General features: G+C 54.3%; 146 protein-coding genes across 146 annotated transcripts; 66 read left to right on the top strand and 80 right to left on the bottom strand.

Annotated features, from left to right (window-relative positions):
* Positions 1-70,695: 70,695 nt before the first annotated feature.
* On the bottom strand, positions 70,696-71,576 carry UV8b_04037 (uncharacterized protein; the record flags this gene model as incomplete). The annotated part of the gene is made up of 5 exons (XM_043141535.1): positions 70,696-70,827; positions 70,897-70,977; positions 71,036-71,181; positions 71,310-71,437; positions 71,518-71,576. The coding sequence occupies 5 exons, from the start codon at positions 71,574-71,576 to the stop codon at positions 70,696-70,698; spliced, it is 546 nt and encodes a 181-aa protein (XP_042997469.1).
* Positions 71,577-72,228: 652 nt separating this feature from the next.
* Positions 72,229-73,980, bottom strand: UV8b_04036 (uncharacterized protein; the record flags this gene model as incomplete). Its single annotated transcript, XM_043141534.1, has 1 exon — positions 72,229-73,980. The coding sequence occupies one exon, from the start codon at positions 73,978-73,980 to the stop codon at positions 72,229-72,231; it is 1,752 nt and encodes a 583-aa protein (XP_042997468.1).
* A 1,038-nt stretch (positions 73,981-75,018) lies between these two features.
* UV8b_04035 (uncharacterized protein) lies at positions 75,019-75,350 on the top strand (the record flags this gene model as incomplete). The annotated part of the gene is made up of 2 exons (XM_043141533.1): positions 75,019-75,097; positions 75,157-75,350. The coding sequence occupies 2 exons, from the start codon at positions 75,019-75,021 to the stop codon at positions 75,348-75,350; spliced, it is 273 nt and encodes a 90-aa protein (XP_042997467.1).
* A 286-nt stretch (positions 75,351-75,636) lies between these two features.
* On the top strand, positions 75,637-77,020 carry UV8b_04034 (uncharacterized protein; the record flags this gene model as incomplete). The annotated part of the gene is made up of 3 exons (XM_043141532.1): positions 75,637-75,705; positions 75,886-75,963; positions 76,031-77,020. The coding sequence occupies 3 exons, from the start codon at positions 75,637-75,639 to the stop codon at positions 77,018-77,020; spliced, it is 1,137 nt and encodes a 378-aa protein (XP_042997466.1).
* Positions 77,021-77,653: 633 nt separating this feature from the next.
* On the top strand, positions 77,654-78,771 carry UV8b_04033 (uncharacterized protein; the record flags this gene model as incomplete). The annotated part of the gene is made up of 4 exons (XM_043141531.1): positions 77,654-77,691; positions 77,873-77,943; positions 78,029-78,631; positions 78,740-78,771. The coding sequence occupies 4 exons, from the start codon at positions 77,654-77,656 to the stop codon at positions 78,769-78,771; spliced, it is 744 nt and encodes a 247-aa protein (XP_042997465.1).
* A 327-nt stretch (positions 78,772-79,098) lies between these two features.
* Positions 79,099-79,691, bottom strand: UV8b_04032 (uncharacterized protein; the record flags this gene model as incomplete). Its single annotated transcript, XM_043141530.1, has 3 exons — positions 79,099-79,390; positions 79,455-79,537; positions 79,602-79,691. 3 exons carry the CDS (start codon positions 79,689-79,691, stop codon positions 79,099-79,101), a joined length of 465 nt encoding a protein of 154 aa, XP_042997464.1.
* Positions 79,692-79,977: 286 nt separating this feature from the next.
* On the top strand, positions 79,978-81,597 carry UV8b_04031 (uncharacterized protein; the record flags this gene model as incomplete). Its single annotated transcript, XM_043141529.1, has 4 exons — positions 79,978-80,239; positions 80,302-80,429; positions 80,484-80,589; positions 80,897-81,597. The coding sequence occupies 4 exons, from the start codon at positions 79,978-79,980 to the stop codon at positions 81,595-81,597; spliced, it is 1,197 nt and encodes a 398-aa protein (XP_042997463.1).
* An 856-nt stretch (positions 81,598-82,453) lies between these two features.
* Positions 82,454-83,460, bottom strand: UV8b_04030 (uncharacterized protein; the record flags this gene model as incomplete). Its single annotated transcript, XM_043141528.1, has 3 exons — positions 82,454-82,526; positions 82,599-83,078; positions 83,270-83,460. The coding sequence occupies 3 exons, from the start codon at positions 83,458-83,460 to the stop codon at positions 82,454-82,456; spliced, it is 744 nt and encodes a 247-aa protein (XP_042997462.1).
* A 930-nt stretch (positions 83,461-84,390) lies between these two features.
* UV8b_04029 (uncharacterized protein) lies at positions 84,391-84,802 on the bottom strand (the record flags this gene model as incomplete). Its single annotated transcript, XM_043141527.1, has 2 exons — positions 84,391-84,666; positions 84,761-84,802. The coding sequence occupies 2 exons, from the start codon at positions 84,800-84,802 to the stop codon at positions 84,391-84,393; spliced, it is 318 nt and encodes a 105-aa protein (XP_042997461.1).
* A 209-nt stretch (positions 84,803-85,011) lies between these two features.
* UV8b_04028 (uncharacterized protein) lies at positions 85,012-85,413 on the bottom strand (the record flags this gene model as incomplete). Its single annotated transcript, XM_043141526.1, has 2 exons — positions 85,012-85,219; positions 85,304-85,413. The coding sequence occupies 2 exons, from the start codon at positions 85,411-85,413 to the stop codon at positions 85,012-85,014; spliced, it is 318 nt and encodes a 105-aa protein (XP_042997460.1).
* Positions 85,414-86,513: 1,100 nt separating this feature from the next.
* On the top strand, positions 86,514-88,306 carry UV8b_04027 (uncharacterized protein; the record flags this gene model as incomplete). Its single annotated transcript, XM_043141525.1, has 4 exons — positions 86,514-86,687; positions 86,747-86,821; positions 86,903-87,943; positions 88,010-88,306. The coding sequence occupies 4 exons, from the start codon at positions 86,514-86,516 to the stop codon at positions 88,304-88,306; spliced, it is 1,587 nt and encodes a 528-aa protein (XP_042997459.1).
* A 199-nt stretch (positions 88,307-88,505) lies between these two features.
* On the bottom strand, positions 88,506-89,263 carry UV8b_04026 (uncharacterized protein; the record flags this gene model as incomplete). The annotated part of the gene is made up of 2 exons (XM_043141524.1): positions 88,506-88,646; positions 88,895-89,263. The coding sequence occupies 2 exons, from the start codon at positions 89,261-89,263 to the stop codon at positions 88,506-88,508; spliced, it is 510 nt and encodes a 169-aa protein (XP_042997458.1).
* Positions 89,264-90,137: 874 nt separating this feature from the next.
* UV8b_04025 (uncharacterized protein) lies at positions 90,138-90,983 on the bottom strand (the record flags this gene model as incomplete). The annotated part of the gene is made up of 2 exons (XM_043141523.1): positions 90,138-90,854; positions 90,903-90,983. The coding sequence occupies 2 exons, from the start codon at positions 90,981-90,983 to the stop codon at positions 90,138-90,140; spliced, it is 798 nt and encodes a 265-aa protein (XP_042997457.1).
* An 8,282-nt stretch (positions 90,984-99,265) lies between these two features.
* On the top strand, positions 99,266-100,616 carry UV8b_04024 (uncharacterized protein; the record flags this gene model as incomplete). The annotated part of the gene is made up of 2 exons (XM_043141522.1): positions 99,266-99,840; positions 99,932-100,616. 2 exons carry the CDS (start codon positions 99,266-99,268, stop codon positions 100,614-100,616), a joined length of 1,260 nt encoding a protein of 419 aa, XP_042997456.1.
* Positions 100,617-101,477: 861 nt separating this feature from the next.
* On the bottom strand, positions 101,478-102,225 carry UV8b_04023 (uncharacterized protein; the record flags this gene model as incomplete). The annotated part of the gene is made up of 2 exons (XM_043141521.1): positions 101,478-101,751; positions 101,876-102,225. 2 exons carry the CDS (start codon positions 102,223-102,225, stop codon positions 101,478-101,480), a joined length of 624 nt encoding a protein of 207 aa, XP_042997455.1.
* A 379-nt stretch (positions 102,226-102,604) lies between these two features.
* Positions 102,605-104,070, bottom strand: UV8b_04022 (uncharacterized protein; the record flags this gene model as incomplete). Its single annotated transcript, XM_043141520.1, has 3 exons — positions 102,605-102,883; positions 102,950-103,180; positions 103,339-104,070. 3 exons carry the CDS (start codon positions 104,068-104,070, stop codon positions 102,605-102,607), a joined length of 1,242 nt encoding a protein of 413 aa, XP_042997454.1.
* Positions 104,071-105,597: 1,527 nt separating this feature from the next.
* On the bottom strand, positions 105,598-108,418 carry UV8b_04021 (uncharacterized protein; the record flags this gene model as incomplete). The annotated part of the gene is made up of 4 exons (XM_043141519.1): positions 105,598-105,977; positions 106,062-106,617; positions 106,718-108,174; positions 108,286-108,418. The coding sequence occupies 4 exons, from the start codon at positions 108,416-108,418 to the stop codon at positions 105,598-105,600; spliced, it is 2,526 nt and encodes an 841-aa protein (XP_042997453.1).
* Positions 108,419-110,468: 2,050 nt separating this feature from the next.
* On the top strand, positions 110,469-111,533 carry UV8b_04020 (uncharacterized protein; the record flags this gene model as incomplete). The annotated part of the gene is made up of 3 exons (XM_043141518.1): positions 110,469-110,535; positions 110,657-111,018; positions 111,072-111,533. The coding sequence occupies 3 exons, from the start codon at positions 110,469-110,471 to the stop codon at positions 111,531-111,533; spliced, it is 891 nt and encodes a 296-aa protein (XP_042997452.1).
* A 4,767-nt stretch (positions 111,534-116,300) lies between these two features.
* On the top strand, positions 116,301-116,990 carry UV8b_04019 (uncharacterized protein; the record flags this gene model as incomplete). Its single annotated transcript, XM_043141517.1, has 1 exon — positions 116,301-116,990. The coding sequence occupies one exon, from the start codon at positions 116,301-116,303 to the stop codon at positions 116,988-116,990; it is 690 nt and encodes a 229-aa protein (XP_042997451.1).
* Positions 116,991-117,212: 222 nt separating this feature from the next.
* Positions 117,213-117,906, bottom strand: UV8b_04018 (uncharacterized protein; the record flags this gene model as incomplete). Its single annotated transcript, XM_043141516.1, has 2 exons — positions 117,213-117,655; positions 117,726-117,906. The coding sequence occupies 2 exons, from the start codon at positions 117,904-117,906 to the stop codon at positions 117,213-117,215; spliced, it is 624 nt and encodes a 207-aa protein (XP_042997450.1).
* Positions 117,907-118,854: 948 nt separating this feature from the next.
* On the bottom strand, positions 118,855-122,152 carry UV8b_04017 (uncharacterized protein; the record flags this gene model as incomplete). The annotated part of the gene is made up of 6 exons (XM_043141515.1): positions 118,855-119,364; positions 119,468-120,095; positions 120,218-120,892; positions 121,086-121,458; positions 121,565-121,667; positions 122,012-122,152. The coding sequence occupies 6 exons, from the start codon at positions 122,150-122,152 to the stop codon at positions 118,855-118,857; spliced, it is 2,430 nt and encodes an 809-aa protein (XP_042997449.1).
* Positions 122,153-124,654: 2,502 nt separating this feature from the next.
* On the top strand, positions 124,655-125,275 carry UV8b_04016 (uncharacterized protein; the record flags this gene model as incomplete). Its single annotated transcript, XM_043141514.1, has 1 exon — positions 124,655-125,275. One exon carries the CDS (start codon positions 124,655-124,657, stop codon positions 125,273-125,275), a length of 621 nt encoding a protein of 206 aa, XP_042997448.1.
* Positions 125,276-127,087: 1,812 nt separating this feature from the next.
* UV8b_04015 (uncharacterized protein) lies at positions 127,088-129,138 on the bottom strand (the record flags this gene model as incomplete). The annotated part of the gene is made up of 4 exons (XM_043141513.1): positions 127,088-128,424; positions 128,529-128,607; positions 128,703-128,906; positions 128,968-129,138. The coding sequence occupies 4 exons, from the start codon at positions 129,136-129,138 to the stop codon at positions 127,088-127,090; spliced, it is 1,791 nt and encodes a 596-aa protein (XP_042997447.1).
* Positions 129,139-133,404: 4,266 nt separating this feature from the next.
* Positions 133,405-134,451, bottom strand: UV8b_04014 (uncharacterized protein; the record flags this gene model as incomplete). Its single annotated transcript, XM_043141512.1, has 1 exon — positions 133,405-134,451. One exon carries the CDS (start codon positions 134,449-134,451, stop codon positions 133,405-133,407), a length of 1,047 nt encoding a protein of 348 aa, XP_042997446.1.
* Positions 134,452-138,621: 4,170 nt separating this feature from the next.
* UV8b_04013 (uncharacterized protein) lies at positions 138,622-140,920 on the bottom strand (the record flags this gene model as incomplete). The annotated part of the gene is made up of 6 exons (XM_043141511.1): positions 138,622-138,660; positions 138,718-140,042; positions 140,103-140,272; positions 140,335-140,513; positions 140,584-140,781; positions 140,840-140,920. The coding sequence occupies 6 exons, from the start codon at positions 140,918-140,920 to the stop codon at positions 138,622-138,624; spliced, it is 1,992 nt and encodes a 663-aa protein (XP_042997445.1).
* A 790-nt stretch (positions 140,921-141,710) lies between these two features.
* Positions 141,711-142,974, top strand: UV8b_04012 (uncharacterized protein; the record flags this gene model as incomplete). Its single annotated transcript, XM_043141510.1, has 4 exons — positions 141,711-142,073; positions 142,147-142,211; positions 142,271-142,497; positions 142,553-142,974. The coding sequence occupies 4 exons, from the start codon at positions 141,711-141,713 to the stop codon at positions 142,972-142,974; spliced, it is 1,077 nt and encodes a 358-aa protein (XP_042997444.1).
* Positions 142,975-143,334: 360 nt separating this feature from the next.
* On the bottom strand, positions 143,335-144,488 carry UV8b_04011 (uncharacterized protein; the record flags this gene model as incomplete). The annotated part of the gene is made up of 4 exons (XM_043141509.1): positions 143,335-144,095; positions 144,203-144,271; positions 144,337-144,358; positions 144,420-144,488. 4 exons carry the CDS (start codon positions 144,486-144,488, stop codon positions 143,335-143,337), a joined length of 921 nt encoding a protein of 306 aa, XP_042997443.1.
* A 1,332-nt stretch (positions 144,489-145,820) lies between these two features.
* On the top strand, positions 145,821-146,153 carry UV8b_04010 (uncharacterized protein; the record flags this gene model as incomplete). The annotated part of the gene is made up of 1 exon (XM_043141508.1): positions 145,821-146,153. One exon carries the CDS (start codon positions 145,821-145,823, stop codon positions 146,151-146,153), a length of 333 nt encoding a protein of 110 aa, XP_042997442.1.
* A 434-nt stretch (positions 146,154-146,587) lies between these two features.
* Positions 146,588-146,978, bottom strand: UV8b_04009 (uncharacterized protein; the record flags this gene model as incomplete). The annotated part of the gene is made up of 2 exons (XM_043141507.1): positions 146,588-146,636; positions 146,752-146,978. The coding sequence occupies 2 exons, from the start codon at positions 146,976-146,978 to the stop codon at positions 146,588-146,590; spliced, it is 276 nt and encodes a 91-aa protein (XP_042997441.1).
* A 290-nt stretch (positions 146,979-147,268) lies between these two features.
* Positions 147,269-148,124, bottom strand: UV8b_04008 (uncharacterized protein; the record flags this gene model as incomplete). Its single annotated transcript, XM_043141506.1, has 4 exons — positions 147,269-147,453; positions 147,533-147,830; positions 147,908-147,941; positions 148,015-148,124. The coding sequence occupies 4 exons, from the start codon at positions 148,122-148,124 to the stop codon at positions 147,269-147,271; spliced, it is 627 nt and encodes a 208-aa protein (XP_042997440.1).
* A 370-nt stretch (positions 148,125-148,494) lies between these two features.
* On the top strand, positions 148,495-151,079 carry UV8b_04007 (uncharacterized protein; the record flags this gene model as incomplete). The annotated part of the gene is made up of 7 exons (XM_043141505.1): positions 148,495-148,982; positions 149,047-149,107; positions 149,185-149,697; positions 149,777-150,168; positions 150,255-150,466; positions 150,537-151,003; positions 151,062-151,079. The coding sequence occupies 7 exons, from the start codon at positions 148,495-148,497 to the stop codon at positions 151,077-151,079; spliced, it is 2,151 nt and encodes a 716-aa protein (XP_042997439.1).
* A 421-nt stretch (positions 151,080-151,500) lies between these two features.
* On the bottom strand, positions 151,501-154,465 carry UV8b_04006 (uncharacterized protein; the record flags this gene model as incomplete). The annotated part of the gene is made up of 2 exons (XM_043141504.1): positions 151,501-151,647; positions 151,781-154,465. 2 exons carry the CDS (start codon positions 154,463-154,465, stop codon positions 151,501-151,503), a joined length of 2,832 nt encoding a protein of 943 aa, XP_042997438.1.
* A 1,108-nt stretch (positions 154,466-155,573) lies between these two features.
* On the bottom strand, positions 155,574-156,872 carry UV8b_04005 (uncharacterized protein; the record flags this gene model as incomplete). Its single annotated transcript, XM_043141503.1, has 3 exons — positions 155,574-156,233; positions 156,369-156,450; positions 156,565-156,872. The coding sequence occupies 3 exons, from the start codon at positions 156,870-156,872 to the stop codon at positions 155,574-155,576; spliced, it is 1,050 nt and encodes a 349-aa protein (XP_042997437.1).
* Positions 156,873-157,999: 1,127 nt separating this feature from the next.
* On the bottom strand, positions 158,000-159,400 carry UV8b_04004 (uncharacterized protein; the record flags this gene model as incomplete). The annotated part of the gene is made up of 2 exons (XM_043141502.1): positions 158,000-158,747; positions 158,835-159,400. The coding sequence occupies 2 exons, from the start codon at positions 159,398-159,400 to the stop codon at positions 158,000-158,002; spliced, it is 1,314 nt and encodes a 437-aa protein (XP_042997436.1).
* Positions 159,401-166,244: 6,844 nt separating this feature from the next.
* UV8b_04003 (uncharacterized protein) lies at positions 166,245-166,860 on the top strand (the record flags this gene model as incomplete). The annotated part of the gene is made up of 2 exons (XM_043141501.1): positions 166,245-166,343; positions 166,477-166,860. The coding sequence occupies 2 exons, from the start codon at positions 166,245-166,247 to the stop codon at positions 166,858-166,860; spliced, it is 483 nt and encodes a 160-aa protein (XP_042997435.1).
* Positions 166,861-167,346: 486 nt separating this feature from the next.
* Positions 167,347-167,934, top strand: UV8b_04002 (uncharacterized protein; the record flags this gene model as incomplete). The annotated part of the gene is made up of 3 exons (XM_043141500.1): positions 167,347-167,397; positions 167,594-167,721; positions 167,793-167,934. The coding sequence occupies 3 exons, from the start codon at positions 167,347-167,349 to the stop codon at positions 167,932-167,934; spliced, it is 321 nt and encodes a 106-aa protein (XP_042997434.1).
* Positions 167,935-168,386: 452 nt separating this feature from the next.
* UV8b_04001 (uncharacterized protein) lies at positions 168,387-169,312 on the bottom strand (the record flags this gene model as incomplete). Its single annotated transcript, XM_043141499.1, has 2 exons — positions 168,387-168,789; positions 168,891-169,312. The coding sequence occupies 2 exons, from the start codon at positions 169,310-169,312 to the stop codon at positions 168,387-168,389; spliced, it is 825 nt and encodes a 274-aa protein (XP_042997433.1).
* Positions 169,313-171,863: 2,551 nt separating this feature from the next.
* On the top strand, positions 171,864-175,503 carry UV8b_04000 (uncharacterized protein; the record flags this gene model as incomplete). The annotated part of the gene is made up of 3 exons (XM_043141498.1): positions 171,864-171,870; positions 171,937-172,012; positions 172,140-175,503. 3 exons carry the CDS (start codon positions 171,864-171,866, stop codon positions 175,501-175,503), a joined length of 3,447 nt encoding a protein of 1,148 aa, XP_042997432.1.
* A 72-nt stretch (positions 175,504-175,575) lies between these two features.
* On the bottom strand, positions 175,576-176,043 carry UV8b_03999 (uncharacterized protein; the record flags this gene model as incomplete). The annotated part of the gene is made up of 2 exons (XM_043141497.1): positions 175,576-175,778; positions 175,857-176,043. 2 exons carry the CDS (start codon positions 176,041-176,043, stop codon positions 175,576-175,578), a joined length of 390 nt encoding a protein of 129 aa, XP_042997431.1.
* A 587-nt stretch (positions 176,044-176,630) lies between these two features.
* Positions 176,631-177,046, bottom strand: UV8b_03998 (uncharacterized protein; the record flags this gene model as incomplete). The annotated part of the gene is made up of 3 exons (XM_043141496.1): positions 176,631-176,816; positions 176,910-176,990; positions 177,044-177,046. The coding sequence occupies 3 exons, from the start codon at positions 177,044-177,046 to the stop codon at positions 176,631-176,633; spliced, it is 270 nt and encodes an 89-aa protein (XP_042997430.1).
* A 966-nt stretch (positions 177,047-178,012) lies between these two features.
* On the bottom strand, positions 178,013-178,877 carry UV8b_03997 (uncharacterized protein; the record flags this gene model as incomplete). Its single annotated transcript, XM_043141495.1, has 2 exons — positions 178,013-178,545; positions 178,625-178,877. 2 exons carry the CDS (start codon positions 178,875-178,877, stop codon positions 178,013-178,015), a joined length of 786 nt encoding a protein of 261 aa, XP_042997429.1.
* A 1,704-nt stretch (positions 178,878-180,581) lies between these two features.
* On the top strand, positions 180,582-181,019 carry UV8b_03996 (uncharacterized protein; the record flags this gene model as incomplete). The annotated part of the gene is made up of 3 exons (XM_043141494.1): positions 180,582-180,622; positions 180,708-180,899; positions 180,953-181,019. 3 exons carry the CDS (start codon positions 180,582-180,584, stop codon positions 181,017-181,019), a joined length of 300 nt encoding a protein of 99 aa, XP_042997428.1.
* A 140-nt stretch (positions 181,020-181,159) lies between these two features.
* UV8b_03995 (uncharacterized protein) lies at positions 181,160-182,022 on the top strand (the record flags this gene model as incomplete). Its single annotated transcript, XM_043141493.1, has 3 exons — positions 181,160-181,318; positions 181,562-181,589; positions 181,661-182,022. 3 exons carry the CDS (start codon positions 181,160-181,162, stop codon positions 182,020-182,022), a joined length of 549 nt encoding a protein of 182 aa, XP_042997427.1.
* Positions 182,023-182,230: 208 nt separating this feature from the next.
* On the top strand, positions 182,231-182,721 carry UV8b_03994 (uncharacterized protein; the record flags this gene model as incomplete). The annotated part of the gene is made up of 3 exons (XM_043141492.1): positions 182,231-182,388; positions 182,585-182,664; positions 182,714-182,721. The coding sequence occupies 3 exons, from the start codon at positions 182,231-182,233 to the stop codon at positions 182,719-182,721; spliced, it is 246 nt and encodes an 81-aa protein (XP_042997426.1).
* Positions 182,722-184,374: 1,653 nt separating this feature from the next.
* UV8b_03993 (uncharacterized protein) lies at positions 184,375-187,323 on the bottom strand (the record flags this gene model as incomplete). The annotated part of the gene is made up of 1 exon (XM_043141491.1): positions 184,375-187,323. The coding sequence occupies one exon, from the start codon at positions 187,321-187,323 to the stop codon at positions 184,375-184,377; it is 2,949 nt and encodes a 982-aa protein (XP_042997425.1).
* Positions 187,324-191,083: 3,760 nt separating this feature from the next.
* Positions 191,084-191,617, top strand: UV8b_03992 (uncharacterized protein; the record flags this gene model as incomplete). Its single annotated transcript, XM_043141490.1, has 3 exons — positions 191,084-191,165; positions 191,224-191,369; positions 191,477-191,617. The coding sequence occupies 3 exons, from the start codon at positions 191,084-191,086 to the stop codon at positions 191,615-191,617; spliced, it is 369 nt and encodes a 122-aa protein (XP_042997424.1).
* A 787-nt stretch (positions 191,618-192,404) lies between these two features.
* UV8b_03991 (uncharacterized protein) lies at positions 192,405-193,602 on the top strand (the record flags this gene model as incomplete). Its single annotated transcript, XM_043141489.1, has 2 exons — positions 192,405-192,802; positions 192,963-193,602. The coding sequence occupies 2 exons, from the start codon at positions 192,405-192,407 to the stop codon at positions 193,600-193,602; spliced, it is 1,038 nt and encodes a 345-aa protein (XP_042997423.1).
* Positions 193,603-196,269: 2,667 nt separating this feature from the next.
* Positions 196,270-199,702, top strand: UV8b_03990 (uncharacterized protein; the record flags this gene model as incomplete). Its single annotated transcript, XM_043141488.1, has 7 exons — positions 196,270-196,423; positions 196,594-196,823; positions 196,880-197,477; positions 197,535-197,659; positions 197,734-197,987; positions 198,081-198,924; positions 199,052-199,702. The coding sequence occupies 7 exons, from the start codon at positions 196,270-196,272 to the stop codon at positions 199,700-199,702; spliced, it is 2,856 nt and encodes a 951-aa protein (XP_042997422.1).
* An 893-nt stretch (positions 199,703-200,595) lies between these two features.
* Positions 200,596-203,203, top strand: UV8b_03989 (uncharacterized protein; the record flags this gene model as incomplete). The annotated part of the gene is made up of 6 exons (XM_043141487.1): positions 200,596-200,643; positions 200,821-200,878; positions 200,947-201,020; positions 201,154-201,482; positions 201,592-202,815; positions 202,984-203,203. 6 exons carry the CDS (start codon positions 200,596-200,598, stop codon positions 203,201-203,203), a joined length of 1,953 nt encoding a protein of 650 aa, XP_042997421.1.
* Positions 203,204-204,443: 1,240 nt separating this feature from the next.
* UV8b_03988 (uncharacterized protein) lies at positions 204,444-205,466 on the top strand (the record flags this gene model as incomplete). Its single annotated transcript, XM_043141486.1, has 1 exon — positions 204,444-205,466. One exon carries the CDS (start codon positions 204,444-204,446, stop codon positions 205,464-205,466), a length of 1,023 nt encoding a protein of 340 aa, XP_042997420.1.
* Positions 205,467-205,817: 351 nt separating this feature from the next.
* On the bottom strand, positions 205,818-207,087 carry UV8b_03987 (uncharacterized protein; the record flags this gene model as incomplete). Its single annotated transcript, XM_043141485.1, has 2 exons — positions 205,818-206,887; positions 206,952-207,087. 2 exons carry the CDS (start codon positions 207,085-207,087, stop codon positions 205,818-205,820), a joined length of 1,206 nt encoding a protein of 401 aa, XP_042997419.1.
* Positions 207,088-208,540: 1,453 nt separating this feature from the next.
* Positions 208,541-209,509, top strand: UV8b_03986 (uncharacterized protein; the record flags this gene model as incomplete). The annotated part of the gene is made up of 2 exons (XM_043141484.1): positions 208,541-208,742; positions 208,848-209,509. The coding sequence occupies 2 exons, from the start codon at positions 208,541-208,543 to the stop codon at positions 209,507-209,509; spliced, it is 864 nt and encodes a 287-aa protein (XP_042997418.1).
* Positions 209,510-210,784: 1,275 nt separating this feature from the next.
* Positions 210,785-212,104, bottom strand: UV8b_03985 (uncharacterized protein; the record flags this gene model as incomplete). Its single annotated transcript, XM_043141483.1, has 1 exon — positions 210,785-212,104. The coding sequence occupies one exon, from the start codon at positions 212,102-212,104 to the stop codon at positions 210,785-210,787; it is 1,320 nt and encodes a 439-aa protein (XP_042997417.1).
* A 1,027-nt stretch (positions 212,105-213,131) lies between these two features.
* On the bottom strand, positions 213,132-215,602 carry UV8b_03984 (uncharacterized protein; the record flags this gene model as incomplete). The annotated part of the gene is made up of 5 exons (XM_043141482.1): positions 213,132-213,580; positions 213,669-214,038; positions 214,181-214,773; positions 214,872-215,448; positions 215,558-215,602. The coding sequence occupies 5 exons, from the start codon at positions 215,600-215,602 to the stop codon at positions 213,132-213,134; spliced, it is 2,034 nt and encodes a 677-aa protein (XP_042997416.1).
* Positions 215,603-217,539: 1,937 nt separating this feature from the next.
* Positions 217,540-221,353, bottom strand: UV8b_03983 (uncharacterized protein; the record flags this gene model as incomplete). Its single annotated transcript, XM_043141481.1, has 6 exons — positions 217,540-218,869; positions 219,004-220,354; positions 220,445-220,511; positions 220,589-220,966; positions 221,042-221,175; positions 221,287-221,353. 6 exons carry the CDS (start codon positions 221,351-221,353, stop codon positions 217,540-217,542), a joined length of 3,327 nt encoding a protein of 1,108 aa, XP_042997415.1.
* Positions 221,354-224,748: 3,395 nt separating this feature from the next.
* Positions 224,749-229,033, top strand: UV8b_03982 (uncharacterized protein; the record flags this gene model as incomplete). Its single annotated transcript, XM_043141480.1, has 3 exons — positions 224,749-227,358; positions 227,436-228,017; positions 228,098-229,033. 3 exons carry the CDS (start codon positions 224,749-224,751, stop codon positions 229,031-229,033), a joined length of 4,128 nt encoding a protein of 1,375 aa, XP_042997414.1.
* Positions 229,034-234,098: 5,065 nt separating this feature from the next.
* On the top strand, positions 234,099-238,385 carry UV8b_03981 (uncharacterized protein; the record flags this gene model as incomplete). The annotated part of the gene is made up of 4 exons (XM_043141479.1): positions 234,099-234,939; positions 235,132-235,164; positions 235,240-237,836; positions 237,936-238,385. The coding sequence occupies 4 exons, from the start codon at positions 234,099-234,101 to the stop codon at positions 238,383-238,385; spliced, it is 3,921 nt and encodes a 1,306-aa protein (XP_042997413.1).
* Positions 238,386-239,789: 1,404 nt separating this feature from the next.
* Positions 239,790-240,181, bottom strand: UV8b_03980 (uncharacterized protein; the record flags this gene model as incomplete). The annotated part of the gene is made up of 3 exons (XM_043141478.1): positions 239,790-239,958; positions 240,052-240,071; positions 240,152-240,181. 3 exons carry the CDS (start codon positions 240,179-240,181, stop codon positions 239,790-239,792), a joined length of 219 nt encoding a protein of 72 aa, XP_042997412.1.
* An 8,056-nt stretch (positions 240,182-248,237) lies between these two features.
* On the bottom strand, positions 248,238-248,851 carry UV8b_03979 (uncharacterized protein; the record flags this gene model as incomplete). Its single annotated transcript, XM_043141477.1, has 3 exons — positions 248,238-248,345; positions 248,461-248,515; positions 248,670-248,851. The coding sequence occupies 3 exons, from the start codon at positions 248,849-248,851 to the stop codon at positions 248,238-248,240; spliced, it is 345 nt and encodes a 114-aa protein (XP_042997411.1).
* A 134-nt stretch (positions 248,852-248,985) lies between these two features.
* On the top strand, positions 248,986-251,115 carry UV8b_03978 (uncharacterized protein; the record flags this gene model as incomplete). Its single annotated transcript, XM_043141476.1, has 7 exons — positions 248,986-249,104; positions 249,173-249,206; positions 249,281-249,457; positions 249,519-249,573; positions 249,657-249,890; positions 250,024-250,827; positions 250,928-251,115. The coding sequence occupies 7 exons, from the start codon at positions 248,986-248,988 to the stop codon at positions 251,113-251,115; spliced, it is 1,611 nt and encodes a 536-aa protein (XP_042997410.1).
* Positions 251,116-252,570: 1,455 nt separating this feature from the next.
* On the bottom strand, positions 252,571-255,491 carry UV8b_03977 (uncharacterized protein; the record flags this gene model as incomplete). The annotated part of the gene is made up of 4 exons (XM_043141475.1): positions 252,571-252,858; positions 252,962-254,563; positions 254,686-255,286; positions 255,403-255,491. The coding sequence occupies 4 exons, from the start codon at positions 255,489-255,491 to the stop codon at positions 252,571-252,573; spliced, it is 2,580 nt and encodes an 859-aa protein (XP_042997409.1).
* A 1,344-nt stretch (positions 255,492-256,835) lies between these two features.
* UV8b_03976 (uncharacterized protein) lies at positions 256,836-259,999 on the top strand (the record flags this gene model as incomplete). Its single annotated transcript, XM_043141474.1, has 2 exons — positions 256,836-259,564; positions 259,672-259,999. 2 exons carry the CDS (start codon positions 256,836-256,838, stop codon positions 259,997-259,999), a joined length of 3,057 nt encoding a protein of 1,018 aa, XP_042997408.1.
* A 780-nt stretch (positions 260,000-260,779) lies between these two features.
* Positions 260,780-261,854, top strand: UV8b_03975 (uncharacterized protein; the record flags this gene model as incomplete). Its single annotated transcript, XM_043141473.1, has 3 exons — positions 260,780-260,881; positions 261,053-261,510; positions 261,602-261,854. The coding sequence occupies 3 exons, from the start codon at positions 260,780-260,782 to the stop codon at positions 261,852-261,854; spliced, it is 813 nt and encodes a 270-aa protein (XP_042997407.1).
* A 516-nt stretch (positions 261,855-262,370) lies between these two features.
* UV8b_03974 (uncharacterized protein) lies at positions 262,371-266,327 on the bottom strand (the record flags this gene model as incomplete). The annotated part of the gene is made up of 3 exons (XM_043141472.1): positions 262,371-262,855; positions 263,012-263,700; positions 263,836-266,327. 3 exons carry the CDS (start codon positions 266,325-266,327, stop codon positions 262,371-262,373), a joined length of 3,666 nt encoding a protein of 1,221 aa, XP_042997406.1.
* Positions 266,328-267,658: 1,331 nt separating this feature from the next.
* UV8b_03973 (uncharacterized protein) lies at positions 267,659-269,092 on the bottom strand (the record flags this gene model as incomplete). Its single annotated transcript, XM_043141471.1, has 3 exons — positions 267,659-267,949; positions 268,061-268,914; positions 269,020-269,092. The coding sequence occupies 3 exons, from the start codon at positions 269,090-269,092 to the stop codon at positions 267,659-267,661; spliced, it is 1,218 nt and encodes a 405-aa protein (XP_042997405.1).
* A 683-nt stretch (positions 269,093-269,775) lies between these two features.
* Positions 269,776-270,774, bottom strand: UV8b_03972 (uncharacterized protein; the record flags this gene model as incomplete). Its single annotated transcript, XM_043141470.1, has 1 exon — positions 269,776-270,774. The coding sequence occupies one exon, from the start codon at positions 270,772-270,774 to the stop codon at positions 269,776-269,778; it is 999 nt and encodes a 332-aa protein (XP_042997404.1).
* Positions 270,775-271,346: 572 nt separating this feature from the next.
* Positions 271,347-274,159, bottom strand: UV8b_03971 (uncharacterized protein; the record flags this gene model as incomplete). The annotated part of the gene is made up of 2 exons (XM_043141469.1): positions 271,347-273,794; positions 273,860-274,159. The coding sequence occupies 2 exons, from the start codon at positions 274,157-274,159 to the stop codon at positions 271,347-271,349; spliced, it is 2,748 nt and encodes a 915-aa protein (XP_042997403.1).
* A 334-nt stretch (positions 274,160-274,493) lies between these two features.
* On the top strand, positions 274,494-275,542 carry UV8b_03970 (uncharacterized protein; the record flags this gene model as incomplete). The annotated part of the gene is made up of 2 exons (XM_043141468.1): positions 274,494-274,878; positions 274,926-275,542. The coding sequence occupies 2 exons, from the start codon at positions 274,494-274,496 to the stop codon at positions 275,540-275,542; spliced, it is 1,002 nt and encodes a 333-aa protein (XP_042997402.1).
* Positions 275,543-277,851: 2,309 nt separating this feature from the next.
* UV8b_03969 (uncharacterized protein) lies at positions 277,852-280,343 on the top strand (the record flags this gene model as incomplete). Its single annotated transcript, XM_043141467.1, has 2 exons — positions 277,852-278,303; positions 278,375-280,343. The coding sequence occupies 2 exons, from the start codon at positions 277,852-277,854 to the stop codon at positions 280,341-280,343; spliced, it is 2,421 nt and encodes an 806-aa protein (XP_042997401.1).
* Positions 280,344-281,689: 1,346 nt separating this feature from the next.
* Positions 281,690-283,142, top strand: UV8b_03968 (uncharacterized protein; the record flags this gene model as incomplete). Its single annotated transcript, XM_043141466.1, has 4 exons — positions 281,690-281,725; positions 281,786-281,855; positions 281,928-282,752; positions 282,826-283,142. The coding sequence occupies 4 exons, from the start codon at positions 281,690-281,692 to the stop codon at positions 283,140-283,142; spliced, it is 1,248 nt and encodes a 415-aa protein (XP_042997400.1).
* Positions 283,143-283,695: 553 nt separating this feature from the next.
* Positions 283,696-285,541, bottom strand: UV8b_03967 (uncharacterized protein; the record flags this gene model as incomplete). The annotated part of the gene is made up of 3 exons (XM_043141465.1): positions 283,696-284,098; positions 284,215-284,919; positions 285,009-285,541. The coding sequence occupies 3 exons, from the start codon at positions 285,539-285,541 to the stop codon at positions 283,696-283,698; spliced, it is 1,641 nt and encodes a 546-aa protein (XP_042997399.1).
* Positions 285,542-286,090: 549 nt separating this feature from the next.
* On the top strand, positions 286,091-287,330 carry UV8b_03966 (uncharacterized protein; the record flags this gene model as incomplete). The annotated part of the gene is made up of 3 exons (XM_043141464.1): positions 286,091-286,264; positions 286,486-287,255; positions 287,324-287,330. The coding sequence occupies 3 exons, from the start codon at positions 286,091-286,093 to the stop codon at positions 287,328-287,330; spliced, it is 951 nt and encodes a 316-aa protein (XP_042997398.1).
* A 511-nt stretch (positions 287,331-287,841) lies between these two features.
* UV8b_03965 (uncharacterized protein) lies at positions 287,842-290,952 on the bottom strand (the record flags this gene model as incomplete). The annotated part of the gene is made up of 2 exons (XM_043141463.1): positions 287,842-290,433; positions 290,539-290,952. 2 exons carry the CDS (start codon positions 290,950-290,952, stop codon positions 287,842-287,844), a joined length of 3,006 nt encoding a protein of 1,001 aa, XP_042997397.1.
* Positions 290,953-293,916: 2,964 nt separating this feature from the next.
* Positions 293,917-297,298, top strand: UV8b_03964 (uncharacterized protein; the record flags this gene model as incomplete). Its single annotated transcript, XM_043141462.1, has 3 exons — positions 293,917-294,062; positions 294,131-295,871; positions 295,958-297,298. The coding sequence occupies 3 exons, from the start codon at positions 293,917-293,919 to the stop codon at positions 297,296-297,298; spliced, it is 3,228 nt and encodes a 1,075-aa protein (XP_042997396.1).
* Positions 297,299-297,819: 521 nt separating this feature from the next.
* Positions 297,820-299,244, bottom strand: UV8b_03963 (uncharacterized protein; the record flags this gene model as incomplete). The annotated part of the gene is made up of 2 exons (XM_043141461.1): positions 297,820-299,025; positions 299,125-299,244. The coding sequence occupies 2 exons, from the start codon at positions 299,242-299,244 to the stop codon at positions 297,820-297,822; spliced, it is 1,326 nt and encodes a 441-aa protein (XP_042997395.1).
* A 1,713-nt stretch (positions 299,245-300,957) lies between these two features.
* UV8b_03962 (uncharacterized protein) lies at positions 300,958-306,509 on the bottom strand (the record flags this gene model as incomplete). The annotated part of the gene is made up of 5 exons (XM_043141460.1): positions 300,958-302,552; positions 302,647-303,046; positions 303,125-304,815; positions 305,824-306,187; positions 306,495-306,509. 5 exons carry the CDS (start codon positions 306,507-306,509, stop codon positions 300,958-300,960), a joined length of 4,065 nt encoding a protein of 1,354 aa, XP_042997394.1.
* Positions 306,510-311,260: 4,751 nt separating this feature from the next.
* On the top strand, positions 311,261-314,878 carry UV8b_03961 (uncharacterized protein; the record flags this gene model as incomplete). The annotated part of the gene is made up of 12 exons (XM_043141459.1): positions 311,261-311,762; positions 311,820-312,091; positions 312,146-312,328; positions 312,385-312,879; positions 312,974-313,077; positions 313,140-313,367; positions 313,440-313,886; positions 313,958-314,185; positions 314,342-314,446; positions 314,515-314,599; positions 314,669-314,774; positions 314,844-314,878. 12 exons carry the CDS (start codon positions 311,261-311,263, stop codon positions 314,876-314,878), a joined length of 2,790 nt encoding a protein of 929 aa, XP_042997393.1.
* A 232-nt stretch (positions 314,879-315,110) lies between these two features.
* UV8b_03960 (uncharacterized protein) lies at positions 315,111-316,808 on the bottom strand (the record flags this gene model as incomplete). Its single annotated transcript, XM_043141458.1, has 2 exons — positions 315,111-316,548; positions 316,603-316,808. The coding sequence occupies 2 exons, from the start codon at positions 316,806-316,808 to the stop codon at positions 315,111-315,113; spliced, it is 1,644 nt and encodes a 547-aa protein (XP_042997392.1).
* A 510-nt stretch (positions 316,809-317,318) lies between these two features.
* Positions 317,319-319,199, top strand: UV8b_03959 (uncharacterized protein; the record flags this gene model as incomplete). The annotated part of the gene is made up of 2 exons (XM_043141457.1): positions 317,319-317,441; positions 317,862-319,199. The coding sequence occupies 2 exons, from the start codon at positions 317,319-317,321 to the stop codon at positions 319,197-319,199; spliced, it is 1,461 nt and encodes a 486-aa protein (XP_042997391.1).
* Positions 319,200-320,551: 1,352 nt separating this feature from the next.
* UV8b_03958 (uncharacterized protein) lies at positions 320,552-321,838 on the bottom strand (the record flags this gene model as incomplete). Its single annotated transcript, XM_043141456.1, has 2 exons — positions 320,552-320,987; positions 321,114-321,838. The coding sequence occupies 2 exons, from the start codon at positions 321,836-321,838 to the stop codon at positions 320,552-320,554; spliced, it is 1,161 nt and encodes a 386-aa protein (XP_042997390.1).
* Positions 321,839-322,906: 1,068 nt separating this feature from the next.
* On the bottom strand, positions 322,907-325,342 carry UV8b_03957 (uncharacterized protein; the record flags this gene model as incomplete). The annotated part of the gene is made up of 3 exons (XM_043141455.1): positions 322,907-323,459; positions 323,559-324,311; positions 324,408-325,342. The coding sequence occupies 3 exons, from the start codon at positions 325,340-325,342 to the stop codon at positions 322,907-322,909; spliced, it is 2,241 nt and encodes a 746-aa protein (XP_042997389.1).
* A 1,653-nt stretch (positions 325,343-326,995) lies between these two features.
* Positions 326,996-328,634, bottom strand: UV8b_03956 (uncharacterized protein; the record flags this gene model as incomplete). The annotated part of the gene is made up of 2 exons (XM_043141454.1): positions 326,996-328,178; positions 328,330-328,634. The coding sequence occupies 2 exons, from the start codon at positions 328,632-328,634 to the stop codon at positions 326,996-326,998; spliced, it is 1,488 nt and encodes a 495-aa protein (XP_042997388.1).
* A 1,317-nt stretch (positions 328,635-329,951) lies between these two features.
* On the top strand, positions 329,952-331,582 carry UV8b_03955 (uncharacterized protein; the record flags this gene model as incomplete). The annotated part of the gene is made up of 3 exons (XM_043141453.1): positions 329,952-329,988; positions 330,276-330,353; positions 330,504-331,582. 3 exons carry the CDS (start codon positions 329,952-329,954, stop codon positions 331,580-331,582), a joined length of 1,194 nt encoding a protein of 397 aa, XP_042997387.1.
* Positions 331,583-333,028: 1,446 nt separating this feature from the next.
* Positions 333,029-334,919, bottom strand: UV8b_03954 (uncharacterized protein; the record flags this gene model as incomplete). Its single annotated transcript, XM_043141452.1, has 4 exons — positions 333,029-333,805; positions 333,958-334,269; positions 334,434-334,825; positions 334,907-334,919. The coding sequence occupies 4 exons, from the start codon at positions 334,917-334,919 to the stop codon at positions 333,029-333,031; spliced, it is 1,494 nt and encodes a 497-aa protein (XP_042997386.1).
* Positions 334,920-338,373: 3,454 nt separating this feature from the next.
* On the top strand, positions 338,374-340,108 carry UV8b_03953 (uncharacterized protein; the record flags this gene model as incomplete). Its single annotated transcript, XM_043141451.1, has 3 exons — positions 338,374-338,885; positions 338,980-339,966; positions 340,078-340,108. The coding sequence occupies 3 exons, from the start codon at positions 338,374-338,376 to the stop codon at positions 340,106-340,108; spliced, it is 1,530 nt and encodes a 509-aa protein (XP_042997385.1).
* A 303-nt stretch (positions 340,109-340,411) lies between these two features.
* On the bottom strand, positions 340,412-342,009 carry UV8b_03952 (uncharacterized protein; the record flags this gene model as incomplete). The annotated part of the gene is made up of 4 exons (XM_043141450.1): positions 340,412-340,481; positions 340,554-341,248; positions 341,322-341,887; positions 341,940-342,009. The coding sequence occupies 4 exons, from the start codon at positions 342,007-342,009 to the stop codon at positions 340,412-340,414; spliced, it is 1,401 nt and encodes a 466-aa protein (XP_042997384.1).
* An 876-nt stretch (positions 342,010-342,885) lies between these two features.
* On the top strand, positions 342,886-344,940 carry UV8b_03951 (uncharacterized protein; the record flags this gene model as incomplete). Its single annotated transcript, XM_043141449.1, has 2 exons — positions 342,886-344,691; positions 344,752-344,940. 2 exons carry the CDS (start codon positions 342,886-342,888, stop codon positions 344,938-344,940), a joined length of 1,995 nt encoding a protein of 664 aa, XP_042997383.1.
* A 434-nt stretch (positions 344,941-345,374) lies between these two features.
* On the bottom strand, positions 345,375-345,925 carry UV8b_03950 (uncharacterized protein; the record flags this gene model as incomplete). Its single annotated transcript, XM_043141448.1, has 3 exons — positions 345,375-345,414; positions 345,516-345,647; positions 345,804-345,925. The coding sequence occupies 3 exons, from the start codon at positions 345,923-345,925 to the stop codon at positions 345,375-345,377; spliced, it is 294 nt and encodes a 97-aa protein (XP_042997382.1).
* Positions 345,926-348,521: 2,596 nt separating this feature from the next.
* On the top strand, positions 348,522-349,711 carry UV8b_03949 (uncharacterized protein; the record flags this gene model as incomplete). The annotated part of the gene is made up of 5 exons (XM_043141447.1): positions 348,522-348,582; positions 348,664-348,970; positions 349,084-349,325; positions 349,438-349,508; positions 349,589-349,711. The coding sequence occupies 5 exons, from the start codon at positions 348,522-348,524 to the stop codon at positions 349,709-349,711; spliced, it is 804 nt and encodes a 267-aa protein (XP_042997381.1).
* A 729-nt stretch (positions 349,712-350,440) lies between these two features.
* Positions 350,441-351,034, bottom strand: UV8b_03948 (uncharacterized protein; the record flags this gene model as incomplete). Its single annotated transcript, XM_043141446.1, has 1 exon — positions 350,441-351,034. One exon carries the CDS (start codon positions 351,032-351,034, stop codon positions 350,441-350,443), a length of 594 nt encoding a protein of 197 aa, XP_042997380.1.
* Positions 351,035-351,511: 477 nt separating this feature from the next.
* Positions 351,512-352,156, bottom strand: UV8b_03947 (uncharacterized protein; the record flags this gene model as incomplete). Its single annotated transcript, XM_043141445.1, has 3 exons — positions 351,512-351,547; positions 351,632-351,692; positions 351,777-352,156. 3 exons carry the CDS (start codon positions 352,154-352,156, stop codon positions 351,512-351,514), a joined length of 477 nt encoding a protein of 158 aa, XP_042997379.1.
* Positions 352,157-352,651: 495 nt separating this feature from the next.
* Positions 352,652-354,859, top strand: UV8b_03946 (uncharacterized protein; the record flags this gene model as incomplete). Its single annotated transcript, XM_043141444.1, has 1 exon — positions 352,652-354,859. The coding sequence occupies one exon, from the start codon at positions 352,652-352,654 to the stop codon at positions 354,857-354,859; it is 2,208 nt and encodes a 735-aa protein (XP_042997378.1).
* A 298-nt stretch (positions 354,860-355,157) lies between these two features.
* On the bottom strand, positions 355,158-358,688 carry UV8b_03945 (uncharacterized protein; the record flags this gene model as incomplete). The annotated part of the gene is made up of 6 exons (XM_043141443.1): positions 355,158-355,564; positions 355,681-356,212; positions 356,277-356,310; positions 356,392-356,851; positions 356,923-357,939; positions 358,028-358,688. 6 exons carry the CDS (start codon positions 358,686-358,688, stop codon positions 355,158-355,160), a joined length of 3,111 nt encoding a protein of 1,036 aa, XP_042997377.1.
* Positions 358,689-359,561: 873 nt separating this feature from the next.
* Positions 359,562-361,129, top strand: UV8b_03944 (uncharacterized protein; the record flags this gene model as incomplete). Its single annotated transcript, XM_043141442.1, has 3 exons — positions 359,562-359,696; positions 359,779-360,673; positions 360,732-361,129. The coding sequence occupies 3 exons, from the start codon at positions 359,562-359,564 to the stop codon at positions 361,127-361,129; spliced, it is 1,428 nt and encodes a 475-aa protein (XP_042997376.1).
* Positions 361,130-361,875: 746 nt separating this feature from the next.
* Positions 361,876-363,419, bottom strand: UV8b_03943 (uncharacterized protein; the record flags this gene model as incomplete). Its single annotated transcript, XM_043141441.1, has 8 exons — positions 361,876-362,330; positions 362,407-362,554; positions 362,613-362,679; positions 362,752-362,800; positions 362,876-362,907; positions 362,965-362,996; positions 363,213-363,299; positions 363,372-363,419. 8 exons carry the CDS (start codon positions 363,417-363,419, stop codon positions 361,876-361,878), a joined length of 918 nt encoding a protein of 305 aa, XP_042997375.1.
* Positions 363,420-364,440: 1,021 nt separating this feature from the next.
* On the top strand, positions 364,441-365,668 carry UV8b_03942 (uncharacterized protein; the record flags this gene model as incomplete). Its single annotated transcript, XM_043141440.1, has 2 exons — positions 364,441-365,544; positions 365,648-365,668. The coding sequence occupies 2 exons, from the start codon at positions 364,441-364,443 to the stop codon at positions 365,666-365,668; spliced, it is 1,125 nt and encodes a 374-aa protein (XP_042997374.1).
* A 926-nt stretch (positions 365,669-366,594) lies between these two features.
* On the bottom strand, positions 366,595-367,220 carry UV8b_03941 (uncharacterized protein; the record flags this gene model as incomplete). The annotated part of the gene is made up of 2 exons (XM_043141439.1): positions 366,595-366,917; positions 367,034-367,220. 2 exons carry the CDS (start codon positions 367,218-367,220, stop codon positions 366,595-366,597), a joined length of 510 nt encoding a protein of 169 aa, XP_042997373.1.
* Positions 367,221-368,312: 1,092 nt separating this feature from the next.
* Positions 368,313-369,674, bottom strand: UV8b_03940 (uncharacterized protein; the record flags this gene model as incomplete). Its single annotated transcript, XM_043141438.1, has 1 exon — positions 368,313-369,674. The coding sequence occupies one exon, from the start codon at positions 369,672-369,674 to the stop codon at positions 368,313-368,315; it is 1,362 nt and encodes a 453-aa protein (XP_042997372.1).
* A 68-nt stretch (positions 369,675-369,742) lies between these two features.
* On the bottom strand, positions 369,743-370,273 carry UV8b_03939 (uncharacterized protein; the record flags this gene model as incomplete). The annotated part of the gene is made up of 1 exon (XM_043141437.1): positions 369,743-370,273. One exon carries the CDS (start codon positions 370,271-370,273, stop codon positions 369,743-369,745), a length of 531 nt encoding a protein of 176 aa, XP_042997371.1.
* Positions 370,274-372,892: 2,619 nt separating this feature from the next.
* On the bottom strand, positions 372,893-375,088 carry UV8b_03938 (uncharacterized protein; the record flags this gene model as incomplete). The annotated part of the gene is made up of 1 exon (XM_043141436.1): positions 372,893-375,088. One exon carries the CDS (start codon positions 375,086-375,088, stop codon positions 372,893-372,895), a length of 2,196 nt encoding a protein of 731 aa, XP_042997370.1.
* Positions 375,089-376,126: 1,038 nt separating this feature from the next.
* UV8b_03937 (uncharacterized protein) lies at positions 376,127-377,012 on the top strand (the record flags this gene model as incomplete). The annotated part of the gene is made up of 3 exons (XM_043141435.1): positions 376,127-376,192; positions 376,302-376,536; positions 376,693-377,012. 3 exons carry the CDS (start codon positions 376,127-376,129, stop codon positions 377,010-377,012), a joined length of 621 nt encoding a protein of 206 aa, XP_042997369.1.
* Positions 377,013-377,773: 761 nt separating this feature from the next.
* UV8b_03936 (uncharacterized protein) lies at positions 377,774-379,759 on the bottom strand (the record flags this gene model as incomplete). The annotated part of the gene is made up of 7 exons (XM_043141434.1): positions 377,774-378,053; positions 378,119-378,420; positions 378,483-378,732; positions 378,787-379,065; positions 379,135-379,245; positions 379,368-379,473; positions 379,645-379,759. 7 exons carry the CDS (start codon positions 379,757-379,759, stop codon positions 377,774-377,776), a joined length of 1,443 nt encoding a protein of 480 aa, XP_042997368.1.
* Positions 379,760-382,971: 3,212 nt separating this feature from the next.
* UV8b_03935 (uncharacterized protein) lies at positions 382,972-386,435 on the bottom strand (the record flags this gene model as incomplete). Its single annotated transcript, XM_043141433.1, has 2 exons — positions 382,972-383,042; positions 383,114-386,435. 2 exons carry the CDS (start codon positions 386,433-386,435, stop codon positions 382,972-382,974), a joined length of 3,393 nt encoding a protein of 1,130 aa, XP_042997367.1.
* A 2,467-nt stretch (positions 386,436-388,902) lies between these two features.
* On the top strand, positions 388,903-390,284 carry UV8b_03934 (uncharacterized protein; the record flags this gene model as incomplete). Its single annotated transcript, XM_043141432.1, has 2 exons — positions 388,903-389,071; positions 389,194-390,284. 2 exons carry the CDS (start codon positions 388,903-388,905, stop codon positions 390,282-390,284), a joined length of 1,260 nt encoding a protein of 419 aa, XP_042997366.1.
* A 605-nt stretch (positions 390,285-390,889) lies between these two features.
* On the bottom strand, positions 390,890-391,849 carry UV8b_03933 (uncharacterized protein; the record flags this gene model as incomplete). The annotated part of the gene is made up of 2 exons (XM_043141431.1): positions 390,890-391,741; positions 391,820-391,849. The coding sequence occupies 2 exons, from the start codon at positions 391,847-391,849 to the stop codon at positions 390,890-390,892; spliced, it is 882 nt and encodes a 293-aa protein (XP_042997365.1).
* Positions 391,850-392,465: 616 nt separating this feature from the next.
* On the top strand, positions 392,466-395,009 carry UV8b_03932 (uncharacterized protein; the record flags this gene model as incomplete). The annotated part of the gene is made up of 1 exon (XM_043141430.1): positions 392,466-395,009. The coding sequence occupies one exon, from the start codon at positions 392,466-392,468 to the stop codon at positions 395,007-395,009; it is 2,544 nt and encodes an 847-aa protein (XP_042997364.1).
* A 665-nt stretch (positions 395,010-395,674) lies between these two features.
* UV8b_03931 (uncharacterized protein) lies at positions 395,675-397,850 on the bottom strand (the record flags this gene model as incomplete). The annotated part of the gene is made up of 2 exons (XM_043141429.1): positions 395,675-397,231; positions 397,287-397,850. 2 exons carry the CDS (start codon positions 397,848-397,850, stop codon positions 395,675-395,677), a joined length of 2,121 nt encoding a protein of 706 aa, XP_042997363.1.
* A 1,533-nt stretch (positions 397,851-399,383) lies between these two features.
* UV8b_03930 (uncharacterized protein) lies at positions 399,384-399,924 on the bottom strand (the record flags this gene model as incomplete). The annotated part of the gene is made up of 2 exons (XM_043141428.1): positions 399,384-399,703; positions 399,738-399,924. 2 exons carry the CDS (start codon positions 399,922-399,924, stop codon positions 399,384-399,386), a joined length of 507 nt encoding a protein of 168 aa, XP_042997362.1.
* A 3,197-nt stretch (positions 399,925-403,121) lies between these two features.
* Positions 403,122-405,604, bottom strand: UV8b_03929 (uncharacterized protein; the record flags this gene model as incomplete). The annotated part of the gene is made up of 6 exons (XM_043141427.1): positions 403,122-403,212; positions 403,306-403,366; positions 403,434-403,593; positions 403,683-404,735; positions 404,804-405,032; positions 405,132-405,604. The coding sequence occupies 6 exons, from the start codon at positions 405,602-405,604 to the stop codon at positions 403,122-403,124; spliced, it is 2,067 nt and encodes a 688-aa protein (XP_042997361.1).
* Positions 405,605-406,460: 856 nt separating this feature from the next.
* Positions 406,461-407,732, bottom strand: UV8b_03928 (uncharacterized protein; the record flags this gene model as incomplete). The annotated part of the gene is made up of 3 exons (XM_043141426.1): positions 406,461-406,810; positions 406,937-407,387; positions 407,598-407,732. The coding sequence occupies 3 exons, from the start codon at positions 407,730-407,732 to the stop codon at positions 406,461-406,463; spliced, it is 936 nt and encodes a 311-aa protein (XP_042997360.1).
* Positions 407,733-408,304: 572 nt separating this feature from the next.
* UV8b_03927 (uncharacterized protein) lies at positions 408,305-410,803 on the bottom strand (the record flags this gene model as incomplete). Its single annotated transcript, XM_043141425.1, has 1 exon — positions 408,305-410,803. The coding sequence occupies one exon, from the start codon at positions 410,801-410,803 to the stop codon at positions 408,305-408,307; it is 2,499 nt and encodes an 832-aa protein (XP_042997359.1).
* A 2,523-nt stretch (positions 410,804-413,326) lies between these two features.
* On the top strand, positions 413,327-417,443 carry UV8b_03926 (uncharacterized protein; the record flags this gene model as incomplete). Its single annotated transcript, XM_043141424.1, has 4 exons — positions 413,327-413,390; positions 413,564-413,759; positions 413,936-415,515; positions 415,630-417,443. 4 exons carry the CDS (start codon positions 413,327-413,329, stop codon positions 417,441-417,443), a joined length of 3,654 nt encoding a protein of 1,217 aa, XP_042997358.1.
* A 2,394-nt stretch (positions 417,444-419,837) lies between these two features.
* On the bottom strand, positions 419,838-421,758 carry UV8b_03925 (uncharacterized protein; the record flags this gene model as incomplete). The annotated part of the gene is made up of 2 exons (XM_043141423.1): positions 419,838-420,994; positions 421,305-421,758. 2 exons carry the CDS (start codon positions 421,756-421,758, stop codon positions 419,838-419,840), a joined length of 1,611 nt encoding a protein of 536 aa, XP_042997357.1.
* An 11,899-nt stretch (positions 421,759-433,657) lies between these two features.
* On the top strand, positions 433,658-434,947 carry UV8b_03924 (uncharacterized protein; the record flags this gene model as incomplete). The annotated part of the gene is made up of 2 exons (XM_043141422.1): positions 433,658-433,802; positions 433,896-434,947. The coding sequence occupies 2 exons, from the start codon at positions 433,658-433,660 to the stop codon at positions 434,945-434,947; spliced, it is 1,197 nt and encodes a 398-aa protein (XP_042997356.1).
* Positions 434,948-436,030: 1,083 nt separating this feature from the next.
* On the bottom strand, positions 436,031-439,402 carry UV8b_03923 (uncharacterized protein; the record flags this gene model as incomplete). The annotated part of the gene is made up of 6 exons (XM_043141421.1): positions 436,031-436,171; positions 436,239-436,688; positions 436,792-437,043; positions 437,149-438,774; positions 438,918-439,129; positions 439,348-439,402. The coding sequence occupies 6 exons, from the start codon at positions 439,400-439,402 to the stop codon at positions 436,031-436,033; spliced, it is 2,736 nt and encodes a 911-aa protein (XP_042997355.1).
* A 534-nt stretch (positions 439,403-439,936) lies between these two features.
* UV8b_03922 (uncharacterized protein) lies at positions 439,937-441,193 on the top strand (the record flags this gene model as incomplete). The annotated part of the gene is made up of 4 exons (XM_043141420.1): positions 439,937-439,992; positions 440,164-440,756; positions 440,829-440,962; positions 441,065-441,193. The coding sequence occupies 4 exons, from the start codon at positions 439,937-439,939 to the stop codon at positions 441,191-441,193; spliced, it is 912 nt and encodes a 303-aa protein (XP_042997354.1).
* Positions 441,194-441,739: 546 nt separating this feature from the next.
* On the bottom strand, positions 441,740-444,904 carry UV8b_03921 (uncharacterized protein; the record flags this gene model as incomplete). Its single annotated transcript, XM_043141419.1, has 2 exons — positions 441,740-444,689; positions 444,756-444,904. 2 exons carry the CDS (start codon positions 444,902-444,904, stop codon positions 441,740-441,742), a joined length of 3,099 nt encoding a protein of 1,032 aa, XP_042997353.1.
* Positions 444,905-445,982: 1,078 nt separating this feature from the next.
* UV8b_03920 (uncharacterized protein) lies at positions 445,983-448,224 on the bottom strand (the record flags this gene model as incomplete). Its single annotated transcript, XM_043141418.1, has 4 exons — positions 445,983-446,104; positions 446,204-447,802; positions 447,881-448,076; positions 448,147-448,224. 4 exons carry the CDS (start codon positions 448,222-448,224, stop codon positions 445,983-445,985), a joined length of 1,995 nt encoding a protein of 664 aa, XP_042997352.1.
* A 1,041-nt stretch (positions 448,225-449,265) lies between these two features.
* UV8b_03919 (uncharacterized protein) lies at positions 449,266-449,951 on the bottom strand (the record flags this gene model as incomplete). The annotated part of the gene is made up of 3 exons (XM_043141417.1): positions 449,266-449,534; positions 449,633-449,786; positions 449,904-449,951. The coding sequence occupies 3 exons, from the start codon at positions 449,949-449,951 to the stop codon at positions 449,266-449,268; spliced, it is 471 nt and encodes a 156-aa protein (XP_042997351.1).
* A 1,533-nt stretch (positions 449,952-451,484) lies between these two features.
* On the top strand, positions 451,485-453,156 carry UV8b_03918 (uncharacterized protein; the record flags this gene model as incomplete). The annotated part of the gene is made up of 6 exons (XM_043141416.1): positions 451,485-451,491; positions 451,642-451,693; positions 451,777-451,984; positions 452,076-452,232; positions 452,311-452,696; positions 452,815-453,156. The coding sequence occupies 6 exons, from the start codon at positions 451,485-451,487 to the stop codon at positions 453,154-453,156; spliced, it is 1,152 nt and encodes a 383-aa protein (XP_042997350.1).
* A 1,040-nt stretch (positions 453,157-454,196) lies between these two features.
* UV8b_03917 (uncharacterized protein) lies at positions 454,197-455,504 on the bottom strand (the record flags this gene model as incomplete). Its single annotated transcript, XM_043141415.1, has 2 exons — positions 454,197-455,027; positions 455,148-455,504. 2 exons carry the CDS (start codon positions 455,502-455,504, stop codon positions 454,197-454,199), a joined length of 1,188 nt encoding a protein of 395 aa, XP_042997349.1.
* Positions 455,505-461,154: 5,650 nt separating this feature from the next.
* UV8b_03916 (uncharacterized protein) lies at positions 461,155-466,023 on the top strand (the record flags this gene model as incomplete). The annotated part of the gene is made up of 12 exons (XM_043141414.1): positions 461,155-461,337; positions 461,427-461,532; positions 461,628-461,724; positions 461,798-461,852; positions 461,925-462,260; positions 462,352-462,522; positions 462,585-462,679; positions 462,735-463,437; positions 463,517-465,183; positions 465,252-465,370; positions 465,463-465,902; positions 465,997-466,023. 12 exons carry the CDS (start codon positions 461,155-461,157, stop codon positions 466,021-466,023), a joined length of 3,999 nt encoding a protein of 1,332 aa, XP_042997348.1.
* A 489-nt stretch (positions 466,024-466,512) lies between these two features.
* On the bottom strand, positions 466,513-468,010 carry UV8b_03915 (uncharacterized protein; the record flags this gene model as incomplete). Its single annotated transcript, XM_043141413.1, has 3 exons — positions 466,513-467,373; positions 467,494-467,634; positions 467,771-468,010. 3 exons carry the CDS (start codon positions 468,008-468,010, stop codon positions 466,513-466,515), a joined length of 1,242 nt encoding a protein of 413 aa, XP_042997347.1.
* Positions 468,011-468,628: 618 nt separating this feature from the next.
* On the bottom strand, positions 468,629-471,996 carry UV8b_03914 (uncharacterized protein; the record flags this gene model as incomplete). Its single annotated transcript, XM_043141412.1, has 6 exons — positions 468,629-469,697; positions 469,789-469,913; positions 469,985-470,119; positions 470,181-470,200; positions 470,264-471,004; positions 471,090-471,996. The coding sequence occupies 6 exons, from the start codon at positions 471,994-471,996 to the stop codon at positions 468,629-468,631; spliced, it is 2,997 nt and encodes a 998-aa protein (XP_042997346.1).
* Positions 471,997-477,231: 5,235 nt separating this feature from the next.
* On the top strand, positions 477,232-478,627 carry UV8b_03913 (uncharacterized protein; the record flags this gene model as incomplete). The annotated part of the gene is made up of 3 exons (XM_043141411.1): positions 477,232-477,506; positions 477,573-477,969; positions 478,064-478,627. 3 exons carry the CDS (start codon positions 477,232-477,234, stop codon positions 478,625-478,627), a joined length of 1,236 nt encoding a protein of 411 aa, XP_042997345.1.
* Positions 478,628-479,211: 584 nt separating this feature from the next.
* Positions 479,212-479,547, top strand: UV8b_03912 (uncharacterized protein; the record flags this gene model as incomplete). Its single annotated transcript, XM_043141410.1, has 1 exon — positions 479,212-479,547. The coding sequence occupies one exon, from the start codon at positions 479,212-479,214 to the stop codon at positions 479,545-479,547; it is 336 nt and encodes a 111-aa protein (XP_042997344.1).
* A 2,020-nt stretch (positions 479,548-481,567) lies between these two features.
* UV8b_03911 (uncharacterized protein) lies at positions 481,568-486,395 on the top strand (the record flags this gene model as incomplete). Its single annotated transcript, XM_043141409.1, has 4 exons — positions 481,568-481,756; positions 481,871-482,177; positions 482,265-484,945; positions 485,070-486,395. The coding sequence occupies 4 exons, from the start codon at positions 481,568-481,570 to the stop codon at positions 486,393-486,395; spliced, it is 4,503 nt and encodes a 1,500-aa protein (XP_042997343.1).
* Positions 486,396-487,798: 1,403 nt separating this feature from the next.
* UV8b_03910 (uncharacterized protein) lies at positions 487,799-488,761 on the top strand (the record flags this gene model as incomplete). Its single annotated transcript, XM_043141408.1, has 2 exons — positions 487,799-487,930; positions 488,042-488,761. The coding sequence occupies 2 exons, from the start codon at positions 487,799-487,801 to the stop codon at positions 488,759-488,761; spliced, it is 852 nt and encodes a 283-aa protein (XP_042997342.1).
* Positions 488,762-489,276: 515 nt separating this feature from the next.
* Positions 489,277-490,635, bottom strand: UV8b_03909 (uncharacterized protein; the record flags this gene model as incomplete). The annotated part of the gene is made up of 1 exon (XM_043141407.1): positions 489,277-490,635. One exon carries the CDS (start codon positions 490,633-490,635, stop codon positions 489,277-489,279), a length of 1,359 nt encoding a protein of 452 aa, XP_042997341.1.
* A 448-nt stretch (positions 490,636-491,083) lies between these two features.
* Positions 491,084-494,137, bottom strand: UV8b_03908 (uncharacterized protein; the record flags this gene model as incomplete). Its single annotated transcript, XM_043141406.1, has 2 exons — positions 491,084-492,249; positions 492,382-494,137. The coding sequence occupies 2 exons, from the start codon at positions 494,135-494,137 to the stop codon at positions 491,084-491,086; spliced, it is 2,922 nt and encodes a 973-aa protein (XP_042997340.1).
* Positions 494,138-498,829: 4,692 nt separating this feature from the next.
* On the top strand, positions 498,830-500,073 carry UV8b_03907 (uncharacterized protein; the record flags this gene model as incomplete). The annotated part of the gene is made up of 3 exons (XM_043141405.1): positions 498,830-498,905; positions 499,013-499,301; positions 499,404-500,073. 3 exons carry the CDS (start codon positions 498,830-498,832, stop codon positions 500,071-500,073), a joined length of 1,035 nt encoding a protein of 344 aa, XP_042997339.1.
* Positions 500,074-501,499: 1,426 nt separating this feature from the next.
* Positions 501,500-501,805, top strand: UV8b_03906 (uncharacterized protein; the record flags this gene model as incomplete). Its single annotated transcript, XM_043141404.1, has 1 exon — positions 501,500-501,805. The coding sequence occupies one exon, from the start codon at positions 501,500-501,502 to the stop codon at positions 501,803-501,805; it is 306 nt and encodes a 101-aa protein (XP_042997338.1).
* Positions 501,806-504,251: 2,446 nt separating this feature from the next.
* On the top strand, positions 504,252-505,685 carry UV8b_03905 (uncharacterized protein; the record flags this gene model as incomplete). The annotated part of the gene is made up of 1 exon (XM_043141403.1): positions 504,252-505,685. One exon carries the CDS (start codon positions 504,252-504,254, stop codon positions 505,683-505,685), a length of 1,434 nt encoding a protein of 477 aa, XP_042997337.1.
* Positions 505,686-506,419: 734 nt separating this feature from the next.
* Positions 506,420-506,722, top strand: UV8b_03904 (uncharacterized protein; the record flags this gene model as incomplete). The annotated part of the gene is made up of 1 exon (XM_043141402.1): positions 506,420-506,722. One exon carries the CDS (start codon positions 506,420-506,422, stop codon positions 506,720-506,722), a length of 303 nt encoding a protein of 100 aa, XP_042997336.1.
* Positions 506,723-507,087: 365 nt separating this feature from the next.
* UV8b_03903 (uncharacterized protein) lies at positions 507,088-509,022 on the bottom strand (the record flags this gene model as incomplete). Its single annotated transcript, XM_043141401.1, has 1 exon — positions 507,088-509,022. One exon carries the CDS (start codon positions 509,020-509,022, stop codon positions 507,088-507,090), a length of 1,935 nt encoding a protein of 644 aa, XP_042997335.1.
* A 553-nt stretch (positions 509,023-509,575) lies between these two features.
* Positions 509,576-509,959, bottom strand: UV8b_03902 (uncharacterized protein; the record flags this gene model as incomplete). Its single annotated transcript, XM_043141400.1, has 1 exon — positions 509,576-509,959. The coding sequence occupies one exon, from the start codon at positions 509,957-509,959 to the stop codon at positions 509,576-509,578; it is 384 nt and encodes a 127-aa protein (XP_042997334.1).
* A 3,268-nt stretch (positions 509,960-513,227) lies between these two features.
* UV8b_03901 (uncharacterized protein) lies at positions 513,228-513,683 on the top strand (the record flags this gene model as incomplete). Its single annotated transcript, XM_043141399.1, has 1 exon — positions 513,228-513,683. One exon carries the CDS (start codon positions 513,228-513,230, stop codon positions 513,681-513,683), a length of 456 nt encoding a protein of 151 aa, XP_042997333.1.
* A 1,424-nt stretch (positions 513,684-515,107) lies between these two features.
* On the top strand, positions 515,108-516,185 carry UV8b_03900 (uncharacterized protein; the record flags this gene model as incomplete). Its single annotated transcript, XM_043141398.1, has 2 exons — positions 515,108-515,387; positions 515,512-516,185. 2 exons carry the CDS (start codon positions 515,108-515,110, stop codon positions 516,183-516,185), a joined length of 954 nt encoding a protein of 317 aa, XP_042997332.1.
* A 932-nt stretch (positions 516,186-517,117) lies between these two features.
* Positions 517,118-517,922, top strand: UV8b_03899 (uncharacterized protein; the record flags this gene model as incomplete). The annotated part of the gene is made up of 3 exons (XM_043141397.1): positions 517,118-517,156; positions 517,355-517,485; positions 517,622-517,922. 3 exons carry the CDS (start codon positions 517,118-517,120, stop codon positions 517,920-517,922), a joined length of 471 nt encoding a protein of 156 aa, XP_042997331.1.
* A 327-nt stretch (positions 517,923-518,249) lies between these two features.
* On the bottom strand, positions 518,250-519,173 carry UV8b_03898 (uncharacterized protein; the record flags this gene model as incomplete). Its single annotated transcript, XM_043141396.1, has 1 exon — positions 518,250-519,173. One exon carries the CDS (start codon positions 519,171-519,173, stop codon positions 518,250-518,252), a length of 924 nt encoding a protein of 307 aa, XP_042997330.1.
* Positions 519,174-519,656: 483 nt separating this feature from the next.
* On the top strand, positions 519,657-521,722 carry UV8b_03897 (uncharacterized protein; the record flags this gene model as incomplete). Its single annotated transcript, XM_043141395.1, has 8 exons — positions 519,657-519,950; positions 520,037-520,122; positions 520,249-520,298; positions 520,367-520,586; positions 520,658-520,975; positions 521,075-521,186; positions 521,249-521,302; positions 521,372-521,722. The coding sequence occupies 8 exons, from the start codon at positions 519,657-519,659 to the stop codon at positions 521,720-521,722; spliced, it is 1,485 nt and encodes a 494-aa protein (XP_042997329.1).
* Positions 521,723-522,591: 869 nt separating this feature from the next.
* Positions 522,592-523,595, top strand: UV8b_03896 (uncharacterized protein; the record flags this gene model as incomplete). The annotated part of the gene is made up of 3 exons (XM_043141394.1): positions 522,592-522,673; positions 522,782-523,293; positions 523,428-523,595. The coding sequence occupies 3 exons, from the start codon at positions 522,592-522,594 to the stop codon at positions 523,593-523,595; spliced, it is 762 nt and encodes a 253-aa protein (XP_042997328.1).
* A 1,447-nt stretch (positions 523,596-525,042) lies between these two features.
* Positions 525,043-526,825, top strand: UV8b_03895 (uncharacterized protein; the record flags this gene model as incomplete). The annotated part of the gene is made up of 2 exons (XM_043141393.1): positions 525,043-525,547; positions 525,687-526,825. 2 exons carry the CDS (start codon positions 525,043-525,045, stop codon positions 526,823-526,825), a joined length of 1,644 nt encoding a protein of 547 aa, XP_042997327.1.
* Positions 526,826-530,559: 3,734 nt separating this feature from the next.
* Positions 530,560-532,038, top strand: UV8b_03894 (uncharacterized protein; the record flags this gene model as incomplete). The annotated part of the gene is made up of 1 exon (XM_043141392.1): positions 530,560-532,038. The coding sequence occupies one exon, from the start codon at positions 530,560-530,562 to the stop codon at positions 532,036-532,038; it is 1,479 nt and encodes a 492-aa protein (XP_042997326.1).
* A 1,470-nt stretch (positions 532,039-533,508) lies between these two features.
* On the bottom strand, positions 533,509-534,579 carry UV8b_03893 (uncharacterized protein; the record flags this gene model as incomplete). Its single annotated transcript, XM_043141391.1, has 2 exons — positions 533,509-533,874; positions 534,046-534,579. The coding sequence occupies 2 exons, from the start codon at positions 534,577-534,579 to the stop codon at positions 533,509-533,511; spliced, it is 900 nt and encodes a 299-aa protein (XP_042997325.1).
* Positions 534,580-536,659: 2,080 nt separating this feature from the next.
* On the bottom strand, positions 536,660-537,127 carry UV8b_03892 (uncharacterized protein; the record flags this gene model as incomplete). Its single annotated transcript, XM_043141390.1, has 1 exon — positions 536,660-537,127. The coding sequence occupies one exon, from the start codon at positions 537,125-537,127 to the stop codon at positions 536,660-536,662; it is 468 nt and encodes a 155-aa protein (XP_042997324.1).
* Positions 537,128-537,753: the final 626 nt, after the last annotated feature.

The following is a 537,753-nucleotide window of genomic DNA, read 5'->3' as shown; positions in this document are numbered from 1 at the left end:
TTATCGCAGCATCTATAATATATAATACCGGCCGATTATTAATATAAAGAATATTAACAATAATTTCGTAGTTAAATTAGCTAGTATTATTGATATAAACTCGGGGTACCCAGTTGTACGTAGGGTCGCGCGTATGGTATTATATACCGTGAGGTTACCGGTTAAAGGTATGATTACTTCTTTGATTATAACTGACTATCTAAAAGGAAAGAAAGGAAGCAAAAGAGTAATTATACGATATGGCCTTTTTGTGCGTGCCGTAGTCACGTGCATCGGCGCGGTCGGGCCGGGCTGCCCGTGTGCCCTACCGGGCTTAGGGGCATAGGGGCAAAGGGGCAAAAGTGGCCAAAGTGGCCACATCGTGCGCAATAGGTGTGCGCGGCATATCCGTCGTAATGTGCCCAATTGGGCATCTTGCGATAGCGATTCCGATACTGGCAGCTTCTCTTTTTATAGAAGCAAATATCGGAATCGCTAGGATATAAGGCGCACACATAGAAAGAAAAGTGCGGCGCGGTCTCGGCAGGTTGTGCCGCCGATAATGCCGTCGCGCCGCGCGGCCGGCTTGTATAGCCTCATACCGTATAGCAGCCGGTATATTAAATATCGCAGCCAAAACAAAGGGGCAAAAAGGGGCAGTAGTAAACGCAGTAAAATAATACAATATTAAATATAGGAAAATCTACATACTTGCCACCCATGATATCACCAATCATAGCCAAATGCAGTCAGATATTGACTAGCCTCTTCACCCACCCTTCTATATGTATAATAGCCTGATTTCAGTCGATAAAGGTCTTAAGGGCTTTATTAGGCGTTCCTTTAGTTATTACGTCGGCAAGATTATTATTCCTATTAATCTAACGGATCTTATATATCTCCCGGCGCTTGTATGACTGTCGTAGGGCCATAATATCTATTATAAGCCTCTTTTCCTTAGTAGTGCCTAGCTTAATAAGGCATTCGTATAATGAAAACGAATCCATACATATAACTATAGGGATCTTCGGTAATCCCAGCCTGCTAGTAATCATATTGAGGGTCATGCCTATTGTATATGCGATATCGACCCTTTATACTATACTATACAGCTCTAAAGCGAGTGCGCTACGTATTATACGCTTACTTTTTATAGAGCTATAAGTAACGATATTACCGGTTAGTAGGAAGGCGTTATCCGTGGGGTTATCCTCTTCATTCCCTAGCATAATAATATATCCAATCTAGGAGCTCAAATCTTTATTATTAGTAAAGGATCCGTTAATAAATACAAAAAGCTTAGTTATAGTAAGGGCTAGATTAATATACCGTAAGCCACGATCTTGGTTATCACGCTGCTATTAAAGGCGCTTATTCAACCTCGCGATATCGTTAGGGTTAGGTTGCTAGTATTATGCCGCGATAGATAGGTCAAAAGACGCCTCGGGCTGGTAGACTGTAGCTATATAAGCGCCGCGAGCGTATTATTCGATATAATTACGCTATGCTATAGGCGTATTCTTATCGATAGTCGCGATCTTCTTACTTTAACCTTTCTAGTATAACGTTATTATGCCATTAGAAGTGGCTATTAGTATGCATCCGTTGAATATTAGGGGCACGGTTGGTAATAGCTTCGTCTTAGGCTTGGCGTTAAAGCCTGCCTTAGTAAGCTCTAGTTCTTCCCGTTAGAAGAAGGTATCGTCACTTAGGCCGAGGGTATCGTTAGTCTATATACCCACGATACCGAAGTATATATTAGTATCGTTGGTATCGCTAGTACAGTTAGTATCGCTAGTATGGTTAGTATCGCTAGTGCGGTTAGTATTATTATTACCGGCGGATATCAGCAAATAGGGGTCATAGGTTGATATAGTTATGCCCAACTTCTCGCGATAGTGCCGGAAGTATGTCGCCCACTAGTAGGTGCCTGCCTTAGCTATTCTATATAGTGGCTTCACCACTTCTATAATAGTATTATTAGGGTATTAGTAGGCTATTTGCTTAGGTAGCTTAGCGATGATCGACCGATTAAGGGTAGTTAATGACTGCATATAAGCCTATATGATATCATATATCCAGAGAAATAAGCCGTAAGAGCGTTGTAGTGATAGTGCTAATGATATAAGTAACCGTTAATTAGCCCGTTGGATTATAGGGGACTAAGTTAATATTAATTGCTTCTCGTTATCACTATGACCTTGTATTATAAGCCTAGATTTCTCGTATGGTGTATCTATACCTTTACCCTTAATCTCTCGTACTATACGTGAGTTAAAGAGGCGTTAGGCTCTATATTTACTAATATTAAAGGTAACAAATCGGAATATATCGCGGGCCTGTAATGCTTCTATCTTTATATAGTTAGATTATTCGAAAGGGGCTCTAGGGGTTATAATCTTCCCTTCCTAGCGTAATTGGCTAGTAAGCTGCAGGTCGGCTTGCTCTTTCGCGGTTAGGAAAGAGACGTTAATAACGGTATTAAAAGCTATAGTATTAATAATAGCTTCTTCTTAGTCCTTATTAATTATAATATTAGATACCACCTTTACTAGTAATAGTAATAATGGCCTGGCTTAATTAGAGCTAGTAGCTGGTGACGGATATATCACGGCTGTAGGTGTCGATAATATCTCGGCTATAGGTATTATCGCGGCTGGAGGTGCGGCTGCAGCCGGAGCCAGTATCCTAACTTCTAGCCGGCCGGGGCAGGCCGGGCCTTCGGTATAGACGATATCTTCAGCATTATTAGCAGCGGGATTATTAAGGTTGTGGTTATAAGGCTTAATAACCATTGACCGGAATTTAATGGGGCTATATGGCATCTGCACAATATAGGTCTTACCTTCGAGGCTGATTAGCCGGTATAGCCCGTACTATCTACCCTTTTCTCTTTATACCCGTATATCTGACTATATAGGTAGTCAGTAGATGGGCCGGGTATTTGGGCCGTTCTATTGGGTAAGGGCATTGCGAACCTATCGCTTGGCGAGGCAATTTTTAGCTTTATTAGTAGCCTTTTATAGCATTAAGGCGCGTTGTGATACTAATAAGCTAGGCGGTGAGTTATCCGTAAGTCGAGGATATGCTCTAAAGACTAATAACGTAGGCACTAGACTATTGGGTCTAGCCGAGTTATTAACAGCCTTTACAGCAAGCTATAATTTCTATTCCTTTATTATTAGATCGCCTACTTCGTTACTAACGATAGTATAGGCTTTACGTAACGGGGCGTAATATCTTTCGACTTTGCTAATGCTATTGTGGGCTTCTACAGGAATTTCATCCATATTGATAGATAGAAGCCGGGTATTATAACGGAATTTAGCGGAGGCGAAATTGGGGCTAGTATTATAAATAATCTAATCCGGTAGGCTAAGGTAGGTATCAATCTAGCATTCCTTAAGGGCATTCTAAATATCGTAGGCCTTCTGCCTTTATAGATCAAGAAATCTGGCTGCCTGGAAGCTTATCGCGGCATCCATAATATGTAATACCGGCCGATTATTAATATAAAGGATATTTACGATTATCTTATAGTTAAATTAGCGGTTATCCTTTAATATAAATTTGAATCGGCTAGGTGCCTTTGCATTCATCTAGCATTAATAGCATATATAGGTGATACTTTCGATGATATTGCGGTCAATATCATTATAACTAGCCCGTTGAAGCAATTTAGTAAGCCTATTGATGAAGGGGTGCCCGAATCGATGATGTAGCTAACGGATTTCTTATGACGATAGATGAAAGGCTGTAGTATTCGTGGCATTAAGAGTCCACTATAGATGTCCCTATTTCCTGATAATTAGGACTTTAATATCCCCTTGGATTAATAGGTTATCAATATTGTCAAGCTTTATGCTTATCCTATCTATATCCGTAATAGAATAAAGGAAGGGGGTACTACTGTTAAGGATGTAAAAGGGGATATTCCCAAATATCGTGGGGATATTTAGTATACCGGAAGATATGGCAGAGCTAGCGCCGAAGTTCATCGTATGCTTTTTATCAATCGCCTCGATAGTCAGGGTCTTTATTAATCTCATTAGGGCCTTTGCTTGACCTAGGCCTGCTGTTAATAGGCCGGAAGCGCCGGTATCCGGTAGGATTCCGCGAAAGGTGTGGTCACTATAGCGTTCTTCTTCTAGAAAGACAGAATTACGGTCTAGTAAGGGCATTCGGAAGGGGTCAATCTATAAGAAGGCGTGTCGGTATGATTCATCTTACAGGGCTTATAATATCTCAATTGGTGATGCCTCTGTTTGCAGGGGGGCTTGGAAATACTGAGTAGCTGTAATTTGCGGTGCAATAGTATCCTCTGCATCCTACCGTGTAACGTTGGCTATTATGACTTCGATATCTTTAACGATATCATCAAAATCGGTATCTTTAAGGCTTTAGTCAGCAGGCCCTTTATATTCCTATAGGAAAATACGGAATTTCTTATCATTAGGAGCGGTACGGTTAGAACGGTTCTTTAGCTATCGGTCCTTTAATTCTTATTGCTCTTTGGCAGTATAATTAGATGACTAATATCCTAATTTATTACAAATAAAGCAATATTATTAACGGGGCCTGGCTAGAAGGGCACGATTCTATTGTTAATACTATTAATATAAGCCAAATCGGCATTAAGGGGGTCCGTATTATTAGGGGCGTTGATACCGGTTATAGGATTGACCATTGTTGAAATCAGCGCCTTTTTAGCTGTATTTTGGTACTGGTCTCGCCACCATACGACGTCTCTGCGTTGAGATATCGCGGTGGCTATACCAGGCGCTATGGTGGGGCACAGCGCCCCACAACGCCGATTACAGTGGGCCACAGCGCCGGTCACGGCACCGGCACAGCGCCCCACAGCCGGCCACAGCGGCCGGTCACAGCGGGCCACAGGGCCCACAACAGGCGGCGCATTTCTACGGGATTACCAAATGGGCAAATCAGCACTTTCGGCCTTCTACATACAGTCACCCGCTACACCGCGCCTTTACGGCACACCGGTATAGGGCTTCCGGCCCGTACGGCATACCGATATAGGGCTTCCGGCCCATACGGCAGGCTGTTATAGGGTATCCGGCACACCGCTATAAGCCACTGGGCTTGGTTGGGTGTGCACTGGGTAGGATATTGGGCACAGACTGGGCACGGTTAGGCAGACCGACTTTTCGTCGGGTTTTTCGCTATTTTTGCGGTTTTTCATTATTTTCAACCACTTTTTCAAGATGGTAGAAATATGCCCAAAATTCCCTCTTTCTAGCTAGAATAGTTACCAATAATTAGAATCAGATTTCCCTGACATCTTTGCTCTGGTCAACCTCTTGTGTATGCGTTTTTAATCTTTAACCAGCTTGTTTTATTCTGCAACGCCTTGTACGCCACTGTCGGTACTTAGTATACTTTCCAACAGTATTCTAAGTCACCATTTTGCAACAGGTTATAAGCCCGGTGTCTTAAGGCTTCCAGCTTAAGACTTTTTTACGCTAACTTAGGATTTTAACGCATTTGGCAGCTAACCTTCCAGAAATCTACTAATAAGGGACTGATCATCCCAGATTTAGGAACCTAGCTACCATACCAAGCTGCAACACATCCTTTTTGCAATAGGATTTTCTGAGGTTATTCCTCAACGCAGCTTTCTTCTAGTTTTATCTAGATTTTCAGTCTTGATTTTCTTCGCATTTTTAAGACTTTCCGGCACCTTTTCTCTTCCTATAATGGCCAGTCAGAACGTTCCTACCGCCGATAACCTAAGCTATACGGCAGAGGTAGAAGAATCTGATAATAACCAGGAAATTGCCCAGCTCAGGGAAGACCAATAGGAAATGAAAAAAGAATTTAACTATAAATTTAATCGAATTAATTCTAAAATCGATTTTTTGGCTAATAAGGTGGGCACCTTAGTAGACAGACTAATCAAGCCCGCTACTAGCCCACCATCCCAGGATATAATAGATGTAGATACCTTCCAAACCCCTATGGGTAAAGGAAATAACCCACCATCACCACCTAAAGCCTAGCAACCCCTGCCGGTTCCATCCAGTATTAGCAGCCAAGTCAGCGCTATAGCTATCAAAGAACTAGCTAAAATAGCCAATGGATTCTAGGAATCCCAAAAGCTAAGGGGGGCATCTAACTTCGACCAATAGAAACAGGCCCTTATGATTCAACTTAGGGCACTCAATATCGCCAAATTTATCGAAGATCCTTCTATTGCTAGCAAATTTAACGACTTAGAGCAAGCACTTTTACTATTACTTATTAAGAATAGTTGCACAGAAGGACCAGCTACCGCTATCAACTGGTGCACTAACCCAGAGTCAGCCTTTACGTTACTCACTAAATAATATTCTCACTCATCAGACGTACAGCGGACCTACCTATACCCTGCCTTCCATCAACTAAATTTTACAGGCTACAAAGGTACCTTAGAATCTTTTAATGCCTCTTTTAATAGCTACCTATCCAGGCTGCAAATTTTAGGCTCCCACATACAACCTTTCGACCAAATCAGCCAGTATTTACATGCTATAGAAGGGGTCTTTTTTCAGTGGGCAGAACGGCACTGCATAATAATGAGAATCGCCTATACTTAGGGAAATACATTAAATATTAACCTGCAATTTTATATGGTTGATTTACTAGAAGAACAACGTATTAAAGGGTCATCAGTAGTAAGGGCTACTACCTACCTCGCAAAGGTCAAGGGTGCCGCTACTAATAACAACAGTAGTAAGCCAGCTAGTAACAATACTAGCAAGGGTGGTAAAAACACTACCACCAACGCCAATAAAAAGAAACAGGGGTCTTCTACCCAATAAGGGTCTTCTTTAGCCATATAGGGCAAGCCGGAAAATAAGAAGAAGAAAGAAAAGAAAGATTCAGCTAATAAAGCAGATACCCTATAAAAGACCGACGAAAAGGAAAAGACTATAGATTCCTTTATATTAGGGAATTATAATACTCTAAGTCTTATACCCAGTAAGACAGCCTATTCTTCCTTCTAGGACCGCGAATATATGCAATTTTTAGCTACTAGCTATAGTGCACAATCCGGTAGGAAAACGCCAATAGATTCTTTACTCTACGATACTGGTTCTACGGTGTATATCATCAACGATAAAAAGCACTTCACCTACTTCCAACACTATACCGGAAACAGACCAGTCATCAGCACAGGTAGTAGCCTAATTAAGCCTAGTAGGTGGGGCATAGCGCGTTTTACCGTACTATAGGCCACCAACCCACCTCAGTGGGGCACCTTAGAGCTAACTAACGCCCTCTTTATACCAGCTTTTGACATTAACATCTTTAGCGGCGTTAAATACTATCTGAATCGTGGTAGTATTTAGGGCCAAAGCCTAATTAACAGCAATAATAAGTGCATTGGGCTTCTTAATTTTAAGAAGTATAACTTCTTTTTATAATAAAAAGGGGTAGATTCGCCGTTTTTACACCATACTAGCCAACCGGCTTCACATAGTATCTCAGTCGAATTACCTGCCTTAGCTAACCCAGAAGAATACGAGGAATATCCCCTACTAGAGGATTTACCTACCCTACTAGCTAATTCAGACCTTCCACTTCTACTAGCTAATTCGCAAGAAATCCTACTAGCTGACCCACCAGTTAGTCCTAATTTTTCGGTGGTACCAATAGAGGCTGCTATTCCTAATACAGCCCAACTACTATAGAGGGCCCCGGTCACCCTCAACCTAGCCCCAGTTATAATACCAGCTGCTGATACAGAATATTAAAAGCTGCTATTACTAGCCGGACTTTAGTATATCCGGCTTAGGCATATTAGAATCTAACTTCTAAAGAAAACCTATGCATTAACTATAGGGTTACCTGATCTTAGTAAGGTAAAGGATTCTAATTTCAATTGCATCGCCTATAAAAAGGCAAAGTCAGTTCGGCGTTTTACATTAGGGGCTATACCAGACCCTATGCATTATTTGGATATCATAGAGGGCGATATCTTCCAAATCAACCCTCTACTATACAATAAACGCCCCATTTGCCTCATCTTAGTTGACCGGAAATCACGCTTCTATTAGGTGTATTTACTACCTAATAAAGAAGGACCCACGGTATTCCCAGTATTATAGGGGTTCTTCCAAGGTCTTAGGAATCGCTACGGCAAATCAGCTATTAAATTCCACTATAATAGTAGTAAGGAAATCAACGACGTCATTATAGCCTGGCTAGCTCTTAAAGGTATAGATTTTTTAACCTCTTCCCCTTATATTTATAAGCAAAATGGGTTAGCAGAACGCTTTATACGGGTTATTATTGACCGACTTAGAGCTACTATACTTTGGTCTCGGTTACCTTCTTACCTTTAGTCTGCAGTGATTCTTAGTATTACTACCTTAGTAAATCTAATAGCAGTTACAAACTATTCCTCATCACCTTTTGAGGAATTAAAGAAAGACTTTCCGGAAATTACGCACTACCACCTACCCGACCTTACTAGCTTCAGGGCTATTAGTGCGGCTATAGAGGTGCTAATCCCTCTAGAAAAACGGGTCATTAGCTATAAGCTGGCCCCCCAGACCGAGTCAGGTAGGTTACTAGCTATACTAGGTAACGGCACCTACCTCGTCTACATCCTATATCGCCGGGTCGTCACTAAGACCTCTTTTATTACTTTCACCTACCAAAATAAAGGTATAGGCCCTATTTTAAGTGGCCTAAAGGGCAAATTCGACTTCCTACCGTCTTCCATTTTAAAGGGGGTAAATATCGACTAAATTGCTCTAGAAGAGCCTATCTAGAAGTCGCCTCGCCTAGATATGCCTATTTCGTCTAAGACCGACGGTATGGGCCTAATCGAAGGCATAGGCCTACCATAGGCCACGGATCCAATACAGCCCATAGGCCCACCACAACCAATGGGCCTAATACAGCACACGGATCCACTACAACCAGTGGGCCTACCAATTAGCCTGCTATAGCACTCTACAATATTTCCTAGCAATTTGCCGTCTTTCGATTCTAAATCGCTTCAGCCTAACTCAGCTTTTTAGCTTAGGCAAGATAGTCCGCTTTTACCGGCTAAGGAAAATACGCCTTTTTCCTATATAAAAAGGCTGTAAATGCTAGGAAATACAGAAAGCTCTCATCACTAGGAATCTCAACTATAGAGATTTTCCGAATCTATTATAAAAGTGGGCATACCCTACACATATAAAAATTCTGACTCGCCCTATATAGAAAATTTTCAATGGTCTGAATCTTAAAGCCCTATACACACTGATTTTCTGCGACTTTCCGACATAATAGATTCTGCCTTTTCGCCCGGCTTCTTAGTAAATGCAGCATTTCGCCATAGTAAAACGCTGCCTATACTAGAATATCTAAAATTCGAGAGTCTAGATATCGCCTCAAATAAGAGACTGTAGGAGAAAATGTTTCGAGTATCAGAAAAGGTACCTATTCAGCTATACTAGGTTAGGGCTACTAGGGGTAGAATTCGAGCAAGAATACCACGGATACGAGACGTGTAAGGTATCCTAGGTTATGGATACTATAGGTCACTTTTGGACCTATAGGCTGACTAATAGCCTGACCCACAAACTAACGACCAATAGTCTAACTAACAGTCTGACCTATAGACTAACTAATAGGGTGCTTTCCCACCCACCCAGCCGAAAAACGACTAGATTTTCAAATACCTAGGCAGCCCCCCAGAGGCTCCCACACAGGATTTCCCCCCTTCCTATGCTTTTTACCAGCAAATATACGATATTTACTATGCAGCAAAGATTAAGGCTGCAAAACGGGCCCCAGAAGGTGTGCCTAATAGCTGGAAGGAAGTCTTATACAGCCCATATAAGGATAGCTGGGTAAAAGCCTTATTTTCGGAATTCGAGCAATTAATCGATTTAAATATCTTCCAATTTATTCCTAAGACTAGTGTTCCTATTAGTAGGAAAATATTGCGTAACCGGCCTGTTTTTCGTGTTAAGAAAGATGCGAATAATAACCCGGTTAAATATAAGGCACGATTAGTTATTAAAGGCTTTATGCAGGTATTTAGGCAAGACTTTACGGAGACCTATGCCTCGACTTCGATCCTACCAATATGGAGGATTATCTTTGCTCTTGCTGCTGCAAATAACTAAGAAATAGAGCAGATCGACTTTATTAGTGCCTTTCTAAATAGTGAACTACTAGAGACGATTTATATGGAGATTCCAGCTGGTTTTCTAGAATTTGCAGAAAGCCTACTCTCACCTAACCTAGCCTTATGGTCTGACTAGTAGCATTATCGACTTCTAGCCTTGCTTACTAAGGTTAGATATGACCCCTCTGCATTATAGGTCATACTGTTAAAGAAAGCCTTATATAGGCTAAAATAAGGCCCTTGCGAATAGCAGTTACGGTTAAAAGACCTTCTAGTGCAAAAGGGTTTTAAGCCGTTACTTTCTAATGCTACCGTCTTCTATAATAAAAGAACGCATACCTTTATTGTGACCTATGTGGATGACTGCTTGATTATCGGTCCGGACCTTAGCTATATTAACCAGCTTAAGGCCAAATTCCATAAGGTTTATACTATAGAAGACTGAGGACCTGCCTCCTTCTTTCTTGGAGTGTAGATTATTAGGGATAGAGAAAAGGGCCTATTATAGCTGCACCAATCGCAATTTATTGCGGAAGTCCTTAAGAAATTCAACCTTAAGGACGCACGACCGCATCTAATCCCGCTATAGCCCGGTATACTTATTGAGGCTGACTATACGCCGCTAGATGCTAGTAATTAATACTTATTCTAGCAGCTGGTAGGGACATCAATATGGTTGATGATGATATTAAGACCTAACCTTACCTTTCCAACGCAATACCTATCACGATATATGCAACAGGCTTCCACTACACAGCTTAATACTACTAAGGGCACTTTCCGCTACTTAGTTGGTACGGTAAATATAGCTATTTATTACCGAGCCGCTAAAGCTACTGTAGTATTAGCTGTATTTTCTGATAGTGATTTTGCTGGGTGCCGGCTGACTTCGAAGTCCACTAGTGGTTATCTTACTATCTTGAATGGTGGGCCTATTAGCTGGAAGTCAAAACGGTCTTCGACTGTGGTTTTATCAACGCTTAAAGCCGAGTCTGATGTAATGCTTAAGGCGCTTCGCAAAGTAAAGTGGATATCTAATTTATTTAAAGAAATCCAGGTCGATATTCAATGCCTGATACCACTATACTGCGATAACCAAGGGTCTATTTCTAATGCAAATAACCCAAATTAGCATGCCCGCACTAAGCATACCTTGCTTAAATTCCGGTATATACGTGAGAAGGCCCACGGTGGCCTGGTAAAAATATCTTATTTACCCACGACAGATATGCCTGCGGATAGACTCACCAAACCACTTCCAAGCCCGAAATTCCCCATATTTCGGCAGCTATTAGGGCTGCAATCCCTATAGCATCATCATCTTTTTTTTTCTGATTTTTTATAGGGTTTCTTTCTTTTATTCTAACGCTAGGATTAGCCATATTGCTAATCAGAGGGGGTGTTGAAATCAGCGCCTTTTTAGCTGTATTTTAGTACTAGTCTCGCCACCATACGACGTCTCTGCGTTAAGATATCGCGGTGGCTATACCAGGCGCTATGGTGGGGCACAGCGCCCCACAACGCCGATTACAGTGGGCCATAGCGCCGGTCACGGCACCGGCACAGCGCCCCACAGCCGGCCACAGCGGCCGGTCACAGCGGGCCACAGGGCCCACAACAGGCGGCGCATTTCTACGGGATTACCAAATGGGCAAATCAGCACTTTCGGCCTTCTACATACAGTCACCCGCTACACCGCGCCTTTACGGCACACCGGTATAGGGCTTCCGGCCCGTACGGCACACCGATATAGGGCTTCCGGCCCGTACGGCAGGCTGTTATAGGGTATCCGGCACACCGCTATAAGCCACTGGGCTTGGTTGGGTGTGCACTGGGTAGGATATTGGGCACAGACTGGGCACGGTTAGGCAGACCGACTTTTCGTCGGGTTTTTCGCTATTTTTGCGGTTTTTCATTATTTTCAACCACTTTTTCAAGATGGTAGAAATATGCCCAAAATTCCCTCTTTCTAGCTAGAATAGTTACCAACAATTAGAATCAGATTTCCCTGACATCTTTGCTCTGGTTAACCTCTTGTGTGTGCGTTTTTAATCTTTAACCAGCTTGTTTTATTCTGCAACGCCTTGTACGCCACTGTCGGTACTTAGTATACTTTCCAACAGTATTCTAAGTCACCATTTTGCAACAACCATATCTACGATCTATAAATAACGCTATATTATTAGCGATATCGATATCTTCAATATCTTAATATTACTAAGGCTATTGAAGGAAATAATGCTGTTGAGTTATATAGGTAGTCTCGTAGATGGAAAGGGATCGCTATAGGTTAGCGGTAAGGCCTTCGAATATAGGGGTATGACGATATAAGGCCTGGCTATACTTAGGGGTATCCCTTATAGCGTTAAGCATTTGCCGATGAAGCTCTGTATTAGCTATAAAGGGGGGAAAAAGATTATAATATAGGCGTTAAAGTTCTTCCAATAGGATATTAAGGCATTCTAGCTTTAACTTATTGGGATATTTCGCAATAGTTGATTAGAGTATTGTTTTATTCTAACAGTGCAAATAGAATTGCTCTATACTCTCATTTTCGAAATAGCTCTTGACTTTGCGGACCATATCGTCAAAAGTGAGGGTATCGCGAATACATTTAATATTATCAAAGTAATAGGCCTTAGTATCGCCGATAAGCATAATTTAGAAGGCTCTGGCTAATATATTATCGGGTAATCCTAGTAGGCGGCACTTACTCTTAAAAGAGATAACTTTTGGTACAATAAAGTCATCCATTTTGCCGCTATATCTATCCTCTGTGCGATAGCTACGCAAAAGGTCAGATATCTTCTTCGACATATCATTAAACCCGGCCTCTACATAGGCTCTTCGGGTATAATCTTTTTAGTAGTATTATTATTCCGGAGGGTATTCCGGAACGGCTTATCGGTAGCCTTACGGTAGGCTAGCGGGAGCTCTAGCTGGGTCATCCCATAACCTAAGTCGGTCCAGGTTTACCGGTCCTCCCGTTAAAACGGTCCGTTCATCGGCCTAGGTAGGGCGATATTAACGGGAAGGGCCAGGTGCCGTGCCTAATTTTGGCATTATCGGATGAGGCGTTTAGGCCTAATATCTAATATTACGGGCGGCATTAGCGGCGTTAGCTTGGAGGATATTATCGGGGTCTTCTATTAAAGGAAGCACATCATCAGGGCCTATAACTCGACCTCTATTAGGTATGCTATAACCTCGAGGGGCATTAAGATAGCCGCCTCGGCTAAGGGTATAATCCTTAGGTTAATATAATTAATCGGGTCGGTCTTATAGGCTATAATCATCGGCCGTTGCATATTATTAATAACGGGAGCTTTCCCCTATTTCGAATAGCGGCCTATTGTAAATAGGCATCTTCCCTTTTAGTTATTAGGACCAGCCCCTTTCTTCATCGGTAGGGGCAGGATTAAAGGGCTTTTTCGATATAGAGGGGGGGATGATAGGTTGTTATAACTATAATCGTGCCATTAGTGTGATGAAGTTCCTTAGCGTTAACGGGGCTTATGAGAGCCGTAACGCGAGCCTTAGTGAGGGTATTCGCACAACTATTGTGGGGGCTCGTAATAATGATAATGAGGGCTTTATGCGTATATATGAGGGCGTATTTTAAAGCCTTTACATCTCTTGCTCGGTATTACCGATAGGTAGTAAGGTTTCCCTGGTAGGGTTGAGCCGGAATAGGAATACGCTACAAGCAAGTTGCCGGGTTACTTCCTCTTAAGGCCATTATAGATTCTATTATTGTTGAAGGCATTCAAGTAGGGTTAGTATTATTAGGGAACCCGATACTCCAATATATACGCCGCATTCCTATAATATTGAGCGGAATTGCCGTAAAACCTAAGCGTTAATACGGCAGAATAGGGCTTTATTCCACTCGCTATAATCCTCGCGGAATTATTCCCAGAGATCATCATCCAGGTAGGTGTTTTCCTCATAGGTATCTATAAGGAACGCGATACGGTTGTGTAGCTATACATTCGTAGTATTATTAGGGTTGACGGGCTCTATAGCGTTGGTCTAACTGTCGTCAAAGAGTGAGGCAAACCATTATATCCTCTCAGGTAGCTCTCGTGGTTGTTATGATGTTGATGATGATGAGGCCATAGTATTGAGATAAGGGTTTAAAGGAGGGGGGGGGGGATGTATTGCAAGGAGTATAAAATTCACTCTTGCAAGGAGTATAAGATTCGAAAGGGCTTTTACTATAGTAGTAAAAGAAAGAAAGAATAGGAAGAGGTTACAAATCGTTCTTCCTAAATGCTAAGGGTATCTTTAAATATCGTGATATTTAGTATATCTTATTCTTCCTTGTGATAGACGAGGGGAAGGAGAGGTTATAAATCGTTCTCCCTCTGGTTAGTATAGCTAAGAAAGCTTAACTGCCTCTTCGAAATCAATATCTTACTAATCTGTGATGCACCGTTCTTTGCGGGATGTAATTATCCTATGAGTAGTGGTTATCACCACTGATTAGTATTGATATAAACTCGGGGTACCCAGTTGTACGTAGGGTCGCGCGCGTGGTATCATATACCGTGAGGTCACCGGTCAAAGGTATGATTACTTCTTTGATTATGACTGACTATCTAAGAGGAAAGAAAGGAAGCAAAAGAGTAATTACACGATATGGCCTTTTTGTGCGTGCCGTAGTCACGTGCATCGGCGCGGTCGGGCCGGGCTGCCCGTGTGCCCTACCGGGCTCAGGGGCACAGGGGCAAAGGGGCAAAAGTGGCCAAAGTGGCCACATCGTGCGCAACGGGTGTGCGCGGCACATCCGTCGCAATGTGCCCAATTGGGCATCTTGCGACAGCGATTCCGACAAGTATCGTCGTCCTTAAGTGTGAATTTAAATCGGCTAGGTGCCTTTGCGTTTATTTAGCATTAATAATATATATAGGTAATACTTTCGATAATACTACAGTTAATATTATTATAACTAGCCTGCTGAAGCAATTTATAAAGCCTATTAATAGAAGGGTGCCCGAATCGATAATATAGTTAATAGATCTCCTATAATAATAGATAAAAGGCTATAGTATCTATAGCATTAAGAGTCTACTATAGATATCCCTATTTCCTAATAATAGGGACCTTAGTATCCCCTTGGATTAATAGGTTATTAATATTATTAAGCTTTATACCCATCCTATCTATATTCGTGATAGAATATAGGAAGGGGGTACTACTATTAAGAATGTGGAAGGGGATAATACCGAATATTGTCGGGATATTTAATATGCCGGAGGATATGGCGGAGCCTACGCCGAAATTCACCGTATGCTTTTTATTAGTTATCTCAATAGTTAGGGTCTTTATTAATCGCATTAGGGCCTTTGTTTGACCTAGGCCTGCTATTAATAGGCCAGAAGCGCTGGTATCCGGTAGGATTCTGCGGAAGGTATAATCACCATACCGTTCTTCTTCTAGAAAGGCAGAATTACGGTCCGGTAGTAGTAAAGGCATTTAGAAGGGGTTAATCTATAAAAAGCGTATCGGCACGATTTATCCTATAGGGCTTGTAATATCTCGATAGATGACATTAGTGATGGGTCGTTACTAGGGGCTAGGAAATACTAAGTAGCTATAATTTGCGGTATAGCAGTATTCTCTGTATTTTAGTTTGTATCCCCTACTATTATTATCTCGATATTACTAATAATATCGTTAAGGTCAGCCTCTGCGTCTTCTTCTTTAAGGCCTTAGGGGCCGGGCTCTTTATATTCTTATAAGAAAATACGGAATTTCTTATTATTAGGGGCAGTATAATAGGATCGGTTCTTTATCTATCGGTCTTTTGATTCTTATTGCTCTTTAGTAGAATAGTTAGATAACTAATACCCTATTTTATTGCAAATAAAGCATCTTCTTTGACAGGGCCTAGCAGGAAAGGTACGATTTTATTCAAAGTGGCATTAAGGGGCTTTATATCGTTAGGGGCATTAATACCGGCTATAAAATTAACCATATCTACGATCTATAAATAACGCTATATTATTAGCGATATTAATATCTTTAATATCCTAATATTGCTAAGGCTATTGTTAAAGGAAATAATGCTATTAAGTTATATAGGTAGTCTTGTAGATAAAAAGGGATCGCTATAGGTTAGCGGCGAGGCCTTTAAATGTAGGGGTATATCGATATAGCGCCTAGCTATACTTAGGGGTATCCCTTATAGTGTTAAGGACTTATCGGTGAAGCTCTATATCCGCTATAAAGGGGGGAAAAAGACCATGATATAGGCATTAAAGTTCTTCTAATAGGATATTAAGGCATTTTAGCTTTAACTTATTGGGATGTTTCGCGATAGTTGATTAGAGCATTATTCTATTCTAATAGTGCAAGTAGAATTGCTTTATACTTTTATTTTCAAAATAGCTCTTAACTTTATGGACTATATCGTTAAAAGTGAGGGTATTACGAATGCATTCGATATTATTAAAGTAATATATCTTAGTATCGCCGATGAGTATGATTTAGAAGGCTCTGGCGAATGTATTATCGGGTAATCCTAGTAGGCGGTACTTACTCTTGAAAGAGATAACTTTTAGTACAATAAAGTCATCCATTTTGCCGCTATATCTATCCTCTATATAGTAGCTGCAGAGGAGGTCAGATATCTTCTTTAATATATTATTAAACCCGGTTCGGGAATAATCTTTTTAGCTAAGCCCTTATCGGGTATAATCTTCTTAGGGGTATTTTAGAGGGTATTCTAGAACGGCTTATCGGTAGCCTTACGGTAGGCTGGCGGGATCTCTAGCTAGGTTATCCTATAACCCAGGTCGGTCTAGGTTTACCGGTCCTTTTATTAAAACCGTCCGTTTATCGGCCTAGATAGGGCGATATTAACGGGAAGGGCTAGGTGCCGTGCTTATTTTTAGCATTATCGGATAAGGCGTTTGGGCCTATAGGCCGCGATACCGCGATTCGTAATATCTGGCATTAGGGGCGGCATTAGCTTAAAGGGTATTATTATCGGGGTCCTCTATTGAAGGAAGCATATCATTAGGGCCTATAACCCAAGCTCTATTAGGTATATTATAACCTCAAGGGGTATTAAGATAGCCGCCTCGGCTAGCCCGGCTAGGGGTATAACCCCTAGGGTGTAGTATTTAGTCGGTCGGGCTATAATCTTCGGCCGTTATATATTATTATTAGCGGGAGCTTTCCCCTGATTCGAATAGCAACCTATTATAGATAGGCGTCTTCCCTTTTTATTATTAGGATCGGCCCCTATCTTCTTCGGTAGGGGCAGGGGCAAAAGGCTTTTTTAATATAGAAGGGGGGATGATAGGTTATTATAACTATAATCGTACTACCTTTGGTATTGTAAAGTCCCTTATTGTTAAAGCTTATAAGGATCTGTTGAAATCAGCGCCTTTTTAGCTGTATTTTGGTACTGGTCTCGCTACCGTACGACGTCTCTACGTTGAGATATTGCGGTGGCTATACCAGGCGCTATGGTGGGGCATAGCGCCCCACAACGCCGATTACAGTGGGCCACAGCGCCGGTCACGGCACCGGCACAGCGCCCCACAGCCGGCCACAGCGGCCGGTCACAGCGGGCCACAGGGCCCACAACAGGCGGCGCATTTCTACGGGATTACCAAATGGGCAAACCAGCACTTTCGGCCTTCTACATACAGTCACCCGCTACACCGGTCATTTACGGCAGACCGATATAGGGCTTCCGGCCCGTACGGCAGGCTGTTATAGGGCATCCGGCACACCGCTATAAGCCACTGGGCTTGGTTGGGTATGCACTGGGTAGGATATTGGGCAGACCGACTTTTCGTCGGGTTTTTCGCTATTTTTACGGTTTTTCATTATTTTCAACCACTTTTTCAAGATGGTAGAAATATGCCCAAAATTCCCTCTTTCTAGCTAGAATAGTCACCAACAATTAGAATCAGATTTCCCTGACATCTTTGCTCTGGTCAACCCCGTGTATGCGTTTTTAATCTTTAACCAGCTTGTTTTATTCTGCAACGCCTTGTACGCCACTGTCGGTATCCAGTATATTTCCAATAGTGTTCTGAATCACCATTTTGCAATAGGTTATGAGCCCGGTGTCTCAAGGCTTCCAGCTTAAGACTTTTTTACGCTAACTTAGGATTTTAACGCATTTGGCAGCTAACCTTCTAGAAATCTAACTAATAAGGGACTGATCATCCTAGATTTAGGAACCCAGCTACCACACCAAGCTGCAACACATCCTTTTTGCAATAGGATTTCCCAAGGTTATTCCTTAACGCAGCTTTCTTCTAGTTTTATCTAGATTTTTAGTCTTGATTTTCTTCGTATTTTTAAGACTTTCCGGCATCTTTTCTCTTCCTATAATGGCCAGTCAGAACGTTCCTGCTAATAACCCAGGCCATAATAACCCAGGCCATAATAACCCAGGCTACCAAGTCCCTAATACGGCAGAGGTAGAAGAATCTGATAATAACCAGGAAATTGCCCAGCTTAAGGAAGACCAATAGGAAATAAGAAAAGAATTCAGTTATAAATTTAATCGAATAAACTCTAAAATCGATTTTTTGGCTGATAAAGTGGGCACTTTAGTAGATAGACTAATTAAGCCTGCTGCTAGCCCACCATCCCAGGATATAATGGATATAGATACCTTCTAAACCCCTATAGGTAAAGGAAATAACCCACCATTACTACCTAAAGCCTAGCAACCCCTGCCGGTTCCATCCAGTATTAGCAGCCAAGTTAGCGCTATAGCTATCAAGGAACTAGCTAAAATAGCCAACGGATTCCAGGAATCCCAAAAGCTAAGGGGGGCATCTAACTTCGACTAATAGAAACAGGCTCTTATAATTCAACTTAGGGCACTCAATATTGCCAAATTTATCGAAGATCCTTCTATTGCCAGCAAATTTAACGACTCAGAGTAAGCACTTTTACTATTACTTATCAAGAATAGTTGTATAGAAGGACCAGCTGCCGCTATCAACTAGTGTACTAACCCAGAGTCAGCCTTTATATTACTTACCAAATAGTATTCTCACTCATCAGACGTATAGCGGACCCACCTATACCCTGCCTTCCATTAACTAAATTTTATAGGCTATAAGGGTACCTTAGAATCTTTCAATGCCTCCTTTAATAGCTACCTATCCAGGCTGTAAATTTTAGGCTCCCACATACAACCTTTCGACCAAATCAGCCAGTATTTACATGCTGTAGAAGGGATCTTTTTTTAGTGGGCAGAACGGCACCGCATAATAATGAGAATCGCCTATACTTAGGGAAATATATTAAATATTAACCTGCAATTTATATGGTTGATTTACTGGAAGAATAATGCATTAAAGGATCATTAGTAGTAAGGGCTACCACCTACCTCGCAAAGGTTAAGGGTGCCGCTACTAATACTAACAATAGTAGCAAGCCAGCTAGTAACAACACTAGCAAGGGTGGTAAAAATACTACCACTAACGCCAATAAAAAGAAATAGGGGTCTTCTTCTACCTAACAATAAGGGTCTTCTTCAGCTATATAGGGTAAGCCGGAAAATAAGAAGAAGAATAAAGAAAAGAAAGATTCAGCTAATAAAGCAGATACCCTATAAAAGACCGACGAAAAGGAAAAGACTATTAATTCCTTCGTACTAGGGAATTATAACACTCTAAGTCTTACACCTAGTAAGATAGCCTATTCTTCCTTCTAGGACTGCAAATATATGCAATTTCTAGCTACCAGCTATAGTGCATAATCCGGTGGGAAAACGCCAATAGATTCTTTGCTCTATAATACTGGTTCTACGGTGTATATCATCAACGATAAAAAGCACTTTACCTACTTCCAACACTATACCGGAAACAGACCAGTTATTAGCATAGGTGGTGGCCTAATTAAGCCTAGTGGGTGGGGCACAGCGCGTTTTACCGTGCTATAGGCCACCAACCCACCTCAGTGGGGCACCTTAGAGCTAACTAATGCCCTCTTCATACCAGCTTTTAACATTAATATCTTTAGTGGCGTTAAACACTATCTAAATCGTGGCAGTATTCAGGGCCAAAGCCTTATTAATAGCAATAACAAGTGCATTAGGCTTTTTAATTTTAAGAAGTATGGCTTCTTTTTATAATAAAAAGGGGTAGATTCGCCGTTTTTATACTATACCAGCCATCCGGCTTCACACAGTATCTCGGTCGAATTACCTGCCCCAGCCAACCCAGAAGAATATGAGGAATATCCCCTGCCAGAGGATTTACCTACCCTATTAGCTGACTCGGACTATCCACTAGCTAATTCGCAAGCTACCCCACTAGCTAGTCCTGGTTTTTCGGTGGTACTAATAGAGGCTGCTATTCCCAATACAGCCCAACCACCATAGAGGGCCCCGGTCACCCTCGACCCAGCCCCAGCAGCTAATACTGAGTATTAAAAGCTGCTATTACTAGCCGGACTTTAGTATATCCGGCTTGGGCATATCGGAATCTAACTTTTAAAGAAAACCTATGCATCAACCATAGGGTTACCTAATCTCAGTAAGGTAAAGGATTCTGATTTTAATTGCATCGCCTATAAAAGGGCAAAGTCAGTTCGGCGTTTTACATCAGAGGCTATACCAGACCCTATGCATTGTTTGGATATTATAGAGGGCGATATCTTCTAAATCAACCCTCTACTATATAACAAACGCCCTATTTACCTCATCTTAATAGACCAGAAATCGCGCTTCTATTAGGTACACTTACTACCCAATAAGGAAGGACCCACGGTATTCCCAGTATTGCAGGGGTTCTTCTAAGGTCTTAGGAATCGCTATAGTAAATCAGCTATTAAATTCCACTATAATGGTGGCAAGGAAATCAACGACGTTATTATAGCCTGGCTAGCTCTTAAGGGTATAGATTTTTTAACCTCTTCCCCTTATATTTATAAGTAAAATGGGTTAGCAGAACGCTCTATATGGGTTATCGTTAACCGACTTAAAGCTATTATGCTTTGGTCTCGGTTACCTTCTTACCTTTAGTCTGCAGTGATTCTTAGTATTACTACCTTAGTAAATCTAATAGTAGTCTCAAACCGTTCTTTATTACCTTTCGAGGAATTAAAGAAAGACTTTCTGGAAATTACGCACTACCACCTACCCGACCTTACTAGCTTTAGGGCTATTAGTGCGGCTATAGAGGTGCTAATCCCTCCAGAAAAACGGGTTATCAGCTATAAGCTAGCCCCCCGGACCGAGTTAGGTAGGTTACTAGCTATACTAGGTAACGGCACCTACCTTGTCTATATCCTATATCGCCGGGTCGTCACCAAGACCTCTTTTATTACTTTCACCTACTAAAATGAAGGTATAGGCCCTATTTTAAGTGGCCTAGAGGGCAAATTCGACTTCCTACCGTCTTCCATTTTAGAGGGGGTAAATATCGACTAAATTGCTCTAGAAGAGCCTATTTAGAAGTCGCCTCGCCTAAATATGCCTATTTCAGGCTTAGCCGAGGGCACAGGCCTACCACAGGCCACGGATCTAATATAGCCCACGGGCCCACCATAACTAATGGGCCTAATATAGCATACGGATCCACTACAATCAGCGGGCCTACTACAACCAATAGGCCTACCACAACCAATAGGCCTGCCACAACCAGTGGGCCTACCAATTAGCCCGCTACAGCACTCTGCAATATTTCCCAGCAATTCGCCGTCTTTCTATTCCAAATCGCTTCAGCCTAACTCAGCTTTTCAGCTTAGGCAAAACGGTCCTTTTTCACCAGCTAAGGAAAATGCGCCCTTTTCCCATACAAAAAGGCTGCAAATACTAAAAAATATAGAAAGCTCTCGTCACTAGGAATCTCAACCATAGAGATTTTCCGAATCCGTCACAAAAGTGGGCATACCCCGCATATATGAAAATTCTGAGTCGCCCTATATAGAAAATTTTTAATAGTCCGAATCTCAAAGCCCTACACATACTGACTTTCTGCGACTTTCCGATATAATAGATTCTGCCTTTTCGCCCGGCTTCCTAGTAAATGCAGCATTTCGCTATAGTAAAACGCTGCCTATATTAGAATATCTGAAATTCGAGAGTCTAAATATCGCCTTAAATAAGAGATCGTAGGAGAGAATGTTTCGAGTACTAGAAAATAGGCCTATTACGGCCACTAGGGGTAGAAGAAGAACGCATACACAGATACGAGACGTATAAGGTATCCTAAATTACGGATACCATAGGTCACTTTCTGGCCCACAAGCGGACCAATAGGGTTTTTTCCTACCTACACAACCGGAAAACAACGGCATTTTTCTACCTACCTAGCCGGAAAACAACGGCATTTTCGGGTTCCCACCCACCCAGCCGAAAAACGACCAGATTTTTGGATACCTAGGCAGCCCCCTAGAGGCTCCCACACAGGATTTCCCCCCTTCCTATGCTTTTTACCAGCAAATGTACGATATTTGCTATACAGTAAAGATTAAGACTGCAAAACGGGCCCTAGAAGGTGTGCCTAATAGCTGGAAGGAAGTCTTACATAACCCATATAAAGATAGCTGGGTTAAGGCCTTATTTTTGGAATTCGAACAATTAATCGATTTAAATATCTTCTAATTTATTCCTAAGACTAGTATTCCTACTAGTAGGAAAATATTGCGTAACCGGCCTATTTTTCGCATTAAGAAAGATGCGAATAATAACCCGGTTAAATATAAGGTACGATTAGTTATCAAAGGCTTTATGTAGGTATCTAGGCAAGACTTTACGGAGACCTATGCCTCTACTTCGATCCCACCAATATAGAGGATTATCCTTACTCTTACTGCTGCAAATAACTGGGAAATAGAGCAGATCGACTTTATTAGTGCCTTTCTAAATAGTGAACTACTGGAGACGATTTATATGGAGATTCCAACTGGTTTTCTAGAATTTGCAGAAAGCCTACTCTTACCTAATCCATCCTTATGGTCTGACCTGCAGCGTCAACGACTTCTAGCCTTGCTTACTAAGGTTGGATATAACCCCTCTACATTATAGGTTATACTATTAAAGAAAGCCTTATATAGGCTAAAATAAGGCCCTCGCGAGTGGCAATTACGGTTAAAAGACCTTCTAGTGTAAGAGGGTTTTAAGCTATTACTTTCTGATGCTGCCGTCTTCTATAATAAAGGAATGTATACCTTTATTGTGACCTATGTGGATGACTGCTTAATTGTCGGTCTGGATCTTAGCTATATTGACCAGCTTAAGGCTAAATTCTATAAGGTTTATGCTATAGAAGACCGAGGACCTGCCTCCTTCTTTTTAGGAGTACAGATTATTAGGGATAGAGAAAAGGGCCTATTATAGCTGCACTAATCGCAATTTATTGCGGAAGTCCTTAAGAAGTTCAACCTTAAGGATGCACGACCGCATCTAATCCCGCTATAGCCCGGTATACTTGCTGAGGCTAATAATATGCCGCTGGATGCTAGTAATCAATACTTATTCCAGCAGCTGGTAGGGATATCGATGTGGTTGATAATAATATTAAGACCTAACCTTGCCTTTCTAACGTAATACCTATCACGATATATGCAATAGGCTTCCACTACACAGCTTAATGCTGCTAAGGGCGCTTTTCGCTATTTAGCTAGTACGGCAAATACAGCCATTTGTTACCGTCACTAAGCCGCTAAAGCTACCGTAGTATTAGCTGCATTTTCTGACAGCGATTTTGCTGGGTGTCGCCTTACTTCTAAGTCTACTGGTGGTTATCTTACTACCTTGAATGGTGGGCCTATTAGCTGGAGGTCAAAATGGTCTTCGACTGTGGTTTTATTAACGCTTAAAGCCGAGTCTGATGCAATACTTGAAGCGATTCGCGAAGTAGAGTAAATATCTAATTTATTTAAAGAAATCCAGGTCGATATTTAACGCCCGATACTACTATACTGCGATAACCAAGGGTCTATTTCTAACGCAAATGACCTAAATCAGCATGCCTGCACTAAGCATACCTTGCTTAAATTCCGGTATATACATAAGAAGGCTTAAGCCGGCCTGGTAAAAATATCTTATTTACCCACGACAGATATGCCTGCGGATGGACTCACCAAACCACTTCTAAGCCCGAAATTCCCCATATTTCGGCAGCTATTAGGGCTGCAATCCCTATAGCATCATTATCTTTTTTTTTTTTTTCTGATTTTTTATAGGGTTTCTTTCTTTTATTCTAACGCTAGGATTAGCCATATTGCTAATCAGAGGGGGTGTTGAAATCAGCGCCTTTTTAGCTATATTTTGGTACTAGTCTCGCTACCGTACGACGTCTCTACATTGAGATATCGCGGTGGCTATACTAGGCGCTATGGTGGGGCATAGCGCCCCACAACGCCGATTACAGTGGGCCACAGCGCCGGTCACGGCACCGGCACAGCGCCCCACAGCCGGCCACAGCGGCCGGTCATAGCGGGCCATAGGGCCCACAACAGGCGGCGCATTTCTACGGGATTACCAAATGGGCAAACCAGCACTTTCGGCCTTCTACATACAGTCACCCGCTACACCGGTCATTTACGGCAGACCGATATAGGGCTTCCGGCCCGTACGGCAGGCTGTTATAGGGCATCCGGCACACCGCTATAAGCCACTGGGCTTGGTTGGGTATGCACTGGGTAGGATATTGGGCAGATCGACTTTTCGTCGGGTTTTTCGCTATTTTTGCGGTTTTTCATTATTTTCAACCACTTTTTCAAGATGGTAGAAATATGCCCAAAATTCCCTCTTTCTAGCTAGAATAGTCACCAACAATTAGAATCAGATTTCCCTGACATCTTTGCTCTGGTCAACCCCGTGTGTGCGTTTTTAATCTTTAACCAGCTTGTTTTATTCTGCAACGCCTTGTACGCCACTGTCGGTATCCAGTACATTTCCAACAGTGTTCTGAATCACCATTTTGCAACAGGATCTTTTTAAGGGCCTTACTGTAGTAGGTGCTTATAATGAATTCCGTAAGCCTGTGACTTCCTCGTCGAAATTGCCGATAGGTACTGTTAAAATCCTATAGTAGCCTACTAGGCTGCTGGCCTTATGCCCTACTGGCCTACTAACCTTCTGGCCCTTATACCGCCTCTTGGACTTATGGTAGTATTACCTTAGGCCTTTGCCTTTTACCTTAAGGATTTTCAGTGGATTATTTACTGTATATCAAGTAAGGTAGGCCTTGTTGAAAAGGTGTGGCATTGCTAAATTAGCGTGGTTGCCTACTAGCGTGGTGGCGGCCTACTAGCGTGGTGTGGCATTGCTAAATTAGCGTGGTGGCCTACTAGCGTGGTGGCTAGTCCACTAGTGTGGTGGTTAGTCACTAGCGTAGTGGCTAGTTACTAGTGCGGTGACTAATTACTAGTGCGGTGGTTAGGGTGGTTGGAAAGGTCGGATATAGCGGGGTTGCTGACGTATTATAGCGAGCATTACGGGGAGCCCTCTTACTGGCTTCCCTGGATGCCTGGGCCCACCCCTCCTTCGTGTATATATAGGATAGCTTTCCCCCTTCTTTCTAGATAGTAGAAAGGCAGCATAATCGAGTCTGTTAATGCACTATATGCCTTTTAACTCCTACCTTCCCTGCGTTTCTAGTTATCTTATATTTGCCTTGCCTTTACACTTGCCTTGCTTTATAGCACTTGTATAGTCTTAGGACTTAGTGAAAAATCTAGTATTTATACTAAGATTAGTTCACAGGTCGCAGACAGTCTTATGCTATCTAGCTAGCTAGTAAGGCTCTGCTTTTATAGTGACCTTTAGAATTGCAATAGGTTATAAGCCCGGGTTTTACTTCTTTATTTTAACCCTACCTTTTTGTGTTCACCCCTTGGTCTCTTTTGCTTATTAGTACTACTAATATAGCTATCCTTTGGTATCTTCGGCTTACCCTTATTAACTTCGGCTTACCTATTATCACCTTTGGCTTACCCTTATTACCTACGGTATTACCCTGCGGCAATCAACGGCGTACCTAACGGCAACTTACGGCGTAACCTCACGGCACTTTTAGCGTAACCTTACGTTATTTTCGGCGTAACCTACGGCACCTACGGATTTTATAGTGTGATATCTACCATACTATACCACTGTATAACACCTTTGCACCTAGTGTACGACACCTACTGCACTATACGGCACCTGTTATACTCTTCCACTTATAGCACTTTTGGTACGGCATTTACGGCACCTTTTATATTACGGCACCTATAGCACCTACGGCACTTACGGCACCTTTATATTACGGCACCATATAAGCACCTTGAATACCAACGCTATAATACAGACTTGCACAACGCCTACGGCATCCGTGCTTTTTTATATTGAGACCTGCCGCTATATTCTGCGGTTACCTTTTATAGTAGGCTACTAGCCACTATATTTACTAGCTGTCTAGCTAGTTACTCGGCTATTTTACCAATTATTCGACTATTTTGCTAGCTATTTAGCTAGTTATTCCTCTGTTTTTACAACTATCGGCACCATTTTTCAACGGATTTTTAAACCCTTTTTGCCCACTATGGCAGAGTCAGGATCCTATAAGGTCCCTGAATCCGATACTAAAGTTAATACTAATGCACAGCTACAGCTAGATATAGACGATATGAAATCCCAGATGAATATACTAACTGACCTTATACAGGGCCTAATTAGTAGGCAAAATAACGACACCCAGGCTACCTAGGCTACTAATAAGAAGCCTACTAAAGCTACTGAAGCTGGACCTTCCACTAAGACTACCACTAAAGATAATAATAGTAAAGCTAACGTTATAGAAATCGACCAACCTTCTACTCCTATAAAATATAAAGGTAAGGACCTATTTATACAACGCCACTAATAACTATCACCAACCAAATTAGTGATGGGGCTATTAAGGAATTAGCTAAGACTGCTAACCGCTTTAAGGAGTCCCAAAAGCTAAAAAGCCCCTATAATTTCGACCAATGGAAGCAGGCCCTTACAATACAACTCAGGGCCTTTAAAATAGCTAATTTTGTCAACGACCCCTCTATAGCAAGGCACTTTAATGAGTCTGAGCAGGCACTTTTACTACTAATGCTAAAGAATAGCTGTGGTGAAGAAGCTACAGAGGCTATAGACTAGTGTAATAACCCAGAGGAAGCCTACCTTTTACTAGTGGCCTAGTACTACCACTCACCAGAAGTACAGCAGGCACACTTATACCCTACGTTTCACACCCTTACATTTACCGGTTATAAAGGCACTTTAGAGGCTTTTAACAGCGAATTTAACAGCTATATATCTCGCCTCAGAATCCTAGGTTCTAAGATCGACTCTTTTGACCAAGTTAACCAGTATCTTTAGGCTATAGAGGGGGTATTTACCCGCTGGACTAAACGCCAACGCTCTATGATTAGGGCTTATAGCGCCCAAGGTGTTATTAACAGCAGCAAATTTAACCTCCAGTATTTTATGGTTGACCTACTAGAAGAACAGCGTTCTAAAGGGTCTAATAAGGTAGCTACTAATAATAACCCCAAGCAGCTTAAGGCTTCTAAGGACTCTAAGAATAAAGGGTCTGCTAATACCGCTTCTGTTGATATAAACTCGGGGTACCCAGTTATACGTAGGGTCGCGCGCGTGGTATTAAGTACCGTGAGGTCACCGGTCAAAGGTATGATTACTTCTTTGATTATGACTATGACTATCTAAAAGGAAAGAAAGGAAGCAAAAGAGGGTAATTACACGATATGGCCTTTTTGTGCGTGTGCCGTTGTCACGTGCATCGGCGCAGTCGGGCCGGGCTGCCCGCGTGCCCTACCGGGCTCAGGGGTAAAGGGGCAAAAGGGGCCAAAGTGGCCACATCGTACGCATCGGGTATGCGCGGCACATCTATCGCAATGTGCCTAATTGGGCACCTTGCAATAGCGATTCCGATACTGGCAGCTTCTCTTTTTATAGAAGCAAATATCGGAATCGCTAGGATGTAAGGCGCATATATAGAAAAGAAAGTGCGGCGCGGTCTCAGCAGGTTGTGCCGCCGATAACGCTGTCGCGCCGCGCGGCCGGCTTATACAGGATCATACCGTACAGCCGGTATATTGAATATCGCAGCCGAAACAAAGGGGTAAAAAGGGGCAGCAGTAAACGCAGTAAAAGCAATAAATGCACACAACATTGAATATAGAAAAATCCATACACTTGCCACCTATAATATCACCAATACCTTCCAAACGCAGTCAGATATTAACCGGCCTCTTTACCCACCCTTCCATACGTATAACAGCCTTATTTTGGTCGACGAAGGTCTTAAGGGCTTTATTAGGCATTCCCTTAGTTATTACATCGGCGAGGTTATTATTCCTATTGATCCAGCGAATCTTATAGATTTCCCGGCGCTCGTATGACTATCGTAGGGCTATAATATCTATTATAAGCCTCTTTTCCGTAGTAGTACCTAGCTTAATAAGGCATTCGTATAACGAAAACGAATCCGTATACACAACCGTAGGGATCTTCAGCAATCCTAGCCTGCTAGTAATCATATTAAGGGTTATGCCTATCGTATATACGATATCGACCCCTTGTACTATACTATACAGCTCCGAAGCGAGTGCGCTGCGTATTACACGCTTACTTTTTGTAGAGCTGTAAGTAACGATATTACCGGTTAGTAGGAAGGTATTATCCATAGGGTTATCCTCTTCTTCATTCCCTAGCATAATAATATATCCAATCTGGGAGCTTAAATCTTTATTGTTGGCAAAGGATCCGTTAACAAATACAAAGAGCTTGGCTGTAGTAAGGGCCAGATTAATATACTATAAGCCACGATCCTGGTTATCACGCTGCTATTGAAGGCGCTTATTCAACCTCGCGATATCGTTAGGGTCAGGTTGCTAGTATTATGCCGCGATAGATAGGTCAAAAGATACCTCGGGCTGGCAGACCGTAGCCACGTAAGCGCCGCGAGCGCATTATTCGATATAATTACGCTATGCTATAGGCGCATTCTTATCGATGGTCGCGATCTTCTTGCTTTAACCTTTCTGGCATAACGTTATTATACCGTCGGAAGTAGCCGTTAGTATGCATCCGTTAAATATTAAGGGCACGGTTAGTAATAGCTTCATCTTAGGCTTAGCGTTAAAGCCTGCCTTAGTAAGCTCTAATTCTTCCCGTTAGAAGAAGGTATCGTCACTTAGGCCGAAGGTATCGTTAGTCTGCATACCTACGATACCGAAGCATATAGTATCGCCAGTATGGTCAAAAACATCAGTAGATATTAGCAAATAGGGGTTATAGGTCGATATAGTTATGCCTAACTTCTCGCGATAGTGCTAGAAGTATATCGCCCACCAGTAGGTACCTACCTCAGCTATTCCGTATAGTAGCTTCACTACTTCTATAATCGTATTATTAGGGTATTGGTAAGCTATTTGCTTAAGTAATTTAGCGATAATCGATCTATTAAGGGTGGTAGATAACTATACGTAAGCCTGTGTAATATCATATATCTAGAGGAATAAGCCGTAAAAGCATTATAGTGATAGGGCTAATGATATTGTTAAAATCCTATAGTAGCCTACTAGGCTGCTGGCCTAATGCCCTACTGGCCTACTAACCTTCTGACCATTATACCGCCTCTTGGACTTACGGTAGTCTTACCAACCTTAGGCCTTTGCCTTTTACCTTAGGATTTTCAGTGGATTATTTACTGTATATCAAGTAAGGTAGGCCTTATTAAAAAAGGTGTGGCATTGCTAAATTAGCGTGGTGGGCCTACTAGTGTGGTGGCTAGTCCACTAGTGTGGTGGGTAGTCACTAGCGTGGTGGTTAGTCACTAGCGTGGTGGCTAATTACTAGTGCGGTGGTTAGGGTGGTTGGAAAGGCTGGATATAGTGGGGCTGCTGACGTATTATATACGTGGCATAGTAAGCATTACGGGGAGCTTTCTTACTGGCTACCTTGGATGCCTGGGCCTACCCCTCCTTCGTGTATATATAGGATAGCTTTTCCCCTTCTTTCTAGATAGTAGAAGGGCAGCACAATCGAGTCTGTTAATGCACTATATGCCTCTTAACTTCTTACCTTCCCTGCGTTTTCTGGTTATCTTATATTTGCCTTGCCTTTACACTTGCCTTGCTTTATAGCACTTGTATAGTCTTAGGACTTGGTGAAAAATCTAGTATTTATACTAAGATTAGTTCACAGGTCGCAGACAGTCTTGTGCCATCTAGCTAGCTAGTAAGGCTCTGCTTTTATAGTGACCTTGAGAATTGCAATAGATATAAGTAACTATTGACTAGCCCGTTGGATTATAGGGGACTAAGTCAATATCAATTGCTTTTCATCATCACTATAACCTTATATAACGAGTCGTGACTTCTCATATAGCGTATCCATACCTTTACCCTTAATCTCTCGTACCATATATAAATTAAAGAGACATTAGGCTCTATATTTACCGATATCAAAGGTAACAAATCGGAATATATCGCGGGCCTATAACGCTTCTACCTCTATACGGTCAGACTATTCGAAAGGGTCTCCTAGGGTTATAATCTTCCCTTCCTGATATAATTAACTAGCAAGCTATAGGTCGGCTTACTCTTTCGCGGTTAGGAAAGAGACGTCAATAACGGTATTAGAAGCTATAGCATTAACGAGAGCTTCTTTTTAGTCCTCATTAATTATAATATTAGATACTACCCTTACTAGTAATAGTAATAGCGGCCTGGCTTAATCAGAGCTAGTAGCTAGTAGCGGATATATTACGGCTATAGGTATTATCGCGGCTAGAGGTACGGCTGCAGCCGGTATCCTGACTTCTATCCGGCCAGGGCAGGCCGGTCCTTTAGTATAGACGATATCTTCGGCATTATTAGCAGTAGGATCGCTATTAAGGTCGTGGTTATAAGGCTTAATAACCATTAACCGGAACTTAATAGGGCCATATGGCATTTGCACGATATAGGTCTCACCTTCGAGGCTGATTAGCCGGTATGGCCTATACTATCCACCCTTTTCTCTTTATACCTATATATTAGACTATAGGGGTAGTCGGTGGATAGGCTATATATCCGGGCCGTTCTGTTAGGTAAGGGTATTGTAAACTTATCGCTTAGCGAGGCATTTCCTAGCTTTATCAGTGGCCTTTTGTAATATTAAGGCGCGTTATAATACTAATAAGCTAGGAGGTGAATTATCTATAAATCAGGGATATACTCCAAAGACTAATAATATAGGTATTAAGCCATTAGGCCCAGCAGAATCGTTAACGGCTTTAATAGCTAGCTATAGTTTCTATTCCCTTATTAATAGGTCGCCTATTTCTTCATTAACAATAGTATAGGCTCTGTGTAATGGGGCATAATATCTCTCGACTTTGCTGATGCTATTATAGGCTTCTACGGGAATTTCATCCATATTAATAAATAGAAGCTGGGCATTATAACGGAATTCGGCAGAAGCGAAATTAGGTCTAGCATTGTAAACTATCCAGTCCGGCAGGCCAAAATAGGTATCAATCCAGCATTCCTTAAGGGCATTCCAAACATCTTAAGCCTTCTATCTTTATAGATTAAGGAACCTAGCTGCCTAGAAGCTTATTACAGCATCCACGATATATAATACCGGCCGATTATTAATATAAAGGATATCTATAATTATCTCGTAGTTAAATTAGCGGTCATCCTTTAGTATGAATTTAAATCGGCTGGGTGCCTTTGCGTTTATTTGGCATTAATAACATATATAGGTGATGCTTTCGATAATATTGCGATCAATATCATTATAACCAGCCCACTAAAGCAATTTAGTAAGCCTATTAATAGAAAGGTGCCCGAATCGACGATAAAGCTAATGGATTTCCTATAATAAGAGGTAGAAGGCAGTAGTATCTATAGCATTAAGAGTCCACTATAGATATCCCCATTTCCTAATAATTAGAACCTTAATATCCCTTTTGATAAGCAAATTATCAATATTATCCAGCTTTATGCCCATCCTATTTATATCCGTAATAGAATAGAGAAAGGGGGTACTACTATTAAGAACGTAGAAGGGGATATTACCGAATATCATCGGGATATTTAATATACTAGAAGATATGGTAAAACCTACTCCGAAATTAATGGTATACTGTATATCCATTAACTCAATCGTTAAAGATTTCATTAATCTCATTAGGGCTCTTACTTAACCTATGCCTACTATAGATAGGCCAGAGGCGCCGGTATCTAGTAGGATTCCGTAGAATATATAGTCACCATAGCGTTCTTCTTCTAGAAAGGCAGAATTACAGTCTAGTAGTAGTAAGGGCATTCGGAAGGGATCAATCTATAGGAAGGCATATCGGCATAATTCATCCTATAGGGCTTATAACGTTTCAATAGATAAAGAAGGTGATAGTTCTATTTGCATAGGGGCTAGGAAATACTAAGTAGCTATAATTTATAGTGTGATAGCATTCTCTGCATCCCATTGTGCATCCCCTGCTATTATAACTTTAATATCTTTAATAATATCATTAAAATCAGCATCTTTAAGGCCTTACGCGGGCCCCTCGTATTCCTATAGGAAAATATGGAATTTCTTATCATCGGGGGCGGTACGGTTAGAACGGTTCTTTAGCCATTATGCCTTTAATTCTTATTGCTCTTTGTTAGTATAGTTGGATGACTAACATCCTAATTTATTACAAACAAAGCAATATCTTTAACGGGGCCTGGCTAGAAAGGCGCGATTTTATTATTACTATTAATACTGCTGCTATGGGCCGAATCGGCATTAAGGGCGTTAGTACCGATCGTTAGATTAACCATATCTACGGTCTGTAAATAGCGCTATATTGTCATCAATATCATTAGTATCGTAATATTATTACTATTAAAGGAAATAATGCTATTGATTTATATAGACCGACTCGTAGATAGAAAGGGATCGCCGTAAGTTAGCGGCGAGGCCTTTAAATGTAGGGGCATAACGATATAAGGCCTGGCTATACTTAGGGGTATCCCTTATAGCATTAAGCACTTACCGATGAAGCTCTATATTAGCTATAAAGGGGGGAAAAAGACCACAATATAGGCGTTAAAGTTCCTTTAGTAGGATGTTGAGGCATTCTAACTTTGACTTATCGGGATATTTCGCGATAATTAATTGGAGCATTATTCTATTCTAATGGTGCAAATAGAATTACTCTATACTTTTATTTTCGAAATGGCTCTTAACTTTGCAGACTATATCGTCAAAAGTGAGGGTATCGCGAATACATTCAATATTATCAAAGTAATAGGTCTCAGCATCGCCGATAAGTATAATTTGGAAGGCTCTAGCTAATATATTATTGGGTAATCCTAGTAGGCGGCATTTGCTCTTAAAAGAGATAACTTTTGGTATAATAAAGTCATCCATTTTGCCGCTATATCTATCCTCTGTGCGATAGCTGCGTAAAAGGTCAGATATCTTCTTCGACACATCATTAAATCCGGCCTCTATATAGGCTTTTTGGGTATAATCTTCCGGAGGGTATTCCAGAACAGCTTATCGGTTGCCTTATAGTAGGCTGGCGGGATCTCTTACTGGGTTATCCCATAATCCGGATCGGTCCGGGTTTATCGATACTCCTTTCAAAACCATCCGTTCATCGGCCTAAATAGGGCGATATTAACGGGAAGGGCCGGGTGCCGTGCTTATTTTTAGCATTATCGGATGAGGATGAGGCGTTAGGGCCTATAGGCCGCAATACCGCGATTTATAATATCTAGTATTAGGGGCGGCATTAGCTTAGAGGGTATCATTATCGGGGTCCTCTATTAAAAGAAGCACATCATCAGGGCCTATAACTCGGCCTCTATTGGGCATACTATAACCTTAAGGGGCATTAAGATAGCCGCCTCGGCTAAGGGTATAATCCCTAGGTTGATATAATTAATCGGGTCGGTCTTATAGGCTATAATCATCAGCCGTTGCATATTATTAATAACGGGAGCTTTCCCCTATTTCGAATAGCGGCCTATTATAAATAGGCGTCTTCCCTTTTGGTTATTAGGACCGGCCCCTTTCTTCATCAATAGGGGCAGGGTCAAAGGGCTTTTTCGATATAGAGGGGGGGATAATAGGTTATTATGACTATGATCGTGCCATTAGTATGATAAAGTTCCTTGGCGTTAATAGGGCTTATGAGAGCCGTAACGCGAGCCTTAGTGAGGGTATTCGCACAACTATTGTGGGGGCTCGTAATAATGATAATGAGGGCCTTATGTATATATATGAGGGCGTATTTTGAAGCTTTTATATCTCTTGCTCGGTATTACCGATGGGTAGTAAGGTTTCCCTAGTAGGGTTAAGCCGGGATAGGAATACACTATAAGCAAGTTATCGGGTTACTTCCTCTTAAGGCCATTATGGATTCTATTATTATTAAAGGCATTCAAATAGGATTGGTATTATTAGGGAACCCGATACTCCAACATATACGCCGCGTTCCCGTAATATTAAGCGGAATTGCCGTAAAACCTAAGCATTAATACGGCGGAATAGGGCTTTATTCCACTCGCTATAATCCTCGCAGAATTATTCCCAGAGATCATCATTTAGGTGGGTATTTTCCTTATAGGTATCTATAAGGAACGCGATATGGTTATATAGCTGTACATTCGTAGCATTATCAGGATCGACGGGCTCTATAGCGTTAGTCCAACTATCGTCAAAGAGTAAGGCAAACCATTATATCCTCTCAGGTAGCTCTCGTGGTTATTATGATAATATTAATGATAAGGCCATAGTATTAAAGGGGGGGGGATATATTGCAAGGAGTATAAGATTCACTCTTATAAGGAGTATAAGATTTAAGAAGGCTTTTACCATAGTAGTAAAAGAAAGAAAGAATAGGAAGAGGTTATAAATCGTTCTTTTTAAATACTAAGGGTATCTTCAAAGATCGTAATATTTAGCATAAGTTTCTTCCTCGTAATAGACGAGGGGAAGGAGAGGTTATAAATCGTTCTCCCTCTAGTTAGCACAACTAAGAAAGCTCAACTGCCTCTTCGATATTAATATCTTACTAATCTATAATGCACCATTCTTTGCGGGATGTAATTATCCTGTAAGTAGTGGTTATTACCACTAATCAGTATTAATATAAACTCGGGGTACCTAGTTATACATAGGGTCGCGCGCGTGGTATCAAGTACCATAAGGTCACCGGTCAAAGGTATAATTACTTCTTTGATTATGACTATGACTATCTAAAAGGAAAGAAAGGAAGCAAAAGAGGGTAATTACACGATATGGCCTTTTTGTGCGTATGCTATTATCACGTGCATCGGCGCAGTCGGGCCGGGCTGCCCGCGTGCCCTACCGGGCTCAGGGGTAAAGGGGCAAAAGGGGCCAAAGTGGCCATATCGTGCGCATCGGGTGTGCGCGGCACATCCGTCGCAATGTGCCCAATTGGGCACCTTGCGACAGCGATTCCGACAGCTTCTACTACTAATAATAGCAAGAATAATTCTACTAATAATAGGAAAAAGAAGCAGCAACAAAAAAAGAAACAGGACTATAGCAAACAGCAAGATATTAAGGCTTTTATTATAGGCAACTATAATACTCAGGATATTAATATATCTTATTCTTCTTCCTCTATATCCACTGATATAAGCTATAGTGCTAAATCAGGCGGTAGGACCCCTAAGGATGCCCTCCTTTACGATACAGGCTCCACTTATCATATTGTTAATAATAAGAAGCATTTCACCACTTTTCACCACTTTAAGAAGGATGATAAGCCTGTTATTACTACTGGTGGTGGCCCTATTTCCCCTACTGGTTGGGGTATGGCACGATTTACTATACTATAGGGCGTTAATCCCACCAAATAGGGTATTATAGAGCTCAAGAATGCCCTATATATTCCTACCTTAGATATTAATATTATTAGCGGTGTAAAGCACTATGCCGCTAAAGGGGTATTAATTAAAAATCAGCTTTAGTCAGTAAGCCGTAAATGCATCGGCATTTTTAACTTTAAAAAATACGGCTTTTTCCTTCCACAGAAAGGAATAGATACACCACTACTGCATCAACCTTGCAGCCATTATACTGTTACTAATAGTATAACAGTAGAGGTCCCTAGCCCTACTAACCCTGCTGATTATAGTGATCCTGAGGATACCACTATTACCCCTGTTCCTACTACTGCAACTAGTAAGGAACCTGTAGAGGCTACTAGCTCTACTACCAACTCTCCCGCTATTACGACTAGCGAAGAACCCGCTATTACGACTAGCGAAAATCCCGTAGTGGCTACTAGCCCTACTCCTGCCCCTGTAGCTGCTGATACAGAATATCAGAAGTTATTACAGTTAGCCGGCATTTGGCATATACGGCTAGGGCATATAGGTATTCAGCTACTTAAAAAGACTTATGCTAATACCCCTGGTCTTCCTAACCTTAATAAGGTTAAAAATGCTGATTTTCGCTGCCTAGCCTGTATACAGGCTAAGAAGGTTAGAAGACCTTCTAAAGATGCGATTCCAAATCCAGCTAAATGCCTAGATATTATAGAAGGTGATACTTTTGCTATATCACCTATGCCATATAACAAACGACCTGTTGCCCTTATATTAGTGGACAGAAAATCCCGATTTCGTTGGCTATACTTACTGCCTAATAGGGAAGGCACTATTGTATTTAAAGCATTATAGAGCTTTATACAGAGCCTACAGGTCAGATATGGTAAAACGCCTGTTGAATTCCACTATAATGGTGGAAATGAAATCAACAAAATGCTTAGTGATTGGCTTATCGAACAGGGTATAACTTTTAACATATCTTGCCCTTATATTCACGAACAAAACGGCCTAGCTGAGCGGTCCATTAGGGTTATAGCTGATAGGCTACGTGCTACTATAGCCTGGTCAAGGCTTCCATCTAACCTCTGGTCTGCTGTAATTACTGGCGTTGTTATGCTAGTAAATATAACAGCTGTTACTAATAGACCTTCTAGCCCCTATTAGGAGCTATTAAAGGATTATGACCATATTACGCCGGAGCACTACCCTGATCTTATTAACCTTAGGGCCATTGGAGCAGCTATTGAAGTGCTTATACCACACGAAAAGCGTGTAAAAAGCCGCAAATTAGCGCCCCGTACCGAGCCTGGTAGGCTCCTTACTACTCTAGGTAATTGTAAAGGACTAGCCCTAGGGCGACTGCAAATAGGCGTTAATGATATATATTAAATAGACTAAAGAGGAAAGAAAAGGATCCAAATAGGAACCTTCTATCTAGTCTATTTATATCCTGATCATAATACGTATTAGAGTCCTAGTATAGTCCCGTGACTCCGTCTATTGCCCTTCTTAGGCTAGACGCGGGCGTAGCCTAAGTCTTAGCCATATTGTAGCGCGGGCATAGCCCGAGCCTGTGATATACCCCCCTCCTCCTCCTCGGAGTCAGAAGAATAAACCATCCGAAATCATCCCCTTTATATATCGCCCCCTAATTAAGACCTCTTATAGCCCTCGAAAATAACCTCAATTAGATATATAGGATAATAATCGGGTGTATAGATATACTAATATATGACTGATGTGAATATAGCGTAGACTAGAGTCGGTATGCTTTAGGCAGACGTAATAGAATCTTATTAAAGCCGGTTGTAGTACTATTAGCTAAAAGGAATTGTATTATAGTTATCGCGGAGTAGAAAAATTTTATCGCTAGCTATCGGTTAGGAATCTATCTATACTAAGGCTTCTTCCTTTATCTATTTCTCTTTTATACTTCTTCCTTTCTCTTTTTATCCCTATACCTACCGTTATTAAGGCTATTATTCCTAGTAGTAAGTCTATGGCATTACTACTATTATAAGAATCGTCCCTACTAATAGAGTTGCACTATCGAAAGTTTTTAGATCGTTTATATTAGGTCTTGTTAAAATCCTATAGTAGCCTACTAGGCTGCTGGCCTTATGCCCTACTGGCCTACTAACCTTCTGGCCCTTATACCGCCTCTTGGACTTACGGTAGTCTTACCAACCTTAGGCCTTTGCCTTTTACCTTAGGATTTTCAGTAGATTATTTACTGTATATCAAGTAAGGTAGGCCTTATTAAAAAAGGTGTGGCATTGCTAAATTAGCGTGGTTGTCTACTAGCGTGGTGGCGGCCTACTAGCGTGGTGTGGCATTGCTAAATTAGCGTGGTGGCCTACTAGCGTGATGGCTAGTCCACTAGTGTGGTGGTTAGTTACTAGTGCGGTGACTAATTACTAGTGCGGTGGTTAGGGTGGTTGGAAAGGTCGGATATAGCGGGGTTGCTGACGTATCATAGCGAGCATTACGGGGAGCTTTCTTACTGGCTACCTTGGATGCCTGGGCCCACCCCCCCTTCGTGTATATATAGGATAGCTTTTCCCCTTCTTTCTAGATAGGAGAAGGGCAGCACAATCGAGTCTGTTAATGCACTACATGCCTCTTAACTTCCACCTTCCCTGCGTTTCTGGTTATCTTATATTTGCCTTGCCTTTACACTTGCCCTGCTTTATAGCACTTGTATAGTCTTAGGACTTGGTGAAAAATCTAGTATTTATACTAAGATTAGTTCACAGGTCGCAGACAGTCTTGTGCCATCTAGCTAGCTAGTAAGGCTTTGCTTTATAGTGACCTTTAGAATTGCAATAGGTCTGTATAGTGAATCGTCCGGTACTAATAGGTATTTAGGTCCCCCCCCTATTTGCTATTATATCGGATTTATTGCTATATCGTCTGGAGGATTAATAGATAGGAATATACCTATCGCTTAGGGCCCTCTTATAACCCTATTAGGTCTATCCTTAGTATCTATTAAAGACCTTAGAAGTATTAAGCGTAGAGAAGGTTTTTAGCTAGAAATACTATCGCGGCTACTATGGTTTATACCCTCCTTAGGATAGTCGTATATTTCCCCCCCTAGCTTTAAGCTTATTATTATTTCTAATGATAACGAGAGTTCGGTAGAGCCCTTATTGCCTAATATAGGGGCTTTATTATCTTTTTTGCGTTCTCCCGCCCCTTTTTATATAGGAGTCCTATTATCGATAGGGGTAATACTAATAAAAACTTCTTCTTTAATAGTTATTACGCCTAAGACCCTATCTAAAGTATTATTAGCTCCCTCCTTATCTATACTTATGCCCTAAATACTTTTACGCACGAGGAAAATACTACCCTTACCTATTATTAGATTATTATATTAGCGGTTATAAAAGAAGCGCGCTATAGGAGAGTTCCTTATCTAAGGGGATTCTAAGGGATTAAGTATTAATAATATTGAGGAGGTAGAGTATACCTATATCGCCTATATATAGTATACTATAGATACTAGAGAATATATCGTCTATATATAGTCTAGTCGCTCCTAGGCTTATATTTAATGCCATTAGAAATATAAGATATATATCTAGTGCGAGTATGTAATATCGATAAACCCTTAATTGCGGCGGGTGATAAAGCGTATCGTCCATATGGTATAAAAGAAATAAAGTATTAAGGAGGCTGCCTATCTAAAGGTAGGAGATATCCTAGGCCGAAAGGCCTATCTTCACTTTAAGTTTAATATGCTATATCGTTAATAGGATAAATTATAGGCTATAGCGCAAGAGTATACTATAACGGCCCTTTCCGCGTATGCTTTAGCTGCTAATATTAGCGGGTTGACTCTTACTGCGCTTATAATAACTATTGTTCCCTCTGCTTTGTCTATTAGGTCCCGATAGGCTAGCGGCAACTCTATAGCTTTTATTATATAACTACTTATAGAGCAATAATAAGATATATAGATTATAGTGGAGGCGATGACTAGCTTTATACGTTAGGTCACCCCCGCTATACCTATACTTTATGCTTTGCCTGCTTCCCTTTAGTTAGCGTCCTCCCTATATGCCGGTATAGCCTCGCCTTAGGCCTTTATACCGATAATTATGCTATAAGCTGAGGCTGGTTCTATTACTATTGGCCTGGTATTATAAGTGTATCCCCCTGGACCTATTACGCCCTATTATAGGTACCCGAGCTATATTATGCCTAATTGGTATTTGCTAATTATGCTATTAATGCTGCTATTACTTTTCCTGCCCTATTATCCTATAGTCCCTCCCCTTCCCTTATATGCCCCCCTACTGAATCCTATAGGGAGGCAGGAGAATGCCAATAAGGGTGAGGATAATAGGGGCAATAGGAATTAAGAAATACAGGAGTAGGGCTAGAGTTACTAAGAAATAAAAGATAAACGCTAAAACTTACTAAATTGCTTTATTAAAAACGAAAAGGATTAGTTTTTTTTTTTTTTTTTTTTTTATATTATTAGATAATATTAAGGTTATAGGTCTAAAATCTAATCCTAAGGCCGTATAGGTTTATTATACATCTGAATATCCCTTTATTTGGCCTTAAATGCTTTTTATACTACTATCTTTAAGAAGTTCTTTAGGGGTTCTTATATAGGTAAATTATATCCTTTCTATTTAATAAGTATATTATAGTTCTGCCCCTAACCTTAGGTATTTCTTATAGCGAAAATCTCTTCTATTTTATATTCTTTATATAGCCGATTAGAGTCTTAAAGTAGTATAAGTAGGGGACCGGATTATATATTAGTTATTTTTTAACTTAGTAGTAGGTTAAAAGCCGCTCGTTCGACTAAATTAATATAGAAAACTAGGTAAATACCTTATAGGATATCGAGTCGAATATTAAGCGGAGATAATATAGCTATAATTATATATTTTGCCGAGACCTAGTCGAGCTTCTTATAAGGCCGGTTTATCTTAATATTGCATAAAGTAAGCTATATTTAATCCCCGATTTAAAAATATTCTGCTAAATAGCGCGAACGGTTAGTTATATCCTACTACTGCTGCTATATAAAGGCGATAGCGGCTTAGGCTACTTCCTATCCCTTATAAAGGGTAGCTAAAAATAAGGCGGCCCGCCCTTTTAGGGTTATTAAACTTAGTATTATATCTAGAGGCGATATAACTATTGGAATATCAAATCTATTAAGGAGCCGATTAAGATTAAAACCGGTTACTAATAATATCTAGTTATTTAACGCTAATTAGCACGCTGTAAGGTGTTTTAGCTAGTTATATTAGTTAAAGGAGACTATAATATATAAGATAGCCTAGACCTTTTAGTTTATCCGTTCTATACCGCTATTAGTCTAGGGGTAATATACAATCGAAAGGAGTTATTTAGTCCCGATTAAATTATAAAGTATAATCTAAAATTATCCTACCTAATTAGATTTTCGGTCGCTAATAATTTCTTTAGGGAATCTATAGAAACGCTATTAGTACTATTAGAACCGTTCTATATAGTCTTCCGCTTTTATAGAGTGTATTGCCTTAAGCTGGATATACTTCGATAGGCGATTAGTAATAACTATAAGGAATCGCGGGTTAGATATATTATATGCGGGAAGATCTATTATAAAGTCGATGGAAATCTGCGACTAAAATCGGTCTAGGATAGGTAATAGCTGCAGTAGGTGTTGATATAAACTCGGGGTACCCAGTTATACGTAGGGTCGCGCGCGTGGTATCAAGTACCGTAAGGTCACCGGTCAAAGGTATGATTACTTCTTTGATTATGACTGACTAACTAAGAGGAAAGAAAGGAAGCAAAAGAGTAATTACACGATGTGGCCTTTTTATGCGTGCCGTAGTCACGTGCATCGGCGCGGTCAGGCCGGACTGCCCGCGTGCCCTACCGGGCTCAGGGGCATAGGGGCAAAAGTGGCCATATTGTGCGTAACGGGTGTGCGCGGCACATTCGTCGCAATGTGCCTAATTGGGCACCTTGCGACAGCGATTCCGACACTGGCAGCTTCCCTTTTTATAGAAGCAAACATCGGAATCGCTAGGATATAAGGCGCACACATAGAAAGAAAAGTGCGGCGCGGTCTCGGCAGGTTGTGCCGGCGATAACGTTGTCGCGCCGCGCGGCCGGCATCATACCGTACAGCCGGTATATTGAATATCGCAGCCAAAACAAAGGGGCAAAAAGGTGCAGCAGTAAACGCAGTAAAAGCAGCAAATAAAAGTAGCAAATGCACACAACATTAAACATAGGAAAATCCACACACTTGCCACCTATGACATCACCAATACCTTCTAAACGCAGTCAGATATTGACCGGCCTCTTTACCTACCCTTCCACACGTATAATAGCCTTATTTTGGTCGACGAAGGTCTCAAGGGCTTTATTAGGCGTTTCCTTGGTCATTATATTAGCAAGATTATTATTCCTATTGATCTAACGGATCTTATATATCTCCTGGCGCTCGTATGACTATCGCAGGGCTATAATATCTATTATAAGCCTCTTTTCCTTAGTAGTGCCTAGCTTGATAAGGCATTCGTATAACGAAAACGAATCCGTATACACAACCGTAGGGATCTTCGGCAATCCCAGCCTGCTGGTAATTATATTGAGGGTCGTGCCTATCGCATATACGATATCGACCCCTTATACTATACTATATAGCTCCGAAGCGAGTATGCTGCGTATTACACGCTTACTTTTTGTAGAGCTGTAAGTAACGATATTACCGGTCAGCAGGAAGGTATTAGCGTTATCCGTAGGATTATCCTCTTCATTCCCTAGCACAATAACATAGCCAATCTGGGAGCTCAAATCTTTATTGTTAGCAAAAGATCCGTCAATAAATATAAAGAGTTTAGCTATAGCAAGGGTCAGATTGATGTACTATAAGCCACGGTCCTGGTTATCGCATTGCCATTAAAGGCGCTTATTCAATCTCGCGATATCCTCAGGGTCAGGTTGCTAGTATTATGCTGCGACAGATAGGTCAAAAGACGCCTCAGGCTGGCAGACCGTAGCCATATAAGCGCCGCGAGCGCATTATTCGACATAATTACGCTATGCTGTAGGCGCATTTTTATCGATGGTCGCGATCTTCTTGCTTTGACCTTTCTGGCATAACGTCATTATGCCGTCGGAAGTGGCCGTCAGTATATATCCGTTGAATATTAGGGGCACGGTTAGTAATAGCTTCGTTTTGGGCTTAGCGTTAAAGCCTGCCTTAGTAAGCTCTAATTCTTCCCATTAGAAGAAGGCATTATCACTTAGGCCGAGGGTATCGTCAGTCTGTATACCTATGATACCGAAGTATATAGTATCGCTGGTATCACTAGTATGGTCAGGAATGTTAGTACGGTTAGTATCGCCAGATATCAGCAAACAGGGGTTATAGGTTAAAGTGGTCATACCCAGCTTCTCGCGATAGTGCCGGAAGTACGTCGCCCACCAGTGGGTGCCTGCCTTAGCTATTCTATATAGTGGCTTCACCACTTCTATAATCGTATTATCAGGGTATTAGTGAGCTATTTATTTGGGTAACTTAGCGATGATCGACCGGTTAAGGGTGGTTAATAACTGCACGTAAGCCTATGTGATATTATATATCTAGAGGAATAAGCCGTAAGAGCGTTATAGTGATGGGGCTAATAATATAAGTAGCCGTTGACTCGCCCGTTAAATTATAGGGGATTAAGTCAATATCAATCGCTTTTTATTATTACTATGGCCTTATATCATAAGCCTAGACTTCTTATATAGGGTGTCTATGCCTTTACCTTTAATTTCTCGTACTATACGTAAGTTAAATAGGCGTTAGGCTCTATATTGACCGATATTAAAGGTAACGAATCGGAATATATCGCGGGCCTATAACGCTTCTATCTCTATACGGTCAGACTATTCGAAAGGGGCTCTAGGGGTTATAATCTTCCCTTCCCGGCGTAATTAGCTAGTAAGCTACTAGTCGGCTTACTCTTTTGCGGTCAGAAAAGAAACGTCAATAATGGTATTAGAAGCTATAGTATTGACGAAAGCTTCTTCTTAGTCTTTATTGATCATAACGTCGGATACCACCCTTGCTGGTAATAGATATATTACGGCTGTAGGTATCATCGCGGCTGGAGGTGCGGCTGCAGCCGGTATCCTGATTTCTATCCGGCCGGGGCGGGCCGGTCCTTCGGCATAGACGATATCCTCAGTATTATCGGCAGCGGGATCGCTATCAAGGTCGTGGTTATAAGGTTTGACGACCGTTGATTGGAACTTGATAGGGCCATATGGCATCTATATGATGTAGGTCTCACCATCGAGGCTGATTAGCCGGTACGGCCCGTGCTATCCACCCTTTTCTCTCTATACCTATACGTCGGACTATAGGGGTAGTCGGTAGATAGGCCATATATCCGGGCCATTCTATTAGGTAAAGGTATCATAAACTTATCGCTTAGCGAGGCATTTCCTAGCTTTATTAGTAGCCTTTCGTAACGTTAAGGCGCGTTATAATGCTGATAAGCTAGGGGGTGAATCGTCCGTAAGTCGAGGATATACCCCAAAGACCAATAACGTAGGCATTAGACCATTAGGTCCAGCGGAATCGTTAACAGCCTTTACAGCAAGCTATAATTTCTATTCCTTTGTTATTAGGTCGCCTACTTCGTTGTCAATAATAGTATAGGCTCGGCGTAATAGGGCGTAATATCTTTCGACCTTGCCAATGCTATTGTAGGCTTCTATAGGAATTTCATCCACATTAATAGATAGAAGCCGGGCATTATAACGGAATTTAGCGGAGGCGAAATTAGGGCCAGCATCATAAATAATCCAATCCGGCGGGCCGGGGTACGTATCTATCTAGCATTCCTTAAAGGTATTCTAAATATCGCAGGCCTTCTGTCTTTATAGATCAAGAAATCTAGCTGCCTAGAAGCTTATCGCAGTATCCACGATATATAATACCGGCCGATTATCAATATAAAGGATATCTACAATTATCTTATAGTTGAATTAGCGGTCATCCTTTAGAGTAAACTTAAATCGGTTAGGTGCCTTTGCATTCATCTAGCATTAATTGCATATATAGGTAATGCTCTCGATAATACTGCGGTCAATATCATCATAACCAGCCCACTAAAGCAATTTAGTAAGCCTATTAATAAAAGGGTGCCCGAATCGACGATATAGTTGACGGATCTCCTATAACGATAGATAGAAGGCTGCAGTATCTATAGCATTAAGAGTCCACTATAAATATCCCTATTTCCTGATAATAGGGACCTTAGTATCCCTTTAGATTAACAGGTTATTAATATTATCAAGCTTTACGCCTATCCTATCTATATCCGTAATAGAATATAGGAAGGGGGTGCCGCTATCAAAGATATAAAAGGGGATATTACTGAATATCATCGGAACATTCAATATGCCGGAAGATATAGCAGAGCCAGCGCCGAAGTTCACCGTATGCTTTTTATCAGTCGCCTCAATAGTCAGGGTCTTTATCAACCTCATCAGGGCCTTTACTTAACCTAGGCCTACTGTTAATAGGCCGGAAGCGCTAATATCTAGTAGGATTCCGCGGAAGGTATAGTCACTATACCATTCTTCTTCTAGAAAGGCAGAATTATAGTCTAGTAGTAAGGGCATTCAGAAGGGGTTAATCTATAGGAAGGCGTATCGGCATGATTCATCTTACAGGGCCTATAATATCTCAATAGATAATGACGGTTCTACTTGCGTAAAGGCTTGGAAATACTGAGTGGCTGTAATCTATAGTATGGCAGCATTCTCTGCATCCTATTATGCATCCCCTGCCATTATTGCCTCGATATTACTAATAACATCATTAAAGTCGGCCTCTGCTTCTTTTTTAAGGCCTTAGGGGCCGGGCTCTTCGTATTCCTATAAGAAAATACGGAATTTCTTATTATTAGGGGCAGTATAGTAGGATCGGTTCTTCATCCATCGGTCCTTTAATTCTTATTGCTCTTTAGCAGAGTAGTTAGATAACTAATATCCTAATTTATTGCAAACGAAGCATTTTCTTTAACGAGGCCTAGCTAGAAAGGCGCAATTCTATTATTGCCATTAAGGGGGTCCGTATCGTTAGGGGCGTTAATACCGGTTGTGGGATTGACCGTATCTACAATCTATAAATAACGCTATATTATCAGCGATATCAATATCTTCAACATCCTAATATTGCTAAGGCTATTATTGAAGGAAATAATACTATTGAGTCATATAGGTAGTCTCGTAGATAGAAAGGGATCACCGTAGGTCAGCAGTAAGGCCTTCGAATGTAGGGGCATAACGATATAAGGCCTGGCTACACTCAGGGGTATCCCTTATAGCGTTAAGCACTTACCGATAAAGCTCTATATCAGCTATAAAAAGGGGAAAAAGACCACAATATAGGTATTAAAGTTCTTCCAATAGGATATTAAGGCATTCTAGCTTTAACTTATCGGGATGTTTCGCGATAGTTAATTAGAGCATTATTCTATTCCAACAGTACAAATAGAATTACTCCATGCTCTTATTTTCGAAATAGCTCTTAACTTTGCGGACCATATCGTCAAAAGTAAGGGTATTACGAATGCATTCAATATTATTAAAGTAGTAAGTCTCAACATCGCTGATTAGTATAATTTGAAATGCTCTAGCGAATATATTATCGGGTAATCCTAGTAGGCGGCATTTGCTCTTAAAGGATATAACTTTTAGTATAATAAAGTCATCCATTTTGCCGCTATATCTATCCTCTATACGATAGCTGCATAAGAGGTTAGATATCTTCTTTGATATATTATCAAACCCATTTCGGGAATAATCTTCTTAGTCAAACCCGGCCTCTATATAGGCTTTTTAGGTATGATCTTAGGGGTATTCTAGAGGGTATTCCGGAACGGCTTATCGGTTGCCTCGCGGTAGGCTGGCGGGGTTTCTTATGGGGTTATCCTATAACCTAGATCGGTCTAGGTTTACTAGTCCTCCTATTAAAACGGTCCGTTCATCGGCCTAAATAGGCCGATATTAGTAGGAAGGGCCAGGTGCTATGCCTATTTTTGGCATTATCGGATAAGGCATTTAGGCCTGCAGGCCGCGATACCGCGATTCGTGATATCTAGTATTAGGGGCGGCATTAGTGGCATTGGCTTGGAGGGTATTATCATTAGGGTCCTCTATTAAATGAAGCATATTATTAGGGCCTATAACCTGAGCTCTATTAGGTATACTATAACCTCGAGGGGCATTAGAATAGCCGCCTCGGCTAGCCTGGCTAGGGGTATAACCTCTAGGGTATAATATTTAATCAGTCGGGCTATAGTCTTTATCGGCTATTGTATATTATTGTTAATGATGCCGGGAGCTTTCCCCTGTTTCGAATAGTGGCCTATTATAAATAGGCGTCTTCCCTTTAGGTTATTAGGACCGGCCCCTTTCTTCTTCGGTAGGGGTAGGGGCAAAAGGCTTTTTCGATGTAGAGGGGGGAATAATAGGTTATTGTGACTATGATCGGGCCACTATTAGTATTATGAAGTCCCTTATTATTAAAGCTCGTAAGGATCTTCTTGAGGGCCTTACTGTGGTAGGTACTTATAATAAATTCCGTGAGCCTATGCGTAAGCCTATAACTTCTTGGTCGAAATTGCCGATAGGTACTAATGCTTCCCTATAAGGGTTGAGTTGTAACCGGAATATCTTACAGCCTAGCTGACGGTCGATCTCTTCTTAAGGCTATTCGGGGTTCTATTATTGTTAAAGGCATTCCATTAAGGTAGGTATTATAATAGAGCCTGATGCTCCGATATATACGCCGTGATCCCGTAGGTATATGCGGAATTCGCATAGGAATGGAGGATTAACGCGGTTGAATAGTTATTTATCCTATTCACTACAGTCTTCGTGGAATAGTTCCTATAGGTCGTCGTTAATAATACAATCCTTCTTATAGGTATAGATCAAGAAGGCCAGGCGGTTGTATAATGCCACAATAGTAGCATTAGGGGTAATTAGCTCTATCGCAGTGGCCCAATTGTCATTAAGTAAGGGGGCAAATCGCTGTAGCCTTTTGGGTAGTGCCGGTTGTGATGTTGATGATCGTGATCGTGCTATGGTATTAAGAGGAGGGTTTAAAAGGGGGGGGGGGGGTGTGTTGCAAGGAGTGCAATATTCACTCTTGCAAGGAGTGTAAGATTCGATCCTCTTATAAGGAGTATAAGATTCGTGCCTCATAAGGTTGTTATAAGGAATGTAAGAGGGCTTTTACCAGTAGGGGTAAAAGAGAGAAAAGAAGGGGTTAGTTAGCAAGATAACCGTTCAACGGAATAGGTTATTTGCCTCCTATAGTAAGCAGGTGACTATTTAACGGAATAGGTCAGCCGCCTCCTATATATACTGAGGGTATCTTTAAAGATCGTAATAGTCAGTATGTTTTCTTCCTTTGTGATAGACGGAGGTAGAAGAGGTCTATATCGTTCTTCTAATTAGTCGGCAGTATAACCGTTCAACGGAATGGGTTATCTGCCTTCCTAATTAGCACGATTTATAATAGAAATCGTCTCTTCGAGAGTAATCTTGCTGATCTGTAATGAAACTGTCTTTGCGGGATATTATCCTATGAGTGGTGTCTATCACCACTGATTAGTGTTGATATAAACTCGGGGTACCTAGTTATACGTAGGGTCGCGCGCGTGGTATCAAGTACCGTGAGGTCACCGGTCAAAGGTATGATTACTTCTTTGATTATGACTGACTAACTAAGAGGAAAGAAAGGAAGCAAAAGAGTAATTACACGATGTGGCCTTTTTGTGCGTGCCGTAGTCACGTGCATCGGCGCGGTCGGGCCGGACTGCTCGCGTGCCCTACCGGGCACAGGGGCATAGGGGCAAAAGTGGCCATATTATGCGTAACGGGTGTGCGCGGCACATTCGTCGCAATGTGCCCAATTGGGCACCTTGCGACAGCGATTCCGACAGTAGGCTTTAGCGCAATTATCGGCTCTTATATGCCCTACGGTATTAGCAATTCTAGATATATCTTGCTACTATTAAAGATATATTATCGAAGTAGTAGTCTTAATATAATAATTAGAATATAGTATTCTTCCCTGGATAGCCTATAGTGGGTGATTTATAGTATTGCTATATAACTATAGTGGTTAGGGGTTTAAAAGAAGGGAGTTATATCTGCCCCTGGTAGAGAAGTGTACTATAGGTATTTAGGGTGTAATTTGCAATCTATTCTTTTGTTAAAGCCTCGGTCGGAAAGCATCTCTTGCCTTTTGCTACTACTATTTAGTATGCCCTATACGTTTTATTTTTGGCTATAGTATGATCCTAGAGTGCCTAGAGGTGGGAGTCGGCGAAAATGCGTAAGCTATTAGGTAAGCTAAATCCCGAAGGTATAATTATAGGAACCGGTTTAATAGTCGAGTTTAGGTAGAGTATTAAGATCGATAGTAGTTTTAAGATCTGGCTAATCTTTAGTATTATACTGCTGGCTTCTTATTCCTATCGAGATAGCGTATTAGGGTATTAAGCCTATAACTTTAGCCTATACTAGAGATAGAAATTAAAGAGTATTAGTATTTCGGCCTATTTAGCCTACCGTTCTAATATCTTATAGGGTCGAGTAAAGTACTTTAGATTCTTATAGTCTATAAGAATAATGAATAGGGAGGCTACTAATCGGAGTTTAGCTAACTACGCCTTAAGATAAGAGATAATAGTAAGAAGCTCTTTATCGGGGTCCTATTAAGCGAGAACCGGGTATAAGATAAAGTAATACTTAAGCGCCTAAAATGCCTCCTCTTCCTTATCTAATTATTAGAAGGGAACCCCCTTCTTTATTAACTTAACTAAAGGTTTAGCGAGTTAGGAGAAGTTAGGGATAAAATCGCGGTAAAAATTTGCGAAGCTAAGGAAGCTTTAGACCCCCTTTAGTTTTATAAGGGCTTCCTAGTTCTAGATAGCCTTAATCTTTTTAGGGTTTAGGCGGATCTTTTTTCCTACCATTATAATATAACCTAGATACTGGACCTCTATTATAGCAAAATTATACTTCTTTAAGTCTAGGTTAAGATTAGCGTTTTAAAGTCGTTGGAGTATATCCTTAATGCGTTTTATATAGTCCTCCCTTAATCCTAAGGTATAAATAAGGATATTATTAAGGTATACAGTTATAAAATCCCTAAGTATATTTCCTAAGGCCTTATTAATATATCGTTGGAATATTATAAGGGCTTTAGTAAGGCTAAAAGGTATAATAAGCTACTTAAAGAGGCCAAATCGCATACGGAATATAGTAAGGTATTTATCGCCTTCTGCAATATGGATTTTATAGAATATCGCGTGTATATTAACTTTAGTAAACTACTTCGCTTGGGATAAAAATTATAAGGTCTCCTTAATGAGTAGGAGGGGGTATTAGTCTTAGGCTATAACCTTATTTAGGGCTTAGTAATTTATATAAAAATGCTACCCTTTATTTCCTTTTCTTACTAGGAGGACTAAAGCTACTACTAATAAGGAACTCGCCTAAATCTATCCCTTATCTATAAGGTTAGTTATCTATCTCTAAACCTTAAGAAGCTAGTCCTATAGCATATTATATAATAGGCCCTAAGGTAGGTCTAGTATGCTTTTATCTAGGGCCTTTTTAAGCCAAATATAATAGTCTAATATACCCCAGTATAGAGGAAGGCTAGAGGCCTTTTTTTTATTAAATAGGTCGCTAAATTCCTATAATTCTGGGGGTAGTCTTTACGGCTTTTATAGAGATAGTATAGGGTCCTAATATAGCGGAAGCGTAATGCGGAGAATATACGTTATCTCTTATAGGCTTATAGTAATAAAAGAGGTCGATTAGTCTTTAGAACGTTTTGCCTACTAAAGTATACTATAGAAGACTAAACTAAGAATATTAATTGCGGTAGGGCTAGACTATTGTACTGCTAATTCCTAGATGATAAGATTGCCTACTGCTTCGATTTATATCTAATATTGTTTCGCTTGTAATATAATATTATAGTGTTCTATCTAAGGGAGACCTAAGATAATATTATAGGTAAAGCCTAGGATTATATAAAGTATAACTATAGAAGGCTAGCTATTAATATTAATATCTATGCGAATGATATATATAATAGAGGAAGTTGCTTCCTTACGTTCCTTTAAATAGCTTTAAATCTCTATTGCTATTCCGATTTTCTTATATTGTAGCAAGCGGATAGGTTAGAGACCTAACTATTGCATTATTTTTTCGCTTATAGCACTATAGTAATCACAACCTGAGTCGATTAAGGTATTAATAAAAGTATGAGATTTATATAATATTAGTATTAAAAAGGGGTGTTTATTTATATATTCTGTAATCTCTTTTATCTCTTTTATATAGGGTTTTTTTTATAATCGATTAGGGTTTTAGGTATATATTTTAAGCCTTCTCGTGAGATTAGGCTTAAAGGCTAATCTTTTCCCTAAGAGTTATCGCTACTATTATCCTTAGCGGCCTAGGAGTCTACTATAGCTACCTTAACTGTTCCCGGTTTACGGGCCCTTTATAAATGGCATTTCTATATATAGTGGGTAGAAGCACTATAATAAAGATAAAGGTCTTTCTCTTATCGCTTATTAAAGATCTTTTATGAGATCTATTTAGCTATATATTACTTACTCTTTAAAGTAAGCTAGTTAATACCTATTATCTGCGTATTACCCTTTGCGTTTTAGTTATTATTTTATCGATTGCGAGGAGGACTAAAGTAGCGCCTAATAGTTAGGCTAGTCTTAAGGTTAATAGCAATTTAACAATAGCGGTCGACTGCTATATAGTAGTTATTACGGGAGACCTTAAGTCTAATGATTTTATTAGCTATCCTAGTATTTAATATAAAATAAAGGTATTCGAGTTTTACTTCCTTAGGCTAGCTAATTCCTCCTATAAGCGCTAGTTTTTCCTTAAATCGGATGAAGAAAGTAGCAAAAGGTTCTTTAGGGCTTTAGCGTAAAAAGTGCTTAAGTTTAATAATCGTATAGTCCTATCGATATAGGTCTTTAAAGAGATATTAGAGGTATTTAAAGAACTTCGTTATATTATAATTATAGGCCTTACTATTCTTAAAAAAGGCTGCGATTTATAATTAGATTATAGAAAATAGGTTTTAGAAGATAAATATTTACTGCGTCTTTTCGTCCCTAATAAAGTCCTTATCGACCTCGAGTTTATATTGCATAAAGGTTCGCTAGGCGGTAAATATTATCTTTTTGCTGTTAAAGGGGTCCCTTATTGGGATCGGCTTATACTTAGGTTAGGTATAAGCCGTATCGAGAGTGGTAGGGGGGATGGGTCTGCCCTATTATATTATTGGGATCGGTTGGTATTCCGGTTAGGGTTTGCTCGCCTACTTTGCGAGATAAGCCTATAAAGAGTTTATCTGCGATTGAATCTATTATATGCCTTTGGAAAGTTGCTGTATTTGGGTGTGTGTATTATGTCGGGGGCGCTACTGTCTTATGCCGTCTGCCCCTATCTTATTGGGCGCGCTTATTTTAATATCGTATAACGCTTGTATTATTGGTTCTATAATATGGAGTTATAATAGTAAGGCTGAGAGAGTCTATTTAAATGTGAAGGACTGGCCTTAGGGCGACTGTAAATAGGCGTTAATAATATGTATTAAATAGACTAAAGAGGAAAGAAAAGGATCTAAGTAGGAACCTTCTATCTAGTCTATTTATATCCCGATTATGATATGTATCGGAGTCCTAGTATAGTCCTGTGACTCCGTCTATTGCCCTTCTTAGGCTAGACGCGGGCGTAGCCCGAGTCCTAGCCATATTGTGGCGCGGGCGTAGCCCGAGCCCGTAACAGTAATAATACTTACCTAGTCTACCTTCTAAAGAAGAAGGTTGTTACTAAAACAACTTTTATTACCTTTATTCACCAAAATGAAGGTATAGGCCCTATTTCTAGTGGCCTAGAAGGAGACTTTTATAGAGGGCAAAATACAGGTTTAGAGGGGGTATCTAGCAGAGAACCTGCTATTTTACTGGATGACCTAGAAAGCATACCGGACCCTACTAACCTTACTAATATTACTAATACTAATATTATACCGGATGACCTGGAAAGTATGCCGGACCCTACTAATACTAGCGTTATTAATACTAATGCTACCTTGGATAACCGTTCTATATTACAGTCCCCGGCTACTGCAAAGGATGACCTTATAGATATCCTTATTAGCCTTACTCCTACCGACCTTACTGGCCCTGCTGGCCCTGCTGGCCCTACTATACCTACTAGCCCTACCGACCCTACTAGCCCTACCGACTTATTCCCTAATTAGGATTTATACCACCTGATATAGGATTCCTGCTATGCAGCTAAGCGTAAGCTAGCTAAAAAGGCCCCTAATGGTACGCCTAATAGCTGGAAGGATATGCTATAATGCCCTGAAAAAGAAAAAGACCTTTGGATAAAGGCACTATTTAAGGAATTCGAGCAGCTTTTAGATACTAAAGTTTTCCAGTTTATTCCTAAGTCTAGCATTCCTATTGATAGGAAAATTATACGTAATAGGCCTGTTTTTCGGGTTAAAAAGGATACTAATAATCAGCCTATAAAATATAAGGCTAGATTAGTTATTAAGGGCTTTATGCAAGTCGAAGGAAAGGACTTTCAGTATACCTATACTTCTACCTCTATCCTACCCACCTAGGGGATTATACTAGCTTTAGCTGCTAGTAATAACTGGGAGATAGAGCAAATCGACTTTATAGGCGCCTTCCTAAATAGCGAACTTTCTGAGACCATTTATATAGATATCCCTAATGGATTCCTTGAATTTATAGAGAGCTTATTACTAACTAATAGCAAGCTTTAGTCTAATATATAGCGCTAATAGCTACTAACTTTGCTTAAAGAAGCTAGATTCGACCCTTCTATTAAGCAAGCTATCTTGCTAAAGAAGGCCCTATACGGGCTAAAATAAACACCCTGCGAATAGCAATACCAGCTAAAAGACCTGATTTCTAGTAAAGGTTTTTTACCTTTAGCTTCTGATGCTGCCGTCTTTTATAATAAGCAAACTAGCACCTTTATCGTCACTTATGTTGACGATTGCCTATTAGTTGGTCTAAATATAACTTATATTAACTAGCTAAAAAGAAAATTTCATAAGGTCTATACTATAGAAGACTACGGTCTGGCTTCCTTTTTCCTAGGCGTATAAATTATACGAAATAGGAAGGAAGGTTTATTATGGCTACACTAAGCCCAATTTATAGCAGAGGTCTTAGCTAAATTCGGTTTATAGGATACTAAACCTTAGCTTATTCTACTTCAACTAGGGATTCTAAATGAATCTAGTGGAAAAGACTTTAGCCCTACTGATTAGAGCCTTTATTAGAGCCTTACTGGCACTATAATATAGCTTATAATGATGACTAGGCCCGACCTAGCATTTCCTACCTAATACCTCTCCCGGTTTATATCTAAGGCAACTAATATACATCTAAATGCTGCGAAAGGCAGCTTTAGCTACCTTAAAGGCACTGAGAACCTAGCTATTTGCTTTAGTGCTACTAAAAGCAACCAACAGCCTATTATAGCCGCTTATTCTAATAGCGACTTTGCTGGCTGTAAAGAAACCTCTAAATCTACTAGAGGCTTCCTAACTACTATTAATAGTGGTCCTATTAGCTAGCGTTCTAAGCGAGCCTCTTTAGTAGTGCTATCTACTTTAGAAGCTAAATCTAATGTATTACTTAAGACTATCCGCAAGGTATAGTGGCTTTCTAACCTTTATAAGGAGCTAGAAATTGATATTTTACGCCCTATACCGCTATACTACGATAACTAGGGCTCTATTTCGAATTCTAACGACCCTAATCAGTATGCTCGCACTAAGCATATGCTATTAAAATTCCGGTATATTAGGGAGCAAGCCTAGCTAGGCTTGGTTAAAATTACCTACTTACCTACTAATAGTATGCCTGCTGACGGTCTTATAAAGCCACTGCCGGGCCCTAAATTTACTAGGTTCCGCGAGTTACTAGGTCTTAGGGCCTGCTAACTTATACTAACATATTTTTACTAAGGTTTTTCCTATGTTTTTCCTTAGCACTTTTTACTGCATTTTCTTTCCCTATCCTTTACACGATTAGCTTGCTACTACAATAGCTAATCAAAAGGGGTGTTAAAATCCTATAGTAGCCTATTAGGCTGCTGGCCTTATGCCCTATTGGCCTACTAACCTTCTGGCCCTTATACCGCCTTTTGGACTTATGGTAGTATTACCTTAGGCCTTTGCCTTTTACCTTAAGGATTTTCAGTGGATTATTTACTATATATTAAGTAAGGTAGGCCTTATTGAAAAGGTGTGGCATTGCTAAATTAGCGTAGTTGCCTACTAGCGTGGTGGCGGCCTACTAGCGTGGTATGGCATTGCTAAATTAGCGTGGTGGCCTACTAGCGTAGTGGCTAGTCCACTAGTGTGGTGGTTAGTCACTAGCGTAGTGGCTAGTTACTAATGCGGTGACTAATTACTAGTGCGGTGGTTAGGGTGGTTAGAAAGGTCGGATATAGCGGGGTTGCTGACGTATTATAGCGAGCATTACGGGGAGCCCTCTTACTAGCTTCCCTAGATGCCTAGGCCTACCCCTCCTTCGTATATATATAGGATAGCTTTCCCCCTTCTTTCTAAATAGTAGAAGGGCAGCACAACCGAGTCTATTAATGCACTATATGCCTTTTAACTCCCACCTTCCCTACGTTTCTAATTATCTTATATTTGCCTTGCCTTTACACTTGCCCTGTTTTATAGCACTTGTATAGTCTTAGGACTTGGTGAAAAATCTAGTATTTATACTAAGATTAGTTCACAGGTCGCAGACAGTCTTATGCCATCTAGCTAGCTAGTAAGGCTCTGCTTTTATAGTGACCTTTAGAATTGCAATAGGTACTAATGCTTCCCTATAAGGGTTAAGTCGTGATTGGAATATCTTACAGCCTAGCTAACGGTCGATCTCTTCTTAAGGCTATTTAGGGTTCTATTATTATTAAAGGCATTCCATTAAGGTAGGTATTATGATAGAGCCTGATGCTCCGATATATACGCCGTAATCCTATAGGTATATACGGAATTCGCGTAGGAATAGAGGATTAATGCGGTTGAATAGTTGTTTATCCTATTCACTATAGTCTTTGTAGAATAGTTCCTATAGGTTGTTATTAATAATACAATCCTTCTCATAGGTATAAATCAAGAAGGCCAGGCGGTTATATAATGCCATAGTGGTGGCATTAGGGGTAATTGGCTCTATTGCAGTAGCCTAATTATTATTGAGTAAGGGGGCAAATCGCTATAACCTTTTAGGCAGTATCGGTTGTAATATTAATAATCGTGATCGTGCTATAGTATTAAGAGGAGGGTTTAAGAGGGGGGATATATTGCAAGGAGTGCAATATTCACTCTTATAAGGAGTGTAAGATTCGATAAGGGCTTTTATCCATAGGGGTAGGATAAAAGAAAAAAAAAAAGGGGTTAGTTAGTAAGGTAACTGTTTAATGGAATAGGTTATTTGCCTCCTATAGTTAGTAGCAGACCATTTAATAGAATAGGTCAGCCGCCTCCTATATATACTAAGGGTATTTTTAAAGATCGTAATAGTTAGTATGTTTTCTTCCTTCATGATAGATAAAGGTAAAAGAGGTCTATATCGTTCTTCTAATTAGTTAGCAGTATAACTATTTAATGGAATGGGTTATCTGCCTTCCTAATTAGCATGATTTGCAATAGAAATCGTCTCTTCGAGTAGATCTTGCTGATCTATAATAAAACCGTCTTTGCGGGATATTATCCTATGAGTGGTGTCTATCACTACTGATCAGTATTAATATAAACTTGGGGTACCTAGTTATCCGTAGGGTCGCGCGCGTGGTATTAAGTACCGTAAGGTTACCGGTTAAAGGTATGATTACTTCTTTAATTATGACTAACTAACTAAGAGGAAATAAAGGAAGCAAAAGAGTAATTACACGATATGGCCTTTTTATGCGTGCCGTAGTCACGTGCATCGGCGCGGTCGGGCCGGACTGCCCGCGTGCCCTACCGGGCTCAGGGGCATAGGGGCAAAGGGGCAAAAGTGGCCAAAGTGGCCACATCGTGCGCAACGGGTGTGCGCGGCACATCCGTCGCAATATGCCCAATTGGGCACCTTGCGACAGCGATTCTAATAGGCGGCGCTGATATTATTAGTACCCGAAAGGGCATCTGTCGCAGAATCGGTCGTAGTAGCTTTATAGAACGTCTTAATATGCTTTTTGAAGGATGTAGTTAATGCAAATGTAGTACTCTAGGAGGGGTAAAAATTAATTGATAAATCAATAAAATAGTAGAGTAAGTTACCTTTGGGTATAATTCCTTATCATTGAGCTCCATTCGATAGTAAATTTCACTAGCTATAATGATGATTTTTCCTTCCGAATCAGTCTTATATAGAGGTAAATATAGTCGGCACTCTTTTTTCTTTTTGTTTTTATACTAAAGATATACCTTCTAATGAAAAAATAGATTAAAATTAATTCCAAATTAATTCAAAATTAATTTCAGACGTACTATTTATATATACGTAGACATTTTCGTTATAAAAAAAGACGGCGATGATGTGCATACTAGAGGGATTCAAATGTGTCAAAAGGAAGGGAAGAAAAACAGCGCAGGTAAATAGGCGTTTGCTTTAGGTGTCGGAATCGCTGTCGCAAGGTGCCCAATTGGGCACATTGCGACGGATGTGCCGCGCACACCCGTTGCGTATGATGTGGCCACCTTGGCCACTTTTGCCCCTTTGCCCCTGAGCCCGGTAGGGCACGCGGGCAGCCCGGCCCGACCGCGCCGATGCATGTGATTACGGCATGTATAAAAAGGCCACATCGTGTAATTACTCTTTTGCTTCCTTTCTTTCCTTTTAATTAGTCAGTCATAATTAAAAAAGTAATTATACCTTTGACCGGTGACCTTACGGTACTTGATACTACGCGCGCGACCCTACGTATAACTGGGTACCCCGAGTTTATATTAATACTGATTAGTGGTGATAGATACCACTCATAGGATAATATCCCGTAAAGACGGTTTCATTATAGATTAGTAAGATTACTCTCGAAGAGACGATTTCCGTTGCAAATCGTACTAATTAGGAAGGCAGATAACCTATTCTGTTGAACGGTTATGCTGCCAACTAATTGGAAGAACGATATAGACCTCTTCTACCTTTGTCTATCACGAAGGAAGAAAATATATTAATTATTACGATCTTTGAAGATACCCTTAGTATCTAGGAGGCGGCTGACCTATTCCGTTGAATGGTTACCTGCTTACTATAGGAGGCAAATAACCTATTCCGTTGAATGGTTATATTGCTAACTAACCCCTTCTCTTCTTTCTTTTTACCTTTACGGATAAAAGCCCCTTTTGGATCGAATATTGCACTCCTTGCAATATATCCCCCCCCCCCTTTATCTCTCAAACCCTCCTCTCAACACTATAGTACGATTACGATCATCAATATTATAATTGGCATTGCCTGAAAGGCTATAACGATTTGCCTTTTTACTCGATAACAATTGGGCCACTGCGATAGAGCCAATTACCCCTAATGCCACCACTATAGTATTATATAACCGCCTGGCCTTCTTGATCTATACCTATAAGAAAGACCGTATAATTGATGATGACCTATAGGAACTATTCTACGAAGACTGTAGTGAATGGGATAAATAATTATTCAACCGCGTTAATCCTCTATTCTTATGCGAATTCCGCATATACCTACGGGATCACGGCGTATATATCGGAGCATTAGGCTCTATTATAATACCTACCTTAATGGAATGCCTTTAATAACAATAGAACCCCGAATGGCCTTAAGAAGAGATCGACCGTTAATTAGGCTATAAAATGTTCTGGTTACGACTCAACCCTTATAGGGAAGCATTAGTACCTATCGGTAATTTCGACCAGGAAGTCATAGGCTTACGGAATTTATTATGAGCACCTACTATAGTAAGGCCCTTAAGAAGATCCTCACGAGCTTTAATAATAAGGGACTTTACAACACTAATAGTAGCCCGATTATAGTTATAATAACCCATTATTCCCCCCTCTATATCGAAAAAGCCTTTTGCCCCTGCCCCTACCGAAGAAGAAAGGGGCCGGTCCTAATAACCTAAAGGGAAGACGCCTATTTACAATAGGCCGCTATTCGAAATAGGGGAAAGCTCCCGGCATCATCAATAATAATATGCAATAGCCGACGAAGACTATAGCCCGACTGACTAAATACTATACCTTAGGGGTTATACCCCTAGCCGGGCTAGCTGAAGCGGCTATCTTAATACCCCTCGAGGTTATAGTATACCCAATAGAGCTTGGGTTATAGGCCCTAATAATATACTTCTTTCTATAGAGGACCCCGATGATACCCTCTAAGCTAATGCCGCCACCGCCTGTAATACTAGATATCGGGCCTAAACGCCTCATCCGATAATGCTAAAATTAGGCACGGCACCTAGCCCTTCCCGTTAATATCGCCTTACCTAGGCCGATGAATGGACTGTCTTGACGGGAGGACCGGTAAACCTAGACCGACCCGGGTTATAGGATAACCCCGCTAGAGCTCCCGCTAGCTTACTGTAAGGCTACCGATAAGCTGTTCTGGAATACCCTCCGGAACAATAACACCACCAAAAAGATTATACCTAAAGAGCCTATGCAAAGGCCGGGTTTGATAATATATCGAAGAAGATATCTGACCTCTTACGTAGCTATTGTATAGAGGATAGATATAGCGGCAAAATAGATGACTTTATTATACTAAAAGTCATCTCTTTTAAGAGTAAATATCGCCTGCTAGGATTACCCGATTATGCATTCGCTAGAGCTTTCCAAATCATACTAATCGGCGATGTTAAGATTTACTACTTTAATAATATTAAATGCATTTGCGATACCCTCACTTTTGACGATATAGTCCGCAAAGTTAAGAGTTATTTCGAAAATGAGAGTATAGAGTAGTTCTATTTGCACTATTAGAATAAAATAACGCTCTAATTAACTATCGCGAAACATCCCGATAAGTCAAAGCTAGAATGCCTTAATATCCTATTGGAAGAACTTTAACGCCTATATTGTAGTCTTTTTCCCCCCTTTACAGCTAATATAGAGCTTTATTGGCAAGTGCTCAACGCTATAAGGGATACCCCTGAGTGTAGCTAGGCCTTATATTGTTATGCCCCTACATTCGAAGGCCTCGCCGCTAACCTATAGCGATCCCTTTCTATCTACGAGACTACCTATATGGCTCAATAGTATTATTTCCTTCAATAGCAATAACATCAGGATATTGAAGATATTGATGGTCATATAGCGTTATTTACAGATTGTAGATACGGTTAATCTTATAACTGGTTTTAACGCCCCTAACGATATAGACCCCCTCAATAGCAATAACAGAATCGCGCCTTTCTAGTTAGGCCTCGTTAAAGAAGATGCTTCGTTTGCAATAAAATAGGATATTAGTTATCCAACCACTCTACTAAAGAGCAATAAGAATTAAAGGAGTAATAGATAAAGAACCGATCCTACTATACTGCCCCTAATAATAAGAAATTCCGTATTTTCTTATAGGAATACGAAGAGCCCGGCCCCTAAGGCCTCGAAGAAGAAGTAGAGGCCGACCTTAACGATATTATTGGTAATATCGAGGCAATAATAGCAGGGGATGCATAATGGGATGCAGCGAATGCTACCATACCGCAAATCACAGCCACTTAGTATTTCCAAGCCTTTACGTAAGCAGAACCGTCATTATCTATTGAGATATTACAGGCCCTGCAAGATGAATTATGCCGATACGCCTTTTTATAAGTTGACCCCTTCTAAATGCCTTTACCACTAGACTGTAATTCTGCCTTTCTAGAAGAAGAACGGTATAGTGACTATACCTTCCGCGGAATCCTACTGGATACCGGCGCTTCCGGCCTATTAATAGTAGGCCTAGGTTAAGTAAAGGCCCTTATTGCAATTCTCAAGGTCACTATAAAAGCAGAGCCTTACTAGCTAGCTAGATGGCACAAGACTGTCTGCGACCTGTGAACTAATCTTAGTATAAATACTAGATTTTTCACCAAGTCCTAAGACTATACAAGTGCTATAAAGCAGGGCAAGTGTAAAGGCAAGGCAAATATAAGATAACCAGAAACGCAGGGAAGGTGGAAGTTAAGAGGCATATAGTGCATTAACAGACTCGATTGTGCTGCCCTTCTACTATCTAGAAAGAAGGGGAAAAGCTATCCTATATATACACGAAGGAGGGGTGGGCCCAGGCATCCAAGGTAGCCAGTAAGAAAGCTCCCCGTAATGCTTGCTATGCCACGTATATAATACATCAGCAGCCCCACTATATCCAGCCTTTCCAACCACCCTAACCACCGCACTAGTAATTAGCCACCACACTAGTGACTAACCACCACGCTAGTGACTACCCACCACACTAGTGGACTAGCCACCACACTAGTAGGCCCACCACGCTAATTTAGCAATGCCACACCTTTTTTAATAAGGCCTACCTTACTTAATATACAGTAAATAATCCACTGAAAATCCTAAGGTAAAAGGCAAAGGCCTAAGGTTGGTAAGACTACCGTAAGTCCAAGAGGCGGTATAATGGTCAGAAGGTTAGTAGGCCAATAGGGCATTAGGCCAGCAGCCTAATAGGCTACTATAGGATTTTAACACCCCCTCTGATTAGCTACTATAGTATCAAGCTAATCGTATAAAGGATAGGGAAAGAAAATGCAATAAAGGTCCTAAGGAAAAACATAGGAAAAACCTTAGTAAGTTAGTATAAGTTAGCAGGCCCTAAGACCTAGTAACTCGCGGAACCTAGTAAATTTAGGGCCCGGCAGTGGCTTTGTAAGACCGTCAGCAGGCATACTATTAGTAGGTAAGTAGGTAATTTTAACCAAGCCCAGCTATGCTTGCTCCCTAATATACCGGAATTTTAATAGTATATGCTTAGTGCGAGCATGCTGGTTAGGGTCATTAGAATTCGAAATAGAGCCCTAATTATCGCAGTATAACGGTATAGGGCGTAAAATATCGATTTCCAGCTCCTTACAAAGGTTAGAAAGCCACTATACCTCACGGATAATCTTAAGTAATGCATTAGATTTAGCTTCTAAAGTAGATAATACTACTAAAGAGGCTCGCTTGGAACGCCAGCTAATAGGACCACTATTAATAGTAGTTAAGAAGCCTCTAGTAGATTTAGAGGTTTCTTTACAGCCAGCAAAATCGCTATTAGAATAAGCAGTTATAATAGGCTGTTGATTGCTTTTAGTAAAGCAAATAGCTAGGTTCTCAGTGCCTTTAAGGTAGCTAAAGCTACCTTTCGCAGCATTTAAATGCATATTAGTTGCCTTAGACATAAACCGAGAAAGGTATTAGGTAGGAAATACTAGGTCGGGCCTAGTCATTATTATAAGCCACATTATAGTGCCAGTAAGGCTCTAATAAAGGCTCTGATCAGTAGGGCTAAGGTCTTTTCTACTAGATTCATTTAGAATCCCTAGTTAAAGTGGAATTAGCTAAGGTTTAGTATCCTATAGACCGAATTTAGCTAGGACCTCTGCTATAAATTGGGCTTGGTGTAGCCATAATAGACCTTCCTTCCTATTTCGTATAATCTATACGCTTAGGAAGAAGGAAGCCAGACCGCGGTCTTCTATAGCATAGACCTTATGGAATTTCCTTTTTAGCTGGTTAATATAAGTTATATTTAGACCAATTAATAGGCAATCGTCAACATAGGTAACGATAAAAGTACTAGTTTGCTTATTATAAAAGACGGCAGCATTAGAAGCTAAAGGTAAAAAACCTTCACTAGAAATCAGGTCTTTTAGCCGGTATTGCCATTTGCGGGGTGCTTGTTTTAGCCCGTATAGGGCCTTCTTTAGCAAGATAGCTTACTTAATAGAAAGGTTAAATCCAGCTTCTTTAAGCAAAGTTAGTAGCCGTTAGCGCTATATATTAGACCAAAGCTTGCTATCAGTTAGTAAACTTTCCGTAAATTCAAGGAATCCATTAGGAATATCCATATAAATAGTCTCAGAAAGTTCGCTATTTAGAAAGGCGCCTATAAAGTCTTCTAACTTAGGAAGGTAATCCACGGTGGCATTAGTATTAGTAATATCATCCGGGGTAGCATTAGTAATGCTAGTAAAATTAGTAGGGTCCGGCATGCTTTCTAGGTCATCCGGTATAGCATTAGTGCTAGTAATGCTAGTAAGGTTAGCAGAATTAATAGGATCAGGAATGCTTTTTAGGTCATCCAGTAAAATAGCAGGTTCTTTACTGCTAAATACCCCCTCTGAACCTATATTTTGCCCTTTGTGAAAGTCTCCTTCTAGGCCACTAGAAATAGGGCCTATACCTTCATTTTGATAGATAAAGGTAATAAAGGTTATTTTAATAACAACCTTCTTCTTTAGAAGGTAGATAAGGTAGGTATTAGCATAGGTCTTTTTAAGTAGCTGAATACCTATATGCCCTAGCCGTACATGCCAAATGCCGGCTAATTGTAATAGCTTCTGATATTCTGTATCAGCAGCTATAAGGGCAGGAGTAGGGCTAGTAGCCACTACAGGATTTTCGCTAGTCGTAATAGCGGGATTTTCGCTAGTCGTAATAGCGGGATTTTCGCTAGTCGTAATAGCGGGAGAGTTAGTAGTAGGGCTAATAGCCTCTACAGGGTCTTCGCTAGTTGTGGTAGCAGGCTGGTTAGTAGTAGGGCTAGTAGCCTCTACAGGTTCCTTACTAGTCGCAGTAGTAAGAACGGGGGTAATAGTAGTATCCTCAGGATTACTATAATCAGCAGGGTTAGTAGGGCTGGGGACCTCTACTGATATACTATTAGTAATAGTATAATGGCTGCAAGGTTGATGCAGTAGTAATATGTCTATTCCTTTCTGTAGAAGGAAAAAGCCATATTTTTCAAAATTAAAAATGCCGATGCATTTACGGCTTGCTAACCAAAGCTGATTTCTAATTAGTACCCCTTTAGCGGCATAGTGCTTTACACCGCTAATAATATTAATATCCAAGGTAGGAATATATAGTGCATTCTTGAGCTCTATAATACCCCATTTGGTGGGATTAACGCCCTGTAGCACAGTAAATCGTGCTGTGCCCCAACCAGTAGGGGAAATAGGGCTACCACCAGTAGTAATTACCGGCTTATCATCCTTCTCAAAATAGTGAAAAGTGGTGAAATACTTCTTATCATTTACAATATAATAAGTAGAGCCTATATCGTAAAGGAGGGCATCCTTAAGGGTCCTACCGCCTGATTTAGTACTATAGCTTATATCAGTAGATATAGTGGTAGAAGAAGAGGAATAGGATATATTAGTATCCTGGGTATTATAATTGCCTATAATAAAGGACTCAATATTTTACTGTTTGCTGCTATTATTATAGTCCTATTCCTTCTTCTTTTGCTGCTTCTTTTTCCTATTATTAGTAGAATTATTCTTGCTATTATTAGTAGAAGCGGCATTAATAGTAGTAGGGCTAGTAGCCTCTATAGGGTCCTTGCTAGTCGTAATAGCAGAAGGTTGGATAGTAGGGCTAATAGCCTCTACAGGGTCCTTGCTAGTCGTAATAGCAGAAGGTTGGATAGTAGGGCTAATAGCCTCTACAGGGTCTTTACTGTTCATATTAGTAGGACCGGAGATAGTAGGGCTAGTAGCCTCTACTAGTTCCTTGCTAATTGTAATAGTAGGAACGTTACTATTTTGCCTACTAACTAAGCCTTATATAAGGGTAGTTAGGGTATTCATCTGGGACTTTATATAGTCCATATCTAGCTGTAGTCGTGCAGTAAGATGAGCTTTAGAGTTGGAATCCAAAGTGGCCTTATAAGTGGAAGGCCTAGACTATGCCATTATAGTAGTTAAAAGTCGTTAAAAATGGTGCCAATAGCTGTAGGAACAGATGAATAACCAGCTAAATAGCTGGCAAAATAGTCGAGTAACTAGCTGGACAGCTAGTAAATATAGTGGCTAGTAGCCTACTATAAAAGGTAACCGCAGAATATAGCGGTAGGTCTCAGTATAAAAGCACAAATGCCGTAGGCGTTGTGCAAGTCCAGAATATAGCGTTAGTATTTAAGGTGCTTATGTGGTGCCATAATATAAAGGTGCCGTAAGTACCGTAGGTGCCGTAGGTGCCGTAGGTGCCGTAGGTGACGTAGGTGCTATAGGTGCCGTAATATAAAAGGTGCCGTAAGTGCCGTACCAAAAATACTATAAGTGGAAGAGTATAACAGGTGCCGTATAGTGCAGTAGGTGTCGTGCACTAGGTGCAAAGGTGTTATACAGTAGTATAGTGTGGTAGATATCACACTATAAAATCCGTAGGTACCGTAGGTTACTCCGAAAATAACATAAGGTTACGCTAAAAGTGCCGTAAGGTTACGCCGTAAGTTGCCGTAGGGGTACGCCATTGATTGCCGCAGGGTAATGCCGTAGGTAACAAAGGGTAAGCCAAAGGTGATAAGGGTAAGCCAAGGATACCAAAGGATAGCTATATTAGTAGTACTAATAAGCAAGAGAGACCAAGGGGTGAACACAAAAGAGGTAGGGTAAAAACAAAGAAGTAAAAACCCAGGCTCATAACCTATTGCAATTCTCAAGGTCACTATAAAAGCAGAGCCTTACTAGCTAGCTAGATGGCACAAGACTGTCTGCGACCTGTGAACTAATCTTAGTATAAATACTAGATTTTTCACCAAGTCCTAAGACTATACAAGTGCTATAAAGCAAGGCAAGTGTAAAGGCAAGGCAAATATAAGATAACCAGAAAACGCAGGGAAGGTAAGAAGTTAAGAGGCATATAGTGCATTAACAGACTCGATTGTGCTGCCCTTCTACTATCTAGAAAGAAGGGGAAAAGCTATCCTATATATACACGAAGGAGGGGTAGGCCCAGGCATCCAAGGTAGCCAGTAAGAAAGCTCCCCGTAATGCTTACTATGCCACGTATATAATACGTCAGCAGCCCCACTATATCCAGCCTTTCCAACCACCCTAACCACCGCACTAGTAATTAGCCACCACGCTAGTGACTAACCACCACGCTAGTAACTACCCACCACACTAGTGGACTAGCCACCACACTAGTAGGCCCACCACGCTAATTTAGCAATGCCACACCTTTTTTAATAAGGCCTACCTTACTTGATATACAGTAAATAATCCACTGAAAATCCTAAGGTAAAAGGCAAAGGCCTAAGGTTGGTAAGACTACCGTAAGTCCAAGAGGCGGTATAATGGTCAGAAGGTTAGTAGGCCAGTAGGGCATTAGGCCAGCAGCCTAGTAGGCTACTATAGGATTTTAACAGCCCTAATAAGATTAATGAAGACCCTAACTATTGAGACGACTGACAAAAAGTATATGGTAAACTTCGGCGCTGGCTCTACCACATCTTCCGGCATACTAAATATCCCTACGATATTTAGGAATATCCCCTTCCACGTCTTTAACAGCGGTACCCCCTTCCTTTATTCTATCATAGATATGGATAGGATAGGCGTAAAGCTTGATAATATTGACAACCTGTTAATCCAAGGGGATATTAAGGTCCCTATTATCAGGAAATAGGGATATCTATAGTAGACTCTCAATGCCACGGATACTACTGCCTTCCACCTCTTATTATAGGAAATCCGTTAGCTATATCGTCAATTCAGGCACCCTTTTATCAATAGGCTTACCAAATTGCTTTAGCGGGCTGGTTATAATGATATTGACCGCAGTATTATTGAAAGCATTACCCACATATACTATTAATGCCAAATGAACGTAAAAGCACCCAGCCGATTTAAATTCACACTTAAAGATGATGATACCAGCCAATTTAACTACGAAATTATCGTTAATATCCTTTATATTAATAATCGGCCGGTATTACACATTATGGATGCCGCGATAAGCTTCTAGGCAGCCAGATTCCTTAATCCATAAAGATAGAAGGCCCGAAACGTTTGGAATACCCTTAAAGAATACTAGATTAATACTTACCTTAGCCTACCGGATTAGATAGTCCACAATACCGGTCTAAATTTCGCTTCCGCTAAATTCTATTATAATACCCGGCTTCTATCTATCAATATAGATGAAATTCCTATAGAAGCCCACCACAGTATTGGTAAAGTCGAGAGATACCACGCCCTATTATACAGAGCCTATACTATTATTAATAAAGAAGTAGGCGACCTATTAATAAGGGAATAGAAACTACAGCTAGCTATTAAAGCCGTTAACGATTCTGCTAGGCCTAACGGCCTAATACCTACATTACTAGTCTTTAGAGCGTATCCCTAACTTATAGATAACTTACCTCCTAGCTTATTAGTATTACAACGCGCCTTAACGTTACGAAAGGCTACTAATAAAGCTAGGAAATGCCTCGCTAAGCGACAAGTTCACGATGCCCTCACCCAACGGAACGGCCCGGATATATAGCCTATCCACCGACTACCCCTATAGTCCGACGTATAGGTATAGAGAGAAAAAGGTAGATAGCATGGGCCGTACCGGCTAATCAGCCTCGAAGGTAAGACCTATATCATATAGATGCTATATAGCCCCATCAAGTTCCGGTCAACGGTCGTCAAGCTATATAACCACGACCCCGACCGTAATACCAATCCTAGTGCGGACGATCCCGAAGATATTGTCTATACCGAAGGCCCGGCCTGCCCCGGTAGGATAAAAATCAGGATACCAGCTACACCTATACCTCCAGCCGAGATATTATCGATAACACCTGCAGCCGTAATATATCTATCACTAGCCACTGGCTCTAATCAAGCCAGGCCACTATCACCATTACCAGCAAAGGTAGTATCTAACGTTATAATCAATAAGGACCAAGAAAAAGCTCTCATTAACGCTATAGCTTTTAATACTATTATTGACGTCTCTTTCCTAACCGCGAAAGAGCAAGCCGATTTATAGCTTACTAGCTAATTATACCGGGAAGGGAAGATTATAACCCCTAAAGCCCCTTTCGAATAGTCTAACTATATAGAAATAGAAGCATTGCAGGCCCGCGATATATTCCGATTTATTACCTTTAATATCGGTAAATATAGAGCCTAACGCCTCTTTAACTCACGTATAGTACGAGAGATTAAGGGTAAAGGCACGGATACACTATACGAGAAATCTAGGCTTATAATACAAGGTCATAGTAATAACGAGAAGCAATTAATATTAACTCAATCCCCTATAATCCAATAGGCTAATTAACGGTTACTTATATTATTAGCACTATTACTATAACGCTCTTACGGCTTATTTCTCTAGATATATAATATCACACAGGCTTATATACAGTCATTAACTACCCTTAATCGGTCGATCATCGCTAAGCTACCTAAGCAAATAGCCCACTAATACCCTAATAACACTATTATAGAAGTGGTGAAGCCACTATACGGAATAGCTGAGGCAGGCACCCACTAGTAGGCGACATACTTCTGGCACCATCGCAAGAAGTTGGGCATAACTATATCAACCTATAACCCCTATTTGCTAATATCCGCCGGTAATAACGATACTAACCGCACTAGCGATACTGACCGTACTAGCGATACCAACGATACTAACACATGCTTTAGTATCGTAGGTATGCAGACTGATAATACCCTCAGCCTAAGTAATAATACCTTCTTCCAATAGGAAGAACTAAAGCTTACTAAGGCAGGCTTTAACGCCAAGCCTAAGACGAAGCTATCACTAACTGTGCCCCTGATATTCAATAGATGCATACTAACGGCCACTTCCGACGGCATAATAACGTTATACCAGAAAGGTTAAAGCAAGAAGATCGCGACTATCGATAAAAATGCGCCTATAGTATAGTATAATTATATCGAATAACGCGCTCGCGGCGCTTATGTGGCTACGGTCTGCCAGCCTAAGGCATCTTTTGACCTATCTATCGCGGCATAACACTAGCAACCTAACCCTGATGATATCGCGAGGTTAAATAAGCGCCTTTAATGGCAGCATAATAACCAGGATCGTGGCTTGCGGTATATTAATCTAGCCCTTACTACAATTAAGCTCTTTATATTTATTGACGGATCCTTTGCTAATAATAAAGACTTAAGCTCCTAGATTAGATATATTATTATGCTAGGGAATAAAGAGGATAACCCTACGGATAACGCCTTCCTGCTGACCGGTAATATCATTATTTACAGCTCTATAAAAAGTAAGCGTGTAATATATAGCGTACTTGCTTTGGAGCTATATAGTATAGTATAAGGGGTCGATATCGTATATGCGATAGGCACGACCCTTAATATAATTACTAGCAGGCTGGGATTGCCGAAGATCCCTACGGTTGTATATATGGATTTATTTTTGTTGTACGAATGCCTTATCAAGCTAGGCACTACTAAGGAAAAGAGGCTTATAATAGATATTATGGCCCTGCGATAATTATACGAGCGCCGGGAGATATATAAGATCTATTAGATTAATAGGAATAATAATCTTACCGACGTAATAACTAAGGGAACGCCTAATAAAGCCCTTAAGACCTTTATCGACCGAAATCAGGCTGTTATATGTGTGGAAGGGTGGGTGAAGAGGCCAGTTAATATCTGACTGCATTTGGCTATAATTGGTGATATTATGGGTGGCAAGTGTGTGGATTTTCCTATGTTTAATGTTGTATTGTTTTACTGCGTTTACTGCTGCCCCTTTTTGCCCCTTTATTTTGGCTGCGATATTCAATATACCGGCTGCTGTACGGTATGAGGCTATATAAGCCGGCCGCGCGGCGTAACGGCATTATCGGCGGCATAACCTACCGAGACCGCGCCGCACTTTTCTTTCTATGTGTGTGCCTTATATCCTAGCGATTCCAATATTTGCTTCTATAAAAAGAGAAGCTGCTAGTATCGGAATCGCTGTCGCAAGGTGCCTAATTGGGTATATTGCGATGGATGTGCCGCGCATACCCGTTGCGCACGATATGGCCACCTTGGCCACTTTTGCCCCTTTGCCCCTATGCCCCTGAGCCCGGTAGGGCACGCGGGCAGCCCGGCCCGACCGCGCCGATGCACGTGACTACAGCACGCATAAAAAGGCCACATCGTATAATTACTCTTTTGCTTCCTTTCTTTCCTCTTAGTTAGTCAGTCATAATTAAAGAAGTAATCATACCTTTAACCGGTGACCTCACGGTACTTGATACCACGCGCGCGACCCTACGTATAACTGGGTACCCCGAGTTTATATCAACATTAGGGGTCACATGCAACCTGCAGATAATTCATTCCTTACTAAGCCAATCGCAAGTGGATTTCAAGTGCACTCTTAATAATACAATCTATATTAATCTCGTATTAATTTTAAATATCCCTGATTAGTAAACCAATTATATTAATGATACAGCCCACAGCAATGGTCAGGTCAGTTAAGTTATTATGGGGGGGTCGGATGACTAGGGGGGGGCACAGGTCGGTTGATATGTAGTCTCTCCAACTTGCAGCTGTCAATTGGTCATGTTTGGTCGGGTCTGGTCTGGTCTGGTCTGGTCTGGTTTGGTGTCAATATGTTATGCTTTCGACGTATTGATGTACAAAAGACTCGTGGTGATAACCCCCCGTCAATAGAGAAACAGCCTCTTCTTTGCGTCAGCAACGACCCAGGCCAGCCCCTCTTGCAGGTTCTCTCCCGTCATGGCGCTGCATCTCAAAATGTGCCACTGGTGCGTCCGGATCTCGTCCAAATCTAATGCCTGCAACGAGCTTAGCCGGATGTCCTGGCAAACGGGAAATGCATCCGTCCCTGGGGACGCCATCCATACCTGTCGGATTTCCTGCTCATCCATGCACCCCTCCACATCTGTCTTGTTGGAAAGTATGAGCAGGCTTGCTCCAGACAGCCGCTTCCAGTTCATCAATCATCAGTCTCGTCCTCGTCTTGCCTTCCCGGGTCAGACTCACCTCTTCGAGGAGTAGTCCGTGCAACTCTTCTTTGCAATCGCGTACTCTCACTCGATCGGTAGCATCCACCACCCATATCAAGGCATCCGTCTTCTCAAAGTAGTTGCGCCAATACGATCGTAATGTCTTCTGGCCGCCCACGTCCCCTGTGCCAACCAACCATCGCATCAGCTTTCAATCAAGGTCCAAAGAGAAGAGGCGGCCTACATATATTCAACTTGTATCTAGAATGGTTCGCCGTCAGCCATCCAGGCAGAGCCTTACGTCGCATTGCGCTGGGAGCCGACCAACCCGTCATGATCAATCGTCTTAATGATGAAGCCCAACGTAGGGCTTACCGTGTTGACGTCTTCCCCCATGATCCGTTTAACAATGGTCGTTTTACCAGCATTGTCGAGCCCCCTAGACGATGCTGTTTGTTAGCCACGGGCAATGATATCCGTTGGAAATCGTGGTGAGAGCTCCAACAGTGACCGACGAACAACATCAAAACTCTCATTTCTTTGTCTTTAAGACGAGCCTTTCGCAAGATGGACAGCATGATGAGAAATTGGACACACTGCTCTCTGATATTGGGGAATTTAAAGTCCGACGCTCTTGATGGTTTTTTTCCTTCTTTTTTTTTTTCGTTCTTGTCGCTTTGTTTTGTCCGTGTATTAGGGACGGACGCTCTCAAAACTGAGAAACTGAGAAACTGCCTTTAGCCACACGTGATTGATGTCCCAAAACTCCCCAGTCGCAGCCCATTCTTCCGTTGCTCAGGCGCCAATTCGCAGTTGCCAATTGCAACCTGGAAATATTTACCCGCACTCCGCAGCGTCTTTGAAACATATTGCAATCATGAGTCTCACCTTGTTTGTTTTGCTCTACTTGATTCATAGTTTTATTGTCATCATAAGTCGAAGCACCCCGTTGTCCCCTCTCATTGCGCAGTATCCCTTGCAACTCTGGGCCTGCCTATCAACGATTGGGAAGCGAAAACGATATGCTCAATGTAGATCTGCTCATCCACCATCACCATAGTTCTATAGCAAACGTCCTCTTCGTGCGGCAATCATTCCATAGAGAAACAACTTCGGTTCTATCCGCAGTATGTAGACTGGGCCAATCCATCTTTCCACAAAAACTCACATTGCCTGTGCCGACTCCGACGTTGATTAGATGCCCGACCTCGAGCCCAATGTCGGAAGGATTTATTTAAAAACAATCTCAGACGTGCTCATAACGCTACACTCCCAAAGGACCATGTCGAGCCAGCGGCTGTGATATGTATCGTCCCTGGAAACAACAGCATTTCTCAAACGGCCGACTTTTTTGAACCCGGATTTTTTCAGAAAAGCAGTCTTCCACCTGTCCTTTGCTTCCTGCTCGCCAAAGCATTCGACATAGACTTGAGTATACTGTCGACGATTATGAGTGGCGGGAAATTCGTAGATCCCGTCTGGGTCTTTACACTCCCAAGTATGGTCGATCTTGCTTTGGTGGAAAGGGCATACAGACAACAAGATGCGATCCAAAAGCGCAGACCCATAGAGATGCTCTCGGTGCTTTGGGTGAACAATGATATTGAGCTTGCCCAGGTACTGCGACCCAGGGCATGGCATACCTGTAATACCATGGCGATAGTCGGATATAAAGGCAAATCCCGCAATGGTTGGAACAGCCCTCGGTCGGGTCGCCAGGTATCGAACAAACTCTTGGTATACTTTTTCAGAGTTCTTGGGCCATTTTGATCTGTCACGAAAGTCTTCCTCAGCGGGTAGGAGGACAAGAAATGGGCGACCGTTTGTGCGACATTCCTCGTGGATTCTGGCGATGTCTTGCGTTGACGTCTTCTGGTCTATAAATACCTGGGGATTGTGTGCATTTGCGGCCTCTGCGTCAATTATGTCGGCAATTGCCGCAAAGTCTGAGGCCTCAGCAGGCCGAATAAAGCAGTTTGCCGACGGCCAGTGCTCTTCGGGCTCGGCCGGGGGTTGGGGCTGAACGGTAGAGACGTCTTGGTCAAGTGCACGATGCAGAGCAGTGGCAAGATTCTCGCGACACTTCAGCTCTTTCTTGATGTGGAGCTCCGACGTCATATTGACTTGTCGCCAGTAAATGTCGTTGAAGTTTCTGCAGGGCCCTTCTGGTTTCCTTTGCAATGTTGCCGGCTGTATGACAGGTGCAAGAAATGTCCCGTTTTCGGGGTTAATGTCACAGTCAATGTGATCTGGAGCTTGAAACTCTTCGCGCGAGATTTCTACGGATGGAGATGTTAAGAACTTGGTAAGCCACGCTTTCACCAGATCTTTGTCGCCTTGGCTGTTGGCAGCTGCAGTGAACAGGCAAGCTTTGTCTAGTCCATGACGACTACCGAGTGTAGCCACGTCTTGGTGTACGGTATCCGCGGAAGAAATACTGCTTACTACCCAACTTTCTCTACTCCCATCTGCTTTAAACCTGGGAGTATGGGACGATGACATCGCAGCCTGAATAATGTGCAAAGGTGCTGGCGGCGGCGCCGGCGATGGTGCTGGGGCAGAGGCAGAGGCAGAGGCAGACGAGCTTTTTGCAGGCGAGGCTTTCGTTTCCTTGCTGTCGTTTCTGAGCGAAATGTTGATTGACGGCTCCGTGACTTGCTTCTGCACCCCTGGCGGGAGCTCTGAGGCCTTTGACGAGACCGTAGCACGCTCTGGTGCAGCTGCAACATCTTCTTCTGCCTTTCCTGATCCTATGGCTTCAATTTCGGTTGGCTCTTTCGACATAGCTTTCTGGGACTTTGTGGTACTGACGCTGACTGCGCCGGATTCTTTGGACAGGGCTGTCGCAAACTCTTCACCATTAGGGGTGCATGTTGATTTGGAAAGAAACTCTTTCATCTTGCCACAAATTCGGGCGATATCTGCAATCTGATTGAGCCTCTGAGGGGTAGTGACTGAGTCTGACACCTCGTTTGAAGCCATGATTTGCAAAGGCTAACAAGATTAGTGAATGCAAAGACCGGAACATCGAGCGGCAAAACATACATTTTGAGTCACAGATTCCCGCTTATGAAGATGGCATCTGCCAGAGATATACGGCTGGTTGTAGTGTTCTACCCCGACAGCGAGAAAGGCCCGCAGCTTGCAGAAATCGACTTTGTAAACAGATGAAAAATCTTTTCTGGAGCAACAAAACTGAGGAGTAGCGTCGAGAGAGGGAGCAGAAAGTGAACCTTTCAAACAAAGATGCGAGGATGGTGCGCAGCTGGCACCATTGACAGACAGCTGGCCAAGCTCGCATTTCTATTACCGGCCTGTCTGCAAGCGAAAGTTCCTGTCCGCCAGGTACATTTTGCGCAGACGTCGAAAATGGAGATGCAGCTGATTTTGGCTTTCAACAGCTTTGGTCTTCATATGCCTCATCACAACTGGACTGTCAAAGTCAGAGAGAAGCTATTTTAGATGTTAGTAAAGTAGTGACCAAGGCGCCGAAGGGACGGTTCGTCTCTTGTAATTCAAAACAACGAAGCGAGCAGGCCTGTTTAATATTCATTGCCAGCTTAAGAAGCGAAAATACATTTTGTGCCTTGCGATCAAGCGTCAGTAACGCGGATTTCATGAAACCTGGCAACTTAACCAAAGGTGTCGAGGAATGATAACTTCTCGCTAAAGGACCCCCGTTGCAATCATGATAGACATGAATAAAACAGCTTCTGACATGTCGGCCGCGTGGCCTAATGGCTAAGGCGCTAGATTTCGGTTATCTGCTTACCGACTTCTCTAGAGATTCCAGGTTCGACTCCTGGCGTGGTCGTCCCGCTTGAATCATTTTTTTTTTCGTCGTACAGGTGTATACAATAAATACCCATTGCCAACCTGTTTTCTCTTTTTTTCTGTTTTTTAACAAACATCACATTCATTATCTTACAGAAATAGTTTAAACACCTGCCAATGTCTCACTGCTGCAACTCTCAAATCATACAAAGTGCAATTTAATAACCGAGGGCTGTCAGTTGGTTTATGGTGGCGGAATTCGTGCTACTTCGCTTCAGCCTATGTCTCAATTACTGTGCGCTCATCGACAAACACGTCGTCCAAGGTTTGTCCTCGCGAGTAAAGACTTTCCGCGTACATGCCCTTTCCTGACACGCCAGGCAGGGGCTGAGGTCATAGTCGCCAAGGGGGGAGAACAACATCGCGAGGATGGATTGAGCCGTGTGTGCCGAATTGTCGCCTTGAGCACCACAGCACCACGTTCAGTTCTGGATGTCACAATCGGAGGGCTAGTGCTATATGGCTTGTTTCTCGTTCTCGCCCGTCGTGCAACCCCATACTACCTGATCTATCTATAACAACCGAGATTGTAGGATAACGAACAGGTTCGGACTGTTCCTGGTTTGTTCGGAACTTCTTGCCCGTGCTATCGCTCTGCACCTCATGACCGGCCAATCATGGGATAGTTCATCACAATCTTTTATGAGCATCCTAACCCTACGACGGCCTTAATGCCATCGAAGGGGTGAGGTAATATAATAGTATTTAAGCACCGCTTGTGTCCTCTGCATCCATCATACTCCTGTTGTTTGAAGAACCCCAAGACACTACTACATGCCAAGAAATCTAGCCACGATATCAAAGATGATCAAAGCTGAAATGAACCTCAAGATGCACTACATCATATGGCTCACCGTGTCGGCGCTACCGTGGGTATTGGCTCAAGATTCAATGCTCGCGTATTTGCTGGCTCAGTCATGTGCTCCTCGTTTAGGAGACATTTGCAAGTCCATTCAGTACGGTTGCGGTGTTGAGCATTTGCCTTTACCTATTGACGTATGGTTTTTGTCAAGAGGAATCTTTCACGTCGCATATTTCTGAAACAAGACTTAGACCTTGTGCTCAACCTCTTGCGAGAGACGCATCGACGAAAGACAACTGAAATCGGAGCTCTGCACTAGCTTCAAGGGGGTGAGTCAATATGCCCAAGCTTCCTATATCCAACCCACTAGAACTAGCAAGCTGAGCGTCTCTGCAGTATCTCGAGAGCCTCGGACAGTGTGCCACGTACATGGTCAGCATAATCCAGAAGCAGTGTCGTGACACATGCGGCTGCTCCTCTGACGAGGACTGCGGGAAAGGTTTTGTATGCACGGATCACGTTTGCAAACGCAAGGCCGAATGCCACGACAATCGCGAGTGCGATGGTCGAGTTTGCGAAAGCGGCAAATGCGTGCCTTGCACTGCGACGGCCAGTTGCGGTCGACCAGACGCCAAATGCGTCGACGGCCGCTGCGTTGCTGCCACCGATCCAAGACCTGCCGACTGTACCAAAAGCACCGACTGCGGAGAAGTCCAGGTTTGCAAAGACGGCAAATGCAGTTCTTGCTCAACCGATGCAGAATGTGGAGATGGTAAGCTCTGCAGTGCTGGCCAATGCATACCAAAGCCCCCGACCTGCGGTCAACCTGGCTTCGAATGGGCACAGTGGCGTGGGCCTCGCTCTTGGGGCAAGGTCAAGTCACCTCCATTCGCAGAGTTTGATCCCTCAGCCTTCAAGATTCAGGCACCCGAGCATTCTGGGAGAACCAACAGCTTGATAATCACGGATCCTCGGAGACTTTACGGTGAAGCGATTGCCACCAACTTGGCGGCAGTAATTCATCAAGGGTTCCTCCTGGCTCCCGAGACGGGAAACTTCACCTTCATCTTTGGACAAGCAGACGACATTGCCCTCGTTTGGTTGGGCAACCTCGCGTACAGTGGCTGGACTCGGGCAAACGCGGACATTGAAAGGACTTATATCCCTCCGCCGGGTGATGAAACTCGCACCGTCAGGCACCTCGAACAGGGAACGTATTACCCTGTGCGGGTAGCCTGGGGAGACAAAGGTGGCAACGTAGCCCTGTCTGTGAAGATTGTCGCACCAAACGGCACAGAGTTGACCGGGCAAGACGGTGGTTACTTTCGAACTGAAGCCTGCGACGGGTCGTATGGTAAGTTCCCAGCCTACGGCCCGCCTCAGTGACCATTTCGAGAGCAAGACGTATAAGAAAGGGTTGGTGGGGGGGGGGGGGGGGGGGGAGTCAAGCAAGATTGCCAACGATTGCAGACACGCGTATGAGTCAGTTTGGACTGTTTTTTTTTCTTTTTTTGGTTTGTTTCGCAGTGTTTACTTGTCGAGGCCGTAATAAACTTGATTTCTAAAAGCGACTGCACTTGCAAGGGCGAAGAGTGGCCCATTGGTGTAGTTGAATGCGCAATATGACTAGAGCATTCGGTAGAAATGGTGGGAATGAGACGGGCTCGTCGAAGCTTGGAGGTTCCATCAAGGCGAAAGGCGGGGGGAACCTTTTCATTGTATTGCTGGGGAATGGTTTCATTAGGTACTGTACATGTAGTCCGTAGCTTAGCAGTGAGCACCAGGGGAAGGTTGACAGTTGACTGACTGATCCCCCCCACCTTTCCCCCCAAGCCACCAGACAACTCCATGTCCGTTTCTACCGATAACCCCCATTACCCACCACTGCCATAGTAAAAGTAGGTACATGTACCGTACGAGATAGCATCGCACCAGACCGCTGCCGCTTCGTTCAAGCTTTTAGAGCTTGTCCAACACCTAATTACCTCGTTTAAAGCAATCTGAAGCATATTTTCCGCAATGCCTCGCAAGTTCTTCGTCGGCGGCAACTTCAAGATGTGAGTTCGCTCAATCGCCCGGCTCACTGTAGCTGGTCCAATTGGCCTGCCCCTCTCTGCCCCGCGCGAGAAAATCCCAAGACGAAGCTCGCAAATCATCCGGTAGCCCGACAGTTCAAAGCCATCTAAGCGGTCGCGGACCGTGCAACAAGCTCACCCAGCTGACCTTGAATCTCTCCAGGAACGGGTCTGTCTCGTCCATCAAGGAGATTGTCAACAACCTCAACAACGCCGTTCTCGATGCCGAAGTCGGTTCGTATCACCACCTGCTGTGCCCCCCCCCCCCTGACTTCGCCCGTTCTTCAGAGCTACCCATGTCTGACCCGGCAGTCTTCAGAGGTCGTTGTTTCCCCCCCAGCCATCTACCTCCAACTTGTTCGGAGCAACCTTCGCTCGTGCATCGAGGTTGCTGCCCAGAACGTCTTTGACAAACCCGATGGCGCTTTCACTGGCGAGATTTCCGTCTCCCAGCTCAAGGACAGCAATATCAACTGGGCTATCCTGGGCCACTCTGAGCGCCGCACTATTCTGAAGGAGTCTGACCAAGTGGTCGCCTCCAAGACCAAATATGCCACCGAGAATGGCCTCGGCGTCATCTGGTGCTGCGGTGAGAGTCTTGAGGAGCGCGAGGCCGGCAAGACCGTCGAAGTTGTGACCAGGCAGCTTGCGGCTCTCAAGGAACAAATCAACGACTGGTCCAAGATTGTCATCGCCTACGAGCCCATCTGGGCTATTGGTACTGGCAAAGTTGCCACTACTGAGCAGGCTCAGGAGGTGCACAAGGCCATTCGTGAATGGCTCAAGAGCGTCAGCGAGAAAGTGGCTGACGAGACCCGAATCCTGTACGGTGGCAGCGTCAACGAGAAGAACTGCGGAGAGCTCAGCAAGCAGCCCGACATTGATGGTTTCTTGGTGGGTGGTGCTTCTCTTAAGCCTGCCTGTAAGTATTACACCTTGTTATTGTTTTTGTTAAAAGAAAAGAAAAGAAAAGAAAAGAAGAAAAGCCTTTCATACAGGATGAATCGAGTGCTAACTGTCGTATTGCCAGTCATTGACATCATAAACTGCAGGAAGCAGTGACTACGCCAAGCAACAAAGCTGTGATTCACATTGCAAACCTCGCATCAGATTAGACTTGATAATACCAGGGTCAAGACATTGAATACCGCATCATTCTCATGTGTAAACATGTATTTCGAGAAAATCTTGTATGCACTGTACAGCCGCTTTCTCGTGGTTTCTCAAATTCCTCCTGCAAAAACATGATCATCAAGCCCTAGGCATCCCAGCCGCTCTATGCTGAAAATGACGGATGCCCGATTTGCGACACAGTATATATGTACACGGCAACGATCCTCAAATTGCTGCCTTCCAAACATGGGAAAATAAACCCTTCTTCGCACACTCCTATACAATCATTCCTTTTCCGTGGTAGGGAGACCAGATACCTCTTACACTGGGGTTGGTGCTTGTGACGGCCTTGTTTGTCCTCTTCAATTTATCGCCACTTGCGTCCCGTACCAGCTCCATCTTTTTGAGAATTTCATATGGCGATAAGTTCCGCACGCAAACAGGCTTCGTGCGCCCGTTAATGTAATGACCGATGATGACGGGGTGTTTGCCAGGTCGAGGAGATACCGCAAATTCCACTTGCGGGTTTGCGGCGGCGAATTTGGGGAAAAGAGACTTGATGAAGCCGCTGCAATGGGTTGTCAGCTAGGGATATTCGAGGAAACAACATGGGCAGAGAGGAGAAAGCTTACTTCATGCCTTTGGAGCTCCCGGCCCAATCGCAATAATGAAGGTCCATCTTCTTACACTGCAGAATGAACGATCCCACCCCATTCTGGTCATTGTTAGCAAGCGGAAATGCACAACAATGGCGCAAGCACAGGACTCATAAAACCTGCCTTTCCAGTTGCGACGGTCCGCAACGCCTTTACTGTCATCTTCTTCCTGTTTTGACTGCACGGGATATTCACATACAGGTAAGATGTCATGAGAGGCCAGAAATCATCTGAAAATTCCATGCCCAGGCTTCACGCTTGGGGGGGGGTTGGCCGAACTGGGACTAGCGCCCTCCGGAATAGCACCGGCAAAACTTGCACCGGCGGCAACTTATCTCGACGAGCAACAATTTCCGGGATTTCCTTGGAACCAGTGCAGGCGCGAGACCCTCGTTTTCGCTTCGACACACCGGCTTCTTTCCTATCCCGCCAAAAGGTCGGGGTAGCACTTGTTGGATTCGGCTGTCGACTCCCTGCCGCCTTCATTGTGCCAGCTGAGATGACTGACAAGCTCCCGCCGAATCTGCTGGCGCTTTTCGCGCCGCGACCTCCTCTGCGATGGGTTGACCCTCCAGACTATGCGCCCGAGAAGCGCAAGACTGCCGCAATCGATGGCGTCGCCGCGTTTCTCCCACAGCTTCAGCATTACAAGGAAACGGATGTATACGAGCCCACAGAGAGTTGGCTTGAAGCGAGGGACAGAAAGAAGCAGGAGAAGAAGGAAGCAGTGCAGCAGCTGCTGACTGTGGCTCCTAAACTCTGTATGGAACGCTGGATCAGAACATGAAAATGCGAGCGCTGACCATTTTGATCATGGAAACAGACAAACCTACTGAAGACCCCAACATTCGTGGCGATGCTTTCAAGACTCTGATCGTTGCGCGATTGAGCTACGACGCTGATGAGCGCGATTTGGAACGGGAGTTTGGACGATTTGGTCCAGTCGAGCGCGTTCGTACCCCAAATCTTGCAGCGCAGTATACGTGACGACTAACCATGATGCAGATTCGCATTATTACCGATACACACGCGCACGAGAAGCCCAACAAAAAGAAGAAGCCGCACCGCGGATACGCGTTTGTGGTCTTTGAGCGGGAAAAGGACATGAGAGGTAACTATATTCCTAACCCCTAACCCCTAACCCCCCCCTCCCCCAAATTGAAGGCTCCAGCAGCACGACTTCCCAGGATGTCAACCTATGAGAGATGTGTGTGGCCCTTAGGCTTGCCCCTCTCTCAGGCCACGCATCTCGAGAGACAGAAACTGGCCCTCAAGCTTGCCCGGTCTCAAAGAACTTTTTTTTTTTTTGTTTTTTTTTGGCTCCCACCATGCACTCCAAACCTGGCTATGCTCGAACCGGCGTATTTATGGTAAGATTTGCTAACACCTGCGCCGTTGTGGCGCACTTTACTCGGCAGCTGCTTTGGATTCATGTGATGGTATTCGCATCAAGGATAGACGAATCAAGGTAGATGTAGAGCGAGGACGGACGGTCAAGGGATGGAAACCTCGTAGGTTAGGTGGCGGTCTTGGTGGTCGCGGCTACACCAAATCCATGCCATCACGGCCTGGTGGTCCAGGCGGATTTGGTGGCGGCGGCCCCGGCGGCCCCGGCGGCTTCCGCGGAGGCTTTAAGGGATTTGACGGCGGTCGAGGTCGCGGGGGCTTCCGTGGCGGCTTTGGCGGCCGCGGTGGTGGCTTTAGAGGAGGCGATTCCGGCCCCAGGGGAGGAGATAGGAACGGCTTTGGCGGCGCACCAAGCGGAGCTCCGTCCGGTCCTGGAGGCGATCGCAGAAACGGCGACCGCGGTTTCTCTGGCGGCTTCGACGCCAGAGGCGGACGAGGCTTCGACGACAGACCCGGAGGTGGCTTCCGAGAGGGAGGAGGTCGACACGGCGATCGCGATGGTGGGCGCCGCACCGGCGGAAACATGGAACCAATCGGACGCAGAGACGGTGGGTATCGCGAAAGAGATCGTGACCGCGACCGCGACCGTGACCGAGACCGCGACAGAGACCGAGCAGCCCGAGACTTTGACAGGCCGCGGGATGACGACAGCAGGAAACGAGGCTACGAAGGCGGCGGTCACGAAGACCCCAGAAAACTACGACGATATTGAGCATGTCGTGCCAGCATGTACATTACATCGGTGGGTATCGTATACGACTTGTGCCAGGAGTTACTTGCTTCCTGATTTTCGCCATAATCCGGCACCGTCTGGCGTAACATGCCACCACCACCACCACCACCGAAAGGAATCACTTGGAAGCGAATCTAGGTGTGCGTGCGTGTACCATCTACGGTTGACTTGAGTGCTCCTCTATCCCACAAACATTCAAGGTAATGGGCAAATCTTTTAGTATTCTTGGTAAGGAAGCTTTGCTGGAAATGCAACGTTCTTCTCTTGTACTGTTTTTTTTTTCTTTTTATAGTTTGTATTGGTAGGTTAGGAAGAAGACAAAGAAGGGAAGAAAAAAAAAAAAAGAAGAAGAAAATACCGCGTGGCACGAGAGAGGACAAGAAGGGGCTGTTGTGGCCAGATCAGAGGTAAGAAGACATGGTCCTGGATCACAGCCGATCCGGAGATGGTTCCTAGAACAGGCGTGAACTGAGGAGCAAAGCAGTAGATGAGGGTGAAAGCATTCATGAGAAGTGAAGCGAGGACCGTAGCTGACGCCAACTTTTTACTCCATTCATTCGGAAGGGTGGTCTGTCTACAAAAACAGGGAAAGAAAGAAAGAAAGAAAGAAAGAAAAAAAGGAAGAAAAAATGTCATTGACCCGCCCAAGAATCCCTCGAACCATGAAAAACGCCCAGATAGATGGAAAATTCGATTGCAGTAGGCCAGCAGGATCCACTTGAGGTCAAGGAAATCAGACAAGTTGCGCACTTTCGTTTTCGTCCTCGCCCCAAAAGTCTGTGATTTGCGTCTCAGGTCCCGCGACTGATGTGACTACATTTGTTTCGTTGGTCGTTCAACTCTCGTCCACGCCCTCCATGGCAGCCGGGTCAATCTCCGTGACTTGTCCGCTCGCCGAGCTCCAGTACCTGGGGCGAGTATCAGCAGACGAATTGAAGGCAACAAGGAGGGGGAAAACCAATCGGAAGAAAGAAACCTACGCCGAAAGCCTGACCCTGAATTTGGACAGGCACACCCCAAACAGCTTCAAGAGCCTGGTTTGCCTCGAGTCCAAAACATCGCCCTCCTTGCAGACGACGTATCCCTCCCCTTGGCCGTTCTCGTCACCCAGCACGACTTTGCCCTTGACCATGCGCGTGGGCACGTTCAGCTTTCGCAGCTCCGGCTCAATCGTGTGCTCCAGCGGCACGTCGTGCTCGACGGGGACCTCCCCGGCAGTGGCGTACACCACGCCCGCGGGGATGGTAAAGTCCCGGGGGGAGGTGACGCCGGCGCGGGCAAAGTCCACCGGCTCAAAGTTGTCAAAGTACTCGACGATGGACTGGACCGGGCGGTTGGTGAGGAGCAGGCCAACCGTGCCGCTGAGGTACTGGGTCAGGTCTTCGATTCCGGGAACGACGGCTTCGGAGGGCGACTGGCCGAGCGCTTTGGCCATGAGTTTGGTCTTGCCGAAAAATAGCCTGTGTGTTTCCATCTCAGCTTCCTGGAGTGTGCAAAGTCGGGGGCTATTACTGGGCGAATGGGGGAAAGAAGAAAAGAAAAGCCAAAAAAAAAAAAAAAAAAAAAAAAAAGAAAGAGAGAAACCGCGTGAAGTAAAGTAAGGCGAAACCCCCCCCCCTCCCCCCAGGAAGTGGTGGGTAGGTGCCCGTACCTGCTATCGTTCAACTCGTGGCGCACGTTCTTCAAGTAGCTATTTCGCATGTTGTCTATGCTGAACACGAAGCAGTGCTGGTATTCGGGGATGGCATCGCGAATGTTCTGAAACAGCTTGTCCTTTTGCTCCCGCGTCTTTTTGGAGACTTGGTTGAGGTGGACGACCTTTGCTCTTTTAGACTTGGGCATGGTGGAGGATGAGGTCGAGAGTCGCGGCCAAGGGGGACCGAGGAAGTTCAGAAACCGGCTGCCGGGCAAAGGAAATGCGTTGTATCATGCAGGTGGGAGGCGGGAGAGGGCTCAATCGTCAAAGGCCTGTGTTCGTAGAGGCGAGGCGATTGGGAAAGCAACATAGCAGCCGAGCAGAAGCGGGCAGGTAAAAAGAAAAAAAGTTGCGGTATCGATAAGGCTGGTGGTGGTGGGATTTGGGATTTCCGGCGGTGGCAGCCGGGGAAAAAATAAAATAGTGCGCCCTGGCCCCTGAGTGGTCAACTTGCTCGAGGTATACTCCGTACCGTGGGGCGGGACTTGCTAATTGGACACCCCGCAGTGGGGGGTGTTGGGAGTGTTGGAGTGTTGGAGTGTTGGAGTGTTGGACACTCGTTGGGCTGCAGACTGCATGCAATTGATCCCATGTCAGACTGCATCCCGTCGTCCCCATCTTCAAGTCCGTCTCCCAAGCGCCAGCAGGCTGGAGCCAAACTCTCGGTCAAGAACGTCGCATTCGCACCGGCGGGCTGCGGCAGTGACTGCGTCGCATTTCCATCTGTAGTCATGGTTTGCTCGTCGGCACACTCCAGTCCGCCAGTCGAAAGCATTGCCGCCGTATCGGCGTGACTCACTCGGCTTACGACGCTTTCGTCTTCTGCTACGCATGCGACTCCCCTGGCGGTGAATACACTGCGATACAATGACTTTGTCAAGCTTGGTCGGTTGGCTCGCATCGAGTGCCCCTTCGGTGACTTGGTCATCTCCATAAGTTGGGCAAACGTGTTGATGGGTTCTTGTCGGGTTTCGCATTGTGCTTGCTTCAAGGCTTCATTTCATCACTAATTCGCACTTCCTCCCGTCTCAGGACCTTCTTTTACACGACTTTCCCAAGCCGTTGGAATCATCTTATTATTTGGAAGCGAGTCCAACTGCCTGTGCGGGAGAGTAGCTCCCATTAGAGCGAGCTGTCAACACCCGTTCGGGGGGTTTTGCGTGGCCATCTCCTGGCGGTTTGTAATGAGGTGAACTTGCGTTCCATCTGAAAACATAAACGGAAGCCATCGCCGATATACGTCTCAAATGCCTGGGCTGCACTCGAATACTACGCTCCATCTTGCAGCAGCAGTAGCTACCTCTCCTGAAACGAACGGTACCAGCTCCATGTCTTCCGGGCTTGCAGATGGCCTAGGAGGTTCTGTCGGTACTCAGGTCGCAAGAGGGCTGTGTATTGGCATAGGTGCTGGTGTCTTTTTCAGCCTCGTTGCTTGTTGTTGGATACCGTGTATAAGGAGACGGAATCGCCAGAGAGGTGTCGTGCCATCCCAACGTCCAGTCAGTATTGAATACGTCCGATAGCAGAAGAAGTTTTCCTTGTCTTGGGTCGTGTCGAGGTTGTGTCGTGACATTGCGTGCAAGAATCAGTCAGTCAACCGGGCGGTGTTTGGGTTTTTTTTTTTTTTTGCATTACTTGGGTTTCTAGTGGACCAAAACGCCTTCAATAGCAGTAATTCTTTGGCAGAAATGGAGCAATCAGCTGTGCTCAGCTTCCGCTGCAACGGTGAGGCTTTGAACTGTACTTGTCGTCTTGTTTCCAATCGAACCCGTGTTCTTGCCAGTCGGCATAATGATTGGCAGGATTTCCCGCTTTCCCAACATGGTGGAGATGAGTGCACCGGCAAATTCCAGATGGTTGCTGTCGTTGAGTTTGAGCACTGCAAGAGTCTTCATCTTGGTCATGCTAGCGGCATCAAGTGTCGTAGTGTAGATCGTCCGTCAGCTTTGCTCGACACAAAAACACACAAAGGTAGCAATACCGGCACACAGGTCAGCTGAAGTCTCTTCCATAAACCACAGCCGCACTTTTGAAATCATCACAATGACTCTCCTGTGCGCAGATTGCGTGTGGCGTCTGGCAATACACGGCAAAGGCATCTCGTGGAAATAGCCACCCTACAGCAAATGCAGGCATTCTAAATCTGCGCAACTCTCTGACTTTTTGGTTTCCTGGGCCTGCTCTTGGACGGCTAAATTTCCGCTCGAGGTATGCGGATATCATTCCTTGTGTGCCGATAGACTCGATGCGTCCTCGTGCGGTATTTGTAGGACGAGTGCCCCAAGGTCGCAGTTGCGACGAGAGGGTGCGATAACTAGGCACATGGCCACCCAGGGGCATGACAGTTGGTCATGAAGGGATCATCAGCATTCTCACGGGCCGGCACTTGAAGTACACCGAATTTCTTGTATCTGAAGCAATTGATGCCTCTGGAGCCTGGTCGGGAAAACCCGCCGAGAGCTTGAAGTGATGCACTGGGCAAACAAACGGAACGTACCAATACCAGTCCTGCTTCCCCCTCCCCCCACCTTGTCTTGTCCACAGACCGGCAGAATCACCATCGCAAGGGTGAAAAAAAAAAAAAAAAAAAAAACAACGCACGGACCAACGGGTTCTTCACGATGACCACCTCCACCACCACCACCACCTTTTTTATGCGATTTTTTTTTCCCTCCCCTTGGATTCCCATTCCATCATCCTATTGCACGGAACAAACGTAGTTTCTCGTCCCCTTTCCCCCCCCGATCATCACCTCGTCCACCCCTCTTCCCTTCCCTCTCCTCCTATCCTCTCAATCTTTCAAGGTTTCGACAGGTTTTTCCTCCTCCCTTGCCACGTTTTGTGCGTTATTCATTCTACACTCTCCACTCTGCGGCGACTCCTGTCCAATCCAGTCCCTTCCTCCCTCCTGCTTGGTATCAACCACCTGCATCACCCATCACCATCACCAGGCGCCAGTTTTCCCCTTTCCCTGCCGTTGCCACTGGGCGCGATCGATAATCGGCAGATAATTCCCATCGCAAAGCTTGATACTCAAGTGAAGGAATCTCCCGAGTTGTTGGCCTTCCTTTTTTGCCTTTGCCTCGCCTGCACGAACCATCTCCCGCGCCCGCGATCGATCCAGGTTGTCGTTTATACAAGGCTGCTATCATCGCGAGCTCCAGGACATCAGCGCATAGCTTAGGCAGGAAAAGTCGCCATGGCTGCCAACGGTAATTTTGCACAACAGGAGCAGTACAAGGCTGCTGAGCAGGCCCCCTCGGGAGGCGCCGACTCCAACGCTGCCAACAATAACCTGTCCAAGGACGAAGTGGGCTGGTACTTTGTCGAGCAGTATTACACAACCCTCAGCAAATCACCAGAGAAGCTTCACGTGAGTCTACATGTCCAGCGTGGGCTCGGTGAAACCTGGCTAACTGACATCTGATGTAGCTCTTTTACGGCAAACGCTCGCAGTTTGTCTATGGTCTCGAGGCAGAAGTAGCCAATGTATCCGTCGGACGTCAGGTGAGGGCTTTCACACACACAAATACAAATACTTGTGAACTTGGGTCTGACAGAGTCTTTGTCTTGTCTTGACCGAACCAGGCCATCCAGGAGCGCATAAAGGCCCTGGACTTCCAGGACTGCAAGGTCCGCGTCTCCAACGTGGACTCTCAGGCCACCTTTGACAACATCGTGATACAAGTCATTGGCGAGACATCCAACAATGGCGCCGAGCCCAAGAAGTTTGTTCAGACGTTTGTTCTCGCGCAACAGCCATCCGGATACTTTGTTCTCAACGACATCCTGAGATATATCAACGACGAGGAAGAACAAGCAGGGGGAGAGGTAGAATCTGCCGAGCCAGCCGAGACTCCTGCCGATTTGCAGGAACCCGCCCCTACTGCTGCTGAACCCGAAACGGCCGCGGAGGACGCCAAGCTGGACGCCAAGCTGGACGCAGATGCTGTTGACGAAAAGCTCAACCAAACCGTGACTGCCCAGGAAGACACCCCCGTCAACGGTGAAGAGAATTCCGAGACTCCCAAGCCAGTCGAAGCCAATGCCGAACCTGCTGCCGCTGCCGCTGCCGCTGCCGCCGAGGCCGTTGACGAGCTGGTCGCCGAACCCGAGAAGCACAAGGAGACTACTGTCCCGTCGCCGGCCGCAAAGGCCAAGCCAGAGCCCGCTGCTGCTCCTGCTGCTGCCGCCGCCGCCGAGCCCGTCATGCCTCCCAAGCCCATGACCTGGGCCAACCGCGCCGCCGCCGCCGCCGGACCTCGACCTGTCGTCCCCCTGGCCAAGACGGCCACCCCCCCAGCGCACGCGCAGACTCGAGCTCCCGCTCCCGCGCCTGCCTCTGCAGCCGCCGCTAGTTCCGCTTCGGCTGCTGCTCCCCAGTCTCCTGCTGCTGCCCCTGCCGCGGCCACCACTGCCGAGCCAGCCGCTAAGGAGTTGTCTGGATGGCAGACGGCCGGTGCCGACTCGAAGCGCCAGAAGCCCCAACCCAGCTCGGCGAATGCTACCGAGAAGGAAGGCACCCTCGGCTATGTCAAGTTTGTCAGCGACAAGGTTCAGGATGCTGACCTGCGCAATGCTTTGTCAGCTCACGGCGAGCTGGTCTATTTTGACATTAACCGCCAAAAGGTATGTACCATGAAAACTCGGTCTGCACCCCCCTTGAGTCACAAATCTGACACAACCGTGCCACAGAATTGCGCTTTTGTCGAGTTCAAGACTGTCGAGGGCTATCAGGCTACGGTTGCTGCCAACCCTCACCTTGTCAATGGTGTTGAAATCGTCGTTGAGCCCCGGCGTATCAAGGCTACCACATATGGGGGCAACACCTACAACGCAGGTCGCGGCAACGCTTCGGGAGGACGCGGACGCGGCGGCTTTGACGGCAACCGCAACGCCTCGGGTAGCCAGCGGGGCAACTTCTCTGGTCCGAACCGCGGCCGTGGAGGAGCCGCTCGTGGCCGAGGTGGTGCTCAAGGGAACAACGCCTAAAGAACCACCCAGCCCGATCTTACACTCTGCGACGCGACCAGTAACAGGGACTGAGCCAAGGTTTGCCAAGCCTGTCGAAGCGTTGGGCTTTCGCATACACAACTACCAATCGACAGGAAACGACTTTCAGGGGGGAGAGGATATTGCAATACCGCAAGCTGGCAAAAATGTCTCTCCGTTGCCCTGGCGGTGATTTTTATTACTTGGTGGAAACCAAGAAGGGTTTTTCAAGCGTGATGAACTGCACAGTGGAGTTGTTGAGTTGGAACTGGAGCCAAATCTCGGGGCCAGCGCCGGCGTAAATGGGACAACGTTGCTTCGGATGGATTTTGATTGACCTCTTTGCATTCCATGTGGCTTTTCTTTTTTCTCTTGCTCTTCTTCCCTCTATATATCTTGGCTCCCCCCCCTCCCACCCTTTTTTTTTCCTTTTTTTTTTTTTCCCTCTTCTCTTTTGTTTCTTTTCTGATATCATTGCGCTTCCGAACCAGCAATGGTCGCATGGATTTGGTGGGACACGACGCAAAAAAGAGAGAAAACGTTTGATGAGATGATTCCGAGTCAGCCGCAGATGCATCTCTGACGCACATGCAAGCTGGGTTTCCAAAAGTTGAAAGTGTATGACAATATACGCATCGAGTCGGGTGCAAAGTCGAGGGGATTCGCAGCAGATGCGAACATAGGCCGGGGGCCCGGGGGAGACAACAGGCACGAGTCAATGTACAATACGATGGGCATTCTCTTTGTGGGAAGACGCGAAGACGTGAAGACGAGCCGAGCAACGACTGAACCAAGGAGGGACCGTAATAAATGCCGCTTGGGCGGATGAAGGAATGACTGCAAGCTTTCCTCTGTTGCCATGTCTTTGTCGACGGTCCTCGGTGATGTAAAACAGGTGCGTGAGGATGAGGAAGGACGGCGACGGAAACAGCCGTCGGCTGAGAGGGAGTGGTGCATTGCGGCAGAATACCACCACGGGGCGAGGGAGTAAGTGCATGTACCGACACGGTCTCTGCCTGTGCCCTGCGATGCGGTGTTTGACGTGTTTAACCAGCGTGACGTTATGCAGCTGTGGTGTTGCAGGACCCTGGCAGCAACTGAATTGGTCGTCATTTAATTGGAGGGGCACCTAGTGAGGTACATACTTGATGTAGACGGGACGCGCGCGGGGTAGAGATGTATAGTCCGGCATTTAACCGAGGCTTTACCAGCACAATCGGGACTTTGACCCAAACATGTGCAATTACTTCCTGGCTCGCGTCCAAAATATACCCTGGAGAAGCTAAACGTAGCTGTACATAACTATGAGCTGTGACTGTCTTCTTCCTCTGGCTTTGCTCGGTCTTTAGTCTCTACTATAGGCGTAGCTGCCCAGGGAAGTTCATTAAGCATTATTTAGCCTGCAAGTGCCTTGGCCAGTCCGTCAGCTACTGCGACACCCAAGTAAGGGATGCAAGCCAGGTCAAGTTGGCAGTGTGCCCGGCAGTAGGCAGCTACATATTATACATGTCAAACATCTTGGAACAGCAACGTTTCGTTATCCAGTCGACGTCCGGAGGCCCATCTGGGAAACCACCCATCTGCGGCCGGTTCGTGCTACGGCGCCAAAGGCGTAAGAGGAGTTAAAAGTCAACGAGTGTACCGTAGGATCCAACGGACGGCGGGCAATGGATAAGAAATCAATAGATCGGTCCATGAACCTTCTGGCACGCCGGATCCTGCAGCGCTTCGCAAAGTACGGCTGTCATTGCGCCGTAAAGCTTCGCGTCCTGGGTTACCCATCGCTGGTTATCCGGAAAGACTACCTTTCGCAATGCGTCAACCCACGGTATCAATGCTCGAAAAGCAGGGGTAAAATAGGCATTTGCCATCTCGGCAAGTCGGCCGGCCTCGCTCGCAACGATGCCTTTTTTTTTTTTTTTTTCACGACAGCCAGATAGCCCGCGTCGAGATAGTTCCAGCTTTCGAATATTTTACTCGTCCTTCTTCTCCCGGAACCATGGTAGTGAATACAGATCCAGAAGAGCACCCAGAAAAACGATTCGAGATCGTGCATAAACGAATGGGGCTCGTTGAGAAGAATTCCAACGGCCATCAAGGCCCGCGTGCCCGTGATACCCCTGGCTCCAGAAGAAGCAACCCGCGGTTCCCTAGCTGCAAGGTCTAGATCGATCAGGAGAGATGCCCAGGAAGGATTGGCAGAGTCCGCGTTGAACATGAGATTGTTGATGAACATGTCCCTGTGGAGAAAGCCGGCATCGCGCAGGGATTCGTGTCCGTTGATGCAGCCCGCCAAGGTACTGACCGAGGTCGCGCACGGCTTTGCTCTGTAGATTTGGCACTGCAAAGCCGCGCAAGATGACACGCCGGTGGACCCTGTCGGGCAGGGATACGCTTGCCTTGACCGGAGATGCTGAGGATATTCGCTTGCTGGGCGGCTGGGCGGCAGAGCGGCCCCTACTTCGCTCGAGGTTCGCTTCACACCAGCACTGCTGGGAACTTTGACTTTTCCTCGGAGCACCCGCGGCGCAATTCCGTGGAAAGCGCTCTAAATGGGCCGGCTGATAGTTCTCCACAGTTTGTACCTTTAGTCCACCCCGGACGCTTTGGTGGATGTCGTCAGAGATGCCATTGATCCGGGCAGTTTCGTGGCGATAAATATCGTGATAGCTTCCATGGCAGAACCTCGCCGGCTTTTTCGGTTCGAGTTGGTAAATAGCCTTTTTTTTCCCCACGTGGTCATCTTTCCCCCAACTGATTCCCCACACGCTTCCATCTTGTCGTCAATGTCCTCATCATTCCCATTTGAGGGTCCTGCAATCGAATGTCGCATTCTTCTCTTTGGCCGCAAATTCATCGCCGTGGTGTCTCTCTTCCTGGTCGGTTCCTGTGGGAGGTCGAACATTCTTTTGTCCGAATGCGCACGAAAAAATGCAATATTGATGATTGATCAGAACAAGCCCAGCTTGCTGGTACATGTTCCTACAGCTACATATAGTGGGAATAGGGGTAGCCCCAAGGGGCTACTGGTCCGGAGCCTACTGCGGCATAACCGAGGACGGCGTGACATTTTGTATTTCAAAGAGGGATAATAACGGCTGCGGCCATGACGGCGAGTCGGCTGAGCAGCCTATTGTCTCTTGCAGCAGCTCGCAGTGCCGTTGCCTAGCCGTTGGCATCCATCTTTTTGAAGGCGTGCGTTATAGTGCTGAGCTCCCATTTCTAACAAGTCTGGAGACGATGGCCAGGAACTTTGGTCTGTCAACGGTGGTATGCATTGCAGCGGGAAAGAAAACAAATCGCTGGGGTTGGAGGGGGAAGAAGAAAAAAAGGACTTGGTTCAGTCCTGGCCGCCTGTGCGCCCTTGCCCGATCCGTGACCGTAGATAAAAGCTGTTATTAACTCTAAGCAAATGAACTCGACACAATTGCGTAGAGCGGCGTGGACCTCCTGGCGCAGCTCGGCCAGCGTCCTCTCGACGGCCCTGTGTTGATTGTCGACTCTCGTCTTGAAGGCACCGAGTTCCGCTTTGGCCTCGCGGAGCTGCCCGAAGCAGCAGCAAAGGTGCAAGCCGCCGTACAAGGTAGGGCACGGCGGTAATAGCAGGCAACCGGCCGCGATAGTAGCAGCCGTAAGGATGATGACGGCGACAGCGTTGATAGCCACGGCAGTGGCGATAGAAGCTGCCGTACAGTCGTAGCCGTTGTAAGTGGCCGTATTACGGTTTGTTGGAAATGGCCGATAGGCGGCGAGGGATATATCGCGCAGGGAAAATGCTCCAGAAAATAGGGATAAAGAATCGATTCAGAATATAGCAAATATAATAGAATAGATAGAAATGCGAATATGATTCGGGATCCATTTTTGGTGATGGAGAATTGATGGGTTTGCTGGATGACTGCGCAGTGCTGGATATGTCTACTTCTCTTTGGTTAGGCTTGGAAATCAATCCTTATTTGATTTCAGACTTACCTTTTCCCGTGCAGACTACTTTAAAAAATAGTCGTCAAGCTTCGAAGTGAAGCGTCTTTTAGTCGAACTGGAATCAGTTCATCGGGCTTAGCCCGGAGTATTCGCGAGTTTCTAGTGTTTAGTCGGTATAACTCTGCTAAATCACCCAGTTTTCAAACTGAAGTTTGTAATCTACCTCAAGGCGGCTTATCCACTGATTTATTATTATCAAGTCAGAATAGCTCGCGGTCCTCTCGCGAGACTCGATAAAGTCGGCTTCCCCACTTGGCAAATGCTTCCAACCTGGCAAGTCGTATGTGCTAAGCAAAGTATTTTCCCCATGGTCCTGGAAAGGTAATGGCTGTGGCCGGTTGAACTCGTCTAAAGATGTATTCCGCATTTGCGGCATGTTTAGATATGTCTGCTGTACTGTCTGATACTGTATACCAGTCCTATGCCAGCCGACGTCTCTAGTTCGAGATGGCCAGTAAAACTTCCCTCTGATTGCCTGCAGGACAATCGCTGGGCCGAAATGCCCTCTGGCATCATGGAACTCCTGTAATTTAGTTGACACACCACCCTCCAAGACTCGTCAGTCTCTAACTACTATAGTTTTCGTTCAATAAGTTGGTACTTTAATAATCGTCTTCTCACGAGTTTCCGTCTGTCTGTCGTGATCGTGGAATGTCCGTAGATTATTCCAAACGAAGAACCGACCCGCACCTTTCTTTTTATCCGTGGATTTATCGTCGTCTTCTTGTTCTATTCTTCCACTGGGTCGGGTGGCAGTTCAATCAAGTTGGGGCTTGAGAATTTAGGGGAATAATTGTCGTATTGGAAGCCTCAACTGGTTGAATCGCTGGTGGAGTTCGATGCCAAGCTGACATTAGAATGTAAATATCTTCACATTTAGTCAATATAGCGTGACCTCCACTGTTGATAATGTCGACCTGTTCAGGTCCAAGACAATCTATGCCGATGAGCATGTTGGCTTGAAGCGAGTCAACGGTCGCTGTTTCACGTGTGAAGGCTGCAATAGCTAGTCGACCATTAGGTCTCTTGCCGAGGAAATTAAGTGTGAGGACTGCGTACCTGTCTGCGGTGTGCTTATCAGATCCTATGCCGCCAAATGGTTATTGGCTGTACCCGCGTTCTAATTTGGTTATCCGGAAAATGCTTCGCGAGCTGCGAAAGCACGTCATACACATCTGCCGTAGGAGCAGAATATTTTGCGCGACGAGGGCATGATCGGCCCCATCTAACGGCGCGGCTGTATCGCGCATCGACTCTGGTTCGGGTGCGTTTCCGCTACCCTCGTTGGCGGGGGGCGACGGGCTGCCAAACCCGTTCCATGACCCCTCATCGTCCGAGGAGATGCCGCCTCCAGACATCTCCGACTCATAATCCATAGAGGATCATGTAATGTCGACAAGGCTCATAGAACAACTCCACAATACTTGACCTTATCTAGGATTTCGGCATAACACTCAATGTTATTTGCCTTGTCCCATTTATTGCACTTGACCAAGGTCTTTCCATCCCAAACCACCTTTGCTATAAACGTGCGAAGCATTGTATTGATATCGTATATTCGGCTCAGTTGTCGCATTTTGGTGATCAGTTTTGTTGTTATAGACATCCTAGGCCAAAGAGGTTTACATCTCCTTCAGTCCGGTGTAAACTGGATGAGCCAAGGTAGCCATTGACGTGGATTCTTGCGCTGTCTGTGCAGTTTCTGCGGGCGGCGATAAGCGAACTGCGTCAGGGCCTGGGTATGGCTGTTTAGAGCCTCACCAGAGCGGAGGACGGCGCACCAGACGTCGGGGCGGGAGTATAAGCAGACAAAGCGACAGCCGTGGAGCCCTCGGCAGCTTGCCGCATTCGATCCCATCGACGGCACAGTCGGGAGAAGTCGCTATGAAGGCGGGCCTTACGCCCTTTGCTGCCAGCGGTCCGAGGCACAGCGGCTGTGCGAATGCTTTTTCCCTCGTTGGGGGGGAATTATCAATGGATAGAGGGCCGATTGATTGAGAGCAGCCGTGTGGGCGGAGATGGTGCTGGTGAATTCAGCCGGTACTAACAGATTCGTGGTAGTAAAAAGTGTTTGGATGTATGGCGGCAGCGATAGATGCGATGGACGACGGTCTATACTTTAGCCACCGTAATAGGGCAACGGTAGCAACGGGCCAAGGGTAGAGCAGCGGCGAAGAATATCGCAACAGCTTCCATGGCAGATCCTCACCGCCCTTTTTTCGGCTCAACGCTCAACGGCGGGACGAATTGCGATATCGAGTCGATTGTCGATGTGGCTGACGGTCCAGCCGCTATATAGCAATAGGCCTATACTCCGTGGTAACTGTGCAATTGAAAGACTCGGCCAGGTAACTAGTGCAGCCCGGCTGTAAAACCATCCAGAGGTTCTCTCTATAGAGGATGTGACCAATGGCTGATTCATAGCGTCAATGGTATTAGCACAGCAAACGAGACGCTATTATCCCTTCAAAGGTGGCTCATATGCAGCCTCTCTATCGGACCCACTCTTCTGAACACATCGCAGGTACCTCCTTTTCAACCGTTCCAGCCGCCAAACCTTGATCACTAAAATCCTTAAGATGATTCTGCCATTTACAATAGAGCCTACTGACATCGGGAGGGCTGATGCCTGCTAAATTGAACAGCCTATTGGCGAGGGCACGACGAGGCCTATTGTCTGTGGCTAACAAAGGTAGCGGGAATCGCCTTATAGCACCCCATATGCCTTATGGGAAGGGCGATATAGCCCTTTACACGTCTGGATACTGCGGGTACTTATGCCATCATACTATTTCTTCATCCGCTGATATACCCTTTGATATACGGCTTTCTATTGGCTCAAACCCCTGGTCGAGTATAGAAGCTGCACCTCGGCATTTCTAAAGAATGACAAACGGGACATCTGCCAACCAACACGCTCAGTAAATCGTCCGATATGTGACGTCTTGCCCACCAAACTTTCTGGCGAGGGTGTTGACGGCATTCGCTGCGGGCGTAGAGGAAATCAGTTGCGGAGAGATCATCGGCCAAGCCGCTGATCAATTGATAATGCGGCTAGACCGTCAGCCACAGCGACGACTGACTGAATATCCCGGAAGGCACAACCAAATCCGGCCGAATCCCCCCCCACTAAAGCAGCTAGCCCAGCAGGCTCAGCAGTTATAGCAGCGGAACCAACAGCTGGAAACCGTTGTCAGCAGGTGGAAAATGTGTTGCAATCACACCTAGGCCAGCGAATGAGGAAGCCAGAGGTTTAATTCAGGGGCGTCGTTGGAGCCCACCGCATAGCTCCGGCATACTCGGCTACCTTAGGTATGTAGGTATTTGGCGCTTGCAAGTAGCTGCTGGCACAGTAGCATTTGACCGTCGGCTGCGGGGTCGAGTTGGAGTCATTGCGTGGTTGTCGTCGGGCCAAACCGAGTGAAATGGTTTGAGTATGATGGGCTGTTTTTTGCGCTTTTTCTCGGACGGATTCGTCTTCTCACCACCATCTATTTTCTTTATCGATGCCTGGTATTGCTCAATAGGGAAAACGCAGGCAGAGCTACGCTTTCCCTGATAATCGCCTTGTTCGGGACGGGATGACTCTATCTCGGCAAGGAAAACCACATGGTCCCAACTTCTAAATCCCCCCTTCGGGCGACTTCCAGAAGGAGTGCGGCTTCTGCCATGTTTCCCTTTTCGATGGTCCCGATGGATTTTAGTCCTGGACAGGACTCCCGTAGCTGGCTTGGCCTTTCCACGCGCGAGTCGCAGGCTCTGCCAAAGCTACCTTGGGGCCACCAGCGGGTTGCAAAGCATCCTTTGCGCCTGGTGACGATGCGCGCATTTCGACGACGGCCCGGGACCCGCTCCGCGAGCTTCAGAAGGTGCCTGGGAATATGGACGGCAAAACCCCTGCGTCTGACGGGACGCCGTGTAGGGATTAGGGCAGGGCGTTTGGGCTTCAACTTTGCTGGCTGCTTGCGCTGGGAAGGCAGTCCCCTAGGCAAGGGCTTGTGAAGCTGTTGGGAATTGAAACTAGACTTTTTCGATGCCTGACGGTTTCGACGCCTGACGTCTGCAAGATATGCACCTCGTCTTCACACGACGGAGTGTAGCGCATGGAACCGAACGTCACCGGCAGCAACCGTTGCCCCGCGATGTTTGCGCAGAGGGTAGGTGCATGTACATATTATCCATTATCACTTAGGTGACCATCCGTACTCCGTAAGTTAGTTGGTAGGGCGGGCTGTTGGTTCAACGCACTCAAAGGACGGGCATGCAGGCAAAAGGATTGTGTGCCATTGCTTCGTAAGCCTGCCTACGTCACTAGCTGTTGATGGGAATCTTGGTAGGGCACCTTGGCATCGTTGTCGTTCCTGCGCCATAGAAAAGCCAAGCAGCAGAAAATGCCGGTGATCCGATCCGTGGCCAAGGTGGGGGGGATTTGTGGCTGTGGTCGGTCGCAGAGGTGGGTGTAGGTGGGTGTAGAGAACTTTTGGCAATGATTTTCTCTCGCGTATTGTCTTGTTGAAACGGGCCAATTCCCCATCTCACTCAAGTCTGCGTGACGGCACACCCTCCTTCAACTCCTCCATTCTAGAGGTCATTACTGGCCCGTCCAAATCCGGCTTACCGGGTTGGAGGAAATCGCTTCTATACCGAATACCCGCAGCGGGCAGGCGTGAGCCAAGATCTAAAAACTGCGACTCGAGGTCAACTGCCAGGGCGCGGCTGGGCCCGATAACGGCAGCTGCAGGTTGCCAGGAAGGAGAAAAGGCGGCAACAAGGGACCGTTTCGAACGAGTCATGTGCCTCGAGGCACCGCCAAGACTGCAACCATGTCAGTAAGGGTGCAGAGGATTCGTGACCACTATTCCGTGGGACGGCTCGGCCAACAGAGGAGGGCTCTTGGTAGGGTTTGCTGAGTAGGTACTGTGTGTACGGACGTACCCAAGGTAGAAGAAAGGTAGCTTGGGGTGTGGGTTCGAGGTCTGTTGTCAAAATCTGCTGCCAAAGGTGCCCCGGGGGAGTCAGACTCGTGAGTCGTCAGAGCAAAAGTTCCAGGGGGCCGTTGACTGACCCATCATGGCGCTCCACTCGGACATCCGAAACAAAGAATTTGGATGTCGACGCTTGCACTTGGTGGGCAGCCCGCAGTCCGCAGCCCGCAGCCCGCAGCCCGCTGGCGAAAAAGTTCCTTCCATGTTTGCTGGTCCGGTGTGCGAATAATGCAAATAGCAGCGAGGCAACCAGACTGGCTTCAAGAATCCGTCTACGGGGCACGCCGTGGTCAATCCTTCATGTCGACGCCTTCTGCCACACCACTGCTTCTCTTTCGCCATCCGCCGCGTGGCACCTACCGCCGCCGGCCTAGCGCGCCGTCCAGAGTCGGCCAAAAGATCGGGGTGCTCGAACCTGGACCTTGCTGGGAGCCGGGAGTCGGGACACTGTACGGATGGATACCTCGTTGTGGAACTTTTTTCGGCCCTCACGTAGCGCCGCGAACTCCGGTTGAGGCATCGCCGATTGTCCCCCTTCGAGGTTGCTATGCGCCGGCGAGCCAGGTCTGTGAAGAGACGATTCCTGAAAAAAAAAAAAACTGCCTCGGGCAGCCAGCGTCGAACGGAGCCGTGCAGTGGTTAGGCCGTCCGATTCATGGCTCGAATAACGATTTCTAGATAAATCGACCACGCTGATGTGAGACATGACCGTGGCCTTCTCGACTTGGGTGAACAGCAGGCAACAACAGCTGGGGTGTTGCTGCCAACTTCCTTTCCAAAATCAGGTCTGGTTGTGCCTTCCCAGAGCAAGCACCACCACCACCATCCGTTTTCAATCATTGAAGGTGACTGGCACTTTGGTGCACTTGGTTGGACTTGCCTTTCCTGTTGCGCTCATGCTGTTGCTCCAGGCACAAGGCCAAGGCAACTCCAGCATGGCCGTCGTGGCATGACACCCGAAAAGTCAAGACCAGTTTCCTAGCAAGCGCAGCGTGCGGGTTCGACAGACTGCCACACAGTGGCACACGTGGCACACGGTGGCGCACCATCACGCACCGTTACGCATTGACCATTGCGCACGCCTCGTACAACGCCTGGGAATGGGAAACGCTCGGAGCCGCACATTGGCATGACGGTAAAATGGGGCTGGTGCTTGAACCTGCCGTACGGAGCAGTCCAGTCGTGACCGTTGCGCCACTGTGCTCTCTCTCTCAGCGCATCTGCCACTCTCACTGCCACACTGCCACACTGCCACAAGTCCTTAACCCCAGTTGATATTATTAATATGTCAGCACTTCAGTTACTTCCGTAACTCCGTAGTCGGGTAGGGGTGCGCATACGGATTGCCGACGCCCCCCCACCCCCTTGATCCCCCACACCCCACACCCCACCCCCCAACCCACTGTACCCCTGGAGACGCGCTACATGGAGGCCGGCTCATTGCATGGCCGCCCTGCAAACTTCTTTCCACGTCTCTCCAGTCGCCCAAAAACGTGCAATCTTGCGTCCAGGCCAAACCGTCGACACAACCAGCTCTACCAGCATTGTCAGGTCCTTCGACACGCCCGTGTCCTGCTCTGGGACCTCTGGGACCCCTGCTCCGTCACGGCGATCCACCCTCTGTCCACATCGAACAAAGTTGGACGCTGCTCGCTCGCGCTCCTCCGTAATCCGTATCCGTAGACACTAGCAAAAGAGCCGCCGCATTGCAACCACATCCTCGGGACCTCGACCCTCTCGTCTTGCTGCCGATTCATCTCTCCTGACCCATGATCCATGCATGATGCCTCTGAGCGGGCCGCTATGATTGAGCTTCATCCCGGCTCCCTCTACGGAGACTCCTGTCAGTAGAAGCGGCCTCTCAAGACGTTGCACTCACTCTCTCCTTGACAACACTCATCCCGCGTCGTCAGGTCTTTTAGCACCTACCCAGCTTCTTTCCGTGAACCCCCCCCCCCGAGTCCGGTAGATATAAGCACCGTCGTCGCCCATGGATCCCCGCAAGCCTCTGGTCGGTGACCATGGACAACCGTCGACGCCCTCGCCGCCGCCTGAGAGGCGGCGCTACTCTATGGAGGAGGACATGTACTACAACCACGTCATGGCCGCTCCCCCTCGCCGTCTTTCGCAACCGCCGGCTTACGAACCGAGTCCCAACGGCTCCGACGAGGGCGAGGGCGAGGGCGAGCATCAGATGCTGGGTCGGCGGCGGCCAGCAAGGCAAACCCCAGGCTTCGAGCAGTCCCGACATGTTCACGGCGCAGACGGCCACGAGCCGCTCCCAAACTACCAGAGCTCGGTCTACCTTGAGGGCGTCTTTTCCAAGAAGCACGAAATCGAAAACACCACCAAGCGAGCCGAGGATCGACACTGGCATACCGTCTTTGTAACCCTCAACGGCACCGCCCTCGACGTCTACACCGTGAAGAAGGACTGGGGATGGGGCAGAAGCCGAGACGGGCCGACGATATGTCCCGACAATCCCCCATGGGTGAAGAGATCCAAGCTCGAAAAAAGCTACAGCTTGCTGCACGCAGATGCTGGCATTGCGGCCGACTATACCAAGTTTGTTCCCTGCTCTGTCCTCTCTCTCTCTCTCTCTGTTCCCCCCCTTCTTCCCCATGACCATGGCTGGCTAACTTTTGGTCACCCGCAGACGGCGATATGTCATTCGCATCCGAGCCGAAACCGACCAGTTCCTGCTGTCTTGCATCGAGTTGACCACCTTTGTCAAGTGGCTGGAATGTCTCTTCGCCGCCATTGACGTCGCCGCCCCCATTGAGGACCGCGACTTCCCCCGGGACATGTCCATTCCTCGCATTCAAAGGATCCGGTGGCTGCAGGGCCAGTCCCCCGCCCTCCCCGGCTTCGCGTGCTCCGCCGAGCAGTCCCGGAATGAGGAGACATCGGCAGCGACACGGGAGGATGAAGGCGGCGCCGCAGCAGCATCAGCGGCATCAGCGGCAGCACCGCCTGCTCCTCTGCCAGCAACTCGGCAACCCCTGCACGAAACGGCAGCCCATCCGCCGCCGAGGATAGAGGCCGTCAACCGCCGCCTGAGCACGTCGTCGTATCCAAACGTGTCGGTTGACCCGCACACGGGCAAGTGGTTCCCCGAGCACCGGTGGTCCAGCGCCCACGACCTGCTCTACGCCAAGCTGTGCTACAGCAATCTCTTGTTCCGGAGCCCCCGAAAGTCCAACTACATCATCAGCAAGGGCAAGCAGTGGTTCGTGGACTGGGGGACGGGGAAAATGGTCCGAGTCCTGCCTCCGACCTACGGCGAGAGTGACTTTTTCGGACCCTGGCAAGTCATTCACACGGAAAACCCGAGGATCTAGGCCCGGCCAATTCCATTCGTCTCTTATATTCGACTATCCGACGCATCGTCAGGCGGGCCTCTGCCGGAACGCCGTGTTGCGCTGGGGTTCTCTGATGAACAAATCCCCCGATCCCAGCCGGCGGCCGGCATTGGGGAAGACCTCGCGCGACCTGCTCGTCATATTTTGGGCAACTCTTGCGCGCGCAGACACGGCCGCCACGGGCCACACTACCAAAAAAAAAAAATAATAATAAAAAATAAAAAAGGGGGGCGGGACGGGAGTTGGGGTGCTTTTTTTTTCTTTTTCTTTTTTTTTTCGTGCAGCGCGGGCTGCCGCACCATCGTACACGCATGAATCACGGTGTTTTTCATCTGGGCGGAGTTTTCTTATTTTATTTTATTACATTTTTTTTCTCGTGTACACGGCTGCTTTTCCGAGCCGTTTTGCTGTCCAAAGGCGTCGGAAAATAAAACTGCGCTGGGTTAGCGGTGCGTATTCTCTCGTAGCCCCCGGCGTGCAGGCACAGGTTGGGAGCTGGGAGTCGAAGCGTGTCGGTGATTTCCCGCTCGCAGCTTTTGACATTTTTGCCAGGGCACGTGGATGTCGTCTTTCGTGGCGGGGATATCGTCCGTGTCGAGGCATCCGTTTACTAGCATATTGACATACAGTAAATACAACGGTCGAGGCCGTAGACGCTCTCGTCTCGACAATCATATCCCGACGTCAGATGCAACACCACCGAGGGCTGTAGGCGCGCTCATCTCGACATTCATATCCCGACGGCAGAAGCAACACCACCGAGGGCTGTAGGCGCGCTCATCTCGACATTCATATCCCGACGGCAGAAGCAACACCACCGAGGCATCGGCGCTTCATCCGTCACCCCCCCAAGCCGGCATCGCGCCTCGCCTCGCCGGCCAGCCGGTCCGCCGCCGGGCCCAGGACGGCGTTCGCGCCGCGCACATCGTCCACCGCGCGCTCCAGCCCCGCCAGCAGGGCGCTCATCTCCCCGCGCTGCTGGCGCACCAGGTCCGCCAGCAGGGCGTTTTGCGCCTGCGTCGTCTGCAGCCGCGCGTCCAGCAGGGCCACGTGCTCCGCCAGCCGGGCGTCGAGGTGCGCGTTGAGAATCTCCCGCGGCGGCAGGCGATGGGGTCTGCACGAGTGTGGTCAGGTCCATCCAGAATAAAAGACTGGCAAGCCGCGCGCACCATGGCCGATGCCGTTCCCCGCAGTGGTGCGTGTGTGTTTAGGGTTTTTTTTTTTTTAAAAAAACTCACGGCTTGACGTCCGCGGCGAGGTCCGCGGCGACGGCGGCGGCTTCGGCTTCGGCTTCGGCTTCTTTGCGGCGGCCCTCGGCGTCGGCAATCAGCCCCTCGAGGTGGTTGAGCTTGCGCACCACGTCGCGCGCGCGCAGGATGCCGGCAAACTCGCGGTCGCTCTTGTCGCGCAGCTTGTCGACCATCTGGGCCTGGACCTGGCGCAGGAGCGGCGACGCGCGCCGCGCAATGGTCGGGTAGCACCCGGACAGGTTGTCGTACGAGAGCTTGTCGAGCGTGCGCGTCAGCGACGCCGTGTAGACCTGCTGGAGGCGCGTGGCCCGCGGGCCGGGGGGGGGTTCGAGGGCCATGGTTGGCGACAGCAGCGGGTGAAGGGAGGCGAAAAGCAAAAAGGAAAAAGGGTGCGAAGTTGGGATCTGTCGGGGGGGAAAAAAAGAATAGCGAAGCGGAGGTTTTGGAGGAGTGTGAAGGGGGGTGGGGGGGAGGTTTGGAAGGGGGGTGTGGCTGTAGCTGCAGAGGACAGGAGGACGGCCGGATGGCAGATGCTGAATGTCGAGATGGAACATGTACATTGGGGAGAAGAAAGAAACTGAGAAAAAAATGAGGGAAAGAAAAATGAGAAGAAAACAGAGCAAAAGAGCAAGCAGAACACACACACACCAAAAAAAAAAAAAAAAAAAAAAAAAAAAAAAAAAAAGACGGGTGTGCGGCCAAGGGGGTCGAATACCTTCAGCTGGCCGACAAAATCATGGCCGCGTCCGCCGGCGCGCTGTTGTCCGTCCTCCCCCCGTCTCTCCTCAACCTCTCGCGCTCCTTGCGCCCCCGCTCCGCCTCCTTCTTCCTCTGCTGCGCCAGATACGTCGTGTACCGAATCATGCCCAGGGTCAGAATGGCCAGGAACACCAGCCCGACCACGGACCGCCGTATCAGCACCCACCTGACGCCCTCGATCTCCGACTTGCTGTCGCTGCTGAGGAGGATGCTCATCTTGTAGTTGATTTGCTGGATCTAGGCCCCCCTCCGATTTAGCTGTTTTTTGCGCCTGCCTTGCGACCCGCGGGGGGAGGGACCTACCGCGCTCTCGAGGGCCTTTTGCTCCTCCCGGACGGCCATGTTCCGGTCGTTGAACAGGCCGCGCACGCTGTCGTTGAGCGTCAGCAGCTCCTGGTTGAGAGTCTGCGTGAGAATGTCGACCTCGTGCTGCAGGTGCGTCCGCTGCTGCCGCATCTGCTCGTCCTGCAGCCGGCGGTTGTTCTTGATTTCCGTGCTCAGCTCCGAGCAGGCCGCGCGAAAGAGATACGATTCCTGATGATGCCCAACACCCGCCACCACGAACAAAACGTCAGCAAATTGGGGCCAAGATGCGAGGTCGTGCCAAGTCACGCGTGATTTTTTTTTTTTTTTTCAAGCACGTGCTTTGCGGGGGATGCAGGAGGGTTGGGCGTCCCGCGCTGTCTACCTACATTCTCAACGTCGCTCTTGCTCACCAGGCTCTTCTGCGCGACGTCCAGGTTGCCCCCGAGTATCCTGCGGATAGCCTTCATGGACGAGACGGCTTGGTCGTGGGTGTATCCGCCGCCCTCGAGCTGCTTGACCAGCGAGTAGCTGTCGAAGTGGTGGACGTACGGCGGCGGCGTCATGTGCGGGTGCTCGACCTGCTCGGGAGACGGCATGTGAAGCACAGCGTCGAGCGAGGGCGTGGCCGGGGCGTCGTCGTGGGTAGCAGCAGCAGCAGCGGCGGCGGCCGGCTCGGCCTGTCGGTCTGCGGCCTTGGTGGTCCCCGGCGAGCTGGAGCCCGAGCCCGAGCCCCAGCCCGGACCCGAACCCGCGGCTCCCTGCGACTGCGCCGGCGACGGAGCTGCCTGGGCTTGCTGCGGCGCCTGTTGGCGCTCAGGGTCGCCGCCCCCGCTCGTCTCCCTCGGCAGCTCGGCCGGTTCCGCGCCGCCGGGGGCCCGCTGAGCAGCCGGGCTGACGGCCTCGCCCGGCCGCGGCTGCTGCGGCTGCTCGTCTTGCGGGGTCTTGGCCCAGGTCGGCTCGACGGCCTTGCCGTGCCTCGGCGCAAACGAGCTCTTTGCTCTCGTCGTCGCCATCCATCTGGCCGCCCCGGCGCTCGGCGTCGCAGGTGCCCCGGCAGCCCGCAGCAGGTGGGGATACAGAAACGTCAGTCTCGTGGTTGCCGCTGCCGTCGTCGTCATGATGCTGATGCTTAAAAGGCCGGCGGCGGTTTCCACAGACACAAAGCATGGGCAGTTAGTCTGGGCTGTTGTGCGTAGAGAACGAACGTGAGCAAGTAAGTCAGTATGTGGATATATGCATATGCATATGCATACGGCTGGCTTGTGGACGGAGACACGGGTCCTGGGATTATCCGCGTGGCGGAATTATCGAGCTTATCGAGTGCAACCGAGTGCCGAGCACGGGAATCTGCAGCGTGGCGGGGCGGGGCGTGTGCCGACGCCAGCCAGGGTCAGGGTCAGGGTCTCGGACTCTTGCATCTGCCACTCTCGACTCACGACTTGACTTGACTTGACTTGGACTTCTCGACTTGGATCCAGCTCTCAGGTTTCAGCCAAGCTTTCATCCGTCGCCACTGCCTACTGATGCAGAATCCCCCGTACAATAATCACATCGCGTCTACTCTCGCCATGGCATCTCATAGACGACTCTTATCGCTATGGCTCAGTGCCAGACCAGAGGCAGTCCCAAGAGCCCTCTGGATACCTACCTACCTACCTAGTTTACGTGCTAGAATACAAGTCCCCCGAATCCGAATCCCGCCCATTTTCATTTCCGACTCTCGCCCGACGGTTCCAACCATAACCCCCCGTAGCCGTTTACATCCGTGAAGCTTCATTTGCCTCATAGTCATGAGCGTCCGCCAAAGGAGCGAGTGAAAATAACCCCCAAGAGTCTCCCTTTCTTTTTTTCTTTTTTTGTAGATTTTGATTTTGCTTGTATTTTCGGCCATGGAAAGCCAAACCAGTGATCCAACATGGAACAAAAGCCGAACGGACCGAAATCGATTTTCCAGGGAGGGCAAGGGGGAAGAAAAAGTAGGGGAAAAAAAAAAAGAAAAAAAAAAAAGGTACAAAAAAAAAAGGTACAAAAACACAACCGTATAAACTGTGGCGTGCCAAGTTTCTGCGAGGAAGAACAAGCAACCAACAACAGATACCTGCACAAGTTTGCGCCGCGTTGCCAAAAAATATTTCAAGAAATTCAAGTAACAGAGAAATACCGACGGATTGTACCATTGTTAGGAGCAGTCCATACTCGTACCCGCCTCGATTCAACGTAAAAACACAAAGTCGGCCGCGCCACATGGGGCACATCTGGCTCTCCAGCCCGGCCAGGTAAATTCCGTCGAGGGGATGCGCGGCTCTGCTCACGCCAATTATTAGACAGAAAAGTGTATCGAGAATGTCGTATGTATTCTGTAGCGAATGTTTGTGTAAGAATGAGCATTATGAAATGCATTATCATGCATGACGCCGTCTTCACCTGTCCACGCTAGACGGCAAAGAGTAAATGACGTGGCTTTTTTTTCCTTTTTTTTTTTTTTGTTCATCTTGTGCGTTCCGTCGCGGTTGGCAGAGGCAAGATCGAGCAAACCAACCAGACTATACCGTGGAACGACGTGTCGATTACGGGCCTCTCGTCTTCTCCTGAGCGGGCTGCCGTGGGCTGCCGTGGGCTGCCGAAGAGCCCCTTCGCGTCACAGCCTAGGCCTCTTCCTCGCCAAACTGAGGCGTGAGACTAACTGGCAGCTTGCCCAGGTGACCCAGGTCGCCGTCCAGGCCGCTCTTGCCGTCATCTTCAGAGGGGATGCCAACTGCGCTAATGTGAGCGCTGCGTGGGCTGCTGCTTTGAGGGCTGCTCGTTTCGTTGGTGAGAGCTGGGGTGTCGGCGGCCGAGTTGTCGTCCGCGTGACTGGATGGCCCGTCATTCCTGGTTGCGGGACCGCCCGGTCCAGTCTCGAGGAGCTTTTCCAGCGCCTGCAGTTGTCGAGAGGAACTGTTCTTCTTGATGGTATTGAGCAGAGGTCTGATTTCCTCCATGAGCATTTCTCTTTCGCTGCCGTGAAGCAGACCGAGTAGTTTCTCTGCACCCACGTTTTAGTATGCTGACTGACCCACCACAACAAGTCTTAACCGCGGCTCCGGCTTTTTTGTTTGCCTGCACTTACGAATCACATAATTGCCGTACTGGTCGCGCACCATGGACTGGAGATGGAGCGAGCCATCAGGACCCACGGAGAGAAGCAGTTCGCGGATGTTGGTTCGCTGCTCCGCAGTCGCGTGCTCGAGGCACTTCTCGACCACGTTGGAGGCAAACTTGTGCTTCGACAGCGTGAGCAGCTGCGCCAGCACCAGGTCGATCATCCTGGCTCGATCTTCTGCTTTGCCGTGTTGAACCACGTGCTGTGCCACGTAGTTGCCGTACTGGTCCGTCATCAGCATCTGAGCAGATGCATGCAGCTCAAGCATAAGGTCCCTCTTATCCGTCTCCGACCCATGCTCGAGCATTCGTTGGATGACGCGACAGCCATATGCATGAGATGCCAGGCCAATGACTTGGCCGCGCACAGAATCCATGATGAAATCCATGTGCTGCCTGGGCACAAGCTCAATGATCTTTTGGACGACGTGATTGCCGTTTTGATCTCGAATGACCCGGACAACATCGACCTCCAGCTCCTTCGTCAGTTCCGCTTGCTGCTCAACCAAGACGTGCTCGAGAGCCTTCCCCAAGAGAAATCGGTTAGCCAAACAAACGCCGCGATTGCTCCCGTGGTCACACACGTTTCGTTTCGTCTTTTTCTTTTTTTTTTTTTCAACATACCTTTTGAACCACGCGGCATGCGTACACTTGCATTGACAGATCCATCACTCGGCCCCTCATCTTCTCCGCCAGCACCTTCTTCTGAATCTGGTTCCCGTGCTCAAAGAACTTTTGAACAACATAGTTGCCGAAAACATCCTTCATCAGCTGAACAGCGTTCGGTTCGATCTCGCGGAAAATTCGATCCTTCTCGTCGCTGTTTGCAGATTCCAGTTTTTGCTGGATGAACCTCGACCCGTGCTGATCGCCGCTAAACTCGACGACGTGATTGTAGATATCCTTCAAATCATAGCGCTTGCTGGACTTGTGGCTTGAACGAAATTCATCCAGAAGAGCGCTGCGGACTCCCTTGCCGGGATCCTGGTCTCGAGATGGACGGATGGGGGGTAGGCTGGTAGGGATACCGTACACCGGGGGCACGGGGCCGAGGTTGTAGGCCGGTATCATGTTGTGGCGCAGAGGCTGGCCTTGGCCGCACAAATCAAGAAGGCTCTGCGCGTATTGGGGAGGCAGGTTGGGGGGAAAGGAGTACTGGCTCGGGTAGAACGACGGGGTAGGAGCGAAACCTGCAGGGAGTTGTTGGGGAACATGGCATCGCTCTGCGCCATTGCCTTGGGCATCTCGTGATGACGAGGGCCTGGCAGGCCACGATTCAGGGCTCGCGGCGAAATTTTGTGAGCTGCCACCAGACGGCAGGTAATACTCTGCCGAAGGCGAGATTCTGTCCATGGAACCTCGCTTCATGACGCTGTACGCAGGCATGCTTTCCGTGTGCAGCTTCAAAGAACCATCATACGCCGTGCTCGACGCATCAGTCCAAGGCTGACACCCAGGATTGAGCTGAGAGGGTGGGGGTGTAGAATTAAAGGCAGCCGCGTTGTTAATGTTGTTACGGTTGTGGTCCATATTCAGTCGTCCTCTCAGATGAAGCGATAGGTCGTCGTCAATCTGCTTGTTGAGGTTGAACGCCCTTTGATTGACGCTGTGGTTTGTAAATGACGGTCCAGCAGTGCTGGGCATGCCTCTCTGGGAGTGAATCGAGTTGCTTGGCGTGTGACCGCGACGATACTCTGGGAAGGCCGCAGGTGAGCCCTGCGTTTGTCGCGACGGCGGCAGGCTCGAGTCGCGGGCTTGAGGATAGGCAGCGAGTTGATCCATGTACGAAGCCTCGGCAGCAGCCGGACGCTTCTGCGATGCAAAAGCTTGTCCATAGACGGATGGATCGTCTGCGAATATTTTGCTTCCGCCAAAGCCGCCCTTCTTGACGCCAATCGCGGCGGGCGCATGGTCGAAAAAGCCGGGACCGTTGGGGATGGCGGTATCGCGACATCGATTTGGGGAGGTACTGACAGAACGAGTCGAGCTCTCCGTGTTCCAAGGGTTGGATCCGGATCCCCAGACATCGGCTTCCGAGTTGGCAGCCAGGGCGCTCGAGCCAGAGGGACTGCCCTCGGAATCTGCCAGAAATATATGAGTACAACAAGAGCACACGGGCGACGTGGCCAAGAGGGAGAGGGGAAAAGCATCGAGGCGATGGATGCAGCTGTTCGCGGGGATGGATAACGCACCCTTGGAGCCGATGGAACGCTCTCTAGCGTTGGATAGCGATGAAGTCCAGATGCTCTTGTTCGGATAGAGGTTGGAGCCAGGGAAAGCAGATCCCATTGGCTGTTGAGATTTGTCGCTCGATCCAGGAGGCATATTGAGGTCTGCAAAGCCTCTCGACCGCGCCTAATGGGAGGAGGAAGACGAAGGTAAGACGAAGGTCAGTTAATGAATACGAATGGGAGGGGGGGGTATTTGACGGCGTGTGTGGAATTGACACGGGCGCCGCAAAAAGACTGGATGGAACGAAGAGCAGAGCCCAGACAGACGCAGACGCAAGATGGAGCAAGAGTGGTGGTGGTGGTGGTGCGTGGGGGAGCGTGGGCTTGGGGGCCCCCGGCGACCCAAGCCTCCAGTCCCAAGCCCCCCAAGCCCCCCAAGCCCCCCAAGCCTCTCCAACCAACAAGTGCAAGCTGGTGCGCTCTAGGTCAATCTTTGCGGAGCCTCGACACACACGAGCCCCTCTGACGTCGAACCCCAGCGCCAAGCAGGGCCATCCCACGGCACGGCAGGGTCCTGAAAAGAAGAAGAAGAAGAAGAAGAAGGAAAAAAAAAGGGTTGCGCTGGGATTACGGCCCGTCTTGGATGATGAAGCAGAAGAAAGTATCAAATGTTCCACTTACCGCCGCAGTTGTCATTATTATGACTTCTTTTTTTTTTTCCTTTTTTTTTTTTTTGAAATCAAGTGGAAGGCTTTCTCAGTATAAGGAAGTCAAGTTTTTCGAACAGCCAAGGTTGTGTCTTGAGGGGAGCGGCCGGGGCAAAGATTGAAGAGATCGACAAGGCTCAAAACCGGCTACACGCGAGAAATGACCAAATCGCGAAAAGATGGTGGTGATGATAGTGATGACTCGAAATAAGTACTGCTGGCTCAAATATTTTTTTCGTCTTGCTGATTTAGCAGCGTGCGCCGTGACTCTGTGTTCAAAACAGAGTTTGCAAGGCTGTGCGACAGAAAGTCAAAATGTTTGTATAACTTTTTTTTTTTTTTATCTTGACTTTGACAAAGCCTAAACACTCAAATACAATGTTTTCTTTGGCGGTGCTCGGTGCTCGCGTCGGGATCTTGTCATTAACTCAAGGGAACAAGCCCGATGCCAGCCCGCAATCCGATGTACAAGGAAAGATTTACTGAGTAGAGGGAGGCGACTCGAAACTTGACGAGAAAAAGGTCAGCATGAGGGCTCACACAAAATCAATGTTTGCCATTATCAAACGCAGAGCTGTTGCATTAGCATGTTTATCAACAGGGTGCCGCACCATACATGTACGCTAACTATGTACCTCTAAATCAGGGAAAGGTGAAATTGAGGGCCAACCTCGAGTGAGGCGGCAAGGCTGATAGGTTTTGTTGGGGCTGTCGGGAACAGCCTTTTGAGTTTGAAGGAGGGAAAAGAAGCCAAAAAAAAAAAAGAAAAAAAAAGACAAAAAAAAGACAAGAAAAAACAGAGAAAAACAGCAGGAGTGCGGTTCTGAGGCGGAAAAGGTTTTCAATTCAAGTCGACGTACTCACGGTACCGGCCCGGGGCGTGTTGGAAATCGGGCGCTTCTGGGAACCTTGGTCGTCTATGGCGCTCAGGTTTCTCGTGGTGTTGCCCCTCCTTCTGTTCTCGGTTCCTTTTCCTTTTTTTTTAGTCTCTTTGCAGGTTCGGACGGGGTTGCACTTGGTATTGACTGGTGTACTATGTGCCGAAATTAGGAGTGGGTTCCGAGTTTAAACTCGGTGATTAAGGACAGGCTAATGCTGATGCTGATGCTGATGCTGATGCGGATGCTGATGCTGATGCTGATGTTGATGCTGATGCTGATGCTGATGTTGATGCTGATGCTGAATTGGTGGCTTGCATACACGGATAGGTATCAAACAGAGGCATATGTAAATCAACCTAAAACTCCGACCGGGAATATACGAGGCCGCAGCTGGAGGAGTCTGGATCAAATGAGTGTAGGAAAGATACACAAATAGTAACAGATATGAACAGTTCGCGGTTGGACAGCGACGCGAGGTGGCAAGGCAAGGGGAGCGACAGTGAACAACAAGAGGCGCGGAGAGCGACGTAGATGTATGTATGGCTGGCAGCGGCGAGACGGGGGATGTGAGGGGGCGGGTCCAATACAAGGCGCAGGCAAAGGGCAGCAAGTGCCCATGGAACGGGGGAGAATAGGAAGAGCCGTCGAAAAGCAAAACGGCCCTGCCGATAGGGATAATGGTCGTGAGGAATGACGGGCGAGACAATTTGCAATTTGTTCGACCAAGGGAGGCTTGGATACCGTACCTAGGTTGTAGGTAGGTAGGTGTGGATGTGGATCGGCCATTGGACACACAAAAGCAAGCGAAGAGAGCCGAGACAGACTGGAACAGGCCAGGCTCACTCGTCGGTGGCAGAAGCCTGGAGCCTGGGGCCTGGGGGCCAGCACCAGCTGCCAGCTGCCCAGAGACAAGAGACCAGACCAGAGGCCAGATGCCAGATGCCGCAGGCCAGATGCCGCAGGCCAGATGCCGCAGGCCAGATGCCGCAGGCCAGATGCCACAGGCCACAAGCCACAAGGCAGAAACAAGTAAGCGTCGCAAGGAAGCGGGCCGGTACCGAATCGAGCGAGGGAAAGAGCGCCCAATAGTCGACCAGCCGAGCAATGGGGCGGGCACACGGCAGGAGCAAAGGGAGACGTCTGGTGTGAACCCGCTCCGGACGGGGGTAAGTACCTAGGTTAGGAGGTAGGTACCTAACCTGCCTCCTAATGTTTGGAGGTACGTAGATGGACTGGGTTTGGTGCGGGCGACATGGGGAAGCTTGATGCCTGGTGTCACTTGGACTTGGAGGGAGGCAAGATACTAGATATCGTACATACTCCGTACTGCAAGGATGAGACTGCCGTCTCGACTGCGACTGCTGGGGGGTCCGGACTCCGGGGCATGAGAAACGCAAGGGTACCGCGAGGCAACCCGCAGGAGCGGAGGTACCAGGGCAGACAGAACCCGGCAGATGGTCGTTGCAGAGCTGTTCATGTCATCCTGAGGAGGCGGCGACCGCGAGCCGCGTCCGCAAAGGACCTGGAGATCGATAGCGTTGACGCATGCAAGGGAGAAGAGAGCGCGGCCCGGCTTGGCCCCCTTGGCGAAGCATCAGCGCGCCGACCTCCCCTCCTTGGAGAAGCGGCGACCGCACGCGACCTGACTAGGGGAAGGACGCGGCCGTCGTGGGCAACCTGATTTGCCATTGACCGCTTCGCCGCACGTGTTTGAGACTTTGAGCGGCGGACACGGCAAGGCCGCGAGGCGATACAGAGACGCCCCAGCAGCCGCGCAGAAACAAGTGCCGCCATGCAGATGGCAAAGCAGTCCCGTAGTCCCGTCAGCCTGCAGTGCTGGGGAAAAAAAAATAAAAAAAAAAAATTAAAAAGAGAGGGGTGGCGTTTATCGAGATGCAGCCTGCAGGCCACGCCACCCACCCCGAGTCTTGTCTCTAGCACAGTTATCCTGGAGCGCGCCGCAAAGCGCGCGAGGCTGGGGCTAAAACATCTACCCGGAGACCCACCGCCAGCGCCTGGCCATTCAGGACACAGCACGAGATTCTACGCCCTTGACCATGACACGTTTCACACGTTTTGCTGCGAGGTTGCGTGCGAGTAGCATTCCAAGGGGCTTTCGCCGAGCAGACACTCCGCAGTACCTCCCTCCCTACGGAGTCCTCTGGTGGTCTTTGCTCAATCCGGATCATGAATCAGAAGGGATGCAGGGCAGGCGGGACTCCCGTCATGCTTGCTTTTTCCCCCCACTGCATGCTATTGAAGCTAGTGGCTGGTTGGAATTCCCAGCCAGATTAAATCGATATAAAGGCCGCACAAGGTCAGAATTGAAGTCCATCACCGGGGAAGCCCATCACCGGGGAGCAGCCTAGCGAGGGCACGCTTTCCCAATGATTCGATTCATACGTGAGGTCACAGAACTAATGCACTGGCCGGCTCTCCTGGTTACTGGTGGTGGTCTGGCAGCAGAACGCACTAGACAAATGCAGCGGCATTCTGTGGATGGCGACGCTACAGAGTTCAATAGTTCAATGTCCTTAGCTCCAACCTGGGGGGGGGGGGGGAGTCTATTTCCCTCGACTCATCTTCTCCTCTGTCGACTCACGACGCACTAGTGGGCCTCGCCTTCTCGATCCGGGGACGGCAGAGAGGGGCCGGCAGAGAGGGGCCGGCAACAGATGGGGTGATCCGTGCTGCCAAGGTTTTCGGGGGGCCTCGCCACGCTAAACTTAGTAGCCCGTCGCAAATCGCCAGATCCGAAGCATCGACACGGCAGCTAACGGAGAATTACTAAGGCATGGCATGTATGTTGGGCCATCTCGTGCGTGGTTTTTTGCCAACGCAAACCTTAATCGAGTCTCTTCACTTACCGCAACTTGTCACCGCCATTGACCCTGGCCTGTCAAACTTCCAGACAAGGAGGCCGCCGCGACGCATCGCATCGCATCGCATCGCATCGCCAAGCCACACAACCAGTAGTCTTGCTTCTCACGCGGCGTCAGAGTCAGATAGATTGGGCTTTCCCCGTCTCCCCCGTCCCAAGACTCTCCCGGGCAAAACTGCCTCTGTTGGGTGGGATTAGATGGCAGGCAGAAAAACCAGCGTGGCCAATGTCTTGCGGACATTGCAACTCGCCTTTGTTTATCTTCCCCAGCGGGTACCACTGCGCGCGACAAGGCATATTTGTAGCTTTATAGATTGGAAAGTCATCTTTTTTTTTTCTTTTTTTTCCCCCGCTCATCCATGGCTACATATGTACTGCCCTTGGATATACCGCCTGGGAATCAGCCCTACGACGCGCTTGTCAGGGCTGGTTCCATCACCTGAGGATAGGATCCAGCTTGTCGTATTTCAACAGCCAAAGAATGGGAGATGTGCATCTGCTCCGTGGAGGAGAAAGCCTGGACACGATGCTTTGCTGCCATCAAAGGTAAGAGCGGAAAAGGAAAAGGGGCGAGGCTCATGGTCTCCCAACTTTGCGTTGTATTGGCGCTGTATTGGCGCTGTATTGGCGCTGTATTGGCGCTTCAGCCCGGATGCAACGCAACGTTGGCGGGTCAGAGCGACGGCTCCCAAGTAACGCTCCGCGGTTGCATGGTTGTCAGCGGCCCAAAGACAGCTGCCGCATAATCCGGACTCCCGTTATGCAAGTCCTGGCTGCAAGTGGAATCCCGTTGTCAAATGACTCGTCTCAACATGCGTTTAAGCTTATGCGATGGTGAAGAGGTTTGAAGCTGCCGCTGCCGCTGCCGCTGCCGCTGCCGCTGCCGTCCTCAGACTTGGTGATGGAGTTGCGACGTCCTCCCAGACGGGGATGATGGCGTGTTTCGCGTCCAAGGGGCCAGCCGGCAGCAGCATGGAATTGCGAATGCGAGGCGATGCACCGACATCCGGGGGCGGCAAAAGAACGCCGAGTCAGGCAGTGCGACTGCGCAAGGGCACGGGCACGGGCACGAGTCACACGACAACAGCGTTGACAGCTTTCTAAATGTAGAAACCCTAGAAATAGATAAGTGTCTGGTCTTTCCTACGGCCGCCGAGAAAGGCATGACTGTGCGCTGAAAATGATTCCAGTCTTCAAAACAGAGAGCACCGGAGACGGGCGGGTTCGAGTTTACCAAAGCGACGCGTTGGTTGTCGTGTCATGTATGGACGGACGTCTGGGAACCTGGTTTGCCCCGGGCATGTCTTTTCCCGGCGAGGAGCAAAACTCGAGTCCCGCCACTACTGCTGTCCTATATTGTGGCGACGGTCTGTACGTTGGTCTTCATCAAGGCGTCAGAAGACATGATGAAGCGCACCCGCACCCGCACCCGCATCCGCATCCGAGTCCCGGTTCCCAATTTTCGCAATCGAGGCTGGAACTCGGAAGAGCTCAGCCGAGTCTATTGACGGCCCTGTCTTGATATTGATGCGCCAAAAATAAAACAAGTGAAACATGGCACGGTTCAAGAGGTGGTGTGAAGAAATGAACGTTCATGTGGTAGTTGCCTAGGTGTGATCGGCTCTTGATCCTGCTGTCGTCTTCTCCACCTCGGTAGCAGCAGTCATGTACAGAAATCGCCAACGGTTGATGTTTTGTTCTGTCCGTCTGTTTTCCTTCCTTTTTCTTCCCTTTTTTTTTTTTTTTTTTTTTGCTTCGCATGCTTGTCTAGGGTCGGACACAGTAGGGGCACAGTATCGGGCACAGTGGAGCAGCTGGGCGTAAGCGAGCGGGGTTCGCCTGGGAACAATTGACGGCAGGAACTCCAAGCCAGATAAGGTTAGCGTGCATTCGGGCCAGGGGAAATGCTGGGGGCTGGGGAGAAGACAACATGAAGCGAGCGCTTCAGCACGAAATTTGGAAATTTGAAAATTTTCCATCCAACGCAGCCGGATTGCCAGTCGTTTCCAGACAACAGCACAGACAACAACAAGTCGGGACGGGACTTTGAACAGCAGGTCATCGGCGAGGGGCCCACGTTGACAAGGCGCAACAGGAACCCGGGCGTAAAGGGATGACGGTGACGGCACGACACGAACCATGCCTTTTGTCCATGTGACTTTGGCCTTGGCCTTGCAACTAGGAGCATTTCATTTCAGAGCCAATGGAATTCGCCGGTCCCTTGCAGAATGCCCCCGATTCTAGGCGGTTCCCTCGTTGCGTTGCCCTCTCTCAGTGTGGGTGGGGGAGGCTAGGCTGGTGGCTCCCTCTTCCTCGTGACATGCTCATGCTGGTTGGATGGCCCAGGCGGCACGGCGCCTGCGGAGAAACACCGGGTCCCAAGCGAGGCTCTCTACTGGCCGGTTGCCCCCCCCCCCCCCCATCCCCATCGGGCCCATTTTCTCCAGGGGCTCTTTGCTGAGGCTGGTTATGGCTGGCTCATGGCATTGATTGATCAATATGCATGCGATCGATAGAAGCAGCCCTAGCAAGTTTGTGTGGTTTTGTGTGGTTTTGTGTGTGGTTTGTGTGTGGCTCCATCATCCATGGCTCCATGCTCCAGTCCGTGCCTGGCGATGCTGCCTCCGCGGCTCCGCCCGCCCGCCCTTTGCTCTCCTCTCCTTCTCCCTTTTGCCTGCTGTCCCCCCTTTCCCTCGCTCACCTCCTGAATCTTATCTCTCCCGCATATCCTTTTTTTCTTGTACGTGCCGACGGGTCGCTTGAAGCCTCTGCTGAATTCCTCAGCCTCTCCTTCTTTTCCCTCTTTTGCTGTTGGAGCTCCTTGTTAATTTTCTTGGCAGATACTTTTGGATTTTCCAGCTTCATTCCTTTGCCTGGAAATCCGTCCAATCCTTTCGCCGCGACCCGAAGCAGCTCCAGCTAGCCTACGCCAAATACCGCCTCTGCCCACTTTTGTTACGGAATGCATCGCGAGTCTAGCCTTTGACCATCCCATCCGTATTCCACCAAGCCCGCCAGCATCATAACCAACGTGAGTTATCATCATCATCAGCGTTATTCTTCATTCCTCCCGTCTCCACCCTCGTCGAACATTATGCCGCGTCTTGTTTTGGGGCGGGCTAGTTCTTGTTTCGCCCTTCCGTCTGTGGCACGAACTGGTATGGAGGTGGCTGCCTGCGAGTTTCAGGAATTGCCTTTTTTTTTCTTGACCCCTGGCAGGTCAGCGCCTCACCCGAACATCACGTCACTGGTCGACCACGTCCACCAATGTACCCGTCGTCGGTCGGTCGGCCGGCCGGTGCGTTATAGTCTACCATTTGCCCGACTTCCCTTCTCCCATGGGTGATCTTCGTCCGACCTTCCAAGGGAATGAATGGGTGGTGGTCCTTGGTTTCGGAAAAAGGATTTGCCTCCGGAAATCGGTTGAAACCCAAGCCTTCAAAATCCCGCCACACTGCCATGACATTGACATGTTGCTGATGTGCTAACAACCAAACTACCCAAAACCAGACCATACCTTGACTTATTTCTGGCAGTGTCCAGTCTTGATTTCTATCGACCTTCACCATGCCTCCGACATTCCCCAACCCACATATCCTCAGCTCTTTTATCGAAACTAGCTACACCACGGCTCGCAGCGCGATGCCTTCCAACCAAGAGTCAGCAGCATCAGGGCCGTGGATGTCGCGCTTCCTCGGCGGCCAGCAGCCCGCCATCCCGTCATCTCCGACCTTGTCCCGTCGTGGGGTGGATGCTCCCGACAATGTGATCAACATGATGATCATCCTGCTCGGCGTCGCTTTCTGCGCTCTTCTTCTCGCTTCTCTTTTTTCTTTCCTTGTCCGCCGCCGCTTCCAACGCCTTCGCGGCGCAACCTTGCCGACCTACGAAGACGTCAAGCAGACCCGGAACCCCCCTAGTCTTACCATTGAAACATCCCACAATGGACGGTCAAGTGTCTACTACATTGGCCGCGATGGCCAGCCCATGCTGCAAAATCCCAACTTGCCGCCACACTCACCTGACAATGTACCGCAAATACACATTACTTTCCCCGACGAACCCGACGAGAACGGCCGTACAAAGAGTGGGCGAGTTTTGGTTGTCAGAGTCGGCGACAATGCCACGGTTGGGCTAGAACCCATGCAAGAGGAGCAATTACCAGCCTACGAGAAGGAAGCCAAGGGCCAGTTCCAAACCATTGACATGGATCATATTGGTGGGCTGAAGGAAAAGGACAGGACGCTGTTCCAATAAGGCAAACGAGCGACGTCCTGTTGTTTACGTTGACCGACTTTCATTGATCAGTTTTTTTTTTTTCTTTTTGGCTCCCATCTTCAGGATCACCACTATCCGACCGTCACGCTTTTCTTGTCTCTCACGCGTCGTGTTGTTCATGACCAAGAATCAGCCTCGCAACCCTGGCGATGGACTGGGGTGAATTTCTTGACTATTCAAACCGGATAACACGGCAATCTTTCAGGAGCGTACATGGGGCATAGTAAACGACAACCATTCCCCTGCATCGGCGTTTCCGTCCCTTGGTCGATAACATTTGTTGGCTTTTATCATTTTCGATCCGCTGTTGGCCAATCCGACAGCTCCTTTTTTCTTTCTTTCTTTCTTTTCGTTATTGTCCACGACGCTTTTTTGTTGTTTCCCCCGGATTATAAGTCGGCACTGTGCGGTAGACGCATTAGATTGCCGGCTTGGGCTAGTTTCAACGTGGCTGAGAATATTTTCGGCTCTCAAGACACCGAGGGGGTGATGTTTGGGAACGGCCACATTCAGATAAAGCAGCCAGCCGATATCCACATGAGCGCGTCTCATTTGTTTTGGAGCTGGGGAGGGGAAGAGGCGGACAGTACATAGCAACGCCATGGGGCCAAGTGTTGCAGCGATAATGGAAGCAGCTTTGCCATCTGTGTGCAAGATGTGGGATATTGGCGCTTTTACTGCGGTACAGGTGTATATTTGATAGTGTATAATTACGCAGAGCCGCTGCGGGTACTGTTTGAAGCCGGCTGCCCGTGTACAGTCGATGCTTGGCGTGTTTTGACGTGTTGTGACGTGTTGTGACGTGCTTGCGCGGGAGGCGGAGCAGGGTATCAAGTGAAGCGAGCTCTGGCTGCTCTTTGATGCCTTGGGGTGATTGTTGCCCAAATCCTTGCATTTGTTTCTGATTCCCGCCCCTTGCCGCTCCCAGCTGCAATTTCCACCCGGACGCGGACGCGGACGCAGTCTCCAGTCTCCAGTCCCCAGTGTCAGCCAGTCGGTCAGCCCTCCTCAACCATCCTCAGTCACCAGCAACTCCGGCTCGGTGCCTGGTTCGCAGGAGACGCGCCCAGATCCCCCAGCCGCCACGCTCCCCACCCGCCTCGGGGCCCCGGGCGTCAGCTTTCCCCGGCGTTTTGTTTGCGCGAGCCCATGCCCCGACGCGGGCTGGGTTCGTCGTGGCGCTTGTCCCGGCCGGCTCAGGGTGCATGAGGGCCGTAAGGACGGGGGGCGAGGGATAAGAAGATGGGAAGATGGGAAGATGGGAAGATGGGAAGATGGGAAGATGGGAAGATGGAAAGATGGAAAGATGGAAAGATGGAAAGATGGAAAGATGGAAAGATGGAAAGATGGAAAGATGGAAAGATGGAAAGACGGGGATAAGGGATAAAGGATAAAAAGGACAAGGATGGAAAAGACGGGGATACCGTACAAGGACAGCAAAGATGCCATACAGAGGGAAAAGGACGAGAATAGAACATGTAAAGGCCAAGTACAGAAAGCAGGACAGTGGACACGGACAGACGACACGGACAGACGACACGGACAGCAAACTCGCAATGCACAGGACAGGCCAAACGAGAACGCTATGCTTTCTTGACTCATCGCAACCATGGTGGGTGGAAAAGCCAGCGGGACCGGCTCGCCTCCCGCCATTCTCGCACCGGGGCAAAAAAGCCAAGGACAGCCAGAACGGGCAGTCGGAACGTACCCTCTGCAACCCGACACCGCTTCCCCCGGCAAAAGCAGACCTCGCTCCCGGCTCAACCGACACTCCCCCTCCGACAGCAATTCATCTCTTTTTTTTTTTTTTTCGCAGGCTGCAAGGGCGTTTAGCAGCAAAGGTCTAGTAGTCCCCCAGCGGGTGGGCGTAGCATCCCTGGCCGTAGGGCCGGCTGGCCAGGTCGTCGGCGTAGCCGTCCCCGGCGTACATGTGCTGCTGGGCGGGCGCGAGCTGCGCGGGCGCGAGCTGCGCGTCGGGCAGCGGCGAGGTCGCGTCCGCCGTGGGGGGCAAGGCGCCGCTGGCGCGCCGGTTCCTGGCCTGGGCGAGGAACAGCGGGATGCCGGGGGGTTGCTGCTGACGCTGCTGATGCTGATGCTGATGCAGTGCGGTCCCGGGGTCGGGGGGCGCGGCGATCCACGGGGTTGACGGGTTCGAGGGCCGCTGCGAGAGGGCGCGTCCGGCGTGCTCGTCTGGGCTGCCGGTGGCGGCGATGCTTTCGAGGATGGCGTCGGGGCCTGGCGAGCAGGGGTGGGCGCTGTCCGGCTTGCCGGCGAACATGGTCTCGACGGCTCGCTGATCGGCCACCTTGCGCGTCTTGTTGAACCCTTCGATGAGGGCAATGTTGTGGTCGTACTAGGAGGCGGTGGGGGAAGGGAGGGGGACGGGACATGTCAGAATAACGAGATATGACTTGGCGATGCAGCAACGCGGCAGGGGACGGGAGGGTTGTGCTCACTGCTTGCTGGGCCACTTTCAGGATGCAGCACCACGGCCGGGTGACGCGCTGGACCGCGTCGACGAGGAAGCGAATGTGCGCCTCGTCCACCTCGACGCTCCGCCACAACGGGGCCGTCGTGACGTCGGTGATGTCGCGGTACAGCTCGTGCTGCAGCGCGACGAGGAGCACGCGCACGCAGTGCGTCGACATCTGGAACGTCGAGTAGTCGCCCGCCAGCTCGAGCCTGCCCGTGTCGCGCATCTGGTCGACCTCGGTCTGGATGGCGTCGCAGAAGCGCCCGAGGCACATGGCGTGCGCCACGGCCTGCTTCTGCGACCGGGCGATGAACTCGGGCGGGAGCCTGCGCAGCACCTCGGCGGGCACCTTGTCCCGCTGGCCCGGCAGGGAGAAGCGGTACAGGTCGATGTGGCTGATGGCCAGGTGGGTGTGGAGGAAGACGTAGCCGCAGCGCTCGGTCGAGGCCATGTACTTGGCCACGGTCTGGTCGCTGAGCAGGATCTCGGGGGGCAGCGACATGTGGAACCGGGTCAGCTCGTTCTGCAGCCCGTTGATGTCGGCCATGATCTTGGAGGCGCCTAGCTGGGACTGCGTGGCCGGGCCGACGGCACATAGGCGCTTGGTCGTGCTGAAGCGGTTGTGTTAGCCGTGCTGCCCATGTTTTGCGCAGACATGGGGAGGGATGCTAGGGGTCGACGGGGGGGGGGGGGGGGGGGGAGGGGGGGTGTTGGTCCGGGATTTTCTACAAACACTTGTATTCGGTGCCGCAGGTCTATCAGGCGCAGCTGGTAGGCGTGCAGGTTGATGGTGCTGGGGTGGTTGCCCGGCTTGTCGTACAGCCGCTCGGCGTTGACGGGTCTGTTCTCGCGAAAGGCCGCCTCGGCGCAGGGCAGCGCGATCCTCATGACGTCTGCGCGGCACGAGATGTACTCTTCGTAGCCGCCGGCGAGCATGCGATCGAGATGGAACAGGTGCCAGGCCACGCGCCGCAACGACTCCTGCTGCGCAAACGACTGGTCGTCGCGCGGCCCGACGTCCCAGTTGATGCGGAGCCCGAGCATCAGCCTCGAGGCCACGCCAAAGGACTGCCAGACCTTGGCGAACTCGCCGCGGATGAGGTTGAAGGTGATGCTGAGCGCGAAGAGGAGGAGCAGGTTGTCCGAGAACTTGTCGCCGTTTCGGAACAGGTACATTTCGACGTGGGCGCTGCACTTGGTGCCAAACTCGCCGCCGGCGTCGCTCGGGCTGACAAAGACGGACGTGATGCCGCATACGGCGGCGGCCACGGTCGGGTCGAGCGCGCCCTCTTGGATCTCGCGATATGTCGTTTCGGGGTGCAGGTAGCCTTGGCAGGGCAGCCAGTACATGTAGCCCATGTAGGCGTCCACGTGCCTCAGGAGAATATCGCGCCGCACGAGCATTTCCCTGCCAGGGGGGGGGGGATTTAGCTCTGTCTAGGAATGATTGTCTTTTCGTGCCTTTTTTCCAGCGTAGAGCTTTCCAGCGTAGAGCTTTCCAACGTAGAGCTTTCCAACGTAGAGCTTTCCAACGCAGAGCTTTCCAACGTAGAGCTTTCCAACGTAGAGCTTTCCAACGCGAGGGAGGTTATTCAACTCACTCGGAGCCGAGGTTGGACTCGTTGGCTATCAAGGCAAACGGGCTGCTCCCGCCGCTCCCAGCACCCGGCGCCGGACTGGCAACGGCGTCTCCTCGACGAGCCGACTTGACCTGGTTCGGCTCTGGGTTGGTGCTGGCTTTGGCCGTGTTCCCGGGCTCGGACTTGGCCGACGGGTTCCGGAAGCGAACGTTGGTGAAGCGTCGTTTCGCGGGAGTGTACTCGCAGGCCAGCCCGCCGGACTCGCATCGCTTACACCGCGGCAGATTACCCGAGCACTTGGTCTTGTGAGAGTGGCACTGGCTGCAGGCCCTCTGGGCCCTCTTCCTCAAGGTGCCGGCCTCGGTATGGCTATACGACGGAGTCGTTCTCGAGACTGCAGCCGTTCAAACAAGTCAGCAATCGTCAACGATGCGTCGGCGTCGGGATGCGGTGCTGAAAAGGTGGCCACGGGGTGATGACGCCTCGGGATGCCCGCTTACTCGCTACGTCGTCGTCGTCCTCGGCAGCGGTAAAGCCGCACGTCAGGTCCAGCCTGGCGCAGTTGCTGCAAGGCCCCTCGCCAGGGTTGCCTGAGCATTTGACCTGTGCATCACACGATACAGATTAGCGCCCCTGGATGCCGCGCCCGTCTCCCTGGTTCTCAGAAATCAAAAGGGGAGGATGATGTGGCAGTTTTTTTTTTTTTGTTTTTCTCTCTTTTTTTTTTCAAAGCCAGTGGAAGAGAACGGAGTAGTTGGGTTTTTGCTTTTTGGTCAAGACGAGTCCGTGTGATATCACGGGAACCCCTGCCTTGGGCTGCACACGCCTCAACACGGGCCCGCGTCAACCAGGGCAGCGCAAGGGAGACGATGGATGATGATGGCATGCCGGCCGACGATGCCCGGGGCAAGTCGAACGAGGACGAAACAAGACTCTGGCGCTCCCACCTTTCGCAAGCGGCAAGTGCGGCAACAATCAGTCAATGAGGGCGCGGGGCGTCGACGCTTTGCGGGAGCGGAGCAGGCGCGCGCAGGACCAGACAGGGCCGTCTGCCCATCGACGGCGTCGAAGAGAGGCGGCAGATCCATGATGGAGCACTCGATGCGCGGGTCGATGCGCGGGTCGATGCGCGCATGAGGGACAGGGGCTGACGGGGAGAGCAAAGGCGTGTTGTTTCCTCGTTTGGCTGGCGGTGATTCATCTCATGGCCATGTCGGGGACGGCGGCGCGGGAAGGGGGCAAGAAGGACGAGTCTGGTTGCGACGAGTCTGGTCGCGACGAGTCTGGTTGCAACAAGTCTCGTGCTTCTGCCTCGGGGTCTCTGCCTCGGGGTTCTCTGCCTGGGGGGGGGTCTCTGATTCAGTCGGTTGTCTGTTCTGCCTCGGTTCTGAGTCGGCCTCTTCTTGTGTCTCTGCTTGTGTCTCTGCTTCAGTCTCTGCTTCAGTCAGCCTCTGTCTCGGCGGGCTTCAGTCCCAGCTTCCCTACCCAGCAGTTTGGCGTCGGGCCACGAAGTCCCAAACATTTGCCGGGCGGCAGACGAAAGCAAAGGAACAAAGCGAGCGACAGACGGACGAAAGCCACCGACTTGGCACGCACCAGCCCGCCCACCTTGTTGCATTGCATAGTTGCGCCAAGTGCGACGGTGTGGCCAATGCTAGCCAAGCCAGCCCTTGTGCCGGCCCCCTTTGCCTGGGGACTTGCCGAGGGCCCATCGGGTTTCGGTTTTCGCTCGCCGGCCTTTGTCGATCCCATCCCCTCTCAAAAGCCCTCGTGGGCCGCCCCCCCCAGCCTGTTGTTGCCCTTCTTCCTCTTTGTCCCCCACCCAGCGCCACGCTGCAGCTTTTTTTCTTCGGGCTGACTTGGCTCGCTTCGGCTGTCGCTGTGCTGTGGCCCCCTTCTTCTTCCCCTCTTTGGTTTTGATTGTATAACGGTGGATTTCTTTTTTCTTTTTTTTTTTTCTTTGTTTCTTTGTTTCCCTCTTTCTCATGGTAAGTGTGGCCTGGGCATTCAGCAGCAGCAGCAGCAGCAGCAGCAGCAGCAGCAGCGGGTGCATGGACACGGCGAGAGCTGCTCTGAAAAAAAAAATCGATTCCGTCGACGACTTGGCGCAGGAGTCTTGGGGCACTCATTAGCCGGGACCAAACAGTTGAAATCATCAAGCAAGGGATGGGTGGATGGATGATTGGACGGATGGATCATGGATGGATGGATCATGGATGGATGGATCATGGATGGATGGATCATGGATGGATGGATCATGGATGGATGGATCATGGATGGATGGATGGATGGATGGGGCCGCCTCTCGAAGTGAGCCCGGAAGAAACAAGAAACGCCACGCTGGCTGGACGGGGGAGCGCTGGGGCCCTTTGCAGACAGTCAGCCGGCCGTTGCATGCATTGATGCGTCTGGTCCGGTACATTATGTACCTTAGGTACCTAAGGTACCTTCATTAGGTACCTTGGGTACCTTGGGTACCTGATTCGCCACTGGAAGAAACTTGAAAGCTATGTGGCGCAGCAGGCGAGTCGGACGGCCGGGATGGCCCCTGCAGATAACGCCTGGCCCGCTGGTGCAGTATCAATGCATCTCACATGCAGCTAGCGTCTGGTCTGGTCTGGTCCCCCCAGCATGTCCCCTGCGAAACCCGCAGCGAGTGCCGAGACAAAAGGCCTCGCTCGCAGTGCTTACCTGGTACTTTACCTACCTCCTAGGTACCTACCTACCTACCTTACATAACCTCGCACCGAAACCTCCTTGCAACAACTTGATGCGGCCAGCCTACGGAGTAGAGGCCCGACCGCCTGCTTCAAGCTCGTCAAATCGCAGCAGCCCCGGGCCCTCGGCCGCAACAGCGTCTAGTCCAGCCGTCATGCCATTACATGCCCCCCCTGCCATCTCTGACGATGCTCATCATCCGTCGCCTCCCCCGACAGGCCGGCCAAGTCGCCGTGTGATTGCTGCGGCAGCCCCGTGCCCCGTGCCGCAAGTCATGGTGATGCGGCCCGTGGTCCCACGGAGCAGCATGTTGGGGGGTCTCTCGGCGCAAACAAGGGGCTGCCAGGGACGGGCTGGCTGGATGCCAACAGGGCTCTGTAAGAGACATTACCATTTTACATGTGGCGAGCGTTCCAGAGAAGAAAAGGCCGAGAAGGAGCAAGAGCCAAGAGCAGATGAATAAATCTAAAAATCCCCGTCCCCTATTCCTCTTGTGCACAAACCTCGTCGTGTCGTACTGTATCCCATTTCATTATGCCATTACCTCCAAAGTCATAGTGTCTGTACTTTTCTCTAATCCCGTGCCTGTAGAACCAAACAAAACAGCTCATTTGAAGAAAAAGATAATAATAATAAATCAAAAAAAAAAAAAAAGAAAAAGAAAAAAAAAAAGAAAAAAACTTTTCCATCCCGCGTACTACCGTCAACGTGATACTGCCGAGTTGAAAAATCTCTCAAAACGTCGGCAGCCGAAGCCTTGACAAGGACCAGTCTCGGCATCCCTCGGCATCCCAGGCGAGGGGGGGGGGCACAACAACCGTCGCACAGACAAGTCGTTTCTGTCGCGCATCTGGCAAATTGGCATAATCCCCATGATCCCTGCGTTGCAACACGGCAAGAAGCAAGCAGCAAGCAGCCTTTTGTCGCCGGCTGCGGTAGCACCAGTCTCGGCAACGGCTCTCTTGGCAGAAGAAGCAGAAGCAGAAGCAGCAGAAGCAGCAGAAGCAGCAGAAGCAGCAGAAGCAGCAGAAGCAGCAGAAGCAGCAGAAGCAGAAGCAGAAGCAGCAGCAGCAGGAGCAGCAGCAGCAGCAGCAGAAGCAGCGCCGTCACCACGCGCCTACTTGCTCCCGATGAGCTTGCCGTCGTCCCAGACCCACGGCGCATTCCTGGGGCACTCGACAGCAGCGCACATGCAGTCGTCCCTTGTAATCGTTCGCGAGCAGCTCATGACGTTCTTGCCCGCGTCGCAGCAGCAGCAGGCGTTCTTGGCAGCAGCAGGACGAGCGTCCCGGACGGCCGGTGATGACGCGGGCGCCTCCGGCCTGGGGGCTCGGGCGGAGCCGTCGTCTTGGTACACGACGGGAGCGTCGTCGGGGCACTGGACGGCCGCGCACACGCAGTCCTTTTCCAGCACCGACAGGTTGCAGCTGATGACGCTGCGGGAAATATCGCAGCAGCAGCAGGCGTCGGCGGGCGACTGGGCAAGGGGGTGAGCCAGGACGGCGCCAAAGAGGCAGACGATGCCGGTGGCGAAAGGCGTGAAGCGCATTTTGTTTGTGGGTGATGACGGTGATGACGGTGATGACGGCAATGTGTTGTGCAGCGTTGTCGGCAGTGGTGGTAGTCTGGAAGTGGTAGACGGGGAGAAATACAAGAAATAGAGAGAAAAGTCAAGATGAAGCTTGGTTCTGCCTTCCGGGTCCAGGCTGGTTGGTGTAGGCACGTGCAAGATGCGATGTGTCTGTCTGTCTGTCTGCCTGTCTGTCTGTCGTGCGTGCAAACATAAAAAGGCTGTCGACGAGAAATCCCTGACGACCCTTTATATATTCCCCCTTCCCATGGCAACCTTGCACCTCGCCTGCCCAGGGTGCTCCTTCCCTTCCCCCTTCCCCCTTCCCCAAGTCGCCCCCAGCCCGCCATCCAGCCAACGGAACCCCCGTCCCGCAGTACACGAGATAGAAACCATCGTCGTTGCACCAACCCGAGCCGTCTGGCGCAGCAGGCGCAAGAAAAAAAAAAAAAAAGTTCCCCACGATCGTGGACCAACCAAGCAGGCCCGTGGGGGGGGGGGGGATTTTTTTTTTTTTTTTGCCTCCCCTTCCCGGCTGGGCCGGCTGCCTGCGTTGACGTTTCCTCGCCGTCACGACAACGACGACGCGGGGTCCGGTGGTCCGACGCAAGGCGTCCCGAGGGAGGGAGGGCCCTGTGTTTCCGCGCCGTCTCTTACTTGGCTGTGATATAGACAAGGTGGTCGCTGTCGCTGTCGCTGTTGCCGTTGCCGTTGCCGTTGCCGTAGAGCGCTACGAGTCGGGAACTCTTCTGAAGCTGGACTTCCCTTCCAGCCCTTTGCCCTTTACTGTCTCGGCGGCAATGTAAGCCATAAACTGACTTGACTGGTGGTCCCAGACTGCCAGGCTCGTCAATCAGAAACTCTGCGTCTTTTCCATCATCTGGTCATTACCTGCAGCGCGTCTTAGCCAAGGCACCGCCGTCATGGGTCATGCATATCGCTTTGCAATGCCGCTGCTGCTGCTCCGTTATTCTCCGTCGAGTTGCGTCAAGCCGGCAAACTGCGGCCCGGTCCAAAGTTCAATCAAGCCTGATGTGATGTCAACTTCAAGTTCCTTGTACCCCATAGCCGTTGAAAGCCGTGCCGTGCAGCCCAACGCCACGCCACGCCACGCCACGCCACTCCATGCTGCGCCATGCTGCGCCAAGCGACGCCACGCCAACCCGTCGCTGATGCTGAAGCATACTTTACCATTGCCAACATGCATGGTAGCCGCATCGAACTTTTGTAGCCTGGCTCACGCTGCGCGCGTCCTGCGCGGGCTTTCGTTACGAGATAATAATACCCCTTGTTTTCCGAGAAAATACCAATACCATACCGGGTTGGGCCGGGCCGGGCCGGGCCGGGTCGGTAATTCTGCACTTCTTTGGCCGGCGACAGTCTCACTCATCTCTATACCACAAGGGTCGCAGGGCGTGCAGGAAAAAAAAAAACCCCATTCATTTCGCATCCTAGTCATATGCCAGGTCGTCAGCTAAATCCCAAACATGCCAGGTATTCATCCCGTTTTCCCCATGCCCTCGAAACCACTCCTTTCCCATCCGACCCCATTCTCGTTGGTACATGGCAGCATATGCCCCAGTCAGATCAAACCTACAAGGGAAAATATAAACAGAATACATGCGGGCCAAAGCTACGATTCTCGACTGTCCATCAGCCTGTTGCTTCAAACGTCCTTGTACTACGTGATAGCCCCGGGGGCCAGTGTCATGTCCCCGCGTTTCCTGTTTCCAACTCAGGAACCAGGAACAGGCAGGCGTGGATAAAGAGACGAGCTGCCCTCTCGGAGACTGGGGAACTGTCTTGGAGGGCTCTTCATCTCCACATCCGCAGCATCATTGTCCCTGCGCCAAGTCGCTTCCGCTTCCTCGGCATCAAAATCTTTTCGGTCAAGTCGGCCACGGACGTATTCTCGCAAGGTCTCGATAACGCGCATATTCTCCAACCAGCGGTCGTACTGCTCCTCGCGCTCCCTGGTCACCTCGCTGGCATCAGACTCCGACGAGGGTGAGCCGGCAGAGAGCGCCGCCGAGTCACTAGCCTTTGGCGTTGTTCGGCCGCTGGACTCTTCGGCGCGGCGGATCGGGGGAATGGTTCGAGCCTTTTGAAGCATGCCGCCAGAGTACCGGCGTCGTTCGTTCATGTCAAAGCTTGGGCCGAGAGTGGCAGTGGTTGACTGGCCGAAGCCTTGGTTGACGGCGGGGAGGCTTGTCGGCAGGCTAGGGTACATGACAGACGAGGCCATGGAGCTGTGGCGGGACTGAGGCGACAGGCCCGACGAGGCCGACGGGCTAGGAGATTGGCCAGACGTGTACGAGACGGAGCTTGATGGCGGCGTGACGGCAGGGGTGCCGGTCGAGGAAAGCGCCGTCAGAGGTGAGTGCATGCCGGCAGACACCGAGTGATGATGGTAGCCGTCGGCCGAAACGGGCAGACCCGTAGGAGAAGCTCGTTGCAGGACGGTTGGCGAGTGGCTGTGCCGATAACCGCCAAACCCGTTATTGTTGTTGTTGTTGTTGTCGCCGCCATTGTGGATTTGAACACCCACGGTGGCGTGGTTGGCGTTTTCGTAGATTGTGTCTTGCATTTGGCCCAGGATGGCATCGAGATGGACGAGATCCTTCTGCGTGCGGGCGTTCGGCATCGGCAGGAAGTACTGCTGGGCAAGCGGGTTCTGAGTCGGTGCTGGGCCGTGATGCATCATGGTTGGCGCATGCTGAGGCATGTACTGCTCGGTAGTGGTGGTCGTGGTCATGGGTCCATTGGACACAGAAAGGGACCCGTGCAGAGGCAAAAGCGAGCGTCCGATCTGGGCGTACGAGTTGGGGTCGATCTGTCTGCGCTTCGCGCTGCCAAAGAACTCGTCGACCATGTCGTAGGCGCGCTTGCGGTCGTAACCACCGCCAGCAGTGGCGGGGCTATAGCTTATGTTCTCGGCACGAGGCGTATTCATCGGGGGTTGATTGAAGTACAAACCATAGCCAGTGGAAGGCTGCGGAGCGTAGTAACCATGACTCGGATGCGAGAAGCCGCTGCTCCGCATTTGACCGTTGTGGTCATAATAGCTGGGGCCTATCAAGAGAGAATTTCACTCAGCGACGTTCATTGTGGTCTTGCTCTACCCGCGAGTTTTCAAAGGGGAGAAAAAAGGGGGGGAAGCAGCTTGGGAGTCATACCCTTGGGGCCTTGGGCTCTGTAGTTGAATCCTAGGTGCTCTTGGCTGGAACGCGAGAGAACCGAATCATCGGCATGGGTCTAGAAGGCGATGCTGGTCAGACTCGTGGTCCATGATGCATCATGGCAACGAAAGGTTCCCACGACGTTGAGTGCGACAAGACTCCAGGTCTTACCTTGACGTGCTTCTTCAGATCCTGCGGACGCTTGAAGCTCTTGCCACACATGTCGCATTTGTGAGGTTTTAACGGAACGTGAACTCTGATGTGAGAGGTGATGTGGTCTCTCTTGACGGTGGTGGTTCGACAAGAGTTCCACTGGCACGTAAGGCTCAGGTTATTGGTGCTCTTGCGGCCAACATGGCGGTCACAAATATGGTCCTGCACGGGACAGGTTATTAAACCAGACTAGGGGTCAAGCCGTGGGAATACGGATACATACATAGAGAGTATCGGGACTTGTGAAGACCTGGTTGCAATGGTTCCAGCGGCAGGTCAAGTTGTCGTCGGTAGAGCTGTGTTGAGAAGCGTTGGGGGATGCGCTGGAGGCACCGGACGTAATCTTGGAGTCGGCGCCATTGCTCGCGGCCAAAGAGACCTGAACGGACGTCATGTTCGGGAAGGATGCAAAGGGCCGTGGCCACTTTGTGCCAGAGTCGTGAGTTGCTGTCAGATGCTGTCGAGGGGCAAACAAGAAGCGAAGAGGGCCCAGCGACGAAATAACGGCAAGACGACTTTGGAAGATTCAGTTTTTTTTTTTTTTTTTTTTTTCCTTTTGCGCTGGGGAGACGAGAGAAACGGCGACAGCAAGATGGCAGCAAAAGAATAAAAACAAAGAAAAAAAAATAAAACTTGGGTTTATGAAATAATGCTCAGAGGGGGGGGGGAAGGCACCTCGTTGAAGGTTGTGGTGGGCGAGTGCGCGTCCCTCACAAAAAGCTGGGCCAAGACGAAAAGGGCGTAGCAGGGGGGCGTCTTGGAGCGTCTTGGCACGCCTTGGCAAAGAACGAATGGGTCAGTCAGGCACTTGGTCTGGCGTGCGGCATCCTTGCGTCAGCCAGAAGTCGTCGCTGATTGACAACGAGGCCGACGCCAAGACGGTGGGCGGAGCATGTTTGCCAAGACTGCCAAGGGCTTGGCAAAGGCTGGGCAATGGAGCCGTGCCCCGCTTTTCCATTGGTTGTCCAGGAGGGTTTTTTTTTTTTTTTTTTTTTTTTTTTCTATTCTTTTCTTTTCCCCCCATCCCTCATAGCCCCATCACCCATCACCCATCACCGCCGGGGGCAAAGGGGAGGAAAAAAAAAAAAACGGTTCACTAGTAGGTTCAGCCAGGACATGGAGCTGCCAGGGCGGCGCAATCAGCCAGGCCGCGCGCGAAACGGCTTGGCAGGAACAGAACAGACGCTTGGAATACCAGACCCCAACTGACGTTGACGTTGACGCACGCTTTCTGCTTCTGCCGTTCGCTTTCCCGCCGTTGCAGTCGGCGGCAAAAACGGCGTGCCGGAGCGGCTGGACGTTGCCCAAGTGGCAGCAGCAATGTGGCGATGGCGAGTCATTCAGGAACCAGGTCCCCCCCCAAAGTCAGTTGAGCTTTTCTGCTTGCTCATCCCCCTCGTGTCATAGGCGCGAAAGCGGCCGGCTCCGACCAGACAGCAGGTGCTCGACGGCAAAGGCCCCCCTCGACGGCCAAAAACCCAAAAACCCAAAAACACGAGCTGGCTGCTGGCCCCCCCCCCCCCCCCCCCCTCCCGCGAGTTGTGATTGATTCGCGCTTCGATTCTGGCTACCTCTGCATCCATGCATGCCGGCATGCCACGGTTGGTCTGTCTTTGGGTTCTGATTGACAGGCCTGATTGACAGGCCTCCTCCTCCCGCATCGTTGATGGCCGCGCGGACCTTTTGCAAGAACGCGCCTCTGCACCCGCACCAGCCGTCTGGTCTTGCCTCCTCGACTGGAATGCAGCAACTTGGGCGGTGCATTTTCCACGGAATGGATTGCCATTGATTGCTTGGGGGGGGAGGGGGCGGATTGATTCTTCGTGTTAGCCGGGCCTCCCTAGCATCGCATAAAACCACTTCCCCTCGCTCGGCTCCGCCGAACAAGCCCAAGCCCGGTGGCTTCCGCCTCGCACAAGGTTGCGTGTAAAGCAACCCATCCGTCGTGAGGTCATGACGACCCTTCCCCCCCGGCGCGTTTATTTTTCCCGTCCTTGGCTTGCACGCTGCATAACGGCCCCATCATCATCATCGTGCGCCGTCATCATGGTCAGCTTCGGCTGACTGTCCCGTCGTTGAAGACGGCCCGGCTGCTTTGTCTCAAAGCAGCAACAACAACAACAACAACAACAGGTCAGCTGGCATCAGGTACCGCGCTTGCCAAGCCGTCAATATCCATCGGACAATCAAAATCCTGCCCCGGCGGGGTGTTCCGCCGGCCTGGTTCGCAACGCCAGCCATCCCAGCCATCCCAGCCATCAACCCAACTGACATGACAGCAAGCCCGCGCGACGCCATCCCAGAATCAACGGCGCAGCGACTGCGACCCAAGACAAGACAAGACGGGGGCCCTGGTCAAGGATGCACCCGAGTCGGACGCAGGTGCCCACGTGTCGCGGACTTGGCTTTCGACGAAGACCACGGCCGCGCCGTTTCGCTGATTCCTGGTGATGCTGTCATCGCATGACGTCTAACCAGACGCCAAGCCTCTGCCTCCATATGTATGACCTGTATGACCCCGCGGCCCCTTTTATCTCTCATTGCCTGCCTTCTTGCTCCGCTGCTTCCCACCCCCCTTCACCACGTCTTCTCCTTGCCCCTTTCGGCAATCTCTTGTCACCGTCGTCCCCGTGCAAGCCAAGGTGCAGGCGCAGGTGCAAGCGCAGGTCCAGCCTGACGATCCGCCGGGCCCTCCATTGCCAAGACGTCGCGGGACGACAACCCGGCCTGCCATGGAAACAGGTCATGCTCCGTAAAGGCCGGACAAGAGTTTCCCGTCCCCCGCGCCAGACTAGATGAAACGTGTCGATACGACCGTCTAGGCATATCTTGTCAAGCCGATAAAACCAGGCGCCTACAACAAACAACACAACACGCACGCTCCCTGAAAGCCGGACCGTAGTCTCGTCTCGCAGCAACCTGTTCCTCCCAGCCGTTCCGAGACCTCTCGCCCTTCATCTACATCGCACGTGGAGGCGCACTGGAACGTTGCCCGAGTATCTTTGCGCGCATGTAGATGCATCAACTATTTCTCTCAAGTAATCATTACGACGTCGCACGTTGCAGATGCGCCAAAACGTTCCTACATAGTATCTTGACGTCGCATATGTAGCAGATGCATTACAAGTTCTCAAGCATCTTTACACCGCAAGCGTGGGTAGATGCACCAAAACTACCCGGGCATCTATCTCTACATCACAAGCGTAGATGCGTCAAACCGTTCTCAAGCCCCCGTTCCAAGCTTGCCTCATAAACACAGCTTCCGTTCCCGGGCTCCGCGACGCGTCCGTCATCCAACTCGTATCAGCATCACAGGGGGGTCCGGTCGACTCACCACCGCCCGACGATCCCCCCATGTCATCGCCGAGCCTTGTTACATCGCATCCATACATGTAGCCTTGATCGTCTTTGCCAATCCGCCACACTATTCGCGCACTTTACGCCGGGCTCAACCGCGACAGAAATACTTGGACCATGGGGCTACATTGCTCGGAACGTCATGCTTGGGTGGGTGGCTGTCCGTACACATCCACATGTTGCTGCACATGACATCCGATGCCGACATGATCTGCCGGGAAAGAGGAGCTTGACGCTTTCATTAATGAGATCTTCTTGCCCTGCCCGCAGATCCCCTGGAAGCTCCAAGATATCTCAGCGGCCCTCTCCAAAGCGAGGGAAAGCGAGGGAAAAAAAAAAAAGGCGTGTTGAAGCTATCCTCCCCTCCACTGTTTGGCTCACTCCAAATGACGATGCCAAATGCCCTCCCCCTCTCCCTTCAATGCCATAGCCATCTCGTCGTATTTGTACTTCTCAACCGACCCTGGTTGTCACAGTTAACGCGATAAAGCCCCTCACCCCCACATCGCAAGTTCCTCTTTTGTGATACGAAGAATGTTGTATGTAGTATTCCTTTCTCCATCCCTCAAAATTTGTAACTGTAGTTTTTTTATAAAATTAGGCCACATTAATGTAGTGGGTGAAATTGACGGATGATGAGGAATCCCGGTGCCAACGTTGGTTCCCATTTCCATGTTTCGTTTCAACACAAGTCACCATCGACAACCGGGTGGATGGATTCTTCATGTGCATTGCTGGAAGCCATTGCTGCAGGACCCTGACCGTCCCTTTGATATTCTAAAAGTGTGAATAAAAACGAAGTGAATCGATGGCAAGTCATGAAATACCACCCAGACAAGCCGGTTATCATAACATGGCATGGCTGCCTAGTGGGAATGTTGCTTTCCTTCTTGCATTTTTTCTTGATTGGCACTGCCCTTTGTGTTGAATCGGTCAACCATGGCAATTCCGGCATCATGTGTCCGCATGGTGAGCAGCACATAGGACCAAGACCGTGTAAAAGCAAAATCGAAAAAAAAAAAAGCCACCGCATAAACGTGTGTAAATAAAAAGCCGTGTCATCATAATCAAAGTTGGGCGAAACAACTGCCGACGCCGCCGCCTCAGAGCTGGTGTTTGATACGGTTTCCTGTCGTCAGTCCGCCCGCGAACCGGTCACCCGAGAACCAATCCATTATGGACGCATCCCAACAAGTCAAAAGGGTTGAAAATCGTACCTGGCCCATGCCTTGCTGTCAAAAACAGTCGAAAGAGAAAAAAAGATGTAAAAAGGACCCCGACGCCGATAGTATGCAAGTTGTTATTATACAGAACCAAGCCTGAGAAGGGCCTCGACGGCATCGCGCTCCTGGGCATCCGATGCGCCAGCGAGGGTCGAAAAGTCGAGGTTCGTTGGTCCAGGTGGTCGCGCCATTCCTGAATTAACTGAAAATGTCCGCAATCCGGTAACCGGGGAAAAGTTGGGAGACAAAAAGGCACTATGCGACTTGATAGCAGCCCTGCTGGGATAGGACTCGGCTCGGAGAGCAGCCGCGCCCATGGCAGCCCAGTCCTCGTCATCCGTCACATCCTCCGGATCGTCATTCATGACAACGTTTTCCTCCGGCGCCTCCGAGCACGAAGCGGACGCCGAACCATCCAGGGACATTTTGTCGGCTTCCGTCTCCATCAACATGTGAATGTCGTCTCCATCGTGGGAGAACTGAAACCCATCTGCTCCAAAGGAGCCTCTCGCCCCTCTCGCGCCAGTCTTGGAGGAGATGGGGATGCCGGAACCAAAAGAGTAGGGCGGAGTGCCTTGGCGATGCCGGCTTGCGAAGCGCCGGCGCTTGGCATCCCACCGCCCCCAGCCCACCTTCTCAAACTCTACATTGCCATTCACGTCTCCTCCCTCTCCTCCTCGACTTTCCAACGCACTCACCACCAGCCTCCGCGCCTTTGTCGGGGGGATTCCCGAGAAGCCAGGTACTGATGTTGTCAAATAGCCCATGATGTGCCTTATGGCCAGTGGCCCGTGGTTGAGCAGGATTTCTGGCAAATGGTACTTGGCAAGCATGGTGCCGGTGATGGCGCCTGCCGACTCGAGGGCGGTTGGGGACAGGGACCGATCGTGACTGCTGGCGTTGTCCTGCAGGTCCAAGTCCGAGTCGACGGGCTCGAGCCTAGCTTTCTGTAGTTGCGCCTTTAAGCCATGAGCTGGCAAGGCAGGAGAAATGGAGTTGGGGGGTGTCGGGAGGGTATGAGATCGTGCCACAGTCGCCGAGTCACTCCAAGCCGCTACAACAGTCAAGTTGTCTCGGCTCAAGGAGGCTAGGGGAATATCACGAGCAGCTGATGCCAGGGAAGCCATGTTGGACAAATTGTTTCGATTCTCGATTAGGAAAACGGGTGTCTACACGGGAGGGAGCCACAGCGAAGTTAGCATACGGTCGGGTCAGCCTGGCACCGTTTGGCAATGTATTGAAAAAGAGGAGCCAAAAAGAAGAAAACAAAAGAAGAAAATGAAAAAAAAAAAAAAAAAAAAAAAAAAAAAAAAAGGGAAAAGGAAACAGATGGTGCGCCCAAAGAGGCGAATAACGGCGCGGTTTGTGTGGTAGCAGACGAAGCACGTTGAGGAGAAACTTGGGCTGTTGAGTCATAAATCTCGGGGGTGCCAGACTCCAGAGAGCCAAAGTTGGGAGAGGAAGGTCACTGAGCTTGGTGGGTACGTACCTGACGTTATGGAAAGCCTTTCGATGAAAGGGAATCGGCTTCTGTCTGTCGGTCTGGCTAGACGAACAATACGGGGGTGCAAAGCTGGCAAAGCTGGCAAAGCTGGCGCGTTTACCTTGGACTGTGACAGTGGACTCTCGATAAGTCGGGTGGTCTGGATTTAATCGTTTGATGTTTGTTTGAAGAGGGAAGAAGGGGGAGGAGGAGGGAAGACGAGGCAAGGCGATGATGACCTGGAACGACCAGGCGCACTTGGCTCCGGCAAGCGTCAACTGAACTGAACTGAACTGAACTGCAAGAGCGAGCGAGCCAGCCCCAGCCAAAGCAGCAGCCGAGCCAAAGCTTGCGGTGCAGCCAGCCAAAGCAGCAAGGCTCCAGCTGACAAAACCACACAAACCAGGCACGGGCAAGACAGGAAAGCCAGCCCATCGAGGGAGGAGGCACGGATCCTGCCAGGCGTCACTCAGTAGGAGGTAGGTAGGTAGGTACCTAAGGTATAGGTAGGAGGTACCTAAGGCACCTAGTAGTGGGTACGGCCTCCCTCTCCCTCAGAAGCGTAAGACGTTTGTTGACGTTTGGTTGGGACTTGGGGAGCATCGTCGGCATTGACTGTTGCCAAGTGCTCGGATACCCCCAAGTGGCGGACTCCAGCTCGGGCACATAAGTATCTGGGTACCTGGCTGGAGGTTCCTAACGTAACCCCTAACCAGAAGGGTTCCGAGGTGTCTGCCTCCTGGGCACGCCGTAGTCCGTAGTCCGTAACCTTGTAGTCCGCAGTCCGCAGTCAGCAGTCAGCAGTCAGCAGTCAGCAGTCAGCAGCGCCCACCCACCTGGCCATGAGGAATGCCCTGCTGGGTTTGGGGACGCCAGCCAGCCCCAACGCACGGAGTGATGCGCACACGCCCCCTTTTTCGGATTGGCCGGTTCCACACAGCTGCTATGCGTAATGGCGTTGCTACACGTGTTACCCTTCCGGCGCTTTGTGTTGCGCAGCCCTGGCTGGGGCCAAAACAGAAGGAGGGGGGCGTCGGTGGTAGGAGAATGCCCGAGGGGCGTGAATCTAGCGACAAAGTTCGGCAAGGGCCTGGCATGTACATAGGTATGTATCCCTGGGGCCTGAGTGATGAAAGGGGGAAGTGTATTTATTGATTTCAGGCATCCTCGACCGACCAGACGGACGCATTGATTTGTGGCTAGCAGCAGCGCCCAGCACGGCGAGAGTCGCCTCGTCCTCCGCATCTAAGAACGGTCAACCGGCATCTGAAAACGGTGGGCATCTGCTCGCTTCGGGGCGGAGTACGGAGTACGGAGTACGGAGTAAGCATGGCAGGATTGTGATCCGCCACGAAATCCATGATTCAGCACCAGAACAAGACGTCTTGTGCATGGGTCATAAGGCCGCCTCGGGCGGTATCGGCAGGGATACGGGGGCCCACCTGGCCTTTTTCCAAGGAAAAGTTTACTCTTTGGCTTCAAGTCGGCTGCGAAAATCTGCACAAGAATAAGAATGAATCAATACATGTAGCAAGAATAGAAGTAGAAGCCTAGAAGGAAGGGTCTGGTTGGCCACTGGCCACTCGCAACCTTTCCACCCCCCCCCCCCCCCACCCCCTTCCCTGTGGGGCTCGCCAGGTGCCACGGGTCAAAGGGGGCAATCATATTGGGCACGGCGTGCGTCTTGTGACTTGCGCCAGGAAAAGAAAGCCCTTACCCAACTCGGATGGGGGGCGATTGGTCGTTCCATTCCTCCTTTATTTCCATGGGCCTCAAGCGCAGCCTCCCCAGTCCACGCGCACTTGCCCAAGACACCAGACGCCTTTCCTTTTGGCACATGCCACACACATGGTCCTGTGCCGAAATCGCTGCGTTTATTCCCAGTTACTTCCAGATGTCCTTTCTGTGTGAGATGCGCGTTGTGCCAGGGAACGATGCAGCATCTGAGCATCGTGCTGTACGCACTCTGCAGAGCATACCGTGTATCCACGCGGGTACACCACCCAGGGAGGAACACCAGACAGGTTGTGCAGGTCGACCGTACTCTGCTTGCATCTGGCATCGAACAAGATAAAGCCTCATCGACAGACACACAGACAGGTGCTTGATTGTCCCACCGCATCACATCCACCCCCACCTGAAGCTTTGTCTGCTTTGTCTATGGATCGCCCACACCTACCATGCCTCACCGTTATGTTATGCTTAAGCCTTGTCGTAGTTATGAAACATGTCTACCTGGCACGGCCCAGTTTGCTTGTTATCCCAAACGCAAGCACTCCGTAATCCGTGCTGAATTCGAGGTGGCAACCATGAGCGCATCATGACAACTCGATGCCGCCCCCGCCCAGTCCCCCCTCGCTACCCCCACGCTCCCCCCACGCTCCCCCCTCCGTCTCCCCAAAGACAAATAAGAAGCTTTGAAGCGTTGCCCGTGGGCCGGTTTTGACGGAGCCCTTTCGACCACGGACCCGACAACGTGCTCCGAGAAACCAAGGCCGTTGACGGCGACACGAGAAGTGGCTGGTTCTTTGCTTGCTTGCCTGCTGCCCGCTCGCACTACTGCAGGCACTCAAGTTGACATCATTGACTGCGATTTCTCCTCCCTCGAGGTGCGTCATGTTGCTGACTTTCCGGACGCAACCGTCTTTGCACCCACATTTGCCGCATCAAAGCATCACTAAGCTTCTGGGACAATGCCCACGAGTGGGACGGTCACGATAGGCCGGCGTGTGAATAAAAACCGGGCGGCCAAATCACTCGGGCTGGCCTTGCCTCGCCACAAGTTCACGGGTTCGCCCCCCGCGAGTTGGTCTCGTTTCTGTTACCTGGTCTTTTTGCATAATGCCGTGCTGTCCATTATGTAGACTTCTGTTTGTTGACGTGAATTAATTTGGCCGCCCCGCGTAATTTTCCCACAAGGGTGTCGTCTGTTGGTGTAAAAGCAGCGTCTCGCATACCCGTAGCGCGTTCAGTTCTCGATCCCAATTTTCGATTTTTCCCACCGGCAAAGCGTAGTTTAATGTACCATCTTGTCAACGTATTGTTACCCCATTGAGCCAGCCATGAATAGTTAGTTGGTGCGAATAGTTGGTGCGTTCTTCCGGAGTTGCGTCAGGGCACAAAGCCCTACTATCTCCTCGGCGGCTCGGCCACACATTTTGCTTACATGGGCATGTATACACGCAAGTGAAATTCCGACAAAAGGTGGAATCTGCAGACTAGGCGCATCGCATCACGTACGTTACCCTTCGGTTTTGTTGGGACTCGGCCCAATGAGTCTTCGCAGTTCCACTCCTTGCCAATGTGAAAATGCTCGCTTCGCATACGTACCTAGGTTGGTAGTCATGGAGTCATATCCGTAGCTATCATGCCTAAACCTGGCCTGCGCGCTATCTGGTCTCCTTCCTCGGCAGGGTACATGCGATAGAGATGGCAGATCAGTGCGCACTCTTTGCCAACATACGCGTAGTACGTGGTCATGCCGGCAGTTCGTAAGCAATCAAGACATGTTACCTTTGATATGCACTCTGTGACGTGGGGCAAATCAGTTGGCCTTTTTCCCGTGAAATACCGCGCGGGTAAATGCATCAAGCAGATACATAGTTTTCCCAACACCAATGTTAGGGAAGAGCTCTTCTTCTTGGGTTGCGCTTCCAAGACGCCTGCGACCTTACCCGGTTGTCGGTCGCATGTTCGCCTGGCCGTCTCGCGCCACAACCTGGTATAACGTCCGCGCCATTCGAAGCAAAAGTTGCTCCGATATGGGTTCGGCTGCCAAGCCATCTCCCCCCGCTGCAAAGCGCCGAGTCCCAGTCTAACTCACAGGCTGAGCAAACACGAATTCTCGACAAGCCTTGAGCAAAGTTCAGCGCTTTTATCTAGAGTTGAGAGCTTTAGCTGGTGGACTTACTGCTCGCAGGACATCCAACTTCTCCTGTGTCTGCATAAACACACGTCGGTACTGACTGATGCTTTCACGTAGCACGACTTCTTTGGTCGTTTGGCCTTCACATATTGCTTTCATCTTCAGCTCCATCTCCTTGCGGAGAAAGGGCTTGCCAAGACTGGTTTCGAAATTCATGCGGTCGTATCCTAGGATCAGGGCGACGCCGAGTTGTGTTGGAACGAATATGCGCACCCCACCTTGCCGAACCCTAACTGCGTTCGACCCTCCCCGGCCTCTAGCTCCACGTCCACGGCCACGTCCGCCATCTGGAACTCCTCGGGCCGATGGCGGATTGCTTTGGCCATCACTGCCATCGTCACCTGCTGTCGACCTACTCCTGTCAATGGTTGCGACGTATTCTCTGTCCTGAATCTTCTGGATGTGCTCCGCCATTGTAGCATCTGTACCGATACCGTTCGCATCCATAAGAGCGATCAAATCCGCTTCAGTGAGATAATTCGGTGGCGAAGTCTTTCCCTCGGTCATCGAGGCTTCTGTAGGTTGGAAGACTTCACCCCTTGTAAACTTGGGTAACTCTGCCGTGTTATCCCACTTATCGTAGATGAAGACGTTCAGATAGTTCTTTTCCAACACGATCAAGCCGTGGGCACTAAAGGATTCGATGCCGTACTCAAGGTCGACACTGGTCCTCATACCAAGAGCATCTTCCGAGCAGCATGCCAGGAATCGACGTACCACGTACTCGTATAGTCGACCTTCGTCATAGTTCAAGACGCTGGGCGCGGCATAAGTGATTGGATGGATAGGGGGGTGTGCTTTGTCGTCATGTCTGCCCTCTCTGGGCTGCGTAAACGCACCGTTGACCAGACCTTGAGCGAACGGCCCCCATCGCTCGTCACCGGTCTGTTTTTGAACAAGAGCTTTCAGATTGATTTCTTTGTCGAAACGGTCCGTCTCAGTACGAGGATACGAGATGAAACCACGGTTATACAGCCCTTCGGCAATGGTCATCGCCTGTTGACCACTCAGTCCAAGCAAGCGAGTAGCAGCTTTTTGGAGTTCAACAGTAGTGAGCGGCAATGGTTTGTAGTTTTTGGTAGGCTTTTCTTGGACGTTGACCACTTTTGCTGTCTTGGCAGCGAGACATCTCTCGTAAAGAACAATGGTCGACATGCGATCAAAAAGACGGTTTCTTGCCCAGGAAAACTGAACATTCTTCCCTTCCCGGTTGTATACAAGTTTTATCGTCCAAAACGCTTCAGGCACGAAATTCTTGACACGAAAGTATCGATCAACAACAAAGCCGAGCGTGGGGAACTGACAAGAACCTGGGTTCCCAACTGTGATTTAGACGAGGATGGACTTGGAGGTGGAATTTCGGCACTGACCGTAGGATAACACCAGATTCTCCATCGGGCCGCCAAGTGACTTCAAACTATTTGTCATGAAGCGGGTGAATGCACATCCGATTCGAAGATCGAGCTCAATCCTGGTTGAGACGGCATTGACTTGCTTCTCATCTAGATTTACCAATCTCCTGGCAGCAGAAAGAACGTGCCTACATCGAGGATCAGCTGTTGAATTGTGATGGGCAAATGAGAGTAGCAACCTCTGACTTACGCTCTCTCCACGTTACTGAACTTGGCTCGTTTCACTTGAATTCTGGAATTACCTTTGCGGGCAGCGTCGACGATCTCTTGGCCAATATGCTCTCCCTCCAAATCACAGTCTGTCCATATGACCAACAACTGCGCATACTTGGCTTGATCTGCAAGATTTTTCGCTATAGACTTCTTATCCTGATCCGAGTCATGTGCAAATTAGCCAAAGTATCGAGCTGCTGCAACTTTGCCCATGAGACAATCCTACATCGTAAATATTGGTGACAATCGGAGCGTTGAACAAGGTCTCTGGCGGTGGGTAGCTCCAATTTCTGTACTCGCTTGGGAAGTCGATGCTGGTGAGGTGCCCGGTAACGCAAGTCATGGTAACAGAGCAATGGCCCAGGGACTGTCCAAAGTCGAAATCAAAGACATAATTCTTGATGTATTGAGTCCTGGTGTTGTGCTTGGTGATAAAAGGTCAGTCGCGACAGCATCGGAGAGCACAACGACGCCATACTTACAGTTTGTAGACTTCCGCCTGATAAATGACCAGCAACAGCCTTGGATATTGATGGCTTCTCGGCCACGCATAGGACTTTCATAACTAGCGGCGGAGTGTCGCACCTCGCTGCGCACGCTTTCTACTGGATTATCGAGACGTGAAATTTTTGTCCTGGGCATACTGACGAGATCTGGTGGGTAAACCTGGGGTAGACGGAACGTGGCAGGTGCGACTCGCAACTGTCGAATGCGACGCGTTCCAAACAGGAGTCAATGCTATAGAGCGTAGCCCTTGGCCCTTAATCCCATACTTGGTTTTCGCATGAAGACAGGACTGGCAGTCGGCGTTTATTTGCTACTTCTCTTCCCATCCAACAGCCTGCGATGTTCAAACTTGACGTCCAAAAAGACAAGAAGTCAGCGTGGTGGTGGTCGAGGCGGTGGCCCCACTGCGGCTCTCAACAAGCCCACCGTAAAATGAAGGAAAGTCCACCAAAAAGTTCCCTAGCGAGATTGAGGTTGTCTAAGCGTTCATGCTCTGGAGATGGCCATTAGATGACCTGATTTTCCTTCGGCAATGCGCACCAACATGAAATGCCAGGGTGCCAGTTGAGGGCAACTGTTCGATGCGCTTCCCTACCTTTCTTGTGCCACATCAAAGTTGGCCGTTACTGCTGCACGTTGGGCGCCAGGCACGTTGTATCTACCTCGTAGCTTAGGCCAGGTCGGTTCTGAGAGGTACTTACTTGTAGGAGGTGCACAAGGAGGTATGTTAGGTACATGTACCTCAACTAGCCAGGGTAGCTAATCGATGACGTTCCGCGTCCAAGGCTTCAGCAACGCCCAAGCTTCCTCCTCTCTCAACGTCGTCGTCATCCGCCATCACGCAGAATGGCGGCCTTGCCAGCTCTCCCGTCCATCGAGGACTGCAGTAATTTCGCCATAACGGTCGAGCCCTTTCTCAACCAGCTATACCAGCTCCCTGAACGCCTCGTTGACAGCGCCGGAAGCCTGGAAGCCCTGAAGCGCGTCTACGTCGAAACAAACCCGCTTGTTACCGGGTTTGCAGCGTCAATAGTCATAGCTGGCATCTGTCTGATTGTTTCCGAGGTGAACAGAAACTATTCTCAGGTGGACCGCTTATGGAGTATTTTGCCCAACCTGTACATCATCCATCTTGCATCTTGGGCACGGCTTGCCGGGCTGCCCCACGGACGGATAGACTTGGTAGCGGTTTTTTCTACTGCATGGAGTGTAAGTCGCGAGTGTATCTCCTACCTTCATGAACCGTATCCATTAGTTTCTCTGATACTAACGCTTTGTAAAGATTCGCTTGACGTATAACTACTGGCGTCGCGGGGGCTATAACGTTGGGTCAGAGGACTACCGCTGGTACGTATCGTATGACGCCAGGGGCATCTGTAAAACGGACTGCTGAGGTCTTTGAATAGGGAGATTGTAAAATCCAAGGTGCCTGGCTTTCTGTTTTTCATTTTCAACGTCACCTTCATCTCTGTCATCCAAAGCATCCTGCTTTTTGCCATTTCATGTGTGCCGGCATACGCAATCCTGCTTTCGACACGATTTGAACCCAATCCCACGGCCGCCGACTATGCCTACCTTGCTGTCGAACTAGCTCTAGTCTTGAGTGAATGGATAAGTGATGGTCAACAATGGAGTATGTGCCATACGGACGTTTCCCACATTTCTCGGAGCGCTGACCTCTTTCGCAGCCTACCAAAGCGCCAAGCAGCAGTATAACAAAACCGCCAAGTTGCCCAGGGGCTGGAACCAGGCCGACCTAGACAGAGGCTTCATCAGCAGTGGACTCTGGGGGTATAGCCGCCATCCAAACTTTCTAGCGGAGCAAATGATTTGGTTCGTCCTGTACCAGTGGAGCTGCTACGCTACCAACTCGCCATATAGCTGGACAATCCTTGGGTCTGGTAGCTTGATTCTGCTTTTCCAAGGTTCTACGCGGCTCACCGAGGATATATCTGCTGCAAAGTATCCCGACTACGTCGAATATCAGAGGCAGGTGGGCATGTTCATTCCCAAGTCTGTTTGGCCCTACAAGACCCCTTCATACCAGCCCAAGGTTATAAGGGGGAGCGACTTGGCCAAACGACAGCAGCAAAAGCAAAAAGCAACTTGACATGCCTGATTTCGTTGGCCTTTTGACAAAAGGAGGTGGTGGCTGTTGGCTCTACTGCAGCTAACGACGGGCATTTGATTCCGCGGCTCCATTTACTACACCGATTCTTAGCCACCTTGCGGCCACATCCAAGCCGTATAATTTTTTCTATCAAATTGCTTTGCACCACATTGCAAATTGGACGAGAGGAAAGAGCAAGTTGAGACGAGATCCAACAATAAAGGTATGCTACAGTTTACGCACTTGATTGGGATCAGAACCAATGGCGTCCTTGATTGCGTGCTCTGATTTGAGCAGAAGAGAGAGAGGGCAAAGGAAGTACATCATTATCATGTCTATTCCGCAATGGCGGTTTGTCATCTAGGCTACTATTTTCAAATCACTCAATTGATCGGCGTAATAGGCTGGAACTGCCACCGCATCCTTCTTGTCCCAGTCCGCCTTTTTGTGCACGCCCGTGAGAACATGCAAAGTGCCGCCGAGCTTGCCCTCAACACCAAACTTGATATCAGTGTTCAACCGGTCACCAACCATGCACGTCCTCGACCTGTCGAGCTGGAACTTGCCCTCAACGGCGTCCATCATGGCCTGACTTGGCTTTCCCAGCTCCAACGGCTTCTGCCCACTAGCATACTCCAGCGGAATCATGCACGATCCCGCCCCCATGAAGAAGCTATGATGCATAGGCAACGTCGAATCGGTGTTGGTGGCGAGGAACACGGCGCCGCGCTTCAGGTAGTGCAGCGCGGTGCTGAGCTTCAGATAATTGACGTGGAAATCCAACCCGCACAGCACGACACCGACCTCGGGGTCCAACAGCGATCCATCCGCCAGCCCCTTGAAATCCTCCGGGGTCATGTCCCTCCTGAAACTAGGATCGGTGCCACCGACGCAAGGGATACCTTCAGCCGCGAGTTCCGCCTCCACTCCGGCCTCGCCGAGCGCGAACACCTTGTTCTTCCCCGGCGGCAGTTTGAGGATGCGGGAGATGTATATCGCTGCCGAGTAGGACGAGCCGAAGACGTCCTCCTTTTCGCAGGGGATGTGCAGGTTGGAAAGCTTCTTGACATAGTCGTCGCGGGACTTGGTGGAGTTGTTTGTCACAAAAACGGTTCTTTTGCCTGTGATGCAAGGACAAGAGGGGGAAGAGACGCAAGTCAACGACTGAATCGCGTCGGGGGGAAAGACGACCAAGTAGTCAGTTGGGTGGGCTGGCAGAGGAACGAACCCTTGGCCTTTAGCATCATGATGGTTTCCGGCACCCCGTCGAACACATGGTCACCAGACCAGAGGACGCCTGCACGCTGAGCTTAGTCGTGCATTTTCATACGTTGCAGGATTCCCTACATGCCCTACACTTACCATCGCAATCAAATAGAAACGTCTACAACTGAGTGAGAAATTGCACGCAGGGGGCGTCGAGGGGAGCAGCGGAAACAACGCACGTCAAACTTGTCTATGAATTCATTGATGGCAGACTTGTCGCCGGTGATGTATTTGGGCGAGAGCGCCATGGTTCAAAACCTTTTGAAAAACGCTATCTCATCTGGGAATCCAAGCTAGACCGGTGGTTGATGCAGGCAACATCTCGAGTTGTGAATTTGGTAAATATACCTGCGAGGTTGGCCGGTGCGGGCTTTGCATTGCTTAGTAATCTCGACAGGGGCAGTCCGACTCGTGGCGTTTCAAACAATCTCTTCTGTGCTCCGTATCTGTAGAACGAAGAATGAAATGCACACACAGTGAGGTTCTAAAAAATCTGCCCGACAACTTACTACGCGCAACGCGTAATCTTCGCGACGCAACCAAATCTGCACCTTACATTTACAACGCTCGTAACTTGCCACAACAATGCCCGAAGTTCGTGCCTTTGGTAAGGAAATAACAAAGAATCGTCGGAGAAATCATGAGTTTTCGCCAGTGCAAAAGGCTGCTATGGTGGCAGAGTTATCGCAAGGTAAAACCTACCGCACGGTAGCCGCTGCGTTCAACACGTCGCCGTCAACCGCGCATAGGATCTTTCAACGCTGGAAACAGGAATCAACACTGGAAAATAAGCCTCGTTCCGGGCGGCCTCCGAAGCTTGCAGCAGCTGAAAATCAAAGGACGGAAACCAGAGATGAGCGGAAAGTCGAGCAAACCATTCCTCGCAAATGATCAGCCACACAGGCCTTCCTATCAACCACCTATCGAAGCGATCGCAGGCTTGCTTTGCCTCGGCAACTTGAGGTGCGGCAAGACTCACCTTGCCACCTGCTCCAAGGTGGACCGGACCTGGAATGTGTTCTCCATCATGTGCTTCAGCCGCCGAATAGGCACCCAGCTGTCGCAGCAGTCAGGACACGAGGGGGCCCAGTCGCGCAAGCCATTGGCCTGTGCTCAATCAGGGCGTGGTTATGCTATCTCTCTGATGCTCGTCACAGAATCCAATGCTGTACTTATAGACGCGGGCACCGGTGGAGCCAGGGATCTTTTCCTCTCTCGGCGTTGCCGCCTTCTTTCTATCCTCAGCGCCGCTGAAGCCGAGTTTTACGAGTGGAACCGAATTCCAAAACCAAGCCATGAGTCGACGACCCTGGACCCCCCCTCCTCCCGGTGCATGGTATCTTGTCCGACGATTCAATTGGGACCTACTAAAATCCGTCTCGATATTACCCTTGATTGTTTCAATTGGAGGTTTGTTTAAGCGGGAGATGCCTTATCTTCTCGTTCCCACACAACCACAAGACAACTCATCAGGAACGGATCGTCTCGCCCTTTTTAAACACACACACACAGAAACAAAGAATCTAAACGGGGGAAAAAAAGAGAGAGAGAGAGAAAAGGAAGGAGGAAAGTCCTTGACAATGTCGGAAGAGATTCGCGCAACAGATACTAGTACGGCCGCCTTCAACGCAACCTCTGGCACTACCAACCCTACCGAGTCCGTCCAGTCTCCGCCTCCCGTTCTGGGTTATGGCTTTCCCAAGCCTCAGGGTAAAATCGATGTCGAGGAAGCACTCAACCGGAAACCGCTTCGCTGGACCTTTCGAGGCCAGGTAGAAGCAAACAGGGCCCGGCCGGCTCCCGAGGTGCTGGATCACCGGCGAGAAAAGGATCTGGAACAAGCCAAGCAGGATATGCTCGAAATGCAAGGTGCTCTGAGTCAGAGCAACAACTTCAATTCCAAGTCGGGCTGAACTTGTACGAAATACGGCCTTTGGATATTCGCAGCTCAATCTCGGCATCTGATTCATGTTCATTTGGGTGGCATTGTCACGACCTGCCTTTGAACCCGGATTTCAGTAACTGTACACACTAATGTGCCATGGTTGGGCGATTCGCCATTCAAGTCTAGTTGAAGATGGTGGGGAAAGGAGAGAAGCTATTGTCAACCTGAATTAGTGTTAAGATGCAGAGTCTGGTTAATGATTTACTTAAGTCACTTTAAGGGAACAAAACCAACAGCATCCAAACGACAGCAGCCGGGTTACTGGGAGGTACTGACGACTTGAAGGCGTTTGCTCGTGATGTACTTGCTTTCCCCTTTGTGACAACCACCTCTCCAAGACCATACCCGTACGAAAGAATTGAAACCAGGGTCCCACGTGACTCGAAGCAATCTCCCATCTCTCTACCAGCAGTCAAGAGCGGCCATTCCGGCCCGGCCTAAGCATAGTCGCCTATTGTGAAGGCCGTGTAATATTGTCAGGATCAGAATGACGGTTTAGCCCAGTGTGCGTATGGAGGCGTTCAAGGGAGACGTTTGCATTTTCATTTTAAAGGAAACTGGCCTACCCTAGCGACTTGTGACTCTTGGCATTGTGCAGTTCGAGAGCAGAATGGAACAGAGGCACCCAGCCACCGATGCCGATCGGCTCGACTTGAGGTGCTAATGACAAGCTTCCTTGGCTGTAGAAGCGTATACGCCCATACAAGGGAAGAAGGAGTGGAGAGTTCAAGACAACGACAACTACGGTGATGGCGCTGATGAGATGGACGACCACGCGGGATATAATCTTCATGCTCCGTCTGGCGGTGTGAGATATGCACCAAAGGTCCAAACACAGGCAAAACCAATGGGCGGATTTCGTCTTTGTCGTCGTCACTTAGATCGGCTGCCTGTTGGGTCGAACACCTAAGCTTGCATTTGAGTATCCTGCCAGGAATGACAAGTGATACGCATTGAGCGCCGGCTGACTGGGGGACTGCTGCCATAGGAAAGTCCCCGACTTGGCAAATCTAGCTTGACATTACTGTTTCTTGATGCTGATGAATCAATTTTGCGACGGCTCTTGACTGCAGACCGGGCATTTCAAACTCTGTCCACGACAGACTGTAAGCGAGACCCGAGCGTGAACCCATAGGCAACAGCCGCGATGAATGTGCCAAGATTAAGAAGCGACGAGATACCATGCAGCACGCCAAACTTCCTGCTCAGAGAGCGCATTTCCTCAGAGTGTGGGCCAGGCTCATGATATTCCTTGCCGTCGCGTTTGGCTGTAGGAGAAGTTTAGCACGAAGGCACCAGCGCGATTGATTTCATTGCCGACGGTTGATGCAGTGGATTAGTACTTGCCTTGTCCGCGACGGGCTTTCATAACCTTGCTGGCGGCGGGATACAAAACGACGAGGTTCAGCAGCCCAGTGACAAACATGGTGGTAATCGGTAGGAGCGAATGCCAGCGACAGGACGCATTCGACAGCCCGGATATGCCGGAGGACACCCCAAGCCATGTATTGCCAGGAAAGGTGAGTGCCAAGACAAGTGAGAGGGCTGTTTGCATGCCAAAATAAATGGGGAAAAGCTTGGCCTGAACAGCCGAGAAGACTCGTCGCTCAACCGTTTTGAACATGACGGGTCCGTTGATAAATGACTATTTGCATATCAACAGGAGGGTTGCACGACATGAATTGGTAGGGGTCATTTGCGAGTCGACTATACACTACATACTTGGAAGAATGATGTCCCTAACAAGGTCCCGTAGCTGCCAGGCAGAGCGTGTTAATTTGATTGCATTCAGTTACAGAGAAGCGTGCCTGGTTGGTTCATCAACTCACGAGACGATGTGGTAGGGAGCCACCGAGAAGAAGATGGACCCAGCCATGATTTGCCAGCCAAGAATAGGATGCCGATGAAACGGATTTTCAGCTGATGGGGTGCACGGCATAAAACAGTGCTGCCACTCCTGTGAGAGAGACAAGGTGGTTTGGCTAGCAAGAGGTCAACCGCCATCCGTATTGGGGTCACGCATTTTCCTGTCACGTGGCTTCGTGATGGAAAGAAACGTCGGTTCGCGCCGCGTCATCTGCGCTGGCGCTTGCGCTTGCGCTTTGCAACCCCGCGACTTGCAAAACTTATTACTACTTCCGTACTCAGTGCAAGTCTGCCTGGTCGTTTCTGGAGCCAGAATGGGATTCGCCAAGAAAGTTGGGCCATCTTGACCAGACGCTTTCTGACAACCCCGCCGGTCCTTGCAGCCCAGCTGGCGAATGATCCGAGTCTTCCCCCTTGCATGACGTCGGTCCAACCTGCTCAAGATGGCGGAAAAAGAAGCTACTGTCTTCATCCTGGACCTGGGTGCCCCCATGGCTGAGAAGCACTCTGGTCGCGAGGAGTCAAACTTGGACTGGTGCATGCGTTATGTGTGGGACAAGCTCACTGACATTGTGGCCGCCAACCGCAAGACCTTGTGTGTTGGCGTCGTCGCCCTAAGGACTGATGAGACGCACAACCGTTTGCAGGAGGATGATGGATACGAGAACATTTCAGTTATCCAGGAGCTGAGCAACTTGACCATGTCAGGGTTGAGAGCTCTCCAAGCGTCCGTCAAGCCGAGCACGACAAGGCATGGCGATGCCATCTCGGCCATCGTGGTGGCAGTCGACATGATTGACACCTATACCAGGAAGCTCAAATGGATTCGCAAGATTGTGCTGGTGACGGATGGCCAAGGCGAATTGGATGCTGACGACCTCGCCGACATTGCAAATAAGATGAATGCTTCGGGCATTCAACTGACGATTCTGTGAGTATTCGAACAACAAGGAACACACGGCGCAAAGCTGGAGCCTCGCTGATTATACTCCCAGTGGCGTGGATTTCGACGATGCTGAATATGGATTCAAAGAAGAGGACAAGCCATCAATCAAGGTGATGAATACGCCTCGCGTCGCGTCCATGGGGGGGCCCATTACCTAACAAATCCATTTTCTTTTTTCAACACATAGGCCGAGAACGAGAAGACGCTCAAAGCTTTAGCCGACGCATGCAATGACGGCATCTTTGCCACCATGGCCGAAGCCATCCATGAGTTGGACACACCTCGAGTGAGGTCTGTTAAGCCGTACAAGACATACGATGGAGCCCTCACCTTGGGGGATCCGGACAAATACCCCACGGCAATGAGCATCAACGTGGAGCGGTACTTCAAAACTCACTTGGCCAGGCCATTGGCAGCAAGCACCGTGGTTGTCAAGTCGGAGCAGGCCTCGCAGTCAACACACACCTTGGAGGTTGATCCTATGGACGGCGTGGAATTCGCAGCTGTGAAGCAGGCTAGAACGTACAAGGTCAATGATCCCGATGCGCCTGGTGGTAAGCGCGATGTCGAGTTTGAAGCACTTGCCAAGGGGTACGAGTATGGTCGCACAGCTGTTCACATCAGCGAGTCGGAACACAACATCACCAAGCTGGAGACGACCAAGAGCTTTTCCATTCTGGGGTTCATCTTGTGGAGTAAGGTGCGACGACGTTTTTTCTTGCCTGGAAAAGTCGAGAGGAAGCGAAAGATGGAGTTCTCTGCGCTGACAGGCATGTTAGTACGAACACTTTTTAAACATGGGCGAAGTCTGCATCACCCATGCCAGAAGAAACGACACCCAGTCTGAACTGGCACTCTCATCGCTGGTCTGGGCTCTTCTGGAGCTTGAATCATATGCTGTTGCTCGCATCGTGACCAAGGACGGCAAAGACCCCCTGTTGGTGTTGCTGGTGCCGCACATTGAGCCCGAGTTCGAGTGCCTGTACGACATACCTCTGCCGTTTGCCGAGGATGTACGCACCTATCAGTTTCCGCCGTTGGACAAGGTCATCACCGTTAGCGGCCAGACGTTGACGGAGCATCGGTTATTACCTTCCGATGAGCTCAGTGAGGCAATGGGCGAGTATGTCGACGCCATGGACCTGTCTGCATACGAAGTCGACGAAAATGGGTACGCATTCAGCCTTGATGAAGAAAAAAGGTGTCACTGGCTGAAGAACCAAAAAAAAGAAAAAAAGCTAAATTGAATACGAGCAGAGATCCAGCCGAGTATGCACCCATCGATGAGTTATTCAATCCAGCTATCCATCGCATAAACTTTGCCGTCAAGACGCGAGCCGTCCACCCTGATAAGCCCATTCCCGAAACTCCCGCCGCCTTGCTAAGGTTCGCGTCGCCACCCGAAGATCTGACGGAAAAGGTTCAATTAAAAGTCGACAGACTGATTGAACTGGCTGACGTGAAGAAAGGCAAGTACCTCCGACCGAACAGTGAACTTATCCCCCTGCTGACCTTTCCCCCCCCCCTTCCCCGTTGCAGTACCACCCAGGGCCAAGGGTCGACGAAATCGCGAACCCGTCAAACCAATATCCGGCCTGGATGTTGACGCCCTACTCGGTCACGACACCAACAAGGGCAAGATATCCGAGACCAATGCCATTCCAGGCTTCAAACAGGTCTTGGGCACGGCCAACGACATGCACGAGATTGAAGACGCATCAAAGCAGATGGCGGCGGTCGTACGATCGCTCATCACAAACAGCTTCGGCGACAGCAAATACAGCCAAGCGGCCGAATGCCTGGGCGTCATGAGAAACGAGCTGATCGACATGGATGAACCGGGCTTGTATAACGCATTCGTGCGCGATTTGAAGAAGAGCCTGCTCTCGGGCGCGCTCGGTGGCGACAGGAGGGATTTCTGGTTCAAGATGCGCTGGTCACGGCTGGGCCTGGTGGACCAGAAGCAGTCTGAAATGTCGAATGTTACGCAGGACGAAGCAGAAGAGGTGAGAGCCGACACGGGCCGCCATCAAACGTGCTGCTGGTAACTAACGACGATTTTAGTTTTACAAGTCGAGATAGCGGCGTGTAGCGGTCACCAATGGGCGAATGACTACGATGCTGGCCGGCAGTCTTTTCTTCGTCTCTTTTCTTTCCGTTTCTTTTCCCCATCCGGCGTGATATCCATGCAGTTGATGCAAGTGCGTGCCCCTTGGTGGTCCTGTAACAGCAAATTTACTGCAACCTGGTCTCTCGTTCATAGCTGCAAACCGCCGTACACTTGTGCCCACACCTCATCATCTTGGACAGTGAATGAAACCCGGCTCTCTTTTCTTGCACCAATCCGACCCTTTTCTTAAACGAGCTAATTTCTCCGTAACGTGCGCATGCCTCCATACCGCCAGCCAAAGGCCGTGCCAGAGCCCCCAAACGCCAAATCGCCACTTTTATGACGAAGCCAAAACAAGAACCGCCGAGCCATCCTCCACAAAGACAATCCCAATCACTTCTTGATCCCGCGCGCGCTGATTTCCCCCTTTTCTCCTATATTGAGGAGTTTCCGACAGTCTGGACAGTACCACTTGGTTGTTCGAGCGGGGATGTCCTCGAGGCCTACACATTCGAGGTGGAACCATTCCTGCTTGCAGTTCTGCGGTGCGCAAACACAAGACCTGATTAGCTTTGTTTCGAAATGTCACGGCGGGAAAGAATCAAACACGATGCCTCTTTTTTTTTCTTTTTTTCTTTTTTTGTGGATCAGAACTAGGGTTCCGTGAACTTACGTCGACGTTGTCGCACTGGATCATGGTGCCGAAACTGACTCTGTTGCATAGACAGTACCGCGGCTCGTCTGGGTCGATGGGGTTCCCTTCGTCGTCCACGTCCTCCATCTCCGTCTCCGGCCCCTGACCCGGGCCTAGGCCCTGGCCCTGGCCCTGGCCCTTTTCCTTCTTTGCCGCGCGGGCCTTCTTCTTGGGCGCGGCCTTGCGCTTGCCCACGGCACTGCTCCCGCCGCTGTTGGTGGTGCTAACAACGCCAGGGGCGGGACGCTTTGCCCGTTTCGCGGCCAGCTTGACCTCGGGCGCCGGCGTGGTCCGGGCTGTGCTTGCGCGGCGAGGCCGGTCGGCCGCCAGGCACGGCGGCTCCTGGCTCATCGCTTTCCCTCTCGAGCCTGGGCGACGGCCCGTCGCTGCTGCTGCTGCTGCTGCTGCGGCGGCGGCGGCGGCGGCGGCGGCGTCGGGGGCATGGTCCAGGCGCGGGGTCTGCCCTCTGGATTGCGGCCGCGGGGGGACGAGGGCGGTGGGCGGCGACGGGTGGTGCGTCCGCTTCGCGGCTTCGCCTCTGGTTTCGCGTTTGGCGGCGTCCCGGGGGGGTGGCGCGACGGTCGTGATGGACTTTCTGCGGTCGGTTCTGGGCAGCGGCACGGGGGTCTCGGCAGGCGGCTTGACGGGCACGGCGGTGGTGGTGATGACGGTGGAGGCCGGGGCGTCGGCGCCGTTGGCGTTTGCCGGGTTGGGCGTCGGGGACAGGGCAGCTCGAGCGGAGGGTTGCGGGGGGTAGGGCAAGGGGACGGGGGTTTTCGGCTGCGTCGCGATGGCGATGGCGGCGGCGGCGCTGCTGGCGGGCGTGGCGGGGCCCTGCGGAAGGACGCCGTGACTGGTGCTGTTGGCGGCCGTCTTGGCCGCGCTGCTGCTGGTGTGGGTGTGGGTGTGGGTGTTGGTGTTGGTGTTGGTGTTGGTGTTGGTGGTGGTACTGGTGGTGGTGTTGGTGATGGTGATGATGGCCGACGAGTCCGCCGCTAACCCGTTGCTCGGGCCCATGCCAGGGTGATGAGGCGGCCGGACCGGAGTCTCCGTCTTGCTGCGTTTCGGCAGAGGCTGCGACGGCGTCGCTGTGCCGGACTCGTGTGCGTGCTCGTCTTCCCCGTCCCCGTCCCCGTTTCTCTTCCTCTTGAGGGGAGGCCGGGGGTCGCTTGTCCTCGGCTTTGCCGGCGACTGGGCTTCCTCCCTGGGCAGCAGCTCCTTGGCCTCGCTGGCCTCCTTGCAGCCGCCCTCGGGCTTGCCCTTGCCGTTGTGCATGAACAGCTGGGCGGCGCGGACCATGATCCTCGCGGATTCCTCGGCCTCCTCTGCAGCTTGCTTGGCCAGGGCCTCCCGCTTGAGCCTCTTCTTGGCCGGTTGGTTCGGCTTGACGCCCCTGCTGCTGGCGGCGGGGGTTTCGTCGGCCCCCGCGGCTCCGGCAGCTTCGGCGTCGGCGCCCACCGCCCCGGGCGGCGGGAGGTGCTGGGCGCCCGGGTCGCTGTCGACGACGGGCGCGTCCGGCGCCCCGGGGTCAAAGTCGGCGCCCTGGTCCTCGGCCTTCTTCCTGGCCTGCCTGTACTCTTCGGGGCCCCTGCCCAGGGCCTTGAGCTCGCGGGCGACCATGGTGTCGCTGGGCGTCCAGGTGGCGTTCTTCTTCATCCGCTTGCGCAGCTTGGCCAACTCGTAATTGGTGAGCTGCAGCCAGGGGGCGTCGGCGCTGCCGATGACGGCGTCTTCGGGGGGCGGGTTGCGCAGGGCGGCGGCGTTGGCGGCGGCGGCGGCGGCCATGGCGGCGGACGAGTACGTCGCCGGACGGCCCGCGCGCCCACCCAGCTTGTGCACCCTGCCGGAGGAGAGGAGCTTGATGCGCGGCGCGGCGGGCGTCCTCCTCCGCCCGGAGGGGGGGCCACACGCGTCGGCGTCGCCGCCGCTGCCGGAGGAGGAGGAGGAGGAGGAGGAGGCCGACGACGACGACGACGAGCTCACGTCGCTGTCGTCGCTGGCCGTGTCGTACTCGATCTCGTAGGGCGCGAGGACCTCCCCGGGGACGGTGACCTTGGGGACGCGGTGGCGGCGGATCCTGCGCGGCGCTGCGGCGGCGGCCTCCCCCGCGGGCGGCTTGGCGCGCACGGCCTGCGGCGACCTGGCGGCGGCGGCGGCGGCGGGGCTCCGGGCTTCCTCGGCGGCGGCCGGGTACCCGGCCATCATGTCGCGCAGCTTGGCCAGCAGCACCTTGGCCTTGGCGTGGTGGCGGCCGACGTTGTCGCACATGCGGCGGGCCTCGTCGCGCGCCGCCGCGCGGGAGCGCATCGCCCGGCCCAGCTGCTCCGAGATGTCGGCGCGCAGGCGCACCGGCGAAGGGCGCTCCTCGGCCGCCAGGCTGGGCAGCCGGCCCCACGCGGCGGTCAGCTCGTCGGCCCGCAGCGACGCCTGCGTGTACGCCTCGTCCAGCTTGCCGATCAGCGTCAGGGACCGCAGCACGTCCGACGGCAGGTACTCGGTGAAGTCGAGAAAGTCCGTCACCGCGGTCTGCGCGTCAGGGTCGGCGCGCGGCGCGGCGGCCTTGCCGGGCGGTGCTGCGCCGCCGCCGCCGCCGCCGCCGCCGTCGTCGTCCGCGAGGCTGGCCAGGGCGAGGTCGGCGGCGGAGACGGAGACGGAGACGGCCATCGGGCAGCGCGGCGGGCTCGTTTCTTGCCGGTGTGGCCGGTGTGGCCGGTGTGGCCGGGGGGGGGGGGGGGGGGGGGGAACCGCGGGTTGCGGTGAGAGATGGGCGAGACGGTGAGCGAAACTCGGGGGGTTGTGCCGTCCTGGGCTTGGGGTCGTGGTGCGCGGCGTGGGAGCGGGCTCGTTCGGCACGAAGGTGAGAGCTCGTTCGGCACGAAGGTGAGAGGTTGAGTTGGATGGCTTTGTTTACCAAGGCTGGCCCGACCCCCAGCCCCGTCTGCACTGTGCGGGGAAAGCGCGCACCGTGTTGGGTGCAGTACGTAAGCGAGGCGATGGGCCTGCCGCAGCGCAGCCTTGCTCCTGAGCAGCAAGCAGTAAGCAAACATCGAAACAAACTGACCCTCACGCCACCGCCGTGCCCGAGCAAAGCCAGCACCCGCCATCTTTGGCAGACCATGCAACGCGCGCCCGGAACGCCAGCAGCGCGAGCTCTGAAACGTCGACCGGAACCAGAACCGACTTGGCGCTCGAGGTCGGGGCAAGCAGCAGCAACAACATAGGGCGGTTGGTGACTGGCCCCGTTGGCTTTCCGTTCAGTACACCCTGATGCACGATCCCGATGCCTGGTCTTCTACGTCGGCCGCACGTGTCCAGCCAGGAAGGAGATCAAGCGCGTGCCCCGGTATAGGACGGGATCGCGAGTCGGCCCGGCCCGGCCCGAGCTTGTCGTTGCTTCGGCGTGCGTGCGGTGGACCGTTGGACGCCCGGGATGGGATGCTGCTCTGTGAATACCTAGCTGTGGCGTGTGCAGCTGCCAAGCAGAAATGGAGTGACGCCGTATTCAATCGCACGGGCGCCAGGTGAAGCCTTGGTCGGTGGGCGACAGCGTTTTGCGTCCAGTCTACTGCTACATGATATAATACGCATTTCCCGAGCCCGCTCGCATCACTAGACCCAAACATCCAACCCTGCGTTTCCCACTCTTTGACTTCCATGGCAGCAGCAAGAAACAGCGGTAGCCCGCCCCTTTCCTCAAGTTCAATCTCCACACCCTCTTCCGCGCAAAGAAAGCCATTCGCAGGCATCGATTTTTTTGGTCGCCTCCCTTCCGTTACTCGCGACCGACGAACCCCAACCCAAGACCTGCCAAAACGGCAGCCGTAGCCCAAACAGCGGCGTATGCAGCCGCACCGGTCGCCTCGATGCCGTACATTCTCCTCGTGCAGGCAAGATACGTGCCGACGCCGCTCAACGCCGCAGCCGCAGCGGTCCGCCGAATGACAACCTTCTCCTTGGCGGTGTACCCCCAAAAGTTCCACCACACAGTCTGGCCGAGCGTCGCATTGACCGGGTCGAACTCGTCGATCTGGGCGTCTTCCTTGGCCCTGCCGGTAGCAGCAAACGGCGGGAAGACGAACGTGCTGGCTGCGAAGCCCAAGAGGAGCATGGCGGGGAGAGCATCGGCGTACGAAGCCGAATAGGCTGGCTCGAGGGTAGGTATGCCGTTGAAGTAAGCGACCAGGGTGCGTGGCAGGAGGAAGCGAAGCGAAAGAACAAGCGTGACCGTGTAGATGCCCGTCGAGAGGAGGCTCGTCAGCAGCAGCATGGGGAGGTCGACAAGGTCGCGGTTCCAGCTCCGCAGAGATGGTTCGTCGGCCGTCGAGAGCGGTAAAACTAGATGAAAAGGCACCGTGACGGAGAGCACATCGACGACTGCCGCGGAGAGCGCAGCCCAAGGGTTGAGACCGTAGAATTGCATCATCAAGTAGTACTGCGCCAGAGAAAAACAACCAAAAAAAAAAAAAAAAAAAAGAAGAAGAAGAGTAGCAAAAAATCAGCATCCCAACCCGTGAGGAGGAGCAGAAAGCAACGCAAAGGTTCTGCGGAATGGCGTCACACAACATACCGTAGGTCCATTAGCCAACATCTTCAAAGACCCAGCCTCCACGCTATCCAACTTGCCAAACCAAGCCAAGCCTAGCTCCAAGCTGAGAAGAGAGGAAAAACGAGCAAGGTCAGCAAAATCGCTTCGGAAAAGGGTAAAGTGATGGAAAACGGGGGCGCGCGCAACAAGGCGAGGGGGGGGGGGGGGGTTTGCTCACATCCTCCACCCGGCTAGGATAGCTGCCTCACCCCATGTGTCGGGAGTGCGTGTCAGGGAATCGAGCTGGCTCCTCGACACCTGCGGAATGATCAAGCCTCCCAGCGTTGACAGGGCAAGGCTCAGCGCCACTGTCAGCGGAAACGCCAACAGGCGAGGAAGCTTGCTGCCCGCGTCGACCGCCTTGGAGGATCGCTCGTCCGTCTCGGCCGCCGCAACAGCTCGAACGTCGGCCGCCTCGTCCTCCAACTTGATGTTGCTGGTCGGCGCTGCGTCGTGCGACCTGGCGTTTCGCAAGGTCGGGGCCATGGTGGTTATCGGGCGGCAGGTTCCTTGCTTTTTTCTTTGGAATAGCGCTTCTCGTCATCCGCCGGCGTGGATCTTCTCTGCTTGCAATTCGGACTACCCAGAGCTTCAGGCCCGTGAAAGTCGCGTCTGATTCGTGGGTAAGGAGCGTTTAAAAAAGTTGGGCGTCTGATTTCTGCGCATCGTTATGACGAAGCGTGAAAAAGGGTGTGGGGCCTTTGGCCTGCAGCAGCGAAGGTGGGATTTGGCGCCAGAACATCAGTCATGTCACGAGTCTGGTGGTAAAGGAGCAAACATCAAATGCCAGTCATTCATTGGCCAAGGACAGCCCGTGCAGTGCATGTCTTTTTTTTTTTTTTTTTTTTTTTTTTTTTTTTTTCCCAATCAATCATTGTCTGGTATGTCGAGTCATCTGCTTTCTGTTCCCTGCAACAGAACTAGGATCAAGGAGACCTGGGCCGAAATAAGAAGCAAGGAGTAAACTGTAAAACCATTTACCTGTTCCCACTTGTGTAAAATTCGTCTCGGAAACTTGAATTTCTTCACACCAGCAGAGTCCGTTCATGATCTCGAGTTGGTCTTGCCAACGGACACCAATGAATGCAAATCCTCTTGCCTCCTCTCCAACAACGGACCCCGTGCCGTCGTCCTTTTTACGAAACGCATAAACTCTTGCCGGCAGACTTCCGTCCATCTATCCATTGGATTCACGGTCCCCACGGGGATAGAGAGAGAAAAAAAAAAAAAAAAAAAAAAGGAGGAGGGGGGGGGGGGGGGGCACGGCAAGGCATCGTATCAAGATTTTGTCATCGTTTGGTATTTTTAGTACTTCTTCGGGCGTACGCTCGACGCTGTCGGAATCCTCACTTTAACCTCGCAAAGATGCAATCTCTTCTGCAAAACAGCCATACAGCGGCCCCAAAAGGCCCGGGTTTGCAAAAGGGCCCTCCGCTCTTCGGTGCTGAGGAATCTGCGGAGCTGAACCACCTCATAACGGCGTTGGACTGATCAATGATACATATATGAGACACCAGGTCATTTCCCTTCAAGCACTGGATCCGACTCGACAGCCTCCCTCGCCACCGAGTATTTCCATCCAGAACCAGCATGGCCGTTGCTTGCATGGCGACTTATTCCTCCATGCGGCCGAAAACGCCGTCGTCATCTTCGTCGCTTCGAGCTCGAGATTGCATGTCGAAGTCGTCATCGCTCTCTTCCATCTTCACGTCTTCGCCGCCACGTCGAGACTCGCCTCTGGTGAAGCTCTCTGGTTGACGTTGGGGAAAACTGTTGATGAAGCCGGCGCTTGAAAAGGAAGTGGCCTGGTCGAGGTACTGGGCAGGGACTGGCGGTACCGGTGGCACATCCGAAGGCACCGTCAGCGTGCTGCTGTGAGAAGCATTGTTGCTGTTGAAACTGCAGCTGAGAAGCTCAACCGCCGCTGCCAGGTCGCGGTCCTCTTCCCCAGTCCTGTTGGCCCCGGATGATGGAGGTCGACGATCGTGGCTGGGCTGCCGAAAGTGACCGTACGCGAACCCGGCGGGCATGCTTCCCGACCCGGCTGAGCGATAGGTCCTGGAGAAGCCGAGGCCATTTCCGTCTCGACACACGAGTCTGTTGAAGCCCGCCTCTTCCAACATCGGGGGAGGGGTGGTATCAGCCGAGCTCGGGTGCTCCGCTTGTTCCGAGTAGCCAGAGGCAGCAGGCGATGGCGAATCAGGCTCGCTGGCAGAGTCCTTGGTGGATTCTGGAGGGGTTGCAGAGTCCTCCTTGCCGTTCATAGCGACAAGAACCGAGGCGGCTTCGAGAAGCTGTACTTGCTGATGCTTCGAAATGAGCAACTTTGAAGTGAGGGACCACTCTGGGGTATGCTCCCACCTGTTTCGGGCGGGATTAGCTCGCGCGCCGAAAAAACGCCTGGCGTGCAATGCAACAAAGACGACCAGCGCGGCTCTCGACACTTACAAATGTTTGGTCAAGCAACTGCTATGCTTGTAACTTTTCCCGCACTTGTCGCAGCGAACCTCGACGCGATTGCTCCTCTTTGAATCCTTCAAAGGAGACTGGCCATCACTGGACCGCCTTGTACGGTCACCCTGCAAGTTGGCAGCCTCGTCCGCCGACACGTCGTTGGCGTCATCGTCGATGGCGCTGTCTTGTGACTCTTGCTTGCCTTCGGGCACAGTCTTGTGCGTCGGCAAGCTCGCTGGAGGCGAGGGCAGACTGCCGACCAGGGACGATCGGGCCAGCGCAGCCTTGGAGGTGCTGGTTCGGCGGCCACCGTTGGCAATAGGGATAGCAGCAGTCTGCTCACCGCTGACAACGGCCGCGGACAAGACAGCCAAGCTAGGGCCAGGCGTGGTGACGGATTTGCGGCGGGTGACCCGATGGTTTGCGTTGAGGGAAGAGGGTAGCAGCAGTGTATGCGAGTTGTTTCGAGCGTGAGATTGTCGGCCGGGAATCGCGGACGTCAATGGGTTCGACAAGCATGGACGCTGCAGCGTCAATGGCCTTGAAGTTGACTGTTGCATTTCCTGGTGGTGGAAGGGAGAAGCTGGTCAGCACACGCCGAGTCTCGCAAGAGCGGAATCAAGTCTGCAAAGGGGTCCTCAATACGATTGGTGGTCATACTTTTTGAGGAAGCCGTTGCCGGGGACTTTGAAGAGCTCCGAGTGTTGCGAGACGACAGACGCCGGACCGTCACAGGAATGTGAAAGGTCACAAGGAGATTAATGTCCTTGCTACAGCACCGCTTATTCTACCAAAATCTCGAAAGGGAAGCGAGAAAAATCCAGTGTAGGGATATTCAAGAAAAGAAAAAAGGTTCTCAGGTTCTTGCCCAATGCATAAAGGACAAGAAAGAATATTTTGGATGGGTTCACGGGAAGGTCGTGGGAAGAGGGGTGGGGAGGGGGAGGGGGGGGGGTGTGCGCGAGTTGTGTTGTGTATGGCACTGGCACTGTATGCGAGTGCTTTGTCTGGCTGTGTGGATGGGTGGGCATGAGGGAGAGGAGGGAGAGGGGGTGCGACAGCAGAAAGGGGGTGCCGCGTACAACCGTTCCGGACCTGGAGTTATTTTGACTAGTCGAATCGACGGCGCCCCAGCTCATGCGATTATCCGGATGGCAGGGGAGTCGGAAGACGCGACTTGCTCGAGGTCGAGGTCGAGGTCAAGGTCGAGGTCGAGATGTGAGAGGAAATGGATGGCTCCGGTGCTGAAATTCAAGCACCGGCAGAGGGGCATGGGCATTGTTGGCAGCATAATTGACATTGACCCGTCAACATGTCAACATGTCAACATGAGCGCTGCTGGGTATTTTTGCCTGAAAGTGTCTTTGCGAGCGCCTGGTCATCAGGCAGCGTCCGTGTTTCGGTCTGGTCTCGACAACAAAGCCAGGTTGAAGTACTCCGAGTCCGTACTCCGTACTCCCGTACAGTCCGCCGTAACGAATCCGTAATTAGAAGCGAAACCTGCTGCGGCCCTGCGCGCGCGGGGCGGCCGTGAGCGATGGTCAATGTCAATGCAATGGCACGGAGTACGGGACGGGACCTTGTTCGGTCGACAAGATTACGGATTGCAGTTCCCAGCCCTTGGGTCAGGCTGGTACGGCTGGTACCTTCCCCTTCCCATCTTTACGGAAGTCTGGTACTTTTAGATCAGTCAACTGTGGCCCGCCCCACCGATGTCGGCATCGGCGCTGGGCCTCTTCCAGCAGCTTCCAGCAGCTTCCAGCTCGTTGGATCTTGCCGTGCTACGGAGTACTATATTATTATGTATGAGACTTTCTGCGGCCAATCGGGGGTGGGGTCAGACTCGGCGCATCATTGGCTGTCTGGGCTGGGCCACCCACCGCCCACTACCCACCAGCGGACCCCCCTACCCCCGACCCCCTACCCCCTACCCCTGGCTGATGGTTTGGTGGACAAACTTACGGGACAAATTGGTGGATGGGATTGGTGGTGGCCAAGTTTCTGCTGGCCAGACTGCGCAGCAAGCCAGAGACGATTGACAAGTTCAGGCCAACACGAGTACGGAGGGAGTAGGGGGAGGGTAATTATTTAGTGGTGCGTTCTGCGGACAAGCAGCCTGGAAAGCTGCATGCATGTGGCGGCCAGGGCGTGACGTGACGTTGACAACGGCGGATGAAGACCAGTAAAGTACGGAGTACGCTGCAACGACGCTGTCGACTCCAGGACGCAGCGTGTGCTGCCGCATTTTGCTCAGGAGACCGGTGCATGGGGCCTTCGGTCCTTCGGTTCCGTTTTGGCCGTTTTGGTTGGCATCATGCATCCCACGGGTCAATTGCCAACGGAGAAGGAAAAGAACAGGCCTGGCAGCTGGGGGTTTGATGCAAAAGGTCAACAACGATCAATCCTTCCAGGGAGACGGGGCGCCCCGACCGTATAGATTGATGGCACTGGCACTGGCACTGGTACCAGTCATCCATCAGCCAGGCGTCAGTCGGTACGGAAACGTTCCAATGGGTGCAGGCTGAGCTTGGTCGGTCGGGTTCTGGACATGCCCATGACGGGGAAAACAAGACGGTAATCCCGTCATGGTTATGCTGGCTGGGGCAAACAACGGGGCCTGATTCCTGATTCCTGATTCCACAGCTGACCGGCCCTGGAGGCATTAAATTAACGTGCTACCAGCGGCCTGTGTCCCACTGCGCGGCAGTCTGCACCAGACTTGTACCAGCTCACATGACTGAATGGCAGGTGCCAAAACTGCTACGCTGGAGAACGTGACCTGTGCTAGCGTGGACTTGCTGACGATTATCACGACAGATGATTCGCTGGGCGGACTGGGTGGGGTGGGGGCAGGCGTTGCTTGATCATCATCATCCATCGCCCCAAACCAAACCACTTGCTTGTACGGACACGACACGACAGAGCGCGCCAAGTTCAAGCCTTATCCGTTGCGGCCTCTGCGCGTGGGCCCCCCCTCCCTTCTCCCCCGCCCGCCCGCTTGTGTGTTGCTCTCCCGTCTTCCAACTGAAAAGGTCGAGCCCGCTTGCTAGCTACCTTAGGTCGACGTCGGGACCATGGGAGCATTGTGGGACCTGGGCCGCCGCGAGGCCGCAGACAACAATGGGCATACGGTGCGGATACGGAGCACACTCGGGACGGGAGTAGGTACCTTTAGGAGGTACCCAAGGTATGCAGTGTACCTACCCTAGTGCAATGCATATCTGGCCTCTCTCCTGGGCAACGCTGCTAGTGTCTGCATTTGGCCATTTTCCTCCCCAAGATTCAAGAATACGAGTCGCACAGGCAGCAAGCATCAGCTGCGGTTTTTCGGGCCCCAAACCCTAATCTGCAATACCGTCAATCGCAAAGTGGACATTGATGGCATGGCAGTGGGCACAACCTCGCCCTCGCCCTCGCCCGCTGCCACCTTGCCATGCCTGCCGTTGTCAAGTACAAGAAGAACGGGCGCCAAAGTGGGTGCAGCTGAGTGGTAGAGTGTACGGCCTGGTCACTGATTTGCTAGCTCGCGAACCCGGCAAATTTCGTCGACATTACACACAAAAGGGGGGCGTGATGCCACAAAGCCATTGTCGTTGGGCACGGTGGACTCTTGCTCGGCGTGCAAAGGATGCCCATGTCAATAGCTTCTTCTTGGGACCCAGTGAGGGGTCCGGTCGCAAACAACCAGGCATTAGTGAAGCAGCACCAAGCAAAAGCGGGGTAGGGCAGCGGCAGCGGCAGCGGGGGAAAGGGAGACAAGAGGTTGACAGTCAAGTCTGGACTTGGACTAGAAACCATCAATGTCCACATCAATAGCAGGGGTGGGACATGGGCCTGGGGCCTGCTTTTGAAGGGCAAGTAACAACTGCTGGATGGAATAGAATTCGGCGTGGGTTTCCCTTGGCAGGCTGATTCTCAACGGCGGATGGATACAAATTGATTGGGCGGCAAGTACCTACCTAGGTACCTAGGTACCTCTCTGCACCCAGTGCCGAGATGTGTTGAATCGGCGTCCAGTTGGCTTCCAGTTGGCTTCCAGTTGGCTTCCAGTTGGCAAGGCGGAAGTGGAAGTGACATATGGTGCTAGCTTTCATGTTGCGTGCCAAAGCACCAGACAACACGGCAGTGCAAACGACCCCCAGCGGCTGGGTTGTTATGTCAGTATCTGCCATGGTTTTGGCCGAATTAGGAGCACGACCATGTGCCGTTGGGCAAGGCCGGGGCTATGTACCTAGGTACATGACAAAGACCACAAAGACCACCGCACGAAGTCCAAAGTCCAGGCGGAACTGGAACTGGCTGGCAAGTCGCATGCGGCTACGCGCGGGCTGGCCCTTGGCTGGCTGGTGGTACCTGGACGAGCAGAGCAGCGCAGGACTGCCCCGCCCAAAAGGAAGGGGAAACAACAAAAAAAAAAAAAAAAAAAAAAAAAAAAGGAAGAAAAAATAAAAGAAAAGAAACGAAAAGAAAAGAAAAGAAAAGAAAAGAAAAGAAAAGAAAAGAAAAGAAAAGAAAAGAAAAGAAAAGAAAAGAAAAGAACGCACCGGTGCAACGCAAACTTTCGGAGATTTAGCGTGTGCCTTAGACGGCAACTGGTCCAGGACGACTCCAGAAGAACCAGGTGGCAGGCAGGCAGGCAGGCAGCAATGCTCGCGCGCCCTCCTTGGCGATAATTCTCTCGGGTACCTTTTCGTCCTTCTCCCCCCCCCCCCCCCCCTTCTTTGCCCCCCGGCTAGTGGCCAGGTAAGCTAAGCCGTAGGTAAAGTCCAGTCACCAGGTACATACAAGAATAGAAACCATAAAAAAGACCAGTCTGGAAAGAATTTGAAGGGAACGAAAATGCCACCCCCTCCCCCCCCCATTCCAAACCGAGCAAGGAAAAGTTGCCAAGGTACGGACGGGCGTTGCACTGGACAAGAGGCACGCGCCACCCGTGACGGCAGAAAGTGCGCAAACCGAGCTGGCCGCCCACGGCAAATAAATAAAAATTGAAATTAAAATGCAAATGAAATTAAAACTGAACGATATTCAAGTAAAATTAAATGGAATTACATGGAATTCATGGAATTCATGGAATTCATGGAATTCATGGAATTCATGGAATTCATGGAATTCATGGAATAACCGAAACCAAGGCAGCGTCACTCACCTCTGTTCCTGCCGTTTGGGGGATTCTCGCGAAAACGGAGCTTTCTGGCCGCGCAAGGCTGGGATAACAAACTGTCTGGGATTTGCTTTTACATGCATGAAATCCGTGTACCGGGGCTGAGCTGATAGCGAAGCACCATTGTGGGGCGGGGGAGTGCACGTAGTCGGTGGCTAGGATCCGGTGGTCGTTCCCATTTTTGGCTTTTCCCTCCCTCGAGAATGGACTGACGAGGGGACCAAAGCAGAAGAAAGAAAAAAAAAAAAAAAAAAAAAAGGGTAAGCTAAAGGGTATACCCAGTCGTGTCATGCCCCCTCGGGAGGGGAATCGGAAGGGAGGCAAGGCCGGTTTTTCTTCAGCCCGTCCCTCCCCTCCCCAGTAGTGGAGGAGGATATGGCAGAGTTCGGACAGCCATGGGGCAAAGATTGAAGTCTAGTCCGTAGTCAAATTCAATTACTGCTTCCATGTTTGCTTTCCGGTGGTCAAGGCTTCTGTTTCAGATGCATGCCTGCCTGCCTGGTTGCTTCCGCGACAGGTCTGACAGGCCGTCAGTGGTCACCATCATGCCACCAGTGCTTCTTTGCGGGCGCAACGTGTTGGTGCGTCTTTTTTCTTTTTCTGTTCCTTTCTTGTTCCTTTTGTATTTAGCACATCCCCCCCCCCCCCCCCCGGTGTGGCTGCTTATCCAACGTGGACGTGCTTCATGGCTACCGTGACCATGGCCTTTAAAGAACCCAGACCAGACCAGACCATACCAGCACAGCCCCTTGGAACTTGCAAGCCCGCAAGGGCAAAGATCAATCCGACAAGCCAGGACTAATAAGATGAACACGACAGCCAGCACTAAGATGAACCCGACAGCCAGGACTTGAGAGAAATATCCCTCGAAGTCCCACGTCCCACAGCAACAGCTCTCGTCAGCAACGACCACCTTCCCACCTGCCATAGCCTCAACCATCGCAGCATTGTCGTAATGGCCATCCATCGCCCGCTCGGCCACCTCCCCGTGTCCAGATCTGGGTTTTACTCGGCCTGCGTCCAAATCGCGTCCAACCCCTCCCCCAGCTCGGCCAAGGCAAGCGCTAGGTCAAGCCCGTTTTCCCTTTTTCTTCGCCCGTTTGTTTCCGTTTCCGACCACCGCCCGATGCAATGCCGTGGGCTGCTCATCCCATCCCATCCTCGCTTATGTTTGCTTATCGTGGGTTTAATAAACCTACCTACTTGGCATCCATGTCCGCGGCGGTGATGCCCACTATGGAATCCACAGTGGATTATCCCCCCCTTGGCATCTGCGTTCCACGAGTTATCGGCCATCTCGATCCCAAGCATTATGGCCCATTATGGCCGAGAGGATGGGAATAAACTGGTGAAGAATCCACGTGCCCCTTGCGAACACGTCAATTACTGGCAAGGAGCATGGGATACCCGGTCCAGTGGTGTACAGTGGTGTACAGTGGCGTGTATGGATTGGTACTGTCGTTCCGTTTTCGTTCTTCAACATTCAAATGTTTCCGGGAATGCCGTGCCCATTCGCGGCCACTGCTGCCGCCTTGGAACTGCCACCGCAACGCAACAATGTACCGAACTGGCCCTGGTGATGGGCGGTGATGGGCGGTAATGGGGTCTCGATGCTATCCAGCAAGGTGCCGTCGTGCTTGACCGACTGCCGAGCGTGCCCGTTGCTTGGCATGACGAGACTGGGAGCGATTCAAGATGCCGCGCCAACTAGGCAACGACTGGCCGCTTCCGCTGCACCACCCGGATCATGTCAACGACAGCCGCCAGTTCAATAACAGCTAGTTCGCACGAAGTAGATGCTCAGCGGTAGGCGCCCCCAGTGACGTTGTGCTTGGATGTGCCGCAGATGTAAACCGACACAGACTTGAGCGCGAACCCGCATTCCAGAGCGTTTGCTAGGGCAAAACAAGGTCGACAGAAACCATGCTCAATGTCTAGTACCACCAGCATAAAGACCGGCGCTCCATCTGCCTGGGGTTGCAATGGCAAAACAAAGGCTTGAATATCGACTGACGTCAGTCAAACCAAACTTTGCGCCGCACCACTCGTCAGACGCGCTGCCATCGACGTAAACAGACAGCATTCGGCCTAAGCCCGTTGCGCGCAAGTCGTTCCCATCACTTGACGGACTTGCCCGTCCACCCTGCGCATCGAATCGATGCTCGCATCCGAAATCACAATCCCCCCCTTTGCATTTCATTGCCCGCTCCAAATCCGCCGCAGGAAACCCCCAAGCAGCCATGCCCTCGGACCGTCAGCCAGCCGTCCACAAAGTCAGTCGCGGCGGCGCAGGCAACTTCTATCCCGTGGACAAGGCAGACGAGACAGCAGCCGAAAAGGTACAGACCCTGCCCGCCCACCCTTCCTTCCTCCGCCGTCTCATTAATTCTTGCCCTCGTACTTTTTTTATTTTTTTTTATTTTATTTTCGTATTCCCCATGACGGACTTGCTGAGACCGGGACCGGACGCAGGATATTCGGCGACAAGACCCCGTCGTCACTGCTGCCGCCGCGTGTCGCGCGCAGTCGCCGCCCAATGTCCGCACCGGTCGCGGAGGAGCAGGCAACTTTGTCGACCAGTCCCAGCGTCCCGACGCCGCGGAGGAGGAGCGCCTGTCGAGACAGGTCGCCGCGGCTGTGAGTTCGGGTCTCGGCAGGAATCCCCAGCGGATGATGGGTGGTCGCGGCGGGGCGGGCAACTGGACGGGTGAGAAGCAGCAGGCGTCTGCAGAGCAGAGCCAAGGAGAGGAGAGCAAGACGGAGCAGTTGGAGCGGAGAGTCCTCGAGGCCGTGGAGAAGGGGCTGACGGTTCCGGGCAGAGTCCATCATGCGAGGGATAAAGACGTCAACAGGTAGAGGTGGATGTAGATGGATGCAGCTGTGCCTCGCAGCTGCCGGGGCAGCTTGATGCTCGAAACGACATTTCTTTCTTGTTTTGCTGGGTTTTCACGTAGAGCGTGGTTGTCAAGTCGGTATCGAAGTACATGGTGGCTCTTGCAATAGAAACGGTCTGTGGCCGCCCGACGATAACACCATGGATGGAGCGGGTGCAATTGTTCGGTTTGACGCTGTCGGCTGGCATCTACGGATAGCACGACACACGGATGAATGTTTCGATTGCCATCACAAAGCCGCAGGCCTAAATTCCGCGCAGGATTGAGCGGTAAACCGAGCAGATTCCACATCCGCCTGCAGGGACGAAGGCGAGGGACCGTTTCTCTCCGGCCCGGAGCGGATCAACCTGCGCTGCCGGACCCCATCCGACCGCAAAACTTCCAGCCTTCCTCATCCATCATCCACCTTGCGACCGCATCACCCGCTTCTCGGCCCAACGAGTCCAACATGTCCTCCATCTTTGCCATTGGCGCCGGCGCAGCCGTCGCTGCCTTCCTGGTATGTCTTTTGACCCTCACAATCCGCCATCAGTACACTTTTCTTGTCACGCCCATGCGACGACTTGGACATGGAAACAACCTCCCCCACACAACATCCCCCCCCCCCCCCCCCCCCCCAAAACCGCCAAAAAAAAAAAAAAACAAAAAAAGGCAGAACAAATGCCAAGACTGGAGCACAGGCTAACAAGATGCAGGGCCGAGCAGGTCTCGTTGCGTGGCGTCGCTCCCGCGGCGGCGTAGGAGCCATGGGCAAAGCATTCTACAAGGGAGGCTTCGAGCCCAAGATGACCAAGAAGGAGGCCTCGCTTATCCTGTCCCTCAAGTACGACCCGTCCGCCCCGTTCTTTTCCCAGTCTGGGGGCCGCCGGAAATTTCCTGCTGACGGAAAGGTAGTGAGCGAGCTCTCACCAAGGACAAGGTTCGAAAGGCCCACCGAACCATCATGTTACTGAACCATCCCGATCGGGGCGGCAGTCCGTACCTGGCGACCAAGGTCAACGAGGCAAAGGAGTTTCTCGATAAGCAGGCGAATTGAGACCAAAGGCAGCCCCACCCCCCCATTTTGTTTTTCTCAACATTCCGCTATAGAGCGAAGGTCGCTCTGCACGTAACCAGCCCGAGATGCTGGGCGAGCCGTCTTCGTCTGTCCTGCGTGACTGAAACACCGCCACGCGCCGCCATTGTTTCTTTTGCAAGATTGATCATGGACGGACCAGCACAACTTGTACACTACAGTCTACTGTTCACATAGCGATGGCGTTTTCACAGGGATGGATTTTGCGGGAACGAGGTAAAGTCAGCACACGGCATCATTTCGCTAGAGAGAGAAAAGAGAAATCACAAAAGAGAGAAAGACGAAAGCAACCAGGTTAAATTGGTGTACGATAGCTAGGACTCATTCAACTTCAGGCACGCCGCATGTGCCTAACCTCCCTTCTCAAAGCGGAAAAATCATAATGATAAAAAAAAGCAATAAAACCCCTGAGCTCACAATTCCGACGTGTCCATTGTTGACAACTGGGGTATTCGCTGGGTTCCGCCCTCTGGCATGGGGCCTTCCACGGCCATGGCGATCAGGGCGCGTAGAGTAAAGACGGCATCGTTCCCCGCGTTGTGCAACCAGCTGCACCTAACGCACAGATCTTGCAGGACTCTTTCCAGGTTGCGCGGCCGGTCGCCGTCAGCCCACGCCTGATGCAGGGCTTGCGTGTCGACGGTACCCAGCACTCCAGGCAGCCCCTCTGCGCTGAGCCCGATCCGGTCCAGGCACGATATATCGGCCGTCAGTCCGTGGCCGGCCAGAATCACGTCTTGCTTGCCGTCAGCATAGGATGACAGTATGACGCGCAGCGCGTCCACCAGGTCAGCCGCGGGGACAATCACGCTGGCTCTACGGAGCACCACCTGTCAGTACTCCGTGCAGACGAGGGGCCACGCCGCTGCCCGACGACACGGGGGCGTTGGCGGCGGCAAGGAAACACAATGACAAACCCAAACTGAAACTGGTCCGGGCAGCCCTGGACGTATCGGCGGTTGACGTGCCCGGCGAACTCGCGAACCCTCAGGTGATGGGCTTCGATGAAGCGCCACCAACACAGGCCGGCCGGCCCAGGGTCCACGCCGTCAATCTTGTGCGTGTTCAAAACGGCGATTCCGACCTCTGTGGGAAAGCCGGGCTGGTCCTCGTGGGCTTCGAGGTCGATGCTGACGAAGGTGGTGTGATGCCGGTGACGCCCTGGACGAGGCGCCGCTCCTGCGGCAGGCAGCCCGAGCCGCAGCTGCACGTCTCTGAGCTTGTCCCTCCGAGCGTCTCGCGCGGATGCGGCGAGTTCGGCGCGCGTGGCGCGCAGGGTCATGGGCCGCGTGGAACGGTGGGAGGGCTGGCCGTCGGCGTTCCGACCGTCTGGTTCCATTTGGTGGCGCGACCTGGTCTCAAGGGGGAAGCACGTTGGTTGCGCCCGGCGTAGGCGTGGCCTTTGGATGTGTTTCGGGGCGGAGAGGTCACGAGAAGTCGTGCGCAGAGTCATTCCTTGAGCCCACGGGGTGCGAATCCGCCTGGGGGTCGGGCTGGGCAGACCGAGTGGCCAGAAGGTACGTACCATTCGTGCCTTCTGGAAGGGTCTTTTTTTTTTTTTTTTTTTTTTTTTTCCCCTTCCTCCTCTACCCTTTCACAATGTGTTTTAGCATGAGGGCTGGGCATTGTAATTTACTAGCTATGAATTTGAGAGGGACGTGACATGAATCTGAGAGGGACATGACATGGCTGGCACACATGATGGCTTCACATGTGTCGGGGTTGGAAGTGGGGACCCAGCCAGCTGGGGGAAGTTGACGTCGGTGGTTCCTTTTGAAGTCACCTGACGTCAATTCCTGGTGGCGCCCCAGTCTGCTACGAGAGCCGTGTTTTTGGCCCGCGAGCAGTAAACAGTGAGCAGTGAGCAGTGAGCAGTGAGCAGTGAGCAGTGAGCAGTGAGCAGTGAGACTTGTGAGCAGCCGTGCAAAGATCTTGGGCGATGTTGCGAGCGGGTCACCTGAGACTCATGAAAGACTTCAAGACGGGCGGAGATTGACGCCATCCTACATGCGGATAGATTGCCAGCCCACTCCTGTGCCTTGTCTCACTGGCCATGGCGGAGAGCCGGAGACTCGAGAGCGTCTGGTCAATGCCAGCTGCAGCGTAATGCGTGTGGTGGATTCCGGGGTACATGGCACACCATCCTCATCCGGCTTGCGCTTTTCCCATGTTTCAACATAACATTGACTGACGGGGGCAGAGAAAAGCAGGGCGTGCTGGTCCGGAGTCCGGACTGCGTACTTCCGTACCCGGCGAGGCGAGTAACCAGAGTGCTCCGTTCATGTAATCAGATTCATTCCGTGTGGAGTGTTGAGCGTTGAGCTGGAGCTGTTAATGGTGGCCCGCAGAGTTGCTCAGGTGACGCGCGCCAAAAGCCCACACCACATACATACCTCCTACCTAACCTACCTACCTACCTACCTAGGTACATACCTGCCGAGCTGTAGATGCCCCACAGCCCACGTACTGTACTGTACGTACGTAGCCACTCCGCGTTCCGTCTGGTCAGTACTCCGTACTGTCTGGTATGCCGGAAGCGCGTGCAGCCCCTCTGCTCTCCTTCCCCCCCTCAGCTGGGCTGAGAGCAGGGCACGTTCCTCTGGCCCCCCTGGCCCGCTGCTCGAACTCTGCCCGGCTGTTGCGCTGATGCGCTGATGCGCTGATGCCGAGAAGCATCAGCATCGGTCAGGTCTGGTGGTTTTTGAAAGTCTCGAGCAGATTGTTGTACAGTATAGAACTGCCTGCCGTGCGTGACTGGCCATGGTCTTGCCGCTGCAACACTTTTCGAGTCGACATGCCGAGGCAGCAGCCGCAGAGGCAGGCAGCCAGCCCCTCGTCGCACGGACCATATGTGACCTTTTTGGCTCTTGATGACTGGGGAATCCTAACCCCACCCCCACCAGACAGACACAGTCACCAACACCAGCAGACACCAGAACACCAGACTTGCGCTTGGATGGAAATGGCACTGGTCTGGTGTCCTGACGCAGGGTGCCTGGCCCAGGCCACTTGCTGGATCCCCACACTGGGCTGGCCTCCCTAAATCCTGGTCCGATAACACCAGACAGCACGACCAGACAGACCCCGCCGCACCCTGAGGGGGCGGCTGGGGGGAGAGCTGGGGAGCGGAGCACCACAACCCAGCCGACCACTGCAGACGCTGGCACACGCACACGCACACGCACACGCACACGCACGCGCACACGCACACCAGACTGGCTGGCCGCGACGACCAGCCCAGCCCAGCCTCTTATCACTCTTATCACCGGCTCCAGCTGCTCTCAACAGTGCTGTCCCTCCCTGCATCGCATCATCCATCAAACCCCTTCTTGAATGCCATGTCGCAATCCCACGACATCACATCACCTTGACGACGCCGAACCCATCTTGATCTTGGACCGTTCCTTTTCCCGACTCGACCACTCGAAACCCGAAAACTCTCCTTCTTCCTTTTTTCTGCTTCGCCTCGTCAACGCCTCTCTTGCCTTTGGTTCTTCTCTCCTCTGCCCTCTGTCCTCTGTCCTCTGTCCTCTGTCCTCTCAGCCCTGCGAGGGGGCGCCGCAGTCTCCCCAGCGTCTGCAGCGACAAGTCCCCAGTGACAAGGCCCCACCATCCCTGGCAAACCACATAAACAGCCCCTCCGTTGTCCCCCCGCCGTCATTGCCGTCAGCGAGAGAGAGAGAGAGAGAGAGAGAGCCTTTGACGCGACCTCAACCATCACAAAGTCGTTGCTGGAGAAAAACTCCGTGCCTCTATCTACCTGTTGACCCGACTATTGCTCCCCCGGCCCCTGTCTCGTTCCATTTTTCTCTCCTTTTCTTTTCCTTTTTTTTTTTGGCCCGCCTTGCGAAGCGGGAAACTGCTTCGTGTTTTGGGCTTGTACCGGCTGAATGCCAAGTACGTCATCCGTCTCGAAGCGGCTCGTCGTGAACAAAGACCACTCGACTAACTGCCTGTCCGTAGGGAAGGACAAGAAAAATGGCAAAGAAAGTGGCGGCATATCGGCAGTGGTAACCAGCCAAGCTGCTGCCAAGTTCTCGTGAGTGCCTCCATCCGGCCCTCCCGTACTCCGGCCCTCGTGACTTGTCATGCGGCACGTCTGGCTGACCCGTGGAACTCTCCCTCTCTCTCTCTCCCTCTCTCTCTCTCTCCGCAAACAACAACAGAAACGGCACGAGCAAGGGCAATCACGTCAACGGCGGCGGCACTGCTGCCGCTTCCTACCAAAGCCGTCCCGCCTCCCAAGCTTCCTCCCCTCGCGTCGACACGCCCGAGATTAATAGGCCCTTGTCGTCTGATCATGGAAACCACCTTGTTGCATCGCCGCTTCTTGACGCCCTGTCCTCGACTTCGGCATCCCCGAATAGCATTCCCAACCTGACAAACGAGTGGGCAAAGACCGTCATGGCCAGCTCTCCCGGCAACCTCATCAACCTCACCAGCGACTCCCCGCCGACCCAGCCATCTTCCTACGAGGACGCCGGTCGGCTGCACAATGGCTGGGTTGCCGGCCAGCGTCCCTCCGCGAGCCCGTCACCGGCATCGCTTTCCCCGCCAAGCCACGGTCACCGCCGGCCTCTCAGCTATCATTCGGATAACCAGTTTCATCTCGCAGGCACCCCTCCGAAGCCCACGAGTGCTGCTGCTGCGTACCGCCGGAGCTCTCTATACTCGCAGTACCAGGCCGCCAGCCCTACCCATCCGCCTCTGCCTCACCAACCGCAAGCGCACTTTTATGGCGCGCAAGATGCTGCCGACGTTGCCACCACTCCACAGTCGGGGATGAAAGCGGGTGACCGCGGATTCTTCCTGGGCTTCGATAAGCTCCCCGCCAACCACGGATTTCCAACCAGAGCCGAGAGGGTTGTTCTGGCTGGCTATGAAGGTGGTTTGCAAGTTTATTCCGTGAGCAAAAAGGGCATTGAACTTGTCAGCAGCCTGAAAGGCCTGCGAGGTGGAGTCCACCATGCCAAAATCCTTCCCTGGACCGTCAACGACCACAACTCCTTCGTCTTTCCTCTTGTGGCAGTGGTAGTACACGGACCTGTACTGCCCACGCGGCCAACAGCAGAGGAAGGCAACCGCAAAGTTGGCGCAGCTGGCGCGACGCTCGACAGCAGCACCACCAGCCCCAGATCCAGCTACGCCCACCCAGACGGCTTTCCAGCACGACCCGCCCCTCCCATTCAGTTTTATCAGACATCTGTCGAAGTCTACTCGCTAAAGACCAAAAAGCTGGTCGACGTTCTTCTTCAGGCGCCCGAGCTGCCCATCAACATGGAAGTCTCCTTTTCGAGCCCGCTGTTCCAGCCTCCGTCACCCAGTGGAGCGTTCGGCGTGAAAGCTGACGCAGGCACCATCGCCGTCTCTTCCGGCGTGACGGGTGAATGCTGGATCTACAAGCAGCTCTCGGAGCCGCGACGCGCTCACATGTACGCTTGCACGGGGAAAATCTGGACAAGGGTTCAACGGAGCAACCGGCCCGAGGTACTGGAAGAGAGCGATAAGAGGAACTCTTCCACTGTTCCCCCGGCTCACCGTCCGAGTCCTCAGCTGCCGATTCTTTCCTTGAACGGCCGATGGATCGCGTATTGCCCGTCGGATCCCTCGTCACAGGTATCGCTGCGCGCCAACATTGCCGTGCCCATCCTTGGTCGCGCTCCTGGGGTCTCCTCCATGGCGCCGCCCCATCTTCCGACGCCGTCGGCGGCCGTGGACCTGCCCATATCCGACAGCGTGGTGAACAAGCTCATGCGGGAGACCACGCAGGAACTGATCTCGGGCATGAAGTGGGTGGGACAACAGGGCTTGCAGGCTTGGAACTCGTACTGGAGCCAGCCGCCGCAGCAACACGCTCAACAGCAGCAAGCCAGGTCGTCATCCCCAAACCAATGGCCCAACCAAAGAGTCTCCCAGGCAGCAGAATCCTCGCAGTTTCCGCCCACGCATGGGGCTTCCGGAACGACCACGGCCGCTCCCGCAAAGGACCCGGGGCTCATCTCCATCGTCGACGTCGAAACACTCCCGGCCTCGGCCACTGTCCACCCGCTCGCCACGTTTTCGACACCGCTCGGGTGCAGTTTTGTTTCCTTGTCACCGTCATCCCTGGCGCTCTTCGCGGCGAGCACCAAGGGAGACGTCCAGACGGTCTGGGATCTCCTGCGGCTCCACTACACCAGCTCTTCCCCACTGCAGACGACGCTCTCCCAACACGAAACCATCGGTCCCCAAGTCCGGCAGGTTGCGCAGTTTTCGCGAATGACGGTCGCCAGGATTGTCGACGTCGCGTGGTCAGAGCCTCTGGGCGACCGCTTGGCCATGGTCACGGAAAGAGGCACCATCCACCTGCTCGACATGCCAGTCAGCTCCTTCATGTGGCCGCCACCCCGACGCCGCCGCAAGGTTGCGTCCAGGGCCGGGGCAGAGGTGGCCGAGCCGTCTCACTCGGCAGTTTCCATTGCCTCGGGTGCGCTTGGAGCGGCATACCAGGCCGCGAAGCCCTTTGTTTCTCGTTCGCGCCGCGGCAGCAGCAACGCCGTGTCGCCCTCTGCCGGAACCACGCTCAGAGACTCCGCCGCCCAAGGCGGGCGCGTCATCGCGGCCAGCATCAGCCATTCCCTCGGCAAAACAGGGACGGCCATCAGCCAGCTTCGGCACACGGGGGAGAACCGTGTTTCGCTGCCTCCGTGCGTCCTGCCCTCTGCGGGCTGCATCTCGTGGCTCAGAGGGCGAAAATCACATTCTCTGTCCTCGATTGGGCGGGGCTTGATTCGTGTCTTCCCCTGCAGGACAAGGGTCTCCTCCTCAGCGCCAGGCAAGAAGATTTCCCGCGTCAACAAGTACAAAGACATCAAGATGCCACTGCTTCCTGACGACGCGGTTGCGCCGCTCGTTCGGCAGGTCGTTGAGCTCGGGGTGGCGGACGAATACCTGGAGCTCTCCGAAGCGGAGATGGAGGCTGAAAACACCCTGACGCTCAAACCACGGCGCACGCAGCCTGCTCCCCAGAACGGGCCGGATGCCACGATACCCCAAGCGGAGATAGAGTCTAGCGCTCCGTATCAGCCCTTTCATACAGATCGTCGAGTCGTGCTTTACGAGTACGCACGAGCAGAAGCCTCCTCTGTACTCTTGGCATGCTCGACGCTGGAGGACAAGTCTGCGGGGAAGAGGAATAGGAAGCAGAAGGAGGAGGAGGATGACGAGATGAGCGCCGAGACTTTCCAGGGCCTGGAAGCGGAGCCGGGACCAGCGCCCGCGCCCGCGACCGCGTGGACCTTTGGTCAGAACATTTCCTCGATCCAGCTGGACCTCGGGCTCCCGGCCTCCAACGACGAAGACCTCGTCGGACCGGATGACCACATGGCCTTGCCGCAGTCTGCGATGGAGCGAGTGATGCAGTATGGGGACGCGGAGCAGATTGTGGTGACGACAAGACGACGCCGGGGAAACCGCCAGGGCGACGGCGACGAGGACGGCTTCTTTGAAGACGATTGCGAAGTGCTCGACTTTGCGGATCAGCGCGTGTAGCGTCGCAAGACGGGAGCAGACGCGAGTTTGTTCCTTTCTTCTTTTGTCGCCCTCTCTTGGGACGTTTTGGGTTTATAGAAGAGCGGCGAGACGGCGAGGGCAAGCGTCCGCCTGGCTCAGGACAGGCGCGGCAGCGGCAAACTCGCATGCATGAGTGGCTGGATCGCAGCACGCCCGGCTGTTGCACGTATTCTTATCTGGAGTTTTTTGCTTGTCTGTTCCTGCTTTCATGATTGGGGTGAACTGGTGAGCCGTTGTCGTTGGCTCATGGTTGACTGTCGTTTCCGGGCATGGATTGGCTTCAACGCTCCACTGCGTTGTTCATTGACATGAGCAAAGCAGTAAATATTGACACTTTCGCCGGATTTGAGCACACTGGAGACGCTGCGATTGTTGCCGTTGCATTGTTGATCCATTATCGGTGATTGGTTTGGGCCGTGTTCCGTTTCCACTGTCTACGACACACTGACTGTTGCATGTTTTGTCATTGTTGACGATTCCCTGTTTCCCACCGTCAACGATATACTGTGATTGTTGCATGTTTTCTCATTATTACTGATTAATTTGGGCCTGTGTCCCGTTTCCACCGTCAACGACATACTGTGATTAATGCATGTTTTCTCATTATTACTGATTAATTTGGGCCTGTGTCCCGTTTCCACCGTCAACGACATACTGTGATTAATGCATGTTTTCTCATTATTACTGATTAATTTGGGCCTGTGTCCCGTTTCCACCGTCAACGACATACTGTGAATGATGCATGGTTTTTCATTATTACTGATTAATTTGGGCCTGTGTCCCGTTTCCCACCGCCAACGACACCATCACCTCCCGCGGTGCCGTGCCAGGGATATGCAGGCCGTAGATGGCAAACCGCAAGTCGAGCCACATAGCCTCTGCAGTGTCTTTCTGGCGTACACTCCAAATGGCATCTCCCCGTTGCCACGGGTTGCTGTCCTTTTCTTCTCTCGGGCCTGCTTGGCCGTAGTTGTCTTGGCCAAAGGAAACCTCCGTTGATGCCTTTTTTCCTCTTCTTCTTTTTCTTCTCCTCCCTGCCTGCTCCGGCTGTAGTTGTTCTTGGCCAAGGAAAACCCCCTCTTCCCCTTCCTGCTCCCGCCCCGGCCCTAGTTCTTCTTCTTGGCCGCGGCCTTGGCCTTGGCCACCTTCTTCCTATTGCTGCGGATCATGACCATGCCCAGGAAGGACCCCACGACAGCCGACCCGAGCAGCACCAGAATGACGGGGATGCGAATCGCCCACTCGCGCGGCGGAAACAGGTTCTGCAGGGGGTGGTCGTCGTCCACAAACGGCTGCGGCGCGGCATCAGCACGGCAACGAGCAAGTCAATGCGCTGCCGCCCAAAGGCACGCAGGCACCGGGGGTGGGGGGGGCATGTTACGAACCATGAGCAGCGTCCAGACGGTGTAGTAGAGGAAGACGACGGAGGCGGCCACGAGCATGGCCAGGCCGACGAGCTTGTCAATCTGGAGGCGTTAGCGGCGCGGCACGCACGCGGCACGGGCATGGGGAAGCTCACCATTGTGGAAGACGCGGCCGGGATGGATGGGATGGCAGGGACGGGAGGTGGTTTGGCTGGTGATGGATCGGATGGAACAGCTGGCTTGACGTGTCGCTGCGGATGCAGAGCGTGGAGGCGGGCGCGTGCAGAAGCGGCTGCTGGCGGGAATGAGCATTATATTAATCAATAAGGGAAGGCTTCGTCAAGCTAAAAGCAATTTGGCGCAGTGGAAGCGCGCCGGGCTCATAACCCGGAGGTCGCACGATCGAAACGTGCAATTGCTAGCTTGTTTTTTTTAGGCCGGGATTACCACCTTTTCCGGGGGCAAGTTTTATTTTTTTACTGGCCAGCTCTTAAGGGGGGGTCTTGCTGATGTGCAGCAGCACATAACGCTAGAAAAGACTGGGAGATGTATCTACGTATTATGTATTGGTCGTGTGCTCGATATGCGAGGCTGCCATGACTTTTAGGGCTGGCTAGTAACGCTTGCTGGCTGGTCAAACAGCGGCAACAGGGCACAAAGGTAGCTGATGCTGAAGTGGAGCATCAAAAGAGGTGAGCATGCCAGGCCCTCAACAGCTTGACTTGCCGTTGACTTGCAGTTGATGCTAGTAAGTTTTAGATACAATCCACCTACCCGACACGACGTCACGGGGCACACATCCGCGGCAGCACCAGACACGGCCCGCGCGACGCTCGCCCGTGTTTACGGCTTCGCAGGGCGCAGGGCGGCCTAGCCAGCGCGTTTGGTTGCTTGCTCGCTTCCAGAGCGTAGCTGGGTCGGCGCGGCCGTTTCCTGGGCACGCGGGCCGGCCTGGCTGGTCAAGAAACGCACGCTACCGAGGAAACACTTGACGGCTGCAACGGCGAGCACGTCGCGCGGATATTCAACACCTCGACAAGGCCTATATGCCAGGAAGCAAATACAGCTCGGAACGGGTTCATTCCCCCCGTCGTCAATGCTACCCACCACGGACGCTGGCGCTGTCAGAACCACCTCTTGGCAAAGTCGGCCACGGCATCGCCCCACCAGTCGCCACCGCCCGGGTAATCGCCCCGGTGGCGGCCGTCCCCCCGGTACCCGCGGCCGCCGCGCTGGCCGCTGTACAGATCGCCGCCGTAGCTCCCGTAGCTCGTCCGGCGCTCCCACCGCACTTCGCCGTGGGGGGTCCCCGCCCCGACGCTGCTGGCGCGCGCGGCATGCCCGGCACGCCGCTCGCTGCCGCCCATATCGCCCGCCATGCGGACGGCGTCGCCGACCAGGCCGAGCGAGTCCCCCGCGGCGGCGCGGGACGCCAAGCCCGCCAGGCGCTCGAGGACCGGCGGGATGCGCAGCCCGAACCGGGCGAGCAGGCCGCCCAGGACGCCCGTCGTGAGCAGCGGCACCACGACGAGCAGCAGCACCTTCCAGGGGTGGCGTTTGGCGTAGTGCACCAGGTCGCGGACAAGCCGCCGGAGCCGCTTGTACGATCGCCGCATGAACCCCCGGCGCGGGGAGCGTTTGTAGTACGACGACCGGTCTGGACGGGCACGGTCAGTCGCGGGGAAACAAGGAAGCGTGCCCTTGGGGGGGGGGGGGGTGGGGGGGTTACGCCTTACTGCCAAAGTTGAAGAAGCTGGAGCGGCTGAGGTTTCCCACGCCAAAGAAGGACCCCGTCGACGAGTTGCGCTTGCCGTAGTGGCTGTCGCCGGTCGGCCCGCCGCCGAGACCTTCCGCGGCGGAGCTGGCGCCCCGGGTGCGCGAGCTGGATCGCGAGCGAGGCGACGGCTTCTTCCGCGACCGGGAGGCATCGCGGCGGTGCTTGGACGGGCGCGACGCCCCGGCGTTGGTGAAGGGATCCAAGAAGCCCATCTCGGTGGCTTCGCTGACGGCCCCCCCTTTTTTCCCCCGAGACGGAATTATCGATTTCGCAGTGGCGTGAGTGACGGTTAACGGACGGCTCAAACGACGCCCCTTTGCGATGACTTTGTCCAAGTCGGAATGTCAGGTACGGACCACGGGCACGGGCACGGGCACGGTCACGGTCACGGTGCTTCGTAGAGACAAAAGGCAAGAGGAAGACTCGAGGCCATCAGCGTCTTGTGCTCCGTACTCGGTTAATCCCGGACTTGCCTTGACCGTAATTTGAGTGGCTGGAAACAAGGCAAGTACGACAGACCCCTGCAGAGAAGGAACGGAACGTCACATGTGGAAGGCACATCTTCCGTGTTGGGCCTAGTCGCTACTGCAGGTTCAAGTTCACTACTGCCTGTTTACGCGTCCCTTCATACCTGCACTCCAAACGCATTATCACGACTGTTACCACGCAATAGCCTCAGAAGCGACTCCGACGCCTTACATCATCCCTTTATCTCAAATAAAGTGTGAATATCATGTTATCAAAGATGCATTTACCGCAACTCAGGACTATTAATGTCTTGAGGGCTTCGTGTGCATTATTGGCAGCAAGCAGGGCAATCAGACACTATTAAGGCTCTACAGGCCTCACAGCATGCAGCACAGGCTGCTGTATAGGCTGGTATAATGCATCATTATCACCATCAACAGCCTCATCAAGTAGGCGCTTCAGTAGCACATTGGCCGGCTGCTTGCCCCCTGTATATGGCTCAACATGACCGACTATTTTACGGAACAGCGCCGGCATATCAAGTTGCGCACAATCCAGGCCTAGGGGCAAAGTCTTTCATCTTCGTAGGTAAAATCGCAAGCAAGCCCTCTGATAGCCAGTGACCGGCTTCATCCCATTCTTATATGGCTCAACATGACTGACGATTTCACGGAATAGCACCGGTACAGCCAGTTACGCGTAATTCTAGCCCGGGGCCAAGTCCCTTGTCTTCACAGATGAATTGCGCGGCAGGACAAGGAATCGATAGATCTAAACTTTGCCTAACTACCATATCGTGAAACAAAGTAAGCCCGAGGATCATTGACGCCGTCAAAGCGTTCCGCTTTAGGATCTATAACTTCGACGAAAGATAATATGGAAAGCTCGCCTAATAATAACACTACTATCTCGTTATCCCCTCTGCATTAATCTATGGGCTCTGGAGGGATACCGTCAACCAAATCGTCGAATATGTGACTGAAAAGTCAGAAAAATCCACGTCTGAATCTGGAGTGACACGCTGCTGCAAAGACCGCATCAAGAGCGTATGAATCGCCTTCTATAACAGCGGATATATCAACATCCGCAACCGCATACTAGGGGCATCCTCACAGCAGCGTTACCTAGTCATGTGGAAATCCTCCCAACACGGTTTGTCGATAAATTCAGGGCTACTAACAGATCGATAGCTAGAAGCTTAGCAGCTATTGGTAGAGCGCACCTGCTCTAAATCCGCAGTAGAGCCCCAGAGCCGTCGACAAGAACTCCGACTTTTGCAGGGGATAAAACCCCGGCAGAAATTGCCTCTTTCAAAACGAACTCACCAGTTTAAAAGAGAAAATCGAACTCAATCACGTACACTTTTGGCAATGCCTATTTGACGATATTGTACATGAACGCATATGCTCGTCTAGGACCCGTATATCGGCTAAAACCGCACGCAGATTATGACAAACTTGCGCACTTTATGTCTTATCGAGAGTAATAGGTGCCCTATTAGCAGCAAAGGGCGCGGATAGTATGCCAACCTAGCAATCGGGCCAGGCATGCAAGCATGCCATATCATCTCTTAGCAACACTACCACGTATATCCTCTGCCTGAACCGCTCAGCAGTGAGGACAGATATAGTCATCGCTACCTTGGTGAGGCGAAGCGCCGCATATGGTCAGCTAAAAAATGTCATATTGCTTTTAAACACTCCACACAAGTTATTCGATCTTCGGCTATTCTCCATCTATCTGGCGGAAATGCAGTCCGCCAACCCGTGAGTATATCGATCCTGTTTCGCCATTCTTTCGCTAATGCTTCGGACGGTAGTACTTGCCTTTTTTGGCTGGTAATTAAGAGGAATTGCTCGCCATTCTACAATGGCTGCAAATGTTGATGGATGCCCAGTACCCCTCTGATACAGTAGCGGTTATGAGGGCGAGGGGCCTCAGTATATATTTTCAGCCGATACAAGGCTGAGACTCTCACGCTCTTGTACCCCCCTCATGCAGAGCTTCGATAAAGCAAACTCCGACCATGGTCGCCGGTTCAAGCTCAACGACACTTGTTGAGAAGACGAGGCTATGGATCCTAGCGCCCGCCCGCACCGGACCGGCCACGGAAGGCAGGAAAACAAGAGCGAGGGGAGTCCACGGCCGCGCGTTCAAGCCCATTGGCACCATTAAACAGACCAAGGTATGGATCTCGCGACCCACCTGTTTTGCCAGGCTCATTAGTTATTAGCAACCCCGCGAGATATATATATATATATATATCGCGGCCTTTTTCTTTTTTAGCAGGAGAAGCTATAGGTAGCCAAGTTTGGCGTGGCTCCCCGCCTTGGCAACTCCATTCCGTCCCGCTCCCATTATTCGGAGTTGTTATAAACTCAAATTTGACGGCAAATTAGGCATTCCGTCTACTAACATACTCACTAAGAAGATCGATGAGAAGAGGAGAAGAGGACGTATGGTCGTTGGCGATATCAGAGGACTCAACTCGATGACCATGCTGATGCCTATCCTATGTTGAAACAAGAAGGCATCATGGCGAAGCTGGCCAACGCAACTCATATTACCGTCGTCGCCGCAATGAGTTTTTACTATCAATGGCTAATACACCCTGATTCCAGATGGGCATTCACTGTCGTCACACACGACAGCCAATATACATTTCACGCTCCTATCCTGGGCTACAAGGGGTTCAATTCTTACGTTCAGCGTAGAATGGACAGCACTCTACGAGGATCCATCGCAGATGCTTACTGTGACGACATCGTCATTGCTTCCTCATCCTTTCAACTGCATATCCTTGATCTCGTTGACCTTTCCACTCGACTCATTGACCCCCCAACCCGGCCGATCGACTTGCTTCGGGCGGTCCTCGCTAAAATTACATAGGGCTCGTCCCTATCGCGGAATGCAAAGAGGATGAACGCCTAAAGGCCCACAAAGCCTTTCTTGACCGAAGTTCCCGACATCACAACTCCACTCCGTCCCGCCCTCATTATTCGGAGTGTTCTTCCTGTCGGAACAACTAAATTCGAAAGAGTCAGGATACTTCAAAGACATTCTGGTAGCCGACCACCAGAGAGAGACCGCCGCTGCCATGGGCCTATCGCCCAACGATGAGCATCGCCCTGGTGTAGACGAAGCTCTCAATGATTGCCCCTCGCCGGGCCGTGACTCGACGGGCGATCTGATGCGGCAGGACTCGCAGCCCCCGCCGCCAAAGAACAAGCATGAGCGCCTCCCGCCTTTGCGACGGTCGGGATGCTAGCCATTGGCCCGGGCATTGTCTGTAAATGCGGAAGAGGCTTAGCTAAGGTTTCCTGAGTAAGAATATACAGTGTTCAATGCTAACTAAGATATTATAGCACATACTGCCTACGCCAGGCACTTGCTAGGCAATCCCCTATAAGGGGCTCGTTGAGGCAACAGCTGCGGGCAAAAGAGGGCATAGGCTCTACAGTATTGAAAGAGCACTAGTCGCTCTCTACGCTGCGCTGCCTGCAAGGCAGGCAACTATCCTTACTAGCCTTCGTAAGCTCTACTCTTACGAGAAGTACTACGCCCTGCTGACTATTGCCAGCAATCTAGTATTAACCCCCCTGGCTATGCAGACACTATATGCCAATGACGAGGGCGATAAGAAGGTTAGCAAAGACCTAGCGGTATTCCTGCTTCACTGTGAACTTGTGGGCAGTTTGTACGACCAGCGCCAGGAGTCAATCCGGCTGCGGCTTTGCCCTATTTCCAAGCCCAACTCATGTATATGGGGCAGTCGCTCCTGTCGCATAGGGGGCCAGCGCTGCCGTTGAGGGCGCGCCGGCGGTAGGTGAGAAGAGGGAGCATGGGCGGAACGCGTCGGGACAACCAGCAATCGCACGACGCCCGAAGGCCCTGGAGGCGGAGAGCTCAGAGACCAGAACGGCCTTGGATGATGCCCGTCCGCTCCGAAAGGAGGTGGTCGACCTACAGAAGAGACCGTGCCAGGAAACCCAGGCACCGTGAGGAGCAGCTGGCCACACTGCGCTGCACAACATGTCGCGCCCACGCTAACATCAGGTTGTAGTCGCAATGTTGACATTGGACTGACATTACTAAGAATATCTTGTGTAATGGGAGGATTAGAATGCCCTGTGCATTTAGGTATTCAAGGATTAGAGCTATTCCTACCCAAATAGTGGGAGAAAAAGTATGAACAACTGCAGTCGGTCGTCAGTCGTCAGTCGTTTGTCGAGTCTGGGCTCTGCTCCGGACCCTGCTCTGGACCCTGCATCGTCGACGTCGACATTCCGTCCCCATCTACACCCAGCACTCTCCCTACAGAATACAAACCGAGCCTTGCCTTGCAATCTGGCAACCGAAGCTCATGCATACACTTACGAGTCACACGAGTCACGCACGCCCCGGCCCTCCGAAAACACCCATTCTATTGAAACCCGATTGAGCCTGATTGAACCTGCCTGTCCCGCATCTTCCATGCCGTCGTCCCATGCAAGCGCCCTCCGACACCACAAACCTAAAGCCAAACAACCCTGGAACAAACCGCCTCTTTTGCGGCCGAGCCGAAGCGCACCGTCTCCTCGTCGTCGAGCCGCGTGCTGACTGACTCCGGCTCCAGCTCGCGCACCTGCCGCCAACCCGCTGTCCTCCTGGACATGCTATACATGGCAAAAAAAAGAAAAATGGCAAAAACTGCAAAAGACACAGAACAAGACATGCTGTGTGACCATGCTCGAAATAGCTAATGCTCATGCAAAACATCATCGATGTCATAAAAACCTCGATGCCGAGCGAGGGGGGCTCGCCAAACTCCTCTCCTCTCTCTCTCTCCTCCTCTCTTGGCCCATTTGCCAAATGTCTACCATGCTCTTCTGCCAAAGGAGGCACAATAACACATCACCGGCTTCTGTGAGGCGTCTCCTCTCCACTGCGGCAATTCCGCATCAGGCAGTGTCATCGCCGTTGCAAGCGTCTAGGCGTCCACGGGAAAACTCTGTCAGACGTAAAAGATAAATAGACGTTCTAGCACAGGAAAAAGGAGAAAAAGAATAAAGAGTAAAGGACAACCAAAGGCGTGCAGGTACGCTAGATTTCATTTACATTCATGACGAGACTGGCTGCAATCCGAAGAGGGCTGGGTCCCCCTTCCCGTTCCCGTAGAACACCGCGGTTGCAAGGCAGGACATCATCTGCCTGCTTCGCGTGGCCGTCATTTCCTTCGACCGGCTTCGGGTGATGTGGCCTTCACGGTGGACTGCTCCCTTTGCTGGGCTTCCAGAATTGCATTATGCGACTCAGTCGCTTTGATTTGCTGCTTTTCCATCGCCCCTGTTTCGCTTCTGCATCGTTGTCCAGAGTAGCTTCCACCGACAACTTGCTCCTCTCGCCGTGAGACGTGCTTATCAATCGGCTCAATGACACCAAGCTTGCTCGTCTATGCCCAAAGGCGGCCGAAGATACGGAAACAGGACGCTGCTGGCCAAGACTTGGCTGAGACATGCGCGCCATGGGTATGAATGTGCTCTCGCGAGTTATTGTCGTCGTACTCGACGTCAGGGACGGCATGTCATAGTCGGCCGAAATGCGCACCTCTGGCCCAGGCTCGCCCATTAGCAGCGAATGGAAGCTGCTCCCGTCGGCAACCGACGACGGTGCCGTGGAGATTCGCTGCGCGTCGATGGACATGGGCGAGCGCGGCGAAGGATACGACGATGCGTGGCTTGTCGAGTAAGGACTGGCAGGCATAGCAACAGCGTTGTTCATTGCCGTCACTTGACCGCTCTCGGTAGAGAGCTCCCGATAGCCTGGGGTCAGTCTTGGCGAAGACGAGGCAGAGTCTTGTGCATCCGCGGGCAACCAAGACAAAAGGGATGATGCGGGGCAGAACATGGTGGATGAGGATTCCTCAGCAGCCACCCCATCCTTGAGGGACGATTCGGATCGCTCAGCATGCGCCGCCGCATGGACAGCAGCCGAGAGATCCTTGCTGCGAGTCCCGCAGCCTGCTTGGCGAGCTTCGTGTCTTGTTGACGATTCATTTGCGGCGTCTGCTGAAGCATCCGAGACCGAGATTGCCATGGCCGGTGGTGTGGCCTCTCCATCGGGGTTGCCGCTTCGCTCCGGCTCGGAACCGTCGGCATCGACGTTTTCGACATCATGGTGCTCCGAATCATTCGCCTCGTCGTCATCGTCATCTTCCTCATCCTCTTCGAATACATCTGCCATTGTCGAGCTGCTCCCAAAACGATGAATCCCCCCCGCATGTCCGAGATCAAAAGGAGGGAGATCGGGCGCGGATTCTGCTCTGCGATGATAATGCATACCAGGTCCGCTAAAACCCTTCATCCCCTGCGCGCTGTGCAAACGTCGCCTGCCGGCATTTCCGGCCGCTCGCTGTGCGGCATCCCACTCCGGGTTTTGAGGCAACGGCGTGTTGAAGGGGCCGAGAGCTGCATCCAAGTCAATCATGGGGTACGCACCGTCCTCTTCAGCCCGTCGTTTCAAGCCATCATCTTTCGCAACGGTTCGCGATTCGGTGATGATGACGGTGGGGGTATGCAGCAATGCCTCGCTTCCACAAACGTCAGTCTCCTTCTTCTCCTGCTCTTCCGGGTCCGCTGGACCGACTGATGCGGGAGGGGTCGGCGGCCGGACCGCGTGCATCTTGGAACGCTTCCTGCTGCTCCGGAGGGGGAGAATGGAGCCTGCCCAGCCTTTGACGCGATTCTTCTTCCTCGTCTTTTTGCACTCCTTTTTGCTGCTGCCAGATGCGTCTTCGCCAGTCGCCTCGTCGTCGGACGAATCCGAGTCGGCATCGGAAGAAGAAGCCTTGGAGACTGCTTTTGTCAGGGAATCCGAAGAGCTGGAATTGCAGGACCGATGCTTCGCAAAAGGTGCGGAATTGACAAACGGATCCAAGCCGAAGAATGACCATCTCTTGTTGCATGTTTTTACCGGACTCGGGGTCGTCAGGCTATTATTGGCTTCTGTCTGGGCGACATCAAAAAGCAACGGGATCGAATTGCGTCGCCTAGGCGATCTAGCTCCGCCATCGGCAGGTTTGGAAGACGCGAATCCCTCCAAGATCGCTCCAGCAGTGCTTGGCCGAGACTCGTAATTTTCAAGCGTTGAGCTGCGGGTGAGCAAGGCGGGACTATCGCGGTCGAGGGGGGAGGGAGCAGATATTATGGACGATATGCTACCCGAGACAGAATGGCCAGGAAGAGCTGTCACGGTGCTTGATGTGTCGCTGGAAACCAGGGAGAGAGGCCTCGGAATGAACTCTAGAGTGTCGGAGAATCCGACTCGTGCTCGGCCGTTTCTCGACAGTCTCGGAATTTGCTCAAACTGGAGCGGAGACGCCGGCACAGGTACTGAAAAATCGTTGGCGGAGGCTTTGTCGACTGTGTCGGCAATGCTTTGCTTTGGTACAGGCCTGGCGGGCTCTGGTAGCGCAGGAGGTTGATCATCAAGTGGTATCGGTGCGACTTCCTTGACATGGAAGGAAACGGGGCTGTTTGGGGCGCTGTTTCCTCTGGGCATCAAAAAGTCGGGTTGTGAGTGCAGGTAGGGTAGATCGTTGGTTGATATGGCGCCAGACACACCCCGTCGATGAGTCCTTCGAGGTGGCTGAAGTCCGGGAGAAGCAAAGCCGCCTTCAGACTTGGTTGGGCTTGTGCTCATGACAGCAATGAAGTTGCCCTCGCGCATGCTGCCACCGACGAATTCACTCCCCCCTCGACGATGTCCGTGACCGGCTGGTCGCGCCGGCGAGGGCACCAACCGCGGCGAGTTTGGCGTGATTGGAGGGCTGAGTGTGGCAATTGACTCTGGATCTGCTGGGATTGATGCTCCGGGGTTGAAAGAGAATTGCGGAAGCGCTGCTGGTCCGTGCGATCTTTCCGACGGTGGCACAGTCGCCGTGTCAGAGGGCGGGCAGTGCACATCCACCATAGACAATGGGCGTCTGCGTGGTATTCCGTTATACGTCGAAGGAGCTGCTGCGTGTGCGGGAAAGACAAACGACGGGTTGGGACGCCGCGGTTCACTTCCAGATGAAGCACTCTGGTCCAGCATATCCGACACGGCACGGTTTCTATCGAGCGAGTAATTCAATGAATGGTCGATAGAATGGCCTGGCAATCGTGGCGCTGCGCGGTCGGCTGCACAACCGAAGCCCTGAGTAGTTGCCATCTTTTCTCCTAGCCGCGCTGCGGCAAAAGACTGGATGGGCAACTCTCAAGATTTCGAGGTATTCATAGGAGGGACACGTTCCTTCGGTCGGAGCCACGACGGGCGTCCTCGATCTTGTAGGATAGGTGGCGTTGAGAAGGCCAGTGACAGGCCGGGAAAGAGCAATCGACGGCGACCTGGGTCGATGATACAGAATGCTGCTGATTTTCTGCTAAGATCTAGAGGGCATCATATTGCATTAGCATACCTGTCCCATGACGAGTGAAGGCCAAATAGATGGTTGGCTTTTTTTTTTTTTTTGAATTTCTTTCTTTTCCCTTTCTGGAAGGAGGAAAAGGGAGAGACATGTCAAGAAGACATGGATTGAGTCATCAGTAGTACAATCAATCAGTTGCATCGGTGATGGACGGTGGATGAAAACTGGTGAAGGCATTGACAGCTAGCTTGATGGACGGACCTGATGATGAGGAAAATGCCAATGCAAAGCGCTGAAAACCAAGTGCAAACGCCAAGGCGAGGCAAAGAAAAAAAAATCAAGACGAGAAAAAAGAGTGGACGGCCAAAACCAGCACCCTATCTCGAAAGAGAAGCGCTGCTGGAATTGCACCAAGATGATGACGGCGGTTTGTGCGAAGAGCGCAGAGGGGCGAGCCACCAGACGGGTGAAGTCGCAGAGACGGAAGAAAGAAATCGATCAAGTTTGAGCGAGAGGAAAGAGTGAAGAGAGAGGGGGGGGGCAGGCCCGCTAGACAGGGAACGAGCGAGATTGGCTGGTTCAGATGGAACAAGGGACATGGGAAAATGGGCACAACAGGGCACAACAGGGCACAACAGGGCACAACAGGGCACAACAGGGCACAACAGGGCACAACAGGGCACAACAGGGCACAACAGGCACCAGAGGCACCAGTGGCACCAGTGGCACGGGCACGGCATGGGCCTTGCACTTGCAGAAAGAGACCAGACAGGACAAGGACAGTACATGCACGTACATGCCAGACTGTACGTACCACCACATTGACTGCAGCACGCACTGCAGCGCTGCAAGCAGTTGCCTACCTCTACCTGCCTCTACCTACCTCTACCTAGGTAGGTACCTACCTACCTACCTCCTCCAAGCCTACGCCGTAGAAGGTAGGAGGCATGTACCTGGAGCTGGCGCCTCCTGTCCAGCTTCTGCTTGTCTTCCAAGGTTACCTACGAGTCTGGTCCTGTCGACGACTTAACCGACCACTTAACCCAGCCTGGCATTAGTTGGAGGAGCAGGGGCCTGGAATGGATGGTGCCGGGGGGGACGCAGCACATCGGTGCCATCATTCAAAGATTCCAAACCACTGACATGCACTGGACACTTTGGGGCTAGATCCGTTGGCACGGTTCTACAGTGTCGGCTCTCTTGCCTGCCCTGCCAGGTGGGGTTTGCCATTGCCAGCACGTACGGGAGTAGTTCAATCCGCACGAGAAGTCTGAGTCTGGTATTCTGGTATTGACCAGACTTGTAATAGCCCCAGCCTCCTACAGTACGGTCCAGTCTGGCCTGGCCTGGCTCCCAGGTGGTCGAGGAGGGAGTTGGCCAAGGTACATGAGCAACCCCTTCCTCCTCCATCTCCAGGTGTCCCGCCGTCTCCCCCCCCCAGTGCCCCACCCTGACTGACACTTTGTCCCTTTGTCCTGTGCATGCTGTCTGGTTTCTGTCCGCCCGCTAAATTATTGTTGGTCCCTGCACCATCCATGCACCCATCTACGCACTATCCATCTACGCAGTGCATCCACGCCACCATCCATCCATACATCCATCCATCCACCATTCATCCACCCATCCACCTTCAGCCGACATCGATGGGCGTGTTTTGGCAACACCATCCATCCATCGGGGGCATACCGGGGGCCAATTTCGATGCTGCGCTTCCAATAACCAACCTCACCGATCTTGCGCCCTCCGCAAAGCCCAGAATACCAAGCTACTCTACTGGCCGACATGTACAGTACAGCCCAGTACATGCGGACTGGAGTGCTCCGTAACTGGGAGTAATAAACGGTAACAACCCACAGCCCACGGCCCATGGACTGCATGGACTGGGTGGGCACAGAGCACGGTTGCTGATTGGTTTCTCGCAGCTCCATCCCTCTGCAAGCGGCCCATCTCGACGTCGACGGTTCGGCTCAGCTCAGCGTGGATACGGATGGAATCTGGAGAAAATTCGACATTGCCGCTTCTTGCCGCTCTATTGCTATGCTTCATTACCGACTCTGCAATCCGTACTTCTGAAACGTCTTGCAGCCGAGCTGACACGTGGGCTGCCCAAGTCGCATGACTTTTGTTTGATGCTGCATAGCGCACCCAGGTCCCACTCGACAAACACGTCCCACAGACGTCAATTGATTGCCGACGCCGAAACCGCCGAAACCCGACAAGAGAGCTATGCATGCATGCAAGGGGGTTGAAACCGTTTATGCAGCTTGGTCATGTCGGCCGGCCGGCCAGCCAGCCAGAGATACAGTAACAACCTTGGGTGAAAACCGCCGGAGATGACTCCGTGGTGCCGCATGGCCTCTCTCGTTGGCCCGGTCGAAATGATCTCGAGGCCAATTTCATGACGGGCCCCATTGGGATATTGGGAGACGAGGTAAAAGGAAGTGAAGCTGACCAAGGAAAAACCGCGGGAAGCACATGCATAATTGTCGGTGCTCGTGTCCCACGCCCACTGCTCACCACCACACCAGACAGACAGACAGACAGACAGACAGACAGACCGCCACCACACCCGGCGGCCAAGGCAGAGGAAACACAGCAGACAGACACCGAGCAAGAGGCAGGCAGGCAGTGGCGGAGGGAGAGTGCGTGCCAGAGTTGCTCCGTCGCCCTACCACTACTTACTGCAGTCCGGTACCGACGGGACGTAATCTCGCTTTTCCCCAAGAAAGAGAAGGAGGGAGAATAGAAGACGGAGTAATGTGCCGAGGCCCACGACGTCATTTGCCACCCCGGCCTTCTTCTTCAAGACTAGTAGATTCTACTGTGAGTGGGTTTCCATCTGCCTACAGAGCAAAAACCAAACTACCAAACTACCTAGGTACCTAACCTACCTCTTGCCCACATGCACCCATGCCTGTTGTCGTTGTTCCTTGCTTTGGTCTTTGGTTGACGTTGAACGGAGCATTTTCCCCGGGACTTGCAATCACCCCAAGGAGTTGAGCAAGTTGAGCAAGTTGAGCAATTGGCTGACTGACTGACAACCGGCGCAGATACATTAAATAACCCCCTTCGCTGGCTGAAGGCATCATCAAGTGCGTACTGTAGCTCCCGGGCATCTCGCCGCATCTTTTACATTGTTTTGATGTACGGAGCACTCCCCTGGACCCCTTGCACAAAGAAAACGCCACGTCGCGTATCTGGTTTGCACTTGCTGCAATCATCCATTGACATCACTGCGTCAGGGGGACAGACCCAAGCAGACGGTTATTCACTTTGGTGCAAACAAAGGCATCTATCGTATCGTGCCACAATTTAATTTGGACCCTCTTTTGCAACTTCCCTCGTCCCTTTGCGCCACGGCTCTGCCCCGGTGTGGCGCCACTGACCACACCACACCGCCTGGTCCCGCTCTTGGCGCGAGCGAGTTTCGATGGCAGAAACTCTTCTCCATGGGCGCCACTTTTTGTTTATTTCTTCCCCCCCCCCCCCCTCCCCCACCGATTGGCGCCCCAAAGCGCATGACAACCACGAATGCCCTCAAGCATCCAGCACTCTTCAAGAACAATGTCTGACGACCAGGCACCCACCCTCGTGGCTGCTGGCAGCCAGGAAAAAGCAGCAAAGCCGCTGGGAATGCGAAAGAATGGTACGGGATCGGCCGAGGAAACGCCCCTTGAGGATGCTAGTTCTGACCTTGGCTGCAGGCAAGCAGTGGCATGCGCAAAAACAAGCCTTTCGCCCCACAAAAGGGCTGACGTCCTACGAGAGACGGACCAAAGAGAGAGCTGCTATGGCTCAGATGAAGGCCAAGGAGAAGGAGATGAAGGACGAAAAGGAAGAGGCGCGTCAGGTGAGCATTTGTCCCTTGCCGGAGCAGCATCGGATCAAGCGGTCATGCCGACCCCCATGCTTTGGAATCACGCCCAGCTGATGGATTCACCATACCTTGCCTGGCAGGAAAAAATACGAAAAATCCGCGAAAAACGTGCCAAGAAGGAAGAGCGTGAGCGATTTGAGAAAATGGCCGAGACGATGCACCGCAAACGCGTTGAGCGGTTGAAACGCAAGGAGAAGCGCAACAAGTTGATCAATTCATGAGACAATTCACGAGACGATTAATGAGCGGTTGTGTGCTATCTTGGACATCCGCGACGTAAAACGACCTCTGTACGCCTCGAGCGGAGACGCATTCAAACTTGACCCGTCCCAACTCCAGCCAGACCTCTTTTTTTTTTGATATATATTTATATGTACATGTAATTTCTACATGGTCAATCGTCTTTCTCGTCCTTCGGGTCTGGACTTGAACCATGTGATGCCTTGCAGGAATGCTCATCCGACAAAACGGGCTGTCATCGGAGCCTTCACAAGTCTCAGCTTGGATTGGGCTGGTGGGACTCGGGCAAAAAGAACACGTCGGGACGATGAAATGAAGGACCAGGAGTTTACAGGAATGGATTTCTCATTGAATAAGAATCGATGCTGGCATGTAGGCGCTGTCGTGGAGAGATCCATCCGTTGGGCGTTGGGCGTATGCTGCGATGCTGGGCTACATCGACCTTGACAGATTAGGAATAACCCTAGCCTAACCAACAGACAAAGACGACCAGCGACAAAGACGCCGGAATTTGATTCACGCTTGACATCTCATCGACGTATTGGAAACATGACGTGCTTAACGTCGGGAAGATCTGTTGGAAGCTTGACACGTGACTTGTACTGCTGGCATGTGAAGAAATTTGGAATCATAAGCGGCCCCACCTTTTGGTAGTCCCTTGCCACTCAAATCTTGTCTCCGTTCCAAGCCGCCAACCGCGCGCGTCACACAGAGCGGGTATCGGGGGGGACGAAGGGGGGAGCCTTAACACGATTCGCAAAAACAAGCATGTCGACCCGCGGTACTCGAGGTCCGGACGCTGTGAAACAGACATGCCCATCCCCACCGAGCAGCCGTCACCAAATCAAGAGGTCCCTGAGTGAGCTTGCGTCCTCGGCTGGGATGCTCCCTCGCCGGCCGCCCCAACATCGGAGACAGGACAGTCAGTCGGCCCACGAAACGGAACAGCCTGCGCTCTCGTCGGCGACCCGGGCCGCCCATGCACGAAGCTCGACCGACATGCCCGTCTCGGCGGCAACGACGCCGTTGATGAGCCCCAACGAGAGCCGACGAGCGAGCATCCTAGGCCCCAGAGAAAATGGCCAAGAGGAGCCCGAGGGGGACAGGGACGGGGCCAGGGACGCCAAGCTTCTACGAGAGCAGCAGGAGGCTTCGATGCGAGAAACGTAAGCATAGCCATCAGAAGTCGGGCTGGGGGCGATGCTGTCGAGCGATTTTTCTCTTCCTTCCTTCCTCCCTTCCTTCTTTCCTTTCTTCTTTCCTTCTTTCTTTCTTTTCTACCCCAGTGACGGATGTTGCTAACCACCCCCCTCCCCCCGTGGACAGCGGACTCAAGCAATCCCTGGCGGGCCTCAACTCCCTCTCAACCGCCATGACGAAGCGGCTAGACGACACGTACTACTCTGTGCTGGAAAAGATGAGCGCCCTGCAGAACACAGTCGCCGCGCTCGCGGACCTAGCTGTCGACTCGCACCAGACCTGCGAGGCGTTTGCCAAGTCCTCTTGCGATCTGGAAAGCGACATCATCCGCCAGCTGGGTGCTGCCGGCCGGCTGGAAGACCAGCAGAGGAGGATCTCGGCGCTGCAGGCCAGGATCCACGCGAGCCGGGACAGGATATCTGCCCTCGCCTCGCGGGTGGACCTTGTCCAGCAGCGCGTCGAGCGCTGGGAACAAGCCGACAGGGAGTGGCAGGAGCGGACGCGCAGAAGGCTAAAGATCATCTGGTTCGTCGGTACGGCCGTCGCGCTGGTCTTCACGGCGCTCATGATTGCGATGCACCATGCCCACGGAGGGGGCAAACCGGCCGCCGAGCAGAAGGCCGCCATGAGCCCGAATATACCGCCGTGGTTGGGCGCGTCGAACGCAGACGGGAGGAGCGAGACTACGGAAGAGTCGGGCCGTAGGTTGCTCTGGAAAGCGCCGCTTACGGATCCGGAGCAGCTGCGTGCGTTTGGAGAGCTTTGAGACGAACCGTTTCTGGTTGAAGACGACTGCTGAGCTAGGGACCGTGGCTTTGGGCGAGCAACTACCTAGTCACGGAATTTGCTATCTAGCGTGTGTCTTTTTTCTTCTTCTCTCTTCCCCTCCCCACCCTCTTTGTCTGCATGGCGGCTTTGAAATTGCTACATTGCATCTTGACAGCATCTGCGTCGATACCCTCAGTCAATAGAAAGACAAAACGTTTTTTTGGCAGTTTACTTTGTTGAGCACATGGATCTGCAACGTCTTGGCGGTCGAATGTCTCGTGAGATGCCTACCATAATCCTTGGCCAATCTGCACACATACGTCAGCAGGTTCTCATCTCGTGCTCCGTGTTGGAGGATAACATAAGCCAGCGCGAACTCCCAATGACCGCCAAGCTTTGGGCGACACAGAGCAGTCTCGGATAGGCTTGAAAACGCCAGGATATACTCCGTACAGAGTACGCGACGGCTGCTCGCTCAGCCACCGTCAAGTGGAGGTGCGCAGGGTGACGTTCCCTCCCCCCCTTGTCGTATGAGGGAACAGCGTACGGTACTTGAGCAGGGCCTGATCCATCCACTGACTGAGATGTCCCTGGATACATGTAAGGATCAGGATCATGAAAGCCGGCAGCGGGTCGACGCTCGCATAACTATGTACTGGGAAGTTTGAGTCCGGGTCTCCCGGGGGGTTGGTGCCGCTTGGGGGCTCTTTGTCACGGCCCAGGATGCGCGCACATGGGCAACTATCGGCAGCGTTGTCACCGCGATGACGCCCCCTTGATGCCATGTCGGATCAAACTGGATTGCATTGCGCATGGAAAAGCAAGTTTGTCCATGGCCATCAACCCGGGTAATTGGGCCAAGGCTCGCTGACCACCGTTCGTACAGTACATACCGAACGGGGGCGAACAAGAGTCACGGGGTCAGCCTAGGTAGGTACCTAGGTACCTGGACGTTGGTGAGAAACCCCATGATGAATTTAGGTGCCTGTTGGAGGGGGGGCGAACATTCGAAAGCGTCTGGTCTGGTCTGGTCTGGTCTGTTGCCTGGGCGTTTTGCACTGTCAACAGTCAACTGACCCGGGAAAGACGCATCGAGCGGAAATGTTGTCGTCGGTTTCTGGAACACCTCGCTGAACCTTTTCCAACTGTGCCTGTCGCTTGTGGCTGAACGCAAAACGCGAGGGGTCAACTGCCTGGTGTATCTGACCAGTAGCTGGGCGGGCAGGCCTTGGAGGTCAACCTCGACTGCTTTCCAAATCATTTGACACTGCAACACTACAGTACACAGTACTTGCTAATTTTCCATTCTACTGCACGTGCCGTTCAGCATATCATCAATTGGTTCGTACTTGGGGAGTTCCCCATTCACCGGACGGTTTCGGGTATTAGCTGTTACTTACAACTCCCAAGAAGCTAGGGGCGTCATCTTATAGCACAGCACGTCAATACATGTAGCTTGCAAGGGGCGTTTGCATTGAATCGCAGGGGTTAGTTATTAAGGCTTAGACAGGTTTCAGAAGAAATCAATGCTGGCAACCGTTGGACGGCAGGGTATGCTACATAGTATCGCACATCACAACATAAACAGTAGGCTTTCGAGGCACCCTGCCCCAAACGAACTTTCAATGTTGTGCACCAGGCAGCGGGACGAGCTGGCTTTCAGCGGGCGTGGGCGCACGTTTCAGGGGCCTAGACGGTCAAAGGCACCTGAATTCCCAGCGAATTCAACGCTGGCCCTATGTAGCGGCGGGAGGCCATTGAAGGCGCATGCAACTTGACCTGGACACATCTTGCCGATGGGATGACGGCGAGGCTCAAAAAAGATATTGTGCCTTCCATACCAGCGGTATTCGCCCGTCGCCCCATCCTTCTGGCTATCCAAGTCGACCAGACAGACGTCTTTGCAACTCCACGGGGACGGGCTGCCCAAGCCATGCATGCATCCATCCATCGGTGATGGGCGGAGGCTGTGCCTTCCTCCTTCCCTGCCTTGGGGATGATTGTCTGGTGGGGCCGAGACCAAGGACGTCAAAGAAGGCTGGGCCGAAGAGCTTCCGTCGTCACATTTGCCCAAAAGCAGACGGGATAGAATCGCCAACCCATTTATAGTCTAGCGTTCCCACCTGCCATGCACGACCATCATCTGCTTTGCTCTTCGTCCCCCTCCCCCGTCATCTTCCATTCGCGCTGCTTCTTCTGTTGCCGACGGACGTATTCGCTGCTTCATTCCCGCTGCCGGTGCTGGGGTTTGGGCTGCGTCCGAGTCCGACCGACATCAGCGGCGTTCATGAGAGACTAGGTAGCCAGGTGGCATAATACCCTTTGTCAACAACCGGTCCCGATCCCATCGATGGAGACTTCCGTGTTCCAGCTGTCCCCTCACTGCCGCTAGATCCATTCAACAAGGAAAGGAGGCTGTGTCCCCGCCGCCTTGTCCTGCTAAGCTCGCTCCAGCTTTCCTCGTCGTCGTCGTCGACCTCGTCGCAAGCCTTCCCTCCTCTGGTCCAGGCTCCCCGCTCCCCGCTCCCCGCTCCCCGTGCTCGTTTTGCGTCGAGAAGCGAGGACTCGTAGAAACCTCTTCCGTCTCTTCGTCAGCTACTCGGATTCAGTGTCGCCGGAGCGACGCTGCAGAAACGGGTCGTCGCATTTTCCTTCCAACGTTATCATGGCCCGAGACACCAGTGTCACCGCCAATGGTGAAGACGTAGCTGTACCCACCACGGTTCAAGCCGGGTCTGAAACGCATCAACTCCCCATCCGACAGATAAGCTCCAATCCTAATCCTCTGGGACAAACTTTGACCGGCAAGCAAGAGCATTGTATGTTGTCCAGTCACCCACCTCATTCGCGATGTCCAAGAAGAAAATTAGGAAAGACAAAGAAAAAAAAAAGAAAAAGAAAAAAAAAAAGAAAAAACAGAAAAAACCAGAAAAAAACCCCCACCGAAAAGAACAGGCGGGCATGCATTGACACGGAAGCTGTGAGACAGATCTCAAGCGCGAACTGCTTTCCAAGCAAGCACAATGGGAGATCAACGAGTTAAACTCCCCTACGGCTCTGCAGCGATTCGGAGCGCCATTTCGATCGGAACATGGCGAAGTGCCTCCCCAAGAATCCGAGCTGCCCATACTTCGGTATATATTCGTCAAGCACGTTCGAGACTTTCCTTTCCTCGATAAGGCCAAGGAAAAGGAGTTTTGGCAGGATAAGCTGCAAGTGGTGCGTACTGGCAGTATCTGTTCTGTCACGCACTTGGCATCTAACAGCTTCTGCAGTTCTTGGAATCTTTCGCAGGCAAGCAGATTTCGTCCTCTGAAGACCGACTCGAAGAAACAAAGCGTAGAAAGTTGGCCATCAAGGCACAGAAGATGGTCGAGCTTATGATGGTTTCTGGCATCGGCACTTCCTCGGGATTCGAAGAGCGCATTCGGTTTTCCGAAATCGACATCGTGGACAGCAATGCGATTGACACGGGAGTCATACACAGCATCCCTGAAGGCCATTATATCAATGGATGGGACGTCAACGTTGCCGGCGTGCGCCTCATTTCTGTCAAACGCAACATCAGACACCACAAACATGCCGAATTCCTCCTCAGGATCAAGCGAAAGGGAGAGTTGGAACATTTTGTCGGGCGAAGATATGGTGACTTTAGCAAACTGTACAGACGATTGCGGACGGAACTGCCTGGCCGCATCCTCCCTCCCCTGCCAAAGAAGAACAAGTCCAGCACGACGGCTTCGGGGCTATGGACAAGTTGGAGCAATGCCGACGAGTCGGACGGTTCATCTGTATCATCCGTGTCGACTCGCATGACTGGTGCCCCCGCCCCTGCTGGTGGAGTTTCGTCGCTTCTATCCCCAGCAGCACCCAGTACGTTTGGGCCGTCTCGTAAAACGGGAGGATAGCTCATGACTGACACGTTGGCAGCTAACAGGAGACCCGGCTCAACCGCCTCAGCCCGATCGATTGGCTCCAAGGAATCATCCCGAGTGTCCGTTGACGGGAAACAGAGGAACGTCGTGCAAAGCAACAAGCAGGACGACGACGACGACGTACGTATCTCATGACGAGACGAGAAAGTGTTGCTGAAATGTAATAAAAAAGAAATGCTAATCTTGATGCATAGAGCGTTGTTTTGTGGAGAGAGAGCCAGCGAGTTTCTCTTCGCTCATTCTTGCGATCCTTGCTGCACAACCCCCAAATTGCCAACACTAAAGCCATGCTGGAGTTCCTGAGCGGCGAGCCGATGACTCCTACAGATGAAGACGTCGACGACATCCTGAGACGAAAGGCAGTTGATGAGAAACGGATCGAAGAACAGAAGCAGTTTTACGAAATTGCCCGAAAACGGGCCGCGGAGCTGGATGAGTACATGGAGCAGTCAGTGCCCGGCACCCGGATGCCCGCCCCCCCCCCCCCCCCCCGTGACTTATAGTGAAGGCTCACTGACATGAAGTATTCTTTTCCCCCCAGATTCCGACGAGACATTGTCGAAAAGAACGGACTGACAATGCTCTTCAAAGAAATCAAGGAGAAGGAGACAATTCAAGACCTCAGCCTCCAATATCAGAAATTTGCCGAGTGGCTGAGGATAGAGGTCGCGGCTGTGATTTATCACCTCTTTCTGGCCGAAGACAACTCCCCCGAGCTATTCGCTCAAGCCAAGCGCATCCACTCGCTCATTCCATACGCAGTGCTCAAAAACGTGATCCGAATCGCGAATCCAGCGGCCGTCATGTCCGGGGTGCTGGATATTTTCCTGGCGCAACCCTTTGGGGCTCGATCGCTGATGCAGCGGATATTCTCCCTGACCTTGAGTGACGGGATCAAGAGCTTCCAGAAATCCATCGATGCCCTGACGAACAAGATTGCGGACCCCACGTTTACCGACAAGCTGAAGAGATACACGGACGCCAGCGAAGAGGTCAAAACTTGCATCCGCTCGGAGGCGGAAAATGAGAGGGTTGACCTCATCGTCGCGATTCTGCGGTCTGACCTCATTGAGCCTGAATTAACCGGTGCACAGGTCCAACGGCTCTTCAACGCCTACGTCGCGTTCAACAACGCCGTCGAGAACGTGGATGAAGAGCTCAGGCAGGGCGCCCAACTCTTTTCCTACCTGAAGCAACTTCTCAAGCTGTGCATACGACAACGTGACAAGGCAATGATGTTGCAGTTGATTGAAGAGCCAGTGACGTTGAAGCTCTTCAGAGACCTGTTTACCATCTTTTACGAGCCCCTCGTCAGAGTATACAAGTCTGCCAATGTCTACAATAGCGTGACGGACTTTGCAGTCTTTATAGACGACATGATCAAGGTATTATGACTATGACCATGACGGCCCTGGATTTAGCAAGGGATAGAAACGACCCCCCTGTTTTTCTTTCTTTCTTTCTTTCTTTCTTTCTTCGGAACTGACAAGTTTGTGCTTCTTCTCCAACCAGGTTATCGACAAGTGCAGGGAGCAAGATGCTTCGGCGGATCCGAATCAGACAGTGCAAGCTTTCATCGACCTGTGCCAACGGCACGAGCACAACTTTTACAAGTTTGTCCACGAGGTGCACACGCACGACAACGGGCTTTTCACGCGACTCATGGGCTGGATCGAGGGCATCCTGGAATTCCTCCGCCACGGCCCCAGGAACGGGACGCTGAACGTCAACGCCCTGTTCGAGGGCGGGGTCGGGGCGGGCACCGTGGACAGAGACAAGGCCATGGAGGAGATCAACGGCCTGATCTCGTGGCAAGAGGCCAGGAAGAAGTGGCACCACGACAAGACGAGGCAGAAGATGGCGGCCGAGGGCCAGGGGCCGAACTCGGTGGGCGCAGTAGCGATGCGCTTCGACTCGTCGGATTTCGGCCTCGACGGGCAGGACCTCCAGGAGATGAGGCTGGACATTGACGACGACGAGAGCGAAGCAGAGGCGGAGGAGGAGGACGAGCTGGATCCGATCCAGGCGGAGAGACGCAGGCGGGCCAAGAAGCAGGACAGGCTGCGACGGTCTGCGGGGGAGCCGAAGAAGCCCAGCATCAGCGAGGTGCACAAGCTGCACGACAACTTTCTCGACATGCTGCGGGACGTGTTGGCAGATTGAGGCCCGCAGGTCGTCTGCCGCCGTAGTAGGGGCTTCTCTATTCTACTCTATTCAATTTCTTTACTTGTTTACTTCTTTAATTTACTTTATTTAATTATTTTATTTTGTTTCATGTTTTTGGTGGATGGAAGGGAATGCCGGTCTGTTGTTGCCTGAGGTCCGACGCTGTTATGCAAACGTCAATACATATAAACGGCTGGGAGCATTGTTATTCATGCGGAGGCGTAAGCTTGATGCTCGAAGCATGGATTGCATTGCATGCATGACTGGGGAGTCCCCGCGTAAAGCGTAAGACGTAAAACGTAAAACGTAAAACATTGAATGCAGGCAAGACTCTTGGACATGAAGAAGCCACATGCATTCATGCAGCCTGTGGGGCTCATGTCGTACAGCGCGCTTGACAATGCGCGATGCCCGCTGACTCTCATGTGACATGACAGCGGCGGCGGCGATGATGGAAACGAAAGAGGAGGAACCGCGGATTAACCGCTCAGCCGCGATTGTGTTGAGGCCCAGGCGGCAAAAGTATACGGAGTACACATCCAACGACTACGCCGAGGAAATGGATATCCCCGGACGGGCCGTCCTTGGGAGGTTTCACGGGGGCTGGTTTATTCTTATTCGGGTCGAGAGGGAGGTCGGTCGGTCGCCTTATGTAAGACAAGAGGGACAGAGTGGTTGACGGAGGCCTGCCAATGCCGGCCCGCTGATTGGCTGGCTGGGCCGAGGAACCGAACCAACAAACGCTGAAGATTCCAAGCCGGAAACTCCAGGATGGGAATCCGGTTGAATCTCTTGTCCACATCTCCCGCCGAAGCCTCCCCCAAACCGCCGCGGCGCCTCGATATCCCGCGCACGCAGCCTTCTGAACGCGGCCCACACCGTCTTGAACGATGGCTTCCTCCATGGCTTTGAGAAAGCTGGCCTCTGGCTCTGTCGTCGTGCGTGCCCTTTTCTCGAACACCCCCCCCCCCCGGGCCCCGGAACGGCATAGGCTGGAGGAAACCCGCTCTTGTCCGCCACGCCGAGTCATCGGGGGCCTTCTGCGTCGTCTTTCTGCCTGCCGTGTGTCGGGCTGCTTTTGCGGCCGCTTGCTAATGCGCGCGCGCGTGTTGTAGTTGTCCCGGCTGGCGACAAGCCAGGCCAGAAGAGCCTTTTCCACCACGCGACCAGTCGGTGAGTTTGAGAAACAATGGGCGCAGGTTCTCTTCTCGTTTCGTTTCTCGTGGCTGATCGTCTCGCAGCCAGAGTTGTTGCAACCAGCCCTCTGAGAGCCAAGGAGGCTTCTCCCCATGTCAGCACGAAATATAATGTCATTGTGCGTTGCTCGCTACCCCAAGCAACCCCCCCCCCCCCCCCCCCCCTCCACCCACCCCTTCAACAGGGTGTTGAAAAGGAAAATCACCCAGAGAGATTAACCCGCCACCCCCCCCCTCTGTTGTTTGACCTAGGACCACGAGTATGACGCCCTCGTCGTGGGTGCTGGCGGCGCGGGCCTGCGTGCCGCCTTCGGCCTGGCCGAGGCCGGCTTCAACACGGCCTGCATCTCCAAGCTTTTCCCTACCCGATCACATACCGTCGCCGCCCAGGGTGGCATCAACGCAGCTCTCGGAAACATGCACGAGGACGACTGGAGATGGCACATGTACGACACGGTCAAGGGATCCGACTGGCTGGGCGACCAGGATGCCATTCACTACATGACCCGCGAGGCTCCGGCTTCCATCATCGAGCTCGAGCACTACGGCTGCCCCTTTTCCCGTACCGAGGACGGCAAGATGTAAGCCTCTTCCTGATCCTTGGGGGTGGGTGGTGGTGGTGGGGGTCAGTATTTCCCTTTTCGAGAAGCAATCCACGTTGACGCCTGCGTTTTCCCTCTTCTCCCGCAGTTACCAGCGAGCTTTTGGTGGTCAGTCCCAAAAGTACGGCAAAGGCGGCCAGGCGTACCGATGCTGCGCCGCCGCCGACCGAACCGGCCACGCTCTTCTCCACACCCTGTACGGCCAGTCTCTTGCCCACAACACAAACTACTTCATCGAGTACTTTGCCTTGGATTTGATCATGCAGGACGGCGAGTGCCGTGGCGTCCTGGCCTACAACCAGGAGGACGGTACTCTGCACAGGTTCCTGGCCAACAACACGGTGCTGGCCACCGGCGGCTACGGCCGCGCCTACTTTAGCTGCACGTCCGCCCACACCTGCACGGGCGACGGCATGGCCATGGTCGCTCGCGCCGGGCTCCCCAACCAGGATCTCGAGTTCGTCCAGTTCCACCCGACCGGCATCTACGGCGCGGGCTGCCTCATCACCGAGGGCGCTCGCGGCGAGGGAGGCTACCTCCTCAACTCGGAGGGTGAGCGCTTCATGGAACGCTACGCCCCCACCGCCAAGGACCTGGCCTCGCGCGACGTCGTGTCCCGGTCCATGACCATGGAGATCCGCGACGGACGCGGCGTCGGGGCCGACAAGGACCACATCTACCTGCAGCTCAGCCACCTGCCGGCCGAGATCCTTGCCGAGCGCCTGCCCGGCATCTCCGAGACCGCCGGCATCTTTGCCGGCGTCGACGTGCGCAAGCAGCCCATCCCCGTGCTGCCCACCGTCCACTACAACATGGGCGGCATCCCCACCCGCTACACCGGCGAGGTCCTGACGCTTGACGAGCAGGGCAAGGACAAGGTGGTGCCCGGCCTGTTCGCCTGCGGCGAGGCCGCCTGCGTGTCGGTCCACGGCGCCAACCGCCTCGGCGCCAACTCTCTGCTGGACCTCGTCGTCTTTGGCCGCGCAGTCTCCCACACGATCCGCGACAACTTCAAGCCCGGCGAGAAGCTCAAGCCGCTTGCGGCCGACGCCGGCTCCGAGCACATCGACGTGCTGGACCAGGTCCGCACCTCGGACGGGCCCAGGAGCACTGCCGAGATCCGCCTGGCCATGCAAAAGGCCATGCAGACGGACGTTTCCGTCTTCCGGACGCAGGAGAGCCTGGACGAGGGGGTCCGCAAGATGCAGGAGATTGACCCGCTGTTCAAGCAGGTCGGCATCAAGGACCGCAGCATGATCTGGAACTCTGACCTGGTCGAGACGCTGGAGCTGAGAAACCTCCTGACTTGCGCGTACGTACCGTACCGTACCGTACCGTACCCGTTTTTGGCCCCCCCCCCCCCCCCCCCCCCCTTCCTCCCCCCTTCCTCCCCCCTTTCCTGAAATCAAACCCCCCACCCACATCTTCCTCTTTGCCGCTGTATTTCTTGGCTAACCGCGATGGCGGGTCGCGCTGCCAGGTCGCAAACCGCCACGGCCGCCGCCGCCCGCAAGGAGTCGCGTGGCGCCCACGCCCGCGAGGACTACCCCGAACGAGACGACAAGAACTGGATGAAGCACACGCTTTCCTTCCAGAAGGAGCCCCACGGCAAGGTTGACCTGACGTACCGCGGCGTCATCGCCACCACGCTGGACGAGAACGAGTGCAAGCCCGTGCCTCCCTTTAAACGTGTATACTAGACAAGAAGGGGTTGGGTGGCGGCAGGAGAATGTGTATAGCAAACGAAACGAGGCGTCGGAAAGAACCGAGCTCATGGCCAAAGTCTCCTTTGTAGACAGGAGGCGATGCGGGGGTGTTTTGTTGGGCGGCCGCGCCGAGCCGAGACTGTTGGTTGATGAAGCCAGCTGCAGAGGGCGGGCGGAGCTGCACCTTGGTCACGGGGACATGTCTGTAGTAAAGTGAAGAATCTATTTTCTGTTGTTTGCCGCATTGGCGCATTGGCGCGTTTGGTTTCCGGCTTTGGCTTCGTCGTTGGTTGCCTCTTTGCCCGTATCGAAGATGGGACGAGAGAACCACAGCCAGCATCATCCTCAGTAAACCCCCTCTTATCAACGTTCGAGGAGACACGTGCACCATCAATTCGCCCTCACACGTCCATCAGCTCCCCCATCCTCTGCCGGGGGCCGCTCCACGCGGATGGATGATGCCCCCTGCTTGCACGCGGCCTCTCTCGTCCGCCAGGCATGCCATCCACTCGGCCCAGCTTCCTTTCCCACGGACCGCTTTGCCCAAGTGCGCCCCCCTCCCCCCCCCCCCCAACGGCGGCTCATCCCTCACGGACGGCTACCCGCATGCCGCGGTCGGGATTTACACCCCAAGGGCGTGGTTTCTCGTGCGACGGCCACGCGGGGCGGCGGACGAAGCCGGCCGATGCTGTCCTGCAGGCCCCTGGCCCACGTAGCAATGTCGCGCATCGAGCCACGCCGTGCGAACCGGCTGGTCTGCTTGGCTTGCCGCCCGACGCGGTGTGCTCTGTCACAGCGGGCGCCGCGTAACCGCATGGACGGTTGCACAGGAGGCCCCGTCGTGGGCAAACACGGCCCCCCCTCCCTCCCTCCACCCCCTTGGGCCGGGTGATTGTTCTCTTGCTGAAAAGTGGCGTGGCAAGGGCGAGGCGGTCTGCTGTTTTGGCAACAAAGAGGAGACGAAAAAGAAAACTCGCGCGTTGCGTGTTGCTGCTACATGCCGGCGTTGGCCGAGGCGCTGTAAAAAAGGGGACTCCGGGGGGGGAAAGGGGTTTCTCCCATCTTCAAGGCCTGGTCTTGCTGGCCCTTTGTTTCCCCCCCTTTTTTTGGGGGGTGGTTTTTTTAGACTGCTCGCCTTCTTTTTTTTTTTTGCCCTGGCGGCTTCGCAAAAAGGGACGTGAGGATGATGAAGCTGTCCGACGCACCGAAACGCTTCCTGCCCGCCGTGGCGACCATGTCGCTCGGGGCGGCGCACCTGCACCCGCTCGACAAGAAGCTCGCGGCGGCGGCGAGCCGGGGCTTCCTGGGCGTCGAGCTGTACTGGGAGGACCTGGCGGCGTACTCGGCGCTGCTGGGCGGCGGCGGAGGCATGCTCGCCGCCGCGGGGGCCGTGTCGGAGCTCTGCGCGCGCCTCGGCCTCCGGGTGGTCAGCCTGCAGCCGTTCCGGGACGCCGACGGCGTGGCCAGCCCCCGCCTGCGGGAGGCGCTGCTCGCCGAGTTCCGGGAGTGGCTCGCCGTCGCGGGCGCCCTGGGCACGCGCATCATCGGCGTGGTGCCGGCGACGCTCCCGCCCCCGCGGGGCCTCCTCCCGGCCGACTGCGGCGCCGGCGCGGGCGAGGCGGCGGCGGCCGCGCTCCTGCTGCGCGACCTGGCCGCCCTGGCCAGGCCGCTCGGCATCCGGGTGGCCTACGAGAACCTCTGCTTCGCGGCCCACGTGCGCGAGTGGGAGCAGGCCTGGGAGCGCATCCAGCTCGCCCGCGCCGACAACCTCGTCTTCCTGCCGGACACGTTCAACCTCTGCGGCGGGGCCTACATGGACCCCGAGCACCCGAGCGGCCGGCGCGACGGCGGCGACGCCCTCCTCGGCCAGAAGCTGCGCGGCCTGGCCGACACGGTGCCACCGGCGTCCATGCCGCTGCTGCAGGTCGCCGACGCCGAGTGGCAGCCCGTCCCGCTCACCGCCGACCACCCCTGGCGCAGGGACACGGGCTTCGCGCCCCTCATGGCGCTCAGCCGCAACGCCCGGCAGTTCCCCTTTGAGCGCGGCGGCTACCTGCCCGTGCTGAGCGTCGTCGAGGCCGTCGTCGCCGCCGGCTGGTCGGGCTGGGTGAGCATGGAGATCTTCTCGAGGACCACGGCAAAGGCGGGCGACGACACGATACGCGAGCACGCCGACCGCGCCTGGCGCAGCTGGGTCAAGCTGGCAAAGAGGATGGGCTGGAACACCCGGCCCAAGCTGCTGCCGGGGGACGACTGAAGGGGGGGGGAAGCCGAGACACCGAGACTGTAACCGAGACTGTAACCGAGACCGCTGATGATGTTCCCGAGGTGGGCCGCGAATTACCGTGTTCAACATGCAAATGGGCGGTGGCGCGAAGACGTGCATGTCATGATTTGCTTTGTTTGTGTTTTTATATCTGTATATACATGTGTGCGTCGTGAGAAAAGACAGTCAAAGTTTGCTTTGCAGAAGAAATGGACCCAGCACGGCGTCTGAATCACGTTGTAGGTCGGCTTTGGGGGGATCCGTCATAGGTGTCTCCAGTCACAAGGGAATGAAAGAAGAAGGCTCCTCGCTAGACCCAATCGCGTGCTTCACATCTCAGGCTCAAATGACGTCGTAGGCGTCCTGGATTTTCCGCTTCGTCTCCGTCATCTTTTCCTCCTGGTATTTGAGCTTCCCTTGCAACGCGCGAACCGTCTCCTCCAGCTCGGAGATGCGAGCTTGCTTTTGCTTGGCCGCGGCACGGGCGGCGTCGCGGCCTTTGGCGATTCCCGCCGTTTTTCGCCCCCAGGCGTCCAGCGCCTTGCGGAGGGAGCCCGCGACGCCTCGGTCAACAGGCTGGTCTCGGAGAAGATCCATTACGAGACTGGTCAAGTCTTGAACAGCGTTGCACGGGCTGATTGGCGGAGAGACGGCATTGGCGTGTGCGTGCGACGACGGCGGCGCCTTGGTCGGCGTCACGACAGCCTCGGTGGACAAGGGCTCTTCAAACGACACCGTCTTGAACCTCGGAGCCTCGGAGGGGGGGAACAGGATTCTGGAGACGGAAGGCGTGGGAAGGCCGCCGATCACGTCAATGGCGCGGGTCTCGGTGGCGGGCGTGGTGAAGACGTCTCTCGTGGCCGTGGCCGCTCGTGGGGTTGTCGGCCGGGCGCCTCGGTCGGCGAGTCGGGCGAGTTGCCGTTCCTCGTCCGAGTCCAGGTCGCTAAACTCGCCGTAGGAGGACGTTTGCCGCTGGTGCCGCTTCCTTTTGGTGCCGGGAGTGTCGGGCTGAGCCGCCGATGTGCGCGAGGGTTCGTTTCTTACGGTCAGCCCGCTGCTGAAGCTAGCAGTGGTGGCAGATGCGCTCGACTCGAAGGCCATGTTGCCGCCGCTTCTTTTCGTTGCCGAGCCCCGCCGCGTCAGCGTTTTCAGGATGCCATACGACTCCAGGGGCCGCTGCGTAAAAGTCGGCGTCTTGGGCCTGAGGGGTTCTGGTTCATCATCACCAAGGCCATGACCATGACCGTCATGGTCATGGCCGCGGCTGGCGGCGGGTTCTCGCACGGCGGCCTCCTCTTCCCAGAGGAAGAATTTGCAGGACGAGTAGGCGCAGGTCCAGTACAGCCTGCCCTTGTTCCGGTTGTTTTTCTTGGATTCACGCCGGACGGCTCTGCTGCGAGGTTCGCAGTTGCCTGGCAAGAGGGTGCCGTGTCAGTGACGGTGAAACGACCGAGGTGCCGACGCTGGGGGACTTACACCACCACGTGCCGTCGTCCCAGATACCGTTGAGCCGTCTTTTCAAGGAAGCTGGCGGTTGTCGCAGCGCGGCGTGCGCGGGTGTGGCCCAGGTGCTGGCGGGCACCTGACGCTTGGGAGGCGTGGACACGGGCATGATGAAGGAGCAAAGCTGCAAGCCTCGACAAAGCCTCGACAAGCCTTGCTTGGGGAAGAAGAGGACGAGAGGATGGAGAGGGCAGCCATGTTCTCCAGGAGGGTTGATGCGGCACGGCAGTGGAGCTGTGCGGCTCTTCGGTGCAAGACGTTCGATAATGGCGGGGGCTGGTGAGGCAAGCCGCTGGTCAAGGCCATCCCGCGCCTGGTGCCCTTGATGACGGAGCGTGCTGGGGTCCGTCTGACGACCCATGGCCAGAGGAGACGCGTACTTTCGTATGTACGGAGTAGTTATTGTGGAACGAGCGTGGCTCTGGCGGACATTTCATGGCGAGACGCAACGGCGGGGGGGGTTCGTCAAACCTGGCAGGCACCGTGAGCCCCAACCGCTCTTTGCCAATCCGACGTCGCCCACGACCTCATCGTCAAGACCTGAGGAGATGCAAGTCGCAGGGCTCTGCTGCAAGCTCCGTCGCCCAGGGCCCAGGGCCCAGGCTCGGATGCAGACTCGAGCGACGATGGCATCTGTTGCAGTGCTGTGCTGTGCTGTGGGTGGCTGGGGTAAGTTAACAGTGCATGGTGGGGGCGTTGTCCGACGACGGTTGGATGGAATTGACATTAGGAACATTGGCCAGCCAGGTGCGCCAGGTGCCGGCTCTCCGTATGTACGTACTATGTACATACTGTATATGAAGTACATATGTACTGCAGCAGAGTAGCGTCCGTCTGGTTGGCTGCCCGCGGGCCCGGTCAAGCCTCAGCTCGATATGTGTCATGCCGGAGACGAGGTCCAGCTGTGGCGTCACGCTGTGAACGGGCAAGGAGACGGGCTCAGGTCAACTGCAATTGCAGCGGCACACAAAGACGGCGGGACTCGAGAGACCGCACAGGCACAGGCACAGGCACAGGACAAGGATCGCAGCCCGCTGACACTGGACTGGACAGGCTGCGGTTGCCGGGATGAAAGGATGAAATTGATACCAGACCTGCTCGCGGGCGGGTGGGTCTGCAAATACGCACCCGTCAACGCCCCCCGGCAGCTGGTGCAGCCGCCGTCATTCATCCAACCGCATCAACTGCGCTCCGCAAAATGCAACACACAGTCTGGTACCAGCCCCCCACGTGATAACGCAATCCCTTCCGTCAAGCTCGTTGCTTCTCTCCTTTCATTTCCGCCCTTTGCTCGCTCGCTCGCCCGCCGCTCTTTACCAGCCTCCAGTCCTTTGCCGACTCGTCTTGTCCTTGCTTTTTTCCACTGCCGCCGCCCCTCCCTCGAGCGCTTGAAGCATCCCTCGCGTCTGGTGGCGGCCAAGTCAAAGCCAAAGCCGGCCCAGCAGACTCGGTCACAATCCACGTCCCGCGTGCGGAAATTCCTCCCGGTACGAATGAGCTCAAACGAGTGAAGAAAATCAGGGACACACACCACACGCCAGCTGCTCACGGCTGCCCACCTGATGGCCTCGCGCGTGCCGCTGTCGTGCCGTCTGGCCAGCAGGTCCCTCGGCAAGGCCTGGACGCCGGCGACCTGCCGCGCTGCCCGCCCGCACCGCTCCTACTCCTCGGGCGCATCCAAAGACAAGGTCAAGTTCTGGCCCCTTCTCGCCGTCGTGGCCATTGGCTCTGCCGGGTACGTCGGGCTCGTGAACCGTCGCAAAGGTCAGTTCAGACTTACCCTTCACCCATTCACCCCTTGACCCCTTCACCCCTCAGGGGGGGGGGAAAAAGGAGAAAGAGAGAAAACCGTCCACTCATCTTTTGCAGACATGGCTCGAAGCGACCCCCCCCAGATTGCACCGCCCGCAAAGCCGACGCCGACATTCTCCCCCGCCGACGTCACCGTCGTCTTCGTCCTCGGCGGGCCCGGCGCCGGCAAGGGCACGCAATGCGCCAACCTCGTCGACAAGTACGGCTTCACCCACCTCTCCGCCGGCGACCTGCTGCGCGCCGAGCAGCAGCGTCCCGGGTCGCAGTTCGGTGACCTCATCCGCGACAACATCCGCAACGGGCTCATCGTCCCCATGGAGGTCACCATCCAGCTGCTGGAGAACGCCATGACGGACGCCCTTCGCGCGAGCGGCTCCTCCAAGGGCCGCTTCCTCATCGACGGCTTCCCGCGGAAGATGGACCAGGCCCACAAGTTCGAGGACACCGTCTGCCCCGCCAAGACGGTCCTGTTCTTTGACTGCCCCGAAAAGGTCATGCAGGAGCGCTTGCTGGAGCGCGGCAAGACGAGCGGCCGCGATGACGACAACGCCGACAGCATCCGCAAGCGGTTCCGCACCTTTGTCGAGACGAGCATGCCCGTCGTCGACTACTACGACAGGCAGGGCAAGGTGGTCAAGATTGATGCGACGCCTGCGCCGGACAAGGTTTTTAGCGACACTCGGGCACGCCTGACGGAGAAGCTGGGCCGAGAGTTCTGAATCTGGCGCCGCGAGACCCGATGATCCTGGAACTTGGAGCTTGGAGCTTGGAGCCCGCTTCTTCAAGCTTCTCCGGATACCGTTTTATTTCGCCCCTTTAAACCGCCCCTTTAAGCCGCCCCCCTAATATCCGCCCCTTTGTTACACCAACTTTGCGTTGTTCCGTCCGTCAGCGACACTCTAATCCGCCTTGTACTCTAATCTCCTTCCCGAACCCCGCCATTTCCCCCCAGGATAGACAAAACAAGCTCGTTGGATGGAATAAAAGATGCAGCCACGACTTGGCAAACCCAGACCGCGCAACGCCTCTGTCTCTCTCCTTATCACGTAGCAACGACGGCGTCTGCCCTCCCGTCATGTCGTGCATTCTGTGCACCACGCACGCTTTTACTTTGCCAAACACCTTGTTCAGCTTGAACCCCGCCATTTCCCCCCAGGATAGACAAAACAAGCTCGTTGGATGGAATAAAAGATGCAGCCACGACTTGGCAAACCCAGACCGCGCAACGCCTCTGTCTCTCTCCTTATCACGTAGCAACGACGGCGTCTGCCCTCCCGTCATGTCGTGCATTCTGTGCACCACGCACGCTTTTACTTTGCCAAACACCTTGTTCAGCTGATTCGTCATGTTCAAACACGTTGCATTTGTTTCTGCCATGTGTGTCGTCGCAAAGGTTGCGCAACCGTGGCTCATCCATCATTTCCCCCCGCCCCTCTTTTTTTTCATAACCGTCTCCAAACTAGATTTCCACCTCGGTCCCATCAGACAGACAGACTGCTCTTCGTTTCCACCTTTTTCCTCCCTCGTGCAAAAGAAGAAGAGCTGGGAAACAAATGCTTTAACCGGCTACGCCATTTCGCAAAAAAATAAAAAAAAATCGGAAAGAAAGGAAAAGGATAAAAGAAAAGAAAAGAGAGAAGGAAAAGTTTGCGTGTGTGCAATGTGTATGGGGGCTCGGCTTTTCCCCGGCCCCAGGGACCGACTGCACTTGCATGCAGACGTTATTACACATGAAAAAACAAAAAAAAAAGAAACAGAAAAAAAGCCCTTGAATACTGGTCGTACGCTTTCACTAAACGTCGTCTCATTGCCTGCCCCTTGTGAAACATCCCCGGCTGGCCTATCCTTTGGTCGGGAATGATGGGCTTGCAACGTCGACTGTTGCCGACCTTTCTCCCGGCTCTTTCGAAACGACCAGGGTGGCGGGTGACGTCGACGGTTTCGGTGTTCATGCCCACCCCCCCCCCCCCCCCGACTTCCTTCACGGACAATGTTCAGTCGTCATTGTCGGTTCTCTCGCGTTGCTGTGACTGCTGGTTCTGGCCGCGTCGGTTGCCGCCGGGGCCGTGGTTGCCGATGCCGGCATTGTTCAGCTTGCGCTCCAGCTCCTGGACCTCGCGCTCCTTCTGGGCCTTGGCGCTGACCTGCTCCTGGCGCAGGACGGCCAGGACGTTTTGCAGGGTGGCTCGCCAGTGGTCCACGCGCGTGGACAGCTCCTGGTACTGCTTCTGGCCAAAGACGCGGTACGTGACCTTGTGGACGAGGAACTCCTTGCGCTGCTGGGACAGCTTGCCCTCGACGAGGCCGGCGCGGATCACGTCAATGACCCACATCTCGACGTGCTCCAGCGGGATCTGGAGCGCCTTGGAGATCTTGGCGTACTCGATCTCGCGGCTGGGCGTGGCGGCGGCCAGGCTGGCAAAGGTGAGCAGGCGCATCTTGCGGTGCAGCTTGCCGTAGTCGAGCCGCTGCTGCTCGACCCAGCCCTCGTGCTCCTCGTTGAAGTCGTTGTAGTCCTCGAGGTCCTGCTCGGCGAAGATGTCCAGGAGCTGCGCGTACACGGGGTGCGAGTCGCCCAGGGCCTGGACGCTGGGGATCGAGCGCAGGTCCTGGAAGAGGAAGTACGTGTTGGACAGGAGGGCCATCTTGACGGCGCGCAGCGACAGCCTCTGGGCGTCCTCGGACGCGACGTCGTCCCTGTCGTCGGCGTCAAAGGTGCGGAGCGCGCGGAGGATGAACTCGTAGCCGGTGGCCTCCTCGCCAGCCTCCAGCGCAGCCTCGGCGACGTTCTCGTACGCCATGCGCTCAAGCTCCTCGCCGGCGTCCCACGACGCCAGCCAGTCGCCCAGCTTGTCCAGGTACGGCCGCAGGCTGTCGAACAAGCCATGCGCTCGGAGGAACTTGACAATCTCGAGGAATATTCGCGCGCGGATCCCGTCCTCCTCGGGAAGCAGGTTGAAGACGGTCGTCAGCGCGTTGAGCGACAGTCCGGGTCCGTGGACGGGCGAGTTGACGGGCACCTTGGCGAGGTTGCCGCACAGAGTCTGCAGATACTTCTTGGACTCGGCCGACTGCAGCACCAGGTAGATGAGCAGGTTCGAGGCGGCCGTGTATTCCTTCTCGGCCACGGTGCTGAGACCGGGCGAGGCAGCGACCAGCTTGGCGAGCACGTCCTCCTTGGACACCTTGTCCTTGCTCAGCAGCTGGACGGCTTCCTCGGACTTGAGATACTCGGCCATTTCCTTGGCGAGCTCCTCAAAAGACCCATCCACAAAGAGCAGCTGAGGCTGCCCTTTATTCTTTGCAGCGGCCATCTTGAGCCTTTTTCTCCTTGCTTTCTCCTCTTTTCGCTTTCCTACTTTTTTTTTTTTTTTCTTTCTCGTTTTCCCCACTATCGCCTTGCGTAGTTTGTTTCGTCGACTCGTTCACGGAAACCGGAGACGAAATAGAACAGGGAGAAAAAAAAAAAAAGGAACCTCCGTTGATCAGCCGTCGTACAAGGTCTGGAACAGTGATGGACGACAGTCGCGGTAGAGGGTCAAGGCGGGCGACGTCTTGTCCAAGAGGGGGTGGAACTCGACTGAGTGGAAAATGTTAATGTTTAGATTGTTCTGCTAGTATGGGAATGGCAGGGTCGACAACCGGAATAGCCCTCTGGTGGGGCTTTTCCTCTTGGTCCAATCCCCCCGCTGCTCATTTTCTGCCGCTTCCAATGAATGTGTGGGAGGTAGGTGTCACCGCCCTCGCTTAGTTCCACATGTGACCTGGCACATGGCCGACGGGAAAATCAAACCATCGCAATCAAGTTCTACGGAGTTTACATGTGGGAGGAGAAATAAAGCATAAAACATACCATGTAACTAATCCCGAAGCTCTCTGCTTATCCGCTCTGAGCTCAGTGTGACCATGCTACCCGCGGACTTGCTCCCACGTGTAACATCTTTACGCGGCGTCAATGTTATCCTATATGCATCATATTCCAAGGAGCATCAATTTCCCTCAATATATTAGCTCCAGTTGTGAATGCGACCCCGGACAACACCTCGCCTGTCAGAAACAGTAATACTCAAAAAGAAACGCGAAAAAAAAATTGAAAACATGAAAGAAAGAAAAAATTCGATAACCCAACCATGAAAACATAAAGCCATACGCCATGTTCCGTCTGTCTAAATCAACCCTTGCAGCATGAAAATCTATATACATCTCAAGACATGGTCATCGCAGACTCGTCGATAGTCCAAGATCGTTTTAAGAATAGGATATTCGTGTGTTCTGATGGAAATGCGCTTGTCGCCTGAAGCTGAGTTGGACGCAGGGTAGACCCTCTGCGTCGCGATTTGATCAACGAGCACGAGCTTTGGTGTTCTTGGCTCCCCTTGCCGCCGCTTCACCGGTTGGATAAACGCTGGAGTCGTCGTCGCCGTAGAGTTGTTGATCTCCCTTGCCTCCCATCTCCATGAATTCCGCAGGCGCTCTTTGGTGGTCTGGCCCTCTTTCCTTGGAAGCATTCGTTATGCGTTGAGGGTTCTTCGTAAACACCTTGACAGCCTTTTTATCAGTGCCGACGCCAACGAGGGTAGTGACGTGAACGGAGTTCAGATCGGCGAGAAGAGTTCGCTCCCGGACAGGGGCCCGGCGGTTGACCTCGAGCCCGGCGATTCCCCCAACAAGGCCGCACGTGCTGTCGTTGACATTGGGTCCGCTTTGGGTCAGCCAAGGGTGGCTGAGGCATTGATCAACTGTGTATCTTCGTTCCGGATCCACGATCAACATGGAGTCAATGAGATCAACTTTTCCGGCAACGGTTAGCACTTTCGGAATAACACATGACTTGTGTAGGTACGGAAACGAAGAGGGAGTGCGGCGAGGGTTGCTTACGAGCTGAGTCACCCACAGAATCCCAGTATGGCGAGGGATAGTCAAAACGTCCGCTTCGAATCTGCTGTGACAGGTTGTAAGGGAAGTCTCTGGAACAGAGCTCGTCCGAAAAGGGAGGAAAGCCGCAGAGGCAAATGTACAAGACGACACCAAGGGACCAGATGTCGACCGCCTTCGTGTACTTGCGATGCTTGGATTCGGCGAGAATCTCTGGCGCAACGTAGCTAGGAGTGCCGCAAAGGGTTGTGGTGAAGGACTCTTCACCAATGATCTTGGCGAGGCCAAAGTCGGCCAACTTGACATGCAGGTCATTATCTACAAGTAGGATATTTTCCGGTTTGATATCTCGGTGGACGATATTACGTTCATGCTACCGTCATCAGGTTAGCCAAAGGCACACCACCGGACCTGAAACGAAAACGATGCGGCGGTGATTTTCGTTTTTTTTTTTTTAATTTTAATTTTAATTTTCTTTTCATTTGCTTTTTTTTTCTTTTTTTTTTTTGGCTTACCAAGTACTTGATGCCCTGGAAGAGTTGCAAGAACACTTTTCTCGTCTCATCCTCTGTAAGTCTCTTCTTCATGACGATGAGGTTGAAGAGCTCGCCTCCCGAGGCTAGTTCCAGGACAAGGTACACGCGGTCACGCTCGTTGAATGTATCCTTGAGGCACAGCACGTTGGGATGGCTCACTCCCATCAGCACGCCAATCTCTTGTTGCAGACCTTCAGTCTTGGATCGATCCTCCATGCCAGGTGGCTTGGTGAAAATCTTGACGGCGTACCGTTGGCCGGTTGCTTTCTCGATGCAGAGGTAGACTTCGGCAAAGTGGCCCTTGCCGAGCTTTTCCAACAAGGTGTACTGCTGCAGAAACTCGCTCGTATGCCGACTCTGCGGATATCTAAAAACAAATCTCGCCTTGCCATGGACTGCAATCTCATCCTGGTCTTCCAACTCGCGGCGCTGGTTCCGACCAACAATGGCCTCGTTTACATAGGTCCCATTGCTGGAAAGATCCTCAACAATGGCCACGGTATCTGTTCCCTTATTCTCGGTGAAAAGGAGACAGTGGCGGTTCGAAACCACGCCGTCTTGAACCACGATATCTGCCGGAGACAGGCCATTAGCTCCGAGGTTACGCACAAGTAGTACTACTTGAGAGAGAGAGATTTTTTCTCCTTTTTTCTTTTGTTGGTGGACGCACCGCATTCGGGATGTCGACCTATGAGATAACCACCAGAAGCTGGTCCCTTGGCTTTGTTTCGCTCATAGGTTTCCTCGGCTTGCCTGGGAGCGGATCTGCTGTTGGTAGCCTGCTTCTTTCCGTTGGCGGCAGCCACCGAGTCAGGCAGCGGGCACGCATTCCGCTTCTTCAGCACCAGAGGTTTGTCGCCGTATTTAGGATGCAGAGACACTAGATAGCCCCAAACGCCCTCCTTGACTTCATCCTCGACCTCGTCGGACAAGGCAGGATGCTTTTCGGCGTACTGGCTGAGAGGCTGGGTGTCTTCGGGCGGCGATGACAGAGCTTGACCCTGGGGCCATGCTTCGTCAGTCTTGCGCGGAGTCAATCCATCGTTGGCTTGCACCAGAGGAGCCGGAGGTGACCGTTGGCAGGCATCACTCGATTCGCCGTTGTATACGTGGGTGACGGGGGACGGGAGATGCTGCTTGTTGACGACGGGGGTCTTGTCCGCGGCGACGGCAGCAGCGGTGTGCGACGACAGACGATCTGATCTCCGAGGTTTCTTGGATTCTGTTACGTCCTCGGGCAACGAACCCTGGGTTGAGGTGGCAGATCAGCCAATGCGGACAGGACAGCAGGGCAAAAGCGACAAACTGCGCAAATAGGCGGCCTGATGAGGTGGGGGGGGGGTAAGAGAGACTCACGCGCTGGCGCTTCAATTGGCTCTTTTCGCTACGAGGCGGTGCCATTGATATCCTAGATGTCGGGGATTGGGTGAGCGTGGTGGCAATTCCGGGCACAATATATATATAAGGTATATAAATGCTATTCGGCGGGGGCAAGCCGGGGGGGCAAGGCCAAGATTCGCTCTTGTGGGCTTTTGTGGGCTTTTGTGAAGCAGCAAAAATCGGGGGTAATCTATCGTGAGAATCCAAAGAGGAAACACAAGAAAAATGAATAAAAAAAAAAGAAAGGAAGGGGAGGATGCAGAGCCGTGCTGGTGGATGGGAGCTGGGCGGCCTTGGATCAAGGATGGGAAGCCTGGGCCTGGGGCCTGGGCTTGGGGGAAGCTTGGACTTTCTTGCACGAGGTCATTAGAGGGCAGCGGCAGCGGGCAGCAGCATGGGCCACACAGGTTTGTCTAGGTTTGTCAGCCGCAGCCCAGCCCAGGTAGAGAGACTGGACACTCTGCGGGTCTCTGGGTCCCTTGGAACTTCCAAAGTCTGGTGACTTTGTTCGAACGAGCCCCCTCGATCGAGCATCTCCCTGCTTGCTTTCTGCTCATTCAGCAGAGAAACATACACGTGGGGAAATGACGAAAGCAGGGCACTTGCTTCTGCCTCCTGCGCAGGATTTCCATGCCGGCAGACTCGGCCCTCGGGGAGATGCCTGGCGTCACTGGGTGCCGTCTGGTCGAGTGAGAGTATCAAGTGCTGGCGCCATGGCCCGGCGTTGAGCGTGCACTTTTGACGTGATGACACCCTCATCCCCCCCCCCCTCTAAGTTCGAGTTCGAGTCACAGGGCGTCTGGTCCGGCTCGGGGGGGCACCAGACTCCAGCGCTACGCCATGTACCTCTGCAGCGAGCGCCTCTTGCAACTGACGGCAACCGAAGCGACCAGACACCCCCCCTAATTTTTTTTCCCCCTTTCTTTTTTCCCCTTTCTTTTTTTCCATTCTTTTTTTCCTTCCTCTTTGTTTAATTTTCTTGCTTCTTTTTTCTTGCTTTTTCCGCACCAGCAAGATGCATTCCAGAATGCAATACATAGTAAATGCCTGGCAGCGGCACCTCGTCTTTGCCCACTGCAAATCAGCTGGCGTCTGGTTTTAGCGCGAATCCAGCCAGCTGCCTGCCATCTGGCACCAAACACGCACCCGGTCATGGGTCTGCACCAGATGACGGCCCCTCCTCTGAGTCCTCTCCTCCTCCCGCTTTTCCCCCTCTGTGACCGCCCAACAGCGATCACTCGGGCAATGTACCTGCACGCCCAAATCTCGCTTATGAAACTCATCCAAGAGGCGGCCTTGAGAGCAACACACCAACACCCTTGTGCAACCAAGTACAGTACCAGTGGCCAAATATGCCCAGCCTCAAGGGACATGGATGCATCGTGGTCTCGCCCGCCATTAACATTACCAACTACCTATCCAAGTGCTTATCCCCATGTTGCACATTTTCCTTCATAGTCTTTCCAATGCTGTCCTTCCAAAGATGATCGCCTGACCTAAGAATGATATTGCCCAGTCATTTGATTTATGCTCTTACGCTGCCTCTGCACAAGGACACCAACACCAACACCAACATCGTATCCTCTTGGTCACCGTAAGCCCTCCCTCTCGTTGCAAAAGATGCCTCCCAAACGCCAATATCCAGAATTTGCCTATACCACTTCGTACTCCAAAAAAAAAAATTCAAGCTAGTCTTAAAACGACGCATGTCGCCGCCATGCAATCAAAAGACGCCTAGGGCCTGTTTCCCAAGTTGACGTCTTCTTCTTTCGTCTTCTCTTTGGGGGGGAGGGAGGAGGGGAGAGGAGAGGAAAGGGCAAGGAGAGAGCGCCGGTATCCCATGCTTGTGACAGACTCTCGAGCCACCCGCGGGCCGCTTAGAGCTCTTGCAGCCGGGACATCTCCGATACGTGATGGCATAGAACAAAGCCCGCCCATCGATCCCAAAATCTTTGTTCCTATTTTTCGGGTATGGGAGACTTTGCCAGCCGCCCCCCAGCGCTCACGCGTTTCTGCAGCCGTGCTTCCTTCTCTCGTTGGCTTCTGTCATTCGAGCTACTCAAATGGAGCGGCAGCGAGCCGAGCACATCGGTCCCGGTCGTTGCTTGACCCTTGCCCAACTTTTGTTCGTAGTACTGCTGAGCGTACCGTCCGAGCGGGAAAGCGGGTAGGGAGGCGGGAATCTCGGCACCGTTTTGCGTCAAGAGCTCGGCAACCGGGAATGGCACGGGCTTCATGTCCGCCTCGGTAGCGTTGACGCCTTGGGCGGGAAACGGGGAGGCTGGATCTGCTGCTGCCAGGGCTAGCCAGACCGCGTGAGTTCCCCTCATCTTGTCGAGGACGTTGGGGTTGGCTCTCAATGCTAGCGCATAAAGCACCTGCTGGATCTCGTTCCTCTTAACAGCGGCCAGCAAGGTTTCATCAGGCGTGGCATATCTTGACAGGGTGGCAGAAATCGGCTTCACATACGCCCGTTCGACATACTTGGACGTGATGAACTTCAGACGCTGCTCCCGGGACGCTTGGGGGCCTGGTTTCGTGGAAGCATCTAGCCCAGCCTCCCAGATCATGTTGGAAACACGGTTTCCAATGAGCAAGAGAACCTCGACAATATCGATGGTGAAGGACTTGATGTCCAGGGTGAGAGATCGTACTTTACTGATATGCGTGCCCAGGGATCGGTGAATCCCACTGCACTCGATGCAGAGGACGATGCCTAGGTTGATTGACACCCACTCCACCTTGGACCCAGAGCCACAGTCAGCGCACCAGCAATTGCCTTGATCCGAATTCCGGACCATTTGCAGCAGCTTGTCTGGATTCTCGTCGTAACCTGAGCTGCTTGTGCGCACCACACTCGGGCGTGCCCCGACAGTTATTCTGCGCACCGGAATTCCTGGAGTCGAGCTGGAATGATGATGGTGCGAGTGTCCGCCATGTCCCAGGGATTGGGTTTTGCCAGTCAGTATTGAGCCGATATCCCTCTTCAAAGACGAATCGCCAGACGACTTGCTTGATGAGGCGCGTTCCTGGACACCGCGACCTTCCATTGCGCTTTGCAAGGCATTATTTATGGAAGTGATCCAGCTGTTCATGTCTTCTTCCGACGTCGCTTGGTAAACCCGTTTGAAGCTTGGTGTGATGACCTCGAAGCAAAAACGACGCTCCGCATTACGTGCTTCACGAACGGAAGCCATGCGTAAATCGATGGGTTCCATGTGGAGGTCAAGTTTCTGCTTCCAGTTGCTGTACTCGGACAATTTCCCCTGATCCAACACTATCCAAAACCTGCCAATGTCGATGGTTAGTGTCAATACCAAGGCGACGGTGTAACGATTCCACCTTGCCGTCCTCTTTCTCTTCTCCGCTCCCGAGGCGCATCTCTGACATCTTACGCAAACGGAATTCAGTGTTTGACTTACTTATGCCATCCTTGCTTGTTCAAGTTGCGTGGATCGACATGACCCCCTGGCCTGTTGAGCGCCCATAACAGGCCTTCTTTTCGTTGGATTACGGTTGTCTGGCTCGCATCCCGTTCCTCCAGGTCTCGAAATCCCTTGAACTTGGTTCCAGCCGAACTAGCAATGGAAGACTGTCCTTGGCTGCCGGGAGACCGAGACAGCTCAACTCCTTGGGGAACAGCGGGCTGGCTGATTCCAATACCAACGGCGGTTTTGACCTGCGAGTCTGCGCTGTCAGACCGGCCAAGCTCGTTGTCGGAAGTGTTCCCGCCAGTCCCATTCGATGTTGCGGCTGGAGAAACAGCGCTGCTTGGGCCAGCCTGCTCGGGCTCGAGGTAGGGTGTGCTCGGCTTCTCCATTTGCCGCCTCTTTTCCTCGCGTTCTCGTCGCCGGTACTCGTATTCTTTGGTTGCTTCTTGGACCTCGGTGCTTAACGCAGACAGGTGCGGCAAGTAATCCTCTATTTTCTTTGCGGTGGCGAGGAAACCTTTTGTTTGTGCATCCGCGTATCTCGTCAGATGGGACAACACCTCTTGCTCCTTGCGGCCACCATGGAGATCTTGCATAAAGTTGGAGTAATCGAATCGCTTCAGCTCAAAGTTTCGTCTCTTGTTCTGATACTTTGAATCGCTGTCGGCGAGCTTCTTGGCCTTGACCGAATCTTGCCGTTGCCCCAGGTAGCGCGACACGTAGGCGTAATAATCTTTACTCTCCTCTTCAAACTCACGCTTCTTCGACTCGGCCTGCTTGATATCGAACTGGTAGAGCTTATTGAGGGGGTCGATGATTATTCTCTGCAGATTGGCCGTGTTTTGGCGTTCATACAACAGGACGTCGCGAGCTATCTTATCAAAGTAGTGCTCCAGTGCGGGTTGAAAGGCATTGGCATTGGTGGAAGACGCCTCTTGTAAAGCGTCCATGAATGCTATGAATGCATCATTGGCCTCGGTTTGCTGCAAGTGCGCTTGCTCAGCTCGCTTCAGGACCTTCTTCATTTGCGTTCGCATGTTTCCAGTTTTCTGTTCAAGTGCCTTCAATGTTGCTCGAAAGACCGGTCCATCGTCGCTAACATTGACATCATCGTCATGCCGGGGACACAGCACATCCACCTTGACCGTCTCTTGTGTCGTGTTTGTGGTCGTCTGTGTCAGGTTGTCGCTGGGGCTTATAAGCGGAGACCCGGGCTCGTCAAAATCGATTCCAGTCAGGCGAGAGTCGACCGATTGCGTAGATGCAACGCGTATTTTGGGTGGTGAGCTCAGGTAAAACTGCGGAGAGGGAGAACTCGGGTGGCTGAGTGGTGATCCTGGACCTAATGACTTGGTTAGTATTCGGGTGGGGGTGTAACGGGGCTCACTGAGATACCCAGGTAGAGGTAGGTAGACAAGCGGAAGTAACGTACTTGAAACCCAGTAGGAAAAGCTTGCTAGGATATCGAGACGATGTGCTCGAGGATCGTATTCAACAAACTATGAAGTCGGAAGCAAGTTAGTCGCCCCATCGTGGCAAAGCGTCATTAAAAGTCAACGGTACCGCATGTCCTTACACTGCAGCTATTTCTCCAACCACCTCCTTTATCTTCAACTGGCCTCGGGGGCTTCCACTTCCACGTCCATTCAAAACTAACCGAGGGACTGCCGCTGGTCCCGTAGTCACCGACAAGATCGACGTTTGCGTTCTTGTGTAGGTTTGGATCGGCGTGGAACTCGCGAGTTACGAGGTTGGCCACCTCTCGCGGCCTCGAGCCACAGACAAAGGTAAGACCAGATATATTGGTGTCAACGGTTGCTGGTTTCGCCTCGGAACCGACGAGTTGGTGTGACTGGCGGATAACAAATGTGAAGGTAAATATGAGCTCATCATCACTACTCAATTTGAGGAGAATATTCGGTCCTCCGTTGGGACTGTTGGATATTTCGGGGTCCTGTCAATCCAGTGATTGGTTAGGCGAGGTAAAGCCCACAAGTCATGTGCGTTCATGATTTGGCGCCAAGCTTACCTGTACGAATTCTACGGGAGATGGATCACCAGGCAACCGACTGACGGTTACCTTGCTTGCTGGAAATGCATTTGGAACTATACTGAGGGAGCTGCGCTTCCGTGGGTTCGTGACGACGAGCGAAGATATGCTTACTAGACGCAGAGTGAAAAAGGTCAGCTCAAACCAGCAAAACAAGAATCACATACGGCATACGGTATGCGGGGAGGGGATGATGTTGAGCGAGTTGGCTGTGGCAAACGTGCACTTATCCTGGTCTCTGAGATATAGAGCGGCGGACCCTTCATCAGGTCTGCTGGTAACGTTGCCCATGTTGAAGAGGGCTCAACCGCATCCGCCGACACAGGGTTGTCAGCTCGAGCAACTTGGGAGCTGCGAGCTGCGAGCTGCGAGTTATGTTGGCCAGTTGAGCAGGCAAGTTGAATGAGGACCAGGAAGAAGCAACCTAGGCGCGGGGTGTCGGCTGCTGGGGAGGAAGCTGGACCAGTGGTATGTCGTCGAGTCGTTCAAACTTCAGTAGTGGATACAGGCCGACGCAAAAGGGAAAAAAAATGCTCAGAAATCAAAGCTCTTGTCGTACACCAGGGCCGCCCGGGGGGGGGTGGTGGGGGGGAGGCTCGAGTTGGGATAAGATGGCAATGCAGCGTAAGGGCGAAAGCATATATCGGATACGAAGATTTCTGGGATGTGTTGGCGCGAAAAAAAAATATGGTCTGGTCGCTATTGGTAACTGGAGGATGGAAAGTGTGGAGGAGTTGAGTTTGAAGCAGTCAAGAGGTAGAGGTGGGTTAGAGGTAGGTAGGTAGGAGTCAAATGCAGGAACCTACTTGGACCTATGTAGGCTTCACACAAGGCGATTCAAGCCGCCATTGAACAAAGCACGGATAGGCAGCCCAAGACAGTTAGAGGCACTGCTTGACGAGAATTGGGAGGTGCTGTAGCGTACCCAAGAGGTCAACTGATAGGCACGTACATGTCTGTTACAGCTGGTACCTGCTGGTCAAGGTGGGCTGTAGCCTGGCCGCACCTATTGACAGTAAGCAGGTGTCAGAGCGTAGAGCTGGGCACATGTCAACTTGCATAAGAGTCCAGTGGGCCCGACGTCATCCGACTGCTGACCAAAAGTCTGGTCTGAATTGAATTCTGGTGGTGGCCATATGGCCAGCGTACGCAAACTCATCCAAGGCGTGTCAGGTGTACCAGCGAAGAATTTGTTGGCTAGAAGCCCCTTCTCTCTGCGTCCACACCCTTGCCATGTACGGAAAAGAAATTCCGGTTCAGCGAGCCATCCAGATTCTACAGAGATGGGCGGTGAGATTGAAGCCAGATTCTGGTTGACGTCTGCACAGGCCAACAAGGAGGAAACCCAGGTACCAGGTAGGTACCTAACCTAATATACTGGGCTATGCCGCTGTGCTGTGCCGCTGGGCTGTGCCTGTAGCGGGCATGTTTCCTGTTGGCAAGGAATCATCAGATCAACAAACGGCATCTTTCATGTCGCAAATTCCAGTCAACAGAGCATGCGCTGCATTGCCGCTGCATTGTCGCTGCAACTACTGTACGGCACTGTACATGTACCCTTGGCGCCGTGTCCTGCCTACCTTAGGTAGAGCCTGCTCCTCTCGGCTCGACGTCGTATTTTGCTCGTATGTAGCGCGGCCCTGCCGCAGGTTACGATTCACGGCGCCATACCAGAACATGCCGAGGACTCCTGGTCACGTTGACAGCAGCGCCAGCGCATCATGAGCCCCGGGTCCCTGACCGATCAACAAAGGCCGCCTGGGCGGCTGATAAAACAGAGGCGCCCCGGCGAAACACGGCTGGGGACTTGTAAGCGTCTGGCGCATGCCATGCTCTTTCAATGGCCGGGGCTTTTGTCCAATGTTCAACGTGGATAAAGTGACGCTGCCACTACGGGACTACGGGGTGGTTCAACCACCATTCCGTGGTTGCACTGCATTCCCCGACGCAATACGAGTATTCCAGGCGTGCGCAAAGAGCGGGTTGAGGATTCCGTGCCAGTGCATGTTCCCTTTCGTATACCCAAGTCAGCGTTTTGAATCAACGTACGACGGGATACTGCATGTGCACAAGAGTCCAGAGTCCAAGAGTCCGGGCAGGTTGGGCAGGTTGGGCAACGAAGAAAAAGTCACATGACAAGTCAAGACAAGTCGAAAGAAGAAAAGCCGGCACTCGCAAAGAGTGGGCTGGGCGGTAGCACCTTGCACCCACCAAAATTGCCGACGAAGCAAATGCCGAGACGCAAAGCATCAATTGATTATTACATCAACCCTACGGACGTGGTAGGCTCAAGCATCCGCGGGAACCTGGGCATGCGCATGCCACAAAGCACCCCTTGTGTCGTGAATCGCGATGGAGGCCTGGGTCTGATTAATAAAACCCCAGTGCCAGCGTCATCGCGTCATCGCGTCATGCATGGCAAGGCAAGCCGTGCAGAATATCGTTCAAGTTGTCGACTTGTTACTTGTTCCCCGACAAGAGGCAACCGGAAGGGCCGAGGAGGACCCAGCCTGGAACCTGTTGGTCTGTCTGGTCATGTACAACAACGCGGGCCCAGCGGCATGTTACCCCCGCTGCCGTGTTTCAAGATTGTCGAGGCAAAAGGGCCTGGATGATTTTATTTGCCTCCAGATTGTACCGTGCCGTCGCATGTGACCCATTCGTCTCTCTTTGGCCTATGTGTGGCAGCGACTCTGAAAACGTCCATGCACACTGGCCATTCTCAGTGGATGTGCTGGGAGGTACATATGGTTACGTACCGTTGACCTACAGTTGACAGCATCGTGACATGTTGCCAGACCACATCAGTCATGTCAACGAAGGTACCTTACCTAGGTACCTTGCCCAAAGGTATTGACGCTGCGACGGGTGGGTCACTGCTTGTGGCGTGCCGCCATCCCTGGTTGCCCCTGGCTGCCTGCCTGACCTAACGAAGCCTAGCCCAGGCTTGACAAGACTCGGCCTTGACCGTCTTGATGGCGCCCCATTCTTTCCAACAGACAAAGTCGATTTGGCCCAAAATGGTTGGCTCAGCATGACGTCGGAGTCACTTCAGATGTCTCCCTTCATTTCTGCCTGCGACAACCACCACGGCCGCCGACTATTTTTGGGTTTTTCTGGAAGCCAAAGCACTGACGCCTATACACACCGTCAGCAGCATCCCACCGTCTGTCTACCTGCTCCGTACTCCTTGCTCTGCCAGCAGCGGCAGTAGCCTGAAGGTGGCTGGGCTGGTCCATTCCAGCTCCGCCGACGTCCTCTCACCAACCCGTCAATCACGGCCTTCACGCCTTGGTGATAGTTGCGAAAAAGAGCGACAGCAAAGATTCACTGCAAATTCAGTGGCCTGCTCTCCACCACCCGAGCTCCACCTCTCCCTAGGCCGATTCCTCCACCGAGCAGAGAGAGCCGGCCACTACCAGGGTTTCGGTGCTGAGTCCTCTGGACAAGCCAGGAGATTGGAGTGAACCGACTCGAGCGATTCGACTTCCCCCGTCACTCCGTCACTCAAGGCCGCCATCCTGTTCGAATTCTCCTCTTCTTCAGCCCCTCCTCCAGTTCGCTCGAATCAGCGTTGCGATACCGGGTCTCTGTATTTGCTGGTCATGATCGTGCGTGTGTCTCGTATCGCGTTGGGCACCAAGTCGACCCTCGTCTAGAACAGACATCACCAACCAAGCCCCGTAATGTCGACTGCCTCGCGGCAATCGTGGACGCCGAGTCGCCGCGTAAAGAGCGCCAGCAAGGACTCGTTCAGAGGTAGAACAGCCTCGCGGGCGGTGCGTCACCAGCACATTGTCGTCGAGCATGAAGAGGCTCGAAGCTTTGCTCTTCGCACCGCCTATCTGCACTACCTCCTGCAACCCCGAGCGAAACGCAAGCAATATGTCCCCGCCCCGAAACCAATCACCCGATCGCACACGAGCGTCGTCCAGCTCGTCCAAGAATACATCGCGGGGGGCTCGACGAGCTTGAAATTGCCCAGCGGTTTCGCCTCGCAGCTACTCGACCGTGTTGGTGGCGTCATTAGAGGCAGCGAATCCCTCCCCGGTTTCAACGACGCTGCTGTCAAACGCAGCTTCGCCGAGGCATACACCGCTTTCTCCGACAAGGACTTCCAAAAGACTCTGAAAGAGAGAAAGTTTGAGCCCTTGATTCTCATATTCTACTCATCTGCTACCAAGGCGGCTCAAAAGAGCAGGGCGCCAGACGACGACTCCTGGAAGTTGCTCCCCGATCGGCATCTGGCCCTCTTTGTCAGGTTGAACATCAGCATCTTGCGAAATCACGGCCACGACCGAGATCGGGCTGAGCTCATATCGAGACTCAGCTCGCTGGAAAATAAGCTCCTGACCAATGACCAGAACCTGGTAGAGAACGGCCAGGACAAAAGAGGTTCGACCATCGAAGTGGTGGTTCCGTTAAGCTACGATGTCAAGGATATGCCAATGGTCCAAGTCGTGGCAAGCATCTTTGGCATGAGCTTGTCCGATGTGCAGTCCGAAATCAACGAACACCGCCAGGCTTGGACAGAGGAGGCGGCTTTAATAGATCTCAAGTCGTACCAGCACAGGCTCAACTCCAACATGGCTGGCGCACTCTGCAGTCAGGACTTCGACGTTGAGGATGCTTTTTCCGAATGGAAGAAATCCGAGGCACCCCATCTCTCGCAAATGATGCTGGACATCTTGACGGCCAAGCCGGAGTTGGCCAAGAGATCGACAGCTAGCTTGGAGAAATCGTTGCCCGGCAGGCCGCAGTCTTTGTACAGTAATGACCAGGCCTATGCAGACCTCAGCCGCGCCATATCTGCACAAGATGGCGGCAGTTCACTTTCCCTCGACACATCCATCAGTCTTTCCAATCTATCTCTTGGCAACGAAGCAGGCGGCCTTCGCGCGGTCGAGGAAGCTATATACACCTTTATTCCGCCAGACCCGAGGGAATTTTACAAGTACATTCTGCAGCATGCCGTCACATATGATCAGTTACACGCAGACCCGGCATCGGATTACCAACCCTTGTCGAAGCAGTCAATGGAGCTCCTGACTGAACTCTGTGTGCGATGGCGAGTCCCCCAGTCCTCGCGGTTAATCACGCTGCTGGAAGTAGCGGCTCGAAAATTCTTGGACCAGGAGATAGTGTCCGATGAGCTCGAGACCGTTTTCGAGTTGGTCAAGTCACCGCAACCGGAAATGAAGAAGGCGCCTCATATTACAAACCACTCAGCGTCCCTGAGCGAAATTGACCCCGGCAGATGGACATTGCACGATTTTGCCGTTTACCAGCAAACTTTTCGTACCTTGTACGACGCATTGCTGCGGGAGCTGTACGATCTCATGGGGCAGTGTTACGCTTCCAAGCCACCGAACATCTCAGCGGTAATGGTTCTTCTCAAGGAACACATAGAGGCTGACCCTACATTTTCACCTCGACCGGGCGCTGCGGCCGAGTTTGCAGAGCACCTGACCCATGGCCTTTGCCAGACGGCCAACGACGTCTACCGCGATTCTATGCAAAAGGAGATCCCGGCCCAGAAGGAGGATTGGGACTTTGCCCACGTGATAAGCTTGGGCAAATCGACGACGAAGCTCTGCGAACGGATCCGAAAGCGCTACAGGAACAACAAGGAAATCATGGGAGTTGATGCTTTCGCGATCCTGGTGCAGGAAATTTTCCCCAGTTTTGAAAAGGACGCCAGCGTCATCATTGAGACCATTTTGAACACTGCGAAAGGAGCCGGACATGAAATACCCATCCAGGACGGGTTCGAGCTGTACAATGAGTTGGTCGAGATTCGCCGCATTCATTTGGAGTCTCTCTCGAATGTCCCGTTTGAGTTCAACATTGAGAACCTCCTTGTAGACTTTGTGTGGCGCTGGATACACACTGCGGAGGCGAAGATGACTGATTTTGTGGAGCAAGCAATCAAGCACGACCAGTTCCACGTCCGAACGCAAAGCCCAGAGCAGATAGCACTCGACTCGGAGCGACATAGCGTGTCTGTTATTGACGTCTTCATGCTTTTCAACCAGACTGTAGATACCGTCTTTGCCCTGCAGTGGGACAACGACGAGCATCACGCGCGATTCATGACGGCTCTCGCACGAAGCATCAGTTCTGGCATTGGGCAATACTGCGAAATTGTTGAGCAGTGCTTCGCCAAGGAAATGGATCGCCCGTCGGCAGAGGACTTGGCTGCTCAAAATCAGTCAACACAGGAGAAATGGATGCAGTATGCTAAAGAGGCATGGAGCAACAAGGAGAAGGCCCAGCCCTTTCAATTTTACCCAGAGGTGAGCAGCAGATTGGTCAGCAATGGAGGGAGATGAAAGGATCGCAGCGGACTAACCCGGACGTCTCCCAAAAATAGTCTTTTGTGAAGCTGAACAACGTCGAGTATGCCATGCAGGAGTTGGACAAGTTGGAAAAAAGCATGAACGCGGAAGCCTGTGCCGCCCTTCTGGAGCGGCTCGACGGTCCCAAGAAGAAGGTTCGAAAGCCGAGTAAATACACCTTCACGATCAAGGTGGTGGAGGCTGAGGATCTGAAGCCGTGTGATCCCAGTGGGTACAGCGACCCATACGTTGTCTTTGGCGATGAGTATCAGAAGCGGCTCCACAAGACCCGTATCATTTACCGGAATCTCAATCCTCGCTGGGATGAATCGTTTGACGTTACAGTGCAGGGGCCAGTTAACATCATTGCCACTGTATGGGACTACGACACGATCGGCGATCACGATTATGTAGGGCGTACGTCGTTGAAGTTGGATCCCGTACACTTCAGCGACTACCTCCCGCGGGAATTCTGGCTAGAACTGGATTCACAAGGTCGAATCCTCATCAGAGTCAGCATGGAAGGAGAACGTGATGATATTCAGTTTCACTTTGGCAAGGCTTTCCGTCACCTCAAAAGAACGGAGAGAGACATGGTGCGGAAGATTACCGACAAGGCAAGGGTTTTTTTTTTTTTTTTTCTTTTTTTCTTTTGCATCCGTCGATGAAAAAGTTGTTGCTGACCCAGTGAATGCAGCTCACCACACAAATCAGCGCAACCTTGTCTCGAGAGACTTTGCGCGGCCTCCTGGGGACTGGCGGAATCGGTGCTTCCGTGACTAGCCTGTGGAAGAAGAGGACGTCGTCGATGCCCGTGGCAACGTCGAGCCAGATCGAAGGTGCTCTAACTCGTCTGTTTACGTACTTTGACGAGAATTTCGCCATCATGAAGCAAACCCTGACCGAGGCCACAATGATTGCGGTCATGACCAGACTGTGGAAGGAGGTGCTCATGACCATCGAAAACCTGCTGGTACCGCCGCTCTCGGACAAGCCATCGACGAAGAGGGCGCTGACGAGAAAGGAGTTGGACGTTGTCTACCATTGGCTGGAGATGCTCTTTGCCTTCTTCAACGCCAAGGACGAGCACTCGGGCGAGCAGCTGGGCGTGCCGGCCGAGGTGCTCAAGTCGCCTAAGTGGCACGAGCTTGCATCGCTCAACTTTTTCTACTTTGAGGACACCAACAGCCTCATCCGGGAGTCGGAGCGCATGGCAGCGGCAACAGCGCAGCGGGCGCAGCAGGCCTTGCTGCAGCAACCGCAGCAGAACCGCATGTCGGCGCCGGCGTCGCTGGGCGCGACGTTTGGCGGGGCCGGCGCCTTTGCGAGCATGGGCACCATCAAGCGCGGCAAGACCATCATGATGAGTCGCAACCTGGGCACGATGCGGAAGGAGAAGGAAGCCAAAAGAAGAGAGGCTCAGGCTGATCCCAGCGACGACATGATTCTGCGCATTCTGCGGATGAGGCCGGAGGCGGCGCACTATCTGAAGGAGCGGCATCGGCAGAGAGAGCGTCAAGCTGCCACGGCGGCCGCAGCGCTTATCGTGAAGAACAGCGTCAGCCAAGGATGGCACACGGGAGGTGTTGGGGGCGGTCAGATGGGCGGGAGGAGCAATTTGCCCAGGCGGTGATGGCGACGGGCCGGGCTACGCAAAGGGATGATGGTGCCGCCCCGAATTCATGCCTGTGCCTTTTTTTCCCCTTTCCCTTGCCTTTTTCCCCCTTTTTTTCATCTCCCCCCTTTTTCTTTTCTTTTGTCCTTGTTATTATTTTCTTTTTTTTTACCTATTTCTCTTTGTGCCAGCCAGCTTCGTCCCTTGAAACGGGCGGTTCGCGAGGATCGTGGTCGGAGTTGCATCGGATACCCCTTGGCCGCGGCCCCCAAACATGATGGGAATGGTTCTCCGGCCCTCGATTTCGGCATGATTCCCCGTTCTCTTCGCAGACGTATCGAGGCAGGTGCTGCGTTTGGGATCTGTCCGAGTAGCGGTAGCGTATGAAAATCCAGCGGTTGAGTTTCCAACAGGCCAGGCCCTTGGTGTGAGGTCGTGTGGTCCGCAGCGGCACTGCTCCATTGCGCGCGCATGGGGGGTGTAAGAGCTGCATACTGTCGTGATCCGAGCAGGGCTTGCGAATGGCAACACGATACAAGGAATAGGAGGGAGTAGTGTACTAGGGCTGGCTCACGGATCTGTCAATAATCTACGTGGTTTATTCCCGCCCGTCTCGTGGGCACGGCAGGTCTGACTTGCTCCTTTAAAAGGCCCCGATGGGCAATACATTGTATATAATTGATGTACAGTGAGCCTCGGCCAAGGTGGGCTGTCTGTTTTCGCCCGGCGACCTTTTTTCGTCTCTCTTGTCTCTCTTTTTCTTTTTCTTTTTTTTCTTTTTTTTTTCTTTCTAATTTTTTTTACTTATCCGCCGCTGGGTTGACGCTATGTATAAGCAAGTACCTGCTGGCAAGTCGCTGGCGGCCGAGACGTTGATCCCTACCCCTACAGTCGATAAGCCAAGGTGGAGGAGCCTGGCTGGACTGGACCCCTCTGCGATTCGCCACGTGGGGGGAACGGTCGGTACGTGTGTGCAAAGTAACATGCATGTATGTACCGAGTCGGTGCTGGGCGGGAAAGAACAAGAAGAAAACATTCAATGTAAGCAGCAATGACTGGAATGGTCAGGTCAGGCCAGGTCAGGTCAGGTCGAATGGATCTCAGGGTCCAGGACCCCTGCGCCATGTCTGGTCAGCGGACGGGCCCCACGATCCAGGCGCCAGCGCAGGTGGGCAGGTGGGCAGGTGGGCAGGTGGGCAGGTGGGGAGGTGGCGAGCGGTGGTATGTATCAAATGGTATGTATGTATATATACGCGCTACCTTGGGCGCCAGACACTTGACCAGACCTTGGGTCAAATACGGTACAAGTACTCCGTACAGGCAATGTTGGTGATTGTCAATCTGGTCAACTGTTTGCGGCCAGGATGCTCGCCCCGGTCCGGCGGGTTTCACCCCAGCGCCGGCGGAGAAGCCCCGACACGGGCGTCTCTTCAGTTTTTTTTTTGTTTTTTTTTTTTTTTGTTTTTTTTTTCTTTTCTCTTTTTTTTCTTCTTCTTCTTTTGGCTCAGCCCGCTCTCCGTATCCGTGCGTGCTCAGGGATTACTGTGGGGTAAATCCGCGATTGGCGCCTCTTGGCGACGCAGCAGCTTGGGGGAAGTTGGTTGACATTGATGTATCGTGTACGGAGCATGTACATGTACGCACCAGACCGCACCAGTGAGATGCGAGAGCGAGAGCAAAGCCCGAAGCCCTGGCGCTAAAGACCCCTGCCCTGCCTCATGCCCCCTTTCGCTTCGCGCTATTGCAGGGCTTGGCCATGGGTAGCTTGGGCTGCGGGAGGGCTTGCCAGAGGGCTTGCCAGAGGGCTAGCCAGCCAGAGGGCTGCAAAGGGACATCATGCCCCTCCCATCGTCCAGCGCAGTCGACGGATGCTCCGTGTCCCCCTTTTTCGCAGATTTACTAAGGAGGATTATGAGCATCATGAGGATTACGAAGGATTCCGCAAAGGAACGGTGGACAGTGCGCGGCACGGTGCGCGGCGGCCGCCGCCGCCATCAGCATGCATCGCGACCGCGTTCCGCCTCGATTCGCTTGTCTGTTTCTGGCTTGTTCATCCATCACAAACGTACTTTTGTTCCAGGCTTTGATGCCAAAGGGTCTGGCCTGTACCCCCCCCCCCCCCCCCCAATGCATCGTGTCAGCAAGAATGACGGCGCCAAGAAAGGGGGGGCATGCCGATCTGAGCCCCGGTATGTATCCCTTGGCAGATGGCGTATGTTTATTAGATCCGGATTCCAGCTTGTCAGCGTGAGCGTTCCGGAACGTCTCGTCTCGTCTCGTCTCGTCTCGTCTCGTCTCGTCTCGTCTCGTCTCGTCTCGTCTCGTCTCGTCTCGCCTCGCGTCCCCTTTATTTCCCGGGGCGTCCGCACGCCCGCATCCAAACGTTGAGCACACCCCGTCGGAGCCGCGGGAAAAACTGATCCCGCGCATGCGCAGTGCCAACCCGAGCGAGCTATGCATCGCCGACCGTCGACTGGACGCAGGGGGGAAAGGAATAAAAAGCACGAAAAAAATAAAATGGAGGCCAGTTGCCATTTTTACTGTCGTCGTCAAAATCTTGTTTCTCCTTTCCTATCCATGGGCCGAGGACAGTTGTCCATGCGCTGGCGGAATGCATCGGAATGCTGCTGCCATCATGTTTCTTGTTGGAAAAATAAAATGAAAATGAAAATGAAAATGAAAATAAAAATAAAAACAAAAGGGAGAGAGAGAGAGAGAGAGAAAGTCGAGAGTAAGAAAAGGCCTTGCTCCGAGTCAGTTTCGAGGGCCGTCTTGCCCCGGCGCAGGCACCAACGTCGCAGGTTACGACGGCCACATGGTATGTTTGTATGTATGTATGTATGTATGTATGTATGGAATTCGGACTCGGGACCTTTTGAACAAGGCCGTCGCTCGGCGAGTTGATGGGGACAGCAGGTTTCAGCGGCGCATGCACTGGGCCATGTGCGATCCCGATTTGCTTTCCTCAGCCAGTCGGTGTTTGTTGGCTTCACTTGACGCCCATTGACATTGACGGTCACAACGTACGGAGTACCCCGTCCCGTACAACGTGGACGTCGGCTCTGGCAGTGGCGAAATGACTCGGTCCTGCTCGCCGTCCGCCTTGCCCATCTTTGCATCCGTCCGTCTCCCGCATATGGCCGCGTTGTTCGTCCTTTTGTAGCGGCAGCGAGGGTTATTGCCCGTCGCATTTCCTCCTCCCCCATCGGCTGCGTCCGGTCAAGAAACAAGGATGCCTACTCGAGCGGAAGGGGAAAAGAAAAGAAAAGAAATTTTTTTTTGTTTGCCAGATGCTATCCCTGAAATCTTTTTGGCTGTGGCTGCGTAGCTGGGTTTTTTTTTTTTTTTTTTTTTTTTTTTCCCCAATCTGGAAGGGAAAGTCCTGGCCAGCCAGGCAGCTTCTTAGTAAGGAACATGAATTGCGCTGTTCGACCTCGGTGAAGCAATCTTTTGGCTTCATGTCCTACTATTGTCCTGCGCCCACGGTACATAACACATGGTACACAGTACATGAGATGCACTAAGATGCGACGCCAGCCCAGGTGCGGCTTTATTGGGCTTCACTTCATACACGTACGGATACTGCGATATCATCAGCAACACATGTGCAACGCGGCTTACTCCGACTACCTCTAGGTGCCTTGATATGTACTCGCCAAACTGCTTTCCACCCGCTCCCCCACGCATGCACAAATGGTCGAAAAGCGGAAATAGCATTAAAGATGCCATCTATTTGCACAGTGCACACAGCAAACACTCCCCCCCCCCACCCCCCACCCCCCTGGCACGGAAAATGGGGATCCAGCCAGGGTGAAGTTGACTAGTACCTGGTACTCGTTCGGCACGTCTCGGGCATCAGGTACCAGGTACCTAGCTATATGTAGCGCCTTCGCAGGGACAGCCCGCACAAGGGAACGCGCCAGGCCGGTTCACGAAACCTAGCCCATAACAGGAAAGCCGTGAGCCAGGTCAGCGCCAGGGCCTCTTATCAGCGCCGCTGCCCCGTGATGCCTGTCCAAGATTCCAACATGAAGGTGACCTGGGGGCCCTCAAGCAGGAGGTCAGCAGGTACCTCCTGGTAGTCTCCTTGGTACCTGAGGTAGCCAAGGTCTGGTAGGTACAGGCTACCAGACAACTTGCAGGTCGTCTTTCCCATGACGCCTCCCCGCCCCTGCGCCAATTCTAATTCTTCCACCCGGCCCACGAGCACCACACCACCATTACCACCCACCACCACCACCACCACCACTACCACCACTACCACCTCCCAGCGGGGCGGCGGTCGATTTTGAACAATTCAACGTTGGCCCCCCGCACTAGCGCCTGCCGCCCCCCCCCCTTCCCCCCCGCCACCTCCCCGCCTCTCGTGGCTCGCTGCTCGTGCCTCTTCCCCTACAAGTCCTAGTCCTGGCTCCATACCCACGAGTCACCATAGTTAGCCGCTCGTATGCCATCTTGTCCCAGCACCCTTTCTCTGCCCAGTGCCAAAACTTCTCGTCCATCATCTTCTTGCTGCATTTCACCCACTCTAGTCGCTGGCTTTGAAGCGCAAGGCTGCGAAGAATCAATTCTCGAATTATCGACCTGCAACCACCCCTTCCCCTTTTTTTTTTTTTTTCTCTTTCTTTTGCCCCGCGTTTCATTTTCCTTCATCGCCCTGCCTTCACGAGGTTTCCCTTCGTCTTGGCGGCGCGACCCACAGTGTCTGTAGTCTGGTTTTTTTTTTTTTTTTTTTTTTTTTTTTTTTTTTTTTTTTTTTTTTTTTTGCTTTTGTTTCGTGGCGGAGAGACTACTCTCATCACTCTTTTTCACTGGGAAATGATGCTGGCCTGGCTGCCGAGGATCTGAATACACCCGAAGCTGGCTTTCGATCGAACTCTCGAGCAACCCATTTCCGAATACCGACCGCCTTTCTCCTCGGCCAGCCGTATCGCTATACCTCGCCGCGACGCGAATCTCTCGCCGCGCCACTTTCGTCCTTTTACCACTCTCCATCATTCAGAAAATCAAATCATCCGGATAGTCAGCCCCTCTCCCCACGCCTGACTGACTGCTCCTGGTGCAGTCGCTAGCTGTCGTCGACATGGTCGTCCTTGACGACTCCATGTTGGTGGCGGTGACCGAGGTTGTTGCCTCTCTCGCCGTCAGCCCCAAGTCGTGCCCAGCGGCGTCTACGGCAATAGCGTCTCGAGTTACCCTGCCAGGCCCCGAGACGGCCGCCAAACGATCGTTGGAGGTTGAGCTTCAGAAGCTCATTCTCCGAGTTGGACAGCTTGAGAGCAGAGCATGTGCGTCGCGCACCCCTGTCCTCCCCGAAACACCGAATGAAGTCAACGACACCCTCTTCGGTCATGACGCCTCGCCGGCGGCCAGTCGGGGGGCAGTCTCGAAATCGAAACTGACCCACGCCCATCAAGGTAGCTTGGACAGTCCGAATCTTTTGCCTCGCCAGCTGACCAAGGAAGCCCTGGAAGGACTGCGAGAACATGTAGACGACCAGTCCAAGCTCCTCGATAGCCAACGGCAGGAGCTGGCCGGCGTCAACGCCCAACTCCTCGAGCAGAAGGAGTTGCAGGAGCGAGCTCTCGCCATGCTTGAGCAAGAACGCGTGGCTACTCTTGAACGCGAGCTTTGGAAGCATCAAAAGGCCAATGAGGCTTTCCAGAAAGCGCTTCGAGAGATTGGTGAAATCGTCACCGCCGTAGCCCGAGGTGACCTGACGATGAAGGTCCGCATGAACACGGTTGAGATGGACCCAGAAATCACCACTTTCAAACGAACAATCAATGCAATGATGGACCAGTTGCAGATCTTTGCCAGCGAAGTATCACGGGTGGCCCGCGAAGTCGGTACTGAAGGTTTGCTTGGTGGCCAAGCTCGTATCGGTGGTGTCGACGGCACGTGGAAGGAACTGACTGATAATGGTATGGCTGGCCCCCATTGGAAATCTTTGTGTGTTTTTGTGTTTTTGTGTTTTTTTTTTCCCCCTCTGGCTTCAAAAAACTGTTTCGTCTCCCCTCCTTTCCCCATTCAAATGTCTCTCTTCACCTATATTGCGACTTGAACTTTTCCCCTTTTCCCACCTTTGCAATGCTAACCCTTATGTGTGGTTATAGTGAACGTGATGGCCCAGAATCTCACCGACCAGGGTAAGTGTCAATCCAGAATTCGCCCACCACCACATGGCAGAGATTTATGAAGAGTGGCCACTAATGCTCCCCAAGTGCGCGAAATTGCCTCCGTCACAACAGCCGTTGCGCACGGCGACTTGACAAAGAAGATTGAACGACCAGCCAGGGGGGAAATTCTGCAACTTCAGCAAACTATCAATACCATGGTGGATCAGCTTCGAACATTTGCGTCGGAAGTTACTCGAGTGGCAAGGGATGTCGGCACCGAAGGCATTCTTGGTGGGCAAGCCGATGTTGGCGGCGTGCAGGGCATGTGGAACGACTTGACGGTGAACGTGAACGCCATGGCCAACAATTTGACGACTCAGGTGCGAGACATTATCAAGGTCACGACAGCTGTCGCCAAGGGTGATCTCACCCAAAAGGTTCAGGCAGACTGCAGAGGAGAAATTTTTGAGCTCAAGTCGACAATCAACTCCATGGTGGACCAACTGTCGCAATTCGCCAGGGAGGTGACAAAAATTGCCAGAGAGGTCGGGACCGAGGGTCGACTTGGTGGCCAAGCCACCGTTCATGATGTTGAGGGAACTTGGAGAGACCTGACTGAAAACGTCAACGGCATGGCCATGAACCTGACGACACAAGTGCGAGAGATTGCAAAAGTCACCACGGCTGTCGCCAAGGGTGATTTGACCAAGAAGATTGGCGTCGAGGTCAAGGGGGAGATTCTGGAACTCAAAAACACCATCAATCAGATGGTGGACCGCCTGGGCACCTTTGCCGTGGAAGTCAGCAAGGTGGCCAGAGAGGTCGGCACGGACGGAACCCTGGGCGGCCAAGCTCAAGTCGCCAACGTCGAGGGCAAATGGAAGGACCTTACCGAAAACGTCAACACCATGGCCTCCAACCTCACCGTTCAGGTCCGGAGCATTTCCGCCGTCACGCAGGCCATTGCGAACGGAGACATGAGCCAGACAATCGATGTCGAGGCCAATGGCGAAATACAGGTTCTGAAGGAGACAATCAACAACATGGTGTCACGTCTGTCGAGCTTCTGCTACGAGGTGCAGCGCGTCGCAAAGGACGTCGGCGTCGATGGGAAGATGGGCGCCCAAGCCGATGTTGCCGGCCTGAACGGGCGATGGAAGGAAATCACGACGGATGTCAATACCATGGCCAGCAACTTGACGACCCAAGTGCGAGCCTTTTCCGACATCACCAACCTGGCCACTGACGGAGACTTTACCAAGCTCGTCGACGTCGAGGCCTCTGGTGAGATGGACGAGCTCAAGCGAAAGATCAACCAGATGATTTCGAACCTGCGAGACAGCATCCAGCGAAACACGCAGGCCAGGGAGGCTGCCGAGCTCGCCAACAAGACGAAGTCCGAGTTCTTGGCCAACATGTCGCACGAGATCCGAACGCCCATGAACGGCATCATCGGCATGACCCAGCTGACGCTCGATACCGACCTGACCCAGTACCAGCGAGAGATGCTCAACATTGTCAACAATCTTGCGAATAGCTTGCTGACCATCATCGACGACATTTTGGATCTGTCAAAGATTGAGGCCAGGAGAATGGTGGTTGAGGAGATACCGTATACCCTGCGAGGAACCGTCTTCAACGCCCTCAAGACGCTGGCCGTAAAGGCCAACGAGAAGTTCTTGGACCTTACCTACAAGGTCGACAGCTCCGTTCCCGACCACGTCATTGGCGACTCGTTCCGCCTCAGGCAAATCATCCTCAACCTCGTCGGCAACGCCATCAAATTCACCGAGCATGGCGAGGTCAGCCTCACCATCAAGGAACGAGACAAGCAGGAAGAAGTCGGCGAGGGCGAGTACGCAATTCAGTTTGTGGTGGAGGACACGGGCATTGGCATAGCAAAGGACAAGCTGAGCCTCATTTTCGACACCTTCCAGCAAGCCGACGGCTCCATGACGCGCAAGTTTGGAGGTACCGGCCTAGGTCTGTCGATTTCAAAGCGTCTGGTCAACCTCATGGGCGGTGACCTGTGGGTGCTCAGCGAGGCCGGCAAGGGCAGCCAGTTCCACTTTACCTGCCGAGTTCGGCTCGCGGCGGGCGGCACAGAAGGCATCCTCAAACAGCTCAAGCCTTACCGAGGTCACCAAGTCTTGTTTGTCGACAAGGCTCAGTCGAGCTCGGGATCGGACATCAAGGAGATGCTGGAGCAAATCGGCCTGCACCCCGTGGTGGTTGACTCGGAGAAGAGCTCCGCCCTCACCAGGCTCAAGGCTGGCAGCGGTGCTCTTCCTTACGACGCCATCATTGTCGACTCTATTGACACGGCAAGGAGGCTGAGAGCCGTCGACGACTTCAAGTATCTCCCCATTGTCCTCTTGGCCCCAATCGTCCACGTCAGTCTCAAGTCATGTCTGGATCTGGGCATCACGTCGTACATGACAACCCCTTGCACGCTCATAGACCTTGGAAATGGCATGATTCCAGCTCTCGAGAACAGGGCCACGCCGTCCTTGGCGGACAACACCAAGTCTTTGGAGATTCTCCTGGCCGAAGACAACACTGTGAACCAGCGACTGGCGGTCAAGATTCTCGAAAAGTATCACCACGTGGTTACCGTCGTTGGCAATGGCTGGGAGGCTGTGGAGGCGGTCAAGGAGAAGAAATTTGACGTGATTTTGATGGATGTTCAGATGCCCATCATGGTAGGTTTTTCTCTTATTTTCCGTCTTGTTTCAATCTTTCTTTCTTTTTTTCCGCGTCTTTGGTGCGGCATGACGTGGAAGCTAATCAAGACACCATAGGGAGGGTTCGAAGCTACTGGCAAGATTCGCGAGTACGAGCGAGGAATGGGCACGCACCGAACTCCTATCATTGCGCTTACGGCTCACGCCATGATGGGCGACCGAGAAAAATGTATCCAGGCTCAAATGGACGAGTACCTGTCGAAGCCATTGCAACAAAATCACCTTATCCAGACGATACTGAAGTGCGCCACGCTAGGTGGTCCCTTGTTGGAGAAGAACAGGGAGCGGGAGTTGGCCATCCAAGCTGACGCAAAGTCGAGGAACCACAAGGTGGCGGCGAGCCAAGGTTTCCTGCGTCCGGCCTTGGAGAGCCGGGCCATGACCAGCCGCGAGCCGCTGCAGAGCCAGGAGGCGGCCGCAAGCCCGCCAGCACTGGCTGCCGAAGAGGAGGACCACTGGGCCCGGCAGCGACGCGACCTCTCGGAAATGCGGAGCATCTCAGGGTAATGGTGCTTAGAGGGCGATGGCTGATGATGGCGGTGAAGGCCGGTGAAGGCCGGTGATGGGGCCTTTATTTCGGTGCATGGCCTCGGCCTCGGGGAGGACACTTGACGATTCTTTTTGACGTGCGCGCATTTACGTGGTTTTCAAGCACCCCAGGATTTACAACCTGGAAGGGGCATTCATGACGACTTTTTTTTTTTTTTTTTCATCCTTGGCATCTCAGCGTCAACCGTCGGAGCTCCTCTCCATGCGACAGGATGGCAGGAGCAGACCTGGTTTCTTGATTTTGCCCGCAGCGAAAAAATTTTCTCTTCTTTTTTTCCAAAAAAAATGAAGAAAAAGATGATGAAATTGCTCGCGAATGCTTTGCAACGGCCCTGCGGTGACATTTGTTGGTTGTATTTTACACGGGGGATTTTTTTTTCTTTGTCTTTTGTTTTTGTCCAGGGAACGGGTTGTTTTGGCCGAGTTGAGTTGTTTCAGTTTACAGATATATCAGCTAGGGCTGCATTCCGGGGATATATATGATTCCATCTTGGTGTATATCATGTGTGTGATGCATACGCGATGCTGGACGTGATGTGGACGTGATGTGGACGTGATGTGGACGTGATGTGGACGTGATGTGGACGTGATGTGGACGTGATGCTAGACGTGATGCTGGACATAATAATGCTGGATATGATGCTGGACGTAATGCTGGATGTGACGCTGCACGTGATGCTGGACGTGATGCTGGACGTGATGCCTCTTGGAACGGGTGGCTTGACTTGACCGTTTACTTTTTCGTTTTAGAGCTTGACTTTTCCTTTCTTTGCATCCTTCCTTCGTTCTTGCTTTGCTCAGCACGGATGTAGGAATGGACTTTACTGGTTTGGTTTTGGCGCATTTCTCCCCTTGGCTCCGTGTAGTTTTTCGCTGTTTGGATCATTCACTCGGAAGGGAGAAGGGTGGTTGTCGTTTCATCATTTCGCGCGGCAAGGTTTGGAGAGTCTTATAGGAGAGTGCCTTTTCGATTGAAATGCCTTTTGAGCCGAAATGCCTTTGCAGTTGACATGGTTTATGGTTGAAATGCCTATCCAGTTGACATGCCTTTTCAGGACATGGTTTATAGTTGAAATGCCTTTCAAGTTGACGTGCTTCATAGTTGAACGCTTTTCTAGTTGCAAGTCATTCCAGCGACACACGCCTTCTACTCGAAACGCCTTGATTAGCGAGCACCAACACCACCAACACGGCATCGTCTTTCAACAGCACGGCACGCACATGGCATCCCGCTGATCCAGAGTCCGGCCGCCCAACGCGAAACGCCCAGCCCGCGAACCATGTCCCGTCGCCCCGGCGCATGAATAGCCTCGCCGGCCGCCCAGACGCCCCGGCGGCACCACGCCCAGGCGTCACCCCGCATCATTCACTCACCCGCCCCCCCTCGCGGCCCACCTCGCCGTCGCCCCGACCGGCCTGCTGCACGGCCTCCCCCCCCGCAGGCCGGCCCTCCACCGCAGCCAGCATGGCATCGAGCTTGTCCTCGAGGGCGGCCAGGCTCGTCTCCAGCCGCGCGGCGGCCTGCTCGCCCCTGCGTCGCGCGCGCCGCGTTACTCAAAACCGTCCAGTTCGGGGAGGGAGAGGGGGAGAGGGGGGGGGCATCAAATCGGGGGGACTTGCGTACTTTGCCAGCTCGCGGAGTGCCTGGCGCCCGTTAGACTGCGTGTGCGGGGGGGTGGGTGGGTGTGTGTGTGGAAGCCAGGCCCCGGGGCTGTGAAGCTCACCTGTGCGAGATGTTCCGTGTCCTGCGGCATGGTGTTTCACGTGATGCGTGATGCGTGATGCGATGAACAGCGTTGAAGAAGTTGGTTCTGGTTGAAGGGGCTGACGACGTGCCTCTCTCTGTATCCCCTTTGGCTGTGGTTGAGGGGCAGCTTCGGTACGGGACCCACTTTTGCGGAGAGGTATCTGCCTAGGTACCTTCTGGTACTGGGCACCTCCTTGGCGACGGGCCCGGGCCCAGCCGCCAAAACCAAGGTCCTTTACACTGAAAATTCCGGCATTTCTGATGAAGCAGATAAAGTAAAAATCTCAAGCGTAATGCTACGGATGACGCCGCGTTTTTCGTCCGTTTTTAAATGCTGCTAAACTGCACAGCCTATCGTGGTAGACATAGCCTTGTGGCGCTTTACGTATCCTACGGGTGAGCAAGTGCGACTGTAGCTCCTTGCAACTTCTAGAAATGGCCGGTACTTGTACCACCTACCAAATGTACTCCGTACTAGCACGTAATTCCAAGTCTGCCGATATACTAGTTTTCTATTGGCTTAAACCCTGGTCTGTTACAAAGCTGCACCTGCTATAACCCAGTCAAAGAATTTCGGGGGGCGGTTTTTCCCCCCCTATTTTTCCTTTTTTTTTTTCCCTTTTTTTCCTTTCATTTTTTTCTTCAGAGAGAGTTGATTTCTTATGGGCCCCGCTGCGTTTTCGATTGGTCAGCCGAAGGGGGGAGGGGAGGGGCGGCCGATTTGGGCAAAACTTTAAAGCAACGTGTCCCACCGCCGTGTGTGCAGTGCAAACTTGCATTGACTGACTGCGCGGCCGTCCCGTGGCTGGCGCAGCGTTGTTTCCTCGTGCCTGGATTGTTTCCTCGGCCGAGCAAGCTTTTCCTGGGGCCGCAATTTCCACCGCGGCTGCTGCAGCCCGCAGCCCGCCGCCCGCAGCCCGTAGCCCGTAGCCCGTAGCGCTAGGCGTGGGCACCGGAAACCAGCGGCTGCATATGTCTGGTCCTCTTCGAAAGAGCGTCTGGTCCAGACGACCCAAGGCTCCTCGTCATGCTTGTGTTGCCGCTCCATTTTCATCTTGTTTTTCCTTTCAGTGGCAGCTTGTCAGTTTTGTTAAAGAAAAATACAACTTAATTTCCCTACAGAGTACGGAAGTTCGTGGTTGCCTGTTTCTGATGGAACCCCCGTGTCACGCGACGGAGCTTTCCCCGGTGCCGGCGCGCCAACCAGACCAGCTGGAAGTAAAAGAGAAAGGCCAGAGGAGAACGGAAGAGCCGTGCATGGGGTTCCGTCGAGGCTGGGGCGGAATTGGACATTATTTTTCTCGACCGGCGCCCATTACGTGACGGGGCTGCATTTTGTTATTTGCTCCCAACGCCCCCGTTTGTAGGGAGGAGGGGGGGGAAATAAGAAAGAAAAAGAAGAAAAATGAAGAAAAAAAAAAGGGAAAAGGGAAAAGCAAGGAGGAAAAGGGAAAGAAAAAAAGAAAAAAGAAGAAAAGAAAAGGGCGCCGCCATGGCCTGTTCGTTGGGTGCCCCATGCCGCCGCCGCACGGTTTTTTTTGTTTTGTTTCGTTTTTTTTTTTGTTTTTAGGGCGGCACGGCGAATCCTCCGTCGCTGGCGGACCAATCAGGCGGGAGGGAAGCGCAAAGGCAGCCCAATGGCAGCTGGGCCAGCTGCCGTCGAATTTGACATTTGAGAGGGGCATGGATCAGGGGTTTTTGTCCTTTTTGTCGTTTTTGTCGTTTTTTGTCGTTTTTTGTCGTTTTTGTACATGATGGGCCGCGCTGTTTGTTTCGCAAACAGAGAGGACGGGCGAGCTGGTCTGGCGGGTGGCAGCATGGCAGCCTGTATCAGTGCATCCATCCTCTGCCCACCCTGTGTCTTGTCAATGCTTGCGACAACTCGACAACTCGGGGTGGATTTACCGACACGCTGGCGACGAGCCTGTCAACAGTATAGACCAGTCATAAGCGGGACGCCTGGCCCACCGAGTGAGTACGGAGTACTCCGTACAGTGAGTGAGTACCTGTACCCGGCAAGGGGCAGCGGGCTGGGGTGCTGCCGCCTGGTTCATGTTGCCGACTGGACGGAGCAGCGGTCTATGCTGGTCTGGTACGTCTGGTACTCCGTAGTTGCTGTCAACTCTGCCATGTGCCAGGCGATACCGCAAGCAACCAATCAATCACCCAAGAGTCCTGCCTGGCTCCTGCGAAAATGAAAATGGCGTCGAGCAGAAAAAACTGACAGATGAATGGGCTGGCTGCGCGCAAAACGGTCGAGGCCGAGGAAACGCATTTCCCCTCCCATCGACTACGTCCGTACTTGTCAAGGAAAGCCAAGGCCGCCCTTTTCCCTTTTCCGCCGCTGCTGTCCAGGATCGGCGGTGATGCATGAGTGTGCTGCTTCTTGAAGCGCCCCAACTTGTCGATCCTCGATTGGTCGATGGGGATTTTTCAAACAAAAAAAAAAAAAAAGGAGCATGCGGCACGTCCAGATGGGGGAGAGAGAATCCTAGAATCCAGGCCAAGGTCTAAAGACTCTTTCTTCAACGAGCCAAAGTCGAGCTGGGCCTGGGCTTTGCCGAGAGGCTACGATAATAGGTAATGCCCCGCTCCCCCCGTTTTTTCTCTCCTTGTGTTTCCCTTCCCGTCTTAGGCTCTTGCCCCGTCCGCCTGTCGAGATCTCTAATTCATAAGCCCATCTCGCCTTATCGCCGCGGAATCGAGATTGGGCTGGGCGCCCGCATATAGCATCCCATGCCCAGCTTCTTCACCCTTCTTTCCCACTCGCCCCGAGTATCCGCCGAGTTAATACTCGTCGTCTAGGAAATCAGAACCCCTTGACGCTCCTAGTATCCATCCATCCAAGGGCGACATAATGACCGCGGCTAGGCTTTCAAACCAACGCCAGCAGCGGTAGGTCTAGTATTAACGCTGAGCCTGGTTCGTCTTTCTTTCCCTAGAGACCTAGCACTATATTATCGCAGCGCTTTTATATGCCTTACGTCAGATAGGTGCGATCTTGCCGATGGCTTCCGATATGGTTTCTCGTCTTCGGGCCTATCTGACGAGACGGAAGTATTCGGGAGCGCCGTTACTGGCTTCGTCCGCGCGCAGACGTGGAAGAGAGGTGGCGTCCGTCCTAGCGATGGCTCCAAGCCAGAGCAGTCGAGAGGCGTCTTGCGCACCTTGCGCGCGTATAGATCTGGCGGACGGCTAACTCGGCGATAAGAGGCGTAAAGCCGTAAGCTCGGGAGCCGTAGGTGACGATAGTGACGATAGTGACGAGGCGAGTGGTGCTACTGAAAGAGGAAGGCATATGCACCTCTCACTATCCCGTATAAAGAAGAAGCAGAAGCGTCGAGAATAAGTCCCCCATCCCGGCAGCTCCTGCCATAAGCGCCGGCAGAATCGCGCCATAATAGTAGGAGCAGACTTAGCAGAGGTGGCAGGAGCGCGGGCTAGAGCGTGGGCTAGAGCCGAACGTGAGGAACAGGCTCGAGATGGAGGTGCGCAGGCCACTAAGGCCACCAAGGCCACGCTCGCGGACTCTTCAGTGACCTCCAGGGGCCTGCAACCCGCCGGCGAGCCTAGAGCATCCCCTAAACCCAGCCCTCCGGACCATAATCTCCAGTTGGTGCTCTCCAGCGTTCCGCTGTTATCGGTGATTTTCCTTTTGGGAACGAGACGAGATAGTTGGAACAATAACGGGGAATAGTAAGGGCCTGCGAGCTTTCTCTTCTAGGGTCGTCGCCATATCTGGGGCAATTAGGGAATCGTAGGGGGTTTTTGCTGGAGCTATGCCCGGCCGAGATGGCCCGTTAAATCTTAGCTGGTGAGAAGAGGTGGTATATAATGCCTGGTGATATACTTGATGAGTCGAGCTCGGATGACTCAATTATTTAAATTCTTCCCGGTTTCTGTCTGGTAGTTTCTGTACGTACCTAAGGTACCTACCTACCTAACCTACCTACCTAAGGTACCTTACCTACCTTATCTGGTGCCTAAGGTAGGTAGGAGGTAGGTACAGCTTCACTAGTGTAGCTAAGGTAAGTTAGGTGGCTGGTCTTTCCCTTACTCTTATGCCCACGTCGCGTTAAGGGCAATTCTGCTTCCTCGTCGTCCTTTCCTCCTCCTTCCTCCTCCTAACGTTTTGTTTTAATTAGCATTCCCTCTCTGGCTTCTTTAGTATGTAGGATCCGAGCTAGCTAACGCGGCAAAAGGTCGGTCGATTAGGAACGAGTAACTCTATACCTTGCCCCTTTTTCTCTATTTTCTGCGGTATGATGTCGTGGTTTTAGCTTCCGAATCGTAAGCTCCGAGTCCCAGCCTAGGCTTGGTACCTCCTCCTGGCTTAGGAGGTAGGTAGTAGCCTCCCTCCCCCCCGCAGTTGCATCCGCTTATTACACGTTTTCCTTCTTTTCCTTCGTTTCTTTTTCCTTTAGGCCGTATCGTATGTATGGTATGTATATACTCTATACCATATTGCCTATGCCTGGTGCAGTTTTTAGCCTCCTTGATACTCTTTCCTTGCATGAATCGCGTCAGCCCAAGTCTTATGCGGCTGGTCACTTTCCTGAAAATGCTTGCATTAGTTTCTGTTGGACTGGCCCACTCAGCAGAATCGCCCCTATAGGGAGCTTCCAAACGGGTTGAATTGTGGCCTGACTAGTGGGGAAAGCTACTCCGTCCTCCCCACCCCCCCACCTCAGACTCTCATCAGAGCCAGTCGTTGTCGCCATCAATGGAAGAATGGGTTGCGGGGGCAATTCTTCATCACCTGGGGTGCCCTGCGGCCCTGCCCATTCGAGCGTTTGTTGGTTTTTGTTGGTTTTTGTTGGTTTTGTTGGTTTTGTTGTTAGTCCAGGTGTTTTCGTTGCCAATTGCCGGGTTGAATCGCACGACGACGACCGACTCGCATCCAATGACTGTACCGGCTGGATCCGTCGACTTTTGTGCCGACTTGTGTGCCGACTTGCGGCACAGCAACCACTTGGCTTGATATTGGCTGACGGCTGGACGAGGCGAATGTCGAGGGTCGACCCCGACCAGAAGCCAGATTAGCTTCATTGCATCCATTATTTCCCCCCTTTGGCTGACACCTGTGCCACGCACCTACGTACGTACGTGACGTGACGTGACGTGACGTGCGTACGTGGTGGATTGGTCTCTCGGCTCCGTTGCGGCGTCTTCGAATCCCCTCATCCAACTTTGCCTCCCATCTCGTGCGAGTCTCCAAATGGGAAGAAATGAGGTGGGGGAGAGTAAGGAAATCAATCGCATGCTTCACCCGTCGATGCCCGATTAGTGGTGGCTGCGCAGAAATGGTGGGGTGGGTGACCCGCAGAAAAGGGGCATGCTTGATTGCTTCACTTTCCGGTCACGGCCCTGATCTTTGTCTGTTTTCCTCGGGTTTCCGCGATCTGTCATGTAAAATGTCGATTCTGGCACATGTCGACTTCAAAGCAGATCTGCTCCCATCGACACTTGCGGGTGGGGGGCGTGTGGCACTTGGCTTACTTTGTATCCGCCCTCCACCCCGGGTGTATCCACGTCGAAGCAACCACCTCCGGGGGGATAAATATGAAACCGATCCGGGGGCCATGCCATCCCCCCCATGGAAAACGCTTTGGGACGGGCATCGCATCGAGATTTGGCCCGCTTTCTTTTGGCGGTTTCTTGAAAACAACGGCATCTTGCACCACGACAATCCCGATGGTGGATTGGCGCTGACTACTCTGCAGGGGATGCAGGTTTTCCAGTGCCCCGATGAGCGATGAGCGATGAGCGCGATCAGAAGGGGGAGGCGGGGACCCCCCCTCGTCATTCGGCTACAGATTGCTACGCTGCACTGCATGGCAACATGCCTGAACCATCTTCACACTCGACCGGTTCTCGGCCGCAAGATGCCACCTTTTTTTTTTGCTGGCGAGAGGCAACCACAACCTTGTTTCAACCTTTTGCCGAGCATGACTGATACAACCCTTTCCTGACTAGCTGCCAACCTGGCTAGCAGCCAGCCCGCCAAGCTTGGGCACGTCCCCCGGATCACGATTTCCCAGGACCGAGAATCGGAAGAGTTGGACGGGCCCATCGCTTGCTTCGTCTCCTTTCTCTGGCCCATTCATTTGTCCATGCTTAGAGGGGATAGTTTGCGTGCTGTGCTGCGAGGGGGGGCCTGCGTCGAGTTTGGCCAGCCACGGCCTGCTTTGGCATATTCTTCCCTTCTCTGGGCCATATTCCCATGTTTGGAGCCTGTGGAAAAGGGGCATGTGCCACACAGATACTCATGCACGGTGTGTGTTTGTGTGTGTGTGTGTGTGTGTGTGTGTGTGTCCACGTCCCTTGGTCACTCTTGGTGTGTCCTGTTTTCCCTTTTGCAAGGCCAAAGGCGCGTACCCACAGGACCCCATGACGACCAAATCCCGATCGATGGGTTGGGGTTGAACAAGGGCATTTTTTTCCGGGCACATCGTCAATGTTCCATTACGACACCGTGTTGATATCATCGGTACACTTTGGCTTGCTATTGTGAGACTGCGAATTTGCTCAACCGCGACACCCCGGGGCTTCCCCACACGAATTTCGCATCCTCAAGCGCCAAACGGAGAGTAATTGCCTGACGAATCAGTGGAAAAGCAAAAACAGCTCGGGCTACGACTTGGGCACTTGTAGCCCCCCCAGGCATTACAAGTTGACAAGTTGGACGTCTCGTCGGTGGCATGAAACTCGACGGTTTGACGACCCGCCGGGCGGACACTATCATCCAACAGAAACACCAGAAACATCCTATGCGTCATTAGCGTGGCGCCAAAAGCATTACATCATGGCGCTAAATTACCAGTGCCGTCAGCAATATGCCGTCAGGGCAAAATCCATACCCGTGCCGAGTCGCCGTGGGCTGGCTGCGACGATATAACCCTGGCCCTGGTTTTTTTTTAAAAGAAAAGAAAAGAAAAAAGAAAAGAAAGGAAGAAAAAAGAAAGAAAGAAAAAAGAAAATGCTGAGCGTTTTGTCGGCTAGCCCGGATTGGAAAGCAAGCCGCAATTTGATGGCAGTTGAATCTTTACGCGACACTCAGACGCCACTTTGCAAGGCGCTAGAGCCCGTTGCTGCTGCTCCGACTTATCTATTCGCGTCGGCTAGTTTTACAAAATACTCTACGGAGTACCTAGGTAGGTATAAGCCATCTTGTCGTGGTCGTGGAGCACGGGCTGCCGTGACATGCATGATGCTGATACCATGCGCTCATGGTTCGTCGTGTGCCCGGTTAAGCCTCAGCCCCAGAGATGAGATGAAAGGAAGAGAAGCCAAAGAAAGAAAGTAGACAGCAGAGGACATGCGGCGGCCCAGCAAGGGACGGACCCGGGGGGAATGCGCCTAGTGAGCTAAGCCGGCCGGCAATTATGATACAAGATTTTGGATGAGAATCAAGGTGCGCCTAGTGAGCTAAGCCGGCCGGCAATTATGATCAAGATTTTGGATGAGAATCAAGGAACACTCCCGAGCCCATCCAAGCAAGTCTTTGCTCCGGAACCCGAAAGCTTGGAGCAATGCTGGGGCCAGGTCGCCACGACTGCCCGCCCGGCCTATTGTGCATGCCATGTCCAGCCCCAGCCCCAGCCCTCTTGCTCGCGTTTCAACCGTCCAGTTTCAACCCTGTGAGAAAAGTGGGGCGGTGCGGTGCGGTGCCGCCATCACACACCTCTTGCCCACATATCTGAACGTTGTGATCCACTCCCAAGTACAAGTACACGCCACGTATTGGCGGATAAGCCCACGTCCCCGCCCCCGGTGGGAGGGGGAGGGGGGGGGGGCGTGTCTCCAGCCCTCCTTCAATCTATGATCGCATCCAAAGCCAGCCTGGGTTATTCGTCCTTTTTCCTCTCCACCCCAACCCAGCCAGAGCTTTTCTTCCTCGCAACTCGGGTGGGCTGCCTGGGTCATGTTGGCCTCGATTCGCATCGCACCATTTTCTTCAGGGCAGCTGTTCCGCCGTCGCCTTTCTTAGAAGCATCTGCGCGAACTGCTGAGTTGCCTTGCTCTTGGACCGATCCCACCCCCCTCCCCTCTCTCTCACCTCTTCACCTCTTCGTCTTCATAACTTTCAAACTCGTCACTTGCCAAACCCATCTCTTGCTCTTGGGTCGGAAGTAGCCTAGTCTCGCCAGCTCGCTCGTGTCGTCAACACACTTGACAATCGGATTTGGTTTTGTTCGGTCTCGTGTGCCATCTGTCCGTCATCGTCCTTGCCCACCTTTTTGCACAATAGTCCACACTTGGATCCGACTCATATCAATCACGCACGACCTTGTCACTTCCGCCTCGGTCGCCGAACTTCTCTGCCTTCGATACTGCGCGCCTAGAACAATTCTTCGTTTTAGTCGGTACTCTTCTCAATCATACCCAAAAAAAAAAAAAAAAAAAAAAAAAAGAAGAAAAAAAAAAAACACCCCGGCATCCCCCTGCAACCAATAAGTGCCAAAGACGTTCGCGCCTTATACTGCTCGACAAACCTGCCCATCAGCTTGCTCCTCTCCAGCATCCCATCTCCTTCCATACCGCTCCTTTCATGGGTTAAACAACTAATCTTGGACCCGCCCACCCATCTGCTTCCTCTCTGCAAAGCTGAGCACTGCACGTTGATAGCATCGTCAAGGGGATAGTTGGCTTTGGCTGAAAGGAAATTCGACGTCATCGATCCTCTTCTTACCCACGCCCTTCGAGCCGAGGGAAACGACCATACGATTAGGTATTGGGCGGCGGGCTCGATTGAATACGGACTTCGGACGTGCATATAGTATTTCAACAGTCTTTTCAAAATCGCGCTGCATGACTCACGAACTGGATTGTATATTTGCAGACTTGGGTTTGACCCAGTACCTCGATGCCTTTATTCATCAAGGATTCGATGCCTGGGATATCATACTCGATATTCAGGAATCAGACCTGTTAGTACTCACTCGCGCTGGCCTGTGGCATGATTGACGGCGCGTCTTGCTAAACAATCAACGGCCAGAGATGCTCTAGGGGTAAAACTGGGCCACAGGAGGGTAAGTTTTCCCCGTCTCGAAAAAAGAAGAAGCAAAAAAAAAGGTTGCATGTAAGCTGACTTATTGTTCTGCAGAAGCTACAACGGCGAATTGCCAACGCGAGAGGCATTGCTCCGAGCGCTTCGCTAGCATCGTCGACCAAATCTGGCTCCGATGAGAAGCAGGATGGATTGAGTCGTGATTCACCACGCACCGACGGTACCTCGGAAACCAATGGCGTCACAAAGAGAAAGTACCGGCGCCACCCGAAAGTGAGTAAAGCTCCCGTCACCCCTATCAAGGTGATGACGCAGGCTGACAGGGCATGTCTAGCCAGACGAGAATGCCCCTGAACGGCCGCCGTCGGCATACGTTTTATTCTCCAACAGTGAGTATACTGCGACGGCCTCAATCCCCAAGGCTTACCTTCTCAATCAATGGCAAGCTGATTTCTCGTTTCTTTTACTACAGAGATGAGAGAAGACTTGAAAAGTCAGAACCTCACGTTTACCGAGATTGCAAAGCTGGTGGGGGAAAACTGGCAGAGCCTGCCACCTGCCGAGAAGGAGATTTACGAGAACCAGGCCAATTCTGCCAAGGAGAAATACCACCAAGGGCTGACGGCGTACAAGAAGACGGCAGAGTACCGCAAGTATGCACAGTACCTCCATGACTTTAAGGAGAGACAAAGCAGGCAGTACAAAGGTTAGAGGATTTCTCTTTGCGTGAATTCCGCTTGCGCGGCCCGCCCCTTGGCCGCCCCTTGGCCGCCCCTTGGCCGCGGCAACCGCCGCCGCATCCTCAGGGGCCCGTGGCTAACGTTTAGGTCGCCGAGCAGGTCAAGACGCTTCCAAGAGAAGCAAAATCGAGCCCCCCAGGCTGCGCCACGGTAGCACAAGCAGCAGCGCACCGCCTACCACGACAAACTCGAGCGCAAGCGGCAGCAGCAGTGAGCGACTGCAGGGGAGCGAACCGCCACCCACAAGGCGAGAGCGAGTCAACTCGTCGGCGTCGGTGGCCGGGTCCCAGTATTCCTCCGCCGCCCCGACGCCCATGTCAGGCCCCAACTCATTCGACGATGCTGCCCTGTCCCCACGGATAGCGCAGTTTGACAACGGAAGCCCGACAGACCCTCGGCATCGCCACTCGAGGCATCCGTCCTCGCTGCGCGGTGACGCAAGACCCGAGTCGGTGCATCAGCACCTGCCGTCTCTTTCCGACATGCTGGACGTCAGACAAACGGGCGTGAGCCACCACCCTCACCCAGCCGCCGCACCGGAAGGCCTCTCGTATGCTTGCAGCCCGACCGGCGGTGCCAGCCTGGCTCGGCCGTTGTTCGGTGGCGGCGGTCCCGTAATGCCGGTGGGGCGACCTCCGCCCCTGCGCCATGAATCCTCGTCCAACAGCACCAGCGCCTCGGGCAGCTCGGGCAGCTCGGGCAGCTCGGGCGGCTCGGTCGGGAGTTACGGCCGGTCGATTGGAGAAGGACCTCTCCCCATCCACGCCCTACTCTCGGACCGGCCCGACGATGCCATGTCCAACTTTGAAAGACGTCTCAGCCCAGTAGTATCCACCAACGAACCGAGCGCAGCCGGCAAGAATAATATGGCCATGGGTTTTGCTCACGGCCCAAGCGGATACGGTACATGACATCTCCCCGGCCTCACCCCTCCCAATTTTTCCCCGGCTTGCCAATCAAGGCCGCAAGACGAAGCTGACTCTGCGAGTGAGTGTGTGCAAAGGCTTCCAATCGGACTCATCGCCGTTCCAACACATGAAGGTTGAGCAATCAAGCGAAGGCGACGTGTTGATGACGACGGATGAAACTTTGCCCCGACCAAAGTTAAGCCGCGGCGGGAAGAATAGGCTGGACGGGATGGATGCCTTGCTGCGAGCTGGCGAGATTGTCGGGCGCAATGTTCGCCGCTGATCTTGCTGTCGTCGGGACGCCCCCTGGCCCTTCCGTCGGCTTGGACTCCAGTCTATGACCGTCTGGCTGCTGCGATGCTGCCTCTGGGACAAAGGTCCCGTGGCAATTCACGTGCAATCCACGCATCTTTGCCGACTTTCCGTCGTCTTGTTCCACATCCCTTCAGGCGTTGGGTTGCTCTGCTATGCATTTTCGGAAACTTGATTCCGAAATTGTTCGCACCCTCTCCACTTGTCGACGGCCAGTCCACACATATTGACAAGGGGCCTTTTTCGTTCGTGTCGTTCGGATCGTTCGTATCGTTCGTTTCGTTCGTTTCGTTTCTTTGTGCCTCGGGTTCCTCGGGCCTCGTCCATTTCGGATGGCTGTACGTGCCGGCAGTGTGTACATTTCGGAAAGAAAAATCATATATCGGCGTTGGGTCTCACGGCAGGGCGGCGCAAGGTATTTTCTCGGTTGTCCTTGAAATGGTGTTTTTTTTTTCTTTTTGGCATAGGACGCGGGATGATGCAGTTGCGAAGCGGGAAACGAGAGCGGCGGGCTGAAATAAAGATGACGCCATGGCGAGGACAATCCGGTATGGCCGGAGATCATGTCCGGGCATATAGAAGCAGGATAATGAGTTGAAGACGGGGAAGACGGTGAAGACGGTCCACGAGACGTCAGACAACCCTGCCCTACACGCCAGCCGCAAGACGCAAAAGCGCGACGCAGTGAACAAAGCTCGGCCAGCGTCGCCGCGCAGGGCACGGTCCCGGCACCAGTGACCACAGACTCGCCTTGACCCATGGCCTTATATATATATATATTTACACACACATACATACATGTACATATACACGTGTACATATATAAATACGCACACACACACACACACACATCATTGCCTCGAGCGGCACCGCCGTGCCGCGTGCCGCTCGAGGCACAGCTGCCCCCCAGCTTTATCGCCAGGTTTTTATACATACATTCAGACTAGAAGTCCGAATGGGGGAAACGGGGCACCGTGCAGGCGGCCAATCAGGCGGGCGGGGTGGTCGTCGCGGAGGGTTTGCTCCGCCGGGGGGGGCGCTGGTGCGGGGCGCGCATCTGGGCGATCAAACAGGCACGAACGAGATGTGGAATGGCGGCGTGGGCCAGGCGGCGGACGGGACCGCTGGACAAGGCCAGGTTTGCACGGACGGACGTGTGGGCGGCATCTAGACAGGCGACCAAGGTTGCGCGAGATAGACGGTAGGATAGCAGCCTCGCTTGGAACTAGACGTCACCGCAGGCCGGCCAAGCTGCGGCGGAGACCATACCATACAGGCAGCATCGACAAAGGCGTGCGAAACGGTTGCACGCGACGTGAAATTGCAGCCTCGCTCGGCTTGCACCCCATGTAGGCAGGCAACCACCACTGCGCGCTGGCAAATGCCCGCCCAGCCTTTTTCTTTTCTTTTTTTTTTTTTTTTTTTATCAACCCCCCTCGGTAAGCTCCGCCGTCCAGTCCTTGCGGATGCTCAGCTCGTCCAGGCCGTCCGACTTGTCAATCACCAGGCCCTTCTCGTTGGCCAGGTGCAGCAGGCAGATGAAGCAGTACGATGTGGATATGTCGTTCATGGCCGTCTTCGGGTACACCGACTGGAGGGCGTTCATGACGTGCGTGAATTTCAGCGTCGTGTCGTGGCTGGGCGGCTGGGGCTTCTGGTCTGGCTCGTCTTCGGCGGGCGGCTGCTGGGTGGCCTGGTTGCCGTGCGGAGGAGCCTGCGTTGTGTCGGGAAAGCCGTGTCAGCGAGAGCACGTCGGAGAGCACGTCGGAGAGAAAAAAGTTCATCACCAGGCTCAACGGGGGAAACCGGAATCCTACCTCTAGCTGGTCAAACGCCATGCCCTTCCAGATCTCTTGCTTCAGGCGCCGCACGTCTACCTTTGTGGCTTTGCGCGCGTAGTTGACGTACTCGGGCCGTATCCTCCTGGTCGACGTCACGAGCGTGTGGCCGAATGCCGCGTTGGTAAACGTCTCGCCTCCCAGCATGGCCGTCATGCCGCCCGCCTCCGTCATGCCCGCGTCCCCGTCGGGAGAGAGGTGCTCCCGCGCGTCGGCAAACTCCAGGTCGTCGTCGTCGTCCGCGTCGTCACCCCCGGGAAAGGGCAGCCCGTCGTCCTGGAAAAAGTTGGCGTCGTAGTTGCCTTCCGGAAGCACCGTGTCCTCGGGCGCCTTCTGCTTGGCCCAAAACGCCTCGTCCATCTCCATCGGCGCCTGGTCGTGGCCGGCGTGTGCGTCGTCGTCGTGGCGGTAGCCGCCGATCCGCGGGCCGAAGCCGCCCGTGGTTCGGCGTCTCGACAGCCGGGCCTTGGGTTTCAGGAACAGGCTCAGCAGCGACCGGGAGTTGAAGTGCTTGTCGTCCGGAATCAGGTTTCGCGACTTTGACTTCCAGTCCTTCTTGGGCAGGCTAATGGCCGAGTTGCTCGACGCCTGCGTGTAAATGGCGTTGGCCGCTGCCGTCTCGAGCGGCGCTGCGAAATCAATCTCAAACGGCTCCTTCTCCTTCCGTCTCCTGACCTCGCCGGATGGCTTCGTGGCATCCTTGAATTTCCGGATCCGCCAATGCTCCGCGCTGCTCCAGTTTTTCCGCAGAGCTTGGTCGAAGAAGCCGAGGATGTCTTGGTGCATCTTGTCGGCGTTGTGCGGCTTGACCATGGACACAATGTACTCGCCGTTGTCGTCGAATCCACCACCCTCGGCAGCCTCGTCATCCACGCCAGCGTCGTAGACCCTCATCTGGGGCTCGAGAGCGGCGTCGCGGGCCCAAGCTTCGCCCCCTTCGCCAAAGGCGACTTCGCCGCCCATGTCGAAACTGCCCAACCCAAGGTCGTCGTCGTCGTCGAATCCGGCCGGAGCGTCGTCGTCGATCAACATGCCAGAATCGTCTCCACCAACTGCGTGGTTCTCGTCCTGGTCCTTCCAGTCTTCGGGTGCTTTCAGGAATGGAATGTCCATGGACCCGGACGGGTCTCCCAAGTCAAAGCTCTTGAGCGAGGGGCAGACATCAAGCTCGTCAAGACGGCTCAAGGCAGGCAAAAACCTCTGGCCCAGAGAAACGAGATCAATCTCCACTGCTGGTTCCTCCTCACCAGCAAGCACCTCCTCTGCCAGCCCATCTTCCAACTGTGCGATAATGTCGGCTTGGTCTGCGTCACCATCCTCATCCTCGCCTTCTTCGTCGTCGTCTTCCTCCTTCTTCTTGCCAACTGGGCCGACATCACCCGAGTCGTCGCTGCTGTCAAAGACGATCCGACCTTGCGAGTCAATCATCAGGTGGTTGAGCAACAGACCTTTGGCACCACCTTCGTCAAAATCTGCCGAGGCTTTCTTGAACAAGGGATCGACAGCAAATTCAAGCTCAAACTTTTTCAGTTGTAGTGAGCTGAAAGACGGGGCAAGTGTAGCTTCTGACGACCTTTGAGCCTAGTACACCCAAGATCAATCATCAATGCACGCTCTCGACGGGGTGGACGAAGGGGGGGGGGGGGGGGGGGGGGAGGCCTTGGCGAAGCAACTGTGATGGGCAACGGGAATGGTCGCGTTACCTTTTTCTTGGACTTTTTCTTGGGGTTTCCATCTTCATCTAGGTCGTCCCCGCTCTCATCCCCCTCCCCCTCGGCATCCTCGCGGTCCTTTTTCTTGCTGCTGCTGCTGCTGCTGCTGTCGGCCAGCCCGCTCAGAAGCTTGCCGGTCTCGGTGGCGACGCTGTCGACTCTGTTGGTGTAAATCTTGACGCATCCATCCAGGGTACAGCTGGCTTTCTGGAAGTTGACCCCGTCACCTTCCTTCAAGAGCGACATGTCGTGGAAGTAGTCAATCAGGGCAAAGTTCCACGAATTGGTGGCGTTGATTTTGTTGTCGGTGGCCATCTTCATCCATTCCTCAAAGTTGGCGAGGATGGGCACCCGCTTGACGGGTGTCACGGAAACGCCGCCGACCATGACCTCGTCCGCGAGCTCGCCAATGCGCCCGCCTCGCGGGGTGCCGAGAGCAGAGCCCGGCGACGCATTTTCCAGGTCGTCCAATCTTAGGCTGCCTTTTCGGGGCGTCGCCGCCGCCTTGATCTCGTTGATTTGCTTTTCGTGGAGGGCCTTTCGTGAATGCATTCGCTGGCCTCTTTCGTGCGCATCGTCGTTTAAAGGGATCCTGCTTGAAAACCGCGTTGTGTGAGAAACGAACGAGCACGACCGAACGCGGTTACAGCTTCACGACAGCTTCACGCCAGCGGCACGCACGGAGGCCGGGACCCGAGCACAGCTTACTTTATGGGCGATTTGAAAGGTGACGCCGAATGTGATTTGGACGTTGATTTTACGCCCCCGGCGCGTGGAACCTGGGCAACCCGAGGCATTTCCTTGTCGTTGTTGCGGGATCAAATGCAGAGCTTATCAATGTCTGATGTCGTCGCGTCCTGATTGCAGGCTTCCACTTCCAGCGCCCGCAGTAAACAAAACGCCTGCCTGATCGACGGGCATGCATCTGGCTGGTACTTTGTACATGGCCCAACTCCGTACAGTGTGCACGGTGTCCCTTACTGTGGGGCCTTTTTTTTTGCTACAGTATGAGGACGTGGATCGATCCGGGCAACGACCAGATGTTGCTGCATCACGTGATGCGCGCGGCTGGAATATGAAACCTGTCGTCGATATCCGCGGACACTGGATATATACGGGTATCCTCGTCGGATCGCAATTAAAATCCCTACCGCGGAAGCATGCGGGATCAAAAGAACCTCGTGCCGAGACCATCACTTCAAGGAGTACTTCAAAACAGTACTCCGTAGTCTGAGATGTGTGTGAGTTGGGTACCTACACAGCGTTGTCTGGCGGGGCTCTCGATGACGTTGCACCGTGCAGGGTTTCTGTTGCGGTCCACGACAACAACCATGACAGACGTGGCAGGTGCCCGGCCCCGTGCCTGCCTTGATCAAGTTTGGCAGAGGTAGCACCAACATTGCCATTGGGCGGCTGTGGCTGTGGCTGTGGCTGTGGCTGTGGCTGTGGCAATCTCGTACGTCAGCGCGCCGGAGCCAGGATTTAGTTACAGTCAATATGTGGCCTCTGCTTGTCCGTGACGGTGCATTGAAGATCCGCCTGCCTGCGACCAGACACTTTTAAAGACCAAGGTGATGATGATGATGATGATGATGAGCAATCGTGCTTATACATACCTAGGTAGTTGGTTGGTTGCCTGCCGAGGTCAGCCGCCTACTGAGATGGCCTAACAAGGTCGCCGACGCCACCAGCAGCAGCATGTAGCAGCAGCATGTAGTAGCAGCATGTCTGTGCGCAAAGTAGTCCCAGTTAGGTAGGTGAAGGTACCTACCTAGGTACCTGCCTTGGTAAGGTGGTAGGTAAGGTACCTACCTAGGTACCTCCTAGGTAGCCCATATGCAAGTAGCACTAAAGTAGCCCAGGGCCCTACGCCATCACCCACTCAGTGTTTGGCTGCGCATGACATGACATGACCCGCCGTTCCACAGCCTTCACCTCTCGAGTTGGGTCGAATCCGCCATTTTGCCGTGCTTCCTTTGCCGTGATTCTTCCAGCTTCCTCGATACTTCGCTCCCCTTCTCCGTCCCCGGGCCTCGACGTCTTCCTCCTTTTTTCCCTCGCAGTCCGGGGCGAGCGGCATGAGATAACGCTTCGATGCGCATGGCACCCGGCGGCTTCTGCGATAGGAACCCTCCAGCAGAATGCCTGCAGATAACGTCAGAGGGAGCCGCCCCCTGCGCTCCCACCCCTTCGTCGCCACTTTCTGTCTCGTTGGTCTGATGTCGGCGTACTCTTTTTTTCGCCTGCCGTCTCAGCTTTGGATCGGAGACTTGCGCCATCCGGTTGGCGACGGCCAAGGGCCCTCTCTTTTTGCACGGGCTGAGCAGCTCGAGTGTTCCAAAGTTCACTCCGCGCTGGACAAGTGTGCCTTTGTGAGGAGGTATTGCCAAGGTGACGATGCTGGCTTGCTGCCATATCTCGAGTGGTACTACTGTTCCTCTGACCAGGCCCGGCCCGTGGCCTTCGTCTTGCTTGCGGGCTGGCTGGGCCTCCTGTTCACCACCATCGGCATTGCTGCCAGCGACTTCTTCAGCGTCAACCTGAGCACCATTGCCGCCATTCTCGGCCTGAGCGAAAGCCTGGCTGGCGTGACCTTCCTCGCCTTTGGGAACGGATCGCCCGACGTCTTCAGCACCTTGGCTGCCATGAGCTCCAACAGCCCTAGCATGGCCGTTGGCGAGCTCATCGGAGCTGCCTGCTTCATCACCGGCGTCGTGGCAGGTTCCATGGCGCTTGTGCGCGAGTTTCGGGTTGACAAGAAGACGTATGCCCGAGACATCATCTTCTTCATCGTGGCAGTCGCTTTTTCCATGTCCTTCCTGGCCGACGGCCAATTACGGTTTTGGGAATGCTGGGCCATGGTTGGATACTACATCCTGTACGTCGTGACTGTGGTCGGATGCCATTGGTACTCGACCAGGAGGAGACGGCTCCTGCGACGCGAGGGCGAGGCGCGTAGCCACTATTACGGCATGGCTGGGCCCGCTGACGATGAACTGGCGGGGGAGCCCTATCGCGACGAACCAGAAGCTGCGCAGGACGGCTCCTTGCACGACTCTCGGAGAAGTCCTATCCCTATCCACGACACGTTGACCCCGGAAAGAGGGCCCGGGACTGGCTCTGCCACGCAGGACGGAGACATTGAGAATGCGAGGTCGACGGCAGATGGAAGCGATGACGAGCATGACCGTCTGGTGGCTGCCGAGGTATCTCGAAGCATGCGTGTCTTACGTCCAGCCAGACGCAAATCCTACGCTTTGCCCCCCATCCGACCAAGCTTGGTCGGCGCCGTCGAGTTCCGATCCGCTCTGAGCCAACTGCAGCGCGAGAGCACTCTGCAGCTTTCACGCATACCGGGGAGGAGCTACTCGGATCACCAGATATCTGGTCGGCCTCGGAGAGGCACAACAAGCGAGGTTTCCGAGGGAGAGCGTTGGGAAACACTGTCGATCCCAGGAGGAGCTGCTGCCCGAGATCGAGCATATTCGTGCGCAGGGATGCCGCCGACGGCACCGGCTCCACTGCCTGACCTGATGGACGAGGATGGTCTGGCCGACTCGAACTCGCTGTTCTCCAACACAAGCCTGGCGGTGCCCGGACCAACTCCATCGACACGAAGCACCATACCATCTCCACCGTTCACAGTCGGAGGCAATCTTGCTCCCCCTCCTTTGGGCCCTCCTGGCACGAGCGGCGGTGGGAAAACAAGCCATGCTGAGCAGAGGCGTGGCGACACTGCCGGACCTATCAAGCTGCTCATACCCAGCCGCCGCAGCAGCCAAAGCGACGCGTCGTCGACAAACTCACCTTTTCCGCATTGCGCCGAGTCGCCCAACGTTGCCATGACGCCAAACGTGACCTTGGAGCGAGCCGCCGACCTTCTGTTCCCCCCAGCTGGAGTTTGTCGACGCGACAACAGCTTCCCTGACGTGCAGGCTCCGGGGACGGCAGCTCGGAGGCCAGTACGTTGGTGGCCCTATGCAGTCCTTCCGCCGCCGCATGTTGTCTGGGCGACGCTCTTTCCTACCCTGCAGGGATGGAGGGACAAGTCTATCTGGGACAAGTTCCTGAGCGCCATATCGGTTCCCAGCATATTCTTGCTCGTCGCCACACTCCCAGTCGTGGAATCCGACACCAGCGAAGATTCCGACGATGGCTTTTCCACATTGCATGCTGGCGGCGGCTGCGGGGACTCGAGACACGTCGCTCCCGCCATCTCGGTCGGGGCGCACGAAGCGGAAGCAGAAGGGGAGTGGGAGCGCTACAGACGGCATTCACGCAGGGCCAGCGTGGTTTCCGCTCAACCATGCTCGTCGCAACCCATAGTTTGTCTTGAAACCGAGGATACCGCTGTCGAACCGCAAGGGGCCGGGGCCGGGGCCGGGGCAGATGAGCCATCCTTGGCGAAAGCACTGTCCGTCATGGCATCTACCAGCCACGAAGACGAAGAGCGACCAAGCTGGAACCGCTGGCTCGCGTGTCTGCAGCTCTTCACCGGCCCTCTGTTCGCCATGATGATACTCTGGGCAAACATGCGGGAGGAGCTCTCGAGCCCAGGCAGGACGTTGCTCAAGATGACGCTGTACACGCTTGTCTTGTCTCTGGTTCTGCTGGCCTTTCTCTTCGTCTTCACGTCGGAGCACAAGCGGCCCCGGTACCATTTCTTGCTCTGCTTTCTGGGTTTCGTCATCAGCATCGCCTGGATCTCCACCATTGCCGGCGAGGTGGTGGGGGTGCTGAAGACGTTTGGCGTCATCCTGAACATTTCAGAGGCTCTGCTAGGCTTGACCATATTCGCGGCGGGAAACAGTGTGGGCGATCTTGTGGCCGACATAACGGTGGCACGACTGGGCTATCCCGTCATGGCTTTGTGAGTGCTCAACCTTGTCCGTTGTGTGGGTTCCAACTTGACGGTGCCAGCGTGCTGACTTTTCTTTTTTTCTTTTTTTCTTTCCTTTTCCCTTTTCCCCCTCTTAGATCGGCATGTTTTGGCGGCCCAATGCTAAACATACTGCTGGGGATAGGCATCGGCGGCGTCCTCATGATGGTGCAAAAGGCGAACAAGAAGCACGCAAAGCACCCAACCCGGCCGATCGAATACGGACCGTACAGCGTAGAGGTCGGGCCCACGCTCATGATCTCGGCGGTCACTCTGCTCATCATGCTCACCATGCTGCTGGTTGCCGTGCCGCTGAACAAGTGGATCCTCAGCCGGAAGATTGGATGGGGCCTGATTGCGCTGTGGACGGCGAGCACGGTTGCAAACGTCGTCGTGGAGGTGACGGGCGTGTGGAAGGAATCATGAAGCGCGACGGGGGTCGGTCCGAGTGCCTGAGGAAGTTGGGATGCATCTGCTTCTTTCTTTCTTATTTAGGTTTTTTTTTTTTTTTTTTTTTTTTGTCCACCTTTCCACCTTTTCACCTTTTTCCCTCTTGTCTTTGTCCTGTCAGGCTTGTTTCCCGTTTTTGTATCGTGTGGTGCAAAAGGTAGTCGGCGCAGCGGAATAAAAGATGGGTTCCCTGGCCGAGGCGCGGCCGATGATGGACAGACACACGGAGCGGCTGCATAGGTACCTAGGTACCTACCTCCTTACATGGTGAATGTACTCCGTCCGTATCAGGTGTGCTAGTGGGACTGGGACCGATGCTGCCAATCCGCGGCGCACGAGGCGGCGCCGTCCGCAAAATCCGGCCTGAGGGGAGCTTCGGCCCCACAAGTTCAATGGCCTCCCATCCTCTGCGGCGCAGCGGCACAGGGACGCAGGACCACAGGGCCACAGGGCTACGAGGCACATGAGGGGGTTCGGTATGCGGTACATAGGTATGTACCGGCAGCTTCGACGCCGACGCCGTAGCTGGGCCAGGTACTCGACAGTCACTGCCTGCACCTGCCCGCACCTGCCTGCACCTGCCCGCACCTGCCTGCACCTGCACCAACCGCTCTTCGCAGCTTCCGTCTGCCCCTCCCCCTCCTTCCCAGCTCCGGACCCCATACCACGTCCCCGCGATCCCCTTCCCTCCATCCAACCTCGCAACATTGCCAAACAAGAAGCCGTCTCCTCGTTTCCCAGCGCTTCCCGCCACCAATGGACACTGCCCAGCCAGCCTTTGCCCCTCTCGAGGAACGCCCCCTCAAGGACACCATCTGCCTGTTTGACGTGGACGGCACCCTAACCCCTGCCCGTCTGGTAAGTCACCGACTCCCGCTGGTCTTGTTCCGCTGGCCAGCTCCCAACTCTCACATCAGCCCCTCCCCCTTTCCCAAAGAAAATAAAAAATAAAAATAGAGAGAGAGAAAGAGAGAGAGAAAGGAAAGGAAAGAGAAGAAAAAGCCAAGACCGCTGCTGAACCACCTGCAGGGCGCCTCCCCCGAGATCCTCGCCACCCTCGCGGCCCTCCGCCAAAAGTGCGCCGTCGGCTACGTCGGCGGCTCCGACCTCGCCAAGCAGCAGGAGCAGATTGGCCAGCCGGCCGGCGTCCCCGTTACCACTCTCTTCGACTACTGCTTCGCTGAAAACGGCCTCACCGCCTACAAGCTCGGCCAGGAGCTCCCGTCCAACAGCTTCATCCGCTGGATCGGCGAGGACAAGTACAAGCAGCTCGTCAGCTTCATCCTGCACTACGTGGCCGACCTGGACGTGCCCGTCAAGCGGGGCACCTTTGTCGAGTTCCGCAACGGCATGATCAACGTGAGCCCCGTGGGCAGGAACGCCAGCGTCCAGGAGAGGAACGACTTTGAGCAGTTTGACCGCGGGGCCGGCGTGAGGAAAAAGTTTGTGGCGGCCCTCAGGGAGCGCTTCCCCGACCTTGATCTGACGTAGGTTTGCCCAAAAGTTGCGTCGTTGCCGTTGCCGAGCGTGCGCCCGTGCCTGCCTGTGCTAAATTAGGGAAAACACCCTCCCCCGCAGGTACTCCATCGGCGGCCAAATCTCCTTCGACGTCTTCCCCAGGGGCTGGGACAAGACCTACTGCCTCAGGCACCTCGAGCAAGAGGCCCAGAAGCCGGGCGGCGTTGCCTACACCAAGATCCACTTCTTTGGCGACAAGGCCTTTGAAGGCGGCAACGACTGGGAAATCTACAGCGACCCTCGCACCATTGGACACGCCGTCAAGTCTCCCGATGACACGATGCGCATCCTCAAGGAGCTCTTTGACCTGTAGCCGCAGCCGGGAGTGGCCGTCGCCAGCATCCGAGAGGGACCACCATGGCGCACGAGATTCGTCACTGAGCGGGTCCGGTCGGAGGCGTGAGGGGAAAAAGAAGAAAATTTCAGAGGGAAGAGAGGAGTGCGAAATCCAGGATAAAGAAGAAAAAAGTTTAGAAACTCGTTGCACTTGCCTGCAAAGATTTTTTGCTGCTTCATTTCTCCCCTATGTACATTTTTTGGTTTGAGTAATTTGCAAGCTCTGATAATCCAGTCTGGAGGTGTGAATGGCAATGGCCTTGACCCATACCATGCGACGCTGTTACAGGGTAAACATGCAGTTACTGGCAAAGAGTATATCTAGAAGAGGAGAATAGTAGCAAAAGGGATAAATGATTCATGACAGGTATATCCAAAATCCACGACTTGGCCATGCCCATCGTCGACTTGTGCTCCTCAGCTCTGCACCAGCCAACCCGCGCGATCGCATCACCCCAGCCCATCTGACTGCCTCCCGCTTCCCGCTTCCCGCCTACCTCCCATACTCGAGATGCGGAATGATGACGGGCCCGTACTTGGTCGTAGCCGTGTAGGCCCCGTCTCCCTGCACGACAAAGTCCACCGCCAGGCTGAGCTTCGCCAGCCCGTGCTGACTGCCGCTGCCGATGCTGGGATTCGGGCTGAACGGTCCTTGGCTCGCCGCCGCCGCCGCCTCCTGGTCAAACGCCACAAGGGCGACGTAGTTCCTGCGGCCCATGAGCTTCTTCATCTCGCGGCCGGCTCCGCTGGCGTCGGTGTGGAATATCTCCATCATGTCCTCCTTGGTGTCGGACACCTCGTGGGTCGACTTGTGGCCGTTGCGGGGCACGTACAGCGTCTTCTGGTTGTGCAGCATCTTGAGCAGGTAGCCGCCCTGCGGGGCGCTGACGATGGGCGACGAGATGATCTGGTACATGGTCTTGTGGTCGTTGGGGTGCGTCGGGTCGTGGAGCAGGCCGGCGCCCGAGGCCGCGACATCTGCGCCCGATCAGCCGCCGACGCAAATGGAAAAAAAAGAACTGAAGAAATAATATAAAAAAAAAAAAACGAACGTCGAAGAGAGACAAAGGGGGGGAGGGGGGGGGGATAAAATAAAAGTAAATTAAAAATAAACCACTGGGGGAGAAAGCTCACCGCCTGATAAAAAGGTCATCCGGACGCCCTTTTGCTGCGCGATGCCCTGCAGCGTGCGGATCAGGTACGTCCGCTCCAGGTCCTTGGTCTCGTGGGTCCACATGTCCTTGAGCACCTCCTGGATGTCCAGCTCGCCAAAGTGGTTGAGCACGTTGCCCATCAGGCCCCCCTTGCCGACGGCCTTCTTGACCTGCGAGAAGCCCATGGCGACGGCCTCCTTGCCCCCGACGACGCCGGCCACCGAGCTCGTCACCTTGCCGAGGATGTTGTACGTCGTGTTGACGGCCTTCTTGCCGGCCGCGACGGTGTTGGCCAGGCTCTCCACCGCGTCCAGCCGGGGGTACACGAGCGGCACCGACAGCATCCACACGACGTGCTGGACGCTCGGGGGCAGCGTGGCCACCTTGGGAAAGATGCCCTGGTACGTCTGGCCGGCCATGACGCGGGCCTGGGTGCGCTCGGACCGGCAGTCCGGCCCGACGACGGCGACGGCGGGGCCGAGGTACTTGACAAAGTGCCACCCTGTCCCGGTGATGGTGAAGACGTCGTGGTCGGTCCGGACGTGCCGCATGATTTCCGCCGTCGTGTGGTGCTGGAACAGGAGGTACATGTCGGTCGCGATGCGGCCGATGTTTTTGAATATCGCCGAGGACTGCATGTACTCTGGGTAAGACCCATATCCGTCAAAGCTGGAACAAGAAGAATAATCATTAGTCTGCCGAAAGAAATCTCATACCGAGCAAAAGGTTGGGTGGGGGGGGGGGGGGGGGGGGAGCGCGAAAAGGGGCCGGGGGAATTTTCATGCTTTTTTTTTTTACACATACATGTCGTGGTCGTTCATCTGCAATACGTGGGGGATTTGCGCAAAGGCTTCTCTCAAAAAGGGCTGATCAAAGTGGCTCGTGTAGAAGTGAAAGTAGGCATGCGATACGTCCTCTTCGTGGCGGGCCGTCCACTGCACGTTCTTCTTGTTCTCCCTGCCGCTCATCGCCAGCCATTGCTTGAGCAGCGGGACCTCTCTCCAAAGCCTATCGCCGTAGATCTGATCGCCCAGCCCAAGCTGGACGTGGAACCCGCCGCAGTCCACATTCTTCTGCAGGACGTCCTTCCACATGAAGCCCACGCCGCCGAGGCGGGCTCTCTCGTTCTGCGACGTCCCGGCCGCAAAGTCGTTGCCCGAGTGCGCGATGAACCGCCATCCGGTTTCATACCGACCTGCAACTACAAACTCGTACCGGGTGCAGCCAAGGTGGGACGTGACCGCGTACGTCCATCTCTCCGTCCCGCACTCGCTCATCGGCAGCTCCAGATCGTACCTGTAAAAGGTCCACCGCTGGTGCGTGCAGATGGGCCGAGGCTGGAGCTGCTTCGGGTTCGGAGAGAGGTCGACGCTGAGATGCACGTGGATCGTCGGAGGCTGAGGCGCGTCCGTCACGAGGAGGATGCTGCCCAGCCACACGCCATTCTCCACGTCCATGTTGACATAGCGCAGGTATGGGCCGAAATACACCCCGTTGGTGGGATGGATCCTGTACATGTCCACGCCTGAGCCAGGGGGCGGCCCGGAAAACCCAGCCGCCGTGGGCGCGTGAGAGGCGACGCTCATGATGCTCTCGGCATACCCTGGTGTGTGGGGGGCGAATAGAGGCGACCCCATGGCCTGCTTGCCGAAAAGAGGAGAGGTCAAGGGGTTTCCGTACGTCGAAGCAGTAGGCGACAATGGCGTCTGCTCGTGCTGAATAGGGTTGGGGCCCTTGGGGAACTCCCATTGCGTTGCCTGGGTCGCAAGATGGATATAGTAGTACTGGCCGGAGTTCTGGTCGAGATGAGCGATCCATCCCTCCGGCAAAGGAGGAGGAGAAGCGGGCGTGGCCGTCTGAGTCTGCAGCGAGATGGTGGAAGGGCTGGGGGACTGCAGCGGCTGTCCATTCGGGTCCGGCCGTGGGTCGTTTGCAAAGGCTGGATGTCCGGGGTGTTGGAGGGCTGGTGACGCCAGTCCCGCGGCCGCGGCAGCAGCGACAGCGACGGCGACAGGGGCGACCGGCTTGGCAGGTGGCGGCGACGCCGACGACGACGGCGGTGGTGCTGCCGAGGCTTGCGCCCCAGCGGGAGGAGCGGTTTGCGGCCTCGTCGCGGCGGCAACGATTCCGGGGGCTTGTTGAGGCCGTTGCTGCTTGTCTCTCGGATATGCCGAGCTGCCGTTGGGGTTGACGCTCGAGTAGGCTGGAGGCGGCGTCTTGGTCCCCATGCGCTGGAAATCCTGCTCCAAAACGCTGACCTGCAGCGGTGCAGGTGCATCCCCCCCGCCTTGATTCTGCCTCTGGGGTTGATGCGAACTCGGCGGCTGCTGCTGCTGCTGCTGCTGCTGCTGCGGAGGGGCTGACGTGGCGCCCGGCCGCGGCTCAGGGCTAGACAGGACATTCGCACCCTGGTATACAGTAGGCTGCCCTGAGGGAGCCTGATCTGGTGCCTCTGTTGGCGTCCAGGGTCTCTGGGGAGGGGCCTGGTGTCCGTACTGCGCGAGCCTTTGGGCAGCGGCAGCGCTCTGTGCCTGATGAGCCTGCAAGCTGGTGAGAGTCGCGGTTCCAGCGATGCCGGAGGCAGCGTACCGGGCCTCGATCCCACCCCCGGGCACGTTCCCCGGCTCGACGACGGGAGTCTCCGGGGGCGGGGGGGAGCCGCGGCTCGCGCGCGTGGTGGAGTTGGAGGCGGTTGAGGCAAACCGGTTCACGCCGTGGTCGTCATGCTCGCTAATGGGAGGCGGCACCGAAGAAGAAGCGGCATGGTTGGACGAGGCAGCCGTTGAAGCGGCGCCCGGGGGCGGGTAGTAGACCCTTTGATAGCTCGGATAGTTTGCACCAGCAGGATTGGGGCGGCCCTGCTCCGGCAAAGGCCGCGCAAGCAGAAGCAGGCCTTGGTCGGCTTCGGGGCTCGAAGGTGAATGAATGACCTTTGGCGGCGCGCCTCTTCTCTCAGCCAAGCCCGGCCGTTTCTCGGCGAGAGCGGTGTCGAGACGAGGCGCTGCGTCGTTGTACGCGGAACCATATGGCCTCGGCGGAGTCGGTTTGCGCACGTCGCCGTCGTCGTCGTCGTCGTCGTCGGGGAAAGGGAGAGGGGCTGCGGAGCTCGAGGCACCGGGAGGCAGAGGGAACGAAGGCCGGCCTGCGGGAGAGGCAGCAGAGCTCCGGCCAGCCGGCTCTGGGCTCTTTGGTTTGAAGATGCGCAAGGGCTCGACAGTGGGGCTGTCGCCGCACCCATCCGGAGCCGGTCTGCTCAGGAACATTTCCTGGTCAGGGATGCCACGGCTCCTCTCCATCTTTTGGGGAGAGGGGGGGGGGGGGGGGGGGGGGGGGGGAGCCGCGATGCGTTTTCTATTCTTGGGGAACGGGCTGCCCTGCCCTGGGTGGGAATCTGCAACGGCGGAAGCAGAAACTCTGGTCTGCGTCGCGAAAGCTGTCGGATGATTTGCGAGTTGAGGGGGGCGGGGTTTGGTTCCCTCCTGCAGACGGCAAGGCGCAAGGCGGGACGGGGACGGGTCGCAGACAAGGCCGCTCGAGAAGCGTCAGCGTGGGAATCTGCACAACTGGCAGGCGGCGGGAAAGAGAAAGGAGAAGGAAGCGTCAGGAACTGGTTTGGGTTTGGCCATCGAGAGGAGCCTTCTCGTTTCCCCTCGACACCTTTCGACACCTTTCGGCCCTCTTCTCCGCTCGTCGACGAAAAGCGAGCCGCACCTCGAGGGAACTCTTGAACAGCCGACGCAGACTGGGCTCCCCCCCTGAGTTCCCCTGCCCCGTCGACGCCCAGCGGCGGGCCTCTGGCGGGGGGCCTCTGGCGGGGGGCCCAGTAATTCCAGATCGTTCGTGTGAGTGTGTGAGCGTGTGAGTGGCCCAAAGGTTGGTGGTGCATGGCAAGATGAGGATGCCCGTCGACACTCTGTTTCGCCTTGGATTCTTCGTCGGCGGGCGCTTGCAGCTTTCTAAACCATCAGCCATCCTTGATTGGCTGGAGGCCCCTGGCCCGTTGCCGTTTAGTTGGCCCAGCCTCTGCTCTGATTCGCCGCAGGCCTGTGCCGCCTGGCCTATTTCTGCCCGCCCAATGCAAGCAGCACCAGACCCAGCACGGCTAGGCTAGGCGCGCCCCCCGCCACTTCTCCCTGATGAAAAGGCCTGGCAGATGCTCCGAACGGTGAAACGACTTGGCCAGGGTTAACGAAGGGATTGCTTGGCCGTCAATGCCGCGTCTCCAAACAACCACCAAGCTTCCATTGCCGCAGGGTTGCCCCGTCATCAATGGCCGAAAGCCGTACACATCAGCTTATCAACGGGGTGGCAGCGAGCTTCCCCGTCATCACCAAGCTGCGCTTATTCCTCCCGCACGATGACGAGAGATCCGACAGGAAATCGAGCCCTTTCTTTTCTTCGTTTGGCCCATCCGCATCCGCAAAATAGCTCCATTGCCCCAATTCCCCGTCTGCACAAGGAAAGCTCACATCACGCACTGGGTCTACATCTTCTTGTACCCGTTGCCAAAACATCCGGTCGGGCCTATCGGGTGCTCAAAGCCCCAGCTTGCGTAGATTCATATTCATCCCCTTGTTACCGCTACATGGTACAGAGAACATATGCAAGGAAACCCCCGACACACAAATCACCTCTTCTTGTTCTTGCGCTTGTTTGACTTGCCGCTCTTCTCCATCCCGGACGACTTGGCTTTGCCCAACGAGTCGGTGCTGTTGTCCAAAAGTTCAAACTCTTCGCTGACAGAGTCATTGCCCGGGGTTCGCTGCGCAGCGTCGGCCGCGTCCTCGACCTCGGGAGCCTGAGACTTTGTGTCCGCCTCCTTCTTGGCGGTGAGACGGCCGACGGTCAGGTTGTAAACGTGGAGAGGCAATCGCACCACGGCGGTGTCCTTGAACGTAGGTTGAGCCAGCTCGTTGGGCTGCTTGAAACGTCAGTTACTCATATCCGGGTAACGGGGCGCATCGTTCGAGAGAACATCGGTACGGGGAGGCGGGGGGGGGGGACCTCACGTGGGCACAGGAGCACTTACGTCAAGGAGATATTCACCAACGTTGCCGTCCTCGTCTTCTTCTTCCAGGTAAACGTCTCCGAGGGAATCCACGACGAGAATCTTTCCGTTTTCAGCAACGACCCTCCGGCGAGCTCCAGTAGGCCCGGACGAAGGCTCGCGGGAGTCGGCGGAACTCTTCTTGGCGATCCTTTTCACCCGTCCGCGACCACTCTCCTTCTTGGACTCCTTCACCTGCATGCGGCGCTCCTTGCGATTCTGGGGAATGGGCGGAGGGGCGTCCTCATCGGGGGACTCTGCTGGCTGAGGTTCCATGGCGGGAATGCCCACGCTACCGCCCCAGGCGGTGTCCCTGGCAAACTTGACGTATCGCTCGACGAATTCCCGCTGCCGCTTCCAGCTCATGTACAGAACGAGGTAGTGAATCGCGCCGCCGCCGACCACGAACAGCCCAACCATGACGGTTCCCAAACCAGGCCTGTACCTGTTGTAGTAGTAGTCGGTTCCTTTCCACAGCGGGAAACCATTGGCAAGGAAGTGGTCGTAGCGATCTCGAGCAGGCCCTTTCAAGATGTTGGCGATCAGGCTGAGCCGAGTCTGGCTCTCCGACGCTTGCTTGACGGCGTTTCTGATTTCGGCAGCAGTGGGGGGCTTCACTGCGCTCTTCTTTCCCGTTCCGCCGGCTTTCTTGTTGCGTTCCGCTCGCAGCCGCTGCTTAACCTTGTCTGGATGGAGAGCAACCGTCTTCTTGCGGTAGGCCTTCTGAATGTCCTCAAACGAGGCCGACGGAGCAACACCGAGGATGTCGTAAAACGTCGCGCCAGCGTCGCTCTCGTGAGCCGAGATTTCGTCGCGTATTCGAAAGATCTCGCGATCTAGATGCACGGGAGTGGTCAGAGGTCGCAGTTGCGCGAAGCTAGGAAAATGGGACATTCGCGCATCCAGGCGAACACGTCCGACGGGGGCGACTTGAGCCATACCTTCTTTGCTCCACGCGGCTGCGAGAGGCGCGAGAAGGGACAGCAGCCCAAGGGAGAGATGAGCGAATTTCATAGCGGCGGAAGCAAAGCAAACATCGCTGGGGGAAGTGACGCGCAGAGAGTGGACAAGTGGTGAGATTGTGCGCTGAAAACAATCCCACGGGCCAGAAGGAAAGAAGAAGCAGAAGACAGCGAAAAGGAGAGAAGGGGAAAAAAAACAAAAAAAAAAACAAAAAAAAAAAAAAAACACAAAAGGCGGAGCTGGTGTTAGCGTCACGGCTACGAGGCCAGGTGGCTTAACGGGGGCGCTGACCAGCCCGTACTTTCCGCTCTCGGCTAGCACAGGTCAGCTTGACGTAGCAGCCCTAGGTACAGTACCTTTGACCTACCAGGAACTCGGGTGCCGAGGTGCCGGCAGCTACCAGACTGCAGCTTTTATCCATCAGACTAGAAGCTCATTGATATGTACATAAACTAGGTGGTGTAGATCATCGATTCAACTGTTGCTAGGGCACACCGGCTATTGTTGGGTGAAAAATGTCAGCATTGGCCATTTACTGTTGTTCCCTTGTCTGAGCGGAGCACGTCGCGCATCCAGGCACATCCATGATCCAGGCACATCCAGGCACATCCAGGCACATCCAGGCGCATCCAGGCGCATCCAGGGTCGTTGTCGTCGCGGAGGCGCCTCGGGTCGGACTGCAAGCCTTGGTGCCGACAGAGTCGAATCAGTTTTGGCAAACAAGTCGGGGCTGGCTAATCATGATCCTCTTCAGTTGGGCCTGGACATCCATCCAGAGCCTCGTCATCGTACTGCATCTTGCACCAGAAACAATACCGGTGCCGCTCCCTCAGGTATTTCACCAGTTGCCCCAATCGCTCCGCTGGTTCGCGGGCGTCAAACTCCTCCAGCTCCTCGTCCTCTTGGTCCAAATCCTCCGCAGTCACATACAACATCTGCTTCTTCCCCAGAGCAATTTGATCCTCCTCGTCATCGTCGGCGTCGTCGTACGTGGGCAGTCTGGACAAGGACTGCTCCAAATCGTACCGCATCCGTCTGTCCCGTTCCCTTTCTTCTCTGCGACGTACCAGCCCCCTGTAGAGAACCGGTATTGACCTCAGGGGTCGCGCTGGGAAGGGCGCAGAGCTGGATCCGGAGCCTGGTCCTTGTCTCGAAGCGCTCGAAACCTCGCTCTGCGATTGCTCGTCGTCCATCCGCTCCGCGACTCTCTGCGCAGCCTCGAACTGCTTCTCCAGCCTTTCGTCCTCTCGCTCCTTTCGTACTCTTTCCCGATACTCGTCCGGGTCGACCTTGACGCTCTTTGCGACTCGCCCATCCATGGCTTCGTGCATCTTTCTCTTCTTCTCGCTGTCCATGCCAATGCCGCCGCGGTCCTCCTTGATGTTGACCTTGATTGGTTCTGGTGTCCCCGGATTTCCGCTCTGTTCGTCCTTCTTGCCCAAGCCTCCTCCGGTGAATCCCATCTTGGCCATCATGGCGAAGCCCTTGCTTCTTTTGCCAGTTGGGGCATCCAGCATCGAGGTCGTGAGGGCCTTTTCTCTTGCCGCGGCTTCCTCTTCCGCGAGCTGCGCCTTGGACTTGACCATGCCCCTGGCGAGGGACTCTTTTTTCAACCGCTTTATACGTTGCAGGGAGGTCTCCACGCGCGGCGCGGGTTCCTCAAACGTCATGTTCATGTAGTCATCCTCTCCTGTTTCAGCCTCGGCGCAAACATTGCCTTCTGGATGTGCCATTTGCGTTGCTTTCCATGCAAATGCTTTTTCGACAAGGCTCGAGACGTCTCTCGACTTGCGCAAAGTATGGTAAATAGTAACAAAAGTAGGGCACCCGCTCAATGGGTGATTCGCGAGCCTTTTGCCCGAGTTCTGCATTAATCTCAGTGGCAAACAGTGGGTACTCTATACTGAGGCAAGGGGGATTGGATGGTTTGGCTGTAGTTTGGTCGGCGCGGTTCCACTTCCTTCATCCAAACAAGCTTGAGCTCTACCTATGTACATAATTTATTAAGCCTCCAGCGTCACCTCTCCTACTACTCCGTACCTCCGAGGCGTTCGAACCCCATCCCATGACGAAAGTTGGCCGCAAGTCTTCAACATCTTCAAGAGACATCAAAATAGGAACCACGGAGACGAGTACGACATTTTGCACCGAATTTGAAGATGCTCAGACATGCATTTATTTTATTCTTCGTCCCACGTTCCGAATCGGCGTCAACCAGCCCACCAGAGTTACGAAATAAAACCTGCAGAGGACGACTCGTGGGAGAAAACGTAGTGAATATATCTACTTGTGAAACAGCAACCGTCTACCTATTCTTGGCTCGTTTCCTCGCCTGTCTCTCCCTCTCGTACGCATTCGCTTCCCGTCCCTCCTCGCTTTGTATTTCCGCCACGAGCCTCTTGAACTTCTTCTCGTAAGCTTCATCCTTGGCCTTCTTGATGCGGAGGTTTTCTCTGGCCATAAAGTTGGCGTCCTTTCTGAGCTCCCTCATCGCGGCTTTGCGCTCCTTCTTATGCTCAGCCTTGAGTTTGGCCAGCTCGGCACGCTCGCGGTCAGGGTCGTAGTGCTTGTCAGGGTCGAACGTCTCCTCGAACTTGGGTATATATGTTTTGATGGCAAGAGGGCGGTGATGGTGGAGCTCCAGTGGTCGTCGTGATATCTGCGCAAGGCTCATCATGCGACCAAGTTTGGCAGTTAGCTTGTCAGCCTTGTCCACCAGCTGACTGGGTAGCTGTGCTTGGCACGCTTTCCCGCCAAGGTGCTTCGCAACGTCGACAACTTGTCCAAATGTCTCCAAGAACGCATCCTTGCCAGCCCAAAGGTCTGCAGCAGCGTTCAAAATGTCCAAAACGGTACTCATAGTGGCAACTTTCACAGAGACGGGCGCCTTTTCGGTCGAGCAATCCGCAAAAGTCAACCTTCTCACCGCAACGTGTGCTGCGTTTTGCGTTCTCATCCCTGCTGGAGGCTCATGCTGAGGGAAGTTGCCCAGCTTCTTATCCGGCGCAATAGGCGATAGAGCACACAAGGCGTTCAAGCAAAAGTTCGGGACCTCTGGGACAAATCGCTTAGACAGCTGCTGATACTGCAAGAATAAGATGGCAAGATACGCCCCGGTCGAGTAGTCGGACAGTCGTTGGGGGACTTTCTGGCTCAAGAATCGACCCATAGTGAGCATGGCCGGTGTGACAATCTGGTGGAAGTGATCGGATGTTGGAAATATTGTACCGACAGCCGTCAACAAGACAAGGTCAGATTGTTGTAAAGACAAAGGACGGCTATGACCAATTTGATCCATGTGATATCGAAATCTTTTGCCAACCTCGGCCGGGAACATTTTCGAGAGAGAGTGAAGGTGGCGGATTAGACTTTCCAATACGTCAAACGAAGGCGACGACTTTTCATCCCATGGTAGGGATATGAAATCGACCAGAGCGACGCTAAAATTTCCTAGCCTTTCCTTGTTCTGACTGTCCAATTTGGGGTGGTGAAGAGCTCGGATCCGTTGGACGATTGTGGGTAGGGTTTTGACAGCGAATGCGCTTGTTATGGCTTGGAATTCTTGACAGGTTTGCGGGCACGCGAAAGTATACGGGAGCCCTTGGTCATCTGATTTTAGCGCCCCAATGTCTTTCGCTGCCCAGTCAGCCATGCGGAATACAGGGTTTCTGGCCTCCTCTTCATTCAAGATTCCCTTGGTAAACTCGTCTTCCTCTTCGTCCGCTTCGTCTTCCCGAGACGAATCTTCATCCGGATTTCCGTCAGAATCCTCATCGCTCTCCGTAAGTTCCAAATCGGACCCGCTGGCAACTAGGTCATCGTCAAGGATGAAGTCGTCTTCGTCGTCGAAACCCAGTTCCGTTGCAGTAGGTCGCGTCTTTATGCCACTACCCAAACCGAAGCCGTCGTCTTCTTCCTCAACCTCTGTGTCATGGAGACCCCCTGTGTTGCTCTGCTTTTTGTCTTCACCCTCATCCCCTTCACCATCGGCAACTTCTTCTCCTCTCATGCGTTTCTGCCGTTTTTCCTCGAGCTCTTTTAGTTTCTCCGATTCCTCTTCTACTTTTTCTTCTTCTGTCTTTGTGCGCTCGGTCGGTTGGGCACGTCGATCTTGCGCCAACTTCTTCACTTCGAGATCAAAATTTCTGTCGAAAGCGTCCCGGTCGAGTCCGGCAATGGATGATTGCTTGGCAGTTGCTGCGTCGTTTGGGCGCGTGGAACCCTTGGAGGTGGAGAGAAGCATTTGTATACTTTGCATTTCCTTATCCAACTCAGCGCGAATATCGTCGTCGACTTCCTTGGCGGCTTGTCGCTCATATTTATGCATCTTTGACTTGGCAATAACTTCTTCCATGACCTCCTTTTTCGTCCTTTTCCTTTGTGGCTCATCTTGATACGTTTCCTTTTCATCACCGGCTGATGCTAGGGAGCGTAGTCTTTTAAGCCTTTGATTTTCTCTAACCGAACCATCACTATCGTAATCCATCTCCAAGTCGTCTTCGTGAAAATCATCAGCGGGAGCATCGTCATCAAACTCCAATTCCTTGCCCATATGCGTCAGACTCTCAATTGGGGCGTCATCTTCGAGGTCAAACATTGAGCTTTTCTTGTGGCTTCGCTGCTTCTCCCTGGCAAATCGTTCGAGCATTTTGTCTTCTGGAGCCATTGTGGGGTCGTTTTCGCCGAAACGTCTGTCGAGAATGCCTCCAACCTTGTTGCGGCGCTGCATTTCGACCAGAAGAGTCTCTCGTCTCTGCAATAGAAATAGCTGTGTCAGATATATTTCGAGCAGAATGCCAAGAGCGAGCGTTAACCTACCCGCTCCTCACCAACAGCCTTTGCCACGCCGGGTCGTCCTCTAATTCCCTTGGCAGCATCACCGCTGACGACACGATTGGTCGTCACTTCAAACTTTGGCCCACGGGCAGCATGCTTAAGATCGAACGGGTTAAATTGCTCGCGGATTCCTTCCAGGACAACTCCGCGTTGCAGTCGCTTGTCGTTGCGGGCTTTGCCATCTTCGAAGTTCTTGCGTCTCTGTTTTTTTGATTGTTGCGGGCCCGTAATACCTTGCTCTCTCAGAGAAGCCTTCAAGCGTTTAAGCTGTGAGCCTGCCATATCCTCGATGGTTGACTATCGACAGCGACACATCTCACATGTTGCAAATAAGGTGGGCTTCCTCTCAAGCAACGGTAACTCGAGAAATTTTCGACGTCTTGGTGTTATCGATAAGAGGACCCATGCGGTCCCGTGTAAGTGGACCGGACCAGACTCGACCTGCATCCAAGGGGTTAGTCCTATTTTGGATCAAGCTTTTGGCGGTGGTTGGAGGCAGAATTAGACTATGCATCGCGTTGGTACGGTCACAAGCAAAGCCCTGAACCTCCAAACGGGTTTGATTCCACGCACGGAAATCTAGCAATGACTGGAAAGTTATGTTGGCATTCTCAAAATGGAGTGGAGAACGACCTTGTTAGGTTATGCGCGCGATGAGAGAGTGATACTTATGGGCATCGGGCTCGCCGCCTTTGGGATTGTCGGCACAATGACGTCTGTTTTAACAATGATTCGCGACGCCCACGCAATTGATCCAAAGCAGCCAAAAACCCAATACATCACGCAGGATACGGAAGACTCACTTGAGCTAGGGACTTTGGAGAAGCTTTTGTTGCATCCAAACTACTCTATCAGGGAGGTGGCTACCAAGATCCTTTGCGACCGAGCCATCAACGACAATGAAACCCTTCTTCGGCTGCTTTATGGTATTACTCGCCCTGACTACGATGAGCGAATGAGATGCCTACGCGCTCTTGCTTTGCTTACAGGACAGACAATGGGTGCGTTTTGCGACTTGAAAGTTTTGGCGCTCGCTGACGATTGTTAGGGCTCGACGGTCTGTCACAGCTCAACAACGACAAGGCGTACTCGGCGTTGGTCAGGTCGCTCGAATTGAGCTTGGATGATTCAGAACTTCCAGACTTGACGAACTATCACTGGGATGAATATTATCTCAGGGACATGGCCGAGAGGTTCTGCCTCATGTTTGTTCATGAACTGATCAACAAGTATGGTGCGACTTCACTCGTCAAGGCCAAGTTTGTCGAGAAATGGCTGGCCAAACAGAAATGGGGAGATGGCCCAGAATCTCGTCGTCACAACTTCAAAGCCTACACCGATCTCAAAGGGAACCGGATCGTCGACATTGTTGAACGCATCAAACAGTCTAAGCGTGGTACGAGGGCCCTGGAGCGTGCTGGCTTGATGGATAAAGACAGCTCTAGAAGACGGATGCGAGAAATGCCCGACGTCATCATGGAGATTGAGGAAGAGGTCGTGGAGGAAGATATGCCAGCTACTCGGGTGCGACGACCCATGCGAGAGCACTCTGTAGAGGAGCAACGGTTAAGACGACAACACCGGGAAGCCATGGTCCTCAACGATGGCACCAGACCGCTAGGTAGAGAAGACATCATTGAAAGGGATCATGGTTCGGCAAACTAGGAGTCATGGCTTAATAGCACCGAAATAATCATTCCTTCAACGTCAACTTGAACCGAGCCTCGTGGACCTTGCCGCTTAGTAGGGAACCGAAGTATTTTCGCCCTGTCGATTGCAGCTTACCTGTTGTGCTCTTATCGGATGAAGGCCATGCATGGGCTTTTAGAAGCAGTTATTCAATTGCCAAGCACCATATGTTGGCGAACGTCATGATTTGACCAAGGGAGGGAGCGTTTTAGCAGCTACGGCAGTCGCAAACAGGTGATTTTAAGAAAGTGACGACGGTTGAGATTCGGCGTTTTCATGGTTGATGATTTAAATGATCCTCATTAAAGCTTGCTACGAAGTACTCCGTACACAGCTACATGCGGGTGACCGGACGAGGGCGCTGGGAATGAAAAAGGATTGATGGCGGCACGTTTGGTCTACGGACATACTTTGTCTTGGGGACCGCAGTGCATGCGACACCCGGTGCACGCAGCGGTCGTTCAAGAAGTCCGAATTGAGCGCATTCCCACTACTGTTCAACTGCAAGGCATGATACGGTTCTTATGTTGAGAAGTCTCTGGTTGCCGCCGATTGTCTCCCACATGTACTGGCTCCAAGCTGCAAGCCGTTAGACTGCGATTCCGGTTACGGAGCGAGCTGCTCTGACCCGATGGTTTACAGCTTGGTGTGTCATGAAACATTGGGGATGACCCCCCTTGGCCGTGCCAGAGCGTGTTGCTGGTCCGGATATTATCGGCCAAACTGAAATAACCCTAGGTATCACAACCAGCAGGTATTGTCCGATTGGCCTCTACCGTGGTTTATCTGCACCCGCAAGCACAGCACACAAAGACTGGAGTCTGTATTGCAGCCCAACGCTGATTCCAGCAGGCCATTTGATGCCATCCATGTTGTCTTGGTCGATGTCGCTCAACAGAAAAGAGCGCAAAGCAACCCATTGACGTCTTTGCATCAGCAAAGCAGGTGCGCTTGAAGCAGCTGGTTGCATTAGTTTAAATGGAATCCGCTCTGGGTTGCAAATAGCCTGGCTTTTTTTTTAAGAACCGCTTTTTTATTTTTGTTTTGATTACGCATATTTCCTTTATTTTTCGATTACTTTTCTCTCCTTATCAAAAACAGTGGTACGGACCCCAGAGAACGGAGGGGGGCTGGAAGCTTCAGATCCATCAACTTGAGCCCAGCAGGTTTCAGACGATTGCTGGCCATCCAGGGATGTTGTGGGGCGGCAATTACAGGCTGTGGCCATCTCGGTACATATGTATAAGGGAACCAGACGGACGGCTTGCCGCGCAGTTTCAGAACATGTCTGGTCAACTCTGGTGGTCTGGTACTATGAATCTACGATGTACGAGGCCGTCTGAGCGGGTGGCGTCAATGCCAAGACGCTGCGTGTGTGTGTGCGTGTGCGTTGCCCTCTGGTGCCTTCATTCACAGCTTTGAGCACTCGAGGTCTGCCAGCACTGAGCAGCCCATTCTGGCCCATCAGTTGACGGTCAGCTGTCAGGGCTTGGGTACGGAGTAGAGCTTGCAGCTTGGTACATGTATGTATGCAGCGGGTGCGTGCGTGCGTAACGCGCATGTGTGTTTCAATCAATATTTACATGTACATGTATTTACCTGCATTTCACGTCTGTGTTGTTTATTTTTGGAAGCCTGAACCCTCATCACCTGGTCAGCCTGCCGATTCTGCATCTGCATAATAATAACTTGCCTCCTCTCCCGGTTCTTTTCCCCTGCTTTTCATTGCAAGTCTGGTCCTTTATCGACCATCGGGAACGCTGATTCTTGCGCACCTGCCCACCGAATCGATGCTGGCTTCTGGCACTTGAGCAGTCAGCCAGATCACCAACTGGTCTATCCATTATATTCCGCTCGGGAGTGGCGTGCTTCCAGCGCTAGACCTGGTGCTTCGTCTTTCAATCCCTCCCAGTTGGTGCTGGGGGGACTCGAGCACAAACGTGGGGTTGTGGTGTCTGCCTGTGGTCTGGTAAACACAAAAAAAGAAGAAAAAAATAAAAGGAAAGGAAAAAGAAAAGGAAAGAGAAGGAGAAAGAAAAAAAAAAAAGCAAGAAAAAAAAAGGCCCAGCCAAGCTATCGCTACAAGCAGCCGCAAAAGTCGCTCGGCAGCTAACACCTACAGTACTGCATAGCACCTGCTAACACCAGACCCTAGGAGGTAGGTTTGTACATGTACCCTATGTATGTGAGCAGTCAGCCATCAAGTTAGAGCTGGCTCGAGGCTAATTGATAATTGATTTTAACCAAGGGTACAACATCGGCCCGACCTGGCCACCGCCTGCGCGATGATTTCCACCACCACCACGACTACTCCAAAACGGACTTTGCGCCGGAAACCATCCTTGACGCATTCCTTACGAGCTCCCTCCGCTTCTGCTTCAAGTCCCAATCTACATACGCTGTACACCGCGCAGCCAAAGCTCCTACGGCCTGGCGTGTCGCGCAAAACCTCGCTGGCGGCTTTGACCTCTACTTCGCTGGCCAGCATACCCGATGTCAGTGAAAGCTACGCACTGGAAACTGTCTTGAGCGAGTCCCCGCCCGACATGGCTCCTGCGACACCTGGACGGTCGTCGACCGACGACATCATTGTCGGCGATGCTGTTGACGTGCCGGGTGGCATGTCTGGCACAGTTCGTTTTGTCGGCACCGTTCAGGGGAAAAAAGGCACCTTTGCTGGCATTGAGCTTCACCAGGAGTTTGCGGCGAGGGGCAAAAACAACGGTGATGTTGACGGGTGCGTGGCCGTGCCGCTGCAATGTCACGATAAACACGGTATTGCGCATTGACGCTAATGATTTGCGGCAGTATCTCATACTTCACTACCTCCGTACCAGGATCTGGAATATTCGTCCCTGTGGCCAAGGCATCACTTCGAGGCTCTGCTACCAATGCGTTTCCATTGAGCCCGACCTCACATGCCACTGGGGGACTGGCGGGAACGAATTTCACTCCTCCCGGCCTGACAAAATTCAGTGCCTCGGTAGGCCCTGGGTTCAGAGCACCAAGCCCCCAAAACAGGCGCCCTCCGAGAACGTCGCTTCCTCGCCCCGACTCGCCCGTCCGCCGCACGCAGATGACTCCCGGCCCTCGCCCATCGATCGGAACTCCTGCCCCCAAAGCGCCTGCGAGATTTGCCAGCCCCACGAACAGCAATCGGTTTACGCAAAGTGTCCGTGGGACGGCAGGTGACCCAAACAAGAGACCGCCTAGGCTCGATCGCAAACAAAGTATAGGTCCCCGTAGTGCTTCTGCCCTGGGCTCAGTTCCGGGATACGATCAAGAATCAATGCTGTCGATGCCTGTGAGCCCGCAACGTCTTAGGGCGAATGGTCTTAGTGGCTCCCTATCCGTCATGAACCTGCGGCGTCCAGCATCTCGGGCCAACGCAGCAAACGAAGAAGAGATTGAGCGACTTCGTTCTCGGCTCGAAGATCGAGACAAGCAATTGAAGGAACAAGCCGCCACGTTGGCTGAAATGGAAAGCAGTCTTGTAGAACTCCAAGGCCTCATCGAAAATTCGGATGGGCCAAGAGTGCAAAGAAACAGCCTGGACGACAAAGATTCTGTTCAGCTGCGGGCCATGTTGCGGGAGAAGAACGACAAAATCGCCATGCTCACTTCAGAATTTGACGCTCATCGCGCTGATTTTCGGAGCACGATTGATACGCTAGAGCTGGCCAGCACGGAGACGGAGCGAGTATACGAAAAACGCATTGAGGAACTAATGGCAGATCTTCGGGAGCTCGAGACCAGAAACCTCGACGTCGATTCGGTAGCGAATCAGCTGAGACAGCTCGAAGAACTTGTCCAGGAGCTCGAGGAAGGCTTGGAAGATGCTCGCAGAGGTGAAGCCGAAGCCCGGGGAGAGGCTGAGTTTTTGCGGGGTGAAGTAGAAAGAACAAAGACCGAACTTCGCCGCGAACGCGAAAAACAAGGACCAGTGGGAACCTCCCCCGACCACCAGGCCAGTGCTTCAAAGGAACTGGAGCAAAAAGAAGACGAGATTAGAGGCCTCAAAGCCATCATTCACTCTCTCAGTCGGGACTCCGTCGGTGACGCTGACGAGCGCACTCCTACTCAACGTCCTGGTTCGTTTATGGCCGGCGGGGAAGACGGCAATGCGGCACATAAAGACCTGGAAAGACAAGTTATTGAGTTGCAGACTTTACTCGACAAGAAGAACAGCCGGGAAGAAGAGCTTGAGCAAGAGCTCGAGGCGTTGCGGGGGGGCAACCCGACTTCGCAGCAGAACTCTACTCACCGGTCGTCGCTAAGGGATTCTCGTGACACGGTCATTCCGGTTCGCAATCCTGAGCCACGGTTGCAGGAAATAAATCACAAGAGAGAGCCGAATCGCAGGCGAGGCAACATGCTGGACACAATGCCTGAGAGTGACGATTACTCGACGGCTACAGAGACTAGTACTCTTTGGTGCGAGATTTGCGAGACCAGCGGTCATGACATATTGACTTGCACCAACATGTTTGGGCCGGAAGGCGCGAAAGCCGCCAGCGACACGACGGCGGGCCCAGGTGTTGCCCGGGAAGGGATGAGGGCCCAGAGCTCTCTGGGTGAAGATGCTCACCCTGCTCCGTTATCCACGAAGTCGAAGATGTCTTCTCCTGCTCGAGCAATCAAGATCCTTCCAAACGTGATGGAATCAGGACCCGTAGCGGGCAAGGAGAGCGGAATCGTGGATGCAGCGAAATGGTGCGCCGTCTGTGAACGCGACGGACATGACAGCGTCGACTGTCCATTCGAGGATGCTTTTTGAGCCAGTAGGCATTGCTTGTAGCCCATTACTTGCCTGCTGAGAATTTTTCTTCTTCTTTCTTTTTTTTTTTTTAACTCTCTCTCGTCATTTCCCAGCAGGTCGGGAAGTCGTCAATGGTCTGTTTGGATTACTGAGGCGTGATGCAATCGCCCGGCCTACGAGGTTTCTTTCAAGGCTTCGCAAAGCTTTTTGCTTGTACAGTTCGGAATGTATAGTGATACCATCATACCCACTTCTATTCTTGATGTGCAGCACCTTGATGCGACTTGGCCCACACATGAAGGTCTGCGGGCGCAGTGATGACCACGGAGACATGCATTCCAAAGTCGAGATGAGTCCAAAGGTACGTGTCCCCAAGGTAGAATGTAAGAAAGGGATTAGGTACCTCCTGATGAGAGTGACAAGGGCTATTAACGTCGGCAGGAGGCTGTCGGAGTTGCAGAGTCATCCCGCGCCAAGCGGCAGGGCGGGCAGCCAGGCGGACCATGTGAGTTGGGTTGGGTCGTGCATTATCAGCACCGCCACACGCTCGACTTTCTTCGATACAATTCCATGAGGCGCGCAAGCCGAACAAGGCTTGGTGGGGCGCGGCAGAGACCCCTGTAGCTCCCTTCTTCCACGCTCTCCTAGAAGTTACTATCTTTTTTATTAAACAGACAGCAGCCATTTCCATAATCCTTGGCACATCCGAGACTTTCACTGCAATCTGAACATTCTGGACGCGATTCCAGCCATCAACTGACGTCTCTCGATCCTCAACCAGCCCTCAGTCTTGACTGTATTCCCGCGCGAAGTCGTTTGCGAGACTAATCAGCAGGAGAACCCAAAAAAAAAAAAAAAAAAAAAAAAAAAAAAAAAAAAAAAACAGGGACGAGACCCGTCGTGCTTCGTCTCCCAGCCAAGCAAATTTCTCAGAGCCGCCCCGCCACGATAAACTTTGTCGCTGGTGACCTCTGTTGAAGCCGCAAATAAAGGGTACGTCGCATCCTTCACCATGTGCTACGCCTTCCATTTCGCCCTTCCAAGATTTCAGTGCAGACACTGGTTACCTTTTGCAACCTTGACCTTTGCAACCTTGGCCATCGTCTTGCACATCCCAACGTTTCGCCTGGCTGAAGCATATCTTCGACCTCGTTCTGATCGTCGCTTTCGGACCCGTCTCGGATGGACTGGCTGACCTGCATACTATCTCTCCTCAGATCTCCCAGAGCCTGCATCATTTGTTTTGCATTAGAGGATACCCCGATAAACTAGAGCTAGAGCTACCTCGTCGTTCACAGTGGACAAAGTGGTTCTTTAAAACAGCCCTTTTAAAAAAAAAAAAATTGCTCGGATCCATCGCCAACATGGTAAAGGAGAGCAAGCTTTATGACACCCTTGGTGTATGTACAACTTCTTCGAAATATTCTTTCCTCGAACAACCTGCCTAACGCTACATTTAGGTCTCTCCAACTGCGACAGAGCAGGAGTTGAAGAAGGCATACAAAGTAAACGCTCTGAAGTACCATCCTGGTATGTTGCTACCCTTCGCCAGCAAAGGCGGCAAGTCTTGAGTCGTCGACGTCTTGTCTAACATCCCGACAGATAAAAACGCACACAACCCTGGCGCCGAGGAAAAGTTCAAAGAAATCTCTCATGCCTACGAAATTCTCTCCGATTCCCAGAAGCGCCAAATCTACGACCAGTATGGTGAAGCTGGTCTGGAGGGAGGCGCTGCCGGCGGCGGCGGAATGGCTGCCGAGGATTTGTTCGCCCAATTTTTCGGCGGCGGCAGCTTCGGCGGCATGGGTGGCATGTTTGGTGGCATGAACAACCGCGGTCCCCCAAAAGCTCGCACTATCCATCACGTTCACAAAGTTTCGCTTGAGGACATCTACCGAGGCAAGATCTCCAAGTTGGCCCTGCAACGATCCATTATCTGCACCAAATGCAATGGCCTTGGAGGTAAAGACGGTGCCGTCAAGAAGTGCCCTGGATGCGATGGACACGGTATGAAGACTATGATGCGTCAAATGGGGCCGATGATTCAACGCTTCCAGACTGTCTGCCCAGACTGTAATGGTGAGGGCGAGATTATCAAGGAAAAGGACCGCTGCAAACAGTGCAATGGTAAGAAGACCATTGTGGACAGGAAGGTTCTCCACGTTCACGTCGACAAGGGTGTTAGAAGCGGAACCAAGGTTGAGTTTCGTGGAGAAGGTGATCAAGCCCCTGGCGTTCAAGCCGGCGATGTTGTCTTTGAGATCGAGCAGAAGCCTCATGCCAGGTTCACTCGGAAGGAGGATGACTTGCTTTACAAGTGTGAGATTGAGCTGGTTACCGCCCTTGCTGGCGGCACTATCTACATTGAGCACTTGGATGAGCGTTGGCTTAGCATCGATATTCTGCCTGGTGAGGCTATTGCTCAGGGTAAGCAAACACACACATCCCCTTCCCCCTGTTATGGCAACTGGTTTGGAGATACTGAACAAGCCCCCGTCAGACGCTGTCAAGGTGGTTCGTGGCCAAGGCATGCCCTCATACCGCCACCACGACTACGGTAACCTTTACATCCACTTCAATGTCAAGTTCCCTGAGAAGAACTGGACTCAAGATGAAGCTGCCTTTCAGGCTCTGCGAAACATCCTGCCTTCGCCATCACTCCAGAACGTGCCTCCGGCTGAGGCTATGACCGAACCCGCCGATCTGGAAGATATCGACAACCAGTCACAAAGCAGAGTCTTCGGCAGTCCTGGGATGGAGGAGGAAGATGAGGAAGGCCATCCTGGAGCCGAACGTGTGCAGTGCCAATCTCAGTAAACGGTCAGCAATGTTGGCGATCTGAGTTGCATTTCTTGCTCACGCCCTTGGACGACGTCCTGGCGGAGGCGTATCAAAGCATAACTCTCGTACAAACCAGTCCAGAACCGAGATGGCGCATACGCACAGCCGATACCACAAATGACGTTAGTAGCACAGCATGGGCACGAGGGCTCCTTAATCCACCCAGCGAGTTGTTTGTTGCGATCTCATCGATATCACATGAAGCATTGGGAGGGAAGGGAAGGGAAGGGGTGGTGGGGGGCCGGGTGGTTGGGAGGAGGATAGTCCGCCTCGCTCACATGCATTATGGGACATATGACACACGAGGAGATGCGGGATGGAAATGATGCACTTTAAGCCATCAGCGAGTACAGAGGGGCATTCTCGCGCAGTCCGTCTGGTTTGTTGGCGTTTAGAGGGTATAGACGATTCGATGAGACTTGGTAGTTGCAGGCCTAGACTATGTGCACAATTGATTCTATCTAATGGCTTCGCCTCCCGCTGTCTTGACGATCCGGTTGACTTGTTTACACATGCTTAGATGATGGGGTCATTGTTCTTCTGAGACAGCTACCCCGTCTACGGCGTCTCCCTCTGCGAGGGACTCTGGCCCTGTGTCTTGATACTCCTGTTTTCGCAGGTTTCCCGCAGTGTAAAACATGTTGCGAATCTCCTTTTCGGACACTTGGATTTCTGCGCCATCCAGGTCTTGGCCATGGATAGGAAGTTCCGCGAGTGAAGATAAACGGCCATCAGTCCGAGTGATGGTGTACTCGCGCAGGCTCCTTGCTTCAACACTTTGGCCAGGGTCCGTTGCTACGATGAGTTTCAGTGGCGACCCATTAGCCGGCGCAACCGTAGCAACGTGGAGGGGGTTGTAGGGCAGCTGGATGATGCTTGGGTTCTTGAGTTGATTCTTGTCGGTGAGCTGCCAGGTGAAGATTGCTTTGAGGCTGCCAGGAAAAAAAAAAAAGAGAGAGACAGAGAAAGAACGGTGGAAAAAGTGTCAGTTGCGTTTTCCGACGTTTTCAATAACGGGTTCTCTTCCGAGCTTGGTGTCATTACTTACTCCTCACATATGGCCAGGACGTAGGTCAACGGGCCCTCCTCAGCTGGATAAAGCAAGGACGTCAACCCGCACACGGATACCGTGGAGGTCTGGGGAACAACCTCGCGCGCCAGAGCCAGCAGGTTCGTCTTGGAGAGCACCTGTCCCGCTTCCCAGTCCCAGATGAAGAGGTCTTGGTCCCCCCCGCCGGAGATGAGAACGTCGTGCCTCGCCTTGGGAACGATCATGTCGCTTATAAAGTCCTTGTGGCCGAGGCAGAAAGTTTCGATGACGTGGGCTTGCGGCATGTAGCGCGACACGCGGATGTGTTCGTCCCGATCCCCCGTCAGGATGTACCTCCGTCCTTTGCTTTCCGCGACAACCAAGGCGGTGAGCATCGACACGTGGCCAAGGAGGAGGCTGAGCTCGAAGCCGGGCCCTTCGGGCTGCGGCGCAGGGCCTTTGGACTTGTCCGACTCGAGCTGCTTGCGCTGGTGCTCGAGCGCCTGGCGGTTGCGTTTCGAGTGGACGGTGGAAGTGTTGGCGGCCGGCTCGTTGAGTTTCAAGGCGGGCGCGGGGGCGGGCGCAGCGCGGGGAGGAGCAAGAGGAGCCGGCGGTGCGGGAGCCATGAGGAGGGGGATGTGGTAGACGTCGCCGAACTTGTCGGCGACAAGGATGTGCGGGCCGAAGCCGAGGGCGATGGCGCTGGGCCGCTTTGGCATGACTCTGGGAGGCTGTGTCAGTGCGGGTTGGTGACGGGGATGCGCACGAAGCCGCAGCTTGGGGTGGTGGGGGATGGTTCAAAATCGACGTGCCTCTGGCTCAATGGCGCGAGATGCCCTTGTCCGTCGTGCTCCAACACCCAGACTGCTTTGTCGTGCCCCGACACGGCGACCAGGTGGTGCCCGTCATCCGTGCAGGTCATGAGGGTGATGAGCGGTCGATCTACGACCCGGCCCATGCGCGATGAGTCGCCATGGCTGCCGTCGCCGTTCCTCTGCCTCTTCTTCCCCTTTCTCTTGGCCTGGTCACCGGCCGCAATGGGCGGCGCCGCTGTCGCATCCTCCTCGCCAACCCTCGGTCTCTTAGCGGGAGGCTCGTCGTCCTCGGCCCCGCGGGTGTTGTCGGACTGCAATCCCTGCTCATGCTCATGCTCGGGCTCGGTCGTGCGGTCCGCCCCCGCATCGACCCCGACCGAGCTTCCGAGCTTTTCGACATCGGGGTGCTGCCATGACGATACGTGTTTGCCGTCCGAGAGGTCGAACGAGTGAATCTTGCCGCCTCGGGTGGCGAACAAGATGCTGCCGCTTGTTTCAACGCGGTTGTACGGGACCGCTCTGAGACTCATGCCGACACGTGGAAGGTGAAGCCTAGCCGAAACGATGCGCGCGGTCGAGGGGGACGTTCAATGCGCGCGGAAAGGCTAACATCAGGGTTTTCAAAATCGCCTCCAACGACTTGAATTTGCACAAGATACCAGAGAGACCAAGAGAGACCCCGTCTCGGCCGCAACGTCACTTTTGGCCAGACTTGCATCCGATTGGCTGTGATCTTGCGCCGGTGGATCACCCATCCTGGGAGAGAAAGCCAAGGTACGGAGTACTTCGTACGGAGTACCAGGTATTGACCGCAGCCCGGCTGGGAGCCACAAGCCCTAAAAATTCGCCTGAGGGAACCAGGGTGCCGATGTGGCAGGGGCCGCCAAAGCACACAATTTGTCGTGGGAAAATGCAAGAAAAAAATAATTCCGAGGTTTCGCCTGGCCTCTCTCTGTCGCGTGGGCATTTTTCTCGACGTCTCGACGACCGACTTCCTTGCACACCCCCCCTCCACCAACCCAGCGACAAAAAATCTACCTCTTGCCCTGAAACATCCTGCCTTCATAACATAAGAAGATATGGGGGGCAAGACTGCAAACAAGGCCGGCTACTTCGACAAGCTCAAGGGCTTGCTCGAGGAGTACCGCTCCGTCTTCGTTGTCTCCATCGACAATGTCAGTTCTCAGCAGATGCACGAGATCCGACACGCCCTCCGCAAGGAGGGTGTCGTCTTGATGGGCAAGAACACCATGGTAAGCGCTCACAATCCCCCGCTGCCAGTTTGCGCAAACCACGCGAGAGCGGGTGGGCTTTGCAGGATGCGGAATATTCTCCCCCTTTTTTTTTTTGCTCTTGGATATCCCAATCGCATCGTTTTGTTGTTTGCGCGCCCACCGTCGAATTGGCAATGAAGCGGTGCATGTTGCTGACGTGAAATAATGGTTTTTTTCCCCCTGTGTTTCACGCTCGATAGGTTCGCCGTGCCCTCAAAACCTTCATCAACGACACCCCCGAGTACGAGCGCCTCTTGCCCTTTGTCCGCGGCAACGTCGGTTTCGTCTTCACCAACGGTGACCTCAAGACCGTTCGTGACAAGCTCCTGTCCAACCGTGTCGCCGCTCCCGCCCGTGCAGGTGCCGTCGCCCCCATCGATGTCTGGGTCCCCGCCGGAAACACTGGCATGGAACCCGGCAAGACCTCCTTCTTCCAGGCCCTCGGTGTCCCCACCAAGATCGCCCGTGGTACCATCGAAATCACCACCGATCTTAAGCTCGTCGAGACTGGCAACAAGGTCGGTCCTTCCGAGGCCACCCTGCTCAACATGCTCAACATCTCCCCCTTCACCTACGGTCTGGGCGTCACCCAGGTCTACGACCAGGGTCAGGCGTTCCCACCCGAGATCCTCGACATTGGCGAGGAGCAGCTCCTCGGCAGCCTGTCCAAGGCCATCACTACCATTGCCACCATCTCCCTGGCCCTCAACTTCCCCACCCTGCCCTCCGTCATGCACTCCGTCGTCAACTCCTACAAGAACGTTCTCGCCGTTGCCATCGAGACCGACTTCAGCTGGCCCGAGATTGAGCAGCTCAAGGACCGCATCGCCAACCCCGATGCTTACGCCGCCGCTGCTCCTGCCGCCGCCGCCGCCGGTAGTGGTGCTGCCGCGGGCGGCGAGGCCGCCGAGGAAGCCAAAAAGGACGATTCCGAGGAGGAGGAAGACGATGAGGGCTTCGGTGGTCTCTTGTATGTGGATAGCCGGCTTATTCCGCTGCCCAGTTTCCAGAGCTTGTCGCTAACTCACTTTGCTGCAGCGACTAAAATTTACTTGAAAAAAACGACGGCGTTGGGCTGGCTTTCACTCGACCGGTTGGGTTTGCGATTCTTGCATCTTAAAACATGGGTACATAGGTCTCATGACACACGACACGTTAATGAAAGCTTTGCCAAACCACGTCAAGTCAATCATTTCTCTCTCCGTGAACATGAAAAGAAAAACAATCTCTGCTTGCTTCGCAGTTCACCATATGCCACAAGGTCAGTTTCACTTTCAACTCATACTTTTTTTTTGTTTCGACTGCAGGCAGCATTTGGGCCTTGCACTCCCTGGGATGATTAAGAAATTTTACATCATGAGCTTTTTAACCCTGATCTTTCCTGATGAAACACATATCAACATTTTATGACTCCTTTTTTGCATCTTGCCGACAAGCTTTGTTCCGCATTGGGCGTCCAGAACCATTGGCTGACCAACGAGATACAGCCTTCATCGCCCGTTTATAATCGAAGAAATAGAAATCCCCGTTGTCCGGTCAATCGTACACAGTGCTTTTTATACAGCTTCTCCAATCGCTCCATCAGCTTCTCCCTGCCCATATTTTGTTGCCGTAACGCCGCCTTGTGCTTCTAGAACCTGCTTGGCTGTGTTGATGGCCCGCTCTGGCAAACCGGCAAGTCGTGCCACTTTCAACGCATGGCTCTGGCGATTAATCCCCTTTCGTAGTCGGTGGACGTAGACAAAACCTCCATGACTGTCTTCTTCCAACCCCGTGCAGTACAGCTGCACAGCGCTGCTGTCCTTTCCGTCCGTCTGGTACAGCCCATCGGCAGCAGCCAGGTCTGCTACTTGATGAAAATGCGTAGCAAACAAGGTGCGGCATCGGTTCACAGTGACGAGGTGATGTAAGCAGGCATACGACACTGCGGTTCCATCCTCTGGCGTCGTGCCCCTGCCTATCTCGTCCATAATCACGAACGAGCGAGGGGTAGCCTGTCTGAGGATCTGCGCCGTCTCCAACATCTCAACCATGAAGGTACTCTGATCCCGGTACAAGTCGTCTGCTGATCCCACCCGGCTGAACAGGGCGTCTACCACCCCCAGCTCTGCATAAGAAGCAGGCACGTAGCAGCCAACTTGGGCAAGAATGGTGATCAAGGCGTTCTGCCGCAAGAAGGTGCTCTTGCCTGCCATATTCGGCCCCGTTATGAGCCAAAGCAAGCCGTCCGATGCGGTACCGACATGGCAGTCATTCCGAACAAAGCTGCGACCTTTCTCGACCAAGCCTCCCTCTACGGTAGGATGTCGCCCACCGACAATGGTGTGCGTTGTCGAGTTATTGAGCTTTGGGCGAGCGAGGTTTTGCTCAAGGGCAAGCTTGGCAAACGACGTCGTAATGTCCAGTTCGTCGAGTACCGCGGCACACCGACGTAGCTTGACAAGGTTCAGAACCACCTCCTCACGCAGCATTTGGAAAACACGTTGCTCTTCGCGACGGATGTGAAAACGCGCCTGATCGAGGCGCTGTCCGAGGGCTGTCCATTCAGGCAGATGGAATGATGACGTTGACCGGCTTGACGATAAGGCTCGCATGCCACTCAAGAGCTTGGTATCTTTTCCTTTGACGTGGGCATTGTGACCGAGTCCGGGGCTCCAGCGCAGTGTTAAGCTGGCAGCACCTAGACTTTCCCGGAGTTTTTCGTTCAACCGGACTTTTTCCTCTAATAGATATGCAAGCTGCTCATGAAGCTTTGCCAGGTTCTCATTTGCCCCAGGCTTCATGATCCATGGCCCGTTGTCTTCGGCATAGGATTCTTTTTCTTTTGTCAAAGCAGGTCGCTTCTTTTTCTCCTTGGGCAGTGCTGATGCATCTTCTTGTGACCCTTCCGTGGCGACAACATCGTGAGCGAGGGCCAACATTTGGCTCGCTTCAGAATCTTCAACCTCGTGTTGATGCACGATTCCTTCTTCGTCGATTGAATCTTTGATTTTCAGGGCAAGCTTCAGGGGCTGGGCGAGGTCAATGCGGGAAGAAAGGTCTTTCAGACTCGTTGTCTGGACGGGAGTGTCAGGAGATGCCGACGCATCCTCTAGCAGGCTCACGATATCTTGGGTGGCGTGTATCGTGTTTGCCAAGGCCAGGAGATCGTCTGCATCGCCTCTGCCGAGAGAGAATTTTTGTACCAGGCGCTGAGAGTCGTGACATCGCCGAAGGAGTGCTACAATCGAGTCGCGAAGGCTTTCGAGGGTTAGGAAGCCTGCCACCAGGTTTTGCCGGGCATTGATAACATCTAGAGATGTGGACGGAGAGCTCAGCCACTCATTGAGTAGCCTAGCACCGCTCTTGGTCACGGTGCGCCTGATGGCATGGAGAAGGCTTCCACGGAAAAACCCGTCTCGGATAGTTTGCTTGATCTCCAAGGCACGCAAACTGTTCTTGTCGATGTTCATAACTTGCATGCTCTCGTGTCGCATTGGTGGGAGCAGCTTCATCGTCGTTCCCTGCAGTCGTTCCTTGACGTAGTTTAGGACCAGATTTCCGGCCAGGATCTCAACTTGCGTAAACTGTTGCTGTGTTGACTCCGATACCTCGGATTCCAGCAAGGGCGCCCAATCTCCAACTCGGCTGATTTCGCCACGGGCAGCGTAGGTTATCAAGTATCTGTCTTCGGCGAGAATCGAGAATATATCGTGATCTTTTTGGAACTCAATATCCGCGCTCAGGACGATTTCGCGGGGACCAATGCGGGACAGAGTCGACGGCAACGATGCCAACTCAGCCACCTGCGTGAAGAAGTGCCCAGTGGACAAGTCTAGCCAGGCTAGGCCGAGAGCTGAAGCAGGCTTGGTTGACGAACGGCGGGCTCCATCGCTTCCGGGCAGTGTTTGCGAAGCGGCACTGTCTTGTGCGCCTTGACAGACATGAATAGCTAGAACGTAGTTGTTCGTGTAGGGATCAATGAAGTTCTCGTCGATGAGAGTTCCGGGGGTGATGATGCGAGCTACTCTCCGGTCATGCAACAAACCACCAGACTTGACCTTGTCGGCGGCATCATTGGGGAATTCTTCGGCAATGGCCACGTAGCAATTTAAGTCTTGAACCAAGATTTTCAAAAACCGATCAAGTTGGTGGAATGGAAAGCCAGCCTAGGTTTCGTCATTTACGCTTAACTTCTGGCTTGTTTTTCGTATTCGTCGCCCCCAGACTCCCGAGGAACAAAAGGGGGGATGGGGTTGCCAAGGTGGTCATACCATGGGTACAGGACCAGCGCTGGTCTTTTTGGAAGCCAGTTTCAAGTTCAGCAGAGGAGCATACTGGTCGGCCTGCTCGAAATACAGCTCGTAGAAACTCCCTACGCGAGTGAGGAGGACGCAGTTTTGGAATCTACGCATATTGCGGCGCGCCTGGAGCACGACTGTGGGATAGCTTGGTTCATGGTCGTCATGGTCGATCAGCGGGGCTTCAGACTTGATGGGACCTTGTGGCAAGTCCGACAAGTTTATCGTGGTCCTTGTCTTTTTGCCGCGGATTTGGGCTCGTGGCGCGGTGACGAGACGATAACTTTGCAGACGCCCCAACGTGCGACTGCTGCGCGTCACGAGCGGAACTCCTTGGCGAGGCAATCTAGGATGTAGACCATGACGGCAACGTGGCAGCAAAAACATGAGAGGTCGTTTTTTTTTTTGCTTTGGGGAGTGCCCAGATGGCGAGATGAAGATGGAAAAGCTGGCTGGTGGCAAACGTTTGATCCTTCATCGCCGGCGGAGGCAGGTAGAGCAGGATGAGATGCCTGCTGTAGTACATACAGTACAGGGGGGGTCACAGGCACAGCAGCACAGGGGACAGGTCCAGGTCTGTTATCGGAGCTGGCTGGGGGGCTTTTGACGAGGATGAAGCTTGTCCGCTCTTCACAACAGCCCGCCGACGATGATGCATACCATCTTTTACGAAACACGGAAGTTTTCTTCTTTTATCACAAAACATGCCTGCGGTATACATCAGTCACTGCCCATCTCTCAAGTGCACGCAGCCCACACGCGATCTGACCCATCGACCACGACCACGATGCTGAGCCACCACCATCATCAGGGCCGTTGGAATTACTGGCTATCCATCAGGCCTGGCTGTTCATCTGACATCGACAGTGTTTGCCCCCTCGGCTTGACCGCTCAAGGCTCCTACTGCCTAGAGCAAGGGCCAAGCACGGTGAGTTTTCGGCGGTCTTTGCGGTCGCACAACCTCGTTCGCATGCTTCTATCGTGCCTTGCGGGCAAGATCATCAGACCTCGTAGAGCAAAATCAACACAACTGAGGTTTTGGAGCCATCAGGATGACCACTCGCACCACACGCCGTCATGACCATCCCAGGTTGTCTGAGCGTGGAAGGCATGGGAAAGCGGTCCGTCAATCCAGCCATTGTGCAACCACGTACAGCAGCAACTGCGACCCCAACCTGCTGTTCGATGGGCTGGGCATTATGAAGGACATTCTACGGCTTTGACCACGCTGCGCTTCGGATCCAGCCCATGACCTGCGCCTCTCCACGTTTGTCTGCAGTTGATACTCTAATTACCTACCCTCTCAATAGTATTATCAACGTACCTAGAAAGGCCAATACGATTGCGCCATCTCCGTCGTCAGCACGTGTGAATCAAAGACCAGCAATCGACGTTTTCAGTGCATCGCTTGTGCAGCTGGATTCACTGTCTCGTGCGCCCGTCAAGTGTCGTCGCGTTGGCGTTTGGGTTGCACAACTGCGCATGGGCGTCGAGTTGAATGTCGAAAGACCCGAAGCGACCTGGGAACCTTGAGCTTTGCAAGGCCATCCTAAGCTTTATCGTGCAGCCCTGCCACTCTTGGCTAGCTCCGAGCATATGTCGAGGCTGCGGCAGATACTGCTGACTGGCAGGTAACACCATCTTCTTTCTCAGAGTAGGTAATTGATCACTGTTGCAAAAGTTGCAGAAGCTTATGAGCTCGGTACCTGAGTTGCGTTTCGTGGTGTCGTAACCAAGCTAATCTCGGCATCGAGGGCAAAGTTACTACCAAAGAAGATGGGCAAACTTGAATCATCGGCCAGCTGGTTGAAGAAGATTGAATTAAAAAGGGCAAAAGAAAACGATTGGTTTTACGCAAGCCCACGCCACCAACAGGTTAATGCAATGTGCTGCCATATGTGAATAAGCACGCTCTTCAACCTGGAAGTTGCAGTCCAGCTTCCTCCCGCTATCATCACGACTGGGGTTTCCTCCTTGGCTCCTCCCGAGTTTGACGCTTTCAGGGGCCGCTCACTGCTTCCTGTTTCTAACGGCATCTTTGAGAACCTACGAAAGCCCATGGATTCACCTTTTCAGAATTCCGGGAGCTCTGTTTTCTTCTACTTCTTTTCTTCTGCTCCATCGCGCCCTAAGCATGGAGTCGTACTGGCAATCTGCCACGACTAATACATTGTGGAGTTATAGAGGGATTTGTTATATCCTTTTCGTCTCCCTCTTTTAGCCCTTTTTTTTTTTCAAGCATACCGCGTCCGCCGCGTCCATGGACAAAAACTGTGGGAGTCGCTGCATCTACTATGCCCGCCAGCCCGTCGGCGGCTTTCAATGCCGTCGGTGAAATGAAGCTTGGCCACCTGCTCAAGAAGAGGTGCGTGCTTTTCCAGCTCGTTGCACAAATGGCCGACAGACGAATCCCAAGCCCTCTCTCCCTTTGAGCTTCTCCCGTCACTTCAAACTTGACCGATGCCTGCCACTCCGCGACCGCAACAACCCTTCCGCGTCTGTGTGCGTCTTTCGATGTGTATTTCGATGTGTCTTTCGATGTGTCTTTCGATGTGTCTGTTGATCAAGACAGAGCAAAGGTGCATCGTCTCGTGCCCCTTGTCCAAGGTCTAGGCCCCCCCCGGTGCTGCAGGTTTACGGCTCACCAGCCAACCAACCATGTCACGCCTGCCCCTTGTGCCGTGACCAGCTGCATGGCCCTGTTACCCCCGCCACCCGCACTTTTAGCCTGGTGCCACCAGGTACATGGCATGCACGTACTCGGCCTACGGCATCAAGGTACCTACCTCCTGGTCGGTGCCAGTCGGTAGAAACTTCGACAACGTGCTGCAGCTCCAGACCCAGACCCGTTACCCCAGCCGCCAGCCGCCAGCCGCCAGCCGCCCAGGCCCAGATCTGGCTGGCTGCAGCTCTCCACCTTCCCCCCCCCTCACATTCGTGTCACCGCCGGTTGCATCAACCCGGGTCATCCGCCCCCCATGCACCACGACAGCTAAATACGACCTCACTTCAACTCACCACCGCCTTTTCATTTATTGCCTCTGACTTGTTGGATTGCATAAGTCCCTGGGCTGCTCTTTGTTTACTTGCCGTGCCACAGCCAAGGCGTTACTACCTTGCCTTTCCTACGGCATCTTGTTGGTCTCTTTGTTCTGGTCAGCTGCTGACGCGGAAAACAACAGTCCCTACGAGAGCATCGTTGGCTATATATCTCCCCCATCCGCTGAATGTCTCGGGCACTCCTCTCCTGCATCAGATTGTCTAGTTCCTGATCATCAATCGAGAAGCTTACGACGACTTTCCAACCGTTCGGCTCCCCCAGCCCCAGCCATCACAGTTGAGACTCATAACATGGGCGGCGGCGGAGACATGAGGAGCAAAGCCTCCTATCCTATTCTTGCACCCAAGCCTGTTGGCGTTCCCAAGGCCAGCATTCTCAAGAATCGAATCGAACCATTTTACAGATCGGGCCAATATGACAAGGTCAACCTACTAGCGTAAGCCATGATCCACGCTCGCTCATGCCTCTTGTCTTGTGGCCATGATTTGACACCGCAGCACCCAGCAACCTGTACAACGCGAGATTCTCTGGCGAGCCCCATGTCAAGATATACGTGTGGAGTGCTCCGAATCAAGATCGGCCTACGTTCAAGGAGGCGACTTCACATGAATACAAGGAGACGCATGTTGGTGCTGCCTTTGGTCCCTCTTGGACAACCCACTGGTTCCGCCTGCACTTGGCGGTTCCTCGAGAAATCCTCCACGAAGAGCTTCTCATCTTGGAGTGGGACGCGAATAATGAAGGTCTCGTCTGGACCGAAGACGGTATGCCCCTGCAAGGCCTTTCCGGTGGTGGCGAGCGTATCGAATGGAACCTGCCCGAGGCTTTCAGAGACGGCAAGGAGCATGTAATTTATATCGAAATGGCCTGTAACGGCATGTTTGGAAATGCTCCCGGCGGAAAAGTCAGCATTGCCCCTCCGGATCAGAACAAGTATTACGGCCTGAGCAAAGCCAATATTGCCGCCGTCAACGTGCCAGCCCGTAAGCTCCAATTCGATATTTGGGAAATCGGGGATGCCGCTCGCGAGCTTCCCGAAGACTCGGCTGAACAGAACCACGCCCTCTCAGTCGCCATGAGAATCATTGACACCTTCCAAGTCAACAATCAAGAATCCATACTCGCGTGCAGGGAGATTGCCAAGGAAATCATCGGTCCCGACGTGGACTCGCATAAAGTGTACGAAGTGGGCAAAGACCCCGTCGTCTTTGGGATCGGCCACTGCCACATTGACAGCTGCTGGTTGTGGCCGTTTGCAGAAACAAAGCGTAAAGTAGCTAGATCATGGTCCAGCCAGTGCGACCTCATGGACCGTTACCCAGAGGCTCATTTCGCCTGTTCGCAGGCGCAGCAGTACAAGTGGCTGAAGCAGCTCTACCCCGGAGCTTTCGAACGCGTCAAGCGAAAGGTCAATGAGGGTCAGTTTCATCCCATCGGTGGCAGCTGGGTCGAGCATGACACCAACATGCCAAGTGGCGAGTCTCTTGTTCGCCAGTTCTTCTATGGCCAGCGGTTCTTCGAAGCCGAGTTTGGAGCTCGTTGCCGTACTTTTTGGTTACCGGATACCTTTGGATATTCCAGTCAACTGCCCCAACTCTGTCGCCTGGCTGGCATGGACCGCTTCATGACGCAGAAACTGAGCTGGAACAACATCAACAACTTCCCACATACCACCTTCATGTGGGTGAGCCCTGACGGAAGCCAAGTCATGTGCCACATGCCTCCCTCCGAGACGTACACGGCAGAGGCCGATTTTGGCGACCTACGACGGAGCATGAGCCAGCACAAGACGATGCGCGTCGACAGTTCCTCGCTGCTGGTATTCGGAAAGGGCGACGGTGGCGGCGGCCCGACCTGGCAGCACTTTGAGAAGTTGCGTAGATGCGCTGGCATCAGCAACACCGTGGGGAGCATTCCCAAGCTCAAGCTCGGTCTCACCGTTGACGACTTCTTTGAGCGTCTCGCACCCAAGGCCGCCGAACTGCCGACCTGGTATGGCGAGCTGTACTTTGAGCTTCACCGCGGCACCTACACCACACAAGCCAATAACAAAAAGTTCAATCGCAAGGCCGAGGTCATGCTGAGAGACATTGAGCAATTAGCCACCGTCATCTCCATTGACAACTCATCCTACAAGTACCCATCGGCAGAAATCGATGGCATGTGGGAAAGGGTTCTGTTATGTCAGTTCCACGACTGTCTTCCAGGCAGCTCCATCGAGATGTGCTACGATGAATCGAACAAGGTGAGGAGTTCCAGGTGTTTGCTTTCTCTTTTGAACTTCTTCTTCGCAGCCGTATCCGGAAAACAACACATGCTGACGCACCCTAGTTCTATGCCGAGGTTTTCAGCACCGGCGAGAAACTGCTCAAGGAAATCTACAGTTTCTTTGGTGCATCTACAACAAAGTCCAACTACGTCCATGAATCAGTCGTCGTCAACACTCTACCGTGGCATCGCAAGGAGATTGTCGACATATCCGACTCGGAAGTCGGCGTTGCTTGCGGAGATGGCCAAATACTCAAGGTGCACAGCTTCAAGGTCCAAGAGGACAAACCGGCCGTCACTGTCGCTGCAACAGGCAATGCCTACGTATTGCAAAATGACCAGCTTCGCGTCGTGGTAGAAAATGGCTGCATCGCATCCCTGTATGATGTCGTCAATGACCGAGAAGTTATAGAGCCAGGTGGGCAAGCAAACAAGTTTGTCATCTTTGATGACATCCCTCTCTTCTGGCAAGCATGGGACGTCGAGGTTTACCATCTGGAGACTCGGAAAGAGCTCAAGTATGGCCAGACCAGGATTCACGAGAATAAACCCCACCGCGTGACGCTGGTCACAGACATTGAGATTAGCGACGAGAGCTCTCTCAAGTCGTACATTTCCTTGTCGGCGGCTTTGAAGGGCCAACCGTCCCAGGTGGACTGTTTTGCCGAGGTTGACTGGCATGAAAACGCCAAGTTTCTCAAGGTCGAGTTTCCCGTCAATGTCGTGAATACCGAAGCCTCGTACGAAACGGCGTACAGCATCACCAAACGACCGACACACTACAACACAAGCTGGGACATGGCCAAGTTTGAAGTCTGCTGCCACCGGTTCGCCGACCTCTCCGAGCACAACTACGGCGTGTCGATTCTCAACGACAGCAAGTACGGCTTTGCCACGGCCGGCAAGATCATGCGCTTGTCCCTTGTCCGCGCCCCCAAGGCCCCCGACGAGCATGCAGACATGGGTCGACACAGCATTCGCTGGGCCATCTTCCCGCACAAGGGATCCCTGTCCTCGGCAACGGTCAGGGCCGCCTACGCTTTCAACAACCCCCTCAAGTTGCTGTCCGCCCCCTCGACGGCCGTGTTCAAAGCGCCCATCGAGCTCGTCAACAAGGACGAGTCAAACTCTTTGGTTCTCGACACCATCAAGCGCGGCCACGACGACGACGATGTCAGCCTCCGTGAGGGCCTGCGGGTGAACAAGGGACAGAGCATCATCTTGCGCGTGTATGAGTCTCTGGGCGGCCATAGCAGGGGCACGATCAAGGTGGCGTATCGAGTAAAGCGCGTGAGCAAGACGAGCATCCTGGAGGACGAGCTGGAAGCCGTGGAGCTCGGCGACGGACAGTTTGACATTGCGTTGAGACCATTCGAGGTGGCCACGTACAAGCTCCAGCTCTAGGATGCCGACGAGCTTGAGTGTACATGTCCTGGGGCCAGCATTCGAGTCGTGCTCGGCATTCGGTGAAGGGGGGGGGGAGAAGTAGGAAAAACTGCAAGACCATGACGCTGCATCACGATGATGTCAAGTGAAAGAGGAGGAGATGACAGCCTAGGGTAGAATGTAATGTAACTGCGACTTTCTCTCTCTCTCTCTCTCTCTCTCCCAAAAACTAGGCCTCACAACTTGGTACACACATTGGTGGCTGCCCGCGACGTGAAATTCCAGCTGGCTTCGCCGGCAAACAGCACTTGTCATGTCAGGTCGATTAATGCCGGAACCGTTGGTCTCACTGTCGTCCACACTATATATACAATGGAATCCGCAACGCCAGACGCCGTCCCAAAGAAAACAAGCAAGTAGATTTAAAAGGAGAAAAAAAATATAAAAAAAATCCCGCCAACGCGGTCCATACATCGTCAACGTGGCCCAGCAAACCCTCCCCCCACACACCCCAAGCGACCGAAAATCAAGCAGTCGCATCAATAGGTCGAAGCCTCGCCGGGGAGGCCCTCCAGCGCCTGCTCCACCAGGGCAATCAGCTCGCCGATGTCGGGCCTCTCGGCGGGCTCGACTCTGAGGCAGCGCCGGACAATCTGCCTGACGGGCTCGCTGATGGGCATGGCGGCGGCGGCGGCTGCAGCTGGCCCTGACGACGAGTGGTCGGCGGAAGCGGCTCTAGCCTTGGCCTGGCTGATGGTGGTGGTGGCGACGATGCGCTTGGCGCCCGCGGGGGTCTCGTCGGGGAAGCGCCAGTCGCCGCCGAGGACGCACAGGCTCAGGGTGCCGCCGGTCTCGTCGGAGCGCATCTCGAAGGGGGACTTGCCGACCAGGCAGGCGTAGAGGGTGCAGCCGAGCGACCAGATGTCGGATCTGGCGTCGACGACGGAGCCGGTGCGCACGTCGAACAGCTCCGGGGCGCGGTAGGGCATGGTGGAGTGCTCGGCGGCGGCGTCCTGGATCTGCAGCGCGAGCGAGGGCGACGTGACGGCGACGGGGGACGGGGCCACCGACCCGAGGTCCATGAGGATGGGGGTCGAGCCGGAGTCGTCGATCATGATGTTGCCGGGCTTGATGTCCCGGTGGGCGTAGGACTGCGCCTTGCTGCTGCTGCTGCTGCTGCTGCTGCTGCTGCTGCTGCTGCTGTTGCCGCCGGCGGCCACGGCCCCCTGGTTGTCGCGGGATGCCATAAGCGGCCGCTCCTGAGCGTCGTCGCCGTCGCCGTCGCCGTCGTCGTCGTCGTCTCGGGGCCCCGGCCCGTCCTCCTCGCTGCCCATGTGCATCCGCTCCGCGGGGGGCGGCCGGAACTCGTGCATGGCCCGGACGGCCTTGCACACGCCCAGGAAGAGCATCAGGAGGTGGCGCTCCGGGAAGCTGCCGTGGTTGACGAGGTTGGCGTTGATCATGTCCTGCAGGTTGCCGCGGCGGTAGTACGGCAGCAGCACGTACACCGTCTTGGCGGAGTCGTCGTCGTCGTCGCCGCCGCCGCCGCCGGCACCGCGCTCCGTGGCGACGGCGTGGTCCACCGCCGATATGATGCTGGGCACGTGGGCGAACCGCCGGTAGGCGCGGACCTCGCGCATGGCCTGCCGCACCGACTCGCTGCCAAACGGGCACCGGATCTTCTTGAGCGCGAACAGCTCGTGCGTCGACGCGTCCTCGACCAGGTAGACGTACGAGAAGCCGCCCTGGCGGGAGGCGTCAGGTCAGGAAGCAAGAAGCGAAAGGCGTAGATGCAGCCCGTCGGCATCCGGGGGGGGGAAGGGGGGGAGGGGGGATGCGCTCACCTCGCCCAGCAGGCGGATGATCTTGAAGCTGCGGCTGTTGATCTTGAGGGTCGGCGATCCCGGGAAACAGTTCAGGCAGTTTCCCAGCGAGTAGACCAGGTCGAGGATGAACTGCGCCATGACGAAGAGGCGCGGTGCTTCATAGATGCCTCGGGGGTAATTGGGGGGGGGGGGGGGGGGGGGGGGGGGGGGTTGAAGGGCAATTGTGACGACGCGGGTCTCGTTGTAGATTCTATCTGGGGGGCGGATTCGAACCCGGAGCTGCCGCAGCAGCCAAGCCAAGCTTGAGTCGGGAAGGGAAGCTGGCGGCAGGAGTTATCGGGCTGACGGGGGCTGACGGGTGCAGACGGGGATGTTTTCTCGACCGGGTTGCTTGGAGCGGGCGGCTCGGCAAGCTTGTCTTGCCGTCCAAGGTGCGAGCGAGTGAGGGTGATGACAAAAAGTGAGCTGAAAGGACCGGCAGCTGGGCAGCTGGCAGCTAAGCTGGGTCCAACGCACGGCAGTCAGTTGGCTGGCATCAATTGGTCCAGTCAACTGCTCGCTGCCGGCCTTTGTGTGGCGTTTGCCTGGCCGCCAAAGATGGCAAGTTCGAACCCAGCAGGGTACCGAGTACCGAGTACCGAGCAACACGTACATATGCGCGCCACGAGGCTTTACACATAACAAACAACATGCACTTTGGGTGTGTCGGATACGGGCATTTGCCCAAAAGGGGCTGCAGAGACGGGGGGGTTATGCACCACAAATAATAAAACATAAAAATTATAAACCGTCCCTCTCACCTACGAAACCGATCAGCCACCCCCTTCGGGGCCACCGCTGTACTGGTCCAAACGACTGTACGCGGGATATTCTCTAGGAACTCGGGTCAATGGTTTCCATTGTACACTGGAACAGTGTGTTGAGGCGCTAGATGGAGATACTGGCCTGGTTAGGGGTACCTAATTAGGCCACATGCAGTTAGAGTAGGTAGGTAGTTAACATGTATTCCCTGTCGTCAAGCATAACCAGCTTCCTGTCAAGTAATGCCGGAAACCTGGGGCGGTCTATCGCAGTACATAAAAGTTTCACAAAGCTTCACAAAGCTTCACAAAGCTTCACAAAGCTTCACAAAGCTTCACAAAGCGCCACAAAGCCGCTCGATGTGTGGCGTCAACCTTGTAGCGCAACACCTTCCCCTACCACGCCATCAGAATTGCCCAATCAGAACTGCCATCAGAACGGCCATCAGAACTGCCATCAGATTAATCATCTCTATCCAGAGGGTCCGTTCTCATAGGACCAGCCCGTCTACTGTACACAGGCGCCAAACCCGACGCTGCTGTTACCCCGTACCGCCCCCGTCTCCTCCCCTGGCTTCATCCAAGTAAGACCCCAATCGCCTGAATAACGACGATAATATCAAGTCAACCACCACACTTTCGCCCGTCACGCGGCTCAATTCGACAATCGTACCGTCTTTCTACATGTCAGTAAAACGCCTTCTGGGGTATTCCAACTCCCTACGTCTCTTTTCTGGGTTCAGGTGAAAAAAAAAACAGAAAAGAAAAGAAAAGAAAAGAAAACACAGAAAACCCGGCCATTCGCTCGACTTTTTCACAACCCAAAATAGATACAAAATGGCAAAAGCTGGAAACAAGAACCAAGAAGAATGAAAAAAAAAAAAAAAAAGAGAAAAAGAAGGAAAAAAGGGAGAGAGAAAGAGAGAGAGAGACAGAAAGCAAAAATCAGGATGGATGAAGAGGTTGCGGGTACAAAACGCCAGCGAAACCTTTCCATCTTCTATTCCGCTACCCCCCCCCCCCCCCCCTTCACCTGGTTCTAGCCCTTCTTCTATGATAGTAGGTTTCGCAGTGACGGGCTTGCGCTGGCACCACTTGCCGGCCGGCTCTCCCCCGGCCGATGTCCGAGTCCGCCAACAGACCCCACTGCTTCACGCTGCGCTGCTACCGCAGGAGGTCCCCCCGGAGGTGGCAGCCCGCTCCGGGTTACCATTGCGGGGCTTGTGTGCACGCCAGCAGCGTAGGATGGTGCCCGTTGCGTGTGCAGCCCATGAGGAAACCCGTCAGATCGGGGAGGCAGGGCACCGTGGCTCACACCTGGCGAGACGGCGACATGTCGAGAAGCGGGAGCATGCGCCGACGAAGGAGTGCTGCCGTATGGCGGCACGTAGCCTGGCGGTGGAGCCGCGCCATTCAGTCTTCGAGGTGACGGAGGCATCGCGCTCCCATACAACGGTGATCCATGCGCATGTTGGTGTTGTACAGGTACCGATGCGATGGGAGGCGGTCCAGACATCGATGGTGGTCGGAGCGCAGTAAGGCTCGACACTGGAGGAGGAGGAGGCCCACCGCCGTGCAAGGGTGGCGGAGGTGCGCCGCCCATGTGGCGAGGCGGTGATCCGTGCTGGCTTCCCCAATCGCCGTACGCTGATCTCGAAGGAGGTGCTTGGGGATACCCGTGGCCTACGGCATGATTTGGCCGTGGACCCAAAGAATGAGCTTGTCCGTGCGAAACGTGACCCACGGGCGTTGATGGCGCATGAGATGGCGGTGGCGGTGGTGGAGGTTCCGGAGCTTGTGCAGGCGCATGATGCAGCAACGTGTGGATTTCCGGGCGCAGGGGAGCAGCCCGATAGTCTGAGGACGGCGGCCGCGAAGGACTTCGCAGAGACGGCGGCGGCGGCGGCGGCGGTGGCGGCGGCAGCAGCGGCGGAGCATTGGCCGAGCTCGTCAAGGGTGCTTGTTGTGGTTGTTGTGGTTGCTGCTGTTGTCTCGGAGGCTCCGTCGCTGCCGGTGAGGATGGCTGCGCCGAAAACGACCCTGGGGTCCTGGGGCTCTTCTTGCACCTGTGGCACTGGAACTTGCGCTGCTCCACAAACTTTTGCGCCTCGAATCCAATCGCTCCGTGGTGTCCATTCGTAAGCCTCCGTTCTTGCGTAGTGTCTATAGGCCACCACCTCGGCGTCACGTCAATGCCGCATGTCATGCAGACCTTCTCCCCAGGGTGCTCGGCGTTTGCAGCAGCCTCCGTGGCATCTCCGCCACGGACCTGGCTCAGCACACCGTTCGGACCCGTGGCGCTTGACGAAGCACGTCGGGTGCTGGGCGCCAGGGGTAAGCCCGACATCTTGGCGGCAGTCATCATCAGGTTCGCTTTTCGAACAGTGCCTGTCAGGGTCAAGTCGGCCTGTTTATAGTTTTGCACGTAAAGCTGCAAAGCATTCAGCCCAGATTCGTTGACGACTTCATCCATCTTGTGTGCAATCGACTTTCTGGGAACGTGGTCTTTGCACCACAGCACAGCAGACATGATGCCGCTCTCTCCCTTCATCGTCACAATGTTGGACTGGTCGCGACGAGAGCTCTTGACCGGCGAAACGTCAAATCCAAGGAGGTGGCCCTGTTGACGAGCACACTCGACATGATCTACCGCCAGGCGTTAGCAGACGGCTCAGTTAGACTTTATTTTGGTGGGGGGGGGGGGGGGGGGGGGGGGGAAGCAGTCTGCGCCGTGGCTCACATGGTATTCGGCACTGGTGACAAGAGATGCAAGCACCTCCCTTTTGGTTGCAAGCTTGGCACACCTCGTCATACCTGGCTCGAGGTATCAAAGGGATGCCCTCCAGTGGCTCCAGGGCCCTGGCATTCCCGAACTTGACTTCGGGGGTCCATACTGCGCAAGTGACATGAACCCAATTGTTGTCCGCTGTTCTCTTGAGCGGCTCTCGAGGGTTCAAGGGCCGGTTCAGCTCCTCTTGTCTTTTCCGATAATACTCAACGGCCTTTCGCGCCTGCTGAACCTCTATTCTCTCACGTTCGCGATCCTTCTCAGACATCTTCTTTTTATGATGCGTGAGCTTCGGTTGCTCTATAAAATCCTGCTCCGTGAACTCCACCGGACACAGGACGCATTTGTAGTGCTAAGGGTAGAGGAGACGTGGCCCGTCAGCGCTCTGCAAGACGGCAGCTTTGGCGTTTGAGATGGGGAAACCACTTACTATCGAAACTTGTGGGCTCTTGTCGTTGAAGCACATGTCGCATATCCACTTGCCCTGGATCCTGTTGTCTATTACACCGTAGCAATTGCGATGGACTGTCAATCGACATTCCCGGCAAGAAAGATGTTGATCGCCCAGGGGTTCTAGCCGGTCGCAAACAGCGCATGGAAGAGTGCGTGGCTTCGGCAGGTCAGGCACGGGCGTTGAGTCTGCCGTCTTGTCCTTCTTGCGCAAGGTCGTGGCAGTGCTTCCCGTCTCGGAAGCTGCGGCATCGACATCCTTATCCGGCGCACCCTTGAGTTTCTTCCTCGGCGGCTCTTGTCCGTTGGTGGCAGCGGCGGGGGTAGACCCGCGATCAGGGGTCTTCAGGCCCATTTCCTGTGCGGCCTGCAGTTCTTTGAGAAGCTCCTCGTCTTGCTTTCGTTTCCAGGCCTTGCCTCCGGATTGTCCAACCTTTTTCGCCACGTCGTCCATGTCTTCCCAGCGAATGGCATATCGGCGCCACAACTCGGCACATCGCCGACACAGGGCAATGATGTATTGGCTTCCCTTGTCCTTGCTTGTCGCTTTCGTTCCGTTTGCGTTCACGAGTCCCTGAGTAGTCGGGGCCCGCCGCCATTGCCTGGAGGCGGTTGTCGAGCAAAACTGGCAAATAAAGCTGCGCTTTTTCTCGACGGCTTTCTTGGAATCAAACGCAGAGTCGTCGTCATTGTCAGCCACGTCATCTGCCGCCTTGGACGCGGCGGTGTCTTCCCTCTTGGCCAATCTCTTGCCCTTGCGACCGGAGTAAGAGCCCCAGACTTGTTGGCCGCGTTCCGTCTTCTTCCAGGTGTAGTAGTGCCGCACCACCTCGCCTGGTGTCATTGTTTTCACATGCTTCATGACAAGGTGCAGCTCGGAGCCGTATTTGGCAACTCCCTCCTCAAATTTCTTCTGCTCGGCGGGTGTCAGCGATGGTTCCTTGAACACAGACCGGTCGGTTTCGGGCAGATGCCGAAGAGCGTTGACGGGGTCATGGCTGTTGCGGTAAAGCGTCTCTAGCGCAATGTCCTGCAGGTTGGTCGAGCGTTCAGGCAATCCCAATTTCTTGCTCAAGCCCTGAGCTTTGGTCATGTACCCAAACACGTCGCCATTTTCAGTCGAGTCCGAGGATTTAGGCACCCAGAGACGTGTCGACGTGGCGCTTGGGTCATTCTCGTCCAAATCCTCCCCGCGCGCCTGGTAGCCTGGCGGCTCATCCTGCACCCACTTGGGCCGCTTGGTGCGAGCCGCCTTCTCAGCCTCCTGAGCAACTTGAGCCTCCTTGGACAGCTTTGATGCTCCTCTGCCTTTTTTCATTTCCAATGGCTTGACATATTCCACAGGACGGCCAGGCCAGGGAGTAACATTGGCTTGATGGCGGGGACCGATTCGCGTGCTGGCACGAGGATGAATTCTGTCATCGTAATCGAGAGCATCCTCGGGTTTGCAGTGCATACCGAGATAGCGCCATGGCCAAAGACTTGCTTGGTATATCTGTTCTGCTGTGCCTTTGTGGTGGTGGTGCTCCTCCGCATCTGCCGACGTGGTACGATCGGTGCCTATGCCCTGAAGGTCGTCGTCGTCATCATCGAGAAGATCATCGTCCTCGACATCAGCACCATTGGGGGTATGGCGAGCCTCAAGCTTGCGCTCCTGCGCGCGACTACAGGCTGCACAGGACCATGCGAAGCCTCGGGAGGGTTTCTTGAGCAGGGGTGGCTTGACACAGTTCATGTGGTACGTGTTCTGACACACAGCACAGTCAACCGAGTCATTGCTAAAAAAAAAATAAATATAAAAATAAAAAAATCGAGCCAGATTAGTGAGCTGAAGCGAGCGAGACAGTCAAGCAGATTCGAATCGAAGGGGAAGGGGGGGGGGGAGAGAGAAGGAAACAGTCGAAGGATGAAGGGAAAAAGAAAAGAAAAAAGACGAATAATTCACTACTTTCGCAGTCGCTTCTCTGATGGCGGCGCAAAGACCAGCACGTACAAACAGCAACAAGATGCGGTTGAACAAACTGTGGCGTTGATGTGTGGATGCCAGAAAGCGTGGAGGCAAGGTGCTCTCACAGGTGGGCGGGTGTGGATGTGGGTGTGGATGTGGGTGTAGGTGTGGGTGTGGGAGGGGTGGGCCCCTGCCGTCTAGATGTATGTGGATCTGCCTAGAGACAGGGAAGAGAGGTGAGGGCTCGTGTTGGGGGCAATTCAGCCAAGAAACAGCTGGTGCAAATGGAGTGTTTTTTTTTCCTTTTCTTTTCTTTTCTTTTCTGGACAATGGAGAAGAGAAAAAAGAAGACGGGGGAAAAAAGCCAAAAGGAAGCGGGGCGAAAGCGATGCGATGCGATGCAATGCAATGCGCAAGACTCCGGCATTCGCATCATGTTCCGGTCCCCAGACTACAAAGGCAAAAGCCAGGGGGAGGGGATATAGGCAGTATAAAGAAACGCCGACGTGCAGACGTGCAGCGCATGCAAGGATACGCTTGGATGGAGCGTGGAGCCACGTAGAGGAGGGAGAGGAAGAGGGGAGAGGGGGAGACAGAACAGACAAGGAGAGAGGGAGAGACTGTCGTCGTCGTCGTCATCATCATCGTTGATGCTGCTGCTGTCACCGCAGCTTTTCGCTTCCTGGTGCCTGGCATCGTGTTGGATTGCTGAGCGGATTGCAATGGAGTACCTGTGGTGCTTGGTGTCGTGTCCTTGGAGCCATTCTGAAATAGTGTTGCTGCTTTGGAATCCTCGACTGCAGCTCTCCGGGAACCTATAGAGCGTGGGGTGTTGTCTCCATTTGTGCCGGACTCGGATTTCCGCGATGACTTCTTTGAGACATCTTGGTCTTTCTTATCGTAAAACTCATACACATCCATGTCAATGTCCTTGTCCTCTGCATAATTAATGCGGGCGTTGCTGCCTCTATTGCGCGAGCGCGTCCCATAGGGTGCAGCCATATCAGCACCCGAGTCCTTTGGCAAATCAGAATTGGAGAAAGCATTCACAGAATCAGATACTGATTGTGCTTCCACATTTGCGACTTTAGGGTCCTGCTCAAAAATTAAAATTTTATCCAGCGTTGACAAAATGCAGGCCGGTAGGTGACTTGTGTAAAATGACGGGAAAGGGAAGGAAGGGGAGAAGGGGACAAAAAAAAAATCGTTGTAAGAGTGCTCTCCAAAATATTGAGAAAAGGGCAAGGCGACATATACTAAAAGTCGGCGTAGACAATGAACGGGGGGGGGGAATGGGTGGGAGGGCAGATACTTGTACAAGATTTCTTTTAAAGAGGCTTGACAGATAGATAGGTAGTGAACAGGGGAGGGAAGGGGGGGGGGGGGGGGGAGGGCAACTCACATTTTGTTGTGCCATGGCACCAACGGATCATTTGCGCAGCGCGGGGAGGAAGCGAGGTGTGTGTGAAGAAGGCATGCCCGCGCTGGCTATTCAAGTCAAGAAGAAGGAGGGAAGTGAGTGTGTAAGAAGAAGAAGAAGCTCTTGGAAGTTGGCCAAGGGCACGCGAGATAGCGAGATGGGGAGCGATATTTGGAGATGCTCGGGACTTGCCCCGCGGCGAAGCAACCAGGTTTCCAGAGGCGAGAGGGCGGAAGATGTCTGGATAGTTGAGTCTAGTCGACGACAACTGGCCTTGAGACGCGGCGTATGGAGCGGGAAACAACATGAAAGTTGAAAGAGAAGAGAGGTCTGGTCAGTCCCAGGCGCCGGGAGAAGGAAGAAACGTCCTGGCACCCCCGAGGCGGCGGCCCTGGCCTGGCTCGATACGCCCACGCTTGGTATACCAGAGCATGGGTGGGACGGGACTAGCGTTGCAGGTAGCTCCAGGGTATCGGCTAGCGCCCCCTTCGGGGCGTGCAGCGCACCAACCCCAGCACCGAGCAGGGCCGCCGCGGGGCCACTTTCGACGCAAGATACTTTATATATACTTGACGCCACCCCGGCCAGCGAGTGTTACCTAAAGTCTCCACGAGTGGCCCACCAGTCTCACACCAGTTCATTCAGAGAGCACCCACCACAAGAGAATCTCTCATCCCGGCGCTTTTTTTTTTTTTTTTTTTTTTTTTCCCCCCCCTCGCAAGGCGTTCATCATCGCCCACCACTTTGTTTACCCGCGTCTGACGAGGCCGACTGAACAACATGAGCGGAGATGTGGCCGTGGCCGTCTAAATTGTCTGGACAGCCCTCTGTAGCAAAGCAAAAGGGGGGAAGGAGGGGGGGGGCTTTCTGTACCGCCGAGGCGCCATAGTCTTTTTGCAGAAGCTCCTCCCATCTTCCGACACCTTCTACCGAGTAATCTGTTGAAGGATTGTCTGGCTAGAGATAGATTCCCAGAGCCCCAGACCCTGGCAGGTTGAGTGAGGTCCAACATTGATTACAACCAGAATAGTACCAACACAGGTCATAGGTCATCGTCGATTGACAGCGAAGAGACCAGCTGTTTCTTGGTCGGAAAGTCCCTTTCAACACGTGGGCTCTCTTCCCCCTTCCCCCTTTGGCCTAGCTGTCGGGAAGAGCGAAGGACTGGAGTCTGGTGCATTCTTTCAATGTTATCAACGTTATCAACAGGAGCGCAACTCTATGTAAGTTCAATCAAGATGGGTCCCACAGCTGGACATTTAATGCATAACAGCGTCAGGGCTCAGGACTCAGCGGGTGTTGGCGTACGGGTCTGCCCGAGCATATCACGTAACCTTGGGAGGCTTGCGAATGCTAGAGGCAAACAAGAGCAAGCTTCTGAATGGGCGTCACCAAGTGGCGTTGTTGTTTTTGCCTCTGGGCAGAGAGACAGGGGGATGGGGGGGGGGATGGCCCGGATGGGGACGGCTGCCTGCTGGTTGGCGCACATATTGATACATATGGTCTGGTTGATTGACATGACATGGCTGGGAGCACTCGAGGTCAACGTGCTTTATGCTGTGATGAACCCGCTGCCTGGTACCTTAGGTACCTAACCTACCTAAGGTACCTACCTAACATTAGGTCAATACGTTATGTACGGAGTAGCTACCAGGAAAAAGGACAAGAGGCAGGAGGCGCTCGAGTTTCGGGCTTCGCTTGTCCGTGCCCGTCTGGTGGCGGCATTGAAGGAAAGAGGTTGTTGGCCGGCCTGCCGCAACAAGTACAAGGAACAAACGACGTCCCTATCCTCCTCCCCCGCAGACAGACTCAAGGTTGACCTTTGGCTCTTGCTCATCATCATGTCTCTGAAATGGTGGGAGCCGCCAGCCTGTCGCGGCCCTATGTTATTGACTAGGAGGTAGGCAAGAGGTAGGCAGGCACCTGTGACCTTTTAATCCCTCTTGGTGTACTCCGTATGCCATGCCCAGCCAGATGGCGAAATCGTCTGGTACCTGGGGCCCAAGGCTCTACTGCTCTACTCTCCTCATTACCCGCCAAGATTGACGCTTTCCTTTGGGTCACACGGCGAACAACAGAGCAAACAGTATTAATTCGGAGCTCCAAGGCTTCTGTCGGTTCTTCATGTGAGACGATTAGGGGGGACCCCGCCGGCCGCGATCCGGCCACGATCCGGCCACACAGGCGTGGACAGTGTGCAGATAGAAGGCAACAGACTTTGTGCAAACAGTCTGGTGGAGTGGGTGCACAGACAAGCATGACAAGGATGACAAGGATGACAAGGATGACAAGGATGACAAGGATGACAAGGATGACAGGGATGCATGTCGCTGGAGGCACGCACCGCACCGAGTACTCCGTACTGCACTCGCACTGCACTCGCACTGCACTGCACCGCACGTCTTTTCTTCCTATTGTCTGGTGCGCCCTTCGCTTGCACAACAAGACGGCCAACAGTCCTGCCTCGCGGCATCTTTCGGTAGCTGCAGTCGAGGGATGTGAAGGCCATGATACGCGAGTTGTCGTCGTCATCGTGGAATTCGCCTTGGTTCAATCAATGCCCACCCTTCCTGCCTGGGTGCTCGTGGTCGTGTTTTGAGGAACCGCCTCGCCTAGTCTGCAGCGGCGGCAGAGCTTTCAGCACATTAAGCACATTAAGCACATTACCGTCCACCACCTCCTCGTATGTAATATGATCCGGACACTTTTCCGGGACCCACATGTCAAGAAACATTTCTGATTTACCTTGATCATCACAATACATACAATTCCTCCCCATCCATCGTTCAATCGCTGGCGCGAGTATGACGAGTTTCTGCTAACCTACAGCAGCACCGTGAAGCGGAGAGTTTCCTTTCTCCCCTCATCTAGCATGGCGGCGTCGAAATTACCCAGCGCGGTCAAATTTTCTCTGCCGAAAAGCTAGTGCCACCGCGGTCGGGGATTAGGACGTCGTCGTGTCATGCAAGCTTCTCCATTCAAGCAAGGTGCCTGTGGAACGATCGCCGAGCCACTCGCACTTGTTGGAACTTGAAAATCGGGTCATGAATCTTCACGCTGGCCATCTCTTGGTAGCAAGTACGGATATATGCTCAGGCTTGTTTCCGATAGTAGAGTCGACTTTGCCGGATCGACCGAGGGCATGAAATGAGGCACGCTGGGTAAGGCATCAAGGGAAGCACCAGATGTCTGCTTGGCTCAGTGCTGCTTACCAGGTACCTAGGTACCTACCTTAGGTACTCCATAGTGCGTATTAGGCACTGTGTACTCCGTACCAGACACCTACCCTACCTGCTGGCTGACTGGACTTCAAATTGCCGGAGGATACCAGCATCAATTGATGGCAGGTGCAACGGGCAAGGCCCACTACTACATAACCACCAGCCTATGTCTGGTTCTGGGGTGGTCCGGTCCAGGGACCAGCTGGGTTCATTACGGCCCCCTCCCAACAATCCGCCACGATTCTGCTTCCAGGACCAAAGCAGGAGTTGGCGTGACTTTGCCCACGCCGGTTGAAGGAAAGCAAAGACTATGGCCATGTCGACTTTTTGCCGTCAGGATCCATCGCCGGTCGAAGTGGCTCTCCACGCTCTCTCTGGGAAGAGCGGCATCTCCGTACACACCAAAATCAGACAAAGGCATCCATCGCAGACGACGCACACTTTCGACTACCAGGTAGGTAGTTACAACGCCGTCTCATCATCCTAACGAAGGAAAGTAGGAGGAAGGTAGGGCGGGCAGCCGCCATTGGGGCCGCTTCCGTGTTGGTGATGTAATGACCTGCTCGTGCAACAAACAGCATTGGGGGGAGGGGGGTTCCAAGAAGCCAAGCGGAATCAAGCGGAATCGCACAACCAGACTCAAGAAGCCGAGACAGGTACCAGGTAGGTAGGTACTCTCTCGCACGACTGGTGAAGATGGTATGTAACCAACCCCCACCCCAGTCAAACCAGCAAAATAAGAAAGATGTCGAGGTCCTCAAAACATTGACATCAACTAAAAATGCATGCCAGGCGAAGAAGCTATATACAGCCAAGTTCAGCTCTACTGCGTCATGTCGTGGGTACTGGCCAACAAATTTTATGGAAAGGATCAACAAGACGGGATACTCCGTACGTTCGTACCGCTACTACACGTCTACAAGGCAGTGGCCTCCACCGCCAATCACTCTTAGCCTTATCGTCGAAGGGGAATGGCGCAGGGTTTCGCATGCTGGCCAATGGCGGGCCGCGGGGCAGCCTTCGACAAGCCCTGGGAATCGGGTCTGCAGCGTGTCGCCAGACGCCGTGGGTTCGGAAAGGAGGGGGTGCGTGGTGCGTGGTTAAGCAGTTGTCAGGAACGCCCCGCGTTTTAGTGGCTCTTTCCTGCTGCCCTGTTTGCGTACTGCGTACTGCGTCTGGCCACCGCTTCCCGCCTTCTTCGGGTACGTACCGTGTCCGCACCTCCTCTCACGTGACGACGCGTCGGGTCGAGTTGCCACAGCCACTTGACTGATATTGCTGCCCACTCCGCCCAACGCGGGATCAGCCAACACTCTCTTTTGCCTCGGTATACAGTCACTTATACGTGCACATTCTTTTTTCCTCTTCTTTTATTTTATTTTCTTCCTCTGTTCCACTAATTTTGCAGCCCGTTTGCTTCAACAATGACCCGCCTTCATGTATAGATGCCTCTACCACTGCGGCTGTGGTGTTGTGATTGTGGTTGTGGTACCTTGCTAGGCCACCGTCCCCTGCCTCTTAATCGCCATGAAGCGCATGCAAGGACTACTACACAAGACGACTTTTGGCATAGCTCAAGAGAAAAGAACATCGAATACTCCTGGGCCTATCGCTGGTCAGAAACGTCAACTCCCCAACAGCGATGGCTCAGATAAGCCCCGGTTATCCTGTAATTCTGATCCGCAAGCCACTGTTCACTTTCAGAGAGCAATTGTCCTCCCTCACGGCCAGTGTCGTCTGACAGCCAGTGTGATATCCAATGTGGAAAGAATCCCTTCGGAAACTACGGAATATACGCAGAGGAGACTTATTTCAGCAACTCCGCTGTCCTCACAGGACCCTGAGCTCAGCCTTGATCATGCAATATATGACTTGCCACGTCAAATTTCCTTGAATTTTGCTTCTGCGGGCATTAAACATATATATCCCTGGCAGAAGAATTGCTTAAAGGGTCCAGGACTCCTTTCCGGGGAGAGAAACCTCGTATATTGTGCTCCAACTGGTGGTGGTAAATCTCTGGTTGCAGATTGTGAGCCTCATACCGCGCGGCCTCGGAGTTTCCACCGCTATAGCTAATGAAACCCAGTGCTTATGCTCAAACGCATCATCGAGGCGCCCGGCACCAAAGCACTCCTTATTTTGCCCTATGTTGCCCTTGTTCAAGAAAAGGTAGCTTGGCTTCGAAGGATTGTGCGGAACGTGAGAATCCTAGAAAGTCCCTCGGCGGAAGATGAATCCGATCAGCCGTGGCGCCAACGTGTAGACTACGGGACTATCCGGGTAGTTGGCTTTATAGGCGGCGGTAAAATAAGGGCCACCTGGGATGATTTCGAGATTGGAGTTTGCACTTTGGAAAAGGTAAGACGAATGCTGTATCCAGGTAGCCTAGAAGCCTCGCTGACCAGCTCGTAGGCAAACGCTCTTGTGAACACGGCGATTGATGATTGTTCCATCAGCAGGCTACGTGCTGTAGTCTTAGATGAGCTTCACATGATAGACGACGACCAACGGGGCTACATATTCGAACTCATTGCTACCAAGTTACTTAGCCTTGGACAGCAACTTCAAATCATAGGCATGAGCGCAACACTTCCGGTTTGAATTACGTCCCACTCAACCATATGTCCGCGGGTCAGCTGACAATTTCATAGAACCTCAGTTTGCTGTCGACTTGGCTCAAGGCACATGCCTATGAGACGCGATACAGGCCCGTTCCGATACAAGAACATCTTGTTTACGACGGCAAGATCTTTCTGGCCGGCCCCAACGATGGTTTAGGGGAGACCTCTTCCCAACTGAGCAGTCAGGACGTCGCAAGCGGGAAGAGTTCGCCGATTCGACGCATCAATCTCTCTCTACACAAGGAATTCGCCGATCCGGTTCTTAACTCTGTTGTTTCATTGTCCTATGAGACTGCTTGCATGGGATATGGCGTCTTGGTTTTTGCTGGTAGCCGAGGCATTTGCGAATCTGATGCTCTTTGGATAAGTCGCGTCATGCCGCAGCCACACGAGCTGCCTCAGGAAATCCTCGACAAACGAATGAGTCTGTTGGCCGATTTGCGAAGTCTAAGTATAGAAGTGGATCCGGTCTTGGAGGAGACGGTATTGTACGGGGTTGCTTTCCATCGTGAGTTGACAGGGTGTGTGGATTCACAATTGCGCCGCCCCTCTGCTAATATTAGCCCAGATGTATGACCTCGCCCTATCTCGCTGGGAAACCCTGCATCTAACTGAACAGGCTGGCTTGACTAGCGAAGAACGGGATCTCGTCGCAGCTGCGTACGATTCGGGGACCATTTTGGTTTGCATAGCAACGTGCAGTCTGGCTGCCGGTATCAACTTGTGAGCGAAATGAAATGTCTCCATCGTTATTTTGTTGGCCCCCTCTCACCAAAAGTGACCAGGCCCGCTCGCAGAGTGATACTGCATAATGCAAGGATGGGAAGAGAGTACATTGGCCCTGCAATGCTAAGACAGATGCGAGGGAGAGCTGGAAGGCAAGGAAAGACACCAATTGGGGAGACGTATCTTTGCTGCAAGCATGCCGATCTCGACCATGTCATGCAATTGATGCATGCGGAAATTCCCAAGGTTTCGAGTTGCTTGAACACAAAAAACCGACGTATACAACGGTGAACAATCCTGGCTTGCGTACGAATTCTGTCAGTGAATTCGGCTTACTGTACTAACATTTGTGTGTCAAGGGCAATATTGGAGATTATATGTATCCGCCTCGCTACAAGTCACGAGTCTATTGTAGAGTACTTTTCCAGTTCCCTGCTACACAGCTCAGAGCCATCACCAGAGTTCCTACATGAGAGCGTCAAATCCAGTCTTGATGAGCTTCAAGACATGGGGCTGATCAGCAGCGACGCCCTTCCAAACTTTAGCCCAACTCGCCTGGGAAAGGCCATAGTGGCATCATCGATAGATCCCGACGATGGTGTCTTCATTCACGGCGAGCTGAGCAAAGCCCTTCGGGCCTTTGTAATGGACGGCGAGATGCACATCCTGTACGTCTTGACGCCAGTTCAAGATTTCAGCGCCGCAGTTAACTGGCAAGTATTTCGCAACGAAATGGAGGCCCTTGACGAAAGTGGCCTCAGAGTCCTGGACTTTCTGGGAATAAGGCCCACACACGTTCTTCGACTGTGAGTCCATGCCTGCTGCGAATGCCCTATTCTCTTCGTGCGTTTTTTTCCCTTCTGACACGGTCCAAAAGCGCTCAAGGTGCAACGCTGAAGGACACGACACCGGAAGAGAAGAAGACGGCCCGAGTCTACCGTAGATTCTATCTAGCCATGCAATTGCGGGACCTATGTAACGAGGTACCCATACATGTCGTGGCACGCAAGTACGACATGCCACGAGGTTCCGTGCAAAACCTGTCACAGACTTGCCAGGGATTCGCTGCCGGCATGGTGAAGTTTTGCGAACACATGGGTTGGGGGTAAGAATCTACTCCCATCATTCAAACAAGGAGCCGCTCGGCGCTGCATGGCGTTGCATGGCGTTGCATGGCGCTGCATTCCCACGTGGGTCCTCGAAAAGGGGTTTTGCGTTCAATTGCTGACGATGAACGCTTGTTTGATTAATTGTTCTACAGAGTCATGGCCGCTGCGCTTGATCATTTTTCGGATCGCTTGACAGCCGGTGCAAGAAGTGAACTCCTAGCCCTTGCCAGGTTGCCCTTTATCAAGAGTCGTACAGCGTACGTATGCCAACTTTTCCGCTAACCGTACCCCATTACATGACGTCCTCTAACAGGCTTTCTGCAAGGCGGATGTTTTACGACAACGGATATCGCAGCATTGCCTCCATTGCAAACACCAACCCGAAGGACTTGGTGCCCATATTGATGCAGGTAGGCGTGGCACGCACAGTCTCTCGTGTTTACTCAGTTGATCCTGTGGTTTGGCTCATGACAAACTAGGCGCAACCCAACAAGGTACGGGTAAAAGGACAAAGCGACGCACTACTGGGAGAAAAGATGGTTGCAAAGGCCAACATAATATGTCAGGCGGCGAATAGGCTGTGGAGTGAGTTTTGATGAGACGGTAGCTCCATTCGGGTGTCATGGTGTGACGAACGCTGACTCCTGGACATAGGTGTGCAGATGCAGGCCGAGATGGAAGAGGAGTAACACCTCTTTGATAGATCAGACGAATCCAATGGGCAAAACATGGCGCCTTGTTTCCTGTTTACAGGGTACGAACAACAGGCAGGAGATGACATGTTGAGCCATGTTTTAAACTCTTTGGTCTTGCCAAATTCTTGCATCAGTTGTGTGTGGTGCACCACTCTTGCTATTGGGCGGCTGCAGGAAAGAGGAGACGGTCGAAGAAAACAAATAAAAAAAAAAAGAAGAGTTTGCTCTAGTCCAGTTCATCGTCTCGCAGGCTGAAGAGCTGTTGCATCACCTCGTCGGCCTTGGCGCGGACAGCGTTGTGATACATGACATTGGTCTCAAAAACCTTGCTTCCCTTGACCAGGGTGGACGTTTCCCTGGCCAAACGGTAGTCTACGTACATGTCCTCGACGTAGGACGCGGCGTAGAGAGGGACGCTGTTGTTGCGCAGGCGGTCCTGGTCGTACAGCGCGGGCCAGTCGGTATAAGCGGCGAGTTTCTCTGCCACTTGACGCAGGGGGATCAACTCCGGATAGGTCTCGAAGTGAAAGGGGAAGATCATCTCGCCGCTGAAATAGAGCGGCCCGGGGGATTGCGCCAGCGAGAAGTCGGGATGGAGCCAGGAAAACGGACCGGGCGCACGAGCTCTGCCGACCCGCTCAGCTGCCCAGTTGGAGGCGTTGCCGGGCCCGTCACAGTAGATGGCTTCGTGGAGGATGGCGTAGATGATGTTGGTGTCAAAGGGGGTAAAGGACTCCAGAGATGCCAAGGAGGCACGGGTCAGGAAGCCAAACTGACGCAGCGACGTCTCCAGCGCTGCGAGGGTGTCGTGGACATTGTCGAAACCACCGTGGCCACCAAACGCGATGCCCATGGTCAGGAGGCGAGCGACGGTCAGGAAGCCGCCGGCGGGGAGGGGGATCCTGCCGCCCCGGCTCTCGATGTAGGCGGCGACGTCCCGAAGAACACGGGCGTCTTGGGGGAACTTGGCAAAGTACTGTTGGTTTCGCTCGGCCGTCTTGCGAAAGGTGGCGTCGTAGACCTGATCTGGCGTCTTGCCCACGGGGGCCAGGCCGCCGGTGAGGAAGACCTCGCGCAGGCCCTCCGGGTGCATGCAAAGGTAGGACAAGCTCACGAAGCCTCCGTACGACTGGCCAAAGAGGGACCAGGCGGCCTTGCGGCTGGGCCAGGCGGCCGTCAGGCACCTGCGCACGGCTTCGCAGTCGCGGACCGAGTTGTCCTGGCGCATCAGGCGCAGGTACCTGGCCTGGGCGTCGGCGTCGCCGACCTGGGCAAGCATGGCGGCGGAAACGGGCGTGCTGAGGCCGGTCCCGCGGTAGTCGATGAACAGGACCTGGTAGCCGCGGGGGAGGGCGGCGCGCGTGACGGGGTGGTCCGAGGGCGAGCGGTGGCCGAATCCGGGGCCGCCCTCGAGATAGACCATGTAGGGTTTGATGCTGCCGCGAGCGTGGGCGTGGGCGTGGGCGTGGGCGTCGTTGTGGGCGTCGTCGTCGTCGTCGTCGTCGTCGTCGTCGTCGTCGGGTGGGAAGAGGGGCCTCTCATTCTTGGCGACGCGCCGGGCGTAGAGCTGGATGGACCCGGCCGAGGGGTTCTCGTAGTCGAGGGGCACCTCGAAGAAGAAGGCTGTGACTTTGCACTGGCCCGGCACGACGTGGTCCTTGCTGCTGAGGAGCTTTGCGGGCGGGATGTCTAGGATGGCCGGCCGCATGGTTGCTTACTGTTGGGGAAAGGATGCCGAGCTGCCGCTGTCACTGCCGCAGTCACTGCCGCTGTCGCTGTCGCTGTCGCTGCCGTTGCCGTTGCCGTTGCCGTTGCCGTTGCCGTTGCCGTTGCCGTTGCCGTTGCCGTTGCCGTTGCCGTTGCCGTGTGGTTGTGTTGGAGGTGGTGGCGGAGGAGGTGACGGATGGGGGGGGATCTGCATCATTCGTGGGATGAGACGGCGTCAGCGTCGTGACTTGCGGGTCGGGTCAAGTCGACGGCATCTTGTCGCTCTTTCCTCGTTTTATTTTGTTTTATTGCTACTTTACTGGCCGGTAATTCGTGCAGCGACGAAGCCTTTTCCGGGCCAAAGCAGCAACAGGGACAACATGGAGTTTGCAACTCGAAATCGAGTGCCCTTGAAGATGAGATGGATATGGTGGACCGCGCCTTCTGTTGAGCACGCACCTTCAGTGAACACGCACCCAGAAACTAAAAAGAGGCTGACCAATCGCCGCCATCGACCCGGCCCACTCCGCGCTTGCTGCTCCCCACTCCCATCATCACCTGGATCCAGTCATGTTGCACGAACGCATCTCTCTTGCGGGCCTTGGGCTTATCCTTTTGCCTTTTCCTCAAACCTTTCCACAGCCCGGCGTCTCTGCCTGCTCTCTTCTTCCTTCCTTTTCCCTCTTCCCTCCCAAGTCATCCCCATCCCCGTCTTTGCGAGCTGGGCATGGACCAAATCCGTCTTGCTCTCTCCCTGGCGGATGCATTCAACGCTCTCGCCGACCAAGTCCAGATCCTGGCCGATCGAAAGACTGTCCTCGAGCACAAGCTGCGTTTTGCCCATGAACAGGTGAGGCCATCTCGCTCGAGTCCCGTGTGTGTTTGTTTGCCTGCTTCTTTGCTCGTAGCTCCCACAATGTATCGGCATCCCACGATTCATCCCCCATCCCCCGCACCGAAACCTCGGGGAACACGTCGTCGAATCAAATATGATGAGATTTCATTAGCTCTAGATCAGGAGCAGCTGGCCAAGTGCCTGACTGCAGAGACTGACATGATTTTAAATGCTCTGATTTTTTTCTTCGACGTCACCCCGTGTCATAGCATCATGGCCATCCACGTTTTAAAAAAAAAAAAAAAAAAAAAAAAAAAAAAAAACTCCCAACACTGCTATCAATCCCATGAAACAGACGGCGCTTGCACTGCTTTGGCTTGACTAGGATGACGAGGACGGCACCGGCTGAAAAGCATGCTAACACGTCATGCCCAGTTCCAATATCTAGCTGACAGATATGCACCCGCAACGCCAGAGGTGGCCGAGACGTTGACAAAGCTGCAGCTTCCACCGCATACCTCTGTTGACAAGACCTCCCCTGTTCCTCTCCCTCAACGGCGCTCCAGTCCCCAACCTCTCCACCAGATCGCCGTCATCATCCGGGACGGACGGCGAATGGCCAGCAAGATTGTCTCGGCTGGCTCTTCGAGCAAGACCACGTGCTCCAGCAGAGAATCCGTCTCGCGCCCATCCCAAGACGAAACCTCCATGTCCACCGCGCTGGAACAAGACTTCACCGTCCAGGGAAAGAGAGGCAGCCTGCAGTGTCCCTTCTCCAAGAGGATGTCGGCCAGCGGCACCCATGACGGCAAAAGCAAGTACAGCGTGGACACCACGCCTCACAGCTCTGCTGACCCCATCTGCGCCGCCATGTTGGAGGAGGCTACTTCGCAGCCAGCGCCGAACGGGGCCGGTTCCTCCAAGTGCCCGATCCGCTTCCTGGACAAGCACTCCCCGGAGGAGATTGCCCATTACGTGGAAACGCACAAGCACGCCCTGCCTCGCAGCCACGAGGTATGCCTGCGACGGTATCAACGGAACGAGACGCAGATGAAGAAGCTGGACTCCAAGTATGGCAACATTGTCAGCATGATTGAAGGTCTGAGTCACCTTCATCAGCCGATGCTGCCAGAGTCGGAAACCCCAGGACAGCCTCCGGACGGCGCCGAGAGCGGAGGGCCCAACAAACGAGTCGAGAACTGGGCACAGACGGTCAGCAGAACAGGGGACCTGGATGTCAACCACGAGGCAGAGGCGCCCCCGTCTGATGCTGATCGTCAAAGCCACTTCGACCGGCCGCTGAAGGAAGTTCGAGTAGGGGAGTCGCCGAGCCGGCCCTGGGGTATCTCGGTGCCCGTCTACGAGCCTTCGGGCCACGGCGAGGAGTACCCGCACTCACCACCTCCTGCTCCCGTGCGCATGTCCGATTCCGGGCCTCCTGGCAGCGCGCCGGAACGCGTCACCAGCGGCGGCAAATGCCCTTTTGATCATGGCAAGTTTTCCGGCGCCTCCATCCGCCCACCGCCTTTTACAGACGTGAAGCCTCCGCAGCCGGTGAATGGCTTCGGGGACGCGCCCTTGGCCAACAACAAGGGCGCCGCAACCACATCAACAGCTCCAGACCCCACCCAGCAGCCGGCGTTTATCAGTCCATGCACGGTGAAGCCCGACGGCGCAGCCAGCCCGCACATGATTTTCACCGGCCCCGTGTTTATCGGCTATCCTATCGAACAGGCCATCCAATTCGTAAATTGCCAGCGAGGGTCCTCATGATGCCCCGGGCGGCTGTACTTGATTTATTGCAGCGTCTGCTTCCTGCCAGCGAGTCTATTTACTCCCTTTTTTTTTTTTCCCCTCCTTTCTTTTTTTTTCCCCCAGCAAGCTGGCGTGCCCCATGTATGGCACGTCCTTGTTTTTGACGTTTTGACGTTTGGTAAGCGACGGCGTTTGTTCTCTTGACAGGGATACGGAGCTGGATTTGCGTAGGCTGCATTTGCTGCATTTGGGAAGTGTAGGAATACTTGTATGAGCCCGGGTAGGCATTGCTGGGGCCTGAGAAGCCGTCAACGGTAGCCAAGGACCGTAGCGCATCCCTTGCCTTGGAGACTCGGACGGGTCGTCTGTTTGCAAAGTAATGAATGACAAAGCGGGCTTGTCGGCTTGCGTCTGTCCATGGTTTGCGCGTCTGTATCGTTTGACCGTGCTGTGTGGGCGGGGGCGCCGAATGCGAGCCCGCTGTTGGTGTTGATGCAGTCCCACGCTGTGTTGTCGATGTGGCGAAGCCGTGACGGCGCGAGGGCAGTGATGGAACGGCCCAAGTCCAAGTCCCAAGTCCGTCTTTGCTGCTGCCACCCGTGTGACTTGTCGATGGGGACGACGTTACTCTTGCATCAAAAGGGGCCGAGTCGAGCTATCTTGCGTTCTGCCATGCCCGTGCTTTCCTATGCTGAAGCTATAACACAATAATTACGGCTCGTTTGTGTACGGGGACTGGTTCGAGCCATGTTGCTTTCGACGCCGTCCCGTGGTTTTATACACTAAAGCTATAATAACAATCAAGCCAAGGCTCGTATGCAGGAACTGATTCCAGCCATGTTGCTTTCGACGCCATCCCGTGGTTTTATAACCTAAAGCTATAATAACAATCAAGCCAAGGCTCGTATGCAGGAACTGATACCAGCCATGTTGCTTTCGACGCCATCCCGTGATTTTATGCACTAAAGCTACAATTACAATCAAAGCCAAGGCTCGTATGCAGAAACTGATTCCAGCCATGTTGCTTTCGACGCCATTCCGTGATTTTATACAGTTAAGGTATAATAACAATCAAGCCAAGGCTCGCATGCAGGAACTGATTCCAGCCATCTTGCTTTCGACGCCATCCCGTGATTTTATACACTAAAGCTACAATAACAATCAAGCCAAGGCTCGTATGCAGGAACTGATTCCAGCCATGTTGCTTTTGACGCCGTGCTTTACCCCGCGGCGGCCCGGAACCCGTCATCAACAATACAACAGCGGCCCTCCGCAAAACGGGCTGCCGAAACGCAAGGGAGCCCCCGATTCGCCAGTGGTGAGCTCCAGCGCGATGCAATAAAACTCGCGCATACACCAGCATGCTCACGTCATGGCAGGGCCGGCGGTCTTGCGGTGCGCCCGGCCACGTCGTCGTCGTCGCCGTCATCGTCACTGTCGACACTGTCGCCGTCGTTGCTGACGGCCTCCCACGAACGGCCGCCTTGGCCCTCCCACAGGGAGACGTCGTCGTCTGCCATCATGACGGCCGCCGCGTCCTCCGGGTCCAGCAGGGCGGCCTCGCTGTCGTCGTAGGCGGCGAGCCCTTGCTCCGCGTCACCCGTGTCGGCGCCCTGCTCGCGGGCAAGTTGGGCGGCGCGGGCCATGGTCCGTCGGTAGATGACGAGGCCGACGGCCAGGCCGGCGGCGGACCCGAGCGCGATGCCGATGTAGTTGATGGCCTTGTCGCGGGCGCTCATCTTGTCGCCTTGCTCGGCGAGGATGGCGAGGCGGCTGCCGATGAAGATGTGGATGAGGAGCTTGGGGCTGTTGCGACCGCGCGCCCTTTTGTGTCAGCTCCTTGTTCCGGTGTTTCTACCCGGCGGGGGCGGGGGTGGAGTGTGTGAGACAGAGAGAGAGAGAGGGACAGACAGAGACGGAAATGAAACCTACGTCGACAGGGCGGTGGAAACGGCAAATGCAAAGGGTGTGATGCTCGGAATGGTGGCCAGGAAGCCGTTGCTCAGGCTAAAGGGCAGAGGGCAGAAGCGGATGGCGGTGAGGTAGAGGACGCCGTCGCGGCGCAGGACCTGGCCGAGGGCGACGAAGCGGTGGTCCCGGCCGACCATGGCGTCGACGTACTTGCTCAGGACGGTGCGGCTGGCCAGGAAGGCGCACAGGCTGCCGAGGGTGCAGGCGGCGGCGGCGACGGGCCAGCCGGCGGGGAAGCCGTACACCAGGCCGGCGATGGTGTTGGCGGTCGAGTAGCCGATGACCGGGGGGAACGCGGTGACGAAGACGAGGGCAAAGACGGCCAGCCAGCCGCCCGGCAGCTCGCGCCACGAGCGGGCAAAGGGTGCCAGCCAGGCGAAGAAGCGGTGCGAGTAGGCCAGCACGAGGACCGCCGCCGTCGCAGCGAGCACGCAGGCGGCGACGGCGAGGCCCCTCTGCGCGGGCGACAGGCTCGAGTAGCGGCGGGCGGCGCACCGGCCCCATTCGCGGCACGCCTGCCACGCGCCGCCGAGGGGGCCAGGCTCCGACGACGGCGACGACCTGGCGCGCACCGCGGCGTCGGAAAGCCGGCTGCGGCGCGACGACCACCGTGCCGCCGGCCGCTCGGGGGACGACGCTCTGCCCAGGGCTGAGGCGGGCCCAGGCTCTGCGGCACCCGGCGACATGGGGGCGGCCAAGATGGATTATGTATCTCGTGCGGGGGAGCAAAGAAGAAAAAAGCCCCCGGCTCGCCGTGACGGGGTGTGCGGTGTGCGGTGTGCGGTGTGCGTGTGGTCGGAGGGCAAGTCGGGCGAGTCGGGCGAGTCGGGCGAGCTGGAGGGACCCTGGCTTGGGGACGACGAAGCAGCCACGGTGGCGGGTCCACCGACCCCTGGTTTCCGGCTTCTCTGGGTTCCCCGGTAATCCCTGGATGGCTGGCTATCTTGCCAGCGGGCACTGGGAGCAAGCAACAAACGAACACTCGACGCCGCCGGGGTAGAAGGGTATTGGCGGTGGTGGCGGCGGTGATGGTGGACGGCACGCCAATCCCTCGTCACTCAAGGGGCGACGATGATGACGCGTGGCTAACAGACGGCCGGCAGCCTGACTCAGCGCGGAGGATGGGCGGCTCGAAGCCCGTGACGGCATGGTGGGGCAGGTGGTGGGCAGGAGGGCAGGTGGGCAGGTGGCTTGGGGGCGAGCCTGGCGTTGTGGATTTTCGCGGGACGGTTATGTCGACGAGTTCGTGCGGACCCGGTACGGACTATCGGTGTGATGGCGTGATGGCGTGATGGCGGAGGGTGGATGGATGAGGATGAGGATGAGGATGAGGATGAGGATGAGGATGAGGATGAGGATGAATGGAGGATGGAGAGATGGAGAGATGGAGAGATGGAAAATGACCTTTGTTGGTCCGGCTGGCCGGCCGCCGCAGAGGTACGATGTACAATGCCCGAGGACGGAGTGCACGTACTGGCTACCTTACCTAGACTTGGCGGGGGCGTGCTGGACGTGCCGTGACGCATGTACCGGTACAGCATGCCATGCCGTCCGTCACTGAGCCGCACCGACAGAGGTCAACCCACGCCCACGCCCACGCCCACGCCCACGCCCACGCCCACGCCTACTTGCTTCCGCTGCCGTCTTCCGTTATTCATCGGCTTCTGGGATTCGTCTCCTTTCCTGCTCAACATCACTCATTCACCCCAACCCTGCTGCTGCTGCTGCTTCTGCTGCTGCTTCTGCAACCGTCGTCACCACCGACGACCACTCGGGCCCTTTGGCGGATCCCTTACCAGCAGCCTCACTTTCCCATCCCCAATCTCAACCCCTTGGCTCAGTATGTCAACCTCCCCCTTGTCCTCTGCAGCTTCCTTCCTCGCCAGCGACTTGTCCCAGCTTCGAGCATCGATCCCGAGAATCCCTCCCATGTTGTTGCGATCCCCGGGTACCGAGAACTCGCGGTATGCGTACCGCCACTCGCCGAGGAAGTTGCGGATGGCCCTGCCCACCTTGTCCTTGCCGTTTTTGCTGTGGTGCCCCGTTCCGGTGATGGCGTAGACCGGTCGCCACTCCTTGCTGTTGTCCATGAGCACCTTTTCCAGGTACTCCACCGCTTCCTCCGGGTGGAGCCCGTGAAGATCGACGTAGATCTCGGCCGAGTTGCCCGTGCTCTTGTTCCGATCTTCGTACAGTTCACGCGCTGCCTCTCTATGTGCTTTTCGCATCAAGTCGTTTTCGCTTTGTCCGCGCAGACTGAGCGCCTTGGCCGCTCTGGCGTCGTTCCTATTCCAAGCTTGAGCCGCACTTACCAGACGACGAACAAGCACCACGTGTTAGAACAGGTGCTGCAAAAAGGGCCCAGTCCTCTGCGCCGCATCAAAGGAGACGTTCAAGCAACGTTACCTCTGCAGAAACTTGTTGCGTAAACCGCCGTGTTTGATGGCTTCTTGACGAGCCTTGAGATAGGCCTTGTTCGCCCTATTGCCCGTCTCCAGCCAGGGAATGTGCTTTGGACTCGGGATTGCCTGAGCTGCCGCGCTGTTCTCGCCCGTCTTGTTGCTGCCAGGGTTCCCATTCGCCGTCTTCCTCGACTCGGACCTCGGCGATCCCGGAGGAGGCGTCGGCGCCATCTTGACAATGTCGGCCAAGGAGTTTGCGACGTTTTCTTTGTGGCCATGCCCACCGCGCTTGCCGTGATGTTTCTTGCCTGGTTTGCTGGAAGCAGACCCGAGAGACGGAAAGGCCTCGTTGTCGTCAATGGCCGGCGCATTAGCACTGATGTCCTTGCTCTGGTGCCGACTACCAGGCCGGGAGCGCAACCTGGGACTTTCGGTGCCCTGCAAGACTCTTGGCCCGTGAGGCGGATTCAGGCCAGCAAATAGGAGGCTTGCGCCGCCGCCGCCTCCAGCGTTGACTCCAGCGTTGACCCCAGCATTGACTCCTGCGTTGCCTCCTGCGTTGCCTCCTGCGTTGCCTCCTGCATCCGAGCTTCCTGGTTGCAACGCGGGGAATGAACTTGGGTCTTGAACTTGAAAGGTCCCTTGCTCTTCGCCTACGCTAGCGGAATCATCCAGGCACAGCTTATTTACAAACTTTGAAGGATCATGAGAGAATACGCACGTATCGCCCGCGAGGCAGCTACCCATGATCCAGTATCTGAACGCCGTCAGCCATTTATATATATATATATATAAAATAAAATAAAAATATAAAAAAAAAGGTGGACCGATCAAGGCAGCCTGCCGCACTTACTTGCAAAGATGATTGCTCAAGTCGTGACTGAATCGGCAGTCGGCCCGCAAGCACTGACCCGTCGACATGTAAAACTTGCATATCACACCAGCCTTGGATTGATTGCTGGGGGTGGCTGGTCGTCCGTCCAGGGATATCGACTTGCCGATCAAGACGGTCTTGGGTTCGTCCGAGCTGCTGAGAGGAGCCCCCTCATCTTGACTTTGACCTTCCATGATGGACGCAACCGTGGCACTGAGGTTGTAGCCATGAGTAGCCAAAGCCGACTCGATTTCCTCGTCTGTCCTCGCGGGACCCAGTATCGATCGCAGCATGTCGTAAGGAGACATGTCCGTCTGTTGCGAGGACAGGGACGAGAATTCCGGCGCAGCAGCATTCAAGACGCTCGAGCTGCCCATGGACGACGCAATGCTGACCGCGTCGTCATTAAGCAGCCATTCAACATTCTCTGACTGATAATCTCCCAGGATTTCGGGTGCGGGAGTGGGGTCGCTGGCGAATTCGTACGCGTTCAGGTTCGGGCTGTGTGGGATTACAGGCGTCGCAAGAGCGAGACGGGGAGATGCTCGGGGCGAGGAGAATGGCGAAGCGGTAGAGGATTTGGCTCTGCCGAAAGTGGACGGGATGAAGCCTGGAGGCGCGAGGGGGCTAACCGCAAGTCTTGGGGATGCCGAGAGGGGGGTGGGAGATGCTCGCCAGGAAGCAGGAGAGGGCCGCCGTAGAATGGACGATCGGATGGGAGGAGGCGAGGCAGACGAGCCTCCTCCGTCCCGAAATCTCCACAAAGCATCCAGTATTGCATTGTCGAGAGACGATCCGACCAGGTTGGTTTCCTTCCTCAAAAGTTCCTCCAGCTTGTCGGTTTTATCCTCATCTTCCAAAGTCGAGTCCCGCAGGACGGGCAGGCACAGGTCGTAATGTTCATCAGAAACCATGGTTATTCTACCGTCACCCTGATTCTCGCCAAAGCCCAGACTGGAGGCTCGTTGGCTTGCGGCACCAGCACGAGGATACGGGGGTACCCAGTGAAGTGATTCCTATGTTTAAAAAAAAGCAAGAAGAGAGAGAAAAAGAAAAGAAGGAAAAAAAGAACAAGAGGAAGACGCAAAAAGGCGCCCAGTTGTGATGTTGTATCGCAAAGGAGTCTGAGAAGGTGCGACGTCCGATCGGCCAAAGTCGGGTGGGCAGGTAGGTATGCAATCGTCGGCAGCCGAATGACGAGGACGTCGGGTGCGAGAGGGGCAAAAAACGACGCGTCGCAAGGGGGGATTATCACGAGTCAAGACTCGGGACCGGTGGGCTATAAAGCAGTAGGGCCCCTGGTGGCTTACTTGACGGGAATGACGAGAAAAGAGAAGAAGAAAAACAGGAACAAGCGGAAGAGGGGGAAAGGCGGCGTCGAGCAGCGAGAAGAGTGACGAGATAAGAAGAACTCGAAGCTCGAGTCGAGGTGGAACGACGCAGGAGAAGTGACTGACCCCAGCCAGATTCCAGCGAGTGAGCCAGTGGTCAGCCTGGCTGGTGTCAGGGCTGGCCGTGTCAGTGGTCAGAGGTCAGTGGTCAGTGGTCAGTGTCTGGTTCGTTCAGTGTTCTTTAGTGTTCAGTGGTCAGTATGTGGTCAGCGGTCAGTGGTTGGCGGTCAGCGGTCAGCGGTCGGTGGTGACGGAGGAGGGCCCTGGGAGAGGGCGAGCTACTCTGTATGAGGTAGGTACCTAGGTAGGTACATGTACCTAGGTCCTGTAGGTCTGTAGCAGGAATGAATGCGACTGCAAGAAGCAAAGCAAACAGTGAAAGCAGCGAAGAAAGCAAAGAAGCTCACATTGCGCGACAGGGCCACAAAGCACTTGCTAAATCCGGAGGCGCGGATAATAAAGGGACATTACATTGACCGGACAGATTAAGCTGCATGGCCCAGCTCAATCAGACCAGACTTGTTGGCGTCAACTGCGGCACGCCATCAGCTACATACATACATACCTATACATACTCCGTGCTCCTCCGCAACCAGCGACCAAATAGTTACATGTACGTGCCTAGTCCAGTCCAGTGCCTCCTTGGCGCGGCCTGACAATAAACTTTGGACCGCCCCGTCACTGCCAACTCTAAAACCCTCTAAAACCAGACAGACATTTCCGGCACGGCGCCAGCCACCTTCCTACGCGCACGCAACATACCATAGCGCATCGCGGCTCTGTACCGCGTGCTCCGTTCCCCCGCACCCAGCCTCTTCATCAGCGCACCTGCGGTCTGCATGCATTGATTGATGCATGTGGTGACTGACTGGTCCGTCTGGTGTCAACATTGAACTAATCCGTGCGCGGGCTCGCCATCACCGGCATGGGCATCTGTGGGGTCATTCCAGTCTTTGTTCTTTTGCATGATGCAACTTCACCGCCGAGACTGCCATTCCAAAGGGGGAGAAACGCAAAGTGTGTGGAATCACGTCTGCCTGGCCGACAGTCGACGTCTTGCTGCCATTCTTTGCAGCTCGACGACGGCCAAAGGAAACAACCGTTTGAACCAAAACGTCTAGTCTCGGTTCCGCAATCCTCCTCTGCGGCTTCTTGGCTGGCACCTCCCTCTTCTCATCAAGGAATCTCCTCGTCGTCGTCTTCACCCCCGCCAAACCCAAAGCTGAAGCCTTTCCCGGAGTTTTCGCCCCCTGCTTCTTTGCCAATGGCTGCATCCCACTTCCGCTTCTTCCTGCTCTTCTTGTCTACCATCTCGAGGGCCCTCTCCAGCACCTGCGGATACTTCTCCCCAAGCCTACCTACAAATAACTCGAAAGGTTGCTCAATCTTGCCGTCGAATCCGGAGACTTGATCAGCCTTGTCCCTCAAAAAAAGAAGCACTTCGGACAGGAGATTCAGACTTGGGGACTGGGGCACGAAATTCTGCGTTAGGGCTATGCCGTCTTCCAGGTTCACGACGAGGTGCCACCATCCGCTCGGTACGTGCAAGATTTCCCCGGCGTGGCATATTCCTTCGACGCAGTCCGGAAGACGTCGCGCTTCTTCGTGGAAGGTCAAGAGCCATTCCGCAATGCTGAGCGGGCTCGTGACCTCGCTGCAGTCTTCAGACACGTAAACGCCGGGAACTTGGGCATCCGGGGGGAACATGATCCAGTATTTGGAGCCTTGGATGACCGCGTTCCAAGCACTTGTGCCGTTTGGGTCCTTGTGAAACGTAGAGCCACTTCGCTCGGGACCCACGATCAGCCATCGATGTGCTGGTCTTTCATCTCCCAGAACCTCGAATAAATCAGGGCCAAAACAGTCGGGTTTCCAGTACGCTGCGCCGTCTCGACGGCCCACAGTTATGGCCATCTTTTCGGCGAATTTGCGATCGAACAGATAAAGAGGGCTTTCGTCTCTGTTATCTCTCATGTACTCGCAATATCGCTCCATGGTCCAATCCACGGCTTCTGCTCGGAACTCGACATTGGCGTACATCCTGAGCAACTCCTCAATGCTCCACCGGGAACACGCCGGCCAGTCCTGAATGCACCTTGAGAGAAGAAAAGGTTTCTCTGTCCATCCGTCTGCGTATTCTTCGTACGTTAAATTCTCCATCCGGGGAATCTGGTTAGCCCTGGGAATTTGGTTTGCGAAGCGGGAAGGTACGATATTGCTGCAAGCAAAGGGTCTGTGCAAGACATCAGAAAAGACATTTCCACAGTCCAAGATGGCCGCCTGGCTCTTGGGCAAGGCCAGCAAGGTTGATCTCCAAGTCCCAAGCCATTTGAGAGACCGACTGCTCGCAGCAGGCAACCTGATGATGATCACTTGGTCAGCTCGTCTCCGAACAGTGCGAGGACCTCCTTGCAGGATGATTGATGCCAACATCACCGACTAGCCATCGTTGCAGCACGTCTCGGACCTCTTGGGCAAACAGAAACAAACAGAAACAAACAGAAACCTACAGCAAGAACAAAGCTTTCCACAGCTCGTCTGAATGGCAAAACGCAAAAAGGAATTTGCATGTTGAGCCTAGACTTAGCAACGACCCGGCATCCAGTTGTTCCAGGACCAGCATGAGCATTTCATCCGGCAGGAGACCCCATATACCAGAGTTTGTCTTTGCATTCGGCCCTTTGGAAAGATATCGGTTGCCCAGCGGCTTGACTCCTAGAGGGTGTGTGGGAATAGAGCCTCCTTGAATGGCGGGACCATCACGGAGTGCCGTTGACTCAGTGCCTTGGCCATGATGCAGCACAATGGACGGCATGGTCCCAACCAGCGCCACGCAGTGAAATGAGGAAATGAGGCGTGCAAGTGGGTGGCGGTGGGTTGCAGGCAGCCTACGGTACTGTAGGGCTGCAAGACCTGGAGCTGCTGACACTTGACCAGGTGGTTAAGGCATCTCAGACAAGACCAGTGTAGCTGGTGAGGGGGGCATATCTGGTGAGCGTGGGATGGGTCAGAGGTGACGATGTAGGAGGAGCAATTCCATCCATCCGGAGACTGGGGGGGGGGGGGAAAATACGGCGTACAGGCGAAAAAGATGTACCTGAGGGGGTACGAAGTATGGAGTACTCTGTAGTTTTATCGTTTATCAAAGAAATTTTGGTGGACAGCCAGAGGGGAGAGGAATGGAGAGCCCACCATTGGTCGAACGAAGTACATGGCGGTACTCCGTACTCCGTACACGGGAGACAACAGAGCGGTTGCAGGCTGCATGATCTGTGGAGGCGATCGCGGCGCAGCAGACAGGCACGCGCAAGCGCAAGGCGTGCAACAAGCCTGTCGGCCCATTTCTGATTGATTCAAGTGACATGCCTGGCAGGAAAATGACCGGCATACTGAGGTAGGCGGTACACATGGGTGCCTTAGCTGGGGAGTGAATAACGGCAACGGCGGTGGGCTAAGTCATGAAAACGACGAACGAGGTTCCGCCACAGCCACGGGACCCAAAGAGAAAGCAGCCTGCCTCACCGCGCAAAGGACGCAGAGGGGGAAAGAAAAGAAGACATCAATGGGAAAAAAGACTAGCTAGTGGAAGTCGCCAGCTCACAGGCGGCGGGCGGGTGTTGGTGGGTTGCTCTTCCGCGTACCCATCAGTATCTGAGCATCTGGGCATTCAGCGCCAGCCAAAAAAAAAAAAAAATTAAAATTAAAAAAAATTAAAAAATCAAAAATGAAAATTGAATTTTAGGACGAGTCTCTCTGCTCCGGAGGTACCCTAAGCGTGGGGCCCACAGTCTCCCGGTCGTCCCTGATTGGCCATGTCGCAGAGGGCCAGGCAAAAATTATACAAGCAGCCAACGCCCCTCACCAGATAATTTTTTTTTTCTCTCAACCCTTTCCTACTGGGAACCTCACAACCAGACAAGATACCACGAGCATTCCTAGATTTCGTCCCAGCTCTCGCACTTTACGAGAGCTCACGAGTCTAGTCGACTTTAATTTCCTTCTTCACGCCTGCCGCAGCCTCCCCAGTGAGAAGCCTGCAATTTTTCCATTCGATTTCATCGCCCCGCGTTTTTTGCTGCCATCTAGATCGAGCTGCGCTTGATCTAGATTTCCCACACTCAAACCCGCAAATATGGCTACCGACAAGGGACTCGAGGACGTCCCTGAGGGTGAGTTTTCGCCCCTTTGCATCTCTACTTGTTGAAGGCTCTGGTGCGCCTGTCGGGGCGTCCACGGAGGTGTTCTGGTCGCATCGTGGGCCCTGGTTGGTCTTGTCTGGGAGGACGGCCGAATCTGCACGCTGTCGTCCAGGTTGGTCAAAACACCCCACGATGCCATGCCATGCCGCCTTTCACTTTGGCCCGCCCAAAATGCCCCGCACCAAAGCCATGAATATTCTTTCAGCACGAGTTTGCTGACCAAAGGTTTTTTTTTTTTTTTTCTTTCCCACGTGCAGGACAGATCGAGTCCAACTACGATGAAACTGTCGACTCCTTTGATGACATGGCTCTCAAGGCTGAGCTTCTCCGAGGTGGTATGTGCAAACCAACCCCCCCAACCCCCCCGCAGCGACCACCTTTGGCTTCCCAAACAGATGTCATCAGGCACACGTACTGGGAGTCATTTGCGCGCATATGAAAATGGAAGAGGAAATGACGCGTCTGACTCGCCCCAAACCTTGCAGTCTATGCCTACGGTTTCGAGCGTCCCTCTGCTATCCAGCAGCGCGCCATCATGCCCGTCATCAAGGGTCACGATGTCATTGCCCAGGCCCAGTCTGGTACTGGCAAGACGGCTACTTTCTCCATTTCCGTTCTTCAAAAGATTGACACATCACTCAAGCAGTGCCAGGCTCTTATCCTGGCACCTACCCGTGAACTTGCTCAACAGATCCAAAAGGTCGTGGTGGCCATCGGTGACTTCATGAATGTCGAGTGCCACGCCTGCATCGGCGGAACCAGCGTTCGTGAGGACATGAAGGCCCTTCAGGAAGGCCCCCCCGTCGTGGTTGGTACGCCCGGCCGTGTCCAGGACATGATCCAGCGTCGCTTCCTCAAGACGGATGCCATGAAGATGTTCGTCCTTGACGAAGCCGATGAGATGCTGTCTCGTGGCTTCACCGATCAGATCTACGACATCTTCCAGCTCCTGCCCCAGTCCACTCAGGTTGTCCTCTTGTCTGCGACCATGCCTCAGGATGTCCTCGAGGTCACCACGCGCTTCATGCGCGACCCTGTCCGTATCCTGGTCAAGAAGGATGAGCTGACCCTGGAAGGTATCAAGCAGTTCTACATTGCAGTGGAGAAGGAAGAGTGGAAGCTCGACACCCTCTCCGACCTGTACGAGACTGTCACCATTACCCAGGCCGTCATCTTCTGCAACACTCGCAGAAAGGTTGACTGGTTGACCGAAAAGCTGACTGCCCGTGACTTCACCGTGTCTGCCATGCACGGCGACATGGACCAGGCCCAGCGTGATCTGATTATGAAGGAGTTCCGATCCGGTTCTTCTCGTGTTCTGATTGCCACCGACCTTTTGGCCCGTGGTATCGATGTCCAGCAGGTGTCCCTTGTCATCAACTACGATCTCCCCGCCAACCGCGAGAACTACATTCACCGTATCGGTCGTGGCGGACGATTCGGCCGAAAGGGCGTCGCCATCAACTTTGTCACTGCTGAGGATGTCCGCATGATGCGTGAGATTGAGCAGTTTTACAGCACCCAGATTGAGGAAATGCCCATGAACGTGGCCGACCTCATCTAAACAACCTCATTGTCTCTGTCCGACATTTCAATCCTTCTGGTCTTGAATTTCTTTCCTGGGCTGCTCCGCCATTCAGCAGCCCCCTTTCTGCAAAAGCAGTTGGGCACACCCTAGCCGGGGCAAACACGGGGGAAGGGGAGGGGGGTGGGTGGAGGGAGGGTAGGGAAAGACGCGAGTTGTTCAAACCAAGAAGAAAGGATCCGGTTGTTTCCTTTGTCGCAGCTCTCTTGATAGATTCGTGTCCCTTTTTTTTTTTTTTTCCACTCATGCTTTCCTTTCTTTTCCTTTTTCTCTAGAGTGGGCATTTTCATTCTCCTTCCGCAAGGCTTCAGGCCGAACCGCCAGATCACGTCACACGGCGGTGAGCCTAGCATTGGTAACTTGGTGGAGAGGAAAACAGGGAATGCGATGACTGCGTGACGAAAGGTTTCCGAGAGAGCTGTTTGCACCTTAATTCGGTCCGAGGTGTGGACGGGTTTTCCCGAAAAAGTAATGCAATAGTTTCTTATGTTTTTTCATCCTTTTGTCTCCCCGGTCCCCGTCTTGTCGCCTACGGTGTCTGTATCTAGGGATCGCAATTCATGATGACGTCCTACTCCTTCGCATCTGCGTCGAAACACCTTCTCAGCAGCCGGCGAAACATCTTCCCCAGCAGCCCTGTTGCGTTACGCCCATCCGCATGCACAAGCTCCCCACCGCAGGGGCTCTGGGCTCTCCGCGGACTTTCGCGCTGCAGAATCAGGAAGCCTAGTGACGCCACGAACGCAGCCGTTTATCGCTTGCCAAGGTCGCGAGCGAGGTATAGCAGCACCACGGCACCATGTGCCGCTGCTCCGCGGCTGGGTATAGCTGGTCCTGCGTGACGACGAGCGGCGCCTCCCAGCCAGCAGGAAGTGAATGACACGTCGAGTCCCTGTGATGTTGGCATCGTCACGTTGCCGGGGGTGTTTCGGCGCACATGGCAGCTTCGCTTGGGCGAGCTGGATGGAGCATGGGGGTGGACATTCATGGGAAACCCGTTCTCGTCACCGAAGCGGATGGGAAATGGAGAGAAGAAAGTGTGCAAAAGGATACAGACTTTGCTTTGCGTCTTGGTTGAAGCCCCCTTTGTTCGTAGAAAAAAAAAAGAAAGAAGAAACAGAAAGAGAAAAAGGAAGAAAGACAAAACGCCTAATATGGTATATGGCAACCAGAAGCAACATGCGAACAAGCATCGTTTGTAAATGACATGGTCCCGCCCACGTGCAGGCCTCAGCTGCGCATCATTATCATCTTGAAAGAGAAGCAGAAGAAAGAAAAAAAAAGAAACAAAGAAAATGGAAAAGAGAACGAAGAGAAGTGAAATAAATAGCAGCCCACTCTATATGTACCCTCCTGTATTTTTTTTTTTTTTTTTTTCCTTTTCCATCGGAGCCCCCCCTACTGTTGCTTGACTCCTTGTTGCTCTCAGCTTGCTTGGCCAAAGGCAGCTTGATGAGGCGGCGGGCTCTTGATGGCCTGGCCGGCATAGGCGCCGGGAATAGGGACGGCGTCGTATGTCGGCTCGTCGGCTGCTTGCGGCGCGTGCTGCGGCGCGGCGGACTGGGCAGGTGGTGCTGCCGGCGTCGGAGCAGCGGCGGCGGCGGCGGCGGCGGCGGAAAGTGAAAAGGCAGCCGGGACGGTCTTGGGCGTGGCCGACGGCGCCTTGGCAGGGGGCGCCTGAAGCTTGAAGGTGGTCTGGGACGGGGGCGCAAACTGGGACTGGGCCACGGCGACGCTGCCTCCAGGGGTGAAGGGGCTCGACTCGTCAATGTCGGAGAGGTTTCGGTAAGCCGCCGGCGGGTGGCGGGGGGACATGGCGTAGTGGCTCAGGGCGGGCGACTTGGGAGCGAAGCCGGGGGTGTTGGGGGCGGACTGCGAGCGCAGCTGGGCGAGGTAGAGGTCGGATCGGGCGCGGTCCCGCATGTCCATGGACTTCATGAGGCGGCGCTTCGAGTAGAAGCGGTAAAAGATGATGCTGTAGAGCGAGATGCTGATGACCTCGACGACGATTTCGATGATGATGCAAATGAGGGTCCAGTTCTGCAGGCGGCAGACGAGGACGTAGTCGATCTTGTCGGCGTAGATCTGCGAGCGCTGGTTGTTGACGCATGCCCACCCCCACATGTCCTTGTTGTTGCTGTTGTCCTTGCTGTGCTGAAAGATGACGGCGGTGATGAGCCAGAGAAGCATGCTCAGGATGAACTGGCACAAGGTGGCTGTCCGTCAGCGTCTTGTGCGTTTTTTTTTTCCCCCACGAAGCCGTGCCGCGCGATTTTTCTTTCGTCTTCCCCCGCGCTCCGAATACCCACGGGCGGTGACTTTTCGAGGGAAGAAGGAGACTTTCTTGGACTTACCCAGCCGATAGCAAACATGGTGTAGTACGTGTTGACCTTTGTGGCCCTCTTGTGCCCGCCGCGGCAGTAGGCGACAAAGACCAGGATGCAAGTAAACAGGGACACGCAGGCCATGGCAAGGGTCAGCTTCTGCGGCCAAGCGGTTTTTTCCGTGTTTGGAGCCCACGGCGTAAACTTGCTGGCGGCAGCCAGGGACTTGGTCGAGTTGAAGATGGCAAACGAGGTTGACAGCATGGAGAGGATGATGAGGGAGCAGCCAAAGTTGACTCCTCGCAAGGCAAACTTGGCCATACGGACCCGGGTTTTGATTTTCTAGGAGGGGCCGTGTAAGTGCTTGCTTCTTCTTCTTCTTCTTCTTCTTATTCTTCTTCTTCTTCTTCTTCTTCTTCTTCTACTTCTTCTACTTCTTGCCTCGCTGGTCAAGGGACGCGCAAAGGAAAAAAAAGAAGGGGGGGGGGGGGGGGGGGGAAACATACAATGTCCTTGGCTTGCTCCTTGTCGTTCTGAGCCTCGCGCTTCTCCAGGAACTCCTCCTCGCGGAACGTCGGGCTGAGCGGGTTGGAGAACTGCCTGGCCGGCGTTCCGGGGACCTTCATTGCGCTCTTGAGGGGAGATTTGGGCCCGGTGGCAGCACAGTCGCGGCCGTTGCTGATGTAGCCGAAGCCGACCATGCCGGGTTGCGAGTCGCCCGTCTGGGGCTTCTCGGGGTCGGCAAAGGGCGACTTGTTGGTATCAACGGGGGAGTGCACAGAGGTCGCTTCCGCGAAACGCGGCGTCCGCGGCACCTTGAGCGAACCCTCTGTGGACGAGGAATCTGAGCGCTTGGGCGTCAGGTTGAGCGCGGCTGGCCGCTTCTTCTCGTCTGGGCCTGTGGTGGAAACAAGATGCTTGTTAGCTGTGTATTGTGCAAGGGAAGTGGTTTGAAATGGAACAGGGCAAAAAAGCAGACCTTTTCCCGCCATTTTCTGCAGCCTCTCTCTGTCGCAGTCTCTCTGCCTGTTTCTCTGTTCCTTCTTTTCGGGCTTTTTTTCTTCTTTTTTTTTTTTTTCTACTTGACTGATTTTCGTCTGGAGTATGTATAAAAGAGCACGAGGTTGTTTACGACTCAAGATGACAACAACAAGGTGGAAAAGGAAAGGCCTTTGAATGATGTATATGTCGCTGCTACGATCAACGACTTGGACAGGGCTTACAAACCAGCTGCAAGCAGAGTCCAGCAATGAAGAAGAATCAAGTCAGGAGGGAAATCACAAACACAAGACGAGCAAATCCGCGAGGCCAGCTAACGAGGAAACAGGAGAAAATCAGCCAGACGGTGGGAGGGGGCTGGTGAGGGAGCACGATGGTTTTGAGAGCGACGGCGGCACGCAAGAGCGCTGCGCAACCATCTCATTCGCCAGCCTGCAGGCGCCGACACGATACGACAAGGGTGCATGTTCAAGGTTGCCAAGTCGAGGCAAGGTGTGGATGAAAGCGGGAAGGGTGGCACCGGGCCATGATGCTGGTTTGGTTTGGTTTGGTTTGGTTCCAACTGTGTGAAGGGGCCTTTGCGTGCGGTTTCGACGGCGAGAATGTTGGGACTTTGCATGAACCGCCCCGCCCGCCTCGCAGGGGAACTTCAAGTCGCTCGCTGGGTCCAGCCGCGTCGAAAAAGCCATTCTGACGGGGGTTGACTTATTGTCTGTTTTGGACTCTTGACGGAGTGTCTGGCCAGACATGAGAGGCCTGCCTCTCCGTACTCACCCGTCACCGACGAGAGCGAGAGAGCGAGAGCACCGCAGCTGGCGCAGGCGGGGAAAGGCGGGATGCCGCAGCGGCAGCCAGTCGACCGGGCCAATCCCGCTGCCCACTGCATGCACCAACTACCGCAGAATGGTCGGCTGGGAATCGGGGGAAAAAAGAAAAAAAAAAAAAAAAAAAAAAAAAAAAACGCACGGATGGCGTGGCAGTGGCCTGCCGTCGTGGTGACTGCCACCCACTGACTGGTTGTCTCGGGTGACTTGGCGCCTGGGGGCTGCGAGGGCTGGGCAGGGGGAGAAATGCCGCCGTCGTGTTCCGTTCCGCCTGGTTGGCTCGAGCCCAGCGATCCAGAGACGCCCTCCTCGGCGGCTAACGGCCCCTTTGCAGCCCTCAGCCCTCAACCCTCCCTCTGGTCTTGTCCATTTTCCCGCTTTCAACGGACGGCCCCTCTTTTTGTTTCCCACGGCTCGGTGGAGTGACTGACCTCCAGTGGCGTGCAGTCTCGAGGGGGGCCGCGTTGTGAGACGTTGCGGCCTAGGCCGTTTTGACTTGGCGGGTTATCAGAACTTTGCATTGTCGTCCAAGTCGGTACCGGCCAAAAGTACCTCTTCTTCTCGACGTTTTGGTCGGCTCATAATCCCCTGTCGGCACGAAAGCCCAGCTTTCTGGGCGTGCGTCGTCGAGATGGTTACAGTTGCATTGGGTGCGTTTCGCCAAAAGGTCAAACTGACTACTCCGCACTTTGGCTAACTCTGTACTTCCGTGCAGCTGCCAGGCTAGTAGGTACCTACCTACCTACCTACCTCCTTACCTTAGGTAGGTACCTACCTAGGTAGGGTACATCTTGGCTTTGTGCAGTTTATAGGCATGGCGTGCTTGCCCGTTGCCGCCGGCTGCCCGTTTCTGCGGCCGCTGATGTGATTGGACTGGGCAGTGGCGGTCGCGATGCGGAGACACATGAACAGATGTGAACAGCTGGTGCACCTGCGCACTGGCGAGGCCAATCAGAGAGCCAAGCGTCGTGACGACTTGGCTCGGGCCCAGCCACCGCGCATAGTGAGGGCGGCAAAGCAGCCATCGGGATTTGCTGAGGCAGCTTACTCCGTCCGTCCGCTGGCTGACATACTCCGTAGATCTTTTGCTCCCAATCGCCTCCATGCTCAATGCAAATGTCTGCATGGGAGCATCTGGCCTGTCCATGGGGTCCATGACTGACTCCACGACCCCATGCCATGCGGCGTTATCCGTGCTGGCTTCTGTCCGTGGAGTGAAAAACCCCCACGTTGGGCCGCCCCCGCCTCCTTGCATTGCATATCTGCGCGTCCTTCCAACGTTGGGCCATAGAACCATAGAACCAACGTTGACAGACGTTGACTGCAACCACAACACTCTGCACTGTGTCAGCCTGGATTCGTCGGTCGGAGACACGCAGCACTGAGCGTTTATATACAAGATTCACCAAGCTCATGTCCTCGTCATCACCTGATTCTCGACGTGGGTGTCGTGAAGCATCCAAACCCGGCATCGTAATTTTGTACATATCTAGTGATGGCACAGTCGACAAAACGTGCTGCGCTTTGATCAGTCTGATAACTCTTGATCTGGACTTTCCCTGTTCAAGTTCGGCTTGTGGCATTGGATGCTTGTTCCCCAAAACCGCCAATTTCTTGACATATAGAAAGACGATCCTGAAGCTACATTTTCAGGCCATGGCTTCCGTCAGCCATTGTCTACCGGTACCTGCCTCAACTCTGATCGGGGATCCCGGGCAAGGTTCAGGGCCTTGGGCCGGAGATGGTCCGACCCGTACTACTGGTGATTCACTGGTAATTCGCTGGCAATTCTCTGGTAATTCACTTTGATGTGGAAGCATCTCGGCGCCAACCGTCCGCTGTCGCGTCATTCGTTGCGTCACTGGGTCTAATATCCAAGGCCAACTGGGAACAGAAGTCTTGTTTCCTTCCAGTTCTGTCTTTATTCGCGAGAAACTCCTCGCGGGCACTGCTCTCTTGTCAAAAGAGCTTCGCCAGAGTGGCAAGTGGCTTCGCTTGCGCCGTTGTCCCCTTGCCAAATGATCTCCTCGGCCGAGTGTTAAACTTCCGGGAGCAAGAGACCCATTTGTTTCGCCGCCATATCATCGTAGTGCGTACGGATATCCCAGCAACAAAATTCTCCGTCCTTTTTCGCTTTTCTGTATCAGGTGATGAGGAGCCATATTTGACCCGCAAAAGCAAAGGCCATTACTGCAAGCAGACAATTACATGTCGTCGCAGGATTATATAAGAAAAAAAAAGGAATGGTGTTGAGTGGTTTGGAGAGGGAAGAGAGCAAGCTGAGGGGCAGCGAACCGATCTTCAGCCGAAGAGGGGCATAGACGCTCGTTATCAGTTTATCGATCCTAAACAGGACTAGCGCGGAGTCATTCCACCCAATGATGAAACTTGCACAACGAGGAATTTTGACTACTTCACGCCGAAATACCCCCCCCCTCCCCAATGACCTTGTGAGCGTCGCGCAGCAACGAACAAGTAACAACAGACGTGCGTGAGAGCTCGTGGTTACAGTCCTCGAGATTTAGCAGCCTCGTCCCACTTTCAATTATTCCGGACGAGCGAGTGACCTCAATTCACGCTTCCCAGAGCAACCTGTCCGGCCCCGCCAAAAATCCTGCCCACCATGTCCAACGAGGATCCCAAGTATGATGATATTGACTCCGAGTCCGACTCTGGAGAGTCCATCGAGCACAACGAGGTTGGCGATGGCCCTGACGAGAAGCCGCTCAAGTCCGCTCTCAAGAAGACACCCGTCCCGGAACCGGCCGTTCAAAGACCCCCGCTGCCGCCGCAAACCGATCCCAAAGACCTCGACCTTTCCAGCCTCACCCCCCTCACTCCTGAGATTATCGCCCGTCAAGCAACCATCAACATCGGCACCATCGGCCACGTCGCTCACGGAAAATCCACCGTGGTCAAGGCTATTTCCGGCGTGCAGACTGTCCGTTTCAAGAACGAGCTGATCCGAAACATCACCATCAAGCTGGGCTATGCCAATGCCAAGATTTACAAGTGCGACAGCCCCGAATGCCCACGGCCAGGATGCTACCGAAGCTACAAGAGCGAGAAGGAGGTTGACCCTCCCTGTGAGCGCGATGGATGCGACGGCACCTACAGATTATTGAGACACGTCTCGTAAGTACTGGCAGAAAAGCATGGGGAGGGATCGTTCGGGCCAAAACCCTCGCTCGTCCGGTCATGTTTGGTGCTGACGCGTGCGGTTTGCCAGGTTCGTCGACTGCCCCGGTCACGACATTCTCATGAGTACCATGTTGTCAGGTGCAGCGGTCATGGACGCCGCCCTGCTTCTGATTGCTGGCAATGAATCGTGCCCGCAGCCTCAGACTTCAGAGCACTTGGCCGCCATTGAAATCATGAAGCTCGACAAGATCATCATCCTGCAAAATAAGGTCGACCTGATGAGGGAAGAGGCCGCTCAGCAGCAGTACGAGTCCATTCTCAAGTTCATCCGAGGTACCGTGGCTGGCAAGTCGCCCGTCATCCCCATCTCCGCCCAGCTCAAGTTCAACATCGACGCCGTCAACGAGGCCATCGTCAACACCATCCCCGTGCCCCCCCGAGACTTCACCATGGACCCGCACATGATTGTCATTCGATCGTTTGACGTGAACAAGCCCGGTGCGGAGATTGATGACCTCAAGGGTGGTGTTGCCGGTGGCAGCATCTTGCACGGTGTCGTCAAGCTCGGCGATGAGATTGAGATTCGACCCGGAATCGTCTCTCGCGACGAGAGCGGCGCCTTGAAGTGCACCCCCATCTTCTCTCGCGTTGTGTCCCTCAACTCCGAGGCCAACGACCTCAAGTATGCCGTTCCCGGTGGCCTGATTGGTGTCGGCACTCGCATCGACCCCACGCTCTGCCGAGCCGACCGTCTCGTTGGTTTCGTCCTCGGCCTCAAGGGCAGGCTGCCCGAGATCTACAGCGAAATCGAAGTCAACTTTTACCTGCTTCGCCGTCTGCTCGGTGTCCGGACCGCCGACGGGAAGCAGGCCAAGGTTGCCAAACTCGCCCAAAACGAATTCATCATGGTCAACATCGGATCTACCTCTACCGGCGCCAAGGTTGCTGCCATCAAGAACGACGCCGCCAAGCTTGTCCTTGTCAGCCCGGCTTGCACCAACATTGGCGAGAAGGTCGCCCTCAGCAGACGCATCGACAAGCACTGGCGTCTCATTGGATGGGCCACCATTACTGCGTAAGTTGTTCCTCTTATTCCCCGTTGCACATCCTGGGCTGTCGCTCCTGTCCCACCGCTTCCAAGGGAGGAGTTGCTCAATCAGCAGCTAACGCATTCTTTGACAATCAGTGGCGTCACTCTGGAACCGAGCACGGCCTAGGCTGTAGACCTTTTTTGTAACCATGACGAGGGATAAAAGGAGAGCGTAAACATGTCCGCAGAACGCAAGTCTCACAAAATTTGTGTTCGTCAAGGTGTAAAACCCGCCTTTGGGGGAGTATGCGCGCGACGGGTGTGTGTGTGTGTATATGCCAAAGACAATTTTGCGCTGAACGCGGTTTTGTAGGATGGGGCTGGCTGTCGGGGGGGCCGAAAAATCGGTGGGCAGTTGGAGGCTCCGTATGGTTGCTGAGCCCACCCCCGTTCGATGATGGGTTGTTGGGATTTACATGCACCGACGGCATCATGGGGCGATGAGAGAAGCCGTTTTGGCAGCAACATCGAGGGCATAGGGCGCGCACTTGAAAACGCAGCTAGGGCGAAATGAAGGAGCAAGTTTCAAAAATCGGACCATCTACACATACACAGTCTATTCCTTTACCTACTTCCTCACTTTACGGGCGTGCTTGACTAGGTTTTCTATTACGCCTTCAAACGCCTCCCGGTCGCCTATCTTCTCATCTGTTCGTTTCCGCCAGTATTCCAAGACTTGGTTGGCCGTTCCTTGCATCGCCTCCAGCTTGGCCACGTGCCGGCTTAATTCGTCATCCGTCATGCCGTCCAGGGCTTCATCCGTAGTCATGCACAAGTACCGTGCCGCCACCAGATCCAGCTCTGGCGCGGGCGGCGGTCCCTTCCGCGACTTTGAGCCCGTCGGCCTGCCCTGCGTATCCACCGAGGTTGACGACGCGTTTCCCTCGCCCTGCCGCAGCCGCGACACCGATCTCGAGTCGCTCGACGTTCTAGGCGACGACGTGGTCCGGAACTTGAGCGACGGGAGAATCAGCTTCTTCTGCTTGGAGGCCGGGAGAATCTCATCCAGGTCGACGGGGACGCCCAGGGACACCAGGAAAAGGCGCCGCGTGCGAGAGCGTATCCAGTCGGGAGGGGCCAACGGCGGGGGCGCAACGAGCTGAGACCACAGCGACGCGGATCGCGGCGTCAAGAAAACGGACGCGTCTTGGTGGAGTGTCGGAGGAGGCGGGGGGTCGAGCTCATCGGGCGGAAACAGATGGTCCAGGCACGGTTTTGTCGCGGACAGGACTTCATCGGGACCAAGGCCGTCGAAATCCGGTACTGGCTAGCTGGATCATGAGCTCACCATTGCAAGAGGCATGTAGGATGCAAAAAAAAAAAAAAAAAAAAAGTCTTACAAAAGGTACCGTATATAGTTGGGCTGATGGAGAGCCTTGTGGGACTGTCGTTACCGGTTGAGGTTGCTGAAAGCCGCCCTCGAAGTCGTCAAAGTCATCATCCTGCCCACCTTCTTCGAAATCATCAAAGTCGTCTCCAAAGTCGTCATTCTCCTGCTCCACTGGGCCCGCCGCAACTTCGCCACCATCGGGACCGCCGTCGTTATCCTCATTCTGCAGCTCAACCACAACGTCGGGTCCAGCATCCGAGTTCGAAGAGAGGCTTTGTCCCAGTGATGTGCTCTCCTGTGACTGTAAAGACTCCCAGACTGTGATGGGTATCTCTTGCTTGGGCGTATCGAGCGGGATCCCAGCGCCGTCTGGGCCTTCCTGGGCTGCAACTTCGTCGGGCTGGGCTTCGGCCTCCCTCGTTCCCTGCGTCTCCGCGGTAGGAACCTCGACGTGGCGAGGTCCACCACCTGCCTTTTCTACTTGGGTCCTCGGTATCGGGGAATTGATGCGTGGAGTGATGGGGCCGGAGTGCGCATCCGTGAACTGGTCCTCCGAATCCGATGTTTCTGGCTCAGCTGTTCGCCGTCAGTGAGTCCCGTGTAGGTTTGCAGTTCGCTGGCGACATACGCAGCTGGTGTGCTCCTGGATCTGCCTTGTTCAGGTCGGGGGGAGGCTCCAGGCCTTCAGGTGCTGTCATTGCTACTAAAGATGATTGGGCGACGATCTTTCAGGTAATGGTAATGGGATACGTGAAGGCACTGAAGGACAATTGATGCATCGCAGAGGCGAGACCCACTGGCGTCGCAATGCTTCTACCGTTTTGACCCTGCAACGCGCATTTCGTTCTCCAAAGATGATCCAGGGATAAGCGCTGATGAGAGTCGCCCGTCGAGAGGTTGTCGTAGTCCGTGCTTTACTTATCGCCTAGCTACTGCACTTGTACAAAACCTGACGAGCGGTTGATGTGGCTGGTATAGGGGCTTGGGCTATTGAAGGAATGAAGGTTTCTATCCACTCTATGCACTCTGAGGTTTGCGATACCTACAGAGAGCCTACCCTGTGCAGGGTAAGTCAGGTACTGCTGAAGTCGGCGCTCGAGAGGTACATGTATCTGCGTAGTCTCTCGGAACAGCCTTGAAAGATGCTGGTGTTGCCCAGGCTGGTCTTACCAGGGGCAGGTACTCCGTACTACAGGACCGGCACGTAATGACCCTGTCTCTCCGTTTGCTAACCGCCAAGTTCTAACGCGCGCGCCCAAGCTGGGAAGCCGTCACCACAGGCAAAAAAAAAAAAAAGAAAAAAAAAAAAAAGCTCCCGAGACGTGATTTCACCTCGCAAGCTTTCGATCGCCCACGACAATCGACCCTCCCCGCTACCGCATCGCACGGATTTCAGCGTGGCCATTTGCAAAGTCGGGGGAAGCTAGTCATTGGACTCTTTGTTTTCGTTTGCATGGTCCATCTGAAGCGTCGGCATCGTCGTCTCCGGTTCCTCCTTGCCCCCTCCCTTTGTCCTTGTACAGGAACGAAACGCCGGAAGGAACCTAGACCAGGTCGTCCGTTATTAAGCAGCCATGCCTGAGTTCAGCTTCAAAGCCGGGAGCTCCTCGAGCGCGCCATCAGGCAACGCGGCCACCACTACAGCTCCGGCCTCTGGAAATATGTTTGGCGGCACGTCTGGCACTCCGAGCTTCCAGTTTGGCAACCCGAATAACAACGCTGGCTCCAGTTTCGGCCAGAATCCAGCTGGCGATGGCCAGAAGCCTGCGGGTTCTCTTTTCAGCACACCTCCCACCTCGGGTCCCACGCTTTTTGGAGGTGCTGCGACAAGCACGTCTGGTGGTGAACTCTTTGGAGCAAAAAGCGCATCCGCCACATCCACATCTGCGCCTGCTTCCTCCGGTGGACTGTTTGGAGGAGCTGCTACAGCTCCTACCTCGAATCCTTCATTTGGAAATGCTGCCTCTACTCCAAAACCAGCGTCTGGTGGTCTGTTCGGTGGTGGCGGCGCATCAGGAACTCCTCCTCTCTTTGGAGCTCAAAGCAGCGCCGCCCAGCCTCAGAGCACAACCACAGCAGCCGCGACGCCGGCAAAACCCTCGTCACTCTTCCCATCGACCACTCCCGCGGGAGCTCCTCCAGCCGATCCATCCAAACCCGCGGCAGGCACCTCCGCCGGTGCAATATTTGGGGGAGCAACCCAACCCGCTACTTCGACGACAAGCAACCCGGCCGCCCCAACTGCTTCCGGGCCCTTTTCCAACCTGCAGTTTGGCAACACCGCAGGCGGCTTATTCGGAAACAAGGCCGCTCCTGCTCCTGGCACGTCTACTGGCGGTCTTTTCGGAAGTGCCGCCACCGGCAAGTCAACAGCTACATCAGCAGCTGCGACTGGAACTGCCAGCCCATTCACAGTGAAGCCTGCTTCCACTTCTTCAACAACTGCGGGCCCAGCTTCAACGGGCACAGGTCCGAGTCTGTTCGGCACTGCTGCTTCCAGCTCTGCAGCTACATCTTCTTCTACCCCCGCAACAAGTGCTGCCGCCGGTGGTTTATTCGGCAACAAACCAGCGGCAACAACGGCATTATTTGCAGCGCCGTCCACTACTTCCACCGCTGGAGGTCTCTTTGGTGGCGACAAGTCATCCGCTCCCGCAACATCTAAGCCTGCATCGTCCTTGTTCGGCACCGGTGCAGCAACATCAGCTGCTGCACAAGCCACCACGATAGCTTCGTCAGCTAGTGCCAAGCCCGCTACGTTTACCTCCTCAGCAGCTGGCCTGTTTGGTGGTGGTAAATCTGCTTCAGACGTTGGCAGCAAGGATGGTGACAAGGCCAAGGAGGAACCCAAACCAGCCGCTCAACATGGGTCGGCCAGCGTGTTGGGGGCATCCACGATAGGGCCTGCACCACAGATGGCGAGGCTGAAGAACAAGACCATGGAAGATATCGTCACCCGATGGGCTTCTGATTTGACAAAGTACCAAAAAGAATTCAAGGAGCAGGCCACGGCCGTTTCAACTTGGGACCGCAGTTTGGTTGACAATGGGGAAAAGATCCAGAAGCTGTACCTTGATACGTACGAAGCGGAGCGAGCTAGCCACGAAATCGAGCGTCAGCTTGCCGCGGTGGAGAGTCAGCAGGAAGAGCTTGAGGCCTGGTTGAACCGATACGAATCCGAGGTTCAAGATATGTTTGCCAAGCAGATTGGGCCCGGAGAGCAGCTCGCTGTTCCAGACCAGGAGCGTGAGCGCACGTACAAGCTGGCTGAAAAGCTCACCCAACAGCTGGAGGAGAAGTCTCGAGACCTTTCCAAGATGGTAAAGGAGATCAATGACGTCTCTGGCACTTTGAGCAAGGGAGCCAAGGCCGAAGACCCTGTAAGTTTTGCCTGGACCATGTGCCAGATTTGTCGACTAACTTTCTTTTCGCAATCACAGCTGAGCCAAATCGTGCGGGTTTTGAACAGCCATCTCACTCAGTTGCAGTGGATTGACGCGAATGCTTCTGCCCTGCAGGCAAAGGTGACGGCTGCGCAAAAGTCGAGCAGCTCCATGGGCGGCCACTACGCGGGACCGGAAAGCGATGCCGCCGAGGGTTTTTACCGGTCATACTATGGTCGTCGATGAGTGCGAACGAATCCAAACCCTACGGACTACGTTGGACGCTGGGCCTTTGGAGCATCCACTCCCCTCGGGAGTCTGCTTTCATTTGTCTTTCTCATTTCCCAAGCCCTTTTTTTTTTTATTTTTTTATTATTGGAAGGCGAGGGGTAATGTTTGGGCAGATCAGATCAGTGTGCTTTAGATGGGTATTCGTTTTCTGACCAACCGATGAAAAGTCTCGTGTCCCTGGTAAAAGTACAACGGGTGGATGTTTGTACACTAGCTAAACCGGGGGTCAAGAATGACATGTTTTAACACAATGAAGCTGTTCGACAAACAACCTTGCCACTTTTTACCATACATTCTGACCAATCGGCGGCTTGTCAATGCAATCCTACATGTAGTCTTGTAGCTTCATACGTCGCGGAATGATGCACGCAGAGCGTCCGAGCATACGTTTAGTTCTTTTCACCGCCCTGGTCCTTGGTGATTTCGTCGCTTTGCGCCCGACAAGTCAGTATGCGACCGATTCCAAGTGATGACGTGGAAAAGATTGGCTCAAGAACAAGCATGTAAACACGAAAAAGAGTTGGACGAACATGTGGTCGGAGAGGCGCTGGAGGTGCTGCTTCTGCTCGGCAATCTTCTTCTTGAGCTCGCGGAGCTTCTCATTCTCACGCTGGCGGATGGCCAAGTCCTCGCTGGCGCGCTCCCGGCGCTGGAAGGCGTCACTACCTCGTTACAGATCCATTGTCAGCAGCCGTTGACAGGGGGTCAGATGAAGGGGAAAAAGTCGGCATTTCTTCTTGTTTTCCTTCGCCTTGCTTCGCCCGGCTTTGGGGGGCTGGAGGACGATTGACAGAGAGAGGGAGAGGCCGGTGGCTTACCCTTGGCCGCCGGTCTTGGGAGGAGCTCCAGTGTCGCCTTCGCCCATGGCTCGACCAGTGGTGGAAAAGGCAGCTCGGAGGGGACGGAAGGCAGCCGTCTTGGTCAAGGTTGTGCGAAGCATGTCTGGGCAACGGGGGGGGGGGAGCTTCAGTCTGGTGCTTTTTTGGATGGAAGGATTGACGGTTTGGTAACTTTATGACGTTGTGGGCAAGGCAGGTCAGGTCTGGTCGGTTTCGAGACGGACGAAGGTGGGCTGGGGCCAGTGGGCTGACGAGCGAATTGAGCCGTTTTACGCGATCTGACTGGTCGACAGGACCGGTAGCGCAGTACCTGCGGCAACTATGCGTCTCCACGGATGGGGGACGTACTCATTTAACAGGTGCGTCTGGACCGGAAATGCCGAATCGAATCGGTTGGTGATGGTGTTGGTGTTGGTGTTGGTGTTGGTGTTGGTGCAATGCGCACTATTCTCTGCACGAGCGACAATGGTTCCTTCGCGGAGGACAATGCTCGGCAGACAAGCAAATTCAACGCGCGCATGCTCGTGGCTCGATACATATCGCGTGCGGTTGTTTCGGGGCAGCTCAGTTGGATTCGACAAAGGCCTGCAGCAGGTTCGGGAGGCGCCATTGACAGCGCCACCCCAAGGGGGGGGGGGTCCGTCAACAACTGCTGACGGCGAGAGGGTTCCGCCTGGTCCCGGTTTAAAGCAGACATACGGAGTAGGCAGGTAGGTTTGAAGTACGGGGCACGGAGCACGCAGCACGGAGCACGCAGCACGCAGCATGGAGCACGGAGCACGGATGGAGGGAATGGGCTGATCTGGGCACATGGCTTGCTGGGAATGCCAACATGGTTATGCGAAGACGCTCGGCGGGAAGACAAGAAGGTTCTGCGTGGTGCCGATGGTGAAGAGATGGAAATGCCTGGCGGCGCCGCAGCCAGTGCCTGCTAACCTAGACCGCAGGCCCGTTTCTGCCCAGGCACCACCGTCGTGCGGGGTCGCCGTTTTGGCTGGGGCCGGCCTGCCAGGTACCTACATGTACCTAGGAGGTAGGTAGGAGGCGGTGCCTTGATTACCTTACCTTAGGTACTACCTAAGGTAGGTGCCAAGGTACCTAGGTACCAGGCATCCGTACCCAGGCACCTAAATACCAGTAGACGATGCTTGCACGTATAGGTTTTGGGCTGCTACAAAGGTCCGTCGCCATGGCTATTGTGTGATTACAAGACCGCCCCAAAGAAAAAAAAACAATTCATCACACAGCAAAAACAGCCAGCAAAAGGAACCCTCAAGGGCGGGGGTGGTGTGTACCCAAGGTCAATCGGGTTAAGGAGGGACTGGTCACTGACGGCACCAGTGCCATCAGCAACCCACAGGGCATATTCCGTACAGTGCCTTACACTGGGGCAGCGTCCCCCAGACGCTACGGAGCACGGAGTACAAAAGACTCGACACAACGCACCGGCTACGAGGTACCTAAGGTACCAGCACCAGACAGCAGCAGGGTTTTGGCAGCTGCACCCGCCAGAGGGCGAGGGCGATGCGAGGGCGAGGGCGAGGGCGAGGGCGGGGCGCAGGGTGGCGGGCAACGTCGAGGTGACGACGATTGGGCGCCGTGGAGCCGTGGAGCCGCGACTTGTTGCTGTCTGGTGCGTGCTGCCTAGCAAGGTCGCCCAGACCCCAGGACCCAAGGACCCAAGGACCTATGTGTTGACGCTCACTCACCACAGCCCAGCCCAGCCCAGCCCAGCCCAGCCCAGCCTGCATCCTCGCCCCGGCCGCCGTCCCGAGCCCCTTCTTTAGTTTCCATCGTATCCCACGCTCTTCGCTCCAACAAGTCGTCGTCAACCACCCAAAACCATCCATCCGTCAACCTTCACCTTCCACCCCCCCCCCCACACCCCAACAAAACAACCACCACCGCTGTCCTTTGCGCCATCCCAGCTTGTTGCATACAATCCTCCCCGTCTGCGGATACGTTGCCGTCAATACTGATTCCGGTACGTGTCTCTGCTGTCTTGCTCGCTCCCTGCCTGCTGTTCCCGCCGCTCTGTTCTGTTCGTTGCTGCGCCGCCCCTCCTCCACTGTCGTCATGTCATGCTTTGTCGTCGTCCCTCTCGAGCCGTGATGGAGCTCGCCATCCCATCACATCCTGCGAGGCGCCTGCAGCAACCGTCGAAATAAGAGGGAAAAAAAAAAAAAAAGGTCGACCGTTGACGCACCGCACGAACGCCAAAGGCCTGCTTTTGCACCCTTTGCTGTTTTGCGCGTCGAGCTCGGTTGGAGTGGGATGGATGCAACCCGCTCGACCTCCCCCCCAACGCCTCGGGACTCCAAACCCCCACCAGAGCAAGAATGGGCTGCCGGGCGGCGGGGGGGAGACGCGGATGCAGCATCCACGACTTGTTGTGTTATTCGAGACGTGCTGGTCTCGTGGCCCTTTCCCTCGATGCAGTCTACGCGTGCTTCGTGGTGTCATCATTGCCCGACTTTGGCGGAAGCAAGTCTGGCCTCGCACCGCTCTCCTCCTAACCGATTTGTTGAAGCCGCTCCCCTGGACACTGTGTGCTGTGCCGCGGGATCAGGCAGAATCACGCAGAATCACGCAGACTCACGCAGAAACACTTCACATCCCCCCCTAGGAGCGTTCCGCCGTCAGAGAGTGTCGCGCTAACCCGTATCTCCAACCCGAGCAGGTCAACTCTCTGTCAAAATGGGTCACGAAGATGCTGTCTACCTGGCCAAGCTCGCCGAGCAGGCTGAGCGATATGAAGGTAGCGTTACTTCCCCACCAGCCCCTACCTGACTGCGCCTAGGGCTAGTGTAGCGCTGACTTGCTTTTCGTCCCTGTGTAGAAATGGTTGAGAATATGAAGATTGTCGCCTCCGAGGACCGCGACCTGACCGTTGAGGAGCGCAATCTCTTGTCCGTTGCTTACAAGAACGTCATCGGCGCGCGCCGTGCCTCATGGAGAATAGTCACTTCTATCGAGCAGAAGGAGGAGTCTAAGGGCAACTTTTCCCAGGTCACTCTCATCAAGGAGTACCGTCAGAAGATTGAGGCCGAACTCGCCAAGATTTGCGAAGACATTCTTGACGTTCTTGACAAGCACCTGATTCCTTCTGCCAAGTCTGGCGAGTCCAAGGTGTTTTACCACAAGATGTGAGTTTGGCTCCTCCTACCCCGAGCGCTTGACAAACCCCCCCCTCCCCCCCTTCCCCCCTCCCCCAGGGGCTCAAGTCTTCATGGAACGGGCAATAACCCCTCTGCTGCAGGAAGGGTGACTATCACCGCTACCTCGCCGAGTTTGCCATCGGTGACCGCCGCAAGGACTCGGCCGACAAATCTCTCGAGGCCTATAAGGCGGCCACGGAGGTTGCTCAGACCGAGCTTCCTCCTACCCACCCCATCCGCCTGGGTCTGGCCCTCAACTTCTCTGTCTTTTACTACGAGATCCTCAACGCCCCCGATCAGGCCTGCCACTTGGCCAAACAGGCGTTTGATGATGCCATTGCTGGTAAGACGAGAGCCACAAACCAATCCATGATGATGCCCGAACCGGGTGCCTTGTCTTGTTCAATTCATTCAAGCTTTCCCTTGTGCAACCTTTGGCTAACATATGCGAACAGAGCTTGACACTTTGAGCGAGGAGAGCTATAAAGACTCCACCCTCATTATGCAGCTTCTGCGTGACAACTTGGTAAGCAGCGACGACAGCGATTGCAACAAACATTACATTGGTCGCGCGGGCGTTGCTAATCATGGTTTCTTCGTCAATAGACCCTGTGGACTTCGTCCGAGGCCGAGACTGGTGCCGGCCAAGCTGACGCTCCCGTTAAGGAAGAGACCTCTGCTGCCGCCGAGCCCGCCGTTGCCTCTGAGGAGGCCAAGGCCACCGAATGAAGAAAAAAAAAAGCTGCTAAATACGCTGCCAAGATATGTGCTTTGATCACTACAAGTGCTGGGCGGGCTGGTGTCTCTGGAGTGGACGGAAGACTCGTGTTTTTATTTCCCTGTTTGACCAAGAGCTTCGGCATCTTTTAGGTAAATGCGCGTACACAATGGATGAGACGTCGTGTTATGCTTCCGCGGACTGGTACGGGCCTTTAACGTAGAGCATTTTTGTTTTGGAAGTTCTTGCTTTAGACTCTTAATTCGTGAGACCGTCTGGACAAGCTGCAGAAAAAAAAAAAAAATACTAAAATCGCTTTCAGCTCAGTTGAAACTATGAGCAACAAATATAACAGACATCATTTGCTTCTTTTCTTTTTCCTTTTCCTTTACCTTTTCCTTCTTTTTTTTTTCTCCTGCCTTCTTTCTCGCGCGTTTCTATCTCATGCGTGACGCATCATGGAAATGGAACCAGCCAGCTGTGTGCCTCGTGCCTGGCTTTGCAATATGGCGGATGTATCAAGACCACACAACAAACGATAATAAGTAGTTGACGTCTCAGCGTTCATGACAGGCAGAGAGGTTTGCAATAGGGTAGATATGTCACGACCAAACAAACGACAACAAGTAGTTGACGTCTCAGCGTTCGTGACAGGCAGAGAGAGGTTCGCAATATGGTGGATGCATCAAGACCACAACAAACGACACCAAGTACGTCTCCGAGAGAGGCTCGGCGGGGTATCAACTCTTGTCTATTTTTTCTTGTGCCGCAGCATCTTCATCTACAACTGCAAAGTGAACCCGAAGCCAAAGACTGCAATCCTGACACGCCACAAGCAGCTCGCCGTCTTCCTCCGCCGCCGTCAAATCCTCCTCGTCAAAGACGTAGCCTCGCTCATTGCCGCAACGACAGGACCTGTGCCAGTGCCCCTGGCCCTGGTCGAAAGCCAGGCTGTCCAGATCCACGTTGTCGACTCCCGTCTGGAAACGCGGTGCCAGAGTCGCCGGGCCGGCACCGCCCAGGCCCGGTGCTTGACGAAGCAACGCGTCGTACTTTGCACGCTGGGCGGGCGAGGAAAGCACCGTAAACGCGGCGGTGATTTGGTCGACGGTGTACAGGCCGCGGCGGCGGGGATCCGCCAAAGGGGCCGGCGAGGAGGAGGCTGTCACAGCGGTGCTCTTGTCGGGGTGGTGGCGGAGCAGAGCCCTGCGGTAGGCCTTCTTTATGAGCGAGGAGGCGGAGGAAGGGTCCTGGCGAGGGTCGTCGAGGGCGGATGGCGTGAGGCCGAGGATCTCGTAGTGAGTGGGTGTGCGGAACGAGAGGGCAGAGGTCATGGCTGGACCGGGCTGGGCGGGCGTTGCGGGTGGGAATGATGTATGTTATGTTTTTGGATATCAGGCCGGTGATGAAGGGCGGGCGGGCATATCATGTCAGGCTTTGGAAGTCGTGGGTTTTTGATATCACGTGATGCCCAACCGACCGACTGGTTCGAGAGGTTTGGGTGGGTAGCTTGGCCTCGTGGAAAGGGCAAGACTGCAAAAGAAAACAGGGAGCACGGGGGATTCAAGGTTCGGAATACGACGAGTGCTGAACTTGATCGGGACGCGGAATCGATCAGACGGGAGCAGCGTGAACATGTCACCTAGGTGGAGAGCAGAGTCCGGACTGGCTGCGCAGGGCGGCGGCCCTGTTTACTTTTGTTGCCTTCGTTGGGTGCTGGGGCAGCAGCACATGATACAAATACACAGAGGGTACGCTTCTTCTCATTCTTGTGCCCCCAAAGACAGCGAGCCAGGCTAGGACAGCACGCTCTATTTGGGCCATTTGGTCCAGTTTCTCTTGCCAATCTAGATACACGACGAGCATCAAGTTAGCGGGTAAACCCTTTGACAAGACCGCTTTGGGAGCCGGAGGGAGGGGGGGTTTCTTACCCTCTTCCAAGCCGTCATCAGCTTCGGCATCTCCAGCATAGCCTTCCTCCGCTGCTCCATCCTGCGGCGCGAAGGGGGGGGCTTGGTCAGCAACGACGACGGAACAGTTCTGCGGGCGCTGGGGGCGGGAAGAAGGTCGACCTACTTTGCAATCATGTGGCGCTCGTGGATGCGCCCCTTGACCGTCTGCCCCACGCCGGTGCCCTTTACCCTCAGGCCGAGCTCGACGCGGCGCGCCAGGCGGTGCTCGGTGCCCTTGCTCGTCGGCGGGAGGAGGTCCTCGACGCCGTGCTCGCGCGCCAGCCGGACCAGCTGGGCCTGGCGGCGGCACGAGTACGCCGCGTCGTGCCACTTGCCCGTGACGGGGTGCTCGTGCGATCGGAACGGGTCAGGACGCTGCTCCTGGTGGCGGGTGGGGGGGGAGCCCGCGGGCTGCAGCGACGCGGGCGGCCATCGGGCGAAGAATCGCTGCAGGGGGGGGGGGAGCGTCTTGGCCAGCTGGATGTACTTGGCCGCGGAGGCCATGGTTTTGCTCTCGAGCGAGCTTGCCGGGGGAGGAACGGAGGCGGGAGCGGAAGACAAAGGAAGAAGAAAGAAGCGGGCTGGAAATGCGGGACAGAGACGGACAGCGGAAAGGATGAAGCTATGAAGCTGTGAAGCTGTCATGAAGTTGCAAAGTTGCGAGGCTGAGGGTTGAGGGGTGAGGCTGCTGGCTTGCTGGTGGGGCAGCTGCCGCCCACAAGCATCGCCATTGGCTGCTGGATGGAGACCTCGACAAGTTGTCGCAGCCTCGCACTTGGCTTGCAGCTGGGCCACTCGCACCTTGGCACCTGCATCTTGCATCTTGCATCTTGCACCTCGCACCTTGCACCTCGCACCTTGCACCTTGCAAACAAGTCGGAGCCTCCTGGATTCACTGCCTTTTTTTTTTTTTTTTTTTTTTTTTTTGTTTTGTTGGCTGGGTAAAACGGCGTCTGAGCGAAGCCAGTCTGTTTCGCTGCGTCCCAGGCCCCTCGCACGATGCCTCTTGACATCGAGGAGATTCTGCGGCAGAAAAAGGCCGCCGACGCCGCCACGGCGAAGCCGCGCTTCATCCCCAAGGCCCAGCGGGAGCGCATCGCCGCCGAAAAGGCCAAGCAGGACGAGGACGGCCGGAAGCGCAAAGCCGCCGAGGAGGCGCAGAAGCGAAGGGACGAGGAGCGGAAATGGGCCGCGCGCTCCGGCGGAGGAGCCTCGTCGTCACGGTCGTCGGCCGCCCACGGAGGACTCGCCCACGGAGGACTCGCCAACGGACTCGCGCCGGTCCCTACCGGGCCTCGGTCCATGAACCGGCCCAAGACGGACGGCAAAAAGGGCGGCGAGCGGACAAACGGCGACAAGAAATCGGCAGAAGACATCGAGGCGGCCCTCCTGAGGTCGAGGTACCTCGGCCCCCAGGTCAACGAGCAGTCGAGCTTCTCGGCAAAGAAGAAGCGCATGCGCACGACGGAGAAAAAGTTCAACTTTGAGTGGGACCTGGAGGACGACACGTCGAGGGACAACGACCCCATCTACGCCAGCCAGACGGCCAACCGGGGCTTCTCCCTCGCCGGCCTGGGCGGCGAGTTTGACGACGAGGCCGAGCGCCGGGCGAGGAAGCGCGCGCGGCTCATCGAGGAGCGCGACGCCGAGCACGGCCGCGAGCGGGCCAAGGGCATCATGCAGGACTTTTACCGGGCGCGGGCCAAGGCCAAGGCCCGGGCCGACCGGACCGGGCTGGGGCGGCACTGGTCCGACAAGAAGCTGCACGAGATGCGCGAGCGCGACTGGCGCATCTTCAAGGAGGACTTTGGCATCGCGACCAAGGGCGGCGCCATCCCGGACCCCATGCGCAGCTGGGACGAGTCGGGCCTGCCCCGGCGCCTGCTCGACATTGTCGACCGCGTCGGCTACCGGGAGCCCACGCCGATCCAGCGCGCCGCCATCCCCATCGCCCTGCAGGCGCGCGACCTGATTGGCGTGGCCGTCACCGGCTCCGGCAAGACGGCCGCCTTCCTGCTCCCCCTGCTCGTCTACATCTCGGACCTGCCGCCGCTGACCGAGGCCAACAAGAACGACGGGCCGTACGCGCTCATCCTCGCGCCCACCCGCGAGCTGGTCCAGCAGATCGAGACCGAGGCGCGCAAGTTTGCCGAGCCCCTCGGCTTCCGGTGCGTCAGCATCGTCGGCGGCCACTCGCTCGAGGAGCAGGCCTTTGCGCTGCGCAACGGCGCCGAGATTGTCGTCGCCACCCCGGGCCGCCTGGTCGACTGCATCGAGCGCCGGCTGCTCGTCCTCTCGCAGTGCTGCTACGTCATCATGGACGAGGCCGACCGCATGATCGACCTCGGCTTCGAGGACTCGGTCAACCGCATCCTCGACGCGCTGCCCGTCGGCAACGAGAAGCCCGACTCGGACGACGCCGAGAACGCGCAGCTGATGAAGAGCTACCTCGGCGGCCGCGACCACAAGTACCGCCAGACCATGATGTACACGGCCACCATGCCGCCGCTCGTCGAGCGCATCGCCAAGAAGTACCTGCGGCGGCCCGCCACCGCCACCATCGGCAACGCCGGCGAGGCCGTCGACACGGTCGAGCAGCGCGTCGAGCTCCTCGCCGGCGAGGACCGCCGCAAGAAGCGCCTGCACGAGATCCTCTCCAAGGGCGACTTTGCGCCCCCCATCATCGTCTTTGTCAACATCAAGCGCAACTGCGACGCCGTCGCCCGCGACATCAAGTCCATGGGCTGGTCCACCGTCGCCCTGCACGGCTCCAAGACGCAGGAGCAGCGCGAGGCCGCCCTCGCCTCGGTCCGCGCCGGCCAGACCCAGGTCCTCGTCGCCACCGACCTGGCCGGCCGCGGCATCGACGTCCCCGACGTCTCGCTCGTCATCAACTTCAACATGGCCCACAGCATCGAGAGCTACACCCACCGCATCGGCCGTACCGGCCGCGCGGGAAAGAGCGGCGTCGCCATCACCTTTCTCGGCAACGAGGACGCCGACGTCATGTACGATCTGCGCCAGATGCTGAGCAAGAGCTCCATCTCCAAGGTCCCCGACGAGCTGAAGCGCCACGAGGCCGCGCAGTCCAAGCCTGTCCGCGGGGGCGGCAGGAAGCAGGAAGCAGCAGAGTCGGCTGGCGGCGGGGGGGGGATGAAAGCCGGTGGCGGAGGTGGCGGCGGCGGCGGCGGCGGCGGCGGATGGTGAATGATTATCTATTTTTTTTTAGTTTCGATGCGAAATGAAATGGAAATCAAAGATGAAAACCAAAACAACTTGGTCACGGCAGCGGTGGTTGACAGACAAAACGAAACGACGCAAAGATGCAACCTGGAATATTATCATTCAGGAAATCAAGACGAAAGATCAACCAAGTGGTGGATATGCGACTATCTAAATCGTTTTACATCATTTCTCCCTTCTCCCTGCTTTTTGTGTTTTCGCTTTTTTTTTCTGTTTCCCCACTCCTGCTTGAGTTTTTTTTTTTTTTTTTTTTTTTTTCCAATTACTCCAGCTTGAGCTGCTCAAACTGCTTGATGGTCTCTTCGAAACTGGCCGCTTCCTGCTTCGCATCGGCTAGTTTCTGCTCGTCTTGCCGGCGGACAGCCGCCGAAACCTTCTCCTTGTAGCTGGGGTCCAGCAGGATCTTCTCCTGCTTCTGGATCGTCGCCGCAGCCTTGCCCAGCTTCTTCTGGGCCTTGGCAATTTCCGCATCCATGTCGACGCGCCCCTTGACATGCAGGAAGACGGCAACGGCGGTGGAAACGGGGTAGGCGACACTGCCAGCAGGACGGGGAGCGTCGGGTCCGATGACGTGCATCGTCCTGACACTCCTGCCGCTGAGGGACTTGATCGACGCAACTTCGGCGTTGCACGTCTGCAACGTGGGCTCGTTGTACGCTTGCACGATGACTGTTGCAAACTGGTTGGCGGGGCCACGGACAGACAACGCGAGGAAGAAGGGGGGGGGGGGCTGGGGGAGGGGGAGGGGGAAAAAGTTGTTTGACCAGGTCGGAGTGTCGACTAACCTTGGGCATCTTCCTTGAGCGAGTACTCGGACATGAGAGATCTGGCAGCCTTTGTGCAGGCTAGGACGAGCTCGTAAGCAGACTCGGACTCGGCATCGTCCAGGACGGGGCTGTACTGCGGATACTTGGCTATCATGATGGACTTGGTATCGTCGCCGGGACGTCGAGGCATCCTCTGCCACATCTCCTCGGTTATGTATGGCATGAAAGGGTGGATGAGGGTCAAGGCCGACTCCAGAGCCGTGTACAGAGTTTGCAGAGCAGATTGACGCTCTTCTTCGGTGCCGTCGCGGATGATGGCTTTCGAGTTCTCAATGTACACGTCGCACAACTCGGCGTACCAGTACTTGTAGATTATGGTGGTGGACTTTTGGAACTCGCGGTCCGCAATAGCGACGTTGAGGTCCCTGGCGGCATTGTTCATTTTATGCAGGATCCAGCGCTCAGCCAAGGTCTTGCCGCGATTGACGCCGTCTCTGGCAGGAGTAAATCCCTCAGGTAAGCTGCCCAGGACATACTTGGTAGCTTGGAACTAGGGACGAGTTCGAGTCAGCAGGGAGAGCCCCAAAAGCTGCGCTTGGTGCACGCCAACTTACAATTTTGTTGCAAAACTTTCGATATCCGTGGATGCTGCAGAGAAATGTCAACAAAAAAGACAGAAGAAAAGGGTAAAGGCGGACATTGTCGATGGTCCGTCCCATTGTGACTTACACCTTGACGTCCAGGTTGATGTCTCCGCCGCCCGTTGTGGCGTTGATCATGGTGAAACGCAGAGCATCAGCACCGCACTGAGGGATGCCGTCGGGGAAAGCAGTCTTCTGGTACTTGGTGGCCTTTTCGACTTCGCTGGGATGAAGATTGCCCAGGTAGAGCTTCTGGTGAAGATCCTCCAGCTTGATACCCGATATCACGTCGAGGGGGTCAATGACATTGCCCAAGCTCTTGCTCATCTTCCTGCCTTCTGAATCGCGAACGAGACTGTGGCAGAATACTTCGCTGAACGGGACCTTGCCCGTCATCTTCAAACCAAGGGTAATCATGCGGGCAATCCAGAAGAACAAGATATCCCAGCCAGTCTCAAGAATGCTGGTAGGATACAGAGTCTCCAGGTCGTGGGTCTGATTTGGCCAACCGAGAGTGCTGAAAGGCCAGAGCCCAGAGGAGAACCAGGCTGGTTGACGCGGTGTCAGGGACGGAGACACCCGCATGGGGGGGGGGAAGGGAGCACTTAGGTTGACTTACTGTCGAGGACGTCTTCGTCTTGCTCCAGCGTAAACTTCTTGCCCGGAAGAGCGGCGGCGGCCTTCTTCTCGGCCTCTTGGCGGGTTCGGCCAGAGAACCAGAGCGCCTCATCTGCCGTGTCTTTGGCCACGCCTTCAACGTTGGCAAAGTAGACGGGGCAACGGTGACCCCACCAAAGCTGTCGACTGATGCACCAGTCGTTGATATCTTCCATCCAGCGAAAGTAGCTCCTCTCGGCTGTGTCGGGTCTGATTTTGATCTTGCCGTCTCTGACAACCTGCATGGCAGGCTCAGCAAGCTCCTTCATGCGAACCCACCACTGTGGTTTCATCAGGGGCTCGATTATGTCCTTGGACTTTTCGCACAACGGGACCTTCATGGCATTGTCCTTCTTGTCGACATAGAGACCCTTTGCCTTGAGGGCGTCCTGGATGGAGTAGCGGACATCAAAACGTTTCTGGCCCTTGTAGGGTCCGGCATTCTCATTCATCAAACCGTCGTCGGTAAGAATGTTGATAAACTCCAGCTTGTGCTTCTGTCCCAGGTTGAAATCGTTCGGATCGTGCGCAGGCGTCAGCTTGACAGCACCAGTCCCAAATTCCATATCGACATACTCGTCGGCAACGATGGGCAGTTTGCGTCCTGGAATAAAAGGGTGAACGGCGTTTTTGCCGACGAGATGCTTGTACCGAGCATCACTGGGGTGGACAGCGATTCCCGTGTCGCCCAGCATCGTCTCGATACGGGTGGTGGCGACTTCGACGGCCTCATCCGAGCCCTCGATAGGATACTTGAAGTGAACAATGACGCCAAACTCAACCTTTTTCTCATATCCTGGAACATCGAGCAATGTCCGCCCGGTGAGCTCCTTGTTATCAACCTCCAAGTTGGAGAGGGCAGTGTTAAGGTGCGTGCACCAGTTGACGAGCCTGTTTGCTCGGTAGATGATGCCTTCCTCATGAAGCCGGACGAACGTCTCGGCAACAGCGGCGGAAAGATTGGCATCCATTGTGAATGCTGCAAGATGTCAGGGAGACGGCACAATAACTGCAAAAAAGAAGTAAAAAGTTAAAAAATAACAACAAAAAAACAAGGGACGACTCACCCTCTCTGCTCCAGTCAAAGGATCCACCCATATGCGTAAGTGCCTTGTTGATGCGCTTGTGGTAGTCTTCCTTCCATTCCCAGACAGTTTCTACAAACTTTTCTCTGCCAAGATCGTGCCTGGTCTTCTTCTCTTTTCTCCACAGCATCTTTTCGACGACGCTTTGGGTGGATATGCCGGCGTGATCGCAACCTGGAAGCCATAAAGTCGTCTTGCCATTCATCCGATTCCATCGAATCATGAGATCCTGCAGCGAGTCACCGAGCGCATGACCCATGTGGAGGGAGCCCGTAACATTTGGAGGAGGGTGGACGATGACGAAACTGCCAGCTTCCTTGACCTTGCCCTCTGGGGTGAATTCCGGCTTGAAGAAGCCCTCCTTCTGCCACCAGTCGTACCAGGCAGACTCGACGGCAATCGGATCATAGGCCCTGAAATTCGGGTCGTCGAACGATCGGATGCGTTTCTTGTCCCCGGCGGGGGTATCTTCGATATAGGGGGGGACAACTTCCTCTGTCTTTTTTTCCTTGGCCTTTTTCTCCTTGTTGGCCGCGTTTGCAGCCATCAGGGCGGCCTTTGCTTTCTTTGCCTCCAGCTTGGCAGCCCTCTCTGCTTTTTTGCGGTCCTTGTCGACTTCGGGATGGCTGTTAGTTGTCGCCATGGAAGGTTGGTTCCCGGATGCATGTGGTGCGCCAACGGGACTTACGATCCTTCTTGTCTGGCTTTGGAGATCCATCCTCCGTGGGCCTTACGACAGGCTCAGCACCTGCTTTGGCGTTCTATCGTGGATTAGTTCTAGTTCTGGCTGGGCTTAACGTAAAGAGGGGCGGCTGCCTTACTTCAGCTCCTTCGCCAAGCCCAGCTGCACGGCAAAAGTCAGCGCGTTGAGAGGGGCCGAGACATGAGCCGATGTCGAATCTTACCAGGACCTCCTCTTGTGACGTTGCTTGCCATGGCAGCACGGGTGGTTGTAGCCAAAGGTCGTCTTGGTGAAACTGAGCGCACCCGCAGTGCTCGAACTGCGAGTCGGAGCGTCGTGCTGGGAATAGTTAGCCGAAGCCCGTGTCGAAGGGGCTTCTGCGTCCTCAAGAGGGGGAGAATTGAAGTCTGGTGCAGAGGACTGGACGACTCGCGTTGGAGTCACCTGTGCTGATCGGAAGCAAGATCTGAAATTTGAGTCACTGCTTCAGACGGAACTAGTTAGCACAAGCGATGCCGCCCGCAACGAACGATGGTGGGATGAAGAGGGGTCCTGCATCGTGGCGGTGCGGGGATCTCAGGGCAGCTCCAGCCACATCGAGCTCCAGCCACATCGATTGACTTGTTCCTGTTCCTCTACGGAGCAACTCCGTGCTACGTTAGAGGTACATAGGTACCTAGCAAGTCCCTTACCTGCTAACTCTTCTCATCAATCCAGTCTTTGTGTCGTCGACGGCAACGGGCCTGCTTTTCGAATCGCATCAATGCCTCTCATTCTGACGTTCAAGAATTCCGTCCGCCTAAAACTGCCAGTTCAAACACCATCTGCCTGAAGATGCGTGCGTCTCGGCAGGTTCTCAGCAGCTTCGGTCGCAGACGCAGACACGTTGCGTCACTTCGGCAGCTCTCTTCCGCCACCAAGACCAAGGGCCGCGACCAGACTCGATTTTCATGCTTCTTCTCGCCAAAGGTTTGTCGCACACCCCCCCCCCCCCCCCCTTCCCATGCAGGGAAAGCTTTTCCCAGGGCCGCTCGGTTGACAACGCGGCAAGGATGACCCTCGAGAGCTCCTAGGCAAGCTTGCTGGCCATGCTGTGCTGGAAAACCCCCAGGGCCACGACGCGGCCGTCGTCATGGCCACGCCCACCTTGTTCAAGCACGTCAACGATCCCGCATTCACTCTCGAACTGGCCAAGCTTCTCTCCGCGGCCGCCGAGACGCGCCACTTCCATCTGCTGTGCGCAATCGTCGACTGCATCGCTCCCGCGCCGGGCGAGCCGGTTCCCGCGCCTGGCGTGTCGGTGCTGCGCGGCGAGCTGCATTCCTTGATGCCGCGGCTGTGGCAGCCGGAGCCTCCGTTGAGGGCATTCGACAAGGACTCGGTCGCTGCGGTGACGTTCCGCGCGGGATCGTCGCTGCAAACCCTCCCCTTGGCACGAACGACGTTTCTCAACAGCCGACCATCTACCCTCTTGGCAGGCCGATTCGACGTGTCAGGCGGCAGTCCGAGACTGAAACAAGCAATGCACAAGCAGTGGCAACAGGTCAATGTTTGGTCAGCCGATCCTGGCGTCGGACCAGATACCGGAATGGGGCTATGGGCGCCGTTGTCGCCGGTGACCCGCCCGCGAAGAATCGTGGACAGCTTTGGAAACATCGTCCGTGGCGTCGATGTGGAGGGCAAGCCGACGCCAGCGTCCACAGAACTAGAAGACGCCATCAACAGGATCCATGGACACCGGCTCGCAGCTGAAGCCTCCGCAGGTCCGATGGGCGTCTGGGCATTGGTTTCTCCAGCCAGTTCGCGACAGCGGCTGGGCGACCCGGACGATGCTCCTGATCCAGAGGCGACGCTAGACGGCAAAGCTGCCAGCCGGGAGGATGTTGAGTCGACTGCGGCATATCTCCAAAGCCAGCACCGGGCTGGGTGCCGGTTGTTCCAAGTCTGTAAGTGATTCCTCCCACGTCCGCCACAAGAGCGTCTCCTGACGGATGCCAACAACAGTGAGCGGCGGCGGTGGATGGGGTGCCAAGAAGGGACTCCTCTCGCTCGACCCCCGGGAGACCTTCTACGCCCCTCCCGAGGAAGAGGATATGGAAAGGTTCATGCAAGCCATGAGCAACTCGGGGCTCGTGCCGACCGATTCCTACATACAGTTTTTCGTGTCGGGCATGGCACCCTCTGCATTGACTGCGTCCTCCGCAACCGGTGTCGTTTTCGGAGTGCCGACGAGCCCGTCTTCTACGGAGGAAGCCGGGCCTGAACCGCAAACCAGCCTACTTGCCGACCACTTCGGAGCTCTGTCAAGCCAAGGAATCTACACGTCTCCTCTCCCGAATGCCAAGCATGCTTTTCGAGAGTCCAAACTTAGTGTTCCAGGCTCCAGGGTTTTTTTCCGGTAATGCCGAGGCCAAGGCAAAAAAGTCTGGGGGTCCTCCATAGACGCTGCTGCAACAGGATTGCTTGTATCCCAGTGTATCCTACCTCCTGGCTGCACGCCTGCATGCAAATGCAATCATGTATACATATCCGAGTAAGAAAACTTCATTAACCGAGCTAGCCGAGCTCACCAACCTCACTTATGGGAGGAGAAACGGCCGTGTCAACGAACCTGTGCTCCCGTTCATCTGTGAAGTGAGATGACGAGGCCCCAAGACAAGGGCATTGGGTCGTTCATGGAGTCTTTTTGTCGCCATTTGCCAGCGGGCCTGGCATGATATGATTTGATACCTTGGATACAATGGCCGAATAGCCTCGGTTGCACCTTTCACTCCTTCCGTTCAAAAAAGACAGTTTTCAAATCACTTCAGTCCTTCCAAGCGAGTTTTTTTCCCTTGACTTGATGTTTGCAGGGTCGTAGTTCATCCTGCTTTGAGGGCGAGATGGTTGGTCGTTGAATAGTTGACACCATCGGACACGGCGGTAACCAGTACAGACAGACAATCATCACCAGGGCTTCATTTCTCCAGGTGGACACTGACCGAGATGCCAACAAGTCAATTACGCCTCTCATTCAAAACACAAAAGCGCCCATGTTTAAACGTTACCAGATCCCATCTCTCGTACAGTTGGTTCTAATTGAACGCACATCCTCCGTCGTAGGGACCAGCTCAGCTCAATCAAGTGCTCGCAAGAAACTCGTGGAGTTCTATTCGATCATGTCAATGTCGTCATTCGAAGCCGCTGGAACGGCTGGAGCATCCCCGTTAGTGGGCGCGTTGATTGTCGAGCCGGAATCCTTCTCGCCACCTCCAAAGTAGTCGGCCATTTCCGCATCAAGTTCTTCCTGCGTCTTCTTGGCCCGGGGGTTGGCGCGACCACCCCCACCACGGCTTGACTCCTGCTGGTTTCCTTCACGTCGAGCGCCGGGGCGACGTCCACCTGCTCCGCGCCGACGTGGTACAGGACTTCTGGAGTGTCTGCCAGGTATATACCGGTCGATGCCCTTGCGAGCTGCATCCTCTTCATCGAATCTGCGTCGAGGAGAGGAGGAGCGAGCTCTACCCCCTGGGGCCGAGACACGGTCCGCTAGTGGCCGTCCAGGCATGACTGCAGTATCGAAGGGATTGCGCGATGCAAGCATTGTCAAACGGATGGGTTGCCCTGCTCAAATAGTGGTCAGGCTCCCTGTGTCGGAATTCTTTTACATCTTTTTTTTTGGTAAGGCTGCTTAACGAACCATTGGCATTGGCCCCATTGAATTGCCTAACGGCCTCCTCGGCATCCTCCTTGCGATCATACGTGACATATGCAGTGCCTTCGGAGCGGCCTGCGCGGTCGTAACGCAGATTGAGCTTGCTCACACGTCCGATTCTGGAAAAAAGCTCCTGCTGCCATGTTAGGGCTGACATGGCGGAATATGATGGAGGTATGCTGGGACCCTACATCAAGATCCTCCTCGGTCAAATCGTAGTGGATATTCTCGACGCGTAGTTTGGAGCCTCTGGCCTCACTAGGAATTGTTATCAGCCCGCAAAGTCGGGAATATTCGGGCAAAACGGTGGGTGAGAAAGCTCAGCATTACCTGGTCGGCGACTCGCGTCGGCGTCGAGGGGCCGGGGCCCGGCGAAAATCTATGTTTCCGAATGAGTTTCTAAACTCGACGTGTACCATGCGGGCAAAAAAAAAAAAAATGTTGTAATTCTAACCGGCTTCGTCGTATCGGTCATGAACCCACTCGCTTAAAGGGTCTGGTCAGAATTGGGAATTGAACGGCAAAGGCAGTGGCAATACCCACCTATCCAAGTTTCGAGGCGCGTCACGGTTTGGCTGTTGAAGGGAGGCAAGAGCTGGTTAGCGTTCCGTTTTGGGGGAGCATACTGTCCGCTTCGTCGAGGCGCCGTGTACGTCGATTCGACAGCTCGAAAGGCGGGCCAAGCTGGTCCATCGACTCTACATTGGCAGGAGGAGAATTGGTGTAACCTGAGAGAAACGAGTCAGCGACATGAGGCTTGCCGACCGCGTCGAGGGGGGACAAGTTACGACCTTTCTTACCCCGTCCCGGGGATAGTCACTGTGATCGCGATGGCGGCCATCTCGCCCACCGCGGCGGTTTCGAGGACCAGTGCTGCGCTGAAGGGCTGGTTAGTTGGGCAGCTCGCGAGAGAAGTGATGCGGTAAAAGGAACCAAGGAGGAACCCGTACCTTGTCAGCAATGATCTCGTCGAGGCCTCTGTCCATGTTGTCGGCCATGGTGTACGACAAGGGCGAGGACTTCGCGATGATGTCTAGTTTGTTTGATGGCAAAGGTTGAATGAATCCAACGGCGGGCCGCGCAGGTTTCTGGGCGACGCGGTTGGCTGGGTTGAGTCTGGCTGGTGGGACGGGACGCAGCAAGCTGCGGGTACCTACGAAGTACATGACATGTCGATGCTATGCTATACTTGTACTGCCCGGCTGGAGCCCCTTGGTATGTCATGTACTCACGAGTACTCTGGCTCTTGGGACGTGGCGCCAATTAACGCCAGGCCAGCCTGGCGGCGAGTTACGGATGGTTATGGACAGCGCGCCAACCTTGGGGTGCTGCAGGAAGAATACAGTCAACGGTTCCAGAAATACAGCTGTATTTTACTGCGGCATCTACCTTGATCTTGTTTATCTTGTTTTAGGTAGGTACCTAGCTAAAGGACTCGGATTGTCCACGTCAGATGATGTGTATCTGCAAAGTACCGCCCAACTGCTTCAAGTGCTCTGCTTCATCAGCCTGCTCAGGTACCCGAGTACTTTTAAACTCCCCAGTGCTCCGTAGGGTAGGCGCGCGAAGTGCCCGAGTCCCCACAGCGCGTGGCATCCCCTTGCAGTCGCCAAACACCACCAGAACAAGGCAAAATCAATCCTGGGCCGCCTGCCTCGTATCAAGTTCTCTGCATTTTTGCCTTGCCCTCCATTACGCTCCTCCTCCCGACCCTACGCCCCTTTTTTTCCCCTACCTACCGCACCCCCTTTGCTCCTTGCCGCTTTGCTTGGAACCGTGATAACGACGCGCATTCGATTGTGCGCCAAAGCCGGCTCGACGGCCCCGTCACTCCCTATCCCTTGCCGCCCCCGGTCGACGTGCCGTATACCGTCTGCCATCCTGGGAGTCGACATCCGGCCTCGCGACGAGCGAACGAAAGGATTCGCGTCGAGTCGAGTCGAGTCGAGTCGAGCAAAATCGAATCGGAGCGGTTTCCTACGCCCTTACTCCACCTCAAACACACGAGACCTAGGCTCCATGGCTCGCCCCATGGGGTCAGTCCGTCTTAAGAAGGCGAATCCGTGCACTCTCATTCTCGGCGCTGTTCTTTGCATCTTCATCCTGTTCTTCCTCGTCTCTCCGTCCAGTTCCGGCGCCTCGACTCGGCTGTCGTCCGTCACGGCTCAGCATCACCTGTCGCCTCCAACGTCTCCGTACAAGAAGTCGAGCTCCAAGTCGGGCCTGCAGACGGGTCCGCCTCCCGTTGTCCGCTATAACCTCAACAATGTCACCGTCACAGCCAGGCCCATCGAGAACCGGGAACACGTACTCATCCTGACGCCCATGGCGCGCTTCTACCCGGAATACTGGGAGAACCTCTTGCGTCTCAGCTACCCCCACGAGCTCATCACGCTCGGCTTCATCCTCCCCAAGACCAAGGAGGGCAACGCGGCCACGGCTGCGCTGCAGCAGCAGATTCAAAGGACGCAAAAGCGCGGCCCGGAAAACGATCGATTCAAGAGCATCATCATTCTGCGCCAGGACTTTGAGCCGGCGATTGCGTCGCAGGAAGAGAGCGAGCGTCACAAAATGTCCAACCAAAAGGCCCGGCGGGCCGCCATGGCCAAGGCTCGCAACTCGCTGCTCTTCACCACCCTCGGCCCCGCGACGTCGTGGGTGCTCTGGCTGGACTCGGACATTGTCGAAACCCCGCCCACCTTGATACAGGATCTGGCGGCGCACGACAAGGACGTCATCGTGCCAAACTGCTTCCAGCGATTCTACAACGAGGAGAAGAAGAAGGAGGACGAGCGTGCGTACGACTTCAACAGCTGGCAGGACAGCGATGTCGCCATGCAGATGGCGTCCAAAATGGGGCCCGACGAAATTCTGCTGGAAGGCTACCACGAGATGCCCACCTACCGCACCCTGATGGCCTACATGGCGACCGACGGCGGCGACCAGAATCTTACGGTACCCCTGGACGGTGTCGGCGGCACCGCGTTGCTGGTCAAGGCCGACGTTCACCGCGACGGCGCCATGTTTCCGCCGTTTGCCTTTTACCACCTCATCGAGACGGAAGGCTTTGCCAAAATGGCCAAGAGATTAGGATGGCAGCCCTACGGCCTTCCCAACTACAGGGTGAGAGCTGCTCCCTCGGAAAAAAAAAACGTCGTGATTTTTTTATTTATTTTTTTTTCTTTTTAAAATTGGATACCTCGAGGCTGACTCACGGATGACCCAGGTCTATCATTTCAACGAATAATAGAAAAGATGAACGAGAAGAAGGGACATGAAAAGTTTTCTGCCATGGCGCTGGGGAAGAGCGTTTGGGGGTGGGGGGAGATTAATCCGTGGGCTCTCGGCTTCTTTCCTCATCACTCTTCTGGCTCGCATCGCTGGCCCGTGTCGGGAATTCGCGCCTCGAACCAGGAAGGCAAATGGCAAACGGCAAACGATGGATCGATCGACGAGGGCCATGGAAGCAGAGGCTGCGGGATTTGCCGAAGCACTCCATTCCGAGGGTGACGGCTTTGTTTAATTTTTGTTTTGCTTTAATGTTGCCCCCCCTCCCCCCCCCCCTTTTTTTTTTTTTTCATCAGTCAGGTTGGCAGAATGACACGGCGTTTCTCGTAGCATCCATCAGCGTCATTGCTGAGGAGGGTCTCGGTCAAGGAGGGAAAAGAAAAGAAGCAGTTGGAGGGACAACCTGGATGCAGAGGCAGCAGGACTTTGTGTACGCGCGCGCTTTGGAACATTGTGGATGGTTACATACAACGCGCAAGGGATGGCCTGATGACCGTGTCTACGCGCCCATGGACCAGGGCTGACTCCCGGCGGTGACACACCTGGCCAACTTGCCGACTCCATCACGGTTCGTCTGCCCGGAGCGCCCATCACATCTGATCTGCTGGATGACTCGTGCCCGATTCCACCTCTCCCATCGTGCCTCGCGTCTCCGCGTCCATCAAGCCTGTCGACTGCAACGGTCGAGGGAAAATCCTCCCCCAACAAGGGCCTGTAGCAAAGCCCATCTTCCGGGCACGAGGGCCAACCCGCCCTCGCCAGTCTTGGGCCTGCAGACGAGACGGCGCGCTCGTATCCCACTCGGCCCCACGGTCGGTCATGCGACAAGACGCAAAACCACCCACGCCCGCAGCCCGACAAACCTGCCGGACGGGGGGAAAACCCTCAAGGCCCATCGTACCTCCCGCCGTCGGCGCACCAGCACTCCACCAGCCTCCTGGAGCCGACGACGTCCCCCCCCCTCAGCAGCGCCGCCGCGTCCACGTTGAGCGGGCTGTCCGGCTCCGGACACCCCAGGAGCACGCGCACCGCCCGCAGGCACTCCAGCACGCTGTAGGCCGGCGTCCACGCCTCCTTCAGCAGGTCCAGGCATATCTCGCCGGTGTGCAGCGCGATGTTGGGGTGCACGACGGGCGTGACGAACCGCACCCCCGGCGGCTGCAGCGGGTACGCGGCGGGGATGGAGACGGCGACGAGCCACCGGCCGCCTGTGGTGTTTTTTTTTTTTTCCCTCCGCCGCGGGGACGGGGGGGGGGGGGGGAAGGGCGCGTCAGCAAAAGCGTCGTGCGTTCGGAAACGGGGGAAAAAGGGGGAAGCCCCGTACCGTCGTAGCCGGATCCCACGCCGCGTCCGTTGATGACGGCCTCCCACTCCAGCAGGTTGTCTTCGCGGACGGGGCCGAGGCGCTCGATGCCCGGCTCGTCGTGCTGGTCCCGGCGCCAGGCGTCGAGCTCCTTGATGAGGCGCTTGGTGGCGGAGGCGCTGGAGCGGGTTGGCCACGCGCGAGACATGGCTTCCGGGCGGCTCTGCAGAGCGGGAGGTTCGATCGGTCGGTCGGTCGCAAGGCGTAGCAAGGCGGGCAAACGGCCTCGGGAGGAAAGAGGGCTCGACGGTGCCAAAAAAAAAAAAAAAAAAAAAAAAAAAAAAAAAAAAAAAAAGAAAGAAAGAAAGAAAGAAATTCGATGGGATGCCGGGGGCCTGTGATGCAACGCACCAGACCCTTTCTGTTTGGCGCGGGGAATCCTTCTGCTCCGGCTGGCCCGTTGGCTGCCGGGGGGGCCGGATCTTGTGGGCTTGCGCGTTTCTAGTTTCTGGTTTCTGGTTACTTTACTTGCTGGCGGCAAGGCTTCGATTCCAACGGTGCCCAACTTGCAGACACCGACCGGTCTTTGCAGCAGGAAGCGTCGCTGGTGGTCCCGACTACGGAGGACGGAAGTATGCACGGAGTACGGTTCGGCTATTGGCTGGTGTCTGGTGGGGCCAGGCGCGGGTTGCCGAGTAGCGCAGTTAGGTGCAGCAGGTGCAGTAGGTACAGGGTACGGGGTACGGGGTACGGGGTACTCCGTAGAGGGATGGCATTGAGCTGGTGGGGCTGTAACACCGAGGTTCATTGGGCAGTTTAGTTTTGACTCTGGCCGAGGAACTACTTCTGATAATGCCCTAGGACTCCTACTTCCGTGGGCCAATTCCAGAGCTCTAGGCTATAGGGGCTGTTGCCAACTAGGAGCTAGCAGGATTTTCCAAAAGGTCAACGGTGGCGAATAAAGGGTTAGTAGAAATGCCAGTAGGGGTAGAGTATTGATATAGGGTAGCTATTATCTATGGGCAGGAATTACATAACAGACGTGGTCAATTGTACGGAGTAGACAGGACGGTTTCCGCCCGACTACCACTGGCGCGTGTTTCCCTCCTTAATCGGCAAAGGACGAGATAGTAGTTAGCTTAGGCCGGCTACCAGATGCAATCAATCATCATCATCATTCAGCAAGGCCACCATACGAGAAAACCATCATGTATTGCAAGTTGCCATCTCACCGGCACGCGATAGAGTATGCACACAGACACTGCACCAAGCACCGCACCGCACGCACCGCACCGCACCATCACCTCTTCTTCTTCTTCGCCCCCGCCTGCTTTCCCTTGACCGGAGACGACGACTTCTTCTTGCCCTTGCCGCGCTCGGGCGACTCCTCCACTATGATTGTCTGCTTTCGCCCTCGGCCTCGACCCCTCGCCTTGCTTTCAGGCTCCCGAATCTGCGCCCCGCTCCCGCTCCCGCCCCCGTGCTCGTCGCTGGCGCTCCCCTCGCTCGCCAGGCTCTGCTCCTCGCTCGTCTCGTCGCCGTAGCTGGTTCGCCTGGATCCGTGGCGGCTCCTAGCTGCAGCAGGGGCCGCCGTTCCTCGACGATGCTCGTACAGCACCTCGTAAGGGCCTGAGCCTGAAGAAGCGTGCTGCCCGGAGGCGGCCGCAGCGCCAGCCGAGTGCGGCGCGCGCGGACCCGCGGTCTGGAACTGGAACGGATCGGCCTGGAAACGGCTGCCAAGTGCCGAGGAGCCCTCTTCTCGGAGAGGATCCCTCGACGGCCGAGGCGAGTTGGCAGCCCACGATCGCGACAGGTATTCGTAATCGTCGAGAGCACGCCGCGACGACGACGACGACGACGACGCCGTCGTCCCGGCCCTGGACCGTGTGCGATATACAGAGGGAGGCGGAAAATACCCCATGGGCGGATAGCCCTGTCCATCGCGGCCATCAGGCGGCAGCTCACCATCCGTTGTCACCTGCCGAGGCGAGGCATCTTGCCTCGACGGCAGTTCCGAGGATGAAGGCCGCAACGGCTTCTTCTTGTGAGAGACCCCCGCGAGCTGTGCGAGCGGCACCGCCATTCGCTGCTCCTTTGTCCTTTTCTTCTTCTCGCTCCCGCTCCCCGAATGGCGCTTCTTTTTTCGTCTCGCCTGCTCTTCCTCCTCGTCCTTGCGAGCTTGATAACGAGCCAAGGCCTCGATTTCCTGCTTGCTGAGGTGCACATTCGAGTCACCCATGGCCTGCGCCTCGCTAATGCGCTGGAAAGCCGACTGCAGCAGCAGCACCTCCTCCCTTTCCCTCGGGCCGAGATGAAACATGTGCAGATAATTGCCGCCGCCGCCGCCGCCGCCGCCGCCGTAATCGTCGTCGTTGTCTTCCTTTTCTTCTTCTCTGTCGTCGTCGTCGTCGTCGCCCTCCTCGCTGTTAGTTGCGTTCGAGGTGGAATCCCCGTGCTCGTTCCTCGAGTCACGGTAATGCCCGCGGCCGTCGCCCGAGTATGTGTCTGCAAAATGTCCAAAATCGCGCATCAACCGCGTGCTGCGCCGCGTCACCGATCCAGCGCCCTGTGCATCCGACTCCTCACCCTCCGTATCCAATTCCTGTACCCTGGCCTCACCGCCGTGCCAGGAACCGTAGTGCGCAGCGTCCCCACCATCCATCTTCCTCCGCCCGCGCCTCGATGGTCTTCCCCATTGGGGCGCAAATTTGGGAGCTCGCGGCCGACCACCTAGACCGCCTCCCCTGAAAAAGCCTCATCGATCGGTTTGTCCATGAAGGAAGCGTGGCCGAGAATGGTGACGCCAGAGGCGCCAATCAGCCAGAGCAGCGTCGAGAAGGGCGAGGCAATCAGACCCAAGGGTATGGCGACGATGAGCAGGCCAGTGTAGAGCTGCGACGACGTGGCGCGAAATGTGCCAATCTCGAGATCGCGCCCGTCGAGGCGGCCAATGAACCACATGCCAGCAACAACGAGAGTGATGTCAAACAGCAGCAGCCAGTTTGTGAGAAGGGCATACAGACTCAGCATGGCGAAGACGACGGCATAATTGCTGGAGAAGTGGCTCAGGTTGTAGTTGACGCGCGATTGCATTTCGCCGAAGTTGGCAGGCTTGGAGAGACGCTTGAAGTCGAAGAAGTCGGAAAGGGGCCGCAAGTTGGAAAACCGGCCGCTCAGGGGTCCAGAGCTGAAGCCGGAGAAGCGGTCCCCAAGGTTGAAGCGAGACGTCAGAGCGTCGAGAGGAATCTGGATGCGAGCCATTTGTGACGGATGTTCTTTCTCTTCTTTTCTTTTTTTCTCGGCGTGTGTGGCGATGTGCGTTCAAGGAGCGAAAGGAGAGCAATGGTGTAAAGCTGCGTTGAAAAGCGAGCAAGAATTACTATGTTGATGTCGGTAAGAGTGCGCGCGAGAGTCGCGTCAGGTTATTGAAGAAGAGAAATGGGCCCAGGGTTAGGGAATAAAGCAGGCTGCGGATGCTTTGCCGTCGCTATTTGAAACCCATATTAGCCACAAGCTCCCAAACACCTGGGTTTTCTCTGGCCGTTCGCGTACGAAGAGGACAAGTTGTCCCGACGCATAAGCCACAGGGCCAGCCAAGTGGGGGTAGGTAGGGAAACATTCAAAGCGCGAACGACGGATTGCATCCAAGGGGCGTCGGCAAGTTTATTGGGAGAGCCAGGGACGCGCGGAATCAGGGCAAGTGCTGAGAGCTGACGAGGCGGCGAGTCGAGAACAAACTGTACATACTGTACATACCTAAATACCAAAGGACCAAGGGACTCCAAAAAGACTCCCTCCCTCCAGGTGGATGGAAGCCGAGCCGTAGAGCAAGCCAGTGTCTAGCCCCGGGGACGTGCATGTGCAAAAGCAAAAGATTGCTGATGAAACCGTCGTTTGGCAAGAGGCAAGTGAAAAGCCCGGTTTCTTGCCACTCAACCGTGCGAACAGGAGCGATTAGTACTCGGTGCTCCGTAAGAAGTACCCGAGGGAGTATCCGTCTGGTACTCCCCGTAGACAGGAGGTACCAGCCAGTGCCTCAGGCTCCGAGGGGGTTAGAGCAGGAGCAGGAGCAGGAGCAGGAGCAGGGGCCAGGCTCAAGCTGGTGGAAGCCGCAAATGCCCCAGGCCCCCCCTTGTGGCGTCTCGACTCTCAGCTCCCGTTTGCGGCAGGACGACGCCCCAGCTCACTATTTCCAGCAGTCGTCGCAATGGGGGATTCTTGAATGAGTTCAAGCATGGGAGAAGAAAAACTTGCGTCCTCCTTGGATGCGCGCGGAACCTTCATGTTGTTAAAAGGGCGTTGGCCGCGTCATGAGCCTCGGGCCTTTCCAGTGCTTTGCCGCCCTCCCAATGTGCCCCGTGCTCGGCAGAGTAGCAGACATGTCTGGTACCTGATGTCTGGTACTTTTACAAAGGCCCAGTTGACAACACACCAGGCCCCCCCAGCTTAGCTCTTTCCAGCCCTCCACCAAGTAAATCGGGACCTGTGTGCTCCGAAATACATACGATGCGGCACGTATCAATGGCGTTTCTGCTCTCCTGGCCAGGTTCTCTCTCTTTTTTTTTTTTTTTTTTTTTTTATATCCCAGGTATTTGGGCTGCCTCATCCCGAGTGTCCCGTTGTCCGTTGTCCGTTGGCCGGTGTCCACTGGTCTGTTCCAGCTGGAGGCAGCCGTTGGTGCATAGCTCCAATAGCTCCTGCTGCTATGGTCTGGTAACTCGTGCTGGCTATAGTCTGGTGGCCCCAGCCCCAACAGCCCCAGGCCTGCCTCTGATTCCTCGTTCCCGATTGACACGGACTTTCCCGCAACGGACCAAGGAACAAGTAATGCAGCAGAGTCTGCGAACCAGCCTTCTTCTTCCTTTCCTTTCCTTTCCGTTTCTTTTGCTTCTTTCTTCTTCCTTCTTGGCGCCCTGCAATGCATGGGCATGTTCCCTCCAGCCAGCACGCACCTACTACAGCATCCAAAACATCCACCCCACCCACCCAGCAGCATTCATCATCACCCAAACCCGTCAATCACGCCTTGCCGACCCATCCATCCATCCATGCTCGACGCACGCCCTGCAGCCTCCAGCGTCAAGCGATCGATCTGTCGTCAATCGCTGCCTGGATCGTCATCCTATCCCAGGCGCTTGGTGCCCGAGCCAATCTGCCCACCCCGTGTCCCAACGCAACGAGTGACTCCCATCGTGCCATCTGCCGAGTTCCCACAGCACCACGTATCCTACATAACCTGCTTCTGCTCTCGAGTTTTCAGCTGCCACGTAGGTACATGGATGGAGCCCGACCGACTCGGCCATGGCCCAAAGTCGGGCGTCTGCGGCCGAGCCGACGTGACGTGCAACGCATGCTGCTTCCCCTCCCGACCAGCAGAGACATTGTCGAGCCGTACGTCGTCGCTTGTCCGACATGCAGATGCCGCGCTTGCTGCAGCTCGCCGGTGCTGTGCTCGTTTCATCCCGCCTGCCTGGTCTGACCGTGGCTCTTACTCTTCCCACCTTGGGCGTACAATATAATATATGCCTTTGACGCGGCTGGGCTGCTGCACGATCAAATTCCTTCCACCTGCCCGTGACGCTCATTGTCCGGCTCGAAATGGGGCAGAACTGCAGGTGGTGATGAAATGACTCACATGCTTTGCTCTAAAAAGTAATAATGATAAATAAATGAATGAATGAATGAATAAATGAATAAAAAAAACTCACAAAACGTGGACGGGTATATGAAAAACGGGCAACGACAATGACAACAGTTCAACCACAGCGCCGGCTACCCAGCTTCAGGCGGCAAAAAAAAGGGAAAAAAAAAAGAGACCGCAAAAGTTACAGCAACGGCCCAAGGATTAGGCAGCATCCCCCTCCATGCAACAAAAAACCCCTACACTTCAAAGAAATAGTCCTCGTCCAGTCCCGCGCGGCTGGGCACCGCTCCCGCGCCCGCCGGGGGTCCCGCAAACGCCGCGTCCAGCCTCACATTGAGCAACCGCATCTTCAGCCCGTAGTCGATGATCAGGTTGATCAGCTTGCTCGTCTCCGCCGTGATTGGCGCCTGGTTGAGCAGCATGAGCAGGCCGTCCAGCCACTCGGACGCCAGGCTGGGGCTCACTGGCCTCAGCGACAGCACCGGGTACTCTTCCGTCCCTCCCTGCTCCTTCATCTCGGCCGCGTATATGGTAATCTTGGTCGTCGTCTTCTTGGCCTGGCCTGCAGACCCGCTGGCGTCGCTCTTGGTGTCGTCCGCCGCGGACACGTTGGAGCCTACCGAGCTCACGGAGCCCAAGTCAATCTTGTTGGTCAACACGTCCAAACCCGGGTCCTGGGCCATCTGGTGCTCAAAGTCGGCATAATGCAGGTAGCGTCGGTTGTAGGACAGCCTGGCAAACCGCCATGGGCGTGTAGTAGCAGCAGCAGCAGTAGCAGCAGCAGCAGCAGCAGCAGCAGTAGCAGTAGCAGCAGCAGCAGCAGCTTGCCCGTTGTGTGCTTGCCCACTGTGAGCTTGGTCCGTCTTTCGCGACGACGCGGGCTTGTAGAACCAGGATCCTTGGAGCATGCACCGAACCCGCTGCTCCTTGACAAACTGCAGGGCTTCTTGCTTAAGTGTCTCCCGCACCTGGTACAGGTACTGGCCCCAAGCATCGTCAAACGACCTGTCCAACAAGTCCGTTTGCAGTCTTCGGAGCTGGGTAATGTCCACCTCTAGCATCTCGTCCTCGGCCTCGGAAATGTCCTTTGCGCGAGTGGCTCGGCCGACAACCTGCCCGACCAGGATTCGCACGAGCTCCGCTACCTTGTCAAAGTCGGCCAACTCGGCGCTTGTTGCCTTCCACAGGCGGAAAAAGGCCAGCAGGGCGGCCGAGTGCAAGCGGGACCACTCAAGCAGCAACGGGCGGAACAGCCTGTCGTGGTCTTTGGCCTCCAAGCCTTGGTATCCCTTGCTGTCCTCGACATCAACTCTGTCCACCTCGAAATGCTCGTACAGAATCACGGTCACGGCCAAGCTCGCTCTTGCAACAGGACAAGTTTTTTCGAGCGGTCTGACGGTCTGCTCGAGCAGAAGCTTCTGGAAGCCGTCTCCATGTCTTGCGACGTAGTCTGCCAGGTCCATGACGCCGAGATATCCAGTGGCTTCAAACTCTTGCGCGGGGCTCTCCGTCTCGAAACCTAGCCTCCTCCACTTGTTGGGACTGCGTTTCCGATCGTCCCTGTTGCTGGCTTCCGTAGAGTCGTCATCATCCTCGGAATGCCCGTTGACGCCGCCTCCGTGTATGCCTTTTAGTGCGCGCCTGTGTTCCCGCCGGCTCGGGTCGACCTCTACCTCTCGCCACTTTCTCAGCAGCATCTTGGTCAGCGTTTGAAACTCCAGCACGGGATATGCCAGGTCCTGTATGGCGGAGCTCTGCATGAGCCGGTAGACAGCCTTGACCAAGCCCAGGTCTTGGAGGCGCTTGACGAGCTTGGCCCAGTCTTCCCCGCCGTCGCTGCTGTCGCTCCTGCCGGAGCACGTCTCACTGTGCAAGATGGAATCGCGAATGAGAGCATTGACGAGCATGAGGGCGTTTGCGCAGAGAGCGTGGTCGGCGCTCTGCAGCTGCTGGACCACCAGCTCGAAGAACTGCGGGTAGACAGCGACGGCAGGCTTGAGAGCGCGAAAGCCAAAGGATGCCGCTGCTGGATTCGCTGGTCCGGCCGGGCTGGTCGGTTGGTCCGACCGAGAGCGGCTGACCAGAGCAACGAGGATGGACATGGCTCCACGGAGGATATTAACCAGTGGGTTGATGACGACGAGTTCCACGATGCGTTCGACAAAAGCGCTTGCCGAGGGCCCCTGGAAGATGTCCCAGCCCATGTCGACTTCGAGGAGGCGCGTCAGGCTCTGCAGCGAGTAGGCAAGCGTGTTGCCGCCGGATTCCATGATCAACCCGCGCAGGACGACGAGACCCCCGGACGAGATGAAGACGTCAGCAAAGGAAGGGTCGTTGATGGACGTCTGAAGCTTGAACACGGCCATTTTCCTCGCGGCGTCTTCGTCGCTGGCCAGCCGCGCAAGAAGCGCGGGGATGTCTCCTTGGTCCATCGCGACGGCGTTTGGGTGGTGGGTAGGGCCCGGAACCCAGGTGTCAACGTGTCTCGTCGTCCGACGTAGGGCCGTGGTGGTGAGAGGATTGGCGGTATTCTTTGCTAAAGCATGGTTCTCGCTCGCTCTGGGGAGACGTCAGACGAGGCCAAGGCAGCTGGCTGATCTTGACGGGTTGCTCCAGACGCAGCTGTGCTTCTCTTTCCAAGAAACAAAACCCAGCCCCCCCCAAAAAAAAAAATAAGAAAGTGAACAAAAAAAAAAAAAAGCAGTCAATGCGCTCAAGCATCCAGCTATGTCGACTCCGAACAAGACTGGAACGAGTCAATGACTTCTCAACAAACTTGCTTGGTAAGGGGGAGGAGGCGGCGGGCGGTTGTTCCTGATGGCTTGGCCAGTTAGGCACATGCAAGGAGCCTTGGGCCCCCGCCGGCGCCGCCGCATTGACGGCTGGCCAGCTGCTTGCCGCTCCATGTGGTTGGTGCTCACAGCATCTGCCTGCAGCCGGCCTCCCTGTCAAGCCCCAGTGCCTCTGAAAAATAGTGGATGTCATTTTCTCGACTCGGCCTGGACGGCTGATTCCAGTGACGGGGTTCCATTCGTTTTCGATTTTGGATGGCTCCAATATTCGCCAACAGGTAGTGCATAGCCTGTCCCTAGGCCGGCTTGGCGCGGGTCGTCGCCACTGGGCGCCAAATAGAGTTTATGCATGGCGCGTTGGTTTGCTGCGTGCAGGTACCAGGGTTACTTGAGGTCTGGTACGGAGTACTCTGTACCTCTTAGAATTTCCATCGTCTTGCTGTTGCGACGCCACACAAAGTGCGGCTTCATACTCCCTACACGTATCCTGCACATCAGCAGCCACGGAAACCCCCCAGACCCTATTACAAATCAGCCACACACGTGACCCGCCTCCCGCGCCGCGCCTCCCCAACTCTTCTTCAACTCCAATCCAACATCGCCGCCCCCAGCTCACCCTCGCGCTCGCATATCGTGCCCTTCCAACACCCCGCTGCTGCCCGCTTGCTCCAACCCAAGATGGCCAACTTCCTAGCATCCATCTTCGGCACCGAGCTCGACAAGGTCAACTGCTCCTTCTACTTTGTAAGTCCGCTTCTGCGCCAGCAAATCCCACGCAAACTCGCCCCCCCCCCCCCCCCCCCCCCTCCCCGCGCCGTCCGCCGCTGCTGACCCGCCCTCTCCCCCCCCCCAGAAAATCGGCGCCTGCCGCCACGGCGACCGCTGCTCCCGCAAGCACGTCAAGCCCTCGTACTCGCAGACGATCCTCATGCCGAACCTGTACCAGAACCCGGTGTACGACCCCAAGAACCGCATGAACCCGTCCCAGCTGCAGAACCACTTCGACGCCTTCTACGAGGATATCTGGTGCGAGCTGTGCAAGTACGGCGAGCTGGAGGAGCTTGTCGTGTGCGACAACAACAACGACCGTACGTGTGTTTTCCCCCTCCCCTCCCCGCTCCCTTGGTGAAGAACAAAAGAGGAGAGAAAGAAACGCAGAGTGGGCTTCCACGCGGGTCGCGTCGAGCATGTGCTGATGTTTTTTTCTGCTTGGGATATTTTCCTGGGTGGTTCCCGCGGCCAAGATCTCATCGGAAACGTGTACGCGCGGTTCAAGTACGAGGAGTCGGCGCAGCTGGCCTGCGATGAGCTGAACTCGCGCTGGTACGCTGGCCGCCCCATCTACTGCGAGCTCAGCCCCGTCACCGATTTCCGCGAGGCCTGCTGCCGCCTGAACTCGGGGGAAGGCTGCGTCCGCGGCGGCTTCTGCAACTTCATCCATCGCAAGAACCCTAGCGAGGAGCTGGACCGGGACTTGACCCTCAGCACCAAGAAGTGGCTGAGGTTGAGGGGCAGGGACGAACGAAGTCTGAGTCGGTCGCCGTCGCCGGAACCAAACAAGTAAAAGATGGGGAGGTGGGGGGCACGTCCCATGTATTCGATTCATCAGCTTGTACCCCCCTCCTTTCTCTGCATTCAGAACAAGATCAAGGACCGGGTCAGGACAAGTGTTTGGTCGCTCACGGCTTTATTGCCCTACACGCCAAGAGTAGAGGGACGGGGAGGCCTTGATGTGGGGGAGAGCCGCGGGTACTTGTAACATTCACAAAAACGGCGTTTTACCGGGGTCGGTTATATATGCAATGGTTATGGTTCTCGACTTCATTTTCATATCACGCTGGCGTCTCACATCTCAATATATACCTCCAGATATAAATGCATCCAACCGGAGATTCCCGTCCAAGAAGAATAAAGAAGAATATCCGCAAGGCCCCTTGACCCCCTCCCCTTGTCTCGTGCTGGCCTGTTGAAGCTCGTGGCTGTGGCTGGCTCGATCCGTCGTCAACTCTCACGCGGACGCCTGAGAAGGCCATGTGTGGTGTGCGGCGACAAAGATGGTGGAATCGCATGAGCCAACGACCAACTATGTAAATAGCCCATCCTCGTACCGGACTGCACCAGTCCGTCACCTTTTTTTTTTTATCCTTTCAGTTTATCGGCCACCCCAAGCAACGCCAAATCCATGTTTTTAAAAGAGAAAAAAAAATTGGAGTTTTTTCTCTCTCTTCATTCTTCAAACAAAGGCTGAGAAAAGTCCACCAGAATGTAAATACTTTAGGGCGTTTCCCCCCCGTGGTAGGAACTAGGAACGTCTTTTTTCTTCTCTCATTCGTCGCCAAAGTCGATCAGCGGTCCCTGAGCAGGTTTTCCGGTGGAGCTGAGCAAGCTCTCAATCTCATCGGGCTCTCGCTTGGTCGCATCTTGCACCGTGGCTAGCTTTCCGTCCATGCCAATAAGATGGCCTTCTTTTCTTGCCCCATCGTCCGTTTGGCTGGTTCCTTTCCTGGGCGGGATGGCGAGATCACCGTCCAACGTTTGCCCGTCGACAACGGGGTAAATGGAGAGCAACTGCCTCGTCTGTTCTTCGAGGGAAGCACGTGGATCGCTGTTCCCGCATTAGTACCGAGTTAGTACAAGGCCAAGGGGTGTGAGGCGACTCTCGTTGCTTACACTGTACTGTGAATGATCCACTCTAGATCGTCCCCAACGCCATCACTGGACTTGACGCGCCGGAATAGTCGAGGATGCCATTCTACGCCATCTTGCGCTCTCTTGGCAGCTTCTTCTCTCTGCCGGTCTTCAATCCTGGTCTTCTCCTGGGTGGCTAGCTCGTGGTTTCTCTCCTTGACGGCCTTGGCGGTGGATAGCCACAACTTCTGAGATTCACGCTCCTCCTGCTCGGCCAACGGCCGGACTTTGGGGGGACTCGGCTTGGAGGTGGTGGCGTTGAAGAACATGTCTTTGTGGCCGGTCTAGTCGCATGGTCAGGCCACAACGTGCTACGCGCTTCGAGGGGGGCAAGATGCTCGCTCACCTTTACATCCTTGATAAACATGTCGTCGCTCCAAAGACCCGACAGCTCGTATAGAACCTCGCCAGTGCTCTCGATCTTGATTACTCCTCCGATGGCATTGTATGTCCCGCTCACCCAGCCCTTGGTTTTAAACTCAATGTCGGCAGTCAAGTCTAGCTCGGGGCATCGAACTACGCTGTGATCGCCCAACTCGTACTTCATTTTCCCAAATAGGAGTCCTCGAGCATACATGTTGGGTTGTGTCAAGATGCTGCAATCCCTTTTCGTCAGTAGGCAGGCGGGGGCCTTTGTTTGTGAAACTCACTATTGTTCACCCGTATCCCTGTTCTGGCCTCGGTTCAGAAAGGCCAGGTAAGCGACACCCTCCATGAGGCTGGCTGCCGAGTTGCCGAGGAACCTGCTTCTTGGCTTTAATGTACCGTCAATCCGGATGTGGTAGTGTGGAGCCATGTAGAAGTAGCTCGACTTGGGAGGGTGATGGGACGTCTGTTCCGAGATGTAGTAGGCTCTCTTGTTGACGTCGAGGTCCCAATAGCAGGTGAAGATTTCACCAAGAATGGGATTTAACGGCTTCTTGACACCTCTGCTGAGCCCGATTAGCGAAACTGTTGCTCTCCGAATCGTCGAGTGGCAGCGGGGGGGATTAACTGACGGAGGTCGGATATGCCATCCGCTAAGGTAGAACTTGACGACGGAAACGAAGCGTTGGACGGGGTCGTCAATATTGGGGACGTCGAGGAGCATCTCTGGATGACACATGAAGCTAGAGAGGTTCGTCAGCGACAAACCGAGTACAGGCAAAAAAACCACGCCGGGGGAAAAGGATTGTTTTGTCCTTTCGGCAGGGGACCCAAGAGCAAAAAGTTCGGAGTTTGGTCGACGTACTTTGTTATCCTCTCCAGCATGCTTCGAGGTTCGAGAATAAAGGTTGGTAGCACGACTCGACTGAGGTCGGCACCCGGCCGCAGCTGGGAGATGATGTGGGAGAGGACTAGAGTTTTGCGCGAAACGCTCGTGAGCCACACTGTCTGGCATTATTGCATCATTCATCATTTCGGCCAGGGCGTCCTGGACTCTCGACTGTAGACGGAATGGCGGACGGTCCGGGGACGGTCGCAGGGTGAAATTCCGGATCCGAATGGAGGAGCAAACGGGAGCTTACCATTGCCCTGGTCAGGCTCCATGACCTGGGTGTCTTGATCAGACTCGCCGACACCTCTCCCCTCATCAGCGGAGGAATGGTTGCTGCCTTTGGGTTGCGCGAACCAGTTAGACATGGTGTTGACTCTGAGCGTAGCAAAAGGCAGGGGTTGGTTTTGAAAAAAAGTGGTGATTGAGCGCCAAGCGTCAGCGAAGAAGAGCTGGCGGGATTGAGACTGGAAAGATGAGCAGACCAGGCGATGCTGCTGCCAGGCTGCATCAAATGCGTACCAGACATCAATTGTATGTTGCGTTGCGCCAGCATCAGGACAGGGTCTGTCTGAGGGGGTGGAGAGCTGGAGAGCTGGAGCAGCTCAGCGGGGTGCACAGCGCACAGCGCACAGCGCACAGCGCACACCAGCTGCACCAGACACCAGCTGCACCAGACACCAGCTGCTGCCGGTGACCACATAACCAACGGGTCAACTAGGTCGTGCTGGCTGGTACCTACATGTACAGAGCAGGGTGCCTGGCGGTGCACTGGGGGCAGCTGGGGGCATGACGGAGGGGCAGGAGGGGCACCAGCGACAGCGGGGAAGGGCTGGGAACATGAACCAGACGGGTGCGAGAGCAATGAGGCACCTGGGAGGAGCATGACATGACCGAGGCACTTGACCTCTGGAAACCTGGCGCCGACTCCCGACTCCAGAGCCTCGGAATGGAAACCCCGTCCATACGTGCGCATCCGCATTCCAGACATGTTGCAACAAACGCAACAAGCGCCGGGGGGAAGGGGGGAAGAGGGAAGGGGAAGGGGAAGGGGAAGGGGAGGGGGGACGGGACTCGGGACATACTGGCAGCAGTAGAGGCACGACGCCGGCCGGGCACAGACACCAGGCCGCTCAAGCCGCTCAAGACCATGATGCCAAGTTTCTCCCTGCCGCAGCTTCAAGAGCTTCAAGAGCTTCGAGGGAGTCTGGTGCGCTTTGCATCCGACCTGGTCCGAGCCAGGACACGGGGGTTGTCGGCGACGGCGTCGGCAAAGGTCCAGTCAGCGGTCCAGTCAGCGGTCCAGTCAGCTATGTAGCTTAGGTACCTTAGGTAGGTAAGGTAGCTGGTCCAGTGGCTGCTTCCTTCGCTGTCCCCGTCGCGGTGTCGGCCGGTTCGATTCGGCGGGCTGTTGTCTGTCTGGGTCTGGTCAGATGGCAGGGATTTGCCAGCGGCGGGTTGCAGACAAAGGCAGTTGGCAGTTGGCAGTTGGCAGTTGGCAGTTGGCAGTTGACAGCGCAGTGGGCAACTCGCAGCTGTTGTTGTCGTGCTGGTGGGTGGCGACGGGACTCTTCAATGGCTCCAGCCGGTCAGGGAGAGAGGGGCCTTGGAGGACGTTGGGATGACGATGACGGCCCAAAAAAAAAAAAAAAACAGACATGAAATAAATCAGGAATAAAAAAAAAATAAAAAATAAAAAGCCGGGGATTTTTGCAGCCAGTTCCCAGGGGAGGGGGGGGGAGGGTTTCCAGGACTGCGGAAAGCCTCGCGTTCGACTCGTACAGGGCTCGGGGTCTTTTTCTTTTTTTTTCTTTTTTTTTCCCCCCCCTATTCTTTCCCCCCTTTCCCCGGCCTGGCTCGCTTTCAATTTGTTAGGTATCCTGTGCGCGCAGTGGTGCAGTGGTGCAGTGGTGCAAGTGCGTGGGACATGTGACGGCCTGGGTGGTTTGACCGCTGTCTGGTTGCCATTGACTGCTGCTTGCCCCCCCGCCTTCCGAGCATCCAAGTGAGCAGAGAGTAAGGTAAGCCGTCAGAGCGGGGGCGCTTGGGTTGTAGCGGCGGGGTGAGTGTGAGTGGCCAGCCGCAACGGTGAACCCGCTCGACACATGTCCACCAAGGTACGGAGTACATGTACCTTACCTATCCTATGCCGTTGTCGAGGGCGACATGGAGACAGTTACGTCATTTGATCCTCTGTGCGGCGGCGACCGAGTGCAGTCGGTCCACGAGACCCAGCCAAGCGGCAACGCTGAACAAGCCAAATTCCGCAGCCATGCCACAACAAAAAAAAGAGAAAAAAAAAAAACAAAGAAGCCGCACCAAGTGGAACCAAGCCAGCAAGCGGAGGGCAAAATCGGAAAGTTGCGAGCAGGATTTTTTTTCTCCCAAGCTTGCTATCAGCAACTGCTCTCTCACGGAGGCCAGTGTACAGCATCGCAGGGAAGGGTTTCCACCCGGCCCTCGGGTTTTCCTCCCCAGCTTTGCTTTTTGAGGTACCAGATAGGCCTATAGCAGCGTATAGCCCCTAGAATATCCAATACCTATTTATAGGGGTAGGCACCTATATATCTCTGCACTACGGAGCACGGAGTACGGAGTACACGGTACGCACAGACTTTGTGTGTCACGGGCAGAATCACAAACAGAACGCAACTCACTCCATCGTACGGACAAAGTAGCATTGCCTCACGCGGCACATCACGTGTTTCTTAGCCGAGATCCCCCCCCTCCATTCAATATTCAATATTCAACAACGTCACCCCGAGCCTCGCCCACTTGGCGGGGGTGGCGCCTAAATCCACAATCTGAGGGCCGACCCGACCGTCGCGACGGTCAGAGTTCATCCCCGTTCCGACGCAAACTTTCACCTTGGCAGCTAACCTTGGTTGATGCAAAGATGCCACAGCCCACGCCGGATCCATCGCCTCTTCGCCATCAGCAAGCCCGTGATGCTGGCCGTACACGCAGCCGCCAGCACACCCGCACCCGCTGCCGCACGCAACAGCTTCAAAGGGGCCCGCTCGAGTGAGACGCCGTCTTGAGAAACTTGTGTGTCTTGTACCGAGTACTCGCTTCTGCTTGCCTTTCCCTGTGGAGACAGAACCAGTCCTCGCTCATCATCTAATGCCATTCGTTTGCTATGCTAAGCCCTCGCCCGTTTCCCCAACCAGGCTGAAAATATACATGAATTTGTCTCCTCGAGACGAGTCAATAGTAAAATGCTTCGCCGCAACGCCTGGATGACCCGTACGCCCCCTGCTACAAACGCAACGACCGTGGAGACCGGGTTTTATGCCGTTCCCTAAAAGAGTCCTGCCACTGCCGCAGAGGTTAATCCTTCCATACCTGTTTGACAAAATGGAAAATGTTGTTTCGTGCTCCATCCTTCTATTGCGTGATTGGACATGGCCGAGCTTCGTCTGCTGCGGGACGTAAGCCACTCGGGACGCAGCCGTGCCACCATCCCGGATTGCTGTTCCTCGCAGCTTTTCAAAGCTTCTGCTTCTTCTTCATTGTCATCATCATCATCATCTTCTTCTTCTTCTTCTTCTTCTTCTTCTTTTGCGTGTGAATTTCCCACCTATCTAAGACGTGATGACAACTTTAATCCCTTGGCCGGTGCCGGAAGGCATTGGGCCAGCAGATCCCGATCTGGCCAATAACGTTAGTCAAAAGTTGCCCAAGTCCTTCCCGCTACGAAAATGGAAGCGCTCGGAGCTTACCGGTTTCCTTGTCAAACATGACCGTTATATCATCATGCTCGCCTGGCAGATCGGGAACATCCACGCACACAAACGCCACATCATCATAGCCGCCGTCCTTGTCTGCCGGCAGTCGGGGCAAGGGAAATTTCGCATCGACGAATCGGATTCCAGCCTTGCTCCCTTTCTGCAGGGCTTCGTAGACGTCCGTACCCTTGAGCACAAAGTTCATGCAGTGGCCATGTGCAAAGTCTTCGAAAAAGGCCAGCAGCTGGAGCTGCTTGTCCCTCAGCCGGATGACTTGTATCCTTGTCGAACCCGCTTCCCACTTCTTGTGTATGGGCACCACCATTCGCCGTCTCGCTATGGCAAACGTCGTCGCGACGGCATCGAATATCGTCTCAAAGCCAGTGAGGGCGAGCTGGAAGTCGTGGAGACCCTTCAAGTCGTGGAACTCGAATGTGCGAATGGTCTGGTTCGCTTTGAGCAGCTGCAACGCGTTGCCCAAGTCCGTGGCCAGCTCCCTGGGTACTTGCGCCTCTGACACGGACATGGTCACGTCTTGCTGTGGCTGGCGAAGAACTCTCAGTATCTTGTCATTCGACACCTCGAGGCGCACCCGTAGCTCGCCTGGGCCCACGTTGACTCTATCCGCAACGGTTCCGTGCTGGTGTTCAACCACCACCTTGAGCCTGTCTGCGAAAACTGTGGGCGGGGCGCCGCCCTCGGGGCTGAACTCATCGTTGATGACTCGCACAGCCTGCCACGGAAGTCGGCCAAAGGGTTCCAGGCCACTCGGTTCCCGAAGGCTCTGCGATACCAGGAACCACTTGAGGGGAGCATCGGCAAACACCTTCTCGGCACGGTTGAGTGCAATGCCGGCCAGGAGCGAGTGAAACCTCGCTCTTTCCATCTCGTCGTTGAAAACGAGCATCATCCGACCTCGCTGGTTGCCAGTCGCGCACTTGAGCGACAGCGCAGGCGCATCGGCCTCGGCTCTGAAAAGGCCGAACAGCACGGGAAGTGGCGGGGGGAAACTGTGCTGCAGGCCACTGATTGTTCTCGTTCTGGGACCCGTCACCACGGCGATCCGAAATCCGCAGTGCCAGGTCCGCTGTCCCGCTGGGCCGCTCTCCATGTGAACCTTCTCAAACAGCGCGACATCGCACTGCGGCACAGATCCCTTGGGAAACATGCGCGAGTGGGGGTCCGAATCGAGGTATTGGAACGACCGCAGACTGTTCCGGAACACCAAAGCTTCGTCGCTTCGGGGTTGCAGCATTCCTCTCGTCTTTGTTCCGAATTCATGCATGTTCCATAGCATCCTGTAGTCATCCTGGTTCAATTGAGCGACGAGCAAGAAACCTCGAGGCAAACACACCTCTACGCAGCAAGTTGTGTTGTACCACCGAACGTCTTCCAAAACCGGTCCTTCGTTTCTATTTTGCCCGACTGCCAGTTGCACGTGTCCGTTCTGGCTGGCGATGACGAAGGCGAGACCCGAGCTGTCCTGATGGCGAACGACGGAGAGGATGCAAGGGAGGAATATCCTTTGCGAATCACGTCCCTGCTCGGTCAGAAAAACATCCGCCACTGCGCGACCATAGCTGAAGGTCTCGGCAGTGTCGCCGAGAGGGAGGGCGTCGAGAAGCTGCAGTGCAGGCAGTGGATGTTGCGTGGCTGCCAAGGCGGAACCCCAGTTACCGGTCAAAAGGGCAACCATATCCTGGCTCAAGGCCGGATATTCCAGCCATATGGACTTGTCAATCGTCTGTGGTAGAAAAGGCTCTTCGGGAGGCAGGAACCCGTTTCGTTGCATGGATTGGGCCAGCTTTCGTAGGGAGGATAGGAGGCTTTGCGACACTGCGCTAATCTCTGCGCTGGGAGGTGATCTTTGGGCGCCCATGATTTCGGGGATAGCCTCTTGGCACAGCCAATAGCCTTTGGACAGGTTTGTGTACGCCTGCTGCCTGTCCAGTTGCTTCTGCATCTGGGGCTGCGTAGAGTTTGGCCAATTTCGTATCGCGAGCTCCAGGCCTATTCTTCCCTTCAGGAGCCACCACAAAGCGGCGCGGGCGCAATCTCTTGGTGCGCAAGCCGATAGCGGACGGACAGCCTCGGCGTGTAGTCGAAACAGCTCGAACAGATGCTTGGTTCCCGACAAAAAAGCGGCGAGTGCATCATCATCTCGGGCACCCTTGACCGCGTCATGGAGCCTCTCCGAAGCCGACTTGGCTGCCGTGGGATAAGCGGGACCTGGGGGACCGAGTTGAGAAGCTGCGCTGGATTGTCGGATCGGAAGACTCGTCTGGGAGGGGTTAGACGTCGGATAGGCAAAGGAGGAAAAGGAGGCTATTGATCCAGCAGGGCTGTACTCCAACGCAGGTTTCTTGGTCTGCGCCTCTGGTGACGGCGTACGTTCCCGTGACGAATCGGATGAAACATCGTAGGATGCTGGAGGTTGAACACCACCCCCCCAATCGGGCTGAGACGCCGCGTTGGCCGTTCTGGCGGCGTGCGCAAACGCTTGGGCCTCGGCCTCGCGCATCTCTGCCTGGTGTATTTCTATGAAGGATCTTCTTCTCTCATCACGCCTCCCAGGCGTGTCGAGAAACATTGGCGAGGCGGTTGCCCCCGGAACCACAGTCTTGCCGCTGCGCTGCTCCCCTCTGCCAGGTAGCCCGTGAGACGCCATTGGGCCCGCGTCGAGTTCGTAGGTAGACGAGCACCCGGTTTGCGATCGTGCAAGCGACTTGGGCTGGAAGTCATTGACCTCGGACTCGGGGCCAACAGGAAGTCCAGACGACGACCCAAGGGATGGATCCGATGGACAAGGATGAGCAAGCGCCATTGCGTTTGACGACCAAGACGTGCGGTGTGGATGGGCCGGCGGCGGGTGTTGCTGCCTAGCTCTCTTGTTCTTGCCGACTTGAGTGACTGGCATGTCAGAATCGTCGCCTCCCTCGCCGATGATGTCTGGATATGAATCAGCGAAGCGGACAACCATTCCCTTCCTGTTTGGTCTGGGACTTGTCCTCGGCGGCCTCGGCTCTATCTTGCCCGGGGCCAAGGGCCGGTTCTGCTGCGCCTGCTGGTTCACAGCCAAGGCTTGCGGATAGCGAGATATCGTGGTGTCGAGCTTGGCGAGCTTGGGAAGCAAAGACGGCGGAGGTGGCGGCGCATGGGTAACCTGCAGATGTGCGGCCGAGCCGTAGAGGAAGGCGTCCAAAGTAGCGGGAGTGTTGTCCAGTGTTTGCTTCTTCTCTTTGCCAAACAGCTTGCCCATGAAGCGCCCTCTCCTCGACGACCGACTGTCCTCGACGAAGACGGGCTCGTTCTCCATGGTGGGTGTTGGCGAGCGGAGAGGCGCACTGGCATGGGGACGTTTGTTGGTTCGCAGCAGTCTGGAGGGGAACGGAACTGCGCGTCCGCCCAGGGCCACAGGTATATGCCACGGCGGCTGCAGCAGCCCTCTGGTGAATTCCGTCTCGTATGGTTGAAGGAACCTGCACTGCGCTGCGCTGCACTGCACCGCGCTGCACGGAGCGAGTTTGAGGTTGGGAGAGCGGGTCTGCGAGTTTTCAAGCAGATACGAGGGGGGCACCACCAATACTCGGCGTGCGGATAGTTGAAGGTGTCTGGTCTGGTCTGGTAGGCTTGCAGCTGCGCGCGCGGGTGCAGACACGTCTGGTAAATACGTAAATACCGTACCCGTACTCCGTACCTTCCGTCTGGTGGATTCCGCACCTTCCGTCAATACATGCACCTTCCATGTGGGGGGGAGAAGGAATTATCGCGGAATGGCAGGCGCTAATGTGCGCTACTTATCGACGAGTCCGCACCGGGAGAGCTTGTAGTCGGACCCCGGAGCATGAAGAAGGCTTCCTGATGATGGATGGATTCTAATGCTTTTCTGCTTGGAGGATTTGGGCCCTTGGGGAGATTGCCATGGGCAGCCGAATACGGGGGGTCTGGGATGCCTGGTCGTATCAATCATGACCCCTGGGCCCCGAGTCAACCCCCCACAGGCGGTACGAGGTAGGGTACCCGTGCGGTAGGCCCTGCACCAGGCCCCTACCTTAGGAGGCACCTTAGGTACCTACCTAAGGTAGGTAGGTAGGTAGGTACGTCTAGGTACAGTACAGAGCAATGTCTGATGCTACGTACCTGGGTACGCAAGTTCTACGGAGCAAGGCCGGGGTGCGCCAAATTTGGCCCTGGGCCAGGCGCTTTAGCGGCCGCTCCAGCCCTGAAATCCTGGCACGAGGGATGCTGCATGTGCCAATTCACCTTGAGCGACGTGCTCGCTGTTATGTCCTGAACACCAGGGCCGGGCCAGCATCACGCTCTGTTTCCCTGCATCATCATGCCGCTTTGTCCGCTTTGGCAGCATTATGGCATTATTGGTTGATCGATTTCCCTCGGGCGGCATCAGGCTACTCCGTAGATAACACGAGACCAACAAGCCAGGCCTCTGCGGCAAGAAAAGAAAAGTTTCTTTGATGCCACGTCGCGGATTGACGGTGGCTTGGTTTCAGATGAGCCATTTGCCCTGCCCCTTGCCGTGAGCCAACCAGAACCAGACCAGACCAGACATCATCCGGAGGATTCGTCAGTGCGTGTGGCCAGATGCGCTGATTCCGCCGCGTCCCCGCCAAGTACTGTGTACTTGCACAATTTGGCCTGGCGCGTGCCTGTGGTAGCCTTTTTGGGTCTCGGCTCGCTACGAAATGCTAATCAGTGCCGCCAACAAGCAACATTGAAGCCCTGGCGGGCTGGCACCAGGACCTTTGTGAACCTTAAATTCGTGGATACGCACTGCGCAGTACGGGATTCCCCGTACGGTCTGGGGGAGTTCCCTGCCTCAGGTTAGGTCTGGTGACTAGTAAGTATCTAGTACCTAGTAGGTCCCTAGAAAGTAACCGGGCACCTGGACCCAGACTCCTTCAGGGCTCCTCTACGGGCACGGAACACCCAGGCCAGGAGCAACTAACCAACTACGGAGTACATACATTGCGTCAATCTCTGCTCTGTCTGGTCTTTGCTTGCTGCTGCTCAATCCCTCCAAATGCCGACAAGGTCGCAAAGCAGGCACCTGAACGCGCAAACATGAGCCCGGCATGTTGAGAATCCGTCCGTCCACAGCGGGCTGCTTCGTATTGGACACGGCCGACGGTGTCACGGGCTACGCGAGAGCGAGGCAAAACCTCCCAACCCCAAGGCACAACCCCAAAGCACCGGAAAAGGCAAGCTCAGCACGGCAAGCACGCTGACCCCCTCTACGCTCTACTTTGGCTCGCTTCCGCAGCCTCGGGCTCGTGTGTGATGATGATGATGCATGCTGTGCCGAACATGGAATCCGGAAAAGCAGTGCCGTGCCGTGCCGTGCCGCTGCGAGATTCGAGATTCGCTGACAGCGCTGAGTGGCGCGAGAAGTCTGTTGCCGTAAAACCTGGAGCGTAAAACATTGATTGAGCACTTGTGGACCCTGGCAGCTGGCAGTTGGTCGCACCAAGGTGCCCCGCCCCACCAGCTGGCTGCTGGCCCGGCCGAGAAAAATTCATCATTCAATCCAACGTTGCTCGATCGATCAAGCAAAAGCCTCAAGCCCCCTCTGCGTCATCGCCGTCGTTCGAAGCCTGCGAAGCCTGCGAAACCTGCGAAACCTGCGAAACCTGCGGAACCTGCGGAACCTGCGGAACCTGCGGAACCTGCGATGCCTGCGATGCCTGCGATGCCACACACAGGCCTTCCATAATTTGCGGCCTCCCTCTTGCAACAGCATCCGCAGGTTGGTCCCGTCCCTGGGCATGCTCCCTGCCTCGGCCAGGAGGATAATGGCCGCTCAAGTCAAGCGCGTCCCCATCCCCCCCAGAGGGGTGGACTATCGCGGGAAAGTGGTGCTTGCGCCAATGGTGCGCTCAGGCGAACTTCCGTCGAGATTGCTCGCTCTGCACTACGGAGCCGATTTAGTTTGGGGTATGTGCTTGTCAAAGGTTTCACACGTCATCCGACCGGTCGAAAAGACGAAGCGGAAGGAAGGAGGGGGGAGGGGGGGGTTTTGGCCTGTGACGGGTGCTGAAGAAGAATCATTGGTACAGGTCCTGAAACCGTCGACCGTGCCATGATTGGGTCGACGAGACGCTTCAACCACGATGCCGGTGTCATTGAATGGACAAGACCGCCCTCCCAAGGCCACCAGAAACCACCCGGGGTCGCTCAGGAAAGCGTCATTTACCGAGTGTTCCCCGAGAAGGAGGCGAGCAAGCTCATCTTCCAGATTGGGACCGCAGACCCTGAACGAGCCGTCCAAGCCGCCCGACTCGTCGCGGCCGACGTCGCTGGCATCGACGTCAACGCCGGCTGCCCTAAACCCTTCAGCACCAGCGGCGGCATGGGTGCAGCTCTTCTCCAAACACCAGACCGGCTGGTCGCCATCTTGGAGGCCCTGGTGAAGAACATTACGCCAGAGTTTGAGATTGGCATCAGCGTCAAGATTCGTATCTTGGAGACCCCCGCCGCGACGGAAGCCTTGGTACGACGGCTCGTCGCCACCGGCATAACCGGCTTGACAGTGCACTGCCGGACGACGCCCATGAGGCCGAGGGAACGCGCCATCAGAGATCAGCTGAGCATGATTGCGGGGGTCTGCCGCGAAGCCGGAGTGGCGTGCCTCATGAACGGCGATGTCGAGACAAGAGACCAGGGCCTCAAGCTGGCGGAAGAGTACGGCGCCGACGGAGCCATGATTGCCGTCGCCGCCGAGAGAAACCCGAGCTGCTTCCGGAGCGATGCCGACGGTGGCCTTCTCCCTTGGCAGACCGTCGTGGAACGGTACCTAGAGCACGCCATGCAGGTCAGCAACCGCTTCAGCAACACCAAGTACCTCCTGGCCCAGATGGTCCCCGGCAAAGCGAAACTCTACCCGTCGGTCTTGCAAGCCAAGAGCTACACCGACGTGTGCAAGACCTTGGGGTTTGCAGGCCTCGTCGATCGAGCGCAGGATGTCGACATTGACAGAGGCCTCGACAAGCCGAGGGAGAAGACGTCGAAAAAGGCGAGAAAGAATGCGAGTGCCTTGGCGGCCGGTGGGAAAAGGACTGCTGCACCCACGCGAAAAGCGCTATCCGACCGCAATGTCGGGTCCAAAGCTGACCTCCCGGAACCAGCAGCCGTGGCTTCTGTCGTCTAGGCTGTCCTTTGGGTCGATGCTGGACTCTTGTTTGTTTGTTTGTTTGCTTGTTTGTTTGCTTGTTTGTTTTTTTGTCTTTTCCTTTCCTCTTACGGATGGTTGTTGACCTGGCATGCAATGGAGTTTTGGCATTTTTTCAAAGCCGGTGGCGGTCCGCTGGCTAGCACATCTGGGAGAGATTGGAGTATTTTAGCATGGAATGCATGGAAGAGATGCTAGCAGCAGCACATGGGCATCTGTTTAGAGGTGGATGGAAGCGTAAGCATGTAATCATCAGACGACTTTTTCACGACCACTAGCCAAAAGAGGATCTGAAAATGTTCAATTCTTGTCCTCCATCTGTGCCAGCCCTTTGATATGAGCAAAAGCAGACTTGGATGGCTTGTCGAATTTTCTGCCAGAGTCATCTGTTTTTTTTTCTTTTCGTCTATGCAATTATACAATTTCCGAGGATCGAAAAAAAAAAAAAAAAAAAAAGGAAGGGGGGGGGGAAGACCAAGGGGGAAACGGTACGGCTCTCCCAGCGATTTCTTCGTCCTTTGTTTTTGTACTCTTTTATCGTCTTTTGCTTTTCGCTTTGCGTCATTTTCAACCAGCTGGAGCGTCTATTTACCCTGCTTGACCCACCCTTCAACAGCCTCCCTCGCATCCGTCACCTTCTCGTCCACGAAGTGCACGCCAACCTGGCCATGGGCCTTGGCGAAGCTGACGCCCCTCCTCAGGCTCTCCCGGACCCTGGCGTGCGTGTCCGCGACGGCAGGGAACCGCTGCTCGTACTTCCACGCCAGGTCGGAGACGTTGCGCATCGTCACGGGCAGGACGGCCCAGCCGGCGCCGACGCCAAACGCCCAGGGCACGGTGCTCCGCAGGAGGACGTTGCTCCGGCGGGTGATGATGCTGCCGGCCATGGCGGCGACCAGGACGTACATGGCGCCCGGCATGAGCTTCTCGCCGCTCTCGCGCGAGGGGGCCAGACCGGCAACGGTGTCGGTGAAGGACTGCTCCAGGTGGAAGGCCGAGTCCATCGTCTCGTTGACCTTGTCCTCGGCGGCGGCGGCGACGCGGTACAGCGCGAGGCGGGCTCTGCCAATCTCGGCGGCTAGCCTGTCGGTCGGCGAGGGGGCCCGCGGCTGCTTCTCCCTCCTGGGCGGCGGGTCGGCAGCGGCAGCGGCAGCGGCAGCGGCGGCGGCGGCGGGCTGCTTGGGCGGGAGGGCTTCGAATCGCGCGGGTGCGTCGTCGTCGCTGGCGCCCGCGGCGTCCAGGTCATCGTAGATGGGTTTCTTTTTCCCCCGCAGGCCCCCCCTCTCGCGGGTTAGCGTGGCCGGCTTCGCGGCTGCCGGGCAGGCTTGGGAGAAGGGAGTCTTTTTCCGGCGACGAACCTTGCGCGCAGGAGCTTCGGCGAGAACTGTGGCAGGGGACAGAACGACGGCGATGGCCGCCAACGGCGCCACGGCGCGCTGGGCGACGGGGAGACCGACGACGAGTCAGCACCGTTTATCGAAATATGTTCCCGCGCGGGGAGAAAGGGCCCTCACCCGTTGTAGCTGCAGCAGTCTGGAAGCCATTTTTGGCTGTCGAAGCGGCAGACCCGGTCGACACGGCAAACTCGTTGGTTTGGTGGTCTGGCCGCGCTGCCGTCGCCCTCCCCGACGGGCCTTTTGGAGCGGCGGCACGTGACCGGCCGAGGTGTCATTGTTTCAGTACGGAGTTAGGCCCCAGCTGCAACAAGCGGCCTCAGTTCGTTTCCGCGTTTGCAGTGATGCGGGGGAAAAGGGGAAAAATAAAATAAAATAAATAATAAAAATAATAATAATTAAAAAAAAAAAAAAGAGAAACTTGAACTTGAAAAAGATGACCAGACCAGCATCTGCCGCGGGGCGTGTACGTGTGATGCCAAAGTCTCTCTACATGAGCTGGCTGGCTGGCTGGCTGGTGTGCTCTTGGGTCACTGTCATTGGAGCAACACGCCGTCGTCACTGACTGGCTGCCGGCAACGCCACGCAGCAACGCCACGCGGCAACCAACGCCACACGGCAGCCCGCGCATCTGAAAACGCAACGCATCCATCGCATGCACTTCCCGGGCGAATCCCGCTCCGCTACTTGCATAACCCAACGTCCCCGTCAATCTCGGCCCCCCCTCTTCTCTTCCACCCCGACTTCGAGCTGACAAGCCCTCGCGATGCTCCCTTTCACCCGCGCCCGCCGCATCTGGGTCTGCACCCGGTGCACCCGTCGCGCGGGCCCGTCGCCGCTCCGGCATCAGCACCAGCACCAGCACCAGCACCAGCACCAGCACCAGCACCTGCTCCTGCTCCAGCTGCAGCGCCGCCGACACCGACGATGGGCAACAACCGCAGCCGAGGCCGCGCGGCCGCCGCCCTCGCCCTCGCCCTCGCCCTCGCCGCCCGCTGACCGCCGCGCCAGCTCCCGCGGCGACGACGCCCTCCTCCGCCTCCTGTTCGACGCCCCCTCCTCCGTCCCGTCCCTGTCCCGTCTCGGCCTCGGCCTCGGCCTCGGCCTCCGCAAGAGCCACGGCCTGTTCAACAACCGCCATCTCACCACCCCCGACGGCTTCCACGTCTTCGCGCAGAGCACCCTGCGGCGGGCGACGCGCCTCGTGCGCCGCGTCCTGGCCGCCGCGTCCGTCGCCGAGTACCGCGCCGTCGTCCGCGACCTCGACCGCCTCAGCGACCTGCTGTGCCGGGTCCTCGACCTCGCCGACTTTGTGCGCATGACGCACCCCGACCCGCGCTTCCAGCACGCCGCCGCCAAGGCGTGGTCCGCCGTGTACCAGTACATGAACCAGCTCAACACCATGGCCGGCCTGCACCACCAGCTGGCCGAGGCGCTGTCCCGCCCGGACGTCGCGTCCGCCTGGTCCGAGGAGGAGAGGGCCGTCGCCCAGCTGCTCCAGCTGGACTTTACCAAGTCGGCCGTCAACCTGCCCCAGCGGGCGCGCGACCGCTTCGTCGACCTGTCCTCGCGCATCAGCGACGTCGGCTCCGCCTTTGTGCAGCACATGCGGCCCGCCGTCGGGGAGGTCGCCCTGCCGGCCCACCGCCTCCAAGGCATGCACCCGGGCCTGGCCGCCGCCGCCGCCGCCGCCAGCCACGGGCTGCGCTCGCACATCTCCGTCGCCACCACCGGCTCCGAGGCCGCCGCCGCCCTGCAGAGCGTCCGCGACGGCGACGCCCGCCGCCAAATCTACCTCGCGCAGCGCACCGCCTCGCGCGGCACCCTCGACCGCCTCGAGTCCATGCTCCGCCTCCGCTCCGAGCTGGCCAAGCTCGCCGGCTTCGAGAGCCACGCGCACATGGCCCTCAAGGACCGCATGATGGCCAAGACGCCCGCCTCCGTCGCCAAGTTCCTCCTCGCCCTGCGCGAGCACAACGCCCCCGCCGTGCGCGCCGAGCTCGCCGAGCTCGCCGACCGGAAGCGCCGGCACCTCGCCGTGCCCGACGCCAGCCTGCAGGCCTGGGACCGCGACTTTTACATGGAAATGATCCGCGCCGAGACGCGCCCGCGCGCCCCCCACCCCGACCCCCACCCCGCGCACCAGCTGTCCGCCTTCTTCTCCGTCGGCACCGTCATGCAGGGCCTGTCCCGCCTCTTCGACCGCCTGTACGGCGTGCGCTTCGTCCCGCGCGAGGCCCGGCCCGGCGAGGTCTGGCACCCGGACGTCAAGCGCCTCGACGTCGTGTCCGACGACGGCGGCGAGCTGCTCGCCGTCCTGTACTGCGACCTGTTCTACCGCCCGCAAAAGTCCCCCAACCCGGCCCACTTCACCATCCGCTGCTCCCGCGAGATCCTCGCCGAAGAGCTCGACGAGGCCGCGCGCGACATGGCCTCCTCCTCCTCCTCCTCCTCCTCCTCCACTGTCTTCGACTCCCCCGAGCAGGCCGCCAACGACGGCATGGAGACGTCCTGCCGCGACGGCAAACTCATGCAGCTGCCCACCATTGCCCTCGTCTGCGACTTCCCCAAGAGCGCCTCCGCCCGTGAGCCCGCCCTCCTGTCCTACGCGTCCGTCGAGACGCTCTTCCACGAGATGGGCCACGCCATCCACTCCATCCTTGCGCGCACCAGCTTCCAGAACGTCTCGGGCACCAGGTGCGCCACCGACTTCGCCGAGCTGCCCTCCACCCTGATGGAGCATTTCGCCGCCGACCCCGCCGTCCTGTCCCTCTTCGCCCGCCACTGGAAGACCGACCGCCCCCTGCCGTACAGCCTCGTCCAGGAGCGCATCGGCGTCTCCAGGCGCTTCGAGGGCATCGACACGGAGCACCAGATCCTCCTCGCCATGGTCGACCAGGCCTACCACTCCGCCGCCGCCGACAGCCTGCCCTTTGACTCGACCCGCGTCTTCCACGAGATCCAGCACCGGTACGCTCACGGCCCCAAGGACCCCCCCGGCACCAGCTGGCAGGGCTTTTTCGGCCACCTCCACTCCTACGGCAGCACCTACTACAGCTACCTCTTCGACCGGGTCCTTGCCGAGCGCGTGTGGCGAGTCGTCTTTCGCGCCGGACAAGGCGGCGCTGCCGTCTGCCGGGAAAACGGCGAGCGTCTCAAGCAGAATCTCCTCAAATGGGGCGGCGGACGCGACCCCTGGAGATGTCTCTCGGATACACTCGACGACGAGAGGCTTGCCGCCGGGGACGAAGAGTCCATGGCCTTGGTGGGCAGCTGGGGTATAAAAGACGATCGTCAAACCCGCTCATGAGGGTACGCGGAGCATTTATACCGCTCGTGGGGGGGGGGTTTCATTTTTTTTATCTTCTCACTTGCTTCTTTCAATGAAACTTGCGTTTCGGGAGAGAGAGCATTTTACAGGCAAACTGACCACGGCACATCATCTTCAGGATGTGCTTGTATTTGTATCCAAGGCAGGTATATCGATTGGCGACACAGCGAAGCATTAGACAGACACTGCATCACGAGACAACAAAAGTACCAAATCAATTCAACTTTTTTTAGCTCCTCATAGCACATGAGTTTTCCACATCATTCACTGCCAGTGATTCATAACCCCTACCACAGGGGAGAGGGACAAAAAAAAGGGGAGATAGAGAGAGACAAGACAGGGGAATAGAAAGTAATGCTTCTTGCTCGCAATCGCCCAAACTACATTTTGTCATCGCAAGTGTGTATGACCGCACGTGTCACACCACTGTTTAATCAACATCAAAATCCATTATATCATTTTCCACCTAAGCTGTACAGCTCTCCCGCCTGTCTTTGCCCGGGGTATATGATGAAATGGGCAAAAGCCGTCCTTCAATCATTCATCCGCAGTTCTCCATTTGCGTCACGAGAAAAGGTCAAAAACATTAGCATAATTAATCACGCCTCCAATGCCAGTATATCGGGGCCAAAACGATGGCCAAGCTAGACACCCAAAGCATCTATGCAGCCTGTGCGGCGGCAGCTTGCCGTTGCCTTGTCGGGAATGGCTGATGCATGGCCAAATGTGAAAAGCGACATTTTCCTGGCCTGCTCCACCGTTATGGTGTCATTCTCATCTTCATAACCGCTGAAAACATTATCGCTGGTCTCTGCAGGTGTGACAAACGACTCGGTATACTCGTTATCTGATCGATTGTCGGTGATCACTCCAGAGTCGTCGAGCGCTAATGTGTCATAATGGTAGGCAGTGGCCGTTAGTCGGCGACTGGAATCGTCCTCCTCCTCGTGGTCGAAAGTCGACACCTCGCCGAAAGATCTGTCCAAAGACGGAGCTTCGCTGTGGTCCGTGTTCGTGTACGCCAAGCTTTTGTTCACAAACTGCATTTGGCGACTCAGACTTCTCACTTGAGCCTCCAGGGCTACTCGCGCTAGCCTTTCGGTCTCCAACAAACCAAGCAGACTAGTATACTGCTCAGAAGGTATGGCTGCTGGTGAATCGCTGGTGATTTCATCTGTGCCGTCTGGTTGCGTTGGCACATCAATTAAAGGCAGAATGGTAGCGCGTGGAGTTGTGTCGTTGGTCTCGCCAAGAGACATGTTTGATGCATCGGAAAGACGAGTGTCTGGACGAATGGTGCTTCGTCGTGGGCCTCCCTCCAACTCCATATCGCAGGGCTGCAGCAGCACCGACCTTGCAGCATGCTCGTCCCTCCTCCCTTGCACTGGTCGCGGGCCAGATTGCCGGTTTTCATTGTTCGATTGCAGGCGAAGTGCTTGAATGCCATTGCCGATTTGGAGTACAATACCCTCCAACCGACTCATACGCGTCTCAAGATTATCGACCCGGTTTTCAAGAGCGACAGGTCCCAAGGTTTCCAGGGTGTATGCCGACCTAGATGGGCTAGCAAATTTCCCGCCCTCGTCACTCGTCTGAGCCGCAGCAACGGCTGGCTCAGGCGTGACAGGTCGTTCGGCATCAATCGACGCCATGTCATCCAAACTGCTATTTTGCAACTGCACAAGCTCGTCATCCGTTTTGGCAGAGGTCTGGGACGCGAATGGAGCCGCATAACTCTCTCTCCAGAAGCGAATCTCGGCGCTGTGTCGTCGTACCTCCTCTTCGGCTGATGATGAAGGAGGCCCAAGCTTTGGTATTTCGGATACACTTCTTGAGCGGCGCTTGAGTCCATGGCAGTCGCTCGAAATAGCGCGACCAATCTCCCTGGAATCGTGATTGAGGCCCGTCATTCCTCGGCTCCTCCTATCTTGGGAGCTGGCGGGTCGTGGAGATAGTCCGGCCAGTTTGGAGCCATCGTTCCAGCCAGTGCAAGCTGGATATGTCGGGTACGAAAAGCTGGGCAAGCATTTGCCAGAAAGTCTCTTTTCTGCGCTCAACGAGTTGCGGACATTTTGGACGAGCAAAACGTCTTCGTCTTTTATCGAATGTGAGCCCAGTGCAAGGTGATGATCAGTAATTGGCATTGAAAAGGATCGATTTGGGTTTGCCTGGACATGGTTTGGCCGCATGTAAGTTGGGTCCTACGCGAAATGTTAGCGAGGCAGCAGCAGTGCCATTGTTCCAGCTCACACTTACACTTCTATGCTCCTTTTTAGGCGCGTTGTTGGAAGCTGGTAGCATCGTCTTTGGGTCCGATAAGCGAGCTGCGCCCCTGCTTTGGCCCCTTTTCTTCCGGCCAAACAGCTTACTCAGGGCTGATCGAAAGACGGATTTTTTCAGTTGAGGCTTAGTGGTGCTAGCCCTCTTGTCGTTTTGGGCGTCCACATCTGCCACAGATATGGACTGGCGAGAATGAGTGGATGAGTCCGTCGACGCATTCGGTGAACCGGGAGCCTGTACTGGTGTTGAAGGCGTCACGTTGGGCGTGTGGGTTACCATGGCAGAATCCACGCTGCCGGGAGCATCATGTGTCTGATGGTTGACGACGGTTTGGTCCAGGCTGCTGCCGCTTGAGGTTTGCGGACCCAGCACCTTGTCATTTCCCCGACTATCAACCACATTCGCCCTAGTCACGGCTTGTTCTTCCGTGGAGAGGGCCTCGTCCGGAGGGTTTGGAAGGAGAATGGGATTTGAGATTTGGCCGCGGATAGGCTTGGATAATCTACGGCCGTTGCCATTAGAAGCGGATTTCCAAGCCATGGTAGGAAATGATGTACAAGTCGAAGGGATCCGCGGTGATAGGCGATGCTTCATCAAGAAGATGCCGAGAAGAGGGCAAAAGGGGACAACAAAGAAAAGAATAGAGAATCGTATAGTCCAGTCAGTTGGAACAATGAGCTGATTTCGGTCTGTTCGAAGGCTGGGTTTTGTCGTTCAGCAGCAGCACATGACGCTTGACCGGATAACACAACGAGTGAAGCTCGGAAACGGAAAGACGGCAGGAACCAGCTACAGCAAAGAAGGTAAACGATGGCAGGCAAAAGCCAAAGGGTCAAAGGAGTGAAGAAGCATCTACAGACTGGGGCAGGCGAGCAACTGGGGCATCATGGCCATGGTGATGAAGCGCAACAGGGCCCAGCAACCCGAGATTGATTGGCTCCTGCGTTGTGTGCAAAGAAGCCCTCCCTCAGCCAAACAAAGCTGCAAGTGGACGGGAAGGAAAGAAAAGAAGAAGTCTGCGAGGGCGAGAGGGAGGCTCAGCAGCGGGCAGCTACCACGCACGATGCTATAAATGGTTTCTTGTCTACGTCTGTCTGGTCCAACCAGACGGACAGACTCGTGGCAGGTGGCAGGAGGCAGGTGGCAGGTGGCAGGTGGCGGAGACACCGGCCAAGTCTTAGGAGGAAGGAGGGGTGTGCGTGCGGTGCACCTGCCAAAGGTCAAATCGAGTCAAAATCGGAGGTTGCGGACGGGCGCCCGAACAGGCAAGGCACAGGAACAAGCAAGGTGAAGAAGGGTGAAACATGGCTGCTGCGTCAACCGCAAGCAAAAGCCCGGGTCTTTGCTAGCAGCACGTTTGAAGCAATAATGCAAATAATAGCTCACAGGGGAGAGTCTGCCCGGCGTGCTGCGCGGAGGGGCGGACAGTGGAACCTGCCTGGCACCACTGCGACGTACGTAGGTACGTGGGTACCTAAGGTAGGTAGGTACTACTCTTTGTGGTACTAACTTGTGGAGACTTGGTGGCTGTGACTTACAGTACCGTACCAGTACAGTGGCATGTTAGGTACCGAACATGTAGGCTTGCACGGGCTAAGGACTGATTGACAGGTTCAGATGCAGCGGGATGGGCATGACAGACAAGGTACCAGATGTTTTATAACGCTGGTGATTGACTGGCCCGCGCAGGAACCTATGACAACAGCATGTCAGACATGCTGCCACAAGAGGCCCGAGAGGAACAGACGAGACAGGGAAAAGGTGGAGGGGGTAGGTGAATCTGGTACCAGGCAGCAGGTGGTCGACCCGACAGGCCGCAGAAGCAGCAGATGGAGGGCTTAGTAAAAAAGAAACCATGCGCGACTATCCAGGTCAGCTTGAGCCGGGAATCGACGGGGTCGGGGGCATGTACGGAGTACTATCGAGATATGACGGGGACAAGATGCCGTACATATGTCACGTCGCGGGTTAGCGTTGGCGATGGGTTGACGCAAGTTGGAACAAGGAGCTTGTTTGCATCCACCCGGAGCCGCTTGGCGGGGGGCAAAGGAGGGCGCAGGCCGAGGGCGACGCCTAAGCTTGACGCCGAATCTTGACGCCAGCAACAACGTTGCAGAGCACAGCACCCAGACACAGACGGGAGGCGTGCGTCGTAGCCGCGTAGGATTGATCATGGCGAGTCGCGACCCATTGCCCATGTGGTGCGCGGGAAGCGTCCGGCGGGGGAACAGCTGGTTTGATCCAGTCTGGTCCTGGTTTTGCTGGTTTTGCTGGTTTTGCTGGTTTTGTTGGTTCCAGCCAGACTTGCAATGCATCGTGGGAAAGCTGTGCCATCAGACCAGCATGTTTGTTTACTGGCTCGCGGCTCGGCATTGGACCAACTCTTTTGGGCCCTAACAAGAACAGCATTCACCGGACGTATCGCACCACTTGTCCATCCGCTGTACACCAACCATTTGCGCATTGCATCTGCAGACAGCGGCATCCAAGCCAGGACGAACCATTCAGGCAAATCGGAACCGCATCGTGGAGCACAAGGCAGGACAAGGACAGGCAGGCCGCGAGACCCACCAGACACCACATAGGTATGTAGCTTGACAACACCCCAGGCCATGATCTGACACAGGCAGGGCACAGGTGGCACCGGGCACAGAGTACGGAGTAAAACCCCCCAGAGCCAGTTCTCCCATGACCATGCAGCCTACCTATGTACCTACATAGGTAGGTACATACCTACCTGGTAGGTAGGAGGTAGTTACCTACATACCTCTCGAGTCCAAAAGCAGGTCTCTCCAGCATGAAAGGTAACGGGCTCTGCCCCCAATGGTCGGCCTCCAAGTCCTGTCTCGCTCTTGCCCCCCCCCTACTTGCCTTCTGCTTTTCGACGCTCAAAGGGATGGTTGGTCAGCACCACGCCACGTTTGTTCAACAGGGAAGGAGCGAGCGAGTCGCTCGCCTGTTTGGATGAAGCCCAGCCCATCCTTCTTACCAAGGAAGAGGAAGGCTCCGTGTCCCATTCTGAATAGTATCAGCCTATCAGGCATGGAAGCTTGCGGGATGCTTTTTGTGGTTGAAGAAGCCCTGCAACCAAATCTTGCAAGCAGTGATTTATCCGACTTCAACCTGAACGCTTCCTCTTGGTCGGAATCTATGGCTGATTCTCTGGTCGCGGAAGCGTCCTTTTTCTGACTACCACGGCGGCAGCAATGTCATGGAACAAAGCAAATCTCTCCTGTCGCCACCACCACTCGATGCCGAGAGAAGCCAAGTAGTCTGTTCAAATGCCATATCCAGCTCACTCGCCTCACAAACATCACCTCAATGCATCCATCTAATGCCGCCCGACGAAAACAGTCTTCTCTTTTCAGGCATGACTGCTGCTGTCCAGACAATAGTAAAGGGACCCATGACGTTGCGACTGATGTACGGATAAAAAGCTTGATTGTTGTGAGTCCTGGCTTGATCCATCCATGTGGCTCATTCGATAAATAATTCGTGCCTCGCCCCCAAGACCTCCAGATTCCAGAAGAGTTCGAATCTCTTTCCCTGGTTCGCCTACCGTGGTAACTCCAAGTATCCCCGAAACCGGAAAAGCCAGGTCACACGTCGCACCACCGCATGCCAGGCGCATCATGATACCCGATGGTTCCTACGACGGACGTGTAATGAGAATTGAGGTGCCGACCCGAGTCCATTTTCGTCACGTACTGAGAATTTTGTTATTGGGGGGCCGCGGCCACGTCTCTCTGTTTGCTTTTCTTCTTGTCGCTGTTGCTCCTCGTGCTTAAAGACATGGGCTGCAGCAAGTGGTTTGTGATGGTGAGCTTCTGCTGTTTCGCCTCGGACAGACAGGCATCCTGCCACACAAGGCATCTATCTACCTACCTATGAAACCAATGTCAGCCGCCTGCAACATTACCACGCCCCCCCCCCCCCCCCCCCCCCCCCCCCCCCCATGTGGGTCAATTTTTCTTCTTTTTTTTCCTTTTCTTTTCCCTGCGTGAAAAATTCGAAACCATGGCAGGGTGAGAGCTCCTGAAGGCTCCGTTTTCTTTGGCGCGACCAAGCAATGCTGGTTCGAGAGTGACCCATCTGTTCTGCTTTTTCGCTGCCTCGCCGCCACACTAGCCTGCCCTTGGGTCTAAAGAGAAGCACTGCAGCAACCAGCCGATGGCGTTGGCGTCGATCATGCAGGCAGCATCATGTCTGCCCAATTCAAGCATGCTCATTCTCTACAGTGAGGAATGCCGCCTCGTCATCTTGTCTTGGGATTGGCTGGTTGTCGAAAGGGCCGCAAACCCTTGTCGCCAGTTCTTGCGGACATTTCGGCGCCAATTCGCTACATGGCAAATCCCCTTGCAGATGGACGTCTCATCTCTCCTTGCGTCGACCAGGAAGAGCACGGGTTTGCCCTGACAGCTTGGCGCCATGCGAGTTAATCCCGTCTGCACTGCCCCCGGGAACCCAACTCCTCTTGCGCATCATTGTGTCATTATGCTTGATCGCGTTTCTGGGTGCCTGACTGCCTGCCTTCCTGCCTACCTTGCTCAGGTCGGCATTATGGAACAACGCGACGGATGACCCGTGCCGCAGCTACAATGTTGCTGCCCGGGCATTTGTGGGGGGGGGGGGGGGTTTCATGTTTCATGTGCCGCCTGGTCAAAGCCCGTCCGAAGCCGTCCATATCGGGCAAGAGGCAGGCCGGCGGAAACAGTCTGATTGGGCGCCATTCCTCCGCCAACCTTGGCAGACTCATACACTTCGTTGCTGCTCCGTACACGGTACAATTCAGGAACCGGTGCTCACTGATGGACAACGTTCCGTGGCCCATGTTCCTTGGTTTCTCCTCAGATCAGCCCTCCGCCCTTAAAGCCAACGCCACCTAGAAATATCTCGTCCCGTCGCCGGAACCCTGGTTTCTCAACTTGGACAGGCGGAAGCCCCGACGAGCTTTGGTCTTTGGGCTTTGATTCGCCCGCTCTGATACAACACGCAAACCACGCCGATCTCTTGGCAAGTGAATGCGAGGCCATCGTTTTGGTAAGTTAATCTACATGTGCGCGGCCCAAGTTGCGAGGCTTGACATTGCGCAAGTGGGTTGCCACGCGCGGCTACGAGATTCGTCTTGGTCGCCATTACATGGCCTGTCACACGGCGACACCGAATCACAACAGAGACTCGCATAGAGCACGCAGTGATGCTGAGCAGTGAGCACCACGTATCCAGGCGACAACTATGCCTCGCCATTGCTTTTGCTTCAGAACTTCCTTGGAGTTACCAGTGCCTTTCGGCCCGCTCGAGGCTCACCCTGTAGAAAGGCGGCGCCGCAGACTCCAGAATCCGGATACTCCGCAACCCACGGACATGTAAGCCAAGCTCCTAGCGTGACTCTCGGCGTATCACGGTAATTCCATTTCAACAGAAAAGAGCAAAAACAGAAAAAGAAAAGATGGAACAGAGCATCCGCACCAGTGTCCAAGCGGCCATGCCCCCGCGAATTTTCCGCGTTGCGCAACCAGTGTGACCTGAAACCAGTCGCAGTCCAGGCCCCAGAGGATAGGGATAGCAGCAACGGGTCGATGAAACTCCTCGTGACAAACTTCCCGACATACTCCCTGGGCTAGTACCTCTAGTTCGTCTCATTTGGCACATGCTTTCTTTTTTCCCCTTTTTTTTGCTCCTCGGGCAAGTCTTGATGCCCTCCAGCCTTGTCGAGTACTCGATTTTGTTTGCCATGTTTTCAGGTCTGGATGTATGAATGTAGCTGGCTTATATTTTTTATCATACCTTTTTCTTTAAAAATGGTCATGATTATTTGTGGGAGAGCGTGGAAATATCAGGATACCGGAGGTCAGCATTCTCTTCCAGAAACTCCATCCACTTTTTAAGAAAACGACTTCCTCTACGCCTAGTCAGTAAACGCGAAAACGCAGAACATGCAGACATGCAGACATGCTTCGACAGAAGACGCCCTGCCAAACTTGGCATTTCTTACCTCTTGACTGTCTCTGAGTCTCCAATAACCACAAGCGAGCGCTTTGGACGCGTCATGGCCACTGAGCACCTGTCAGAATCCTCACTCCACGCGGCAATGAATGGGCTTCAAAATCGGGCTTGCCATACCGTTGAGTCGCCTCTTTTCTCCGAGGAACCCGACCTCGCCGTCGGGGTTGCTCCGCACGAGGCTGACGACCACGACTTCCTTTTCTCGGCCCTGGAAGCCATCTACGCTGCCTAGCTCGATGCCGGGGAAGGTTTCCTTGAGGGGAGCCAGTACACCCAGCTTGAACGGCGTTAGACTGGGAACGAGAAGAGGGGGAGAGAGAGAAAGGGAAGAAAGACGGGGAATCAGCAAGTGGTGCACAAACCAACCTGGGCATTGTACGGGGTAATGACGGCAACATCTTCTGGGCGAACCCCTGCGTCAACGAGTCGTCTGACGTGTTGCCGAACCAGCGCCGCCTCCAACTCGTTGCTCTTGCTCTCGCCAAGGAGGCTGGCCTTTGTGCTCCTCGGCCCCTCCTTTTCGTCTTGCTCATTCTTCTCTTGAAAATCTCCCCCCTGGGTGTCTATAAAGATGAGAGGCTCGTTGGTGTCCTCGTTGTCCAGGACGTCGTACTCGACGTCCTTCAGCAGCCTCGCCCTGACCGAATCGGCGGCGACGAGCTTCCCCTCGTACAGCTCGCTGGAGGGGAACCTCATGATGCTCTCGTGCATCCGGTATTGCGTGGTGAGCATTCTCTTGATGCTGGGGCCGTGCAGCGCCAGCAGCCGATCGAAGAGGGTGGTTTCGAGGGTCATGCCCTTGATGAGCGGCAGCGCTTCGTCTCCGGCCTTTGCCCTGCCCCCCGAGTTGAGCGACTTGATGGTGGGCGGCAGCTGCAGGTGATCGCCCGCGCACACGGCTTTCCTCGCCGACAGCAGCGGAACCCAGCACTGCGCCTCAAGCGCCTGGCTGGCCTCGTCGATGACGACGACGTCAAACTCGTCGTTTCGCAGCTGGAACCCGCCGGCGCCGTGCAGCGTAGCCAGGACGACCTTGCTCCCCGCCACGAGGTCGCTCACGCACTTGCGCTCGCGCTCGCGATACTCCTTCCGGAGCTCCTTGAGGTTGGCGTATATCTCGCGCCGCTCCCTGCCGCTCCTTGTCTTCTTGACGGATGCCTGCTGCGCGTCCATTTCCGCCCGGACGCCCTTGACTATTGCGCCTGCTTCGGAGGTGCTGGTGAGGACGTCGAGCGAGTGGTTTAGGACGGAGGGGAGAAGACGCGCCGGGTGGCCGAGCCGGAGGATGGGAATTTTGTGAGGCGAGAGCCGCTCGACAATGTTGTCGACGGATACGTTGGAGGGGCCGCATACCAAGACCCTCTGGTTTCGCTTGACCAGTTGGAGAATGAGCTCTACGAGGGTGTGCGTCTTGCCTGTCTTGGGTACTCAACAAAGTCAGTGTGATGACATGCAAGGGGGGCGTGCAAGAAACACATGGTGCTCACCCCTGGCGGTCCGTGGACGAGAGCAATCTCTCTAGAGGCCAAGGCGAAGCGGATTGCGTCCTTTTGGGAGTCATTCAAGGCGGCGTCAACCCACTCTACCGGACCAACGTCGGCATCTTGCAGGTCCTGCGCGACGGGCGACGGGCTGGAGAGGCCAAACAGGACCCTGACAAAGCTTGAATACTCGGCCTCGCCCATCTTTTGCAACTTGGTCATGGCAAGGCTCATGCTACGGTCCGGTCCGCCCGCGCATTAGGACCGGTTTCCTCTCGCCGGCAGAACCGAGCACAACAGAAAAGAACAGGAGCAAACAGGCAGTCTCACGCACCGCTTGTACGTCACTTCATCGGCGAGCCGGACCAGCCAGACCCTCCCCGAAAAGGCAGCCTCGTCCGCGTCGTCGTCCAGGGCGACATTCACAGAAGCCCTCTGCACCTTGGTCACGACGCCCCTGGAGCCCTTCTTCTCCAGCTCCCGGACCTCTCTCTTCCTGGCACTGCCCGCGGGCTGCTCCGCCACGAGAACAATGTCCCCCGTCCGGATGCCGTGCTCTGGCAGCTCGACGGTGCTGCGGGTGGCGCCGTCGGGGCCCAGTTGGAGCAGCGTCCTGCCCCCCAGGCCGGTTCGCTGGGACGAGACGACCAGGTTGGTGATTGCCAGGCCGGCCCGCTGCAGGCCGGCGGGGCTGTGGTTGGAGACGAGCTGGCTGGTCTCGTCGATTTCGCTCTGGAGCTCGTGGTCCAGCAGGAGGAGCTGGGTGTTGGCAAAGGCGCGGACGTCGAGCGGATCCGCGGACGGCATCGTGTCATGCTCCTCTTCTGTTTCCTCTTGTATTTGGCGCCCGGGGGGGCAAGCGGGATGCAAAGTTGCGGCTGGGGCGCGGCTCGCCGTGACAGCGGGCTTGGATGGATTTCGCGCGACGCGGAGAAGGAGGGAGAGCGTCCGGGGGTGGTTTGAACGCGAATCGAAATGGCTGTGGGGAAAGCCAAATCCCCACCACCAGAGGGGGACGTTGACGTTGGCCCACTGGAGATGATGGAGGGACAAGATTGAATATGACGAGGCGACGTGGGTAGGTGCCTGCCTGCCTCTGCGCGCCAGGCAACGGCTCTTCTGGTGGATTATCTTTTCGTCACGGGCGATTGTTCCCAAGGGCCATGCATCAGCCTAGCGGCCAGGAATAAATCCCACGGCTACATATTCAAGTGCGTTGCTACAGTAGGAAGAGCACCAGGCCGCACGGCGCACGCACACCACAGCGGGGCCGCACCAACAAGTCCATGAAGCATGAAGAGCGGGAAGCGTTGCAGCAAGACTGCGAACCACGCGGTGGACAAGGAGCAAGGAAGGGAAAAAACAAAAACGGCAGTTTCGCAACAGCGCGTTGGGTAGTTTTCAGCTTGATCAACATTGGGCATGTACGCACCACCAGGCCCACCACAAGCGGCCGACTTGCAAAGGCAAACAAGGCCGGGAGAGGAAAAACAACAACAACAACAACAACAACAACAACAACAACAACAACAACAACAACCAAGAAAAAGAAAGGCAAGAGGCCCAAGGCTGGTGACTGCGCGCCTTTTCTCCCCGGTCGCGTAACGACCCAGACATTGCCAGCCAGCTCGGCCGCTGCTTTCCCCGTCCCATGTCCAAATCGCTATAGCTCGTCTTCGGGCGGATGAATAACAATCACAACCACCAGGGACGCCAGCATGATGGCCAGCGCCACCAGCGCAATCAGGATGATGGTGCCCCTGCTGGCCGGGAACTTGCCCCTGATAACCCACTCTTGCCCGTGGAAATACCTCCGAGCCCCCAGCAGCAGCGTCAGTATGCTGATTGCCAGAAACGCCGAGCCGAGGGGCTTGCCCAGTCTCCGCAGGGTAGCGTTTCCGGAATAGCCGTCGCCGCCGGAGATGGTGGTGTTTAAGCGGAACAGCTGCGTGACAGCCACGCCGATGGAGGCAAAGGCCAGCGATGTGCGCAGCCAGGCCAGGAAAGTTCGCTCTAGACCGAGAGGGGAAAACAAACTCGCGACGGCAGCAGGTCAGCACAGGAAGCAGCGGCGCCGTGGCACGCCGCACGCCGCACGCCGCTCGGGCGAAGGAAGGCGAAAGTGGCGGATCAGCTCACCTAGAGCCAAGTGGTCTCGGGCAACGCTGCCCGTGTTCTCCAACTCGACGGACTGGAGCGCGCCCAGCTTCTTCCGCAGCCACGACCTGGGTTGTTGGGCGCCGCCATCCGAGTCTGCTTGCTGGGACTGGGACTGGGACTGGGGCTGGTGCTTGGGCTGGTGCTGGTGCTGGTGCTCCTCGGGCGCTTGTGGCCGTGATGGTCGACGCCGATAAATCGAGTGCCTGGACTGGTTGGTGTCGGCCGTGTGCAGCGTCTGGTAGTTGTGCTCCGAACCCCGGGACACAATGCCCGTCAGTTCGTCGGGGGCGGCGGCAGCGGCGGCGGCGGCGGCGGCGGCAGGGTCGTCGTCGTCGTCGTCGTCGTCGTCGATGGCCAGGGCGCAGCTCGAGGGCCGTCTGCCCGGTTGAGAGGGATTGCGGGCCATGCTGTCGGCTCGGTTGCGACCGCTCTACGGGAAAGGGGCGCACGAGACTTGACTGTTAGTAGAAGAGGCCTGTGCAACGGCAAGCATGGCAAGCAAGGCATGGCGGGTTGGACCGAGGTCTCGGATTAAAATACAGTCACCACCCTGCGGACCTTAATCCCCCTTTCCGTCCCCATTTTGCCCCCCCGGGTCCCGGCAAAAAAAAAAAAAGAAAAAAAAAAAAAAAGAACCCACTTCGAGAATTTCATTGATGCGCTCGTTTGTCGACGGCCGCCGAAACGAGACGCTTGGAGACAACACCGCTGGGGGCGGCCGGCCAACCACCCCGTCTGCCAACGTGGTTGGCGGACCCGGACCTTGATCGTCCATGGCGGCGCTGTGCTGTGCTCGAACCCGAGCGAGAGAGCCTTGCAAGAATTGACGGGATTCGTCTCGACGCCTCGGTGCTTGGTCCTAGAATTGAGGTTCCACGGCCGTTGTCGCATGCGTTTCGTTGACGGCGCAGCCACGAAATGCATGGTTGACGTGATTGGTCCGATTGACTGGCTGACTGACTGACTGACTGACTGACTGACAGGTGATCGATCTCGCTTACCGGCTGCTATGGAGTGGGGGCCATTTCAACAACCTGCCCGCTACCTGGTAGGTACCAGCTACCTAGACGCAACCCGTACGCACGCTAGGCTTGGCACGCCGAGGTCGGTACCGGACTTGTCGTGTCGACAGCGAATAACGTCAAAACTGTTCTTATGTACCTAATGCATGTGTTCTTTTATGCCAGAAGCAACTTGCATCCGTTGCATTCATCCCACGTAGATAATCCGTCACGGCTATGCGCTGATTCGCCATGTTTCCCTCTCTCTTTATCATGCTCTCGTTCATGTTCTACTCGCATTCAACTGCCCGATAGTAGAGGCCCTGGGCAAAATCATTCCCCTGCGTCACGCCTCGCCACGCCTCGCCACGCCTCGCCACGCCTCGTCGGTGGTTGTAAAGACCGTCTTGTACAAGGCTGCCAGACAAGCACGCTCGCCCTCCAAAGTCCAGAGAGACCTGCAGGGAATGACTGCGACATCTGTTGCCGCAAAGCCCTTCCATCCACATCCACATCCCCCAGGCGAGCCCACGCCGCCCGTCCGAGTCACATCCACGTAACCCAGATACGGCTTCGGGCCTGCAATCGTGGCGTCGGGATGCAGCTTGCGCAAGCATTCCTCGTATGCGCCGCCAAGCTCCCGTTCCAGTTGATGCAGTCCGACCGCCTCCCGTTGGTTGTTCGGCAGGTATGCCATGGTGGTGTACACCGCAACCGCGTCGCCGGTCCCGATGACCAGGTGCCAGCTGCGCCATCGGCCGCCTTCCCTCGAGCAGCAGTAGCGCGCGAGCTCGACGGAGCCCTCGGCGATGTCCTTGAGCCCAGCGTGAGCGTGCCACTCTACCAGAGAGCCCCTCGGCAGGCTCTCCACCTCGGCCGAGAAGACGGGGGGAACGCACGAGCTTGGCTCGCCCCGCTGCCGCGGCGTGTAGACGGACCAGTCGGGGAGACGGGACGGATGGGAATCCGCCCCCGTGGCCGCCAGGGACCGATACTGGGGGTTGTACTTTAGGTCCCAGGGGTCGGTTTGGCTCGTCTCGCTGTCGAGCGTCGTCGGAGACGCGTGCGCCAGCACCCAGGCCCGCCCGGCCAGCTTGGCGGCTTCCCTGGCCGCGTCCTCGCTCTGCTGCCGGGCCAGGTACGCCACCGCGCTCGCCCAGCACTGCACCTTCATCTCCGAGCCCACGCGCCACAGGTGCTGCAGCGACAGCACGGCCTGCCGCCGCAGCGAGCCCGCGGCGCCCGACGGCGACTCGAGCGCCATGGACGCCGGCACCAGGGGTATCTGCCCGGCGACGAAGACGGCCCGCAGGCGCGTCGGCTCCCCGCCCGCAGCCGCGGCCGCAGCCGTCTCCACGGCCTGGCTGTACGGGCCTATGTTGGCGGGCGCCCAGTACGACCTGGACTGCACGTGCAGGCCTCCTCTGCTCGCGGCCGCGGCCGCGGCGCGGGGCACGCTCACGCAGACGACGACGCTGCGTCCCGCGGGGAGCAGGTCGCCGCAGGACACGGTGACGCGGGCGGGCGGGTTCGGTTTCGCAAACAGCCCGCCGTAGATGCGGTTGACGTGTGGGAAGTCGGACATGTCGCGGAGGATGACGACGACGCTGGTGATGTGGCCGGGCTGCAGTCCGTTTGACGACAGCAGGGCCCTGACCTTGTCCACGACGTCGGCGGTCTCGTCCTGGACGGAGGTGCCCGCGGGTGGTGGCGGATCCGCAGCGACGGCCCAGTGCAAGCTGTCGGCGGCGTCGGGCGCGGCCCGCAGGGGGGGCTTGTTGGCCATGAGCGCGGAGCGGTGGTCACGGCCGTGCGCGGCAACAGAGGCGGCGCCCGGCTCCAGCGAGTCCAGGACGGTCTGAAACAGCGCGTCGAGCAGCGCCGGCTGCCTGACCGAAGGCGGCGGCGGCGGCGGCGCGTCGCGCCCCCCGTCCGGAGGCTTGTCCTCGACGCGGGCGCCCGTCAGCATGAGCCAGGCGGACCCTCCGCCTTCCGGCACCGCCGTCCTCCCGCGCTCGGGGATGCTGATGCGCTTCGTGAACAGGGCGCGCGGCCCGTCCAGCACGAGCGTCTCGAACTCGCCCCCTTCGCCGAGCGAGGCCCCGTCGGCGGCGCCGAACCTGCGCAGGGAAGCCTGGACGCGCCGCGCGCCCGCCTCGCTCGTCACCCGCTCCCACAGGTGCCTCTCGTCCAGGCCGGCGCTCGCGACCTTGACGATCCTGGCCTCCAGCCCGGCCGCCGCCATGTCCCTCAGCAGCTGGGCCTCGTCGGCCGGGCGGCCGGGCGGGGGCGGCAGCACGGGGTATTTCCACAGGTAGGACAGCGGGGCGAGCCCCAGGCGCAGGGCGACCGACTCGACCCGCGTCCGCTGGTACGTCGACAGGATGGCGCCCGAGCAGAGGGCGTTTGCCTCCGGGTGGCGCGACACGACGGCCCGCAGCAGGGGCAGCATGGACTCGGTCTCGTCGCCCTGGGCCTCGTCGCCCTGGGCCCCGTCGCCCTGGGCCTCGTAGTCTCTCTCGAGGCAGACGGCGCGGCCGGCGATCGGCTGGCGGTACAGAGGCAAGCCGGTGGCGGCGGCGTAGAGAGGGACCACCTCGTGGCCGACGGTCTGGTACATGAAGCTGTTCAAGTCTGTCGGCGGGTCGTGCGGCTGGTCGTGCTGCTGGCTCGTCGCGTCGGGCGCGGACGCGGACGCGCGACTGCTGCCGGCAGGGCAGGGAAACAGGTTCGCCAGGGCGACGACCCGGTGCCCGTGGTGCAGGCAGTGGAGGAGGCTGTAGAAGCTGTCTTTGCCGCCGGATATCAGGGCGATGACGTTGAGCCGGTCCGCCGACGTGGACATTGTTGCGGCCTGCATCCAGCGCCCCTCCCGGTTGCTTTTTTTTTCTTTTTCTCTCTCCCTCTGTCTCTCTCTCTCTCTTTTTCTCTCTCTCTTTCACTTTCTTTTTTTTTTCTTTTTTTTTTTTTTTTTTTGTGAATGCGATGTTGTTTCCCGAATTTGGGTCGAGCGAGGGGAGTGGATCTTGCGTCACGTGGCTGCGCACGTGGCTGCGCACGTGGCTGCGCACGTGGCTGCGCACGCACGGAGCTTACGTCAAGCTTGGTTTCCTTTCATTGCCAGCAAACTTTCAAACAGACGACGGCAGGAAGCCCAGCATGAGGCTATGACGCCGATAGGGCGAGTTTTGCAGTTGCGGAACGGAGACGCCGGATGTCAAAAAGGCATGAAACCAGGATGCAAGGGCGCAATTGCCCGAGCAGATCTTTAGAGATGGATGCTGGGCGAGGGAAATGCCGCTTACCTAAGCGCGATCCTTGTCAACTCGACCGACTGCAATACAGCCGACAAGCCTCTGCGGACGCTTCAGCAGAGCAGAAACCACGGTTACTCGTCGCCCAAAGCCTCAAAATCGCGCAGCGTCAATAATTAGGACGACGTGCTCCGTTCAGACAGCCAAACGAAACGGGTTCAGCTCATCCCCGGCACCTCGTACCGGAAGGAAACCCTCCGGTTGAGCTGCCTTGCAGATCCTTGTCGGGATCCCTAGCAGTCGGAAACCGAGAGAAGATTCAAAAGACATTCTCAACAATGCCTACCCGGACTGGCGGACCCTGGTCTGCTGCGGACGCCGCCTCGCTGTCCTGCCATTCTTATCGAGATATTGCTAGCTGTGCCTTTACCCGACAGAGTCTCTCTCCATTTATCCCCGAGATCAACATCGTAGGCCGGCACATGGTTACGCGGCCAGGCATTCGGTGCCCCCGAGCCGAGTGCAGCAGAAAGAACCTCATCCGCCATCTTTTCTGGCGCATCCAGGTGTGATTGTCCGCGTAAGCGGGCCTGCTATTGCATTGCATGCCGGCAACTTGCCCTCGTATTGGACGTCTTCCCGGGCGGTGCAGCAATGCCATCGGGAACGAGTATGCCAGCATGGGACAGTGACCGGGCGATTGAGGCCCGTGTCTTTGCTTGTACCGACGACTACTGACCAACATGGAGCTTGAGTGTGTCGGGTAGAAAAGTTGAAGAGTTGTTTGTTCAGAAATAGTTGGTAAAGCCTTGATTCAATCCCCGGGGCTGGCTGGCCTTCTGCCAGCAAAGCAGCCCGAAACCCTCCAAGGTCTCTTTTCATTCGTTCATCATGGTGGGATTCGGCGGGGCCAAGGAAAGCGAGAGCAATTCGACCAAGAGCAAAGCCAGCGGGTTGCTTCGACAAGGAGCAAAGCCAGCAAGCAGGGCTTTACGCGGACACCGGGTTGCGCAGATTGGGCCAATCCCAATCCCAGCTTGCAGGCGTAAAGCGTTGCCGCAACGTGCACAGCAACGTGCGCAGCGCAGCACCTTTGGGTCAGCTGACGGAGCTGACGGAGCTGACGGAGCTGACGGCATCAATCAAGTCTGGTGTCTGCTGCTATCGAGTGGCACGGCACACGGAGCGTTTTGGAAATTAAGCAGCAGGCAGCAACCAGCAAAGCTGCTCCGGCAAGCTGCAGGGCTGCAGGGCCTGTTGCGGGAAGCCAGCCAGCAGCCCATGCGTCACCGCAGCGCATCGCAGCGCAGTGCACCGCTCCCAAAGCTCCAGCAAAGCAGAGCAGAGCAGAGCAGGGCAGGGCAGGGCAGGGCAGGGCAGGCAGGGCAGGGCAAACCGTGCAGACTCCAGAGTTGGCACGGTGAGAAGAGCCGAAGAGCCGAGGAGCCGAGTCCCCCGCAACGGCAGATGGCGGAGGGGCGGTTGGCAGATGGCAGACAGATATGCACTGCACGCACGCATGTACGGAGTCCTCCGTAGGCAGCACATGGCAGATGGCGCACCCCCCCCCCCCCTCCCGCCCCAAAAAGCCTCTGCGGGCACGCGATGTCGGAAGGCCTGCAAAACCTTCCACGCTGGCAATTAGCCTTTATTCCATTTTTTTTTTTAAAAGTGGGGGCGGGGGAACAGTCATCGTGGGGTCAATGGCCAATAAATCGGAGCGTCTTGGATGTGCGGTGCCGGAAACAAAAACCAGACCTTCCGTCCGTCTTGGTCTAGAAGGGGGGGAAAAACAGAAAGGAAGAAAAAAAAAGCCGTCTGCTAAATAGCGAAACAAACTTCCCCCGTCGCGTCCAGGTCCAGGTCCAGGTCCAGGTCCAGGTCCAGGTCGGACGCTCTCCTTGCTGTTTCGCCCCGGTCGTCGAGCGCTCTCTTCATTCCAACTTCCAACTTCCCAAGCTCGTGCTATCATTGGCTTCAAGGGGTCGTGCAACACACCAGAGACCAAAAGTCGCCCTCTTCCATCGACATTGTACAACTCAACTGGCCTTTGGACGACAAGAAGAAAGGGCCCCCCTCCCGGCCTCCCCCCCCCCCCCTTCCCGTCCTTCACCATGACCACCAATGGTCTTCAACCAGATCCGACCGTCGACCTCGATTGGGGCGATTTCCGCGGAGGTACGAGCGCGGGCCTTGAATCACCGCCCTAACCCAGTCTCCCGCTCGCGTGGTGCTTCTGCCGTCATCTGCCGTCATCTGCCGTCATCTGCCGTCATCTGCTGTCACCTGTTGCCTCTGTTGCCATCTGCTACCATCTGTTGATTGCGCTAACTCCGAGTCACTTGCCGCAGCCATCCACGACGTCTTCTCGAACAACGCAGCCCAGCACCCGGATCGCACGTGCGTCGTCGAGACCAGGAGCTCCCGGAATGCTCATCGCTCCTTCACCTACCGCCAGATCAACGAGAGCTCGAATCAACTGGCCCATCACTTTGTCGCCCATGGCGCCCAGGTTGGCGATGTGGTGGCCATTTACGCTTACCGAGGGTGAGTGCTCTGTTTTCCTGCTTTCCGTTGCCATCGAGTCTGTGCTTCGCCATTGCACCCTCTTTCCGAGTGGCTCGGCGGCTCTTCAACGCCGTGATTCCGTCTCGACTCTCGGGTCCTCGCCTGACAAGGTAAAAGAAGCCACCGCTGACCGACCTTTCCATCGTCTTCCGCAGAGTTGACCTCGTGGTGGCCTACATGGGTGCGCTCAAGGCCGGCGGCACCGTCAGTGTCATTGATCCTCAGTACCCTCCGGAGCGCCAGAAGATTCTCCTGGAAATCGCAAATCCAAAGTTCCTCGTCTGCATCGACAGGGCCACGCACGAGTTCGGCCAAGTCTCCGACGTGGTCATGAAGTTTGTCACCCAAGAGCTGCGCATCAAATCGTTCGTCCCTGCTCTCCGGCTCGACGATGCCGGCCACCTGACCGGCGGCGGTGTCCCCCCAACGGGGCGGGACGTCGACATGCTCGCGGCGCAGCATTCGTTGCGGCAACACGCCCCCGACGTCTCGGTTGGGCCAGACTCGATCCCTACGCTGAGCTTTACTAGTGGCTCGGAGGGACGACCCAAGGGGGTGCAAGGGCGCCATTTCTCCCTGACTCACTACTTCCCTTGGATGGCCCGCAGATTCAACCTGTCGGAAAACGACCGCTTCACCATGCTTTCCGGCATAGCCCATGACCCCATCCAGAGAGACATCTTCACGCCGCTGTTCCTGGGAGCGTGCATCGTCATCCCCCCCGCGGACGCCGTCAGCTACGAAGTCTTGGCGGATTGGATGGGCGAGCACAAGGTGACGGTAACCCATCTGACCCCGGCCATGGGTCAGATTCTCGTCGGAGGAGCCGTCACGCCGTTTCCCAGCCTGCGCAACGCCTTTTTCGTCGGTGACTTGCTGACCAAGAAGGACTGCCGCAAACTGCGGGAGCTGGCCCCAAACACCAGCATCATCAACCTCTACGGCTCGACCGAGTCGCAGCGCGCAGTGTCCTTCTTTGAGATCCCCAGCAAGGCTGCCGACGAGGCCTTCCTGGACGACTTGCCCGACGTCATCCCCGTGGGGCAAGGGATGCGCAACGTCCAGCTCCTCGTTGTCGATCGCGATGACAGGACCAAGCTCTGCGGCGTTGGCGAGCAAGGCGAGCTGTTTATCCGCGCCGCCGGTCTCGCCGAAGGCTACCTGGGGAGTGACGAGAGGACCGCTCAGCTGAATCAGTCCAAGTTCCTGACCAACTGGTTCGTGGACGCTTCGCAGTGGACAACAGCGCCGTACCAGCGGCAGGCATCTGCCGGCGAAAGGCCGTTGCCCAAGTGGCACCAGTGCTACAAGGGCCCCAGGGACAGACTCTATCGAACCGGCGACCTCGGGCGACTGCGCCCGGACGGCAGCGTCGAGTGCACAGGAAGAGTGGATTCTCAGATCAAGATTCGCGGCTTCCGCATGGAGCTCGGCGAGATCGACGCCTGTCTGTCGCAGCATCCCTTTGTCCGGGAAAACGTCACCATTGTCAGGAGAGACAGGAACGAGGAGCAGACGCTCGTCACGTATTTCGTCCCCGAGATCAAGCGATGGTTCCAGCATTGCAAGCACGAGGAGCAGAGAGCGACGGAGCCCGAGCTGCTCGATGACTCCATGATTGGCATGCTGCGGCAGTTTAAGTCTCTCTCTGACGACTGCAAGGCGCTTCTGGCCGCCAAGTTGCCAAAGTATGCCGTCCCCAGCATTCTGATTCCGCTGGTTCGAATGCCTCTTAGTATGTTCTTTGCCCCCCCCCCCCTCCCCCTTCCCCGGGATTTCATTGCTCTTGCTTGCTCCACCATTTCCTCTAGACTAACCAAGGACGTCCACTACCACTTGATTTTCAAAGATCCCAACGGAAAGATTGACAAGCCTGCGCTTCCTTTCCCCGACCCGGCAGATCCTGCTCTTCTGACCAAGAGGAGAGCGTCGTCGGTTACAGCAAGCATGACGGAAACGCAAAAGCAGCTGGCAGCGGTCTGGGCATCGGTGCTTCCCAACCGCACGGCCCGCATGCTGGTGCCCGGCTCCAACTTCTTCGACGAGGGGGGACACTCGATCCTCGCGCAGCAGATGTTCTTCCGGCTCAAGCAGCAGTGGAAGGGCATCGACCTGCCTGTGCGGGTCATCTTCCAGTCCCAGACGCTCGAGGCCCTCGCGGCGGAAATCGACCGCGCCCAAGACCCCATCGGCCTTCGCCTCGACGCACTGCCGCTTCCGACGGACGAGAACGCCGCGGACGAGGCGTACGCCGCGGACGCACGAAGCCTGACGAGCCAGCTACCCAAGACGTTTGCTGCCGGCGCGGGCGCGCTCGACGCTGCCGCCCCGTCGTCGTCGTCGTCGTCGTCGTCGTCCTACACGGCACTCCTTACCGGCGCGACCGGCTTCCTGGGCTCGTATCTGCTGCACGAGCTGCTCCAGGGCCCCCGCCCGGCGTCGCGAGTGATTTGCCACGTGAGAGCAAAGGACGCGGCTTCGGGCCTCGACCGCCTCGAGGGCATCAGTCGGGCGTACGGGCTGTGGCGCCCCGAGTGGGCGTCGCACAACAGGGTCGAGGTGGTGGCGGGCGACATTTCCAGGCCGCAGCTGGGGGTCGCGCAGGAGACGTGGGCACGGCTCGCCGACGAGGTGGACGTGGTGATCCACAACGGCGCCCAGGTGAACTGGATGCTGCCGTACTCGAGCCTTCGGGCCGCCAACGTCATGAGCACCCTGGCCTGCATCCGGCTCTGCGCCGCGGGCAAGCCAAAGAGGCTCGGGTTCGTGAGCTCGACCTCGACGCTGGACAGCGCGCACTACGTGTCGCTGTCCCGGAAGCAAGGCCTGGCCGTGTCGGAGGGGGACAGCCTGGAGGGCAGCCGCAAGGGCCTGGGCACCGGCTACGGGCAGAGCAAGTGGGCGAGCGAGTACCTGGTGCGGGAGGCCGGGCGGAGAGGGCTGGCCGGCGCCGTCATCCGGCCGGGCTACGTGACGGGCGACGCGGAGACGGGCATGTGCGTCACGGACGACTTCTTGGTGCGGCTGTGGAAGGGCTGCCTGCAGCTCGGGGCACGGCCGGCCATTGCCAACACGGTCAACACGGTGCCGGTCAAGCAGGTGAGCAGGATCGTCGTGGCGTCGTCGCTGTGCCTGCCCGCCGCCGCCGCGGGCGGGGGCGAGACGCTCCAGGTCGCGCAGGTGACGAGCCACCCGCGGCTGACGCTGGACGAATGGCTGGGCGCGCTGCAAGTCTACGGCTACGACGTGCCGGCGGTCCCGTACGACGACTGGTGCGAGCGGATGAGCCGGTACGTCAGCGACGCAGCCAAGCCGGAGCACGCGCTGCTGCCCCTGTTCCACTTTGTGACGGGGAACCTGCCCGCCGACACCGTGGCCCCGGAGCTGGACGACGCCAACGCGGCCGCGGCGCTGAAGCTGTACTCGGCCGGGGCGGCTGCGGCGACGGCGGCCTCGGCAGACCGGGACGGCGACCCGCTAAGGGACAGCGCCGTCGGCGTCGACACCGTGGGCGTCTATCTCGCGTACCTCGTGGCCATTGGCTTCCTCCCTGGGCCGGGGCAGCACCAGGCGCGGCCGCTTCCGGGACTGCCCAGCGCGACGCTGCAGCTGATCCAGCAGCACGCGGCGTCCGGGGTGGGCGCGCGCTCGTCCAGGACGTGACGGCGCACAATGAGCGGCGGGCAACGAGCAGACGTGCTTGCTTGCGCACTCGATTGGGGGAAAAAAAATGAATTGGATTGGATTTGGTTTGCCTCGCTGGCTTGATGCGTTTTTCTGCCTTTTGCCCTGTTGTCTGTTGTCTGTTGTCTGTTGCCTGTTGCCTTGTTGCCTTGTTGCCTTGTTGCCTCGTTGCCTCGTTGCCTCGTTGCCTTGTTGCCTCGTTGCCTTGTTGCCTTGTTGCCTGCCTCGTTGCGTCTTTCTCCTTCAGGCGCAATTTCGCACTGGAATACCTCGTACTCTGTAAACTTGCGTACTCTGTAAAAACAGTAACAAAACAAAACCCTCTCCCACGCCACCCCCTTTCCCCCCCCCCCCCGGCATCTCTGAAAGACTGAAACCGTCATCTCCAACCGCCCCCAACCATGTGGATCCCCCGTTGGCGGAAAGCCCCAGATCCCTGCCTCGCTCGCAGCCAAGTCGCGCCGCACCGGCCTGCGCCCCCGTTCCACCGGTGAGCGAGCTACATGTATGTATGTATGTAGCGACCGGTGTGGCGTGGAGCCCCCCCCCCTCTCTTACCGCCCCCCGGGAGCGGACATGGAGGCTTCATCGGTTTTTCCTGCGCTTTTCAATTGTTGTGTCGACGGTTTTTGCGCCATTTGCTGCTGCTGCTGCTGCTGCCCCACCGGGTGAGATGCGAGGTTGGCTATGCTGGGCTGGGCTGGGCTGGGCTGGGCTGGGCTGGGCTGGTGGACGTGGGCTTGCGAACAGGACGCGAGGGGACAGGGCAGGTGGCCTGCCTTTGGGGGGTTTGTTGGGCGGCGATGAAAGGCGGGGGAGAGAGCGTGAACGGATAGACGATTGACGATTGACGATTGACGATTGACGATTGACGATTGACGATTGACGATTGACGATTGACGATTGACGATTGACAATAGATGATGGACGATGGAGATGGACGACGGACGATGGATAATAAACGCCTGGCTGGCTGGTCGGGGTGGCTGTGCGATGACGGCGCCGAATGGGGCCAAGGAAATGAGGTCAAGTGCAGTCAAGTAAAAGTGCAGCTGGAGGCGGGCGATCGCGACGCCGAGTCAACAACTCGACCGGCGAGGGAGCAGAGGGGCCTCGGCACCAGGCCGGCCGGCAGTCGACGAAGCGCCAGGCCCCGAGGCTGCTCCCACAGCAAAAGCCAGGCCTCACATCACATAAACATACGGCCTAGGGAACACGGAGATGCAGTTGACGTCCAGCATCACATCACGACTGGCGGCGTGCGGCGTGCGTGCGGCGCAGCTGTGCCGAAATACAGCGACTGTATATTCCTGCCGTTGACTTTTGCGTGACCAGCACTTTCCTGACAACTAGCTACCCTCTTGTAAAAAGGGAAACCGAAAAAAAAAAAAAAAAAAGAAAAGAAAAAAAAAGAAACAGAAACAGAAACAGAAACAGAAACAGAAACAGAAACACCTTCAAGCACGGAACCGCGCTCTCGAGCAGGCGCAGACAACCAGGCGAGAAGAAAGCACGGCGGCTAGAAATACAAAAAGCCTCATGGGCGGCCGTCCGAGGCGCCGAAGCAGCCGCTCACGTCGCGTCGAGGCATCCGTTGACAGCCGTCCGGAATGGCAGAACAACAATTACAACGAGCATAGAGAAGATCAAAAGGAGAAAAAAAAAAAAAAAAAAAAAAAAAGGGGAAGTAGACGGACGATGGCTGCACCCCCTCCTCCCCCGACATTCCTGGGCGTCGTCAAGAGGGAAACGGGGGGGAAAAAATAATACGGAAACCGCGCAAACAACTCGTCCTTTGATCCAAAAAAGAAACACTCAAAACACTCCACCTTTTTTTTGTCCCGCCCGAGCAGTCTGTACCAGTCCGCCTTTTTTTGTGGTCAAAGCAAAGCAAAGCAAAGAAAATAAAAGAAACGATAAATTCATGGGGCGGCGTCGAGATCAAGTGTCCGCCTTCTCACCTCCCCGAAAGGGGAAAAAAATAAAAAAAAGCAACGCAGCGTCGACAGGAAAATACCAAAGTTGATACAAGAATCGAAAATATTTGTCAATGCAGGTCATGAAACTCTTGTTGCTGGGCAAATCTATGTCTGGTTGTCCCCGACCGTCTACCAAGGCGTACCCTATCTGACCATTGCCGCAAACCAGAAATACAGCGTTTGCGTGTTGGCAGCGAAGAAAGAATGGCGTTAAAATGTCCAATGTCCAAGTGGATGCAAGTCGAAGGGGGGAGAAGAAAAACAAATCGAAAAGGTGTAAAGCAGCAATCCGCGTCAAGAAAAACAAAACAGAGGCCCCGTCCTTGTCGTCCCCTTTTTTATTTTTTTTTTTGGGGGGGAGAGGGGGGGGGGGCGGCAACAGGAACAGGGACCTCTAGTCGGAGCGCTTTCGCTTCTTCTTGCCGCTGTCGCTGCCTTCTTCCGATGACAGCTCGCTGGCACTGCCCGGAACCTCGGACGCAATCTGGAAGAGCACCTTGCCGTAGTTGGCAAAGTCCTCCATGACGGGAGCGCCAGCTGTCGCGTCCTCGTAGCAAGGCGCTTCCGTGCCGTCGACGAGGCTCATGACGATGGCTCCTCCGCTCGAGTGGGTTCTGGCATGCTGCGCCAGGTTGTCGCTCCGCGAAAACTTCTTGCCGCACTCGTTGCACTCAAACGGCTTCTCCTGCGTGTGGAGGGATCGGTAGTGGCGCTTCAGGTGTTCCTGCCGGCGGAACCGTCGGTTGCACAGATCGCAGACAAACGTCTTGGAGGGATCCTCCGTCAGGGACTGCTTCCGTCCGCGGCGGTTGATGGGCGCCGAGGAGGCGGGGGCAGCAGGCGAGCCGGCACCCGACGACGACGAGTTGGAATCGGTTGCTGCAGGCGATCCTTGGTCATTCTGTTCCTCGCTGTCCGCCGACTGCCCCTCCGCGGCGGCAGTGTGCATCTTGGCTTGGGCAGATCGCTTCGTCCTCGCCCTCGTCTTGCTCTTCTTCTGGCGCTTATCCTGGTGCGTGTCCTCGCCTGCCTCGACGCTGCAAGGACGGCTGGACCGAGACGCAAACTGAAACTCGTCCTTCTCATCAAAGCTCAAGTCTTGGTCACCGATGAAGCTGCCGTGACCCAGCGAAACGACAGAAGACCCGGTGCATGCGCGAGGTCGAGACACTTCGCCCGCGCCCATCAAGCTGCTGAACTCGTCTTCGGATTCCAGGTCCGACAACTCCCCCAACGCGGGGATTGCGCTTGGGATGCCAGGGTTATACTCGAACGCAGCTTCTGATAGCACCGACGTCTCGATGCAAACATGCTCAGACTTGACCTCTGCCTCGCCAAGACCGGCCACTGTGAACTCTGGCGCGAAGGTTGGGTTGGCCGGAGCGGAGACTGTCAAATTGCGGGGATCGCAAAAGTCAACGTCGCTCTCCGAGGCGACAGACCTAGAGTATGGCGCAGGCGAAGGTGACAGCGAAGGGCAAGACAGGGTTGTGAGTTCACTCGTGGTGCTGCTGAGCGAAGGAACCCTGGAGGGCTGTGACTGAATGAACACTGCCAGAGGGAAAAAGAAAAAAAATTAGTCACGGACCGCCTGGATGCTTTCTTTTTTTTTTTTTTTTTTGCCTTGCCCGCGAGGTGAGAGGGGTGGGGGTGGTCTGTTGGCGGTGGTCATGAAAGACGGTGCGGTGCACACAAAACGCGCCCCCCCCCCCCCCCCCCCCTTCAAAAGGGAAAAAAAAAAAAAAAAAAAAAAAAAAAAAAAAGGGCACGTCTGACCGTTTGACGGCTCTCTTGCCAACCATGCCACAAAACGCACGACATATTTTCTCACTTGAATCAGGGATGGGTAAGTTTGGCATACCTGGTGTCATTGGAGGAGAATCGCAGCTAGCCCAGTCAAACATGGAGCTCTCCATCGCCTCGAACTCGGCTTTGACAGCAAAGCCGTCCAGGCCAGAGAACATGGGATTCAGAGGAGTCTGCAGCACATCGAGGGCCCTGGGACTGCCTACAGTGCTGCCGGATGCGGACAGCGGTGGTGTGCAAGGGAAGTACGGGTTGTCAGCGAATTCCGTCTCCAACATGATGGCAGGCTTGTGAGTGCTTGGCAGAGGCCCGGTGGGAGTCATGACGGCTGGATCGATGCTGCCGTACATGCTGTGAAGTTGCGAGCAAGAAGAGCCCGGTCGAGAGTACGCTGGCGATGTCGGCGCCACTGCTTGAAAGGCGTTCATCTTCTGGTGAGCCAAGTTGGCCATTTTGGAGTCGTTGAAGTACAGCGTTGGGTTTTGTGCAGCAGCAGCTTGAGACATCATAGTCTAGTATGCCGAAATTCTGGACATTGAGAATCCATTATTAGCGACACGTAGATGGGCCCAACCGAGAGGGATACCCACAGTATAGGTTGTCAAGTCTCTTGTTCTGTTTTTTCTTCTTCTTCTCGTAGACCTTTGCGGGTTAATTAAAAGTTGTATTGCAATTTCTTCCAAGATTTCGTGTATTTTCGTTTGCGCCGTTGATTAAGTACAAGTAGTGCAGTGTAGTATACAGCAGCAGGAGCTGCGAGCGGGTGTTTTATCAAGAGATGGACAGCTTAATCACCATCGCATGCTTCGGCAAGGAATGGACGGCAGACAACTCAGAGTCGAGAAGCTGGCTGGCTGGCTGTGTTCTTCTCCTTCTTCTTTTCTTTTCTTTTTTTTTTTTTTTGGGGTGGTGGTTTTGCGCGTCTCTTTGGGTTGGTGGCTCGGCAAAGGTGGACTGTATTATACACGGTAATTCTTCAGGTGGTCCTTGTCTCGATCCAAGGCGCTGAAGAGAATATGCAAGAAGGGTATATGTATGGGATAATGAGAGGGGTGGAATCCCAGATTTGGCCCAAGAATTCCAAAATTCAAACAATGACGCACAAGTCCACGTGGAAATGGCAAAGAAAGAAGCGCGAGGATATGGAAAACAGAAAAAAGGAAGACAACGATCAAATGAACCAAAATCCGACCAGGTTGTCGATTAACGAAGGAAAGGGTTTGGAATTGGATGGGGTCCGTGAGGCATAAGTAGAAGCCGAGCCCAAGATGGAAATGCCTGAATGTCGCCAGACCATCCAAGAGTCCCAGACGTCCCAGACTTGCCAGACTCCCAGACCGACGACCTGCGCCGACCGACAGGTAACGTTAGTGGAAACCCTCCCAAAAGCTGCCTCCACGCTTGTCTCACTCGCAAAGTTGACCAGGGAAGCCAAAGCGGGCATGAGGTAGGGGTCCGTTGCGCGCGGGCCAGGACGGCACGGTCTTTGCTCAAGAGTGGCACCCCTGTCGGCGGGATTGTCTGGCTTGTCTGGTCTGGCTGGGTCTGGGGTGGCCAGATGAAAGACAAGACCTTGGAAGCCTGAGCTCGTACTTGGCGTTGATGATGGTGTGTGGGTACGCCGTGCCTGGCTTTGGACCAACGCTGACGTGGGCGTGCAGATGTACCTCTGTAACTTTTTATTTTTTTTTTTTATTGTGTCTCTTGTTCGTTCGTCTTCTTCTTTTTTTTCTCCCCCCCCTGGCCAATCTTGCACTCCCGCTTCCTCCTCTCCATGTAGGTGGGTGTGTCGGTGGCGAATGAAATGGTTGCAGCTTTCTGGCCATGGGGAGAAGAGAGAGAGAGTCGACGGCGTGTTTGGCGTTGGTGGAGGAAAGTTACCATGCCCCGGCGTAGCGAGACGAGAGGTGAGATGGATCGTCACTTGGGAGACTGTTCAAAAGTTGAGGCAACGACAAAAATAAAAAAAAATATAAAAAAAAAAAAAGACGAGGGACGAGTTGCGCAAAGTCGACTCCGGATCTGTCCCTTCTTTCCTTCTTGCACAAGGGGGAGGGGGGGAGAGGAGAGGTGGTTGATTGATTGGCCGTCCATTGACCACAAGCACAGAGGGCTTATGGGCGCACCAGACCAGAGGACAGCGTGTACGGAGCATGATGGGAGGGACCATTGATGAAACGAGGCAAAAGAACCGTGGAGGAAACAGGCAGAATCAATCCAGGCCAAGTTGCAACGAGCCCGTCACCGACTGGCTGGCGGTGGTTACTGGCTGGGTGGTGATGGTGAAGAGGGCCTGCTGCTCTGCTGCTGGCGTCTGCTGTCTCCAGTCCTCTGCCAGCTGCCAGCTGCCAGCTGCTTCAAGCTCTCTACTCGACTCGTCCGTCCAGTCTCCTCTGCCAGCTGCCAGGCATCAGGCGGGCACAAGACCCTGTTCCGGACAAGCACCCAACACCAAAATCATGGATGGCTCCATGCAGGCCAATCACGTCTCTCGCCGGGACGGGCGCGGATATTTGACGACGGGGTCTTTTGCCACTGGATGTTGATTCCTTGACGGCCCAGCCAGTTGCCAGGTTTGGCTCACAGATGACTAGCGAGCCAGTGGACGACATGTGAGGGACAAGGATGCAACCACCACCACCACCACCACCACCACCACCACCACCCACCATTACATACCACCAGCAGGGCACAGCCACCAGTTGCGGATAGCTCATTCTAATTCTGGGCCAGCCAGCCCGTATCCCCATCCCCATCCCCATCCCCAACAGGGATAGGCCCGCCATTCCCCGGATGCACGCTTCCTCTAAATTCAGGCACACCATGCGCCTGAACTTTCCAACACTGGTTGCAGCGCAGGACTGGGCCGGTAATCGTAATCCCACCTCCCAATGGAACCTGCAGAAGCCAACAAACCACATCCGGTCGAGCTGGTCAATGCTCCATAAAACAAGACTTGGACTGGAGCCCTTAAAAACGGGTCCTGCGCTGGGTCCCCCTCTGCTGCTAACTTGCCAAGGCCCGGGTTCCGTGTGCCGCCGCAGCCCGTGGCTACTTGCACGAGCCATTGATGTATGTCGATAACGGTCAACTACGAGGTGCAGTGCAGTGCAGTGCAGCGCAGTGCAGCGCAGCAGCGCGGCGCTAGCCCTCAGGTCGTCGTCAGCGAACTCGGCAAAAGCACCGTTTCCAGCCGTCGTCGGTACTCGGCAAGTCTTCTGGCCTTTAACCAGAACAGAGCGGAGTACTCCGTACGGAGTACCGAGTGCGTGTACGGAGCGCCAGGCGTTTACAGAGTACCTAGGTACCTACGTACTGCGGATACTTGGACATGCGGATGAAATTATGCCCCATGAACAATCCCACCTTAGGTACCTAAGGTACCTTAGGTACCCTACCGCCTCGCAGTGACTTTTTCTTGCATAGATGCTGTGCGTCTCTGGCCAGTCACAGTCACGTACGCGCGCGCGCAACCCGGCAGGAATGCAGGCGGCCTCTCCGCGTCTTGGCTGCGCATGCCCTCTTCTGCTTTTCCCGTTTGCGCGCTGTTTGTTTGTTTGTTTCTTTCTTCCTCCTTCCCTCCTTCCCTCCTTCGTCTTCTTATGCCGCGAGCCTGTGCCTGAGCCCGCTCGCACAAGGGCGTCATCGCAGGCCTTGCATAACCCTGCGTTGCGTTGCGTTGCGTTGTGACGGGATGGTCCGTGCCACCGCGCAAGCCTCCATCCGGAGACGACCAAAGACGGAGGCTAGATAAATGACGGCCCACCCGGCCCACCCAATCACAAGCCCAGGAGCCCTTTGTGTGTGCCTCACTTGTGGTGTCTAACCTATGTACGTGCGTGCATTACATGTGCGCGCGTGTGCATGTGCGTGCAGTAATATGCATGCTATTTGCTATTGGAGTGCCATGCGCTCGAACTGAGCCAATGGTTACCGCGTCAGCACCAAAAAAAAAAAAAAAAAGCAACACGACTTGGCGACGCGCTGGCGACGCGCTGGCGACGCGCTGGCGACGCTGTCATTCGGCGTCTCCAGTTGTCCACGTCGACTCGGGCACCGCCAGTGGCAGAGCCGGCCACGGGCCATGGCATGCAGCGCTTCGCTTCAATGTTGACGGCAGCGAGAATTGATGGTGAATGACACATGACACACGCGCTGGCTGGCTCAGGTGCTCGCGCAGATCTGCGTGGGTGGGTCTTTACCGTCAACGTTGACGTTTTGCGGAACGAAAAAAAAAGAGAAACAAAAAAGACAGAAAAAGAAAAAGAAAAAGAAAAAGAAAAAAAAAGACGTCTGATGCTCAGGAAAAGAAGTCGAGGGCCGAGGCGCATCAATGATGCATTCATTGCGCTTGGTTCGGCTAATGCTGGTGCGATTTACAGCAAGCCGCAGCCGTCTCATTAGCCTCCAGCTCCTCGTCAAGTGGATAGCGCACACATAATACCAGACAGTGCTAACTTGGCGGCCGCCAAACGTCCTCTGCGCCAGCAGCAAGCGACGACAAGCCTAGTCACGGAAAAGAGAGGGGCCACGGTGCCCAACAAAAAAAAAAAAAAAGTACCATGATTAAATTCGTTAAATAAATAGATAAATAAAGAGAGCGTGGATGAGAGAAAGAGACAGAGCAGGACATCGATGCAAATGCTGGTCAGGTCAAGTCCCCTGGGCTTTCAGCCGATCATGGCTCAAGGCTTGGGCGGCTTGGCGGGGCCCAGTCCCCGCTGTATGAAGCAGTCTGGTGTTTGGCGCGCAGTGCTGATGTCTGGTGTCCCGTCGTCATCGCCCCAGCCCGTTTCACAGCAGCCCAGTCTAGGCGAGCTAGCGGCGCGGCGTCTTGAAGCTAAGGCCTGGGGCGCCGGCAGCCTCTTCCCTGGGCCCGTCACTGTCAGAAACGAGCCAGGCACCAGACATATGGAGCTATGTAGCTGCGCGAGCCCAATCCGCACCAGGCTTCATGTTCGCAGCAGCAATCGACATCATCAATGCTTGCTGCTGACTGGAGGGGCTGGGATCAGCGGCTGGATGGCAGTGCTTCGCCGCAGGCTGCAGGCCGGACGCAGCACCCAGCACCCAGCACCCATCTTGGGCGGTCAATACGAGACATGCACCGGCATATGCAGCCGACGAAAAGGGAAAAGCATCTGTGCGACGCTACCTCGTGCGCCGGGAATATTTTGCAACTGCGCCAGACGCCAGGTCCACATAGCGTTACGGACTACGGACGACCCGGACCACGGACCACGGACGACGGGATCACGGCGCAGGCAGAGACATGGAGGCACTAGAGCACGGAGGCGTACCTGGAAGCGAACTTGAAACGGTTCGTCGTTCGTCGCGGTCGAGGGAAATAAAAAAAGGCAGAGGGGGAAAAGGCCCCCCATTGGCTCGGCAGAACGTTGTAGCATCCGAAACGGTTCGTGTTGGCTAGCCCGTCCGAGAATCGAGAATCGTCCCACTGCGGGATGATGAACTCGACCTTTTTTTTTTTTTTTTTTTTTTCTTTTTCTTTTTTTCGGCCCCAACACACAACACACGACTTGCGGTAACAGATGGCATGGCATGGCATGGCATGGGGCCGGCGATCCGCCCCTTGACCGTAGATTAATCAATAGTTGAGGGACCCCCCCCCCCCCCCCCACAAAGCTCACTTTATTGTTCTTGACACAAATTTTAAGCACCCGCAAAGTCCTAATTAATCCTAATTAGTCATGGTAAATCAATTTCCAGCGGTAAAATGGTCCAGCTTGAGACACTTGCAGATTCAACCTGGGATTCTCCTGCCCTCGATATCCATGACCGGGAAGGAAAGAGGGCCAGAAAAAAAAAAAAAAAAAAAAAAAAAAAAAAACCCTCTCTCTTCGCAGTCTCGACTCTCGACTCTCGACTCTAGCCCGTGTCCGTCGAGACCTGTCACCGAGTCCCTCCATCATGCCTGCGGCGCCCTGGCACCGTGTGGTAGCACCGCGTTTGGCCGGCAGCACGTTCTGGGAGAGTGCTGGTGGTTGCTCGCCGGCCCGTTGTCCCGCAGCTACGCCCAAGCCCAAGCCTTCTGTGTGACCTGGCGCATGTGCGTGGTGTTCGTCGGGCTCGGTATAAGCCAACAATGCTATGCTTGGCCGGTCAGAGCACCGCCGTCTTCTTGTCTTGTCTTGGCAGGCGTGATATTCACGCCGGCAGATGAACGGAAAAGTAGCCTTGTTGACCGCCGCAAGGCAGTCCCCCATCTGCTCAAAGCAACCCCGACCACAAACTGTTGTTCTCGACCTTTTCGTGCGAGCCCTGTTCCGCACCCTGCTTGCCAGGAAAAGCCTGTCCCTGACATACGTCCGTCTCCCCGCGTGCCTGTATCCGTACTGCGGCGGCGGAGAGGAATGGGCCGACTGCCCTGTTAGTAGTCCTTGGCTTTTTGACGGGATCCCCTCTACCCAGGACTCCGTACATCACCATCACCAGGCACTAACTGGGTAGATGGCCAGGGTCCACGTGCCGTCCATTAGAAGCCTGCTTCATTCATACCATGCATCGAGGCGATGAATGTGATTCTGATCATTACCTGTTCGTCAGCCCACAGGTCTGTGCCGCGAACGGAGCACTTTGCGTGCCGCTGGACGTAATTTGACGCCCCGGGAGTCTGGTGGACCCGGAGGGAAGAATTGAACCTTGAAACCAGGGCCAAGGAAGGAAGATCATCATCGCCTTTGGGGGTTTTGCGTCGGACTTGCTGGTTCGTGGCGACTGCGGCTCTAGGACCCTTGAGCCTTTAGTCTGGGCACGCATCCAATCGCGAAACCACTGGGAGCATCGGCATCGGCATGGATACAAGACAAACCTGGCCACCGCCAGAGCTCAGACCTTGGTTTATTTTTTTTTTTTTGTCCGGCTAGTCTGTGGACTCCGAGTCCGAGGTGTAGCTGGCGAGAATTGGTGGGGGAGAGGAGGGGGGGTGGGCGTCGCCTCCTCTCTCAACCTGAAAGTATGGCGCTTTGCATAAAATTTTTGCCGGTGCGAAAATGTCATAATCGTGCATAAGCCACCTGCATGAGCATCATCACTATACATGTTTGGCAAACACGTCCTGCAAGGCACGCAACGGACCGACGTGCATGGCGCTGGTAGCATCCGCGGCGGCCGGATATTTGCCTCCCTCCTGGCTCCAAGCCAAGCCTCATCAAGCAGCTTACTAAGTCGTCATTTAAATCAGGCTTGTTGAACCGTACTCGTCCCAGCATCATCAGCTCAGCCACCTTACCTGGTGCCGTCCTCGGGAATCTTTGAAGCAGGTATGAAGCAGGTACCGGTAAAGACAAGGAGCCTCCGCAGCGGCCACCGCCGGGTACCTCGGAGCAACTCCCGTAGTCCGTACCTTTGAGGGCGATTCGTCTCGTCACCTCGGTAGCGGCAATAATCTCTTAACCTGACCCTGACCGCATTGGCTCACGCCAAGTCCCCAAGTAGGCACGGCACATATGACAGTCAGCCATCCATCCGGAAGCCTCACAAAGAATTTGCCGTTGGTAAAACTCTGCTCGCACCATTTTGGGCTCCAGGAGAATTCCACATTTGCCGCTTTATTGATTCGCAGACATAGGTACGCTCAAGAGCCGTTCGTGCCAGGAAAAGAAGAGAACGGGAACGAAGGGAAAAGAAGGGGGAGAAGAAGAGAAAAGAGTTACACAGGAGGGGGCAAAGGAAGGACCTGCTGCATGCATGCGCGTACATGGTGCATAGCACCTTCCGCTAGTCTACGCGGACGCACCATTCGCTGCAGTGTGGTTGCCAGAGACAAGGACTTTGCCTTGGCCAACATGTTCAGAATAAAAAGCAAACTTGTATTCGTCGTCACAGTGCAGGCTGGAGGGACGGGTCCGACCAGACAACCCAAAACTCGATACATCACCATGCAGGTACCGGCCAGCAAGGGCAATGCATATACAGCATGCTATGTAACTCGGTGTGTCAGACACACCAGATACCAGATGCAGGTACCGTTGAAGTGCTGAAGTGCATTGCACCAAAGCAGAACTCGCCACCAACAAATTGAGAGCAAGTTTTTGACCGACCAACAATCACCTCCAATGTTGCCTGCCCTTCCGCCCTCCTGCCCAGGCGGACCAACAAAACCTGAACCAACCCCAGGGAAGTCGGCCTCTGAACCGAGCTTTCGCCACTGTTTAGCAAGGACTTGAAGGGAAAGGGAGGGGTACGTAAACAGCCAGGGAAGAAAGGATACAAGGGGACAGAAAAGGCCCTGTACGGCGGGGTTTCATCACCCAAGTAGAAGCTTGAGGGGTCCTGAGTCCTGAGTCCTGCCTGACCTTTGGACGGGCTTTTGCGGCACGCGATAGTCCAAGACACTGGGCAGGGGTGGTGTCAAAGAGTATTTTCGGGTTAGTGACTTGATGCCAACGAATTGCAGGCATTTCCGTCCTGGGATTTGATTCAGCCATGGTGTGCTACTCCGCACTTGGCATGGGCTTTCGAGTCCGACTCTGTACACACATGTCTCGCTAACTTTTATTCTGAAGGCTCTCTCTTAGTCTGAACGGTTGGTCGCGACACCCGGGCTGACCAGAATCCTAGCAAGTGGCTTGCAGCCCTCTAGAAGGATCGCGACAGTTCTGGTCTAGCTTTGGAATTAGGGCGCCCCCGACTATACCTTTAGGCCACCGACCGTGTGGTTGTGCCGCTTCCTTGGGTAAGGGCTCATGTTTGGCCGGACAGGTCTGATGGTCTCCTTGGCAAAGTAAAGATAAAGATCAATCACCGGCTTGATAGGCGCCAAGGAACGAGGGACGAGGGGAGCCACGGACAAGACAAGTATTCAACCACTCCCAGAGCAAGGAACTGTCGCGAGCAAGTATATCTGGACTGATGAAAGCTTAGGTGGAACGCCTCGGTAACAGTCTGTCCAGTGCATCGCCTCCTCTCGCGGCGATGGAAATCATTTCCAACCATGACCAGCTTTGCTGGAAATGGGCGGCAAAACGTCTGCAGTGTATTACCTTTCGAAGCTTGATGGCCTTGAGTGGAGACCATGGTGCTAGGCCGAGTCAATGGCTAAGCAATCAACAGGGTTCTGACCAGCGGCCCCGAATGACAGCCGTGCGGATATACCCCTGCCCGCCAACCCACGACGACGGGGCAGCAATAACTCGTTGACCGGGGTGGACCTGAAAGCTTGACTTGGCTTGAATTGCCCCAAGGTTTGCCGAGAGCTGACCTATAATTGCTGCGGGGCGTGGTTTTTTTTACCTGCTATCGTTTCCTTCTGGGGAATTGGTGTAGGCAATTTTTAGACTTGATTCTCCACCGAAATATCCACCCCATTATACAACTAACTGTCGATAGTTATCGTCTGCCACTGTTGTTGTTCCGCCAGATGAATCATTGATCATGGTCGCTCTTGCCAAGAACTGGTGGTCCAGGCCTCCACGAAGAAAGAAAGAGAAAAAAATGGAACAAAAATGACGAGTCATGCTTGATTGACGCTGCGACGGTTCAGGATGGCCGTTCAGAGTCCTACGGAGAATACGTTGGCAAAGCTCACGACGTTGGCAGATACAAGTATCCGTCTGTATCCCCTGGCGCGGGAAGCAGTTTCGCTCGGCTCGCTACCAAACTCCATGCGCTCCGGTGAGTACATTCTAACGGCTGGATTTGCCGTGCTCCAGGAGTTCTTGGCGATGGCCAAACTATGGAGTAGCCCAGACTAAAAGTCTAATGTCGTGGCGCCGCGATCAGACCCCGCGCGTCGAAATCGCTCACGGACGTCCCTTGGAGAAGATCGTTACGGATCCACACCACACGGATTCTTCCAAGTCTTCTTATTACTGTTGGTTCGGACTGGAGAGAAGTCGTTCTAATTACGACGGTGGATTTTCCGACGAATGCCCCCAGGTGCTATCCCACCTTGAATCGCGGGGCAACGTCCAATTGGACATGTGAGGCTACAATGCGACATGGAAGGCGGTGCGCATCACCGTCTACAAGTCCGCTATAGCATGGTCTGAAACGGTCAGAAATCGCCGGTACCAATGCTTCGTTCCCTTTGCAGCTTTGCAGCAGAAACCTTTCGTCACACTTTTGCCATGCCCAACGTTTTCGCAGTCCCGTGCAGACAGTATTAGAAGCTCAGCGGTTGGCTGCAGATAAGACGATGTTCAGGCATCTGCCCTCAGAATTGCATGACGAGTTTGCATTTTCAATGCCGACTTGATGTTCGTCGGACATTTTCTGGGCCTGAAACTAGTCACCTCCTGGCCAATATGCTCTATTGCAAAGGCAGGAGGTTTTCTATGCCCGAAACATCAAACCGGCAACCGTGTCGACTGCCTCAAACCTGAACGTTGACCAGCTCAGAGTAATGTTGGGTCATATAGTGCTGTCGCGGTCGTTTTGTCGCCATTATTCGTGCGATTGAGGGGGGAGGGTGAGACAGTACCTGGATGTTTTCGCGTCAGATCGGTGGCTTTTGAGATTTAATGACGCAAGAACAGGCGATGATGTTTTGTTCCAATCTTGGGCTTCGACGAAGAACATTTCCCTTGTCCGCTACAACCTTTACGGTGAGATTTATTCTCTACTACACCGATTACCACACACATGTCATGTAAAGAACAATGTGTGGCCATCATTTTGCCATGGTTTGGTCTCTGCTGGCCGTGACCACAAAGGAAGCCTCTGTCTGTTCACATGCCAGGAACTGACAGGAAACAAGGGAGGCCGGCAGCCAGCGCTCGCCACTTCTTGGCCAAGGACGAGGCACAGATTCGACGCGTACTTTGACCATGATACATTGGGGGTTCTTGTGGGCCGAAGGTATCCGGCTCGGTCGCGGGCGCTTACCTCTAGCCACTGACCTAACCTATCCCACGGGTGACGCTTAGCCTTGGGAGCGGACGGGCAATACGGATCGGACATCGGACAGGTTACCATTTGATTGCAAGCATGGGCCCAGTGCAACTAGCAGACTGGCGTAGTGGGGACGAAAGGAAAAGCCGGCCAGGCCGCTTTGACAAAGATTTGCGTCGGCAGCTTGGTCTCGTGAAAGTTCACTGCGACCCCGCTCTCGCGCCTCTCGATGAGGGTGTCTAACCGCGTGTATTAGAGAAGCTTGGGGGGTTCGTCGGGGGGGGGGGGGGGGGCTTTGGTGCGCTTTCCATCAGCCTGCCAGGGATGATGCAGATGCAGGATGCAGATGCCAATCAAAAAGTTGACGCGCGGTGGCAAGCCAAGTGGACGCTATAGCTTTGCCCGGGGAAAGGGGGGATTCCTGAAACAGCCCGGGCGCCCAGAGTCCAGACTATCGCCTCCGTCCCTCTTTACCTGGACGTGGACGGTATGAGTATGATGCGTCGACGCGTAATCATTGTTTGCTTGCGATGGAGGGTCGAGAAGGAAGGGAACGACAGGCTCTGCAGGGTATGTAACTAACTGATCTGTGCTTCGATCCCTGCTCCACCGGTATGGGCTTCGTGGGGATGAAGAGGACGGATGACGGATGCGAATGCGAGCCTGGGCTTTGGAGCTGCCGGCCGACCGACCGACCGACCGGCCCTCCTAGCCTGAGGCACGCCAGCAAAGGGCTGTCAATGTTCACATGTGGCTCGACAAGACATGCCCGAGCGACCCGGCGACCCGGGGGGATTTACAGAAGGCAGGCACCGCAGAATACGGCAGCAACGCACGGCCGTATCCAAGGAATGGGTTCAGCTTCAACCCAAGGCAAAGGCAACCCAAGGCAAAGGCAACCCAAGGCAGAGAGAGGCAACACGAGGCCACAGACAAGAGATGACATGACGTCTTGCAATGGCTACACAGGGTAGGGTAGGGTAGGCTGGCTCCGCCCCCCCCCCCCCCGCCCCAGCCGACAACGCCACCGAGCCACCGAGACGCCAGCCAACCAAGGCGCACGCGGCAAATCTGCGGGACTGCCGGCCCCGCCCCCAGCCACCCGAGGCAGCCCAACCAACCACCGCTGCGGGCTCCTCCAATGGAACGACGAGGGACGACGAGGGACGCCGACGGGCCCGAAAAAGGAATTGACCTTTGTGGAAAAACGGGCTCTGCTCTCTCTGCCTGAGCATGCAGATGCAGCTGGCAGCTCGCGAAAAGTCTGCGCCCAGCCTCCTCGTTTCTGCAGCCGGCAATTCCTGCTGGGGCTCACAGTCCAGTACGGAGTAGTTTTCTGTTCTGCGGCGACTGTGTTGCCTGCCCGGGCTGAGCGCTCAGTGCACGGCCCGGCCAACAAAAACACCATGACGAGCGACGATGTGCCGGCCACAACACCCCGGGTCTGACGCAGTATATCTATCCATCTGCCATGCCAGGCTGGTCCCTCGACGACCAGACGCAACACACACACATACACACACGCACGCTCGGCGCCGTCCCAGCACCCCCCCCACCATGAGACCGGGATCGGCCACGGCCACGGCCACGGCCACGGCCACGCTCCGCGGCGCCGCATCGGCTCTCGCGTCCCTCGCCCTCCTCCTCCTGCCACGCCCGGCCCTCTCCCAGACATGGAGCAGATGCAACCCTCTGCAGAGCAGTACGTTTCCCTAAAAAAAAAAAAAAAAAAAAAAAAAAAAAAAAAAAAAAAAAAACCCGCGCTTTGGGCTCGCCCGCTCACGCCTCCCGACAGCGCAGTGCCCGCCCGACACGGCGCTCGGCATGACGGTTCGCGTCGACTTCGCCAACGGCCCCGTCAACTCGTTCGAGGCGTCCGGGTCGCCCACCTACGGCCGCGACGGCGTCTCCCTGACCGTCTCGCGCGGCGGCGACGCCCCCCAGCTCCAGTCGCTCTTCTACATCATGTTCGGCCGCGTCGAGATGACGCTGCGGGCCGCCCCGGGCGCCGGCATCGTGTCGTCGCTGGTCCTGCAGTCGGACGACCTGGACGAGATCGACGTCGAGTGGCTGGGCGCCGCCCCGGACGAGGTGCAGACCAACTACTTCGGCAAGGGGCGCACCACGACGTACAACCGCGGCCAGCTGCACGCGGTGCCGGGCACCCAGGCCCGCTGGATCACCTACGCCGTGGACTGGACCGCCGACCGCATCGTGTGGACCGCCGACGGCCGCGTCCTGCGCGAGCTGCCCGCCGCCCAGGCCGCGCCGGACCAGTACCCCCAGACGCCCATGCAGGTCAAGTTCGGCGCCTGGGCCGGCGGCGACCCGGCCTACAACGCGCCCGGGACCGTGGCGTGGGCGCGCGGCCCGACCGACTTTGCCAAGGGGCCCTTCGCCATGCACGTGCGCAGCGTCGTCGTCGCCGACTACTCCACGGGGAAGGAGTACCGGTACAAGGACACGTCCGGGACGTGGCAGTCCATCGAGGCGGTGGGCGGCGGCGCCGTCAACAGCAAGGGCAGCCCCGGCGGCGGCGGCGGCAACCCCGGCAGCGGCAGCGGCAGCGGCAGCGGCAGCGCCTCCGGCCCGGCCGTCACCATCGCCGTCCCCGTCGGCGGCATGGCCAAGGACGGCAGCTCGGCCACGGCCACCCAGACCGGCTGGCCGTGGGTCGCCACCGCCAACCCCAGCGAGGGCTCCATCCCCAGCGGCTGGTACATGACGCCCAACGGCAAGATCATGCGGACCGCTTCGGCTGCCCTGCGCAGCTCCGCGTCGCTCGCCGCCGCCCTCGGGGGCGCGTTTGCCCTCGGCCTGGCCAGCTTTTTTGCCCGGCCGTGGTGATGAGAAGACGTGGACTTTACACCAGTCGCCTACCAGCCGCCTACCGGTCGGCTGTTTCTTGTCTCGTCTCTTCTTCTTCTTCTTTTCACATGTCTTCACGCTTTCTCCCATTTCTTCCTCTTCCCCTTTTCCAAAACCTTCATCGCCATTCCCGAACTCCCCGTCTCTGCGACTCCCCCCGTTGTACAACTCCCTCCCCAGCATTCCTCGGCGTTGCGTTGCTTTTTCACATGGGTGGTACGTCGCATCACATGCAACATCACATTACATCACGTCACATTACGTTGCATTGCATTGCATTGCATGGCGTGGCGGCGTTTCGTTTGGTTCTGTGCGCATCAGCACAAGGAAGAAGGAAGGGGCTGGGCTGGGCTGGGCTGGGCCGGGCTTGACGAGCTGCCTGTCTGCCCTCTTTGGTGTTCAGTCAGAGTTCGCTCAGCAGACGTCGTGAAGCAGAGGCTCAGGCTCATTCATGCATGCATGATTCATCAGATTGATTGGTTGTTCAGATTAGACACCGCGTCCTTGCGATGCGACAACCCTCCAACTCTAATGCCGAAACCCTTCCCATCAGCAAATCAGTCCGTCTGCTTCGAGAACCACCCGAGGCGAGGCGCACGCCGCTCGGCCGCCATCCCATTTCCATTCATTGCCTTGTGTCGCAGCCAACGCCCCCATGCAGCTGCGAGCTGGATCAAGATAATAGAAAAAAAAAAAAGCCTCCAGCCAAGACATTTGTCCCAGCTCCCGCTGTCTCGTCGCCGTGTCCGGTTCGCCGTACCCATGCTTGCTTCGTCGTACAAGTCCCCAATGTCGAAACTTCCATCTCCCCTCTTCCCTCGGCACACTCCTATCGCTGCGTTCCATCGCCGTGTCCCATGTCTGTATGTGTATTGTGTGTGTATCAACGTTTTATCAAAGCAAAGGAAAAAGTTGTAGCTGTAAGTGTAGCTGTAAGTGCAGCTGTAAGTTCAAGCCAAATGAAAAAAAAGTAAAAAAAAAGATAACAGATGGAAAAAAAAAAAAAAAAAAAAAATCCCAGGTGGCATTTGTTCGAATGAGTGCTTTTAAAAAAAATGTGCTTTAAAACTCCCAGTCATCCGCATCCTCGACCGACTTGATGGCCCATCGGAATTTGTCCCTCAGAGTCTTTGAAAAGAACTTTTCGATTGGCACGTCAAACTTCTTGGAAAACACAACCGTCAGGCGAGGGTCAATGTAGTTCTGCAAGCCTTCTCGTTAGCCGGCTGCACATATTGCCCATTCGTCGGCAACTGCTAGCACAACTTACAATCTTGGAGGTCCCCAGGGCGACTTCTTTGTTCCCCTCGCGATCATCCGCTTGCGTCTCCAGCATCTTGATTCTGTCGTCAATCTTCTCAATCGATTTCAGGCACTTGTCGACGGTTACGCCTCGGCCCTCTGCTTCGACCTTTCCAGTTTTGTTTTCCTTCTTGAACTTGGCCTCCATCTCCTTGACCACCTGCAGGCGCTCCTTAAGTTCCTTGTCAGGCAGAGGCTTCTCCTTACTAGCCTTTAGCTTTTCGTTGTCCTTTTCAAACTTCTTGGTGATCTTGGAGCGTTGTTCCTCAATGAGGAACTGCTGATGCTCCTGGATCCATTCCCGATCAAGATCTTCGTCTAGTTCGAACCACGCAGCGCCCTTCTTCTTCTTCTGTGTGGGCTCAAGATCCAGAATCATCTTCTTCGTTCGCCATTTTTGGTAACGCAAACCTTTGATCTGAGCAGAGAAACGGTTAGCGTTCTGCCATATGACGTACAAGCCTGATGGTTTTTCTTCAAACATGTATTTAAGAAGAAAAAAAAAAAAAAACCTGGCTTACCCGATCTCCCATCTTCTGCATCTGTTGGTCATGGCTTGCACCGACTGTCCGTTTGTGGTTGCAGAGAATGGCCACTTTGCGATTACAGTCGTTATACAGCTTGACCTTTTCAGCCACAGTGCCCTTGGAGCGAGGATCCGCGGCCAGCTCCTTCAACAATGTCGACATCGTGTAGGACGCATTGTAGGTTCGAAAGACTTTGGCCGTCAGTCCCTGCATATAGCTGTTGAGGTGTTTGTTGAGCTGAGAAGTCTGGAAAGCTCTGGCGTCAGCAACGACGTTATACATACGATTGTTTTTGAGAACGAAAAAAAAATAAAATAAAAAAGAAGTGGAGCCCCATCAACATGCACTTACAGTCAGACGGTCAAAAAGATCGTCTCCGTCCGTCTTGGGTGCTTTCTTGAACAACTTCAGGTTCTTGAAAACTTGAGGCTCCACATGGGCAGTCTCGTTATACCGAATGCTATCCTTGCCCAGGAAATCAAAAGTGACCTTGTCCGGAGGTTCGAGGGTGATGTGCTCGTACTTTAGGGAGCAGCAACCGACCGTGTCGGCCTCGTTCTCGGTGTCCTTTTCGTTTCCTGCTCTTAGGGCCAGTTTGTCGATGAGATACATTGCCGTGGCTCGTTGACGGTCAGCCATGATCTCGCTCTTCAACTCCCGAGTATAGTCCTTGCGAATTTTCCCAATGTGTTTCTTGAGCTCACGCGCCTTTTCAAACTTCTTGTAATCGCTTTGACCCTTGACGTCACTGGCAGCACCAAGCATCACATACTTGTAGGCGCCGTTGATGTTCTCCTGCCACATGGCAAGCCAGGTGGCCTTCTGGTCGTGCTGCACGGCCTTCCACTTGTGACCCTTTGGAGGGTCCGGGATCTTGGCCTCTTTACCAATGTTGATGGTGATCTGTTCGGGAAAAACCCGCGTCTTGACGCGCCCGGTCTTGGGATGCTCGCCTCGGCCACGGAAGAGACTGGGTGGTTCCACTCTGAAGTTTCCAACCTTTTGCTTTCTGCCGTCCCACGTACAGTATAGGTACGGGGCTTCGAGAGCGTCCTTCTTTGCCTTGGCAGCTTCCTTTTCATCCTTTGACAGGTTCTTGGTCTTGCTCGCCTCCGTCTTTGCAAGCCAGTACTCGTAAATCTTTGAGAAATCGCACTTGTCCAGGCTCTTGAGCACGACAGTCTTTCCGTCGTTATCAGTTGCACCGTGCTTTTTCACAAAGTCGCAGAAGTCATTGAAAAAGTTTGTGCGGAACACTGGGTTTTCCAGATGATGAGATGACGCAGGGGTCATCATGGCAACCCAGAATGTGGCCACCTCTTCGGCTTCCTTGCTCAGACTGACCGGCTTCCCATCGTAGATGAGCTTCACATGTTTCGGTAAGGGTTCGTATTCGGGGGCGAAGAGGACGCCGTTGTGCTCAAGCGTCGTCCATTTGATGCTATCGTCCTCAGGCTTGGGTGCATTCCACCATTCAAACTCGTCTTCCTCCTCAGTAGCTTCCCTAGCCTTTGCCTTTTTGACATCCTTGGCATCCTTGGCCGCAGCTGCTGCCTTGCCTTTTGCTGACGTAGCTGCCTTGCTTTTACCTTTCGTCTTTGAGATGGGAGCGTCGGAATCAGATTCCTCTTTTTTCACGCCGTTTGACTTGCGCCTGGCTGCAACACCGTTTGATTGGCGTTTCTTGGCAGGTCCTTTGGCAAGGGGTTCATCATCAGACTCGTCTTTCCTGCCCTTTCTAGTTGCAGACTTTGCCTGTTTCGCCTCCTTAGCCAGAATGGCCTGCGCCTCGTTGGCTGCCTTCTTCTCGATTGCTGCCTTCTTCTTGGCGAGTTGGACGCCTAGGGGTTGGTCGTCGTCAGATTCAGCGAGGAGGGACGGTCGAGAGGAGGATGTCTTCTTGGCCCTGGCTTTGCTAATGGGCTGATCCTCGGAATCCGAGTCGAGGGTTTTGGCAGCAGCTTTAGGACGTTTTGCCTGGTGGTCATGGTACTTAGTATCGCTTCGCACAATGCTGGCTGTGCTTGAACGTAAACAAAGAAAGCACCAGCCCCGCCCACTCTCCAGCTCACAAAAAAATGGCAAAAAAAGAGGGATAGAAAAGAAGGGGGGCGACCCACCAGGGGTTGGCCGTCGCTATCAGATTCGTCTTTGTAGCTGACTTTTGAAATGGAAGAGCGTGATTTGCGTTTGACCCCATTCGTAGCGTCTAGATCCATGCTATCATCTTCCGGTCCGTTGAAAACCGCAATGCCAGCCATGCCACTTGATCGTTTTGCTTGTGAACGATCGAGGGCCTGGTCTTCGGCGCGCGATATTTTGTTGGCCGAGACTTGTAAAGACAGATTCGTTAGTTTTTTTATTTTATTTTGATTTTCTTTTGGGTTATGTGTGTGAAGTTGAGTCTGCACTGTGAGATGACGCTGGCAATGGCAGATTGTCTGACACGAGTTGCCAGGGCCATTGGCAGTGTAGGGAGAGAGTGGAAATTGGCACAGGGTGAAAACTGCCTCGGCGAGTTTCCCCTGTTCCTCCCCAAAGGCAACTTACGTCGTCCGTTCGGCCTGGCCAAGGGCCTGTCGTCGTCAGAACTGTCTGAACTCATCGTGGCCGTGCGGAATCCGCGGCTCAGAAATCGTGCCAAAGGTCGCGCCGCCAAAGGTGTTGGGACGGATGCTCGGAGGAGTGGTTTGAAGCGAAAAATTTTGATGGAGGTAGAGGGGAAGAAAAGAAAAAATCAAGGACGCCAGACGCAAAACGCAACCACCCTCAACGCCTCAATAGTGAAGGAGATGAGGGAGATAAGTTGGACGACCCTGGGCAGAAATCCGTTTACTTGGCAAGATAAAAGTTGCTGGGCCCCAGAAAGACAGCACATTCATTGCATTGCCTTCCGGCTAAGGCAATTCAAGGTTAGGCCCAGCAGGCATGGGAGCGTCACGTGACGTACCTCCTTAGCCGCCGATTTGCCGAGAAAATAGCGACGGAGCAAAACCAAGCCAAACCAAACCAACCTCGCTCGCCCTGTCGTCAATCACGAACCACCGCACCCCCGGAATCAGTTGATTCGTACGTTCATCGCCGTCAATCGGGTCATTGTTGGTCAGAAGGCTCCCGCCGCCATCTCGAAACTGTCACAATGCTGTCAAGGGCGGCCCGTCCAGCTCTCCGAGCTGCGGCCTCAGCTCCTCTCCGGTAAGCCGGCATGCATCACCCCGATGTTTCGTACCGACAAAGTCGCAGCAACCACGACGGAAACCCCCCCCCCCTCCCTTCTCGACTGAACTACATCAACGCCGAGTTGAAACAGCTCCACAAATAGCATGCTTCAGTCTTTGCTAACGAGGAGGTTCTTCTCGACTCCAGAGCTACGGCTGCCAGCCCAAATGGAGCTGCGACGTTCGCGACCCTCCGTGAAATCGAAGGCCGTCTCAAGTCCATCCGCAACATCCAAAAGATCACCAGCACCATGAAGATCGTGGCCTCGACCAAGCTCACACGTGCCCAGCGCGCCATGGCCGAGTCTCGCAAGTACGGCGAGAGCGCCAATGAGGTCTTCGACGCCGCCGAGACCACGGCTGCCGAAGCCGAGCAGAAGAAGTCCCTCATCATTGTCTGCTCCTCCGACAAGGGCCTTTGCGGAGGTGTCCACTCCGGCCTCAGCCGACGCATTCGTGCCCTCGCCAACCAGTCTCCCGAGCCCTTTGATCTGGTCGTCATTGGCGAGAAGTGCAAGGCTCAGCTTCTGCGAACCAACGCCGCTTCCATCCAGCTCTCCTTCTCCGGTGTTGGCAAGGACATCCCCTCCTTTGCCGATGCTCAGGCAATTGCCGACCAGATTGTTCTTCTCTCATCCGAGTATACCGACGTCAAGATTCTGTACAACAAGTTCGTCAATGCTCAGACCTACGAGCCTACCTTCCTTGCGGCATTTTCAGAGGAAGCCATTGCCCAGTCCCGTACGTCTGCAGTTGTGTGTTGTGCGATTGTTGGAAAAAGAAACGCTAACAACTCTTTGTTTGTGTGAATAGCCAATATTTCTGCCTTTGAGGTGGACGAAGATGCCCTGGTCAACCTCCGTGAATACAGCCTCGCCAACAACCTGTACTGGGCTCTGGCCGAAGGCCACGCCTGCGAGATCTCTGCGCGACGGAATGCTATGGACGTGAGTCAAAACACACACGGCTGCTAGAGCAGACTGGCATAATCTTTGACTATGCAGGATGTAAACGCTAACCCAAATCTCCCCCTCCCCCACCCCGAACAGAATGCTTCCAAGAATGCTGGTGAGATGATTGGCAGGTACCAGATTCTCTATAACCGTACCCGACAGGCTGTCATTACCGGAGAACTAGTCGAAATCATCACTGGTGCCACCGCCTCGGAGGATATGTAAGCGTGTAGACGAATAGGGTCACAGGCCCCGAGTTTAAAGCAATATATCCCCTTTGTATCAAAGCTACAGGTTGCCCAAATGGGCCTCCGCACTGTATCAAAGCCTCAAATACACTTCCTTAGTTGGTCCACCATCTACTGGCCGTACGTAGTACTATTACGCTACGACACATTCGGGACCTCCAGCTTGGGTCACACTTTCATGCATGTTCATTTGGATGCTTCACTTCGATCCAGTTGGCTTGCATAAATATCCATGACTCGTGTTCATTGACGTGCTCACTACATGGATGATTTGAACTTACCAGTTGAACTCTTCCCCCTTACCCAAGGTTTCCATGGAATGTAATGCACCCATAATCTGACGCCTGAATGAATAACGACAACCCCGAGACCCATGTGCTACTACTGCTCCCACTTTAACAACAACAACAACAACAATGAAAAGCGCAAAAGTCTCCCAGTCCGCAAATGCAGTCTCCCAATCCAGCGCCGGGCTATAAGAAATGACATGAGGAAAACGAATGGCACAAAGTGGTTGTTGTTTCTACAAATCTCTCTCCTTGTCACCGTCACCCGCGTAACTGACCTGCCTGACACGGCGATGTTTGCTTGCCGCGCCAACTTCGCCCGGCGGCTCGTCTGGCCCGGGAAGACTGGGGTGTTCCTTTTCGTACTGAGCCCGGAGCGTTACGGCCCTTTGGTCCCAATTCTGAGCCTGCTCTTTGAATAAACTCTGGGCCTCGTTGTATGCCGTTTTATGCGCCGCAGCCTGTTCCTTGTATGGCTGCCGTTGTTCTAGCGTTGCTTCCTTCCACATTCTGGATGTCATGGCGCGGACCTCTTTGGACAGGCTGCGGGCCTTCTTCCCCCCCTTGCGATTCTCGCAACGCTTTCTGGCTTCGTCCGAGTTTGCTTTGCCGTATAAGAGATGGGCGCTGCATGTGACTTTGGCGGGGGGCAAGGGGCGGTCCCCGATCTCGTCTCGGATGTAATCCCGTATTCTCGCCTCGTACGCTTCTAGGCGCGCTTCGCGAGGGCCCCTGGCGGTCTCCTTGCGCTTTTGCAGATGGGGGGAGTCCTTGGGCAGAATCAGAGGCGTGGGGGCCTCGATAGGTCCTAGCATGCCCTCCAAGACCTCCGAAGCGGCCCGCAGACCAGACAGATATGCGCCGTGAACGGTGGCGGGATGTGTGCCTATGGTGTGCTCGCCGGCAAACACCAGGTTGCCGATCGACCGAGCCATGCTGTCGTAGTCATCATACTGCATCCCCGGAGCCGCAGACGAGTAGCTCCCTCTCGCAAACTTGTCGGATCCCCAGCGGGTTACCACGGACTCGACGGGATATGGTACCTTCTTGCCAAACACGCTACGAAGGATCTGAGTGGCCTCTTCGATGAGGCTTTCGTTGCTGGAGCGCTCTGTTTCGAACCCGGCCTCCCCAGCCATGAGGGCAATGAGACATGGGACGCCTGTAGTACTTGTCACGTTGAACCATTGGAAAAAGCGACCCCTGTTGAGGCCATAGTCTTCTTGTGACGTGCTGTGCTCGTTGGGGGAGTCTCTGAGCACGCCAAATATATGCCGCTCAGAGTCCCAGAATACTTCGTCGTAGACCAAAACGACCTTGTTCAGAATACCAAAGCCCAAGCGTTCAATCGCTCCAACCTTCCACGCCGGCAGTGGCGGTTCGAACGTGACATTGCCATGCTTCAAGACACCCAGAGGGATGGTGCAAACCACGGTGTCTGCTTCTACAGTCATACCGTCCTCAGACTCGATTGTTGCGCGGCCATCAAACTGTGCGTCGTCGTATCTGATCCTCCCAACGACAAACTTTGAAGTCAGGTCAAGTGGCGTCGGGCAATAAAGCAGCCCACGAGCGATGCTTTGATAACCACCAACAACCATAGTATGGCTCCCCTCCCACTCGTTACCGGCATCCATGTCCCACAAGGATAGACTGAGGTTATGCAGACTCGCGGCATTGCTATATTCCAGATTGGCAATGTGCCAATTCAGCAGACGAAAATCCTGTGCATTTAGATCGACCAGGCCCTTGTAACAACTGATCGCGTGGTCCAAGACCGAACCCAGAGTCGAATTATTTCGAGACGAAGCTTCGTCGAGGTTTAGATCAAAGTCCGGCTCCGCGTGGGGGTTCAGGGACCAACCCATCAACTTTGCCTTTTCCGCAACTTTCTCCGATGCTGCAACGCCGGGCATAGTATGTACTCGACCAGTCAACTTGTCCGCAGACACCGGCACGAGGTTGATCCTGGCTGGAACGCTCTGCTCCGGCACCGACGGCGCGTGTGGCAGTCCAGCGGCGGCCTCTTCAGCTTGTAGTATTGTCTTGCCACCATCGCCTGGACTATCGCGGCCTTCGCCGAGAAGGTCACGATTGCCTTCGATCAGTTTAGACGGCTGCGACTTGAACTTGTACCCGCTCACGCGATCCAAGCAGTCGTTGTAGAGCTTCTCCACCAACTCGTCGCGCTTGGGATCTACAGGCTTGCCGTTGCTGTCATAAATCGTAGTGTCTGCTGTCAAGACGTGATACTGTAAGCCCAGCTGGCCCCGAACCAGAACATTGACTGGGTTGCCACGTGCAAACCCGGTTATGATCATCCCACCCATCTCGGCGGTGTGTCGTTTGTCTTTGAACTCTGGTTTCCGGTTGCTGAACATGGTTTTGAATTCCCGAGAATATACTCTACCCCCAATACGGCCCCGTCCTTCGAGGACAACCACCTTTGGAATACTCTCGCCCATCTCGAAGAACCTGCTGGCATACTGCTTAAAAAGGCCTTCCAGTTGTCTTGCACAGGATAATCCGGATACACCCGCGCCGATGACGGCAATGATCCTACGCTTCTCACACTTTTGTTCATGACTCTGCTTCTCAAGCACGTCAGGAAGTCGTACACACCCAAAATTGATATATCCTCTCCTCACGAGCCAGTCGTAACATACGTTGGCGGCATCGAACCACCTGGAGCTTGCGCAACCTAGCGCCTGCTGTCTTGTTACACCGACCCAAGGTTTTTGGATCCATATGCGCAGAATACTGTTTCGAATATTGAGATATGTTGTAACCTGTGCATGAGAAATGTGCTGCCGAAGTAGGTGGTATTCTTCAGGATGCAAAGCGTATGGATTCAGTCGAGAGGATTCTGAAGCATCGATGCACTCGGCGGCATATTGATGTGCTGGAACATTGGTGGGAACCGAGGATTTGGGTCGGACCGTGCAGTTGAGTCGTTTGTGGATACGATGATAAGACCTGGGAGAAGATTGTTGACTTTCTTTATCAGCACGTAGAAGTTTGCTAGAGTCAGTGTCCAGCGGCGTGGTAGCTTTGCTGGACAGGACAGAGAGCGATGATGCTTCGGACTGCTCCGTGAGAGAAGATGTAGACGAGTCCAGGGAAACAGGTACCACGTCTCCACTTGGAGCCTGCGAAGACTCGTATATATTCCCCTGCTCAACACCGCTGGTAGATGTTAGGCCTATGCAGACACGAACGCATACTATGCCAAGCGGGCAGTCGAATGCTTACCCGAAACTGCTTGCAAGGGACAAAGATGACCTGTCAATGTCTTCTCCGACGGAGACTTCGATGGTCTCGAGACTGTGGAATTGATTGTCCTCTGTATCATCCAACATAATTTTGGGTATCTTGGCCAGAGAATGGATAAAGGGGTTCATCCGGATTTGACAGCGTCAGGTCGAGGCTAATTGACTGAGACGCAGGCTGTGTGTGAATGCGTTCTGAAGGCGGGTATGGACAATCGTCATCAGTCGGCATGTTACCAGACTTGGCCCCCCAGGAGTAGGAGTGCGAGCGGCGTTGAGTGGGTGTTGTACGTGACAGAATTTCACTGAGCGACGGGCCAAATCCGGACTTTCACGTACACATGAGAGAGGCACGAGTCTATTTTGTCATGGCCATACGTCGTCGACCGCGGATTAATTGGCAGTGGTGATCAGAAGCTAGCACTGTCTGGCCTTGGTATTACGCTTGACAGCCAGCACCAGTATCTGTGCGTCGCCTCCAAACTGCCTTTGTTGCCGTCAGCATACACTGCACCTTTGCCTACCTCGCAGAGGCTCAGATGTAAGCGTCACGAGGTTACTTACTGATTAGCCAGATTTTCAAACATCAATGTCGACCCCGGAACGGAACCAGATTCTTGTTGAATATGGTCTTTTTTTTCTCTCTCGTTGCTTTAAGTCAGCATAGGAGGGGCCATTTTTCGACCAACTGGCTCTGACTGCCTGCATAAAACTATTTCAAGGAAGGCTCAACGAAGGGGATTGAAACTGTTTGACTCATCACGCCCCTCAGTGACCCTCCCAGGAAGCATCGTCGTGCCGAGTCACGTGCACGGCGCCTTCGGATTGCAAGCCTGGTGTCGAAAAGTTATGGGTCCGTCCGTAATCAGACAACCCCAATCTCGGAAGCGCCAACTCTCCAGTATTGTTTGTCAGGAGTCCCAACCTTTCGGCCAAACTCGCAATCAAATATTCAAACCCAAGACGAGGCTCAGTGCGCAAACCGGCTGGCTGAGAGATGCCTTCTGGGCTAAGCCAAAGCCACAGGAAAAGCATCAAAATGACTCAACAGGCCAAATCAAATAGGTACAAAGAGAGGTATTGCAGAATCAGAATGACCGCTGAAAATGTGGTTGCATACCATTACCATAACCAACGCCTGTCGATGGTATTATCGCCATAATCAAACGGGCTTCGATTGTGTCTAGCAAGGTATCGTACATTTTTGCTGTTAGCTATTACGTTGCTCGCTTTCCTCGGGTTCCCTTGCATAGGATCCAGCCTCAATCGCGGCATCCATCATCCTGTTGCCACTTATAATGCTTGTGGTACAGATGATTATATTTCGACGTCCTATGGGTTGTCAGTGCAATCCAGGGCAAAAAAAAAAAAAAAAAAGGAAAAAAAAAGGAAAAAAAACGGATGGATTTCCTTGCACGGGCTTCAACAAACCTTCTTCCTTCTTGGCGATGAATCGGAGAGCAGCAATCTCGGAGAATGTAATACCGCCCACAAACACCACAAAAACAGTTTGCTTAGCGCCGCCCCCGGAAAGAAGAGCTCGTGCCTTGACCGCCTTATCCTCACCCTTTTGCAGCTCGTAAAATGTCTGACCTCGTACGTGCTTGACGGCTTCATCGAACCCGTGCCAGCCCTGGGTGGCTGCCCCAACGGGAGCCATGCCGGCACTCGTAGCGCTGCCTCCTTTTGCGAAAGACGTCAGATATTGCTTCTGTAGGATGCATTGCACCAAGCGAATGGAAAGTGGTGCATATCCGCTATATACGTAAGAAATGTCGTTGGGGCTATCCTCTTGAACCTCGTCAACAATAAGCCTGAGCTGCTTGCGCAAGTACGTGTAGTTGGTCTTCGTCCCGCTGGTATTTGCATTGCCGCTTGCCATAGGAATCATGCCAGCGAGGGGGGATGATCGGGACAAGAATAGCTGCAGCTTTTCCAGATTGTGCAGGGTTAACAGATGCTGGTAGCCATAGCCATGCAAGATGAGCTTGCGGAATTGATCAAACTCTTTTGGCTTGACGCCTCCCGAGATACACGAGTATATGCAAAGGACCCTCAGAGTTTCTCGCAATGGTGCGTCTCGGGCAATCAACTCCTCTATGCCGTCGAACTGAGAGGAAGGATCCGCTCCTGCCGCGAGATTCTGTTGCACCTCGAGAAGACCTTTGAACTGATCGGTCCTGGTATGTTTGATGATTTCCTCGGCTATGCCAGTGTGTATCCGAGCACTTCGATGCTCTTGTTGGTATCCAGGCAGCTGGCCAACGAACTCCTTCAGCTCAGCCAGCGTCTTTGTCGTATGCTTACTTTCGTAATCGGTCTGTACCTGTTGCAACCGTCGAGCAACCTTGTTCAGCATTCCGCCTACAATAGCAAAGTTGGCGTTTCGTAATTGGTCGTACAGTTTATCGCTCGAGTCCAATAAGACGGTTTCTTTTCGACCTTGGGTGGTAGCGGCCGCACCTGATCGAACGGGAGCGCCCACGACGGTTGTGTCAACTTTTGTTTGCTTGTGCTGTATTTCGAATACCTCGTCGATAAGACCTTCGTAGGTCAGCTGTGTGAGGAGGGGAGTGACCAAGTCTACCTCGCGATCGATGATGATGACACTTTCACTCGTTGTGCTCGGCGTCAAGCCAGACCTATTCGAGCCGCTGGTGTCCTCACCTGCCAGATGTTCTTGTCGCATGCGAACCAATAAATCACACACTTTTTTGGAGAGATCGCCTTTACCAATGATGCGAGGAAACAAGCCATGATGTTGCTGGATTTCCATCAATGCCCTAGCCAGAAGAAATGTTGGCGTGACATCTTTTGACAGATACAGGTCTTTGAAGGAGTCATCCAGCTCTAGAGAGAGTACATCCTTCTCCAAAGGGAAGAACGATAGTGGTAGCTCAGATATGTTGACATCGCCCAAAACGCCCGCTTCTTCTAGCAACTGGTCCGACACCAGTGTGCGCCGAGGGACCCAGAAGATGTGAAACTCATGGGTTGTCTGACTTTGACGTCGCACTCGTTTGAGCTGGTCTACAAACGACACCCGAGTAAGTACCTAATGACAAGTCTTCCACCCAAAGCGAGGGTTTGATGGGCGGGCGGGCTTACTAGCTATGGCATCGGCATGAGAACCGCACTCTCCTCGAGCTATGAAGACCACGTTATGTTGACTCGTGTCCACGTTGTCATTCTCCAGTATGAAGAACTTGTCCACTCCATATTCTTGCAATGTGTTGACTTTTACAATGGTTCCCACAGGGCCGACTAGGCTTTTGTCAAAAACGAGATTCTTCTTTCCACGGACCTGCTAGGATTAGTGATGGGGTAAACGCAACGGTTGAGGTGTTTGGCTGAACGACGATGGAGGCGCATACACCTTCTAGCAAGTAGAGGAGATCTTTGCGGGCTTTGTTTCGGATCTGCTCCGCGTCGAACTCATTGCGGGGGGCCATCACGGCTCATTAGACCAACTGGGAGAAGCTCAGCAGCGAACGAGGCGTGAGCTTCACGTCGAGTGGAGGGGGCGGTGACGAGCAGCTTGTACATAATTGATTCTGCCCACCCTTCTGATAAGCTTGGAGGTAGGTTAGGCAGGAGGTACCTAACGTTGACCCTGTAGGGCGGTGAGCAGAGACGCAGGCAGGCAACCCCAGGCGGAGCCACCCAACAACGACGTCATCACGGACAAGGATAACGATAACGATCCGAAGAAGTGCTCGAAATGATTAAGAATGAAAAGACAAGAAACAGAGAAGAAGATGACCAAGAAGAAGAAGATAAAAAATTACGCTAGTTGCACAAATACAAAGTCAAGGCCGATGTTTAGTCCGTGGAATGTCCCATTCAGGCTGGGCGCTTTTGCTGATCCGACTACAGCGCTAAGCGCGCTGCAAAGTAGTACGTGTCACGACTCTCAGAAGCTCTAGGTCTCTACCTTAGATACCTAGGTACCATAGACCTAACCTAAGGGATGGTTGCCTTGTATAACCAAAACAGTAGGTATAGAAGTATTTAACGAAACACGGAACCGTGCTATGTGTAAGTCAAATAGCAAGAATCAGGCCAAAGTAAATCCAAAAATTTCCGACGTGACGTGCAACTAATCAGAAGGCTACCCATCCCAAGAAATGCTAACGGTGCCTACATACTAACCCTTCTGACCCTCCTACAACAGGAACTCCAGGACTATATAACTACCTACCTAGGTAGGTAAGGTAGGTAGTCAAGAGTAATAATAAACACTCAAATCGCCATTCGAGAGCCGCATAATCTAGCACAATGATGAAGTCCTCTCTGCACGCCGAGACGGGTGAGAAAAGATAGACAGCGGATGCCGGCTTCTCTCGAAAAAAAAAAGACGCAAGATGTGCCAGTCACTCACTCGCATGAGCATGGTTTTGCAGGTTGCTGACTTGAGCCCGGTTCGACAGGGGGCCTTTGCCGAGCCTGTTTTTGAACTGCATGATTTCCTCGCGGGTGTCGAGACCCATCTTTCAAACAGTGTTGTCATGAAACAGAAACTCAATGTCCCGCGGCCGAAGCCGGTTTCCCTTGACAAATTCTTCATTCCCAGGAGGACGCTCATTCTTGGAGTTGCTGGTCAGCATGCTTTGTATGCTCATGCAGACGCTCTCTGCGCTCTGTACAGGACTCCACCCCTGGCTATCAAGCAAGTCGAGACATATAATGCCGTTTGAATATATATGAGGGTGGATGGGAATCGGGCGGTCGGGTTTCATTTCAAAGGTGACTTCGGGCGGTTCTATGTCGCGATGGAATTAACGTCGGAAGTCGGAAGCTATGGTTTACGAAAGTCCCGATTGACGTGCCGTATCAAGACGGGCAAGGGCAACGACATACCTATAGGATACGACTGGGGGAATTGGAATTTGAGGCGGAATGTCTGGTTCGCATAGAGCGGGTTCGAATCCAGGACGCGAATGTCGAACGCCCAGTCCTTGAGATTATCGCCGTCAATGAGCTCGATCCCGGGTGGAAGGCCCGACTTTTCAATCTACCGTGGGGTAAGGTAAGTGAGCAGATGATGTGACATGGCAGTATGGTCGATATGTGTTTCACTTGTTTGTCGGAGGAGTTGAGCAGTGTACAGCCGAGCTGTGGAATCACAAACCTTTTGGCGCTCCTTGGCCACCCGTCTCTCCCGCATATGTGTAGCCATGATCGCGATGCGAGGGCCGCCTTCTGCCCGGTGTTTGCATCAAGACGAAGTGGAACGAGGAATCAGATTCCCAGAGGTACGGGAGTAGACGTTGTTGCAATGTTTCCACCCAGCGCCCGGCGTGGCCGCGCCACGGGGCAAAGGGGCAGAGGGGCAGAGGGGCAGAGGGGCAGAGGGGCAGAGTGGCAGAAGGGCAGGAGCGCAGAAGGGCACATAAGCTGGTCAGGCGAACGGCTCAACTGGAATTAGCCCGCGAACGAAGCCCCCAAAAGCCGTGCCACATCAGTGACCCAGCCAGCCGTCGTTGATGTCGCACCGTGCATCAGTACTCCGTAGACTAAGACATGGCTTTAATGGTACCTAGGAGGCAGGTACCTTAGGTACCTATTGAAGCTGGTGTTTCCGTCTTGGCGAAATCAGAAAGTACTTCGACACGGTCGGTACCAGTACCTCTCGACTTCTGCTCGCCTAACAGCCAAGGTTCTTGACGCGTCATTTGATCCTTGGCTTGCGCAACTATCCCCTACAAGTGCCAGAAATGCCACCAACCCTCAAGTACCGGTACCTAGCCCTGGAGGTACTGACCTCAGGCTGTTTTACGAGGTGCCTCCAGATGTCCGGGCTGATTGACCTCGGCTTGACCTTTCTAAATTCTCTTAGATAGGTACAGTAGGTACCTTACCTATCTGTTCACACTCCCTTTTCCTGGGAACCTCTGGGTCATCTACGATACCCACCTGCCTGGTACAATGCAAGTAGACTGTGGCGTAGGTCCCAACCGATATTCGGTTCTTTATCCCTTCATCAGCTCAGTTCAGTCACCAGACCCGCCCAGTTTCCGATACCTCACTTACACTTCTACACGCGATATGGCTGCCATGTTCGTGGTGTATATCTTTGCACAACTGGAACTCTCTTAGAATTCCATCATAGAGGGTCCGACGTGAAATCAAGTACTCCGTACCTTCTGTTTTTCCTCTGGTCGTGGTGGGTCGAGTAGCCCATTCGCGTGGCTGTCAAAGGTCACTTAACCATCCACCGACTCAGCCACTCACTTTGCACTTGGATGAGGCTCATCCCCACCCAGCCACACACCATTACGGAGTTCCAAATCAAACCATGGCTCTCCAGTCTCCACTTGCTCCACTGATGGCGCTTACTCAAACTGCTGCACTTGGAACAGCAGTTCGGATCCTTGTCCAATCATTTACCCCTCCAGACGTCGGATACGCACTTGGACGGGCCTTGGATGAGGGCTCTTTGGTTTTAATTAGTCTGATCCGGTCTGGTGCTCATCCCACCCTGATATTTATTCCAGCTCAGCCGGTCTCTTGGAGCTCAACCACCAAACTCGCCTGTCGCTCACGACCTTTGCGGACATAACCCCGACGCACCTCTCGCAATCACTTGGATTTTTGCGTTCAGCCGAGATTTTCACACGCAGCCAACGCTTAGTAGTTGTTTCGGAAGAGCACCGGTTTGCCTTGGTTCGTCAGGCTCTAATCCGAGGTCGTTCCCCACCATCCACCAGCTATGAGCTGTAAGTCCAACTTCAACACACCTCGGGCTGCCTGCGGGCATCTACAATCTCTTCCCGCTTTTCACAGACTTGTTCCGAATCCTTCGCAATGAGTACATCAAGTCATAACAAACCTACCCACGTAGATGCTGACATCTGCTCCTCTCTCAGTCGCAGGGATGCTGCACCGGCTTCACGGCCAACCGGAGAGCTACGAAAAGAAGTAAGTACGTCTCTGTTTGATGCGCCGTGATTTGTCCTTGACCATGGAAAATGCCCCCTGACATAGCATATTCCCCGAAAAAGATCGAAATACAGATTTGGCAGAACTCTCGGTGCTGGTACCTATGGTGTTGTTCGCGAGGCCGACGGTCCAACGGGGAAGGTGGCAGTCAAGATTATCCTCAAGAAGAATGTCAGGGGCAACGAGAAGATGGTTTACGACGAGCTGGACATGCTGCAGAGATTAAAACACCCCCATATCGTTCAATTTGTCGATTGGTTCGAGTCGCGGGTAAGGATATCCCCCCCCCCCCCAAAAAAAAAAAAAAAAAAAAAAGAGACCTGAAAAGTCAAGAGGTGCGCCTGACGTCGCGCAATGACAGGACAAGTTTTATATTGTCACGCAACTGGCAACCGGAGGAGAGCTTTTCGATCGAATCTGCGACCAAGGAAAATTCACAGAGAAAGATGCGTCGCAGACTATCAAACAAGTCATGACGGCCGTCGACTACCTTCACGATAATGATGTTGTTCACAGAGGTACGCCACAGCGGCCCCCATGCTACTATTTTACCTTTGCGGTGCTTCAACGGCAACTGACCTATTGCCCATATACAGATCTCAAGCCGGAAAACTTGCTGTACCTGACGCGCGAGCCTGATTCCAACCTTATCCTTGCCGACTTTGGCATTGCCAAGACTCTGGACAGCAAAGAAGAGACTCTGAAGACCATGGCTGGTTCTTTCGGCTACGCTGCGCCCGAGGTGATGGAACAGAAAGGACACGGAAAGCCAGTCGATATGTGGTCCATGGGTGTCATCACATACACGCTACTCTGCGGGTACTCGCCCTTCCGCAGCGAGAATTTGCGGGATCTTTTGCATGAATGCACCGCCAACCCGGTTCCCTTCCACGAAAGATTTTGGAAAGACGTGAGCCAAGACGCCAAGGACTTTATCCTCGGGCTCATTGTTCCGGACCCTCAGAAGCGCTGGACCAGCAAAGTAAGTTTCTCCCTTTGGCAAGACTGCCCAGTCTCACCGGAGTACGCAAGAAAAATCCGGGAACGAGGTCAGCTGGGGGATGCTGGCAAGAAGTCAATTTTTAAACAGCGCACTATAGGAAGCACTCGGCCACATCTGGCTAAGCGGCAAGACCGCCACAGACCACGACTTGCTTCCCGAGCTCGAAGCCTACCGAAGAAGATCACGCCTCCGCCGCGCCATCGAGATCGTCAAGCTCCAGAACCGCATCCAGAAACTCAAGGAGCACGAAGAGGACCCCGCCAACTCGGACATGGGCGATGCCGCCGCAACCGGGTCTGGGGACTCCAAAGCCTACGGCTCCAGATTGCATGCCCTGGGGCTGTTTGCTCTGCGGGAGACCCAGCAGAAGCACCATGACATGCAGGTCGAGGAGAAGCTGGAAAAGGAAGGCAGGCGGCGCAGCTTCGACAACGCGTAGGACGACGTCCGGGGCCTTTTGTTGGAGCCAAGGTGCTGCATAAAGGGGATGTGCAGTTTACGGCGGGTGCCATTTTCATCATCACCCTGCTCCTTATTTTGTTTATGTTATTTTATTATTATTTTTTTTTCTTGTTCATCCTAGATACTTTCCGTTTGCGCTCGCAGTGGCCCAACTGTTCCAATTCGACGGCCGTCGCAATCTCATCCGCGTCTCCGTGCGTTTCTGCTTACTCCACCTCTTGCCATCTCGCCGTCTCGCAAGGAATAAATGCTTGCTTGACGACGATCCCGCGCCTCGTCTGCAAGCTGTGCCGCGAATAGATTCTAGGCACGCGCGGCTTTTGTCCCCGGAGCCTCTGGTCTGTCGCACCTCGGACCGTGCCGATACCGATGCAAAAAGAGGCCCCTGGCACAAGGGAATCAAGACATGGAAAGTAGAGCCACCCTAGCAAAAGACATCGAGATGAATAGAGCAAAAGCATCAAGACACGGGAAGTAGCGCCACGCCACTCAGCCAAGATTCGCGATGCGCAAGGCAGCCGGAATGACGCCGGGGCCGGTCTGAACAAAGACACCATGCCTCTTGTTCAGATGGCCCGTGTCTGGGCCGTCCGCAGACGGGCTATCAAGCAACTGATACGGAGGAGGCTTTTCACTGCTACGAGTTGCCGGCTCGGCCGCTGGGCAACAGTTTCGGGGCCCTGATAATAATCGTGAGAAGACTTTTGAAATTTGCCAACAAGACTTGCACGTATGAGACGTGACTGCTATCCGTTCACGCGAGAAAAATGTCATGCTCATCCGATACATGATTTCGTTGAAACCGAGTGATGAATGATAAATGCTGCGCCTCGGGGGAAAACAAAGCCATTGCTCGAACGCTACGTTACATGGAAAGAAAATTGTTCGCCTGCAGGTCATGTGTACCGAGGTGTAATAACAAATACGACGATCAACTTCATTTCAAGACAAAAAGACGACAACAAAACATGCAATTCATCTCGAGTCGTCATCGTAACTCACGGTTCAGGCGCATCGTTACTGCATCATATCAGCCAAGGCATTTTCGCGCAGCGTTTCATACCGCTTGGCGTCGAAACGGGGTCGGTTCCAGCCGCATGCTCGCAAGCGCTCAATGCGGGCCTTGATATCCAGGTTTCTCATCTCTTCACTGATGGGCGTCAAGGTTGAAGGGATCCGGCAAGCTGCCATTTCGATGTCGAGAGTAGTCATGTGCGATGTGATTTGTCGACGGATGCTGCTGAGGATGGTGCAGAAGCGATGAATGGATCTGGCGTGATAGAACGGGTCGGCGTCGTCGGGCTCGCCGGGCTCTGGGCCCAAAGGCAAATCCTCAACTAGGAACGCCGCAGGCGGGGTTGGCTGGGCGTTCTTGAGGATGGATTCCGGATAAACTGGCTCCAGGGAGGATCGACGCAAACACTCGTCAAAGCCAAGTGTAGGGCTGTCCGGCCGAATGATGGGTTCGAAGATGAGCTGGTCGCAGAATGAGACTTTCTTCTTCTTTGATGCACAGGGTGAAGTGCGTGGATGTGGTTTGAAGACATCCTCTGCAGAGCCCAGGGATGGTGCTGGAGATGACATTCTTGTAGACACGGTTGACCCTGATGCGCTCGACTCTGAGGCCGAGTGAAGGCTTGAAAAAGAGGTAACCAGCCTTGGGGGGACCCGGCTCGTGCTTCCCTCAGCCTGTTTCGCAGCATCTGAAGCAGCACTGTAGTGCACGTACGATTGTCTCAGCAGCGAAGCGCGGTGTGGTGAGGATTGATGGATGGCGCGAGCTTGCATCTCAAGCGAGGCGGCGGCGTAAAAGTGCAAGTAGAGTAGATGAACTGGGTTTGCTTTGCACTTGTCGTGTACCGCGTTAGTATGTGGCGTGCTCAAGTTTCACTCGTGGCGAAGCGTGAATGAAATCCTTTTGGCTTGGCACTGGAAGTGATGGAAAGAGATGCGAAAAAAAAGACTTACAAGCTTGTCGTCATTCTCAAGAATCTGATGGCAGTGAGTAGTACATCGTCTGAAGTGCCCATTGATATACTCTCGCTTGATGTCACGCAGAGTCAACTTCCAGTGTGCGATTCCCCGCGGAGCAGATTTCAAATCCCCCCTTGCCTCCTGCTGCTTTTGTTGTTGCTGTGGTAGTCGCTGAGGCTGCGACTGTTGTCTAGGTTGAGGTTGAATGCGAGCTCTCGGCGCATTTTGCGGCTGCGGAGTCGACGACGCTCCGTTAAAGCGACGCGGTCCTTCCTGGTCAGCGGAGGGAAACAAGCTGTATCGTTTTCCCTGGCACTCGGTGCTGAGTGAAAGAGGGATCAAACAAGCCATGACGGTATATGATTGCCGCGCTGAAGAGACCTGGTGATGAAGCGGGATGGGATTGTTTTTGATCTGCCCGGCGGCAACAGCGATTCGCGCGCGGTGAAGGTACCACAAACAACAGTTTGATGCTACAGTGATAACGAGGAACTGGCTGAAAGAGAGGAGATGATCCAATGGCTCAAGCCAGTCGGGCAGCTTGCAATCACCAGCAGGTGTGCTACTAAGCCAAGGGGGTTGAAGATGGGCTCCGGTTCTCGTCAGCTTCTGGACCGGATGATGCTTGAATCGTAAAGCCTGCAAGACTTTGCCCAAGACGGACAAAAAGGAAACATGGAGGTCTAGTTGTGAGCTTGTTCCAGCCTCTTTTGCTTTCGCGTGGACTTTTTTTTAGCTTTTGACCTGTTTCAAGTACGTATGTCCGAGTACTATGGGGTAATTGTGAGAGCAAGTGGAGGCCCAATGTGGGTATCTGAAGGATGCCGACTGGATTATGGGAATTCCGAGACTGAGTTGCAGCAAACCGAGATATTTTCTTCTGCGGCCAAGATAGTACCGCTGACTGACTGATGGCTGATTGATTGATTGATTGATTGATTGATTGATTGATGAAGGTATGGAGACGCGGGGGCCGAGGTACTGGACGGGCGCAAGGTTCTCGGAAAACGACAGTCATGAGCAGCAAACTTTACTGTGACGACGCACGTGTAAACTGTCGGGAGGGGTCCGAGACATGATCTTGTGCTGTATTTCAGCTCGTCAAGTGGAAGCGGCAGTCATGACTGACTGCTCAAGATGGGGGAGACGGGGAGTTTAGGGAAAATAAACGTGAGACTTTGCTTTGCGATCTTCCTCCTTCCCCCTGCCGCTGCCGCTGCCGCTGCCACGCTTTTCTTTTTGCTTTTTTTTTTTTTTTTTTTTTTTTTTTTTTGGGTTTTCTGCTCCGGAGTCTGCGGTGCGTCAAACACCCACCCACCCGATTCGAAACACGCAGTTGCTGCTCCGTAGACGGCAAGAGGTCTCCCGTGTCTCAGTCGCCACCTGCTGCACACATCGAGGCGGGAAGGGGGGCAAAACAAAAAAAAAAAATACAAAGAAGGGATGAGAAGGCAAGAGTGGGCTGTGGCTTTTGACTACTTGGGAAGGGGCAGCCCTCGAAACTACTGGGTACTAATCTAGAATCTGGAGGGTGTACAGGCGACGACGGCCTTCTGTAGCAATGACGGCAGAGTACGGAGTACTACGTATACCTTCGGCGTTGGGAAGTTCGACCGCTTTGGCCAGGAGACACCTCGGACGGTAAGACCCATGCCCAGTTCGACTTTTTTTTCCCCCCTTCTTCTTCTTCTCTTTCTGTTCCCTTTCGTGCAGCTCAACGGCCGCAGACAAGCCACCTGGCGAATAACCCTCCAAAGCTCACACAGCCCACCCCACGCAGCCCACCCAGCTCACCTGCCGAAAAAGCAAGGGGCATGCATGGGTGGATGTCGCTTGCCTAGTCTCCGGCAAAACGTTGACTACTGTAGTAGGACAAGGCAGGAGCAAGGCAGGAGCAGGAGCAACAAGAGTCAGGACCCGCAGTCGTCTGCAAACCTCAGGTCAAGTCAGATCCGAGTCTCAACTCAGGTAATGTACCAGGTAATCCTCCCCAGTTGAGCTGCAGGGAAGGGGTGGTGCCTTGTCCGGCCCCGCTACCTCTCGTGTTAGGATGTTAGGACGAGGAAACAAAAATGCCCGTGCTGTGCCTTGCATGGCCGAGGACGCGGGAGTCCCAGGAACCCGGATCCGGGCCAAAGAGACGCCAGCACCGTATGGAGAAACTCGGTAGCGGCTCCACAATAACCCAAGGTAACCTGACGGGAGTACGGAGTACTTCTCCGTGTGGTGATGGATTACCAGACAGTTACTAGACGTCATGCTTGGAGACGTCAACTGCCTGCCTGGTATCTACGATATCAGGCACAAAAAAAAAAAAAGGAGAGCGGGGGTTTTGCAGCAGCAGCATCGGCCCGCCCCTTGCAGCGCAGCTTTGTCCTCCACGGAGTAAACGTCACGCGGTGCCGGGCTTCTTGGTGGGGGCGGCTGCTTGATGTCGTCCGTCTCGGGTTCCTTCTGAACTGAAACCTGGTCGCTACCGGCTGCACCAGACGACAAACAGTTGTGCAAGGCTCCGATTGACCAGACCAGCTGCGCAGGGAGCTAGCTCACTTCAATTCTTCCTCCGTGGTTCTGTCTGGTTCTGTCTGGTGCTGGCCTAAGAACCTTGTGCATGCGAGGAGTCGAATGCTGACGACATCGCCATGTCTTGTTAATGCAACGCTCGGTGGCTGTTTTAAGCATCCAGCAAGCAATGCGCTGGCCTCTGCTGCGCCTGCGCAAGGAGTCTGGTAGGATGCATGTACCTATGTACATGTGTGCTAGCAAATCTTTCCGCTTTTGTCTCGGGACGGCACATTTCAATGGCGCCCCCTCTCTCTCTCTGTCCCTGACGGCAACAGCAACGGAGCAACGGACGTTCCTTTCAGGCGGCTGGTGGGCTCTGGAACCTCGTTCCCGCCAATCAGCACTCCGTATGCCTCAAGCCTCCGTCTGATACCTGCCTGCAAGAGGTAGGCATGCCGCAGGTCTCTACGGATATCTCGTAGAGAGGAGAATCACGCATCAAGGTATGAAAGCTACGTAGCTATGATTTTAGATAATGAGTTTTGATAACCGCGGATCCCTTTTCTAGCTCCTAGCCTCCTAACGTTAAGTAGCCAGTGCCTAGAGCCAAGTTCTGGGTTAACGGTGCGAAGAGCGCGAAATACAACCGATCATCAACTGAGGTTTGCTTTTACCTAAAGCGTCCGCTACGGTGATGGGTCCTTCATGCTCTTGGAAACCGAGGACCACGGTGGCCAGTGGCAGTGACGGGACAGTGGGCATGGTGGCCTACCTGTCCCAGCCATCTTGTCAGATGAAAACAGCTGGTAAGGTCTCACTCCAACCTACTCCGTACTCCGTAGATGCTGAGAAATCTCGCTGCCTTGGGAGACAGCCGACAGCTGCCATTCCAAAGACCCCTCGGCGAACCTGGAACATGACCGTCGTAATCGACAAAACGTGAAAAATGGCTGGTCAGACGGGACAATGAGTCAGCATCGCAAATCAACCTCAAGGCTCGGCCACCCGTGGCAGTATCAGCTGGCTCCTGAGCATTGACCGTTGACCGTTGACCGTTGTCCAACCGTGTGGCTAGCGGATACCGAGAGCCTGGGAATAGCGAAAATTGCCAAGACGTGTGCAGTCTGCTTGGAACAGAAGGAAGGGCGCGCGGGTCTGGTGGCATTGTGCGACAAGGGAGATTCGACCGAGGCCATCTTTAGGCATGACGATTTTCCGCCAACAACCCTGATGCGAGGGTTTATCCAAATCAGCATCTCAGATGCGCCACAGGGAAACATTTGGCATCGGACCCGGTATGTTTGCTGTCAATCTCACCCTTGGGCTAGATGGCATTCCCCGTCACCTTGATTTTCGCTCGCAAAGGACGGCTGTATCGCTGGGGCATGTGGCGTTGTCATCAACGGGAAGCCAGTTGACCGGGATAGCCACTAGGCTTGAGTACTCCGTACGACGCTTGAGTACGACGCTCGAGTACGATGAGGTATTTCGTAGCTGTTTCCTTTCCATTGCGAAGCGGCGCGTTGCAACGAATGTTTCCATATTCGGTACATGCAAACATTTTTAAAAGCCCCTCTGGCAAGGCTAGGTTGGTCAAAAGAGATCAGCTATTCTGCGAAAGAAGACGACGAAATGCGCCAGAGGGGCCGGAGTAGCAATGCTTTTTTCCCCATCTATTTATTATGCACCCTAGGGTCTAGAGGCTGGTTGGGAAATTGGTACGGAGTATAGACTCGTTCCTGAGCAGAGGTCAGTCCTGTTTTCTCAATGACTTGGTTGTGAATTGCGGACCTGGACTTGAAACTGGCCATCGATTTGGTACTGTACGGATGTGAGTCGCGGTACTTGTTCCACTGGATGCTGGTACGTGGCTTGCTTCTTTGCCCCGTTGCAGAGGCTGACTGCGGTTGCACACGGGATGATGTCGGGTCTGATCTGATGGATGGTCGCGCAGGAACACGAACTTGTTTGGTCGTGACTCGTGGCCCCATCATGGCATGTATGTCTAAACCCTCGAACAGAACTTTGCTTACAAAGCAGAGGATGCATAGGGTGGTGGCTTCCTCGGATTGCGCCAAGCCTGATGAGTCTTGCCGCGACAGGTTGTAGTGGTCAGAATCTCTTCGGGCATTGCTGCAAGTCGGGGGGATTTCTTGCTGATCGTTCTCCTCGGCAGTGGTTGGGGGATCAAGACGGAGCGAACCGGAAACTAGAGCAAGATCTTTCTCGCACAAGCACGGCGAAAGCACTGCAAGAACGGATGGCTGGGCCGTTGCTGAGCCCACGACTTTATCAGGTTGACATCAATTGAGTCTGGTACATAGGTAGTCGGCAGCTGTCGACGATGAAGGGGCCAGCTGGAACTTTGGATGAGACCAGTCCAGCAGACAGCACCAGATGCTAGCTTGGTGAACTGCAGTTGACTCGACACGCATTATTAGGCGTCAAGTGGACCGCTGCCCGCAAAGTCGGAGTCTTGGGCTTGTCTGGTCCACTACCTTGCCTAACCTCAATAATTATTCTTTCCCATTGTTATTCTTTCTACTTACTGCATGTACCTTCCTGTCTATCCTATCCTACTTATTATATCCTAGACCCGCGCGAACCTCTCTAAATTGGCACCTATTGGCAGATCTAGCAGACTCCAGTCTTGTCCAGTCAACTTCCTCCCACTTCAGGGTTCTGTCGTCAATCGAGCCGGGCTCCTTCACAGCACAGCACAGCACAGCGCAGCACGGCGATTCTGCAGCCGATTGTTCACGCCTGATTTCCTTTCCAGTGGTTTACTGGCAGCAATCTTTCCTCGTCACGCGTATCCGTCCTGAATGTGTTGCCCCCGTCCCCTCTTGGGCTAGGTTGTAGCTCCAGCCTCGTACCTTTGCTTGGGCCTTTCTCGATGACCCTTTCTCTTGGCGGCCTAGTCTACGGTTTCGCGTGCTAAAATAATGGCAGTTGATCGGTCAGTTCATCGACACCTTCAGCGGCTGACCCGCCGGATGTCGCTTGGCTGCCTGCCACGTAAGCAGGCGATGCCCATTGCCCAATCAACAAAGACCAGTCAAATGGTTGACATCTCAAACGTCGCCGTCGTCGTCGTCGCCCACCTTACGACCGCAACCAATCATACCATGGCGTCCCCAGCTGCTTCCGCCCTTTCTTTGCCAAGTGCTAGATGGGCTTAAAGGCACGTGTTGTCAGCATAAGCATAACCTCAGGCCCATGCCAAGCCTGACTCATATGCTCATCCGTCATCCGTCGTCCGTCGTCCGTCGTCCGTCGTCCGTCGTCCGTCGTCCGTCGTCCGTCGTATATTGGCCGCGAGCGTGCTGGGCTGCGGCCGTGGATAAATCTCCTGCCAGGGCACTCTGTTGGAATGCTTCAAAGCTGTTCCCCAGTGACTCCACGCTAGACCTCGCTTGCTATCGCCTTGTTGCTTACATCCGTCAACTACTCTGCCACTCTGCCAATGGCCCTGCAAAACTAACCCGTCGCCAGCATGAGTGCTGTTGTTGTCGCAGACAGCCAGAGTATCGAGGCTGAAGGGCACTCCGCCTGTCCCCACGGAGCCGCATCCGACCATGGCGAGGAGCGAGAAGCCGCACTTGACCTCGACAAGCCCGGCCGCGCTGAGGAAGCGAAGCCCCGTCCTGAACGCAATGCTGCCTTCAACGATTACCTGGTCCGTTTTGCCACCGTCAGCCCTCTACAGGTTAAACCCTCTGGCTACCTTGTGGCTGAGAAAGTATTGCGCCTGACTGAAAAATGTAGAGAGTCTTCAAGTATGCCTCCAAGTGGGATTTTCTGGCCTACGCGGCTGGTGTTGTGGCCTCTATTGGCGCTGGCATCACCTTGCCCTTGATAAATGTCGTCTTTGGTAAGACCTGTGTGTTGGCGTGTTTGTCCAACTCGTAAAGCCCTGGAAATGTGCCGCGAATGCCTCCTGGCGCTGATGTAGATGGCTTCTCTTAGGCAAATTCGTTAGCAACTTTAGCAGCTTCGCCAACTTCACCGGAGGTGGGAGAGGGATTGACAAGGAAGATTTCCAGCGCAAGCTGGATGAACTAGCGTAAGGTCACGATTCGGCTATTCAACGTCTCCTTCTGGACAAAATTCTTTTCTAAAACTTTGTCACCCCTCAGGCTGTATCTGTTTGCGTTGTTCATCGGTCGTCTCGGACTCAACTACATCAACAAGGCATGTGGCCAGCCGTTCCCCGGCACTGACCCAAATCTTCCAGCTCGTCTCTAACAAGGCCTTGCGCAAAAGTTGTGCTTTCGTATGATTGGCATCAGACTATCCTCGGCTATCCGTCTGCACTATTTGCGTGCCCTCTTCGCCCAGAGCATTCATGTCCTGGATTCCATGCCGCCGGGATACGCCACAACCACAATCACCAGCACAAGCAACACGCTACAGTTGGGTATTTCCGAGAAACTCGGAGTATTCGTCGAGTTCATGTCGACAATCATTGCGGCCATTGTCATTGCCTTTACATACAGTTGGTCATTGACATTGGTGACTTCGTCCGCTATCCTCTTCATCTGCTTAACCGTCTCCATCATTTTGCCCTTCATTGTTAAAGGCAATGGCAGAGTTACAAAGGTGTGGCTGATGCTAATTTTCTCTCCGCCTCTTTTCTCGCTCGCCCTCAAACACGTCTCAGCTAACAAAGTCGTCCCATCTATGCCAATAGGCAGAAGCAAAAGCTTCAGCTGTGGCGAGCGAGGCCATGGCGAGTATACGTATGATCATGGCGTGTGGCGCGGAATCTCGCATTGCCAAAAAGTACGCCGCCTTTGTTGAAGAGGCAAAACGACATGCGCAGTTCATGTCTCCCCTTATCGCGCTTCAGTTTGGGTTGATTGTGCGTTTTGAAAGGGGACCAGACGATCCTTTTGAATCTCCGCTTGCTAACATGGTATCCAGTTCTTCGGCGTGTACGCTGGCTTTGGTCTGGCCTTTTGGTACGGGATAAAGTCCTTTGTGGATCGTTCCGTTGGCGATCTTGGCACAATTGTGACGTGAGGCTTCATCCAACACCTATCCGTAGTTTGATGTGGACTGAATCATGTGCAGTGTCATGTTCTCCGTCATGATGGTCGCGTTCTCTCTCGAGCGAATCTCTACGCCTTTGCTTGCAGTGAGCAAGGCTACCGTCGCTGCCTGTCAGTTCTTCACTGTCATTGATGCTCCGGCGCCAAGCAAGGGTCACCTTACACAACCCGAGGTTTCTGCTGGCCACGACATCTTGTTGGAGAATGTCACGTTCGCCTATCCGAGCCGTCCCCACGTCAAGGTTCTGGATGCATTGGACTTGCGAATCGAGGCCGGGAAGATGACAGCTATCGTAGGTCCCTCCGGTTCCGGCAAGAGCACGATAGTGGGACTCATCGAACGCTGGTACAACTTGAAGGAGCAACCCGTCGTGGCCAAGGCTATCGAAAAGAACAAGAAGGCAAAGAAGGGCTCCGAATCCTGTGATGAAGAAAGCGAGCCGGCCGAGGCTGAGCCGGAGGAGACTGGCCCGCCCGTTGAGCTTGGAGGTACCATCTCGACGGGTGGACACCGGCTAGAAGACATCGAACTGAACTGGTGGCGATCGCAAATCGGGCTCGTTCAACAAGAGCCTTTTCTCTTCAACGGGACCATCTACACCAACGTTGCTAACGGCTTGGTTGGCTCACCGTGGGAGAATGAATCGGAACAGGCGAAGAAACAGCTCGTCGTGGAAGCGTGCAAGGAAGCATTTGCCGATGAATTCATTGAAAAACTTCCCATGGTAAGTCGGAAAGCACATCCACGGTTGATGAAGCTGTATTGTCAGCAGTGCTTTTCTGACATGCCTGCCCCTTTTCCAGGGGTACGATACGCTTGTCGGAGATGGCGGTGCCAAGTTATCCGGCGGCCAGCGCCAACGCATCGCCATTGCTCGATCTATTGTGCGAAAGCCGAAGGTTTTGATTCTCGACGAAGCCACAAGTGCCATAGACGTTCGTGGTGAGCGCATCGTGCAAGCTGCTCTGGATCGCGTAGCCAAGGATCGAACCACCGTCACCATTGCCCATCGCCTATCGACCATCAAGAAGGCAGATCGAATTGTTGTCCTCAAAAAAGGCAGGCTGGTCGAGGCGGGCAGTCACGAGAGCTTGATCACTATTGAGAATGGTGTCTATGCAGGCCTCGTCAATGCTCAGGCCTTGTCGCTGGGTACCGAAGACGAAGGCGCCGTCACTGGCGCAGACAAGGAGGAAGACGCAGGCGAGAAGACGTCTGAAGGCGAAAAAAACTGCAAAGCCAAGTCTGGGCAGGAAACGGATGCGGGGAACAAGGTGGGAAAGCAGAGAAATCTCGTCACCAGTTTTGGCCGGTTCTTTTACGAGTCAAGAGGCCAATGGTATCTCATGTGCCTGACCGTATTCTTTGCCGCCTGCGCCGGAGCAGCCATACCCCTCCAGGCCTACCTATTCGCCAAGGTCGTCGCGATTTTTAAATACGAGTATGATCCGCCGCGGCTCAAGTCGGAGGGAAATTTCTGGTCTCTCATGTGGTTTGTGCTTGCCATTGGCGTCGGAACAGCTTACTTTGGCTCGTTCTTCTTCTCGGCGCGCCTAGCCTCCGTCATCCGCAACAAGTATCAGCAGATGTATTTCGAGGCCATGCTCCGCCAAAGGGCCTCGTTCTTTGACGACGACGATAACTCGCAAGGAGCCATGACGTCTCGGGCCGCCGGGGATCCGAAGCAGCTCGAGGAGCTCATGGGCGCCAACATGGCCAGCGTCTACATTGCCGTCTTCAGCCTTGCTGGATCCGTCGCCATCGCCTTTTCCTTTGGATGGAAACTGGCACTGGTGGGAAGCTGTGTCGTGGTGCCCGTGTTGGTTGGCTCCTCCTACTGGCGGCTCAAGTACGAGCTCCAGTTCGACAAGATGAACAGCAAGGTTTTCGAGGAGAGCTCAAAGTTTGCCTCGGAATCAATCGGCGCCTTCCGGACCGTCACGGCGCTCACCATGGAGGGCGTCATCTGCCGTCGGTTCGAACAGCTCTGCAGAGGCCACGCCAAGACGGCGTTTCGGAAGGCTCGCTGGATCAGCCTGTTGTTCGGGTTTTCCGACAGCGCCACCATGGCCTGCCAAGCGCTCGTCTTCTACTACGGAGGACGGCTGCTCCTTAGCGGCGAGTACCAGCTCATGAACTTTTTCGTGTGCTTCATGTCTCTCATCCAGGCTGGCGAGTCGACGGGTCAGGGGCTCAGTTTCGGGCTCAACGCCGCGCAGGCTACGGCGGCCTCGAATCGCATCCTCAACCTGAGAGACTCGCAGCTTCGTGGCGAGGGTGCGCCTGGGGCGGGCATCCCAAGTTGCGAGGGCGGCATGCGGGTTGAGCTGGAGAACATTCACTTCAAGTACCCGACTCGCGAGACGCCTGTGTTCCAGGGGCTCAGCTTGATCATTGAAAAGGGACAGTTCGCAGCCCTTGTTGGAGCGTCTGGCTGTGGAAAGACGACCATCATTTCTCTCCTTGAGAGGTAAGCGCGGCCTTTTGACGCGGAGCCCCCTGTTTGACATGCTCCGAAAATGTAACTCGCGAATCCAGATTCTACGACGTTGACGAGGGGCGGATTCTTTGCAACGGCATAGATGTCACCAAGATCAACGTCTACGCCTACCGCCGCCACCTTTCCCTCGTCGCCCAAGAAGCCACCCTCTTTCAAGGTATGCCATTCTTCATTCCTCTCCCCCAGCTGCACCCTGCGTCGGTAAAGCTAAACAGCCCCGGCCAACCCCCCCTTCCTCCCGTGCCGCAGGAACCTTTCGTGAAAACATACTTCTTGGCGTCGACGACACAGCCATTGGCGAGGCGCAGCTCCACCAAACCTGCCGGGACGCCTCCATCCACGACTTCATAGTCTCCCTCCCCGAGGGCTACGACACCAACATTGGCTCCAGAGGCGTCACGCTATCCGGGGGCCAGAAGCAACGCGTGGCCATAGCGCGAGCCCTCATCCGCAACCCGGACATTCTGCTGCTCGACGAAGCAACCAGCTCCCTGGACTCGGAGAGCGAGCGGCTCGTCCAGGCGGCTTTCGAGCGCGCCGGCCGGGGACGAACCATGGTCGTCGTGGCGCACCGGCTGGCGACCGTGCAGAACGCCGACGTGATTTTCGTGCTGGGCGAGGGAGGCAAGTTGCTCGAGCGGGGGAACCACGCGGACCTGCTGAAGAAGAGGGCTGTGTACTGGCAAATGGTGAGTGCGCACCCTGGGGGGTGTTTTTCCTCTTTCTCTTCTTCTTCTTCTTCTTCTTATGGACATGCCGCTGACGCGTCGGTTCTTTGCTTAGTGCCAAAGCCAGGCGCTGGATCAATGACCACGAGGGGGCGAATTGCAGCGCGAGAGGCAAATGCTCTTTGTAATGTGTAAGCGTACATAGATGTGTGCCATTCCGCTCGGATAATGTCTACACGATTCCACTCCGTGCCTCGGCGGCTTTTTTTTTTTCGCAATGTATCAATGTGGCGTGTGCGGTTTGTCGGGATCGATACTTGTGCGATTTGTTCCATGCCCCCGACGGCGTTTCCCTGCAGTATGTGAAAATGTATTATGTGTATATGCTGTTGTTTCTTGATAAGAAATACCTACACGACTCTCCACTTGCACACCTCGGCGGCCTTTCTTCATACAACATAGAAGCCGTTCATGTTGAATATTACCGCTCGATTCCACCACCCCATGCCTCGGCGGCTTCTTTGCCATGTAAACGTGCCATGTGTGCCGTCCGTCTCAGCATTCCACACTCTACGTGGCGATGCTGCATCCCGCGAAACAAAGGCCGGGCCAAAAGCCAGCGAGCAGAAGTCTACAAGTGCACGCGCCCGGGGGCGTTTACAGCAGCCCCCGCCCGTCTCCCCGGGCCCCAAAACTCGTCCAGCTGCCGCATCACGTCGTCGACGTGGGTCATGACAAAGTCGTGCCCGCCCGGGACGACGCGCCAGAAGACGCGGCCCGCGCCGCCGGCCAGCTCCAGGCCGTGGGCGTACTCGTCGGCGCGGATGAGCTCGTCGGCGCGGGCGAGGATGACGGCCGTGGTGCCGGGCGGCCTGGTGGCCAGGCCTCGCCACTGGCGGTGCTGCCCCGTCAGCGGGGCGTGGCGGACGCACGACATGAAGGCCGGGACGAAGCCGTCGTGGTGGCGGACCATCCACCGGACGTAGTCGGAGACGCGGGCCTCGAGCGGCGGCGGCCCCGCGGAGCCGGAGCCGGTGTCGGTGTCGGTGTCGGTCCTGGTGTCGGTGTCGGTGTCGGTGCCGGGTGCGGCCTCGGCCTTGGCCTCGGCGGCGGCAAGCGCGACGGCGGCGCGCGCGCGCGCGGCAACCGACGAGGCCAGCGGGCGCTGCAGCCGGCGGCCCGTCAGGACGGCCAGGATGCGCTCCGGGACGAGGCCGCTCGAGAAGACGAAGCGCGAGACGGCGCCAAACGCCGCCGCGTCGATGAGGCCCGCCGGCGCCAGCAGCACCAGCGACGACACCATGTGCGGGAAGGCGTTGGCAAAGGGCACCACGACGGCCCCGCCCAGCGAGTAGCCCACGAGGCGGAAGCCCGCGGCGCCGGTCCACGCGAGCGGCGACGACGCCAGCACCAGCAGCAGCTGCGACGTGTACAGGCGCGCGTCGTGCGGCAGGTCGCCCACGCCGTCGGAGAAGCCGCGTCCGAAAAGGTCCTGGGCGACGCGCGCGGCTCTCGCTTCAGTCAGCCCCCCCCGGAAGAAGAAAGATGGGGGTTATCTCTGTCCCGCCGGCAAAAAGGCGCGGCGGCGACCGGGGGGGGGGCTGCGACTTACAAAGAGCATGACGCGGCAGCCCCGCGCGACGAGGGCGTGCGCGATGCGCCCCAGCGCGATGCAGCTTGTGCTGATGCCGTGCACGAGGAGCACCTTGTCGCCGGCGGGGGGGCCGAACTCGTACACCCGGATGGAGCCGTACTGCAGGGCGGGCGGGAAACAAAGCTCGCGTTAGGGCCGTCCTCCTCGTCCGAGGAGCTTTCCGCAGAGAGCAGGCTCGGCGTGCCCGGTGCGCGTTGGAGGAAGGGAAGAAGGGGGGGGCGGAGCAGCAACGCACCGGCGTGTCCACGTCCCTCGCGCCGGGGAACGTGTCGGGCAGGTAGGCCAGCTGGTCGAGCTCCGTCTTGGGCGTCCTCGGGATCACGGTTTTCAGCGGGCTCTGCAGCACGGGGCGGTTGCGCGGCCAGAGCGTCAGCTTGGCGAGGAGGAGGAGCGAGGCGGTCGCGACGGCGGTGGTGGTCGCGACGAGGGCGGGGTGCGGAAGGGCCGGCCAGTGGAACAGGCCGGTCTGCTCCATGGCTGCCGGGGTGTGACGACGGAATAAGGGAGGAAGACAGGACCGAGGAGACAGGGCCGAGGACCGAAGCAGACGGCCGGAAGGCTGAGCTGAGCTGAGCTGAGCTGAGCTGAGCTGAGCTGAGCTGTGCGCTTGAAGGGTTTGAAGTTTGTCACTGGTGGGGAACTGCGCATCTGCCTGGCACCTGGCTGGCACCTGGCTGCAGGTGGGGCCACAGCTGCTGCGACGCTGCAACGAGTACGCGAGTACGTACAAGTGGGGCCGGCGCGGCCGGGGCCGGTGCGGCACGGGGCGGGCTGGCGGCACAGTACAAAGTAGAATGGATGCAGAGTACACACCGTGGGCGTGCTGCTGATTTATTATTATGTATGCCCTCGATGGCCGCAAGGCAGTACCGAGTTGGACGCGACAACGTCACCGGCTTCCACGGGTGTACGCAGATCCTGACTTGCCCCTTGCCCTGCTTCTACGCTTTTGCCCGGTACAAAATATGTCGCGCACTCGACGCTCGCCGCAGTGACCAAACACCCGCGCCCCGCACGTACACACACACACACACACACACACACACACACACACACACACACACACACACACACACACACACCATCATTTCAATCAACCCAGGCCGACTGCCCACGCGGCATGTCCCAGCTTCTTAATCAGCTGGACCAGGTTCTCGACAATAGGCGGCAGGCCCTCCAGGGCCGGCGGGTAGTTGGCGCGCAGGATGTCCTGAGACGTCTCCATGCACGCCCGCGGGTCGTGCAGGGACGCCTCTTGCGCCCCCCCTCCGGCAGCAGCGGTGGAAGCGGTGGCAGCGGTGGCAGGGCCCCTGATGACCGGCCGACCGTGCTCGAGTCCGATGAAGCGCTGGATCGCAATCGAGTCCGCGCTGTCCATGTAGACGGGCTCCGCCGTGCGCTGCGTCGACACGTACCGCTGGCGGTTCGCCCTCGTCACCACGCCGTAAACCCACAGCGTTACCGAGGCGTGGTGCACCGCCACGGCGTAAAAGTCCTTCAGGTGGCCCGCCGGGAACAGCTTGGCGTAGCGGAGCACCTGGGATGCGCACCAGACCGCCGACCGCGCCTCGGTCGACGACACCCACTGCTGGAGGCTGGGATAAACCCCGCGCGCTTCATCCTCGCCCTCCTTGCCCAGGAACAGCTGCACGTCGTCAATCGACACGTGCAGGTTCATCATGAGCAGGTGGAGAAGCAGGTGCTCCCTAGCAGACATGTCCTGCCACCCAGCCGCGATGAGATGAAGACTCTGCAGATCCTTGACCAGCTCCGCGTGTCGCTGGCTCAGCAGCAGATCTGGGTTTCCCCCGAGGCTGTTGGCGTACGACCGCGACTTGTGCAAAGAGCTGAGTTGGCGGTATTCCCAAATCAAGGCCCAAAAACCGTGCAAAAGTATGGATATGGAAAACTGCGCGTCCAACCGAGAGTGATTCGCTGTCAGCAGATGAACGTCGTGAAACAAGTCGCCTACCGACGGAGGCCCCTTGGCCTGGCCAGCATTCCTCTCGAGATACCTCGTCTTCCATTCTTGTGCAGTCTTTGCCATCCACAGCTCCCGAGCTTCAGGAAGAGGCAATCTCAGCTCCGAATACGAGAGGCAAGGGTTTGTCAGCGTCGTCATTGACGTCTGCGCTTCGCGTAGGTAGCAATGGAATACCAGCCTTGGGAAGATGAATTCGTAAGCAACTCGACTTCTCTCGCGATGACAAGTGCGAGTCTTTTTTTTTTTTTTTTTTTTTTTTTTTCACATACCTTTTCCATTGCTCTTGTTCAATCCAAGACTTCCACTTCTCCTCTAGTGCCTCCGTCTCGTCCGAGGGTGCAACACATATCATAGGATACTTGGCTCTTTGGAACCTGCCTCGATATCTCATCATCTGGATTCGCGGTTAGGTATCTTCTGACATGGCCCAAGCGGCGCCTTTCCCGGTGAATCTCAGGTCCTTACTGTGACGGGAATCACGAGATGAGACTCGGCAATCTCCATCCTGCGGCGGTTCCCGCTCCAAAGTCCAAGATCTTGCAACAGGATTAATGACTGCATCAGGCCGAAATTTCGAATGGCAGAATTGTTCTCCTCAAACTGTTTTCTCTCAATTAGACAGGGATCGGGACATCGGGGAAGACCTGGAAACGCATCATACTCGGCTTCGGATAGTAATCTCTTGAAAGAGGGGGGAAGGCACTGTCAGCTTGGGATTTGAAAAGAAGCACAAGGTTTACTTACGGACAGCTTCCATTACCGCCATGCCAAATCTTCTCAGCGTAGGGATGGGGGTCATGGCACCGCCGTGAGCCGCGGCCATGGCGATCCAGTGAGGACATTGTTTCTCGAGCTTCAGCGTGGGCAAGTGTAGCCAGGAGTCGACCTGGCAAGCTTGTGCAGCGAGGAATATGTGCACCAACGTGTCCAAAACATCCACCGTGGGAAAGGACGAGCTGACCTGATTAGCCGTCGCTGTCTCGCGGCATTGTGACAGCAGAATTGCAAGCACACGATCCCGGCTGGGCTGCTCCAGCTTTTCGGAAACGACCCTTTCCAGCCGATCCCGGCTGTTCTGAAACTGGGCGCTCGTCGTCTCATTCGGCGGGACAGCAAAGTGACTTTGGTCTTGGTAGGCGCTGTCATTGCATGTCGGGTCCCAACGCCACGGTGACTCTGTCCAAACCTTGACCAGGCTCTTTCGCATCTGGTTCATGTCCACGGAGCTTTCCTGAAGATCTATGCAAGCCTGCGGGGGAATTGTTCCTTCTGTTGCACCGCCCAAGTCCCAGTAGTTCCAAACTCCGAAGCCCAAGTCACTCACATCGAGGTTGGAATTGTTGTCCCAGAAGCCGAGAACGGGCGTGTCCTCAAGAGCCGCCACCTTGCTCTGGTCAACGGGTTGCCTGTATAATACGTCTGGGAGGGAGTTGGCAATTGCAATAGGGGGCTCAAAGGGAGATGGATGAGGCGCTGCATCGTTTGCTGGGAAAAGCTGGCGTCAACAATGAACTAGCACTGGCAAACGCCCCGAGACCTGTTTTTATAATTCTTTTTTTCCCATGCATACCTTGCTGATCGAAAACTGTTTCTGGGGTAAGAAGCTGACTTTCCCCCGGTCTGACCGAGCCCGTTTGCGAGTACGGCGTGCTTGTGGAAGTGTAACCATCGGGGCCAGACGCATTGCCGCTTGGTACAGGTGCCGAGCTTCTGTGCGAGGCGGGTGACGAAGACTGGCCGGGTTCAGTCTTGCAAAGTTCCAAGTAGGGGTGAATATCACGATGCGACGTCGTCGCCTGCACGTTGGAGGATGTGGGAGCATGGTGAAGGCTGGAAGATGACACGACTTCCGGGTATACACAGGTTAGTTCGCGACGGACGCAGCGTTTGCACGGCTTCGAGTCATCACATTTGACGCGAGCGGTAGCACATGGTCGACAGGCTTGAGAGACGCGGCCAGCACCTGGGGACGAAGTCACACGTCGCCTCTTTGACGGAGAGTCGTTGTCATGATTGGCAACGTGACGACGAAGAAGATCTTTGCGCGCAAAATACTTGTGGCAGATTTCGCAGCTGAAGCGGCGTCCAAGCGTATGGTTTTGAACATGCCTCACCAAGTGCTCCGGTCGAGAGTACGAACGCCCGCAATTCCGACATGCGTAAACGTTGCTGGCCCCGTGGCTCTGGCGGGACGGGGCAGCGGTGGGGGCAGCGGCAGCGGCAGGGACTGATGTTGGAGCAGAGGTCAAGGTAGGATGCCGTCTGTGAAATGGCTCGTCAACGACGACACATGGCTGAGACGAATGCAAAGTGGCTGCGGCTACATTTTGCGCAATGCCTTGTTGCGAGACAGCAGGAGCAAAAACGCGGGGGGGAGGCAATGGCGGCGACAAAGCAGTGCGAGGCGACAAGGGAGCATCAGACGATGGTTGTTGTTGGGGAGGTTCGAGAATCTGAGACGATGACGGCCCATTCATTGTGTGACGACAGGCAGGACGGGACGTCGGAAAGTCACGGCTCGACGACAGGACGGCTCGAGCTTGGCTGAGCTTCCCTGAGCTTTCGAAGCTTTCGTGGACGAGAGAGGCGAGACAGACATGGAGTGGCTGATGGATCCGATGGCAAACAGCGGCTCATGGCAGGAACTGTGTGCCCAGCCGAAGTAGGAGGTAGGAGGTTAGGTTCAATGTTGGCAATGTTGGCAATGTTGGCAATGTATATGTACCCAGATGATGCTCGAAGCAAGACGACTTGACCAGGCAGTTGAAACTCGACGGTAGTTAAGTAAGAGAGCCGAGTTAAGAGACTGGAGCCAAGAGCCGAGCCGCGCTAGGCCAGGCCAGGCACCAGAACACGATTGGCGGCACGTGGGCTGGTTGTGGTTGGTGCATGTGGGACGCACTGGGCACTGGGCACTGGGCAGGCAGCACAGCACAGCACAGCACAGCACAGCACAGCACAGCACAGCACAGCACAGCACAGCACAGCACTGGACCACAGGTGATATCAATAGGTCTGGTTGCTTCGACGTTCGCAGGGCGCGCAAGCCCTGGGCTAGGCCCCTGCTATGTAGTGCTGGTATGTATGTGCGTGTACGTACGTACATACATTTGACATGTAGCCTTGAACACCGTATACGTGGTAGCCTGGTAGGGTGCCCTGGATCCTAGCACTGGCCAAACCAGACCGGACCTCGTCTTTTCCAGGGGCCACCGTCTGCAGTACTGTAGGCACCTGGTAGGTACATAGCTAATGTAGTCTGGTTGCTGCAAGTATTGACGCACTCGGGAGTTTTAGCGGAACCTACCTACCTACCAGGTAGGTACCTATCTAGGGTTGGGCGAGGAGGTTTCGAGTCTGGTATAGACTTTACGGAGTAAATACCTACCTATATAGAGTCTGGTGTCTGGTTTTTTTTTCCAATTTGCCATACGACGTGGAATACGCATCGTGGCCGCATACCGAGTACCGAGTTCACTTTCTGCGTTTTTCGTCCATCAAGCCGCGAGACTCATCATGCTCGCCAACAACTGCTCATATTGACAGAGCCAGCTCGTGGCATCCCAGGCCATGCTCGAACTTGTTTGGATGGCCGGCCATCTTTTCGACTCCTACAGACGAGACGAGACGAGACGAGACGTACGCTGCACTCACGGCCGCCAACGTTGAACCGACCCCCCATCCAGGCTCTCTGCAGCGTGCTCAAAGTTTATTCCGCAGGCAGACATGATCGTCATGTCATGAGTGACTCGTGACACCCCAGCATTCGGGGGTCCCTGCTACCGAAATTGGGGGGAGGGGGGAAATACAGTACTCCGTACGGAGCAGGTCGATCGCTCTTGCAAGGGAAAGGGGTTCGATCAATCCAGTCAGATTGGGCAAGTACCCAAGCAAATTTTAAAGGCATTGATCCTTTCCGCGGCCCGGCCCACAAGATCATCCCAGCCATCATGATGGTTTCGTCTCCAGCACGCACCTACAGCGGCCAGCCTCTGGGCGAGTTGACGTCAACATGCAAGCCTTGAGCCTCGAGCCGCGAGCCTTGAGCTTGAGCCTCTCGCCTCTCCGAGGCCATTGACCACTGGCCAGTGCTCTGGTGTTTTCTGCTATCCGCCATATTCCCAAAGGGACCAATTCTCTTCTCATATGGAAATACAAACGGAATAGGGAACGAATCCCTGCCTGCAGGACAGACAACATTAATAACACCAGACCCCTCTATGTAATAGAAGGTACCGGGAAGCCTTGGGGCTTACAGCACGCCCCTCCTACGAGGTACCCTACCTATAACGTAGGTACCTGCTACATTCCTAGAGAATCCTAGGAACCTATGTACCAAGGCAGTTTTAGGGCGGTTCACGGCCCACCAGCATTCACACATGCAGTCAGTCTCCAGTCTCGGCGTAGAACAAAGAATAGGAAAGGAAAGTGCGCGGGGGAAGGGTAAGAAGAAGAGATTATTCGCGGCCACAGAGATGCGAGATGCGAGAGGCTCGCCGGAGAATCCGTCAGTCACTGCGGGAGAAATGGTGTCCAGACATCAAATCATCGGTCACCAACCACAGATGGTAATTTAAAGTTTAGCGGAACACACGTTGCATGCCTTTCATCGCCGATCCAATTCACCGCCGCAACTGAACGACAAGGCTGAAACAGCGAACCTCCGCTGTTTAAAGGTAAGGTAGGTAGGTATTCAAGGGTGAAGATATGAAGGCATGAAGGCTGGATAAGTATCTACCTACCTAAGGTACCCAAGGTATAATAATCCACTGCTCAAGTCAGGACTGCAAGGTACCTCCTACCTAGGTAGGTTAGGTACCTACCTCCGGTAGTTGACACGAGGTAGTTTACGGGATGCTCTTGCCAAGTTGCCGAGTTGAAAGGCCCATCGCCATTGAAGCTGCGCGGCGGCTATGGCTGGAAAAGTCCTCGACGTGCCAGGCATCATCCCGCGTCTTCTTCTTCTTCGTTGGCAAACACCAAGCAGACTCGGATGGAACCCCGGCACCTCCCTTGGTTGAACCAGGACATCAAAGCCCATCTCCATCCCTCTTGGCCTTACTCGTCCAGACGCATTCCGCCGCGACGCTCTATGTATCTTTGCGCCAAGCGAGGACGCTTCGAGACTCAGTCATGGGCAAGTTGGTCGTCGGCCGACTGTGTATTCCGTCCTCGCGCCGAGTTGTATGATCGGATACTGTCGGGGAAGAAGCAGCCACTCGCCCTAGGAACCTGATTCAATCCCTTTGCCTGTCCTCTTCTCTCCACCTACCGACAATCAAGCGCAGGCAGTAGCGAAACTTTAATAATAAGAATGGGGCAGCCTGCCTGATGGCCAAAGGCGCTTTGTGGTCAAGACAGCTTTCAACACTCGCTAACCCATGTTGGCGTGCAACCTCCCAGCTTGGTTCTGCGCTTGTGGGGTCTGTCTGGCTGCTTGCTCCTATTCACGCTTCCAAAGGCAGCCTGTGCTGTGCATACATTCCAGGCAAGGAAACTTGTTCGGTTGTGTACAAGCATCTCTGATATCACGTTACCCGTCTTCTGATGCGATGGCACGTTCTGCTGACTTGAATCGTACGCGTTATATTAGATACCTTGGAACATTTCAGGCCTTGGACGCAGTAGAACTCTCTTAGATGATGGTTGGCCCGTTGTCCAAGTGTCTCTGATATCACGTTACTTGGTCCTCTGATGCGAATGATACGTTCTACCGACTTGAATCGTGGGCGTCACATTAGGTCCCTTGGAATATTTCAGGTCTTGGACGCAGTCGAACTTCTCTTGGACGATACCTAGTTGACCCGTTTACCCTCGCTTCCCTCTCTCGGAGTCTGCAGGAAGCTCTCGTATAAGCAGCTACCGTGAGCTTCCATGTCGCTGCTGCTGCTACGTAGAGTTTGTACACGGTTTACAAGCGAACTCGCGGTTTCGAGCCTGGCCAAGAACGGATAAGACGTTTGATATCAGCCGTCATTGAATCTCTGCCTGGCTGCCGGCATTCCATCCTCGAGAAATGTGCTCAGGGATCGGCGAGCTTGACAAGCACCGCATTGAAATTCAGATTTATTCCGTAATCTAGGGAAGGAGCGGAAGTACAAGACGTTTGCTCTTTTGCTTTCGTTTTTCGTGGAGAAACTGGGGGAAAAAAAAAAAAAACCCATCAATGTTGCAGGCGAATTGTTCCACCTTGACTGGGAGGGTATCAGCAGGGCAGCCAGCAGCAGCGGCAGGCACTCCTGGATGGCTTCATGTTTGTTGATGCCAGGCTTGATGGATGGACGATGCTGCCCTGATGCCCCCTCAACAGCCTCTCAACAGCCTCTCAACTGCCCCTCAACTGCCCCTCAACTGCCCCTCCAGCAGCCCCAGCCTATAGGGACCTCAGTTCGGTAGTGGGACCAGCCGCAATTGACACGAGCGCCACTGGTCGCTGATAAGCTTTCTGGCGCCAGACAACAGCGGACCAGCCCAACCTATGCCCCCCCGATAAGCCAATCGCCAGGTGTGTGGCCAGACCCCGCTGCAACCACCGGGTGCGTCAGGTTGATGCTCGCGTGTCGTGGAAGTGTCGTGACTCCCAAGTCCTCTTCGCCTCGTACCAGCTGCCACGCATTTCCAAAGAAGCACGCACCAGACGGCAACCGACATGCATCGTTTCTGACCATGGCACGCTACTGCCGCCAGCTGCGTTACGTACATGTCAATACCTACCAGACTTGAGCCGAGACTCGAATACAGCGCAGGTGCGGGCTGACTGAAGCAAGCTCAGACCCTGCATGCCTTGCCCGCATCGGCAACTCGTGCAACAAACGTGAACCCTCTTGCAAATCACCACCGCTGACGTTTGCTTCAGTTTCCCCCCCTCTGCATCTTTCCCCCCCCCCCCCTCCCTTGCACCGCGAGCGACACCTCGGAAGTTGGTACAGAGGCTTGAACCCGGCTGATGCTTCAACATGTCGAACCGTCCAAGCGGCTCAAGCGCCGTTCCTAACCGCAGCGGCGAAGCGCCTTCACATGCTGCAGACGTCGGCGCCGCTTCACCGCCCTGGGCTACGACCTTGGACGCATTCTCAGACGCATCCTCGGACGCATCCTCATCCTCAGGCGCATCCTCAGACGCAACTGAGCCAAATGCCCCCCGGAGTGCAGCGTCTTGCGGCTGGAGAACCTCGCGTTTCCATGACCAGGAATGCTCGCGGTACTTTGATTGCCCTTCCCATATCGTTGAGCGGGCTCTCTCGCCATCAAGCCCTGATGGGCAGGAACTGGTTGCGGATGGGGAAAGAAACTCCGGAGCCACCTCGCAAGCGAATGGTGGCCAGGACCAGCATGTCTTTTCTTTCCCGGCTGAGAGCGGAACCGACACGGACCAGAACAGAGACCAGATCGTCCCGCAGTATGCACCGCGAGATTCAGAGTCTGGAGGGCATGATTCCGGCGACATGCTCTCACGGCGACGACGACGACGACGACGACGACGACGACGCTTCACGTCGCCTGCTTCCTCTACTGCCGGAAGAACCGGCACGGCGTCATCCCGAGACAATGATGGCGAGCAGACCACCCCGTCGTCACCCGGTCCGTCGTCAGGTAACCCGGTTGCTACGCAGAATCCTGCCTTGGCAACTATACCTCACGACACTCCTCAGTTCCAAGCACCCGCCATACGTTATGATTCCAGGGCCTGGCATAATGCAGTACAGCAATTCATGGCTCCGTATCCGATATCGTATGCCGCCCGCCCGCGACTCCCGGGTCCGACGTTCCATCCCCTAACTCCCGGGTTGTCTCCGCTCTCGGATAACTTCCTTGAGCTAGCAGGAAGAAGAAGACCAGTCATCCAACAAACCGAAGTGCCCAGTGAGTGGGCTCCGAGCGCACCAGAGGAGTTTGAGCTCCCCAGGTGGCAGCCGGATGCTGAAGCCACCTCCTGTCCCATCTGCCGGGCGCAGTTCAGTTTCTTTATTCGCAAGCACCACTGCAGGTATGTTTTGCTGCCGCCGTGTTTCGCGCTGGAGCGAGACAACTAACAAGTTGAACGACGGAAAAGGAAATGTGGTCGAGTGGTGTGCGCTTCCTGCTCTCCTCACAGAATAACCATACCCCATCGGTACATTGTACGACCGCAGAGGTCTGATGGTCCGCTGACAACTGTCGCGATGCTCGACGGCATCAGGCCGGGTTCCGCCGTATTGGATGGTCGACCGGGCGGCAGACGCGTTCGCATCTGCAACCCATGCGTTCCAGATCCCAACACGGCGCCGCCTCCACCAAGCCCTTTGCCGCCAACCGGAGGAAATGCGTCACCGTCGCATCACAGGTCTCGCAGCACTCTGGGTGGATCGCAAGACGGCGTACACCCGTCGAATAGATACGGAACTGTGCTTGACACAGATGATGGTCGCGACCCCTTGCAGGTCTTCGCTAGAATTAGAAGTATATCAATGGTGAGAGAGGACGAATAAACGCAAACTTTGGCAACAACCCGTCAGAGCACCCCGTCAGATGAAGATGCAGCGGCTGACCTAAGAAACTCTTCAGCGCGGCCTTCCCCCTGCCTCAACCTCCTCAGGCGCCCCCGCCAATCCGATGAGCGCCCCCAACACTGAGGACCGTGGCAGGGAGCATCAGTTTGTCCGGCCCCTTCACCCGTACATCGCACCATCGACCTTCCGAGGTAGACATAGTTACGGATTTGAAAACCTCGCGTCATCCTCTAGACAGCGGGCTCTGCCGCCTCCACCTCAGATTCCCGAGGAGGACGAATGCCCAGTTTGCCATGGAGAGCTCCCGGCCAGGACCTTGCCGCGTTTCGAGAGGCTCCGGGAAGCTCATATCAATGCTTGCATACAGGTTTCCATCACCTCGCGCATGCCTTACGGGGAAGAGATGCCTCGCAGAACAGGCATGTACGTGTACACGGCGACCGAGAAGGATTGCGTCGACGACGCAGAGTGTACAATATGCCTCGAAGAGTTCGCCGTCGGGGTTTCCATGGCCAGGTTGGAGTGCCTGTGCAGATTCCACCGCGCTTGCATTTCGGCCTGGTTTGAGACCCGCCCAGGTCGATGTCCCGTGCATCAGCATGACGGGAGTGGATTCTAGAGGGTTGATTTTGCACCAGACGGGTCAGGAAAACAATTGGCGACGACTGGTTCTGTTATTATGGCACGAAGGAGCCTGGACGGACGCGGCGGCCACGAGGATTCCATTCGCTCCTTATGTGCTTTCTCTGCCGCTCACTTTCTACGCTCTATTTTTTTTCCTCTTTTTTTTTTTTTTTTTTTACATAGATTTCTACTAGCGGTCATGCCTGTATTTTTCTCATTTGCGGCTTACTAGAGCCTCTCGTTTTCGGAGCACACGGCATACACATGGTGAAGCTGGCGGTTTGCTTGCACTGACTGGTGCGAACCACGGCGTTTGGCAGGAAGCAGAGCGCTGGCCGACGTTGAGCGACTGCGAAATCGATTGCATGGGAACGTGTAGCGTACGACTGTTGACGTTGCCTAGTCTATTTGATTTTTTTCCACGTTTTTTTCTCGCGGCAATGGATTGTGATGTCTTGTGGTGAATGATTGGATGTCCAGCGCGAACGGGCAGCTTCAATGGTTGACGCCTTGGCCAGACACAGCGGGCTGATAGATTGATGATGGCTTTTTAAGCGGTTGAAACTCGGGACCTGAACGATGGGCTTGATGGATAGATGGATAGATGCCTTTACGGATACAGGACACAGACACGGCATGCACGACATGCACGACACGCACGACATGCACGGCACGCACGGCACGCAGGATCTGATACTTTTGTCACGCCACGCGTCAAATCCCCCGTCAAAGCTGCCCGTGCGCACAACCGACAACTGGCAAGACAAGGACGCCAGAGGAGCGACTAGACCCTCGGGAGCTCCTCGGGAGCTGCAGCTCGTCTCGCTCCCACGCTCGCGTGTTGGCCATGACGAGCAGACGCATCTGCCGTCGACGAGAAATTACGACCGACTATGCTGTTGCCGCGGCGCCTGAAGGCAAGGGTGCGTGCGGGTGGGGGGCTGCTGCGTGCGGTGATGATGCGGAGTGACGACGAGCCCGATGCCCGATGAGACGATGACTTTTGGCGGAGGAACCTGACCGAGACGCTGATACTGATGATGGGAGAAAGCTTCAGAATAGCCTCGGCCGGCTGCACTGCGTATCTGGGTCCCTGTGTTGCGCCAAAAGTGTGACGCCACACAAGGCGAGACTTTATTGGGTGTTATATAAGGTATGTACTGCGATACCCTGGGCAGGTAGGAGGTAGGAGGTTCCGGTACATGCATGTACCAGACCTTTATCCTCGTGCGCCACGCCCACGGCACGGCTGGTCGGGTCTACCGAGGCAAGCAGCCACGCCACGGCTTACGGCTGGGACGGTCGAGGCGCAGGGGGTGGGAAACGCCACGGGACGCGAGACTTGCTGCGACGGCGGACGAGAGAGGGCCGATGCGATGCGTTGCGCTGGAGCGGCAGAGAAGTACTGGCTCCCTGCGTAGACTACTTGATGGATACCAACAAGGTAGTTGACCCATGATGGAGAGGGAGCTGGGGCTTTGGATAGACGTGCGGTTCGTGAGCGAGTCGCGGATGGGGGGATTTTCCGGCGTGCCAGGTCATCATGACATGTCAGCGTTGGTAACGTCAGGTTGCAGCTGAGGCCATTGTGGCGGTGGAGTTGGGTAGGGATCGTGCCGCAGCAGGCAGGCAGGCAGGCAGGCAGGCAAGGAGAGGCTGGGGTCAATTACCTGTGATGCGGGTACGAATACTGATGCGGAAAAAAAAAAAACAATAATTAAATGAATAGTAATGCGGAATACTCCGTACTCGGTACAAAGTTGCAATTTTACGTGCAATACCCTTTCCTGTGGCTTGTGCGCAGCCATCGCAGCGGATGCCAAGCACCAGACGGTACGGAGTACTCGGCACTGTACTGTACTGGACGGAGGAGGAGCAGGCCGTTGGCCCGCAAAGGGCGCTCCACACTGCCAGGCATGACCGTGACTCGCACTTCTACAAAACTCTAACCGGAGCTCGTTCAAAGGCAACGAGCACAAATAGGCCACACTGTCAGGGTTGGGCGATTGTTCCGCCGTGTCAGCACAAGGGCCGGGCGGGAGCCGGAGCCAGCGCACACTGTACATGTACACTGTACATGCCTCTCGCTCCTTCCCCGCCAAGTGGTCCCGACTATCAGCTGCACCGATCCACCAGCCATCCGCCAGTCACCCCAGTTAGTTACCTGCCACTATTTGCAGCCCCGTCCATTCAATTCAAGTCGTGCCATCATCTTCAGCGACGTAATGCGTCTGACTGACTTGAGTCTTGACGCACGCCTACTTGCCTTGCTGCTGCATTAGGCACGGGGAACGCATACCGCACAGCATGCAGACTACTCCGTAGGACAGTCGTCTTTCCCAATCTTTGATTTTTTGGCGTCGAGTCCTTTCTGTGTCACCCCTGGCCTGGTCGGTCCAGCCACGGCTACGGCTGCTTATGTTGCTTGGCGCCTGGTGCGACTCCGCATCTCCATCTCACAGCCAGCCAGCTTTTGCTAGCCACTTGCCCCCTTCCATTGCAATGGCATGACACAATCCCCGGCGGCATCACGAAAGGAAAAGAAAAAAAAGAAAACAAAACCAAATTCGACCTTTATCTTATCCCCTTCCATCCATCCAGCAGCGGGCTCTTCTCGGGAAAGGGTTCTTGTCCGTGCCCCTTAGTGATTCAGCTCGCCTAGTCCGTCAACAAGCCTTCCGAAGCTCAACTCCCTCCACCCCGGTCACGCACGTCATTCATCCTTTGGACAGCAAAGCCTTACTCATTGGCGCTCTCTTTCTTTTTTTTTTTTTTTTTTGCTCAAAGAGAAAAAAAACCCACTCCCGGCACCCAACCGCTCTGAATGATCTGAATCTCTTGCCCAGTCTCCAACTCTCCCCTCAGTCGAAGCATCCCTAGGCTGGTTTTGGCTCTTGCGCGCGAGCGAGCTGGCGTTGCGCCTATAAGCGCCGACATGTCTGCGTCGGAAGCTATGGAGCTCAGGCAGCAGGGTGCCATCGAGGCGTCCCAAAACCCGCAGAGCTCAGTTACTGCTGACCAGGCCCAGAAAGAGCTTGTCGAGCAGTCCAAAAATGCTGGCATCCCTGCCTTCACGTTTGATCCCGATGCTAGTCCAGAGCAGAAGAGAGCGCAGGCTCAAGCTGTGAGTCCGGCTCCAAGCCCAATTGCAACCACATTTACTTGCAGAGCAAGCTGCTGACCTCGTCTTTCTCTCCTCTCCTCTCCTCTCCTCTCCCCCCCCCCCCCCCCCACATAGGCCATCCCCCCCGAACTTCAAAGGAGCCGACGCGAAAAAGGTGCTGCCATTATTACCGATGTCGACGATGGCAATGGTCCCGACGAAGAGCTGCCCGAGCCGAGTAAAGCTGGTGTCCTTGACGTCGCCACAACCGCCGATGGAAGCAAGGATCTGACTGGCATGGATCCTGTTGCCCATGAAGCGCCATATTCACGCACTGGTTGGGCCCCGAAATTTGGCTGGGGAGGCGGCGCAATCGAGGAGGAGAGTCTCCTCGACCACGCGACCTGGCTCGAGGGCCATTTGCCTCACACTCTCTACGGAGGTATGTTCCTATAACGGCTGGCCCCCATGGCGCCTGTGAATTAGCTGTGCATACGTCTTGCTCATCAGTACACTTCCTCTCCTGCAGACTGGTATCACAATACTGGCTTAATCATCTTCGCATGCACCGCGTCGTGGCTCGTGGCCGTCTTTGGCGGCGGCCTGGCTTGGGTCATGATTGTCATGGCCATCTGCGGAACATACTACCGCACGTCCCTACGACGGGTGCGACGCAACTTCCGCGACGACATTACCCGAGAACTCGCGCTCAAGAAACTCGAAAACGACAACGAATCTCTGGAATGGATCAACTCGTTCATGGTCAAGTTTTGGCCCATTTATCAGCCTGTTCTTGCGCAGACCATCATCAACTCAGTTGACCAGGTTCTCAGCTCCGCCACGCCCGCTTTTCTTGACAGCCTCAAGCTCAAAACGTTCACTCTCGGCTCGAAACCCCCCCGAATGGAGCATGTCAGGACCTATCCCAAGACCGAAGACGACATCGTCCTCATGGACTGGAAGTTTAGCTTTACCCCCAACGACACGGCCGACATGACGGCTCGTCAGGTTAAGAACAAGATCAACCCCAAAGTCGTGCTCGAAATTCGCATCGGAAAGGCCATGATAAGCAAGGGTTTGGATGTCATTGTGGAAGACATGTCCTTCTCCGGCATCATGAGGCTCAAGATCAAGCTGCAAATCCCGTTCCCTCACGTGGAACGAGTCGAGATGTGTTTCCTGGAGCGCCCCAAGATTGACTACGTCTGCAAACCTCTCGGCGGCGACAACTTTGGATTCGACATCAACTTCATCCCGGGTCTCGAGAGCTTCATCCTGGAGCAAATCCACGGCAACTTGGCACCCATGATGTATGCGCCCAACGTGTTCCCCATCGAAATCGCCAAGATGCTGGCTGGCACCCCGGTCGACCAGGCAGTGGGCGTCCTCGCCCTCACTCTTCATGGCGCGCAAGGCCTGAAAAACTCGGACAACTTTGCTGGGACCGTCGATCCGTACGCTTCCATCAGCTTCAGCCGCCGGCAAGAGCTTGCTCGAACCAAGACCGTCCAGGACAACGCAAACCCCCGGTGGAACGAAACGCACTATCTCATCGTCACCTCTTTCAACGACACTCTTGACATCCAAGTCTTTGACAAGAACGAATTTCGAAAGTCAAAGGAGCTTGGTGTTGCCACTTTCCGGTTGGAAGAACTCGAGGAGCTCAATGTTCACGAGAATGAGCGATTGGAGGTTATCGGTGACGGTAAGGCGCGCGGCGTCGTCTCTTGCGACCTGCGCTTCTTCCCCGTCCTCCAGAGCGAAACGCTGCCCGATGGAAAAGTTGCGCCACCCCCAGACTCCAATCAGGGCATCCTCCGCTTCACCGTCGAGCAGGCCAAAGACCTGGACGGCACCCGGAGCCTGGTCGGCCTTCTCAACCCTTATGCTGTCATGTTCCTAAACGGCAAAACGGTGCATCAGACCAAGAAGCTGAAGCGCACCAACAACCCTATTTGGGACAATGGCTCCAAGGAGATTCTCATCACCGACAGACGCAAGGCAAAACTCGGCGTTACCATCAAGGACGATCGAGGTCTGATCAGCGATCCCGATCTGGGGAAATACCAAATCAAGCTCGACGAGATGCTGGACTGCATGGCTCAGGGCAAGGAATGGTACCAGCTGTCCGGCGCTCAAAGCGGCCGCGTCAAGATGATGGCTCAGTGGAGACCGGTCGCCATCTCCGGCGTCACCGGCACGGGGGGCTATTCGACGCCGATTGGCGTCTTGCGGCTCCATTTCCAAAAGGCCAACGATTTGCGAAACTTTGAGTCTTTCGGCAAGTCAGATCCCTACGTACGGGTGCTTCTGTCTGGAATCGACAAGGCTCGGACTGTGACGTTCAAGAACGACCTGAACCCTGAATGGGACGAGGTTCTTTACATTCCAATCCACTCTCCTCGCGACCGGCTCACACTGGAGGTGATGGATGCCGAGAAGATGGGCAAGGATCGAAGCCTGGGCTTGGTGGAACTCTTTGCTGGTGATTACGTTCACCAAGGCGAGGCGGGAGAGTATCTGGTGAACCAAGGCAAGGCTATTCGCACGGATGGCCTGCGACTCCACGGCAAAGGCATCGTCAAGGGAACGCTTACCTACACGGTTTCCTTTTACCCTTGTCTCAACGTTGCCGATCCAGAGGAGGAAGAGGATGAAGGGTCAGAAAAGAACGAAAAACCTGTCAAGACCGAGAACGGTGGTGCGAAAAAGCCAGATGACAAGACCAATGCAGATTCAGGGCGACCTTCTGTGGACCGGAACTCTCAAGGCAGCAAGATCAAAGCCGACCTCGACAAGCCTAGGCAGAGCTTTGACAAAAGCAAGGTCAACGGGGAAAGATCCGAGACTGAAAGCGCAGGCCGCCCATCGGTCGACAGGATCGATAAAGCAAACCCGCCCAAAGTTCGACTGAGCCCCGAGGAGCTTCTCAAGCATGAGAGCGGTCTGTTGATTTTTCGCCTTCTGGAAGCGGAACTGCCAGAAAGCCATAGCCGTCTTGAGATTTTTGTGGACGACATGGCGTACGCCTCGTACATCTCGTCGACGGCGCCGTCCAAGACTCACAAGTTTGACGAGATTGGTGATTGCGTCATTCGCGAGCTCGACTTTTCCCGGCTCACTCTTAAGGCTCGCAAGAAGGGAGATGACAAGGATCAGACGTTGGCTCAACTGACCGGAAACACCATGGAAACGCTGAAGCAATGCCTGGTAAGTGTCACAATCAAGCAAAAAAAAAAAAAAAAAAAAAAAAAAAAAAAAAAAAAAAAAAAAAAAAAAGGCCCCCAAGTGGAATGATGTATCGGCTGGGCTAACTTTGATGTGTCAATGCAAGAACAATCCAACAATGTTGAAGTTGAAAACGGACGAGGGCAAGGGCGGCTGGGTCAAGGTCAGCCTCAAGTACATCCCCATCAAGATGGAGTTGGATCCCAGCGAGAGCATCAACAACATGGGCAAGCTCCGGGTTGACGTTTTGGACGCCGAAGACCTGCCGTCGGCCGACCGAAACGGAAAGAGCGATCCTTACTGCAAGTTTGAGCTCAACGATCAGGAAGTATACAAGACCAAAGTCATCAAGAAGACCCTCAACCCGACGTGGAACGAGTTTTTCGAAGTTGCTGTCCCCTCACGGACCGCGGCCAAGTTCATTGTCAACGTGTACGACTACGACTTTGCCGACAAGCCCGACTTTTTGGGCGCGACGACGATCAGGCTCGACTCGCTGGAGCCTTTCAGAGCCAACGAGGCGCGTTACGTTCTCGACGGCAAGTCGGGCAGCATCCGCCTGCGGTTGCTGTTCCGCCCAGACTATGTTACGCGCAGCATCCACGGAACATCCACCTTTTCCGGCCTCAGCGCGCCCACCAGGATAGTTACAGGCGTCGCTGGTGCTCCGATCAAGGGAGGCGTAGCCGTCGCAGGTGCGGTTGGCCACGGCGTGGGCAGGGGTGCGTCCTTCCTGAAGCGCGGGATTCTCGGCAGCAAGAAGGAGAAGGAGAATGGGAATGGCACATGGCACGACAACGCAGAGATACCCACCCTGGTGACGCCAAGTGAGGGCGGCACGCTTCCAGAACCTGGCCTGAGGAAGGCCAGCGGCCCTGGCGATGCGCTGGATGCCTCCCCCATGGCAGCTGCACTGCCGAGCGGCTCGCCCGGCCATGCGCGCACCAAAAGCATTACCGCTTCGGTTCATAGCACTGCGCCGGGAGGTGGCCCCAAGGGCTCTGCCACAGTGACCGTGGTGAGCGCCTCTGGCTTCCCCCCCTCGACCGATCTCTTCATTGTGCTCTCGCAGCTCTCGCACAAGGAGAAGGTCATTGGCAAGACCAAGCACTTCAAGGCACCCAGCGGCCAATGGAAGTTTGACGAGACGTTCAAGGTTTCCTGCAGCGCCGACGCGCAGTTCAAGATTGAGGCAAAGGGCGACCACTTTATCGGAAGCAGTGACGACCTCGGAGAGCACATCTACTTTGTGGACGAGACGGGATCCGGCGCGGCCAAGGAACTCAAGGTCGGAAACGGCACAGTGACAATCAAGAGCACCTTCCAGCCAGCAGAACTGGACGCGCCCGACACGCCAAGATCGCACCTGCGACGAAGCTTCCTGAGCAAGCGAGAGACCCGCACCAGCCGAGAATCGACACCCAACCCTTAGATTGGGGGCGCCGTATTCTTGGTATCGTTTTGAGTGGGGAAGCCGGTAAAAAAGTATCATTACGAACCTGGCACAGGCTATTCTGAGAGACAGTATGATCATATAAGCAGCTCTCTTCCAATTATACTTTTTTTTTTCTTTTTTTTTTTTTTTTTTTCACGAGCGGTGGCGTGGTTTGCGGTAGCAGACCCCGGGGGGGGGGGGGGTTACCAAAAAAAAGCAAAGGAAAAAAAGAGCGCTTTGGCTAGCCATTTCTCTGTCGAAATTGTCATTTTTTTTCCTCTTCGTTCTTTCTGCGTTTTCTTTTCTGTCTTTTTTTTTCCCGTCGGTTTTATTCATACGCTCTGCCATTTTACACGGGCCAGCGTTCCTCTTTGGCCATGAAAGGGCGAAGAGGGAGGCTGGGCAACGGAGGAGGCGGGAGCAGGGGGAGATTTGTCTGTTTGGTCTGATGATATCCTTTTTGAATAGGCTTTTGTTTATGCAATAATACGATAGTGTTGATGCTGGAAGCAGGATGTGTCTACTGCCTTTGCTGTCGCCTTTGCTGTCGCCTTTGCCTGTCGTGGGCATTGATCAGCTTGCTTAATAACAAATACCTAGTAGTGATCGTCAAGAAAGTAACTCGAGCTTAAATGTTAGGAAACGAATTTAGAAGGAGAGATGTATATACGTGTAGTCTTGAACAAGATAAAGGCAGAATAAGCTGTAGTTTCACTGTTTCTCTTTATTTCTTTTTTTTTTTTATCCAAGCTTGGCATATGGAACTTGAGATGTAACAACCCGGAACCTAGGCAAAAAAAGATGGCATAGGCCTTTGCTGCTATTACTACTTGACAGATGATGGCAGAGGCATCATGTTTACATGCATTTATTCATTCCATCTTTTTTTAATTTTAATTTTAATTTTTTTGCCTTTGTAGATATCAGAAACAACCATCCCCCTTCATGAACGCCGCCTGCGCCAGGTCAGGCACCAAGGCAGCACGTACCTCTGCAGCTTGCACCGCGCCCCTGATTGGCCAGCTGCGGACCCACCCGCCGAGCTTCTGGGCTTTGCTTCAAGTTGGTGACGCGATATCCAAGCTGCCTGAACCTGACGTTTTACGTTCCCATCTCGAGTCCCATCAACTGTCTGCCCTCGACCCTGCTCCGCCGCCCCGAGATCCTGTCTCACGAAAAGGTTCCTTCCTACATTGGCGTTGCCGCTCACCAGTCGTTTGGTGTCGTCGGCGGGCTTTGAAAAAAAAAAAAAAAAACCACGCCCCCCTCCTCCTCCTCCTCCTCCCATCAACGAGCAAACAAAGGCTGTTGTCGTGCTTTACGGCCGGCCCATCCCATCAGACCCGGACCGAGACACCCATTTGAAACCCCCCCCCCCCCCAACCTTCATCCCAGCCAGGATGGATGCTCTCGTGGCGAGGTACAGCCGGCCGACGTACCAGCACGACGAGGCGTCGGATAACGAGGCGCACGAGTTGATGGAAGCGACCTCGTCCCTGACGACCAAGTTTGCCATGCCGCCCATCTCTCAGGTGAGTCTTTTGCCCTCGTCATCAATCACGTAGCCCTTTTTCCCCCCCACGTCAAACAACCATCCGCCCCCTTTCCCGCGAGCCGTCCGTTTCGCTCACGCGCGCAAACAGCCGTCGTCGTGGCTGCGCGCCGCCACGGACGACCGCGCCAACCCCGACTGCCCCATCAAGATCGCCCACGGGACGACGACGCTGGCGTTCCGCTTCCAGGGCGGCATCGTGGTGGCGACCGACTCGCGCGCCACGGCCGGCAACTGGATCGCCTCGCAGACGGTCAAGAAGGTGATTGAGATCAACAGCGTGCTGCTGGGCACCATGGCCGGCGGCGCGGCCGACTGCCAGTACTGGCTGGCCTGGCTGGGCATGCAGTGCCGCCTGCACGAGCTGCGGCACAAGCGCCGCATCAGCGTCGCCGCCGCCAGCAAGATCCTCGCCAACCTCGTCTACAGCTACAAGGGCATGGGGCTCAGCATGGGCACCATGTGCGCCGGCGTCACGCGCGAGGAGGGGCCCGCGCTGTACTACGTCGACAGCGACGGCACCCGCCTGGCCGGCAACCTGTTCTGCGTGGGGTCCGGCCAGACCTTTGCCTACGGCGTGCTCGACGCCGAGTACCGCTACGACCTGGGCGTCGACGAGGCCCTCGAGCTGGGCAGGAGGAGCATCCTGGCCGCCACGCACCGCGACGCCTTCTCCGGCGGCTTCATCAACCTGTACCACGTCAAGGAGGAGGGCTGGGTCAAGCACGGCTTCACCGACACCAACCCGGTGTTTTGGAAGACCAAGCTCGACAAGGGCGAGTTTACCAACGTGACGAGCGCGCTTGACTGAGTTGCCAAAGGGCCGGGGCAGCAAGAGGACAAGGGATGGTCAGGGGATGGTCAGGGGATGGTGACGGGGGGATGGTGACGGGGGGATGGTGACGGGGGGATGGTGACGGGGAGACGGAACAGGGCGCGACGCAGCTTTGTACAACAAGACGAAGGGCCAAGGGCCAAGGGCCAAGGGCCGACCGAAGAAGCAGCTTTCTTTTTATTCTTCTTATTTTGCCCCTCGTTACTTTCTTCTTGGTAGACAAGTACATGATTGATCTTGATCAATCTGTAGTCTTTGCTGAATGATGCAGTAGAAGTCTGTGGGTGGTTTCGTAAATGTACAAGAATGATGCAGTAGAAGCCCGTGTGCCGTTTCGTAATGTACAAGAATGATGCAGCAGAAGCCCCCGTGCGCCGTTTCGTCTTGTTCAAGAATGAATGATTACAGTCAGTAGAAGCCCGTGTCGTGATGCACAAAGCATCCACGACAACACCCCAGGTGCAAGAAGAGCACCACCGCCACCGCCACCATCACCCCCCCTCTGTCCTCAGCCATCCGTCCATGCCCAGGATGCCGTTCCCCCCCTCGTCCGTCTGCATCGGCCACTTGCCCACCGGCAGGATGCCCAGGTCCGAGCGCCAGCCGTCGCGGAACATCTCGGCGCCCGCCCAGGCCACCATGGCGGCGTTGTCGGTGCACAGGTCCGCGGGCGGCGCGACGACCCGCACGCCGGGGAACCCCCTCGCCGCGAGCGTCTCCCGCAGCACGTGCACGAGGAAGCGGTTGGAGGCGACGCCGCCGGCGACGACGAGGGTGCCCGCGGCGGCGGCGGCGGCGGCGGCCAGGTCCGGCCGGTCCTGCAGGGCGACGACGAGCCGCGACGCCAGGTGCTGGAAGGCGGCGCGCATGGTGTGCCGGGCCAGGCAGCGGCGCTGGGCGACGTCCATGCCGCCGGGCGAGGCGGCGGCGGCGGCGGCGGCGATGCGGTGCACGACGGCGTGGATGGAGGAGAAGGAGTAGGCCAGGCGGCGCGACTCGCGGAAGGGCAGGGGCACCGTCCACGCGTACGGCGTCGGCGCGGGGTCCATCTCGTCGCGGCGGGAGGCGGCCGGGCGGAAGAAGGCGGCGTAGCCCTCGCCCTCGCCCCCGCCGTCGGGAAAGGCAAAGGCCTCGAGCAGGCGGCCGTACATGACGTCCGGGCTGGCGGCCAGCACCTCGGGCGGCAGGATCACGCGGGCCGTCTGGTCCAGCATGTTGCCGACGGCAATGTCCCCCGTGGCGGCGACGACGCGGTGGTCCGCCACCCCGACCGAGTGCACCAGCAGCGTGTGGCCCCCCGAGACCAGCAGGCTCAGGAAGGGGAAGTCGACGACGCCGCAGCCGATGCCGCCGCCGCCGCCGCCGCCGCCGTCCCGGCCCAGCGCCCCGGCCAGCCGGGCCGTCAGCGCGTGCGCCTGCATGTGGTGCACGCCCACGAGCGGCGCGCCCCACGCGACCGCCAGCCCCTTGGCCATGTTGAGCCCGACGGCCAGGTTGGCCATGTTGCCGGGCCCGCGGGTCACGCACACCACGTCGGGCTTGCTCCTGCCGGGCTCCTCCTCCGCGAGCGCCGCCAGCGCCCGGCGCACCAGCGGCGCCAGGCTGGCGTTGTGGCCGCGCACGCTGACGACCGGGTGCACGCCGCCAAAGGCGCGGTTATCCGAGCTCACGCGCTCGTTGAACACGAGGGCCGTGCGGGCGGCGGTGCGCGAGAGAATCGCCACGGCGGTGTCGTCGCACGAGGACTCGATGGCGAGGGTGAGCAGCGCGCGGGCGCGTGTGCGTGTGCCGTGCGGTCGGGCGGCGAGACGGGGACGTGGGCGAGGCCGGCATGGCGGGCGGAGCGGCATCGGGGGAGCAGACGCATGCAAGTCGGGGGGGGGGGGCCGGTGTTTTTTCTGCGTCGAGACGCTCGCCAAAGATGTGCAGAAGTCGTTGGCCGCGGCAAAGGCTGACGCTGAAAACCTAAAACCCCCCGTCGTCGGAAGTCGGAAGTCGGAGGTCGAGGCCGGAAGTCGGTGAATCGGGAAATCTCCACTTTTACCCGTCCCCACTTTTTGTCTCGGCCCCGGACAATGTTCGTCTTCTGTTCTTCATGTCTTCTTGTTTTCACGACTTTGCCATATCCATGCTGCCCGCACCGGCTGACCGGCTAGCAAGGAGGCCAAAACCGTGCTACAGAGCGTCCTCCCCCATGCATCCATCTACATCCATCCACAATCATCAACACCCAAAGAGGCAAATAACAACATCACACCAAGCATACGCATGCTCCCCCCCCCCCCCCCCCGCCCCGGGTCACACCCAATTCACCCATTCGCACTTGCACCCGCCTGTCCCGCCATCAAACCCTCCGTACTTTGCGTCCCCGCTATCCCTGCGGTTGATCCACGTGCCGCCGATTCCCATGTCGTTGATCAGCGCCTGCGCCTTGTCCCTCTGCACCTGCAGCCTATCGTTGATGGGTCGGTCCCAAACGAGCTTCTTGTTCGGGTCGCCGCCATGTGTGTCGTGCGTAATCGTTACGGGATAAGGCATCGTCCCCGGCCGCACCAGATGGCCAGTGCCGCCGCCCGTGATTCCCTTGCTCCCGTCGTCTGGCTTGAGCAAGGTCGAGCTGCTGTTCTGCAGCGCTCGGGTCCATATCTGAACGTGGAGCCTTGTTTCCCCCCACGTGACCAGGTGGGACGCTTCCGTCTTGCGGCAGCCGCCGTCCTGGTCCAGCGGCATGGTTTCATCTGTCTGATTCTGAATGCTGACCGACTTGAGAAAGATTGTCCGTTTGAAATACGTGTAGAAGGCGTAATGTTCTGTAGCAAGCCCCCGGTCGTAGAGACGAACCGGCTGCTGTACAGGGTTTGGCATCATCACCGCCGGCGCTGACGTGCCGTCGGGCTCTAGATCCGGAGGCGGAATAAGGGCCTTGAAGGTAGTGTTGCCGATATCCGGGCTGCTCTCTCGTCGCCCAAGTCGGGAAGTGGAAGCCGTGTCGTTGACAGACTTGACGAGGCTGATGTAGAAGGGCGTTGGCTCCCCGCCTTTTTGGCTCGACTTGACATTGTCCGTCGTCTCGCCCAAGAACCACATCTCCTTGAAACTCGGCGGGCTAGGGTTGGGGCTGAACTGTGTGACTGCTGGCTGAGCTCGCTTGAGCAGGACCCCCCCCGCATGTGCAGCGGCTCCGAAAGCCCTGCGCGCAACAGAGCTTGGCGCGTCTCCGTTGGGCACGTCCCACGTCCTTTGCGTACCGTTGTCCCATTGAATCTGCATGATGAGCGTCGGCTGGTTCGGCTTATACGGAGCCACGGCTGCCTGCTGGTCCTTGGGGAGCGAGCAACTCCAGAGCGTGCTCGGCTCTGTGCAGCCGGATTTAGCAACCGTGTTGTCTGGACCGACCACGGTCAAAACTCCCGTTGGCATGGGTGGGAAATCCGTCAGGTTGACCCAGATGGACGGCTGTTCCTCTTGGGCGTGACGTCTTGTCAGCAACATTGCCAGCAATACGACAAGGAGCAGCAGAGCAATCATTCCACCAAAAACAGCCATCCAGACCCTCCTTCTTTGACGACCCTCACGTCCTGTCCGGCCAAAGCAACCTGTGGATGGCATGCACCCGCGGCCCCTCCAGAATCCCCCGGCGCGCCGCGCAATCACGTCTTCCTTCTCATGACGACGTCGTTTTCGTTCAACCTTGTATCTTCTGCCGGGTGCCGGGTGCGCATGCTCTTGCGGTCGATACGTCCCCGCTGCTCTCACGGGAAGTGGCTCACGGACAGTGGGAGGGATTTGCGTTCGCTGAGTGGATGGTGTGTCGTCGATGGGCCCATGGGCTCTTCGCTGCGAGCTCATGGTGGCTGCCAAGCCGGGCGAAGCCGGACGCGGGGTAGGCGGGAACTGGGTGTTTAAGGCATGTCCGGGTGGGAAGACAGCCCGGTATCGAATGGGACCTCCTTCTCGTTTCTCGCGCGGCGAGTAAGGCGGCGGGCAGTCCGATATGATGGCCGAATCAGGGGTGACGACAATCCGTGGCGTTGTTGCCATGCCAGTACTCGGCTCGGCAACCATGACCGCTCCGTTTGAACAAGGCCGTGGCATCCCCACTGCCCGAGCATCAGGTCCCCCAGAGGATGACCGCCGTGGCATAGGAGCCCGCACAATGGGAGCTTGCGCTGGTGATGAAGGCGCAAGTAGAGGTAAATCCTTTGCCCAGGGAGCCGGCGTTTCTTTGCCCTCGAGGTGTCTCCATGTATCGTTCCGTGCTTGTTGCTTGGGGGGCTCCAGATCTTGATTCCGGCTCGAAAACGACATCGACTTGTCAGCGAACGGCGTAATGACGTGGTCCCACCAACCGTGCGACCTCGACCCTGCGCTGTCGGGACTGAGAGTAAGAAGGTTGGACTTGGCGCTCCTTTGCGGACTTATGTCGACATCCTCCTCGAACATGGTGCAGGGCGTATCACCCCCTTCCTCATCTTGTGGCTTTTTTCCCATGCCGAGACTGGACCTCTTCTTATGCGCTGGCTCCTGGTAGTTTGAGGGCACGGGGGGTACCGGAGGCGGCGTCTGCGTTTTGGAAAATCTTGCATGCATAGTGACTTGCGAGTACATGCTGGAGACTGCTCTGTTGGGGCTGAGGGAGGGTGATGTATCCGGAGTGTCGGGCGACCACATGGATTTTTGTGCGTTCGAGCCACCACCGGCTTCATAGCTGAGGGACTCTCGAGCATGACGAGGCCTGAGTCCCAGGGTCGCTGCTGGATGCGAAGATTGACCGCCGTCGCATGCACCATGCGGATGAACTTGTTGGCCCGCCATGTCCGAGGGTGGCAGAGATATCCCGATAACAATAGGTCTGTCCTCGGGTGACAGGTCTCGATTTTTGGCTTCGTTCCTCTGCGTCGGGGTCGCAGTGTCGGGGCTCTTGCCATAGATTCTCCTCAGCCAATTCCAATTTCCCACAGAGGCGGAGCTTGGTTCACCCTCCAGCGCGCGAAGGGCGGCAGCGTCGACAAACTTTCCAGCCCCCATGTTTGGGCTTCGCTCATGATTACCGCGCGACAGCGTGGCCATGTCGGTGATGATTTTGATGCCAGCTTTGGCATTTTGGGCCTTTTGCCTTTGCCGAGACTTCAATCGCCGGATCTTGGTGGTCGAAAGCCTAGAAGTCCTTGCACTTGCCGATTTGGTGTTTTGATCCTGAAATGACATCGGCGGTTGGAAAATGTGCACCTGCTCACCAGCATCTATTGGGGTTATCACATTGTCGTCTTCCCATTCGTCCCAATCGTCGACTTGCTTGCTGACATTGGTGGAAGTGAGGTGGCCGTTCTCGTTGGATGTTTCCTTGGCCATATTGGCGTTGAACATTTATTATTCCAGCGTCGATTTTGCTTTTGGACTGTGTCTTTGTAATCGTCGGCATGTGACTGAAATAGACGCACGGTAATGATCTGTTGCGACAGACCCAGGGACAGCTCGAGTGCCTTGATCACCCAGATGTTGCAGCCCAGGGTGTCAAAGGAAGAAGATGCTGAGAAAGTGTCAACCGAACAGGTGGAGAATGTATTGGAAGATGCCCAAACCAGGGTGTTGAGACGGGCAATTGTTACGAAACGACTGAAGAAAGCATCACTGACGAGCTTGAAAAAATGGGAGTGACTAGTGATTCAACAAGATGGCATGCGTCTAGAAGTGAGGGACAAGGGAAACATGCAAGGAAAGACGAGAGCCACAGGCTCGAAAAGAAACCAAACAGCGGACGGCTTTCGGCTTGGAAAGACGAAGGAACAAGAGGGAAAGAATAGTGAAGGAATGGAAATCCAGGGCCTGAACAAAACAAAACGCAACAAAACAAAACAAAACGACCCGACAATAGCATGGCCCAGTCTGACAATGGACTGGGCAGCCCAACGTTTACTGGCCAAAGGACCTCGGCCAGTGTACGGAGTAGGGAGTATGGAGCAGCACAAACCATTGTTTTGCTGCTGCTCGAGGAGACGCTGGTTCCAAAGGAAACAAGCATCAAAGCCCCATCGCGGCGCTTTGGTTCCTGCGTCGTGGCCGGCGTCTAAATGCATTTCGAGGCTTCTGGGTGGTTGGATGGTTGGAAGATGAGATGGCGGTTCTGAAGAGGGCGCTTGTGAAGGACGAGACTACGATTCTATTGGTTGCCACTATGCGCCACGCCGACAAGGCCGTCCTGATTGGCTGACTGGCGTGATTCTGCCTTCTGCGGCGGTATGCAGTGCAGGTTTTGGGTTACAGCACGAACGACTTGCAGCCACTGCGTCACCGCGTCACTGCGTCCCTGCGACTGACCTGACGCGAGCACGGCAGGTGCTACATATGTACCAGCCGTTCGTTTCCAGCCGGCAACAGGCGTAAAGCCGGGCTGGGTTACCCAGCAGGTGCCGAGAAAACTCCATGTCGTATGTTCTGTAATGCATGTGACTGGACCTTGCTGGGTGCTCCTGCCCTATTGTTTCTACCGGGCATGGCCACTACCGACGCAAAACATGCCGCGTCGCGTCACTGAAAGCGCTAGCCACCATGTTCGATGCCGCAATGTCTGAAGAAATCTGCCCTGGCGTGTTTGCTCATGCTGACATTTTGGAGCGAGGTGCTCCCAGCTTTGAAGTTGATTGATAGGGGAGGCGAAATCGGAATGAAGCATCCAGTCATGTCCCATAGTTTCCTCAGTACTACGCCGCTCGCTAGGTACCTGTACTTGCCACGGTGCCGCCTGGAGTCAACCCGACTTTGAGGAGCTGGAGGCGAAGAATGTGCTAGAATCATCGTCATAACTCCTACCAATTTAGTGTCTGTCCGTTCCCTAGTTGCATTTTACCCTGATTCTGGCGACGGCTTAAAATAATCACCGAGAGAGAGGCCTGGCAGGTAACATTGATTGATGTTGGCTGTGGCCTTATCAGCGCTGACGAGCGGGTGACGGTCACCAGGAACCAGCTTGGCGCGCCACGGCCAATGCTTTCTACGAAAAAAGTTCAAGCCGGTGGATAAAAGCCACGATAATACAGGCCTCCTACCTTGGAGGTAGGTGAGTAGCAAGACTAGGCCAACATTGAAGCTTTCAAGCAGCCTAAGGTTTCGAATGGCTTTAAATGCAACGATGACACAGTACCTAGCAAGTTAGTACGTAGTGCTCCGTACTCGGTACATATAGACCCTAATTTGCGGGTCCACTCTTTTCCATTACAGTTGGGCACTCAAAACGGCTTCGACTATATAGTGCGACTTGCTAATGAAAGAAGAGAAAGGGTGAAGAAAAAAAAAAAATAATGAAGAAAAAAAAAGAAAGGAAAGGAAGGAAGGAAGGAAAACCTAGCCACGATTCGCCCTGATACGTGCCAATTGGCCTGTGGCGGGCCAACACGGCTCGCTGCATGATTCATTCATTGTCTGGGGTAACTCCGTGGTCAGGGACATAGTACACGGAACCTAAGCTGGCCCGTTGCTGCATCAGGTTCCAGCCAGTACACAGTACAGCGCCCCGGCGCTCAACTTTGTGTACCTACCTCCTAGTATGTAGGTACATCCTTAGGTACCTTAGGGAGTTACCTCCTCAGCGAACTGCGCGAGCACGGAACGCTGCCGAACCTTTGCAGGAAGACACCAGCCGTCATCGTCACCTCCTGCCAAGTGGCTGTGGCTGTGGCTGTGGCTTCGCGGCGTGGCAGGGCGCCAAGTCGTAGGGAAGAAGGAACTCGGTAGTAGGTACCGTGAGACGCACCGGTCCTGCGTTAGCTGCCCGTGCAATCGACGGTGCATTTTCTTCGGCAAGTTTTTTATTTTTTATCTTTTATTTTTTTCCTGGCAATTTTGGTACTCCGCACCCTGTCCCGAGACACGGTTGAGCGAGCGCCGCAAGAGGTCAAACAAAGTCTCACACACCTCCTTTTGTGCCAATTGGCGATGGTCTCACTGTCGATAGCGTACTCTGTAGTGTCGTAAGCAAACGGTGTTTGGCCGTTCGTCATAAGCAGTCGTCGTCATGAGCGGTCGTCCTAGGCAGTCTGGTGGTCATTATCTGGTGGTCATTATCTGGTGGTCATTATCTGGATTCTGGATTCTGTGCCCTGCAGGCAACTCGTCAACAGCCGATACGAGATTGCCGCTGGGGAGGAGAGGGGAAGGCAAGGAGGGGTGGAGGTAGGGGGGGGAAGGGGTATGCGTATTAAACCTTGATGGCGTGCGTGCCCGGCCATTTGACTCGAGGTTTGAGCAGTCAACCACGCACGGGAGACGGAGACGCCGTAATACCGTAATACGCATGATGGATGCAGAATTACAACCCCCATCGCCGGCTGGCTGCCTATCGCCGCAGATCGCGGACGGGACATTGACGAGGCCACCACAGATAACCAACCACCGACCAGAACCACAGAACCACAGAACCACAGACCACCGACGTGTGTGTCTTTGCGCCACCTTTTTGCATCGCGTCTGGTCCCCGTCAATCAAATCAATCAATGTCGGGATTCTTCATCAGACGAGCTAAACCACCAGCATCAGCCCCATTGTCCCGACTAGGCCTGGGGACAAGTAATTATCTTCTTCCTCGTCTTTCGTTTCCTTTTTCCCTCGGACGGCACGGCACGGCCGTTATTTAATCCGGTTTGATTGCAAACCTTCAACTGTCAATCCCTGCGAGCGAATAGCCGCAGGTTGCTTGCACTGGGGCAGCCCGGGAGATTGCAGGCCACCTTTTCTCTTTTCTTTTTTTTTCCTCCCCTTTTTTTTTCCCGAGGGGGGGTTTTTTCTTCCCTTTTTTGTCCCCCTTTTTTTTTCCTTTTTTTTTTTTGCCCCCTGGCCTGCCTCCTCCCTCTGGCGGGCCAAGTAAGCATAACCTACCTCTTAGCCATAGTGCTGGTCCCTGAGCTGTTTAGACGGGCTAGCGCAGCCTGCTAGCGCTCCTCGCTCCACCAGTCAAATTCAGTACTTTCTTTTCACAAACCAACAAGTCGTAGAGTCAAAGTGCCCGCTGGCCTTTCCTTGTCTTGCAACGCGACGAGGCCACCAGACAGACAGACAGACAGATAGACAGACAGACCCCTTGACAACAAGGGACTGCTTGTTGCCGGCAAAACCCCCCAATTCGACTTGATTCAGCCTCGTCAATCCTTCAGTCATATCTTGCTGCCATCGTCGTCGCACACCGGTCAGCCCTCCTCGTTTTCAATCCGGATTCCGCTCTTCGCCCTTGGCTCTCAGCAGCCCGTCCTTCTCATCACTCGCGACCGTCGCCTCGCCGTCGCCGACTTTCAAATCAACAAAGTTACATCTCGGCTTCCAAGCTGGCTCCTTCAAGGCTATCGGCCGGCTCCTCGAGCTCCGTCAACGACCGGCCTTTTGTCTCCCATCATCGTCGACGCTCTTCAGCCGGGGCTCACACCTTGAGCGAACAGCGATCTGGTACCTTTCTTGAGATCCAGCCCAAGCAAGCCAATAAAGCGTCGACTCTCTCACCTGTTCCCGGTGCGTACACGTAACACTGGCCAATCTTGTTTTTCCTTGTCGTCTTTTTTTTTTATGATTTATAATTTTTTTTTTTAAATTTTTTACCCTTTTCCCCTGTCAAACATTAAACGATCACGGGCTGTGTCACGCCGGTTGCGCAACCTCAAGTCGGATCCTCAGACGAGCTAACACGTCTTGCATCCAGGTACACCTGCCACCCCCATGTCGTTATCGCGCAGTCCATCACCTGTGCCAGGTGGTGGTTGGGCAAGCCCGGGCCTGAATATCAACAGTGATCGGTCGAGTCCCGTGGATGCTCCTCCCTCTGGCTCAATGTCTTGGGAATCTGCCAAAATGCGGCGTCATGGAGCCAAAGGATACCCTTCCTTCTCCACACACAACCAAGGCTTCTTCACGCGCCATATGCGGCGCCTTTCGAGTAGCTTGCCACGATTCAAGTCCAGTTCTGCTCATGCTCAATGCGATGACAAGGACAAGCCCAGTCATGGCAATTGGCCAGGACGCAATATCCCTTTCGTCGGAAGAATACGCTCCGTCTTTGGCCGAATGGGCCGAAAGCTGAAGATCAGACTACTTATCGGCCTGGTTATTCTGCTTTGTGTATACATATTTTACCACTCACGTAAGTGCTCTGGCGTCATCTCGTCATTTCGCTAGCTTGGCAGTCGTTTCCGGGGGAGACACTCGTCTAACGCGTTTTTTCTCTCTCTTTCTTTACAACCGCATCAGCCCTAGTGTACTGGTACAGAAGAGCAAGCTGGGGGGGCGGTGGCTCAAAATTCGTCGTTATCCTAGCCGCAAACGTGGGTGGAGGTGTCATGGAGTGGAAAGGAGCCCGTGAATGGGCCATCGAGCGTGACAGCGTGCGCAACAAACGGAAATACGTCTCCAGGTGGGGCTACGACTTCGAAATTGTCGACATGAAGACTAGAAAGAAGTATGCGCACGAGTGGCGGGAGAGCTGGGAGAAGGTGGACTACGTTCGAAGCGCCTTGCGGAAATATCCTAATGCTGAGTGGTGAGTTGCATCGACGAATTGCTGCCGCCGTGGCTGATGGGGTCGCATACTGGAGGGAAAGGATCCCGGCTTGGGCTAATGCTTTTTGGGCCTGCGTTACAGGTTTTGGTGGCTTGATCTGAACACGATGGTGATGGAGCCGTCGTATTCTCTGCAGAGCCACCTTTTCAACAATCTCGAGAAACTCGTCTACCGCGACATCAACGTGTACAACCCACTCAACATTACGCATCCGCTTACGTACCCGTACCTCGATACGTCAGCGACGAGTCCCGTGGGAGACGGCAACATGAACTCGGTAAACTTGCTTCTGTCGCAAGACTGCTCCGGCTTCAACCTCGGATCCTTCTTCCTGCGACGTAGCGCGTGGACAGAACGTCTGCTGGACATTTGGTGGGACCCCGTTGCGTACGAACAGAAGCACATGTCTTGGGAGCACAAGGAACAGGACGCGCTGGAGACGCTCTACAGCAATCACGCCTGGGTGCGCGAACACATTGGCTTTCTCGCCCAACGCAAAATCAACAGCTTCCCTCCTGCCGCTTGCGGAGACGGCAAAGGCACCAACGACACCCGCTTCCACTACAGCCAGGAAGACCGCGACTTTGTCGTCAACATGGCTGGATGCGAATGGGGGCGAGATTGCTGGGGGGAAATGTACCACTACCGAGAGTTTAGCTATTGGCTGAACCGAAATCTCTGGGAACGTTTCAAGGAAGACTTGGTGGCTGTCATTTGGTTCAAGCTCACCGGCAAGTGGGTTAAGCTGTGACGAAATCGTCAAACCGTCCCCCCCCCCCCCCCCCCCCCCCCCTTAAATCAATGCCAGAGCTGCAGTCGATATCCCTCCCGTTTTAATGCAGGGATGTTGCTGCATCCCAGCCACTCGGCATTTGATTATCGAATCGACATCGGCACGATGGACCCGCTACCTCCCCGGCGCGTTGCGTTTATTCGGATTTGCTGCTTCACTAGCGTACTTTACGGCTGGACGATTTTAACGAGGAGAGGGGTCGAGGGCGGGAAGATGCGGAGGATGACGGAAAGAAACAAGTGGACAAGGGAAACGGCACATATGATTAACTGACCAGGCTGGGATGAGATGATGAGCACGGTCGACGGCATTCCCAACGAGTCGACTCAGTCAGGATGGTACACCCACGGACATTCGGGGGTGAAGAGACGACGCTTGCGACGACGCTTGCTTCTGCGGGATTGTACAGCGTGCGACTGATGACTCCGGTTCAGCCGTGTAGGGTTTCGCGGATCAAGCGCTGTACAACAACATGATGAGCTTGCATACCTCTGGTGAGAGTGGTTCGACGAAGGGGGACGTGGCACAAAATCACACGAGGCGCTCACATTTGGTGAGCAAGGGGGTTCAAGAGAGGTGTAAACATGGCGGTTTTTTTTTTTTTTTGCTTCTTCTTTTTTTCCCCGCTTCTTCTTTTCTCGTCTTCTTTCTTCTTTCTTCCTTCCTCTTCTTTCCTTCCTCCTTTTTGTTCTCCTTTGATGGTTTCCCCACCCTTGTTCAAGGGTTCTTGTCGTTTATCAAAGTCCAGGTTACATTACCAAGCATGCATGCGGCCGCTTCTCAAAGCCGGCCCAGAAAGGCGCTGGGAGCTTTACCTACCTACCTATCTTACCTATTCACCGAAGAAACCTGCCGAGGGCGGACTCTAATCTTCTTGTGGGTCTTTGTTTTGGACACGACCAGGCTTTTTTGTAAACATTTCTCGATACCTGTACGGATTAGGGTAGGGCAAAAGATTTCTTTCTCCATACTGCTTTGTCCCACAACCGATTTTTTGCGTGCGAGCTTTGGGCTTGAACTCTTCCCCAGGGGCAAGTGCTGGCCACGAGCCATGGTGTACGTGGTGGGCTGCCGTGTCGGGAGCGAGGTGACTGAGTCGGGTCACGGCGGGTTGAAGCAAGCCCGTTGGTACGGCCCGCAAGCTGAGAGTGAGCGATGGACGTGTAGCCGGCGGGGAGTTGGACGTGGCAGCATTGGCGAGGTGAAGGTGATGAACGATGGATGGAGGGGATTGCATGGGCTGGTGTTCATGAGCAGGGAAGCGTCGACGTGCTGGAGCGGCGAGGGCGGCGAGGGCATGAAATGATCAGGGACGAACAATGGGCTCGACAGCCGCAGGGTCTACGCCTTGGCTTGGGCACGCTTCGACAGTTGGCGTCAGGAGATGAGATGGCGGCTCGCGGTCGCGGAGCGTTTCAAGACGTGCGCATGGAGAGGAGCTGAGCTACAGGAGGGATTGATGCTGGCGTTGGAGGGAACAAAAGAACTGATCATCCCGGTATGGCAGGCCGTGGCACACGGACCTGTTGCCCAAGATGATGATAATTGCGCGATGCTCGATAGCCCGTCCGTCTGCAGTGACGTCGTGCAAGTCGGCCGAGTGTCCCCCGGGGTGCAAGGCCAGCCGACGCAGAGCTGGATCCCGCCCAGGACGATGAAGGACGATGAATCACCTCGCCTGGGCGCGTAGACGATGCATGGCCCGGGCTCCGAGAGCCTGACAAGCCCTTTGGCAGCCAAAAACCTCCGCATCCAACCAGGGCCCAGGCTATTAGGCTCAACGGGGGGGGGGGGCATTGTCTCCGGCGACAAAAACCTTGTTCTGCACATCACCCACCCCATGTTGCACAGTTTCATGTGTCATTGAGCAGGAGGCTGCATCATCGGCTGCTCGGCCGGACTGACGGGTTCGAACTTTTGGGTCCAGCATCCCAGCATCCCAGCATCCCAGCATCCGTCATGTAGGGCAGGGCCATGGGCATGTTTCATGGGCGCCGAATGCGCCGTTTCCGGGCAAATACCAGTGGCTGCAGCGTGCTTGCTCGCGCCGAGCCTGTTTTGTTGGTGGTGGTCATGTCGGCAACAAGCGCCCCTGCCCCGCTCCCCGACAGGACTTTTCCCTCCGCGACGGGCTGCCGAGGGGGTCGACAGACTGAAGATGAAGAATATGTTTCTTTTGTGAAACCATGGCCCTCTTTCAATGGCAGCTTCGGCCCTTCTCTCTCTCTCTCTTTTCTTTTCTTTTTTTTTTTTTTTTCAATTTTTAATTTCCCGCTCGAGGCAAGAAGCGGATTTGTGCAGTTCCATGTGGCGATGCCTGCAGATGGATTCGAAGCACGGGGAAGGGAGGGTTGGAGGCGGGAGGCACACATGCCAATTGTCGATTCTCCAAGCGGCCCTTTTTGGTGCAGACGGGGCTTGGAGGCCGTCTCTGCTCGCAGGAAAGCACGCCAGTTAGTGGGCGTTGACCGAGGGTAGATGAGAGAAGAATGATTCAATAGAGCATCAATCCGCAGTTCTGATGCAAGCAAGTTGTACAAGCGTGCTGTGCACCTAGGTACCTACATAGGTACCTATTGGGTTGGGTTAATGGTCGGGTCGCGCTTTCCTCCTCCCTCCGCCCTGCCAACCCAGGGGCTGCCCAATAGATCTCGGTAGCTCCTGCCCTCCCTCCGTCCCCCCGGTCGCCCTCGGCGCTTGGCTTTCCCTGCCCGCGGAAACGTCAAGTGCAGCCCCACCCACCACTGGCCCCCAGAGCAAGAGCGGCTTTGCCAGGCACGAACGAACAAAGGCAGGGGCGGGGGGGGGGGCGCTTTGGCTTTGGCATCCAGCATCGCTACTGCCTGGCCCCCCCCCCCCCACCCCCGGCCGTCGTCTTGGCGTTTCCCCCGAGTCGAGCCGTGATTGGGCCGCTGGCCAAGAACGCCAGAGTCTCGGATTCCATGGCCTTGACGGCGGCGGCTGGCCTTGGGCTTTGGAATGCGAACCACCCCCGGATGAAGATTTTTGTGACAAGGGCCTTTTGCTGCCGCATGTCCGTGGGCCCGTAAGCTGGCAACCCTCACGTTATTTCTCGGGTTTTCTGTCGTCGAAACGAAACGAATTGGGTGGATCCCACGAGTCTACCGAGTACCACCACCACGGCCATGGCTGGGAGGTCTGGTCTGGGCAAGCAAGCCATGTTGGTCTGTTGTCCGCAGACTCGCTCGTCCGTCTGGCGTCAGTTGCATGTATGTCAAGGGGCTGCTCACTTCTCGCACCACTCACTAACCACTGACCACTGACCACTGACCACTAGCTGAGCTGACCGACTTGCACAATGGCCCCGAAAACACCAGGCGCCCGTCTTCCATATTTAGCCATCGACGTTCCCCGGTCGAGGTCCAACATGTCTCTTCACTGTCGCCGCAGTTTCACAGGTTCCGTTGACGGATCCAGTCGTCTGATACTCTGCCGTTCAATCCTTCCGGCAGCTGCTTCTCACCAAGGCCTCACCCTTTTCTCAGCCTCGTCTTCTACTGTACAATACTGCAGAGCACGCAGTCGTCTCGTCTCGCCTTCACTGTCCTTGTCAATAGTCTTGCCGATTCCTTTCTTTCTGAGCCCTGGCCAAACTCTTTAGCTTGGCCTATTGTTTTTTTATTTTTTTATTTTTTTTCCCGCTTCCCTTCAGTCAAAACTACACACTCTTTTGCCATCATTGTTCACGCCTACATCCATTGTTCCTTTCGGCCGACTCGGTTCTCGTCGTTCAGACTCGACTGACCGCCTCACAATAAAGGCTGCAGCAATTTTAGAAGCTTCTTTCCACTATTCACAGATCTCGTGGTGGTCTTGCTGGTCGTTGCTTGTTTTGTTCAACACGCACGTCACTCAGAGGGCAACGTGTTGCAGCAACACGGGCCTCTCGCACTGATCTCGACTCGCACAATCGCGTGTTGAGCCGGAAAGATTCGAGCATCTCACGGCTCCCTTACCAGCTTCTTTTTCCTTTCTCCCTGCTCAACGCTGAAGTGCCGGTCACGCAGCGAAGACACAAACCCCCCCGCGGAAACAACTCTCGCTTTATACTACCTTACATCTTTGTGACTATCAAGTGCTTTCAACCCAAGTCGTATATACGACGTATCGGCAGCATGCGCTTCTCTAGTAGCCTCAGGGCCCTTGGCGGTACAGTTGTCCTGGTTGCAGGAATAGCCCGGGCACACTATCAACTCGAGACAACATATGACACTACCAATTTCTTCGACTCCTTCGACTTCTTCACCGGGCCAGACCCTACCAAGGGTTTTGTCGAGTACGTCGACAGCAACACTGCCAACAAGGAGGGCTTGGCTGGCTACGCCAAGGGCGGCATCTTCATGGGCGTCGATTACAAGACCAAGAACCCTGCCATGGGCCGCAAGTCTGTCCGCGTAACCTCTCATAAAGCCTTTACGCGAGGCTTGTTCATTGCGGACATTGCTCACATGCCGGGGAGCATTTGCGGCACATGGCCGGCGTTCTGGATGTTCGGCCCCAACTGGCCCGTATCCGGGGAGATTGACATTATCGAAGGCGTCAATGCCCAGGCCAAGAACGCCATCACTCTTCACACCAAGCCAGGCTGCACCGTCTCCAACCATGGATCCCTGGCTTCGACCAAGTTTGTCTCCGCAGACTGCGGTGCCCATGGCACATCGGCCGGTTGCGGCCAACGCACCGACGACAATCAAAACTACGGTGACGGTTTCAACGCCATCGGCGGCGGTGTCTATGCCACCGAGTGGACGTCGGACCACATTGCCATCTGGTTCTTCCCTCGGTCCCAAATCCCCCGAGACATACAGGCCGAAGATCCCAATCCCAAAGACTGGGGGACTCCTCTGGCCAGATTTGCCGGCGGACCGTCTTGCAAGCTCGACGACCACTTTGCCAACAACCAGCTCGTGTTTGACACGACGTTTTGCGGCGACTGGGCGGGTTCTCCCAGCGTTTGGGGGTCAGACCCCGAATGCTCTGCCTTGGCCCCGACTTGCCAGGACTACGTGTCCAACAACCCGGCCGACTTTGCCGACGCTTTTTGGGTGGTCAACTCCGTCAAGGTGTATCAGAAAGGTGCCGGTGACCAAGGCCAGTCGACGCGGATTCAGCCAACCAACAAGACTCGCGCCAGGCCGACGTTGCGGCCCACATCCACAAACACTCCTCAGCCAGGATATCAGCCCCAGCCTACTACTACATCAACGCAGGGCGATTTTCAGTCTCAGCCAGGATATCAACCCCAGCCTACTACTACTTCAACGCAGGGCGATTTTCAGTCTCAGCCAGGATATCAACCCCAGCCTACTACTACTTCAACGCAGGGCGATTTTCAGTCTCAGCCTTCTGGACAGGCTTTCCCAAGTGGTCAACCTCAGCCTACTATTCCAGCTCCAGGGGCTCCCCAGTCTCAGCCTTCCACGCAGGCCGTCCCAAGTGGGCAACCGCAGGTGCAGAATGACGGGTCCTGGAATGGAAAAGTCTGGAACGGGGAGCCCTGGGGCTCCAGAAGGCGGGACGGGAGTAGTGCCAAGCTTTTCAGTCTCTAGGCACTATCTCAAAGACGTGCAACCGACTCGAGCATGCAATATTTACACGGGAGAGTGAGAGGGAGAGCGAAAGGGATCGACCAGTTGGTTGACCATAGATACCCGAGGGACAGGTTCCCACGAGCAAAACTGACGACGGCGATGCTACCGTACAATTTCGTTCAGATGCCCATCTTTTGGCAGTATTTACTTATTCTTTTCTTGATCTGTATGTATTAAGCTTGGACTTGGTTGGGAGATTGGGTGCTGCCCGTTTTGTTTCGTTGTATATATTCTAGCTATACTGTTGATACTGTTGGCGGCTCTTGCTGCTCGTACATTTGCAGACAGCTCGGTTCATCTAAAAACAGAGTTGTCGGATGACGCGAGACGTTACCACGCCGAGCCTGATGCCTTTTCACCGTGATTGCGAGCCATCCATGGACCTTTTCCCCAGAAGAACTCAGGACCACTGTGATGCTTTCTTTGCACGGCCAGGGAAACCACGTTCGCCCGTTACCAGTCTCACACGCCCATCAACCCGCCCGTCGCTCCTCCCTCACCCAACCCGACGACAAACCCCCCTCCCGGGCGCGTGACGGGCTTCCTTCCCTCCCTCCACACTCGCCGGACGCCATGGAAGCCCTCTGCCCTCGCCCCCCTCGTCCGCCACCTTTGAACGCGTCCAAACCCCCCCTGAGCGGCTCCGCAAAACAACGCCAGCATCTTACCCGCCGCTTCACCGCGCAGAAGAAATGGTGTCCTGCATCTTGATCCTCCTGCTTGGCTGGCCGGTCGCCGCTGGTGCCGGTGCCGGTGCCGGTGCCGGTGCCGGCTGTCCCGCGCCCGCGCCCGCGCCCGCTCCCACCAAGAGACACACCCGGCTCTCAAACACGGCGGCGCGGGCCGCTGCGACAACCAACGGGTACCCCTGCGACTACAAGTACTGCGACGGGCGGGGCTCCATGTGGTGCTACTACTGGGACGGGGTGACTGCATACGACGTGTCCAAGGGTCCGATTCCGGCCGAGACGAGGGTCCCGGTTGGGCTGTGTTGAGAGAGGGCTCGGCGCGATGGATGGTTCCGTGTCGTGCTGTGCGGGCGCTTGAGGTCCAAAGGGAAGAGGGTGTTTCGATCTGGCGTTTCGTCGGGCAGACAAGGCTCGCGGGGGGGGGTGGAAGGAGGGGGGATTATTCCCTTGTTTTCTTCTTTATGCTTCATTTTTGCGCGTCGCGCCGCTTCTGCATCAGTTCCTGTAGCCTAGTAGAACTTTGTTAACGACATGCACAGTCAGGACTCAGCATCATGACGGGAGTGGACCTGCTTGAACAGAGTGTATTCTTTTTTTTTCTTTTTTTTTTTTTTAATAAAATCCATGACGCTTGCTACCTAGCTGCATCTTGCTTGCTTTGCTCCACGGTGCTAGTCTCGGTCGGACAAGAGCCCGCGTCCTTGTGCTTCGTCCTCTACACCCTGCTTGGCCGAGCCGGCGTCGTCGCTAATCCTCATGGCGAAGATGCATGACGCCAAGACAAAGATGCCGCCGAGAGCCATGACGATGGCAAAGCTGCGGTCGCCCGGCGTGCCTCGCGGCTTCTGCACGAGCTTGAACACCACGCTGGACCCCAGGGTTGCTATCATTTGCGGAACCGCGATCGCCATGTTGTGGATGCCTAGGATGACGCCAGCCTGGTCCGTCTCTTGCTCGGCCGCGGCGCCCTCGACATCCAGGTCTTGCGAGTTGCCGCTAGACGAGGACGAGGACGCCGCCGCTACCGCCGACGCTTGTGGAGCGCGGCCGCGGGAAGGCGTCATGTCGCGGAGCTTTTTTGCTCGAGCAGCGACGTCCCGCCGGCTGATTTCGGCGCTGATGACGGCCCACGGGGCCCAGAGGGTCATGGCCCAGGTTATGCCGGTCAGGCCTATCAGCACGGTGGCCGCGGCGACGGACGTGACGAGCACCGTGCAAAACATGCAGCCCGCAAACAGGAACAGGGAGCCCAGCCAGGCCCTCTTCAAGGTGAGGCCCGGGATCCTCAGGCAGTCGAGGCGCCATCTCCCGAGCACGCCGCGCTTGTCCGCGGGGGCGGGCTGGCTGTCAAACGTGGGCGCGATGAAGAAGGGCAGGAAGACGTTGGTCAGCAAGCTGACGACGGCGTTGACCAGCAGGGCAAACGTGCCGACGCGGGTGGCCCGCTCGTAGACGGCGTCCAGCTCCTCGGGCGGCATGCGGGGGTTCTCCCGCAGCCAGGGCTGGACGTAGATCTCGCCAACGTACGACGACGTGTAGAACAGGAGGGGGAAGAAGCCGACCCACGCGCAGAACTGGACCTGGCACACGCGCATCGTCTGCGGGGGCAGGCGCTTGATGGACGTGAGGATGCTGGAGAAGAAGGCGAAGATGCCGGGCGTCTTGCGGGCCCGCGAGCCGTCGGCGCGGGGGTCCCGCTCGCGCACGAGGGCGGCGCTGAGGGCGACGGTGACGGCCAGGCCTATGCTGGCGATGGCGCAGAGGATCTTGAACTGGTTGTTGCCTCCCAGGAACCAGAGGTACGTGGGGAGGTGGACGTAGCCGGCCAGGTAGCCCAGGATGTTGCCGAAGCCGGTGACGCGGCTGGCCATGGAGTTTGCCTCCTCCTGCTGGTGGGCGGGGGCGCAGTCGACGATGAAGGCCCTGATGGCCGCCTGGACGGTGTTGATGGCGATGTCGAGCAGGTAGATGCCGACCACGGCCGAGACAATGACGGCGACCCTGACCCCGGCGGACTCGGGGTCGGCGCCGAGCAGCAGGCCCAGGGCGCCGCCGACAATCTCGCGCGTCCAGGCCAGGAACAGCAGGCCGGCGACGGTGGCGACGGTGCCGCCGACCATGAAGGGCCGGCGCTTGCCCCAGCCGAGGCGGCAGTTGTCGCTCAGGATGCCGACGTACGGCACCACCAGCGTGCCGGTCAGCGGGCCGGCGATCCACACCAGGGCCATGAGCGACTTGCTCAGCCCGAGGGAGAGCAGGTACGGCGACCCGTTGGAGAGCTCCACGGACCACGCAACCTGCAGCCCGGCGATGCCGACGGTCAGCGCGAGCATGTACCACATGCCCTTGGTTTCCTGGCTCGCGTCGGCCGCCGGCGGCGCGGGGAGGTGCTGCCGCCGCCGTCTGGGCGCGGCATGCGCGTCGGACTCGTCGCCGCTGAGCAGCGGAGAGCTTTCATCGGCGCGGGAGCTGATTTGCTGGGCGGCGGGCCGGGGGCCGGACCGAGGGCTGCCGGGTAACTTTGCGGGCGTTTGCCCGGGGGGGGCCTGCTCGGCTGCCCGGCCGTCTGGACTGTCGAGAGGGCTGTTTCCCGGCGAGCCGGCCATTGACGGGGGAGCCGGCACCGGGCCTGGGGTCGGACGGGGGCTGGTCGCGCCGCAAGCTTGTTCGGACGGGGGAAGAACCGGCGTTGTCTGGCGGAGCAGGCTGCCACCACGGTGCGAACGACGGGAGTGGACGGGGGGGGAGGGCGTAAAGGATGATGGATATCTGGGTGGGAGTGCAGGGCGGTCTTTTTTGCTTTTATTTTAAGCGCAACGTTGAACCCGATGCATTATGCGTCGAGAGAGGGAAAAAGGTCTGCGTTTGTTCGATGGGCACGGGGAGCAGCCACGCGACGCGGACGTCACGGCGGCCTGAGGTCACGCGCTCGCGGTCATTGGGCGGGCGAGGCGGCCGGGTTTGTCATGGCAGCTGGCGGTTGGCGGTTGGCGGTTGGCGGTTGGCGGTTGGCGGTTGGCGGTTGGCAGTTGGCACTGGCAGTGGGGTTGGCGGGCTACAGCCCTGTCAGCTGCCCGAGGCGGGGGCACAGCAGGTCAACTGGCAGCGTTACGCGCCTGGAAAGTACCAGCCGCTACATACATGTATGGACTTCTTTTTTTAGGTACGGCTTGTCGTGTCTCGTCGCTTCTTCAGGCCGTGGTCATGTTTCGCAGCTACCAGACTTGATGATTCCAAGGATCCACGCGTTGAGCATGAGCTTGCTGCAGAGGAGGCGGCGGCGGCGGCGGCGGCGGCGGCGGCGGCGGCAGCAGGAGGGGCTGCCGTGCTAACCGTGGCCTTGGGGGAAAAGATGTGAAGACGCCGCCGGCAGTGCCCAGTCAGGCCGTGATCCGGGTTGTCCGAATCTGTTGCACTAATAAAATGCGACACCGCGCAATGTGCGGCTGTAAAATCAGGCTTCATATACTGCGATGGGATGCCTTTCCAGAGGGTGTCCGTGAGTCCTCCGAGAGGGACACATGAAATGCCCTCTGCAATCATGCTGAAAAACCATGCCAGCTTGCCGGTTGGCTACCTGCGGAGTCGGCCGCTTGCCTTGCCCCCGCGGTTGGCGTCAATGTGCGGGCCGGGAAATTCCGCGAAACGGGGATTGGTGCGACGTGGGGCCCGGCGCCTCTCGAGTGACGTCACGTCGCCGTGCAGCTCGCCACAACAAGACGTCGGTCCGCACGGCGCGGTTCCGGGTCCCTCGCGGCGACCGACATCCACGCCCGGGAAAAGCCTCGATTTCCCGTGGAAAGCCGCGTTCCAGTCCTTGCCCCAACCCCTGCGCGGCCATGCCCGACCAAGTGGTTGGAGTACCGAGTACTGACGGGTAGATCGCCGCGAGTAAGAGCCAAGACCCCGATGGCAAATAGGAGCAGCGCGGCTGTCGAAGAAAGTTTTTAACAAGGTCCGCGGGTACCGCGGCTTTTCGGTGGCCGCAGAACCGGCGGTAACAGGAAGTGTAACTCTGTATAGTGCTGCGTTGGATGTGGGACATCACCGCCGCGTTGTTTCGTTTGGTCAAAGGTGCCAGGGGTGGCATTTGGTGGCCGTTGCTGGGTTACGTTGGCTAAATGGAATTCTTGTTACTAAGGTTCGGCTTTCTTGCCATGAAATCCTTCCTTCTGCGCTGCGTATAATGGTGCGAATTATTTGTGCCAAGGGCACAATTATATAGCGTAGGTGTAATGACACGAAATATCGATGCAAAGGGCACAATCATGCAATGTAGGCATGATGATACGAACCATCCGATGCAAAGGGCACAATCATGTAATGTAGGCACGATGATACGAATCATCCGATGCAAAGGGCTCAATCATGTATTGTAGAGCAGCATATATAGCGGCGCTAGTCGGTCATGTAGAAACAAGGACATCAGCAAGGACACCTTATCATATACCATACTCAGCCTTTAGGTACACAGGCAACTGGCCAAATCCCTCAATTTTATATCCACGAGAGTCGGTCAGAGCAATAAATACGGCTTTCGTCTGTCAAGTGATGTTCCTTTCGGGGTAGATGTTAATGCTTAACGAGGGTGCACATTACAGCGTGCTTTTCTACACCAAGTAACTTCTAGTCCAGAGACCGCGGTCGCGTGATACTCTACGCAAGGTGAGTTGCTTGAAGTCGTTATCAAGCCAAGCTGTGGTGTGGCTGACCGATCCTGGCTGTGCTTGGCTGTGCTTGGCAGTGCTCGTGAGTCTCAGACAATGGAACAAATTTCGTGGTCTAGACTACATAATTAGTAAAGCCGGCGCCTACTTGCGACGTCGTACGTGTCCGCCCCGGGGCCAGCCAGCCAACCAGCGCCAACTTCCAAGGAGGGCGGCGCAGCAACCTGTCACGCGAGAAGGCACGTGAGTACGGGCATACTACAGTACACTATAGATTCCCACTTTTGCATCGTGCACCGTGCACCGTGCACCGTGCTCCATGCCAGTTGGCGGCGGCCTGCCTCCATCGGACGATCGTAGTCTCGTACACTGGCGGCGTACGGGACGACCATTCTAGAACCGTTCTGGAAGGACGGGACGGCCGAGGGAAGACGAAACAAGCGTCTTGTCCTCCCCAACACGAATCGACCACCTGCAGGAGTGCTGGCGAGTCATGCTAGTCGTAGCGTGCAGTGCAGTGCAGTGCAGTGCAATCCGTGAAACGCCGGGCAACACTGCGCTTTCCGCTGTCTCGCTCGCATTGACCTGGACTTGATCTTTGCTACAGTACAACTGGCCGGCCCCCCACCTTCCTCCCCCCCCCTTCTCAAGCCCTACTATGTACCACTACCAGCCCAGCCCGCATGGATAAAGAATGTCCCGCCAGCTCCCAACCGCATGCGTGTGCGCTATGCAGCATGAAACCTTGCGAGAAGCCGTCGGGTCTGTCTCTGCCCTGTTTTCTCTTTGCCGCCTCGGTTCCCTCCTCCTCCTCCTCCTCCTCCTCCTCCTCCTCCTCCTCCTCCTCCTCCTCCTCCCCCCATCCCCCCCCTTCCCCCCCAAACCCACAAAAAAAAAAAAAAAAAAAAAAAAAGAGGTGGGGGTGCGGGGGGTGCGGAGGGAGGGGCTCATGCCTTGGGTCCTTCCTTGTTCTGTTGCCAGCTTGCTTGGTGCATGCACAAGTTCCACCCCTCAGCGAAGCAGCCGGCCGCCAGCCGCCAGCTAGCTGCCAGCCTATCGATTGCGGCGGGTTTCGCATCGCGGCTCCACTGCAAATGCTCTCTCCCCCGTAGGCTGCACTGCATGTGCACTCATCAATTCAAATTTTCAATGTTTGCATATCTGGGCACGCATACTCCGTACTGGCTCGCAAGCCCCGGGTGGGGTGGCGGCGCCTAGGCTACGCATACGCAGTAGGGAGTGCAACCCGTGCACCCCCCAGCGCGGATGGCTTTCTGCAATGGCTAAGCTGTGTCACCTTGCAGAAAGTAACGTGAACGCCAGGCGCCGTGCTGGCGGCGTCCCGAGGAACCATTGAAAGTTTTCCAGTCCGTACCCGCCCGCCTTCGCCACCCAACAAGGACCCGCCGCACTCCGCACTTGGCAGACAAGACAGACAAGACGGACAAAACAGACAAAACAGACAAAACACCTACGGTCTAGGGCTGCCTAACCCCTACACCCCCCGAGTCCTTGGACCCCTCCAGAGACCGAGGGGCCTCCACCCCGGACAGAAATGGGCCGAAAGGAGGTTGCCAGTGGTTTGCCATGACCAATGGAGACTTGTTGGACTTGTTTAGGTCTGGGGGATTGCGAGAACGCTTTTCCTCCTTTTGCCAACCAACCCCCAAAGTTCCCACCAACCCCAACCAACCGCGAGGGCTTTTGCGGGCGCCACTCTTCGCCTTCGCCTTTGCCTTTTCGCAGAGTTGCGTTGCCGTGTATGCGGTGTATGCGGTGTTTGCGGTGTTTTGCCTGCCGACTTTGCCAGCCTTCCCCGATCCAGATCCGCGAGTCCTTTCAGAAGCCCCGTGTCATTTTCGTCTTTTATTATAACAAACATCTGCCACCCTGCCGTCATTGTTTCGTTTCCTCCCTTTTGCTACGACAACCTCGTTCCCGCAACCTGCCGTATACTTTCCTGGCTGCCGAAGGGACAGGTCGCCGCCGATTGCTTCTCGCCACCTGAATTCATCGTCCGTGTGGTTTCTCTCTCTCTCTCTCTCTCTCTCTCTCTCTCTCTCTCTCTTTCTCTTCCCAACGGTTACACACGGGTCACGCGAAAAAAGAAAAGAAGGAAAAATCTTGGAGAAACGGACGCGCAAATGGCCATTCGAGATCGTTTCCGTCGCGCCCTCCGCCGGTCCGAGGAGAACTCGGATGCCATCTCTCAGACAGAGAGCAACACGACGACAACGACAAACACGAGCGATACGTCGTCCGTACACAAGTCGACGGCGAGCAGCAAGTTGGCAAGGACGTTTGCATGGCAGCGACGCTCAAAAGACGAACCCGACAAGGAGGCGAAGCGGAACAGAAAGAACAGCAGGCTGCACCCCAGCCAGCGACCGCTCACGCTGCAGAACCTCAAGCATCAAGAGATGCTGAGCCATTTCACCATGACGTTTGGGGCCAGCGACCCCAGCCAGATCGAAACGCTCAGCTTCGTCGGCGTCAGTCCGTGTTGCACTCGTGCGCCAAGCTTGGACATGCAGAGGCAAGACACTAGGGGGTCCTCGCCGGCGTCGGACTTGCCGAAACCCGACTCGGACCGAGACTGAGGTCCTGGCGAATAGGCGCGCTTGCCTTGCCCCAGTGCGGATCCCCCGCCACTTGTGGTCACTTGTTGTCACTTGCTGGCTCTGCTGGCACTGGGCACTGGGCACTGGGCACTGGGCATTGGCATTGGCACTGGCACTGGCACTGGCACTGGACTGGCCCTGGACTGCCACTGGCTGCTTCGATTCATGGCTAGCCCAAGCGGCCACGACACACCTCAAACCGCCCAGCGCAACGCAAACCCGACCAGACGCAGCCAAACCACGGCCGCCAGCTTGTGCGTGCACCAGACAGACGGCTTGGCTTGGCCGTTTTACCATACGAATGCAGTTGACCAGTCTGCAGGTCTGGCTGGGACTTGTTTGGCCGCTCAAGCAAGCCGGAAGCTCGCCCCCCCCCCCCACAATCACGATTTCTTTCTTTTTTTTTTTTCTCGTTTCTCTTTTTCTCCTTGCAATGACCAATTCTTTTGTCCTGCTCTCTTCAATGCCCCCGAGGGCTGTGGAACAGATGCTGAGTTTCAATCCCAATTAATTGACTCGGAACATCCGAAACCACTCATGTCTGGGCCCAGCATTGTCGTGGCCGAGGCCCCAGAACAAGATACTTTCCTGTATAATCACGAACGAACGGAATGAATTTTAAACGATGGCGGATTTTATAATGCATTTGGCATAGGAACATGCCGCGCAAAAGCATTTACGGGTTATGCTATAGTACAGGGCAATCAAGGGAATGACTTGCACCCGGAGTTGCGGATGGGTATTTTTTTTTTATTTCCTCCTGCTTTTCGCTTTTGATGCGTCCCATCTGACCTCGAGGGTCAAAAAGATGTGCTTCCTGGCAATACATAGACAATAGACTACCACTATCACAAACCTTGATCGGAGCCGACATTCTGCTCCCGCCGTGATCGTCTCTTTCCGCCTGTTTGCTCTGCTCGTTGGACGACTCCTTCCCAAAGTGCGTGCGTGCGTGGTCACATGTCGCCATTGTACCCTTGGAGACGACGATGCTAGGGTTGCTGGATGATGCGGAGCTGCTTCACCACCGTGATTCAGCCGAGACGAGTGACGAGGAAGGAGCAACGAGGCACAACTCCAAAAGATGCACTGCTCGATCGGATGAGCCCGTTGGTTCCCGACACCTGTCACGGCTGGCCATATTCACTGCTCCCACCAGCCCGTCTCGAGAGGCAACTGGCAACAGATTTGCCTCCACTGACAGACAACAAGCAAAGTTACAAATGTACAAACATACCTGTCAGGCAGGCAGTCTTTTGTCTGCTGTATGGACCTTTTCTCTCTCCCGGCGAAACAAGTCTGTGTGCAGCTTGCGTATCGTCCGACGCCCTCGGTGGTTTCTTCCCGCAACGTCTTTTCCCTTGTCGTCGTCGTCGTCGTCGTCGTCGTCGTCGTCGTCAAAAATGTCTGCGAAATCGTTCTACGTGTTGAAAGCCAAGGCCGTCCCCGCCAGGTACGGCCTGTCCAAGAATATCCAGACTCTGCTCCAAAGCTTGGACAGCTACCATACCGGCAGTGTCGACGTTTCAGAGCTGGGCAGGCTAGTTCGCCTGAGCCCCCGGCGCAGAGCCGCAGTCGCAAACACCATCACTAAATGCGCCAACATATTGAAAAAGGACCCCTCAGAGGTCAAGACATGCGTCGACATTATAGAAATGTGCACCGAAATCTTGGACATTGCCGGTGAGCAAGCGGCTTCTGATGCACGCACAACTTTTTGTTTCCAAGCAGCCACTTTTGTAACCGGCCCCCCTCAGCTGACAACTGTGACTCTGCTTGGCCATAAAAAAAACCCCCCCCGAAACAGACAGGCCGACTTCCTCGCATGGTTTCCCGTTCATGAAGCTGCCGATGGAGATTCGCGAGAGAACGCTGGATCTAATCATTGACAACACGTTCCGCACGCAGGTCGTCGTGCCTCTAGTAAAGCCCTCCACCTGCAGGTGCCCCAAGTTCGATCGAGACAACGTCTTTCAGACGTCCCAGATGAAGTCGCTGCCCACGATCCTGGGGCAGGCTCTCGGCCAAGAGTTCTACCGCATCTTTTTCCGCAAGAAAAAGTTTCGCTTCAGGTGCAACTGCGAGCTTCTTGCGCACCTCGACGGCAACTCGCATTTCCGAGAGAATGCTCGCCACATCATTGTTCACTGGTGCGGTCCGCAGTCGGCAGGCGCTTTCAAGGCCTTGCAGAGGTGCGACAGGCTGGACGCCCTGTCCATCAACATCTCCAAGTCTACGCTGGTGCACTTGAACGACAGAGCGAGCCTGATGCGCGCGTACTTCCCACTGGCCCATCGCAATGCCAGGATGTCGGATGTGCTGGGGTTGGATGAGCTCCTGGAGATCCGCGGCCTGCAACACGTTCATGTTTTCCACATTCAGCCAAAGAGTAATTCGCACAGCGTGGAGATGGACAGAGCTTGTCTCTGGGACCTATTGTCGAGTAGGCTGACCTTGCCGGCGGATGCGATTGCGTCTTAGCTCCACCGACGCCTCTCAAAATTTTCAACGCAAGCAGGGACATGGTACTATCTGATGCCTGGAATCATCGGTCTTGGTGGGCACTCTGGTCGATGGGGATGGAATCATCTGTTGAAACTGGCATGGAAGCCCCTGGAAATGGTGCCAATCAGCTGCGCAAAAATGGCCTTGGCTGTACAACTAGAAAGATTATAGATGTCTGGTAGATGCCTGGTTCAGTTGCGTTGGGCCAAAACCACCCACCTGGCCGGCGTGCCGAGCCAAAATGTAACAACATATAAATTACGAAGACCTCCACTTAGTGAAGCATCACGAAAGGCTTCGTACTCAAAAAACGTTGTCTAGAGTTGTTCTCGTCTCATACCTGTACGCCGAGGCGTCGGGCATCCGGCTCAAGGTCGCTCCATCGAAGAGGCTTGACCGAGCAATGGCAGAAGACGACTGATGAAGGCTTCACCTTCGGTCGGCGGCACCAACTTGCCGCGTGATTAGCACACCTAGCCGCTTCAAAATCAAAAGGGCCGGATGATGGAATGGGACAGGCAGCTGGGCATCCCCGCGCCATGGCTGCATCAACAGACGCCGCACAAGTCAGCCTCAACTCGAGCAGAAGCCGGCACCGGCGACCTCGAGAAACGGGACGTTTTTGCCTTCAACAAAGTTCTGGTTTCCCCTTGGATAAACAAACGCTGGAACCACCAACGTCGTAACTCCGCACATAAAGGCCTGGGCACGTGCCAGAGCACGTGAATTGCCAGCCCGGCGTGCGCAGCAAACAGCGTGCTTGCCCTACTCGCGGCCCCACAGGACGAAAAATTCCACCTCGCTAAGCGAGCTCAAGACGCAGACCTCCGCCCTCTTCCCCTTCACACCCGGAATCCATCGACCACAACTCGAGCACACGGCGGCACTGCTGGTTATAGTTGCCCATCATGTCGCTCGTTTCGGGAGAGAAGACGAACTTTCAGTTCGTAAGTGAACCACTGCCCTGCCTCAGCACCGAAGAAGCGCCAAATGTGTTTTTGTTCTCTCGAAACCCACCAACACACCCCCCCCCCCCCCCCCAAAACAGCCCGCGGCAACGAGTCGAATCTCGGGAACACACGTCTCTATTGCTTTGCCAGCCCCGCGCCGGGAAGTCGTCGAATGTGCTAACGTAAAGGCGGTAGATCTTGCGTCTCTTGAACACCAATGTTGACGGCAAGCAAAAGGTCATGTACGCCTTGACCAAGATCAAGGGTGTCGGTCGCCGATACTCCAACCTGGTCTGCAAGAAGGCCGATGTCGACCTGAACAAGCGGTACGGTCATGCCCCCACTTCTGTGTTTGATTTCCATTCACTTTTGCATTTCTTTTGGGCACATTCGGAAGGGGAACGCACACTTCAGCGGTGCCGGGAGCTAAACTAAACGTTTGCTTTTTTTTTTGTCCTGCAGTGCCGGTGAGCTCACCTCGGAAGAGCTGGAGCGAATCGTCACCATTATCCAGAACCCTACCCAGTACAAGATCCCCACCTGGTTCCTCAACAGACAGCGCGACATTGTCGACGGCAAGGACTCGCAGATCCTGGCCAACGGCGTCGACTCCAAGCTCCGCGAGGACCTGGAGCGCTTGAAGAAGATCCGCGCTCACCGCGGCCTCCGCCACTACTGGGGCCTCCGTGTCCGTGGCCAGCACACCAAGACCACCGGTCGCCGTGGCCGAACTGTCGGTGTTTCCAAGAAGAAGGGTGGTTAAGAAGTTTCGACGAGTACTGCGACGGCATAGGGGTGGTGGAAAGGCGTGGCGGGCTGGGGCGTATTTCCATCTTTGTGCGCAATTTCAAAATGAGATCATTTGGGGTTTGCTTGAGGGCATGCAGCTAGGCCTAGCTGCTACCATACGTCAGGGTAAACGAATAAATAAAGCATCAAAACACACGCACGCACGCACGCACGCACGCACGCACGCTTGTTTGCACATATTACAAAACTCGGAAAAGGATACATTAAAAAAAAAAGAGAGGCAAGACGAGCACTTCGGGTATCATTGCTGCATTATTCAACAGACTCAAATCTCTCCAACCTAATCCTCGTGCGTCACCGCCATGTCCAACACTTCCACCCTTCCCTGGCCCTTGGTTTCGTTGCCGATAAAGTCGGACAAGGCCTTGAACGCGCCAGGCTCGACAAACCCCGTCACTTCCCACTCGGTTCCCATGACATCCTGGCTCTCTACCTGCTCCACGTAACCCAAGATCTTGTCCTTGACTGTGCCCGCCGCCTTTTGCTCCCTGTCCTCGTCCTCGGCCGCTCCCTTGCTGGCCGCCCCCTTGACGGCCTGCTTCAACACGCTGGTCGGGCAAGAAACCCTCAGCCTCATGCGCGCCCTGGCCACGGGGATGGGTTGGTAGGCTATCAGGGCCTTCATGGCCTCCAGCGCCTGGCTCTTGGCGCTCTTTGACGTCACGACGCCGGTCCAGCTGTGCTCCCTGGCCCTGGGCTTCGCCTCGGCGTCGTCGCCCGTGGCCGGGGTTCCCGCGCCGCTCTTGTCTCCGCTGGTGCTGTGCGCCTGCGAGCTCAGCATGTCCAGCGCCTTTTCAATCATGCCAGACGTGTAGACCCGCTTCGTCCTCGGGTCGACCAGCTTGCTGGCCACCATGCCGACCACCTCGTTGTGCACGCGCTCCAGCTGCGCCGCCCGCTCCTTCTCGCCGACCTGCAGCTCGCCCTTGTTGAGGATCTCCAGCACCATGTCGTCGGTCGTCTTGCCCTTGCCGAAAGCCTTCTCGAGGTCCTCTCTCGACGCGGTCTGCCCCTTGGACACGTTGAAGAAGACGCTGGGAATCTGCAGGACGTTGTCGAGGTTGGTCTCTATGCCGGAGCGCCATTCCATCACCTTGTTCTTGTAGCAGGCAATCTCGAATCGCTTCTTGCCCTTCTTCAGACGTACGAGCGAGACGTTTGTCAGCTTGATCTGGTTGGACGGTTGGTTGATCTGCGGAGACATGGCGGCGGCGGCTGCCTGTGTTGATGCGGGAAGCCAAAGAATGGAGGCGATGGCGTGCGTTTCTTTGAGGTACTGTACTATATATGTACATATATATATGATGAATGAGCAAGCTAGTTCACGTCTGTCTCGTAGGATGGACGAAGATGATGTCGATGGCGGGGCCGTTGGGGCTTAGCCATATAAAGGCTGCGCGCACGAGGTACAAAGGCGATGATGGCGGGGTCAAGGGGAAGAGGGTTGGAAAAAAAAAAAGAAAAAAGTCCACATTGGGCAGGCACGGAGAGCATCCTGCATCGTTGCCCCGCTTCAACTAAAGCAAAGCAAAGCAAAGCAGCTTGTTCCGTCTCGTTGAGTCATGCTCAGTGACCTGCAGAGGCATCCTATCGTCTTCGCCAGTTCTGACCCCTTTCTTCTTCGTTATTTCTCCCCTCACAAGAGCTGTCTGGTGCCTGCAGCGATCGGAGCGCCTGTCCTCGGAGCATGGCGTCTGTACCTGGCCAAACGGCCGCCGCTGCCGATGCTGATGCCCAGGACGCCAAGTCATCCAAGCAGGACATCAACCCCTGGTCCGTGTCTGGCGAGGTCGGTGAGGATGGTAGAGTCAAAGCCATTGACTACCGTAAGCTCATTGACGAGTTTGGCACCAGCTCGATTGACGATGCGCTCTTGCAGCGCTGGGAAAGAGTCACGGGCAGCAAACCTCATCGCTTCATGCGCCGGGGCATCTTCTTTAGTCATCGGGACCTGAACATGATTCTGGATCGTTACGAAAAGGTTCGTCACCCGAGAAAAAGGGAGACGGCCTTTTCCTTGTTTTTTTTTGGGCCGTCGTGCGAGGATGCTGACGGTGTGTTTTGCAGAATGAGCCGTTTTTTCTCTACACTGGCCGTGGGCCAAGCAGTGACAGTATGCACATTGGTCACACTCAAGTCTTTGACTTTGTCAAGTACGGCTTCTCTTCTTCTTCTTCTTCTTCTTGTTCTGCTGCTGCCGCTGCTGCTGCTGCTGGTCGTTAGGTCGCAGCTATATGCGGGGGCCAAGAAAAGCTGCCGAGCTAACATGGAGGATCCAGGTGGCTTCAAGATACGCTGGATGTCCCTTTAATTGTCATGTTGACTGATGGTGAGCTTTGATGCAGCCCCCCCTTCCCCCGTTGTACTTGTAAACCTCGCGACTAAGCTTTCAGCCAGATGAAAAATACCTGTTTTCTGAGAAGCGTACTGTTGAGGAAGTGATGGGATACAGTCGTACAAACGCCATGGACATCATTGCTGCTGGTTTTGATGCTAAAAAGACCTTCATCTTCTCCGACTTCGCCTATGTTGGTGGCGCTTTCTACAAGAACATAGTCCGGTTTGCCAAGAGAGTTACCTACAATACAGCCAGGGCAATCTTTGGCTTCGATGGAAGGTACGGCTTGGTTGTGAGGCACTCCATGACTGGCCGGTCTCTCATTGACAAGAATTACCTTCTCCCCACAGCTCGAACATTGGAAAGATTCACTTTGCAAGCATTCAAGGCGCAACGTCATTTGCATCCTCGTTCCCGCATATCTTTGGAGAGGACGAAAAGAAGACAGGCAGCATCCCTTGTCTGATTCCATGCGCCATCGACCAGGATCCCTACTTCCGTCTCACCAGAGACTGTGCCTCTGGGCTGAAATTCGCCAAACCTGCCCTGATCCACATGAGATTCCTTGACGCCTTGCAAGGTCCTGGATCCAAGATGTCGGCCAGTGATGACAACTCTGCAATTTTTCTGAGTGACACTGCTAAGCAAATCAAGAATAAAATCAACAAGTGCGTAAACAAGCATTATCCCCGCCGGCTTGGCAAAACAACGACAATGAGGACTAATGACTTGGTGTTTTTTTTTCCCCTTTATTGGGCTGCTTCTAGATATGCGTTTTCTGGAGGCCGCGAGACTCTCGAGGAGCATCGTGAAAAAGGCGGCAATGCTGACGTCGACGTGGCCTATCAGTACCTCACCTTCTTCATGGAAGACGACCAAGTGCGTACCAGCTCTTCATCCTGGACAGGGGATCTTCATTTCTCTGGCTAACGAATTGGCAGGAGCTCAAGAGAATCAAGGACGACTACACGAGCGGAAAACTGCTCACCGGCGAGGTAAAGTTTCCCTTTACGCCGCCCAAAATCGGCGACTCTTCTTTACTGATGCCCGGAAATCGAAAACAGCTGAAAAGTATCTGCATTGAACATCTTCAGAACTACGTCGGCTCTTTCCAGGAGCGACGAGCGAAAGTTACAGACGCTGTTGTGGATGAATTCATGTCTGTGCGACCCTTGGAGTGGAATGGCAATCCCCGAGTCCCACGGGCGGATCTCATCGTACCAGTCGCCAAGGCGGCAGGCGGGCCAGCAGCCGAGTCCACTGGAAGTGAGGAAATGAGCAAGAATCAGCTGAAGAAGCTCCTCAAAGAGCAGCAATTAGCAGCAAAGAAGGCCGCAAAAGCCAAGGAAAAGGAAGAAACTGCAGCAGCGGCGGCGGCGGCGGCGGCGGCAGCAGCAGCAGGAAATGCGCCGTAGAGCATGCTTTGCAAGGCAATGAAAGAGCAGTACAAAGAACAAGTCCTGTCAAACTCGCGTGAAAACTTGTTATGTGACGGATGCTTGGTTGTCAGTAACACGACTTTCTGGCACGCCGGATGAAGCAGTGAGTGACGGCTGGCCCGGGTTTTCTTGCGTTGTCCATTGTCCGTTGTCCGTTGTTTGCTTCCAGTACCCGGCCGACCAGCATGAGCACCAGCATCAGCATCAGCACCGGTCTTGACCCAACGACGTGGAAATATGGTGTAGCAGCAGCAGCAGCAGCAGCAGCAGCAGCAGCAGCGTAAGGGGACCTCGCGCGCAAACGAATCGGTCGGTCTGCACGGAACATGCATGAGTATGCAGCATGCACCCACGACGTGACCACGGCGCCAACTTCCCGACAACGAGGCCAGTCCCCCCCCCCCCCCCTTGTCAAAGTGGTTGGTTCCTGACGCTGTGGTTGGGCCGGGATGTTCTGCAGAGCCATCCCGGCCCTTTTGACGGTCAACCTCTGCCCGGCTGGTGATGGGAGTTGCATCTCAATTTGGAACTTGGTTACGCTTGCGCAATTGAAGGCTTTGGCGCGCGGGATATGGCGCGCCGTGATTTTGTCCTCGAGGGAAGAGGTAGGCTTAGATTCACAGCGAGGGGCATACACCGACCACGAATAAGGCGGTCTGGTCTGTATTGTCGTTTTGGTTCAAGTTTTCTTTATTGACTCACTTTCTTCTTCTTCTTCTTCTTCTTCTTCTTCCTTTTCTCCTTCTTATTCCTCTTCCTCTTCCTCTTCCTCCTCTTATTCCCCGCTTGTGCGCTTGATGCTTCAATTCTTTCTGCTGGCCACCAGGTCAATATAGCCCCCCATCATGAAGCTTCCTTTCCTTGGCAGCCTGGTCCTCTTTGGCGCGGCCCTGTCAGTCTACGGGGGTGCGAGCAGCAACAGCAAAGGTGGGCCTGGCCTTTCTTGCCGCCAGCCCTAAGCTGGGGGCATGTCAAATACTGAGAGCAACGGGACGCTGACGTGAATCAATACTACGGCCCACGGCCACCCAGCAGGTTATCCCGTTAACTGGGCCGTGACGTTGTACGACAGCTTCGACAGCATCGACGCCTTCGGCCCCATCGACGTACTCTTCTACCTCTCGCTAATGAAGCCACTGAACCTCAGCATCATGGCTGAGACAATGGATCCTGTCTGGATGCGTCCGGCGTCCCCGGCCCTGAGCAAGGCCGGGTCGCGTTTCACCGTGTCCATCAACCCAACCCACACATACCACAAGCCGCCGAGAGATATCGACGTCCTTCTTGTCCCAGGTGGGATGGGCGTGAGAAGCGGTAATAGCTCGGTGCCTGCCGTGCGGTTCATTCGGAAAGCTTACCCGGCGGTCAAGTACCTGCTCACGGTGTGCACGGGAGCCGGCGTTGCCGCCAAGGCCGGGGTGCTCGATGGCAAGAGGGCTACAACCAACAAGGCGGCTTGGAACGAGACGGTCAAGATGGGACCCAACGTGAGGTGGGTGTCACCGGCGAGGTGGACCATTGACGGCAATGTTTGGACGTCATCCGGCGTAAGTCATTTTGGTTTGATCTCTATTTCCCCCCCCTTTTTTTTTTCCCCGAAACGGCGAAAGGATGGCTCAAAAGGCAGAAAGGTGTTCTCCAAGGCAGCGACGCTAACTTGGACCGTCTCCCATAACAACAGGTCGCCTCAGGACTCGACCTCATATTCGAATTCATCGACGCCAAGTACGGCAAGGAGGTGTCGCGAAAGATCCAAAGCAAGGTCGAGTTCGTGCGGGCAGAGGACGCGTGCGACGATCCTTTTGCAGCGCTGAACCACGTACCGGCCAGTGGGAACTGCCGGGCATGAGGAACTGCAAAACGATTTCAATGGCATCTGGCACCTGGGGTGGCAGGGGCTCGACTTTGAAACTCACCGCGTCCCCTTCCCCTTCCAGCCTTTGCCCACTCCGTGCGGTTGACGGGTCGATGAAGCTAAAGGGAGGCAGGCACAAGGGCGGAATATGGTTGCGGCTCGGACTCGTGTAGTGGGCTTCCAAGCGTTTCGCTCGGTCGATTAGAGTTCCAGGGCCGACGGAGCCGACTCTTCCGCGAGGAAGTAGGCCTGGGCACGGCGCTAGCCAGACGCAAGTGCGAATCTTTGCAGACGAGGAAGAGAATCCGGGTGGAATGAGAAGAATAAGAGAAAGAAAAGAAAAAAAGAGGACGCCACTACGACCCGTGGCCCTCTTGTATCCTTAATTTTTTTTTCCAACTTCTTTTCCCCAAACAGTGACAATCGAGGTGGTTTCACACAAGAGCAGTACAGAACATGCCCCTGCTGATAATGACTGTGCGTCGTCCGTATGAACATCCATTGTATCCATTGTGCAACAGCATGGGAGGAACCAGGATCCACGCAGTTGCTCCAGCAACGTTTCAGCTGTCAAGGATCGCACCATAACCAGAATGACAGTTGGCTCGGGACATCAAGGTAAGCGTGAGCCGGCTGGCTGATAAGGCAGGTGCAAGCTAGCCTGCAACGCAGTCGCACCTGACCAGGACGCTCGCGGGTACTCCGTACACCTTCCTTCAGAGTACCCACTCTGGCGCCTCGAGCAGATAAAGAACGAAACCCGGCGCAAAGAGGTAGTCCGTCTTGTATCGGTATTCCCATGCGTGACGGCGACCTCATTCGTGCGAGGGATTGGCAGATGATGATTGTAGCACACACGTCCAGGGATCATCCAGGGATCAGGCAGTACCTGCAGCCTGTGCTGTGCTTCCAATTCGAGTCGTGTGGCAGGGTGGTAGCTGACGACGGTGTGGCAGCCACCGGATCGCCTTGCCTGTTGCCCAGCAGTGTGGGGTTGCTAGGCACCGAAGTTGCCGTAGGCAGCTTAGCTTGCGTACCTTGGGTACATGTACCTACCTGGCCGGCCACTCAGCAGCTTGCCCGAGCTCTATACCACATGCCATGCAGGTGGTCAGTGGTCGGGTACGTCTCCCGTTCCCTGTTTTCCCCCCAATTAGGTACCTGTTAGGTACCTAGGTACAGTACCTAAGGTACCTAGGTACCTGGTAGTTGACGTCGTTTGCGGCGGCCTCGTCACCCACTCTCGCCCGCCGAGCCAACCTCCATCCCATTAATCCGACCAGACTCGACCTTGGTTTGTTCCTCGTCCTCTTTTACATCTCCCCTCCCCCTCATCCCTTGCATCCTTTCATCCCGTCATCTTCTCACTGCCCAGCTACCATCAATACCTGAATATTGTGCTTTATCCACACCGTCAGCTGTATCACCACCGTCGTCGACCATGCGGCTGTCTACCTCGGCCCTCGTGCTCGGAGCCGCATCGTCCGCCGTCGGCCTTGGGGACCAAAAGGTTCTTAGCAACCCGTCCAAGGCTGCCCTCGGCCTGGATCTCGCCGATGTTGGCAGCCTCGATTTCGATTCCTGGTCAGAGTCCCTGAAGAAGGCCTTTGGCGAGGCTTCCTCCGAGGCCAAGGCCATCTGGGATGAAGTCGCCATGCTCGCCCCCGACGCTGTCGACGCCTTCAAGAAGCACGTCATCAGCGCCAAGCCCAAAAAGAACTCTCGCATTCCCGACAAGAAATGGGACCATGTCGTCAAAGGCGCCCATGTACAGTCTATATGGGTCGACAACGAAGAGGGCGAGTCCCATCGCAAGGTCGGCGGCAAGCTGGACAACTACAGTCTTCGCGCCAAGAAGGTCGACCCGGCCAAGCTACGTGTCGACAAGGTCAAGCAATACAGCGGCTACCTCGACGATGAGGAGAATGACAAGCATCTGTTTTACTGTACGTACCAATCGGGCCATTGTGCCACGCTCGACGCAGAATGCGGCATTATTTGCAGCCACGTCGCTAGCCACACACGCTCGTCACCAAGAATCAAAGCGGACAATGAGCTAACTGATGGCCACGAAAAAAAAAAAAGGGTTCTTTGAATCACGAAATGACCCCAAGAATGACCCTGTAGTCTTGTGGCTCAACGGTGGACCGGGCTGCTCATCGCTCACTGGTCTCTTCATGGAACTCGGCCCAGCTTCCATCAACAAAAAGATTGAGCTTGTCCACAACCCCTACTCGTGGAATGCCAACGCATCCGTCATCTTCCTCGACCAGCCCGTCAACGTGGGTTACTCGTACAGCAGCGGAACGGTGAGCAACACTGTTGCTGCTGGCAAGGATATCTATGCTCTCTTGACCCTCTTCTTCCACCAGTTCCCCGAGTACGCCAAGCAGGACTTCCACATTGCCGGCGAGTCCTACGCTGGACACTACATTCCCGTCTTCACGTCGGAAATCCTGTCGCACAAGGATCGCAACATCAACCTCAAGAGCGTGCTTATCGGAAACGGTTTGACCGACCCCTATACCCAGTACGAACACTACCGCCCCATGGCCTGCGGTGATGGTGGCTACCCTGCTGTTCTCGGAGAGAGCGAGTGCCGCGGCCTGGACAACTCTCTGGCGCGATGTCAGTCTTTGATCAGCTCTTGCTACAACTCGGAGAGCGTCTGGACGTGCGTTCCTGCCAGCATCTACTGCAACAATGCCATTATCGGCCCTTACCAGCGAACTGGCCGCAACCCCTACGACGTTCGCCGTGACTGCACGGGCGGAAACCTTTGCTACGACGAGCTCGGCTACATTACCGAATGGCTGAACCGACCCGAGGTTCTCGAGGCCCTCGGGGTCGAGGTGGACAGCTACGACAGCTGCAACTTTGACATCAATCGCAACTTCCTCCTGCAGGGCGACTGGATGAAGCCCTACCACAACCTGATTCCCAAGATACTCGACGAGATTCCGGTTTTGATCTACGCCGGAGACGCCGACTTTATCTGCAACTGGCTTGGCAACCGGGCTTGGACCGACAAGCTTGAGTGGTCTGGTCATGAAGGCTTCTCCAAGGCCAAGAGCGAGCGTGTCAAGGATTATGGAAAGATGAAGTCGCACGGCAACCTGTCGTTCCTTCAGATCTACAGGGCTGGCCATATGACGCCCTTTGACCAGCCCGAGGCTTCCCTCGATTTCCTCAACCGCTGGCTTTCCGGCAGCCTCAAGGCATAACAGGGGACACGCGCGGTATTGCGTATTCGGGAGGCGCGGGACTAGCTAGGATGGACAAGAGCAGGGGGGGGGGGCTGTCAAACGACCTGAGGATGTGTATAGACAGACGACAGACAGGCAGTGTTGATTGTGTAGAGGCTTTGCTGAATTTACTATTCTTTTCCAGACCGCATCATACCACTTGCCATGCGTTGACAGGCAGTCGAGAATGCATGCAATGAACGAATGCATTTCTTTTCAATTCCAAGCAGGTGTTGAAGCGGAAGGGATGACTCGAGCCTTTCTGGGGGCTAGGTGTTTTGCGGAGTACAACATACTTGTTGCCAGGCAAATATTTTGCGGTAAGTTCACTTTGAGGAGTGTGTAGATGTAGATGTAGATGTAGATGCCGTAGGGAGGAGCCGATACTGTGCTTTGGTAGACGACGCTTGCAGCCGCAGTTGTTTGGCTCTCGCTGCAACACCAGCCCAGCCCAGCCAGCGAAGGCTGCGTGCGCTCTTGAGCTTGCTTGGCGAACAGGCAGAGGCAGACTTGGCAAGGAAGCGTCTGGTGGTCTCGACAGAAGCGTCTGCTCTGCACATGTCGGAGCATGGAAGAAGTTCCACATGGATGAGTTTTGGTCTGTTGGTTCCTGGGCAGTCGCACGATGAGGTCTGCCGAGAGATTGACAAAGGCCTGTGCGGGTGGGTGGCTGCTGCGACGGCTTCACCCAGCAGCGAGGGAACAGTTGGATGAATTACCGTACGCATGTACATGGTACTGTGGCACGTAGCATGCAGCAGGTAGTATGTAGTATGTAGCCGAGGAGGCCGCAGGGCGTATGTACATGTCCATGTCTCACCGTACCCTTGTTGTGGTGTCGGCGATCTGCAGCAAGGGACCAGGGACTTGTTTTGTTTTGATTCTTTGAGGGTGCGAAGATGGAAGAGGAAGAAGACACACGCACTGCAACTGTAGTTGCATCTTTCTCCTTTAGCCCTGCCAGGGGGACTTGTCTGTCCGGCCGGCAGGGACCAGTAGACGTTACATATTATTAAGGGGGACTGGAGTCATTGTCTTTATCCGCCCCCGCTGTTTGGCTCGGTGCCGAGGTTGATACATGGATGATTCTGAGTCGGGAGAGAGTCGATTCTGTGTCGGGAGGGAGAGCGAGCTGTGCGCAACGGCGGAGTACTCGGCACTCGGTACTTTGAGATGGGGCCACAGGGCCACAGGCCACAGGCCACAGGCCCACGGGTCCACGGGTCCATTTCCTAATCTGGTGCTTCTGTGCGACTGGGGAAAAGAACGAAAATAGTTCGCTTCTGGTGGAGTCGGCAGGAGTCGTCATGGACCTAATAAATTGTTGAGTTGCAGCAGCGCCGCCAACGGGTGAGTGAGTGAGTGAGCAAGCATTGACTCGCGCGACAGGACGCACATGTCGTCGGAGGACGACGGAGCACGCGAGGTTGCGCGCGGACTTTTTTTCACTTTTGGTGCGTTGGTACGGGTTGGCGGTGGTGGTCTTTGATCTACGTACGGTCTGTCTGGATGTGCATAATGGATGGGATAAACTGGACGGCATGCACAACGAAAGCTCGACCGAGTACAGGAGCCGGGGGCAGCACCAAAAAAAAAAAAAAATAACGAGAGAAAAAGGAACGCCAAATGAAAGAAGAAGAAAAAATACGCCTCTGCATCCCATCCGGACCTTCATCATAACCCGTGACGCTGCGGACCGCTGCGACGTCCGTCAACAGGCTGTGTTGGGTCTGGACCAGCTGGTGGTCGCCTGGAGATCCCCAACAAAAAAAAAGAAATAATATAAAAAAAAAAAAGAAACCTCGCGGTAGCAAGTGCCGGCATGAGCGGGGAAAGAAAGCGGCGGTGCAAACAACCCGCTCCGCGATAGCAGCGCTGCGGTGCTTGCCACAGACGGCTTATCCTCCGCGAGGTACACGATACATGGTGCATGCATTACCTGCCAAGCCCCGACACGACGGCTGGGGTGGCGTCCGGCTGCAGTGGCGTCCAGCTGCAGTCAGTCCGCGACTCCGCCCGAGGGAGGTTGTTTCGGCTGCGAGCGTCGCGTGCGTGTCGTGTCGTGTCGCTTGAAAGGGGACCCTCGTTTTTGGCTGACAGCCAGGCCGTTCATTAGAATGCTTCGCGAGGCAATGATGGCAGCATGACAGTGGGCAATGGATGAGACGGGTCAGCAGTCGGGACAGCAGTCGGGGCAGCAGTCGGGGCAGCAGTCAGAGCTGGGAAACGACAGCCCCCCCCCTGGTTTTTGCAGGTCAAAGCCAGCCAACGCCCGCGTGGCCGTGGGGAAATGATGACGTTATCCAGACGATTGACCGCTTTGACCGCCTTGCGCAGCACCACGACGACTTGTTGTTTCCGCGTGTCCGTGCATCCTTTTCAACTTTCGACGTGAGGCAACGGCTGGCAAGAAAGCTTACCTAGGTACCTAAGGTAGCTTGGCTACGAATGGACGGTTCTGTACAGAGCCGAGAGAGCTTGGCCATCCATGTTGCTTCAGTTCAAGGCGCCCGCCATTGAAGGAAACCCCAAAACCTGGCGTCCCAGCGTGGGGGCCCTTTTGCATCTCAACAACATTTCGGCCGCCGCTGATTGGCTCGCCGTTCTGACGGGATCGGACTGGCTAGCCGCACACCCAACCAACCACTGACAACAACAACTCCAGGGACTAGCAGGTCGCCACGCCGGGATGCAGCGTCATCCACGTCCCTTCATCCCCATCCCCTGGGAGGGGGGCGAGAGGGGGTGGGTGTAAGGGGGCCGACAACCGCAGCCAACGCCAACCACGCATGCATGAATGGAAATCGGACCTTTGCTGCTGCCAGCTCGCTGCTTGCAACAAGCGACGGCCGGTCGACAGAGGATGCCCGGTGGTAGGTGATCGGTTGGTTCGCGCGACTCCGTGCTCCGTACGTACTCCGCGCTCGCCGCACTCCGCACGCCGCACGCCGCACGCACTCCACTCCTCCGCACTCCGTGCCGAGTACCTACCTAGGTGCCTAACAGAGCACCAGGGGTGCGGTACATGCTCCGGCACGTGGTACCAGCGTCTGCCCGCCTTGCCAAAGATTGAACAATGAGCCACGGCGCGCCCCATTCGCAGACAGGGCACGGGCCAGGCACAAGTTGCATAGACACCGACGAGGTGGAAGTGGAAGGCGCGATGGGCCCGGGCTGATAGGCGCACGCCCCGGAACCGGCACAAGTTTGAATTGAAGGAACATGGCCCAACTTCAACGCTTCTTGCCCAGCAAAATAGAATAAAATAAAATCTCCAGTCCCCTCCTTCTCGCCTTGGCTTTCTGTTCCCTTCCCAAAACTGGCTTTTGCCAAACCTCTTTTCGTACAGGTCTTGCCGATATACGATACAGTACTCGCCCATTGACTTTTTTTTCTTTTTTTCATTTTTCATTTTTTTTCTTCTTTTCATCTTTTTTTTTCCTTCTGCAACTGCCTCGTCCGCGTCAGCAAAATCCGACCTCACCCCGACACATGATAACCGTCTCGTCTTCTTCGCCGATGACAACAGCCTCCCAACCATAACAAGCTTCCCCGTTTCTTGGCCTTTTTTGACCCAGGAGCCGCGGGCTAGACCGGATCATAAATACTCGGCCCGCCATCCGCCGTTGCACACTGCACAGAAACGAGCCGGGAAGGCTGGGCTTGTTGCCGCGTTGCTCAGACCCAGGGGATATTATATTTCTGCACCAAACATGGCAGCCGCAGACGGCTATCTGTTGGCGTCTATGCCTGATGCCCGCCTTTTCAGCTTCCCTCCTACGGATGCGCCGACGCCCCTGTCGCCAGCTCCAGAGGCCATCTCCCTCATGCGACCCTTCAACATACCCGGTGGCATCTACCAGGGCGCTCTCGACGCCAGAGTGCCTCTGACCATTGCCGCTCTCTACGCCGTTGCAGCCAAAGCCCTCAACAAGCTCAACGCGTCGCGGAACAAGAAGCCCTGGGCCGTGAGCAGAACAAGGCCATTCTTCGCCTTTGTCGTCTTGCACAATGTTCTCCTCGCAGTCTACTCCGCTTGGACGTTTTGGGGCATGCTGGGCGCCATGCGACGGAGCTTCGTGAGCCCGTTTGGACCCGGCGGCATCGCCGCCTCGGCCGACAGCCTGTGTCGCATCCACGGCCCCCCCGGCGGTGGGAGCTCCCTCTACTTTGACGACGTTTCTGGCCGCTGGGACAGCGCGGTGCCCGACTCCCTGCTCGCCGGCCTGGACGGGAACCAACCCAGCAACACGCAGATGGGCCGCATCTGGAACGAGGGCCTCAACTACTACGGCTGGATTTTCTACCTCAGCAAGTTCTACGAGGTGCTCGACACCTTCATCATTCTTGCCAAGGGAAAATTCAGCTCCACCTTGCAGACGTACCACCACGCCGGCGCCATGCTCTGCATGTGGGCCGGCATGCGGTACATGTCTGCTCCCATCTGGGTCTTTGTTGTCTTCAACTCGTTCATCCACGCCCTCATGTACACCTACTACACCCTGACGGCCTTTTCCGTCCGCGTGCCTGTGGCTGTCAAGCGAACCCTGACGAGCATGCAAATCACCCAATTCCTGGTCGGCGCCACCACCGCCATGGCACACTCCTTTGTCACCTACGTGCTTCCCATCAACGTCACGAGGGTTGCCACGGAGCCTGGCCGTTTGTCTACCGCTGCTCCCAAATCCGTCATGCCCGCGGCTACGGATGCCTTGGACTCGCTCAAGAAGCTGGTCTTTGGTTCCGTGGCCCAGGAACCCGCTGCTGCTGCCGCCGCCGCTGCCCCCGGCGCTGCCACGAAAGCAGCGCTCATTGCCGAAACCTCCTACGTCGCCCAGCCTTGCATTGCCACGGCAAACGAGACATTTGCCATATGGGTCAACGTCTTGTACCTAGCTCCTCTGACGTACCTCTTTGTCAGCTTCTTCATTGCCAGCTACGTCAAGCGAAGCACAGCCAACAACAACAACAACAACAACAACAACAACAACAACAACAAGGCGGCGGGGAAGGCCAGCCGTCGCCTTAGCAATGTGGCTCTGGCCGAAAAGGCGGGCTGGGACGCTGCTCGTGGTCTGGAGCGAGAGGTCTATGGTGGGGAGAACATGGTTGTGAATGGGCGCGTCGATTCCGTCGATTCCGACCAAGCGGTTTCCAAAAAGGCGAACGGGCGCCCGAGGCGACGAGCCTGAGGGTTCTGCTGGCGGAGGAATCCGTAAACGCAGACCACCTTGGCCAACTGGATCGCCCCGTCCCTTTTGCCGGGTTTGCTGATGATGCATTCATGGCCACCGTCGTCAGACACGCATTCCCCGCATTCCCGGATCCATCCACAAGGATTTTGGTGAACTTGCCGTTGGGCAAGAGTATTTTCTTGGCTCTTCCGTTCCTTGTGCATCACGCATCACGGCAAGGCGCCCGGCGCAAAGAATCAGAAAGAGATGACGGGGCACAGGCCAGCCTTGCCGAGCCACGTTGGATAGATGTCCTTGTACAAGCCTGCATTTCCACTGCTGCACGACGTTTCTGCCAGTCTGTTTCTGTCTGTTTTTTTTTTGTTTCCTGTTTCCTGTTTCCGGTCTCCTGTCTCCTGGTTCCTGTTTCTTTCGTCTTGAACGTCCAGGCCGGGGTTTTCAGTCGGGTAGCAAGCATGTCATGTCAATTCATTTTCCTCCCGTCGGCAACTCGAGGCGTCAGGTGGGCAAAGCCCAACCAAAGAAAAGAAAAAGGGTGTCAAGGGGGGGGGGGGGGGGGGGGGGAGGACTTTGTCTATTTCCAACCAAGGCCCGGGTGTTTTTGACTAACGGGCTGGCGCCTTGGGCTTATTGTACATTTCAGAGCGCGAAGGCCGCCCGCCGAGGGAAGCAGGCGCCGTTGGCGCGAGCAATATAGACGCGCCGCAGCCATTGAGCAGTTGTTCTTGCACGTGAATTCAGCGTATCGAATTGGATGTGAATACAGCGTCGATAGACGTGTGTAAAAAAAAATGAACAAAAATAAAAATAAAAATAAACCCCGTAAAGCAGAGCAAAGCAGAGCCATCTCGACATGGTTGGGGACGCGGCGTGGCGCGTCAAGCCCGGGGGGGGTATTATTAACCGCTACGACAAAGAATGAAAAAGAAAAGAAACAAGCGGGCTCTCCTCTCTGCCGAGTTGGGCTGCGATGGACCGTGTGCCATGGGAAACGATAAAAGAAGCGAACGAAACAAACGAAACGAAAGAAACAAACGAGACGAACCGAAACCAAGAGAGGCTAGACAATACCCCAGAGCCTCCTGCGCCGCCCGTCCAGATCTACCTTGTTCGGCATGCCAGCATCCGCTGGGTGAGTGGACGGGGGCCGCGCAGCTCGAAATTTCCGTGCCAACGCCGCGCTGGGAAACCACAAAAACGAGACAAAACGAGACAAAAAGACAAGACAACAAGAGAAGAGAGACAAAGGAAGAGAAGGAGGAAAAAACAAAACACCAAACAGATCCAGCTGCGCGGGTCGCTCACACCTTGACACAGCAGGGGGGGGGGGGGGGGGGGGGTTGTCGGCGCTGACCATTCTCTCCCGACGGCCCCCCGCCCCCCCCCTTCTCCCCGATGGGGTGTCGTCGCTGCCAGGCCTCCCCGTCCTCATGATTCACATATGATGCCAGAACCCGCCCCGTCGCGTCAAAAGGTGCTCCAGTTCCAGTCGCGCGGGACGCTGGCGGCCACCTCGGGCTTGTGGGGGGCCGTCACGCCGGGGGTTGGGGGCGCGTTGATGGGCGTCGGCGGCGGGGCGTCGGACGAGGCCGAGCTCGAGGTCTGGCTGTTGCTCCTGCTGTGCAGGGCCTTGGCCTGCTGGAAGCAGTGGTTGCAGGTGCGCGAGGGCCCGGCGCGGGGGTTGAACTTGGCGTCCTGGTCGAGGGGGAGGACGGCGCTGGAATGCCAGTCGCAGAAGATGTTGCCGCATTTCCGGCAGTGGTGCCGTCTGACAAGGTAGTTGAAGGTGCGCTTGCAGGAGGGATCGTCGCAGACGGTTGACTCGGGGTCGGGCTGTTGTTGTTGCCAAGGGCCATGCATGTTAGCCCGAAATGCATCGTCTTTTTTTTTTTTTTCTTCTTCTTTCTGCTTGCATTCCGCACGCAGGTCGCCGGCGGGTATCGGTATTTGAAAGAGAAAAACAAGAAAAAAGGCAGAGGGAAAGAAAAAGAAGAAAAACCCCACCTTCCAGTGCAAGCGGGTGGGCATGCCCGTGACTTGGGGAAAAGCGTCCAGCTTCCATTCCCCCTCCAGCAGCGTCTTGTCGGCCTCGGCGGGAGAGCGACGGGAGAGACGCTGGCCAAGCATGGCCAGGCCAGGTATGTTGTTCAAGATGGCCATGTTGGACCGTCGCAGGGGAGACTCGGAGTCGGTGGACGAGGTAGAGCCGGCGGTCCGGCATCTCGTCGGCTTGGGAGCGGGAAACTCGTCGCAGCGGCGGAGAACGGCGGGCATGTACATGGGGCGGCCGGCCTGCTGAGGGTGATGGCCGGTGGGAGAGGGCGGGGTGGTAGAGCAGATGTGATGTTGGGACATTCCCGCGGTGTCGGTCGCGGTGTCGGTCGCGGTGTCGAGGGGGGAGCCCGGCAGACCCTGGGGTGCTCTGCAGGAGTGAGAGCGGGCGTGGTGAGGGCGAGCATGAGCGCTGGACGGCAGGCGCCACGGTTGCTGGTGGTGTTGAAACGAAGGCGTCGGCATGATGAGCTCGACGGCTGCCATCACGGTGAGGACGACGTATGTGGTTCGCGTCAGAAAGATGATGGCGGAGAGGGGGGGCGGCGGGCGGCGGGCGGCGGGCGGCGGCGAGAGACGGGAAACAGGCAGGGTAAATAAAATAAAATAAGCTGGCCGTCGCGAAGCGGTTTACCGCAGCCTGGCGGAGCCTGCCGCGCACCGAACCGGATTGCTTCCTGAGGCTTGCTGATGATTTGGACGGGGGGGGTGGGGGGATAAAAATTAAAAAAGAAAATAAAAAACAAGGCGGACGAGTTTGAGCTGACAGCAGCAGGCAGCCAGGATGATGATGATGGGTGGATGGATGGATGGATGGATGAGATGGATGGATGGATGGGATGGGTGGGTGGATGGGTGGGTGGATAGGTGAGAGAAAAGGATGAAGCAAAGTCCAAGTTCTGGTCGGATGCGCCGAGCCGACAAAGAGGAGGGCGGGAATGGGGGAATGGGGGAATGGGGGAATGGGGAATGGGGAATGGGGGGTGTTTTAGAAGGACACGGACAACCGCTGAGTCGCTGACTATCGCGGCGCGGCTATTGGCGACGACGCGGTGCCGGTGCTGGCTGGCGCTGGCTGGCGTGGCGCTGGCTGGCAAAGCACATAAGGGGCGGGGCGGGCATGCCAGCGCCCACCGCCCACTGCTTACTGCCCGCCAAGCCTGCCCAAGGCACTTTGCTGCTGGGGCGGGGGGCGGGGGGCGGGGCGGGGCGGGGGCATGCGAGTCAAGCATTGAACCAGCCTGGCCGCTTCTTACTTGGTCCGGCCCAGGCCCGCAAGGCGCCGAACCAGGACTTGGACAGGGGACAGAGGAAGGGGACAGAGGAAGGGGACAGAGGAAGGGGACAGGGGGGGGGGCCTCGTCACTTGGAAAAGATTCCCAAGACTTCAACCCCGGGGGCCACGATCCGGACGAGGCAGCGAGGCAGCGAGGCAGCGAGGCAGCGAGGCAGCGAGGCAGCGAGGCAGCGAGGCAGCGAGGCAGCGAGGCAGCGAGGCAGCGTCCCGCCCGACAAATATCTGCTTTCTGCTTTCTGCTTTCTATTTTTCATCTTTCCATCTTCTGCCTTGTCTCGCCGGACCGCGGGCGACGACGCAGCGCAACCCCCCCCCCCTTCCCGAGAGGCGCCCCGTCGGCAAAAGGGCAAGCAGAGAAAGTACAACCCCCGGCCCACAGCGCGAATCACTCGCGGACCAAAGGAGGGGTTTGTACCTGCCACCAGCCCCGCTTGGCCTGCTCTTTGCCCCCAACGTCAAGGTACCTAGGTACCTACTTTCAACTTTGCACCTCTTGCGACGGGGGCCTCGGGAAAATGAGGGAACAAAAAAAAAAAAAAAAAGATCAACCAACAACCAGCAACCAGCAGCCAGCAACCAGCAACCAGCAGCCAGCAACCAGCAACCAACAAGTGACAACTGACTGGTCGAGCTCGTTCCCTTGCGGCAAGCTGGTTTGCGCACCAGCGGCAGCCGGCCGGTGAGCGCGGAGCGCGGAGCGCGGGAGCACGGGGCAACGGGGGCTGGGCGCTCGTGGTGCAGAGTGCCAGCCAGGCCCCTCCGTCCAGGCCCCTCCGTCCAGGTACATATGTACCTGCCCGCGGCTCCGAGGCCCAGCATGACGAGCGATTTCGTCACGCTGAGTAATGCGACCCACAAAGAGGCTGGGCCAGCGCCACCATCTCAAACGCGCCATCATCAGCTCCAGAAAGTCAGTCACCTTATTCCAGAAACAGTATGGAGAGGGTACCTCTTTATCTGGCTTTGCTGAACCCGACCCGTCTGCCATCTATATTTATCGGCAGTTACATACCTATATAGTACTAAACTAATAAATTTGCGGCGTCAAACTTTTTAGTGCAATGATATTATCTTACTCACATTAGACCCTCAGAGTCTTTTAGCCACATTTACATACAGGTTTATACACGTTTTATGCTGTTTAATGCTTGCTCGAGAAACACTTCCTACCGACCACGTAGCTCCCACACGTCGAATGGAAAAGAAATGACAGAAATCCATCCGCTTTCCTCCCCCCCCCAACCAAAACCCGCCATGGGGATGATCTTCTCAATTGTACGGATAATTTCCGTAGTACCTCAACTCGTTCACCGCTGCCCTCTTGCAAATGTACCGCCCGGGGGTTTTGGACGTGTCCGTCCCGTACGGCGCGTTGGCCACGGTGATGTCGTACACGCCGTCGCGGCCCGGCACTTTGGTGATGTACGTCATGCTGACGCCGTACCTGTCGGCGTATGCGCACGCGGCAGCGCTGCCTTGGATCACCTCCAGGTAGCTTCCGTAGGCGGCCATGTCGTAGCAGCATATGGGCGGGTGGTACTCGACGTTGCCGACAAAGGCCGAGGAAGGCCAGCCGTTGCGGGTTTTGCAGAACTTGCCCGTCCAGAGTATCGGGCTCCCGGTGCCGTTCTCTTTGACGCAGATGTTGCGTTTCCCCGGCGCGTAGTCACGCGCCGCGGCCGGGGACACCGCGGCGGCGGCGGCGGCTAGGAGGACGGCTAGCGCTGCTGCGAACATGGCGCGCCTAGATTTCTGCAGCAGACAATGTATACGGTATGTATATATATATATATATACCGAGTATACCTACCATACGGCGAAATGAAGTTCTGAAAGACACTTGTTGGAGCGGGGCAAACTACCCAAGGGAGCCAAGGCTTGCTCAGGATATGGGTATGTACATATGCTTGTGTTGCTGCTGCTGCTGCAAAACACCGTGGCCGAACATCGCCGCCATGTATATATATATATACACGTACACACATACATGCTCATGGCGTATGCTGCTCCATGGTGCATCATTGGACAGGTTCGTTGCTCAATAATTTGATGATTCGTAGCTTCTATACGTAGCTCGGTAGGCAAGGACTTGAAAATCGCAAACAACACGGAGCCATGTACTACTAATAAGAGTCTAATGCTGCTCAATGAAACAAGCCACCACCACAGAGAATGCTGGTGTGTAGGTGATTGCACCGCGCCGCCGTTTCTGCTGCCCCCCGAAAAGACGCGACTACCTTCATGACAGTCTTCTTTTCGAGAGCGAGAGCGGCGCGGCGCCCATTACTGTCCGAGTCGACGCTCTCGACTCCTGACCACCACCCCTCCTCTCGCTGCTGCGACCGCCTCTCAGCCAGAGGTAC

Source organism: Ustilaginoidea virens, chromosome 3 (assembly GCF_000687475.1).
Source record: "Ustilaginoidea virens chromosome 3, complete sequence".
In the NCBI taxonomy this organism is placed as follows: domain Eukaryota; kingdom Fungi; phylum Ascomycota; class Sordariomycetes; order Hypocreales; family Clavicipitaceae; genus Ustilaginoidea; species Ustilaginoidea virens.
This window is presented reverse-complemented; position numbering and strand designations above follow the sequence as displayed.